The sequence below is a fragment of the Lethenteron reissneri genome, chromosome 5 (genome assembly GCF_015708825.2).
Source record: "Lethenteron reissneri isolate LAM-NWPU_2019-01 chromosome 5, ASM1570882v1, whole genome shotgun sequence".
NCBI lineage: Eukaryota > Metazoa > Chordata > Hyperoartia > Petromyzontiformes > Petromyzontidae > Lethenteron > Lethenteron reissneri.
Window position 1 is genome coordinate 1,860,254 of NC_083783.1, and position 541,336 is coordinate 2,401,589.

Consider the following 541,336-nt stretch of genomic DNA (forward strand, 5'->3'; position numbering starts at 1 on the left):
GGAAATTCCACGTTCACATGGCAGGCAGCAGTCTCGTAAACGTTGGGCAGGTGGAAATTCCACGTTCCCATGGCAGGCAGCAGTCTTGTAAATGTTGGCCAGGTGGAAATTCCACGTTCACTTGGCAGGGAGCAGTCTTTGCGTGGGGAGGCGCGTTGCTTAGCACCCGAGTTAACATTTTCTCACTCTCTATTTTTGCAGGAACTTGTTGTGAAGATTTACCCTGCCTCCTGCTGCCATTTCCGAGGTGTCACACAAGACACAAGGCATCCGTAGGTGCCGAGTTTCCTTCTTGCGAAAGAAAAGAATAGCCACCCGATATTAGCCATAGGTCACGACGACGTGAGGAGTCTTACGTACTCGATGCGGCGCAGTCAAAAGCCATGAGGCCTACGGAGGATCAAGCCACAAGGCAGAGCTCTCGACCGGTGTATGTGACTTCGCGAAGCAATTCATTGCGTCCGCGCCTCCAGTGCCTGTGTAGACGTACGGCCTCGTTTTGAAAATATCCGCGGGGCTTTTTAAAAAAACACCAGGCCTACACAGAATGTCGAGATTGCGTAGTGAATCAAGGGTAACGCAGTATACCGTTATCTTTTTTTTATTTTTTAAATCGATCCATTGGACAGTTGTTGAAATACCCGGTTAAAATTATAGCCGTGAGCACATTAAGGCACAAGTCTCACAAAGGTCCTTGAGATTCCAAAGCTAGCTGTAAATGGTCAAGGCCCACGGCTTGACCATTTAAAATGCACGCGGCCTGCAAATAATTACGACCCTCAAAGTCACGTTATGATGATCCAGGCCCACAATCCTATCTCTACAAATTTCTCATTTGGCGAGTGTTCTCAATCTCACAGTAACCCCAAATGTATCCAGTCACATTTCAAACTAAGCAGGCTGGAGCCTGGTTCGAGCTGGGATTGTTGCGAAAGCCATTCACGACACAGCTGCTATAGGCGGCCAGCAAGGCGAAGTCAGCAGAGGGCGGGGCAGCAAAATCCACCCTTGTGTTGCCCTACGCTTCCAACGTCTACGCTGCCCTGCCTCCACCAACGCGCGCCGACCAGCGCGGTGAAGTATGGTCACACAAAGGCCACGACCCGCAGTGGGTCGGCACGAGGCCTGCCCGGGCGCGTGTTGCGTCTCGCGATCCACGCCGGGGTTTCGTAACCCTCTTTGTAGAAGCTCCGGATGAAGCTTTGCTCGCTCGTGTGACGTCCACACTCTATGTGCGTGTACGTGTTTCTCTCTAGTCATGTGTGTCGGTGCTCAAACTTACTCATGACACCGAACCAAAACTCATTGTCATCCCACTGACGATTTACACATTTTCACTCGTATTCCACGTATATTTATTTGTTATCGCTGGAGCAATGTTTTCTGAATCGTGATTGCATTTGATTTTAATCCACGCTTAATTTCCGTTGGAAACCAAAACGTGTTGCCGTTTAATTTCGTGCGGTGTCGACAACACGGCTTTGTTGTCCTGTTTGAGAGCCGGCTGGTTGATAATTTGTTCAACATTGTTGTGCTCGGCTTCCAGCAACAGCCTTCCACATACCCAGTGCCCTGTTTACCGTCAACACAACGGCTGCCGCGTGGCTGAGATTGAGTTGGGCCACAGGAGTGCGATTTGGGCCATGCAGCGCAAACTACGGGCCGTACTGTAAACCCATGGAGACGCATCGAGGTACACAGAGACCCGCAGAGAATCATAGAGACCCAAAGACATTTAGAGATATATTAAAGACAAGTCACAGTCGTGTGATTGTGGCCATGCAATCGAACATTTGCACCATATTGTCAACCCATAGCGATACATAGAGACCCATAACGATACATAGAGACCCATAGAGATACATCGAGACCCATAGAGATACAAAGAGATGCATTAAAGACATGCAACCCAAACTATGCACCATACTGTAAACCATTAGAAAACCATAGAGATACATGGCAATCTCAAGCTATGCATAGAGACCCATAGACATATATTTAAGACATGCAACCAAATATATGCACCATATTGTAAATCCAGAGACTCGTAGAGATACATCGCGACCCATAGAGATACATAGAGACCCATAGATTATTGTATGAGATGCAGTAACGACAAGCCACAGTGCAATTGTGACCATGCTATGGAAACTAGAAACTATTTTGATTTTACTAGGTAAGGCCTACTGAGCTGTGTAGCTCTTTATCGGTAGCGATCTGGCCACAAATGATAGCTCAACGAAAGTGGCTTCTTGTGTGGAAATTTGTAGCAGCCAAATATTCTAAACGCGTGATTATAAATGGAGGGAAAACCCGGAGGACCTGGAGAAAATCCACGTGACCACGGGGAGAGAGACACGCACACTCCAAATATATATAGCGGGCCTCAGGGTCGGTATCGAACCCACGACCTCATGTATACCAGGCGAGGTAGTTAACATCTCGCCACGGTGGCGTTGTATGCAACCCGCACTATGGACCATGTCGTGAACCACTGTGGTCAACGCGATCTCTCTCCCGAAGCCCTCTGGCCGTGGCCGGCACACCCCTAGAACATGTTGCTGCCGTCACTGAGCAGGGAGAGAGTAATGGAGGATACACAGAGAGATGTAAAGCAACGAATCGATTTTAACTGGGATGATTATTTTTTTTATGAATGTTTTTCTTACGAATCGCAAATACCAGACTAACAGAATGACAAAGTGGCTCGTGGGTCTAATTGGTGGGTGTAACTGTTGGCAGCACTGGCCCAAGCCGTCGAAATTCCACATTCGTATGACAGGGACCAGTTTATCTTGAAGACACCCACCGTCGACATCTTACAAAGTGAAACTATTTTTATCGGCCTTAAAAATGTATGATGGGCTGAGTAATTCCACCAAAGAGGAATTAAACTTGCAACCTTACGTTTAATGTAATACTCTGCACTATATTGAAGGTGGCCGAGTGTCAGTGGATGCCAGAATGGCTTTGTCGGACGCGCTGAGTCGGCACAGCTGATATCCTGCGTTCGAACCTGGGTTTCTGCCGCCCACTATTAAACCAGTTCCCATCCCTGTCACCCACATGACTGCACAAAAATCAGAGCAAACTGGATTTTTGTTTTGCAGTCAATTTATGGAAGCCCCTGCATCGTACTAACGAACGTATGGAGTAATTTTTTTTTAATCACCGCTCTTTACAGAGCATGACGGAGCGCCCTCTATTGTTGGGTGAGAGGGGCATATTGGTGGGGACCAGTTTGGAGAGGCCCTTATTGGCACGGCCACTATTGAAGGGGCTCTTATTAGGGTGGTTCCGATTAGCGCGGCCCCGATTGGGGCGGACCCTATTGGACGGGCTCCTATTGGTGCCGGCCCTATTGGAGGGGCCCCGATTGGAGTGGCCCTATTGAATTGGGTCCGTGGCGTCCTCTCCCAGAGCCGCTCCCTGACTTGTCGTGAGGCTGCTGACCGTGGAAGTTGCAGAAAAATGGTTTCTTCGCTTCACGCCCTCGCGGTGATATCACTCCTGAGATCGTCGTCGTCATCAGCCATGGCCAACCCACTGCTGGATGAAAGCCGCCCCGAGCCATCGGCATCTCTCGCGGCCCTGCGGTCCATCCCAACAACCGCACGCGCGCGGATTTCAGCGCTACTTTGCACGTCACCTCGGAAGCGTTCCGTTCCTCGGCCACCGCCACTCCGGTCCTCGCTCTTAGCCATCGGCCATCGTCTCGTCTAGCCACGATGCGTCGCGCCCAGAGCCCCGCTCGAGATATATCGTGCGCGGGAAATCATGATCGTATATTTGTGTCGATATGTAACCACTATGCATGTAAATGAAATGTCAAATCAACGTCATGCAAACAGGGCCGGATTCAGATTGTGTAGGCCCCTGGGGTTCAGGTACTGTGAGGCCCCCCAGTAATATTTTAAAAAGGAAACAAAGTTAAAGAGAAATAAAATGTCTTTTTACACGGCTAACAAACAAATAAAATTCAGCATTTACAGGTGAAATAACTTTTCACTTCATCTCTGGAGTCGCCTCCAGCTGGTGGAAGCTGCTGACCCTGAAGCCCCCACGCCTTAATCCGGCCCTGCGTGCAAATGCTGCGTACGAAAAGTGTCGCGTGGTGCGTGTGTTTGTGGACGGTGATTCGGAATGTTTGCCTTTAGATTTTTCGTATTCGAAAAAAAAAATCCTTTAATGATTTTTAAACAAGAAAATGTGTACAGATTTGTTTTGTGTGACAATGTCGGGTGTTTGTAGACGTTACTTGTACCAAGCTATACTTCACTTGGGATTTTTGCACCCTTTGGGGACTGTGCTTTGAAATTGTCAATCAGAATATTTAACCGTGCTGGAGGAATCCGATGAGCTTTCAAGCTCATTTTCATAGACGTCCAGTAGGTTTCACAGATGCCCAATAGGAAACCGTGTGAGTTGCTGTGCTTGCAAGAGCAGATTTGTGTAACTTTTTTCGACACAATTTCGAGATGCATCTTGCATTGTGGAGCGTCTTATAATCCGGTTGTTATACGGACAGTACTGTAGTTCAATAACACCAAGGTAATGTAACTTGGTTATCAAATATTTTAGTTCGAGAAGAAATGCAGCCGAGTTAAACTAAACTCAACTTTTTCATTTTACCAGGTAAGGCCCACTGAGCGAAACAGCTCTTTTTCAGAAGCGACCTGGCCACAAATGATAGCTCAACCAAGTGGCTTATCACGTGAACATTTTTAGCAGCCAAATCCTCTCAGCGCATTTTTATAATCATATAGAGGGGAAAAACCGGGTGACCCAAAGAAAAATCCACGCGACCATGGGGAGAACATGCCGACTCCAATTATTCAGCAGGCGTCGGGGTCTGGATCGAACCCACGACCTCCTGTATACCAGGCGAGGTAGTTCACATCTCGCCACTGTGGTGCCCTAATCAGTTGGGTGCGATTTGTAGTAGATTTGCCAAAGCATCATTGATTCACGGCAGTGTGACACTTGCTCTGCTGCTTTGCATAGAAGACTGCGCCCTCTTGTTCCGTGTCCAATCGCCTCGTATTGACATTTCCGTTATCAAATTCTCCCGACGAACACCGACTCCTCTTGGTTTCACTTGGCTGGCTCCAGCGGTGCACCACCGCGGTGTCTGTAGGACCGGTGTCACTCCATTTACTGGTTTCGAAAGTCAGGAATCGTGTCCCAGTGGATGTGGGTTTTTTGTTAGTCATGAACAGGGGCGGTTTCTTCATTAGGGCGATTGGGCGACGCACCACCAATGTCATTCAACCACAGAGTCACGCTAGCCGTCACTGTGCCTCTGGATATAGTCCAATCAGCGTCATGCTACGTTCTGTGGAGTACCGCCTCTTTTTGGGCGATTCCCTCCAGCTGAGAATCGCCCCGAGTGGCCCCATAGACTTACATTCAAAGATATTTTTTTTCGAACGGGGGCGCTGCAATGCATTCTCTATGGCTTCCGGGAGGGCTCGCCCCAACGTGCTTACGTCATCATACGTGCTTACGTCATCATACGTAAGCACGTTTCATCCAACAATATAATTTGTGGCCACCTAGTGGAATCTTTAATAAAATAAACTTGAGTGGTTTGTTTTAATAGTGAGTATAGAAACAAACAAGATGTATTGTAAGAGTCACTTTATTTTTCATTAATATTACAGAAGTGAAGTTGCCTTTACATGCTTAAGCTGTTAATTTATCCATTGCATGGGTGGACCTTATCCTTATCAATCATCCAGACATTTGCCCCCCCTGAGAGATTTTGCAGGAGCCGCCACTGGTCATGAACGCGCCGATTTCAATAAATGAATCCCACCGTTTCAACCGCCGCTCCAGGCGATTGATTTGATGGTAGATCCTGCGGGATCGCCGTCATTAAAAAACCCCGGCAGCTTCCTTCACCCCGACCTCCCCCCGACTCTGTCACAGCCAGCAGACTCGGCAGATCGCGCGTGGCGGGGTAAGGTGCTGGGGGCGTAAATATAAATGTGTCGTTAAACCCCCACCACCCGACACAGCCAATTAGTAAGGCTTGTCACGTACACACCGCTGTGTTGGAGAGTGTGTGTTGGTGTGTTGGTACTCGAATGGTGAATGTTGCGGGTTTACTCTCCAACACACCGGCGTGCTGAACGAGTAACACATTGGCGCAGTCGTTGTGGACCGGGAGCTTTCTCTCTTGGAGGCTTTTCCCTCCACTTTTCCGCCAGCAGTCGACGTGCTTGGGCTATTGCAGGACCGCACCTTTGTTGCCTTAGCCAAGAGCCGCGGTTCTTAACCTGTACTGCAGCCTGCAACCCCTTTGATTCTCGGAATCTTGCACCGCAGGTGAAGCAGCACTGGCCTGTGTGTTCACCTGTTCCGTGCAGGCATAGGCGTTCTTGCTGTCGTAAAATACATATTTAATAGAAAGGCAGGTGACAATTGAAATCCGTACAGTGACGCTGTTTTATGAAAAGTGTGTTTGCGGTGCCTTGTTGGTGGAATATGGGATTGGGGTTTGTGTCTAAAGGTATGGGGGTGTTTATTTTGCTTTGCTTGTTTCTATATTTATTGAAGTTGTGTGTGTGTGATAATTTAAGCCACTGTCGCAAGCCATCCACTTGTGCCTTACACATCGTAATAATTCAAATTGATGAAGCGCCCTCAATCCTCGTGTGTTTTCAGTTTACAAGGGAACATATGGCGACCGTTAAAGATGTACAATGTTAATGCGATGACCTCACCCGAATGTCTTAATATTTACTTAATTTTGTTACTCTCTGTTTTTTAAATAAAGCTCTGACTCCGGCGTGGTATCGTTAGTGTGCTGACACGAACACACCTGCACGCATCAGAAGGTATCTGCATTACGGAATGCGCGCGCGTGTGTGTGTGTGTGCATCTATCAGCCGTAGAAGCCTGGGGAGCGGTAGTGTAGTGGTCAGCGCGATGCACTCTGAACCCGCCGATCCGAGTTAAGATTCCCACTCACGGCCACCAACACCAGTGACGATTGTCTGAACCGGTTATGGGCCTCCCCTAGGTAGACTCAGCCTCAAAGGTACCTGGTGCGATGTAAAATCATCGCCACTCGGGAGATAAAGGCGGCCGGGCGTGGTTCTGGCCATCCACTCCATCGTGTGCCGTGCAGGCCTTCATAGGTGCTCGCGAACAGCACTTCCCCCGATAGTCTGTTCAGACTATACGGGGGGGCTTTGTCTTTGTGGAGTGTGTATGTTTCTCCCCCCGGTTTTCTCACATGCAGTGAGGGAATAAAGTATTTGATCCCCTGCTGATTTTGTACGCTTGCCCACTGACAAAGAAATGATCAGTCTATAATTTGAATGGTAGGTTTATTTGAACAGATACAGAATAACAACAACAACAACATCCAGAAAAACGCATGTCAAAAATGTTATAAATTGATTTGCATTTTAATGAGGGAAATAAGTATTTGACCCCCTCTCAATCAGAAAGATTTCTGGCTCCCAGGTGTCTTTTATACAGGTAACGAGCTGAGATTAGGAGCACACTCTTAAAAGGAGTGCTCCTAATCTCAGCTTGTTACCTGTAAATGTTCCTGCAAATGAATCAACTGAGATTTAACAAAGCAACATCACCCCCCCCCGACTTCGCAAACTTCCCCCTCTGACAAAAACGAGTCTTCAAAGTCGGTGAATCTCCCGGCCAATAAGTTCACCAGCCCTCTGCATATCAGAATCAGAATACGTATTTGTACTGGAGGAATCCGATGAGCTAAAAAGCTCTTCACACAACAACTGCCACCAACTTCGTTGTCCAGAGGCTCGCGTTTGAGACCCCATTGCCCTGCTCAGAAGCTCCAATGCGCCAGCCAAGCAATGTGTGTGTGTACGTTAAACTTCTTTCGCACCGTACGTAGCCAGCCATGCTAATCGGAGGTGCGGGGGGACACCAAACTGAAGGCCCACTGAGCTATTAGCTTATTTTACTGAAGCGACCTGGCCACACGCGAGAGCTCAACGAAGTGGCTTATGAAGTGGACATTCACAGCAGCCAAATACTCTTAACGCGTGATGTTGATTCTAAATGTGGAGGGAAAACCCGGAGGACCCAGAGAAAAATCCACGCGACCACGTGGGAGAGAGAGAGAGAGACGCGCAAACTCAAAATATACAGCAGCAGGCGTCAGGCTCGGGATCGATCCCACGACCTCCTGTGTACCAGGCGAGGTAGTTAACATCTCCTAGCCACCGCGGCGCCCTGCACGCTCCACGTCTCTCTCTTTTTGAACGATCAGAGGAAACAAGAAGATGCTCGGTGTAGTCGGCACTTCGCTTCGTTCATCATTTTTTTATTTTGTTTCAATGCTTTGCTTTATGTGCCCCCCCCCCCTTAAATGAAAGATGTCATGCTCTGCTCTTCTCCTTCTACCCCTTCCCTCTCTCACTACCCCCCTCTCTTTACCCCCCTCTCTCTCTACATCCCCTCTTTCTCTACCCCCCCTCTCTCTCTACCCCCCCATCTCTCTACACCCCCTCTCTCTCTCTACCCCCTCTCTCTCTACCCCCCTCTCTCTCTACCCCCCCCCCTCTCTCCCTACTCTTTGTCTATGATCCCCCTGTTTTCTATGTAATATTTATATATATTTTAACTACGACAAATGCTGCATCTGCACGCAGCCCTCCTCGCAGTCCCACGGCCTCCGACGGGTAGCTCGGATCTGCACGCAGTGCTCTCCGTCACCTGCCACCGAGCACTCAGGGCAAGCGACTCCCTTGCAGCGTGCCTCCTGCTCGCTACGAGAACAGTCATTGCCACCGATGCCTCGTACCAGCAACAAGTTATGATTGTCATTTGTAAATATTACATTTTGTAGTTATACTTTTTATTATTATTATTATTGAACGGGTTGTGTGTTGCTCAGCAGCTCATTTGATTCAGATTGAGATTAACTTTGAGTTGTTTTGTTATGTAATTCTCATCAGGCCCCATGGTGTCAAGTGCAGTCTTCCAATCCTCATTGTCCACTCTCGCTTCTGACCTCTTGTGTTGATGCGTTATGAAGAAGGGCCATTGACCGAATCGGCAACGATTATAATCTGCCTTACTCTGGGGTAGTTACAAATCCCTGACAAAGTCTTTCAGTTCACCTGTATTCGTTGGGTCTTTCGGTAAAGTCACGTTTCAGATTCCAAAGAACACAGGATGAGATGTTATTATCCTTTGTGCAAGCACTTCCAAGAGTTCATGAACAGTGAGCCTGGTGAAATTTGGGGAGCGCATCGTCAGTAGTGAACCTTTGGGTCCTAGGGTGTTTCGGCCTTTCATACTATACACCCTCCCCAAAGGCGGCCAGCGACAGGGTGATCAATCCTACGCTTGCGTCCCATTCCCAATTAGTCATAGGAGTTGCCTTGTTGTTGATAGCCAACATCCCATGGGACTATGCATGGCAGGGGCGTCCTCCTCCCTGAGTCAAGCATTGTTGACTGCATACCTCCTGGCCCTCTCACTTTGGGGCCCAGCTGGGGTCTTTCCTCTTCATCCAGAGCCACTGACTGCTGCCTTCTGCCGCCTCCGATACAGCTCTGATTGCCGAACGCTGGCTCTGGCCCTTAATTCCCAGGTCTCTAAGCAGTCTGGTTGTAGATGTTGCCACAAAACCTCTGCAGCCAACCTCCACTGGTCGGACTTCTGTGTTCCAGCCATGATGCCGTGCTTCGGCAGCTAGATCGGCATAGCGCAGATGTTTTCGCTCATAAGCCTCATCTACTGAGTCATCCCAGGGTACTGTGAGCTCAATGATGAAGACCTTCTTGAGCGAACGGGACCAGAGCACCATGTCAGGTCTTAGGGTGGTGGTTGCGATCTCCGGAGGAAACACAAGTTGCCGGCCAATGTCAGCTAGCATTTTCCAGTCGCGAGCCAAGCGCAGCTGGTCTCGCTCTATTGGTGTAGAGCCGCTCTTTGGTGGTTTAGCCCCTTCGCGGACAAAGGTCGTCCGTAAGGGGTGTGATGCTGCTGGGTGTGGTAGGGAGTTGGTGGCAGTTCGCTTGTCCTCCAGGGCGGATGCAAGGTTTTTAAGGACTTGGTTGTGACGCCAAGAGTAGCGTCCTTGGGTGAGGCTTGTTTTACACCCTGTGAGAATGTGCCTGAGGTTGGCTGGCATGGAACAGAGGGCACAGTCCGGATCTCCACCATACCATTGGTGAAGATTAACTGGTGTTGGAAGCACGTCATATGTTGCTCTGATGGAAAAGCTCAACCGCCTCGCTTCCATGGCCCACAGATCCTTCCAGCTGATCTTCCTCTTCTCCACACTGTCCCATCGAGTCCACTGTCCCTGTTTGGCAAGAGAGACTGCCTTGGCCCACCTTGCAGCCTCCTCCTGATGGCGTACTTCCTGCACTACCATCTTCCGCCGCTCTGGTGCAGTGGCCTTACTCCAAGCAGCACGGCTAGTTAGCCCAAGGCCTCCTCTCCCTTGCTGAACATGACCCACAATGTCAGCATGTCTGAGGGCTGCTGTTGCCTCCTGGACTGCTTTTCCTGGCCTCCATTTGCGCCCAGTTGCCAAGGTCGGCGCGTTGTTGATCACCACTGGGTCTCGAGATTCATTCAGTGTCATCTGGAGCCTGGTTTTTGCACACTTGAATTCCTCGGTTAGACTGGTGAGGGGCAGCTTGAGGACACCATCTCCATAGAGGCCTATGGTGGTAAGGCATCGTGGAACTCCGAGCCACTTCTTTAAGTAGCTCGTGACTCAAAGAAAATAACAAAAAAAACTACGACGTTTCGATCGCAACACAAGCGGTCGTCATCAGGTAAAGGGGGGTTAGCTTCTAAAGGCAAACTGTTTATGAAGGAAATAAATTAAATAATAGAATACGACGTTTCGGTTGCAACACAAGCAATCGTCATCAGGTATGAATGAATGAGAAAACAAACCTAGTAAACTCAGAAATATAATGCAATACAACACAGAGAGTCGGCTAACACAACAGTCAACACCCTACCTGGTTGATTACGTTCTTCCAAAGATTGCTAAAGTTGAGAAAGAGACAAAACACAGACACGGATAAACATAGACAGACACACAAGCAGACAGAGAAAACACAGAGACACACCGAGAGAGGCACACACATAGGCACACAGAGAAACAACGCCTCTGTGTCGAGGCCTTAAATAGAGAGAGAGGGGGGGGGGGTAGAAAAATTTGCATGTCAATGAGAGAGTTGTGTGGAAATCCACCCCGTAGCGGCCGGGGGAGAGAAAAAACGAATTGACATATAGACAAACAAGCCTGGCATATTTTAGAGAGAGAAATAGGAAGTTTGAGAAAACAAATTTAGTAAAATTTGGAAACGTAATGCAATGCAACACTTGAGTCGGTAAATAACAGGTGAACGCATAGATGGTTGAAAATTTGCCAGGCTTGTTAGCCTTTGTAACTTTCTGACCCTCCCCTATTGGACATCTGTGAAAAAAAGCTTTACAGCTCATCGGATTCCTCCAGTTCAAATATTCTGATTCTGACCAATACACAACCACCACCACGGTGGCAGCTGCTGCCCTTTCTCAGTCACGAAGTTAAACGCGTGGCGTTCACAACTCGATATATTGCGAATCTGCACGGAAAACCGGTAACATTTTATTATTATTCTGAATTCATTCGGTTTTTGCTCCAAAAAAACCGATACGGCACTGTGTTGACTGGGCAGCCGTGGTCACTGTGACTGGGCAGCTGTGGTCACTGTGTTGACTGGGCAGCTGATGTTATTGTGTTGACTGAGTTGTTACTGTGTTGACTGGGCAGTTGTGGTCACTGTGTTGACTGGGCAGCTGTGGTCACTGTGTTGACTGGGCAGCTGTGGTCACTGTGTAGACTGGGCAGCTGTTGTTACTGTGTAGACTGGGCAGCTGTGGTCACTGTGTTGACTGGGCAGCTGATGTTATTGTGTTGACTGAGTTGTTACTGTGTTGACTGGGCAGTTGTGGTCACTGTGTTGACTGGGCAGCTGTGGTCACTGTGTTGACTGGGCAGCTGTGGTCACTGTGTAGTTTGGGTAGCTGTGGTCACTGTGTTGACTGGGCAGCTGTGGTCACTGTGTAGACTGGGCAGCTGTGGTCACTGTGTTGACTGGTCAGCTGTTGTTATTTTGTTGACTGGGCAGTTGTGGTCACTGTGTAGACTGGGCAGCTGTGGTCACTGTGACTGGGCAGCCTTGGTCACTGTGTTGACTGGGCAGCTGTGGTCACTGTGTAGACTGGGCAGCTGTGGTCACTGTGTTGACTGGGCAGCTGTGGTCACTGTGTAGACTGGGCAGCTGTAGTCACTCTGTTGACTGGGCAGCTGTGGTCACTGTGTAGACTGGGCAGCTGTGGTCATTGTGTTGACTGGGCAGTTGTGGTCACTGTGTTGACTGGACAGCTGTGGTCACTGTGTTGACTGGGCAGCCGTGGTCACTGTGTTGACTGGGCAGCTGTGGTCACTGTGTTGACTGGACAGCCTTGGTCACTGTGTTGACTGGGCAGCTGTGGTCACTGTGACTGGGCAGTTGTGGTCACTGTGTTGACTGGGCAGCTGTGGTCACTGTGTTGACTGGGCAGCTGTGGTCACTGTGACTGGGCAGCCGTGGTCACTGTGTAGACTGGGCAGCTGTGGTCACTGTGACTGGGCAGCTGTGGTCACTGTGTTGACTGGGCAGCTGTGGTCACTGTGTAGACTGGTCAGCTGTGGTCACTGTGTTGACTAGGCAGCTGTGGTCACTGTGACTGGGCAGCCGTGGTCACTGTGTAGACTGGGCAGCTGTGGTCACTGTGACTGGGCAGCTGTGGTCACTGTGTAGACTGGTTAGCTGTGGTCACTGTGTAGACTGGGCAGCTGTGGTCACTGTGACTGGGCAGCTGTGGTCACTGTGTAGACTGGGCAGCTGTGGTCACTGTGACTGGGCAGCCGTGGTCACTGTGTAGACTGGGCAGCCGTGGTCACTGTGTTGACTGGGCAGCCTTGGTCACTGTGTTGACTGGGCAGCTGTAGTCACTGTGTTGACTAGGCAGCTGTGGTCACTGTGACTGGGCAGCTGATGTTACTGTGTTGACTGGGCAGTTGTGGTCACTGTATAGATTGGGCAGTTGTGGTCACTGTGATTGGGCAGTTGTGGTCACTGTGTTGACTGGGCAGCTGTGGTCACTGTGTTGACTGGGCAGCTGTGGTCACTGTGTTGACTGGGCAGCTGTGGTCACTGTGTTGACTGGGCAGCTGTGGTCACTGTGTAGACTGGGCAGCTGTTGTCACTGTGACTGGGCAGCTGTGGTCACTGTGTTGACTGGGCAGCTGTGGTCACTGTGTTGACTGGGCAGCTGTGGTCACTGTGTTGACTGGGCAGCTGTGGTCACTGTGTTGACTGGGCAGCTGTGGTCACTGTGTTGACTGGGTAGCTGTGGTCACTGTGTTGACTGGGCAGCTGTGGTCACTGTGTTGACTGGGCAGCTGTGGTCACTGTGATGACTGGGCAGCTGTGGTCACTGTGTTGACTGGGCAGTTGTGGTCACTGTGTTGACTGGGCAGTTGTGGTCACTGTGTTGACTGGGCAGCTGTGGTCACTGTGTAGACTGGTCAGCTGTGGTCACTGTGTAGACTGGGCAGCTGTGGTCACTGTGTTGACTGGTCAGCTGTGGTCACTGTGTAGACTGGGCAGCTGTGGTCACTGTGTAGACTGGGCAGTTGTGGTCACTGTGTAGACTGGGCAGCTGTGGTCACTGTGTTGACTGGGCAGTTGTGGTCACTGTGGAGACTGGGCAGCTGTGGTCACTGTGTAGACTGGGCAGCTGTGGTCACTGTGTTGACTGGTCAGCTGTGGTCACTGTGTAGACTGGGCAGTTGTGGTCACTGTGATGACTGGGCAGTTGTGGTCACTGTGTTGACTGGGCAGCTGTGGTCACTGTGTAGACTGGGCAGTTGTGGTCACTGTGTAGACACGGCAGCCGTGGTCACTGTGTAGACTGGGCAGCTGTGGTCACTGTGACTGGGCAGCTGTGGTCACTGTGTAGACTGGTCAGCTGTGGTCACTGTGTAGACTGGGCAGCTGTGGTCACTGTGATTGGGCAGCTGTGGTCACTGTGTAGACTGGGCAGCTGTGGTCACTGTGACTGGGCAGCCGTGGTCACTGTGTAGACTGGGCAGCCGTGGTCACTGTGTTGACTGGGCAGCCTTGGTCACTGTGTTGACTGGGCAGCTGTAGTCACTGTGTTGACTAGGCAGCTGTGGTCACTGTGACTGGGCAGCTGATGTTACTGTGTTGACTGGGCAGTTGTGGTCACTGTATAGATTGGGCAGTTGTGGTCACTGTGATTGGGCAGTTGTGGTTACTGTGTTGACTGGGCAGCTGTGGTCACTGTGTTGACTGGGCAGCTGTGGTCACTGTGTTGACTGGGCAGCTGTGGTCACTGTGTTGACTGGGCAGCTGTGGTCACTGTGTTGACTGGGCAGCTGTGGTCACTGTGTAGACTGGGCAGCTGTTGTCACTGTGACTGGGCAGCTGTGGTCACTGTGTTGACTGGGCAGCTGTGGTCACTGTGTTGACTGGGCAGCTGTGGTCACTGTGTTGACTGGGCAGCTGTGGTCACTGTGTTGACTGGGCAGCTGTGGTCACTGTGTTGACTGGGCAGCTGTGGTCACTGTGTTGACTGGGCAGCTGTGGTCACTGTGTTGACTGGGCAGCTGTGGTCACTGTGATGACTGGGCAGCTGTGGTCACTGTGTTGACTGGGCAGTTGTGGTCACTGTGTTGACTGGGCAGTTGTGGTCACTGTGTTGACTGGGCAGCTGTGGTCACTGTGTAGACTGGGCAGCTGTGGTCACTGTGTAGACTGGGCAGCTGTGGTCACTGTGTTGACTGGTCAGCTGTGGTCACTGTGTAGACTGGGCAGCTGTGGTCACTGTGTAGACTGGGCAGTTGTGGTCACTGTGTAGACTGGGCAGCTGTGGTCACTGTGTTGACTGGGCAGTTGTGGTCACTGTGTAGACTGGGCAGCTGTGGTCACTGTGTAGACTGGGCAGCTGTGGTCACTGTGTTGACTGGTCAGCTGTGGTCACTGTGTAGACTGGGCAGTTGTGGTCACTGTGATGACTGGGCAGTTGTGGTCACTGTGTTGACTGGGCAGCTGTGGTCACTGTGTAGACTGGGCAGTTGTGGTCACTGTGTAGACTGGGCAGTTGTGGTCACTGTGTAGACTGGGCAGTTGTGGTCACTGTGTAGACTGGGCAGCTGTGGTCACTGTGTAGACTGGGCAGCTGTGGTCACTGTGATGACTGGGCAGTTGTGGTCACTGTGTAGACTGGGCAGTTGTGGTCACTGTGTAGACTGGGCAGTTGTGGTCACTGTGTAGACTGGGCAGCTGTGGTCATTGTGTAGACTGGGCAGTTGTGGTCACTGTGTAGACTGGGCAGTTGTGGTCACTGTGTAGACTGGGCAGTTGTGGTCACTGTGTAGACTGGGCAGTTGTGGTCACTGTGTAGACTGGGCAGCTGTGGTCACTGTGTTGACTGGGCAGTTGTGGTCACTGTGTAGACTGGGCAGTTGTGGTCACTGTGTAGACTGAGTTACTGTGACTGGGCAGCCTTGTGCGCGAGTGATCCGTCTTGTGCTGCACGCAGGCGTCGCACGTCCGGGTGCCCTCACGCCGTTTTTGGTTCCGGCGCTCGGCGTTTTGTGTTCCGGGAGCGCAGTCACCGCTCAATGGGCGCAGCCGTGACCCACCATCCTCCAATCTTGTAACAACAAAGTTAGACTTTGTGTTCTTCGTTAGGTTCATTAAGATCGCGTTCATATCCATATCGATAGACGTCCTCGCAAAGCGGTCCTGACGCAGCTGGTGCTTGTAATCGCCAGCGGACACCCGGCATCGTCACCTGTGCCCAGGTAGACGCTTACATTCGCCGCGGATTGTTTTCGTAAACCCACTTCACGAATCGGAGTTGGTGAGTTCACGAATCATTCACATTGGTGAGATGTAATCGACGCGAAAACAATGTGTACCTTCTTCTTGGTTCTTTCGGCAAAGTCACGTAGAAGGGAAGTAATAAAATAATAAAAATAAAACATAATAAAATAATTCTCACGACGTTTCGGCTACAACGCAAGCAGCCGTCTTCAGGTGAAGAAGACGGCTACTTGCGTTGTAGCCGAAACGTCGTGAGAATTATTTTATTATGTTTTAATTTTTATTATTTTATTACTTCCCTTCTACGTGACTTTACCGAAAGAACCAAGAAGATGAATCCCTGCAGTCACGAAAGCTTTAAATCGAAAAATGTGTACCTTCTATTAGCGAGTGGCATTTAAACCGTGCGGTTAATGTATTACGATTTTGTTATTAAATGCACAGTCTGAACTCGATGCGAAGCTTCGTGTGGCTTGAGAATTAATTAAGATCAAATCAAGATGAAGTATTCTTAGGTTTTTTTCGGTAAAGTCACGTAGGTGAAAAAAATGTAAATTAATAAAAGTAAAATAAAAAATATATATACCGAAAAAACCTAAGCATATGAATCCTTGCAGTCACGAAAGCTTCAAATCTAGAATCAAGATTAAGTAATTCGGCGTTGACGACGAACGGCGCCGTCCATAAATGACGTCACGCACCTGGGGGGGGGGGGAGAATTGTGACGTCACATCAAAATGGCGCAACTTTAAATAAATATAGACAACGCGTTCCACTTAATTGAATAGACTTTTTAATAAATGTTTTCTCCTACAACATCAGAGTGCAGCGCCACATTAAATACGCACTACAATGACAATAGTTTAGAGCGATTTGAAGCATGTTTTATTTTTTTAGTGGGGGGGGGGGGGGGGGCAGAGCTTTGTGACGTCATATTTGAGAGGGAGGGGGTCTGACTTTTTGTGACGCCGTGTGACGAAGGGGGGGGGGGGGTCAAAAATCGTCCAAAATCTCGTGACGTCATTTATGGACGGCCCCAATGCGACGTCGCACGATATTGGGGTAATCGGAGTGTGATCACATCGAGTGTGAGGTGATCATTAGGGCGATGGCGTTGACACGTGGACTTCAGTATTGCGTGACCACATCGGTCAACTGGTCACCCCCTGTGTCTATTGCAGACCTGTCAACCCCTATCACAGACCATGCCAGACCTCATTGGTCACTCCATGCCCCTAACACATCTCAACGTTCATCTTACAGAGTCCCATCGCAAGGGAGAAACACAAACAAGGACGTTTTTTGTGCCCGTATTGAAATGGCAGTGTTCTTCACCGATAACACTGGTCAACACACTTTTTCTGGCACGAGGTATTGCAACGGTTATAAGGTAATTTTGGGGTGCTGATTCCAAATCTGGCATCAGTTTTTGTCTATCACATCAGGTTTTTGAGATATCAAATATTGCATTTTCAATAAAAACTTCAGAAGAAAAATATTAAATAAATGTGGGTATCTACATAAAATGATATTATAAACACACTATCCTAAAAATACAGCACCATATTTTAACACTAAAGCAGTCGCTGACTCGCAACAACTTGCAATCATAAGTGACAGAGTTAATTTCGGGTAAAATCAATGAAAATTGGGTATGCCGATAGCATAATAAGTATAATCCGTAAAAACAAAGTTTTTCACTATAAATCCTTTATATGCGTGGCGGCTAGAGTCCTCTCGTCCTCTGGCTTGAGATGGCTGCCACCTATGGGTCAGATGATTGTCTGCCAGTATTAAGCAATTGGTAATTAAATATTTAATTTGTTTTCCCTAGACAGTGTAAAATTTTGGAAAAAAATTTTCACGAACATTAATTGTCTCGCACAACGAGTCTGTGTGCAAAATGTCAGCTCGATTGGATCACGGGAAGTGGGTTAAAAAACGGCCGAAAGATTTGCACGGTCGTAAGCAAGCAAGCACGCAAGCAAGCAAGCGAACTTAATATAAAGGATTTAAAAATGACATGTGATAGAGCAAATCTGAGATCAGATTTGGAATCAGCACTCTAAAATTAGTCTAAAACAGCTGCAAAAGTCCAGGCCAGAATATTTTTATTTTGTTGACCAGTGTAATCAGTATACATCGTCATCACTCGTGTGAGTGAGAGCCGTCACACCAGTTGAAACCATTGGGGTGTTTTAACAGCAGCACGGTGACAATGATGATGATGGGGGCCTTGCAGTGATGACCCACTGCTCTAAGCCGGTGGTTCTTCTTCACCTGGGGTGCATCTCGCAACCCCCTGGGGGTAGCGAGGCATGGCCAGATTCTTTTTTTAAGACGGTAAAGCATCGAAAACAAATTAAGCACAGGCACGCAAGTACAACTTTGTTTCATCAAACCTCATTATGAACATATATTTGTTTACAATTGAGAACCAAAAGGGGTGCAGGGCTGCAGTAAAGGTTAAGAACCACTGGTCTATGCGATAGCTATGAAGAAGAGCCATTGCCCGAAACGTCGGCTATTATACACTTTTTCCTGTAATTGACGGATGCACTGACCCAGTCAGTGTGTCTGTGTGTCAGTGTATCTGTCAGTGTGTCTATGTGTCTGCGTTGGCTGGTTCATGTAGCTCGCATGCCCAGCCACCGCATGCCTAAACAGATTTTGTTCGGTTAGCTCAACGGGCGCGGCACGGGCTAGAGAAGAGATGGAGTGATGTGGTACAGGAGGGCGTGGAGCTGAGAGGACTTGCCGATGACTGGTACCAGCGGTGTCACGATCGGCCTCTGTGGAGGAGGCTCGTGAAGGACGCTACTGGGCAGTTGGAGGCAGTCGCCCTCCAACAACAACGGAGGGCGGAGGAGCGACACTCACAACAACAAGCTGAGCGCCGGGAGGATAAAGTACAGCAATTTGCACAGTAAGGGGCAAAGGTGGTGCATCGGCCACTCTTCTCAGTCGACCCGTGGCACCTGGGTCTGCCCCGTGACCTGCCAGCGTGGCCTCAACGTGCACATGGCCTGGCACAAGTGCCGTGGTGACGTCACCGTCACTTAGTGGCGAATGGCGGTTGTTGTGTCTGTGTGTCTGTGGGGAGCGGTGGTGGAGCGGTAACCGCGCTGCGCTACGAACCCAGCAACCAGAATTCGATTCCTGCTCATGGCCAACACCAGTGACGATTATCTGAACCGGTCCTGGGCCTCCCCTACGTCGACTCAGCCTCTAATGAGTACCGGGTGTGGTGTGTGAACATCACCACTGGGGAGACAAAGGTGGCTGGGCGTGAGGTTGTCCACCAACCCCCTCGTGTACTGTGCCGGCCTTCATAGGTGCTGCTTGCTAACAGCATTTGCCCCACAGCCTGTTAAGGCTGCAAGGGGGATCTTTGTCTGTGTGCGTGTCCACAGCAAGGTCCACGCTGCACCGTGCGCCGAGCGTGGCTTTGGCGTCGCTCCTCCATGAAGCCCTCCCCCTCGCCCGTGTGGGTGGTGGTGCGGTTTGCTGTCTTCACGAGGGTCGCCACGCTGCTGCTGCAGGTGGGGGACCCGCGCACCTTACCCTGCGAGCACTCCCACGTCTTGTGTTGCTCGTCTCGGCTCAGGCTTGCCTTTGGCTCCATTGAGCTGTGGCTCAAAGCCACGCATACTACTCTCACTATTTTTTTAAATCAGGTAAGGCCCATTGAGCTAACGAAGTGGCGGTTATCACGTAGCAGCTAAACGCACGTCGATTCAACATTTGGAGGGAAAAACCGGAGGACCTGGAGTAAAATCCACGCGACCATAGCGAGAGAGTCACGCAAACTCCATATATGCAGCGGACCGTCCGGGTAGAGATCGAACTCAAGACCTGTATACCAGTCGAAGCAGTTAACATCCTGCCACCGTGGCGCCCCGGCTCAACTTGATGTATAGTTGCGTATCATCACACGCGGTATGAGCCACGCTCAGGATTCATGAGCCGAGCCTGAGGTGAGCTGCTGCTGAGCCGCTCGCTCAACGCATCTTTGGAAGCAGCCGAGTAGCTGAGGCCTGAGTGTTGGAGCCGAGCCCTCGTCACTAAGGCAGTCAGCATGGGGGAGGTGGCCGATGGGATCAGAGGTCAGAGCCCTGAGCTGTCACCGATGGGATCCGGGGTTCGAATCCTGGCAAGCTGCCTGTGGAATTGAGTTTGATGCTTCCAGCCTGGTGTCCAGTGGCTGCATAAATGATCACCAATGGATGCTTTGAGAATTACAAATATCGGCTTGACTATCCTGGGCCCAACATTACTCTCATATGGCAAACCGGGTTGGAGAGTGCTGCCCTCTGCTGTGTGTGCACCAGAGGTCACTGGAGTGGATCTCGGGAGGTAGCTCTGCGGTGTCTGCTTTCACGGGCCCCTCTGTAACGCCCAAGTGTTGCACTGTGCGATGAGATCTTAACGTAACCTCGTTGTCACGAGACCACACCGACAGCGCAGTTCGGATAACATGGGGGTAGAAATAACAAACTGAAGGCCAACAGGGACTTGATGTATAATTGTGTATCATAACACTTGGTGGCAGCCCTCACCCCCCATCCCGACATGCACAGCACATCGCCCGCACTCGGGCTGAGGGGGGAAGCGTGTGGGCGGACGGAGTGGTGCCACGAGAGTGAACGTTCCGTGGCCAGCGCCCGCTCATTCTAATTTTTCACCTCTTCTTGCCCCCCAACTCCCATCCGTTTTTCCTCCTCTTCCCTCCTCCCACCGCCACCTCCCCGTCACCAGCTGCCACTCAACCTGCTGATCCCCGACCACGACCCGGGTGCGTTTGCTCCCCCGCCGTCCGCCCACGAGTCTCCCTTCTCGCGCGCCGTGGAGTGGTCGCTGGGCGGCCTCGCGCGCTGGGACGCCGCATACTTCCTGTTCGTGGCCGAGCACGGCTACGCCTACGAGCAGAGCGTAGCCTTCTTCCCGCTTTTCCCCGCGCTCGTTAGAACGCTGGCGTTCGTCGGCGTCGGCGACCACGACGAGAACGTCGGTGGCTCCGGCGGCTCCGGCCACCCGGACGTCCGCGGCCGCCTGATCCTCTCCGCCGTCTGCCTGAACGCCGTCGCGTTCGCGGCGGCGGCGGCCGCCCTCTACGGCCTCGGGGCGGCCGCGCTGCGCGACGAGGCCCTGGCGCTGCGCGCCGCGCTGCTCTTCTGCGTCACGCCGGCCTCCGTCTTCATGTCGGCCGCCTACTCGGAGAGCCTCTTCGCGTGCCTCTCCTTCGCGGCGGCGCTCGCGCTCGAGCTGCGCCGGCGCGGCACGAGCGTCGCCCTCTTCGCCCTGGCGGCGGCGGCCCGGGCCAACGGCGTCGTGTCGGCCGGGTTCCCCGTGCACCGAGCGCTCTCGCTCTGCGCCGACTCATGCCGCCGCCGCGGGCGGGCCTACGCGTCGGACGTCCTCTCCGTCGCGTTGGCGGCAGTCTCGGCGGCGGTCGTCGCCGCGCCGTTCGTCGCCTTCCAGGCCTACGGCCGCGACGTCTTCTGCCGGAGCGGTGACGGCGTCGCGTTGCCCGAGCGCCTCCTGGCGTACGCGCGGAGCAGGGGCTACGTGGTGCGGGGGGCTGCGCGCCCCGCAGAATCCCCGGCTGAGTACTGCCATGCCGGCTGGCCGACGCTGTACGGGCACGTCCAGCGGACGCACTGGGACGTGGGCTTCCTGCGCTACTACACGGCGCGCCAGCTGCCCAACTTCGCGCTGGCGGCGCCTATGGCCGTGCTGGCCGCCGCAGCCGTGTGGAGCTACGCGAGGCGAAACTGGCGGCTGTCCCTGAGGCTTGGGCTCGTGCAGGACGGTGCGGGCAGAGAGGAGGTGAGACCTGGCGAGCGGTGAGCGGCGAGCTTCCGGTGCGGTGTGCGTCGCTGTTGAAAAGCCACCATCGCCATCACCGCCATCACCGCCATTGCTACCGACATGGCCGACACCATAACCACCACTGCTACCACCACCATCATCACCGCCACTATCGCCATCATCACTGCCACCACCATTACCGCCACCCGCAGTGGCTTCGGTGCGTGCGTCGTATCCCCCGGTTCCCACGCCGCGGGGCCCGCACGGCTCCCGAGTTCCACAACTCGGACACACGACCCAGACACACGACCCAGACACACGACTCAAACACACGACCCCAACACACGACCCAGACACACGACTCAAACACACGACCCCAACACACGACCCAGACACACGACCCGGACACACGACTCAAACACACGACCCCAACACACGACCCAGACACACGACCCAGACACACGACCCAGACACACGACCCCGACACACGACTCAAACACACGACCCCAACACACCACCCAGACACACGACCCGGACACACGACCCAGACACACGACCCAGACACACGACTCAAACACACGACCCCAACACACGACCCAGACACACGACCCGGACACACGACTCAAACACACGACCCCAACACACGACCCAGACACACGACCCAGACACACGACCCAGACACACGACCCCGACACACGACTCAAACACACGACCCCAACACACCACCCAGACACACGACCCGGACACACGACCCAGACACACGACCCAGACACACGACTCAAACACACGACCCAGACACATGACTCAAACACACGACCCCAACACACGACCCAGACACACGACCCAGACACACGACCCAGACACACGACCCCGACACACGGCCCGGACACACGACCCAAACACACGACCCAAACACACGACCCGGACACACGACCCAAACACACGACCCGGACACACGACCCAGACACACGACCCGGACACACGACCCCGACACACGACTCAAACACACGACCCGGACACACGACCCAAACACACGACCCGGACACACGACCCAAACACACGGCCCAAACACACGACCCCGACACACGACCCAAACACACGACCCAAACACACGACCCGGACACACGACCCAAACACACGGCCCAAACACACGACCCCGACACACGGCCCAGACACACGACCCGGACACACGACCCGGACACACGACCCGGACACACGACCCAAACACACGGCCCAAACACACGACCCCGACACACGGCCCAGACACACGACCCGGACACACGACCCGGACACACGACCCGGACACACGACCCAAACACACGGCCCAAACACACGACCCCGACACACGACCCAAACACACGACCCAAACACACGACCCGGACACACGACCCAAACACACGGCCCAAACACACGACCCCGACACACGGCCCAGACACACGACCCGGACACACGACCCGGACACACGACCCGGACACACGGCCCAAACACACGACCCGGACACACGACCCGGACACACGACCCAAACACACGACCCGGACACACGACCCAGACACACGACCCAAACACACGACCCGGACACACGACCCAAACACACGACCCGGACACACGACCCAAACACACGACCCGGACACACGACCCAAACACACGACCCGGACACACGACCCAAACACACGACCCGGACACACGACCCAGACACACGACCCAAACACACGACCCGGACACACGACCCAAACACACGACCCGGACACACGACCCAAACACACGACCCAAACACACGACCCAGACACACGACCCAAACACACGACCCGGACACACGACCCAAACACACGACCCGGACACACGGCCCAAACACACGACCCGGACACACGACCCGGACACACGACCCAGACACACGACCCAAACACACGACCCGGACACACGACCCAAACACACGACCCGGACACACGACCCAAACACACGACCCGGACACACGACCCGGACACACGACCCGGACACACGACCCCGACACACGGCCCGGACACACGACCCGGACACACGACCCGGACACACGACCCAAACACACGACCCCGACACACGGCCCGGACACACGACTCGGACACGCGACCCGAATACGCGACCCGAACGCACGACCCAAACGTACAACTGTGAATACACGACCCGGACATACGACTCGAACTCGCGACCTGAACACAATGCCGACTGCAGCACATGTGGAAGGTAGCTGGGAATATCAAACAAAAATTTAAATAAATAAAATAAAATTTAAATAAATCACGACGTTGCGAACGCAACACAAGCGCTCATCATCAGGTGGAAATGGGGTGAAACACACAGCGAGGGAACACACAGGGGCACACCACGCACACAGCACACAGAGAACGGCAAACTGCACGTAAGCAAATGCAACAATAAGATGGGAGACGAGAAACTCAACAGACCTTAGAAACATCACGTGATGCAAACCAGTCGGCCAACAACACAGTTAGACACTAACCTGGTTGACCACGCATTTCACGTGTGTGCTGTGTACGTGGTGTCCCCTGTGTGTTCCCTCGCTGTGTGTTTCACCCCATTTCCACCTGATGATGAGCGCTTGTGTTGCGTTCGAAACGTCGTGACTTATTTTAATTTTATTTATTTATTTAAATGTTATTTTATTTCTGCACACGTGACTTTACCTAAAAAAACAATGAGTATAATTTCTGCAGTCACGAAAGCTTGAATCCTCGATTAATATCAAAATAATTATGAGCGAGCGTCTGTGTGTCTCTACCGATGCTCCTTGCAGCTGATGTTGACCTTCATTCTGTGCTCCCGGTGTGCTTTGCAGGGCATGGGCCTCCGCTCCGGATATTACAGCTCCACGACGTTTGTCTACGTCGCGCATCTGGCAGCGATGCTGCTGTTTGGCTTGACGTGTATGCACGTGCAGGTGTGTTGTTAAGGCGGCACAGGGCAAACACTCGTGTCTCACAAGCAAGAAGCACCTGGGTTCGATTCCCGACTCGTGCGAGACTGTGAGTGAGTGTGTGGAGTTTGTGTGTTCTCTCCCTGTTCTGCAGAGTGTGTGTGTGTAAGTGTGTGAGACTGTGAGTGAGTGTGTGGAGTTTGGGTGTTCTCTCCCTGTTCTGCAGAGTGTGTGTGTGTCATTGTGCGAGACTGTGAGTGAGTGTGTGGAGTTTGTGTGTTCTCTCCCTGTTCTGCAGAGTGTGTGTGTGTCAGTGTGTGAGACTGTGAGTGAGTGTGTGGAGTTTGTGTGTTCTCTTCCTGTTCTGCAGAGTGTGTGTGTGTCGGTGTGTGAGACTGTGAGTGAGTGTGTGGAGTTTGTGTGTTCTCTCCCTGTTCTGCCGAGTGTGTGTGTGTCAGTGTGCGAGACTGTGAGTGAGTGTGTGGAGTTTGTGTGTTCCCTCCCTGTTCTGCAGAGTGTGTGTGTCAGTGTGTGAGACTGTGAGTGAGTGTGTGTGTGTCTCAGTGTGTGAGACTGTGAGTGAGTGTGTGGAGTTTGTGTGTGTCAGTGTGTGAGACTGTGAGTGAGTGTGTGTGTGTCTCAGTGTGTGAGACTGTGAGTGAGTGTGTGGAGTTTGTGTGTGTCAGTGTGTGAGACTGTGAGTGAGTGTGTGGAGTTAGTGTGTTCTCTCCCTGTTCTGCAGAGTGTGTGTATGTCAGTGTGTGAGACTGAGTGAGTGTGTGGAGTTTCTCCTCTCTGCCTGTTCTGCAGAGTGTGTGTGTGTAAGTGTGTGAGACTGTGAGTGAGTGTGTGTGTGTCAGTGTGCGAGACTGAGTGAGTGTGTGGAGTTTCTCTTCTCTGCCTGTTCTGCAGAGTGTGTGTGTGTAAGTGTGTGAGACTGTGAGTGAGTGTGTGTGTCAGTGTGCGAGACTGAGTGAGTGTGTGGAGTTTCTCTTCTCTGCCTGTTCTGCAGAGTGTGTGTGTAAGTGTGTGAGACTGTGAGTGAGTGTGTGTGTCAGTGTGCGAGACTGAGTGAGTGTGTGGAGTTTCTCCTCTCTGCCTGTTCTGCAGAATGTGTGTGTAAGTGTGTGAGACTGTGAGTGAGTGTGTGTGTCAGTGTGCGAGACTGAGTGAGTGTGTGGAGTTTCTCTTCTCTGCCTGTTCTGCAGAGTGTGTGTGTGTAAGTGTGTGAGACTGTGAGTGTGTGTGTGTGTGTCAGTGTGCGAGACTGAGTGAGTGTGTGGAGTTTCTCTTCTCTGCCTGTTTTGCGTGGCTTTCCTCCACCGCCAGTTACCTCCCATCGACACACACACACAGCATCACTGTAATTTGCAGACCATCCAATTACTAATTTGGCATTACACAGCAACTGCAGCGTCGCCCCCCGACTGCATAAACCTGGCAGGACCCTCCTGAAAAAGAGTCTTGAGGCTCATTGAGGACTTTCTGGGCAAACGAGTGTAATGAGGTTAATCATAGTAACACCATTGCACCTTGTTTTTGTGTTGCAACTTTTAACAATTTGGTTTGAATAATAATAGTCACAAACAAAAATCGTAAAAGAAGAAGAATAAAATAATTATCCAAATAATAATTCATAAATAACATTGTTTCGATAATTATGAAAAAGAATAATGATTAGAATAATCATTAAAAACTGTTCTGTTGCAACGTTCTCTAATTGGGTTTAAATAGTAATAACACTAATAATAAAATAACAATGTAAACATTGTTATAATAATGAATAATGACATTTAGGTGATTTAGAAAAATAATAGTAATTAAAAGAATAATAATAATAACCATCTTGCGTTGCAACTTTCTCAAGCTGGGTTGCTGCCGTGGGGTTAGCGATTTATCGAGTTCGCTGGTTCCATTCCATCTCCCGGCACGGTGGTTTAAACAATGGGGACAGCTTCATTAAACTACCCCCCCCTCCCCATCCCGTGTCTGTCCACTGTCCACCCAGCAACAGTAGAAACGAGTACACAGCACTCAGTGAGTCGGGGCATTGTGTTTGGTGGGGTCTAGTGTGGGTTGTGGGAACTCCACGTCTCTTACAAGATGTACGGCAGGTGTGGAATAGTAGACCAATATTACCCGCAGTGGAGGCCCTTCCAGCCCTGCAGTGGTCGTGAGCAGAGCACTTTCAGGGCTGCGCCTTTAATAAAAAAAAACCCTCCAAGATCCTCTCCTCTCAAATGGACAGCGAATCGGCAATGAGTCTCCTGCTCGGTTAGACAAACGACATCACGCGCTCACTGGTAACCCGGTTAAGATCATTGACTCGCGGCTGCGTTTGTTGAGGACCCGGTTTAACCACGGGCGGATAAACCCCGCTCCCGAACCCTAGCCTGAACTAAAACTAAAATATTTTGTCTACCAGGTAAGGACTGCGCCTTTACCCTGGTTTCTTTCTCCGATGAACGTGGCCTCTTCGCTGTGTCTCCCGCCCAGGTGCTCACGCGCTTCCTGGCCAGCTCCTGCCCGGCGGTTTACTGGTTTGCAGCTCACCTCACGCTCGGGCGGCACCTGGAGCCCAGCGGAGCGAGTCGGCGGCCGGGTGCGTCGCGAGACGACGCCGTTGTCGATGGAACAGCGTCGGAAACTCCAGCGCCGTCGTTGTCAACATCGTCCACAACATCATCATCATCATCATCAACGGCGCAACCATCATCGTCGCCATCGTCATTCCCACCCCGTGCGCCGCCGCATTTCGCGCGTCCAGCGACCTCCGTCGCAAGAAGGCATCTCGGCCGCGACCCGCCCGCCACCGCCGAGTGCCGTCAGAGGGTTGGGAGCGGGGAGGCCGACGCTCTGCACGCGGCAGCCGCGGACGGGCGGACGGAGCCCGGGGACGTGTACCCCCCGGGGCTGGCCGTAGGTGCCGCGGACGGGCACCGAACTTGGGCCGCGAGGGTGGGAGACGCGGCGGCCCGCGCGGCTCTCGGCGCGCTCCCCAAGAATGACCTCACGGACGACCTGGCTAGGTGGGGGCATCTGAGTGCCGGGGCCCGGCTCGTCTACGGATATTTCCTTTCCTACGCCCTGCTGGGAGTTGCGCTGCACTGCAATCAGTTTCCCTGGACGTAGCTAAGAGCGGTGATAGCAACGCCGGTGATAGTCACAGTGTCTTTCCCCAAGAGCAGGGATAACAACACTGGCGATAGTGAAAATAAACGTTTTTTTATTTTACCAGGTAAGGCCCACTGGGCTATATGGCTCTTTTTCAGAAGTGACCTGGCCACAATTGATAGCTCAACCAACTGGCTAATTCATCACGTGGAAATGTATAGCAGCAGTGAAATTCTCTATAAACGTGTGATGTTGATTCTAAATGTGTAGTGAACAATTTGAGGACCCAGAGAAAAATCCACGTGACCACGGGGAGATAGACATTCAAACTCCAAATATACAGCAGGCGTGAGGGTCGGGATCATACCCACGACCTCCTGTACACCAGGCGAGGTAGTTAACATTCCGCAGCATTTCCCCAAAGCAGTGATGACAATCTATAGAGAGAACTGCAGAGCCTGGAATTTACATTCATATTTGTATGATGATACATTTTCTTGATCCAACACACTCTCACTGAGTTTCAAGACTACGTTTCAGGAGAGTTGTGCATTGGGATAATTTGGCAATTGTTTTTTTTTTACTTAGAAAAAAAATATTGAGTGTGTTTTGGTTTTTTTCCACTTTTATACTATCATTTGTTGACTTTCCGTGTGTTTCTTGTAAACATTTCATTTGTTTTTGATGCCAATCGCGCTGCTATGGGCTCGCCAAAACATGCTTCTTTGTCAGAAGCTCCACTTCACTCTGCTGGCCGGATATGGAACTGCCTCCCTGATGAACACATTGTCGGCGAGATCACCGATTCTGGTCTTCAGGCCTTCAGATGCGGAGCACACACACGGGACATCTCCTAACGTCACCACGCACGCCTTGTGGGGACTAGGTCTTTGAGTTGCAGTGAACCAAGGATCATGCCGATTAGATGTACAGTACTCATTTCCGATATGACTTGTTCACAATTGCACCCAACAAAAACCAAAACCTGGATTGCAATCCAGGATCTCGGCTCTGATCGCTCAGCGTGTTTGGCACAGCCACTATGAGGCCACATTCTCAAGTAATGGTCGCACTTATACTTCACGCACGACTTGAATACATACTTGTTTCGAGTGTTTTAGGGATTTTAAATTATTATTTCCCACGCAGTTAAACTATCTCGTTTGTGATTTTGTATCGGAGTATCTATCTTTAAACAGACTACCGTCTTTAATTTACTCGTGCAATAAAAGCCAAAAGGTGGAACTGGTTTGCTACTCGGTTGAGTTCAAGGTAGTGCTCGTCAAACATTGCCCTCACCTCGTGGAGGAAATTCCACATTGCCATGGTTGGGACGGGTCATTCAATAGGACGGCCACTGTTGACTCCCACCAAAGTTTTGCCGATCTCATTGAACCCGCCATTGAATCGGCATCAGAATATTAAGACTGGAGGAGGAGGGGGAAATGGGAGGGGGTAAAGGGGGAGGAGGGGAAGGGGAGGGGGAAAGGAGGGAGCATAAGGGAGGGGGAGAAAGGGGTGAGGAAAGGAGGGAGAAAAGTGGAGGGCGGGAAGGAGAGGGGGTAAGGGGGGGGGGGGGGTCCTTTCGTCAACTGCCGGGAGTTGGAATCCAACTGGTGGCTTCTGGACTGCGCGTCCAGCGCTTCGCGTGGTTCCACCGCAGGGCTGTTTACATCGCATGCCGGTGGCGAAGCTTCGCGGCCCCCTGATCGAGATGTCCCATTGAGATGAGAGCTCAGATACGTCGAGAGGTGTGAAGTAGCTCTGCTGTTTAATGACGAGAGTGGCGCTCAAGGGCCACCTGGCCGCGGCCCTTGAGAGACGGCACGCGGCTCCACCGCCACCAGCACCGCCACCGGCACCAACACCGCCACCAGCACCGCGCATGCATCGATCGGGGCGGTGATTTGTCACGGCGTGAAGAGGGGCCGAGACAGGCGGGCGGACCGGGAGATGGAAAATTCGCACGACAAGCAGACAGTTGGGTATAGAGATAGAGAGGCATTTATACAGCCAGACCTAGAGATATGGAGACATGTACGGATCCGGAGACAGAGCCACAGATATGGAGACAGAGAACCATGGACCTAAAGATATATAGACTGACCCACATATATAGGGACAGACCTACAGATATGGGACAGACCTACAGATATGGGGACAGACCTACATATATAGGGACAGACCTACAGATATGGAGACAGACCTACAGATATGGGGACAGACCTACAGATATGGGGACAGACCCACAGATATGGGGACAGACCCACAGATAGGGGGACAGACCCACAGATATGGAGACAGACCCATGGAGGTGTGGGGTAAGGACAACAAACTGAACACAAGAAAAGCAGTTCTAAAGAAATGAGTTTACACCACACGGACAAGAGGAACAGAACTGACAGATCAATCGATGCACGCGTCCCAAGTCGATTTAGGCTCAGCAGGCGAGGACTCGGGAAGAGGAGAGGATGAGTCTCGTTGGCGAAAGGAACGACAATCAAATACAGCGATGAACACGGGTCATCGAAAATAGTGCACGAAACGTAATGCAGTGTCCAATGCTGTCATCGCATCCCCCGTAGTGTAAGGCAGCCACGGCCGATTTATGTTTTGTTCGGCTGATCTGAGCACAACCGCAGACCTACAGCGACGTTCACGCGCAGACGTGGGTGGCCACGAAGGTCACGAAACACAAACGCGCGTGAACTTTCGTGGGTTGCGCGAAGGACACTCAAGACAAAGGAAATGATTCGGAAAACGAATTAAAGTTCAGGGTCATCGGCCGACGGCTACTTTAATTGAAACACACATTGACAGACACACGGGCGTAGGATTAATAGTATGGTGATCATTTAAAGCATAATAGATGGGGGGCTTTTCTATGGGGGCTGAGATCGCTTAAATATGAATGTGTCGTTAAACCCGTTGTTTAGGGTTGTCACGTAAACAGAACGCGCCAATTAGTAACTAGTTCAGCACAGCGGTGTGTTGGAGAGTGAAGCCACTGCAACATTGACAATGCGAGTATTGTGGCGTTTCGCCCGCAATTGCGACAACCGGCATCATCAGGCGGCAGCCAGAGTTGTGGAGAAAATCCTCCTCCTGTTTCTATGATGGTGGTGGTCGCGAAAGCCATCATTTAGGGCCTTGTGTGTCGATCCACTGCTGATGAAGGACTCTCCACGCCACGTCGGTCATGGGGGTTGATTGACCACAATCACTTCTCTACCCAGGTCAGCGCGTCAACGTCGCTGTCGATCTGCCCTGAGGGGTGCCACGGGGCTGACTCAGCTCTCACTCGCCACTGATCACTGATGATCACCACTGATCTCTGATGATCATTATTGATCACTGATGATCACCACTGATCACTGATGATCACTGATGTTCACTATTGATCACTGATGATCACCGCTGATCACTGATTATCACTATTGATCACTGATGTTCGCCATTAATCACTGATGATCACTGATGTTCACCATTGATCACTGATGTTCACTATTGATCAGCAATCAAATTCCGGTCACTGGGTTCATAGCCCAGTGGACGTCGCTATCCACTGCAGCTCCAACAATAGACAAAGATCCCCCGTATAGCCTCGACAGACTGGCGGGGCAAGTTGCTGTTAGCGCTACACCACCCACACCACACCACCCACACCACCCACACCACCACACCACCCACACCGCCACACCACCCACACCGCCACACCACCCACACCACTACACCACCACACCACCCACACCACCCACACCGCCACACCACCCACACCACTCCACCACCCACACCACTACACCACCCACCCCACCCACACCACTACACCACTACACCACCCACACCACTACACCACCCACACCACTACACCACCCACACCACTCACACCACCCACACCACCCAGACCACCCACACCACCCACACCACTACACCACCCACACCACTCACACCACTACACCACTACACCACCCACACCACCCAGACCACCAACACCCCCCACACCACCCAGACCACCCACACCACCCACTCCACTACACCACCCACTCCGCTACACTACCCACACCACCCACTCCGCTACTCCACCCACACCACCCACACCACCCACTCCACTACACCACCCACACCACTACACCACCCACACCACTACACCACCCACACCGCTACACCACTACACCACCCACCCCACTACACCACCCACACCACTACACCACCCACACCGCTACACCACCCACACCACCCACACCACTACACCACCCACACCACTACACCACCCACACCACCCACACCACTACACCACCCACACCACTACACCACCCACACCACCCACACCACTACACCACCTACAACCACCCACACCACCCACACCACCCAGACCACCCACACCACTACACCACCCCACACCACCCAGACCACCCACACCACTACACCACCCACACCACTACACCACCCACACCACCCACACCACCCAGACCACCCACACCACTACACCACCCACACCACCCACACCACCCAGACCACCCACACCACTACACCACCCACACCACTACACCACCCACACCACCCCACACCACCCAGACCACCCACACCACTACCACCCACAACCACCACACCACCCACACCACCCAGACCACCCACACCACTACACCACCCACACCACCCACACCACCCAGACCACCCACACCACTACACCACCCACACCACCCACACCACCCAGACCACCCACACCACTACACCACCCACACCACTACACCACCCACACCACCCACACCACTACACCACCCACACCACCCACACCACCCACACCACTACACCACCCACTCCGCCACAGCTCCACCGTACACTTGGGGGGTGGAGGGTACGCGGGCGGGACAGAGAGACGGGCAAACACAGCTAACGCGGACTGACAATGTCGATAGGCACACCAACACGTGTGTAATAAAGGACTCGACCACGATGTCTGGCTTGGTGTCCTTTATTCGGTTCTTCTCTCTTAACCCGCACGGCTGTCCTTCTATAAGACTCTATACTGACACTGATACTGCTCTCCTGCAGTTTCTCCCCTCGTCGTTCTCTCAGCCTCTCTCTCCTCTCGTCGCTCTCGTAGCCTCTCCCTCACACACAGCCTCGCCGGCTGTGTTCCCCGCAGCTCCTCGTCCGCCTTCTCTCCAGCCGCCCCACCGCTGTCTTCTCTCGCAGCTCCGCTGGCTGCTCCCTTAGCTGGCCACCGCTGGCCGCCGCTGCCACCCCTTGGCTTTGCCCACGTGGCCTTACTCTGGTCCAGTCCCACTCGTTCTGCCTTCCTCTTCCGGTCTCCTCCCTTAAGAACCTTAACCTTTCCTCCCACGTCACCTAACTCCACCTCTCCGTGACGTCACATCCGGGAGGTCGCCCGCGCCCGCATTACACCACCCTCCCCCGTGGAGAAAAACCCAGCCGACCTCGGCTGAACAACACCAACAGTAATGCGGGCGAACCCGAGCGTAACACACCAAAGGACACCAAGCATGCAATATAACAGTAAGAACAATCAACACAACTCAACAATCAATAACGTAGCAGAAGCAGGCAATAAATACACAGTAAGAACAATACAACATAACAATCAACGAAACACAAGGGATTTAGAGCGTGTGCGGGTCGCCGGCCCGTCCCGGACGGTCGGCGGCCCATCCGCGGAACGGGAACGTGATTGAGTTTGAGGAGCGACAGGGTGAAATCCCCCTGTCGCTGTTGGAAGTCCACCAACGTCCCGTGTCCTTGAAGGATCAGTCTTGGGCTTGTCCCGCGGATGCGTCTGCAGCGGGGTCGGAAGGGCTGCAGGGCTCGAAGGACCCGCAGATCTGGCAGGCACCCTCCGAGCAGAGCGCCTCGTCCCCTCCGGTGTCAAGGCCGGCCTGCCTGGAACAGGTACGACAGGCGCTCTAGCAAGATCAATGGACGCAGGCGGGGGAGAGTCGGCAGCAACAGACCCCGGCACGGTGGACGAACCCGTAGCGGCCGCAACAACCCTCCGTGCCAATTTGCGCCACTGCGTCACAGAGCGACAAGGCCCCGTCGAAGGTCCCTCTTTAACAACAACACTATGACCGCACAACGAAGGTGATGGGTGAGGTGTAAAGCCTTGCCGGGTGTCTGGTGCGTGCCGACTTGCCTGTTTCGGTGGATCCTTGGGCGGCTTGGCCGGTAATGAGGCCTCCTGTTGTGGCGGACCCGGGATGCGGGCCCAGCAGTCCTTCGCGTAGTGGCCCTTCCGTCCGCAGCGGAAGCAATCGGCGTCGTTGCGCCGAAGCGCAGGCCTTGCATCGCGCCGCCCGCGTATCGGCGGTGCAGCACGAGAGGCCGGTCCACCGCGGCCTGACCATGGCACCGAGGCGGCCGTCAGCTCCTGAGGGCCCCGCTCATCCGGCACGTATACCGACTTCGTAGGGTCCCAACCCAGAGCGCCACCCTCCGCTACGGGCCCCCCCTGTCCACGCCGTGACCTGTTTCCATCGTCGTAGGTTGAATTGTGCATCCAGACATTTCGCCGCCGCCCGGGAGGTGAGCTTCTCATGCCCGCACACCGGCATGGGAATCCCAAGATCCCGCGACAGCTCGAGCATCTTGCCCAAGATGAGAGGCTCGAGCAGGTCAGGCGTTGTATCTGGATACGCGGCCATAGCCAAATCAAGCACTGCACCCCTGTACGCCACAGGCGACTCCTCGGGCGCTCGTTGTCGTTGAGCGAATCGCCGATGCGCGTCGTCAGGTGGCTCGTAGGCGTCGGCCATTTCTTGAAAAACTCCATATAATGTCCTCTTCTTCTCGGCCTTAATGGAGCGAAAAAAACGAACAGATTCGTCGTCCAGAAGAGTCGGCAACACTTCCAAGGCCTCAGCATCGGTCCATCTCGCAGAACGGACCGCCGCTAAAAATCTGCAGGCGAAAGCGCTCCAGTCGCCCCCAATGGCGAATTCCTTGACCGTGGTGAGATGGCGACTCCGACTTCGCTTCACTCCGCCCTCCGCCGATGGTTCCTCCGGAGGCAAATTCAAAATGGCGTCGAATCGCGGCGTGGTCAAGATGGCGGATTCCCGCCGCGGCACGCGCAAGATGGCGGCCTCCTGCCGCGTGGCCCATGGCGCCGGGAGTGAAGAACCCGTGGCGGCCTGTGGAGCACTCTCCGCTCTCTCCGTCGCCGTGCTTGGGGTGACGAGATGACACAATTGGCCCAGGGCGTCCTTGAGAGTCTCCAGTTGCTCAGCCACCTGCAGCCATCGCCGATCAGCGTCTGATGGTGTCGGCGGCCCTGACACTGTGGCTACATCTTCCACTCCCGTCCCCGCACTCGTTTCAGCAGGGCTCTCCTCCACCACCCTGGCAGGATCCATGTTTGGAGGGAAGTCTTCGTCTTCGGACGAAGAAGCCGATGCCGGCGCTGGAACATTTTTCTTTCTCACTTGTTTCGACATGCCGTTGCACTTCCGACACCAATGTAATAAAGGACTCGACCACGATGTCTGGCTTGGTGTCCTTTATTCGGTTCTTCTCTCTTAACCCGCACGGCTGTCCTTCTATAAGACTCTATACTGACACTGATACTGCTCTCCTGCAGTTTCTCCCCTCGTCGTTCTCTCAGCCTCTCTCTCCTCTCGTCGCTCTCGTAGCCTCTCCCTCACACACAGCCTCGCCGGCTGTGTTCCCCGCAGCTCCTCGTCCGCCTTCTCTCCAGCCGCCCCACCGCTGTCTTCTCTCGCAGCTCCGCTGGCTGCTCCCTTAGCTGGCCACCGCTGGCCGCCGCTGCCACCCCTTGGCTTTGCCCACGTGGCCTTACTCTGGTCCAGTCCCACTCGTTCTGCCTTCCTCTTCCGGTCTCCTCCCTTAAGAACCTTAACCTTTCCTCCCACGTCACCTAACTCCACCTCTCCGTGACGTCACATCCGGGAGGTCGCCCGCGCCCGCATTACACGTGGACTGACATTCAATTCCGTGGGCTGTTGCAGAGACGCACCTATTCCCGCTTGCCTTCCCCATCAAATCTCTCACGTTGTGTTTGCTACTTGCCCAGTTTTCCGCGTTCCGTTGCGCGCGGTTTGCAATTCGCTTCGCGCTCAGTCGGCGGTCGCCGCTGAGGTCTCGACGGGTTCCTCGTTCCCGTCGCTACTCCGTGGCCCCTGCAGCTGTTCCCCGTTCCGTTGCGACGGCGCGCCCGATGCCCACGCGATCGAGGGCGATGTTTGGCACGTACGATGGAGATTGGTTGATTGGTTGGCGTATCGATAGGCAACACCAACATGTGGACCGATACGCAAGCTCATAGATAGACACGTGAAAACGTGCCTAAAGAGACACAGGCAAAGATCCCCGTATAGCCTCAACAGACTGTTGGGGCAAGTGCTGTTAGCGAGCACCTATGAAGGTCGGCACGGCACACGAGAGGGTGGGTAGCAAACACCACGCCCGGCCGCCTTTGTCTTCCCAGTGGCGATGTTTACAACACATCGCACCAGATACTCATTTGAGGCTGAGTTGATCTAGGGGAGGCCCAGGACCGGTTCAGATAATCGTCACAGGTGTTGGCCGTGAGCGGGAATCGAACTCGGGTTTCCAAGGTTTGTAGCGCAGCGTAGCGCTAACCACTACACTACCGCTCCCCTAAAGAGAGACACACACACATATGGGACAGGCAAATGAAAAGAGACAGAGAGAGACAGACTGAGAGAGACGCCGTGCCGGCCTTCAAGGAGCAGTGGGCACAGGAGGAGGCGGTGTGCTCGGTGGCAGGTGACGGAGAGCTCTGCATGCAGTTATGAGCTACCCGTCGGAGGGCGTTGGCCTGCGAGAAGGGCTGCGTGCAGATGCAGCACTTGTCGTAGTTTGAGGGAGAGCGAGAGAGTGAGCGAGCGAGAGAGGGCGACATGGAGTAGGAGAGGGGGGCAGAGAGGGGGGTAGAGAGCGAAGGAAGGGGTAAGGAGAGCAGAGCGAAAAATATTTGTTAAATCTTTCATTTACAAGGAGGGGGGGGGGGGGTTACATGAAGCAAATCATTAAAAAAACTAAAAAACGAAATGATGAACGAAGCAAAGTGCCGAATACATCGAGCATCTTCTTGTTTCCTCTGATCGTAAAAAAAAACAAGAGAAAAAAAGAAAAAAAAAGAGAGACAGACTGAGAGAGAGAGACAGAGAAAGGCTGGGAAATGCCGTGTGTGGAGACGTCTGGGGTAGGATCAACGTGTTTCAAGTGGAGATTAAAGTCGCGTGGAGCTTCAAAGGCAAAGCCACCCGTCTCATTTCATGAGCCCTAGCTCGTCATAAAGTGTGCAGGGGCCGTGCTTCTGGGGCCTGCAGGTTGCATTCTAAATAAGTGACAATGCGTCTAGAGTTTTATAATAATAACGTAAACAGAATAGTGTGTTTGTCAGCTTTGAAAGGGAGGCCCATGTATTTGTTTTTATGGATTACTCTTGCTAATACCATTTGGTAAGCCAGTAGAGTTTGTTTGACAAGCCTCACACTGCTGCTGAGACCCAGAAGTCTGGCATAAGTCCAAAGGGGCGCCGTGATGGTGAGATGTTAACTACCTCGCATGGTATGCAGGAGGGTCGTGGGTTCTGATCCCTACCCTTACGCCTGCTGTATATTTGAAGTTTGTATGTCTCTCTATCCATAGTCGCGTGGATTCTTCTCCGGGTCCTTCGGTTTTTCCCTCCACATTCAGAAAAATACGTTGCATATCAAGAGGAATTTAGCTAAATTCCTCTTGATATGCACATTCTTTTGTTAACGCTCTCTTCTTCTTCCACCTCCAACTCAGCTTATATATAAGCTCCTAGCTTGGCAGTGTCTCATTCTTCACCTGAAGACGGCTACTTGCGTTGTAGCCGAAACGTCGTGAGAATTATTTGATTTATTATGTTATATTTTTATTATTTTATTACTTCCCTTCTACGTGACTTTACCGAAAGAACCAAGAAGATGAATCCCTGCAGTCACGAAAGCTTTAAATCGAAACAGACAAATTAGTTTGAACAAATATTGTATTTTTTTAAATTTCTCTGGCCGCTCAGTGTAGAAACACGCGCTTAGAGTAATTGGCGGCTGCTGTAAATGTCCACGTGATGAGAAGTTCACTTCGTTGAGCTGTCATTTGTGTTAGCAAGGTCGCTTCTGAAAAATAACTGCATAGCAGCTCAGTGAGGCCTCACCTGGTGAAATAAATGTTTTTAAATGTTTTTTATTAAATCTCTATGGCCTCTCAGTGTACAATACCGATATACAATGCAGAATGCATGGTTATGTCCATGATGGCAAGCCGTACAGGTCCTCCTGAGGCAGAAAAACAGCCACAGACCGTCGCATTCCCACCACCACCACCACAACCACCACCACCATAACCACCACCACCATAACCACCACCACCACCCTTGATGCTTGGGATGAGGTGCTTATGTTCAAAAGCAGCGTTTGGTTTGAGCCAAACATCACGTCTCTCATTGAGGCCAAACATTTCAACCTTTGACTCGCCTGTCCAGAGACCATTGTTCCAGAAGTGTTGTGGATCATCTCACGTGCTCTTTGGCGAATTTCAGACCGGCAGCAATGTTCTTTGTGGAGAGCGGTGGGTTTTTCCTTGCTGCCCTTCCATGAACACCATTCTTGCAAAGTCTTTTTCTCATAGTTGAGCCATGAACACTCACATTAGCCAAGGCGAGAGTGGCCTGCAGATCCTTGGATGTTTCTCTGCGGTTCTTTGTGACTTCCTTGATGATTTTCAGGTTTGTTCTTGGATATAGTTTGGTAGGACGACTGCTCCTGGGTAGAGTGATTGTGCTCTTGAACTTTCTCTATGTGTAGACGATCGGTCTGACAATGAATTGGTGGAGCCCCAAATCATTAGAATTGGTTTTGTAACCCTTTCCGGATTGATGAGCATCAATAACTCTTTTTCTGAGGTCTTCAGAGATGTATTTTAATCGCGGCATGACTTGTTTCCACGCACCTCTATGGAGTGAAGACAAAACTCACGAAGTTTCTGATCTTTATGTAGGGTGAGGCCTCCCAAACTCATGGGCTACATTGGGCCTGCACGGCATTCCCCTGAGCGCCAGGGGCTGTCGCTGATTCACGGACACGATGGGCGGGAGTGTCACGGGGGCTGGGCGATGTTTACCATGCGTCATCCCAATTGACAGGCCACGGTGGCGAGATGTGAACTACCTCACCTGGTGTGCAGGAGGTGGTTGGTTTCATCTCGACCCTGACGCCTGCTGCTGTATATTTGGAGATTGCGTGTCTCTTTCTCATTATCATCACGGTGGCTAGGAGATGTTAACTACCTCGCCTGGTGTGCAGGAGCTCGTGGGTTCGACGCCGACCCTGACACCTGCTGTATATTTGGAGTTTGCGTGTCTCTCCCTCTTCGTGGTCACGTGGATTTTTCTTCGGATCCTCCGGTTTGTCCCTCCACATGAAGATCTTCCTCATTATTTAAACTCCTGATTCTAATTATTATCTTAATTGATCTAATGAAACCAGGGGTTCACTTACTTTTTCACATACACTGAACCTTAGTTACTCATTGTTTGTTTAATTAATACATCGTTTTGTTTGAAAAGACGTGGAATTGGTGATTATAAACTCTGATGTACCCCCCTCTCACCCCCCACCCCATCTCGCCCCCTCCCCGCTGGCTCGGTGTGGGGGTTAGAGGGGGTGGGTGACGCGGCCAATGGGAGTGAGCGGTGGGGGCGTCCCACGCGTGGCCCCCAGACAATGGGAACGGTGGCGGCACGCGACGGAAAATCGTGGGGAGCGAGGGAGGGGAGAGTGAGAACGAGAGAGCGAGAAGGGGAGGAGGGAGCGCGAGAGAGAGAGCGACATGGAGTAGCAAGAGAGGGGGTACAGAGAGGGGGGGGCCAGAGAGGGAGGTAGTGAGAGAGGGCAGGGGTAAGGAGAGGAGAGCAAGAAATATTTTGTTAAATATTTCATTAAAAAAGGGGGGGGTTGGTTACATAAAGCAAAGCATTAAAAAAACCCAAAAAAACAAAGTGCCGACTACACCGAGCATTTTCTTGTTTCCTCTGATCGTAAAAAAAGAGAGCGAGAGGGGGAGAAGGAGAGAGGGAGAGCGCGAGAGAGGCGATGTTCATTAGCGCCGTGAGTGCTTGTGGCAACAATCGTAAGGGCCCTTTTTTCAATGTGCCAATCGATTGCATCCTCTATGGAAGAGGGGACTTGCTTTGCTGCCCTTTAACCTCTCCCCCCCCCCCCCTCCTTCTTGGCCATCATCGGCGCAACACCAAACGTAGAGCTGGTGCTGCTGCTGCCCGGAGCGCGGCTTTGGCAATGGCCTAGGAGGCTATTTGGGCACCTGCTGGGGGCTGTTTCATGGTGCCGTGGTGCGTGATGCTGCGCGGAGTGTCCCTGTGCGCACGCCGCTAAGATTGTTGCGACGTGACAAGAGCGGCAGCGGCCGCGGCGGCAGAGGAGGAAGAAGAAGAAGCCAGGGACGGGGAGCACGATGAAGATTTCAAGAATCCTTCTGCTCTTCATCCTCTGCTTTCTCAACGGTGAGTCGCGCGGCGTTCAGTGTCGTCATCATCATCGTCGTCGTCGTTGTTATTCCTCGGGATCTCAGGGGCTCCGTGGATAAAGGGACCGGGACCGCTTTTGGCGGTCCAAAGTTTAGAAAAAGGGAACTTAGATAATGATTAAGGTCTTTGTGTGGCTTCTATCGCGTGAATATAAATGTGTCATTAAACTAACTACCACCCGACATAGTAAAGTCTGTCACGTAAACAAAACTTGCCAATTCGTTGCTCGCTCAGCACACCGGTGTGTTGGAGAGTGAACCCACAGCGTGACGTTTCGCCAGTAATTTCAACCAGCACCATCAGGCGACAGCCAGAACTATGGAGACATCCTCCTCTGGTCTCTATTATGGATTATATTGGTCGCGACAGCCTACGTGCTAAACTGAACTTAAAGCGTTCACCTATTGAGTCAGACTGGCTTGCATCGATGAAAACTCTATTTTTTTACGAAAAATGTGTAGTTGCAGATCAGCCTAATTATTTTCCGTGGATTTTCAAGTTTTAATGGCGGGATAATAATAATGGGTGTATAGTGCCCCTCTTGATTAAAAAAAGCGCCTTTAAAGAAATTCGTTGTGATTTATACAAGCTAAGTAGGTGTCGACCTTGGTTAGTACAGGGACTCCTCTACTTACGAACGAGTTAGGGTTCCAGAGGAATGTACGTAAGTCGATTTGTTCGTAAGTCCAACTTCACTCGTGTTGATTCCAAATATTGTATGTTGCACGGCATGTACACTAAACACGGGGGATGGCTTCTATAGTTATATAATCTTCTGTAAATGTAGATGGTTCTTCATGTTCTGCAGATGTAGATGCCACTGATTCTTCATGTTCTGCAGATGTAGATGTCACTGTTCTTCATCTTCTGCAGATGTAGATGCCACTGGTTCTTCATGTTCTGCAGATGTAGATGCCACTGGTTCTTCACGTTCTGCAGATGTAGATGCCACTGGTTATTCATGTTCTGCAGATGTAGATGCCACTGGTTCTTCATGTTCTGCAGATGTAGATGTCACTGTTCTTCATCTTCTGCAGATGTAGATGCCACTGGTTCTTTATGTTCTGCAGATGTAGATGCCACTGGTTTTTCACGTTCTGCAGATGTAGATGCCACTGGTTCTTCACGTTCTGCAGATGTAGATGCCACTGGTTATTCATGTTTTGCGGATGTAAATGCCACTGGTTCTTCACGTTATGCAGATGTAGATGCCACTGGTTCTTCACGTTCTGCAGATGTAGATGCCACTGGTTCTTCGAGTTCTGCGGATGTAGATGCCACTGGTTCTTCATGTTCTGCAGATGTAGATGCCACTGGTGGTTCATGTTCTGCGGATGTAGATGCCACTGGTTCTTTACGTTCTGCGGATATAGATGCCACTGGTTCTTCACGTTCTGCAGATGTAGATGCCACTGGTTCTTTATGTTCTGCAGATGTAGATTACACTGGTCCTTCACGTTTTGCAGATGTAGATGGCACTGGTTCTTCATGTTCTGCAAATGTAGATGCCACTGGTTCATCATGTTCTGCAGATGTAGATGCCACTGGTTCATCATGTTCTGCAGATGTAGATGCCACTGGTTCTTCATGTTCTGCAGATGTAGATGCCACTGGTTCATCATGTTCTGCAGATGTAGATGTCACTGGTTCTTTATTCTATTCAGATGCAGATGCCATTACCGCCATCTATTGCGTGGCGGTTTAACATACGATTCTCTGTCCGAACAAGCAACTGGACAGGTTTGTTTGTATCTCTGAAAGTTCGTAAGTCGAATGTTCGTAAGTAGATGAGTCCCTCTAGAACTTTGCATGGGAGACTGCCTGGGAAATCCTGGCAGGTGTTGGTGGGCTTTGAGCAGGGAGTTTGGACGGGACATGGCAAAGCAGCGAGTGAGTTCGTGGACCTGTTTGTGTGGGACTCTGAGTGTTACTTCCCCGTATGTGTGGCGGGGTGTGGATAAGTGGGTAATCCATACCCAAAGGGCGTAACGATGGGTGGAGGGGGGGGAGAAGGTTGCAGAGTCGTGTGACGCGTAGGGGGCCCAGACGGCCACGAGGGGGTCCAGAATGAACAGATTAACAAGATTTATTTTTAAATAGTCCAACAGTGAACCATAAATGCCCCAAAAAACACATGGTTACAAGTTTAAAAAATTACATTGCCGAAAAAATGCACACAGTGTAAAATCTAGCAGCGCTATTGCTGGTGTTAGTGACTTAACAGCCAGATTATTTTTTTTACTGATAAGCGCATGCAAGCAAGACGCACGATAACTTAATAGTGAGTATTGTACCGTTACATATTTTTTTAATACTGTCACCATGAGACTATCTTCCTAAATCCAACACACGGTGAAACTAAAATAATATTTTTAGTTAGAGCCTCACATACTATTGTTATACGGGGTTAAAATATCCGTCAGTTATTTCAGTACAAGGTGAGTCGGGAGAAAGGAGGGGAGACCACAGTCAGACCTCGCATTCCCACCCCACTGAAGTAGTGAGCTGTACCTACCCCCGAGCCATCTGTTGCATCTGCTGGAGTATTGTGCTGAGGATGTTGCCACACTGTAGCCAAGGTGGATTCCCATCATTGGCTGAGGCCCATCATCATCATCGCCATCGTAATTCCTTCTGGGCGATTAAAATGAGTACCACCTCGTGATATCTCACGAAGTGGCAGCATCCTTTGCTTGCTCGAGTGTTAGATACGTTGAGTTGAGAAGTCAAAAGTGTTTCACTGCCCAAAACGTGCACTGGGAAATGCTCACCTCTTCTTTTTTTGTAAAAAGCTAACACCCGACATCAAATCTTTATGAGCTGTTGAATAACAATGGTTTTTTTATTGTTTAATCCGCGTCGAAAATAATATTCAACTATTTAAAACCCAAAAGCACATTTTGTGCAAAAGCCCCCCTGCGGCATTGCAGCATTAATCAGGCCTCGTGAATGACAATTATTCTAATTTATAACGCGCATTCTATCCTAGGATCACAATGCGCAATGAATGAAAAGCAGGAAACAAAAACAGAACCGACCAAACTAGAGAGGGAAGGCCACTTGAAAAGAAATTTGGTTTTCAAATCAGATTTAACTATATTACACCGACTCAGATTGCCTGAGTTGAAGTGGCGAGTGGTCAATACAAAAACAAAATTGGAAGCTTTGGTGGTTGTACACTCTTTGGTTCTTTCGGTAAAGTCACGTAGGTAAAGAAAATAAAATAAATTAAATCACGACGTTTCGGACACAACACAAGCGTCCAACACAACAAGCAGCTGCTGAAATCTTCTGGAGTCTTCTGCCTATTTCAGCAGCTGCTTCTTGCTGTGGTTGTCCCACCTGGTGACGGACGCTTGTGTTGTGTCCGAAACGTCGTGATTTAATTTTTTTTCTTTACCTACGTGTCTTTACCGAAAGAACCAAAGAGGATGGATCCTTGCAGTCACGAAAACTTCAAACCTTGGCGGTGTATCGCACTCGACTCACGAGGAACCGAGTTCAAATCAGCCTATCATCATCAATCACCGATCTCCGTGCCTGGCCAATGGTGAAACTGGCGATGGGCTACATTGGGCCTTCACGGCATTCCCCTGAGAGCCAGGCGCTGTCGCCAGAGGTCGCAAACGGGTTTTGATTCCTAACCCGTACCCGTACCCGGGCGCACCAGGATCGCAAACGGGTAGCCGGGTATCGGGTAGGGTACGGGTATCGGGTACCCGATTGCGACCTCTGGCTGTCGCTGATTCACGGACACGATGGGCGGGAGTGTCACGGGGGCTGGGCGATGTTTACCGTGCGTCATCCCAATTGACTGGCCACGGTGGCGAGATGTGAACTACCTCACCTGGTGTGCAGGAGGTCGTGGGTTCCATCTCGACCCTGACACCTGCTGTATATTTAGAGTTTGCGTGTCTCTCCCTCATTATCATCACGGTGGCTAGGAGATGTTAACTACTTCGCCTGGTGTACATGAGGTCGTGGGTTCGACGCCGACCCTGACACCTGCTGTATATTTGGAGTTTGCGTGTCTCTCCCTCATTATCATCACGGTGGCTAGGAGATGTTAACTACTTCGCCTGATGTGCAGGAGCTCGTGGGTTCGACGCCGACCCTGACACCTGCTGTATATTTAGAGTTTGTGTGTCTCTCCCTCTTCGTGGTCACATGGATTTTTCTCCGGATCCTCCGGTTTGTCTCTCCACGTTTAGTATCCACTTCACGCGTTCAGAGGATTTTTTTTGGCTGCAATACATTTCCACGTGACAATAAGCCACTTCGTTGGGCTATCATTTGTGGCCAGGTCGCTGCTGAAAAAGAGCTGTAGAGCAGCTCAGTGGGCCTTACCTGGTAAAAATTTGTAATAATTTAGTCGAGTTTGGTTCTTGCCTTGGAGTCCACAAGCCCAGTCCAGATGTTTCACTGGTCCGTACCACTCGATGTGTCATCACTTTACTGGTTCCAGTTTTTTTTTATGGGGCCACGTCTTCTCAATAGTTCACTCCTCTCGGCCGTAAAAACAAATGGATGCTGATAATGGTTTGCTCAACGAAACTAAACTATTTTACATTTTACCAAGTAAGGCCCACTGAGCTATAAAAAGTAGCTATTTTTCAGAAGCTACTTGGTTACATGGGATAGCTCAAATAAGTGGCTTATCTTCACGTGAAAATTATAGGCAAGAAAATACTTCGAACGCGTGATGTCGATTCTAAATGTGAAGGGGAAAACCCGGAGGAGCCGGAGAAAAATCCACGTGACCACGGGGGGAGAGAGATACAAACTCCAAATTTGCAGCCGGCGTTAGGGTCGGGATCGAACCTACGACCTCCTGCATATTGGTTAAGGTAATTAACATCTCCTAGCCACTGCAGCGCCATGCTCGTGGTGAGGGTAGTGGTACACTCCTTCACCACGCTGCTGGTGGTGGTGAGGGTGGTGAGGGTGGTGAGGGTAGTGGTACACTCCTTCACCATGCTGCTGGTGGTGGTGGTGGTGAGGGTAGTGGTACACTCCTTCACCATGCTGCTGGTGGTGGTGAGGGTAGTGGTACACTCCTTCACCATGCTGGTGGTGGTGGTGAGGGTAGTGGTACACTCCTTCACCATGCTGCTGCTGGTGGTGGTGGTGAGGGTAGTGGTACACTCCTTCACCATGCTGGTGGTGGTGGTGGTGGTGAGGGTAGTGGTACACTCCTTCACCATGCTGCTGCTGGTGGTGGTGAGGGTAGTGGTACACTCCTTCACCATGCTGCTGCTGGTGGTGGTGGTGAGGGTAGTGGTACACTCCTTCACCATGCTGGTGGTGGTGGTGAGGGTAGTGGTACACTCCTTCACCATGCTGCTGCTGGTGGTGGTGAGGGTAGTGGTACACTCCTTCACCATGCTGCTGCTGGTTGTGGTGGTGAGGGTAGTGGTACACTCCTTCACCATGCTGGTGGTGGTGGTGGTGGTGAGGGTAGTGGCACACTCCTTCACCATGCTGCTGCTGGTGGTGGTGAGGGTAGTGGTACACTCCTTCACCATGCTGCTGGTGGTGGTGGTGAGGGTAGTGGTACACTCCTTCACCACGCTGGTGGTGGTGGTGGTGAGGGTAGTGGTACACTCCTTCACCATGCTGCTGGTGGTGGTGGTGGTGAGGGTAGTGGTACACTCCTTCACCATGCTGGTGGTGGTGGTGGTGAGGGTAGTGGTACACTCCTTCACCATGCTGGTGGTGGTGGTGAGGGTAGTGGTACACTCCTTCACCATGCTGCTGGTGGTGGTGGTGAGGGTAGTGGTACACTCCTTCACCACGCTGGTGGTGGTGGTGGTGAGGGTAGTGGTACACTCCTTCACCATGCTGCTGGTGGTGGTGAGGGTAGTGGTACACTCACCATGCTGGTGGTGGTGGTGGTGAGGGTAGTGGTACACTCCTTCACCACGCTGGTGGTGGTGGTGGTGAGGGTAGTGGTACACTCCTTCACCATGCTGCTGCTGGTGGTGGTGAGGGTAGTGGTACACTCCTTCACCATGCTGGTGGTGGTGGTGAGGGTAGTGGTACACTCCTTCACCATGCTGGTGGTGGTGGTGGTGGTACACTCCTTCACCATGCTGGTGGTGGTGGTGGTGAGGGTAGTGGTACACTCCTTCACCGTGCTGCTGGTGGTGGTGGTGGTGAGGGTAGTGGTACACTCCTTCACCATGCTGCTGGTGATGGTGGTGGTGAGGGTAGTGGTACACTCCTTCACCGTGCTGCTGGTGGTGGTGGTGGTGAGGGTAGTGGTACACTCCTTCACCATGCTGCTGGTGATGGTGGTGGTGAGGGTAGTGGTACACTCCTTCACCGTGCTGCTGGTGGTGGTGGTGGTGAGGGTAGTGGTACACTCCTTCACCATGCTGCTGGTGATGGTGGTGGTGAGGGTAGTGGTACACTCCTTCACCATGCTGCTGGTGGTGGTGGTGAGGGTAGTGGTACACTCCTTCACCACGCTGGTGATGGTGGTGGTGAGGGTGGTGGTACACTCCTTCACCGTGCTGCTGGTGGTGGTGGTGAGGGTAGTGGTACACTCCTTCACCATGCTGCTGGTGGTGGTGGTGGTGAGGGTAGTGATACACTCCTTCACCATGCTGGTGGTGGTGGTGGTGAGGGTGGTGGTACACTCCTTCACCATGCTGCTGGTGGTGGTGGTGAGGGTGGTGGTACACTCCTTCACCATGCTGGTGGTGGTGGTGAGGGTAGTGGTACACTCCTTCACCATGCTGCTGGTGGTGGTGGTGGTGAGGGTAGTGGTACACTCCTTCACCACGCTGGTGGTGGTGGTGGTGAGGGTAGTGGTACACTCCTTCACCATGCTGCTGGTGGTGGTGGTGAGGGTAGTGGTACACTCCTTCACCATGCTGGTGATGGTGGTGGTGAGGGTGGTGGTACACTCCTTCACCATGCTGGTGGTGGTGGTGGTGAGGGTGGTGGTACACTCCTTCACCATGCTGCTGGTGGTGGTGGTGAGGGTGGTGGTACACTCCTTCACCACGCTGGTGATGGTGGTGGTGAGGGTGGTGGTACACTCCTTCACCGTGCTGCTGGTGGTGGTGGTGAGGGTGGTGGTACACTCCTTCACCATGCTGCTGGTGGTGGTGGTGGTGAGGGTAGTGGTACACTCTTTCACCATGCTGCTGCTGGTGGTGGTGAGGGTGGTGGTACACTCCTTCACCATGCTGCTGGTGGTGGTGGTGAGGGTGGTGGTACACTCTTTCACCATGCTGGTGGTGGTGGTGGTGAGGGTAGTGGTACACTCCTTCACCATGCTGGTGGTGGTGGTGAGGGTAGTGGTACACTCACCATGCTGCTGCTGGTGGTGGTGGTGAGGGTAGTGGTACACTCACCATGCTGGTGGTGGTGGTGGTGAGGGTAGTGGTACACTCACCGTGCTGCTGGTGGTGGTGGTGAGGGTAGTGGTACACTCACCATGCTGGTGGTGGTGGTGGTGAGGGTAGTGGTACACTCACCATGCTGGTGGTGATGGTGGTGAGGGTAGTGGTACACTCACCATGCTGGTGGTGGTGGTGGTGAGGGTAGTGGTACACTCACCGTGCTGCTGGTGGTGGTGGTGAGGGTAGTGGTACACTCACCATGCTGGTGGTGATGGTGGTGAGGGTAGTGGTACACTCACCATGCTGGTGGTGGTGGTGGTGAGGGTAGTGGTACACTCACCATGCTGGTGGTGATGGTGGTGAGGGTAGTGGTACACTCACCATGCTGGTGATGGTGGTGGTGAGGGTAGTGGTACACTCACTATGCTGGTGGTGATGGTGGTGAGGGTAGTGGTACACTCACCATGCTGCTGGTGGTGGTGGTGGTGAGGGTGGTGGTACACTCCTTCACCATGCTGCTGGTGGTGGTGGTGGTGAGGGTAGTGGTACACTCACCATGCTGGTGGTGGTGGTGAGGGTAGTGGTACACTCACCATGCTGGTGGTGGTGGTGGTGAGGGTAGTGGTACACTCACCATGCTGGTGGTGGTGGTGGTGGTGAGGGTAGTGGTACACTCACCATGCTGCTGCTGGTGGTGGTGAGGGTAGTGGTACACTCACCATGCTGCTGGTGGTGGTGAGGGTAGTGGTACACTCCTTCACCATGCTGGTGGTGGTGGTGGTGAGGGTAGTGGTACACTCCTTCACCATGCTGGTGGTGGTGGTGAGGGTAGTGGTACACTCCTTCACCATGCTGCTGCTGGTGGTGGTGAGGGTAGTGGTACACTCCTTCACCATGCTGGTGGTGGTGGTGGTGGTGAGGGTAGTGGTACACTCCTTCACCATGCTGCTGGTGGTGGTGGTGGTGAGGGTAGTGGTACACTCCTTCACCATGCTGGTGGTGGTGGTGAAAGTAGTGGTACACTGCCTCACCGTGCTGGTGGTGGTGGTGAGGGTAGTGGTACACTCACCATGCTGCTGGTGGTGAGAGTAGTGGTACACTCACCGTGCTGCCATCGTTATTTTAGCCGAGGGCAACCAAGGAGTGCTTCAGACGTGGCTCGCCCCTCACGTCTAAGTGTTCGATGTGTGTGCTCGCGTATTTTATCAATCTATTCCCACCATCGTAACGTAATGTTTGAGGACTCTACTCAATAATATAATTATTCAGTTTAACACGTAGGCTTTCGCGACCAATATCATGCATAATACAGGGGTTTTGTACGCGAACTAACGCAAAAAACCCGTATTACTTATTTACATCTCTTTATCCCAATCAACCTGAGACTCATGTGAATCACGTGACTTGTGGCCACTCCCACTCTGAACCCCTCCCCTCTCTCCCCGCCCACTGTGGAAACAGACGCCGCTCTCCATCTCTGCAGCTCCCTCCTTCCTGCTCGCTCTTCTCCCTCCGTTTCCTCCCCTCTCATCATCACCATCATCATCATCCCCCTAGCATCATCATTATCACCATATCATCATCATCATCATCCCCCTAGCATCATCATCATCACCATCTCATCATCATCATCATCATCCCCCTAGCATCATCATCATCACCATTTCACCATCACCCTCTCATCATCACCATCATCATCCCCCTAGCATCATCATCACCATCTCATCATCACCATCACCCTCTCATCATCACCATCACCCTCTCTCATCATCTCCCTCCCTCCCTCTCCCTGCTGCCCATCTCGAGCCGTGCCCTCCTCGTCCCTGTCCATCCCGGCCTCCCTGCCCTCTCCAAGCTCACCTGGCCTGCTGCTGCCCTTTTGCGCGAACCGCCTCTACTCCTCGTGGTGCCGAGCTGCGGGTGTTCATCAGTTCTACAGCGGAGCGTTGCCTCGTGATGCGCGGCGGATGCGTTTCGGAGGTGCTCGCGAATATCAAATATCGCAGAGAATGATGTTGGTACAGCTGTCAACCCACACGGACTACCCCGTATTCTTCTACTGTACGGGGAAATTGAGTTTTCAGGTCCATACGGCGTACAGCCGTTTCAACACGGGCAAAACAATTATTTTTGTCTACTTGTTTGTGTTTCTCCCTCGTAATCAACGTTTTTGGGTTTAGATCGCGTTATTTATAAATGTGTCGTAACCCTCCACCAGCCGACACGGCCAATCAGTAAAAAGTGTCACATTGACAAAAGACAATTAGTTCACTGCTTTAGCCCACTGGTGTGTTGCAGCGGGAAACCACAACATGTACTTTTTTTTAAATGTTGTGGTTTTAAGTTGCAGGGGATTCAAAGTTTGTTGGTGTCGAGCAGCCCCACCTCGGTTTCCCACACAGTCCATGTGTTGTTTGGATTGCATCTTTTTTTCTTTGAAAGTTTTTATTTCAAGTCCACGCGAACCCGGTGCGGAGCACCGATCACGGACGGAGACATTCCGAGATTGGTGCGGCATGGCGTTGTGAAGGGGGGGGGGAGGGCATAGAGATTGTGCTCACTGCCCCGCCAATGTGGAGAAACATCTAGCAAATAATTCTTCTTTCGTACTGCATGTAAACATCAGTTGTGTATGCATCTCATATTTAAATTAACACGACCAATGTTATTCATAGGAGATTCTGGGTTTGATCACATAAGTATAAATGTGTCGTTAACCCACCACCGCCACCGAATGAGCCCAATAGGTGAGGTTGTTGTCACGTAACGTGTGTGTTGGAGAGTGAAACCCATGACATTTACAATTCGAGTACTGCGACGTTTCGCCGGTAGTTACGACAACAACTACAAAAACAACACCAACACCAACGACAATAACGATAACAACAAGGACGCTTCAAACAAACAAACCGAAGGCGGCAGCAGACGACGCTGCCACGTGGCTTTGCAGCGATATCGCCAGGGGCGGTGTGTGGCGTGGCTCGCTCGCCGGCGATGTGGTTATATGGGACCGGGACAGGTAAAGGAGAAAGATGACGAAGACAAAAGGGGAGAAGGGGTCACGGGAAAGTGGTGAGAGGTCAATGTAGTAAAAGGCCACGAATGGAATAATTCATGCGCGACGTCTGAGCTTGCGAGCCTACGTCTCTCGGAAACAATCATCTGCTTCGGATAGCACTTTGAAATGCCCGGTATATAAACCCTCCAGAATAGCTTCCACTTGCCTTGTGTCGCGATGCAATGCAGGGTTTGTAAAGCTTGCCTCCAGCGCCAGAGCGCATGCTCACTCTGTAGACGTGGAGAGACAGTTAAGAGGCAGGACAAGAAGGCCTTGAGTCTGGACTTGAACAGGGGGCAGCAGCAAGCAGGGAGTCGACAGCGCGGGTGGCTGGGGTGAAGGGAGTTGTACGTGTGTATGTTGAAGTTAGTTTGCACCCTGCGTAACCAACCGCGCTAATGGGAGGTGCTGGGGGAAGGACAACAAACTAAACACAATGCAGTTCTAAAGAAATGTATTTGTCAATCAAGATGATGATTTAAAAGTGCAAAGCTCCCAGTGGCTTCCGAATGTCAGAAGGAAGAGCGTTCCAGACGGCCACAGAAGAGCGTCTGAAAGCGTCGCGCGATGCGGTGACCACCGTCTTTGTTCGATGGTGAGCCAAAATCCGCTGCTGCGAGGATGACCGGTCTTCGAGTGCTGGTTGAGCGACCCCCTCATCGGCAAAGTGGTGCCGGTCCACCTGTCCGTCCCGTGGCACCGCGAGCGTCGTCGCGGTGTCTGCGTGCGATTTGCGCCGTGTGCGTGGAGGGAGCGGAGGCGCAATGATTAGTGCCACGAACCCCCTGCGACGCTAGTTGGCTTCCCGCTCACGGCCAGCATCGGTGACGAAATATTTATGTGGGCAGACAAAAGGTGGCCGGGCAGGGACTGTTCTTTTTGGGTCGTTTTCCGGCCACACTGAACCCCTCGTGCGCCCAAGCGACGGGCCTTTGACGGGCGCCGCCACGCGCTCACAGCGAGACCTCCTCGCCCCAACGGTCTGGCCAAAGGGGGCGTGGATTTTTCTCCGGGTCCTTCGGTTTTTCCCTCCACATTTAGAATCAACATCACTGTGCGTTTAGAGCAGCGGTTCTTAACCTGGGGGGCACGCAACCCCTGTGAGTGCGAGATGCCCTTTCTGGGAATGCGAGACATGGCCAAATATTTTTAGAAGGTAAATAATCGAAAATACAAATTAAGCACGGACACGTAAGTAAAACTACTTTGTTTCATCAACCCCGATGTATTTAGTAACATTTTACATATTTTTTACGATTGAGAGAACCAAATTGGTACAAGGCTGCAGTAAAGGGTGAGAACCACTGCTTCAGAGCATTTAGCTGCTATAAATGTCCACACGATGAGCCAATTTGTTGAGCTTATCATTTGTAGCCAGGCCACTTGTGAAAAGAAGAGCTGTATAGCTCAGTGGGCCTTACGTGGTAAAAACATTTGTGAAGGGAAACCTCTACTTGCGAACGAGTTCCAGTGGTCTGTTCGTAAGTCCAACTTCACTTCTGTTGATTCCAAATATGTTGTACGGCATGTACACTAAACACGGGGCTTTAAAAGTAACATAATCTCCTGTACATGTAGATGCCACTGGTTGTTCACGTTCTGCAGATGTAGATGCCATTGGTTCTTCACGTTCTGCAGTTGTAGATGCCACTGGTTGTTCACGTTCTGCAGATGTAGATGCCACTGGTTCTTCACGTTCTGCAGTTGTAGATGCCACCGCCGCCATCTGTTGCGCAGCGTTTGAACTTACGACTCTTGATCCGAACAGGCAACTGGACGTACAGACAGATTTGTTCGTATCTCTGAAAATCCGTAAGTCGACTGTTCATAAGTAGAGGAGCCCCGGTATTGTTGTTGTCTCTGTAGAGGGCGCAGTGGCGCAGGCGCCGTGCGGGAACACCCTGGACGAGCTGACGGGGGAGATCGAGTCGGTGGGGCGGCCCGACGTGTACCCCAACAACGCCAACTGCGAGTGGCTCATCCCGGTGACGGACGCGGACCGCGTGCGCGTGACGCTCACCATGGTGGACGTGGAGCCGCACCCGCAGTGCATCTTTGACAGGTACGAGTAACGTCGCTCGCACGTTCGTGACGACGGCGACGATGACGACGACGACGATGATGATGATGACGACGATGATGACGTTGACGACGACGACGACAACGCCGCCGTATGAGGTCGCCGCCGTATGAGATCCCGCAGTTGTACGAAACATTTATTTTCCCCGGGTGATTTTTCGCCTTTGGGAAGTTTTGTCCGATATCGGTTACATTGGATGGGGTCTTTCTGGTTGTGGAACTTAACTCGGAGATGACAGACGAAACCCGCGGAGAGAGAGATAGAACACACACACACACCACTGCACGCAAAAAGTCTCCCCGGACGGGAGTCGAACCGAGGCTCCTGTTGCTGTGAGCCACAAGTGTTACCACTGTGCCACACAAGATTTAACTTCTATTATTTTATATTCCACCAGATAAGGCCCTCTGAGCTTTGTAGCTCTTTTTTAGAAGTGACCCAGGCACAAATGATAGCTCAACGAAGTGGTTTATCATGTGTAAATTTATCACAGCCAAATACTCTAAACGTGTGTTTTCAGGGTCGGGATCGAACCCACGACCTTCTGTATACAAGGCGAGGTAGTTAACATCTCGCCACCGTTAACTATAGACACGCCTGTCCGGGCGCTGTGTGTGTGTGTGCTGCGCGTGTGTGTGCTGCGCGTGTGTGCTGCGTGTGTGTGTGTTGTGTGTATGTGCTGCGCGTGTGTGCTCCGTGTGTGCTGCGTGTGTGTGTGCTGTGTGTGTGCTGCGTGTGTGCTGCGTGTGTGCTGCGTGTGTGTGTGCTGCGCGTGTGTGTGTGCTGCGCGTGTGTGTGCTGCGCGTGTGTGTGCTGCGCGTGTGTGTGCTGCGTGTGTGTGCTGCGTGTGTGTGTGCTGCGTGTGTGTGTGCTGCGTGTGTGTGCTGCGTGTGTGTGTGTGCTGCGCGTGTGTGTGCTGCGTGTGTGTGTGCTGCGTGTGTGTGTGTGCTGCGCGTGTGTATGTGTTGCGCGTGTGTGTGTGTGTGCTGCGTGTGTGCGTGCAGGCTGGAGGTGCGCATGGAGGGCACAAACACGTCCCAGCTGATGTGCGGCAATGACCTCTCGCGGTACAACCCCGTGACGGGACGGGGCCGCACCACGCTCACCTTCACCAGCGACGACTCCGTCACGGGCGAGGGGTGGGCCGCGCAGTATGAGGGTACGCGCACACCCTGCCCACGAAGACCACAGGCCCCCCCCCCATGCGTAGCCCGTCACAGACTGTTGGGGGACAAGTGCCGTGAGTTACGAGCTCCTATGAAGGCTACCGGCACTGTAGCACACGACGGGGTGGGTGGCCAGCAACCACGCCCGACCGCCTTTGTCTCCCCAGTGGCGATGTTTACACACCGCACTAGGCATTCATTTGCTGCTGAGTCGACCTAGAGGAGGCCCAGGACCGGTTCAAATATTCGCCACTGATATTCGTCATGACGTCTAGCAGCGGGGGGGGGGGGGGGGTCAGACATTTGTGACGATGTGTGACGAGGCAGGGGGGGGGTTTGAGAACTGTGACGTCACATCGAAATGCGCAACTTAAAAAAAAAATGTTTTCTCCTACAACATCAGAGTGCTGCGGCACATTAAATACGCACTACAATGACAATAGTTTAAAGCGATTTATAGCATGTTTTATATTTTCTTGGGGGGGGCAGAGCTTTGTGACGTCATATTTGAGGTGGGGGGTCTGACTTTTTGTGACGTCGCGTGACGGAGGGGGGGGGGGGTCAATAATCGTCCAAAATCGCGTGACGTCATTTATGGACGGTCCCCTAGCAGCCCTGCCAGCACGACCCACATACACACGTCCTCAACACCACCACGCCCCATCAGCACCAACATCTCCTGCTGCTCTAAATCGTGATCGCCAGTTAACACTAAACCACGTACATGTTTTGCTCAACTACATATGTATGTGTTATTCATTTTGCCAGGTAAGGCCCCGCTGAGCTGCTAAGTAGGAGCTTTCTTTCAGAAATGACCTAGCGTCACAAATTATTGACGCTGAGACTGCTGCTTCTGTTGCTGCTGTTGCTGCGAATGACGGTGATGATGGTGATGTTGATGGTAATGTTGATGGTGATCTCAACGGTGATGTCGATGGTGATGTGGACGGTGATGTTGATGTCGATGTGGACGGTAATGTGGACGGTGATGTGGACGGTGATGTGGACGGTGATGTCGACGACGATGTGGACGGTGATGTCGACGGTGATGTCGATGGTGATGCTGATGGTGATGTTGATGTGGATGGTGATGTTGATGCCGATGGTGATGTGGATGGTGATGTTGATGGTGATGTTGATGCCGATGGTGATGTGGATGGTGATGTTGATGTCGATGTTGATGGTGATGTGGATGGTGATGTCGATGGTGATGGTGATGTGGCCTCTCCGCCAGTGTTCCTAGCGAACCCGCCATGCAACTCAAACCCGTGCCAGTTCGGCGGCCAATGCAGCAACCGGATCGCGCGTTACATCTGCACGTGCGTGGAGGGCACGCAGGGCCTCAACTGTGAAATCAGTCAGTGCCTGCAGCACACATCGCCCTCATCACCATCACCACCATCACCACCATCACCACTATCATCACTATCATCACCACCATCACCATCATTACTATCACTCTCGTCGTTACTTTTACTGTCACCGCCATCACCATCACTATCATCACCACCGTCATTATCGTCAACGTCTCCATCGCCTGTATCACTATCACCACCATCACCACCATCATCACCACCATCACTACCATCACCACCATCATCACCACTATCACTATCACCATCATCACTATCATCACCACCACCATCACTATCATCAACATCTCCATCACCACCATGACTATCACTGCCATCACTATCACCCTGACTATCACCATCACTATCACCAACATCACCATCAATATCACCATCACTATTACCAACATCACCATCACTATCACCAACATCACCATCAATATCACCATCACTGCCACCAACATCACCATCAATATCACCAACATCACCATCAATATCACCAACATCACCATCAATATCACCATCACTGCCACCAACATCACCATCACTAACATCACTACCACCAACATCACTATCACCCTCACCAACACCAACATCACTATCACCAACATCACCATCACTATCACCACCATCACTATCACCCTCACTACCACCAACATCACCATCACTACCGCCAACATCACCATCAATATCTTCATCAATATCACCATCACTATCACCAACATAACCAACATCACCATCACTATAACCATCACTACCACCAACATCACCAGCACTACCACCAACATCACCATCATTATCACCATCACTACCACCAACATCACCATCACTACCACCAACATTACCATCACTATCACCATCACTACCACCATCACTATCACCATCACTACCACCAACATCACCATCACTACCACCAACATCACCATCACTACCGCCAACATCACCATCACTATCACCATCACTACCACCACCACTACCAGCACTCAGCTCCGTGTCTCCCCCGTGTTCTCTCCACGCCAGACCTGGACGACTGCAGCTCGCGCCCCTGTCAGAACGGCGGCACGTGTGAGGATGGCATCAACACGTACGACTGCGTGTGCGTACCGGGGTTCATTGGGACCAACTGCGAGACTGGTACGGGGAGAGGGCATGGGGGGGGGGGGGGCGGCGGGGAGATCTGGGGGGGTCTAGGTAGTGGTGGCATCCTCCGGGTTTTCCCTCAGCGTGCTTTCACAGCACTGCAGCGATGAGTGTCCACGCGTGGACGAGCCACTTTGTTGAGCTGCCACGTGTGGCCAGGTGGCTTCTGAGAAAGAGCTGTGTGGCTCTGTGGACCTTACCTGGCAAAATGTAATAATTATTGTTGATAGCAGCAGCAGGAAACGTAGCAGAATCATCAGAGTCATCAGCAGCAGAATCATTCTTCTCATCATCAGCAGCAGCAGCAGCCGTAGAATTATCATCATCATCAACAGCAGTTTTGGCAGTAGCAGCAGAGTCACCATGAGCAGCAGTGAAATCACCGCTGTCATCAGCGGTAGAAGTAGTGGCGAAATGAACGTTGGTTGATCACGTCGCAGCGATCGGCACCAGCATGATCATCATCAGTAGTTGCAGAATCAGCAGAATCATCATCAATCTCATTATCATCGTCAATCAGAATGCATCGCTATGCCAGTTACATGTGCAATTACATCAGGTTACGTGTAAGACCTCTGCTAATTAGTAACGAGACAGATTACCTTGCTAACACATGCTCCATAAAATGCTGTTCAAGTCTTCATTCTTTCACACCGTACATAACCAAACGTGGTAATCGGAGGTGCGGTATGTTTACTCCAATGTGCTACATTTTTACGGTGGTAGTGCTGGTAATGATAGTGGTGATAGTGATGGTGGTGATAGTGATTGAGATAGTGGTGATGCTGGTGATGCTGGTGATAGTGATTGAGATGGTGGTGATGGTGGTGATGCTGGTGTTGTTGGTGATAGTGGTGGTGATAGAGATTGAGATGGTGGTGATGGTGGTGATGCTGGTGATGTTGGTGATAGTGGTGGTGATAGTGATTGAGATGGTGGTGATGCTGGTGATGGTGGTGATAGTGATTGAGATGGTGGTGATGGTGGTGATGGTGGTGATGGTGATTGAGATGGTGGTGATGGTGGTGATGGTGGTGATGGTGGTGATAGTGATTGAGATGGTGGTGATGGTGGTGATGGTGGTGATGGTGATTGAGATGGTGGTGATGGTGGTGATGGTGGTGATGGTGGTGATAGTGATTGAGATGGTGGTGGTGATGATGGTGATGGTGGTGATAGTGATTGAGATGGTGGTGATGGTGGTGATGGTGGTGATGTTGGTGATAATGGTGGTGATAGTCATGGTGGAAATGGTGATTTAAGTGGCCGAGTCGGGGAGACAAAGTCGGCCGTGCGTGGTGCTGGCTACCCACCCCCTCGTGTGCCACAGTGCCGGCCTTCACAGGTGCTGCCCGCTAACAGCACTTGCCCCGACAGTCTGCGAAGGCTACACGGGGGATCGTTGTCTTTGTCCCTCCGCAGACGTGGATGAGTGCGCCTCCAGCCCGTGTCGTAACGGTGCTCGCTGCGACAACAACGTCAACGCCTACGCCTGCGAGTGCCTCCCCGGCTACGCGGGCACCAACTGCGAGACGGGTGAGCCGCTCGGCCGGCACGTCCACGGCGCACGCCGCACGCCTCGTCCTTGGGACCTCGTCGGCGCATCGGGCCGATCGTCGGCTTAGCGGCAGCATTCCCAGCAGCGGATTGACCGCGCTGCTCGCGGCGAGGGAATGCCTTCGAGCGGCTTACCTGTGGAGGGGGCGAGCGCGAGCGGTTTCGGCGGCGTTGCGTCCGGACGAGCAAACTCGTGGGCCGCTGTATGTGTGCACGCTGAGCTTCTCTCGCACCGCACGTGGCCAGCCGTGCTCACGGGAGGCGCGGGGGAAGGACAACAAACTAAACACTAAAAGCGGTTCTTAGGAAGTGAGTTTTCAATCTCGATGGTGACTTAAGAGTGCACGACTCCCGGGGCTTGCTAATATCTGAAGGAAGAAGCGTTCCAGACGGGCCGCAGAAGCGCATCCGACCGCGCTGCGATGCGGTGACCGCCGTCTTTGTTTTGATGGCCGGCTACAATCTGCTGCTGCTACTACTGCGAGGATGATGCCCGGAGTTCACACGGTGATGGTTTATGCTCCTTGACGAGACCAGCATGGTAGTGTGATGCGTTTCTGAGTTGCAATTTGCGTAAACGCCGTCCCCGCCGTATATAAATCTACACACGGTATCGACACCATCATCATTACTGTTATTGTGTCGTCACTTACGCATGCGCTTGTGTGCGTGTATGCACGTGTTCGCGTGTATGCGCGCGCGTGTGTGGGGAGCGTTGGTGTAGCGGTCAGCGGGCCGCGCTACGAACCCGGCGACCCGAATTCGATTCCCGCTCACGGCCAACTCCATTGACGATTATCTGAACCGGGTCCTGGGCCTCCACTAGGTCGACTCGGCCTCAAATGAGTACCTGGTTCGGTGTGTAAAAACATCGCCACTGGGGAGACAAAGGCGGCCGGGCGTGACGTTGGCCACGCACCCCTTTCGTGTGCCGTGCCGGCCTTCATAGGTGCCGCTCGCCAACAGCGCTTGCCCCAGCAGTCTGCACAGGCTATGCGGGGGATCTTTATCTTTGCGTGTCTTTGTGTCTTGCGCCCTTCACAGACATCGACGAGTGCGCTTCGAGGCCGTGCCAGAACGGAGCGCGCTGCACCGATGCCGTGGCCTCCTACTCCTGCGCGTGCCTCCTCGGATTCTCCGGAGTGGACTGCGAGATAGGCGAGTGGGCGCCGTCGTGAGATGTGCCTGGCGAGGGGGGGGGGGAGGGGCTGGGGGGAGCTGGGGGGGGCTGGGGAGGGCTGGGGATGCAGGGGTGGGGCCACGTCTCGCTTGCCCTGCCACGGCTCTCAATGATCGAATTTGGTTTTTTATTTTTATTTTTAAATTATCCTATTATAATTGCTTATTATTATTTTATTGTTTGAATTATTTTTGTCATTAACTCTTTATTATCGTATTATTTTATGTTATTACATTCTATTATTGTTATTTTACGCAATATTTTCCAATATTGTTATTTTTTTACTTTTTTATTTTATCACTCTTTATAAATTGTCCCTGTGATGACGAGCCCACTTCGTTGAGCGATCATTTGCGATGTCGAGGGTCGCTTCTGACAAAGAGCTACGTAGCAGCATCATTAGCAACAGCAGCGGCAACAGTAGCAATAGCAGCAGCATCATCAGCAGCAGCAGTAGCAGCATCATCATCAGCAGTAGCATCATCAGCAACAGCAGCGGCAACAGTAGCAATAGAGCATCATCATCAGCAGCAGTAGCCATGGTCAATCCTCTGCTGGATGAAGGCCTCCAACCAGGTAGCCGGCTCCTCTCGTGATCCTGTAATGTAACACTCCACCTGGCTCCTACACGTGATCCGTGATCTGATGATTTCATCGCTCCATCTCCCCCTGGGAACGTCATCCGGGATGAATTCCCTCCCTTGGCCGGCACTCCGTTCTTCTTATTTTTATTTCTACTAAAACTTAAAAAAGTGAGTAGCACTTCATGGCAAGTCAACAGTGGCTGTCCAAACAAGACACTGACCCCTGCCAGAGGAATGTGGAATTCTCACCACTTGATCAAGGTCTACGTATGCCAATGAGCAACAACCCCATGCTCATTGAAAATTTTCGATTAATTTTGTATTTGTTTAACTTTTAAGTGATAACATTTAAGGCGTGTGTCTAGTAGCTTGTGTGTGTGTGTGCGTGTGTGTTTCAGATATTGATGAATGTGCGTCAAGTCCGTGCTACAACGGAGGGCGCTGCTTGAACGAGGCCAATCGCTGGAGGTGCGAATGCTTGCCCGGATTTCTGGGAGATCATTGTGAGACAGGTGAGTGGGTCGATGGGCGATTGGGCAAGTGAGTGGGTAAGGAAGGAAGTGGATGAGTGAGTAGGTAGTTGAGTTTGTTTGTGGGTAGGTGGGTGCGTGAGTTGGTAAGTGGGTGAATGAATGGGTAATGAGTCAGTTGGTGGGTGAGTGAGTGGGTGCGTGAGTTGGTAAGTGGGTGAATGAATGGGTAATGAGTCAGTTGGTGGGTGAGTGAGTTGGTAAGTGAGTGGGCGGGTGGATAATTGAATGAGTTTGTTTGTGGATGAGTGGGTGAGAGAGTTGGTTATTGAGTGGGTGATTGAGTAGGTGAGTGCGTAAGTGTATGAGTGAGTTGGTGGGGTGATGGATGAGTGAGTTGGTGAGTGTGTTAGTGGGTGGATACGTGCGTTTATGGGTGAATGAGTTGGAATGGTGGTGATTGGGTGAGTGACTTAGCTAGGTAAGTGCCTGTGTGTGCCATTGAGTGATTTAATGAGTTAATGCGTGAGTGAATTAGTGAATAAGTGCGTGAGTGAGTTGGATGAGTGAGATTATGAGTGTGTGGGTGAGTTATTGACAGCTGGTGCCATGGGGAAAATGAGGAGTAGCAGAACCAGAAACTTGTATTAACTCTGGAGAAATCCGATGAGCTATGAAGCTCTGTTTTACACATGTCTTGCAGAGTCAAGGCAAGATGGATAGTCTGTCTGATTGTGTTCTGCAAGGAAGTGGCTGACGCCATGGAGAGATTTCGTGGTAGCAGGGATAAGGTTGAGGAGGAGGAGGGAGGGGGGAGGAGGGAGGGAGGGAGGGAGGAGGGGGGAGGAAGGAGGGGAAGGGAGAGAGGGAGGGGGAGGGAGGGGGTAAAGGGGGAGGAGGGGGGAGGCGGAGACGTGGCCTGTTGTCCCCACTTGTAACCCGGCGGACGGCCGCTGTGCGGTGCGTCTCTTCCACAGATGTCGATGAGTGCGCCTCGAGCCCGTGCCGGAACGGGGGCCGCTGCGTGGACAGCACCAACGAGTACTCCTGCCGCTGCCCCGCCGGATACGCCGGGACCAATTGTGAGATCGGTGAGACGCGAACAGACGACGGCACGTTGCAAAGGGACACAATCTGACCCCACAGCCTCAACACTGACCCACAGCCTCAACACTGACCCACAGCCTCAACACTGACCCCAGTCTCAACACTCACCCACAGCCTCAACACTGACCCACAGCCTCAACACTGACCCACAGCCTCAACACTGACCCACAGCCTCAACACTGACCCCAGTCTCAACACTGACCCACAGCCTCAACACTGACCCCAGTCTCAACACTCACCCACAGCCTCAACACTGACCCACAACCCCAACATTGACCCACAGCCTCAACACTGACCCCAGTCTCAACACTCACCCACAGCCTCAACACTGACCCACAGCCTCAACACTGACCCACAGCCTCAACACTGACCCACAGCCTCAACACTGACCCACAGCCTCAACACTGACCCACAACCCCAACACTCACCCACTGCCTCAACACTGACCCACAGCCCCAACACTCACCCACAGCCTCAAAACTGACCCACAACCCCAACACTCACCCACTGCCTCAACACTGACCAACAGCCTCAATACTGACCCACAGCCTCAATACTGACCCACAGCCTCAACACTGACACACAGCCCCAACACTGACCCACAGCCTCAACACTGACCCACAGCCTTAATACTGACCCACAGCCTCAACACTGACACACAGCCCCAACACTGACCCAAGGCCTCAACACTGACCCACAGCCTCAACACTGACCCACAGCCCCAACACTGACCCAAGGCCCCAACACTGACCCACAGCCCCAACACTGACCCACAGCCTCAACACTGACCCACAGCCTCAACACTGACCCACAGCCTCAACACTGACCCACAGCCCCAACACTGACCCACAGCCTCAACACTGACCCACAGCCTCAACACTGACCCACAGCCCCAACACTGACCCACAGCCCCAACACTGACCCACAGCCTCAACACTGACCCACAGCCCCAACACTGACCCACAGCTTCAACACTGACCCCAGCCTCAACACTGACCCACAGCCTCAACACTGACCCACAGCTTCAACACTGACCCACAGCCCCATCACTGACCAACAGCCTCAACACTGACCCACAGCCTCAACACTGACCCACAGCCCCAACACTGACCCACAGCCCCAACACTGACCCACAGCCCCAACACTGACCCACAGCCTCAACACTGACCCACAGCCTCAACACTGACCCACAGCCCCAACACTGACCCACAGCCTCAACACTGACCCACAGCCCCAACACTGACCCACAGCCCCAACACTGACCCACAGCCCCAACACTGACCCACAGCCCCAACACTGACCCACAGCCCCAACACTGACCCAAGGCCTCAACACTGACCCACAGCCCCAACACTGACCCACAGCCTCAACACTGACCCACAGCCCCAACACTGACCCACAGCCTCAACACTGACCCACAGCCCCAACACTGACCCACAGCCCCAACACTGACCCACAGCCTCAACACTGACCCACAGCCCCAACACTGACCCACAGCCCCAACACTGACCCACAGCCTCAACACTGACCCACAGCCTCAACACTGACCCACAGCCCCAACACTGACCCACAGCCCCAACACTGACCCACAGCCTCAACACTGACACACAGCCCCAACACTGACCCACAGCCTCAACACTGACCCACAGCCCCAACACTGACCCACAGCCTCAACACTGACCCACAGCCCCAACACTGACCCACAGCCCCAACACTGACCCACAGCCCCAACACTGACCCAAAGCCTCAACACTGACCCACAGCCCCAACACTGACCCACAGCCTCAACACTGACCCACAGCCTCAACACTGACCCACAGCCCCAACACTGACCCACAGCCTCAACACTGACCCACAGCCTCAACACTGACCCACAGCCTCAACACTGACCACAGCCTCAACACTGACCCACAGCCCCAACACTGACCCACAGCCCCAACACTGACCCACAGCCCCAACACTGACCCACAGCCCCAACACTGATCCACTGCCTCAACACTGACCACAGCCTCAACACTGACCCACAGCCTCAACACTGACCCACAGCCTCAACACTGACCCACAGCCCCAACACTCACCCACAGCCTCAACACTGACCCACAGCCCCAACACTGACCCACAGCCTCAACACTGACCCACAGCCCCAACACTGACCACAGCCCCAACACTGACCCACAGCCCCAACACTGACCCACAGCCCCAACACTAACCCACAGCCTCAACACTGACCCACAGCCTCAACACTGACCCACAGCCCCAACACTGACCCACAGCCCCAACACTCACCCACAGCCTCAACACTGACCCACAGCCTCAACATTGACCCACAGCCTCAACACTGACCCACAGCCTCAACACTGACCCACAGCCCCAACACTCACCCACAGCCTCAACACTGACCCACAGCACCCAACACTGACCCACAGCCCCAACACTGACCCACAGCCTCAACACTGACCCACAGCCTCAACACTGACCCACAGCCCCAACACTGACCCACAGCCCCTACACTGACCCACAGCCTCAACACTGACACACAGCCCCAACATTCACCCACAGCCTCAACGCTAACCCACAGCCCCAACACTCACCCTACAGCCTCAACACTGACACACAGCCCCAACATTCACCCACAGCCTCAACACTGACCCACAGCCCCAACACTCACCCTACAGCCTCAACACTGACCCACAGCCCCAACACTCACCCACACCCTCAACGCTGACCCACAGCCTCAACACTGACCCACAGACTTTTGGCTATTGTCCGATCGTCCCTTCCTGCCAATTGCCACTCACTTCTATTAACGGCATGGGATTGTGGCATTCATCTTGTGTGTGTGTGTGTCTCTCTAATTCGTGTACTTCCTCTTTCTGAAGTCAAACGGTGGCTGGTTATTGTTTGTGTTGTTGTTGTTTTTGTTGTTTTGGGTTGCGCTCTTCCTTTTAAAACAATGAACACCGCAGCGACTTCCACGCGCGCTTGTTGGCCAGCGAGCTGCTTCGTCAACCATCCTTCGCTGCCTCCCTGAGCCTACTTGCTGTACAGCCGCTCCGCTCCTGGGAAGCCCACCCCACAAACTGAACGCTGTGAAATAAAAAAAAACGAAATCACAAAAACTCATGAAATTTGATTCAAATACATTTCAGATTTTCTTTTTGGGGCTTGCCAGAAAAGCGTCACCGAGTACTCGAAGATTCGCTTTCAATGAGCGTCTCGTCTGAGATGATCGTCGATTTGTCGTGTGACGCTTACAGAAAAAATTATAATTGGAAAATAACCACGCTCAGTGAAATATTTGTCTTTTGTCAACGTGACACATTTTTTACTGATTGGCCGTGTCGGGTGATGGAGGGTTGCGATACATTTAAAAATAACGCGATCTAACCCAAAAACCTTTATTGTGACCCACGCTCATTTTAACACGTTGGCTTTCGCGACCAATGTTATTCATAATAAACGTTCTTTTGTGTTCCAACGCGTAATTTCTTGTGGGTAAACTCACCCCCGTCGTAGCAATTTGGAATTCTCACCGCTGGCCCTGCAGAGCCGTCAATGTGGTTCGTGCAACGATGCCTCGATGCTCGTTTTGAGCTGGGATTCGCTTCGGCTCTCTCTGATGTTTTGCCGAGCCGGCGAGCCCTCGTTGCAGTGCTGCGAGGGGGGGTCGCGACATGCAGCCTCGGAGTCATCGTGGACGGCAACGGCGCTTTCCTGGCACACCTCGTAGCTCGCGCACTCGCTCGCTAACACGTGCTCGCTCGTGTGCACGCTCGCTCGCTAACACGCGCTCGCTCGCTAACATGTGCTCGCTCGCTCACGCGCTCGCTAACACGTGCTCGCTCGTGTGCACACGCGCTCGCTCACTAACACGCGCTCGCTCGCTAACGCGCTCGCTAACGCGCTCGCTAACACGCGCTCGCTAACGTGCTCGCTAACACGCGCTCGCTAACGCGTGCTCGCTCGTGTGCACGCTCGCTCGGCGTTCGTCAATCTGCAGCCAACGATTAATTATTTTTATTATTATGCTCAGGAAATGCTTAATCGAAGCCGGAACGGTCCGGAGCGCAGTTCCGCACCCAACCACATCCATCTCGCCGCCTTGCATTTGTCCCCATTGTACCCTGCATTCCTGCAATCCTGCTTTTGTAGGGTTATATAAATATAGGGCACACTAATATAGAACTATTATTCTTATGGATATGCGTACTTTGTACTCTAGTGGTAGTGCCTTACGCCGATAACCATGACGCACACATTGGACGGTGGGCACGCGTTGCGGGATGTACAATCCCCACGCGTCATGTTGGAGAACTTTTGATGCCGCTGGACGCAAGAAAACGGCAACTGATTTGAGAATCGAATACCTGGTGACCAATTCATTCAAATTGTTCAATTCTCCGCGCCATCTTGGCCAGTTGAACACAAACACACGAATCGGCAATTGTTGCCCCAGTAGTGCCGCTGCAGGAAGTTGTGTCTCGAGTTGATCGCCACGTCACTCTGGAACCAATCCTACAGGCAGCAGGGGCCTCGCAAAGCAAGTGAACAAGAGCCTCGTGGGTTTACGTATCAGCGCAACGGGACCGCTTCCTAAGGCACAGCGGGGCACCGTCGCTGTTCTAGAGAGAGAGAGAGGCGCTGTCTCAGTCACAGGCCGCAGTGCTGGACCTCAGCCTAGAGCAGGGGAGCTGACAGCACGAGTGGCTTGGGGTCAAGGGAGTTGCAGACTCTGGGGGTCAGCAGAGGGGAATAAGCGAACTCCCCACTGAGCGGCGGGAGCCTTCTACAGAAAGATGTTATTGGAGGGGAGTAGAGAGTGCGTGGAGGGGAGTAGAGTGAGATCACAGGGGAGAGGTAGGTGAGTGCGTGGAGAGAGGATGAGAGGTAGGAGAGTGTGTGGAGGGGAGTGAGAGGGGAGAGGTAGGTGGGTGCGTGGAAGGAAGTGAGAGGGGAGAGGTAGGTGAGTGCGATCTTTACATTGATTCAGGAGTGGATTGGGAGCTCGTGCAGGGATTTAAGTATCGGGGCGATGCGGTCTCCGTTGTGAGATCACCAGGTGAGCAGTCTGCCTGTCGGGTTCTGGATCTCGAGTTTGTAGATGACGGAAGTGGAGAAGTGAGTGAAGTGGTGAGGTGAGGCAAGTGGGGAGGTGAGGGATGTGGTGGTGAGGGAAGTGGTGAAGTGAGGGAAGTGGGGTGGTGAGGGATGCGTCACGAAGGCTGCAGTGGAGGGAGTTGCAGCAGTCGAGCCGCTAGGCCGTGTAGACTCCGGTGAGGGCGAGGGGTCTCACCACCACCACCAGCAGCAGCACAAAAGGTGAGCGAGCGATCCGGCGGCCATGTGAGAGCGTCCCACGGACCCCGTGGACCCGCGCGCCTCACTCGCCGGCACGCAGCCGCAGCTTGCTCGCTAGACGCTTGGCCAAAGCGCCCCCCCCCCCTCCTGCTGCCTGGGCCCCGCTGTGAGGCGAAGCGGGCGAGCCGCGGTTCCCCGCCGCACGCTAACGCCTTGCCCTGGTCGTGTCCCCGGCTCGCCGTGTCCCCCCCGTCGCATGGAACCGTTGGGGGAATTTGGCCCCCTCCGAATCGTCTATAAGCAGAGCCTGAGCCCACAGCAGCGCCGACGGTCGAAGAGGGTAAGTTTACCCCCTGCGCTGTGGTTACTGCTGCTCGTTGTCGTTGGTGGTCTTACTCCTGCAGTCGCTGTGCTTGTGTTGACATTCGTGGCTCGGATGCTGATGGAGGTTACTGCGCAATGTTTGTTGAACTTCTTTCGCGTTGTGCGTGGCCAACGGCGATAATCAAAGGTGGTGGGGGTGGGGGGTGCAACAAACTAATCGGAAAAATAAGTTCTGAAGAAATGAATTTTCAATGGGGATGATTTTAAAGTTCATCGTCCCAGTGGCTTCCGCATATCGGAAGGAAGAGCGTTCCAGACGGCCGCCAAAGCGCACCTGAAAGCGCCGCGCAATGCGATGACCCGCTGCCTGTGTTCGATGAACGAGCCAAAAGCCGCTGTTCCTGCGAGGATGACCGGAGTATGCGCGATAATTTACGCTCCTTGACGAGATGAGCAAGGTTTTGTGGTTCATTTTGTGGCAAGCACTTTGTGTGTAACGAGTTGCGACCTTAGAACAATGTATTCGTTCGGCAACCGTACGGATAAATCGGCTTTATAATCTCAATGGCTGAGTGGCTAGATGAAAGGATGAAAGTAATCAGTTGAATTGTTGTGGATGAACTGGCCCTTGCCACGGGAACGTGGAAATTTATATCCAGTATTCCCGTGTTATTCGAGAACTTGTTCTACGCGATATTAGCTGTCCGCCATTCGCATCTGGAATTCTTCACGTCTGCATCGAGAGAGAAATAATTTTAATTTATTAAGCGCCCCGAAGACAATTTGTTCTCAGGGCGCTACGCGTGGCAAGGCCGAATATAGTTTAATATCGATCAAGGACAGAAGACGCGAGAAAGACGTTTGAAAATAACTAAAGCGAGAAAGCCATTATAAGCAGATACGTGTTTCGTCGAGATTTGAAGACCTGTAGTGCCGCAGTTGCAAAATCACCGTCAACCCCACGTGTGAAGCCTAGGCACAGTGAGCAATGCACAATGTGAGGATCTTAATGATCTCGATGTAATAGACACGTGGCTGAAGGAGGTCATGCATGTAGGGAGGAGCAAGTTTATCTGAAGGCCTTCATTACTTGCAAGAGAATCTTCAAATCAATGCGGGGTATGGACAGGGGGCCAGCGAAGGGATGGGAGCACAGGTGTTGTGGTGTGATCCGCAAAGTGTCGTGTACCAGTTTGCACCCTGGCGGCAGCAATCTGAACAAACTGCAGCCTGTTTAAGGCGCTTGCTCGGGGTTTCATGAAGCAGGGCAATTGCGGTAGTCAATGTGGGAGAAGACAAATTGTCAGTCCGTCGGTGCGTGCACTGATGAAGATGTGACAGAGCCGGGGTACGTTTGTCAGGTGGACGCAAGAGTTTCTCGCCGTTCTGTCTACGTGGGAATGAAAGGATGAAGTTTGATCGAGAAGAGTGTTGATCTCACGTGTTTGATAAACGTTCCAACCATCAATAACCAAGTGAAGAGGGATTGAATTGGATACCTGTCGTGGTGTACCGACGAAAATTAGCTGTGTTTTATCATCATTCATTTCAAGGACGTTCCGAGACACCCAGGCTTTTGACATGATACATTGACTGTGCTAATCATGAAACCATCCAATCCCAACCGTAGGTAGATCTGGGCGTCATCTGCGTAACAGTGGCAGCTGAGCCCTTGGTGTTGCAATGCAGCTCCAAGTTGGGCCAAATAGGCAGAGAACAGGATGGGGCCTATTACTAATCCCTGCGGGGCACCGTGAGCAGCTGAGTTAGCTGTGGATGTGTCGGTACCCATCGTGACGAATTGCGGTTCGCCATGGCTGAGGATCAAGCTGAGCTCGGCCGGTACGCAGGTGCAGCGCTTGAGAACTCGGATCGATTAGGGCGGACGGAATCCGGATTTGAACACGGGACGTGAGCCGTGCCGGTTGGGTGCTCGGAGCCGTATCGGACCCCAGAGCCCAGGGCCCCGGGACCCCAGGACCCCCGGACCCCAGGGCTCCTGGTTCCTGGACCCCAGGACCCCCGGCCCCCAGGGCTCCTGGTTCCAGGACCCCCGGCCCCCAGGGCTCCTGGTTCCTGGACCCCAGGACCACCGGACCCCAGGGCTCCTGGTTCCTGGACCCCAGGACCCCCGGCCCCCAGGGCTCCTGGTTCCTGGACCCCAGGACCACCGGACCCCAGGGCTCCTGGTTCCTGGACCCCAGGACCCCCGGCCCCCAGGGCTCCTGGTTCCTGGACCCCAGGACCCCCGGCCCCCAGGGCTCCTGGTTCCTGGACCCCAGGACCCCCGGCCCCCAGGGCTCCTGGTTCCTGGACCCCAGGACCCCCGGCCCCCAGGGCTCCTGGTTCCTGGACCCCAGAGCCCCGGGGCTCCCGGGGCCCCTGGGCCGTGGTGGGATGCTCACGGTCCCACTGTGTGGGTTGCGTTGCCCTCCGCGTGCAGAGATCAACGAGTGCGACTCGGGGCCCTGCTGGAATGGGGGCACCTGCATCGACCAGATCGGCTCCTACTCCTGCGTCTGCCTCGAAGGCTACTCTGGCCGAGCCTGCGAAACCAGTGAGTCCCCAGACATCATCACCACCATCACCTCCATCATCACCGCCATCGTCATCGCCACCCCTCGGTTATCTTGCCTTACAGTGCATCTCTGCGTGTTGACACCTTATTAAGTATTCAGTCGCCTCCTTGTCACTCTTCTATCGCTGCTACGTGGTCACTGTTCCCGTGAACGCCACTCATTGATTCCTCCACCCGTGTCTCATCCACCCACTGTGATTAACCGCCACGCTACAGGTCACTTCGCCACACTCACCCACTCGCTCACCCACTAACTCACTCACCCACTCGCTCACTCACTAACTCACTCACCCACTCGCTCACCTACTCGCTCACCCACTAACTCTCTCAACCACTCGCTCACCCACTAACTCACTCACCCACCCACTCACTCATCCACTCACTCACCCACTCGCTCACCCACTCAACCATCACGCTGCTGGTCACCTCAGTTTAACGCGTAGTAGTTCGGCTTTCGCGACCAAAATGATCCATGAAAGAGGTTTTGTTTTCTTTTTTGGGTTAAATGTGTCGTTAATCCCACCACCACCCGACACAGCCAATAAGTGAGGGTTGTCACGTAAACAAAACATGCCAATTAGTTGCTACTTCAGCCCACCGGTTGTGTGTTGGAGAGTAAACCCGCTACTACATTCACAATTGGAGTTCTGTGATGTTTCGCCGGTAATCGCAACAACCAGCCAGAGTTGTATTTTAAATTGACGTGGCGACCGCCGCCTCCCAAGCCACCCCTGAGAAACTTCGCCAAAAGCACCACCCCCCCTGAGTAAACAAACGAGTCTCGGAGACTCGGCCAAGCGCGACGGCGGCTAACGGAGGGAGCGGAGCGGGGAGCTGAGCCCGGGGGAATCCGGTGTCGCTCCGCGTGCCGTGCGCGCAGATCTCAACGCATCGGGCTCGGTGGCTCCCTGGGTGATGGGAGCGCTCCTCTCCGGCCTCGCCATCATGGGCCTCACCTTCTCCCTCGTCAAGTCCGGATACTTGGGAGGTGAGTGAGCTCGCTCGCTCAGTCACCCCCTCACCAATCGCAACAATTCTGGCTCAAGCTACACATTCACCCGCCCAATAATTCACCCTTCTGGTCGGTCGTTCGCTCACGCCATTGCTCGCTATCTCAATTCGGTCCCAAACAACACTGACCCACAGCCTCAACACCCAAACAAACCGACCCACCCACCCTTCAGAACTACTTTTTGTGTTTAGTTTGTTGTCCTTTCCCCCGCACCTCCGATTAGCGCGATTGGCTACGTAGGGTGCAAAAGAAGCACGAGAGAAGTTCAACATATATACAAAGATCCCCTATATATCTTTAACAGACTGTTGGGGTAAGTGCTGTTAGCAAGTGCCTATTAAGGCCAGCACGGTATACGAGGGGGTGGGCGGCCAGCATCACGCCCCAAGTGGCGATGTTTACACACCACACCAGGTACTCATTTGAGGCTGAGTCGACCTCGGAGAGGCCCACGACCGTTTCAGATAATCGTCACTGGGAATTGAACTCGGCCCGCCGGGTTAGTAGCGCAGCGCGCTAACCGCTACGCTACATACACACGCCTTCTCACGCCTCCGTCCCTCCACCTCCCCCTTGTGTACATCCACAGCGAGGCAATGGACAATGACCAAGGTGCACCCTATCGGCAACTCCACGGTGGCCACCGTGCGCGGCACGGCGGGGCCATCGCCGGCAGCTGCTAAGAACGCGGCGCGCTCCAAGCCGAGGAGGTTTGGCGGGCCCCGGCTCCCCAGGTTCTTGCGCGCCAAGGAGGCCAGCGAGCAGTTTGAGAGCAGCGTCCCGCGCGGGGACGACCCAAGCCCGCTGCGCCCGCCCGGCATCTACCAGACCCTGCAGAGGGAGAAGGCCTTCATCAAGTAGCGGGCGGCCGCGGTGGTGGCGGCGGTGGCGGTAACAGTCGTGGGTGGCTGTGAAGTGAGCGGTGAATGAATTTGGCGGTTGTGACATTGCTAGAGTCAGGAAGGAGCTGTGCAGAGTCTCGCGACTACTTTTCTTTTTAAATGGTCGTGGGCATAAGGGATGGTCGATTTCGCAAATTTGTGATTTAGTAATGTTAGGCTTTCCGTGGTCGATATTATGATTCGTAAATTATCGCCCTATTTTTGAGACACGGTTATTGTGGAATTCCTGGCTTTTTGCCGAAGATGCTGGACGTAGTTTTCGAGCGGAAGGTTATTCGTAGTGCGAATCAAATTAAAATCGTAAAAAGAAAGAAATCCAAAAAAGAATTGTTTCAAATGTCCACACCAACGAACGCCAGGGCGAGGTGGATTTGAGGCACCCGTCCACACGTTCCGGTATTTTAATCTGTTCGAGGTGCATTGCAAAAGTCTGTCCGTGAGAATCGTTCTCCAACTTCACTCACGGTGAGTGAGCCGAAACAAATAACGACAATTTGTGGGATAAAATTCTCATACTCGTGACAATTGTATTTGTTTCGGCTACGCCAGGTAGTGGAGGGTCTTGCGACACAAATTTGGTCAACAATTTGTTATCGCGCCACGGTGGCGAGATGTTAACTACCTCACCTGGTATACAGGAGGTCTTGGGTTCGATCCCGACCCTGACGCCTGCTATATATTTGTAGTTTGCATGTTCTCCCTCTGGTCGTGTGTATTTTTCTCGAGATCCTCCGGTTTTTCCCTCCACATTTCGAAACACGCGTTTAGAGTTTTTAGCTGCGATAAATTTCCACACGATAAGCCACTTCGTTGAGCTATCACTTGTGGCCAGGTCGCTTCTGAAGAAAAGCTACATAGCAGCTCAGTGGGCCTTACCTTGTAAAATAAAAACTAGTTTCGTTTATTATTAATCAGTTATCTTATAGTCATTTCAATGATGATGATGCATTTTACTTAGGAGATCTTCATCGAGTCTCAAGGTTATCCATTGGATGTGCTCTGCTTTGGGCTGTTTTGCGAGTACTCTAAAGGACGATGCAATGCTAAAATTATATATGTATATACAGTATACAAATATAATAATACTAATAAAATATATTTTAGAAAAATACGAATAACACAAAAGCCTTTTTCAGGAAATGGCTCGGTAATGTTAAACGTTTTTAGAGGTTAAATAATATTTAAGACGTAAAAACTATATTATTAAGCATTGTGGATAATTTTTATTCCAAAATAAGTAACGCCTCCTTCCCAAGTCTGTTCTCCGAGAGTACATTTCAGAAAGCCGCGTGGCCAAATCAGACGTGTAAGAAAATACTTACATTTTTTGTCACGCGGCGAGACGGATATTGGAAAGACGCGTCTTGATTGTTACGTGTTGGCGTAAGCCACGCAGCGCGTTCTTGTCTCATTTTTGTATCGGGTGACGAGGCCTCGTCTGCACCGCGTCGAATCGAGCGTTACAGCACAGGTCTCGAAGATCCATACGCGGGACTTGGCTCGCACGACGAGGGAGGCGACGACGCCGGCTTGCTCTGGGGGGTACACGACGGCCGTGTCGAGGCAACGGGCCAGCGCCGCCGAGCTCCTGGGTTTGACCATGGATGTCAGCCGCTCGCGATGCCCACCGGCTTTGCGAGCTGAGTTTGTCTCCGCCCCGTCACCAATGAATGCGCAAAACCCCATCGAAGAAGCAAGCTTGTTTTTTTTTACGTAATTCAGCTTTACCAAGCTTTGAGAGATAAAGATGAAAAAAAAATAATGCTGTACACCAGATGATTAGCAAGTGGTGGACGACCCTGTACGCTTCGTTTGGGCGAGAGGTGCCGATGGAAGTGGCTGCTGCAGGAACGGCTCCTATTAAAGCGGCCCCTATTGCAGCGGATCCTATGAAAGCTGCCCTTGCTAGAGCAGATCCTATTGACGTGGCCCCTATTCGAGCAGATCCTATAGGATTCATTCCGGGCCAACAGCCCACACTGCTGATGACTTTCGAACCTGGCCTTGGGAAACCCCTTTCGCAACCCGCGTGGCAGAGTGTGGAAGTAAAAAAATAAAAAATAAAAAAGCATGACTTAGAGGTGGGGAGAGGCCTTCATCCAGCAGTGGATTGATAGAGTGATGGACATTATTATTATCGCTGCTGCTGCTGCTGTTGTACATTCGATGCACTCAACGATGGCAAGTCACAATGAACACGGTCGACGAGATGTCTTCCGATGGGCGGACACGAAGATGTAACACCGTTGTTATGATAGCGAGAAGGTCCGTTCAAAAGCCACCGGGAGAGATCAACACAATTGAACACACCTACGTCAGGTTAACCGCCCATATTTGTGTCGGCACGGCCATTCCAAACGTTTAGCGGCCGTATTTTTGGCGCCCCCGGTGTTTCTACCGAGACGTGGGTTTGGCACCAGCGCCGTGTCCGACGTTTCGCACCCGCGTGCATTCCGGAGAGGGAGCTGCCAGAGCACGCGGTGCCGAAACGTTGGACGTGCCCGAACAACCCGGCCACGCCACGCGACCCAAACATTAAAAAAACATAAAACTAAAATAATAATAATCTATCGACTCTTGAAGCCAATCGTCCGGTAATAGCCGTGTCACTCAAGTTCACGCTTCTCCGCTACGCCACTCACGTGCTGCTCATTATCCGCACGTTTTATGACATTTTGTGGAAATTGTTGAGTATTCTGTACAATTAAGCTCATACTTTGAGAGCCTTCTGCAAGCTCTGGCATAGCGTCCGTAAATGTCTTTCTTTCTCACTGAATTATTTTGAAATTTAATTTATGTGCTCGCGAGTCCTAGCGCGTGCGGCACAATCGCAAATGTCCCTTACTGAAAACAGCGTGTGCTCGCTTATTCTAAATGCTTCCTTTACTCTACACGGAGATATACATACACACAGTGAAACGCCTCTTTATCTGACAATTAGTCCAATTTACGAATCTATCCACGGATCCTCCTCCCGCCGTTTGCGCATCCATTCCGTTCACACGTTTGCGCACACTTCCGGGAAGAGCCGCAACAAATTCACCCTCTCATCCGTGCCCAGCCCGAAGTTTCGACCCAACCAAATGAACCCAGAGGTTATCTTCCAGAATTGCGATTGTTGTGGACACGTGCAGATTCATGTCAATTGTAGCATCCGTCAAACTCACCCCTGTTCATTTAGGGTAATCTTTCGAGGGGGTTGTTCTGAAACTTCGAGCGCTTTAAACAGGACCCTACGTTAACAATGAGGAAAGTACATGACATGTCTTTTTGTTTTTTGGTAATTGTAAATAAATGACCAATGTTCCGGGTCTCAAAGGGATGCTGGGGGATTGAACCCCCCCTCGATCCACCGCTGATTGCCCCCGCCCCCCCCCCCCATAATAAGCGTGGGTAAGAGACGTTAACAGTACATTTGTGGCTTGTTACATCTTTCACTCGCCATACAAAGGAAGATGGCCCTACATGAACAGGGGAGTTTAACCACTCTAGGCCCTACCCCTTGCGCCACGGTGGCTAGGAGATGATAACGACCTTGCCTGGTATGCAGGAGGGTGCGGGTTCAACCCCGACCCCTGGATTTCCCCGTGGCTGCATGGACTTTTCTCTGGGTCCTCCAGTTTTTCCCTCACGTTTAGAATCAACGTGTATTTAGAGCTATTGGCTGCGATAAATTTGCACGTAATAATAATCCACGTCGTTGAGCGATCATTTGAGGCCAGGTCACTGTTGACAAAGAGCTATATAGCAGGTCAGTGGGCTTTACCTGGTGAAACATAAATCGTTTAGTTTACGTATTTAGCTTGATTAGCACCTCCAATTAAGTAGTGGTTGGCTACGTACTGTGCAAAAGAAGTTCAAGACACAGTACATACAAGGCCCCATAATCAACGTTTTTGGGTTTAGATCGCGTTATTTATAAATGTGTCGTAACCCTCCACCACCCGACACGGCCAATCAGTAAAAAAGTGTCACGTTGACAAAAGACAAATAGTTCACTGCTTTAGCCCACCGGTGTGTTGAAGCCACAACATTTACAAAAACGTTGATTATGAATAACATTGGTCGCGAAAGCCTACGTGTTATACAAGGCCCCATTTGTCTCTTTCACTTTTGGCACCTTGTGCCTTTCCTATTTGGGCCACGTCCCCTTAGTCTTTAGGCCCCGCCTCTTCCTGTGTAAGCCCCGCCCCGTCACCCTGCGGATATGGGGGTTGGGCTGTCACGATACGTTGTCACTGCGATTGGATATCACACTCTACATTGTCACTGCGATTGGATATCACACTCTATATAAGCCGGCTTGAGGAAATAGACATTTAGTGCCCTGTTGAGCAGTGTGCTTCTGACGGGTCCAGTAGTAATTAAAATGAGGTATTTATATTAAAAATGGGAATTTTTTGACAAAAAAAAACACAGCAATTCTCCAAGCAATTTCTCGTTTCGTGATTAAGGCAAATAGTACCGACCCGCTGTGACATTATGCACCGTATTTTTTTATGTATAAATAAACATCTTTTAAAAATACCGCCGTTGTTAATTGATAATTTCATTACCGCGCCACTCGAGGTCGAGAGGCTGCCTGGGCCGGGCCGGGCGGGCGGCCAAGCGGCCTCTCAAGGGCCCTCGTGGCCGCGGCTCGAGCCCCGAACGCGGCTTCAGCGGAGAGCGAGAGAGTCCAAGTGCGCTTGAGTAGACGACGGGCAAAACACTCGTCGACCCATCGATGGGCATTTCAAAGGGTACCCCAGGTGGCAAGTGTGCTCGTCGGGAAGGGCTGCACACAAACTGCACGCGCTGGTATCGAGCCAGCCTTCACAAAAAGAAAGCTGTCCGAGGTTTTTGTTTGTTAACGAAATTAATAAGCGCACTAACAAAGGCGCTTTTTTGTAGCGGTTTAGAGCGCTTGGATATAAATGTGTCGTTAAACCCGCCGCCACCCGACACAGACAATTAAGTGAAGTTATTTTTCACGTAAACAAAACGGTTCTGTGTTGGAGCGTTAAACCCACAACGTTTACAATTTGTATGCGACCTTTCGCTGGCTATTACATCCTACATCATCGGGCGATTTTTACCAGAAGAAAAAAAAACCTTCGTTACGAATATTTGGTCGCGAAAGCCTCTACGTGTCAAACGTTTTTTTTGACCAGCGCACGAGTTTTCCGTGAATGTTTGAAAGAACATCCCTCGCTACTCGCCAGTCTCCGGCTCCAGTCGTTGTTTGCCACCTCGGAGGTTATTTGTGAAGACGCAAAGCCGACCAGCAGCTGCGATTGCTGAAGGACAGCAGTACGTTTCCGCTCTCGGGGAAAGCTTCACCCTGACGTGTGGCTGAGACGCTCCGTAGCGTGACCTGCAAAGTGACAGTCTTGCAACTGGCATGGATGGAGGTTGTTCACACGTCACTGTTTTAATAATAAGTCTAATTTATAGTGCGCATTCCATCCTAGGATTCCAATGCGCAATGCCTGAAAAACAGGAAACAAAAACAGAGCCAGGGGCAACCGACGAAAGTAAAGAGGGAAGGCCACTTCAGACGAGATGGGTTTGATTGTGTCCAGGCTGATTGCAACAACTACAAGGGGAGAACGCCACTCACCATAAAGTGGTGGAAAGTAAACTTTTAGATTTGTTTAAATGTCTCACTCCAGTCGACAAACCCCTCCGTGGTCTTGCCCCACGCTATCGTGCTTCTGTCTTCTCGTTACTACTCTGTCCCAGCTCAGGTTGTTCTCGCAGCAGCAGTAGCAGAGACTTCTGGCTGCTCGCTATCGAACAAAGGCGGTGGTCACCGCATCGCGCGGCGCTTTCAGATGCGCTCCTGCGGCCGTCTGGAACGCTCTTTCTTCCGATATTAGGAAGCCACTGGAGCCACGCACTTTTAAATGATCTAGATTGAGAACTAATTTCTTTAGAACTGCTTTTGTGTTTAGTTTGTTGTCCTTCCCCCCGCAGCTTCGATTAGCCGCGGTTGGCTACGTGCTGTGCGAAAGAAGTTCAACAAACGTGCAGGTGGCAAGGAGTATTGGACATGATCTGTTTACGTTACATAGCCCGGCATGGGCAAACAAGATATACAAATGGAACAGAAAGCATTTAAACCATTTTATTTCTGGATTTTGAGCATAACACTTAACAGAAGAAGATTTTCAGTTAAGTTTTTTTTTCTTTGAACTCCCCCCAATTAAAGAAAGTCTGACTTTAAACAGCAACCATTTGCGACAAATATACACAATTCATTTTTCACAACTCTTAAATAAGTTATGGTAATTTTTTTTTACACATGATAGAAGGTAAATGTGTGTTCGACATATACAGAATAGAATTTTACCATTTGTGAATAATAAAGAGAACGGAAGTAGGTTTTTTTTTTACAAGCATTATGTACAACCCTGGAACATATGTTGCAGCATTCCATGTGTATACACGATAAGTGTGGCTTCTTAGGCACGCCAAAAAACACAACATCGAAAAAGCATGATATCATCGAAAGAAATGCATCTGTACATCGAAACATTACACCGCTCGACAAACTTCAAAAAGTATGCAAGCATTCGCCCGCACCGTCAGACGCTCTGGAAAGAAAGACGCAACCTCAGCACACTCCAGAGACATTTCAGAAAATAAGTGTTGCATAATCTGGAGAATACGGATTTGATACATGGGGCCCAACTGTCTTCCAGAAGATGATTAAAGCACACCTTCTCGACAGAAAAAGCATTACCGTGTCCCGCGCATTATAAGACGCCAACTTCACAGATAACACTTTGGGGACTGCATCTCCGATCCCGGTAGGGGGTTTGCGTGTGACCAGATTCGTACAACTCCATTGGTACCGGGACACAAGTTTGGGGATGCCTCTTGCTTTTCCGGAGCATCTTACCGTTTGGAGAACGTGTTAATAGGAATCATCTTACAATGTATACCCATCAGACAGAGTCAAACAACGCCGTGCGACCCATTCTCAAGCGGCTCCGCGATGGTAAATTTGCCGCGCAGTTCCCTGGGACACGATGGCGACAATCGCGATCGTGACAACACGTGCGGGAGAGGCACCCGCCGCGGGAACGTGGAATGTCCGTCGATGGATGTCGGGTTGCGTTCGAGCCGCAACCTCGCGAACTCCGACACACGCGCCGGGAGCCAAGGCGTGTGGGGCCGTCAAGCACAAGCGGTCCGCTGGCGAGTTGGCTCAGGGCGGATATGGCGACTGTCGGCCGTGCGACGGACTGCCGGCACCGACCGGCGTGGTGAAGTATGGTTAAATGCCCCCCCCCTCCCACCCCTTCACCCACGCGTGGCGACGTGGGGAAGTCATCGTCGTCCAGCAGCGGATCGCCACAAGTGCTGTCCGTGTTCAGGTCACGCCATGCTTACAACGCACCTTCGGATTATCACGGTTGGCTACCTACGGTACAGAGAGAGAGAGGTCATCTCTTTGACACGAAGTCGTCGTCGGAGGCTTTCGCGACCAATGTTATCCACAATAACGTTTTTTGTTTTGGGTTAGATCGCGTAAATATGAATGTGTCGTTAAACCCGCCACAGTATTTACGCGATCTAACCTTTATGAAGGTCATCCAATTGAGTTTGACCGATGGCGTCAAACCCTCTCGCACCACCTGAAATGCCAGGCGGGTCGTGAACACCCCCAAAAGGGGGAGGCTGAGCCGCCCCCCGAAATGTAAAAACCCTTTTAGATAAGGGCCCTACTATTTCTGTAGATATTTTTACTGATAATTACCAATGCAAACAGCAATGTTCGAGGTCTCAAGGGAGTGGGGGCAGCAATAACGCCCCCCCCCACCGTCCCCCCCCCACCGCCCCCCCCACCGCCTCCCCCACCGCCTCCACCACCCAGGGATCTGACACTGCTTCTACCCATACCATCACTTTTAGTTGTTAACGCAGCGGTGGTTTGGTTGAGAAAGTCAACTTGGGCCACCCGAGATCAGGCACAGAGCGGAGTGTTCACGTGTCACCTGTTTGGCACGTAATGGGTCGATTGCCGTGAACCGATGAGCTCTACAATCGTTTGCACTTTTTCACGAACAAAGTTTTCACCATCATCACCATCATCATCACCAGATTAAGCAAATATTAGCATGTGCGTGATGTCTCTTGTACATAGGTGGGCGTCTGGTTGGCTTGCGACAACAATCATGCACACGTCAGATACTATTTTGCTTGCTCCTTCCACACATTAAATTACTTCTGCATAACAACAACAACGACAGCAAAAGCTCCGCGTCCCGAGGATATTTCAAGTCGACAAGCAGCACAGCGTTTGATTCAGCCATAGAAGCTTATGACAATGCTGATGATGGTGGCGCAGCAGTTAGCGCACTGTGCTACAAACCCGGCGACACGAGTTCGATTCCCGCGCACAACCAATAACAGTGGCGAGTATTTGAACCGGTCCTGGGTCACCCTTAGGTCGACTCAGCCTCAAATAAGTAACTGGTGCGCTGCCTAATACATCGCCACAAGGGAGACAAAGGCGGCCAGGCGTGGTGCTGGCCATCCCACCCCTCGTGAGCCATTCCGGCCTTCATAGGTGCACGCTAACAGCACTTGCCCCAACAGTCTGTTAAAGGCTATACGGGGGCTCTTTGATGATGATGGCGATGAGGATGTGGTTGAAGGTAAAGGTGCTGCCCTGCAATCGCTTGCTCACGGCACTGCTAGCAGAAGGGCACTCCACTCGAGTACGTTCCAGAGAAGTGTTCAGCGATGCTCTCGCACGCTGCCCCACGTGTGTTGGGCGAGATGTGTGGCACCCCCTCGCTTGACCCCTCGCTTGACCCCGCGACACGCGCCACCCACGTGGTGTAGCGTGCTTCAAAACAATGTGAACACTTCTGAGAATGTTTCTCTTCTGTCCCTTGCAGTTGACTGAAATGGCAACGAGATCGACTTTGGTGCAAAGAAGAAAGGTTGTTGAAGCTGTTAATAAACATTTGTTATCAGGTCACAGTCTGTGATTATTAACCGTTCTTTTTCCCATTAAAAACGATAGTCCCATGTAATTGTTAACATCTTTTTGAAGCACGCTGTATTTAATCTGCTGCTGCTGCGGGGGATTTCTAAGACACTTGGCCGCTGTTTCTACGGCCGCGCCAGGCGATGGGCGTCGAGCCGGCGACCCCCGGCTTGCAAGTGCGAAGTGCGGAGCGCCGATTGCTGCGGCCAGGGCATTGAGGATAGAGTTGCATTTGAATGGACGGCGGTAGAACGCCGGCAAACGAATGTCCTTGACAATTCAACAGACGGTGGCGGAATTAATTTTAAACAATGATGGCGGTGACCGTGGTGATGATGACGACGATGATGTCCGTGCGCAGGTGTAAATCAAATGAAAGGTTTACAAGTTTACCAACGAGAGCGCGCGTGGCAAGCCCACGTCGAAGACAGCGCCATGCGGAACCCCTTCTGGACACAACGCGCGCGTGACGCTGCAATGTGCCGACGTGAAATCAAAGTTAACGTGACAACCATGACTTACAAATTCATATATATGTACACAGATACATATATATATAGTTGTTTAAACGCATTGCACACACATTCATATAGGTAGTCAATACAGCGGATCACAATCATATTCTACCCTGTGCTTTGACTTGTATACAGAAGTACATCTCCATGTACAGAACGTTAACGTCATATATATTTATTTTTTTAAACAAATCTTAGTATTTACATTTAAAGCATCACATCTGTGTTTTCGTTGACACGATTTCACTCAAATACAACACTGTGACGAAGCTCCATCGCGATCGAGTCTGTCGCTCGTGCAGCTCCTCATCCGCGCTGCGTCGAGTCTCGGCGTGCCGCTCTCCGGAGTCACGAATAAGACTCGTCGCCTGTCGACGTTTTGATTTTTTTAGTTTTTGTCGTGAAGCCCTCCACCACCCGACGTGGCCGCGGCATTGGCCGACGTCTGGAAGGTTCCGGCCTCTGCGGACACTGCCTTTTAATTCACTGCCTTTGAATTCACTGCCTTTGAATTCAGGCCGTGAAGAAGTCGTCGTCTTTCCCCACCCCCCCCCCCGCCCGGTGTGTGCAGCGAAACGTCGGACATCACGCCGAACCAAAAAAAAGAGCGGTACGACCCGAAAACCCATCAGAGACATGAACAGCAGCGGGCAATCGCGAAAACCTACTCGGGAGTGCGGCGACACGCACTTTAGGTCAATTTATGGAAAGCCAACTTTTACGGACGGGGTTGTGGCTCTGTCTTTGTGTGATCCGATAACCCCGCACCAAAGTAAATAGGCTCCTGATATGTCACTTCACCACCACCACTTCACCACCACCACCAATACCACCACCACAGAGACTGCGTAGCATTGTGTGCACAGTGCACTGTGTTGAAAGGAAGACACAAAAAAACAAACTTACACAAATAGCATACTCTTTGGTTCTATCGGTAAAGTCACGGAGGTATAAAATAAAATAAATCACGTTTCGGGCGCAACACAAGCGTTCGTCATCAGGTGGGAAAGCATGCCTCAGCAGCAGACCATGCTTTCCCACCTGATTATGGACGCTTGTGTTGCCCCCGAAACGTCGTGATTTGTTTTATTTTCTACCTACGTGACTTTACCGAAAGAACCAAAGAGTATGGATTCCTGCAGTCACGAAAGCTTCAAATCAAGATGACACAAATAGCCATTCTCTTGGGGTTACTTCTACGCTGACTGTGCATCCCGGGATGTTTTGTCTTTTCTTAAATTTGCAACTCCGGAAGCAAATTGCTGTTCCTGTATTTTTTGTGTCACGAATACGTTAAAGAAAACAATCTAGTTTGCGTGCCACGAGTAAACACTTCACTCAACTTTTGAACAACGCAAAATACTTTCCAACACGGGTTTGTCCTCAGAAGTACTTAGTTTGCGACATACATTTTAAGTTCAGCTGCATGGAGTCACATGGCACGTTACAGCTATAAAAAATATTTTTTATTTGACCAGGCCAGGCCCACTGAGCTATGTAGCTTTTTAACAGAAGCGACCTGGCCACTACAAATGATAGCTCAACGAAGTGGCTTATCATCATCACGTGGACATTTATAGCAGCAGCCAAATACTTTGAACGCGTGATCCTAAATGTGGAAGGAAAAACACCAGAGGACCCAGAGAACAAATCCATCGTGTGGGTTTTTCTCCGGATCTTCCGGTTTTTCCTTCCACGTTAAGAATCATCATCCACGCGTTTCGAGTATTTATTTTGGCTGCAATAAATTTCCACGTGAGAAGCCACTTCGTTGGGCTATCATGTGTGAAAGCCAGGTCGCGTCTGAAAAAGAGCTACATCGCAGCTCAGTGGGGCCCTTACCTGGTAAAATATAAATAGTTACAGTTTTAGTTGAGTCGGCGTTGTTGCGCTGTAGATACGCGGCAGCTCTCCAAAGTGTTTTCTGATCGCGCCGCACGCGCTGGTCGACGCGACGTCCGACGTTTTAGCCGGACCCAAGCGCACGACTCCATTTCCCGGACAATCGTCCGGCAAGGCGGGAGCGGGGAACGTTGACAATGATGACGACCCAACAACGCGGCGCTGAGCCGTGAATCTCCGCGGTGCTCTTCTTTGCTGGCGCCCTTCGAGGTGATCGCGATAGCCGGAGAGGCCGGTCGAGGGTGACTCTCTCGGGGTATCACCGGGGTCACGGTTAACGGGGGCGGCGCTCGAGGATTTGAACCCCGAGGGCTTGGAGCGCCGCGCTCTGAACTGCCTTTCGAGAATCGCCGGAAGGCGGCTCAGCGGCCCTCTCTGTTCCCCACAAATGTTAAGAGGCTTGGCAATGTCGTCCGCAAAATTCCCGCAGTGGTGACTTCCAATTATTATTATCGTCGTCGTTTTAATCATTCGCAAAGTTTCAAACTCGTGTCGGACAGCCCCAGGGAGTAACGCACAGCCCAGACACGCGATTTCAAGAAAAGAGCTGTTTGGGATGGGTTGTGTGTCAGCTCACTCACGAGTTTGGCCCGACGTAAAACAACCTTGTTTGGAATCGAACCGACCCATGTACATTTATTTTATTCCTTCGTGACTTCCTTACCTCTCTCTGTATGTTGCACTCCTATCGGTTTTTAGTTGTTTGGTATTCATAATCAACGTGTTAAATTGTTTGATATTGTCTGTTCTTGTTACATGCCGACCTGCCCCTACTGGACGTCTATAACAAAGAGCTTCATAGCTCGTCGGATTCCTCCTCTGCCAGTCTACATCAATATTCTGATTCTGATGTGAAGTCAAGGAAGCAATGGTTCCGCTTAGAAACATGCGCTGTACTGCATGTTTTTTTTATTTGCAGGCCACCTCCAGAAATAATAAAAATGTCCTTTTATTTACCCATGCGAGTGCCCACTGAAGTTAGCACGGTTGGCTACGTACGGTGCGAACAGAGTTCAATATACATACGAAGTATAATTATGATGATGCTAATAATACTAATGAAGTATCAGTGAGTTTCAAGGATGTTTGTAGGCGAGCCCTGCTTGGGATTTTGTGCCAATTCCTTTATATTTGAATTTCACATGTGAAGGACTGCAGCTTGTCCAGAGAAAGTATTATAATAATAATATACAAATTCAGGACGTACATATCAAGAACCCACTTGCTGCACAGCCATCTATTGGCCGCTGTGCAGTGCACGAAGTTAACTCAAAAAATCCTCGCTTTTTTTCTTGCAAAACGAGACGATCAGAGGTTTCTCGCCGTCGACCAAGCGATAAACCTGAATCTCGGTTGCTTGTTATCAGACGTTGCCTCTCCGCGGGCGACGCATGCGTAGCCAGCACACGCCGGGACTGAGAGCTGCGAGTGGCCGTGACGAAGGTACGATTCATTTTCGCATCATCCCCTCGAAGTGCAGTGCGCTTGGTCCATTCGTCACAATCACAATCGATGTCCCAAGACTCTGAATCCCGGCCCAGAAGCACCCCGTGCCTTGCTCCTAGCTCGGCCCAGAGCCCGCGGCTCACCCACGGTCGCTGGAGAATAACTCTCGCTGTGAGTGGTCCTCCAGCTGCTGCGAGTGAGGCATCTGAAAGGCACGGAGAGCCAGGGCTGGGTGAGCATGGGCTTTCTCAATATTATCTCTGGATTTTCAGATGTTTTTCTCTGCACGTTTTGCCCGGATATTTCATTCGCTCCACGTTTTAGCAGAACTTCTTCGTCAGCCCACATACTTTTTGATCACTCCCCATACGCTTTAAACCCCAACTGGCAAATGATCGCACTGAGAAAACGGAAATACTGTACAGCATTTCAAATGTTCTGCTGCCAATACAGCAGCGTCTGCTGACCCCCATTGCCCAACTCAAGAGCGTAGGTTGTTGCGACTAACCTTCCTACATAACATTGGCTTAGCACCTCCTGGGCTGAAATAATTCCAGCATAAAAGCTATGGCTACTGGCCATTGCCAGATTAATTTGCATTATCCAGCTGTTAACAAAAAAAATGTGCTTGAAGGGCACAAGTCCGTTCGGAAGCGCTGTTGATATAATATGTATTTATATTTCTGTCTGTGTTAGCCTCGTATCAACCTGTCACTCATGCAATATTCCCGATGTGACGGAGGCACTCCGAAACATTTTCGTGGTGTTTCGTCCTCCATTTGTAGCACAGGAGACAAAACCGCGGTGACCTGGCGCGGCGGTCTGCTACTTTGGCAGGTGCCGAGCTACGTGGCGGGCAGAGCGGCGGAGGCCAACGGAGCAGTGCATTCCGTTGTTGGACTGCACTTCTATGCTCCACGTCTTTGCTCGCCCCTCCCCCTGCCGCCTTCAAAACACAGCTCACTAACACAGCGTGGTGAAGTATGTTCGAAGAACCTCCTTCACGACACGAGGAAACCCCTCACACGGCAGAGGATTACCAACAGGATGAAAGAGGGACATTGCTTGAAAAGCTCCCGTCGTAAAATATACTAAAACCATGCCGTAGTCATGTGTAACATTACATCACCGGTTCAGGGTCCATTCTCGAAAATGGGCAGTGCCCCGTCCTCGTTTGGGCAGGGGGACACATCTCGCTTGACCCACCTTGAGCTAGAGTCTCTCAATCACCGTGGGCTGCGTTCATTCCGAGGACGCGGCCTGCGGGGCTGGAGCTGGGCAGGCCACCGGGACGGGGGCACTGCGGCCGCTTCTAGCGAGAGTCGTGACGCTTGGTGGCTGCGCGTCCACTCCGCTTCGCGGTTGTAGAATTCGGGGGCCAAACGGGAAGCGATGGCAGGGGGTACGGGTGGATGACCTCTCGACCTTCAAACTTTCTGTCCACTCTAAAACCTTTTCCGACGTTCTTTCACCACATTTTTAAGAGTGAACTCTTTCATGTTTGCACCACCCTGCAGCTTTCCCTTCCACACTCAGACGCCCTTGTCATTGGGAGGGCATGTTGAGATGTGGCTGTAGCGTTACATACGCAGCATTGTTTGTTATTATCACGCTCTGACCCCGTGCCTCTACTTGACATCTGGAAACAAATATCGGATTCCTGCAGCGTAAATAAATTGATTCGGATTCTTGAATCCATAGTTCACCGTCACAATTCGAAGTAAACAGAGCTCTCCATATTCGCCATAAACACCTCATTAAAAAAATGGAAATGTACATTAAAAAATACATCTCTTTACGTTTTTGGCAAGGGGCCTTCTGCAGAAACACTTCGCTCACAATCGGAAGTTTGCAAAATTAAAATCTCATCATCATCGCGGAGAAATGGCTCTCCACACCAAAAATAATTTTAAAAAGTCATCCCCAACTCCACGATTAGTCTCAGGATTTCTCAGTCAACACCACGTGTCACTGTGCCAGACGCAGCAGCTCGTGAGAACGACAGGGTGACGAGACTATGACCGTGGGTGATATTCGACATCACGACCCATCATCAATCTGGGATTAACAAAGCAAGTACCATTTTGTGGTACTTATTTAGATCGTCCGGCAAGCGAGAAAAAAAGAGAGAATGGCCCTCGTCACGGGAGCGTGGAATTTCCAGCGTGTCAAAAGAGATCCACTGCCCGGAACACTGATGGGCCTGTTTAAACACGTAGGCTTTCGCGACCAACATTATCCATGATCCATTTTTTTTTAATTGGCTGTCGGGTGGTGGCGGGTTTTAACGACACATTCAGATTTACGCGATTTAACCCCAAAAGAAGAAGAAACACATTTATCATGGTTATAAGAGCCTGTCGCCGTTGTATATTTCGGTTATAACCCGCGCTTAATTTCACACGGTTTCTGGCCCAGCTGGAGACCCGCAAATATCTCCACACCCGGCACATCACATCCAGTACCCAACTCGCTCCGAACCGTGGCTACGTAGCCACTCCAGCCGGTCGGCCACCTCGGACGCATTTAAATTAAGCACCTGTCATAAAGAGGGAGCTTGAAGGACAGAATGTGGTTGGCGATTTGTGCTTGTGCTCAGCTGAAAATGCTGACACTGAAATATCATTATGATTTGGATTGTATCGTACAGTGGGGTTAATATTGTCAGGCGACAGGAGAAGGTTGCCATATGGAAGTAAAAAAAAGCGTTCCGATAGCTGTCAACGCACACGGTTTACCCTGTTTTCTTGTACAGGGAAATGTAGTTTTCAGGTTCATATGGCGTACAGCCGTTTCAATACAGGCAAAATGTTTGTTTGCGTTTATCCCTTGTGATGGGACTTTGAAGGATGAACGTTGAGATTTATAAGGGCACGGGGTGACCAATAATGTCTGCATTGATCTGTAATAAGGTAGGGCACTGATAAGGGGTTGACAGGTTTGTGTTCCATTGGACAGGATATATGCTTTTGTCTGTTATAATGTGAAGTGTAAAATTGTCTTCCTGGATAATCTCATTCTTATGGACCTCAAAAAAAAACCTCCGGATTGAATTACGGTGACCCCGAGCCCGTGTGCAACGCGTCACCCCGCGTCACTCCACGTCACCCTGCATGACCCCGCGTGACCCTGCGTCACTCCGCATCACCCTGCGTCAACCTACGTCGTCCGTCCTGTTTGGTGGACCGCGAGCTAAGAGTTGGAAAATCCACGTTCCCATAGCAGAGGCGAGGTCCTTCCATTGAACGACCCCCCTGTCCACAAAATGTAACTCATCAGCTCATTTCGTGGCACACATCTTTCCAATGTTGGCATTGTAGCCCTGGTCGTGAGTCAACTCAAGATCATTACCGTCATCGAGATAATTCGCCTTCACGGGTGGATAAATTAAGCACCACTTTGTGGCGAAGGCAATATCTTGCGGGAGAACTCACTCCCGCCATAGGAATGTGGAAATTCCACCGGTGGCTCCAGGCTGTAAAACAGGAGATGAGCACCAATGCATCGACACTCAATTGGACAGGAAATAACTTACATCTGTTTTTGTTTTGTTTGGAAAGCCTCAAGTGATTAGTCACCAGATGCTGCCCCACTTGTAAACCCACGAGCGACCGGACGAAACTCAGCGATGGTTTTAAAACAAAACAAAATTAAACCATTTTTTATTTCACCAGGCAAGGACCGACTGAGCTTTGTAGCTCTCATTCAGAAGCGACCTGGCCACAAGTGATAGCTCGATGAAGCGGCTTGTCACGTGGACATTTACAGCAGCCAAATACTCTAAACGCGTGTTTTTTAAAATATTGAGGGAAAAACTGAAGGACCTGGAGAAAAATCCATGCGACCACGAGAAGAGAGAGAGGAACATGCAAACTTGAAATATACAGGCATAGTCAGGGTCGGGACCGAACCCACGACTTCCCGTACACCAGGAGAGGCGGTCAATATCTCGCCTCCGTCAGCGTCGGGACCGAACACACGACTTCCCGCACACCAGGCGAGGCAGTCAACATCTCGCCTCCGTCAGCGTCGGGACCGAACCCGTGACTTCCCCAACATCTCGCCGCCACCCCCGAGAGGCGCTCCCGTTCGCGGCCGAGGCGCCCGCCGCTCACACGTTGTTGGAGCCGCGCGCCTCGCAGCGGCCCCGCTGCCTGGCCGACGAGCCCAGCTGCCTGGCGAGCTGCTCCACGGCCGACCTGAGGCCCCCGGCGTGCGCCGCGTCACACAGGCCCGCGTCGCGCAGCTCGCGCTCGCTCAGGCGGCCGATCTTGCCGAGCGTGCCGTGCCCGGCGCGCCACAGGCCGCCGGCGACGACCGCGGGGAGCGCCAGCGAGCAGAGGCGCTCCGAGAGCCCCGCGGTTGTCGTCGCGGCGAACCCGCCGCCGCCGCCGTCCTCCAACGTCGCCGGCGGGACGAGGCACGGCCTCTGGGAATAGGCGGCACGAGGTGGGGGGGGGGGGGGAAGTGACGCGCCGGGGTTGTCGGTGCATTCGTGCGTTTGTATCAGCGGCTGTCGGTGGTTAGTTTTGGTATGGTGCCGTCCGCCCTCCCAATCGAGATCACGGGGTCCCTCCCCGGCCTCGATAGTGAGTTGGCCGTTGCACGACACAGGAGGCACTTTCCAATTTTGGCAAATTTGAAAATGTACCCGCGAATTAAAATCACCCTGGCACACGCTGGAAAAGAGGCATTGACATTATCGTCCAGCCGGCTCGTAACGTTTCGGCTACTCCACCACCCCTCCAGTGGAGGTTCTCCAAAATCCGGCGAAATGTTGGGATTGTGGTCTGGGGTATGGAGACTGAACGGATTAATTGATTTCAATTAATTTTCTCTACAATGCCTTTTTCTTGTTACGTGTATATTTTTACATCGTTATTTAAGTATTGATTTTTGTCTTTTATTTGTATTATCTGTATACGGAACTGGATAATTGGTGTGCAGCATTGTGGGATGCAATTGCATGAATGACGCTTTATAAAATGAAATTATTATTACCCTTTCTGCCGATTCCGTTCCGATGATGTACATGTACGTCAACTTCATCGTTACGTCTTTAGGTCAGGTCAGAAGACGCACCGAGGCTCCCACTTGGCCATGCGGGAGGGCGTGTGGCACAGATTGTCGTCAGCTATCGTGGAGTGCGGTTCGTGTCACTACGGTTTTCTGCAGCGAGTGCAATGTCTTTAAAAAACAACTTTCGCTATGTCCCTCTGAATAAAATGAACGGTGAGCCACTTTCTTTCCGAGATTCAGCGGTGAACCGAACACCCGCACCCTGCAACCTGCAGACGTCTAGGAATGGGAAAGGGTTCAATTGGGTACTTTACCCGTCTGTGAAACGCAGCAGCGCCTACCTGCCTTCGCGAGCGCCTGTCGCTGCAACATCGGCGGCAATGCCAAATGTACTCGCGCTTTGATCTGACGATTTGAAGGCATTAATGAATGGACGGACGGACGGATGGACGGGTGACCGAGTGAAGCACATACGCAGCCGTCGATGGAGCGCGGCGCTGGCCAGCGGCGGCGTTCGGGCTCGATGGGCGGCGGGCTCGGGCCGCTCGACTCCGGGCCGAGGGCGAGTGGAGGAGCGAGGGGCGACGCGGGAGAGGCAGACTCGGGGTTGACCCTTGGCTGAGACTCGGACGACGAAAGATCGAGGCCCTCGGACGAGAGGCCCAGGCTGATGGTGGCCACGGGGTGTTCACGGATTGGAGAAATGACGCTTGACACCCACTGCTCGCAGTGCAGATTTGGCGTCACTGATATCGGCGTTAGAATCTGGGGGAGGAGATCATTGCACAGAATCCTTATTTATCGTGGAGGAAATCCGATGAGCTATGAAGCTCTGATTCGCGGATGATATTCGCTTGAAGGGCGATTCAGTTTGAAGGGCAATCTTCGGATTTGGAATTCCCACCCATCGTCTCTTTTGCCATTACACAGCCCTGTGCAATGGAAGCGACGTGCGTACGGCTCTTCGGTCGTGTACTCTGCTCTCCAAACGTCACGCTCCATTGGATGTTGGCCAACGTCGCGCAGATTTGGCGAACATCCTGAAAACGTCTTGAGACTCAATAGAGGCTGTTCTGGGTAGACCAATTGACACTGCCACGTACCCACAGGAACCCTCATTATCCCCGCTTGAGAACCACTGCTCTAAACAGTCCCTGTAAGTGGGTGATAACTTGGCCTACTCTTCTACACACGTGGCCTGCCAATCATGTCGTGACTGAAGCCATCAATGTCGCTCGGTTCACAGAGGCGGTCACAGCATTGATTTAACAACTTGCATGGATAATGAACTCAAGGCTATGGAACCAAATCCTGCAAATTGTTTAGTGTTTGTGTGTGTGTTGAACTTCTTTCGCACCATACGTAGCCAACCGTGCTAATCGTAGGTGCCAGGGAAAGGACAACAACACTAAACACAAAAAGGAGTTCTGAAGAAATGAGTTTCCAACCTCGGTGATTTAAAAGTCCATAGCTCCCGGTGGCTTCCTAACATCGGAAGAGTGTTCCAGAAGCGCAAATGAAAGCGCCGCTATACGGTGAGCGTCTTTGTTGGATGGCCAGCCCAAAAGCCACTGCTGCTACTGCTGCTGCGAGGATGGCCAGAGTCTGCGCGATGGTTTATGCTCCTTGACAAGATCAACGAGGTACTGCGTTTCATTTGGGGCAAGCTCTTTTGTGTTTAAGGAGTTTCACTGCCTTACCCCAGGGACATCGTGTGGCCAACGTCCTGAGCGGTGGCACTCGGAATCAGAACATGTATTGACACTGGAGGAATCCTTTTTTCAGTCGGGGAGCACGCGGATAAGAGAACGTCACAACACTCACGGGGTCTGACAGCGGGACCTCCGACAGGTAGATCCGCTCGATGTCCAGCCCCGTCTGCAGCATCACGTCCATGGCGGACGACGGCGGCGCGCTGCGCGGAGTCACCAAATCTCGCGGCGCGCTCGCATCTCCGGCTGGAACCTTCACGCACGTGGGGTGGAGCGATGTCGCGGGAGTCAACGTTGGTAGCGGGCATGATGTGTGTGTGTGTGCGTATGTACGTACGTACGATGAACTTCTTTCGCACCGTACGTAGCCAACCGTGCAAATCGGAGGTGGGTGATCATCATTCGGCGCAATCAGTATCGGGTATTCGCGCCATTAAAACAGTTCAACTATTTTATTTCACCAGGTGAAGCCCCACTGAGCTATTAACGAAGTGGCTTATTACATGTGGGAATATATTGTCAGCAGCCAAAGACTCTAATGGCGTGATGTTGATACTAAATGTGGGAGGGTAAAACCGGAGTACCCAGAGGAAAATACGGAGAGAACGTGCAAACTCCGACTATGCAGCAGCAGCCGGCGTCAGGGTCGGGATCCAACCCACGACCTCCTGAATACCAGGCGAGGGAAACAACATCTCGCCACCGCGGCGCCCCGAATTCTCACAGGGCACCGCTTCACGCAGTCTTCTGTGAGTTTCACATCAGGGGGCGGTGTTTCTTTGCGTAATGCCAATTGAGTCGTGCGCTTTGCGACGTTTTCGAAAGGCACAAATCTGGTCCGTTGTCACCCCTGGAGTAATAACGCAGGGTGGCCTGCCGGCGTCAAAACCGCGAATTTGTGCGAGGAGTGGGGAACGTGCGACCGACACGCGGTGAGCAGAGGTCCTGTCACAGACCTGATGATGCTGCTCGTCATCTCAAGCGAAACATCAAAGAATGGTATTCTTAGGTATTTTCGGTAAAGTCACGTAGGTAAAACATCAAAATTAATAAAAAATAATAAAATAAAATAAAGATCACGACGTTTCGGAGGCAACACAAGTCTCCGTCATCAGGTGGGACAGTCACAGCCAGATCAGCTGCATCAAGTGAGGCAATGATTCAAGATGTAATCCCTTAAAAGCGAGTTGAGGGGGGAGGAGGGGGGGGGGGGCTCATCAGAATGTGGTAGCCAATGAATGGAAAGTATCGGGAGAGAGGGGCCAAAAAAGGGTGGGCGACGGCGTGGAAGCTATTGTGCGCAAGCGACACACTGCTGCCCACGGCAACGCATTGGACAGAGAGGGGGGAGGGGGGAGGTCTGATACACATGATAGAAAAGAAAAGAAAATGCGTATGTTTATTCCAATGCTGGCTGAACAATGAAGAGATTACTGTTAAACACTGGGGATGTTAACACTCGGTAAAGTAAAGTAAACTAGTGCCTGTCAGATAAGATGGTCCAAAAATGTGTAATTAAGTCTTTTTTGCGTGGTTAATAACATCTTTCCAATGATTACTCAGCTTCCACGCCGTCGCCCACCCTTTTTTGGCCCCTCTCTCCCGATACTTTCCATTCATTGGCTACCACATTCTGATGAGCCCCCCCCCCCCTCCTCCCCCCTCAACTCGCTTTTAAGGGATTACATCTTGAATCATTGCCTCACTTGATGCAGCTGATCTGGCTGTGACTGTCCCACCTGATGACGGAGACTTGTGTTGCCTCCGAAACGTCGTGATCTTTATTTTATTTTATTCTTTTTATTAATTTTGATGTTTTACCTACGTGACTTTACCGAAAACACCTAAGAATATGATTCCCTGCAGTCACGAAAGCTTCAAGTCTAGAATCAAAGAATGGTTTTGCTTCGCCCTCCTCATCCGACAACTTCATTCGATCGGCTTCGGCAGGTGGTGGCGAGTTATGGTCGAGAATTGGCTCTACACGACTACGTAACCCAAGAATATATAAAAACCCAATTGTGAATAATAACGTTAGTTGCGATGGCCTACTTACACTATAAAATATTTGTAATTATTCTTATTTAATCAACGCCTGGGCTTACAATTTCAGTCGATATTTTCTGGAATTGCTGCTAGGCCGGCTCGGAGTAGGGAATATCGGCGTAAGGCACTACCACTAGACTACAAGATATACTGAATCATATGAATGCTTATCCTATATTATTGTACGCTACATTCCTATAATCCTCTGTATGTAGGATTATATAGGACCACGGGGAGAGAGACACGCACACTCCACATATACAGCAGGTGTCAGGGTCTGTATCGAAACCAACGACCTCCTGTATACCAGGCGAGGTAGTTAGCATCTCCTAGCCATCGCGAGGATTGACCGAGGCGTACGCACTACTCGGCACGGCAGGCGTCTCGTGCGGTGCATTGTGCGTTGGGTGACCGGCGCTCGACGGCCAAGCGGCCGCCACTCAGCCTCGCGCCGTCTCTCCGTGCCGTCTGCGTGGGCGCTGCTTGCTCTCGACTCTCACCTCTCTCTCTCTCTGCATACTCGTGTGAGCGTTTAACATAATTATTCAATTGGAAATTATAACTGTATTGTATTTTAGTTTACTGCGTTAGGCGTTAATCAGTTTAACACGTCGGCTTTCGCGACCAATATTATTTATAACACAGGTTTTTTGGGTTAGATTGCGTAAATATTTATGCGTTCTAACCCAAAAAACCTGTATTATGGATAGGTGTTTATCGCTTACATGGTCCCCGTAAAGTTGTTACGATCGAGTTGTAAAAGTGTATCTGGGTGGGGGCAGCAGAGGTTTTGGAACAAATCTTTTGACAGTGACGATGGGATCGCTGTAACTGACTCCTCTTCACTCCCTCTGGAGCATAAGGCCGCAACAAGCCCACGCCATGCCGGGCGGTCTTTAGCAGCTTTCTCTGCTTCACCCCAAGACAGGCCCATGGTCTTTAGTTGGTTTTGAATGGTGCGGTTCACTGTAAGATATTTCGTTTTGTTCACCCCCCCCCCCCCCCTTTTTGTTGTTGTTAAGAGCGCATCTACCGCATTAAGTGAAAAAAATAAAACCTCTTTAGCAAACCTCGTGAGTCGGCTCGACGCAGTCGTCCGGCCAGAGTTCAGCAGACGCCGAATCTTCTCGCGCTGGGCCCGTTTCCGTCGCACCCTGACCTTCCCGGCCTTCCACATCAATGGAGACCAGCCGCCGGTCGAGACCTCGGACGTCCTCGGCGTAGCGTTTGGGACGATCTTCACCTCGCGATGGATCGCTCGCACGGCCGTCCTCCGTGGGCCCGGACTCGTGGGGGTCACACTCCTGCCGCCGGGGCCGGGCCTCTAAGCGCTGCATCGGCTTTGGCATCACCGGCAGAGCGATCACGGCGGCCCACGTCGCACTCCGTCGGCAACAGTTCGAGGGGGAATTTATTCTGCAGCACTTCGCCCGGAGGCCGTTCTCTCAGCCAGTCGTTTCCTTCGACTTCCAAGAGGTCGTTGCCACCTGTGTGGTCTTTGGGACGATCTCGGAGCTCGTCGTTGGCCGGGCCGAGGTCACGGGACCTCGAATCCCCTTGTTCCTTCTTGCCAAAGTCCGCTCTCGCTTCGGGGCCGAGGGACGACTCGCCGTCGGTGCCGCCGCGACACTTAAAACTGTCGAAGGACTTCATAGGCTCGGGCGGGTCGTATTCACTGCTGGTGATGTTCAAGAAGGACGTGTGCACTTCAATGTCTGCCCTCTTCGTAGTCCTGTGCAAGTATCTGTCATCACCAGCAGCAGCAGCAGTGGCACTCTGCCAGAAGCCACAGCGCACGGTCCGACCACCCGACGCACCTCCACCGGCGTCGGCAGGAGGGGCGCCCGTCAGCTTCAAGACATCCGGCGCTTCCAATGAAGCGACCTCTTCGATGCAGCTCATCCGATCTTCTCGCCTGCCGCCTTTGAGTCCTCCTGTCCCCGGCATGCACGATACGTCGCCGCCACCTCCCCCTCCTCCGCCTGTCTGACGTCGTTGCTCGCAGCTTCGCGGCTGCTCCGTCACGGCCTCCAGCTCGCGCATCGCTTCGTTCCCGCCCTCCGTCGGATCCTCCAGAGGGCGGGAGGCGGAAGGTCCGCTCGCGAGCCCGCACGACGCGAGGGCAGCCAAGCGCTTGCGGTACCCGTGCTGGGGGCTCTTGCGGAGAGCCTGCGTGTTGCGCAGAAGCAGGGTGGGCGACGTGCAGATGCCCGCGTACTCCTTTACGGTCCGCTGGACCGGCCCAGGATGTCCTCCTCCCACGGTGGCCACCGCCGACGCGCCGGTAGCGTACGGGGAGGAGGATGAGAAGTCAGGAGAGTTATTCTTCTTGATGGCCTGCAGCACCGGGGAGCGACTGCCCATCTTGATCTGCGTCGCCGGCCTCAGCCGCCCGGACGGCTGGGAGGTGATGAGGGCCTGCACGTTTCCGTTGGGAGGCTTGTCAACCGGGATGCACCCGACGCAGTTGTTGACGCAGCCGTTGCCGATAATTTGCACCATGCACTTGGAGTCGGACGGGATGTCCTTGAAGCACGGCCGCGCCAGCCTCTGCCCCACGGCCAACGCCGCCTCGTCAACGCCATCACCACCACCAGCAGGAGCAGCGGAAGATCCCCCTGATAGCAGTGCACCGCTGGGAGCGGCCGGGCGGCACGTCTCGAAGCCGTGGGTGTCCGTGGGCTCCAGCGGTGCGTCCATGCGGGCGGGTCGCACGTTGGGATGAGGCTTGAGGGGGGCGGAGTCCTTGTGGGAGAAGACGAAGCACTGGAGGCTGTTCCAGCGGCCGAACGCTTCGTCGGACGGGGCGTCGTCCTGCCGGCGAGGTCGGTCGAGCGAGTGGGATTTCACCGATCGCTTGTCCCTGCGTGACTCCATAACGGAGTTGCTGAACACCTTCTCGGCCGCCATTCGCAGCCTGTGCACGTTGTGCCTGCGGCTGTCCGGCCCGGAGGTGCCGCTCGACGCCAGGAGGTTCTTCGTGTTGTTCCGGCGAGTGTCCATGGTCTGGAAGTGTTGCTGCGTGGCGGTATGGTTGACCGGCATCGGTGGTTTTCGGTCCGCGTTGGAGGAGCGTGGGTCACGGTGGTAGTGTTGGGGCAATCGGATGCACGCGGCGGGGCTGTGGGATGCACAGCCGCGACAGAGCTCCACACCTGTAACACACGTGAAGGGCCGTCAGCGAGTGGTCTGTCGTTAACATTTGACGAGGAACATAAAGGGGGCGGGTGAAATCAGAGCCCACGGTCCTCGCTGTCCCCACGCGCCGTCACGGACGCGTTCTGACCAGCGCTGTGAAGCAGGATTTTAAAAAATGTAATTGTAAGGACAAAAGCGTAGTCGTGTCAATTGCACTCGGGCAGCAGCAGCATCGCGAGGTTTAATTTGTCCCATTCAGCTTACATCGATTCCTCACGTGTTGATATCCAAATGGATAGCTTGTCACACGCTTTGAGATGCACTTCTGCGTCCGTCTGAATCGCCCTTACTCCCGATATGAGAAAGCCACTGGGAGGTATGCACTTTTAAATCATGTACATGACAAACTGAGATGGCGTGATCGCCATCGGCGAGCAGTCAACCGTTACCGTTATGACGAGGAATTTAAAGGTCCCATCGGTGGCGAGTGAGACCACCGTCCGAGCTGCCCCAAAACGCGCAGTCGCGTACACGCGCATTGACCAGCACTGTGAAGGATGCTTTTTTAAAATGTAATCAAGGACAAAACAAAGTGATATTGACAAAAGTAGGCTTTCGCGACCAATATCTATAATAGAGGTTTATGGGTTAGATTGCATGAATATAAATGTGTCGTTAAACCCGCCACCACCCGTCATAGCCAGTTAGTAAGGTGTCACGTGAAAAAAATGTGGCAAATCGTTACTCGTACAGCACATCGGTGTGTTGGAGAGTAAACCCACTGCAACATTTACCATGCATCGATGCAGCTCATCCGATCTTCTCGCCTGCCGCCTTTGAGTCGGGTGGTGGCGGGTTTAAACGACGCTTTCATATTTACGCCATCTCACCCAAAACCCTCCTCTATCACGGATTGACCAAAAGTGTCGTTTTGTTAATTTCACTCGAGCAGCAGCAGCACCGTCGGTCACGTACGCGTAACGACCAGCGCGGTGAAGTATGCTCAAAGAGCCACCCGGACGAGTGGCTTTGAACAGCGCTGACGGCACGTGGTGGTGATGACGACGGGGATTGTGACAAAGGCCTTGGGAAGGCGCGATAATGTGTATGACCTATGCGTGTGCCATTCTTTACGTTACATGCGTGGTAGAAAATGCACAAGGGGCAAAATACGAGAAACGTTGCCGATCATTATTCTCCTTTTTTAAAAAAAACCTGAGCGATGAGTTGACGACCGTGACGTTTTGTTAATTTCACTCGCGCAGCAGCAGCAAGCATCAGCTATCAGCAGCAGCAGCAAGCATCAGCTATCAGCAGCAGCAGCAAGCAGCAGCTATCAGCAGCAGCAGCAAGCATCAGCTATCAGCAGCAGCAGCAAGCATCAGCTAGCAACAGCAGCAGCAAGCATCAGCTAGCAACAGCAGCAGCAAGCATCAGCTATCAGCAGCAGCAGTAAGCATCAGCTAGCAACAGCAGCAGCAGTAAGCATCAGCTAGCAACAGCAGCAGCAAGCAGCAGCTATCAGCAGCAGCAATCATCAGCTATCAGCAGCAGCAGCAAGCATCAGCTAGCAACAGCAGCAGCAAGCATCAGCTATCAGCAGCAGCAGCAAGCATCAGCTATCAGCAGCAGCAGCAAGCATCAGCTAGCAACAGCAGCAGCAAGCATCAGCTATCAGCAGCAGCAGCAAGCATCAGCTAGCAACAGCAGCAGCAAGCATCAGCTAGCAACAGCAGCAGCAAGCATCAGCTATCAGCAGCAGCAGCAAGCATCAGCTAGCAACAGCAGCAGCAAGCATCAGCTATCAGCAGCAGCAGCAAGCATCAGCTAGCAGCAGCAGCAGTAAGCATCAGCTAGCAACAGCAGCAGCAGTAAGCATCAGCTAGCAACAGCAGCAGCAGTAAGCATCAGCTAGCAACAGCAGCAGCAGTAAGCATCAGCTAGCAACAGCAGCAGCAGTAAGCATCAGCTAGCAACAGCAGCAGCAGTAAGCATCAGCTATCAGCAGCAGCAGTAAGCATCAGCTAGCAACAGCAGCAGCAAGCATCAGCTAGCAATAGCAGCAGCAAGCATCAGCTATCAGCAGCAGCAGTAAGCATCAGCTAGCAACAGCAGCAGCAAGCATCAGCTAGCAACAGCAGCAGTAAGCATCAGCTATCAGCAGCAGCAGCAAGCATCAGCTAGCAACAGCAGCAGCAAGCATCAGCTAGCAACAACAGCAGCAAGCAGCAGGTGGCAACAGCAGCACGTATCAATATCCAATTGATGCCTTTTCCAGAAACAATTCTGACGCGTAAGGAAAGTTACATCAATAAGGCACATTTTTTTTATCAGTTTTGTTTACCTTTGAAGGAGTCTCTTAAAACGTGTCCCCGCGCGCGTGACCACGTGTCTACTGCGTGTGACCACGTGACGCCGCGCGTGTCCACGTGACCCCCTGTGTGTGTCCACGTGACCCCCAGTGTGTGTCCACGTGACCCCCAGTGTGTGACCACGTGTCCCCACGTGTGTGTCCGTGTGTCTACTGCGTGTGTGACCACGTGACGCCACGTGTTACCACGTGTCCCCGCGTGTGTGTGCTTAGCGCGCTGCACTACGAACCATGCGACCCCAGTTCGATTCCCGCTCACGGAAGACACCAGTAGAGACTATTCGAAGTGGTCCTGGGCCTCCCCTAGGTCGACCCAGCCTCGAATGAGTACCCGGTGCGGTCTCGAGGGAGACAGAGGCGGCCGGGTCGTGGTGCTGGCCACCCAATGCGTCGCGTGCCGTGGCAGCCTTCATCGGTGCTATTCACAAACGGCACTTGCCCCGAAAGTCCGTCACAGGCTGTACGGGAGATCTTTGTCTTTGTGCCAAGGTAGACTCAGCCTCAAATTAGTCACTAGTGTGGTTGTGGGGTTGCAAAACGTCGGCCGGGCCGTGGTGTTGGCCACGCCAGACCCTCGTGCGCTGTGCCGGACGGCTTCGTGACAGCACATTGTGGGGGCCTCTCTTAAAGAGCGTCTCGGTCTCTTTGCGTCTCTCTCGGAGCGGGCATCGCCTCGCGTCTCCCGGTGCTGTCTGCGCTCCTGCCCACACGCGCACGAGCAGAGCGTCGTCTCACTGAAGCCGTATCGGACAGCGCCGCTGTTGCGAGGCGACCTTCGTTCGACCTTCATTTGACCTTCGAGTATTGCACCGGGGGTGGTGTGGGGGCAGTGCAGGATTATCCTCGTTGCAAAGGTTTCATAATGCTACGGGCCGCGCACTTTCAAGGGCCCCGCGCTAAATGCTTCAGGCTATCAATTCCGGTTCAGTGATTCTGCACTTGCTCTATTACTATTGTACTATACTGCCTTCAACTTTTAAGGAACGACTGGGTGTTTAAGGTTAGCGATTTGTCGTATTATCTGGCCGTACAGCAAATGGAAAAAATTCAATTACTTTACCATGCAAGTAAGAAATTCGTCTTTTGTTTTGTATTTAGGGCCCCTTCATCACATATGCTCCAGGCCCTGCACTGGCTTCATCCGGCACTGTGTGGGGGGTCAATCAACGGCCACGGTCCCGACTCGGCGCCTGGCGACCCCGCAGAGCGCGCCGATGCAGCGAGCGAGAGCAGCTGAGCCAAGGCGCCGCGCGGGGCCTCTCCCATCCAGCGGCTGCGCAGGGGACATCGGGAAGGGGTGGGCGGAGCCTCCCGCGGGGGTCTAGGTAGGAGCCGTAAAACGTCGGGCTCGCCGGGGAAGAGGGCGGAGCGCGACGAGCGATAAAAACGACGCCACTCCGCCCGTGCCGCACACCTGTGTGGCAGTGACGATTATACAAAAAAACACCAGTGGTGAGGATTATAAAAAAAAAATACCTCCAAAAACATCTTCTTCGCCGAACCACCAAATAAAGTTTAGTTTTGCGTGGGAAAAATCGTATCGGCAACACCGCACCACGCCTCTGAGCGTCACGGGCTCTGTCATCCTTCTCAAGCAGTGGCTCCTTCACCTTGACTATGCAGCCTCGCACCCATTTGGTTTTCAATCGTATATTTTTTTATATAAATACACACGGGGGTTTGATGAAACAAAGTAAGTTGGAACTTAGGTGCCCGTGCTTAATTTGTGCTTTCGATGATTTGCCTTAAAAAAGAATCTGGCCACGTCTCGCATCCCCAGGAAGGGCATCTCGCACCCCCAGGTTAACCACCCTGCCCCCCCCCCCCCCATCTCTTGGGGGAGAATGGTGTCACAGCCCAGCACGCGGCAACGAAGCTTCTGCTCAAGCACCGCGGTCTGGATGGTTGCATTGACATGAGGAGCTGCTGCTGTTGGGGTGGCGGTTAGCGCAAATGAGTACCTGGTGCGATGTTCTGAAATTTTCGTGGCTGGGTGTGGTGTTGCTGGCCACCCACCCCTCGTGTGCCGTGCCCGCTACAGCTTTTGCCCCAACAGTCCGTGCAGGCTACACGGGGGATCTTTGTCTTTGTTGGTGGTGAAGGGGTGGTGGCGCGGTTGAGTGAACCACTGTCCCCTGTATAAATGCATTCTCCCACCCCTGCCAAGACGTATGGCCAGCGCAGAAGAAGAGCAGGCCACACAAGACTAGTCAAGAGGAGCTTCTCCTCGGTGGAGGTTCCGTCTGGTGGCAGGGGCGTAAGCGGAGCAATTGGCAGGGCTGCCCCGTTCACCCGCCGTTGCATTCAAAGTGACCGCATTGTGGTAAACCACAAAAAATAATGGTGGTGACATGAAACAGTGGAGAAATCAAACAAATGAAGCCAAAATAATAATAATAAAACAAGCCGTTTTAATGGAATGTGTTTTTTTTTATTGGACATAAATCATAAAACACGAAGGGATCAGACCAGTCACGTGCAGATGAAAAAAAACAACACAATTCGATGGAGGATGCCAAAATGACGCGGGGAACTGACAATGCGCTCCAATAAAACTGAAGAATAAAACAACTCAAGGGAATAAAACGAAACAGAATTATTTACACGTGGGATGGATGATTTTTTTTTAAAGCAACGTTTGACACTTGCAAAGCAAACTCGCGGTTACACACGTAAAATGCATACGGAATGTGAACACAAAGTCACAGGCGGCGTCACGAACCAAGACTGATGCCAACACTTCGTGCCAACACAATGAACATCGGCCACTTGCAGCCTGCGCCAGGCCGTGCCAGGCTAGGTGCCCTTGAGCTGGCAGCCCCCTCTCGCGGTGCCGCTGTCTCTCTCTGACGACGAGCTCGACGCCCAGCCGCCTTTGTCTCCACAGCGGCGATGTTTGCACGCACCACACCGGCTGTTAATTACGGCTGAGGATTAGGGGTTTGGTTTAAGGTTGTGGTCTAGGATCAGGGTTTAGCTGTTAGGGCGTTCAGGGGATAAGGTTTATGGGTTACGAGTTTGCGGATTAGGGTTCAGAATTAAGCATTCGGGGTTAGGTGTAGGGTTTATGTGTTATAGGGTTCTAGCATCAGCACCTAAGACTGTTTTACTGGCTATAAAGTTGCGGGGACGGCGAGTGCCTAAGGCCACACCGTCCGGTTGGCGGGCATCTGCGGGCACCCGGGTCTCGGCCCGTGTCCTTGACGTACGCAAAGTGGCCACTGGAGCATCGCGCGTGGGAGCAGCTGGAGGCCACGGGTGAACGCTGTGGCCGCAAAGCGTCCACAGTCAGAGATGGCACGTGCTCAGGCATGGACACTACAAATAGGATTGTACCTTGTCTGGATATAAAACAGGTGAGGTGTTTAAAGATGTTCAAACGCCAAATAGATACCTCTTGCAAGCAATCAAGTACTTCATACACCACACACGGTACTTTGTGCTGAACACATACAATAACATGCTCTGATAATAACATTCGCCTTGTCTTTGAAACTGATTGGCCTACGCCAGAGACAGCCTTCTTCATGCCTTGGTCTCACCAGCAGTGTCAGACCAGAGAACAACACCAAAAGACGGACAGCACAAAGACAATGCCACACGTATCAGAGCATTCAGAGCTCGGGGTGAGCGACAGCTCCATCGTGGGACCGTTGTGCCCAGGCGCGTACCCGGGGCACGACGCTCATCTCCAGCCGGTGCAGCCCAGAGCCGGCGGCGGAAATTCCACATTTACAGAGCAGGGTTCCAGTTGCGTCGGAGGACGACGAGTGGTATTTATTTTATCGACCCAAGAGAGATAATGATGGGCTGAGTATGAAGGTCAGGAAGTAAAAATGCAGGGCCACGAGTTCAAATGATTTACTGTCATCGTAATCATCATCATCATCAATATCGTCACCACCGCCATCATCAACCATCATGATCACAATCAGCACCTTTAGTATCATCATCATCATCATCACTACGATCAGCATCATCATCATCATTATAAACACTACCACCACGACCATCACCATCATTATTGCTCCAGGGTGGGTAAAATGGGCACTACCTTGTGAGTCTGCACCTCATAGTGACGAGGAAGTCAGCATTGGTTGTTCTTGTGGTTAATTAGTTGTTCTATTGTTATGATGCTTCTTCGCCCATGGAAGCCTGCCACAGACTCTCAAGGCTCTTTGTCATGAGGGTCCAGCAAAGTTCTGGCAGTCTGGGGGGCGATGCTGCCGTGCGGCATCGCGATTGGGTAAACTGCAGCTCATTTTTCAGCACTGGTATGCAGAGGTGGGACAAAGTCATTGGTATGCAAGTCCAAGTCGAGTCTGAAGTCATCAAATTCATGACTCGAGTCTGACTCGAGTCCAAGTCACATGACTCGAGTCCACACCTCAGAGGTGGGACAAAGTCATTGTTATGCAAGTCCAAGTCGAGTCTGAAGTCATCAAATTCATGACTCGAGTCTGACTCGAGTCCAAGTCACATGACTCGAGTCCACACTGGTGGGACAAAGTCATTGTTATGCAAGTCCAAGTCGAGTCTGAAGTCATCAAATTCATGACTCGAGTCTGACTCGAGTCCAAGTCACATGACTCGAGTCCACACCTCAGAGGTGGGACAAAGTCATTGTTATGCAAGTCCAAGTCGAGTCTGAAGTCATCAAATTCATGACTCGAGTCTGACTCGAGTCCAAGTCACATGACTCGAGTCCACACCTCAGAGGTGGGACAAAGTCATTGGTATGCAAGTCCAAGTCGAGTCTGAAGTCATCAAATTCATGACTCGAGTCTGACTCGAGTCCAAGTCACATGACTCGAGTCCACACCTCAGAGGTGGGACAAAGTCATTGTTATGCAAGTCCAAGTCGAGTCTGAAGTCATCAAATTCATGACTCGAGTCTGACTCGAGTCCAAGTCACATGACTCGAGTCCACACCTCAGAGGTGGGACAAAGTCATTGTTATGCAAGTCCAAGTCGAGTCTGAAGTCATCAAATTCATGACTCGAGTCTGACTCGAGTCCAAGTCACATGACTCGAGTCCACACCTCAGAGGTGGGACAAAGTCATTGTTATGCAAGTCCAAGTCGAGTCTGAAGTCATCAAATTCATGACTCGAGTCTGACTCGAGTCCAAGTCACATGACTCGAGTCCACACTGGTGGGACAAAGTCATTGTTATGCAAGTCCAAGTCGAGTCTGAAGTCATCAAATTCATGACTCGAGTCTGACTCGAGTCCAAGTCACATGACTCGAGTCCACACCTCAGAGGTGGGACAAAGTCATTGTTATGCAAGTCCAAGTCGAGTCTGAAGTCATCAAATTCATGACTCGAGTCTGACTCGAGTCCAAGTCACATGACTCGAGTCCACACCTCAGAGGTGGGACAAAGTCATTGTTATGCAAGTCCAAGTCGAGTCTGAAGTCATCAAATTCATGACTCGAGTCAGTCACATGACTCGAGTCCACACTGGTGGGACAAAGTCATTGTTATGCAAGTCCAAGTCGAGTCTGAAGTCATCAAATTCATGACTCGAGTCTGACTCGAGTCCAAGTCACATGACTCGAGTCCACACCTCAGAGGTGGGACAAAGTCATTGTTATGCAAGTCCAAGTCGAGTCTGAAGTCATCAAATTCATGACTCGAGTCTGACTCGAGTCCAAGTCACATGACTCGAGTCCACACCTCTGCTGGTATGATTGACCAATACCAGTGACAATGTTTTTTTTTAGCTATGGGAGGAATTTGGAGGAAGACAGAAAACCCATGCAGAACAGGGAGATAACATACAAACTCCACTCACACGCTCACACGCATACTCTCACGCGTACGCAGAACTTCTTTCACACCGTACAAAGCCAAGCGTGCTAATCGGAGGCGTGAAAACCAAAGGCAAACATCCCTTACACACTATTGTTGGGGCAAGTGCTGTTAGCGGCACACGAGGGGGTGGGTGGCCAGCAACACCAAACCCGGCCGCAGAAATCCCTGAACACCGCACCAGGTACTCGCTTGAGGCTTAGTCGACCCAGGGGTGGCCGAGGACTGGGTCAGATATTTGCCACTGGTGATGGTCGTGAGCAGGAATCGAACTTGGGTGACCAGGTTCGTAGCGCAGCGCGCTAACTCACAGTCTAACTCACAGTCTCACCCGCCACTAAGTGACGGTGACGTCACCACGGCGCCTGTGCCAGGTCAGGTGCACTTTGAGGCCACGTGAAGTGTCGAAGGCTCGCTGACAGGTCACGGGACAGATCCAGGTGCCATGCGTTGACTGAGATGACTAGCAGATGCTCCACCTGTGCCCCCTACTGTGCCAACTTGCTGCATTTTATGTAGTGAGCTAACACACACTCACACACGCGCTCACACGGTGCAGAAGAGGGAGAGAACACACATACTCCACGCAGAAAGGTGTCCGAGTCGAGAATCGAACCCAGGGTCCTCTTGCCATGAGGCGCGAGCATCACCACCACTCTGCCACTCTGCCACCGAATTCCAGATGGACATTGCCATCACTCGGTGAGCAATGGAGATGAGCACTCCGAGGGAGACAGTTTAGAATGTATTTTTATATAAACACTCAACTGTGTCTTCTTCATGTAAGCATAACACTAGGCTGGTTGAGATTGATTAGTGCACTCTCATTTTCAATGTAATCAATACCTCATTTGATATAAATGTCAAACACATAATGCACTTGTTTTTTTCAGACGCCTAAAATGTAGCGTAATATGACCAAGGAATAAAAATCACGCGGCCGCATGGATTCTGAAATGCTTTCCAAACTTGCGTGCGTGCCCTTGTTTAAAAGGGGCGATAATTGTGATGTACGTTCCCGGCCGCACAAACGACATGACGTCACATGTCACATGACGTCTGGCATCGCAAGATATGATGGCATGCGCAATGACATCATCTCACCAAGTCACATGTAATACAACCATTGGTCATGTGTGGCATCGCAAGATATGATGGTATGCGCAATGACATCATATCACCATGCCACACGTAATTATACCATCGCCTTGACCGGCAAGGCAAATCCTTTTAGCACTGTTTCCTTTTTTAACCCTGCGACCAATGTGTCCGCTTTTCTCCAGGATGAGTCCCAAAAAGCCACCCAACTTCAACACTCATTTTTTGTCCGTATCGGATCGTCTCTACGAGAGTCACCGCGACTCCACGTTACAGACGGACGGACGGTGCTCATGCTTTAACGCTTTCAACTGTGGTGAGAAATGGTTAAAAAGTTATTGTAAATTATTGGCACTATTTGGAAACGTATGTAGGATGGACAACAACAGGAAAAATTTTAAAGTGTGCTGTTGTTGTTGTTCGGAATCATGGAGGGAACCAGAAAGAGAAGAAAACTTCTAACAGAGAGTGGATTGACGACGACATCGTCAGAGATCGGTGCAAGAAAGATGTGGCCACAACTTGAGCGTATTAACAACAAGACAAAGGAAAGTGAAAACAAAAATAACGAAATGTGCAGTGGACACCTACGGGGCTATCTGCCAATGGATCGTGATGACACACAAGCATAACTGCCTTATTATTTTTTTTATTACGCGCCAATGACACAGTCGTCACTGATTAAACGCGCTTTTCATTGTGGCATTGTCGTGACGATTGAATGGCAAAGACGTTTCAAATGACACGTTGTTCAATGTTGAGATAAAAGGACTACATTGTGAAAGTTGAAGAGTTCATCTGGCGACGCTGCTGCGTTGGCAGTGGTGCACGAGTGCTATTTAAAATAATACAATTTAAAAAGTAATCAAATTAAAAATGTAACTAGAATAAAAAAATATATAAATAAAAATTACACTAAATAAAGCAATTTAAAAACATTACTAAAATATATATATACAGGGACTTCTCTACTTACGAACGAGTTAGGTTACAGAGGTCTGTTTGTAAGTCGAATTGTTCGTAAGTTCAAATTTACTCATGTCGATTCCAAATGTTGTGTACGGCGTGTACATTCAACACGAGGAATGGCTTCAAAAGTTGTTTACTCTCTTGTAGACGTAGATGCCACTGGTTCTTCATGTTCTGCTGCTGTAGATGCTACTGGTTCTTCGTGTTCTGCAGATGGAGATGCCACTAGTTCTTCACGTTCTGCAGCTGTAAATGTCACTGGTTCTTCATGTTCTGCAGCTGTAGATGCCACAGGTTCTTCATGTTCTGCAGTTGTAGATACCACTGGTTCTTCATGTTCTGCAGATGCCACTGGTTCTTCACGTTCTGCAGTTGTAGATACCACTGGTTCTTCACGTTCTGCAGATGCAGATGCCACTGGTTCTTCACGTTCTACAGTTGTAGATACCACTGGTTCTTCATGTTCTGCAGATGCAGATGCCACTGGTTCTTCACGTTCTGCAGTTGTAGATACCACTGGTTCTTCATGTTCTGCAGATGCAGATGCCACTGGTTCTTCACGTTCTGCAGTTGTAGATTCCACTGGTTCTTCTCGTTCTGCAGATGTAGATGGCACTGGTTCTTCACGTTCTACAGTTGTAGATACCACTGGTTCTTCACGTTTTGCAGATGTAGATGACACTAGTTCTGCACGTTCAGCAGCTGTAGATACCACTGGTTCTTCACGTTCTGCAGCTGTAGATTCCACTGGTTCTTCTCGTTCTGCAGATGTAAATGCTAATTCCCTTTGGTGCTCGCGATTCCTCTCTACTCTCTTGAAAAACTTACCAAGAGATGTCTGCACAGTCGCTCTCTTCTTTTTCTCTTCACCAACCAACTTGTGACAGGCGACAGCATCGTGAGCAGCTGCCGACACCTTCGCAAACCTTCCAGTGTGTGGGTCATGAGACTCAAAGAAGTCGGTGCTTGACGGCCGACAAACACCGCCATCTATTGCACGGCGGTTGAACTTACGACCCTCGGTCCAAACAGGCAGCTGGATAGGGACAGTTTGGTCGTACCTCTGAAAGTTTGTAAGTCGAATGTTCGTAAATAGAGGAGTCCCTGTTAAGGAGACGTTTCGGTCAATAGGCCTTCTTCACGGCCACCTGTGAGGCTGGAGTGGGTACTTTTTCTTTGCAAGGCCAAGGGTGTTGTTAACGATGAACGTTGGTTGGGAGTTTTAGTTAAGGTTGGGAGTTTTAGTTGTTTGGGAGTTTCAGTTGGTTGCAAGTTTTAGTTGGTTGCAAGTTTTAGTTGTTCTGCTGTTGCTACATTGCAAACGTTTCAAAAGCGCCAACCTAGAGCCCTCCGGCGGCGTCCCTGCGGTTATCACTGCTCGACTCGCTGCGTCACAAACACTGGTGGTGTGGACCACGGAGGGCCCCAGTGGCTCATGAGGATACCAGGCTGTGATGCATCGATGTCGCCTCAATGCTGACCCAAAGCCTAAACACTGACCGACAGCTCAACACTGACCCCCAGGTTCAACGTTGACCCACAGCCCAAACACTGACCCACAGCCTCAACACTGACCCATAGCTTTAACACTGACCTAGAGCCTCAACACTGACCCACAGCCTCAACACTGACCCACAGCTTTAACACAAACCCACAGCCTCAACACTGACCCACAGCCTCAACACTGACCCACAGCCTCAACACTGACCCACAGCCTCAACACTGACCCACAGCCTCAACACTGACCCACAGCCTCAACTCTGACCCATAGCTTTAACACTGACCTAGAGCCTCAACACTGACCCACAGCCTCAACACTGACCCACAGCTTTAACACAAACCCACAGCCTCAACACTAACCCTCAACACTAACTAACAGCCTCCCCGAGCTACATTGATCACGGGGGTTGTGTGACCATGTTGTGACATGCTAGTTCAGATGTTACTCCACATGGACTATTGCCGTGGCCAGGAATGTAACTCAAGTTTACAAATTCATAGCGCGCGGCGAGCAAACCGCAATGCACAACACTGAAGAATCCACACAGACAGCCTGCTAACCTACTTTTCGAACTACGAAACTACCCATCACATTCCAGCTCAGAGGGTTGGACGTCTCCCGGCAGACGATGACGTCCGCGTGATCATCCGACCAGATCTTGAAAGCGCCGGTTGAGGGGCGGCATCTAGCTACGCTGGACCTGGCGTGTCATTTCACGTGACTTAGGTCACGGGAACACAATGGCCACGGCTTGACATGGACGTGCGAGACTCAGGCACGCCAGAGGAGGAGAGCTGGTCTCAACGACAGCATCGCCTCATTCTGCCAAACCAAAGCCGCGTTAGCCTCAGCTCCTGAGAGCCGTGAAAGGCACCGAGGCTCGGGACTTGAACCGAGACTTTCAGAGGTTGCTGGCTCGTAGCATGTAACCATTTACGACCGATGCACTCCAGGAAATCAATGACATAACACTTTTTCTATCTCAGTTTTACCATCTAATGTGTATAGTCTCTTTTATTTTTTTCTCTCTGTATCCCATGAAGTTTTGTTCGACCCATTGGGATAAATATACCCTTAGCCAATAATGTGCCTTGAAATCGTGAATAATCAAACGGTCAGATATACACATGGCTTCAACAGCAAGCATAGCGAGCGTAACGAATAGATTTTGATCGATCAACCGACGCATCGTGACACTGTGTTTCATTTGTTGTCCTTTCCCCCGCACCTACGATTAGCGCTGTTGGCTGCGTATGGTGCGAAAGAAGTTCAACATGCATAAAAGACAAAGATCCCCCAGTGTAGCCTGAACAGACTTTTGGGGCAAGTGCTGTTAGCAAACACATATGAAGCCTGGCGCGGCACACTAGGGGGTGGGTGGGCAGCACATACACCTGGCCGCCTTTGTCTCCCCAGTGGCGATGTTTTCACAGACCGCACCAGGAACTAATTTGCGGCTGAGTCGACCTAGGAGAGGCCCAGGACCGGTTCAGATAATCGTCACTGGTGTTGGACGTGAGCAGGAATCCAACTCGTAATCAAAGCCTGCCACAACCTAACCCAAAACAAACCGACCTTGAATGATACCGGTCGTGAACGTTTGCCAGTTCAGCACCGGCTGTTGTGAACCCACTGAAAAGAGAAAAGAGAGAGAGGAGACACCCAGCGCCAGGGCTCGGAACCCGGGCGGTCACAGCTCCGTGGCCGTATCGGCAGAGGCCTCGGCTTGCCCACCGTGTTCCTCCCTACCGGGGCCAGTCCAGCGGCTCGGAGCTCTCGTAGCAGCCCGAGTCCCGCGGCGACTCCTCCTCGGCGGCAGCGGGCGCGGCAGTGCCGCCCCCTGCCTCCTTCGCCTCCGCTGCATTGTGGGTAGTCGGCACGTCTGCCAGTGCGTGCGCACAACGCGCACACACACACACATGCAGAGAGAGAGGGACGCGTGTCAGCGGACGGAACGTCTTTGCAACGTCGAGCCCGAAACCAAAGCGGCATCCTCGTGACGATGGCTTGAGATGCAGCGCGACTCTCCGGCAGATATGCGGAACATTAGCACCATGGTTGACATCCGACCGAATCAAAACTAAACTATTTTATTAAACTATGTTTATTTTACAAGGTAAGGCCCACTCAGCTATGGAGCTCCTGACCACACATGATCGCCCAACGAAGTCGTTTATCGCGTGGAAATGGAGAGCAGTTGCCAAATACTCATAACGCACGCCGATTCTAAATGTGGAGGGAAAAACCAGAGGACCCGGAGAAAAATCCATGTGAACACGGGCAGAGAGAGAGAGACACCGCCAGCTCCAAATATACAGCAGGCGTCCACTTTGGAGTTCCCTCTCCCATCGTCTCGTTGCTCCCACGCTCTCACTAGGACAACCCTGCTCAAATCTTGACTTAAAGCTTTCGTGACTGCAGGAATTCATATTCTTTGGGTCTTTCGGTAAAGTCACGTAGATAGGTTCAAAGAAAATTACAAAAAAACTACGACGTTTCGATCGCTTGTGTTGCGATCGAAACGTCGTAGTTTTTTTTTTGTTATTTTCTTTGAACCTATCTATGTGACTTTACCGAAAGACCCAAAGAATATGAACCCTGCTCAAAAAAAAAAACGCCGTTTCCACTTTGATCGGTAACAACCCCTGCCCGTTGCCATTTGCTGCTCGCCGCTTTGGAGGCCGCGTCTGGGCCTGTTCTCGGTGGGCCCTTTATTACTTTTTAGTTTTTCGCTTATGGCTTGTCGACAGCTGTCGCGTCTCCCGCAAAGCGGTACTCGTTTTATCTGCCGGCCGGGGAGGAGTGTGGGGGGGGGGCGGCTTGTGGGGCGCACTCACGGTCGTAGTCGTGCAGGAGCTCGGCGGCGGTGAGCAGCTTGGCGCGGTGCTCGGCGTTGTGGATGAGCAGCTCGTCCAGATCCTCGCCTTCCAGCAGCTTGAACGTGTCCAGGTCCTCGTAGCCGTTGAGCAGGAACGTGGAGATGTACTCCTGCGTGCCCCACACGCGAGGCACACGCAACGCACACACAACGCACACGCAACGCTACGTTCGCGCGAATAGGCCCCTCTCCTGCTCAGGACCGAACCTAGGGAGGGCTTCTTCACAAATTCTGCGAAATCGCCCGGTGAAGCCGGTTGCTGTTGCGTTCACCGCCGAAACATTACGGTGCTCGGATCGTGAACGTTGTGGGGTTTTTTTGAATCTATGGGATCTTCTTTCCAGTATTAAGAATGATCGAAACTAAGAATTGGTTTTACCCTTTCTGGAAATAGAGCAGGTGCTCAGATGTTCCAATACCAAACAGACACCTTCTGCAAGGCGTCAAGTCTGCATTAACCGCGCATACTTGTGGTAAAACATGCAAACAGACAACGCACCGGTGTGCTGAAGTAGTCACTAAATTTTTTTCGATTTAAAGCTTTCGTGACTGCAGGGATTCATCTTCTTGGTTCTTTCGGTAAAGTCACGTAGAAAGGAAGTAATAAATAATACAAATATAACATAATAAAATATTATTATATTATTTTATTATGTTTTATTTTTATTATTTTATTACTTCCCTTCTACGTGACTTTACCGAAAGAACCAAGAAGATAGTCACTAATTGGCACGTTTTGTTTACGTGCCGGGTGGTGGCGGGGGTTAACGATGCATTTATATTCACGATATCTAACCCAAAAAAAACCCCTCTATTGCTAATAATATTGGTCGCGAAAGCCCCTACTACTACTACGTATTAAAACTCTCTCAAAGTCCCCCAGAGACTCGGTCAACGCCTTGACGTCGACAGCTCATCTCCCGCGCTCCGTTACGGTCTAGCCAGGATGGACATCCCCAGTGGCGGCTGTCCCTGTGTGTGCGTTAGTCTGCTGCCAGTGTGATGGGTAGAGATGATTGCTGCTGCTGTGTAAGCCCAGCTTAGGGGCACACCCAGTGGCAGCTGTCCCTGTGTGTTGCGTTAGTCTGCTTCCAGTGGTGAGTCGGGATGATTGCTGCTGCTCAGTAAGCCCAGCTTAGGGGCACTCCCAGTGGCAGCTGTCCCTGTGTGTGCGTTAGTCTGCTTCCAGTGGTGAGTCGGGATGATTGCTGCTGCTGTGTAAGCCCAGCCTAGGGGCACACCCAGTGGCAGCTGTCCCCGTTCGGCACGTGGTGCTCACAGCATAGGGCCTGTCGTTTTGGCGACCCAGGTCTACTTCTAAGTATGACACTAACCCGGGTGCTGGCAAAAAAAAAGGTTACCTCCAGCAGATGACTCAATTGGGATCACGGATGTAGGGGTGTTAGAGAGAGAGAGCCGTTATGCATGGCAGCTTATGGGAAACAAACACAGTGGGCGGGGCTACGTGAGTGCACGGGGGGGTGCTCTCAACGACGTCCGCACCGGGCAGCCCGGGGCCCCACCCCTCAGCGGGGGTTGAGTATAAAAGGGGATGTGTCAGAGGGCTCGGGGGGAAATGTTAAGCTAACGAGAAGACTGAAGACATCTTAGCTAGAGCCCTGGACTCCCCTAGTTCGACGTCCTTATCAGGGCCAAACAGGATCGAGCCAGCGGCGTGGTTCCGAGAGCCAGAGCCGGTGCTCTTGTCAGAGCAGGTCTGGGACTCCGGGTACCGGGCCCGACTTACCAGTGTCGGCCAGATAGCCTCCCCTAGCCCGTTAGTGGAGGACTAAGAGGCAGGCTAGGGTAGCTAGCGTGTGTATTCCCAGCTAGCCGGGTGAGGGGGCCGATACCCCCTCGCGTGTTATATGCCCACTGTTGTGCTGTGAAATAAACCCGTGTGCCTCCAACTCCGGCGTCAAGAGTCGTCAACGGTATTACACGTACACAGGAGCAGCAACCATCGCTCTCTCCTGGAAAACTAATGCCCGTGGTCCGAGTCACTCATCCTGGTCTCTTTGAGTGCTCACCTGGGTTAAACAACATTTTAAATTATTTTTATTTTGCCAGTTAAGGCCCAATGAGCTGTGTAGCTCTTTTTCAGAGCTGACCTGGCCACAAACGATAGCTCAACGAAGTGGCTCATCATCACGTGGACATTCATAGCAGCCAAATACTCTGAACGCATGACGTTGATTCTAAATGTGGAGGGAAAAACCGGAGGACCCGGAGGAAAATCCACGCGACCACGGGGAGAGAGACACGCAGACTCCAAATATACAGCAGGCGTCAGGGTCGGGATCGAACTCGCGACCCTCCTGTACACCAGGCGAGGCAGTTAACATTTCACCACCATGGCGCCCTAATTACTGTGGTCAAACTCAACGCAAGGTTACCTTTTAGAAAGTATGGGTGCCGCACGCGTCACCATCGCGTTACACCACTTTGCTGAACTTGAGTACGGCAATGAATGACGAGGACTCATTCACTTTTAACATCTCACCACCGTGCCCCTATGCATTCTAAATGGGTGGGGGGTGGGGGGTGGGGGGGTGGGGGGAGCCCCCTCACCTCCAGGTGCATCCTGTGCAGCAGCTCCTCCACCGTCTTGGGCTTGGGCCGACGGTGCTTGGGCCTCGGGCGGGCCTTGCGCCCGGCTCCCGCAGCGTCGTTGTCGTTGTTGTTGGTCTCGCCCTCGGGCAGCACAGTTACGTAGACGAACTTGAACGTGCCCACCTTGCGGTTGAGCAGCCCGATCCACGTGCCCATCGGGGGCTGGCTGATGACGTCGATGACGTCGCCCTTCTGCGAGGCGCGGAAGCAGCGCGGACAACGGAGCTGAGGAGGACGCGTCGAGCGGTGCACGCGGCGCCCGCCCATCTGGTCTGATCTTCGCGGAGTTTATCGAGCGCCTTCGCTAAGGCGCTTTACCAAGAATTAAGAGCGGCGCTACGCGTGTGTGTGAGTGTAACGGTGGAGAAGAGGTGAATGAAATAGATGAGAGGTTAGCGTTGGGGGAAAATCTGTGGTGGTGCGTGAATTCGGTGGAAGCGACATTGATGATGGCAGTAAATGATGACACAAGGATTGAATGAATGGGGTGAATGAGTGACAGCCGTATGATGGGGATATGCAGAGGGAACAGTAACGGTGGCAGTGATTATGAAGGGGAGATTATGGGCTTGTCGGGTGAGCTAGGGAACAATAAGTGAGTTCATCTTGTTGGTTCTTTCGGTAAAGTCACGTAGAAGGGAAATAATAAAATAATAAAAATAAAACATAATAAAATAATTCTCACGACGTTTCGGCCACAACGCAAGCAGCCGTCCTCAGGTGAAGAAACAGGTCTGTTGGGAAGACAGAGTCTGAATGACACGCCCCAGGCTTGGAGCGAATATTTAAGCTGGGTAGGAGGGGGAAGGTGTGCCTTGACAAGGCTTATTTTATTATGTTTTATTTTTATGATTTTATTATTTCCCTTCTACGTGACTTTACCGAAAGAACCAACAAGATGAATCTCTGCAGTCACGAAAGCTTTAAATCGAAAAATAAGTGAGTTTTGAGTGAGCAGCGGAAACTAGTGAGCGAAGGTGACTGCTTAACGTGGAGGGGAAGTTTGTTCCAGTGAAAAGGGGCGAGGAGAGAGAGAGCGAAAGCATCGATTGAGTGCAAGGAGGAGGAAGAACAGAGAGAGACAGCAAAGATGTGTGTCGTGTGTAGGTGACAATGGGGAACAAAGGCGCAGCGCTGCAAGGACTTGCCCGTGTCAACTGCTGATGGAAGGGCCTTCGGAAAGAGAGCGCCTCTAGACAGCCCCTGCGGAAAGTATTTTGACCGCCGGGAACAATCTTCCTCCAGATATTAGGAAGCCACTGGAGCTATGCACTTTTAAATCATCTAGATTCAAAACGCATTTCTTTAGAGCTGCTTCTCGTGTTTAGTTTGTTGTCCTTCCCCCCTGCACCTCCGATTGTCACGGTTGGCTACGTACACGGGCGAGCGTGCAGAGGCGTCGGCGGGATTGAGAAACTTGCGCTGTTATTTCAACCGCCGTGCTGGACGATACAATCGGATCGAAACTAGCGACATCTGGGATGGCAGGATCCACCGTGCAGACCATTACACGCTGCTGTGGCATCACCATTCCCAGGAACGGTTAAATCGGGACAAAGCAAAAGGAAAATCCAGATTTATTTTTTTTGCAAATGCTTTTGGGAAGGAAAGCGGACACGGGCACTCTATCGCGTTTGCGATATGTACGGTGTGAGTGCTAACGCGTATCGCAAACGCGTCCTTTAAACGCCATCGATGTCAGCCGGCCGGCCAGTTGGCCGGCTGCCCGCCCAGCTGGCCAGCCGGCCAGCCAGCGATGGGCACGTGGACTGGGGCTGCTCAACCGGAAGGCGGGCACGTTCCAAGTTCGCCTACGTTGACCCCTGCTGCCCGAAGGGGCAGCACCAGCACTTTCTCAAACGTAGCGCACCAGCAATGTGCAGACTCAACAACGGGCGAGCGCGCGGCGCGAGCATGCCCACCTGCAGTGTGAGCGAGTCGCTGTCGTAGGGGCTGGGCGTGAAGGCCGTGTGGACTCGCGCGCGCCCACAGAAGGGTCCCGAGTAGCCGGGCCCCTCCTCGCCGCCGCCGGCCGCGCCGCTCACCGCTTGGCAGCAGCCGTCCACCCTGCCCCCCGAGTCCGAGGTCGTCACGGTCTGCCCGCCTGCATGGTGGCACACACACACGGCGTGGCATGGAAGCACAAACACACACGGCATGGCGGTGGCAGCACAAACACACACATGGCGTAGTGGCACACACGCAGCATAGTGGCACACACACATATGGCGTGGCATGGCAACACACACACAGCGTGGCGGCACAAACACACGCAGCGTGGCTGCACAAACCCACACATGGTGCGCACACACACACACACGGCGTGGCGCGGGGCGGGGTGGGGGAGTCGGTTGGCCTCCCCTGTAGAGGAGCAGTGGGCGACCCAGACGAGCCGGAGGGCCACACGAGCTGCCCTCCGTCCCCCCAGTGGGCCGCACGCTGGACACCGCGCTGCTCATCGTGACCCCCACGCACCGCGCCCAAACACACTTGGACTAGGCCAGGGGTCGGCAACCTACGGCTCCGGAGCCGCATGCGGCTCTTTACGGGCTGCTTCTTGACGATATGTACGTGAGTACAGTATGTACTCAGATGCATTGCGGCTCTTGAAATACTGAATTTTGTACCGAATTGGAAAGAAATGGCTCTTCTTGTTATTTTGGTTGCCGACCCCTGGACTAGGCCATCACCAGGGGCTCTGGGACGCATGCGGCACGCAGGCCGCAGGTTGCCCACCGCTGCACCTCCGATTAGCACGGTTGGCTACGTACGGTACGAAAAAAAGTTCAATATACATACATACACTGCCTTCGGGTTTCGTGATATGGAATTACTACAATGTATGGTACGATATGCGAGCCCAGCTATTCCATCGATATGATCGCAGAGAGAGCTTTACTCTTGCAGGTACACGCTCACAGACAAAGCCTTGCGATTGCAATTATATCGCAGCATGGTGAGTCATACAAGTGAATTGGCATGCTCCCAAAGGGAGCCTTCTAATCACATCCACACATTCAGTGGAGCGAACCTTGCAATTCAACCTACATGACCGCAGACTCTTTCCCGGTGCGCGGTATACGACTGTTATTATGGTAGCATTATCAAAGCGAAACCAATTATCGGGTGATGTAGCTACATCGGCAGTGGTGCACAAGCACGAACAACAACAACAAATCCCACACATTCGTCGCTAACACTGTGTGGCCTTAAAAGGAAACGTTCACAAAAGGTGACGTTTTGGGCAATGACCCTTTTCCATTGCACAAGAAGAAGTCCTAATGTGAAGGGCGATCGTCTGGAATGTCGACTATAATTCGTGCTATTGATGAACGTGCTGAGTTGTATATTTTATACGGCAGTGTTATGATGGGCTGAGTGATCCTCTCTGTTGGATACTGTGCAAGCATCATTGCCTATCTGACAGCTCAACAGTATTGGAGTAAGCCAGCCTGGCTCTGCTGGTGAGTCCGCTGAGTGTCAATATCGGTGCAGAGTGTGGATGCATTAAACCAACGCTGCTAAAAATAGCAATAAAATATTGCACTTCCAGAAGATGCTGAAAATATATCAAATGAGTTTAACACGTAGGCTTTCGCGACCAATATATATACGGTTAGATCGCGTAAATACAAATGTGTCGTTAAACCCGCCATCAACCGACAGAGGCAATTAGCAAGGTTTGTCACGTTGACAGAACGTGCTAATTAATTACTAGTGCAGCACACCGGTGCGTTGGAGAGTAAACTGACAACATTTACAACTGGAGTACCGCGACGTTTCGCCAGTAATTACAACCAGCACCATCAGGTGGCAGCCTATGCTGTCCTAGTAACACATTGGCATATTTTGTTTACGTAACAAACCTTACTAATTGGCTGTGTCCGGTGGTGGCGGGTTTAACGGAACATTTATATTTATGCGATCTAACCCAAAAAAAACTCTATTGATAATATATAATGCACTTCCAGAAGGAATATACTGACTACATATATAATGCACTCCCAGAAGGAAGATGTCGACAATGTATACATATTTCGATTTAAAGCTTTCATGACTGCAGCGATTCATATTCTTGGTTCTTTCGGTAAAGTCATGTAGAAGGGAAATAATAAAATAATATTAATATAAAACAATAAAATTCTCACTACGTTTCGACTGCAACATCAGCAATCATCATCAGGTGTGAAATCCACAGCAAGAAAATTTGGATTTCACACCTGATGATGATTGCTTGTGTTGCAGTCGAAACGTCGTGATAATTTTATTGTTCCCTTCTACGTGACTTGACCGACAGAACCAAGAAAATGTATACATAATGCACTCCCAGAACGAAGGCAACGTGGCTGACGGGATTTGTGAAACAAAAAACACCGCTTGAGTTTTTCAGCGTGGAGGGAGGGACGAGGGAGGGACGGAGGGAGGCGGGGGCCCTGTCCACTCGTTGCGTTGTGCCGCTCACTGTTGGAGCTGTGTCCGCTGTAGGAGCTGCGCAGACTCTCCATGGAGTCGCCCGTGGGCTGGGCTCCCGCCTCGGGCTGGGCTGTTGGGTGGGCGCCCCCCTCCCTGTCGTCCGCGCCCAGCGGCTGGCACAGCGGCAGCTTGTCCGAACTCTTGGGCTTGGGGGGGAGGAGGGAGGGAAGAGGAGAGATTGGCGGTGGAGATTCGTGCGGCGTCCCCTCGCCCGCAGGTTGATCCGGGCAATGGGAGGGTTGACCCCGTGGGGCGCCACGGTGGCTGGGAGATGTTGACGACCTCGCCTGGTATACAGGAAGGTCGTGGGTTCGATCCCGACCCTGACGATGCCTGCTCAAGTTCAGCAAAGTTGTGTAGCGCGATGGTGACGTGTGCGGCACCTGTACTCTCTAAAAGGTAACCTGCGTTGAGTTTGACCTCGGTAATTAGGGTGCCATGGTGGTGAGATGTTAACTGCCTCGCCTGGTGTACAGGAGCGTCACGAGTTCGATCCCGACCCTCACGCCTGCTGTATATTTTGAGTTTGCGTGTCTCTCTCCCTGTGGGTCCTCCGGTTTTTCCCTCCACATTTAGAATCAACATCACGCGTTCAGAGTATTTGGCTGCGACACATTTCCACGTAATGATGATCAGCCGCTTCGTTGGCCTATCACTTGTGGCCAGGTCACTTCTGAAAAGGAGCTACGTAGCTCAGTGGGGCCTTACCTGGTAAAATAAAAATATAGTCGAGATATGAGGACTGTCACTGAACCATCTCACTTTGACCAGGCGAGGGAGTTAACGTCTCACCACCGCGGGGACCCTAGACAATCTGTGCAAATGAATATTCATCGCTCTCTCACAACAATCTCGTGCAGAAGAATGTGAATTGTACAGAGCAACAAGTCTAATAATCCACATTGCTTAAATAATATTGAGAGTGTTCGTGGAAAGAGTAAGGACATAAGTTGCATCCAGAAATTGCAAAGGAACAACAGGTGTGTGGCGTTGTGATTGAAACAATGCCACATTTACAGAATGCTGAGTGAACGGACAATTGTGAGTTCAGAAAGATCGCTACTGCAGGTGTGCTTTATTGATTAAACAGAGGTTTATGATAAAGTAAGAAAAATGCCAGACGGTGGCGGCTATGCACGTGGCCTCTAATCCAGCACTGAGGAGGCAGCAAGGGTTGGTGGACCACTGCACGAATGTTGAAAAACTCCCATCCCGTGAGCGTCGTGGTGGTGCCATAGCCTTAGCTGCCCAGAAGGTGGTATGGCAAAGTGGGGAGTGGCATCATCTCGCGGTTCTGTAACCGTTTCCCCGCATGCTTCAGGTTCCTCCCACATTGCATGAACCCTCGTTCATTGGCTGAAACCATCTTAATATATCGAGGGACTGCAGAGCTTGGGCAACTGTTGGTAGTGCCGGCTCACTGCTTGGCTGCTGTCTTCCAGCTGCGCGTGATGTGGCGTTAGATGCAATTTGCATTGCGCCAATACATGAAACTAAACATTCACATTATTACTATTATCCAATTACAGCGACACGTCATTTGTGACGCGTTCCCTCCTTACGGCGCACCCGGTGTGCCCCGGTTGTGTTGCCGGTGTGCCCCCGGTATGCCGCTTGTGTGCCCCCGGTGTGCCCCCGGTGTGCCGTCGGTGTGGGCCACTTACCAGCACCTCGTAGTTGGCCTTGGTGAGCTTGGTGACCGTCTTGCGCACCGACTCACGCACCGACTTCACCTTCTTGCCCAGGAAGCTGTCGGCGCCGCCGCCACCACCGGCACGTCGGCTCCCGCGACCGTCCAGCGTCGAGTCGTCCCCCCTCGCCACGGAGCCCTGGGGGCGGCAGCGGCCGTCTCACAGCACGGGGGCGGTGGCTCTCTGTGGCTTTACCCAATGAGTGAATGTGTGAGAGCGTGCTGGTGCATGCTTGGTAGGTGAGTGGGTGCAGGTGGCGTACATGCTTGGTGGGTGAGTTCGCCTTATCAGAAGAGGTAGAGCCACTGACCCGGGCGGAAAGGTCAAATCCCCCGAAACTGCTGGTCCTCTGCAGGTACACACAGACACACAGCACAGTTAGCTCACACCCCACACAATGGCAAAAACCCCCCATACAACCTTTAATAAACTGTTGGGGCAAGTGCTGTTAGCGAGCACCTATGAAGGCCGGAACAGTACACGAGGTGGTGAGCGGCCAGCACCATGCCCCAGTTGCGATGTTTACTTATTTGAGGCTGAATCAACCTATGGGAGGCCTAGCAACCATTCAGCTAATCGTCACTTGGTGTTAGCAGTGAGCAGGAATTGAACTCAAGCCATCGGGTTCGTAGCGCAGCACGCTAACCACTACACACACAGCCACCACAGCACTCCTGTGCTAGCTAATTACTCGCATAGTTACAAATGGTAGCCGGTAACCCCAGTAACCATTTCAGATTTGATTACCAGTTCCGAGAGTCAGGGGCCCGGTAACCGTCTCCAGCGGATCTTTGCTGTTGCCGTCGTCGCTGTGAAGATGCCACCGATTGGCCGAGACGCGAGCACACGAAACCCACGCGGAGGCCTGAACCCGCCATGGTGGTCGAACGGTTTTGGTCCTCGGTCGACAGGTGAGAGGCGCCGGCTCTGTGAGCGCCTGTCCTCTCGCTCATGCCAACTGATGGCAGGCAAGGGCCCCCCCCACCCACCCCCCACACTATTCGGCCGACTCGCCTACATTGCGCAGACGTCTTGGAAGATCAGAATCAGAGTAGTCAGTGAGACTGGAGGAGGAATCCGACGAGCTATGAAGATCTTTTTTTTTCTCCCAGATGTCCGGTAAGGTGGGGTCAGCAAGTTACAATAACAAACGATACAACGAAAAACGACCGGAGTGCAGAGTAGACAAATGGTTTGCTGGTCACGAGAAATGAATGCACTCATTCCCCCTGCTGGACAGACAAGAGGTTGAGGGCGGCAGTTCAAGAAACCTGCTCCGGTGTTTGAACCACCACGCCGGGAAATAAAATTAAATGAGAATCTTTAATTAGCCCAGGGAGAATCTGATGAGCTATGAAGCTCTTTTTGTTTGACAGATATTCTCGTAAGGGCGGCTCAGAATTAAACCGGCGACCTCTGGATTGCAAACCCAGTGTGCCAGCCGTTACCCCACCACCACTGTCGCAGCTGCCCTTCAAATATCTGTTAGAAAAGAGAGACCTTTAGTTTTAATCGCTCTAAACATTTCAACGTGCGTGCGGCAAAACCCATAACCGTGGTCTAACTTTTTTATTTTCACGCAGGTATCGGTAATGGGAAAAAACACACAAATATTTTCCACAACCCTGCTAATTTCAATAAGCCGCAGGCTCCACATACAATGCAATGTGTATTTTTTCCCCCCAAGGAATATTTCTCTCGAAAGCAACGCGTTTTGAAGCGCGACGCGTCTTCAACGTGCACGCGGATCCACGTGCGTATGGACACCCCGCTGGTGTCTCCCCGAGCCCCGACTGTCCTGCGTGGGTTGTCGCGGTCGTGCCGCGTGGCTCTCGGAGTCCACCAAATGACGGGGACACTTTGTTGAGCTATCATTCGTGGGTAGGTCGCTTTTGAAAAATAAGTTGATACCTCAGTGGGCTTTGCCTGGTAGGATGGTTTAGTGTTGTATTTGTTTGTGTTTGGGTGATTTTTGTACTTTTCTTGTATTTTGCACTCCTATCGTGTTCTTGTATTGTTTGTTGTTGTAACGTTCTTACCCCGTGCCCCTAGTGGGCATGTGTGAAAAATAAGTTTATAGCGAGTTTAACACGTAGGCTTTTGCGACCAATATTATTCATAATAAAGGTTTTTGGCTTAGATCGCTAAATGTGTCGTAAGCCTCCACCACCCGACACCGCCGGTATAAATAAATATTCTGATCCCAATATGCGAGGTGCAATACCTTGACGTCGTTCCCAACAGATGACCGAATATTTTGACAAACGATTCCTCAGTGGAAATGCTCCTGCCACCTCGCACAGCCGGAACGGAACTGCGTTTTGATTTTTGACTTGGGATGGCATCGTTCCCCGTGTGGAGTTTGTATGTCCGCCCCCCCCCACCCCCAACCCCCCGGTTCTGCATTTGAGTTTATTTCCCGGGGTCCTCTGGTTTTCTCCCATAGCTAAACAACAACAAAAACCACCACCACCACGCGCAATGTGACTCGTATCGACCAAATATCCCCACGCTGAAAAACGTGCCTGCACATAACGCAACTGGGATCACACGCGGCAGCAAAATCGTTCCCCTTACAGCGAAAAAAACCTTGGCAGGAGCCTCCTGGGTAAACGAGTCTTCAGACTCAGTGATGCGTTCCTGGGTAAACGAGTCTTCAGACTCAGTGATGCGTTCCTGGGTAAACGAGTCTTCAGACTCAGTGATGCGTTCCTGGGTAAACGAGTCTTCAGACTCAGTGATGCGTTCCTGGGTAGACGAGCCGAATAATACTAAAAAAAATTACAGAGGAGAGTTTTAAAAGATGTAATAAGTGTATCGAGATTGGAGAGGTCTTTAAATAAATTCCACGTTTTCGTTAAACGTCTGCCGATTGTGTTCGTGGTGTCTTGGTGATTTTAAAAACATGAACTTTGACGCCCCATCAGGAACATACACGATGGCAAGGCGACAGGGGACCAGATTATATATCGGTAGACATTATTAGAGAGCTTGATGATTGTGGCATAGAACAAGTGACAAAAGCAGCGAATGCACTTTGTGACATGGGATGGATATCAGAAACTACTAGAAACTATTTGTTTTATTTCACCAGGTAAGACCCACTGAATGTTCTAGCTTTTTTTCAGAAGTGACCTGACCACAAATGATAGCCAAACTAAGTGGCTTATCACGTGGAAATGTAAACAGCCACATACTCTAAATGCACATTGATTCTAAATGTGGAGGGAAAACCCACAGAACCCAGAGAAAAATCCACGTGAGCACGGGGGGAACATGCAAAGTGAAAGATATACAGCAGCAGGCGTCGGAGTCGGGATCGAACCCACGAACTCCTGTATACCAGGCGAGGGAGTTAACATCTCACCACCGCGGGGACCCTAGACGATCTGGGCAAATTAATATGCATCGCTCTCTCACAACAATCTCGTGCAGAAGAATGTTAATTATACAGAGCAACAAGTCTAATAAGCTACATTGCTCAAATAATATTGAGAGTGTTCGTGGAAAGAGTAAGGACATAAGTTACATCCAGAAATTGCAAAGGAACAACAGGTGTGGGGCGTTGTGATTGAAACAATGCCATATGTACAGAATGCTGAGTGAACGAGCAATTGTGAGTTCAGAAATATTGCTACTGCAGGTGTGTTTTATTGATTAAACAGGGGTTTATGATCAAGTGAGAAAATGCAGAATTCATGATATTACTCGGGATTGTTTTTGTTATCTAAGCCAGGGGTCGGAAACCAAAAGAACAAGAAGAGCCATTTTTTTCTGAATTCGTTAAAAAATTAACAACTCAAACTTTCAAGATGCCGCAAAGCATCGTGGTGAATTCGAGACGGTGGTGGTCCTGACATAAATAACGGTCACGAAGCGGCAGTCCCTTAAAGAGCCACACGCGGCTCCGGAGCCGCAGGTAGCTGACCCCTGACCCAGATGGAGAAGGTCCGAGAGTGACCATGAAAGCACATTGGGCGCCGTGGTGGTGAGTTGTTAATTACCTCGCCTGGTATGCAGGAGGTCGTGGGTTCGATCCCGACCCTGACGCCGGTATAATGGAGTTTGCACGTCTCTATCCACGTGGTCACGTGGCTTTTTCCCCAGGTTCTCCTGTTTCCCTCCACATTTTGATCAACATCCGTTTCGACTATTTGGCAGCTATAAATGTCGACGTGATGATCATTTGTGATAGCCAGGTCGCTTCTGAAAAAAGAACTCAATAGCTCAGTGTGCCTTGCCTATTTAAAAAAGACTAAACTTTTTATTATAGCAGGTTAGACCTACTGGGCATTAGAGCTCTTCTTCAGAAGCGACCTGGTCACAACGAAGTGGCTTATCACGTGGGAATGCATAGCAACCAGGTAATAGAAACACATGTTTCTATATGTGGAGGAAAAAACCGGAAGAACATGCAAACTCCAAATAAGCAGGCGTCAGGGTCGCGATCGAACCCACGGCCTCCTGTATACCAGGCGATGTAGTTAACATCTCGCCACCGTGGTTAACGGCAGCCGTTAAGAGTTGGGGGAGAGGCTGGTGAGTTTCTGTGCATGTGGAGAGGAGTTAGAGCAGGGTGTGAGAGCAGAAGCCGAGAGCGATTTGCTAAACGAGCTGGATAAAATAACGTTAGAAAGTCGAAACATATGATGAACAATCACCTGTAAAAAAAAAAAACTGCGTAGCATGATGGTCATATCAATGAGGAAAGTTACTCCTGAATGTCCGGTACGAGTCAGAGTGACACCGGCGTTAAGCAGGCAGAGCATTGTAAGGCTTTAGGTGGCGGGATAACTGTAGATGGAAAGCACTGCCACGGAGATAAACAGAAGAATAGCATTGGCAAAAGATGCATTTCCGAAAATGGGATCTATATTGCAAAAGTAATAAATGATTCGTGAGAACAAGGAGTGGAATACTGTACTGTTACATACTGCAGGGCTGTTCTCATGTACGGTTATGAAGGTTCTACACGTTCTGTTACGTGACAAACCTCACTAATTGGCTGTGTCGGGTGGTGGCGGGTTTAACGACACATTTCTATTTACGCGATCTAACCCAAAAACCTCTATTATGGAAGTTTGTACCATTACACAGATCCTACGCAGCAAACTAAAAGCAACATAAATGTGTTTTTTTATGGCATGGACAGACAAGATGAGTAAGATTAATGTATTGCGGATAGCAGGTATGCTAAGAACACGAGACTCGTTTCAAAAAAGGGCTAATTAGATTTCTTGGACATGGAATGGAAGAAAAAAACGGACGGAATGTCATGTTTTGTCTGGGGACGTTAGCGATACAAGAAGCCAGGGAAGACGCAGAACTCAGCACGTAAGCACTTTACACTATTGGATGCAACCGAGAGAAGTATCCTAGGCAAAGTTGTTGATTAAATGTCGTGGACAGAGCTGAATGAAAGCAAGGCCATGATGGATTAAACACCTACGAGGCACGTGTTGAATTTTAAACTGTGTGGGTTTACATAAAAAAAAACTTTCATATGGTGTCCATATATAATTTGTCTTTCTTATCCGATGTGGCTTCACACTTCTACTTTCAACAACCAGGGTGAGTTTACTGCGACTACTACTGTCTACTGCCGTAGAGGCGTAGACGACGCTGAGCAACGGGCAGCGGGCCTCTCAGTCGGCACGGCCAACAGCGTCGCCTCCCCCCCCAGTTCCTCAAGCCAACGGAGTGGCCACAAGGTGCACAAACCGTTCGCGAGACCCTGATGATGAAGCCTCGAAAGCCGGCTAGAGTTCACAAGAAGTCACAAACAAACACCGCCTTGTGAGAGACCCGACGCAGAAGATCCCCGATTTCAATCTTCCACGAAGCTTAAGAGCCACAAGCCTGAACGGCACCCGCACACAAACCATGGAAGAGTACTATTTGTTTTATTTATCTGACCAGGTAAGGCCCACGGAGCTAAATAGATCTTTTTCAGAAGCAACCTGGCTAGATGGAATGGTTTATTACGTGGAAATGTAGAACAGCCGGAGGACCCAGAGAAAAATCCACACAACCAGGGGGAGACATGAAGACTCCAAATATACAGGCGTCAGGGTCGGGATCAAACCCACGACCTCCTTGCATACCAGGCGAACGGAGTTAACATCTCTAGCCTAATTAACATCTCCTGGCCTTGCATTTTACCTGTTCCACAAATGGAAAATACAAATAAAAACTCATCCGGTGTGCAATTGTAGTCACCCAGAACAGATGACGGGAACACAGATAGACTCAATGACCGACTCACAAATACGAAGGAGGCACCACAGTGATGCCTCACTCCGCCACTCCTGCTGCAATCGCCTGGCTCAACCACCTCAAAGGATTGCTCGACATCTCTAGACAACGCGGTTGGCTACGTACGGTGCGAAAGAGGTCCAACGTGCATCGATATCAGCCACACGTGAACAAGGGCGCTTGTAAATCCACAAGGAATCAGAAGATAATAAACGTTTCTAAAGATTCCCCCCGACAACCAGAAGCGCGCCTCAGAAAGCTTACTTTTGAAAGGGGGGCTCCCTCCCTTCGCATTCACAACAAAACATTCAATGTATTTTCGCTCGTAAAATAACAAACGTCAATTCCGCGCCCCCCCCCCCTCCTCCTGCGCGTTGGTTCCGCCACTGGCAGGCAGCAGCGATGGATGGTGCAAGCAGCGGGGGGGGGGGGGGGTGGCATGAGGCCGCTCTCACCGATCGCGAGACTGGTGAGAGATCGAAGAAGCTTCCTCGACGGCGCAGCGTCATGGCCGGGCTTGTTGTTCTGAGCTCGAGTGACGCTCTGGCGATGAGACGTCGGCGAGCGGCGGACTCATTGGGGGTGGCGGAGCGCTGCGTTTGAGACCTCGTCAGCGTAAGATTCTCGCGAACATAAAACAACAACCCCCCCAGCATCCAGCTTTGCCTGCCCCATGTGCACCACAATCACTCCCCATCTACGTGGGTGTGTGCGGTGCGTGCGGTTTGTGTGGCAGCGTGCGAGCGAATGTGCGCGTGTGTTGTGTTGTTCCTCTTGTGTGTGTGTGTGAGTGTGTGCGTGTCTGTGTACGGGAAGTCGGTGGCGTAGCGGTCTGCACGCCACGTTACGAACCCGGCGACCCGGGTTCGATTCATGGTCGACCCTAGCGATGATTATCTGAACCGGTCTTGAGCCTCCCCTGGGTCTACTCAGCCTCAAATGAGTGTCTGGTGCGGTGTGTAAACATCGCCACTGAGGAGATAAAAGCGGTCCGGCGTGGTGCTGGCCACCCACCCCCTCGTGTGCCGTGCCGGCCTTCACAAGTGCTCGCTAGCAGTCTGTTAAGGGCTTTACGGGGGGATCTTTGTCTTTGTGTGCGCGTGTGTTGGGCTGTTTTTGCACGTGCTCTGGCTAAGTGAACAAAAGCAGGGCCACGCGGTTTCCTCTGAACTCGTGCTGGAGACCGCAAGCTGCCCGACCAGCTTAGGAGAGCGAGCGGCGAAGCGACCACTGCTCGCTGCTGGCTCTTTTAGTAGAAGGTTACCGTCCCAGAGGTAGGGTCACGAGCCACAGCTTAGGGTCACAGAAACGAAAACAGTGGAACGTAAACATACTGCATTGTTCTTCTTAAACTAATCATCAAATACTAGCCCTACATATATTTGTCATCTGAAAAAAAAATAACAGACAAAACAAAAGATCAGCAGTAGACTTATATATTAATTATAAATATATTATGTACAATGCGTTCCCACCAACTGAGTGTGAAACGGTTTGGGCCAGAGAGCGACTACGTCCTCCGAATGAACATCGCCCGACCCATGCGTGGTAGTTCTACTGCTGCTGGTGGTGGTGTGTGTACTGCGGCACACAAAACAACAAAACACATCACATTAGGCCAGGGTGAGTGGGTTGGTGGCTGCCTGGCTAGCTGGGTGGGTGACTGACTGGTTGGCCAGATGGGTGGGTGGATGGCTGGCTGGCAGGGTGACTGGCTGGCTGAGTGGCTGTGGCTGTTTGGCTGATTAGCTGGCCGGCTGGTTGGCTGGCTGGGTGGTTGACTGGCTGGCTGGGGGCCTGGATGGGTGGCTGGCTGGGGGCCTGGATGGGTGGCTGGCTGGGTGGCTGGCTGGGTGGCTGGCTGGCTGGGAGCCTGGATGGGTGGTTGACTGGCTGGCTGGGGGCCTGGATGGGTGGCTGGCTGGGTGGCTGGCTGGGTGGCTGGATGGCTGGGTGGCTGGCTGGGTGGTTGGCTGGCTGGGTGGTTGGCTGGCTGGGTGGTTGACTGGCTGGCTGGGGGCCTGGATGGGTGGCTGGCGAGCTGGTTGGCTGATTAGCTTGCTGGGTGGCTGGTTGGGTGGCTGGCTGAGTGGCTGGATGGCTGGTTGGCTGGGTGGGAGGCTGGTTGGGTGGCTGGCTGAGTGGCTGGCTGGTTGGGTGGCTGGTTGGCTGGGTGGGAGGCTGGTTGGGTGGCTGGCTGAGTGGCTGGATGGTTGGGTGGCTGGTTGGCTGGGTGGGAGGCTGGTTGGGTGGCTGGCTGAGTGGCTGGCTGGTTGGGTGGCTGGTTGGCTGGGTGGGAGGCTGGTTGGGTGGCTGGCTGAGTGGCTGGATGGTTGGGTGGCTGGTTGGCTGGGTGGGAGGCTGGTTGGGTGGCTGGCTGAGTGGCTGGATGGCTGGTTGGCTGGGTGGGAGGCTGGTTGGGTGGCTGGCTGAGTGGCTGGCTGGTTGGGTGGCTGGTTGGCTGGGTGGGAGGCTGGTTGGGTGGCTGGCTGAGTGGCTGGATGGCTGGTTGGCTAGGTGGGAGGCTGGTTGGGTGGCTGGCTGAGTGGCTGGCTGGTTGGGTGGCTGGTTGGCTGGGTGGGAGGCTGGTTGGGTGGCTGGCTGAGTGGCTGGCTGGGTGGCTGGTTGGCTGGGTGGGAGGCTGGTTGGGTGGCTGGCTGAGTGGCTGGCTGGGTGGCTGGTTGGCTGGGTGGGAGGCTGGTTGGGTGGCTGGTTGAGTGGCTGGGTGGCTGGCTGGCTAGGTGGCTGGCTGGGTGGCTGGCTGAGTGGCTGATTAGATTGCTGGGTGGCTGGTTGGGTGGCTGGCTGAGTGGCTGGCTGGCTGAGTGGCTGGGTGGGTGGCTGGCTGAGTGGCTGGTTACCTGGCTGGTTGGCTGGGTGGCTGGCAGGGTTAGTGGCTGGTGGAAGGGTAGACTCTTTAGAGTTCTCTCGGATGGAGGCCCTTCTGCCAACAGTGGGATGAACAAGAAACTGCAGGGCTGCACCATTATGTGATAGCAGTGGTTGCTGTAGGTCCATCTTTTGGGTACCCCCGTTAAATGTATAAATCTTTGTGAGATGACCAAAGAGATACAGACAAGAGACCGGGGTATCGTGAGACGACTTAAATATGAACAAATTAAAGATGCAGTGAGGTTAAAGAAAAAAATAGATGCGAACAACACATAGATGAGAAGAAAATAATCGGCCGTTTTATGATATTATAAACACCTCGCTTTGTTTCTTATGAACCCGGGATCCCCTCCAGCTACTTGAGGTCCCTGACACTTTGCTTGGGTTGGCTTGTGCCCAGCGCTGACAACGATCGGCAGCAGTAGCAGCAGCTGCGGCTTTTGGCAATGCGGCTCTGATTGCCATGGCCAGAAACAAATCGACTGCGTGACTTTGTGTCGCTCTTGACTAACAATAGGAAGGTCGTGGGTTCAACTCCCAGTCAGAGGGGTCAACTTGGCTCACCATCATCATCGACATTATTTTCCTCATCGGCGCAAATGAAAAATCAGTGTTGCTTTTTGGTGAAGCGAAAGCAGTGGTTGTACTTCACTAACTGGCTGTGTCGGTTGGTGGAGGGTTTAACGACACGTTTATATTGACGCGATCTAACCACAAAAACCTCTACTACGGTGAAAATGTACCTGGCAAATGACTCATTTGGGATTACGCATTAGCGAAACCGCCCCGAAACTGCGTGAGAGAACTTGGCAGTACACTGTTGAATAGAGAGTCTTGAGACTCGGTGAGGCTTTCCTGGGTAAACCAGCGGAGTAATCATCGGCAGAAGAAGAATAAAAACACAATAATGATGACAATCCTCCTCGTAAGCATCAGCTTGAATTGCAAGTTTTTTTAGTGTGGTCTAATTTCCATAGCAAGGCACAAATATTCCGCCAGTACTGTGCTCGGGTACAAATGTGTGTTGTGCGTGCCAGAGTGTGTGCTCGCCAACAGCACTTGCCTCAGAAGTCTGTTTGAACTATACGAAAGATCTTTGCCTCTGTAGTTGTGTGTATGTGGGAGCCGTAGCGGAGTGGTTAGTGCGCTAGGCTACGAACGCAGCGACCCGAGTTTGATGGCCGCTCACGACCAACACCACTCACGATTATTATCAGAGCCGGTGCTGGGCCTCCCCTACGTCAACTCAGTCTCAACTCATTCCTGCCGCGTTGTGTAAACATCGCCACTGGGGAGACGAAGACGCGGCGCTGGCCACCCCACCGCCCTCGTGTGCCATTCGGTGCTACTCGCTAAGAACACTTGCCCCAAAAGTCTGTGCGGGCCACGAAGGGGAACCTTCGTGTTTGTGTTGTTGTCGGATGTTCCCATGGCTCGCGGCTGCGGTGGGCCGCGTTGCGCGAGCGGGGAAATCTGCCCTCCCTCCCGCCGCTATCTCAGCGCGTTGCCACCCAAACAAACTCCTCGCGTCGCTTCCTCGAGCTGCACCGGTGGTTCGGGCTGGTGCAGATTACGTGACTCCGCTCTGCCAACCCGCACAGCTGCTTCGCCTGCTCAGCCAACAGGCCCTAACGCCCCCCTCCCACCACCCATTATCCCAGCACTGCGGGGGCAGGATTGGTGGATCACACAGAGATCGCGTGGCGTGCTGCGCTATCCAACTAACACCCACTGGGCTGCAGGGTTGGCCAGGAGCACGTGGGTTCACGACCGATGTGCGGGCGGCCAGCTTGAGTATTATCTCCCCTTGTGCACATTGAGGAGGAAGCTGGCACAACTGGCGGATGTCACGGTTGGGCACACTGGACTCGCAATCCAGAGGTTCCGCGGGGTTTGATCTTCTGGCACGGCAGGTGAAACCATGGTGCAAGTTTATTGAACCCCCCCCCCCATCATTGCTTGCTCACACCGCTGCTGGAAGAAGGGCCCCCCACGAGAGAGGGGTCTGGACAGCCCCCCTAAAGAGGGTATCCCTTTGGTCTACACCAGGCTTCCCTCCTCCTTCGCCAGGGGTACATTCGGGAGATGCTCGTTAATTCGCGAACTACGTGGGTGATGATATTGGCTGATTTGAATGAATTACCTTAAATAGAGAAATATGCTATTAAATGCAGGACAATCACAACGTAAAAAAATGCTTCCCATGGTTTGAGAAGTTCTCTATCTTTATCATCTCTGTATCTCATCACTTTCTCTCTCATCACTTTCTCTCTCATCACTTTCTCTCTCATCACTTTCTCTCTCTTTCTCAACGCAGTCGTGTACAGTTCCAGATGCGAATCCTGTATAGCCAAAAATCGCGGAGAGCAATTTCCGCAAATAACGAGGGAATACCGCACTCTCCCACGCCGGCCATGCGTCTTTGAAGCTGTGTGAATACCCACACTAGACGCCCCACCACACGTAAACCTGCCGATCGATCAACTTAACTGTGGGGCACAGTAAAACCTCGTTATTTCGGCATTTGATCGTTCGTAATTGTGGATAATTCGGCACGGCTGCGCTTTCGACATATATACAGTGCCAGTAATTCGCCTCGAGCCGAACTGCCGTACGGAATGGTCAAATTTCGGCATACATGTTGAGCGACGCCGCACGCCACAACCAAAACAATGGCTCAGTCTAGTGGCGGGGCGCGTGGTGAGCGTTAGTGCAGTGCTGGTTACTGATGTCAAGTGTTACTTTTTTGGAAAATAATTTTTGTAACAAAAAATTTGTATTCATTTTTTAAATTGCCATTGTATATAATTCGGCATATTGGATAATTCGGCAAGGCCAGAGCCCCATAACGTGTCGAATTAACGAGGGTTTACTGTACTCATTTACACCAGTGCCAGGTGGAAGAAAAAAATGTAAGTTTCAACAAACTTTTGTCATCGTTCGTTTCGCCTGAACCTGCGACCTCTGGATCGCAAGTCCAGTTGTGGCTACCGCTCGCCGGCGACACACTACGGCAGCAGCCTCTGCTCGGGGCATCTACACGTACTTAGCTTGAATACAGCAGACTAATTGACCCGTTATGTTGAATACGGCAGCAAATGATCCGTTTGTTGCTTCGTGTGTGTGTGTGTGCACGCACACCACAGTCTGGGGTTCAGTGATTGCTCGTTATTCGTCCAGTCTGGTATGCGGCTTAATCATGGATCTATTATTATTATTCATCAGCTTACTAACCACAGCCTCAGTACAAGCTGCGTGCTTAATGTATGCACTTATGACCTCACGACACTGATATTTGTTATCTAGGAGCACACACTAAGTCTGAGATATTTAATTTACACCGCATTCAATTGTGGGAAAATCCTACCACGATACTTTCCAGGCTCATATTAAAGGGGTGTGCATTATCCACAGATGAAATGGTTACTTTCGAAACGCAATCCTATTCTGATTACTGATTACATGAGATTATTTTTGAAGTAATGTCATATATAATAAACGTTTTTGGGTTAGATCGCGTTATTTATTAATGTGTCGTAACCCTGCACCACCCGACACGGCCAATCAGCAAAAAAGTGTCACGTTGACAAAAGACGAATAGTTCACTACTTTAGCCCACCGGTGTGTTGAAGCGTGAAACCACAACATTTAAAAATTTTGAGTACGACGTTTCGCTGGTAATTGCATCCAGCATCATCGGGAAATTCGCCAGAATGGTGAGGCTCTGCTCTGGCTCCCGGTCTTAAAAATACGTTTATTATGAATAATATTGGTCGCGAAAGCCTACGTGTTGAACTAATGTCATATAATCTGATCACCATATTACTTTTATCATAACTCGCTTCATATCAAAGTCCTTTAGGTGGCCTTAACCTGATACAGGAGCACCCCGATTTACGGCTAATTTCGCAAATTCGTCGTATCGCTATTCATACCACGACCTGACTAGCGTCGCCTTAACCCGCACGCTCACGTCGCTGACAGCATCGTCCGCCCTTTCTCATTGTCCGTCGCCTCTCAGCTGTCGACCCCACCACCTACCTACCCTGGACACGAACTGCTCTTCGTCACGCATAAAGAAACGTGCTGTCGAGTACAACAGATTATTTGTGGACGATATTTCTGTGATTGTCTTTTACAGTACACTGTCAAATGTGTGTTAAAGTGTACTGCTGTATGCTCGTGTTGGGTAAATTTTTTTGTAGTAATGTGATGCAAACTTGTTGGTACATCTAGGATGGAGATGCGCGCACGAACACAGAGTGTCACCGCACCCCCCGTTGTCTCTGTTTAGCGCTCGTGGGAAAAAAAAACAATCGCATTGATTGACGTCGTTTTGACATCCGTCGTCGCACCTTTCAGGAACGCATCCCCGACGTAAACCGGGGTGTGAATGTGATGGCCAGCTCTGTGCTGTGACTGCTGCTGCAGCAGCAGCAGCAGCAGCAGCAGCAGCAGCAGCAGCAGCAGCAGCAGCAGCAGCAGCAGCAGCAGCAGCAGCAGCAGCAGCAGCAGCAGCAGCAGCAGCAGCAGCAGCAGCAGCAGCAGCAGCAGCAGCAGCAGCAGCAGCAGCAGCAGCAGCAGCAGCAGCAGCAGCAGCAGCAGCAGCAGCAGCAGCAGCAGCAGCAGCAGCAGCAGCAGCAGCAGCAGCAGCAGCAGCAGCAGCAGCAGCAGCAGCAGCAGCAGCAGCAGCAGCAGCAGCAGCAGCAGCAGCAGCAGCAGCAGCAGCAGCAGCAGCAGCAGCAGCAGCAGCAGCAGCAGCAGCAGCAGCGGTGTGCCGTGATCTATGCGCAGGGCGACGGTGGCCTCACATAAACCCGTGCTGCCGACTTCACCATCAACCCTGTGTGCCACGGTGGTGAGATGTTAACTACCTCGCCTGGTATACAGGAGGTCGTGGGTTCGATTCTGACCCTGACGCCTGCTGTATATTTAGAGTCAGCGTATTCTCCCAATGGTCGCGTAGATTTTTATCCGGGTCCTCCGGTTTTTCCCTCCACATTTCAAAACATGCTTTTTGAGTATTTGACTGCTGTAAATTTCCACGTGATAAACCGCTTCGTTGAGTTATCATCTGTGGCCAGGTCGCTTCTGAAAAAGAGCTACATTGCTCAGTGGGTCTTACCTGGTAAAATAAACATGTATTTTTAACATAATTAATCCCCTCCTTTCAATTGTTGACAGAATCATGTTCGGAAAATGTTTTTAGACAAAATTAATCTTCAAAAGTCATCAGTCGGCGCATGCTTAGTAACAGTAACCAGAAAACAGAGAAACAAATACAGGAATACAGCCTCATGTTATTCCACAACGCTGGTGCACATGCACAACCTTTTACAATCGTTACGAAGTTGATCGGGTGGCAGCTTTAAAATTAAATGGCATTCGCTATGAAAGTAAATGCGGCGGCAGTACAGCGCAGGCACGCAACACTATGCAATTAATGCCAAAGTGAATGTGAAATTTCCACCAGTGACTCAGGAACCAGGACCACAAGCGGAGATGAGCTCAACGGTCTCCCTGCTCGCTTGAGCGGGGAGACCCTTGAGCACGGTTGGCTACGTACGGTGTGAAAGAAGTTCAACATACATACATACATACACGTACATACAGCACGTTTGGCTACGCGATCTAACCCAAAAAAAACTGTACTATGGATGATATTTATCGTGAAAGCCTACGTGTAAATTTATGTATTTATTGAGAACGCGCTTCGGTGCAGGAACGTGACCTCATTGAATGTACACTTCATGTGGATAATAAAGCTTCAGCGAGCAATAGCTTAAGCTCGTTTGAAACATACGACTTTTGCCAATTAACCAACGGACGGAAACACGCTTATTTATTTCACGGGGAAATCTATAGAGGGCAAACAAGCTGTTTCCGAAGGTCCCAGTCAACGTGACTCAGTTGCGACATCAATTCCAAACATTGAATCAACATCGCTAATCATAATCTAAACTAAAAACGTATTTTTTACCAGGTAAGGCCCACTGAGCTATACAGCTCTTTTTCAAAAGTGACCTGGCCACAAGTGGTAGCCCAGCGAAGATGCCTATCGCTTGGACATTTACAGCAGACGAATAGTCCATAAACGCATGTGGATTACAAACGTGTATCGATGTCAGAGTCATTTGGGAAAAAAACGTACAAACATAATTATTAGGGAACTAACTCGACTAACCCAGCCAGCGCCGCTGATATCCTGGGTTCGAATCTAGGCCACAGCCGACTGCGATGAAACTCGGGTACTCACCGCAGCAACTTGACGGTTCTCAGCCAAGGGTCACGGTCCAAATTTGACAAATTAACCCAGCGGTTATGCAATGGAGGAAACGCACGGCAAACATCACCCCCTCCCCCCTCCTGCGTAACTTAACAGGGACCCGTCCTGAAAAAGATAGTCTGTGGGCCCAGACCAATTATTTTACCGTGTTAGTATACCACCTAAGATGTACCAACAGGATTCAATAAGAAAGTGGATTATGCAATAACCTTGTTGAATAAGTGTGTTATGATGTAATCGACTTGTATTAGCCGTAGTAGTTTAAGTCTTAACATTCAGTGTATTTTCTTTAACCAGTTGAGTGTCATTTATAAGAGTGACCAGGGGCATACATCTGCAAGTCGACTAATTCCACACCTCCGATTAGAACGATTGGCTACGTACAGTGCGATCGAAGTTCAACATACAGACAGCATGGTTGGCTATGTCCGGAACGAAATAAGTTAAACATACGTACGGAGGGTGGCGATGATTGCTGCTTTGTGTAAAATTCCAACAGAGTATTTTGCGGTTTAATTTTGTAAATTGCCAAATGAGGACCCCGATGCCAGCACGCAATGACCAACTCGTGCCACTGACGTCAGGGGATGTTTAACTTCCACTGTGAGGCCGACGGCGCGTCGTAGTTTGATTAGGGTTCATACACACCGCCGCAGTAATAATGAAAAATAAGAAAAGGGTTTCACCCTTTCTGGCAATAGAACAGGGGGTTTTAAGATGTACAAACAGCAAATGTATACCTTTTGCAAGGCATCAAGTCACTTTTGTAAAAACATGTATGTTTGCAAAACATGTATGTTTTGATACATGTACATACGGTTAATGCAAACTTGATGCCTTGCACATGGTATCTATTTAGTGTTTGTACATCTTAACACCTCCTGTTTTATTGCCAGAAAGGGTAAAACCCTGTTCTTATTTTTCACCATTTTGAATAGTGGCAAAACGGCAAAAATGTCCCACCGCCGTATTAACCGGGGCGGCTGCTAGGTTCGAACCACGAACCGCTGCAACGAGCAGCGAACGCAGCACTGCCACTGGGCCGCTGCGTCACCGCCCCCATGCACATTGCCGATGACATCAGCAAGAGGACTCAACATTGGAGAGAGTTACATCATCGAAACGTGCACATCGGTTTTCATAACGTGCTTGGATTGTGTCTTGCTTTCGTAAAATAAATGGGCAAAGTGCCTGTGTTAGTGTCAAAATATAATGCTGACTTAGTGTCCCATCGATCAATGGGGCCTTCTGGTAGGCAATTTCCTCGGTGATTGTTCTTGTTTAATGGGCAACATCTTGCTGATGAGACTCAGCGAAGTGGAAAGTGGCGTGGGACTTGCCTTGTTTAATAAACAAAAAAAACCGCTGGAAAACGATGGGGTAGTTGATGTACAGGTGCAAGAACCCACACGGTTAAGGATGTGCTTATAAACGGATGAAAGTGATGATGTACAATGAGAACGAGTGGGGGCACAGACAAACTCTCTCTAAACACCGACGGCCAACAGTGGGATGTGATCTTCTGACAACAAGTGAACATCGTGACGTCAAGCGCATGACATGCCGTACCCCGTGCCGAACCGCATGCTGTACTTGCCGCACGACACCACAACGCGCGCAACACAATGAAGGACGCGAAGACGAAAATACAATGCGATATGTTGCAACTATCAAAGGTGAGTGTGGACCTGGGTAGGAAAGGGGGGATGGCCGATGGTCAGGAGGGAGTGGTAGCCAAGGGATGGAACGCGCTCGCGAGACGAACGCCGTGGAGACGGCGTTGCAATCAGTCCGTGTGCAGGCGCTGGGCGGATTGTTGCATCGCAGGATCATGGGAGGTGGCGACGGCTTTGGGAGGCCTTCATCTGGCAGCGGGAATGAGCATGGCTGATGATGACGATGACGACGAATCATGGCCTATAAGGATGGCTCAAAGGCTACCTCCCGCTTTGGCTGCCTGGCTCAACCCAAAGAGCTCACGTGCCCTGAAGTAGGGGATGAGGTGAGGAAAGGGCAGATGGCTCAATGTAGACAACGTCCACGGTCGCTTTAAAGAAGTAAAAAAGAAAGAAAGAGAAGCGCCGGTTTCAGGGTCTGGGGTGATTGTGGCGGCCGCCCCAGAATGCAAAACCGCGCCGGGAATTTGTGAGCACGAAGAACTCCACAGTTTTCACCCAACATTACGGATGCCTCATAAGGGCAAAGATTCGTGTTGGGCAAGTGCTGTTAGCGAGTAGCATCCATGAAGGCCGGCATGGCACACGAAGGGGTGGGTGGACAACACCTCACCTGACCACCTTCATCTCCCCAGTGGCGATGTTTATACACACTGCACCAGGTACCCATTTGAAGCCGAGTCGACCGTGGGGAGGCCCTGGATGGGTTCAAATAATGGTCACTGGTGTTCGTGGCCGTGAGCGGGAATCGAACGCGGGTCACCGGGTTCATAGCAAAGCACGCAAACCGCTACCCTACAGCTCTCCCGTAATGGTAACGTGCACACGCACGCAGCGGATCATATGACAGACAATGACGGGGTCACCCCACCTGAGAGATGTCAAGGGTCAAGAGATGCCACCGGCTACGGGAACTGCTTTGGAAAAGTTGAGGTCCGTTTCATTTGCGAGGAGGTGGATGTGTGAGGCAGAGGTTGCCTGTTCTCTGGATCAGAGAGACGAACTTTGACAAGGCAAAGAGAAAATGTACTCTTGGCCTTGGAGTAAATGTGCATGTGGAGGATGCTGGGAATTCCATTACAAGACAGGTTCAGCAATTTGTAAGTTCAGATTATAAACTGGCAGGAAAGTGTTGACGATGTAACGGTCAAGAGGAGGTTGTGATGGGTGGGACGTGGGCACAGGGTGCAGGAGGAGGTAGTGATGGGTGGGACGTGGGTGCAGGATACAGGAGGAGGTAGTGATGGATAGGACATGGGTGCAGGGTGCAGGACGAGGAGGTAGTGATGGGTGGGACACATGTGTAAGGTGCAGGAGGAGGGCAGGTCAACAAGACCGACATTGGAGTGGCACCCAGAGGTGAGCGACCAAGTGGAAGACATCCAACTTCAAAGTGGGGACCTTTGAAGGTTCATGTTGACAATGAAACATCAGCGATGTCTGACAGAGAAGCGATGGCGATGGGGGTGGTGACATCAACGGCACAGGCCATATGGACACAGCACTAACCCAGGGCCCGTTGCAATATGCGCACCCTGACCCCGGGGTTGCCCGATGTTTTGTTTTGCTCGGTGGGACTCACAGTCTTGCGCTGCAGGCGGCTGAGCAGACCCTTCCTCTCCCTGCGGTCCACCGATCCGCCCCACGGGGAACCCAGCGCCTGTCCCCCGGGCCACCTCCCGGCCTGCGCCTGTATCCTCGCCTGCGCTAGGTTAAAGCCCGGCCCGGCACGGGCGTGGCGGAGTCCCCTCTCCAGCCGGCAAAACGTCTGGTGGCCCACCACGACCCCGCGCCTCGCCCCGTCCCCTCGGCAGCCCGCCGCTCCTCCTCCGGCGGCGGCGGCCTGCGACGCCTCCTCCTCGCTCTCGTCGCGCTCCTCCCTCTCGGCCGCCTCGGCCTTCCCGTACGCGTACACTGCCTGCGGCAGGTTGCACTCGCTGTACGCCACCCGCCCGCGCCGCTGGGACGCCGCCAGCGGGCTGAAGAAGCCCGCCGCCGCCGCCGTGCAGCAGTAGTGGCTGCCGGTGCCCTGCGCGAGGCGGTCGCCGGCGGCCGGGAACGCGCGGTTCCAGTCGACCGAGCGGCAGGCGTAGGGGGGCGGTTGAGCCGGCGGCGGTGGCGGCGGCTGCTGCGGATGCGGAGGAAGAGGCAGCGTCGGGGTGTGCGGGAGACGCAGCGTGCGCGTGCTGTGCTCCCCGCGCGTCACGCAGCCGCCCCCCTCCTCCATCATCACGGTGAGCTCCCGCTCCTCGTGCTCGAAGTAGAAGACGCCGTCCACCCCGGACTCGGGCTCGTCCTCCTCGTAGCAGACGTCCACCAGCGGGTTGAGCTCCCAGTTCTTGCCGACGGGCGACGAGCGGTACTGCTGCTGCTGCTGATGCTGCTGCTGCTGGTGGTGCTGGTGGAGACCCATGATGCCGTAGCTGCCCGTGCGCAAGCGGCGCATCTGCATTTGCCGGCGGGCGGCTCGCAACTCCTCGAGCGAGACGGCGAATCCCGGCTGCAAGAGACGCCGCTCTCTCGTGACGCAGCAAAGACACCGGCGGTCGCGCGGCGACATCGCGCGCCCAAAAAGAAATAATTAAACGCGCGGGTCTCTTGATGCCACGTGTGGTGCCGTTCACTCTCAAGAGAGGATTATTGGGGGGGGGGGGGGACAGACTCTATAAAGTCCAAGCAAGCAGGAAGGCGGCCGTGACCTGCCACCAAGGATTGCCTAAAGATCTGCATTCCTTGTGTTCGGATTATTTGGATAACTCCCCATTTGTTTGAGCGTTTTTCACAAGTGGGAGGAAGCCGGAGTGCCTGGAGAAAGCCTTAATGCGTGCGAGCGGAAGGGCTGGGGGGGGTAACTAGCAGAGAGCTGCTGCAGCATCACCACCGCGTTGCACAATTTGCGAAAGGTTTGATCTCGGATTGGGAGGTGGCCGGGTGGCTGAGCGGTTGTACCTACGTATGTACGTTGAACTTGCATTGGTACCTCATTTGCCAGTAACAAATATCATAATTGGTTTTCTTACCCTTTTATCTGGCAACAAAACTGACACCTTTTTTACGAGAAGTCATGTTTGCATAGACCACAATACCTGCAGTCATAATGCAAACAAAAAACAAAACTCTAATAATGTATGCACTGTCCTTGAAGTTGATTGGTCCACACCCGATACAGCTTTCCTTAAAGCCTAGTCTCACATGGGTTGGACCAGATGACGCCAAAAGGCGCACAACTCAAAGACAATGCACCATAAGAGTATGTACACATACTGAGTCAGGGACGTTGAGCCGGCACTGCTGACTTCCTGGGTTTGAATCTGCGTATTGGCCGTCCGTGCTTCTGTCTATCTCTCTGGTCTGCATCGTCTTCTTCATAACTAAGGAGTTCATGCCCATGACTGATGATTTCCACCTTCTTCTAACGAGGTTATTATAAAGAGGTGATGATAGAGGTTATTCTAATGCTATTACTATAACTAGGTTATTAAAAAAGGTTATTATAACGAGATTATCAATGTATCAAGTTGAGGGTCTTGGCCCGGCCACCAATGACTCTTTCCAAAAACAACTCTGGTGATAAATTTGGGGGAGCATTCACTCTGGCTTATATCAGCCAGCTCTGACCATCACGCCACGGACACTTTTTGCAGGGCATACACGAGACTGACCACCTAAGCATAGACAAGGGAGCTGATGAAGTGATTCCAGAGATCTACGATTTCAGAACGTAGTTCTCTCTCATCATCTCCCGGGGACAGTCTCTTAACGTTACGTGACACCACGCATTTTAAAAAATGTATTCATTCATCTTTAGACATGTCGCTTAATGGCACGATTGAAATAAAACTGGGAGAAATTATTACGATAAAAAAACTATAAATTTGAACCACAAATCAATATAGGGAAATGTGGAGAAACTAGTTAATAGGATTGTGGAAAGTAAACTGTCAATTTCCATTAATTTCTCGAAGAAATGTGGGGAAGCTTACGCAGGACCACAATTAAATTGGACAGGAACTGTTGATGGTTTTTGCATAATAAACAAGACTGGGTGCTTTCTGTACACGTGTCCACGTGTTGTTTGAAACTTTCGGTGTACCGGTCAGCACCGATGTTTCCATTTCGATGGGATTCCTCATTAGTCACGGACTTGAATGGAACAAGCGAATATTCGGAGGTGAGCAAGGCTGCGGTAGCGCATGGCGAGAGCTTGAGAGGAGATATGCTCTAACCCAGAGCACCACGCGAGGATTACGATGTGAGAACCGGCGTGCTAAGGAGTGTGTGTTTCTTATACGCGAAATTAGTCCAAACTAATCTCAGTAGAAATTGCGATTGTGCAAGCATAAATAAGATCCCTATATTTCTGCACCGACAAAACATTTACGCTTGTACATTGGACCTTTATAAGAACGGCTATGAAAGAAGACACGACCTCGCGAATTTGATTCCGTTATATACAACACAATACTAGAGGTTCATTTGGGGCTGTCTCTGGCTGTCGCCTGATGATGCTAGTTGTAATTACTGGCGAAACGCCTCGGTACTCAAATTGTAAATGTTGTTGATTTACTCTCCAACACAGCTGTGTGCGATGTACCGGTAATGAATTGTCATGTTCTGTTTACGTTACAAACCTCAATAATTGGCTGTCGGGTTGGTGGCGGGTTTAACGGCGCATTTATATTTACGCGATCTAACCCCCAAAAAATCCTCTGTCATGGATAATATTGGTCGCTAAAACCCGAACTACTAACGTGCATATACAACACATTTGGGATAATGTGCCAGTCACGCAGGTCACATCACTCGTGGTTACATCACCAATGGCAGTGTCACAATGAAGCTCAAGTTAAACAGTGCAACGATTCTCAGCCGAAACACACTGCCACATGCTTCCTATGTTGCGGGGCCGTTTGTTAAAAAGATGATAAAAAAAAACAATTGTTTTTCATTGCTTCTGTTTTGCAACACATTTCATTCCGCAAAAGATCACTGTGAACGAGGCAAGGGTAACTTAGGCGAGGAAATGTTGCCCGCTTAAAATGTTAAACACATGTCGAGTCCTCCACTAGAAATAAATTAAGGTAAAACAATATATAAAAGGGCCAGATTATCATGCCGAATAAATATGCTGTCGATATATTATTTCTAAAAGAAGAGGCTATTGTCGGCAGTGCCAGCAGTGACAGCATCGCGTGAACGGAACGCGTTTTCGGCCATTTTGTCAAAATGGGAACCTGGGCAAATACATTTGAAAAAAATACTATCGTTCTCTAAATCTAGTATGAAGTATACAATCTAAATTACAGACCTCAGAATTGTGAAATGTTCTAAAATATGCACTATGAGCGCCTTTCATAAAGTGACCAGGAGGACGATTGATAATTGCTGCACTGTGTACAGTGCAAAAGCGTTCGCAATCAAAACCGTTCACAACTCTGAATTAACTCACAGTCATGGTTGGTTATGATATGCAGCTTCATAATTTATTACATAGTGTTCTTCACTAATGTTCATAGGGGGGCCACTTTCACCGATAAGACATCACCGGTGTGAGGGCTGCCACATATTTGAAACCATTGGGGGTTTGACAGCAGCACGATGATGATGGGGGTGAGGGGGGGGTGTTTTCACTTTTGTCTATTGTGGGGGGGGCAGCACGTCAGGGGCCGCACTAAAGGACACCAGGGGCCCACCAGTGGCCCGCGGGGCCTTGCCATGAAGAACGCCGATCTACTGTTTACGCCGAGAAGATTTGACGAAGCTAACTTGTATGATTCAATTCCCAAACTCGTGTCTCCGCGAACACTGCCGCCATTTTGATCTTTGCTCTTCCGTTGTCAGACGACCACCTCAACCCAACGTGAACTTGTTCAGCCAATCGCAGCACATTTGAATGTGATAAGTGAACACTTTTCGAACAATTTCTCAACCTTGCCTGACTCGAACGCAACTGTTCATCTCCAGCGTTGCAGCCAGTGAGGAAAGATAAAATCGAGCTTTGCAAACACGAACAGTCGTGTGACGCAACAATGTCGCAGAAAAGTTGCACTGTTGTAACTTCAAGGGTGAGCAGGAAAATGCAAGGATGTCCAACAATCACGATGAGGTTCATGCAACGTGTACACGGCCTCAAACACCACGGCAAATGAACGCACGGTACATTCTCTGAACGCCTGTTCCTGAACACCTAATGAACACATTTTCGAAAACAATTCAAACACAATGACAATATTATATACAGTATTTCAGTGCTGCCACTATTTTCTTAGATCAGCTGAATTTTAATTGACAAAGTGCTGACTTTTAAATGACAAAGTAAAAAATACAGCTCACGGGGTCATTACACAGTGTCATCATCGCAATATAGATCCCCAGGCCTAATGACTGGACCGTACTACGGCTCCTCAGTCTGAACAACCGCAGAGTTTCGCGTCCGTCGTAACGAGTGTTCGGAAAAGGCCACGTGAAAAAAGTTCATCAGTCTTGTTATTCATTACCGTACTCAAGTTTCGCAAAACGGTGTAACGCGATGGTGAAGTGTGTGGTACGATACTTTCAAAAGGTAACCTGCGTTGAGTTTGACCTCGGTAATTAGGGCGCCATGGTGGGGAGATGTTAACTAACTCGCCTGGTGTACAAGTGGTCGTGCGTTCAATACCGACCCTGAGGTCTGTTATATATTTCGAGTTTGTACGTCCCTCTCCCTGTGGTCGCGTGTATTTTTCTCCGGGTATTTTGCTGCTATAAATTTCCACGTATATAAGCCACTTAATTGAGCTATCATTTTGGACAGGTCGCTTCTGAAAAAAAGACCGATATAGCTCAGTGGGCCTTACCTGGTAAAATAAAAGTATTGTGGTCTATGCAAACATGACTCCTTGTAAAAAAGGTGTCAGTTTTGTTGCCAGATCAAAGGGTAAAAAAACAATTATATTTTTTACCTGGCAAATGAGGTTCCAATGGTGTTAATGCTTACCCCGAGCTCTCACACTTTGATGGTGCATTGTCTTTGAGTTGTGCGCCTTTTGGCGTCATCTGGTCCAACACCATGTGAGACTAGGCTCTAAGGAAAGCTGTCTCGGGTGTGGACCAATCAACTTCAAGGACAGTGCATATATTATCAGAGTTATGTTTTTTTGTTTGCATTATGACTGCAGGTATTGTGGTCTATGCAAACATGACTCCTTGTAAAAAAGGTGTCAGTTTTGTTGCCAGATAAAAGGGTAAAAAACCAATTATCAAAATAAAAGTAATTTAGTTTCAGAATCAGAATCATTACACCGCCGGAATCCGATGAGCTCCAAAGCGCTTTTCACAGACGTCCAGTCGGGGCGGCTCAGAACGTGATAACATCAAACAACACAAAAACACGATAGTAGTGCAAAGTATCGGATAGGTAAAAAAATCGCTTAAAATATACAAATAAAACGAAACTATATATTTGTGTTATCTTAGCAGGTAAAGCCTACTGACATATTGACTTATTTTCCAGAAGTGACATAGGCCACAAATGATAGCTCGACAAAGTGGCTTATCACGTGTGACTTCATCAGTTTCATTACCAAGCTACATGTTGCCCCCGACGCTGTGACCTGTGTGACCTCTGTGACCTGTGTGACCTGTGTGCCAGGTGTGCCAGGTGTGCCAGGTGTGCATTGTCTGCTGCTGCTGCTATCCTCACATCATCACCAGCTGCTGACTCCAGAACGCCCCCCGTGTTCACTGCTTCTGTAATAATGTTCAGCGTTCCAATGCACGTGAAAGCCCGTGCAATGCACAACTCTTCTCGTTGTCGAGATGCCTTCGGTTGGTTTATGCGAGTGGTGGCCAAGTCTGCTCAATCGTAACAATAAAAAAAAGATAGCCCTGCAGAGTCAAGGCAACGTCAAGGTGTCTCACTCCCAAAAATGCTCATCTCCATTGAGAGCCTTGAGTGGTAGAAATTCTACATTGCCGTGGCTGAAGATAATTCTGCCCAATTCTGTAGGGCAATCCTGAAGTGGCCGTACTACTACTGCTGCTCTGTGTCTTGTTACACAGCCAGAAGGATAGAAAGGCAGGCAGATAGGGTAGACAGACAAGCAGACATTTAGATAGGCAGAAATACTGCAAGTAATTATGATGATGATAGATGAATATTCCACCAAGTTAAGTCTCACGAGACTTGTGGGGCAAGTGCTGTTGTCAATATTTTGTGAAGGCCAGCACGGCACACGAGGAAACGTGTGGCCAACACCGTGTCCGACCGCCTTTGTCTCCCCAGTGGCGGTGTCTACTTACCCCAACAGTTGCTCATTGAGTTTACTTAGGGGAGGCCCGGAACCGGTACAGATAATCGTAACTGGTGTTGGCTGTGAGCAGGAATTGGCTCAGTTCGCCGGGTTTGTAGCACAGTACACTAACCGCTACGCTAACTGCTACGCTCCCATGCCTAACTCTTCCAATCGCAAGCCTGGATTTTGCTTTGACATTACGGTCAGCAACTAAATTGATCGTCGGCAACTATAAAGCATCACTGCAGTCGCATTCTCATATGCAAAACATACAACACATACTGTATATAATAATAATGATGATGATAGTATTAATGTTTACCACTCTTGAGAAACAACACAATGAAGGCAATGCACTATGGGCGGGTGAAGATTCACAGTCAAGTGCATCAGTAGTAACAGCGTAAATGCGTTCGCATCTCAACATTGCAAGGGAACCACTTTAAGCACACCGGATATTTCACTTATTATGGAAGCCAACGTCTCCCTACTCGAGCAGATTTAAGGGCAGCATTTACCTCCATTGGAGACAGTGAAGGAAATTCGACATTCGAAGAGTATTAAACTATAAACAATTTTTTTGTTAGGTAAGATCCCACTGAGTTGCGATGTCGCTCTTTTTTCAGAAGCAACCTGGCCACAAATAACAGCTCAACGAAATGGCCCAGCGTCACATGGCAATGTATTGCGGCCAACTACTCTAAACGCGTGGTGACGTTGATTCTAAATGTGGAGGGAAATAAAACGGAGGACCTGGACAGAAATCCATGCGACGGCAATGGGGAGAACATGCAAACTCCAAATATACCGCAGGCGTCATGGTCTGGATTGAATCCACGCCCTCCTGTATACCAGGCAAGGGAGTTAACATCTCCTAGCCACCACGGCACTCATGGTGGTTGCCGAGTCTCTCCATCGGGCAGCAGTTGTCGACTTCCCACAAAGTGGTGCCTAGTTTTAGTTACCCTGGAGAGATGATAGGTTGAATTGCCACTCATGCCAAGGGCTTAGAACGCCTCACCTTCTGATTGCGAGGTGAGGGCTATGGAAATTGCTGACATCCATAATGACAGTGCTACATTTGATCATTATCAATACGTATTTTAACGACGCACTCCCCTGTTTCGATACGCACGAGTCTTATTATTTCACAGACTTCGGGCAAGAGCTGGTACCAAACATCTATTAAGAGACAATTTTAATATTTGTGCAGTCATTCTAGAGAGACCGGCTTGCATCAATGTGTACATCCCGGGTTCAGACCTCAGTGGTGCCATCTCAGTGTCTCTGGCGCGGCATTAGGCACCTAAGCTGCTAGATCGTAAAAATGAGCACCACTCTGTGAGAAGTGAATGGGGTGTGTGGAATGGACACGGTCAATGCCAGTCAAGTGACTCAACCTGTCACCCCTTTGGGGGGGGTCCACAAACAATCGACCACTTCGTAGGCAACGGTGACTGCACATCCCGCGGCACGTCCTACGGAGAGGCTGCTCTCTGCCACGGGAATGCCGAATGTCCACCGTTGACTTGGGGCCGGCCAACGGAGGTGAACGGCGGCCCCAGTCCTGCGGTCGTTTGAAGCAGGGGGGACACCTTTGCCCCGCGGCGTGATGACCGGCGTGTACGCACGTCATGAGATGCGCACGTAAGCGTGTGCGCTTGTGAACGCCCCAATTGCGCGCACCGTGCAAAACGTGCGCGTGCAATCGCGCCCATGCATGCACCCGCGGGTGCGCCACGTACGCACGCACGTACATTGAACTTCATTCGTACCGTACGTAGAGAACCTTACGGGGATGGTCGGGGGGGGGGGGAACAACGAACCAAAACACACGCAGCGGACACCACCGCAAAGAGGCAGTGATGTGACCACGCGGTGGCCGGTCACGAGCAGAACCTCCGTGGATCTCCGACGGCAGCAGACACCATCCGCACCTCGTGACCACTCACCACGTGCCCACTCACCAAGTGCCCACTCACCACGTGACCACTCACCACGTGACCGCGGCACGGCTCCTCCGACTGGCCGGAGCCGCGGTGCCGCCACCCGGCCCGGGGGCCCATGGGGGGCCTGATGAGGCCGTAGTCGTCCGCGATGCTGCCCGTGCGGCCGGGCCACTGCCTTCTGATGTGAGAAAGGACGAGATGAGAATCACACAACGCGGTGCAGTAAAAGCTCTCGAAGCCGGATAATGACTGGTGGGGGGGGGCGGGGGGTGAATGTCCTCTCCGGATATGGGGGATGTCTGGCAAAAAAAAGTAAATTATTAAGCGATAAATAATTAAGCGGGCAAATTACGAATATTAAATAACTAAATATAATAGATAACGATTTAACGATACGTAAATGTTTAAATGATGAATAAATAATTGACGATCATTATATTGCTGTTATGTATAATTACCAAACAACTCGTACAAGGCGACCACCGAAGGAAATTCATTTGCCCTTAATGACTTCAATGATTTCATTCACTGATTGTTTGCCATTTAATCTGCCACAGAATCCACTCGCTGGCCACCGCGGCCTGAGGCATGCGCTCCGAGTCGTGCACCGGCGTGGTTCGCTGTTAGCACGTCACGCCGCCCGTCATTGTTCCACGCACGCGTTCAACATTTCTCCTCCGCGATGTCCACGCCACAACCCGCGCCACGCCCAACCCTCCCACAGCCTGTATGTCCGTATGTTGAACTTATTTCGCACCGTACGTAGAGAACCGTGCGGGGGTAGTGGGGGGGAATGACAACGAACTAAAACCCACGCAGCAGCCACGACCACAAAGAGGCAGCGACGTGACCGCAGGCCGCCGCTCGACAACGAGCGCAACATCCCGTTCACGGAAGAACCTCCGCGGGTCTCTGCCCCCCGCCCCCGTCCCCGTGAAAGGCACGTGCGGCCGCTGTAAATCAACACCTTCCTCTCACGTCTCTCAGTGTGCATTACAAGTGCGCTCTCCATCGGGTAACGACGACGTCGACCCGCAAAGCGCCAGGAGGAACCCCACGAGATGAGCGGGAGAAGGCAGCAGCAGCAGCCATCTCCAGGAGCCGGTGCCAAACAATTGCCCCAGCTCTGCACTCTACTTATCAAGGTCTTGTCGGCCAATTAACGAGTGTTTCCGTGCGGGAGAAAAAACGGAGCAGCCGGAGAAGAATGCACGCATGCGATGGGGAAACATTCTATTTCTACCCAAGATTTTCGCGATACGCGGTTTGAATTCGCCCGTACGGGGCTACGCGGTGAGGCAACATTGCGTGCGCGCTGCGTGCGCTACTCGGCAGGCAGGCAGGCAGCCGTCTCTCTCATGCGGTTTCCCGTCGCGAGCCCCTCTATCTGGAACGCTTTCACTCCACTGCCACATGAGGCGAGGCAATGACAAGCCACGTGTGTGACCACTCCAATTGAGCCCATTACCGCCGCTCCTCTGGGGGGGATGAAGGTGGGGCGGGCGGGCGGGCGGCACGTACCTCCGTGCCCGCAGAGCCTCGGGCGTCGAGGTGAGCGAGCGCGTGTGCGGGGACGGCGGTGGCGAGTAGGAGTACGCGTACGAGGCCGACGGGCAGAACGCCCGGCCTTCCGAAGCCGAGCGGACCCGGGGCCCAGCGGCGGCCGGGACGCCGGCGGAAGGGGCCTGACGTGGCTCACCTCCCGCCACCGCCGCTGCCATCATCATCATCACCATGGGGGGCTCCTCGTACTCGGGCGGCTGCTCGGACGCCCGTGTAGGGGTCCTCGACCCGTCGCTGGACCCCCAAAACGGCACTGGAAGGTTAAACGATAACAATTATAATGACGTCATATCGAGTTGTAACGAGATTTCCTGCTCAATGAGCAATGGGGCAGCGGTTGGCGAGATGTTAACTACCTCACCTGGTATACGGGAGGTCGTGGGTTTGATCCCAACCCTGATGCCTGCTGTATATTTGGAATTTGCGTGTTTTCCCCGTGGTGATTTTTATTCTGGTCCTCTGGTTTTTCCCTAGACGTTAATAATCAACATGCATTCAGAGTATTTGGCTGTTTAAAATTTCACGTGATAAGCCACTTCGATATGCTATCATTTGTGGCCAGGCCACATCGGAAAAAAGAGCTATATAGCTCATTGAGCCTTACCTGGTAAAATAAATAAAAAATTGTTACAAATAAATAGTTACCTCAGAGTCGGTACTTAGTGAACTCGTTCCTCTGCGGCAACACAGAATGGAGGCATTCTCACTAATATTTGTTCATGTTTCAACATTTCTGTTTTTAGCTATTCCCCTGCATGTGACGGGCATGAGGAGGGGGAGGGAGGGACCGCCGCTGCCACTCCCCTTGGGGTGAGGCGGGCGGTCCCCTTCACCCACCACACCGAGACTTCCTGCTCAGCCTCCTCCGTTACCATCTGGGTTCCCGTGCCAGTGCACGACCAAGTTCTGAGCTTCTGCGAAGGTAGATAACCGGTGAGTGTTTACCGTGGGCAGAGCTGTCCCTGAGGGTATGGCGAATCGGGGCGACGGCCCCGGGCCCCACACTTTGGGGGGTCCCCACGGTTCGACGTCACAGTGTCCGATGTAATTCTTTGGGTAGGTGTTGGCGGGGGGGTGCCCACAGCGTGATTTGCCACGGTCGAGATGGGGTGCCACGGTGGTATACAGGCCTGCTGCATATTTGTAGTTTGCAAGTTCTCCCCATGGTCGTGTGCATTTTTCACCGGGTCCTCCGGTTTTCCCCTCCACATTTATAATCAACGTGCGTTCAGAGAATTTGGCTCCTCTGAATTTCCACTTCGTTGAGATATCATCTGTGGCCAGGTCGATTCTAAAAAAGAGCTACATAGCTGAGTGGGCCTCACCTGGTAAATACGTTAACTTAGTAATTCGTCAACCATGCGAGCAGGAGGCTGCCATGAACCCAGAGGTTTCACTGCCTTGACGTGGCGCACGTAGCACACGATGATACTGCGTGCAGCGTCTCTCCGTCCTACCAGAGGCTGCGCAGGAAATCGCCATCGTGGGAAGGAGCTGCAGCGAAGAGGAGCAGCTCAGTGCCAGCCAGCTCACATTGTGCTTGGAGCAGGACCCCAGCCTCAGGCTTACCCTGACGGGGAGAGGGCCAGTGGCAGATTGTAGACTGTGGGGCCCGGTGCCACAGTGAAAACTCATTTCATTAGAACGGATTTGTTTTGTTTAGTTTGTTGTCCTTCCCCCCGCACCTACAATTAGCACGGTTGGCTACATACGGTGCGAACAAAGTTCAACATAGATACTGTGCCAGTGGGTCGGCTGCCAGGCTCGCCGAAGATCAACGCACCGCAGCAGAGCGACAGTCTCGGGCTCTCGGACTCTGTGCGCGGTGCCCGCGGGAGACACCGCAGATGTGGGCGAGGTGCGCACCACCACGCAGCGCCGCCACGGGCGTTACCCCGCACGAGAGACCGTGGACGGTCGAGGTCCCCCCATACACACGGGGGGGGGGGGGGGGGGTGATGGCGCCTCTGCCGAGATCTCCGTATCGCCGGATGAGGCTGGCCCCGGGGGGGCTGACGTGACGCGCGAGCGACCTCGTGGGCCTTGTGTTAAGAGAGGGTACGGGCGCGGGCTGCATTGCACGCTCGGGTTTCCGATAGCCCCGAGGCGATCGGGGTTGACGCTAACTCGGCCGCGTTCCCTGCGGGAGGATGACGACGCAGCCGATGGGAGTTGCGCGCAGGAATGACCCTGCGGCGGGTTCAGTCGACGGCGTCGCCAAAACCCCCCTGCGGATGGTTTCTTCCGACGTCGAAGCGGACGTCGAGGTCGGGCAAAGGTTAAAAAGTAACGCGAGAAACCCTCGGCGCTTCGAAAGAGAAACCACCAGCGGTAAGCCAGCTTCCTGGATCAGCTTTTGTCGGACAAGTAGCGCGAGGAGTGGAGTCGCACCGAGGGGATCCGTTCGAGGCCTCGCGGCCACGGCAACGGCCGCCACGGTTTTGCCGAGCAGAAGTCTGCACTGATGGTGACCCCAACTGCTCAACGCAGCCACGGCGTGACGGTTTCTTGGCCGCACAGGGTGAACTCTGCAACGGGAAAGCCTGGGGCTACCTCGCCTTGGGGTGTCCAATGGCACAAATCGATAAAGCGGCAACGGCACTTCCAGGCAACATGAGCCCGTGACTGTTCTCCTTGGTGACTCTGTCATTAGAAGGGGAACCGCTCTTTGGCAGAGCTGCCAAGGAGTGACGTGTCTGGTGGCGTGGTGTGGTGACGTGTCTGGTGGTGTGGTGCGGTGACGCGTCTGGCGGTGAGGGAGTAACGTCGTACCTTCTCCCGCCGCGACAAAGCGAGGTCGGTCTGCAGCGCGCGACGATTCCAGCTTGTGTAGCCGACCGAACTTACTGCAACTGTCCGGCTCGTAGTCACTCTGCACCTCGCCCTGCAGGGCACAGCCGCACATGCGCACACACACACATACGCACACACACATGCACGTGCGTACATACGTGCGCACAGACACGCGTGAAATCAATACACAAGATGCGCCACGTTGATTCAGCAGATATTGTGGTTCTACTGAAGGTAGTAACGCTTAAGTCATATCGATGGTGGCTGGACATGTGGGGCTACATGACCCGGCCAACGTCAGCCTCGTCTGCGTTGGCACGTAGAACGCATCTAAGAAAACCTCCGGAACTGCGGTGTTTACTTATTTAATTAGCTCGTGCGATCACGGCACCAGCCCCCCAATCCAATCAAAGTTGGCACAGCGATGTTATCAATACAGGGCCTTTGCCACACCGAGGACCCAGTCTTGGCAAAGCAGTATTTTGCAACGTGCTTGACAAAAACACGGGGGGTGTGGGGGAATTAGAAAAAGTGACTTCGGTCGACGTTTTTAAGGGGCGAGCCTTCGTCTGGATGCGCGGCTCCTGCGGCCACCAGACAAAACGCTCGTGGGGGTTGGCGATGGATCCGGACACGCGCAATGAGAGAGAAAGACAAAACGGTGACAGCGATTCCCTCAAGCGATCCGGGATTCGTAACACGCCACGAGTCAGCAAAAAAGGTGCGATGGAAGCGTGGATGGCACTGGGAATTTGTTTTTTTGCTCAATGAAACTAAACAGAAGAGAAAATCAATGTTTTTCAAGTCCGGTCTTGCGAAAGTGTGGGGTGACGCCAGCCTCTGCCAGGGTGGACCTACGGTTGGCACCTGTGTAGTGCAAAACCCCACGACGTATTGTCAAACTAAACTATAAACTATTTTTATTTCACCAGCTGAGCTGTTCTGTAGCTCCTTGTCAGCACTGTAGCTCCTTGTCAGCACAAATCATAGCCCAACGAAGTGGCTCGTCATCGTCGTCACGTGGGAATTTACGGCAGCAGCCAAATACTCTGAAGGCGCGACGTCGATTGTAAATGTGCGGAGGGGAAAACCGGAGGACCCGAAGAAAGAGCTACAAAACCGCGGGGAGAGAGAGAGGCAGACTCCAAATATACAGCGGGCATCAGGGTCGGGATCGAACCCACGACCTCCTGTATACCTGGCGAGGGAGTTAACATCTCACCACCACGGCGCCCAATCGTGGGAAAAAGGAGAAGAATCCCTCACAATACTGGGAGAACGGCGTGTGCATGCATCGTCTCGAGTGAGTGGGGAATTATGATCCACATCGCACAACTGACAAAATACACGATTTAAATGTTTTATGTCCCCGGGATTAAAATGTATTTTAAATGTCCTCGGGAAGAACGACAGATTTCCCAGGACAGCAGCTGCCTCCTCCTCCTCCTCCTCCCTTGTTATCCCCCCTCCCTCCCTCCCGTCTACCCCCACCCGCCCTCCTCCCTGCCTCGTCAACAAGAGGATGATCCTGGGAAACCAGGACGGGTGGCAACCCAAGGTGGTCCTGCACCAGTGGCTGACATTCCACACTTTCAAGGCAGGGGGCCCAGTCTCTCTGCGATGACCACTGTTGACTTCCCACAAAGCGGAACTCGTGTTACTCTTCATCGCCATCGGCCACCATCGCTCCTAAGCGATGCTTTCTGCCCAAGCCCACTCACCGATCAACAGTCAAAATGACGTCTTTGACCTGAACACGTTCTCTAAATAACCGTGCGACGCTCCGTGCCTCTCAATGCGATTCTTAAAAGTACAGCTGCTTCGTACATTTTTTGGGGCCGATTTTCGTTTTTTTAATTGGGGCGCAGCACACACGCTCCCTCGCCTGCCGCGGCTACGCGTGGATCGGACCGAGCAGTGCCTTGCCGTACGCGGTGTGCTATGAAGAAAGGGTCATTCCCTGAAACGTCGCCCCTCTTTCTCGTCGTGGACACACAACTGTGTTGTTGAGTGTGTTGAGGTTGCCAGAGGGTGGGGAAGGAACTGCTTCCGATGTCGCTCGCGATAGGTGTTAGTCGTGAGTCTATGGGTCTCCGTGTCAGTTTGTGTGTTTCCAAACAAGTCTATGGGCCTTTGTGTGAGTTTATGGGTCTCCGAGTGAGTTCGTGGTCACAGAATGAGTCGGTGGGTCTCCGTGTGAGGTCATGAGTCACCGAGTGAGTCTATGGGTCTCTGTGTGAGTTCATGAGTCACCGAGTGAGTCTATGGGTCTCTGTGTGAGTTCATGAGTCACCGAGTGAGCCTATGGGTCTCCGTGTGAGTTTACGAGTCACCCAGTGAGTCTATGGGTCTCCGTGTGAGTTCGTGGTTCTCTGAGTGAGTCTATGGGTCTCCATGTGAGTTTGTGAGTCACCAAGTGAGTATATGGGTTTTCATGTGAGTTTGTGGGACTCCGTGTGAGTCTATGGGTCTCTCTGTGAGTTTGTGAGTCACCTAGTGAGTCTATGGGTTTCTGTGTGAGTTTGTGGGTTTCCGTGTGAGTCTATGAATCTCCGTGTGAGTCTATGGATCTCTGTGAGTCTATGGGTCCCCGCGTGAGTCTATGGGTCTCCGAGCATGTTATTTATGCTTTTCCTTTCGAGGCGGCAGTGTTAATTGAGGAGTGTGAATTTGTTTTGCTGCCCGGGGCATTGCCACTGGGGGGCACTGGTGGACCGATAGCATTGACACTCAACCGTGGCTCGTGGACACGGTGAACATGGTGGACCCGACCGTACGCAATCGACACAAAACGGAGAGACGCCTCTGGCTCGGCGGTAGGGCGAGCGGCTCGCAATCGGAAACCCGCGAGTTCACATCCCGGTTGGGGATTCACTAAAGCTCATCATCTCTCCGGGGTCCAAACAAAAATAAATGAGTCCCGATTCTGTGGGGGCAACTCAGCGGTGGTTGTCCTATGGATAGCGGGGAAGAAAGAGGGTGCCTATGGAGGCTTGGGGCAGCGCAACCCCGAGCAAGGAAATGCCCTCTCCCCCACCAATCAGGTGAGCATTGTGATTGAATCGGCCCCCAGCAATCCGAGTGGATCCACCTGTGTCCAAACAGTCAATCGCACTGAAGCCGGGGCCTGTGCCTTCTCTCGCTACGAAGCCGGTGATGTAGGCAGGCCGGCCTGTTACAAGGTCACGGGGAAACAACGCGGCCTTTGTACGGCAGCCTACAGAGAGCGCTCGGTCACCACTGAGGCTGAAAGCTCTGCGCATGGTTTTCTGTGGCGAGATGTTAACTACCTCGCCCGGTATGCAGGAGGCCGTGGGTTCGATCCCAACCCTGACGCCTGCCGTATATTTGGAGTTTGTGTGTCTCTCTCCCCGTGGATTTTTCTCCGGGTCCTCCGGTTTTTCCCTCCACATTTAGTAATCAACATTTCCACGAGACAATAAGCCGCTTCTTTGGGCTATCGCTTGTGGCCAGGCCGCTTCTGGTAAAATTAAAATATCTGAGTAGTTTAGTTTGAGTGCAGTGTGTGCGGCCGGGTGTCGCGGCAGCACTGACGTGAGCGGCTGCGCAGTGGCGGTCTCGCCGCGGCAACGTGTGGCAGGCGTGCTGCGCCAGCAGAGGGGACGGGCAGGACTCCCTTCTCCACTGCTGGTTGAACGTCTCGTAAGCCTCCAGCTGGTGGGGCCCGGCGGGCCCGGGGAGGGGGGGCGGGGACGGGCGGGGGGTGGAATGCGTGCACGGGGAACAGAACAAAGCATGGCCAGGAGAATGAACAACGGCAACCAACGCGCATAGAGGAACAATCACAAACAAGGGAACAAACACAAACTGTCATCGTCGTCATCATCATCATCGCCGAATATACCACGCCACTCGTGCAGTGCATCTCGAGGCACCCTGCATCTCTAGCCAAGGGGGAGCCCCAGTGGCAGCTGTCCCTGTGCAGCACAAGGTGAAAGCAGCACCGGCCCGCAAGTGGCCATTAGCCTGCCAGTAGGGGCTAGGGGTGGGGGGCGCGATGGCGAGATGTTACCTCCCTCGCCTTGTATGGAGGAGGTCGTGCGTTTGATCCCGACCCTGACGCCTGCTGTATTTTTGGAGTTTGCCTGTCTCTCTCTCTCTCCCCGTGGTCGCGTGGACTTTTCTTGGGGTCCTCGGGTTTTTCCCTCCACGTTTAGAATAAACATCACGCATTGAGAGTATTTGACTGCAATACCAGGTCGCTTCGGAAAAAGAGCTGTATAGCAGCTCAGTGGGCCTTATCTGTTCAAATAAAAACATGTTTTTAGTTTTATTTTGCTACGTGACTTTCTCCCATTCAGTAATTTGCGAGTAATAAATAAAATGTGGCAAATGTGGACCGTGACGCCGGCGCACAAAGGGGCCTCCTCTTTTTCAACGAACGTCACGGGACCTTGAAACGCCCACCGTGCAGCGGACGGCATGTGCGGTCCACACTTCGCCCTCACTGTTGACCAGGGGCCGCCGCTGGGCTCGACCGCCGACACGTCTCGGGATATTTCGTGAGGGCGAAGTGTCAACCACGGTGGTGGATTTGGCAAAGGAGTCGTTGCAGCCAACGTCAGAAATAGGAGAGGTCCCTCTCCTCCACGATGGTGGGAAGCGCGGGGCTAGCGGATGGGTGGGTGTGGCTATCTAACAGTGGGTGGGGCTAAACAAGGGAGGGAGGGGCTGCTAGCTTACCACCATGTGTGCGCGTTGAGCTTTCCAGGCAGGTAGTACCACCTCTAGAAGAGGGGACGACGCGCCAACAATCCACACAAAGTGTTTCATCAAGGAGCGTAAACGACCATCACGCGAACTCCGCTCACCCTCGCAGCAGCAGCAGAAGCGGCTTTTGGCTGCTGGCCATCGAACAAAGATGGTGGTCACCGAATCGCGCGGCGCTTTCAGATGCGCTTCTGGGACCGTCTGGAACGCTCTTCCAATATTAGGAAGTCACTGGAGCTATGCACTTTTAAATCATGTACATTGACAAATAATTTCTTTAGAACTGCTTTTTTGTGTTTGGTTTGTTGTCCTTCCCCCGCACCTACAATAAGCATGGGTTGTCCACGTACGGTGTGAAAGAAGTTCAACACACACACACACATACCTTGGCGAGGGCTTCGTCTATGGTGAGGCGCCTGTCCTTCACCATCGTCATGAGCTCGATGCGATCCTCGTCGCTCATCGTTATCTCGCTCGCGACGAAGTTCACGCCCGGGCTCGTGGGGGCACCTGCCAAGTGCGCACGTCACAGGGGAGTGAAATTAGATCACGGGCCCTCCCAAAAAACCCACGTCCACTGCACAAACCGTGGCAGATGGCGGTTACCCGATGATGTACGAATGTAAAGTAAAGCAACTCTCCAGTAGCATTGTTGCGACTGTGGGTCATCCAGAACAGACACCGTACGACGTGCAACGACGCGATGCCCCGATCCACAAATACGAATGAGACATCACAGCAATGATGATGGAACACCACTCTGCTGCTCCTGACGAGGCTGTCTGGCTTCATCATCTGAATGTGAAATCGTAGCCGTTGCTCTGCACCAACATCAGCCACCGTACGAAGGAAGAAGCGCGGTGTTTCCTGCCTTCGTCGGCAGTGACTAGTTCAGGTCGAGCCTTGGTCTAGCCGATGACGACCCGTAGACCACTGGCCGGGTCTTACCCTGTGGATTCTGTTACAAATGGGCCCAATTCAATTGGCTAAAACGTGATCGCATTCACGTCATTTCGGATTTATTTCAAAATAGAACGTGCATGCATCGGATTGCAATGACTCATGAAGTCATGAAAATTATCGTGTACTACCTTATGAGATTAAAACGATCGCTTGCACAAAGAAATCAGTTTGTCTTAATAGACGGATAATATTCAGTACATATGCAGTAACCAGCACACTTGAATTGACTGTTTTGTCGAATTTATTAAAACTTCTGGTCTCAACAAACTTGAGACACTGCCCTGTCTGGCCCAGGCACCTTGGCTAGAGACGCTGCCCTGTCTGGCCTGGGCACCTTGACTAGAGACGCTGCCCTGTCTTGTAGTCCTCGTGGGTGTCCGGTTGGGTGTCCGCGTAGACGTGCGGCTGGGTAGTCTCTGCAGACTCTGCCAGAAGGAGCGCCCTTTCTTCTTGCTGTCGGATTTTCCTGCACGCACAGCGACACAAACACACACAGCGACACAAACAGACAAAGTGAATACAAACACACACAGCGACACAAACACACACACATAGCGACACAAACACAGCGACACAAACACACACGCACAGCGACACAAACACACACAGCGACACAAACACACAAAGTGAATACAAACACATACAGCGACACAAACACACACACATAGCGACACAAACACACACAGCAACACAAACACACGCACAGCGACACAAACACATACACATAGCGACACAAACACACAGCAACACAAACACACACAGCGACACAAACACACGCAACACAGCGACACAAACACACAGCAACACAAACACACACAGCGACACAAACACACGCAACACAGCGACACAAACACACACATAGCGACACAAACACATACACAAAGCGACACAAACACATACACACAGCGACACAAATTCACACAGCGACACAAGCACACACACACAGCGACACAAACACACACACACAGCGACACAAACACATACACACAGTGACACAAATACACACACACAGAGACACACACACAGCGACACAAACACACACACAGTGACACAAACACACACACAGCGACACGAACACACACACAGCGACACACACAGCGACACAAACACACACACCTCTGATTAGCACGGTTGGCTATGCATACGTACATACAACGTGTAATTTGGCGAATTTGGACCGTGACACGGGCTCACAACGGCCAACTCTTTTTCAAATGTAACGGGACTTTTGACGTGCACCGAGCAGCGGGCAATTTGCAGTATTGGAGGTGAGTGCACCGGGCAGTATTAACCAGGGCGGCCGCAGGGGCTCGAACCGCGAAACCTCTGCAACGAGCGGTAAATTACTACAGCTCGGGCTCGTCAACTAGCGTCGGATCGGAAGAGTCTCGCTGGAGGCGAAACCAGTCGCTGGTTTCTATTGGCTTGAGCTTCTCCCGCTCTGAGACGTCCGCAAGTTGCAGGGTGGCGGGGCCGTCCCGTTCACTCGGAACGCACGCGAGCGGCTCAGCGTTCATTTTAATTGGAGAGGCGCAGCAGCGCCGTGGTTTTCAAAGACGTTGTTACTCACCGCAGAGAACCGTAGCGACACGACCGCATACTACGATAGCCCGGCGCCAAACTGTGCCACACGCCCTCCCGATGAAGTCATTTTATTTTAGTTTCCTTCCGGTTCTGTACATTATCGGAACCGAATCGGAAGAACAACTCACGATGTACACATACGCCATCGGAATGGGAACGGAATATACGCACCAAATCTGCGTTGACCAACGTGGTGAAGTACGGCAAAAGCACCCCCATGACCGACACGATGTGTGGGGAAGGCGTGTGGGGGGAGGCCTTCGTGAACCGGTAGATAGGGAATGGCCGATTTATTTATTTGTATTGACTGCGTTGCTTCAATCCAGAATGTTTAATTGATGGATTTGAGCGTCATTCAATTCCAAGGTGGTTGAGGTGACCTCGAAAGGTCAGAGGGCCCGAGGCAAGCCGCCGGACCCCCGCGTCCAGAATGCGCCGAGCCGAGAGCTCAAAACGCGCGGTCGGCACGGAAAGCGTTCCTGGAACGGAGACGACAGGCACGTGTCCGACTCGCAGGGCACCGCGGCATTGGGCGCACGTTGTGAAAAGGGCCGGAGCGTTTATAGAGAACGACGGCCGATACCGTAGCCGGCACGCCGGCGGGTTAGTTGGTCGGAGCGGACACGCGATGGACGGATACGCGACGGTGAACTGCACTCGCGACGCTTACCCACTGCCTCGTCTTGCGATGTCGACTTGTGCAGAGAGCTTCTGTGTCAAACGGAGAAATCAAGGACGTGGAAGGGGATTATCACGATGACGAGTGCAAGTGTTAGCCTGCGATACACTTAAATGTGTGTGTGCGTGCGTCAGTAGGGAGCAGTGGCGCAGTGGTTAGCACCCTGCGCTACAAACCCGGCGGCCCGAGTACAATTCCCGCTCACGGCCAACTCCAGTCACGATTATCTGAACTGGTCCTGGGCCTCCCCTAGGTTGACTCAGCCTCAAATGAGTACCTGGTGTGGCTTGTAAACATCGCGACTGGGGAGACAAAAGCGGCCGGGTTGTGGTCCTGGCCACCCACCCCCTCGTGTGCCGAATTAGACCTTCACAGGGGCTCGCTAACAGCACTTGCCCCAAGTCTGTTTCAGGCTAAATGGGGGATCTTTGTATTTGTACAATGCAAGGGAATTCCCTGTACGGCGTTTGGTGTGCAGACGCACGTGGCGGTGCTTACAAAAGATTTCCCAGCAAGGGGAAAAAACAAAGGGGAAAAAATTAAACCCCTCAATATTCCAATTAGTTTCGTCGGAGCGATAAAAGCAAAAAATTTACATCACCGCAAAGATCATTTCCAGAACGTCACTAAATAAAGAACGGGGCATACGAGGCAATTACATTCCCACAACTATCGTGTTTTACACCAACGTTTAATTGAGAGATATATTCAAATGGGCGTTATTTTTTTTTATGGTGGCGCTGTATCCCGCGAGCAGGCTGTGCCCGCCGTGTCGGACGTAAAATCCATTTTGTGGCAACAGAAAAACCAAAAAACCAACAACGGCAACAGAGCGCACCAGAACGGGCGCACTGACGCCGGTAATTCGTGACAACGACAGCGGGCGCCATGCCACGGGGGCCCTTCGAGGAGCTGCCCGAGTGGCGTTTCATTTTGGTGGCCGCGGCGGTGGCAGCATTTTCTTTTTTTTGATCCGCTACGTAACCCGCACGCGCGTTATTGCCTGTACGTTCCTAACGCCGGACAACAACAACAAAAATTACTGGCAGATTCAAAAGACCACCATGAGTTGAGAGGAAACCTTGTGGCCAAGCTTTTGTTCGCTTATCGACAGCGCATTTAAATACAACCCAACACATGAGCACACGACCACACAAAGACAAAGATCCCCCCCCTATAGCCTTAACAGACTATTGGAGCAAGTGCTGTTAGCGAGCACGTATAAAGCCTGGCACGGCACACGAGGGGGTGGATAGCTCGCATCACGCCCGACCACCTTTGTCTCCCTAGTGGCGATATTTACACACTGCACCCATCGCCACCTGGTGTTGGTGGCCGTGAGCGGGAATCGAACTCGGGTCGCCAGTTTCGTATGCAGCGCACTAACCGCTCCACCACCGCTCCCCTACACACGTACACAAGGAGCGGCCGCCGAAAATTTCGGGCAGTTGACCCTCCTGCTGCTGCTGCTTCTGCAAGAGTCTTGAGACTCGGCGAGGCTTAGCTGGGTACAGGAGCTCGCTGCAGTAGTGAAAACCCAGCGGCGCTGCGACTAGCTCGTGCGTTGCACTGCAACGGCTCTGCGGTGATGACTTCGCACTTAGGACACGTTCTGTATCATTTGAATCCTCCGTAATGGCTCCTCAGCCGGCTATGCCCCTATATACAGTAGTCCCTCTTTTAGCGTTTTTAATCCGTTCCACGAAAATTACTGTGAAGCGAAAAAAGCTGTTAGTCGAATATAGGCATTGCATGAGTCTCCAAGAGAGCTATTTCCACTGCCAAAGCAGAAACCGCAATGTAAACGAAGCAATTCGAGGTCTAAAACGCTAATAAATGGTCATCACTGAATGGACGAAAGCACGGCTCAGCCCCACTTAGAGTGCTCGGGATTGGCCAAAATTGGCGCCGCGTGCATAAAACGTGAAGACTTCCCGTTAGTCAACAATGTTAATGTTCGTCAAAACCATGGGGTCCACGATGGGAGGCGAAACGTTAACTGAAAAACCGTTCACCGATGTCACTGTCAACCGAGGGATGACGGTCCTCATTCCTGATAATTGTTTTTTTACCCTTCTATCTGGCAACAAAACTGACACCTTTTTTTACAAGGAGTCATGTTTACATAGACCACAATACCTGCAGTCATAATGCAAACAAAAAAAAATGCTTACCCCGAGCTCTCATACTCTGATGGTGCATTGTCTTTGAGTTGTGCGCCTTTTGGCGTCATCTGGTCCAACCCATGTGAGACTAGGCTCTAAGGAAAGCTGTCTCGGGTGTGGACCAATCAACTTCAAGGACAGTGCACATTATCAGAGTTATGTGTTTTTGTTTGCATTATGACTGCAGGTAGTGTGGTCTATGTAAACATGACTCCTTGTAAAAAAAAGTGTCAGTTTTGTTTCCAGATAGAAGGGTAAAAAAACAATTATATTTTTACTGGCAAATGAGGTTCCAATGGTGGTCCTCATTCCTGTTTCATGTTTTTATTTGACCAGGTAAGGCCCACTGGGCTGCTGTGGAGCTCTTCTGCAGAAGTGGCCTGGCCACAATCGATAGCACAACCAAGTGGCCTTATTCTTACGTGGAAATGTATAGCAACCAAATGCTTGAAACGCGCTATGTTGATTCTAATTGTGGAGAGAAAAACCCGAGGACCTGGAGAAAAAGCCACGTGACTACGGGGAAAATGTGCAAACTCCAAATATACAGCAGCAGGCGCCAGAGTCGGGATCGAACCCACGACCTCCTGCATACCATGCGAGGTAGTTAACATCTCGCCACCGTGGCACCCTTACACCAAGACAAAGTTCCCGCCACATTGTGGCCTTTAACAGACCGTTGGGTAAAGAGCTGTTCGTGAGCACCGATTAAAGTTAATGCCGGCATGGCGCACGAGGGGACAGTGGTGGTGGCCAGCACCACACGTCCCCGTCACCTTCAACGCCTTGGCCTTATACTTAGGATAATGTATCTGTTTTAGAATCAATAACGGAATAATTATAATAATGAGTGTCAGAGGTTTCCTTACTCTAAGTCTTCCGATGGCGATGCAATGTGTCCAAAATTCGTCGCCTCCTATGAAACGGGCAAAAAAACGTGACTTTACCGAAAGAGCCAAGAACATGGGCAAAAAGCAATTACACAGCATCCGCACCCCGTCCGGCTCCCCAACAGTGCGCACACCACAGGCGGTCAGTGTCCCATTCACGTACAACACCACCCTGCAATTAATCCCAGCTGCGATGTCAGACACGGGGAAAGTGCGGAGACCTGGGAAAAGACGTGAAGGTTGAAATTAAATGAACATGCTGTTAAGTTCCACTGCAAATGCTCTGCACCGACCAGGTTGCTCAGGTTGTGAGTTCACATCCTGGTTGGGGATTGACTCGACCCATCATCCCTCTGGGGTCGGTACAACGAGCACCACTTAAATTCAACTGTTACCAAATTTTTATTTTGCCAGGTAAGGCCCACTGAGCTACGTAGCTCTTTTTCAGAAATGACCTGGCCACAAAGTGACAGCTCAACGAAGTGGCTCATCATCATCACGTGGAAATGTCGAGCGGCCGAATACTCCAAACGCGTGACGTTGATTCGAAACGTGGAGAGAAAAACGGGAGGACCCGGAGAAAAATCCACGCGACCGTGGTGAGAGAGACGCTCCACAAATACAGCGGGCATCAGGTTCAGCAACGAACCCGCGACCTACTGGATACCAGGCGAGGTAGTTAACATCTCCTAGCCAACGTGGCTGGCCTACAGGTAGACTCGCCCCCACCCCTGTGCCCCCCCTCTCAACCCCCACCACGATGGGAATGTGGAATGTCCCCCACTAGCTTCAGGGCCGTCAACAAGATGAGCACCGCCTCAAGCAACGGAGTAGTTTTTGTATCTTCCCCGGCCTGCCGGCTCCCTGAGCCCGTACGGTGACGGTACCTTGGCCTGCGCTTGGTCGCTGTCGGCGTCAGCCTCCCGTCCAATGCCCTGCGGGGAACGAGACAGCGTCAGATGAGATGTGAACCGTCGGAAGAACAAGGATCGGCAGCGGACGCAGTGGAGGAGGCTTGCTGATCAGTGAACGTGGGGTGCTCGCTGATCAGCAGTGAACAGGAAGTGGGGGGAGGGCTTGCTGGGGGTCCACTCGTGAGCCTTCACTCCAATCACCAGGTCACAAATGCGTCCGATAGCAAGGTCAATGCAGTAGTTTTCTCTGTTGGTTAAATAAGGTACCATAGAGTGTTTGACAGTGTGGGGGAGAGAAAAAAAACCCACTACAAGTGACGTGAAATGCTAAAGGAATATTAAAATTATTCTGTATTGTGTTGGTAGAATTGATGGTGGACACTGCCCGTGGTGGACACTGGCCGTGGTGGACACTGCCCATGGTGGACCATGTCCGTGGTGGATACCGCTCGTGGTGGATGCCACACGTGGTGGACACTGTCCGTGGTGGACACTGGCCGTGATGGAAACTGCTCAGGGTGGACACTGGTAACATTTGCTCACCCCGTGTAGAAGCAACCAACCCTATTGCATCATTGCCTATCAGTCTATTATCCATTTTTGCAGAGCATTGTGGGATAACACTAAAAACAGACGCAAGTCCATCTCTGCAGAACACAACAGTGGACGTCCATCATCTCAGTAGCCTTTGGGTTCTACCGTGACGTTGCGAACGTATCCATCGTTTCGCTCCTCCTTCCGGGAAAATGACATGAGGAACCGTGCAGCTGTGAACATCACCCCAGCAGCATTTGATGTTTTTTTTCTAATCAGGCCAACTCGAGGCCCGACCGCTTTTAACATTCCCAATCTCTTCAGCAGAGTCAGGCCGAGAAAAATCAATGTCGTTCTGTTGCCAGATGTTACGCGCGGGAACCACCCCACCTAAGTTTGCACCTCCGGTTTCGCGCGGTTGGCTACGTGCGGTGCGAAAGAAGTTGACATACGTACGTAGTTACGAACATCCAGCGACATCACAGGATTTATCTGACAGCTACGCATCTGCTGATGAGACTCGTACATTTGAAACCGCAACCAGACTTTGTTTGCTCAAACAGATCGTGTTATGAAGCCGTTTCCAAAGGCCAATTTGCTGATTTATGAGCACACAAAAAAGATAGATTTGTCCAGAAGTTTTTGGCGCACACAAACCGTGCTTTATACATGCGCAAAGGGTTGCATGAGAGCAAAATGCATTGAGCTTTGATGCGCGAGAAGCAATTACTGTCAAATGAACAAAAATGAGAATAAAACGTTATCCGAAATAATAATTAGGGGGCCTACAAAAGTAACGGGGTTAGCAGAATGAAAGCAATCTAAAAGAGGTCCTTCCTAACAGATTGGTTATAAACCTTATGTGTGTACCGCTAGAACCTACAGATCTCCTATTGCTGTAGACACGTCGACATAAGCGAAGAGATCCCCGTGCAACGAGCAGCGACGTCCAACAACAAGGGTGTGGTTCTGCACCCGACACTTGGCGTGCCACCAATTGGCAACACCGAAACGTCTTCAGCTGGAATACGATCGAACGTCGCCCGCCTCGCAAATGTCACAGCCGCCGGTGGTCTGCCTCCCTCGCCCGCCTCTCATCGCCACGCCGTCGCCCCCCCCCCCGCCCGCTATACTCCCCGACCGGTGCTCTGGTGAAGGAGCCTCTCGTCCGATCCCACCCACTGACCCGATCATTGAGACTCGTCTCTGCGTCTCGCCGTGCCAAATGCGCGGCAACAAAGTTTGAGGGCGCATCCTCCTCCACACCTCCTGCTGCCAAACTCTGGTACCCATCGCCCCGTAGAGCCTGAACAGATTGTTGGGGCAAGCGCTGTTAGCGAGCACCTTTGAAGGCCGGCACTGTGACACACGACGGAGTTGGTGGCCAGCACCACGCCCGGCCGCCTTTGTCTCCCCAGTGGCGATGTTTAACCACCGCACCAGGAATTCTTTGGAGGCTGAGTCGACCCAGGGGAGGCCCAGCACCGGTTCAGATAATCGTCACTGGTGTTGGCCGTGAGCGGGAATCGATCTCGGGTCGCCGGGTTCGTAGCGTAGCGCCCTAACCGCGCTACACTACCGCTCCCCACTACACTACCGCTCCCCCTCCTCAACACATCCCCTGACACTAACCTCTGGGAAACTCCTCCCTCCTCCTCCCTCATCTTCCTCCCCCCTCCTCTTCCTGCTACTAAACTCTAGAACGCATCACCCCCTCCTCCTCCACACTCCCTGCTACTAAACTCTAGAACCCATCACCCCCTCCTCCTCCACACTCCCTGCTACTAAACTCTGGAACCCATCACTCCCTCCTCCTCAACACTCCCTGCTACTAAACTCTGGAACCCATCACTTCCTCCTCCTCCACACTCCCTGCTACTAAACTCTGGAACCCATCACCCCCTCTTCCTCCTCCACACTCCCTGCTACTAAACTCTGCAACCCATCACCCCCTCTTCCTCCTCCACACTCCCTGCTACTAAACTCTGCAACCCATCACCCCCTCTTCCTCCACACTCCCTGCTACTAAACTCTGGAACCCATCACTCCCTCCTCCTCAACACTCCCGGCTACTAAACTCTAGAACCCATCACCACCTCCTCCTCAACACTCCCTGCTACTCAATTCTGGAACCCATCACCCCCTCTTCCTCCACACTCCCTGCTACTAAACTCTAGAACCCATCACCCCCTCCCCCTCCACACTCCCTGCTACTAAACTCTAGAACCCATCACCCCCTCCCCCTCCACACTCCCTGCTACTAAACTCTGGAACCCATCACTCCCTCCTCCTCAACACTCCCGGCTACTAAACTCTAGAACCCATCACCCCCTCTTCCTCCACACTCCCTGCTACTAAACTCTAGAACCCATCACCCCCTCCTCCTCCACACTCCCTGCTACTAAACTCTAGAACCCATCACCCCCTCCTCCTCCACACTCCCTGCTACTAAACTCTAGAACCCATCACTCCCTCCTCCTCCACACTCCCTGCTACTAAACTCTGCAACCCATCACCCCCTCCTCCTCCTCCTCCACACTCCCTGCTACTCAACTCTGGAACCCATCACTCCCTCCTCCTCCACACTCCCTGCTACTCAACTCTAGAACCCATCACCCCCTCTTCCTCCACACTCCCTGCTACTAAACTCTAGAACCCATCACTCCCTCCTCCTCCACACTCCCTGCTACTAAACTCTAGAACCCATCACTCCCTCCTCCTCCACACTCCCTGCTACTAAACTCTAGAACCCATCACCCCCTCTTCCTCCTCCACACTCCCTGCTACTAAACTCTAGAACCCATCACCCCCTCTTCCTCCTCCACACTCCCTGCTACTAAACTCTGCAACCCATCACTCCCTCCTCCTCCACACTCCCTGCTACTAAACTCTAGAACCCATCACTCCCTCCTCCTCCACACTCCCTGCTACTAAACTCTAGAACCCATCACCCCCTCTTCCTCCACACTCCCTGCTACTAAACTCTAGAACCCATCACTCCCTCCTCCTCCACACTCCCTGCTACTAAACTCTAGAACCCATCACTCCCTCCTCCTCCACACTCCCTGCTACTAAACTCTAGAACCCATCACCCCCTCTTCCTCCTCCACACTCCCTGCTACTAAACTCTAGAACCCATCACCCCCTCTTCCTCCTCCACACTCCCTGCTACTAAACTCTGCAACCCATCACTCCCTCCTCCTCCACACTCCCTGCTACTAAACTCTAGAACCCATCACTCCCTCCTCCTCCACACTCCCTGCTACTAAACTCTAGAACCCATCACCCCCTCTTCCTCCTCCACACTCCCTGCTACTAAACTCTAGAACCCATCACCCCCTCTTCCTCCTCCACACTCCCTGCTACTAAACTCTGCAACCCATCGCCCTCCTTCTCACTTGACGATATCGCAATTAGAAGTTGAAGTTTCACGCCAATCGCTCAGCACTCTCCAATCTGTGCTTCCGATTGCGATTAGATTTCACGATGAACCTAAGCAAACCGTCCGTCGGCGGCTTTCAATTACAACGTGCGAGCGTGCGCACGGATAGAAAAAAACAAGTCGAAATTAATTCTTATGCTTTCGAAATTAGAGATGACAGCCGACCGAGATTCAACGTCATTTCCTAGAGAAGAGTCTGCAACACATCGAAATGAGGTCCCCTGGCTGATGAAGTTCACGCACGCTGGCGCTGCCACCACGCGTCATTGATCCTGCGCTGGGTCCCACCCCGCGTCGCGGCGTCGTCGGGGCCCGGCCGATCATCTGAGGGACGATGACCGCTATCCGCTCGACCTTACGCCCCCGAGGAACGAGAACGGTGCATTGCGGACGCAAACGTGGGTCCGTGCCCATCTGCACCCGCAACTCTGAGCCACCGCTGGAAATTCCGCATTCTCGTGGCAGGTGCCAGCCATACGCGGGCACAGCCGTCGTCTGACTCGCGAACAATGGGGCACTCAATTCACGTCGGCATCGAAGGGACCACGATGGGCTACGCCGAGGCCTGGCCGGTTTCGATCATTGTCCGTCTCCGCCGCACCTCCGATTAGCTACGTACGGTGTGAAAGAAGTTCAACGTACGTGCGTTCGAACTCCGTGGCTCTCGCGAGTCGCACACTCTAACCGTGGCACAGATGCGGACGGTGCGCGCCGCGCATCACAAGTGGCTGAGCGTAATGCACTGCACGGGCGCTCCATGTCAGGGTGGTGAAGATGACATCGGCGGCGTTGTTTTTTCGCTCCGCGGGAGGGCTCTTCGCCTACGGGATGTTCCTGCAGATATTCCACCCTTGCACAAAAAGCGTCCAGCCGATTAAAACGCATTTCATCGCCCCCAAGCCGGCCACTCTCTCCGGCGCCGTCTGAAACGCTGCTGTAGGGCGCTCGCCCCCCCCCCCGCACCCCCCCGACTGCCGTCGGAAACATCAGGAGGCTTAACGGCGTCTCTTTTTCGGAGAGGGGGGGTGGGTGTCGAATGTCGGCCTCCCGACTTCTGCTACAGGAACGGCGACAACGCCGCGTGTCAGCCACCGCCCCTTTCCTTCTGCCAGAGCCCGCACACGGCCTGTTCGCAAGGTGCCCCCCCCCCCCCGCGCCCACTCCTGGTACGGAGCTCATCGTAAGCCACCGCCGGGGCTTTTGGTTTCCCCCTTGTCGTCGACGCTCAAGAGGTCGCGGCGTAGCGGCGGCTGTGGTTTCGCTCCGGCGAGATCCTATGAATTTGCCACGACGATGAAAAGTCACCAATTCTCTCACCCGTCCCCGTCTCGTCCGTGCCGCTGGCTGTATTATCCTGGGTGTAATCTCTGCCTCTCTCATTTGTACTGCCTCGTCTCAATCATTCTGCCTGCAGTCTGTCTCACCTGTACCATCTCATCGGTGCCGCACGTAACGTTCGTCTCGCCTTGCCGTGACATCACGCGACGTGGCCAGACCAACGCGGTGCAGCCATTGGGCTCAAGCACCCCTTCTGTGCAGCCCTCGGGCGAAGTGTTATCCTGCCATACGTAGGGTGGCTTTTCTTTGCGTGGCTGCTGTAGATTTCCCGAGCAAAGTGAAACACTCCTTCATGGAATTAGCCAAATATCCCAATGCAGGACACTTCTGAGAAAGTGTCTTGAGACTCCGCGAGGCTTGCTTGGACAAATACGACATTTTTCGTTGCCGACTAATAAATTACATTATAATTTGTATTGTTATTATTCAGAAGGATCTGGAAAAATGTTCTGTATATTGTTGTGCTGGGTAGATCAACCTTGAATTCTTGACTGTATTTGTGGGGAGCGGTGGCGCTGCACTACGAACCCGGAGGCCTGAGTTTGATTCCCGCTCACGGCCAACATTGGTGACGAATAACTATCTCGGTCCTGGGCCTCCCCTCGGTCGACTCAGCCTTCAAACGAGTGGCTGGTGCGGTGTGTAAACATCAGCACTGGTGAGACAAAGGCGGCCGGGTGGGTCGAGGTGCTGGCCACCCACCCAATCGTGTGCCACAGTGCCGGCCTTCATAGGTGCTACTCGCTAACAGCACTTTCCCCAACAGCCTGCTAAGGCAAGTGGAGGGATCTTTGTCATGCTGTGGTAGGGTGGTTCACACAATTGCAGTGGTAATTGCTGTGGCCATGGCTGACATCAGCAGTTGAGTGGATACTGAACCTCCCCTAAACCATCTCAATCTGACGTAAGCACCTGCGGCGTTGTGTAAGCTGACTCACTGGGGCGACAAAGGTGGCAAAATGGTGGGTTTCTGGCCACACCACACCATCCGGCCTCTGCAGACCTCTGGTCGTCGACAGCTCTTACACCCCAGCGGTCCGTCAGCCGAGGTGGGTGGCATCCTTGTTTTCGCGCGCGTGGGTTTGTGTGTGAACGTGCAGCGTGGCACGGCGCTACAAACGCGCCGACCCGAGTTCAATTCCCGCTCACGGCCAACCGACATCGGTGCTGGGACGACTCAACCTTCAAATGAGTACGTGGGTGAGGTGCTGGGGAGACAAAGGCGACCAGGCGTGGTTCCAGACACACCCAAGACCTCGTGCTCTGTCAGCCTTCATAGGTACTCGCTGACAGCACTTGCCCCAACAGTCCATGTAGACTACACTTTATAAAAAAAATCTTGCCAGGTAGGGCTCTTTTTCAGAAGTTACCTGGCAGCAGATGATAGCCCAACGAAGTGGCTTATCATGTGGAAATGTATAGCAGCAGCCAAATACTCTGCTCACGTCTTGTTGATTCCAAACGTGGAGGGAAAAACTAGATGACCCGGAGAAAACTCCACGCGACCACGGGTAGAGAGAGAGAGACACGCAAACTCCAAATATACAGCGGGCATCAGAGTCGGAATCGAACCCACGACCTCTTGTATACCAGGCGAGGTAGACAACTTCGCCTAGCCACCATGGGGCACCTCTGCGTTTGTGTGCGAGTGAGGAGTACCTGGGCCGAGTCCTCGGGCTCCAGGGTGACGCGGCGCTTGCGGATCTCCTCCAGGCGCTGGAACACGTCACCCGTGTGCGTGTGGAAGTAGTCCGCGTAGCGCTGCGACACCGCCTCCAGTGACGCAGCCTGCAGGCACAGCCAGCACGCCCGCCGCTCACCATCCATCGCCACCCCTCCACCGCCCCCTCACCATCGCTTACCATCCCTCAACATCCATTACCATGCATCGCCATGCATCGCCACCCTTTGCCATCCACAGTGCAGTGCCGCTAACCACTGCACCGCGGAATGGCACAGAGACAACATTGACGCCCGCGCCGACCGATACTCAAATTCACCGCGTGGTAAACAAATCCCCCGCATCACTCACCAGCTCCCCCCCCCCCACCCTCAGTCGCACGTTCCCGATTCCTTGGGAAACATTAAAAGTCGAGGGGTCCAAAAAGGTCACCCCACACACCACGACGCTCAGCATCCTCTGCTGAAGCCACTGCACGGCATTGGATCCGCCCAGGGGCGAGCGTCGCAACACAAGCGGGCGCCCGGTGGCGGCCCCCCCGACGTGACACCAACGCATCGCGCTCAACCAGAGCAACGACTGCTCCAGTTTTACATTGAGCTGCTTGAGCCGGACGATTGTACGTACGTTGAACTTCTTTCAGCACCGTACGTAATATCGGAAGGAAGAGCGTTCCAGGCGGCCGCAGAAGTGCATCTGAAAGCGCCGCACGATGCGGTGATCGCCGCCTTTGTTTGATGGCCAGCCAAAAGCCGCTGGGAGGATGACCGGAGTTTGCGTGACGATGGTCGATGCTCCTTGACGGGATCAGCAAGGTATTGTGGTTCATTTGTTGCCAGCACTTTGTGTAACCAACCGACTAACCGTGTCTGGCCAACTGATGAGCACGGTTGGCTAGGTACGGTGTGAAATAATTTCAACATACATACATTTGGAGTTTTCATGCTGTCCCCGAGGTCATGTGGATTTTTTCCGGGTCCTTCGCTATGACGCGCAATGTGTTCACAGAGCAGGGCCGTGCATTTAACAATGCCGAGACCAGCATCGTCACTGGCTGCCTCCAATGTCTCGGTCGGTGCTCAGCACACACCGGTCGAACCGATCGCGGCTCACTGGAACAAACTCCCTCCGCACATGAAACAATCATCTTCACTATAACCGGCTTCTGTTCATCCCTTAAAATCCATCTCTTCTCCCTTGCCAAACATACTGCTACGTCCTGCCCCGAGCTATGGCCAGGTCTATCACTACCCCATCACTACCCCTATCACTACCCCAACCCCTATCACTACCCCAACCCCTATCACTACCCCAACCCCAAACACGACCCCGACCTCAACCCCTCCTTAACCACTACCACCTGTCCTCATAACTGTCACCATAGCTACAGCAAAACTTTGAATAACCCCACTATCTATTTTAATCACTATAATTTTGCATACAATTGTATAATTAAGTGAAAGTGTACTGGACTAAGGCACGGTATAAATCTGTATAAGACGAGAGAAGGCATTATCACGGCGATCAAACTAAAACTAAACTATCTTTATCATACAATTGTCTTATTTTTCCAGGTAAGGCCCACTGAACGACGTAGCTCTTTTTCAAAAGCCACATTGCCACAAATGATAGCTCAAAGACGTGGCTCATCATCACGTGGAAACTTATACAGGCAGGGACAACAGGTTCCACACTGCCCACCAGGGATTATTTGTCTGTCGTGCATAGCCACGCCCTCGATTTGTATTTCATAGAGCGCTTCGGGCGGGCTCAGCACCACGTGACGCGCCGCCCCACGCAGCTTGCGCCGCGTGACACGGATTGCACGAATGCGCTGTCCAACCAAGTTCCTACCTGCCCACTCCGAAGGAACGTGTTAGTAGCCAAATAGTCTAAATGCATATTTTTTAATCTAGAGGAGAAAAATCCACGCGACCATGGGGAGAACACGCAAACTCCAAATATACGGGTGTCATGGTCGGGATTGAACCCACGACCTCCTGAGAACCAGGAGAAGTAGTGAACATTTCACCACTGTGACACCCATAGTGCATAGTTCCAGCGGCTTCCTAATATTGGAAGGAAGATCATTCCAGACGGCCACAGAAGCGCATCTGAAAGTGCCGCGGAATGCGGCGACCAATGTCTTTGTTTGATGGCCAGCAGCCAAAAGCCTCTGCTGCTGCTGCTGCGAGGATGAGCGGAGTTTGGTCCTCAATGGAAGCCAGTATGATGGTCTCAGCCTGGTCACCAATGACTACTGGCAAGAAACCCAAAAAGTATACAGCCCAAACACAAACAAAACATTGTACAACCACGGACAGACTAATGCCCATTTGAAGACGAGAATTTAGTGTTCACCTTGTCACACAGGGACAGCTGCCACTGGGGTTTTCCCTTGGCTAGACTGCAGCAGGGCAATGGAATGGTTCAGGCACGATGCGATGCAAAAGGCGCTTTGAGTCGCTGAGGCTTTTAATCACCCTTATGAATGCAACTCACATCCATACCACGCATTTTATACACCACGGAGGGATGACGATGGTGACGATGGTGACGATGGTGGCGATGGTGGTTTGAGGGGACCCACAACCAGGATACCAACTCGTGCCCTCCGTGGCATGTTGCGTCGCGCTCGTGCGTGCGGTCCGCGCCAGCCGCAGCGCCAGCTCGGCTCGGTCCCATTAATCAGCTGTCCTTTACAGTGTTATCGAAGGCGCTAGTTTAAGTGAGATATGGCCCGAGACCTTTGCATTAGGCTAAAACGCCGGTGATATTTTTTTTTTCCCTTTTAAATGTCCTTTGGAATGGAAAGGATCTCCAATGGCTTTGCCTGCTAGTCTGACGCTGAGTTACTGTGTTCATCGATAACGACCTCGCGTGCGCCGGGGATGTCGCGCGACGCTCGCGTCGTACAAACGCTCTCCTTGTCGAATCCCGATCGCAATCACGTAGCATCACGGTCCAAGGCGCAGCGGTGGCAAGATGTTAACTATCTCGTCTGGTGTACGGGAGGTCGTAGGTTCGATCCGGATCCTGACGCCTGCCGTATATTTGGAGTTTGCAGCTCTCTCTCTCTCTCTCTCTACGTCTCTCTATTCGCGGTCACTGGGGCTTTTTCTCTGGGTCCTCCGGGTTTTCCCTCCACATTTAGAATCAATGTCACACGTCTCGAGCATTTGGCTGCTGTAAATTTTCACGTGATATGCCACTCTGCTGAACCATCATTTGTGGCCAGGTATCTACTGAAAAAGAGCTATATACCTCAGTGGGCCTTACCTAGTAAAATAAAAAATAGTTTAGTTTTAGTTTATATGTCCGCACGTCAGCATGTGTAGAGTACTTGACTGGCATATCTCCTCAAAGACCAACTCAGCTCAATCATCATCAACACCACCACCACCACCACCGTCCCATCATCATTATAATCACTGGCTCTGTCCTACGATAATCATCATTATTATCATCATCATTATCACCACCGTCATCTTCACCATTATTATCACCTCCACCACCGGCCTATCATCATCGCCACATCATCAAATATCATCATCATCAGCATCATCAGCATCATCATCATCATCATCAGCTCGTTATGACCGCAAAAATGAATGCCACTTCCTGGGGAAGCCATCATTGGTCGTTCTGTCGACAGACCGGAGACTCGACCGCACCACGGGAATGTGGAATTTCCATCATTCGCCGAGTTCCGGCAACAGAAACGAGTGCGAGCCCACTGTCATTTGAGCAGGAACTGGCCAAACTTTCTAGGTAGGAACTTCCTGATTGAAAGGGTCCCGAGACTCATTGGTGCTTGACTCTGTAAATGAAGGACTGTGAATGTTGTTTAGAATTAGCTGTGATTACTGTGGCAAGAGGTGACAGAGTCCTAGTCGTGGCGGTCCTTGGATGTTACATCGCTTCACAGTGTGCGTACGTATGTTGAACTTCTTTCGCACCGCATGTGCCAATCGGCAGCGCTGTTTTACGTCACGGCACAGTCGTGGCGGTGGTACACCGTGACGCTGTGACATTGGGTTGACATTAAAAATGATCATGTGTCTGTGTGTTAAAGTCAATTCCGTCCTATTTTTAACCACGTGAGACATCATCGAGATGCATTATCCATTTTATAAGGGAGAAGCTGAAAATAATGAGTGATGTTGGCAGATCAACAGTTGCGTTACTTACTTGAACAAAGTCAATGTCAGACAGAGCTTCACGCCGCTAAAACGAACGTTTGGGTGGCGATCACCGCAGCTGTGCTGTTCCAGTGGTGGAAATTCCACGTTGTTATGGCAGGGTTCTCACGTATTGTTTGTTACCGCAGCAACAATACGAGTGTATTTGAGAGTGATGCTTCTGTCATGGATGAGGTTGACCAGCTCTCACTTATCTAGGGCAATGTGGCCCAAGTAAAACTAAAACACGGACGATGTAAATCACGAGTGATGATAATAATAACGATGATGATGATGATTACATCAAATTGTAAAGCGCCGCCGCACCGTGTTCACTCGTTGCTCTCGTACAGAGATACAGAACGACTCGGGGGGGGCGCGAGGAGGAACCAGAGGCAAGCAGGAAGGCAGCAGCAACGCGATGAGCCGCGCTTACAATTGCCCAAGCACCGCCACCCTCTATATATGAAGGTCTTATCGGCCAATTAACGAGTGTTTAAACGGAACGCATTTTTATTTTTACCAGCTGAGGCCCACTGAGCTCAACGAAGTGGCTTATCATCACGTGGAAATTTATAGCAGCCAAATACTCTCAACGCCTGACGTTGATTCTAAATGCCGGGTTGAAAAACCAAAGCACCTGGAGAAAAATCCACACTACCAAGGGGAGAGAGACATGAAACTCCAAATATACACGTATCAGGATCTCCATGTAATACCAGACGAATAGTTAACATCTCGCCACCCTCAGCGCCCCACATGTTTGCATGTGGGAGGGAACCCACGGGTGCGAGGGAGAAACACTCTATCCCATACAGATGGAAGAGGTGGAGTCAACATTTTTGCTGTGATGCCTTCTCCTGGCGAGCGACGGTATAAGGCACCTCAGTATCCACGGGAAGCAGAGTGTCACAACCTTTGTGCACTGATCCAGCAACCCTCACGGCCTCCGCAGTGCTGGATTACAGGCGTGCGCCACCACCGATAAACTGTTGTTTGCATGGCAGCGGAGACAGAAAGCACCGTCGCTTTATTGCTTTTCCAAGTTGTCGGGAATTTGTGGTCAGAATCAGAATCGGAATATTAATTTATACGGTACTCAAGGAATCCGATGAGCTATGAAGCTCTTCTTTTTTTCACAGATGTCCGTCAGGGGCACGGGATCAGAACGTTACGACGACAAAATATACAAAAACACGAGACGAGTGCAGAGTCTGGGAACAGTAACACAGAGAAAAATATACGAATAAAACTAAACTAAACTATTTCATCTCAGCAGGTAAAGCCCACTGAGCAATTAGCTTATTTTTCAGAAGCGACCTGACCATAAATGATAGCTGAACGAAGTGGCTCACCCTGAGGAGCATCTGAAAGATGAAGCCAGCGAGCGCGTAGAATACATCCCCTTCATTTATGATTTTCCCGCAAACTGGATAATTGCGCCCATGGATACCCAGGAGTGAATCCCACGTGGCATCGTTTGCTCCCACACAACAACAACAACAGAACCACCACCATAAGCGGAGAACCCGGAGACGTTTACCGTGAATCGAACCGCCGAACTCTTCAATCGCTTTGCCGAGGCCGCTCGGCTAGGCCCTGCCGGCCAAGCGCCGGGGCAACACAGCCAACGATAAATTGTCTTGCGGGGTAATTTTAAGATGAAAATTGACAAAGCGCCGTTGGACGCGTTAATTGAACCGGTTACTAATACCTCCCCTCATGCACACAAACGAACCCGTGATCAAATACAGGAAATCGTTGAACGCTCGTCGTAATTGCCTCCAAGAGGCCGGCGTCTCGTGGAAAGAGTTGGCTTCTCACCCCCTTTTGTTGCTCTATTCATCAATTGCACCGCGCGGCACATCGAGCTAACGAGTGGGCCAATTTACGGAGCTCTGAATGAGCCGCAACCCCGAACGTGCGTTTCGCTTCGCTCCTTGACGGACGGAGGACACCATTCTTCTTCTCTCTGCTCGCCGCTGAAAAATCAACTCCGTTTGCCTTTTCTGCAAACGGTGAGAAACCCACCGGAACGTTAAAGTGAGCGCAGGCTGCAACCAAAATGAAAAACCAAACACGGGAACCGCGACTTTTCGACAGCAAAATGTGCGCCTTTGACCATTTCATCAGCCCTACCATCTTTGTAGAGGGACACCTTTTACATTTATTTCAGTAGCAAGGCACCAACGAACCGCTGGGCTCTATTTCACGGGTGTCCTGCGACGGTGGAGATGTCTTTACAACACGGCACAGATCTCAGTCACAATCGTGGTCACATAGCTCACAATACACAAACAGCACGTGTGCTGTTTACGCGTTGCGATGCCTTGCAAGTCACGTGGCATCACCATCGAAGATAAAGGCGCAACCCTAAAAGTCCTTCTCTCATTCCACTGCCGGTGGAAGGACCTCCATGAGTGGGAGTTCTAGGAGAGGTTCTCTGGAAGGGGTGGGAGTCACCCCCACTTCAACCCCCCTGCCAGTCGACGAACTATGGTGTGGCTAATTAAACTTCTGGGTGGACAGAGGTGGGTGGAGGATCTTATAGACTTGCACCGTTGTTTCACCTGCCACGCCGGGAGAGTGAACTGGTGACCTCCAGATTGCAATTTCATTAGCGTGCTTCACCGTTATGCGACGGCACCTTATCTGGGGGAGGTGATATTACCGAACTAATATTTAAAGAGTGAAAACATATCCACGAGCTAAGGGCTGCATATTCCCACAATGCCCACACAGAGACAGAGAGATGGTTTATCGCGTGGCATCACATGGCGCCAGAGAATAGCCCCCGGAAGATGATATCACAGAACTACTTCTCAAATGACTGCAATAGTTCTCTTATCCGCAGAGGAGTGGTGCATCTTGAATATGATCTGTGGTGATTGTTCGTCTCACGTCAATCAAATGAAAACGTTTCATTCTCAGGAGCTGGAATGAACAGGGTTTCTTGGCAGCAGTCATTGGTGACCGGGCTGAGACCATGATACTCGCTGCACTTGAAAACTGAAACTGGTTAACTTCGCAGTGGCTTTTGGCTGGCCATCAAACAACGATGGTCATTGCATCGCACGCTTTCAGATGTGCTTCTGTGGCCTTTCTGGAAAACTCTTTCTTTTGATATTAGGAAGCCACTGGAGCTATGCATTTTAAAATCTGGATTGACAAACTCATTTCTTTCGAGCTGCTTTTTTTACGTCCTTCTCCCGCACCTCCGATTAGTGCAGTTGGTTACATACGGTGCGAAAGAAGTTCAACATACACTCACGGGATCTTAGCGGTGCCGGTTCAGTAACTCTGACCCCTGAGCTGCCCGGCCGCCTCTGGGATTGTCTTTGCCCCGCACCTCCGATTAGCATGGTCGGCAATGTACAGAGCGAAATAAGTTAAACATTCATATATACATTGTATAACTACTGTCATGAATATTGGCAACTTCCTTTGCACCCATTGGCTACATGAGACCCACACCGCCTCACTACTCCCGTGAGCGTGGGGCGGTAGAAATAATACGATAAATTATTTTTTATTTTACCAGTTAAGGTCCACTGAGCTCGCTCGCTTCATTTTTAGAAGTGACCTGGCTTTCACAAATGATAGCCTTATGAAGTGGATTCTCATCGTGTAGAAATTTATAGCAACCAAGTGCTCAAAACGCATCACGTTGATTCTAAATGTGGAGGAAAAAGCCGGAGGATCCGGAGAAAAATCCACACGACCACGGTAAGAGAGAGAGAGACACCGAAGACTCCAAATATACAGCAGGCGTCAGGGTCGAGATTGAACCCGCAAGGTAGTTAACATCTCGCCGCCGTGGCGTGGAGATGGAATGCACAACGGACGCGTGCCCAGCAAACCATCCGACCCTGCAAAAAGAAATCGCTCGCTGACAAATTGCTCCCAAAAGCAGCCGCCGTTTCAGAAAAGGCCCCACATTTGATTGCGGGTCGCCCAGTCATGCAAAATGCATGGCTGAAGCCGCGTGACGGTCGCCGTGTCGGATTGGGCTCGGGCAGAGCTATGAGCACGGAGACGAGGAAATTCATTGGGGACACTTCCGCCGCGGCAAGAACGGTCGCGGCGTGGTGCTCGCGGGCCCGGCAAGCTCCACTCGCTCGCTAAACGAGGAAAAGGTCAAAGGTTCAAACCCCGGCCGGGCAGATGAAGCGAGCATTGTACCACTCCGTTTATAAAATCAGGGCGTGGATATCTTGCGTAGACACTGCCGTCTGTACGTATGTTATGTTCAACTTTTTTTGCACACTCTACATAGCCAACTGTGCTCGTCGGATGTTTGTGGATATAATCGCCAGAATTGTGGAAATGCACACCTTAGAAATGTGGAATTTCCGCCAGATTCTCATGACCACTGAACGGGGTAAATTTCACCCCCTCCCCCACCCCCTCCTTTATTAGCGAGGGGAAATAATTCATTTGTTTTCCTGTTGGGCAGATAAAATGAGTACTGCCCTGTCCACCGTTGCCTTACGTAGAGACCGGGCCCGTCAGAGGAATGCATACACGGCACCGTACAACAAGACAATTGTCCAATACAGCTGCGATATTTCGCGGTGGTGCCTAAATGTGACAGCATCTCAAGAACGCTGCACAGAGTGGGCACATTGATTTACTGAGAGAGGCAGCCATTCATAGATGACCATGCAAATACACGTCTGTCTACGTGAGTCTATGGGTCCCTGTGTAAGGCACACGGGTCTCTGTGTGAATCTGTGGGGTCTCTGTGTGAATCTGTGGGGTCTCTGTGTGAATCTGTGGGGTCTCTGGGTGAATATGTGGGGGTCTCTGTGTGAATCTGTGGGGTCTCTGTGTGAATCTATACCATACGGTATAATTTGTACTTGTGGAGCATCTAAATATGGTTGCACCTTAAACTACTTTAAAACAAATTTATTTTACCAGGTAAGGCTCACTGAGCTATTCACTTCTTTTTCAGAAGCGACCTGGCCATCACAAATTATATCTCAACGAAGTGGAAATTTATAGCTGTCAAATACTCTAAACGCATGTTTCTAAATGTGGAGGGAAAAATCGAAGGCCCAAGAAAAAAAATCCACATGACCACGGGGAGAGAGACACACAAACTCCAAATATACAGACGTCAGGGTCGGGATCGGACCCACGACCTCCTGTATACCAAGTGAGGAAGTTAAGATCTCGCCACCGCACCTTCACATGCTGTATAGAATCAAGGGGGCATGTGTTCATTTCATAGCAAGGCAGTCACTGAAAGGGATTGAACATGGACTTGAACAGGGGCAGGGAGTCGACAGCACAGGCGTCTGGGGAAAAATCAGTTCCAGACTTGCTGGGGCAGGAGAGGATCATGAGCGAGTTCCCATGCTGCAGCTTGTGTACAACATTCGCTGGCACGTGTCATGACGGGTACCGCAAGATCCGACCGCGTCCGTCCAGTGCTCGCTGAGCTGCGTTGACTTCCGGTTTGCCAAACGAAGCCATTATAAGGTCGCGCTCATTGAACACACAAATGCTTGCTGCAAATGAATAATGATACCTTGCTGATCTCGTCAAGGCTCAAACACCGTCCCGTGAACTCCAGTCATCATCGCAGCAACGACTTTTGGTTGGCCATCAAACAAAGACAATCACCACATCGCGCACTTTCAGGTGCGTTTCTGCAGCCATCGGGAACGCTCTCCCTGACGATATTAGGAAACTACTGGAGCTATGCACTTTTAAATCATCTAGATTGACAAACTCATTTCTTTCGAGCTGCTTTTTGCGTTTTAGTTTGTTGTCCTTCCCCCGTGCTTCCGATTAGCACGGTTGGCTACGTACGGTGCAAAATAAGTTCAACGTACATCGACATTCACACTCCCGCTCAGCTGAGATCCATTGGGGGCTTCGACCGAAGGCCTTGGCAATGTCGGAGGACCTCCCTGTCTCAAGCGACCAATGGGATGACATCTCCGATGGTCGCTTAGAGTCAACGGTGTAAATCCCTCATTCCCAACAACCACTGGTGGCTTCCCACCAAACACCGGCACTCGATGATATGAAGGGTGGGTGGCAAAACAAAAACATCGCTGAGCACGCGACCGTGGAAGTGCCGGGATTCTCTCTCTCTCTCCACGGGTGTGGACCACGCTGCACCACGCTCAGGCACAGCACGGGAATGCGTGGCATCGTAACGCGTCGCAACGCGTGGTAACACGTGGTAACGCGTCGTAACGCATCATAACGCGTGATAACGCGTCGTAACACGTCTAACGCATGGAAACGGGTCGTATCATATTGTATTTTAATCGTAACGCGAGGTAACGCGTGGTAACACATGGTAACACACACATAGTAACACATGGTAACACGTCGTAACGCGTTTTAACACGTTGTTCCACAAATGGAAGCAGTCGCAGTCAAATGCATCACCGACGAGTTGCGCCATCCACGCTGCAATCCGTGCAGCATATACGGCCCCCTTGGACTGGTTGATAGGGCCTTAACATTCAACGTATGACATCATCTAGACAAACTGTTGCTTGCGTGCCATGCCAAAGAAAGAAAGGCATCCCACAAAGTCACTCTCAATGCGGCGATCCCAAAGGACGTCGAGATTTATATCCCATGTATGGAAAGTATGTGCAGTTCAATTATGGCATATAATGTACCCTTACACAACTACAATATCCCAGGTCTACTTGAACATGAGATAAATGAACCTCACAGGGCCCCTGGCCTAATTATGTCAACGGACGTTGATTGATTGATAATGGGAGTCCAAATCCCGATTGAATATATAGGGGCTCACTTTTAAATTGAGCCTGGTTAAGATAAAATACACTCGAAACTTTGTGAATATCATACAGATGCAGATGGAATGGGAAAGTTAGTAAAGTGACAACACAGGGACAGAAGGATACCTCCGGGGGGATCATGTCATGGCTGTGTCAGAGACGCTGAATTCTGCACGGCCGAGGTTCCGGGTTTGAGCCTGGGTCTCAGCTGCCCTGTGATTGAAACCCCGGGGTTCCGGGTGCAGCAGAGCCGATTGTCCCAGCTGGGTCACCAATGGCTGAACGAGCGCCATTGTAGCGATTGCTATTGTTATATTCACTCGGTGTATTGTTCTATTGTTCTATTCACTGGGTGTACTCTTCTATTGTTCTATTCACTGAGTGTATTGTTCTATTGTTTCATTCACTCTGTCTATTGTTCTAGTCTTATATTCACTCGGTGAATTGTTCTATTGTTTCATTCACTCGGTATATTCCAAATCGGGTGATTGGCCTTTGTTTATTGGGTGCAATTGTGAACAACAGCCATATGAGACATGAGTACATCTAATGAGCATGATCATTGGGTTCAGTGCAGCTCAAAGACTTGGTCCCTACAAGGCGTGTGTGGTGAAGTTAGGATAAGTGCATGTGTGCGAGCTTGGCATTTGAAGGCCTGAAGACCAGAATCGGTGATTTCGCCAACAATTTGTCAAGGGAGGCAGTTCCATATCCAGACACCGGAGTGGAGGGAGCTTCTGTCTCTGGTGTAGACCAATGAGTTTCAACAACAATGCGAATATTATCAAATCATGTTTGTTTGCACGTTTTGGCACGAGTACGATATGAGGTTAATGCAGACTTCATGCCCCACAATAGGTGTGCCTATTGGGCGTTTGTCTATCAGGTGTGTGGAACTTGCTGTCCTGTCCCTCCTGGACATTTGTGAACAAGAGCTTAATAGCTGATCAGATTGCTCCAGGACAAATTCTGATTCTGTTTGAACATCTCAACGCCTCCTTTATGATTGCTGAAAAAGGGGTAAAGCCTATTCCTTTTCATCATCTTGATACCGGCAAAAAGTGAGGTCCCATAAATATGAGAGAACATTTCATCTGCTGGCCACGAGACAAACAACCCTGAGCAGGGTTCGCGTTCAACGATGCACCACGTGGTAGTGTGCAGGAGGGGACGACAGTGCAGCGACTTCGGCAGTACTTCAACGATGCACCACGTGGTAGTGTGCAGGAGGGGACGACAGTGCAGCGACTTCGGCAGTACTTCAACGATGTACCACGTAGTAGTGTGCAGGAGGGGACGACAGTGCAGCGACTTCGGCAGTACTTCAACGATGCACCACGTGGTAGTGTGCAGGAGGGGACGACAGTGCAGCGACTTCGGCAGTACTTCAACGATGTACCACGTAGTAGTGTGCAGGAGGGGACGACAGTGCAGCGACTTCGGCAGTAGTTCAACGATGCACCACGTGGTAGTGTGCAGGAGGGGACGACAGTGCAGCGACTTCGGCAGTAGTTCAACGATGCACCACGTGGTAGTGTGCAGGAGGGGACGACAGTGCAGCGACTTCGGCAGTAGTTCAACGATGCACCACGTGGTAGTGTGCAGGAGGGCACCGCAGTGCAGTGACTCTCTACAAATTGGGACGTATCTTATTGACCAAGGAAGGATTATGGGATTGAGGATAATTAAGGATTATTAAGCCACTAAGTTGAGCTATTATTTGTGATGGCCGAGTCGTTTCTGAACAAGAGCTAAATAGCAGCTCAGTGGGGCTTTACCTGGTAAAATAAAAATACATAGAAAGCGTATCTTTCTTAAGCGAAATCGAATATCTGAAGCCAATTGCAAAAAGTTTGTGCCTCCTTCCAATGAACGACGCACCAGTGCTCATCGCTGTTCCAGCTCCTCGTCTGGTAGTGGAAATTCCACATTTCCGTGGCAGTGACCAAACATTCTTTTTTACGTTAAATTATATTTTTACATTAAACAATACGCACACATTTTCTGCTGTGCTGCGTCGGATTCAGTGGCACACATTAGGGACAGATTGGGGGGGACGCATTTTTTTAATTACTGCACCTCTTGCAACAAAAAAAAAACAACGTGATACTAATTAGGAGCCAAAGCTCTGTCTCTCTGTCAATTTAAAACATCGTTAGCATTTTAATGACACCACATCAGCTGAAGTGAGTCATGTAAGCATCAAGGAAAAGAAATCGCATGCGTGTTAAAAAAAAACTGGCCGATTTTAAGGGCTTTTGAAAAAAAAATGGAAATGTTATAATGGCTTGATCAAAAATACACATTTGAGAATTCTTAGCGTGAGGTGGCCAGGTGGCTCAGGGGGATGACGGCCGTGTCTGAGACACTGGGATCTGGTACCTCTGAGGCATCACGGTGCCTAGGAGATGTTAACTGCCTCGCTTAGTATAAAGGAGGTCGTGGGTTCGATCGCGACCCTGACAATGCCTGTTGTATGTTTTGACTTTGCCTGTGTCTCTAATGGGCTATCACTTGTGGCCAGGTCACTTCTGAAAAAGAGATATAGAGCTCAGGGGACCTTACCTGGTAAAATAAAAACAGTTTCTAGGAACAGTTTACTTGCTAGCTGGACAGCCTAGAAGCTGCCGTGGGAATGCGGAGTTCCCACATCTGGGGATCAAGACCACCAACAACAACATTGTGAGCACCGACCCACAGTTAATTTGAACGGCGGAGCAATTTTACTTCTCAAACTGAAATAAACAAACGGTGAGAAATGGGTAACTGTGGTCACAAACATTTTACGACAGCATGAAGTGCCGATTGTCAATTAGGTGGAATTTGGTTTTAAACGCTTTTGCGACCAATATTATCCATAACAGTTGTTTTGGGTTAGATCACGTAAATATAAATGTTTGTTAAATCCGCCACCACCCAACACTGCCAATTAGTAAGATTTCGTTACTAGTACAGCACACCGGTGTGTTGGAGAGTAAATCCACAACAACGTTTACAATGCGAGTTCCGTGACGTTTCGTCAGGTAATTACAACAACCGGCATCATCAGGCAACAGCCAGAGTTGTGGAGAAATCCTCCTCCTGCTTCGGCCGTAAATAGGTGTATCATTTACCGACGCTGTAATGCGCCATGCCCAAGCTGGCAAGAGAACCAACAGCACCGACGACGTGTAAACCCGCTGCGGCCGTGCCGCGGTACAGATCAGTAATTGGAATCTCTCCTCTCTCTTCTTCCTCTCTCTCTCTCTCTCGTCATCCCCGAACATCGCCGGTTATTTATAAGCAGGCGAGAAGCCGCGTCGAGCCAATGCCCCCCCCGCCCCCGCCCATTTGTCAAGGGCGACCATGGGACGTGACGGTAACCATTCGACGACGACGTTGTCACGTCTGGGGTGCAGCGCTGTAGGGGTCCCCAGGCCTCCCTCGCATCGCGCACGACAAAGCCCAGCCTGAAGCAGTCGCGGGTGAACTATGGTGAATGATGGTGAATGACGGTGAATGACGGCGATTGTCGTCAAACTCCGGTGAACTACAGTGAACGACGGTGAACTACAGTGAACGACGGTCCAACCATCCTGGCCACAGAGCTTGGGCGATTGTTGGCGCCGATTCTGGCTGCTTTCCCGTTTCTCCATGGTTCCGCGCGCCTCTGAATCTACAGAAACCGTGCAGAGCATTCCACATTTTGTAACCCTATCCCCGTTAACTTTGAACAAAGTCGGGCCGCCCGGCCTGGGTCGAGCTCGAATGTCCCATCTGCAGCCCCGAATGCCGTGGTTGTGTGGACAAGCCCAGACCCAGAGCAACCTGAATCCAGCCGCCTCTATAGCTGCGTGCAGACGCAGCAAGAGCTCTCCCACCCCGCCCCACCTCCCACTGAGGCCAGCAAGGCACCACGAGGCCCCGCGGGGTCCCCCTTCACTACCGCGTGGGCAACCGGGACCACCACACGGACCACCAGAACTACACACGGGACTACTTGAACCACCAGCGGGCACCTGGCCAATGGCACAACCACTTAGACTACCACTGAGACTTCTAACTAGACTACTACTTAGACTACCAACTATATAACCACTTAGACTACTACCTCGACTACCAACTGGATGACCAAATAGACTACTACTTAGACTAACAATTGGCCTACCACTTACACTACTATTTAGACTACCACTTAAGACTATCGGCGCTACCAAAGCATTGGATTATCACTCCCGTATACGTGTGTGTGTGCACGCATGCATGCCCACTTAGATCCTCACCAACGTGTGTACAAATGAACGTGGGAATCGCCCACAGAAGAATCGCGATTCCCACAGGACATCGTCCTGGATGGAATTGCTCACGTAGAAAAAGGCAAAGGCGCAGCCCTTGCGATTGCTCGCTCACGCCACCGCGAGTGGGAAGGGGGGCTGCACCCGAGGGGGGCTCGAGAGGGGGCGCTCCCGAGGGGAGGTATCTTGAAATGGACGGGAGCATCTACACATGATGGACTGAGCGTGATGAACACGTTCACACCGTTCGGTGGGCAGAGGCGGTGGGATGGGAGAGAATGGATTTCAGAAACGTCGTGTCGGGAGGTCGCAAGTCCAGTGCGCTGCTCAACCATCACACCGTGAAAACAGCAGCATCATCCCAGTACCCACGTGACACGTGTCCATAACACACACTCCAGTGATCATACCCTCTACGCAGAGCGTGGAGATACAAGCCCTCTCTATTTAAACCATCACGTGAACTACGGTCATCTGCGCAGCAGCAGTTTTTTATTGGCCATCGAACAAAGACGGTCACTGCATCACGCGCTTTCAGATGCGCTTCTGCGGCTGTCTGGAACGCTCTTCCTTTCAATATTAGAAAGCCACTGGAGCTATGCACTTTGAAATCATCTCGATTAAAACCTAATTTAATTACAATTGTTTTTATTTAGTTTGCTATCCTTCACCCCCACGTCCGATTAGCACGGTTGGCTACCTATGGTGTGAAAGAAATTCAACATACATTACACTATACACTACAATAAACACTACACTGCTATACACGACATTATACACGACACCACTATACTAAATTGAAAACTGATTTCATTAGAACTGCTTTTTGTGTTTAGTTTGTTGTCCTTCCTCCGCATGGTTGGCAACTTGCGGTGCGAAAGACGTTCAACATCCGTAGATACACATGGCGCTCATAGAGGGACAGGGCAGCAGGGGACATTGATGACTGCGCTCCGCAGATGAGTCCAAGTAAGGGCGAATCCCCTCCGCAGTTCCCTCTCGATGTCACTGCTGCCTGCTGTCGGGTTTGCCACGTTTTTTTGACCCTCCGAGTTGGTGGGTCTAAACGACAAAATGGCCACGCACATTCCGCTTGTCTTGAGCTGGCACATGCGATGCTGCATACCCGCATGTGAGTTTTTAAATAGGTCGACTCAGCCTCAAATGAGTACTTGGTGTGCTGTGTAAACAAACATCGCCACCCTCGTGTTATATGCTGGCCTTCATAGGTGCTCGCTAACAGCACTTGCCCCAATAGTCTGCTAAAGGATATACGGGGATCTTTGTTTTCGTCTTATGTTGTTAAATCTGTTTAATTTTTGCATATTTGGGGGAGTGGTAGTGTAGCGGTTAGCGCGCTGCGCTACAAAACTGGTGACCTGGGTTCAAGTCCCGCTCATGGCCACTAACCAGTGGCAATTATTCTAACCGGGCCTGGGCCTCCCCTAGGTCGACTCAGCCTCAAATGAATATCTGGTGCGATGTGTAAACATCACCACGAGGGAGACAAAGACGGCCAGGCGTGGTTCTGGCCAGCCACCCCTTTGTGTGCCGTGCCGGACAGTGCTAGTAGCACTGTCCCTAAAACAGTCTGTTAAAGCTAAACGGGGGGAGGGAGGGGGCGGATCTTTGTCTTTTTGTTGTTCAACCCACGAATTGCATCCTGCTCCATGCCGCACCAGCGTGGGCCATTTGTGGCGGCGAGAGCAGAGGCGAGCAAAAAAAGGTGGCGGAGAGACAAGCAAAGGGGAGAGAGCTCGCCACAGGGCTGACCGCGGCGTCGAGCTCATTCCAAATGGCAAAGGTAGCAACGTTCGATTTGCGAGCGGTCAATCGATTGCCCTGCGCGCGCTCGCGCGTCGATCGCCTCGCCGCCCCCGCGGGTCCCGTGCCTGACAATTGACGATGGGGGCGTGTGTGTGGCAGTGGCATGCCGGGCGGGAGGAGGGTGTTAATGCCGAGGACAGTCCCAGGAAGGGCCGTCCAAATTAAAGCGGAAGTATTACATCTGACACGTTACATCGAAATGCGCCCTCCCCCCCCCAAAGTACGGGGCCCGGGGCAATCACCCTGATTAGCTGTACCCTAGAGACAACCTTGGTCCCCAGGCTCTAATCCCAGAAACCATAATCGTCAGTTCGTGAGGTTTTCGCGTCTTTTATCATCAGCAGCATCATCGTCATCAGCCGTGGACAAAAAGTCACTTCTGGATCGAGGCCTCCGCAAGCCGTCGCCACTGGCGCCACGGCTCCTGCCCGTGCGGTGTTGGCTTGCACATGAGTGCATATCATCGCTCCATCTCCTCGGTGGACGTTACCGCGCCGCGTTCCGATCCTCGGCTGCCCCTCCGTTGTTTTTCTTCATCGCCGTAGTGACATGTCCTGCCCGCGACCACTTTTCTCCGTGAACCGGCGTGCGTTTCTCTCATCCACGCATTCCCCTTTCCGTCCCTCAGCGTAATTCCAAGCGTACATCCCTCCGCGCGTTTTTGTTGCATGCTTTTTCTTTCGCGCGTCTGCGTTTCAGTCCTTTGCATGAACTTTTTTTTTTTCGCTTGGCTCTAGCACGGCCATTTATGAGACCCCTGATGGAGGCACCCCAGCCACCGTGACATCCACACATTCCTAAAGACTGCGGCTCTTAACAGCTGTCAGCAGAGCGCAGTGGCTCTGGAATATCTTGCACATTGCGATCATCTGCGGGCTAATGGTATGTCACGCGGAATTGTTTATTTTTATTCTTCTTCTTCATATATTCTGTTAGACAGAAGCCTGGCCTGAAGTCTTGTCATTTCATTTTGCCCATGATTCTCCGAGTCCACGGCGTGACAGCAAGATTAAGTGGGGTCAGAGGGCGCCCAGCCAAGAGGGAATGATTGCAACCCTGAATTAGTTTGCGCGCGGACTGCACCGTCCGATACAGTGACTGCTGGTGTTCCTGAAAAGCGTCTATGCTCGCCTATAAATAACCCCCAGCGGCAGCTATAATTTATACCCCCGATACCACAACGGTGGGTGAAGGCGGCCATGTGTTCCTCACAATAGGAAGAACTGGCCGTCGTGCAGGTCGCACAGCGAGCGGCGCGAGAGAGGGGGTTCCTCGACATGCAACAGCAAGGGCACACGTTCGAATTCCGGCCAGGGCTCAGCTCGGCCTGCCAGCGGACCGACGACTCTGTGGCCGATAGAATGAGAATGCTTAAACACGTAGTAGTAGTAGGCTTTTGAAACCAATATTATCCACAGCAGAGGTTATTTTTGGGTTAGATTGCGTAAATATAACTGTGTCATTAAACCCGCCACTACCCAACACAGCCAATTAGTAAGGTTTGTCACGTAAACAAACCGTGTCAATGCATTACTACTTCAGCACACCGGTGTGTTGGAGAATAAACCCAGAACATTTACAATGCGAGCACTGTGACATTTCGCCGGTAAATTCAACAACCAGCCTCATCAGGCGACAGCCAGGGTTGTGGAGAAATCCTCCTCCTGTTTCGGTATTAAACCTTACTATTTGGCTGTGTCGGGTGGTGGCAGGTTTAACGACACATTCATATTTACGTGATCGAACCCAAACAAAAACCTCTATTCTGGAAAATGAGAATTTATATTTTTTTCTCATGTAAAGCGCTGTGGTTCATTTTGTGCCGAGCCGACTGTGGCTATTCCTGCGAATAGAAACAGGGTCCTCCCACGGACAACGTGGAATTTTGAACTGCTGCAAATGGAGAGAGAGCACCACTGCACATACGCCTGACGCAGCGACTCCAGGATTCCACAATTCGCTAAACCCCCACAATTGGTTTACAGTCATTCACTTGTCCATCCCTTCTCCTCCTTGTCACCGACATTGACATGTCCTTCCCAGGCCTCGTGACCATGGCAACAAAATAAAATGGGTCTAACTCCAAAAGCAATGCCTTTCCGCAGTATCCTGTGTGCAGTATCCGTATGCAGCATCCGTTATACAGCATCTGTATACGGTTGCGATTTAAATGGTTCGTGGCAGAGATTATTCTTATTATTCTAGCCTTTTTTTTACCACTCATATTCCTCCTGAAATCTTTAACATTAAATTAAAAATCCATTTTTTTTTACTGCTTGAGACCCAGCACGGCTTTCCCAAGCAAAGGGGATATTGTCATGATTAACAATAGACTATGAGCAATGGATACAATTTGCTTAATATGATTTTTTTTAAACCCCGTGCAATTTAGAATGTTCTTTTTGTTAATCGGATAACGTTAGCATAGCTGGTGCTGCATTACAGTTAAACCCCATTTATCCATGACCCGATTATCCGTGAACTCATTCATCAGCAAAAGTCCGGCTCTATCTTAGAAATATCCAGTGGTGCCATGGTCATCCAAATATTCAGAGTCCACAACCATGTTTCAACTGAATTATTCGTCAAATTACGTTCAATTGTCCGGGGGTCCGTACGACAGATAAATATAATTTTTGGTAAAATTCTTCCAACTATCCGGTGTTATCCGTGGCCTTGCCCCCTGGATAAACGAGTGAATCCCCAGTTGGGACCCTGGAATATTTCGTACCTGTCCCCAGTTCACCCCCCGGGATCAACGGAGTAAGATCGTCGTTGTTTCACAATTGGAGGGATATTTTTAAGAAGCGGTATTTAGTCTATGGCACTGAAGACATAATTTCGCCCGAGGTGACTTACGCTATGGAGAACTCGATATTTAACGTCGATTTATGTTCGTGCAACATTTTTGCTTTCTAAAATTTGGCACAGTTGTTTGTTGCGCCGATTTATTATTTGCTTCATCGCTGTACAGTAAAACCTTGGATTGCGAGTAACTTGGTCTGTGAGTGTTTTGCAAGACGAGCAAAATTATTAATAAATAGTAATTAGATAAACGAGCGAGGTCTTGCAATACGAGTAGTACGTGTATACGCTTTGTCTGCCGAGCGTCACGTGATCACAACTGATATACGAGTGCTTTGATATACGAGTGCTTTGGATTACAAACACGTTTCCAGAACGAATTATGTTCGTAATCCAAGGTTTTACTGTACTTTTAATTCGTTTGATTGTGTCACGCTGGTGACCCAGGTCACTCTTGCAAATGAGACTCCCATCCTGGTATCAGCTTGAGTTATAAATAATGCTGAAAACTCGACACGTTAGTCGATGAAACTGCCCTAAAGTGAATATATATATAAAATCGGAAACTTTTGGAACAATATCCCTTCTGCAAAGCAGAGATATAAAAAATTGTCTATATATATTTATTTTCTCTTTTGGACTGCTATCGAGGAATGCGTTGAGGTTATTATTTGTGCTTGTGGCAAACAGTGCCCTGTAGAAGAGAAATCCCCTGCACAAACGAACGGGCAATAATAATAATCATCTTTTCCATTTGTTCAGGCGCATTTCATCCGCGAGATCGCAACGTACAAAGTGGCGAGCGGCACCAATCTAAAAAGATCTGGGGCCTTGCCCCGGACTGCCCAATTAGGCGAGCAGAGACGCACTGTCCATTGCTAGCTAGGGGCTGCTCTGTATGCACGGCAAGTGCGACGTCTGAAACGTGGAGACGTGCTCGACTCTCTTACGAGAGCTATTGCTGCAGCCAAGAGTAAAGCAGATTTCACTCAACATGCTTGTTAGATTCTCACACGCCCTGTGGACACTGTAAACTAAAACGATAAATTATATTTTATTTTACCAGGTAAGAGCCCCACTGAGCTGCTATGAAGTGGTTTATCACGTGGAAATTTATAGCAGAAGCCAAATATAATAAACGCGTGTTGATTCTAAAAGTGGAGGGAGAAGGAGGAGGACCCGAGGTAAAATCCACGCAATCACGGGGAGAGAGACACGCAAACTCCAAATGTACAGGTGTCAGGGTCGGGATCGGGATCGAACCCACAACACATCCTGCACACCAGACGAGGTAGTTAACAAGTCGCCACCGAGACTTCACCCGGCCTGTCTCTTGTGCTCAAGCCTGAAACGCTGCAATAATCAGAACCGCAATGATGAATTCTAATAATAAGATTTTAACATTGTTGTACAGCAGATTTTTGTATTTTTAGGCACAGTTTTGGATTTTATTTTGTACTTACATATTTGTGAATTTAAATGCATTGCATTTAGCTGACTCTCATTGTTTATGCACTAAAATGTAGTCTTTTTAACAATTGCAAATGATTTTTTTTACATGAAAAAATATTACATGCACAGTGCCACCAGTTTAAATAATCACTTTAGTGTAAATATTTTTTTTCATATTTTAATAATTTTAGCAAACATGACGTCATGTGATGTCACTTTTGGTGACATCACTTTTGGTGACATCACCAAAAATGGCATCACATGGAAAAGCGTGGACGTCATTTGAAACACTTTCGTGGATGTCATTTGAAAGCACTTATTGTGCTTTCACATTTTTATATCAATCGGAATTTTTTTTTGTGATCATCCTAAATTTCATCTCGAGGCCCGAGTTTTACATTATGCAGATGAATTGCACATTCATAAAAAACATATATATACATCTAACACGTGCAGGCTTTCGCGACCAATAATACGATTCGTAATTCATTTCTGGGTCACGTCGTGTAAGTAAAATGTCGCGTCGTAAAAGCTCATCCACCCGACACAAAACAATGAATAAAGTCGGTAATTGGTTCTTTACCCTTCTATCTGGCAACAAAACTGACACCTTTTTGCAAGGAGTCATGTTTGCATAGACCGCAATACCTGCAGTCATAAATACAAACAAAAGACATAACTCTGATAATGTGCACTGTCCTTGAAGTTGATTGGTCCACACCCGAGACAGCTTTCCTTCGAGCCTCGTCTCATATGGGTTGGACCAGATGACGCCAAAAGGCGCAAGAATGAATAAAGTCGTCACGTGATGATCAACACATGTGGCCAATTTATAACTGCTTCACCAGTACCAGCGATAGTTGTGCCGGAGAGTGATTATGACCACACGTGGCCATATTATAACCGTTTCACAATTACCACTGATAGTCGTTCTTAATTTTAGAACTTTCGTGACTGCAGTAAATGATTATTTGGTTCTTTCGGTTAAGTCACGTCTAAAGATAAAATAATAAATTAAATTAAATAATAGCATACGACGTTTCGATTGCAACACAAGCAATCATCATCAGGTATAATGAAATAGCGACATAAAATCTAACCAGAAAACTATAGACAGACATATTAGCAGACAGATATCACCAAGATACATAGAGGGAGCAACACAGGAACCAGAGAGGGGTGATCATCTCTGTGGGGTGGCCTTAAATAGACAGAGGGGGGAGGAGGCAGAGAGAGGGAGGGGGTTAGAGAAAACATTTGCATATCAATGAGTCGTCCAAAAACAAGGTTCTGCAAGTGCGATGACACGGCAAGCAAGTCTGAAAATCAGAAGGACAAACTAAAATTCAATAACCTAGCAAAATATCGAAATGTAATGCAATACAACACAGAGAGTCGGTCAACACACAACGCATAGCCTGGTTGATTACGTATTTCAAAGATTGCTAAGTTAGAATCTAAGTGTGAACATTCCAAAGAGAAGACACAGGCAGAGAGAAGAGAGAGAGAAAAAAGGATAAGCTCAAAACTTCCCCGTAGAAGTGGTTCAATCTTAATTTTAGAACTTTCGTGACTGCAGTAAATGATTATTTGGTTCTTTCGGTTAAGTCACGTCTAAAGATAAAATAATAAATTAAATTAAATAATAGCATACGACGTTTCGATTGCAACACAAGCAATCATCATCAGGTATAATGAAATAGCGACATAAAATCTAACCAGAAAACTATAGACAGACATATTAGCAGACAGATATCACCAAGATACATAGAGGGAGCAACACAGGAACCAGAGAGGGGTGATCATCTCTGTGGGGTGGCCTTAAATAGACAGGGGGGGAGGAGGCAGAGAGAGGGAGGGGGTTAGAGAAAACATTTGCATACAGACGTGCAACAATTCGGTATTTCTGACATTTCCGTAATAGTTAAATCCAGCATCAGGCAGGAGCCAGAATTGTGGCAACTGCCCCATGATGGTGGTTGTTAAATGTTGTGGATTACTCTGCAACAACATCGTTGCTGCTGCTGCGGTAATAAATTGTCCAACTAACACGTAGGCTTTCGCGACAAATATCATCCATAATAGAGGTTTTTTAGGTTAGGTCGCGTAAATATGATAGCTGAAATATGATATAACCCAAAAAAAATCTGTATTATAAATTGTCCCACCTTTGTTCATCACGTGACACCTTTATTTGTTGGCTGTGTCGGGTGGAGGAGGGTTTACGACACAGTGTTTTAGTCACACATCAATCTGGCCCAAACATTAATTCTAAATAAAAAAACGTATCTTTTGGTATCTGACACCAATGGGCCCAATATGGCCTGCAAGACAACGTGAAGGCGCACAACTTAATGTGCAAGGCCACAAGGCGTGTAGCATGAGGCCGCAAAGTTCAGCTAAGAGCTGCGCTACAAGATCAATGCCCCCAACGGAGTGGAAGGTGGCAGCCGTCGCGCGGCCCACTTCTGTCGAGTAAGAAATCACGACGGATGCCATCGATGCGGCGACCCAACATATCGATCTCCCGGTCTCCAGAGCAACAACAACAACGCGAGCCACGCCAACGGCCCTTTGTAGGGCCAGACAACGACGCGCCAAAGATAGGCCCTGGGACAAGGATCCTGAAAACTGCACATTGAGGGCCTCTCCCAGGCGAAGTTCAAAAACACGAAGGAGAGATCACAACAACGATACACTCCACTGCTCCTGACGCAGTTATCTAGCTTGACCACCTGCGCCTACAGTGGCGGGATGTTAACGACCTCGCCTGGTATGCAGGAGGTCCTGGATTCGATCCCAACCTTGACGCCTGTTGTATATTTGAAGTTTGCTTGTTCACGCTCTCCATGGTTGTGTGGATTTTTCTCCGGGTCCTCCGGTTTTCCCCTCCACATTTAGAAAAATGAATTTAGAGTATTTGGCTGATATGCATTACCATATAATAAGCCGCTTAGTTCAGTTATCATTTGTAGCCAGGTCGCTTCTGAAAACAAGCTGAATTAGAGCTCAGTGGGCCTTACCTGGTACTATAAAAAAAGTTTATCAAATCCTTTATATTAAGTTCGCTTGCTTGCTTGCTTGCGTGCTTGCTTGCTTGCGTGCTTGCTTGCTTAGGACCGTGCAAATCTTTCGGTCGTTTTTTAACCCACTTCCCGTGATCCAATCGAGCTGACATTTTCCACACAGACTCGTTGTGTGTGACAATTAATTTTCGTGAAAAAAAAATCCAAAATTTTACACTGTTTAGGGAAAACAAATTAAATATTTAATTACCAATTGCTTAATGGTGGCAGACAATCATCTGACCCATAGGTGGCAGCCATCTCAAGCCAGAGGACGAGAGGACTCGAGCCGCCACGCATATAAAGGATTTATAGTGAAAAACTTTGTTTTTACGGGTTTACTTGTTTTTTTGTTTAGAATGTGAAATTGTAGCTCTGTGTCTACATCAGCCATACGAAACAAGAAGAATTCCTACAACCATTTTGTACCCTAAAGCCACCCCCCAACTTGGAATCTCTTTAATGTCCAATAAAGAGCAGACAAGACACTCCAATTTTTACCATTAAACTTTATTGTATTGCTTTTGTCTTTTTTCACTTTAGTGACTTTGGTCACACTTGCAAACGACACTCATCCTGGTCTCTTGACTTCCAACCTGGTTCAACTAAATAATCTCTCAACTAAATAAATTATATTGTAATAACCATCGGGCACCCCTCGTGGGAATCGAACCGTGGACTGCGTGTGAACTCCCTCAGTGGCGAGTGCTCTGACCGCTGGGCCACACGCATCACCCTCCCACGCTGCACGTCCTCTCCAAAGTCTTGACGCCTCAGCATTTCTCATTTTATGGCCGACCGGCTACAATAGGCTCCCTGCTAGGGCATGTGGAACATGAAGCTTTCAAAGCCTCATTACATTTCGCTCGGGGAAGGGGGGGGAGATACCCCACCCGCATCTGGGCTTGCTCACACTGCATAGCCCCGGCGGCTCGAACGTTTAACTAACGTGGGAGGAAAATGTGCCGAGTTAAAAGAAATAAAAAAAACGGCGAGATCCGATGGGTTTTCGGCGTGCTGAGACGCGCGCGCTTGCGTGCAGCGCTTGAGACGTACAATGACCCCAAAGCCTTGCAGTAAATTAAGTCACGTGTTCAAATTTAGATTGAACAAACACCCACCACCAAGTCCATTCTCCGCAAAGGCTACAATGCCTGCAAGAATAAATACTCAGCGGTGGCTCCCCAAAGTTTCCCTTCCTCTTCGAATTTGGCCCAATTCTGTCTGGATCTTTGGTGATCATTTCAGCCAGAATGAAACAGCAATACACAAAAAAGGCAAAGCCAAATATTCGTTTTCAGCACCGCAGGCTGCCAGAGTCGCGTACGCAGAGGGAGAAAGACGGAGGGAAAGAGACGCGCGAACACAGTGACAGACACAGAGGAGGGCACAGAGGCGTACACACTTAGATGGAGATAGAAAGATCGATGGACAAACATTTCACGAATGGGTTATTGGCTGATTAATAGAAGTGCTGTTTGGTGCCATCCTCAAATACTCAAACTAAATACAAAGGCCACCATGTAGGCTTCATGGCTGTGTGGGCAAGTGCAGTTAGCGAGCACAAATTCAAGCCAGCACGATGCGCGGGAGCGTGGCGTGGTCAGCACAGCACTCACCAACGTGTGTCCCCCCCAGCGGCGATACTTACATCATGTGCCAGGTACTCATGTAGGGCCGAGTCGACATAAGAGTGGCCCAGGACGAGGTCAGACCACGTTCAGCGGTAAAGCATGGCTCGGAACGAACTTGTCCAGATCGGAGTGAATTGTCGCCGAGGAAACCGGGAGCTTCACGTGGAGACAGAGCAGCCAGCTTCCTGGCACAGCACGTAAGGCACTCCGTCAAGAGATAGCACTGCCCGGCCAGTTCCGAATGAGACTTCTACTGCCCAACCAGAGCTGGCGCCCAGGGATGGAAACCCCTCCACCCTCTCCGGAGACAATTGCCCCATCACTCATGGAGAATGAGTTGTGGAGACATTGAGAGAGAGAGAGTTACGCTGAGACAGTGTTGGCCTTTAGCCATAATGCTTCACTGCAACGCTTAATACATCCACACACACAAAAGACGAAGAACGACAACAGCCGCCAATCGCGACTAAGTGACGGTGACGTCACCACAGTGCTTGTGCCAGGATAGGTGCCCCTTGAGGTCAAGTGAAGTGTCGAAGGCTTGGTGGCAGGAGGTCACTGGACAGACCCAGGTACCATGGGTTGACTGAGATGACTGGCAGATGCACCACCTGCATCCCCTGCTGTGCCAACTTGCTGTGTTTTAGCTGCCCGGCGCTCTGCTCGTTGTTGTGAGCGTCGCTCCTCAGATGCCTGGCAGATGCGCAACCTTGTGTTTATTTTGTGCTTACGATAGCACATGGGCAATAAGTGCACATTATTGATTGGGACCTGGTTACGCAATAGAAACGTGGTGAGAGAAAGAAAGAGAAACAAAATGAAAAATAAGTTGTATATGGTCAGGTTCCATATGGCAAGGTCATAACATCAACATGGTACCATCAGCATGGAGAGAGAAGAAGGCAAGTTTGGCAGTTTGCCCAGACCTGCCCACCATTACGAAAGTCCTTAACGATTGTGAGCCTATTGATGGTACTGTGGGGCCTTGACCAGGTCAATAACGCAGAGATCTAGGTCCTGTTCAAATTCCCTTCACCTCTGCCGCAGTAGACGGACAGAGAACATGGCGTCTGTGCAAGGACTGCCCTGTTCTCAAACCACATTTGGGGCTCCGCAAGCCTCTCCTCGGCGTGCCCAGGACCTCTTCCCGATGAGTACGATTGGCTACGTGCGGTGCAAAAGATGTTCAACATACATACATACTGAGAAGGTAGATGCCCTTGTAGTTGTTAGTCTGTGTGGTCCCCCCTTCTTAAATAGGGGGACGACTAGGGAATGCTTCCAATCCTGGAGAACCCGTCCTGTGGTCTCGGTGGTTGTGATTACATCACGTAGGGCAGCCTGCACAAAAATCACCACTCTCTCCTACAGCAGTTCGCTTGGGAGGTCATCTCTGCCCAGCACTTTTCAATGAAAATGCAATTTTAACATGATTTCAGCCGGAGCTGTCCGTAGCTGAACTCTGGAAAACATTGCTCTGCCTCCACCGAACCTGCTTTTGGAGGGAGGGGTGGGAGCGGTGCTGGGGTTGGGCAAGGTCGGGGTGCGTGGTGGTGGGAGGGGGCAAGGTCGGGGTGGGTGGTGGTGGGGGGTTGCGGGATTGGGGTTGGGGGAGCAAATATTCCAGGAGAAAATTAGGCAACCTGGCTAAGACCATGAGACCAAACGCACGAGGTGGTGGGCACACCTTCTGTGTGCTCTACAGAGGCTGTTCCTAGCAGAGAAATAAAACTGATATTTTCAGCTGAATTAAAACCCAAGTTTAATGCGATGGGGATTGATTGTGCAATCGTTGGTAATTAAAAGTAAAATCATTTTATTTACCAGGTAAAGCCCACTAAAGCTGTACAGCTCTTTTTCAGAAGCGACCTGGCCACAAATGATTGCCCGACGAAGCGGCTTATCGCGTGGAAATTTATAGCAGCCAAATACTCCAGACGCGTGATGTTGATTCTAAACATGGACCCGGAGAAAAATCCGCACGGCCACAGACAGAGAAAGAAGGAAGGATCATGCAAACTCCAAATATACAGGCGTAAGGGTCTGGATCAAACCCACGGCCTCCTTCATGAATCAGCGGTGGTTTAAAATCTGGTCGCAATGCCGGCGGTGCTGGCTCATCGGTCCGACGCGTGGATTTGCGTGGCCGTGAAACCGCGTCGTGTTGTACATGTCGCTCTGCACCCGACACAACATGACCCATATTCCTCGTGACCAATCGGTCCATACGTGAGAAGAAACTGATCGAGCATCTCAAGCGAGATTTTTTGCGGTGAAAGGAAACGTTTTGAGATTCTGTGCGAGTCCTTTCCACGTCGGTGAAAAATTATTATTAAAGCCTCATTTAAATATTTTACAAATGTTTGCCGCACATAATGACTCTGAGCAGTTCTCCGCGCTGATGTGATTTCTTCCGCCAAGATATAGCTTGGCACGAGGCGGCAGGCAGCCCATTAAGATGTGTGTGACGCACACGTGCACAACGCGCGCGCGCGCGGAGCGATCCGTCATCATTCTGAACTACCCATCCCTTTGTTGTGCTGAATCGGTGACACAGGGAGAAAGGGACTTGAATGTGCGCGTTGGAGCTTACGGAGATGATTTTTTTATTTTTAAATTTCTAATTTTACGCTCGGCTGCCTGCATTGGTCATTCTGCTTGGATGTCAGCAGCGCGCGAGACTTTGAGTTCCATTACAGTTAACGCTGCAAAAATGTACTCGCACGCGCGGACCGAGACAAAGAACCCCCGAATAGCCTGAACAGACTGTTGGGGGTGGGTGGCCAGCGCCAACGCCCGGTCCGCCTTTGTCTCCCGCGTGATGATGTCTACACACCGCTACACAAGGTACCCATTTGAGGCTGATTCGACCTAGGGGAGGAGGCCCAGGACCGGTTCGGATAATCGTCACACTGGTGTTGGCCGTGAGCGAGAATCGGAAACTCGCGTGGGTGGCCAGGGCTGGACCTGCGGCGCGCTGACAGCTGTGCCTCCGCTCCCCGCTCGCACACGCAAATGTTCACACGCAGACGTTCACACGCAGATGTGAACACGCAGACGTTAACACGCAGACGTTCACACGCAGACGTTCACACGCAGACGTTCACACGCAGACGTTAACACGCAGACGTTCACACGCAGACGTTCACACGCAGACGTGAACACGCAGACGTTCACACGCAGACGTTAACACGCAGACGTTCACACGCAGACGTGAACACGCAGACCTTTACACGCAGACGTCAACACGCAGACGTCAACACGCAGACGTTCACACGCAGACGTTCAAACGGAAGGCACCTACACACGTGTGTGTACATACTGTGCCGATTTAGAGTAAGAAACACGACAGTTACAAGATGCAACCACTACTACCACCACCATCCAATTATAAACTCCATTAATAAAATAATATAGAAGACAGGAAGGTGTTACATTGATGAATGGCCAGCGGGAGAGATCTAATTGCACGTACTCGCGATATCGCAGCAGCGCCGGTTTCATGGCGACGTTGCGCCAACTTCGCAAACTCGCCCGGCTCCTGCAGCAGCGAGAGCGATGACCCTGGATACCGAATGAGATACCAACGTGGATGCGCGACGTGGTCTTTGCCCACCCGTCCTATGGTTTCCCCAGGATCGCCCCCTTGCTGAGGAGGCAGCTGCTACCCTTGGGAAGTCTGTGAGTCTCCCCGGGAACATTCAGAGTCACGGCATTTGTCAGTTGAGAAACAATAATAATAATTAATTAGATAATTCGGCACTCAAGCCCAAGACATTCACATGTAGTTGCCAACCGTTCTGCTATTGTCAGATATAGTACTCATCATTCCGATGATGCGGCCTGGGTTTTTGTAGCTCAGGTGGGAACCCGATCACGTGACCGAACATAACAAACACAATTCCATCAACTCAAGTTGGCACTCGGCTTTAGGTACTGGGTAGCCCAGAGCTCGTGGTGGAAATTCCACATTTCTATGACGAGGGAGAGTCCATCCAAGGGATAAACGCTGTAGATTTTCCCGCAACGTAAAATAGTATTCTACTTGGAAAAAAATATATATAGACTGAACCCTGCCATATGAATGAGGAATATTCACCATTGGTTGAGGTCAGCCAATGTAGATAGGAGCTGCGCCATGCTTGTTTGAGCAGGGAGACTCGTTGGCTGCTGTGACATTTGACAAAAATGTATTCCAAAAAACATACTCTCCCTCTAGTCCCAGAGGGTGGTGGGGGGAGGAGAATGAATTCTAGTGCACTCTCACTGGGATGAAATTAAATAAAACATTGAATTGGTCCCACTCACTTGTGAAGTGGAACGTGCAGCCCCAGGATGGGCCTTGTTCAAGTCGACGATTGGCCACCCGTTATTCGACAACCTTTGGTTGGCAGAAGGGCAGAAGGATGGGCCGTTCGCGAAACGACTGTGGCACGACCACGTATTTTATAATTTACGTACGGCTGCTTCCGCAAAAAAAAACTGCTGAAATTCGTGAATTAGTCAAAATTGTGGGATGGCCCAAAGTGTATACAACTACGCTTCACGCTCGATGATTTCAGTTTGCTTTCTCGCCACTGCAAAAACCACTGCCGAGCGGTCTCTTGTACATTGCAGTCTCCTGTATCCAGTGATCTCCTATACCGAGCGATCTCCTGTGTAGAGCGATCTCCTGTGTAGAGTGATATGCTGTCATGTGAGACTGGGCTGAGACCACCAACGCACTACATTTCAGAGCCCAGTTTAACTACAGGCCCAATTTGAACGAATATCTGTATTAGCGTCTCAGTGGCTTGCGCATGGCCAAATGATGAGCTTCCGAATCAGCGTTGAATTTCGCGACAAAATTAGCGGCGGAATCATTCGTCAGTGCAGATTTTAACTTTTTTGATTCCATGTCAGTCAACAGGGACAGTGAGCGGTGATGACGATCGCCAAGCGCGACGATGCCAACCAATGGCCAACGCGCGACCGGCCGTGATGAGACGGAATTTGCCGAGCCCCGAATGACGACGGGATAATCTGGTGACACTGTTCAATGTACAGACAAGGTTTACGCATCGCTCCTAATCCACCCAGCAATGGCTTTTGATGGCGTTAGTTGTCGAGACGTTTTTTCCCGAGGAGATGCGAGGCCACGCTCGCCTTCAAGGTTGTCCGAGAATTCCCCCCACGCTCATCCGGTGGCCTTAATGCACATCACAGAAATTCCCAGCCAATAAATATGATAATGAAAGAGTTGCATGAGGTCACGGTGCAAAGCGGGATAATAAAATAAAAACACGCAAAGGAAACTCAATAATGATCGCAAATATTTCCCCGCAAGGGCTTTGCATGCTAATTGGATTATAATAATTGTAATAATAATGTGATTCAAAAGAACAGGCGGGTACAGCAATTATCCCATGCAGTCAAATGCAGCGTTGTATGTATGTCGTTTGTATGTCGTATGTATGTTGTACATATGTTGAACGTCTTTCGCAGCGTACGTAGCCAACCGCGCTAATTGGAGGTGCGGGGGAAGGACGACAAACTAAACACAACAAGCCTCCAGAAAGGAGTTATCAATCTCGATAATTTAAAAGTGAACAGCTCCAGTGGCTTCCTAACATCGGAAGATTTGCGGTAGGGTGCCTTGTGAAATGTAATCGGTACCTGACGAGAGATTAATTTGATGCTTTCGGAGGAACTTAATGTAATCCCACGTCTGGTATGTTCAAGATTAAGCTAATGAATTGATTCGCTCTCAGATGTAAGTTGAATTCAGTACCCAGAGAAGATCCGAGCATGTGGAGCGAAATGTACGGACATCACGCCGAACGAAACGCGGGGCTATTTGACCGTACTTCACCACGCTGGTCAGTGGTGATTTGGTGACGGTGGGTCGCATGGACGTGGCAGCGTAGTACAGTACCGTGCACGAACTCCCATACTGGGGCACCCACGGTGGTGAGATGTTAACTACCTCCCCTGGTATACAGGGGGTCGTGGGTTCGATCCCAACCTTGACGATGCCTATATTTGGACTTTGCATGTCTCTCTCCCCGTGGTCGCGTGGATTTTTATCCGCGCCCTCTGGTTTTTCCCTCCACATTTAGAAACATGCGTTCCTAGAGTATTTGGATGCTATACATTTCCACGTGATGATAAGCCACTTCATCGAGCTATCATTTGTGGCCAGATCACTTCTGGAAAAGGGCTGTACAGCAGCTTTGTGGGCCTTTCCTGGTGACGTAAAAACAGGTAAAATAAATAGATGCTCAAAGTCAACGTGTCTCTCTACTCACACAAGCAATAGAGTGGCGTTCGTAGCTTTTAGCAGTCCCAGTTGTGGCAATCCCACATTCCCATAACAGGGACTAGTCCTATCCAAGGAATGAACACCGATGAACGCCTACAAAGTGTTACTTATTTCGTGGACTCTAGAGAAACGAGGATGATGATGATGCATCATCCATAAGAGAAGTTTTTTTGGTTATATTGCGTAAATATAAATGCGTCGTGAAACCCGCCACCGCCTGACACAGCCAACTAGTAAGGGTTGTCACGTAAACAAAACGTGCCAATTCGTTACTAGTACAGCACACCGGTGTGTTGGAGAGTAAGCCCACAACATTTACAATATGAGTATGAAGTTTCGGCACTAAAATACAACCAGCATCATCAGGCGACAGCCACATTTGTGTTGGTCGCGAAAGACAACGTGTTAATGATGATGCTGCTGATTCTCTGGGGCAATCCCCAACCCGGAATTGAACTCACGACCTTCCGACTCCGGGCACGTTGCTCCAACCAACAGTGACAACCAGCGAGGTAGAGCACTGCACGTGATTTACCTTCCATATAAATGCAAAGGCGAAAAAAGAGTTCAGGAACACCGGCGAAGAAAAATTTCCCATCATCCCACCGCCTTATTCTTAGCAACCCCCACTTTTACGGAGATTACTCGTCAGAGGGAGACGTGACTGGGCACACGTTCTGTTGATTGCCGGGCGCCGGCTGGGATTTGCCGGAGATTAGGGTGCGAATCCAAAGCGGTTGCCGGCGATTGTGTGTGTGTATGTCTCTGTGTGAATGTGTGTGGGGGAGCGGTCGTGTAGTGGTGAGTGCACCGCGCAATGAACTCGCCGGTCCGTGTTCGATTTCCCGCTCACAGCCAACGCCAATGACGATTAAATGAACCCGTGCTGGGTTTCCTCTAGGTCGACTCAGTCTCAAATGAATACCTGGTGCGATGTGTAGTAAACATCGCCACTGGGGAGATAAAGGCAGTCGGGCGTGGGGCTGGTCACGCACCCCCTCGTGTGCTGTGACAACCTTCATATGTGCCACTCGCTAACAGCACTTGCCCCAACAGTCTGTTACGGCTACACGCAGGATCTTTGTCCACAGTAGCTCAGCCCGGCGTGGTTGCTATGAACGCCTGCAATCCAGTGCTTTCCAGATAAAAGGTTGGTGGATCACGTGGGAGATTTGTGAAATTCCCAATCCCTGCTGGGTTTTGGAGTGGCCACACGATGGTGGTCCAGCACGCGGGTTTGTGAACCCATCTGTGGGGGCATTTGAGCATTATCCGGTTAACGACACAATTATAAACCCTTTGTTATGGATAACAATGACGCAGTCACGTTTGCAAATGTGATTTGTAACTGTGATCCGTACCTGTGTAGTGTCGATAGTTCAATGTTAATGTGCCATTGTGTTGAGGGACTGTTGCTGTGGTGTTATCTTGGTGTGGTCTGGGACTGTGTTGTTGTTTGTTCTTGTTTTTGTGCAAAAACGGGAAGAGACTGTGCATCCTAAGGCAAGGATTCTCTGGTAAAAAAAGAGCTTCATAGCTCATCGGATTCCTCATTTGCCAGTCTAAATAAACATTCTGATTCTGAGCCCTGGGTACCATCTATCAGCTTCCTAGAATCTACAAAAACTGGAATATACCGTGCATCCTAAGGCAGGGATCCCCTGGCAAAAGACTTGAGACTTTCTGGATACGTGACGTGACATCATTGTCACCGTACCCAGACGTCTTCTCATCATACGGTGCAAGGGAGGACACGCTGCCTAGTGGTGGCACGGTTAGCATGCTGGACTCTGTCATCCAGAGGTCGCCGGTTCAATTCAATCATCCAGCGCAGCTGGCGCAAGTTTCTTAAATTATCTCTTTATTCACCCCTGGAGAAATCCGATGAGCTGTGAAGCTCTTTTTCACAGATGTCCAGTAGGAGGCCTCCGTCCACCCAGCAGAATAAATGGGTTCACCACAGTTAGTCAATGGAATGGCCGCGTGTGGCGGTGTAAAGTGTGGGCAAGCCCTTCTCTTCCTGGCTGTCTGGCCAGCATTAAAGAGGAGGCCAAAATACCCTCTGGAGCTCCCGCTTAGTGCAGGCACTTCCAGCAGCAGGGGTGTGAGCAGAGAAATTGCAGGGCTCCACCTTTTTCACAAATCTTGTTGACGAATAGTCTTTAAAAGGGCGCGAAAGTACAAGTTGGTACGTATTTTTACATCAACCAGTTAATGGCTTTGAAACAATAATTGGAACTCATATTTCTTTGGGTCTTTCGGTAAAGTCATGTAGATAGAAAAAATAATAACAATTAAATAATAAATGAATATAAAGTGAATAAAAAATAATAAAAATATCACGACGTTTCGATCGCAACACAAGCAATCGTCATCAGGAGAAAATATATTTTTTATTACTTTTTATAAAAATTATTATTTTATTATTTTGTTATCGTTTTTTCTATCTACGTGACTTTACCAAAAGACCCAAAGAAATATGAATTCCTGCAGTCACGAAAGCTTTGAGTCAATAATTGGAACTTTCTGAGTTTAAAATTTCAGTAGAATTAGCCGATGTTATTATCCTGTACTAGAGGTGTTTTGGGTTAGATCGCGTAAGTATAAAATGTGTCGTTGAACCGGCCACCACCCGACACAGCCAATTAGTGAGGTTGGCACGGAAACAAAACGTGTTATTTCGTTGCTAGTTGATCACACACCGGTGTGTTGGAGAGCAAATCCACAACATGTACTTTTCTAGTTACATGTTCAACTGTCATCATCCCGCTCCGTTCTATAAGAGAAGTACCACCGTGCGGTGAGCCAACAGTGGCGTGGCTCAACGGATAGTCAGGCACCCACAGTGGGAAGGTGGAATCGAAATTACCACTCGTCCATCGTTTTGCTGGAGTGTTTGTTCACGGACTGCCTAAAACACTCAGGAAAACACGAGAGGTTCAACTCTGGGTTTAATAGTCGAGTGCTAAAAGACCAGCGTTGTGCCGGGCTGAGTGATCTAAACTCAAACAATGCGATTTGGCAAACAAGCTTCTGACCTCTGCTGTGCTCGTGCGTGCAAAAAATCATTGGAATCTCGAAGCAGGATAGGGTAAGCAAGTCGAAGGTTCAGAATACAACATGGCAGTGAAATAGTGTAGAAGTGATCAGGAGGAGGTAGTGATGGGTGGGACGCGTGCATGCAGGGTGCAGGAGGGAGCGGTAGTGTAGCGGTTAGCGCGCTGAACCCGGCGACCCGGGTTCGAGTCCCGCTCACGGCCAACACCAGTGACGATTATCTGAACCGGTCCTGGGCCTCCCCTAGGTTGACTCAGTCTCAAATGAGTACCTGGTGCGGTGTGTAAACATCGCTACTGGGAAGACAAAGGTGGTCGGGCGTGGTGCTCGCCACCCACCCCATCGTGTACCGTTGCGGCCTTCATCGGTAACCTCGCTAACAACAGTCTGTTAAGACTATACGGGGGATATTTGTCTTTGGAGGAGGTAGTGATGGGTGGGGCGTGAGTGCAAGGTGCAGGGGGAAGAGGTAGTGATGGGTGGGATGCGTGTGCAGGGTGGTGGAGGGCAGGTCACCAAGACCGGCATTGCAGTGACACCCAGAGGTGGGTGAGCAAGGGGTATAGAAGACCTAAAGCCAGACGGTGGAGGTGGTGACTGTAAGTAGAGACCTGCACAAAACGTGCAGGATCTGGCAGAAGGAAGGTGGCACTGCCTGGGGGTATGATGGCACAAAGGCGTTGGCCGTGATAGTTTGTTGATGTCCATCTCTGAGATAAAAATGATCAATCATAAAATTCCCTTGCAACAATCCATTGATGACAGAAAAAACGAAGAATCGGCTTGAACCTTTCTGGAAATAAAACAGGAGGTGTTGAGATGTTCAAACACCCAATAGCAACCTTTTTTCAAGGCATCAAGTCTGCGTTAACCACACGGACTTGTGCCAAAATATGCAAACAAATGTGCTCTGACTATGTTGCTGCTATAAATGCCCAAATGATGGGCCACTTTGTTGAGCTATCATTTGTGGCCAGGTCGCTTCTGAACAATAATTTGATACCTCAGTGGGCTTTGCCTGCTAGGATGGGGATGGTTTTGTGTTGTATTTGTTTCGGTGATTTTTTTACCTTTCTTGTACTTTACACTCCTATCATGTTTTTTGTATCGTTTCTTGTTGTAACGTTCTTACCCCGCGCCCCTACTGAACATCTGTGAAAAAGAGCTTTAGAGCTCATCGGATTCCTCGATCGGAGCATGGCCTTGTCTCACCAATGCTAGACCAGAGAATGCCAAAAGGCAAACAGGACACACAATGCAATAATCAACACATTAATAGCTCGGGCTGACCACCTTAACACCAGTTTTACTGCCAGGAAGGGTAAAGCCTATTATTTTTTTCAACAATTCACTCCACGCCCCCACCCCCTCCATCGAAAACATAAAACAATTCCAGGTGCAAGCCCAAGATTAGGCGAGACACGAACAGATCGACGATCAATCTCGCGACGCCATTCACCGCCCCAGATGCCCTCAATCAACGCGAGGAGCGAGCGTCTTCATCGACCGCGAGCCAAACCGCTCTCCGTGGCAGTGCCGGCGTTGGCCGCGTTCGTGAATCCTGAATCCCGTCTCCGTGTCGCTCGCCCAGCCCCTGCGGGGTTCTCAGCGCGGGCGTGCAAGCCGGAAGCGACTGACCCCTGGTTTCCTGGGCCTTTGATAGCAACTTGACGTGTGCCGGGGGGGTAAGGGGGGCTGGGGGGGTGGAGTGGCGGGGGGGGGGGGTTATTTCGCCATACTTCACCCGCGTTGGTCAGCACGGGTCGGCAAAGACGGAGGGGGTCACTTAGATGTGGGAGCGTAACGCGGTTTCCTGTGCGCCGACTCCCGCACTGCGTTCCAAGTCACTGCTCAGGCAAGCAGTCTGCTTTTGGTGGTCCTGAGCCACCTCCAATGAACACGCTTGGCTATGTACGGTGTGGAAGAAGTTCAACATCTGGAAATTCCACTTTCCCATGACAGGGACTAGTCTACCAAAGGGACGAACACTGATGGCCTCCTACAAAGTGTTACCTATGTTACAGACTCCAGAGAGACAACAAGGATGATGATGACGAAGATGATGAAGACTTAAGATGATGATGACGACGATCTGAGTCAACCCCTCCAAACCAGGATTTGAACTCGCGACCTTTCGATCGCAGTCCAGCAATGGATTTTGTCTCACTGCCCCGGCTGCCAACCGCATGGCACCCACAGCGGCGCCTGGAGCACCAGTGCATTGTGTGGTGGTCGCTGATCCAAGCACTAACCAGGCTCCAAACTGCTTAGCTTCCAGACTCTCATGGAATGGGCCGCATCCCAGGTAACCTGGTCCCAGGGGAGATCTGTATTTCGTAGGTGTTAATAGGTAAAGGTACAGCCCTGAAATTTCCAATCACGCCATTGCCTGTGAAAGGGGCCTGCAACTGGAAGGAGTTCTCGAGGGTATTTGGCCTTTTTTTCCACCCCCGCCAGACACATTGTAAGAGGTGGCAATGCCTACACTTCACCCCACCACACATGATCTGCAGGTCGACTAACTATATAGCACGTTAAACATACGGTGACAATGGTGAATAGGGCGACGGTGGTGACGATGTCAATGGTGACAGTGACGAGGGTGACAATGGTGACGATGATGTCACTCGCATCTCGCTTGTCGTGCAGCGTTCACGTTACCTGAGCTAAGGTGCGTTGTGTTACCATCCCCTCCGACGCAGTGAGGGGTGCCTTGCTTACCTGCAAGAAAAACAAAACAAAAACTCATCACAACATGCACCACGACACTCACCACAACACTCACCACGACACGCACTACGACACGCACAACACTCACCACAACACGCACCACAACAATGACCACAACACACATCGCAAGACTCATCAAAACACACCCCACAACCCGCATCACAACACGCATCACAACAACACGCGTGTTCCGGTTCGCACTGCGCGTTGTTGTGCACTAAGTCCGACGTTTCGCTCGACGCGTGCTATGCAACACAACGGCCCTCTGCAGGGTAGTTGGCCTTCTCCTCCACGCCGACCAGACATCCTGTGAGAGGCGGTGGTACCCACACTTTACCCCACCACACGTGACCCGTTCCGACTAACTGCAGTGGACCCATTTGTCCCGGTGGTTGGACAGAGGCGAGAGGATTTAGGAGAAGTGTCTGGCCTGTAAAACCCCCAGAGAAAAAGTAAATGAGAGAAGACTCCTTCCCATGCTGTGTCTCCACATAAATGTGAAATGTTTCCATCCATCGGCCTCCTATTCGCTTTCAAGACCAATATAATAGTGAGATTTGTTGGGTTTTATGGACCAGCTGGCCAGGATTGGGCTGGAACATTGCTCCACTTTGCACCCAGCCAAACGGAGAGCACGGGTCTAGATGTGTCTCGACTCATCCACGTCAGTAAAACGATTGATTGTATTTTAAGAACGCACAATTAACAACAAAATGACGTCTAGGCGATTAAGAAAAATTGAAATACATTTAGCTTTTGTTTTTTACTTGAAATCTTACCAACGATTTATAGGCTGCCTGGCACACGATGATCCAGCAGCCCAGTGTTTAGGCAGGCGCACTCTGGACCCGTTTTAACCTGCTGGGTCTCACCGGCAAGCGCACGCCGCATACAAGATTTGGGATTCCCATTTCGCACTGAAATCCCACCCCACCCCCCTACCCCCCAAGAAATATAGCGACGGAAGGCTCCCTTGACGGACTCTCCTGCCCGGCTTGCTCTCCACCTTCCCCTTCCGCCGTGTCGAGGGCGTTTACCGGAATCGGGATGGGCTTAACACGGCGGTAGTGTGGCTTAACGGAGCCCTGGAAGCTGCCACAGCATATGCTCGAACATTTGCAAGATTACCTTTGCTTGCGGTCATTAAATATTCACCGGATGGGCGGTGAGCCATAAATCCTCGCTGATTTTAAAAAAGAAAAGGGGGCCGTTCTTCAAATTAGGGCGACAATGCACACGCGCATTTCGCCCCCGCCACCAATCCGACCACGCTCTCCGTGTCACGGCGCTGGGATATGAATGTGAGGTCTCGAGTACTGTATAGATCTTCAGTCAGCGTTAAGCCGTGATTGTCATAATCTGCAGCATCGGCAGCAGAAATACCAGCAAAAAATAGCATGAGCAACAGCGTCATGAATATCAGTACCAGCAGTGTCATCATTATCAGCAGCAGCAGCAGCGACATCATCAGCAGCAGCAGCAGTATATCCGTTCTCCTCATACAACAGCAGTATCAGCATCATCTTCGGCTGCAGTGTTTTCATCATCAGCAGCAGTCACATCATAATTTGCCCCCTCTAGGGCAAGGAAAATGGAACCCCAAACGTAAAGAGAGGTCATTTGCTCACGAAGAGAGAAGAGACTGCGTTGTATCATAGGAATATGGAAAGTCCACCAGGTGCTCAAAAGCTACATGTGATTTTTTTTATTCATTATCAACTAACTCAACTATTATTATTTTACCAAGTAAGGCCCACTGAGCTATATAGCTCAATTTCAGAAGCGACCTGGTCACAAATGATCGGTCAACGAAGTGGCTTATCATCATGCGGACATATGCAGCAGCCAAATATTTTAAACGCATGTTTATGAATGTGGAGGGGAAAACCACATGACCCGGAGAAACATCCATACAAACACGAGGAGAGAGACATGCAGACTCCAAATATACAGGCGTCAGGGTCGTGATCAAACCCACGACGTCCTGCATACCAGGCGAACGGAGTTAACATCTCCTAGCCTAGTTAACATCTCCTGGCCTTGCAGTTACCTGTTCCACAAATGGAAAATAAAAATAAAAAATCCTCCGGTGTGCAATTGTGGTCACCCAGAACAGACGACAGGAACACACAGACGGACTCAATGCCCGACTCACAAATACGAAGGAGGCACCACAGTGATGCCTCACTCCGCCACTCCTGCCGCAATCGCCTCTGGCTCAACCACCTCAATGTGTTACTCGACATCTCTAGACAGCGCGGTTGGCTACGTACGGTGCGAAAGCAATCCAACGTGCATACATCGAATGCCGTTTCATTTGAAAGCGGCCACCCTATCAACTTCGTAGCGGTTGCAAAGGGTTGAATAAATAGTCATGGTGCATGTGCACCAGCATTGCGGAATAACATGAGGCAGTGTTTTTGTATTTGTTACTCTTTTCTGGTTTGTAATCAGATTACGGTTACAAAGCATACACTGACTAATTACTTTTGAAGATTACTTTTGTCTAAAAACATCTCCCGAACATGATTCTGTCAACAATTGAAAGGAGGGGATTAATTATTTTAAAAATGTACCACTGAGCTGTGTAGCTCTTTTTCAGAATCGACCTGGCCACAGATGATAGCTCAACGAAATGGCTTATCACGTGGAAATGTATAGCCGTCAAATACACAAAAAGTATGTTTATAAATGTGGAAGGAAAAACCGGAGTACCCGGAGAAAAAATGTACGTGACCACAGGGGAATAGAGAGAGAGAGAGAAATGTAAACTCCAAATATACAGCAGGCGTCAGGGTAGGGAGAGAACCCACGTCCTCCTGTATACCAGGCGAGGCTATTAACATTTCGCCACCGTTGGACTGAAGATAGGAGGATATCCAACCCACTGTCGACTGCCCAGAAAATGGTAGTCATTGTATCGACCGTCCAGAGTCATCATTGGCTCACAGCGGTGCGCTCCCGGACTCTGGCACGTTCATTCCGCTCCCCTCGACCGCGAGCAAATCGGCGACATCGCCCCCCCCCCCCCCCCCCCGCTGCACTGCGACGCGCAGGGGCGCGCTGCCTCGCCGTCGCCGGCAGATGGCGATGCCCTTCCTCTGGTATGCCACGAGACCCTGGAGCTGGCACGGCTCTCGGTGTCGTGTCGGTCAGCCTCCCCCCCCCCCCCCGAGCACTTCACGTTTGGTCGACGACGGTCGCGCCACGTGGCCCGCGCTCACCTCGACCTCCGCGCTCATTGCTCGCGTTTTGTTTGATCCGTGGTGCCCTCGTACGTGAACTTTTTTTAAAATATATTGTTACGGGAGATTTTAAGATGTTTTTTGGGGGGGTTGGGTGAAGGTTCAAATGTATTTTTGAGATGAAATTTGCATGAACGACTCGATATCAAAACGAAATTATGATCATTATATATTATGTACTCATACGTACGAAATCACAGCATTGTGCTGGCGAGGCTCCGTGAGCTATTATAATTATTATTGCAGGATTGAAGCTCGTGCACAATACAAATTAACTACACGAGGCTATGAGGAGGAGTGGTGGTGCAGCGGTTTGCGTGCTAGCGCCCGATGCACCCCGGCCACCTGAGTTCGATGATTCCAGGCCACGGTTGACATCAGTAGCGAGTGATATCTAAACTGGTGCTGGTCACCCCCCCTCCCACTCCTATCCCCCTTTTCACTAACCCGCAGGTCCCCCACTAACCAGCGTGGTGAAGTATGGCCGCATGTATGTTGAACTTTTTTCGCACCGTACATAGACAACCGTGCTAATCGTGCCAAGCTGCAGCGAGCGCTCCCCGAGAGGTGATTAGCCAGATCCCGATAGCGAGGGTTACTGCTGCTGCTGCTTTTCCTATTCAACAATAAACATCCACACAACAACAATCGACATTTGCCACCAAGTTGAGATGATGTTCCCACAGCGCTCATGCCGAGCTAAGTGCACTGTGAGGCCACGTGAAGTGTCGAAGGCTCGCTGACATTAGGTCATGGGACAGACCCAGGTGCCATGGTTTGATTGAGATGATTGGCAGATGCACCACCTATACTCCCTCCTGTGCCAATTTGCTGCGTTTTAGCCGCCCGGCGCTCTGCTCGTTGTGAGAGTCGCTACTCTGCCCTCCGCTGTTGTTGGATGGTGACTGCTTCCAACTGCCCGGTAGTGTCCTTCACGAGCCTCATACACAGAGGCCAATCTTGACACTGCTGGTACCAGGCATTGGCAAATCCACTTAGCTCCACATCCTCCTCTTCCGCATCAGCCCATCTCTTCTGTAGCCCGTGGTCTATCCAGCTATACAGACACTGCTTGGGCGTGCAGTGGATGGTCATGCAGACTATGTGACCCAGCCAATGCAGCCTTGCTTACCAAAGGAGCTCACCAATGGGACTGTCCAGATCTTTCAAGGATCTATGAGCTCCTCACACAATTCAGTCTGGTTAAACCCAAGATACATCGTAGGCAGGCCAACCAGAATGTCTCAAACAGGCGCAGATTTGCCTTTAAAGAGTTCCACAATTCGTAAGTATATAGAAGGGAAGGCATAACTGTGGTCGAGAAAACCTAGGAGCTTTTCGTATGGAGTGACAGGCCAGGCAGCTTTCATACAGCATCACGCAGTTGACAAGAAGATAATGCCGCTCAACTGATTCGGAGTTTGACCTCTACTGCCAAACCGGAGCAGGTCATAAGCACGCTGCCCAGGTACATGCACACACACTCGTACACATATTCACTCATGCACACGCATCTCCACGTGTGCACACACACGCCCGGCCGCACTGTCTTCACAGTGCTGATGTTTACACAATGCACCAGGTACTCGTGTAAGGCCGAGTCGACCTCGGGCAGATCTAAGACCTGTTCAGAAATTCGTAAATGACTTTGGCCGTGAGTGGGAATCAAACTCGGGTCGCCGCTAACCACTGTGCCACCGCCCATTACTACCACACACACACGTTCCCATCGACGGCTCTGATGAGCCGGTCACGAAAATTCCACATTCCTCTGCTTGGGGGCCAGTCTGTCTACAGGCAAAAATCATGGCGCTAAATACATGAAATGAAAGTATTTGAAATGGATAATGAATGAACCGTGAAGTGCAAGTCAAAGCCCCGTCCTTGTATTGGGACGGATCATCTCCAGTTGCATTTCATATATACACACAGGGCTGATATCACTGGTATTTCCGCTCGATATGCTTAAACAATTTCACCAAAATACTCGCACAGTGGCAAGCCAAGTTCCTGTTCAATCTGGGCACAGCCCTCCCTCGCTCGCTCGCTCACAGCGCGAACCAAATTCATTCTTCATGGCCCCTTTCTTTCCAGTGTCAAAATAGAAGAATTGGTTTAGCATTTCTGGCATTAACACCGAACAGAAACTTTTTGCAAAGAATCATGTCTGCATTAACCACACACACTTGTGGTGAACATGCAAACAAAGATGCTCTGATAATTCTATATGCAGTCTTTGCACAAGAGAACGACAAGGTTGGCCTTTTGGCGTTCTCTGGTGTTCTCTGGTCTGACACTGGTGAGACTCGGCCATGAAGAAGGCCCTCTCTGGCGTAGGCCTATCAGTTTCAAAGACAACGCATATATTACCAGAGCATGTTTTTGTTTGCATGTTCACCACAAGCATATGTGGTTAATGCAGTCATGATTCATTGCAAAAGGTTCCTGTTTGGTGCTTGAACACCTTAACACGTGTTTTATGGCCAGAAATGGTAAAACTAATTCTTGCAAATAAATTCTGTCCGTCCAGTGCCCACAATGCTTGGCGAGTTGTATTGGCTTCCGGTGGCCGAACGGATAAATTAAAAGGCCGCACTCATTACACGCACGCAAAGTGATTGCCACAAATGAACCTAAATACCTTTCTGATCTCGTCAAGGAGAATACACCATCATCACGCGAACTCCGGTCATCCTCACAGCAGCAGCTTTTGGCTGGCCATCGAACGATGGTGGTCACCGCGTCGGGCGCTTTCAGATGCGCTTCCGCGGCCGTCTGGAACGCTCTTTCCTTCCGCTATTAGGAAGTCATTACCAAATGTGGAATTCCCTTAGCTTCCTCCCAAAACATAACGTAACCTCGTAGTCAGATACCGATTACTTTTCACAGGGGACCCTACCCCAACTCTTCCTTCCAATATTCGGAAGCAGCTGCAGCTGTATGCAGAATGTAACAGTGGCATTGGTGAGACAAAGGTCGCCACGCATTGTGCTGGCCACACCAACACCTCGTGCACCGTGCTAACTTTCTAATGCGCTTCAAATCTAGATTGAACACTCATTTCTTTAGAACTGCATTTTGCGTTTAGTTTGTTGTCCTTCCCCGCGCACCTCCCGATTAGCACGGTTGTCCACAACAAAGACAAAGATACCCCATATAGCCTTAACAGACTGTAGGGGCAAGTGCTGTTAGCGAGCACCTATAAAGGTCTACAACACACACGTACATATATTCTCATAAATCCCAATTTGGGAGGCTATCGGAAGCAGCCCGCTAGAGCCGCTTCATCATCACGGGGGAGGAGAGAAACCCCCACGCGGCACAAACGACATCGTCTCGGTCTGGCTGCTCCTCGCTGCTCGTGCCGGGCGACGAGCTTTATGTAAATCTCACCACGGATGCAGGAGATAGCGGGCTGGCAAAGAGAGGAGAGAGAAATATATAGAGAGATTTATTGATGAAAGCCATTGCGCAATCTTTCAGATCTTCCCACCACTTTCAAAACTTTAACTTTTTTGAGGGGGGGGGGGTGAGGTGGGGGGGGGCGAGGTGGGGGGTGGGTGGCACGGATTGGTGGGTGGTCCAAACAGCAAATGAGAATTTGATTGCAGGATTTAGCTTGGCCGAGGAGTAAAAGCCCCCATTTGACATTTCAAATCCAGCAGTCTCAGCCACTGAGTGAGAAAGTTGACGTAATTAGGTCAGAACGAGACAAATGAGGACAACAGGAGGGTAATGAAACGGTCGCTGTTTAACTGTGATTATTGCCTTATCAAAACCTGGCAAATTGTTAATGCTCCTTGTTAGCCAGTCACCCTGCGCCTCATACATTAACTCTTACCCACCACCCCGATATCATAATTCCGCCTTAGTCTGGCTCTCCCAGGCTCAGATAATAAATAAACCCGAAGAACGCTGTGTTCCATCACTTTTGAATCCGAACCTAGTTGATGAAATGAGCACATGGTAGTTTATTTGTCACTCGGGCACGAACACCGAACCCCTGGCGGACGCGCGGATATTCATCCATCGTCAGACTCGGGTAATAGAACGAGAGAACCCCGGGCATCCTAAAGATGCATTATTCCGACTCCCTGAACCAACCACTGGGATCAACTGTGGACCCCCCAAAACCGTGAAGGGGGACCATCACTACTAATCCCAGGGGTCAGCAACCCGCGGCTCAGACGCGTGCTGGCTCTTTAAGGGACAGGCCTTCGTGAACGTCGTTTTATTCAGGACCACCACCGTCTCGTATTCAACCAATTGCGTTGGCGGCTTTTTGAAATATTGAACTCGTTTTTATAAACCCGAATTCTTGTAATTTTGGTCGCTAATCCACGGGATGTCAGCATCGCGGAGTCGGTTGTCACTGCGCTAAAAAGAGCCCCCATCTCACAATGAGAAGTTCAAATCCTGGCGAGGCAAGATGTGCGAGTCTCCAGGGTTTTTTCAACCCTTCTACCCATCCGCCCGTGTCGGCCGCTGTCCCACGGCCGTGCAAGGGATTTCCACGTTTCTTTTGGCTGCCTTTCGCCCGCAGCCACCGCTGCCGCCGACGGCTCGGGACTTTCGCGAGGGTCAGAACCCAAAACGTCGTCCGCCTTGACTCACGGCCAGAGAAACAGCAACACTACCCGAGGTTTGCGCTATTATGTAAATTACCATGGGGGTGCTGCACCACGCAGCGGCGTATGTTTGCCTATTGCTGCTACGCAATCTCGTTCAGTACCCCCCCCCCCTCACGTTTCTTTGCAAGTGGACTCGCCCTTGCCCCCCCCCCCCCCACCCCCTGAGTTTACCTGCCAGTTTCGTAGGTTTCTGCGACTCGGTTTCTTGGGCTTCTGTCCATAATTTGAACCCTTTGGTCGATGGCAATGGTCCCTCTGCGGTCAATACGAAAAAGATCCCGGTTTGTTGGAAAGTTCACAGCGGCCACACCCTGTGGAGGAGACTGGAACCCCGTCATGGAATGGTGGAATGGACAACACCGGACCACCAGGTGTTTGCTGGTCCACCTCAGATTGGCACGGTTGGCTACATACGGTGCGAAAGAAGTTCAACACATACACACAGCTACAGCACGGTTGCCTACGTACGATGTGAAATAAGTTCAACATACTAGGGTGCTGGTAGCACAATCAGAAAAAAACTTGGCGGAGATTCTTTTTTTCTTTATATAGAAATAAAACCGAGTATGTCTGTGATGTGCAGTGGCTGCGTATTGGGGGGGGGGGGGCATTGTTGCCTAGGGTGGAAAATGTAGGGGCCGTGGGGGCACAAAATGTGAACTATCTCGCCTGATATACAGGAGGTTGCCTGTTCGATCCCGACCCTGACACCTGCTGAAAATTTGGAGTTTGTGTGTCTCTCTCCGGGAACTCCGGTTTTCCCCTCCACATGTTGAATCAACCTCACTATAAATGCTATAAATGTCCACGTGATGATGATAAGCCACTTCGTTGAGCTATCATTTGTGATGGCGAGGTCGCTTCTTAAAAATAGCTGCATAGCTCAGTGGGCCTTTCCTGGTAAAATAAAAATAGTTTAGTTTTAACCCCACAGCATTTGCGGAAGCGCCTGTAAATGTATCGCCAGGGACAGATGATGTAACTTTCCGGAGCAATTCTCTGGGCGAAGTTACACAGAATTCCGTGCAGGAATGTACTTGTCAAATGACATAATGCTAGGAGCACAACGGCACAATCGGGATATAATTGGCCAAAAAGCAAACACAGCTAAAAAAAATAATTATTCCCAATTTACTTGTTTTAAAATGTAGGCTTATGGAGATGCCACCGGCACGCAATGCCTTTCTGTGATTAATTACATTCCGAGCGCCGTTAACATGCATTTTAAAACGGTCTGCCATCATTGCCAACCATGATCAATTCACTGCTGAATGAGGGGCCTCCCCCAAGCCAACGACTTCCTTAAACGGACTGTTGAACAGATTGCCAGGTGCCCAAATCAGTAGTCGAACCCATTATAATGTTTGTACAGAAGCGAATTATCGCTTCTGTAAAAACTTGGTGTCGGGCGATCTGACCACTCAGCCACCCCATAAGCGTGAACTGTGTAGGAGGAGGAGGGGTTGGGTGGGAGGGGGCAAAAACTCAATGGGGGCCACGACACAGTCGATTCTAAAAACAAGCTTTCCCACACCTCCGATTAACACGGTCGGCTACGTACGGTGCAAAAGAAGTGCGTACATTTGAACGATGTTAAACACTAAAAGTAACGAGTAACGGTGTGATCTGCTAGTGTCTATCGTGCAGACTGCTCTGGCTGTCAAATTCTGCATTGGCTATCGACTGGACACACTGAAAAATAGCCTCATAGCTCATCGGATTCCTCCAATCTAAATCAAGATTCTGATATCCCATGGCTAAATTGTACTCATTTGTGCGTTGTGTCCAGCCCACTCTGACAATTGCTGACGGTTTTCCGCTCTTCATCATGGAGCTTGTGAATTTAAACTAAAGATGTAGCAGCAGATCAGTGAGTCAATGTGTGTGTGTGTGAGAAGTCATTACAAGGTGTGGAACACAGTCAACATTAGAAGGAGGGTAGCGAAGCCTTCAACGGTGGGGGGGGGGGATCTCAGCCGCCTCTTCCATCCCCCCCAAATCTGCGAATGACTCCGACAACGAGTCCAGCTGCCTTTGAGCTGAGTAGTAAATTAACTGGTCGTGTGCCAAGGCAGGGCTGCGCTAATGATGAGCCGCTGTAGCTCTGCGTTGACGCAAGGTGGTTCTCCGGGTGAATAACAATTTGCGCGCCGGGCTGTTAGCGGCTGAGCTCCCCGGGACAAGCGCGAGCCGACAAGCCACGCTGGCGCCTCTGATCCGGCGATAAAAATTGCGGATCAGTTGCCGCGCGATTTCCCCGCACGTGCTGCACTCGCGCGTGTCAATCGAAGCGGAGAGCGAACCCTGATCTGAGCGTGACCTCCGCCAACACGGTCAGAGCCGCGGCGACTACATTCCCAAAACGAACACGCGGTGTACATGTGTGTATTGAACTTCTTTCGCACCGTACGTAGCCAACCGCGCTAGTCGGAGGTGCGGGGGAAAGAAAAACAAACTAAAGGCAAAAATATATTTTAAAGAAATGCATTTCAATCTAGATGATTTAAAAGTGCCATAGCTTCCGTGGATTCCGAATATCGGAAGGAAGAGCGTTCCAGACGGCCGCAGAAGCGCATCTGAAAGTGTGCGATGTGGTGACCGTTTTTTTTCGATGGCCAGCCAAAACTGCTGCTGCTGCTGCTGCTGCGAGAATGACCGGAGTTTGCGTGATGATGGTTCATGCTCCTTGACGAGATCAGCAAGGTATTGTGGTTCATTCGTGGCAAACACTTTGTATGTAATGAGCGTGACCTCATAATGTATTCGTTCAACAACCGGAAGTGAAAGCAGCTTGGCGAGCACTGGACGTCCACGACACGCTGCAGCTTGGTAATGTTTACAATCTTCTTCAGTGACCCTGACAAACTGGAGGACATTCTATATTCCTATGTCAGGATAATGGCTGTTGACTTCATACAAAGTGGCACGTGCTCTCTTGGCCCTGGGAGATGACGACAGCTTGGGGAAGGCTGCAGCAGTGGATAGATCATGGCTGATGTTGATGAGCGGTGGTGGTGGTGGTGGGCTGAGTCGGTGGTGCATTGGCCAGTCATCTAATTCAGTCAACCCTTGGCAATGGGCCTCTCCCGGGACCTCCTGCCATCGGGTGTTCGACACTTCACGTGGCCTCAAAATGCACCTGAGCCTGGCACAGACGCCGTGGTGACGTCCCCGCAACTTAGTGGCGAATGGCGGCTGTTATTGTTGTTGAGTCTATCACGGGTAGACATGAAACAATGCATCACTTTGTTGATTTGCGCAGATGATCCTCAATCGATATGCTCATAGCACATTTCAAATAATGCAACGAAAGGCGTTCACAAATGAAAGGGAAAACATGCAGATGAGGCCTTGAAAAGAGACGAAGACCACAGCACTATCGTCGAATCGGATCGTGAACCCAAATAGTGAGGAGCCACTGACTTGCTCAATTAGAGGGTGATTCAAACGTCGCGGTCAGAAACTCGAATCGCAATCAGAAGGTCACCAGTTCAATCCCGGTCATCAGTCAAACTCAGCCAATAATTATCATTCCTGCACGGTCAATAAAGCCAGTAGCACTTCCCGGGGAAGTCAATAGGCTGTTGTCCTACGGCCATGCTTCCCTCTGCCACAGCGTTGCGGAATTTCCACCGTTGGCTGAGCACTGTCGCATGCTCGTGTGAGCAGCAAAGCATCTGCATCTGTGCGACTTTACGCAGCTTTTGGATGTAAGAAGTTGCCATTTTCACATATCCACTCCATGGCAGTGAATCACTCGCAAACGCCAACTGGTTCCTATCATCTGGTGTCAACTGAATGCCATTAATAAAGACGCTGAAATCCACTGTCAAATCTCTCCTTCACCCCATCTCTTTCTCTGCCCCCATACAAAAACAAAGATCCCCCTTATAGCCTGTTAACTGACTGTTGGGGCAAGTGCTGTTAGCGAGTACCTATGAAGACCGGCATGGCACATGAGGGGGTGGGTGGCCAGAACCACGCCCGGCCGCCTTTGTCTCCCCAGTGGCGATGTTTACACACTGCACTAGGTAATCATTTGAGGCTGAGTCGACCTCGGAGCGGCCCAAGACCAGTTAAGATAATCATCACCGGTGTTGGTAGCCGTGGGCAGGAATCGAACTCGTGTCTCCGGGTTCGTAGTGCATTGCGCTAACCTCTGCGCCACCGCTCCCACACACAGACATTCACCTACATACACAAAATCCTCACACAGATTTACACATAAACACACACACACACACGCACGTGCACACACACCACAGACTTTGGCATTCAACGCAAGGAACGTGGCAAAGTATTCCATAAATTAAGTGAATGAGCTGCAAGAAGAGATTTAGAGACCTGTTTCTGCCCAATGGGAATTGAAATGGCATTTCAGATAACATATTTCAATTACATTAAACCGGCAGAGGTTTTGATTGCAAAAGGCAAGCGTTTTCTCCAACGATACGCGCATTCCAAAGCATGGCAGGGCACGCAGCAGGGGTGGCGGAGTGTCTCCCTTAGGACTAAGTCAAACTTTCATATGCGCACACACACACACCTCGGTGTCTACCGGTAATATACAAAGACAAAGAGCACCCCGTATAGCCTTAACAGACTGTTGGGGCAAGTGCTGTTAGTGAGCACCTATATGTACACACACACACACGCTAACAGACACCTCGGCATTATCTTTAACACATAACAGCCGCCATTCGCCACTAAGTGGCGGTGACATCACCACGGTGCTTTTGCAAGGCCAGGTGCACTTTAAGGCCTCGTGAACTGTCAACGGCTCGCTGGCAGGAGGTCACGGGACAGACCCAAGTGCCAGGGGTTGACTGAGATGACTGGCAGATGCACCACCTGCATCCCCGACTGTGCCAACTTGCTGTGTATTAGCCGCTCGGCGCTTCGCTCGTTGTTGTGAGCATCGCTCCTCTGTCCTCAGTTGTTGCTGGAGGGCGACTGCCTTCAACTGCCCAGTAGCAGCGTCCTTCACGAGCCTCCTCCACAGAGGCCGATCTTGACACCGCTGGTACCAGTCGTCGGCAAGTCCACTCAGCTCCACATCCTCCTTCTCAAGCCCATGCTGCACCCATTTGGCCCCCTCTATCTGGCATAACAGAAACTCGGCATGCAGGCTACATGACCCAGCCAATGCTGCCTCGCCTGTCAGAGGAGTTCACTGAAGGAACTATGTCCACATATTTTAAAGATTTGTGAGCTCCTCACACAATCAGGTCTGGTTAAACTCCGGATGGATCATAGGTAAGCCATCCTAAATGCATCAAACTGGCGCAGATATTCCTGTAAAAGGCTCCACGTTTTGCAAGCATACAGAAGGGAGTTGCATAAATGTGGCTGATAAGACTCTAAGCTTCATATAGAGCGAAAGACCAATAAAATACAATATAGCTTTAACAGACTGTTGGGGCATTCCTGAAAGGTGCGGGGACGAATATCGAAACAAGGTAAATCTAAGGGATTTTCAGGGTAGTAGTAGTGGGTGGTGGAGGCGAAGGCTGAGAGGTGGCGGATAGGAACGGACGATGCCATCAGCGACAAGAGTGTGCGGATTGAGGTGACGCAACTCGGGTGGCGGTGTTGATAATAAAGCGATGACGTATTTGCGAAACGACATTAAAGGGGAAGACCTAAACCCAGGGTGTTACTGCAATTAATACTCGACACTAGAAAGACGCGGTACCGTACGTATGTATACAGGGTGACCCAAAAAAAACGTGCCCCAACTCTAATTAGGCCCCGTTTCTTAGTGTTTTGTCCGAATGAAATGAAACTTTGGTCATAACTAGTTTATTATATTCAACGAGGCTGGTGTACTCACGGTCGTTGATTCTGCCATGTCTTGTAAAATAAGGGCAATCGGTGAATAAATAAAGGAGATATCACATAAAGTGTACACGGGGCCCGTTATTTTTGGGTCACCCTGTATATGCTGCAATTCTCTCGCACCGTACGTAGCCAACCGTGCTAATCGGAGGTTCCTCTGCGTCGCCAAATGCACCGTTGCGGGCAAGCGAGATCTGCTTAAGCGAGCGCCAGCCCGACGCACAAGAGGATGCTGTGGCGAGCACTGCGGCCGTCTGGCCGGCTGGCTGCCTTCGTCTCGCCAGCGCTGACAGTTACACGTCGCACCGGGCGCTCAGCGCGAGTGCGAGTCGGCCGATGGGGAGGCTCGGGAGGAGTTCTGACGCCGTTCGCCACGGATGGAGGGAATCGATCGCAATTCGTCGAGTTGACGAAATCCGCAGCGTGCTCGAACTGCTGCACCGCCGCCGCAGTTCCCCGCGACACGGCCTTGTACGCGCACACGCGTGTCACGCGCGCGCATTTATTTGATAGCGGGGGCTCCCTTGATGCCCTGGCTTGCCCAGCTTATCTAAGTTATTAAAGCATCAAAGAGAGAACAAGCATTAGCATTCTGCGAATCAATGCTGCATTTTTTTTTCCAAGGTGCTAATTTAGCATTTAAGCCTCAGGCCAAACTTACGACTGATGCCGCTGCTGTTGCTACATTCAAAATATTTCTCCATCTCCGTGAAGTCTAAGTGTGCATTATTAATGCGTGCATCATTGTTTTATGGTCTCCGTCGTAGTAAGCTTGGCCCGGGCCATGCAAACGCGCTCAGTCTCCGCGAGCCGAAGCAACCATGGCCTGCGGTGCTGGGGCGGTGACGCGACCCAGCTGGGGGAGGTGGGAGGGGGGGCTCAGGAGCGTTGCGTGCCGAAGTTGCTCGACCGGGCCCAGGATCCGTGAAGGGTGCCCGTCTGAGCGCGGAAGACTCTCTCGTGGCCACTGGTGACCCATTCGAGTGTCTATCAAGCTTACTATGACTGAGACCATCAAACAAGCTTACCACTGAGACCATTAAATATTTGGTCAGTAATTACAACCGGCATCATCAGGTGGCAGCCAGCTAGCGAAACGCCGTACTCGGATTGTACAGTAAGGGAAACAAGTATTTGATCCCCTGCTGATTTTGTACGTTTGGCCACTGACAAAGAAATTATCAGTCTATAATTTTAATGGTAGGTTTATTTGAACAGTGAGAGACAGAATAACAACAAAATCCAGAAAAACGCATGTCAAAAATGTTATAAATTAATTAGCATTTTAATGAGGGAAATAAGTATTTGACCCCCTCTCAATAAGAAAGATTTCTGGCTCCCAGGTGTCTTTTATACAGGTAACGAGCTGAGATTAGGAGTACACTCTTAAAGGGAGTGCTCCTAATCTCAGCTTGTTACCTGTGTAGGGGTTATTACGGGAGAAACGGCGGACAACAAACACAGGGCTGTCGGCACTCACATACACGGGGGGTCACACCGACGTCCGCATCAGTTATTGCCCACGCCCCCAGCCCTCGGAGGCGATCCCTATAAAAGGTGGAACCCAAAGAGCTCGAGGGAGTTCGACACGAAGCTGACCAGTGAAGATCCAAGACTCGGAGATTAGGCCCTGGGACTCCCCGGTCTCGCCGTCCTTATAAGGGCCGAGCCGGGTAAGCCAGTGGCGCGGCCCAAGAGCTTCCAGACCGCTGCCCTTATCAGGGCAAGGCTGGTTAGCTGGTGCCGAGATCTGTGCTTGCCAGGGCCAGATCAGTCAGCCTCCCGTAGCCCAGTAGAGGAGGACTGGGGGACAGGACAGAGGGCTTAGTACTAGGGTGGGTTTCCCATAGTACGGGTGAAGGGGCCGATACCCCTTCAACTATTGTATCTGTCCCGGAGTTAATAAACAGTGTGTCTCAACTTCCTCATCGTCTCCTCATCAACTTACTACATCTGGTGTTGGAAGTGGGCCAAGCATGGATACGAGACGGAAGACTCGTGCCCAAGACCCAGGAGAGGATGACGACGAGGGAGGGGCAGTGCAAGACATCGCCGCCGACGTACCTGCACAACTGCTGCCGGCTCCGACATCGGCGGGGCCGTCGGAGAGGGCCGGGACGTCGACTGACGAGTTGGCGTTGGCTCACTCGCGGCTGGCGGAGCTCTTGTATGCAGCGGCCGCTATGCTGGAACAAATAACTCGCCTGGGGCCGGGAGGAGCGACGCGGCGGGAAGATGGACAACGCCCGCCAGAAACTCCCGCCTTTACAACAGCGGGGCGACTCGAAAATCCCGCCACGAAGACAGTAGGGGCGGAGGGAGGAGTCCCAGCTCGTCACGCGGGAGACGGTGCCCAGCCAGCAGCCGCCACGTCATCGGCGGAGGCGGGTCGCGGTGGCAGCCTATCAGGGGTTGAAACGTCACCACCAGCTGACGCCAGCACCGACCATACAGTACGGGGACGCGCTACGGATGCTGCAAGAGACGCTCCAAGAGGATCGGAGACGGAGCCGACATTCCAGCAACGCCTGCCGGCCCTGCAGGTATTTGTTGCAAGCGACGGCGATTGGGGGGGGTTCCAGCGCCGGTTCTTGGCCCACCAAGAGATGGCAGGCTGGTCGGACAACGAGGCGCTGTGTGCTCTCCCGGCGTTATTGGACGGCGACGCCCTGGGCACCCTCACTGCTGCACCCAAGTCGGCACGCTCCACCATTCAGTCGGCGCTGCAGCTGCTGGCCACCGTTTATGGGCCGCCCTCCGATTGTCGCCAGCTCTTCTATGAACGGCAGAAGGGTGATAAGGAATCGCCACTCGCTTATCGCACGGCCCTGCTGTCATTGGCGAAAGACGCTTTCCCGCGTATGGATGAAGAGGGGATCGATGCGATGGTGGCCGAGAAAATTTTGCTGCTGGCTGACGATCTGGACTTCACCATCTTAGCGCAGGACGATGCGGATATGTCATCACTGCGGGCTGCAAGGCACATTCACGCCAATCTCATCTCCCAGCGGAGGAAGGCGAACAAAGCTGCTGCACGACACACCGTGGCGGCAACCTCTTCTGGAATGGAGGGAGCCTTCGCTGCGGATCGTTCTGCAGGATGGCGATCTGCCGAGCGACCGGCTCGGGACGTTCCAAGCCACCGAGACCAGCCCAAGTCCTCTGGAACGCTCGTCGTCTGCTATAATTGTGGCCTCCGGGGCCACGTGGCGTCCGGATGCCGGGCTCCTCGACAGCGCGGTGCGAGACCTGGAGCTGCGGACGGCCCTCCTCACAAGCCTTCGCAACATCCTCGGGCAAGTCATGGCACCCCACATGTTCGGCCTGCACACACACCCACTTTCCTATCACATGGTCCGATACACAATTCTCGGGGGTTGGGTGCTGGTGCGTCGGGTCGCGGCATGTCGGGGAGGGCGCTCCAACCGGGCCAATGGTCCGAGTTGGCTCACCGAGTTGTGGCTGCATCAGCGGGGTCGTCCGTTGTCGCGGGGCATATTGACGGGGTGGAGGTACGGCTATTGGTCGATACGGGAGCTTCGGCAACTATCATTTCAGATTTGATTTATAATATCCTGCCCGTTCAGAGTCGCCCGTTGCTCCCTGTCGATATACCGTTTTACGCTGCGAATGGGGGCTCGTTGGGTATTATCGGTCAAATTCGAGCGCAAATTTCGATAGGGGACATTAAACTATCTGGCCCGGTGTTCGTCTCCTCCTCGCTGGCTATTCCGTGCCTGTTGGGGACAGACTTTTTGGCCAAATTGCCCATCAAAATTCTGATTGACCAGCAATGCATCGAGCTTCCATCGGGCCGACGTATGACGTTCCTACCTGCCACCCCTGCCGTGCGTGTTGCCTGTGCTACGGTACAGGCGCTTGTTGCTCGGACGGTGCGTGTACCCCCGGGGGCACAGATGTTGGTACCCCTGCGCTTGCGTCGACCGTTCGATAAAGGAGTCTCTGACCGGGGCGTTATTTTGGGACCATCTAGAGCCGGGGTGAGTGGGCCAGATCTGGTGACGGCCCAGACTATTGTTAAAGGGGATGGGGACCCGTTTATCGCGGTCCTCAATGTCGGGACACGGACGGCAGTGGTTTCGCAAGGTACCGTGTTCGCACATGCGGTTCCGGTACCTGCGGAAACGCCGATCATTGGCCAGGTGGCCACCGATTCTCAAACGCGATTAGCCTCAGACGCTGACGAGGTTTGGCTGGATGCGTTGTGTGCTGAGTCACCTGACCTGTCTGACGCACAACGTGCTAGATTACGCGCCTTATTGCGAGAATTTTCCGACGTCTTCAGTAAACACAAATACGATATCGGATGTACCAAATTGCTACGCCACCATATTGACACCGGTGACAACGCTCCTATCCGCCAAAATCCTTTTCGGTTAAGTCCCGCCGAAAAGGATCATGTCAAATCGGCTGTAGATGACATGTTGAAATCGGACATCATTTCTCCCTCGACCAGCCCTTGGGGTGCACCCATAGTGTTGGTCAAAAAGCACGACGGGTCCCTAAGGTTCTGCGTTGATTTCCGGCGATTAAATAAGATCTCGGTGGCCGATGCTTATCCGCTTCCTCGAATGGACGAATCGCTGGATGCCCTCGCGGGATCGCGATTCTTTTCCACTTTGGATTTGCTCTCAGGATTTTGGCAACTTCCCTTGGACGACGAATCCAGGCCCAAAACAGCTTTCCGAACGCCGCACGGCCTCTTCCAATTCAATCGCTTACCCATGGGATTACACTCTGCTCCCGCGACGTTCCAGCGCCTGATGGAATTGGTCCTCGCTGGCTTGCAATGGGAGGTGTGTTTGATTTACCTGGATGACGTTATCGTATTCAGTAAGACGTTCGAGGAACACCTTGATAGGCTTCGGGCCGTCTTTCTCAAAATGCGCGCTGCTAATTTGAAATTCAAGCCACAAAAGTGCCATTTGCTGCGCGAATCTGTTAAATATTTGGGTCACATCGTCGGCCGGTCAGGTATCTCAACCGATCCCGCCAAAACGCGTTGTGTCAGCTCCTGGCCTATTCCCACCTCGGTGGGGGAGGTTAGAAGCTTCATCGGCTTTGCTTCATATTACCGCCGGTTTGTTGCGGACTTTGCTTCCATCGCTAAGCCACTACATGCCTTGACGTCAAAAGGGGTCAAATTTCATTGGGGGCCGGTGGAGAACGCCGCTTTTGTCTCTCTTCGGGATGCCCTGGTGGGGGCCCCGCCGTTAAGCTACCCCGATTTTTCCATGCCGTTCGTGCTCGACACGGACGCAAGCAATACCGGGATTGGAGGCGTGCTGTCACAAATTGTGGGTGGCGTGGAGCGCGTTGTGGCTTATGGTAGTAGAGTACTGTCCCCGGCCGAGCAGCGGTACTGCGTCACCCGCCGCGAACTGTTGGCTATCGTGTTCTTTATCCAACAGTACCGGCCATATCTGTACGGCCGGCATTTCACCGTCCGTACAGATCATGCAGCGTTGCAGTATGCCCTACGAATTAACCAGCCATCGGGGCAGTTGTCCCGATGGCTCGAGATCATGCAGGATTTCGATTTTGAGACAACTTACCGGAAGGGGATTCGCCACACCAACGCCGATGCCCTATCACGCCTGCCGATCGCCCCGGATTGCACTTGTTTCTTGGGTTCGGGCCGTTGCAAATCGGCAAGTGACGGCCGGGATCGGGTTCTTGCGGCCGCAGTTGATACTCCTTCGGACGCTGGTCCTATTTCGGAGGGTGGGAGTGATTCCCTACTTGGCTTGTCAAGTACTGAGTGGGGTCGCCTCCAAATGGAGGATGCGACCCTCCTGGCGCTACGACGTCGCGCGGAAGGATCAGGTCAAGGGAAGTCGGGCGTTGACTCATGGGGGTGGTGCCAGGGCTTACTCATGCATTGGGACGGGACGATCCGCCGTCACAGGCTGGTGGTGCCTTCCACGTTGAGGGGTAGGGCTGTATGGGCTGCTCATGAACGGCTCCTGCACCTGGGTACCCTCAAAACACTTGCCATGCTCCAGCTTAATTACTTTTGGCCGGGCATGGCAAGAGACGTGGACGATCTGCTGCGGTCCTGTACCCAGTGTGCACAACGGAAGCCGCCGGCGAAGGGAGCCAGTCCACCGCTCCAGTCCATTTCGGTCACCCGGGTTAACGAGCTGGTCGCCCTTGATATTTTGGGACCGTTTCCTTCCACGCCGAGGGGTAATAAGTACCTGCTGGTTGGCGTGGAATATTTCACGCGATGGCCTATGGCTTGGCCCCTCGCCAACCAGTCCGCAGCGGCCGTTGCGGAGGCTTTTGTTCAGGGCTACGTCCTCGACAAAGGCGCTCCGGAACGGTTGTTGACCGATCAGGGAAAGAATTTCACTAGTACCCTTTTACACGAGGTATGTGGCCTTCTGGGTACAAAGAAAGTTCGTACCTCGCCTTACCATCCACAAACGGATGGGATGGTGGAACGCTTGCATAGGACTCTTACGTCCATGCTATCCCACCAGGTATCTGAGTCCCAAAACGATTGGGATCTACGGATCGGGGGAGTCCTGGCGGCATACAGGATGGCTCCTCACGCGGCGACCGGGTTCTCGCCATTTTTTTTGATGTATGGTCGCGAGGTTGACCCGCCTGTCGCGACTCAGCTGACGATTGCCGCGCCTCATGCTAAGTCGAAAATCGCCGACCATGTTAAATTTAACATCCTTCGCTTGGCGGAGGCACGGCAGGCGGCCATGCAAAACTCTGACTCTCGCCAGAAACAAAACGAGAGATTGCGGTCGCGCCGGACTCACACGCACGAATGGCACCCGGGCGACCGAGCATGGTTGCACTGCCCTCAGGTGCCATTGGCCACCTCGGCTAAGTTGTTGCGACCATGGAGGGGCCCCGTTGAAATTGTGCAGGTTGTGCGGCCTCAATGTGTGCGCATTAAGTGGGGGAAGCGTCGGTGGTTTGTGCACCCTTCACGGTTAAAGCCATTTTTTGCTCCGCACGCTTCCTCCCACGTAAATGGCCGAACATGTGGGGAGTCCTCTGACTCCGGGGGGGCGGGATCGATGCCAGCCTCTGATCCACTAATGACTGTCCCGTCTTCAGGAGCCCCAGGACTGAAGCCCTCTGGGCTGCCAGCCTCCCCCGTGGGGGGCGGCGCTGGCACGTCCGGGAAACCGGACGACCAGGCACCTGCTGATGCGACACCTGCCACTGACTCTACCAAGCCGGCCCCTTGTGACGGGCCCGCTGCACGGACTCGCGCCAAAACGCGCCGGTTGTTATGATTAGCTTTCCGCGCGTGTTCCGTTGCTGCGGAACCCGCTCATTGTATATATGTTTTTTTTAATGGTTGTATGTGTGTGTAATAACGATGACCACGCTATCTGCTTGTTGCTTGCTGTCCATGTAAGTGTGTGCGTGTGTTGGGAATGGACGGAGAGTCTGCTGTGGTTGCTGAGTTTCAAAGGGAGTGTGTGCGCTGCTGCGTGGAGTTGTTATCTTGATGGTAAAGTTAATTATTAACGTGGGAGCGTCGGGTATCCTGTGCTGTACCATCTCGTGGGTCACCGTGCGCGATGGGCTTAATTGAAAAAAAAAAAATTTTTTTTTTGGGCTGTATTATGCTGCGAGGTGCTGTGTGCGATGCGGTCGTTGCATGAGAGGGAATAACTGTGTTGTGGTTGAAAAGTTACGACGGGATTGATGGTGTGTTGGTCGCCTGCAGATTTGCTTGCTATTGTGCTTCAATGTACGCGTGTGATCGCGATATGCTGATTGCATGTGCTGTTATACCGTTCTGTATATGTGTTGCGGTTCCGGGTGGGGGGTTTTTTTTTTTTTTAGGGAACCATCGGTTGATGTTACGCTTGTTCTTGTTATTGTTACTGTTACGAGGCACACGTGTATTGACGGTGTTAATCTTTATTCTTGGGGGTTGAGGGATTGTTGCAGCCGGGACGGCTGCGAGCTGTACAGGGGGGGGTGATGTAGGGGTTATTACGGGAGAAACGGCGGACAACAAACACAGGGCTGTCGGCACTCACATACACGGGGGGTCACACCGACGTCCGCATCAGTTATTGCCCACGCCCCCAGCCCTCGGAGGCGATCCCTATAAAAGGTGGAACCCAAAGAGCTCGAGGGAGTTCGACACGAAGCTGACCAGTGAAGATCCAAGACTCGGAGATTAGGCCCTGGGACTCCCCGGTCTCGCCGTCCTTATAAGGGCCGAGCCGGGTAAGCCAGTGGCGCGGCCCAAGAGCTTCCAGACCGCTGCCCTTATCAGGGCAAGGCTGGTTAGCTGGTGCCGAGATCTGTGCTTGCCAGGGCCAGATCAGTCAGCCTCCCGTAGCCCAGTAGAGGAGGACTGGGGGACAGGACAGAGGGCTTAGTACTAGGGTGGGTTTCCCATAGTACGGGTGAAGGGGCCGATACCCCTTCAACTATTGTATCTGTCCCGGAGTTAATAAACAGTGTGTCTCAACTTCCTCATCGTCTCCTCATCAACTTACTACACCTGTATAAAAGACACCTGTTCACAGAAGCAATCAATCAGATTCCAAACTCTCCACCATGGCCAAGACCAAAGAGCTCTCCAAGGATGTCAGGGACAAGATTGTAGACCTCACAAGGCTGGAATGGGCTACAAGACCATCGCCAAGCAGCTTAGTGAGAAGGTGACAACAAGTTGGTGCGATTATTCGCAAATAGAAAAAAACATAAAAGAACTGTCAATCTCCCTCGGCCTGGGGCTGCATGCAAGATCTCACCTTGTGGAGTTGCAATGATCATGGAGAACGGTGAGGAATGAGCCCAGAACTACACGGGAGGATCTTGTCAATGATCTCAAGGCAGCTGGGACCATATTCACCAAGAAAACAGTTGGTAGCACACTACGCCGTGAAGGACTGAAATCCTGCAGCACCCGCAAGGTCCCCCTGCTCAAGAAAGCACATATACATGCCCGTCTGAAGTTTGCCAATGAAAATCTGAATGATTCAGAGGACAACTGGGTGAAAGTGTTGTGGTCAGATGAGACCAAAATGGAGCTCTTTGGCATCAACTCAACTCGCCGTGTTTGGAGGAGGAGGAGGAATGCTGCCTATGACCCCAAGAACACCATCCCCACCGTCAAACATGGAGGTGGAAACATTATGTTTTGGGGGTGTTTTTCTGCTAAGGGGACAGGACAACTTCACCGTATCAAAGGGACCATGGACGGGGCCATGTACCGTCAAATCTTGGGTGAGAACCTCCTTCCCTCAGCCAGGGCATTGAAAATGGGTCGTGGATGGGTATTCCAGCATGACAATGACCAAAAACACACAGAGGAGTGGCTCAAGAAGAAGCACATTAAGGTCCTGGAGTGGCCTAGCCAGTCTCCAGACCTTAATCCCATAGAAAATCTGTGGAGGGAGCTGAAGGTTCGAGTTGCCAAACGTCAGCCTCGAAACTTTAATGACTTGGAGAAGATTTGCAAAGAGGAGTGGGACAAAATCCTTCCTGAGATGTGTGCAAACCTAGTGGCCAACTACAAGAAACGTCTGACCTCTGTGATTGCCAACAAGGGTTTTGCCAACAAGTACTAAGTCATGTTTTGCAGAAGAGTAAAATACTTATTTCCCTCATTAAAATGCAAATCAATTTATAACATTTTTGACATGCGTTTTCTGGATTTTGTTGTTGTTATTCTCTCTCTCACTGTTCAAATAAACCTACCAGTAAAATGATAGACTGATCATTTCTTTGTCAGTGGGCAAACGTACAAAATCAGCAGGGGATCAAATACTTTTTTCCCTCACTGTATGTAACTCTTTTTCAAAAGCGACCTGGCTATCACAAATGATAACTCAGCCAAGTGGCTCATCATCACGTGGAAAGCTTTCGTGGCCAAATACTCTAAATGCGTGATGTCGATTCTAATTGTGGAGGCGACAAACCAAAGGAGCCGGAGAAAAATCAACGCGACCCCGAGTAGAGAGAGAAAGAGAGACGTGCAAACTACAAATATACAACAGACGTCAGGGTCGGGATCGAACCCACAACCTCCTGCATACCAGGTGAGGTAGTTAACATCTCGCCACTGTGACGCCGTTGCTGAGCGATTAACCGGAGGGCCCTCGCGTCGGCTGCGCCAAGCGGGGCCGTGCGCCTCTGTGCCGCCTTATCTCAACGCAAAGGAGGGGACACGTTGGGCCTGTTCCGAGGGCGGCCGCAAGTGGCCCCTCATCTACGGCCCCGACACCGGGATGAGGGGGGTGAGGGGGGGTGGGGGGGACGCCCCCCGCCATGTATTCCTCCTGCACCTCGCACTCCGCCGCCGGGCAAGGGCCCGTGGGCTCCACAGAGACGGACCTTCAAGATGGGCACTGGCGGCGTAAGCCGGGCCCGGTGCGGGGGCAGCCCAGAGTGCGGGAAGCAGCAGGCTGTGGGCCCGTGGGGCCATCTCGCCGGCCAATTTATGGGCGCATCCCAGAATATGGAACCTTGGACGTGGCCACTCTGCGACGGGGGAGGGGGGGGGTCTCCATGGTTGCCTGACTGGGGAGGGGAGCGGTGGTTACGGTGGTAATCGAAACTGCGCTGCTGACCCGAGCACCCCGAGTTCGATTCCCGCTCAGAGCCAACGTCGGTGAGGAGCATCTGAACCCGGTCCTGGGCCTCCGCTAGGTCGACTCAGCCTTACAGAATTAGTACCTGGTGCGGTGTGTAAATATCAGCACTGAGGAGAAAGCTGGCCGGGCTTTGTGGTGGTCACCAACCTACCTCATGCACTGTGCCGGCCTTCATAGGCGCTTCTCGCTAACAGCTCTTGCCCCGACAGCCAATGAAAGGTTATACGAGGTAGCTCTGTCTTTGGCTTTGTGTATTACTGCGAGCTCCTCCGGGCAGGCGACGTTATATTGGCCGGGTCACGCAGCGCGCATGCCCAGCCACCGCATACCTCAAGCGGCTTCTGTTTGGCCAGATAAAGGGGGCTAAACGAGCACAGACACGGGCTAGAGATGAGATGGGCTAATGCGGTAGAGGAGAATGTGGAGCCGATTGGACTTCCCGATGAGTAGTGCAGGGGAGATGAATAGAATCCGAATCGAATGGACTGCGCACGTGTTCTGACGAGCTTAGCTGGTGGTCAGCTGGGTGCATAATTGAACGGACGGGTGTGTGTGTTTTTGTTTTGAATGGCTGTGGTGTAGCGGTGAGCGTGCCGCGCTATGAACCTGGAGACCGGGGTTCGATTTCCGCGCTAGGCCAACGCCAGTGACGATTATCTGAACCGGTCCTGGGCCTCCCCGAGGTCGACTCAGCCTCAAAGGAGTGTCTGGTGCGGCGTGTAAAACATCGCCACTGGGGAGATAAAGGCAGTCGGGTGTGGGGCTGACCTTGTGTGCCATTCTGGCCTTCATAGGTGCTTGCTTACAGCACTTGCCCCAACAGTCTGTTAAGGATATACAGGGGATTTTTGTCTTCGTACAAACAAAACAACAACTTCTGCTGTCGCCGCTCTCGCTACTAGCGATGTTAATGATGATCCTGCAGATGATTATGATGCTGCTTCTGCTGCCTCTTTTGTTGATGCCTATGATGACCAAGAAGACGCGACTGCGAACAACGCTACTGATACTCATTGCAACCATGACAACGGTGATGCGCACATGGTACAACATTGAGAGTCGCCCTGTCTCTCGCACTATGCTATGCCGTGGCTCTATTTTGTTACCGAATCTACGAATGTCACTCCCGTTGGATCATTTACAAAACCTAATGCGGTGTTTTACAACGCCAGTGTAAAGTGCCCTCACTTGGAATCGATATTTCATCTCCCGGGGCACATTTCTTTCGCCACAATAATTGCTCCTCCCATAGTGGACGCGCGTCGATACGCGTGCCAATGCAGGGCCGCCACAGCAGACGGCAATTTGCAAAAAAAATTGCTGCTTTTTAACGCGAGTGCTGACGTGTGAGTGATCCCACACTGCTACTGGCCGAGTGGCGCTCACGGTCACCGCATGGGAGAGTTCAAATGCCAATTTGGGGGGGGAGGTCGCAAAATAATAACGCTGCTCGACTGACGCAATCAAAGACGAAGATCCCCCGTGTAGCCTTAATAGACTCTTGGGGCAAGTGCTGTCAGCGAGCACCTATTAAGGCTGGCACGGCACACGAGGGGGGGGGGGGTGCCAAGACCACGCCCGACCGCCTTTGTCTCCCCAGTAGCGATGTTTTTACACACCATACCAAGTAATAAATTAGAGGCTGAGTCCACCTAGAGGAGGCCCAGGTTCGTTCAGATAATCGTCACTGGTGTTGGCCATGAGTGGGAATCGAACTCGGCTCTCCAGGTTCGTAGCGCAGCACGCAAAACGCTACATTACTGCTCGACTAACACACACATGCACACAGGCACATACAAAGACAAATATCCCCTTTAGAGCCTTTAACAGACTGTTGGGGCAAATGCTGTTAGCGAGCGCCTATAAGGGGTGGGTGTCCTATGGCTATACTTCCCTCTGCCATAGCGAGCCGGAATTTACACCATTGCCTTAGGTCTGCCAATGAGCTCTGTCGCATGCGAGCCTCCGCCTGTGTGCGACTTGACGCGGCTTTTGGCTGTGACGAGTTGCCACTTCCACATATCCACTCAATGCCACTGAATCGCTCGCAAACGCCAACTGGTTCTGATCATCTGCCATCAACTGAATCCCATTGATAATGACGCTGACATCCACTGTCAAATCTCTTCTCGCCCCCATCTCTTTCTCTACGCCAAAACAAAAACAGAGATCCGCTGTATAGTCTTAACAGACTGTTGGGGCAAATGCTGTTAGCGAGCACCCAGGAAAGCCGGCACGGCGCACGACGGCGGGGTGGGTGAACAACACCAAGCCCGGCTGCCTTTGTCTCCCCAATGTTGATGTTTACACGCCGAATCAGGCGCTCATTTTACTCGATTGAGGCCGAGTCGGCCTAACCGAGGCCCAGGGCCAGGTTCAGATGTTCGTCACCGATGATAGTTTATCAACGCGACGTGGCGGAAGGAATTGCACGTGGAAGATATATTCCCAGAACTGTGGGGTAATGGCAGCACAGGGGGACCATCCATCAGCCGTGTCGACCGCTGCACCCCGGCAGAGCTGCCGTAACGCAATCCGCAGGATCAAATCTGCGCGTCAAAATGGCAGTCCTGCGTAGCACAGAGTCGTGCATTTTGAAACCAGAAACGAATTTAACGTAATTTTGGACATCGTTAACGGCACAGTATTGTGCTTTGGATCGGTGTACACTATCATGGGATGTTTGTATCAACGAATCAATTATATCACAATATTCGATCGATTTTAGGAAAGCAGCTGGAAAATGACCTTCTGACCCAAATCTCGACTGAAAGCTTTCGTGACTGCAGGAATTCATACTCTTTGGGTCTTTCAGTAAAGTCACTGAGATAGAAAATAATAAAATAAAATAAAATCACGACGTTTCGATCGCAACACAAGCAATCGTCTGCAGGTGAAAAAATACAGCAGGCGGACTTGCTGAGGCAGGAAGAAATACAGCGAGAGAGCTACTGCAGCCAAAGGTAAAATATGTTTGAGATGGGTACAACCCAAGGGTAAGTGGGCGGGGCTAGAGATGTAATTTTCAAGTAAATGTAAGATCGCAGAGCTAGGTAAGCCTCGGCCAATTATGTCTGCATTTTTCTATCTACAGTGACTTTACCGAAAGACCCAAAGAGGATGACCCTTTGAGTGTGGAGAGCAAACGAGGGGTGTGATAGAATAGGGTAAGCAACTTGGAGGTTTGGAATAGAGGAGGTAGTGATGGGTGGAACGCGTGTGCAGGGTGCAGGAGGAGTAGGAGGGAGTAATGGGTGGCACGCGTGTGCAGGAGGAGGAGGGAGTGATGGGTGGCACGCGTGTCCAGGGTGCAGGAGGAGGAGGGAGTGATGGGTGGGGCACGGTGTGCAGGGTGCAGGAGGGTAGGTAACCAAGACCGACATTAGAGCGGCATCCAGAGGTGGGCGACCAAGGGGAAGACCCAAGGTCAAAGGTCAAATGTCAAAGGTTAAATTCACAGCGATATTTGGCGTGACCACCTAAATGTGAAATTGTAGTTGTTGCTCTGCATCTACATCAGCCATATGAAAGAAAGAAGAGGTCAAATGCCTGATAGGCTGCAGACTATAGCAGAATGAAGGAAGCAAAGGCGAAGCGTGGTGACATCAACAGCATTGGCAGATGTATGATGACCTCTTCGACCTTGACTCAAAGCTAAAATGTATTTAAGTTGAAGAGAACACGACTGAAGAGGGAAAAGTGGTTTGGTACAGAGACTCATCTGCTTACGAACGAGTAAGGTTACAGAGGTCTGTTCATAAATCGATTTGTTCATAAGTCCAACTTTATTCCTGTCGATTCCTAACATGTTGTACGGGCGTGCATACTAAACACGGGGAATGGCTTTAAAAGTTGTATTAGCTCCTGTAGACCCCACTGGTGCTTCACGTTCCACAAATGTAGATGCCACCACCACTATCTATCCGCGCGGCAGTTGAACTTACGTCTCTCGGTCCGAACAGGCAACTGGACATACGGACAGATTTGTTCGTATCTCTAAAAGTTCGTAAGTCGAATGTTCGTAAGTAGAAGAGTCTCTGTAGTTTCCTCCTTAATGGCAGCAACATAACCGGAGACTAAGTTTGGTTCATCTCAAGAGGGTGAGTCGTGATCCCGTGTTACAGACCGACGTGTGGACAGACGGACGGATAGACAAAGCGGAGCACACAAACAGTTTACATCTCAGTTGGAAAGCATTACACATCATCTGTAAAACATTAAACAACCATCACACATGTCAATTTATGCCTGTTTAATTGCCCAGAATTCATGCCATCTGTTGACAATCAATTTGCATCCACTCACTAATGTCACAGCAAGCACAGCACGTTATTAACTGTTTCATTACAGAATCGTGAGAGATAGCAACTACTCTTTGGTTTTTCGGTAAAGTCACGTAGGTAAAAAATAAAATAAAATAAATGAAAACAGGCTGTAACGGTTCCACCTGAAGACGGAAGCTTGTGTTGCCTCCGAAACGTTGTGATTTAATTTAGTTGTTTTCATTTATTTTATTTTATTTTTTACCTACGTGACTTTACCGAAAAAACCAAAGAGTATGAATCCTTGCAGTCACGAAAGCTTAAAATTTAGAATTAGACAGCAACTTATCGGGTGATTCCTTCATCCAGCAGTGGATTGACCATAACTGACAATAAATTATGATTCATGATCATGATAATTATTGTAATACGGCATGACTATAAAACACATAAGTATATCGTCTTAGTTGTTGTTGTGGTTCGAGCGTTTGTTTCACAATCTGAAGGTTTCAATTTCAAATGCCAGTTCAGCGGTCGACTCAATCCATCAGCTGTCCTGGGGTTAACAAAAACTGAGCACCGCCTCGTGGCAATTCAAGAGGAAGAAGACCACGAATCTGAGTGGATGTCGAATGTTAAAACTGTGGTCGGCACGAACGCTGTTCCGGCTGAAAGACGCCACGACGAACCGCGTAGATGTGGAGAGAACATGGCGAGGAGCTGCCGCAGGGAAACCGAAACCAAATATGTTTTTACTTTACCAGGTAAGGCCCCACTGAGCTATGTGGCTCTTTTTCAGAAGCGACCTCGCCACAAAATATCGCTCAACGAAGTGGCTTATCACGTGGAAAATTACAGCAGCCAAACAATCTAAATAATCTGAAACGCACGTTTAAATAATCGAAATAATCACAGGTGGTTATGACTTGGATTCAAACCCAGAATCTCAGACGGGTGCCGGCTCGCTCAGTGGCTCAGACACTGCGGCGGACCCAGCGAACCTCCAATTTAAATAACTTCGAACGGAAGGAACCGGTCCTGGCCCCAGCGGCCCCAGGCGGCCCAAGAGGGTCGAGAAAAAGAGGAGCGAAGGAGTGCGCTTCCACGCGGCCATCGTTAGCCGCACCACAGTTTTGACGAGCGTCAGAGAGGGCCTCGCTCGCGGCGTCACTGAGAGCTGGTGCTGCAGCAGCGCACCTTAACAGAGAGGGGCGGCGGGCTTAGCGTGGTCAGATGAGGGATGCTGCCACTCTCAGCACCTCGTACCACTGTGGGAGGTTGTTATGGCACAGGGCGGTAGGAAACGTGCATGCCTGCGCGTGAGTTTTTCTGTGCGTGTACTGGCCAACCACCCCCCTCGTGTGCCATTAGGTGCTCGCTAACGGGCCTTCGCTGCGATGGGCGGATTCAACCGGTTGCAGTCGGCGTACCGGAAGTTCCACAGCAATGAGACGGCTCTACTAAAGATCACCGATGACCTCTGTAAGATGATGGATGACCGGTGCGCCGTAGTGTTGCTTGGTCTCGATCTCTCAGCCACATTTGACACCATCGACCGTGAGATAGTCCTCGAGTGGCGAAGGTCAAAGGTCGGTGTATCAGGCATGGCACTGGAGTGGATTGAGTCATACCTACATGGTCGATCACAGTTTATCAGGCTGGGCAATGAACAGTCATCGCCAGTGCTGTGCCCTCGTTGGCATACCATGAACAAAAATACTTTATTTATTTTATTCGCTTATTTTCAGTGACTTGTTGTCACTTTCTGACCCGCCCCTGCTGGGCATCTGTGAAAAAGGGCTTCATCGCTCATCAGATTCCTCCGGATTAAATGAAGATTCTGATTCTTAAAAAATGTGCTGTCCCGTCGTGCCATCTCATGGCCACTGTCCACGTGACCCACAAATCCTTTCCTCCAAAACGCGTGCACCACCAGCAGTGGGCTAAAAACATTATTATCATTAAACGTTGATTAAATTAATATTAAATTGTCATTAATTCATGCGGTCAAATAGATTACACCCCGATAATTATTGATGCATTGTTAGTGCATTATCTGTTGCCAAGCGTAGCCATTTGATTTGTGGTAAATTATAAGCGTGAAAGGCTTCGTCATTTGACCACCGGCGTGCGTCGTACATCAGCGCAGAGCTAATCAGCACCCTTATTGACGTGGTTGATAAACAAAGGAGCGGAGAATAAATCATTCGAGCCGCATCACGAGCAGGGAAGGCGATGGGAAGACACCGCGACTGACTGATAAACTATTTACACTGTTTGTAGGTTTTGTTTGAGATCCCCTTAAAAATGTGAGTTGTCGTGCCTTCGACCCATCATCCCCTCGGGGGAAAGGAAAATGAGCACCACTTTTTTGTTGTTGTTGTTATATGAAGCCAAACTTCCACGGGGGCTGTCATCGGCCGAGAGGTCTCGGCGATCAAATTTTTTGCCAGAAATTAGCACCCGCAAATTTTTCTCAATTTGGATTTTGTGCGAACCAAATCGCTCGCTCGCCCGCCCGCCACCAGCAAACTGATTCCCGCTTGGAGGGCCGAGTGCTCATCAAGTCACCTCGTTGCCCTGCCATAGGAATGTGGAAATCCCAACACCGACTAGGGACTGTCAAGGGGAGAAGAGCTAAGAGCCTCAATCAACGTTCACTGAAGCAGGAAACCACTCTGACTTTTTAGACCTGCGATGACGCAGGTCTAAAAAGGGAAGCGCAAAGGGGCCTCTCTCGCGGGAGATCCACAGCCGTGAACCGTGACCCGCCTCTTGCCGAGCAGCGGCACTCACGGTTCGTGGCTTGGGTAGCCGGTCCGCCCTGCCCCCCCCCCCCTCTCTTCTCCCGTTGTGAACCCCTGCGAGGAGGGGGACAGGTCGGCTACAAACGACAGTGACAACAACAAAAAATAATAAAGTTCGGAGACTATGAGTTGATACACGCTGCGTTGTGTCCTGTCCTCTGGAGAAGTGGGGTGACTCCACAACAGCTGAGCACCGGGGGGGGGAGAGAGGTTGTGATACGGCGACACTTTATTTCATTTCAAAAGTGTTCTTCCGAAGGGCAGTGTTGTATCTGCATCACAACACCGCAGCTCAATTCCTCAGGCACCAAGTGCGCTCCAAATCTCAATTGGGGGCGTGACCCCGTACTCTACTGTGCACGCGGGGGCTCGGGGTCCAATCTCTGATCACCATTGCATTCACTTACGTAATAATAATCATGATAAAAAAAACGCATCTGGCTACCCATTAGCTATTAGCAGACAATTGTCCGTGTGATTAACCACTGGTGAGCTCACACCGGCTACACTTGACATCGTGCACTCAGAGCGCTTTGCATCGCATCTCACCAGAAACGTTTGCAAAATAAAGGGGCACCCCTGTTCCAGCGAGCAGCTGCCCCCCACCCCTGCCTGCGTGACAACAAGGCGACTTGAAGAGCCAGTGGCCCTGCAAGTGGGAATTAGTCTGCCGGTAGCGGGTGGGCGGGTGATTCGGTTCGCGCAATCCCAATTGAGTAAAATTTGCGGTTGGTAATTTTCGTCTTCTCGAATCTGGCAAAAAATGTGGACACCGAGACCCCTCTCGGTCTATGACAGCCCCCCCCCCTCCACCCAGTGGAGGTTTATGAGAAGCTATTTTATGCAGCGGTGTCCCTAATTGCATTGCGTTACGCGATTGGAAGTTGCGCTCGCGGAGCAGCGGTAAATAGGTTTTTAAAAAATTGCGTCACGTCGCATGGTGTGGAGGGGGGTCCGAGCGAGCAAGTGGGGAGAGTTGAGATGGTGACCGTCGGAGAGCGTGGGGAATCTCTCAGGAGAGAGATCGGCCCCCACCGGCCTCACGCAGTGGACATTCCCCCTTGTCCGTGGTGACAAATCCCACCCGAGCACCGCAGCACGCAGGCAGCCACTGGCGCGAAATGATGGTGGTGGCACACAGCACTCCCAGGCGGAGCCCGGCTGAAGCAGGGTGTGGCGGGTACGGTCGCCCGGTTTGCCTCCCCGTTGTAATCGATGCATAGCGCCGCGATGGTGGCGACACGTTCGTCTCGTGGGGCTCGTCGGTCAGTTTGGCAGGCGAGATTTGGAATTGCGCACAAGCTCTACGATAGCTATATTCTTAGGTTTTTTCGGTAAAAGTCACGTAAATAAAAAATAAAATTAATAGAAGTAAAATAAAAATTTAATAAAAATCACGACGTTTCGGAGGCAACACAAGCTTCCGTCTTCAGGTGGAACCGTCTACGATAGCCACACACAAAATACAACTATTCCTGGGATAGCCTGCGTAGACCGTTGGGGCAAGTGCTGTTAGCCAGCAGCACCTATGAAGGCTGACATGACACACGAAGGGGTGGGCGGCCAGCACCCCGCCCAGCCGCTTTCGTCTATCCAATGGCGATATTGACGCACCCCACCAGGTACTCATTTGAGGCTGAGTCGACCTAGGGGAGGCCCAGGACCGGTTCAGATAATCGTCACCGGTGTTGGCCGTGAGCGGGAATCGAATCGACGGGTTCAGAGCGCAGCGAGCGAACCGCGACACAACCACTCCCCACACACACACACACACGTACATATCATAACACGTGCTACCGTGATGCTGCATTGCCAGTGGTGCACAGCACATACCAGAGGTGGGACAAAGTCATTGTTATGCAAGTCCAAGTCGAGTCTGAAGTCATCAAATTCATGACTCGAGTCTGACTCGAGTCCAAGTCACATGACTCGAGTCCACACCTCAGAGGTGGGACAAAGTCATTGTTATGCAAGTCCAAGTCGAGTCTGAAGTCATCAAATTCATGACTCGAGTCTGACTCGAGTCCAAGTCACATGACTCGAGTCCACACCTCAGAGGTGGGACAAAGTCATTGTTATGCAAGTCCAAGTCGAGTCTGAAGTCATCAAATTCATGACTCGAGTCTGACTCGAGTCCAAGTCACAAGACTCGAGTCCACACCTCTGGCACATACCATACAAATCCAACACATTCGTCCATAATACTCGCCTAAAGACGAACATTTATGTTTCTGCTATGATTAAGGAGCATTCCTTGAATCAATGCCCGAATCATTGTCTATTGCAGTACAATAATACAACGATTTACGTCTCTCCCCTTTTAACGTCGTTTCGCAAATACGTCGCCGCGTTGTTACCAACGCAGCTACCCGATGGGCGTCGCCTCGACCCCCGCACGCTCACGCCACTCGCTGCATCGTCCGTCCTCCCTCCCTCGTCACCCGTCGCCTCTCAGACCCTCGGACACGACAAGCTGGAGCGAGCTCATTGTCGCCTCACGTCCCATGGGGGATGGGGAGGAGTAAGTCTCAGCCTTCGACCCCAACCACCCACACGACCACTTATATACCCTGTTATTGGCAGGAACCACCTGGTTCCACCAGCCCACAGGGGATTATTGTGTCCGTCCGTCCGACCGTCGAGCATTCAAAAATGGGAGGGGTGGGGCTGGGTGGAGAGGGGAGGGTGGGGAAGGGCTGGGTGGGGAGGGGCTGGGTGGTGAGGGTAGGGAGGGTCTGGGTGGGAGGGTGGGAGGGGTGGGGCTGGGTGGGGAGGGGCTGGTCACCCCGTGGTGCCCTTATAAAACTCAATGTTTAACCTACTCACGCCGGCTTGTGCCCGCCCTCACAGTCGGCCATATTTGCGGAATACACCACGCCGCCGTTGACCCTGGCCATTGACCGAGCAACCCAACGTTCCTACCAGCTCCCTCCGCAGGAATGTGTTTATTTATCCAGCGAATGATTTTTGAACGTGACTGCCGCACAATTAGAGCGCCAGACGTGCAAGAAAAACAAAGAAACACTGTAAATCGCTTCGATCGAGTCAAATTAGCGGCTGGTAAATCGCTTCGATTTACGTCGTTTCGATATATTCGCCGTTGCACGTTTCAGGAACGCATCCCCCCCCCCCCCCACTCCGATGTAAAACGGGGGCCATCGCCGCCTATGTTTTTTTTCCCCTATTAGGGCCACGGTGTTATTGACGAACGCGCGGAGTATTCCACAATTGTGGCGGCAAGGCGCAAACACCCCCCCCAACCCCTCTCTGGCCTTGCAGAGTCCAGCTGCCCCAGACGAGGGGGATGAATGCGCCACCGTGACGTTTTTTTTGTTTTTCCGCTCCGGTGAAAAAAGACGTTTAGAAAGATTTGTGTCTGCAACGTGAAAGGGGGGAGGACAAACCAAAACAAACATACACGTAATCGTTCTTGTTAGTTTGCCTTCCAGCAAAAATGAATTCGTGTTACAGGACTGTTTACACATCACTCCTAACTTTTGTAATTTAATATTGATTAGCAAAGGCAGTCGACACCCCCCCCCACCTCCCTATTCGGATAATTTATCTCGAACAAAAGTGGGAAGTTTTAACAGCAAATTTGCGGGCAAAGTTGTGTATTGTTAAAAATGGTGCTGTCTGTACAAACTCGATGTATCATTGTGCTTCACATTGATGTCCTCCATTCATCTGGCACAGCCTCATTGGCTCTCAAGGCTATTCTTCTTCGACGTTCGGATGTTTGGATGTTTTCCCAATTCCTTTTGAATGCGAGATTTGAACTTGGGGCCACTACCGGAGTGCCCCGAGAACACCCACGCGTTTGACAGAAGCTCACTCATCGATCCGCGACAGGTGAGGTCATGAACCCAGTGCGCTCTACTGCGCTGCCTTGGCCCCTACCGAGCCAGGGAACGGCACTGGAAGATGACACAACAGACCGATTAATTAAGGGTTTTTTTCGGGTTAGGGGCCGTCCATTAATGACGTCACGCGATTTTGGACGATTTCTTACCCCCCCCCCCCCTTCGTCACACGGCGTCACAAAAAGTCAGACCCCCCCTCAAATATGACGTCACAAAGTTCTGCCCCCCCCCCCCCCCAAAATAAAACATGCTTCAAATCGCTTTAAACTATTGTCATTGTAGTGCGATCCTCAGCCGGAGTAAAATCGCCCAAAAAGAGGCGGTACTCCACAGAACGTGACATGACGCTGATTGGACTATATCCAGAGGCACAGTAATGGCTCACGTAACTCTGTGGTTGAATGAGATTGGTGGTGCGTCGCCCAATCGCCCTAATGAAGAAACCGCCCCTGCAATTAGTAAGGTTTGTCACATAAACAAAACATGCCAATTAAGTTACAACTTCAGCACACTGGTGTGTTGGAGAGTAAACCCACAACAATTACGACAATTACAATTTGAGTACTGTGATGTTTCGCTGGTCATTACCACCAGCTTCATCAGGTGATATGCCAGAATTGTGTGGTGGATTAACGACACATTTATATTTACGCGATATAACCCAAAAATCCGTATTATGAATAATATCGGTCGCTAAAAGCCTACTCCGTGTTACACTGACAACAGACCCACTTCAAGAGGTCACGGCACAGCCTGAAGACCAGAATCGGTGATGTCGCCGACTGTGTTCATCAGAGAGGCAGTTCCATATCCGGACAGCGGAGTGAAGTGGAGCTTCTGTCCAGGGAGTATGTTCTGACAAGAGACAGTCCTAGAGTGCTCCAATGACCCAACGCAGAAAAGACTCCTGGGGTTTGATCTTCTACGAAGCTCCACGGTTCACCCTAAAGCGCATCCACCGTACAAACCATGGCAGATGGCAGATTGCTGATGCACAAATGGAAAATGTAAAACTGTCCAGGAGTGTGCGACCGTGGTCATCCAGAACAAACACCGTACAACGTATATAACGACGCAATTCCCCGAGATTCACGAATACGAAAGAGACGTCACAGCGATGATGCTCTCCGCTGTTCCTGAATGTGAAATTGTAGTCGTCGTCTCTGCATCTACATCAGCAGCCATACGTAAGGAAGGGGAAAAGTGTTCCAATAGAAATTATTTTCGGCCGACTCTTCCGCGTTAGCCCGACGAGTGAGAAAGGGGCTGGAGTACCCACACTTGACCCCACCGCTCGGGACCTGTCGATCGACCGATTGCGTCACTTCCATCTACACTGCGGCATGTACAGAGCTAGAGGGGGGTGGCGGCGGGGGGGTAAAAACACCTTGCACCGTTTGCTTCAACTGCCACGCTGGGAGATTCAACCTGGGGACCTCTGGAGAGGTCAACGGCAGTGCCCCCTAGCAATGGGCCTCTCACGCCAAAGAGAGCCACCAGAAGTCCAACGCTGCATTCTGCATAAACCGTTCGCCGTACATCAGCCATGAAATAAATAAGACAAAAATGCCCCATATAGCCTGAAACAGACTGTTGGGGCAAGTTCTGTTAGCGAGCCCCTATGAAGGCCGGCACGGCACACGAGGAGGTGGGTGGCCAACACCACGCCCGGCCACCTTTGTCTCCCTAGTGGCGATGTTTACACACCATGCCAGGTACTCATTTAAGGAGGCTGATTCGACCTAGGGGAGGCCCAGGACCGGTTCAGATAATCTTCACTGGTGTTGGTGGCCGTGAGCGGGAATCGAACTCGGTTCGTCGGGATCGTAGCACAGCGCGCCAACCGCTACCATTACACCGCTCAAAAAATTGTAACTCTCATGGCTGGGAGAGAACATAAATGCTTTAAGAAAAAAAAGAGACGCACAAATGCACGCGATAGATTTTTTTTTGCATGCAATTACCGGTGACCGAGGTTTGACCACTGCACTCGCGAGACTTGGGATGCTGCTTTCATCACGGGGCTGCCCGGGCCCGCTAATGCATTTTCTTTTTAAACCGTCCTTCCATCAACAAGATATGTGCCTTATCTGCCAAGGGTGGAGCATTAGGGTGGAGCGAAATGCATTTCATTCACTCTCCTCATTTCTGGGCGTCTCTCGGCTTTCCCTTTGCCACCCGTTTGACATTAATTACGGAGCCTTTAAACGCGACGCCCAAAGACTCCCTCTCCGTCCTCATTCATCAGCGTAATTAATTATTGATTTGAAAGAAGACAACAAAAAGCGTCGATGCTTCTGATAGAACGAGTGATAATAAAAATGCGATTTTTATCTACTTTTGGGGGGGGGGGCGGTTAATTTAGCACGGGGGTTTGGCAACCAAAATAACAAGAACAGACATTTTTTTCGGATTCGGTGACAAACAAAAATGAGCTCAATATTTCAAGAAGCCTCGATGCAACATGAATACGAGATGGTGGTGGTCCTTCAGCAAATAACGACATCACGAAGAGGCAGTCCCTTAAAGAGCCGCACGCGGCTCCGCAGCTGCAGGTTGCCGACCCCTGAGCCAGCAGGCATCGCTGTGCTCGCAGGAGGGGCCACGTGGAACTCCGGGGTGGAAGCTGGGGGGCCGTGCCCCCCCCCCCACTCCTGCTGAAGATGAAGCCGCCCCCCCCTCCCAGCGCCCCCCCCTCCCCGCCTCCTCCTGCTAGAGTCAAAGTCAAAAAAATTTGGCAGGAAACTAAGCGCACGTAAGGGGATGCGGGGCGTCACGGCTTTGTTCGCATTCACGGAGGGGGAGAGAGCTGGCATGAGCAGACTGCGTGGTGTCGTCCACCCCACCCTGGGTTTTTGGAGGACCTCCCAAAATCCCCCCCCCCCACGCCGCCACACCTCTTTTAAAGAAGGGTAGGTCAGCTTGCCTCGTTCTTTATCAGGAAGGTTACTTATTCAATCCAGGTCAAGGGGTCAACCAAAACCATCATCCCATGGGGGGCGATAAAATGTATAATCACTTTGCAGGAAGTCAACTATTGCTTGTCCTGGTCCCTGCCATGAATTGGTCCCTCTCATGAAAATGCCGAATTCCCACCACTGATTCAACTGAGCATTCCCCAACAACAACCGTGTGCGACCGGAGATGCTTTGAGCCCGATGTGTAGACTTCACTAGCACGGGCGGCTACGTAGGGTGCGAAAGAAGTTCAACATACATACATACATAGGCGCTCGCTAATCGCACTTGCCCCCACAGTCTATTAAGGCTAAGTGGGGGATATTTGTCTTTGTACAAGTGTTAGTGTATATATATATGTTCTATTTGATTTCTGAAGATTATTCTGGATGGAACTGTGACCTTATCTTGACATCGGCACTCCGTGTCCTCTGTGATTTAACGCTGTTGCTGACAGACTCGCACACACTGAAGAAAGCTGACACAATGGAAAAATAAAACATCTTTCTACTTAACAGTCAATATAGCAAATACTGAAATAGATCACCGTGATCAACAACGGTCAATCCACTGCTGGATGAAGGCCTATCCACCCAGCTCCCACGCGCAAGGTTTAGGCAAGCTTTTAATTTGCCCTGAAAAGAGAATTTGACACACGTCAATAAAACCTAAAGGCTCGGTTTCAGTCCTTCTGTGAGCCAAGCTAATTGACAAGCCAAATTGAAGGTATGTTTCACTCACTACATAGCTGACTGGGCTGTCATCATCAACTCGCAACACTTGTGAATGTAATTTAATCGTGAATACGTCCAATATTTTAGTTATCGTTATAATGACGCTTGCATACCCAGGAACTCCTCACTGATGGGGTGACATTGCTGTTGCTCTGAGCCCTTGTTGTAGGTTATTATTCAGTATTGGAACGTTTGGGCCAATTACCGGTTACATTGTGTGTGGATTTCTTTTCATCTTATGGGAGAAAATCGGAGATCCCACGCAGAACGAAAGGAGAACGTACTAACGCTACGCCTCCGATGAGCATGGTTGGCTATGTACGGTGCAAAAGGCGTTCAAACTGCATACATATAGAGTCGGGAATCGAACCCAGGGTCCTCTTGCTGGGAGGCGTGAGCATCGCCGCAACGCTGCCGCTACCCGGCCGCTCCAAAGCGCCCATCACTGTGGTTACTTTTGTCGTAGCCAGAGAGGGAATGCCCTCTTGCTTTACATTTCCAGCGGAGTACTTACTGTAAAGGCTGAGATGATTTAGCATTTGCTGGCACAAACTTAAGCGGAGCTGTAAACAGAACGAGCGCAACATATTCAGCGCCCACTTGGTTATCGGTAATGCCAAGTACCACAATGCCTTCATGGTAAAGTGAAACTTGAATGCGGAGCGGTGGCGTGGCGGTTAGCGCACTGCGTTTCGAAACAACGCGAGATTATTTCTAACATCAGCGGCCGAGTGATGCCTGCACCGGTCCTGCTGAAGCCTCGGCCCTTTGACTACCTGCGCTGACCAGCGTGGCGAAGTATGGTCAAACAAGCCCCCATGACCGAGTGGGGAGGCCTTCATCCAGCAGTGAACTTACAAAGGACTGTGGTGCACTGTGATCCTTTAATGTAAAGTATAAATTTAATTCAAAGTGATCCATAACTGTAAATGAACCCTATAATGTAAAACAGTCATTTAACGTGATATTTTCGTCAATTAAACAATCCGTTGGTATTGTCAGAGCAATATAATCTAATTACTTTATTACACATGATTACTAGAAACTATTAAAACTATAAACTTTTTTCTATTTTGCAAGGTAAGACCCACTGAGCTATATAGCACTTTTACAGAAGCGACCTTCCCACAAATGATCGCCCTTATTATTGTACATCTGCTCACGCGTGGGTGCTCCCATGTGGCCACAGTGTGTTGTTGTTGTTAAAGTTGCAAAGTTCAACCCCCCCCCCCCCTCTGGGCGGCGGTCATCTCAGCCCAACAGCCCTACTTTTTTTTATTTTACCAGGTGAAGCCAAGTGGCTTTTCGTGCTCACGTGGAAATCTATTCAGATTCCAAAGAACACAGGATGAGATGTTACTATCCTTTGTGCAAGCACTTCCAAGAGTTCATGAACAGTGAGCCTGGTGAAATTTGGGGAGCGCATCGTCAGTAGTGACCCTTTGGTTCCTAGGGTGTTTCGGCCTTTCATACTATACACCCTCCCCTAAGGCGGCCAGCGACAGGGTGATCAATCCTACGCTTGCGTCCCATTCCCAATTAGTCATAGGAGTTGCCTTGTTGTTGGTAGCCAACATCCCATGGGACTATGCATGGCAGGGGCGTCCTCTTCCCTGAGTCAAGCATTGTTGACTGCATACCTCCTGGCCCTCTCACTTTGGGGCCCAGCTGGGGTCTTTCCTCTTCATCCAGAGCCACTGACTGCTGCCTTCTGCCGCCTAATACTCTAAACGCATGCAGATTCTAAATGTGGAGGGAAAAACCAGAGAACCCGGAGAAAAATCCACACGACGACGGGGAGAGAGAGAGACACGTAAACTCCACATATACAGCAGGAGTCGGACCAAACCCACGGACCATCTGCATACCAGGCGAGGTAGGAAACATTTCGCCACCAGCGGCGCCCATTATTCCGATGAACACACTTGAGGTTGAGTTCACCTGCAAATGATTACCAGCTCTGTGCTGCCGCTGTCCTCACGCTAACCCTTGCTGCTGCCTCCATCATCTACCCCTTTAATCGATTTTGCAATCAGGTTACAATTAAATAAATAAATATAATTGCTAAAGTCATTAACCGGTACGTGCTGAGTGAGAGTAATCTAATGACAAGAGGAGAAATCATCGGAGATCACCGGTGTTGTACCTGCATCTGGTAATGGATGACAGTCATTGATTATCATCATCAACCATGATCTATCTACTGCTGGGCAAAGGCCTCCCCAATCCGTCACAATCTCTCGTGTCCTTCGGGTTTAAAAGTCCATCGAGCAGCAGCTGAGGCAAGATGCCTCCCCAACCCCCCCCCCTCTCCTGCCGCCCACCCAAATCAAATCGGAGAATTCGAACCACATCGAACGTACTGCAGCAGGGCCTCACTGAAGGCCGAGTTGACCCATCGCAGGCCCCAGGAGATGCCGTTTGAGATGTCACTCGCCCCACTGACGCGTCACAGGCTTGGCCGGCAAACGAATTCAGGTCGCTGCCATTTGTGGCTCGTTGCGAAGCGCAGCACGGAACCACCGAGGTGCGAATCTGCACACCGCGCCACACGCAGCCCCAGTATATAAACGGCGGTAAATATTTGTTTGCAAGGCACCGAGAGATTAATGTTTACGGCCGCGCGCTATATAAGCGTGATGTGTGGGTGCAAAAGTGCTTTCCAATTGACCCGGGTGTCACGCCTTCAATCCAAGGTGCGTGGGCCCCAGTATAAATCTGTCCAAGAAAACAAAAAGTAGGGAGAGAGATATATATATATAGCGGAGGCACTCCCCTTCCTCAATCGATTCCACTTTGCAGATGCTCCAGGAATTTTTACAGCCGAGGTCAAGAGGCACATCGAGTCTGTTTAACCCCAAGTGACAGAAACATCGCTGAAAAGCCGGCAAAGAGGAAGTGACATACGCGTGCGCAAGGACTCGTCAAATCAGCCAACCATCGCCTCATTTGTAAATATTTTCACGGCTTCAGCTGACCCGACACGTTTTCCAGGGGGGCCGTTCGCTGGCTACCGACAAATTGGCCGGGACACCCGCGGCTCGGAACCCGAACGCGGCCTGACGTGGCGCGCTATCGCCAGAAGGTGGCTCGTCTGGTTCGGCGCAACAACGCTCCACGGCGACTGTCGCGATTCGTCGGGAGCTTGCTCAGTTCCAAAAGTTGCTGAAGAAGCTCCTGGCACGTGGAGCGGAACGTCGGACACCGTTCAAAACAACGTGCGGAACAATCTGAAAATACATCATGGAGCTCTGATGTCCTCCCGACTCCAGACACCACGGTGGCGAGATGTTAACTGCCTCGCCTGGTATGCATGGGTTGGATTCCAACTAGGGCTGAACGATTAATCGATTTCATATTGAAATCGCAATTTTCAAAATGCGATTAGCAAATTGCAAAGGCTGCATTTTTTTGCGATTTGAAAAGTCCTATTACTTTCTTATTGGAAATGTGTTTTTTTTTTATAACTTCATTTATTTATCTTCTTGGTTCTTTCGGTAAAGTCACGTAGAAGGGAAGTAATAAAATAATAAAAATTATTATTACTTCCCTTCTACGTGACTTTACCGAAAGAACCAAGAAGATGAATCCCTGCAGTCACGAAAGCTTTAAATCGAAAAAAAATCATTTATTTAACTTAACAATTGTTCTATGTTTGATTGTTCTGTTTCAATTAAACATTTTAATAAATACATGTTGGAAGCAATTCATATATTTTAAGTTCTCATCCTTGCATGAGAATATATAGAGCAGTTCATATTTTGATGGCATCATGTGGTAATGCTCTATCGCATGGTTTAAATCTATTACACAGTGAATATTGAACTGAAGCTTGACTTTAAACATTTTTATCGCAAATCAAATTGCAATCGCAATATCTGTCAGAAAAATCGCAATGAGATATTTCCTCCAAATCGTTCAGCCCTAATTCCAACCCTGACGCCTGCTGTATTTTTTGGAGTTTGCATGTTCTCCCCGTGATCACGTGATTTTTCTCCGGGTCCTCCGGTTTTTACCTCCACATTTGGCTACTATACATGTTCCCATGAGAAGTCACTTCGTTGAGCTATTATTTGTGGCCAGGTCACTTCTAAAAGAGAGCTATACAGCTCAGTGGGCCTTATCTGGTAAAATAAAACAAATACAATATATATTTTACGGCATCGCACTCTAATGAGCGCGATGTTTATTATTGTTGCGCTTGGTGCAGAGGGAATGTGTTTGTCAACGTTATTAGGTGCAGAAAACGAGCGACAGACGGACACACGGGCCTCATGTGACCACGGCTAATTCATCCCCTGAGAAAATCAACCACTTTGCTGGTTCGATACTCTGGCAGTTTGATGTGAAATCAATTCCTACAAATACTTTGGCGTTTTTTTTCTAGCCGCTGCGTTATGGTGCCGAGTTTAAATGCTGTAATAAAACAACGAGTACAGGAAAAAAACACAAAAATCGCCCGAGTATGTGCCTCAGCGTTGGCAGCGTTTGTCAACTTCGCCAGTTTGCAATGACACAATAGTTTAATTCCCACTAAGGGTTCAAGTTAAGTTTGTTTCTACTCAGAGAGAACTCAAGAAATTAAGAAAATATAAATTTTTAATTTGCCACCTGTCACCAAAATGGTGAAAGCAAAAAATAAAATAAGTGAAGAAAACATAATTCATAACAAAACCAACCGTGTCACATGGGAAATCAATGTTGAATAATACATTATCCGGTAACATAAGTCAGCTCGAGCAGATACATTTTTAAGACTGATCACAGTACAATTACATATGAAGTTACAAGAAAAAACATAAAACGAACAGAGCGTAACGGATGTTCGCATATGTAAACAGACAAGGATACAGGCCTGGTGAGTGTATTCAGGGAACGTGATAGCGACGGAAATCCGTGGCCATAAACCGTCTTAATAAAAGGAAGCTGTGATGGGAAAATTAACGCGCTGCCGTTTCAATAAATTCTCAAAGCAATATCGATCCGTGGCAGTGCGGTTATAGGCAGCTGAGTGTATGGACCTAGCACAGCCCATTGGAATCTCAAATTCCACCTCCCCCGCCGACTCCAGTCCTGTAGGGTTTCAAGTCCCCCTCCTCCGCGCACAGGACTCCACAGACCCATGTTATCATTCCCTTGTTTTACCCAGGAAAGCCTCACTAGGCCTCAGGAAGAATGCTTTAGAAGGGCCCTTCTGGCCATGATTTATTACCAGTGTGGGGTGGAATGGTTTCTATGTTTCCCAATTTAAGTAATTTGCCACAAATTTTTTTGCAAAAGTGGTGACATTTTGTTTGTTGGGGGTAGTTCCCAGCCTACTTTAACGTGTCAGTGCTTCCTTCTGTAAGGGCGGGTGGGCGGGCTCACGGTAACGCTTGTGAAGATGTTTAGACAAAAATGAAACTTGAGCGTAAAGTTGAGTTGATATTGCTGACTTAGAGTGAGTAAAACAACCTTGCTGGTAAACACAGCTGTGAGAGAATAATGACTACTGGCCTCCCTTCAAAACTCCGTACAAGTCACCGTCCCTCTTGAACATTTATATAAGTGACGTGCCATGTACAGTACATCATCTCACAAGTTCATATATGAAGATGACATCATCCTTGCTGGCACAGGGTACAAACCTCGATAACATTGCCAATACTCTAAGAGAAGATCTAATAGTTATTGGAGGCACGGTTCCATCGCTGGAGAGAGACTCTGACCAAATCCTTCCAAAACCACCACAGGTGCTCTCCACCTGAACAGTGGTATAGCAGATGCCACCTTTGTTGTGTCCTACTGCGGTAGCCCAGTGCGCTATGACGCCATTCCAACATATCTCGGCGTTGTCATGGGCAGAGGCCTGACCTTCAAGTCCTGCATTAAAACCAATCTGTGAAAAGACCAAAGCAAAAGTATCCCTGCTACGACGTGGGGTGCCTCACCCATGTGCTATGAACTGCCGCCCTCTCACTGATCTTACTCAGTGGCAGAGTGTTGTGTTCTGGCAAAATTTGTGCCACCCAATATCAGCAGAGTCATTGTGCAAACAGCAAGGGAGTTTCCAGGTTTTCTTGCCGATGACAACCGCCTATCCATAGTCAACAGAGACCTCAACAATGTACCTCTCAACCGACTCAATTCCTGATATCGCTTCTGGGATCCCACTTGGGGTCAGCATCAGAGAATCTCACCACCCGGATCCGGAGGAACGCTGCTGGCGAACAGAGTGGAATCACGTGGACGTCCAGAATAATAAACGGCTCATTCGAGACCCAAACACCGCACCTCCTGACTTTGACATTCCTCCTACGAGAGACTGGTGGTGGAACCATCAACGGGATGAAAACATCAACAGGCCAATGCTCGCACCTCCTTCGTGAATGGAAAAATAAATACAAAACCACAGTGTTGCAATTGTGGCCATAGATACCAAACCCATAGTGACTACTAAAGACACATAAAGGCCCACAGAGATACACAGAGACCCATAGACATGCATAGATATACATTTGTAATGACCGAGGCAACTGACCACTTACCTGACATAGGCGTACGTGTAAACAGACAGTCAGGTAGTCAATCAAGGCCTCTGATTGGTGCAGAGAGGCCTCAAAAACGGGTGTTTAGAATAAGAGAATCAAAATGGATTGGAGGAGAAATTCAAACGTAAAAGGCGGGGAACGAGGGTTGACGGTAGGGGCGACGGTTGACAAACGTTGGAGAAGGAGGGCGGGGATTGCTGAAGGGAGTGAGGTGAGCAAAGCTCCCAAAAAGGGGGCTCGGAGAATATAAAAGGGGACAGCACGACTACCTGGGCCTAGAAAGAGTTGTAATTACTGGCGAAACGTCGTACTCAGATTGTTGATGTTGTGGCTTTGCTCTCCAACACACCGGTGTGCTGTACTCGTAACGAATTGGCACATTCCGTTTACGTGACAAACCTTACTAATTGGCTGTGTCGGGTGGTGGTGGGTTTAACGACACATTTATATATTTAAGCGATCCAACCCAAAAAAACCTGTTTTATGGATGATATTGGTCGCGAAAGCCTACGTGTTAAACCAAATAGAATTGTGTCCGAATAAAGGTTTGTAATAAAGCAAGAACGTGTGTCCGGCATCACTACATATTAAAGACAAGCCACAATAGTGTGATTGAGGCCATGCAAACGAAACTATGCACCATATTGTAAACCCATGGAGACTCATAGAGATAAATGGCGAACCACAGATATGCTTAGAGACCCATGGGCATACATATAAAGATATGCAACCCAAACTATGCATCATATTGTGAACCCAGAGACACAGAGATACACAGAGACCTACAGAGATACATAGAGACCCATAACGATGCAGTAAAGACAAGCCACAGAAGTGTGACTGTGGCCATGGAAGCCGAACTGTGGGACCGTGCACTAAATCCACTGTGGTTTGTAGGCTCCTTCAACAGAGGAGGAAAAGCAAAACTACACAAACTGCTAGCCCTCACGTGGCTAGCAGACTCGGCACTGGCACATCTCTCTCCAGAACACATTGCTGCCATCGTGCGCGGCAATGGAAACCCCCAGAATCGAATTGATTATGCTCCTTAACATCGATAATTAAATACGTCCCAGGACAAAACGCACCGGTGGAAGACAGCGCCGCTAGAGAGGACCCACGAGTGTGCCCGGTTTTTCCTTCCACGCTCCTCACTGAGGCTTTCAAAGGGGGTAGCATTGGGCGGCCCGGCCACACACACACAGTCTCGGTCCAGGCGTGCACCCGCGTTATTTTTCAGACCCTGGGAGATACGGTAAGTCCCCCAGGTTGCAGAAGAACAGACTTACGGAAATCCTACCTTACGAAAAATTCTGGTTACAGATCGTTGCTCAGAAACCTAACCCTTCCGTAACCCGGGGACGGCCAGACAGAGAGAGAGACGCTGTGGGCAATGTTTACACACTGAAGAATTCCCAGGGGCAAATGTTTGAACTGTAATTGGCGGCTGGGCCAATTCAGAGCTGCGTGTGGTAGATTATCATCGCAGAGCCATTTAAGAAGCACCCCCCCCCCCGCCACATTGAGGGGTTTTAATTAAATCGACGGCATTGTTTGGTTAACAGTGACTCTGAATAGTTCAGAATTTTTTTTCTCTTCTCACCTCCAAAAACTAAAAAGTAACGGTGTGAATAACAACTGCGCGTGGTATTTTTTTTATAGCTATGCGGTGTTGGTGGTGGCAGAGGAGGAGGTGGTGGTGGTGATGACGTTAATGGCTCCACATTATTTCAGCATACTCTTTGGTTCTTTCGGTAAAGTCACGTAGATAGGAAAATAAATATTAGATCACGACGTATATAATGCCTCGTCACAACGGCATGCTTCTCTCTCTCACCTGAAGACGATTGCTTGTTATTGCGATCGAAACGTCGTGATCTATGATTTATTTTCCTATCTACGTGACTTTACCAAAAGAACCAAAGAGTATGAATTCCTGCAGTCACGAAAGCTTCAAATCAAGATTATTATTTCAGCAGTTGATCTTATTCTTGCGCATGGCAGCAAGATATTCGGGAGCTAAATGCCAATGTCAAGGTCTACTATCCGCAAGAGGGCTTCAGTTCGTGTCATTTTGTCCTCCCTCCATCGAAGGAATGCAGACTAAAGCAGTTTACTGTATAGCCAAGAGTCGCACTGTGGCTCGTCTTAAATTTTCTATGAATGAAGGGATTTGTGTGCATCGGAATGTTGTTATTTTGATACGGTGATGGCCACACCGACATCATCGCGGAACGTCAAAATTAGGAGGGTGGGATATTTGGGTCCCGAATGAGGTGTTGATTATTCTGGAGGTCCGCGTTGCTCCACTCCATTTGCTGGCAGCGTCCTTCGGGATCTAGGTGGTGACATTCCAAGGAGGGTGACAGCAGCAGCAGCGTGATCCCAGAGGAAGGATCGCGACTTAAGTTGGCGGCGAGGAGCATCTTTGAGGTCTAGGTTGACGATGGCCATGGGTGGTTTTGTCGTTGGTAAAAACACGCGCAGACGACTCCCTCGTGGTTTGCATCTCTCTGCGGATATTTAGTGGCGGAACGTTCACCGGAACAGAGAGCCAGGGGATTGGTGTCGGTTTTACAATTTTGGTGACGATCCGCTTCACGTTGTTTAATTGTGCATCATCTCGCGGCGTTGTATAAGAGCTCCCGAACCGGGCTGGATCACAATACAGCTCTGCCACCGAGGAGATCGGCCAATGGGCAGCAGTTCGCAGCGCATCAGCTCAAGCGTGGCAAGGTCATTCTGGCAAGTTGGTTTGGTCTTTTCACAAATCCGTGTATATGGAGCTTGAAGGTCAGGCTCATGTCTATGACAATCTCCTCGATAGCTTGCAGTGAAATCATAGTTCACTGGGCTACCAAAGAAGGCTATATCAAGGTCGGAAGCTGTTGCATGACTATTCAGGTGGAGAACACCTGTGGTGATTTTGAAATGATTTGGTCGGAGTCTCCAGCAATGGGAACGTGCCTCCAATCAAATTAGATCGGCTTGTTAAAGCGCTGGCAATGTTCTCGAGGCTTGTGCCCTGTACATCTTGGCAGGTGTGATGAGGTGCGTCAGTAGACATCAAATCAAACAGTTAGTACTTTGCTGTTGACGTCATTCTCATCACTCAAAGGTACGTTTCACGGATGAATATGGTCTGCAAACTTGCTGTGAACAAATTGACCTTATGGCGGGACCCCGTAAGCGACAGGGGATGTGAGTAAGAGGATAAAGGCGCAACCCTGCAACGTCTTACTCACACCACTGCTGGTTAAATGCCCTCCACTATCGGGAGCTCAAGCGAGCCCCTCTAGATTTGGCCTTCTCTTCAACACTTGCCAGACTTCAAGCAACAGATGGAAGTACGGCAACCACGCTTTAACTCACCGCACGCTGAACTGTGGTGGACCCATTTGCACGGCTGGGAGCACCAGAGCAGGTGGGAAGATTTGGTTAAGGAAAAACAACTCGGCTCTTTGGTTTAACTGCCACGCCGGAAGATCGAATCGAACCGGCAACCTCCCGATCACAACTCCAGTTTTGCTGACGGTTAGAACCTTCGTGGCAGCACCGTGAAGGAGTGAAACTCTGAACGTTGTAGACACATGGGGCAGGAATCCACTTGCTGGACTGTCATCTTTTGCCCCCCCCCCCCCCCCAGTTCCCAGACCCCCTCCACCCCCTCGCAGTCCATCGTATTGGCAGTCTTTGGCGCAATCCACCAACAACAACCTTCACACCCTGCAGGATTTGCAGGAGCGCGCGCCACCAAAGAGGAGAGCCTGGCTGGGAATCCGCTGCCGAGCCTCTTATCTCCCCTGCACACACTTCTTCTTTACGGCCACACAGACGCCCAAGTGGTTTCTCTCTCTCTCTCTCTTATGCTCCGAGCCGTATTTAGATTTTAATAAATAAACTAAACGACGAACGAACGAGAGTCGTGCCAAAGCGCCAGCGTTAGCGCCAATGCTCAACGCCGCAATGGTGTCCCCGTTAATATTGTTAAACAACAAATAAATACATGCATTCTTAAATGCGTTTTTATACTTTAACCGCTGCGTTTGGTTTCATTTGCGAGCGCGTTTCGTTCGACGACAAGAAGCATCTGCGCAAATTTGTGACGTGCGCCGCTTCAGATTCAGAGGTCGCGTAAGCGGTGGGGGGGGGGGGGGGACACCGCGTGGTGACTTCACAAGCCAACTTACTCTACACAGCAGTCGTGCTCAAGGCGGTAATAAAAAAAACGAGGTGTGTGCTCACCGATCCTTACATTGAACCCGCCCCCCCCCGCCCGTCTCGTCAAGTGCGGGGTTTGTCCGGGAACTCCGATTTCCCTTTCACATTGTCTCCCTGCTCCAGCTAGCCCAGTGGTGGACATTCTCATGGATTAAGGGGAGCCTATCTACCCACAGGACAAACACCGCAGACTGCACAGAACACGGTGATCGAGTCGAGTGATCTCGGAGAGCTGGGCCGTTAGTTGTCGCGCGACACAATTACAATTTGGTTTAAATCGCCAGCGCGTCGAATTCGCGCACTCGCCACTCAACCGAGAACGAGCGTTTTTTTTTTTGGGGGGGGGGGGGGATTAAAGAGGATGGCAAACAAGAATCCTCTTACACGATACCCAGAGTCGTTAATCACTTCAACTACTGCGAGAGGGCCCTCGCTGCAAGATTCAATCTCGGGCTTCTGAGCTTGCGGCTTAAGCGAGTGTAAACACGCGTGCGCTCCCCCCCCCCACTGCCGAATGCCATTGCTGCCGACGGGCACAAACGCGAGCACACTTTGCCACTATTAATTCGAGCTCGGCACACGTGGAGGGGCGAGATTGGATTATTATTAACGTTCTTAAGCTCTGACAACACATTCACCCCCCCCCCCCACCCCCGGATTAGTGGCTTAAAACTTAGTTCCAGGAGACCACATTTTCCGCTAAATTTAGCACTTGATTTTTAAGGACTCTGTTGTATGTTAGCACCGGTTCTTGTATTCCCACTCGTGACGCTAAAGGAGGTACGGTTCTTCGAAACAAACAAACAAACTAAACATTTTTTATTTCACTAGGTAAGGCACCACCAAGCTATGTAGCCCTTCTTCTTGGTTCTTTCGGTAAAGTCACGTAGAAGGGAAATAATAAAATAATGAGAATTGTATTTTATTATGTTTTATTTTTATTATTTTATTATTTCCCTTCTACGTGACTTTACCGAAATAACCAAGAAGATGAATCCCTGCAGTCACGAAATCTTTAAATCGAAACTATGTAGCTCTCTTTCAGAAGCGACCCGGCCATCACAAATGATAGCTCCAACGAAGTTGCGACTTACCGTGTGGAGATTTACAGCAGCCAAATGCTCTAAACGCGTGATGTTGCTTCGAGACGTGGAGGGAAAAACCAGAGGAGCCGGAGAAAAATCCACACGACCAAAGGGAGAACATGCAGACTCTAAATATACAGCAGCAGGCGTCAGGGTAGGGAGCGATCCCACGACCTCCTGTATACCAGATGAGGTAGTTAACATCCCACCACTGAATTTCGATTTAAACCTTTCGTGACTGCAGGGATTCATCTTCTTGGTTCTTTCGGTAAAGTCACGTAGAAGGGAAATAATAAAATAATAAAAATAAAACATAATACAATAATTTTTATATTATATGATTTTATTATTTTATTATGTTTTATTTTTATTATTTTATTATTTCCCTTCTACGTGACTTTACCGAAAGAACCAAGAAGATGAATCCCACCACTGCTGGAGGAGGGACCTCAGGGAGATAGAGCTCTAAGGTGATATTTGGCCTTCTCCTCCACGCTGACCAGACGCGTTTGAAAAGGTGGGGATGCCTACACTTTGCCCCACCACCACACATGCCCTGCCGATCAACTTGTGATATTTGGCCTACCTACTCCTCCACGCTGACCAGACGCGTTGTAAAAGGTGGGGATGCCCACACTTTACCCCACCACCACACATGCCCTGCCGATCAACTTGCTGTGGTGGAACCCATTTCCACCGTTGCTGGGTGGGCAGAGGCGTAGGGGCGGATTTAACAAACTTGCCATCTTTGTTTCAACTGCCGCATGTGGGAGATCGAACTGGCCACCTCTCTGGATTGCAATTCGGGTGAGTTATAACAACGATAATAATAACAACCTCAGTTTTACAAAGCGTCTTTCAAATTAGTCATCTCAAAGCGCTGCAAGTCGGAGGAGAAAAAATAAATGATATTAAAGTAAAACACTGACAAAGTGGAAACAACCCGATCAGAATAACAATACAACCAATGAAGGAACCGAAATTGAAACGTTGGCAAGTTATTATCGGGAAGCTACTGTTATAAAAAAAAACTGGTTACAAATACGAGTAAAAAATAACCCTTACACCGTGGTAGCATGATCAAAAACGGAACCTTCCTGAATCTAAATGTGACCGCTCAGTGAGCCTTCCCCGAGTCAAGATTTCACCTTGAAGTCACCCGTGCCTTACTTTCTGCGATGTAATTCCGCTGGACACGGCCGTGACCCAGAGCTCGCACACACGGCGCTAGGAGTAACAGAGACGGTGCCGTAGGAGAGGCTGAGCGAGCCTTGATGGACAATTCCGCAAACCGCCGCACGGCAGGGCCGAGGCCCGCCCCCTAAAGGTCACATCCTGGCACGAGTCAATGCAGCGGGGGACTTTGCCTATTGCCCTGCAGGGGATTTATGACTTACACAATAATTTTTGTTTGCTCAATCTTTTCGATTTCTCGTGCGACACAGTCACATTTGCGTTCTGATGTCTACTTGCTTCATTGCTTTTAGTTTATTTCAATTGGTTTCGATTTTGTGAGCTTAGACTATTTGGCTGTTAGAAATATCCACGTGATGAAGCCACTTTGTTGAGCCATCATTTGTGAGAGGCAGGTGGCTTCTGAAAAAGAGTTACACAACAGCTCAGTGGGCTTCTGCTGGGAAGATAAGTTGAGCTTCGTTTTTTTATATTGATGACCCAGGTTACTTACGAGTGAAACAATACCCAGGTCTCGTGAGCTCTCACCTGGTTGAATAAAAATGAACGTGAGGTCGTAAGGTGCACAATGCACATGCCTGTCAAGCCATTATTACAGACCAATTCAGACCTCATTGGTTACCCCGTGCCCCTTATACATCTCAACGTTCATCCTACAAAGTCCCATCACGAGGGAGAAACACAAACAGATAGGCGAATACAATTATGTTGCCCATACTGAAACGGCTGTACGCCGTACGGATCTGAAAACTCGATTTCAACTGTACAAGAATACGGGGTACACCGTGTGGGTTGACTGCTATGAACACAGGTGGCTGTGAAAAGGAGACGAGGTGAGTTCTGCAGAGACTACACGAGCCACTGCTGAGCACGGCAGCGGTGGGCAAAGGGGAACCCACTCCAACTTTGCTTCGCTCGTGGTCGGTTATCCGAGTTCAAAACAGGGTGGGGTTTTTGTTAGTTGGACCGCTCAAATATAAATGCGTGATTAAACCTGCCAGCACCCCACACAGCCCAATTAGTAATGTTTGCCACGTAAACAAAACGTGCCAATTAGTAACTAGATCAGCATTGACCGGTGTGTTGGAGAGTAAACCCACAACAACGTTTACAATTCGATTACTGTGACGTTTCGCCTATAATTACAGGAACCAGCCGCATCAGGCGACAGCCAGAGTTGTGTAGAAATCCTCCTCCTGTTTCGGTCTTCAATAGAGGGGGGTGAATGTGGTGTCGCCACTCGTGAGCCAATCAGGTGCGAGGACCTGAGGGGCGGGGTTAATGCACCCATATCAATTACAATGGATCTCTATTATTGGTAGGATTGTTCACAGTTGATCAACATGCAAGACGGAGGATGGCAGGTTAACGAGCATAACAATATGCACCCAGAGGAGAGCGGCCAACAGGAATGCAGAGCCAGGTGGTAGTGGTGATGGTGTTGACCGGTATTATTCACTCATTTTTAGAGAGTGGCCACTTTCGCGGATAAGACATCACCGTGTAAGGGCCGCCACACATTTGAAACCACTCGGTTTAAAGACAGCACGATGATGATGGGGGGGGGGGGGGGGGGTTGTTGTCACGAGTTGTGTATTGTTGGGGGGCCGCACGTCAGGGGCTGCGCTAAAAGTCCACCAGTTGGCCACCAGTGGCCTGTGGGGCCTTGCAAATTACAGAACGCTGAAGGAAGCGATGGCGAGGTTCGATGACCTATTCATATGACCTTGCCATATGCTCAATATGGTATAACGCAGGGGATGGAACCGTGAACTTTTAGGAAGGTGACCTCGCCACTCTGCCTATCGGTGTGCTTTTAGAGGCAGGTGAACTACACGCAACCTGTTCACGGATGGTAGAGCATCAGCGACGGCTGGCTGATGAAGCGTGCAGGAGTGGCGCAGTTCACGAAAAGTGTCCCTTTGCCAACTGCAAATGCGTATGGACGGTGCCTATCAGCCTTCACTATTTCCGTTTGCACGAGCACGCAGAGTTGGGATTATGTAGGCGGGGAGCGGTTAGCGCACTGCGCCACTACCCTGTGGAACCGGTTCGATGCCCGTTCACGGCCAATACCGGTGACGATTATCTGAACCGTTCCTGGCCCTCCCCAAGGTAGACTCAGCCTCAAGTGAGTACCTAGTGCGGTGTGTAAACATCGCCACTCGGGAGACCAAGGCACTCGGGCATGGTGCTGGTCACAATCCCCCCTCGTGTGCCGTGCTGGCCTTCATAGGTGCTAATCGCGAACAGCACTTGCCACACAGCCTGTTAAGGCGATTCGGGTGATGTTTGGGATCACGTAATGATAACGATGTACAGGCCTTTGTCAATCCACTGTGGGATAAAGACCTCCTCACGAACGCCTCCTGTTTACAGGCCTCAGCAAGTGGCAGAAATTCCACATTCCTATGGAAGTGGGCGAGTATCCGTAAGATGACCACTGTTGACAACCCTCTGGCAAGGGGCGAGGTCTATCCATAGGGCAACCACTAGTTTGCTTCCCCCACAAAGTGGTACTCGTTTTATCGACCCCCCCAGATGGATTATGGGATGAGTCAACACGCCCCACCCCCACCTCCAACCAACAAATGAGGTCGCAACCATCGCAAGCCGAGCCCCCTGATGGCACCATCAGGAGGAAGAAGAAAGTTTAAAAAAAACCCGCACACGCTCTCCAGCGGCGTGACCTTGAGTCAGCCGTAGACTGTGTCCCCATCTCGCACAGTCCAACTGAGGAAGTCCCGCCACGTTCCTGAATTTTTCCCACATCCCTCCCGGGAGCAGATGGAACGTCTAATTGCGGCTGTTTGAGCGTTACTTTGATCCTTTTTAATTTTCTCATAAGCCGAGAGAATTAAACGCAACCGTCGGCGTTATTGCCAACATTAATGCCGCACTGAACCTCTGCACAGCACGGTTTAGGGGAAAACGTTTCTGAAGTGAACGCCATTGCATAACAGACATTTTTGTATTCAGGTTGGGGCACGGCAGTGGCGAGATGTTAACTACATCGCCTGGTATACAGGAGGTCGCTTATTCGATGCCGACCCTGACGCCTGCATATTTGGAATTTGCAATTTTCTCCTCGAGGTTGCACGGATTTTTCTCCGGGTCCTCCGGTTTTCCCATTCACATTTAAAATCCACACGCGTATAGAGTACTTGGCAACCGTACATTTCCACGTGATAAGCCACTTTGTTCAGCTATCATTTGTGGCAAGGTCGCTTTTGAAGAAGAGCTATGTAGCTCAGTGGGCCTTACCTAGTAAAATAAAAAAGGTAGTTTAAGTAATTTTAGAATCAGGGTGTATTACATAGCCCAATCCCGTGTCACAACCACTGCACCTACACAATCCGAGTTTAATCCCTGGCGCTGGGGGTCACGACCACCATCTGGATCAACAGGACGGCTGCAAAGTTCCTTCGCACAAAAAATGAACGTTCTTTTTCATGCGCTGTATTTCCAAATGGGGTCTCAACGTGGCCGACACGAGCGAGTTTTTTTTTTTTCCGATGGCGAAATTGACCAGCAGCGAGCACGTGGGTCCACGATCGTGAAAGGAACCCGGACGAGCTTGGAGGAAACGCGAACGAGATTCTCAGAGGCGTTCAATGAACTTGCGCTCCTGATTAGCGCGGTTGGCCACATACGGTGCGAAAGAGGTTCCACATAGAGTAGAACCCCTCTTGAAGACGTTAATTGGTTCCAGGAAATCGGTTGTTAAGTAATTTGGTCGTTAAGCGAGTGTGGGAAAAACACGTTAAAGGCTTAATTCGTTCCGACGGCATGGAAAGTTACCCTTTTTCACCCAAGAAACGTATTTTTTAATATTTAAACAATGGATATCAACACATACAGATACTAACATTATAAACACACGATATCAAAAGCATGGTAAATCAACACATGAATAAATATTTACCGCCTATCGTTAACAGTGGAATGGTCGGTAAGCGAACACATTGGGCTCTATGGAGGCCTGTCGTTAAGCGATTAGTTGTTAAGCGATTAGTCATTAACAGGGTTTCTCCTGGACATGCCGTACATAGAGCCAGCTGCAGCTTTACAAAAACAGATATATTTTTTTCTTGCCAATGAGTCAAACAGTCCCCATGCGCTGTAGGAGGAGGGGGGGGGGGTGAACGGATAGATTTCATCCAGCAGTGGGTTGACAACGGGGATAAATTGTTATAAATATTCCAATTTCGTTAGCTGGGTAGCTCATATTAATTCCATCCACGGATAAAATTATGTTATATATTTCATATATATAATAAATTGTATTGACAATACTTGCTTGGGATGTAATGAAAATTAATGCTTGTTCTGCAATCGCAATCTCGTTTGCTTCTCTTTGTGACCGGCTTATTATTGTACACCCGCTCACGCGCGGGTGCTCCCCTGTGGTCACAGCGTGTTGTTGTTGTTGTTAAGGTTGCAAAGTTCTAACCCCCCCCCCCCCACTCCTGAGGGCAGTCAGCTCAGCCCAACAGCCTTTCTGGCGTCGAGTTAACTCAAACTAAAAACTAAACTATTTTTTTGTTATTTTACTGGGTAAGGCCCCACTGAGCCGTGTGGCTGTTTTTCAGAAGCGACCTGGCCACCACAAATGATAGCTCAGCCAAGTGGCTTGTCGTGATCACGAGGACATTTATATCAGCAGCTAAATACTCGAAACTCGTGATTTTGATTCTAAACGTGGAGGGGAACGCATTCCTGTGGAGGGAGCTGGTAGGAACGTTGGGTTGCTCGGTCAATGGCCAGGGTCAACGGCGGCGTGGTGTATTCCGCAAATATGCCCGACTGTGAGGGCGGGCACAAGCTGGCGTGAGTAGGTTAAACGTTGAGTTTTATAAGGGCACCACGGGGTGACCAGCCCCTCCCCACCCAGCCCCACCTCTCCCACCCTGCCCACCCAGCCCCTCCCCACCCTCCTCACCCAGCCCCTCCCCACCCCCCCCACCCAGCCAGCCCCACCCAGCCCCTCCCAGCCCCCCCCAGCCCATCCCCACCCAGCCCCTCCCTGCATGACAGTCGGACAGACACAATAATCCCCTGTGGGCTGGTGTAACCAGAGGTTCCTCCCAGTAAAACCGGAGGACTCGGATACAAATCCACACAATTACGGGGAGAGAGAGAGACACGCACATTCCAAATATACAGCAGCAGGCGTCAGGGTCAGGTTCGAACCCACGACCTGCTGTATACCAGGCGAGAGAGACAAAATCTCGCCACACGGGGACCTGAGACTAACGAGTAACGATCTCCGATGGTTGCTCGTCGCAGCGCTGCGGGTCGCCAAAAACTCTAAAATCTTTGCCGAAAGACGACGAGTCGAGCGCGGAGACGTCAAGCGGCGTCTCTCTGGAGGTTCTGCTGCTGTCGCGCACCGGCACGCACTCAGGATGACTGTAGAACTCCTGACCGTGACGAGTCCCTGGCTGGGACGCCGTCGCGTGCCAACGGCCACGTGCTGCCACGGGGCGCTGGAACGCGACGCTCTGTGGCTGACGTCAGCGGCAAGCGCATTGCGGTTTTGCACCGAGGCCACGTTTTTACACTCTGTGAGGTTTTTTTTTTTTGCAAAACGTGGCCAATTTAACGTTGTTTTTTTCTGTGAACAGCACGTTAAAACTAACAAACTATATACAAACAACAGCAACAAACCAAAAAAAAACAACAATTGCGAATCACAATATGGATTCCCAAAAGCCTTACATATGAAATTAGCAGTTAAAGTGTCCTGGGTTGATTGTACGCGTATGCAAATGTGTCCATGTTGCTCCGAGGCTCTCAGTGATGTCTGATGTATGCAGTTTCCCTAATTAGGCTGCAGAGTTGGTCCACAGTCCCGTCTAATGAGGCCAATATCTACGTTTGACACCATTGAGAGAGACGCCCAGAGCTTTTGGTGTTATCAGGGGCAAAAAACAACAACCGCCGTTCGCCCGCTGGGTGGCGGTGACGTCCCCGCGGCGCTTGTGCCAGGCTGTGTGCACTTGAAGGCAAAAAGCAACACAAACACTTGCACGTCCATGTACACAAAGATCCCCGTATAGCCTCAACAGACCCTTGGGGCAAGTGCTCTTAGCGAAGCACCTATGAAGGGGCTCGCACTCCACACGAAGGGAGTGGGTGGCCAACACCATGCTTGGCCACCTTTGTATCCCCAGTGCTAAGGTTTCCGCTGTTCCAGGTACTCATTTAAGGCTGAGTCAACCCTCGGGGAGACCCAGGACCGGTTGCAATATTTCTCCGCTTCTTATTGGTCGTGAGCGGAGATCGAACTCGGGTCGCCGGGGGTTCATAGCGCAGCGCTAACTGCTGCGCCACCATGCACACGCACACACACACACCAATTCAACGTAGTGTACGTGACCATGTCGTTCACGCAGATGGGCACACGAGCGCGCAAATAACGGACGCGCGTACAAAGCAACGCACGCACGCACGCACAACAAAGATGCGTTATAGATTGCGGGGGTCAGTATTCGTGAGCTCCGCCGGTAAGGAAAATGACGGCGGGTGTGGACAGCATCATGCCTGGCCACCTTTGTTTCCCCAGTGGTGATGTTTGCACGCTGTCAGGTACTCGCTTAAGGCTGAGTAGACCTAGAGGAGGCCCAGGAACAGTTCACATATCACTCGGTACTGATGTTAGCCGTGTTTGGTAATCGGTTTACAGCAGCGGTCGGGAACCTGTGGCTCGCGAGCCATACATGGCTCTTCCGGTGACGGCATATGGCTCCCAAGACAATTTTGAGTTGAAAAAAAAAAATCACTATGGGAACCTCATTTGCCAGTAAAAATATGATAATTGTTTTTTTTACCCTTCTATCTGGCAACAAAACTGACACCTTTTTTTACAAGGAGTCATGTTTGCATAGACCACAATGCCTGCATTATGACTGCAGGTATTGTGGTCTATGCAAACATGACTCCTTGTAAAAAGGTGTCAGTTTTGTTGCCAGATAGAAGGGTAAAAAATCAATTATCAAAAAAAAATCAGTTTGGAACTGATTTTAAAATACTTGAGATATTTGCTTAATAATATTCGTGTCATTTTAAAGTAAACAGAAATTCGTTTTGAAGATAAATTTCACGGGCCACGCGCCTGCACGAAGCTCAACCTCGCCATGTCGTACGAACCAGACTACACAAGGCCGTCAGCAAAACCACGCAGCGCCAGAAGTCGCATTAAAAGTAAGACATTTAATTTATCACACGTTAAAAATTCACTATATGGCTCTCAATGAAATATATTTAGAAATATTTGGCTTTTATGGCTCTCCCAGTCAAAAAGGTTCCCGACCCCTGGTTTACAGGTTCGTAGCGCGGTGTACTAACCACTATACCACTGCTCCCCACATACATAAGCAAACGCTGTATACACACTCACCCATATTTAACTAGCGTCGGTGTAAATACACATACATACACATATACGGTGTTAGTTCATTTGATAAATATTTTGATGCACTATGAAGAAGGGCTACTACCCGAAACGTCGCCTGTTGTCTATTATATAATTTTTCCTATTAAGGTCACACACACACACGCAGTGATATTGGTGAGTTTTTTCATGTATTGTTATTATTTGTGCGTGTGCACCACTGCAAATGCAGTCGCCGCAGCAGCGTCACCAAATTGCTTATTTATTTTATAACGACTAGACAATTGATTAATAAATATTTCCTTTACGCTGCTAAAGCAAACAAAAAAACATTCCCATTATCTGTTGACTATAGCGATCATACTTCAGGTTTTTCTTGTCTGATGCCAGCTCAAGCAATCCCCCCGAAGCACCGTGTGGATGTTTATTCTCGCGCCTCTTCCGCATGGCAGATGAGCCCGTCAGAGAATCTCTCAACGGCTTTTGATCCACGGGATTAGGCCTGCTTTACGGAACGCTCGGAATGATTATGTTCCACGACGCGAGATTCCCCCGCCGACACGATAATCACGGTGGATTACAACCGTCGTCACCGCTCGCTCGGAACGAACGTCGTCGCTACCACTTGCTCCAACGCGTTCTTCCATCTTCGAACAACCGTATTCCAACCGCGCTATCGGCATCTCGATTAAAAACGAATTCTTGAGAACTGCTTCTTGTGTGTTAGATTGTTGTCCCCACCACCCCCGCACCTCGGATTAGCACGGTGGGTTATGTACGGTGCAAAAAAAGTTAAATATACTTACTAAAACTAAACTATTTTTTATTTGATTTTACCAGGAAAGGCCCGCCGAGCTATAAAGCTCTTTGTTAGAAACGACCTGGCCACAAATGAAAGCCCAACGAAGTGGCTTATAGTGTGGAAATGTATGCAGCCAGATACCATAAACACATTTTGATTATAAATGTGTGGAGGGGAAAACCGGAGAACCCGGAGAAAAATCCACACGACCACGAGGAGAGAGACACGCAAACTCCAAATACACAGCAGGCGTCAGGGTCGGGATTGAACCTACGACCTCCTGTAGACCAGGCGAGGTAGTTAACATCTCCTAGCCACTGCGGCGCCCAAGTGTCCAGTTGCAACGACCGCAGAGTCAGTGCATCACCCTGTGTTTAGAGAATGGTCCGCAGAAGCGGAAGTCACAGAACTGCTTCCGAAATGCAGACAAGGTGACCTGTCATCGACACGGTGGGTGCTACACTCCCCCGCGTACTCTCTTATAGAGAGAGGATCATTGTTCGCGGCAGAGATCTGGAATTTGTTTCAAGTGAAAAATCCAATGTCTTGGGATGTGTTTTTTTGTTGTCTGCAGTTATTTGTGACCATGGTTCCCACCTGTCCGGGTATTCCCAGGCCCATCCTGCTGTTGTTGAGGAGGAGGCAGCTGCTATCCTGGGTCTTCCTGAGACATCAAATGCCCCCCATTTCTATCAGTTGTACGTATGTATGTTGAACTTATTTCGCACCGTACGTTGCCAACCGTGAATAAATGTCAACGACCGCTTTTCATCTCTCTGATGGCATCCGGCACCGATGCTGCTGCTGTCACCATATAACTGATGGGAACACACCGGCCACAATAGATAACATACAAAGACAAAGATCCCCCATAAAGCCTAAACAGACTGTTGGGGCAAGTGCTGTTAGTGAGCACCTATGAAGGTTGGCACGGCACGCGAGGGGGTGGGTGGCCAGCACCACACCCAGCCGCCTTTGTCTCCCTAGTGGCAATGTTTACACACCGCACCAGGTATTCATTTGAGGTTGAGTAGACCTAGCAGAGGCCCATGGCCGGTTCAAACCGGTTGCCGTGAGCGGGAATCGCACTCGGGTCGCCGGGTTCGTAGCGCTCCCCACTAGATACACACACTTAAGACAAAGATCCACCGTATAGCCTTAACAGACTGTAGGGGCAAGTGCTGTTAGCGAGCACCTATGAAGGCCGGAACGGTACACGAGGGGGTGGGTGGCCAGCACCACGCCCGACCGCCTTTGTCTCCCCAGTGGCGATGTTTACACACCGCACCAGGTACTCATTTAAGGCTGAGTCGACCTAGGGGAGGCCCAGGACCGGTTCAGATAATCGTCACTGGTGTTAGCCGTGAGCGGGAATCGAACCCGGGTCGCCAGGCTCATAGCGCAGCGCGCTAACCGCTACAGACACACACACGCATGGACGGCTGGACGAACGTCCTGAAGAAATGGCAGTGAAAGGGCATCGTCTACCTGGGGCAGCCCCCCCCCCTCCCGCCCCTCTGTGTGTCCTCCAGCCGGGTGTCAGCGAGCTCGGAGGAGCATTCGACCTGCAACTGAAGCGACCCGAGTTCAAATCTCGGACAAGGAATTTGAACTCAGTTCATCATCATCACGATCGTCGTCGTCATTATCGAAATCATTACCACCATCATCATTGTCATCACTGTCATCATCACCACCAGTATGAGCAGAGCCCTGCAATTGCGGCCTCGTGCACTTTGTTGGTATGAGGGCTTGAACCACAGTGAGCTCTCCCACGCTGGCCGGACGTCTTGGAAGAGGTAAGATTTGCCCACATTTGACCCCATCGCACGCACCCTGCCGATCGACTGTGGTTTTCCCATGATGGTGGTGGCAATGCCACGGTTGGTCAGACATGCCAATGCTTAAAAAGTGCCTGCAAATTACCCGTTTGAGATCGCACACAGCAGCAGCTGCTGCTGCAGCAGCAGAAACATCGTCCCCAACTACAACCACGTGGCAAGGGACCTTGCTGAAGCATTCTTGAGACTCGGAGAAGGCCTTCCTGGGCAAACGAGCGTCTTAATATGAATAATAAGCGTCAGGAACGTTACAGATCGGATGGAGCCACGCTGGGGGTCGGAGCGGCCGTCTCTGCAGTGACCTTCAGGCACCTGGGCTGCCGTTGGCTTGGGGCGAGCCTGGTGGTGGTGATGCAGGTGCGCTAATTGGTCCGCCTGAGCTACCGAGTACAGCGTGATTAATTCCCAGCCGGTGAGCACTTGGCCGCGTTTTAAATAGAAACTCGGCACATACGCGATTTAATTACGGTCTGGCTGATGTGAGGGTGTCCGTGTGTGTGTTTGTGTCGCAGGCGTACGTAGATTGCGTGTCTTGCGTCTGTGTGCGTCTTTGTGTCTACGTGCGTGTATCTATTGCAATAGCCCTCCCAACGACAACAAACGGTGGGGGCGGAGGAGCGACCCTCACAACAACGAGTGGAGCGCCGGGCGGCTAAAATGAAGCGAGTTGACGCAGTAAGGAGCAAAGCTGGTAGTGCCGCTCCTTAAAACCACGCGTACACAATCTAACAACAACAAACAACAGCTACTACATCACAGTCATCATTGAACAACACTCCCCCGGCGAGTGAAACAGCCAAGCGGGGAGTCAAAGACAGAACTTACAGATAAAGTAAAAACTTTGTTGGGTCACGGACATTTTATCGGCATTTTCATTCACGCGAGGGGATCCAGTTTCAGTGACGCTACAATGCGGACGGTAGCCAAGCTCGCGTGCCATTACAACTGCGTTCTCTGCGTGCGTACTCAAAAAACCCACCCAAGCCTTAAGCCTCACGCAAAAAAAAGAAACCACCAGTTCCTGAAGAACTGCAGTGCGGTCGGTCATCTTGTCTCCCGAGGCACCGTCAATGAATTGGAGGCGAATGTGACCCCCAAACCCGACACACAAGGCAAGCGGTGAGACGAATGTAGAGGGGTTTCATGTTTATTAGGGCTCATCGGTAGAGTCGGCCAATGCTCACTGCTGCCGAGTCTTTGTCGAGAAAACTCACTCAAATTGAGACCCCGCTCAGGCACTGTGGGGACCCAACAACTTGCCTCATTGTTTCAACTAAAACTACGAAACTAAACCATTTTTTTAATATTACCAGGTAAGGCCCCACTGAGCTACACTGCTATTTTTCAGAAGCGACCTGGCCACCACAAATGATAGCTCAACGAAGTGGCTGATCACGTGGAAATGTAAAGCACCCAAATACTCTAAACGCGTGTTTCTAAACTTACAGGGAAAAACCGGAGGAGCCGGAGAAATATCCACATGACCACGGGGAGAGACACGCAGAAACTCCAAATATACCGGCGTCAGGGTCAGAATTGAACCCACGACCTCCTGTATGCCAGGCAAGGTAGTTAACATCTCGCCACCGTGGCACCCTAATACAATGTGCAGCAGCAAGCAGCCGCAGCCACGACGCCACCTCAATCGCGATGCGTTACGTGGGGGCAGGCGGTGTTCGATTCCACGATTCCCGCGGTTGAATCGGAACGACGGCGACGGTGTGCGGTCGCCACAGGGGCGGGCGGCTCGCTTGTGCCCGGCGGAAGCCCTGACGCGAACCCCGGCTCTCTCGGCTTGAATTAACTCGTGCACAGCCACTCAAATCGGATATGTCACAGCAGCAAGGCGCGGACACGAAAGTCACGTGTACGTACACAGTAACAACGGAGGCAGAGGCATAGTCGTAACTAATTAGCACGTTTTGTTTACGTGACAAACCTTACACATTGGCAGTGTCGGGCAGTGTCGGTTTTAATGACACACTCATTTGCTACACGATCGAACCCTAAAAAAAATATATTTATTTTGGATAATATCGGTCGTGAAAGCCTACGACGTGTTAATCTGACATTCGGTAACGTTGTGCATGGGCAGAGTGAATAGATCTGACTCACACAGACTGTCGGGGCAAGGGCTGTTTGCGAGCAGCACCCATGAAGACCGGCACGGCGCGTGAGCGGGAGGAGTGGCGAGCACCACGACCCGTGACCTCTTTTATTGACCCCACGGCTTCGGATGACGCCTCCTGCCTCACCAGGCCTGCCCTGCCTTTGACTGTGAAATGTTTTTTTTCAGCTCGGCAAATCAGCCACGTTTTCGATAAATGGAGCTAAGCAATTTTATATGTATAGAACATATATACAAATCGGAATATGTATTTATCCTGGAAGAATCTGACGAACCTATAAAGCTCTTTTGCACAGATGTCCAGATCTTTGCGAAGGGGCCGTAATATAACCTGCGTGCAATTATGGAACGCGGGATGACATGGTGTTGGGGGTGACGTTTTCCGGTTAATATTTCAAATTTTGCTTTGTCCCGTTCTGTTGATAACTGTGCTGCGTGGCAAGAGAGAGACAGAGAGGATTACCACCGATTTCCGGTCCACATGCACTCAGCGCTTAACCCCGCAGAGCCACGCCGCTAACGTCTAGATGTTTAACAACGTGAGACGCGCACACGCACACATGCACACACACGCAGACACACACACACACACACAAAGACAAGGATCCCTTGGATAGCCTGCACAGACTGTTGGGGCAAGTGCTGTTAGTGAGCACCTATGAAGGCCAGCACGGCACACGAGGGGATTGGTGGCCAACACCTCACCCAGCCGCCTTTGGCTCCCCAGTGGCGATGTTTACACACCGCACCAGGTACTCATTTGAGGCCGAGTCGACCTCGGGGAGGCCCAAGACCGGTTCACATATTCGTCACTGGTGTTGGCAACGAGCGGGAATCGAACTCGCCGGTTTCACAGCTCAGTGCACTAAACCACCACGCCACCCTAATGCACAACAGCGCTGCACACACATGCACAGGCGCACGCACCGTACGCACACATCTTGGGGTGCCGCCATCCGTCTATGAGGCGACATCAGAATGCGTCTATTTCAATCCGTTTTATTTATCTGCTCAGGTTTTTGCCAGCGAGCGAGCGTGGGATATTTACTATTTGTAGCTTACGGGGGGAAGTGCTCGTGCCGTGGAGGGGGGCTGAGTGGGAGCGTGTAGCCGGGCGGGCCGGGCCCGTGTGTCATGCAGAGATGAATTGCCGCTTTGGCAGCTGATGGATCGCGCGAATTTACGACGGGTCGGCCCGCGATGGGTGGCTCCGAAAAAAATCTCTCGGCCACCTCCAAGTCTACGATGCGTCTGTTTCATGTTTGCGTGTGCACGTTGGGCACAGGTTGCTGCAATGCCGACGAGCCGAGTTCGATGCCCCGCCGTGAAAACAGGTCGGCGGCGTGTGACACCTGCAACCACGCAGGTGTCAACCATGCAGGAGAAGATTAACGGGCCCAAATTGTAGCCGAATGTTACGGTTTTCATTCCGATGACGTACAAGTACGTACGTCATCGGAATGAAAACGGTAACATTCGAATGTGTACGTCATCTTGTACGTCACCGTGCACGTCATCGTGTACGTTATCGTGTCCGTCACCGTGTACATCATCGTTTACATCATCGTGTACGTCATCGTGTTCGTCATCGTGTCCGTCATCGTGTACGTCACCGTGTACATCATCGTGTACGTCATCGTGTTCGTTACTGTGTACGTCATCGTATTCGTCACTGTGCACGTCATCGTGTTCGTCACCGTCCACGTCATCGTGTTCATCACTGTGTTCGTCATCGTGTTCGTTATCATGTTCGTCATCGTGTTTGTCACCGTGTACGTCATCATATTCGTCACCATTTATGTCATCGTGTTCATCACCGTGTTCGTCACCATGCTCGTTATATCGTGTTTGTTACGGTGTACGTCATCAGAACGGAATCGGAAGAAAAACTGGGAAAGGGTTAAACTTCCGAGGACAAGTGCGTGTCGGAGAATGCTGCAGAACCCGCACGCGCGTGAATTTGTATTCTTGCGCGTATTATTAATTTATTTTCTTGTTATTTGCGGCACTGCATCCTGTGCAGCAGGCAGCGTATGCTGCGCTACGTTACGTCAAAATGCCGTGCGGCGGCTTTTTATCATTATTATTCTTTAATTTTTAACAGATCTCAGCTCTGGGATATGAATTATGTAAAGAAAAAAAAATCCAATGTTACCGTCAGCTGCCTCAAGTGATTATGCTCACGGCAAGTGATGTGCTATATGGAAACGGGCAACCCCCGCTTACCCCCCTCCTCCTCCCCCCTCTCCCCCCCTCCGCACCCCCCCTCCTCATTTTTGAGCCGCATGCATAATTCATGGCCAGCCACACACGCACCTTGCCGAGACATTCATGAGACCGGCGGCTCTTATCCCCCCACTGCGCATCACATCCCCGAGCCGCGATTCAATAAAACGTTCTCGCCCGCGCTCGTTGCTGCCACGGGCGTTGGGGCGCGCTCGTTGCTGCCGGACCGTTGTGAGCGAGCGAGCGCGAGGGTGGTTTGTGTCCATGCGGCGCTCACAGGTTCACAAACAACAACAACAATCCCACCCCCCCTGGCACCGAGAGTTAGGGTCGCAATCTTTTCCCTTTAGCACCAAGGCCATCCACGTTTCTCAACCGCCACTTGGTTCCGTCATGAAAACTGTGCACAAGCGAGAGAGCGGATCCAGATTCTCGGGTGCAAATCAATTGCCGCCGCCAACGCCTCCTGAACACGGACGCCCAGACAGGTGACTTACCCCCCGACCAGTCCACCCCTGATGCATGAACACACAAAGACAAAGATCCCCCATATAACCGTAACAGACTGCTGGGGCAAGTGCTGTTAGCGAGTAGTACCTACGAAGGCAGGCACGGAACATGAGGAGGAGGGTGGCCAGCACCACGCCCTGGCCGCCTTTGTCTCCCCAGTGGCGATGTTTACACACCAGGTACTCATCTGAGGCGGAGCCCCAGGAACGGTTAAGATAATCGTAAAATAATAATTGGCCATGAGCCGGAATCGAACTTGGGTCGCCGGGTTCATGGCACAGCGCATTAACCACTAAACTACCGCTCCCCACACAGGGTAATGCTTGAGAAGCAACCTGTTCCGATTACTCAACACGCTGGGGTCTATGAGTAACTCTGGGGCAGCTAGTCCTTGAGACTGCTTGAATCTGCCCTGTGCGCCAAACTTGTCTCCTGCCGGGCCTAACCAGGTTATTACAGGCACGGGGGACGCCAATGTGGCCAGAGGAAGGCGGTATTCATTGCGACCACTTGTACGCACAAGGTGTCTCCAGGTTCTCGTAAGGGGCTTTTCTCCAACGTGAAGCTTAAACGCCCGACGGTACGGTGACAGGGCGCTCCATGGAAATTGAGTCAATAGTGGTTTTTTTTTTGCGTGTCTCTAAAAGAGACGCACGAACTGCAAATGAGTTGACGCATTTCCTTCCCATCGATAACACAACACCGCTAGATGATGCACGATTAAGCAACACGAAGCGTATCGTCAGCAAAACTCTAAAACCGACACCAATCCCCTGGCTGCGGTGAACGTTCTGCCACCAAATATCCGCAGAGAGATGCAAACCACGAGGGAGTCGTCTGCGCGTTTTCTTGCCAACGAAAAAACCACCCATGGCCATCGTCAACCAAGACCTCGGCGATGCTCCTCGCCGCCAACTTAAGTCGCGATCTCTTCTCTGGGATTACGCTGCTGATGCTGCTGCTGTCACCATCCTAGAATCTCACCCAGATCCGGAAGGACGCTGCTGGCGAATGGAGTAGAGGAACGCAGACGTCCGGGGTTAATGTCTCATTCGAGCCCCAAACATCGCACCTGTTGGCTTTGAGGTTCCTCAAAGGGACTGACGTTACCATAGACCGCATCATTGGAACAACAAAAGGCTGTTGTGCACATCCCTTTCGCGCATGGAAATTGAAAGACAAGCCGCAGCCGTGTGGTCGTGGCAACACGACCCAAACTACGGACCGCGCAGTCAACCCACTGTGGCCTGAGCTCCTCAACAGAGGAGGAAGAACAGCAAAACTCTGCGAACTCTCTCTGCTGAAGCCCTCTCGTCGTGTCTGTCCAGCAGCAGCAAGACCTCGACATTGACATCGAGCTCCTGAACCACCATCGCCATTGAACGCCAGAACTAGAAAAGGTAATTAACAATTACAATTGACCAAATTAGCAACGCGTCGATTGATAGCTAAAGCGTTACTTTTCGACACAGGCTGCACCAAAATGTTGCCGCGTGCGCTGGTTGCTTGCGCAGCTAACGAAGAAGGAATGCACCCGGGGCCCGCGGGCGGGCGGGTGGGCAGGCAGGCAAGACCCATAGCCATCAATTAGCACAACGGCGCTCAGAGCCGCGCCGCCGCGCTCGCGGGTGCAGCGCTGGCAGGAGGAGGGCAGCTTTGTAAAGCCATCAAGTTGGGCCCTTGCGTCTGGCGGAAACACCGCGGCGTCCCACGGTGTTTGATATCGCCCTAGCGGCCAGCGTGGGAGAGGCCGGCTCCGGGGTGAACGAAAGAAAGAAAAGAGTCAAAGAAACCCGGCGAGAGCTTGGCAATGAAATGGGGGGAGGAAACCACTGCGTTGGTGAAGGGACCGTCCTGCGTCCGATTCGATCGTGAAATCCGGCGTTCTAGGAGAGTCTTGCCGGGCCGTCCACAGTGTTGCCTGGTGAATGCCTCTCGGGGGATGACGTCGTGGTTAGGGCGACTTGGCTCAGTCTTTGAAGGTCAACTCGGCCCACCGTCGCCCATTCCGGTGTCAACAGCGAGTGCATCAACCGCGTGGGAACAGTGATTCATCTTACGGATAGACTGATGGCCCACCGTGGGAACGTGGAATTTTCCAAACATCGGCTTAGGCCTGCCAATGCAGATGAGTACTACACAACATTAATTTGGGCAGAGACGCCGACCTTTAGCGTCCGCTGCGAAGTGAACAAGAGCCTCAGAGGCCGAAGGAATACTTTGCCTGAGCACTGAGCCAGCACCGGGGTATGAATCCCGGGTTCAGCCTCCCTGTGAGGAGCGTGTTGCCCCCCAATTGCACGAGTCGACGGTGTTGGCCCAGTTGCCAGATTCCGCCCGTGAGAATTCAATTTATTTTGTTTGATTTCAACCAAGAAAAATATTTCCTGAATGTAATAGGTTGCACCAAAACCAATGTGAAAAAATTAACCCGTAAAAACTAAGTTTTTCACTATAAATCCTTTATATGCGTGGCGGCTAGAGTCCTCTCGTCCTCTGGCATGAGATGGCTGCCACCTATGAGTCAGATGAATGCCTGCCACCATTAAGCAATTGGTAATTAAATATCATTAATTTTTTCCTAAAAAGTGTAAAATTTTGGAATTTTTTTCACGAAAATACATTGTCATGCACAACGAGTCTGTGTGCAAAATGTCAGCTCGATTGTATCACGGGAAGTGGGTTAAAAAACGACCTGAAAGATTTGCACGGTCGTAAGCAAGCAAGCAAGTGAACTTAATATAAAGGATTTAAAAAGAGAGGCGAGAGAAGTGACTTCAGAAGTAGTTCTGCGGTAACATCTTCCCAGGACCCTTGTCTGACAAGAGGTGATGCTGCAATGCTTCCTGGGAGACTTCCCACATGGGAACAACTTCATCTCACACCGGACTGTCGACGGGGGGGATGAGGGGAAGGGGGAATTGAAAAGTAAAAATGCAAAACTTTCAGCAGCGACATCCTATTAAACTGAACCCGACTCTGCACTCCATTTTAAATCACCGCTGTCTGTTTTTCTGTCTACTCCGGTCGGTCAGTCGGGTCCGTCCGTCCGTCCCTCAAATTGCCAAACACTTGCCGAGCAATTTGCACCCGCGGTCTCGCCTCCCTCCGCGCGCTCTCGCCCTGCGCCGTCCGTGTCCTGTCATCAACACAGCAGAAGTAATAACTTGAGTGCTTACGGGCAATTTATAGCCTCGGCCCCCGACGCATTTCTGCAAAAGGTCAGAAACAAACGTCTCGGGTAAAATCCATCAAAGGTGAGGGTGCCCCTCCCACCCCACGCGTGCAGCGTGGGAAGCGCGCGGGCGCTGCTTCTGCCTATTGATTGGCGAGGGCTTTCCAGTGGGTCTCCGTGTGAAAATGAAGTCTCGCCCCAGAAACGCTGCGGCTCGATGATTCACCATCGAACCGAGTGCTCCAGCGGCGGCTCGGTGGGCGTGCTCGTCTGCCTTCTCGCCACGCGACGGTCGCGTGACAATCTTGTGGGATTTTTGTTGTTGATCACATTGTTATGATCCTGTTGTTGTGATCCTGTTGTTGTGCATTATCCGCGTTGCTTTCCATGACCATCCGCAGTGTAATTCCGACTGTGCTCCTGGTACAGTATAGGTCAAAGTCAAGAGGTCATCACGGCCTGTACCACCGATAACACAACACATCTGGCTGTCGCCTGATGATGCCGGTTGTAATTACTGGCGAAACGTCGTACTCAGTTTGTAAATGTTGTGAATTTGCTCTCCAAAACACCAGTGTGTTGTACTAGCAACGAATTGGCATGTTCTGTTTACGTGACAAACCTTACTAATTGGCTGTGCCGGGTGGTGGCGGGTTTAACGACACATTTATATATTTATGCGATCTAACCCCCAAAAAAACCTGTATTATGGATGATATTGGCCGCGAAAGCCTGCCACTACGTGTTAAACTTACACAACACATTCCGACCAATCATATCTCTGCAAGATTCTACAACTGTTGCACGGTTGAGAGTCGATCGCAACTGACCTCCTGACGCATCGCTTCCTTGTCTTCTGCCAGATCCCACAGCTGCTGCACAGTCAACACGTGAGACGCCGCCATTCTCCATCAGGTTCCCCCCTTCATTATGTAGTATTCTTGAATGAGACAGAGACTTCGTAGAGGCCACACGCTTTTATTCCGATAACACTAGTCCTCAGGACTCACTGGGGGAACAGTCCCACCACACACACAACCTAGGGAGGTACAGCCTCTCTTCCCTAGCCTACAGCTACTCAGCCCCCTCAGTTCCAACGGGGCGGCATCCTCGAGGCTTGGGGGTCCAGGATCTCCGGGCGCACCTCCTTCAGCTTCTCGTGAGATCGCCCCCTCCGCTCTCCGGGAGCCGTCTTATATATCCCCTCTCTCTGAGGGGCGGGGGTGTCTCGGGCCCTGGCTCTCGCCAGCCCCCTCCCCTCAGAGCGGTTCCAACCATCTCTCGTCCCTGTCGATCCGGGCCGGTCCAGACCGGTACGTACCTCTCCCCTAGCTTGTGTGACCTGTGTGACCTGTGTCAACCTTGGTGTCAACCTTGACCACCACGATTACAAAGGCGGCACACCATCCTGCAATGTCCGCCCTTACAGTCTCAGAAAAGATCCACCGTGGAGCATTAGGATTTGCAGCAAATGTCCGCCCTTACAGTCTCAGAAAAGATCCACCGTGGAGCATTAGGATACTTTTGCGGCAAGCGCTCGTCACGAGCACCTATTAAGGCTGGGATTGGTTAGTGGATGGGTGGGTGAGTGGGTGAGTGGATGAGTGAGTGCGTTGCTGTGACCTCTCGCCCTCCAGCAACAACGGAGGGCAGTGGAGCGACGCTCTCGACAATGACCGGAGCACCAGGCGGCTAAAACGGAGACAGTTGGCACAGTGGGGAGCACAGTCGGCACATCCACCAGTCGTCTTAGCCAGTCAACCCATGGCATCCGCGTCTGTCCGTGACCTCCTGCCAGCAGGCCTTCGACACTTCACGTCGCTCCAAAGAGCACCTAGCGTGGCACAAGCGCCGTGGGTGATGTCACTGGCACTCCGTGGTGAACGGCGGCTGTTGTTGCTGTGACCTACCGGCGTGGTGCTTGAACACCGTGTGGGTGTCGGGTGAAGTTATCAACGGTATGACGTTTACAGCAATGGTAAACCGTGGCGGTGGCGAGAGCGGAGTGGTACGCATGAAGGCTCACCATGGCTGCCAAGCCGGCACAGACCGATGAAAGTTTGGGTTTAATTGAGTTTATTAGATTGCAACACCAGGGCAGCAGACTGGAACAAAACGCAATGTGCGCGCTTAAGACTGCACGGTGACAGACTTGGCGATTAAACAGAGCTGCACAGCATGCGCTGTTCGAATTAAAACCCAAGAGGTAACTGTTGGGAAATCTGTGCCACCACATGGACATCGATTTGCGTAAATGCTCTTATTTACACTCGTCATGACGCGAGCGCATGCACTCCGTTTTGAAAAGATGTCGGTGAGCACCGGGTTGGGGCAGAGCCTAGCTCCATGGGTTTCAGTCAGCCGCCGTGATAATCTGTGGGCCTATGTGGGAGTCTGTGGGTTTCTGTGTGAGTCTGTGGGTTTCTGTGTGAGTCTGTGGGTCTCTGTGTGAGTCTGTGGGTGTCTGTGTGAGTCCATGGGTCTCTGTGTGAGTCTGTGGGTCTCTTTGTGGATATGTGGGTCTCTGTGTGAGTCTATGGGCCTCTGTGTGAGTCTTGTCTCTGTGTGAATCTAAGGCCAGCAGCGAGAATATAAAACAAGAGACGATCTTCTCCAGTTCAGTGGAGTGAGGTGAGCTAGTGAGGTCATGGCCTCAGTCCAGTTTATAGCAAGTGCATTGGAAAGCAAAGCAGCTGCAGGGCCAATTATGGAAATGCCCCATTACTCTGGTCGGGGTCAGTATTGTCAGTGGAGTGACCAACGTTGATTCCCATGCCTCATCTGAAACAGCTCTCACAGGGTCCTCGGCAACAACATTACTGGTTTGAACTAAGGTCTGCTCACACAACCCTACCACTAATAACAATGTAACAACATTCATTTAAATTTTTAATGCGCACAGAATTTTCCTCACTCTTGTACGGAGAGAGTGAGGGAATGGCTCCGATGTTAACGGCCAATTAACGAGCGTTTATGTGTAGAAGAAAGCCCCCGCGTGCGACAGGGAATCGCTCGATCCCATGCACACGGATGCAGGTGGAGTCCACATTCTTTTTTTTCTTTACCGCCATCCCCCTGGAAAGCAAGGGATATCAGAATCCGAATATTTATTTAAAATGGAGGAATCCAATGAGCTATACAGCCATTTTTCACATATGTCCAGGCAGGGCGTGTAAGCGCGTTGCTACAACAAACGATACAAAAACACGATAGGAGTGCAAAGTACGAGAAAGGTAAACAAACCACCCAAACACAAACAAATAAAACGAACACATCCTACCAGACAAAGCCCACTGATGTATGAACTTATTGTTCAAAAGCAACCTGGCCACAAATGGTAGCCCATCGTGTGGGAAAATCCACGGGGAGATAGAGAGAGACATACAAACTCCAAATACACTCCAGGTGTGAGGATCGGGATCGAAGCCACGACCTCCTGCATACCAGGCAAGGTAGTTAACATCTCGCCACCGTGGCGCCCTAAGCATTGGCAAGATACCTACTCATGCACATACAATTACTGCCCAATGGGGTGCACTGCATGTGGTTATTTAAGGTACCCAGTTATTAAAATCAATGTCAGCTAGCTTAGCGAGCCGGAGCCCATTGAGATCTATTCACGAGTGCAGCATCCCTGCCCATGCGTCAGATTAACAAGTAAAAGGCTTCCGCGGCCAATATTATCCACAATAAAGGTTTTTTTTGGGTTACATAACCTAACTATAAATGCGTCGTTGAGCCCGCCGCCACCCGACACTTCTAATTAGTAAGGTTCGTCACGAAAGCATAACGTGCCAATTAGTTACTACTTCGGCACGCTGGTTCGTTGGAGAGTAAACCCACAACATTAACAATTGCAGTACTGTGTGATGACAACTCGCCTCATCAGGCGACAGGCCAAGTCGTGTTCGGCACCAAAGCGGGGGGAGTCACGGTGATGTCACCACTGCGAGTCCACAGTCGGCGACTCGACCGGACGGTGCAGAGGGCACCGGTTCGATCTCCCGCCCGACGCGGCAGTTGAAACAACGGCGGTGCAAATTCACCACCGGGAGTCACCATAGAGTTCACCACCGGGTTCACCACCGGGTGTCACCACGGAGTTGACCACCGGATGTCAACCACGCAGAGTGTCGATCGGCAGGTGGCGTGCGGCTGCGTAACGGGTGGGGGGGGGACTCTCACCTCCACCAAGACGTCTCGCCGGCACGGAAGAGGAGGATGGATACACTCTTGATAGAGTGGCCCTCTAGAGCTCCCTCGAGCGCAGGGCCCTTCTGCCAGCCGTGTATTTGTCAAGTAATTGCGGGGCTGCACCTTTATCTTGATCGAAAAGCCAAACGTTGAACGTGGGTCCCTACTCAAAGAAGAGTTGGGGAGTGGACATTCAACATTCCCATGACGAGGGCCAGATTGTCCCGGCACACAAAGCAGTATTAACTGCAACGACAATGATTGCCCAGAACCGAGCCTACCGCCTGGATTTCATCGCTCAAACCCTCCGATTCCGAGCCGACTTGCTCTCACCGCGGCGCCACCCATCCGCGGTTATTATTTCGTGAGATTTCCCATCGCTCCCGGCAAGAAGGCAGCAGCAGCAGCGGAGGGGGGTGAGAGTCGGGATTATCAATAATGCATTACGCGCCGTGGGCTGCACAGAGCATCACCCCCGAGGCATAGGCAAATCTGTCTTAATTAGTCCCACTGCTGATGACACCACCGATTCTCGGCTGAATTCGTGCGAGAGGAGGCCCTTAATATGAACAGCCTCATCTTGGCAGGCCCACGCGGGCACCGCGGCCCGAGCTGGCCAACGTGCGTGCTCGCTCGCTCGCTCGCCTAATTGGCTCCGAAACGTGCAGCAGCTCTTACCAACGATATAAAAAGGCGTCAATTGACGCTTGTTTCATTCACCAAAGGCACTGCACCACACCACAATTTTGAGAGTGTCCGTAACCATGTAGGGTGTGTGCGTGGGTGTGTGTGTGTGGGTGTGTGTGCGTGTGTGGGTGTGATGCGTGTGGGGTGTGTGCGTGTGTGGGGGTGTGCGTGTGTGGGTGTGTGCGTGTGGCGTGTGTGCTTGTGGGTGTGCGTGTGTGGGGGTGCGTGTGGGGTGTGGGGAGCGATAGTGTAGTGGTTAGCGCGCTGCGCTATGAACCCGGCGACCCGAGTTCGATTCCCGCTCACGGCCAACAGCAGTGTCGATTATCTGAACCGGTCCTGGGCCTCCCCTAGGTCGACTCAGCCTCAAATTAGTACCTGGTGCAGTGTGTAAACATCACCACTAGGGAGACAAATGCGGTCGGGCGTGGTGCTGGCTACCCACCCCCTCGTGTACCGTTGCGGCCTTCATAGGTGCTCGCTAAAAACACTTACCCCTACAGTCTGTTAAGGCTATATGGGGGATCTTTGTGTGGGTGTGGGTGTGGTGGGTGTGGGTGTGCGTGTGTGGGGAGCGGTAGTTTAGCGGTTAGCACACTGCGCTATGAACCTGGCGACTCGGGTTCGATTCCCGCTCACGGCAAACACCAGTGACGATTATTTGAACCGGTCCTGTACCTCCCCTAGGTCGACTCAGCCTCAAATGAGTACCTGGTGTGATGTGTAAACATCACCACTAGGGAGACAAAGGCGGCCGGATGTTGTGTTGGCCACCCACCCCCTCGTGTGCCGTGCCGGCCTTCATAGGTGCTCACTAACAGCACTTGCCCCTACAGTCTGTTAAGGCTATGCGGGGGATCTTTTTCTTTGTGTGGGTGTGTGTGAACGTACGGTGGTGGCAATACCCAGCGGTGGGCCTTGCCCTGCTTCCCGTCAGCTCTCCGCCCAGACAATCGCACTGCCACCGATGTTTGCCACGGCTGGGAATGATTGTCGGGTTCGTAGCGCAGTACGCTAACCACTGTGCCACCGTTCCCCACGTGCAGTGCTAGCTAGCCATTATAGGTGCACGCTCTCTCTCTTCCCTCAATGGTCAATAAATTCCACCTGCGGGATCTTTGTCTTTGCTACACATACAAAAACACAAAGATCTCCCCCTCCCCAGTATAGCTTCAACAGACCGTTGGGGCAAGTGTTGAGAGCGAGCAGCACCTATAAAGGCCGGCACGGCACACGCGGGGGAGGGTGGGTGGTCCGAAGAGCCATAACCGGCCACCTTTACTACCCGAGTGGCGATTTTGAAACGCCGAACTAGGATCAGGACTGCTTCGGATTTTCGCCACTGTTTGTTGATCACGAACGGGAATTGAACTCGGGCGTTCGGGTTCATATAGCAGAATCCACGGTATACACACGCAAGCACACATAAATAGTCACACACACATACATTAGCGTGATCACGTTCGGTCCCCACAGGCAGGCGCGCACACACACACGCACACTCGCGCACACGCGCGGCACTATTGAGATATTCGCTTTGTGACTCTTTCCTAAAAAAGTCCGATCATGAAAAGATTTTTGCTCAAGAAGAATCCTCGGTCATACTCATCCCGGGCGCGCGTGCACGGCGACAGCCGAAAGATGAGCCTCGCTCACGGAAAATGCATCCTCGCTCGGCGTGCTTACCTGCGAGGGAAACACAGAGGGAGAAAGGAACACCGCTGTTATACATTCCGCGTGATTACCGCGCCTGTGAGCGTCTCAGCCCCACGCGAGACGCTTCATCTCCGCACACCGGCCAGGTCTTCGCGCGATTCGCAGCAATTCACAATTCCTATTTTTTGCCACGCTTACCGTGAACTGTGCTCGCACAGCAAATAGTGGGGAGCGGTGGTGCAATGGTTAGCGCGCGCTGCGCTACGAACCCGGCGACCCAAGTTCAATTCCCGCTCATCGGTCAACACCAGTAACGATTATTATCTAGATTGGTCCTGGTCCTCCCCTAGGTCTACTCGGCCTCTAATGAGTGCCTGGTGCGATGTGTAAACATCACCACTGGGAGAGACGGAGGTGGCATGGTTCTTGTCACACCACTTCTCCATGCTCCGTGGCGGCATTCATGTGCGTTCGCTAGCAGCACTTGCCCCAACAGTCTGTTGAGACGCTTTACGGGCAATCTTTGTCTTGGTGTGGAAGTGAGAACAAATTTAGCACTGCCAATTATCTAGCTTGGAAATCCTGAGTCTCAAGATGCTCAATATTACTTACATGTCCATATCATTACGTTCATTCAAATTCAAATGAGGAAACAAATAGTTCGTGTAATCTGTTGGCTGATTGTGCGTGGTGTGTGTGCGTGTGTACTTATGCAATTACATACAGGTGTGTGTGTGCGTATATGTGCTCTGGTGTGTGCAGATGATATTGTGTTGGTGTGTGCGTGTACGTGCATGCGTGTCTGTTTGTGCGCGTGCATTTGTGTGTGCGCGCGCATGCATCCATCTTGCCACAGTTCAAAATCTGATAGGAGCCAGACGCATCATTCACATGGAGCCCATAACAGACGGCTGCCCTGTGTCATATCTCTGTCTCGCATCAAGCTTAAAGGTCACAATCCCCCACAACAACGGCGAAGGGCACAGAGTTTGATGGTCTTCACCACTACAGAAAAGATGCCTGAAACGGCACCTGCCGGGATTCATTCCCACCACTCCCCCCGCGCACGAGAACGGCACGCGAACACGACACACTAGCACGGCACGCAAACACAGCACGTGGCTCCTACGAGACAACATTTCGCCGCTGCGCAGATTTGGGCGGACGTCTCCGCGCGCCTTCTCCCCCTTCGCGTGGCACTCGGGCGGGGGGGGGGGAGTTGTGTGCCGAGGCGGCCGGCGCTCTGCCGCTTTTGGCTGCACGGTGCCCTCGCGGGGAGGGGGGGGATTCGTCAGCAGGTCGGTAGCAACGGCGGCGAGTTTTCGAACCGGCTCTGGGGCCCTCCCCTGGGGTCCACTTCGGCCCCAAATGGGTCATTGGGTGCGGTGTCGACAAACAGCGGCACTTGGGGAGAGGCAATGGCGGGCCAGGCGTGGTGTTGGCCCCCCCCCCACACCCCCTTTGTGCAGGCCCTAAATAGGTGCTCGCTAACAGCACTTGATACCGACAGTCCATTGCAAGCTATACGGTGAGGGATGTGCGTTTGTCGTATCCTTCGTACAAAATCAAAGTTTCAGCGATTCTCAGCCCACCAATGGACAGAGACCTCCCCCGCACATCATTGCTGGCACGCTGTTGACCACTACTGCACCACCACGCTGGTCACGTCCCCCCGAACCTCTGGTCGGCGTGGAAGAGTCGGACAAAATAGCATCCAGATGAAGCCCTTCTGGCAGCACTGGCCGGGGCAAGTAATTGCAGAGGCGCGCCCCTACCGTATTACATGCTGTAACGGATCGAGACAATCCTATCATAGAAGCGCATTCCGAATGCCTCGTGCGAGCAACAGATTCCCTGCTGAAACATCGGCGAGTAATAACAGCCCAAGACCTGATTAGAGTGATGTGTTTTCCAACCTGTGAAGTGACAGGCTTGGGTATTAGATTGCATTATTTTGTTTTATGGTACCACACACACACATATTGGAACACGTAGCCACACACAAGCGAATGCATACGCATCAATACGTGCACTCAATACAAAAAAGACGAAAATCTCCCCGTGTAGCCTCGAACAGAGACCATTGCCACAAGTTGACGTTCGGAACGGGTGGCCGACGCAAGTCATCTGAGGCTCAGTCGACCAGGGCAAGCCCCACAACCGGGGACAAATATCCGTCACCGTTATTTTGATACGCCCTTAACGGACTGTCGGGGCAAGTGCTGCTAGCGAGCAGCACCTATGACGGCCTGCACGTTCACACGAGGGGGTGGGTGGCCAGCACCACACTCTGGCCGCCTTTGTCTCCCCAACGTTGACTGCGCACCACACCGGATAATCATTTGACTCCCGAGTCGACCTAGGGGCAGACACAGGACCGGTTCGGATATAATCATCACCGGTGTTGGTGGCCATTAGCGGGAATCGAACTCGGGTCGCCGGGTTCGTCGCGCGGTGCCCGCTCGCCACGCCATCGGTGACTAGGTCCGAGGCTGCCTATGAACTGGCCGAGCTTGGGACCCCGGCTTGGCTTCACCACAGGTGGCCAGAGGCCCCCGGTCGAACCCCGTTGTGGTCACACGGTGGCGGCTTGGCCGCTTTGCGCTGCGCGAGCCACTCGGACCACCTCCATTCGCCATCCTCGGACGCAGGCAACGACAGCCGCGGCCTGGGCCAACTTTTCAGTTGTCAAGAATCAGACGCGGCTTAAAGCGGCGAAAAAAGCATATTCACCCTAGAAAAAAATCCAGCAGCGGATTTATTAAAAGGCAAACGCTGAGCTGTGAACGTTGCGCGGCCGAGATAATTATTTGGCTGAAAGCTCTGGGCCTGGAGCAACCGAATTAAATTCAACCCTTAATGCTCGTCCCGTAGAAACGGGACGCGAGCTCTGCGTGCATCGCTGATTGACTCGGAGGGGCATCTTCGCCCTCAAGCAGCGCGGCTCTGCCCCGAGTTCGTAATCCCCCCGGGTCAGTTCAACGTCTTCCATTTGTGCCGCTAATCGAAGTTCGAGGGGACGGTGGATGGGTAAAGGCGCAGCCCCGCGACTGGTCTGCTCCAGCAGCTGCTGGTGGAAGGGGCCCTCCCGCGACAGAGCGAGCTTTCGGCCACCCCTCTCGTCGGACGTGCTCGAGGCCGACCCTTCAACGTCTTGGAACGTGGGACGGGTGACAGTAGAGCTACACGGCTCAGTGGGCCTTACCTGCTGGTGCTGCAACAACAAAACGAGTACCCACACTTTACCCCACCATAACCTATGTACCCATTCACACTGCTGGAATGTAACTGCGCACGTTACTTTGTCGACGCACTGCGGGCCCGCCTTCTTCCCACCCTGTCCCCAACCTGCACTGACCAGCGTGGTGAAGTATGGTAAACAATCCCCCCATGGCCCACGTGATGTGCGGGGAGGTCTCTATCCATTGGTGGCTTGAGAATAGCTAGAATTATATTTCATAACAAGGATACTGCAAAGGCACAGATCCCCCGTGTAAAGCTTAGAACAGACTGCTGGAGCAAGTGCTGTTAGTGAGCACATATTTGAGGCCGGCACAAGGGGGTGGGCTGCCCAAAACCACGCCTGGCCGCCTTTGTTTCCCCAGTGCTGATGTTTCCAAACCGCACCAATTACTAATTTAAAGCTGTCGGCACAATGGAGACCCAGAACCGGTTCAAATATTCGCCACTGTTATTGGCCGTGAGTGGGAATCGAACTCACGCCATCACTCCCTACCTGACATTACAAATACAAAGATCCCCGTAGAGCCTTAACAGACTGTTGGAGCAAGTGCTGTTAGCGAGTAGTTCCTATGAAGGCCGGCACAACACACGAGGGGGTGGTTGGCCAGCACCACGCCTGAACAACTTTGTCTCCCCATTGGCGATGTTTACACACCGCACGAGGTACTCATTTGAGGCTGAGTCGACCTAGGGGGGGGCTCAGGACCAGTTTAGATAATCGTCACTGGTGTTGGCCGTGAACGAGAATCGAACTTGGCTCGCCGGGTTCATACCGAAACGTGCTAACCGCTGCACCACCGCTCCCCCCCTAACATCACACACACGCACGTGCTTCATCCGTTAACGATGTTCAAATAAGATCACACCTGCACATTTCGCAGGCTCTGATATCCTAACGACTCCTGCTAAATGCAGGCAACACGAAATGCGCATCCTTCGAGAGCATCCATATCATTGCTCAATCCGAACCCTGCACAAGCATCATTAAATACTTCATGCGGCTCCGCTGTGGGAAATGTCAAGTCTTATAAATAGCTGGGAACCCAGCTCGATTCTTGTTTGAACATTGGCAAGTGTGCACCAAACCCCCCCCCCCCCCCCCCCGTAATGAAATTATGAACCCAGTTTGGCTTCTTTGGAGGAGTTGTTCACGTGGCTCATTAACCACTCATGGCCACCTCGTTGCGTCCACCTTCCCTGCCTTTCAAAGCCATTACAGTCGCATCGTTTCGAGCAATTACTAAATGTTTTATTATATAAAAAAAAATGTTTACAAGCGCCCTCATAATGGCTCGCTATGTCACGTCACTGTAGAAATTGTAATCATCATTATCACGCTTGTACTATATTTGGGCACATTTTTTTTTTCAGGATGGCCTGGGTGGATTCCTGCCTGTCTGGGCTGCACTCTCAAGATGCACGTGCGCGATGGTGGTGGTGGCGATGGTGGTGGTGGCGGTGGTGGTGACATCACCCGCGTTCCGCAGAGTTGAGCCGGGTTCCCGCGTCGTTCAGCATCCCTTAAGACTCGGTTTTACCCCTTCTGGCAATAAAACAGGTGTTAAGATGTTCAAACACAAAATATAGCAGATATAACCACAGCATATGTTATCAGAGCATGTTTAATTTGCATGTTTTTACCAAAAGTACGTGTGGTTAATGCAGACTTGATTCCTTGCAATAGGTATCTATTTGGCGTTTTAACATCCCAACAGCTGTTTTATTGACAAAAAAGGGTAAAACCTATTCTTATTTTTCATCATTTTGGATACTGGCAAAAAAGGTCCCATAAATATACCCCAACTCGCACATCACGGTTTGGAAGAGGTCCCTTATTCAGCAGTTGATGGACACGATTCTGTCTATTATATTATACAAGAAACAAGTTTTGCTTGCTGGCTGTCTGGCTGGCTGTCTGTCTGGCTGGCGGGCGGCCAGGTGGGAAGGGAGGGGAGGGGACGGACGGTCGGTCGGTCGGTCACGTCCAAAGGGCGCGCGCACCGCCCATAGTTTGTATTCGTTTCAATGTGGCCTCAAAACAGTCCGGACACATTTTTCCATTTGGCTCTGAATTGTATTTAAAACCAGTGGGCAGCCCATGCCCGTTTGATCGGGGCGAATTGTTGCTCACAATTTTCAAGCTGATTTTGTTCCACCAGGGTGAGAACTCTGGAGACCGACATGGAGCCTCATTCGCCAGACTGACTTGGGGGGGGGGGGGCATTTGCCCGCGACAAAAGAGGCAACGACTGCTGCCATGCATAATCCCGATTCAGTCATTTGCGGCGTGATATTTCCACAAAGCCGGCACACAATGGCATACTCCTGCGCTGTGCACCAGACGGCGTGTAGCAACAATCCCCATAAGAGTTTTTTTTTGGGTTAGATGGCGTAAAATATAAATGTGTCGCTAAACCTGCCACCACAGCCAATTAGTGAGATTTGCCACGTAAACAAAACGTGGCAATTAGTTACTTGCTCAGAACGAACCGGTGTGTTGGAGAGTAGACCAACAACGTTTACAATTCGAGTACAGTGACGTTTCGCCGACGATTACAACAACCAGCATCGTCAGGCGACAGCCAGAATTGTGGAGAATTCTTCCTCTTTCGTTCTTAAACAGGCCGCATTGTTACCACAGTTTCCACCGCCGCAATAATAACCAGGGCGGCCGCTGGAATTCAAACTGCGAACCTCCGCCACGAGCAGGGAACGCAAGCACCACCGCTGGGCCACCCGCATCGCCGCCCGCAAACGACGGTCAAACGATCCTCGTCGGACGCTCGCCACTCACCCAAGCCATCAAGCTGTAACAACTGCGGGCATAATGCTGCGCGCTGATCCCCGCGAGAGAGAGGTGGAAGACGTGTCCCTCACTTTCTCTCTCTAAGTGGGGGGGGGGGAGAGGGGGTGCAGGGGGGCCACCCGAGTCCGTGATCGTCGGCGTCATCATCGTCGTCGGGCAGTAACCCGGAGCGCACCGTCATCCTCCTCCACCAATACATGGGGTCCCTCGCCATGTCGCTACTACCACCGACAACGACAAAGATCCCCCGTGTAGCCTTAACAGACTGTGAGGGGCAAGTGCTGTTAGCGAGCACCTGTAATGGCCACCACGGCACGCGAGGGGATGGGTGGCCAACACCACGCCCGGCCGCCTTTGTGTCCCCAATGACGATGTTTACACACCGCACCAGGTATCAATTCTAGGCTGAGTCGACCTAGGGGAGACCCAGGACCGGTTGAGATAATCGTCACTGGTGTTGGCCTTGAGCGAGAATCGAACTCGGGTCCCAGGTTTGTAGCGCAGCACGCTGACCGCTACAGTACCACCATCACCACCACCAATACTACCACCACCACTGCCATCACCACCACTACCATCACCACCACTACCATCACCACCACTACCATCACCACTACCATCACCACCACTACCACCACTACCACCACCACTACCATCACCACCACTACCATCACCACCACTATCACCACCATCAGGACCACCAACAAGACCACCACTATAAAGACCACCACCATCACCACACCACGCACCTCCGATTAGCACGGTTGGCTATGTACGGTGCGAACGAAGTCTGACATACGTACAAACCCTCCCCAACTGTCACAATAGAATGGCAAGCTCGCTGAGATTCAATGGCTGCTACCACACACACTCACACAACGCTCCCCGACGGCACACACCTAACTGCTGTATAGAGTTTGAAACAAGGCTCTCGCTTGCGTGCGTAGGTCTCATTAAAATGGTAGAAAGGAAAAGCGTGACCCGGGGTGAATAGGTCAAATTATTGGGTTCACAGTTAAAACAACTATACGTGACTTTACCGAAAGAACCAAGAATATGAATCCCTGCAGTCGCGAAAGCTTTAAATAAAAAATTAAAAACAACTCTTCGAAATTTGCACTTGTTTACACATACTGCATCTCGTAAGGTTTTAAACGACAGCCGATCCGTTGAATTTTGGTGACGTGGCCTCGGAGCAGTTCTCCAGATGTGAACGCGCAATTCTAAAACACGCGTTTAGAATCGACATGCGTTTAGAGAGAATATTTGGCGACTTCGATAAATGTCCATGTGATAAGCCGCCACTTCGTTGAGCTATCATTGGTGGCCAGGTCGCTTCTGAAAAATAGGTGTATAGCTCAGTGGGCCTTACCTGGTCAAATAAAAATAGTTTTAGTAAGTATGTTTAACTTTGCACTGTACGTAGCCAACCGTACTAATCGGAGGTGCGGGGGGGGGGGGGCAACAAACTAACACGCAAAAAGTAGCTCTCAAGAAATGATTTTCAATCGAGATGCCGATAGCACGGTTTTAATACGTTTGTTCGAAGATGAAAGAACGCCTTGGAGTAAGAGATGATAAGTGATAGTGACAATGTTCGTTATGTGTGAGCGGTGATGACGGTTGTAATCAACCAGTATTATCATTTCGGGGGGGGGCATCTCACGTCTGGAATATAATCATCGTTTTTCCCAGACAAAAAAAGATACAAGCGTAGATATAAAAGATTCGGACGCACAAATTAGACTCTTATTCCCGAGGTGAACACCACTCTGCCCATCGGTGCGACCTCGGTAGCAAGAACCGACGGCTGCCTTCCGTTAAGTACTGGTCCAGTTATCGTTGAGGCTTCAACTTAACAACGTAACCGTCGACTCTTGTGTGTGTGTTCGTTCATTCCACATTCAATCCCGTGCCATTTCAGGCAAACCCCCACGTACCTGTAACTACAGTAAATCCTACCACAGTTTTCCTCAGACGCAAAAAAGTTTTACGTGACCAATTATCAATATTACTTTAACAATACGTACGCCTGACATCGTTCTCCAGGACGAAATCCAAGCTCAAAGATTGTTTTCATCCCAGGGCAATGTCACCTTTGCGAGAGTGAGCCCCAACACTGCTTACGCAACGGGTATGCAGGGCTTAGCCGTTGGAGCTCCGCGGCGGATACAGAGATTCATATTATGAGCGGCAGGGCAGTCGTAACACTCACGCCTCACAACAAGGAGCCAGTTCGATTCCAGATTCAGCTGCCTTTCTGTGTGGAGTTGGTCTCCCCCCGTTCTGTATAGGTATCTTATATGATCTCCGGTTTATATTCAGTGAAAACATAAAAACAATATGCATGCAATGCAACCGATATTGGACAAAACATCCCAATGCCGAATGATATCCTGCAAATTACTCAAGCGGGTTTGCATACAGCAGCAAGAACATTTCCCCTTACCGTGAAATCTTGGCAGGACCCTCCCGTAAAATATTCTTGAGACCCTGTGATGCATCTGTGGTGGGATGTCTGCATGCACAGCAGTACAAACCGAGCCGTACAGAATAGGCCAAAAGTAATTACCTGATTTGAATTTAGCAATATTTTGTGTTAAAATATTTTGTAAAAATTAAAATTTGAAATAATCAAGTAGAAGCCTGGGAGTTTATGGTGAACCGGTATACACCTCAGCAGCATGCAAGAACAGTTGCAATTTCTTCCAGAAACAATTGTACAATTAACACAGAGAGACTTTCGCAGGTATTTAAGACCCGAACAGCTCCAACTCTGCACCATATTCGAGCGTTGATTTACCGATCTCTGGAATCAACGGTGGATGCAAAGCGGTGTGTTGGGAGACCTCGAACCGGTCGATCTCCGACTTCGAGTGAGCAAGTTAAGGGAGAGCGTCAATGAGAACCCCGGAACTTCGACGAGGCGGAGACGTTGCTCCGTTCAATTGGAGATCGAGCATCGGTCTCTGCGGCGAATCTTGGTACAGGCTTGCATCTTTTTCCATATAATATTCAGCAGTTGCAGGCAAAACAGATTAGGTAGTTACTTATGGGCCACCCTGTATAAGGCAGTGTGCATCAAGTGGCTTTCAGAACCCATCCATTCAGCGGACGTTTTAAATGAAAGAGTGCCATCACCCTCGTGTGATGCGCAAGTCTGTGGGTCAGCTCAGCTCATCACCATCTTTCGACCTTTAATATAAATTGGTATCACTTTGTCGGAAGGCAACAGTGGCGTTCGTCCAATGGACGGACTCACGAACAAACAAACGAAGCAAAAGCGTAGGGCACAAAGTGGGTCACAGAGGGTCCAGGGGTTCTTGAAAAAAAACAAATAAGGGTGAATCAAATAACAAAAATTCAGATTGTAATAAACATTACAAAATATAATTAACACCCAAAAATATGATTAAGCTTCCTCATAACCCCTTTTTGCTGGTATCTTCTTTGTCTCATCCAACCATACCGTGGTCGCCTGCCGACAGCTATCTCATGTTGCTACGTCTACGTCCCATCGATATTTGGGGGGCCGCGCTTTCTCACCGTATCTATGATGCCAATACACTGCAAACATCTCTGTCTCCATGCCCATACCTCTTTCGGTTATCTCATAATGAATGCATGAATGGGAAGAGGGAGTGAGGGAGGGAGGGAGATACTGTATAGGAGGGAGATATAGGAGGACGGGAGATATAGGAGGGAGCAAGATAGAGAAGGGAAGGAGATATATGAGGTAGGGAAAGCAGGGAGGGAAGATAGGAGAGACAAGGTGGAAGAATAGGAAGTGAGAATTTGGATGGAGGGAGGCTGAAGTAATTTTTGCTTCAAGCGCTCAATTGGCCAGGACCACCACTGCTCACCCCCGAAATGGGAACGTGGAATTTCTACCATTGCTCAGGGCCACCAATGAAGGAGAGCAACGCCCTCTGCTCGACTCAGCCAGGGCTGCACTGAGTTGGGCAGAGCACTCGAGAGCACGTTCCCATTGAACGACCAGTGAGCCCAGAGCGGCATCGTAAGAGGAGCTTCACGCTCTGACGAACGGCCTCACTCGCCGTTAGCTGGACGTTGTTTCAAGATGGTGGACATTCACTACCACTGCAGCGGGCGTCCATGTTAAACTGAACTATTAAACTAATCTATTTTTTTATTTCACCAGGTAAGGCCCGCGGAGCTGCTATATAGCTGTTTTTCAGAAGTGACCCGGCAATGATAGCTCAACGAAGTGGCTTATCATCATGTGGGAATTTATAGCAACCAAATACTCTAAACATGGAGGGGAAACATGGAGGGGGTTTTAAATGTTGTGGCTTGGCTCTCCAACACACCGGTGTGCTGTTGTAGTGACGAATTGGCATGTTCTGTTAACGTGACAACCCTTACTAGTTGGCTGTGTCGGGTGGGGGCGGGTTTAACGACACATTTATATATTTATGCGATCTAAGCCAAAAAAAAACTCTATTATGGATGATATTGGTCACGAAAGCCTATGCGTTAAATGGAGGGGAAAACCGGAGGACCCGGAGAAAAATCCACGTGACCACGGGGAAAACATGCAAACTCGAAATATACACGTGTCAGGGTCAGGATCGAACTCACGACCTCCTATATTCCAAATGAGGTATTTAACATCTCGCCACCGTGGCTAAATAGATGTTAGTTAATTCCTTTAGCAATGCACACCCTCCTTCTTGGTTAGATTATCAAGCAATAATGACCAATTTTCACTGCCATTTAAATAAAAAAGTGCTCTCTCCAAACACACCGTGCAAGACAAGTGATAACTCCGTCCCGCCTCGCAGCGCCAGGACAGAGTGCTGCTGCCCCCAAAAGTCCCTCGGCGCTGCTAGAAAGGTTCGTCCAGTCGATTCAGCTCAACTCGGAGGCCACCACCGAAGTAACGCCACCGCAACAATGACAGCGCAAACATCACCACCGCAACAACACCACCACCGCAACAACCCCACGACCGCAATAAAACAACCGTTGTGGCTCAAAGATAATGGGCTTGCTTTTGCCGCGATTAAAGTGAAGGATGGACCCGTAAATTGCATGTTCATTGCACAAGAGCTTCTGGCGTTCGACATTAATTAATAAATAAGACACTAATTAGGACGCCCATAACCGAGCTTCGTTTAATGTGCAGGGATAAAGCCAGCAGCCTTACGACCCTCGCACTAACATAGGGCAATAGACGATGCCATACGTTATGTTAAAATCTAATGCATACTGTGTAGATGCTCAGGACTGACTGATGTAAAAATGTAATGATCTTCTAGAAGGGCCAGAAACCTGAAAGTCGGTATGCCTACAGCACAGTTCAGATAACAACACCAAAACATCTATATTAAAAAAATTGGGCCATAAACCATTATGGCCTGGAACATTGATTATTTTCACTCATCGAGCAGAGTGAGGCTAGAGTTCTACATTGCCTTGAGTCCTCTGCAATCATCAGTGAACCATGTATGTATGTTGAACTTCTTTCGCACCATAGGACGCCAACCATGTTAATCGGAGGTGCGGGGGAAGGACAACAAACTAAACACAAAAAGCAGTTCCAAAGAAACGATCTTTCAATCGAGATGATATAAAAGTACATAAGCTGCAGTGGCATCCTAATATCGGAAGGAAGAGCGTTCCAGACGGCCGCAGAAGCGCATCTGATAGCATCGCGATGCGGTGACCGCTGCCTTTGTTCGATGGCCAGCAGCCAAAAGCCTCTGCTGCTGCTGTGAGGATGAGCGGAGTTCGCGTGATGATGGTTTATGCTCCTTGACGAGATCAGCGAGGAGTTGTGGTGGTTCACCTGTGGCAAGCACTTTGTGTGTAATGAGTGCGACGTCATGAAGTAATTTTCCTCTCGTGGAGTGTGTCGATGAAGCGGAAGAACAGGCAAAGTCCATTATTGGTTACGAGTACTATACTACATACGGTACGACGTCACATACCCGACTCGCTGGGGACTGTGGTAATATCCCGTGTGACAAGGTCAGATCTGTGAATTTGTGCAGAATATGACAATTATACCAGCAAGCACAAATAGGCTACTGGGAAAAACTCAAGCCTAACATGCCTTAAGCATGGGGGTAGGGTGGGACATGCATTCCCCTGTGGTTAGAAGTGAGTGAATGTGCGCGGAGTTGAGCATCTATATAGAGAATGACACTTACACCGTCATCTACAAACACTGCACCAGGTGTGGGCAGCTAATAGGTCGGGGTGGATACGTGACAGTCGGATATGCGACGTCGGACTGTATGCCCTTCGCAACCAAGTCAAGAGAGCCTGACAATTAACAAAAAAAAGTAATGGGTTAAAATCCCAGTCAGGCGTCGAATCAACGCATCAGCTAACGAACCACTAACTATTTTTCTTTTACCAGGTAATGCCCACTGAGCTGTATAGCTATTTTTTCAGAAGCGTCCACGCGACCACGGGCAGAGTCACGCAAATTCCAAATATACAGCAGCATGCGTCAGGGTTGGGATCGAAACCCACGAACCTCCTGTATACCAGGCGAGGTAGTTAACATCTCGCCACCATGACACCCCTAAACATCCTCACTCCGGCGTCAGGAAAAAATATCAGTGGCTGTCTTGCCCATCGACCGGCCCTCGTCATAAGAATGTGGAATGTCCAGTGCTGGCTCAGAGCCAGGAACAGGAGATGAGCGCAGAGACGCGCCCGAGTGGGGCGACACGCTGACGTGCGTCATGATGGGCGTGAGAACTTTTGACACGAGATGAGCTGTGTGTGTGGGGGAACTTGACCTTGCCTTGAAGAGCGTAATTAAACCATCAAAACTTCTTGGTCACAAAGCCGAATGGTCCATCGATTAAAATATTCCTTTTAGAATGTCACGGCAAATATCAGAGCAGCCACCCGCTCTTGGCCACTGAGTAATGGCTTTGCCAGTGCGCGATGTGTGTTACGTTTATTTCCACCTGTCTCTTCGGAATTCCCGCTCGTATAAGAAATGAAGCGATTGAAATTCATTGCAAGGAGCACAGTGCCATGCGATTGTTTGGCAGTGTGAAGTCTTCCATGAAATTACCGCGTGGGAACGTTCTGAAGTTTAAACGATAATTATTATTTTATTCACCAATTTTATCTGCGAGATGGAAAAAAAGTGTTTGAATTGCTACATCAAAAAGTGCCCCCCACTGCATTGTTCACGGTGTCCTCTGTGCCTCTGGCCAATTGATGTATGAGTGAGCTTCAATAAACTACGTTTAATAATGATGTAACTTACGTCTGTACCATTTCAGTCAAAATGTGTGTGCAGCGCCTTGGGAGCATTGATTGCGCTGGCACTTGCGAGCAATATTTTCCACCCCAGATTTTTCACGAGATGGCAGACGTATTAAAGGTGGAGGTGCCCTTGCACAACTGCACATTGGAAAGAACGGCAAGCACGTGAGTTGTGTTTTTACATCACCTAAGGGTGTAAAGAAAAAAATACAATAGTAATAGTAGAAATAATTGAGGAACGCAGAGTGCTATGGGATGGTCACGTCAGACAAATGCCAACAGCAATAGCAACGCGAGCGGAAGGCAACCGAGGTAGAGGACGAACAAGAAAAAGATGGACTGATCGAGTGCAGGAGGAAGGCTCTAAAAAGAAAGACCTTATAATGAAATATCAGCAGCAGATAACGATGCAATGAAGAATAAGAAGAAAATTAAGACAAAGTAGATCGTAAAGAAATGCATTTTTGAGTAATTGAGCTGCATGAAAGTGACCACTGTGTGGCAACCATGGCAACATTTGCAAACGGGTGGAATACTCTTAGGTTTTTTTCCGGTAAAGTCACGTAGGTAAAAAAAGATATTAATAATAAAATAAAATAATAATAGTGAATGAAATAACTAAATTAAAATAATAATACATTTTCATGTATTATTATTTTATTAATAATATTTTTTTCCCTACGTGACTTTACCGAAAAAACCTAAGAGTATGAATCCTTGCAGTCACTAAAGCTTCAAATCTAGAACGGGTGGAATGCCCGAAATCAGGACATTGAGCGTGAGATCGTGACGAGGGCAGAAGTGGTGGGACGGCTGATGCTTCAACGCCACCCAAGCGCCGCTCGTGTTGAGAGGTTGATTTTGAATGAGAGGCGAGAAATGGTCCAGAAATTGCACCTGGTTGTAGGGATAAGTGTGGGAACAGTTGATTGAATAATGAGTGAGAAGTTACATTTATCATAATGTGTGCCAAATGGGTGAGGAAATTGTCTGTATTCGCGATGTGTAACCGATTTTCAGATGAATCCAACAAAATCTAAACATCTGGCCTAGATACGGAATTTTGTAGACGAACCAGAAAAAATATATTTGAATTGATCCGAAATGTGACATCACAGGATGTGACGCTACTCTCATTGTTTTCCCACCCAGCATGAGTAAACATGAACATATTAAGGTAAACCGTAGAAAGAAAACACAGTGATGAGATGTTAACTACCTCACCTGGTATACAGGTCATGGGTTCGATCCCTATCCTGACGCCTGCTGTATATTTGGAATTTGCGTGTGTCTCCCCGTGATCGAGTGGATTTTTCTCTGGGTCCTCCGGTTTTCCCCTCCACATTTAGAAACATGCGTTTAGAGTATTTGACTGCTATAAATGTCCACATAAGCCACTTCGTTGAGCGATCATCTATGAGCCAGGTAGCTTCTGAAAAAGAGCTACACATTAGCTCAGTGGACCTTACATAGTAAAATAAACATTTGATTTTAAAATAGTTTTAAATGACTCACACTGAACCGCATAGGCAGGTGACCTCCATGACCTATGTAGAACAGCAGTCTCTTTCTCAAGGGAAATTTGAAGTTAAATAAAAAATCAAAGCAACACACCTTGAGCGTGAACAAAAAAAAACCTCATTACTCAAGGTTTTTCTTGGCAATGCAACGGAGGCCGTGCACACAGCGGGCAAATCTTGTCCATCCACCGCCTGGATAAGGGGCCTCCGCACACGAGGCCCGGGCTCGTCCATGATCAGAATCAGCGACAGCCACTGCAATCACGGTGCGATTGTAATGCTTTGCGAGTCGCGTATTTCACGATCCTAATTGCCGCCAGGTCTGCCCAATACCACACAGGATGTTTGTTGGGGGACATTTGACCAAACATCGCCACGCTGGTCAAAGGTGGGGGGGGGGGGGCATACACGTGGGAGCAGAGTACGGTCCAACGATTTCCCTTTGCAGAAACGCCTACTGCTGCCATTAACTTAGCCCAGCAGCAACCTATAACACCTGGTGTGGCGGGGGAAAAATGAGGCTTTAACCCTTTCTGGAAATAAAACAGGTCTGAAAGATGTTGAAACACCAAATAGACACACCTACTGCAATGCATCGAGTCGGAATTAACCACACACGCGTGTGGTGAACATGCAAACAAACATTCTCTGATAATATTTGCATTGTCTTTGACACTCATTCGCCTCCACCATGGTGGAATGTGTGAATCTGCCTCCGCATGCATAGTGTTCGTCCAATCAGAGCACTCACTATCCAAGTTGATCCCTGCTTAGCGTCCGCGGATCCGACCGCCGCAGACCGGGGACATTCCTGGGGGGGTTGATGCAGCCGAAGGATTTAATATTTATGCGCTGTATAAATTCAACGAGTTCTCATTACCGCGCGCGGCGCTTAAAGAGTGCAGGACACCCTACAAAAGGAGCGTGTTGGGTGCAACGCCGCGGCTGCCATTTGAAGAGCCGCCCCCATCAGATCATCCTGGGCTGATTCCCCCTGCACCCCGACCTTGCTCTACCCCTCTCCATCATCATCATCTCTGAATCCATATCCACCGCGGCGCCCTCAAAGGCTTTATTTTGGAATTAAACGTGCACCTGAACCCACGGGCCTGACCGCAGCTCGGCGGCTAAGCGGCTATCACCGGGGCACCGCGCTCTGCGCTCAATTCGGCGAGGAGGCAGGGAGGGGTGCGAGGGAGGGAGGGAGGGGAGGGGAGGGATGGGAGGGAGGGAGGGGAGGGATGGGAGAGATGGGAGGGAGGGGAGGGATTGGAGAAATGGGAGGGAGGGGAGGGATGGGATGGAGGGGAGGGAGGGGTGCGAGGAAGGGGAGGGATGGGAGGGGAGGGAGGGGAGGGATGGGAGGGAGGGAAGGGAGGAATGAGGGAGGGAGGGGAGGGATGGGAGGGGAGGGATGGGAGGGAGGGGAGGGAGGGGAGGGATGGGAGGGGAGGGAGGGGAGGGATGGGAGGGAGGGAGGCAGGGAGGGAGGGGAGGGATGGAAGGGGAGGGATGGGAGGGGAGGGAGGGGAGGGATGGGAGGGAGGGAGGGAGGGAGGGGAGGGATGGGAGGGGAGGGATAGGAGGGAGGGGAGGGAGGGGAGGGATGGGAGGGGAGGGAGGGGAGGGATGGGAGGGAGGGAGGGAGGGGAGGGCTGGGAGGGATGGGAGGGAGGGATGGGAGGGAGGGATGGGAGGGGAGGGAGGGGAGGGATGGGAGGGAGGGAGGGAGGGGAAGGATGGGAGGGAGGAAAGGAGGGAGGGGAGGGCTGGGAGGGAGGGATGGGAGGGAGGGATGGGAGGGGAGGGATGGGAGGGGAGGGAGGGATGGGAGGGGAGGGAGGGATGGGAGGGGAGGGATGGGATGGGAGGGACATCTCGCCACCATGGCGCACAAGAAGTGTACTCGGCTCTGAGTGTCATCATCAGTATCGTGGACGCAACGGTGTGGTGCTGACCGGCCTCAGTGAGGTCACAATGAGGGTGTAATGATGCATCACCGCATCAATCTGTATCGATTCGCAACTCGTGACACGCGCATTTGAATCGCCTGTGCAAGAATCAATATTTTTACATTTGAATGTAGTCCCGCAGCCTTTCGTACCGCAAATGTGTATTGTGGTCACCCATCCAATCCCTGTCCAGGCTCAACCCAGCTTAGCTTCCGAGATCTGATCAGATTGGGCACACGCCAGGGCTGCTACGTTGCGAGCAACAAAATCCATTGCCGGGACTGAACTTCTACGCTGCCTTGACCAGCATGGTGAAGTATGGTCAAATGAACCCCACGACATCGGGAGGCCCTCCATCCACGAGTGGAGTGATAAATGAGCTTGCATGTTAACGTGCTTTTGGAGGTATGTACACAATATGTGCGCGTGTGTGTGGGTTTTTTTTGACAATACGCGTGTTCGTGTGTCTTTGTACTCGCGCATGCTGGTCTGTGCAATTGGTGCGCTTGTGTTTGTGTGTAAGCAACAACGGAGGGCAGATGAGCGACGAGCGGAGCGCCGGGCGGCGAGAATGCAGCAAGTTGGCACAGTGGGGGGTACAGCTGGTGCGTCTGCCTGTCATCTCAGTCAGCCAACCCATGGCACCTGGGTCTGTCCCGTGAGCTCCTGTCAGCGAGCCTTCGACACTTCACGTGGCCTCAAAGTGCACCTGGCCTCAAAATGCACCTGGCCTGGCACAGGCGCCGTGGTGACGAATGGCGGGTATTGCTATTTGCATGCATTGTGTACAAACTGGCAGAGTAGGGGTCACAGGTGGTGCATCAACCAGTCATTTCAGTCGACCCATGGCATCTGGGCTCTGTCCCGTGACCTCCTGACAGCGGGCGTTCGAAACTTCACGTGACCTTAAAGTGCACATAGCCTGGCACAAGCACAGTGGTGACGTCACCACCACTTATTGGTGGAATTGCGGTTGTTGTTGGATGTAAGAGGGGAGCGGTGGTGTAGTGGTTAGCGTGCTGCGCTCCGAGCCTGGCGACCCGAGTTGGATTCCCGCTCACGGCCAACACCAGTGACGATTATCTGGTGCCTCCCCTAGGTCGACTCCGCCTAAAATGAGTACCTGGTTCCGTGTGACAAAAACATCGCCACTGGGAAGACAAAGGCGGTCGGGCGTGGTGCCGGCCTTCATAGGTGCTCGCTAACAGCACTTGCCCAACAGTCTGTTAAGGCTATACGAGTGGCGAATCTTTGTCTTTTCTTTGTGCACGCCAGGTTTGAACAGCCCAGGCACTGCGAGCTTGCCTTTCAGAGTGGAGCGATCACAGTGTGTGTGTGAATACCGCGGTGTGTGTGTGGACATCTCGGCGTATGTGTGTGTGTGTGAACATATCGGCGTATGTGTGTGTGTGTGTGAACATCTCGGCGTATGTGTGTGTGTGTGAACATCTCGGCGATGCGGGGACAAGCTTCTCGGTCACTATGGCCGGCAGTGCCCCAACAGGCGAGAACCCTCGCACGGCGCAAAAGCACTCCAGCGTGGGCCGTGCCACGAGCCACCAGCAGCAAGAGAGCAGGGCCCTACCGGAGAGGTTCCTCTTGACGATGTCCATCTTTACAAAAGGACACCCTTACAAATGGACACCCTACAAAAGGAAACATGGACAGGCCTGTGGTTTCCTCAATCTAAAAGTGCAAATGCCTCTTGTTCGTGACGTGCGACGAAACAGACACGTGGATACAACGCATCCGCGATCCAGGGAGGCCAATACTCCCTGTCCACCCGCTGCAACAAAGGCGTAGGGAATTTCAGGACCTGCATCTCTGCTTTATTGACCTGATCAAGGCCGATGACACCATCGACAGGCCTGGCGTTTTGTTTATTCTTTGCGTTATCGGGTCCTTGACCCTCCGCTCACAACCTTTAAGGGCCTTCATTGATGGTCGGCAGGCTCGGGGGTAAAGCCGCGTGCCTGGAAGTCGGAGCCCATTCGCCGCTCAACTCGGGCAGTGACGGGAATGTCCTCGGCCCCCGCATAATTTAAACCTCTTTTGTTTGACCACGTAGTTCCAAAAACTGTCCATGGCTGTACCGGAGGAATGTCCATATTGAACAGGTACAAATGGGAGGCCGACCGATGCCCAGGTACAGAGTCTAGGGATTCCACCCTACTGGTCAAGCATATAAAGTATGCTGATGACAAGGAGTTGGAGACACGACTTTTGAGCCTGGAGTATGCCACTCAGAAATGGGGGCATTACCATCAGACGCACAAAAACAAAACGCCTGCCCGGCTATTTAATGCCATCAAATATTTCACCCTCTCAACTTCCTCCCATGAGTAATGGGGCAGATTGTGGAGAGAATGGAGACATTTCCATGCTTGGGTAATGTGCTGATGACGATCCTCCAGTTTGGCAGTTGAAGTCTCGCTCCCAATCAGTTGAACGTCGTTATCTTTTCATCAGCTGCATGACGCTGCGTTGAAGCTGACAACGCTTGCCCCAAGCTACCAACACTTGCCCTAAGCCACCAACACTTGCCCCAAGCTACCAACACTTGCCCCAAGCTACCAACACTTGCCCCAAAACGTCTGTCGAGGCGATACGGGGGACTTTTTGTCTTTGCCTTGTGTTGTTGGATGTTACACGTAGTGCAGTGGAACTTGACGTTAAATATTTCATTCGCAGAAGTAAACTCTTAAATTGTAACTACGATATAATTGTGTTGCATGAGTTAATCTAAATTTTTCGAATTTAATCAAGGGAAAAAACACAAATGTAAAAAAAATACAAAATGTAAATTTTAATTGCGCCTGGAATGCAAAAATTACGTAACCACCGATAGAACATAAATGATAAATAAGTCCTCATATACAGAACACGTGCAATAGCGGACCCTGTCACTTCCACACCGAAGGAAGTCCTCGCTTTTTTATTTAACAACCCGCTAAGGCCCCCTCTAAAGCTCAGCAAAGTGATATGGGTTTGACAGCTACTGATGTGAACATGTGACCACGTTTTTTTTTATATAAAGCAAACGTGTCAGTGGGATTTAATAATAATGAATAGACACGTAATGAATACACACACGTATGTAGGGGGGGGGGGAAGAAAAAAAATCCAAAGACAAAAACCCCCCGTATAGCCTTTAACAGACTGTTGGGGCAAGTGCTGTTCGCGAGCACCACTATGATGGCCGTCACCGCACGCGCCTGAGGCGTTGGGCGGCCAGCACCACGCCGGGCTGGCCGCCTTTGTCTCCCTAGTGGCGATGTTTACTGCACACCGCACCAGGCAACTCATTTGAGGCTGAGTCGACCTAGGGGAGGCCTTGGACTGGTTCAGAAAATCGAACTTGGGTTGGTGGATTTGTAATCGTGTGCCCGAACCACTACACTGACCACTCGCTCACAAAAAAACACCACACCACGCACTGTAGCTACTGACCACATTTGAATATATATGTATAAAATGAACAATATTTGTAGCTGTCCTTTTTAGTTGTCCTAAAGCACATTGCACGATCTTCGCCTCAATCGGCTGCTCAATTCATTACGTGGAGTATTCGCGGTAATTAACCCGGCACACACGTGAACCAACGACGATTAGAACGCTGTAATCGTTACGGGGTTACCAGTTGCCTGCCTTTTGCAAATCAACCGCGTCATGATGCACAAAGAACCCCGGCCCGACACCTTGCGCGTCGATTTCCCCTCTCAAGATGTCGCCGGTGCCTCCCTCTCTCTCGACCTCTCTCCCTCCCTTCCTATCGCACGAAGCGCCCGGCGCTACGATCGTTCTCCCCCTCCCTCGTCCCTGCCACGGGGCGACGTTCGTACAAAACGCGACAATGCAACGCAGCGGCTGAAGGCTGCGCGGGGAGGGGGGGCATGCTCTCGAAATTCGGTCGGTCAGTCGGTCGGACGGACGGATGGATGGTCAGACGGTCGGTCGCGCTCGCCCACTTGAATGTGCTCATCGGGGGCACTCGCGGGACAGAAAAGACAAACGCGTGCGCCGTTGCCTAGCGATGACCGCCTACTCCCCCACTGCCCCCCACCGGCCCCAAGCGAAAGCGTCACCCCCCCCCCCCCCACATTTGTGATTTGAGAATTCAACAAAGGGGCCCGTGCCATTACATTTAGCCCACGTCAAGCCTCCGCGTTCCAGAAATATACCCCCCGGGCGCCGTTTACGAGCCGTTCTTCCGCATGCTCCGGGCGCGGGATGCCGGGAAGATGGGTCCCGTCCGTCGCCCGGCTCCCTGCCCCTTCACTGCGACAATGCTTCGTGTGGCGTCCGTTGTTGTGAGCCATGTGCCTGCGTGTTCGTGCGCGAGTCGGGAAAGCTCTTTCGCTCGAATTCGAACGCCGAGGTGATAATAATACTGTCACAAGGTCAGAGCTTTGAGATGTGCGATTCTTAGCTAACACTCTTCCACATTCTCCGCTCTGTGCTTAATCAATTTAACATTCAACTGCAGCAGCGTACTCTTGTGCTGGAACACAAAAGCCACGGACCCTTCACAGGTAAACGAATTTACCGTGCAGATGGGGACCAAGGGCAGGCAGTGTCTTCCTCTGACCTCCCAACCTTAACCTTTGCGATAGCAATGTTCCATTGAAATTACCTTCATGACAACCTTTAAAAAAAATAAAAATCTATAGCGTTTCAAATACCATCCCACACAGCTGAATACGTGTCCTAAGATTCCCCACATAATCATTCACCGTTGACGAGGCGATGATGGGTCAACGTGGATGGAATTGCGATAATTGTGTTTTCACATCTGGCCCGATGTGACTGCGGTGAGAGAATTCCACTCACAGTCAGAGGGATGCGAGTCCAGGGTTCGTGGGTCGATTCCGCACATTCAAATTGCAGCAATTGACCTGTGGAGAATGTGATCCTTGCCATGGGAATGTGGAATTACCTTACAAATGTTTGTTTGGGACAAGGAAGGCAAGATGATAATGCCTTGTGTGTGTTTTTAGACAAGTACAAGGACAAGTACAATTACATTCAGAACCTCAACAGAATGCAGATCCCTTCCCCACATTAGAGGATGGAAGTTAATCTCACAGAACTACCTCGGAGGTTTGCTTCACCTTGTGTCACATGCCCTGCAGGAGTTCGTCCAACTATTTTTTCTTATTAATTCTGAAAGCTGTTATTTGGCAAAACAAATGTAAGTCACGCACGAAATGCACTGGGACGTGAGGCCCACGCAGCCATTGGTGGCGACGCGTTTGAGACAACTCAGCGTTCGCTAGCTCGAGAAGCCATTTAGTCATGGCTGGCTGCGTGGACTCAACCCCCTCGATGAGCAGCAACCTCCTGAGTCCTGCGAAATGACTCTTAGACTACTGAGCCACCAGCCCCCCTGCCCCCCCCCCCCACCTCAAATGTAACGTGATGGTAATTTAGTACCGGTACGAAAACTAAATATCGATTGTCTTGAGAGCTCCATCAATCGGAGCAGGCTGAAATCTGGCTTTTGAACCCTGGTTTCTCAGCTGTGCTGGCCCTGTGTCACTGACAGAGAGCCATGATGAGCTTACCTTTACCCCTCGACTGGCTCACAGTGAAAAAAGGGCATTAAGAAGATGATGACAAACGAAGAGCCAAGAAGGTGCCCCCTGTGATACGCGCGGCTAGCGAATACACCTCTAAGCTTTGCACACACACACGTACAATGACAAATATCCCCTGTTTATCCTTGTGGGCTGTAGGGGGAAGTGCGAAAGAGCATCTGTTGTTAGGTGGACACGGCAGTAGCGCGTGGCCAGAAGGATTCCAGGCCGCCTCTTTCTCCGCAATGCTGATGATCACGCACTGGAGGCTACGCTGGCCTAGCGAAGGCCTAGGGAAGACCCAGGACTGGGCGAACCACCACTTGCCACCAATGCTGTGCATGACGAGGACTCGAACTCGGATAACTGGAACTGTAGCGCAGTGCATAGACCACTGCAAAGACAAAGATCCCCCGTATAGCCTAAATAGACTCTTGGGGTAAGTGATATTAGCGAGCACCTATGAAGGCCGGCACGGGACACGAGGGGGCGGGTGGCCAGGGCCACGCTTGGCCGCCTTTGTTTCCCCAGTGTTGCAAATAAACAAACCGCACCAGGTACTATTTTGAAGCTGATTCGACCTCGGGGAGGCCCAGGACCGCTTCAGATAATCGTCACCGGCATTAGTGGACGTGAGCGGGAATCCAACTCGGGTCACCGGTTTCATATCGCAACGCGCTAACCGCTGCACCACCGCTCCCCGCTGCACCACCGCTCCCCGCACACAACAGCAGCCACCATTCGCCAACTAAGCGGTGGTGACGTCACTACATGACTTGAGCCAGGCCACGTGACCTCTGAGGTCGTCCTTTTTAGTCTTTTGTGTGGAAAGATGGAAAAGCAGCAGTTTTTTTAAACGAGTTACGTCAAGTGTCAAAGACTCGATGGCAGGAGGTCACGGAACAGACCCCAGGGTTATGGGGATAAACGACCGAGAGATGAATGGCAGATCCACCGCCTGCACTCCTCACGATGCCACCTTGCTGTGTTTTAGCCTCCCGGCGCTCCGCTCGTTGTTGTGAGCCGTCACTGCTCTACCCTCTGTTGTTGATGGGAGAGCGGCTGCTGCCAATTGCCCAGAAGCCTCAAGTGCACCGAGCCTTGAACCTCAGATCAGCACGGTTGGCTACATACGGTGCAAAAGATGTTCTACATACATACACATACGTCCAGTTACATCCTCCACGAACCTCCTCCATGAAGCCGATGTTGACACCGCTGGTACCAATTATTGTCCATTCAGCTGCAAAATGGGCCTGTACCATATCAGCCAATCAATCTCTTCTCAAGCCTGTGCGCACCCATTTAGCCCCCTCTATGCGGCCAAATCGAATATCTGAGCATGCAGTTGCTGGCACGATGGCTACATGATTCAGTCCAACTGATGCTCGCCTGTTCAAGGAGCTCACTGATGAGACTGTGTACAGATCTTTCAAGGATCTGCCAGCTCCTCACAAAATTCAGTCGGGTTAAACCCACGTTGGATCGTAGGCAGGACCAGCCTGAATGCTTCAAGCCGGCCGCAGGTGTACTTATGAAGGGTATCCACGTTCCAGCAAGCGTGGAGAAGGGCACAGCTGTAGCATCTAGGAGAGAAAATATGTCTGATTCTAATAAAGATTCTGTGGCCAAGAAAGACCCTGGGGGGACCTTCACAAAGGGAGCGACAGGCCTGGCAGCCTCCTCTACACATCGTTATGAATTCGATTAAAAGATAATGCCGCTTGAAGCGAGACCTCCCACACACACACGAATAAAAATAAAGATACCCCGTATAGCCTCAACAGACTGTTGGAGCGAGTGTTGTTAGCGAGCACCTAAATAAGCCGGCACGGCACACCAAGGAGTTGGGTAAAAAACACCACGCCCGACCGCCTTTGTCTCCCCAGTGGCGATGTTTACACATCACACCAGATACTCACTTGAGGCTGAGTCGACCTAGGACCGGTCCAGATAATGGTCACTGATATTTGCCATGAGCGAGAACTTGGGTCACCGGGTTGGCAGTGCAACGCAATAACTGTTCCGCTGCCGCTCCCCAACCACTCACACTTCTACGCACAGACACAAACGCACGCGCGCGTGCGTGCACGCATATGGATACAACTACCCTGCTAATCACCACAGATGGTTCGGGTAGCGAGAGTGCGCGCGAGTGAGTCTGTAGCGGCGGCACCGGGGTGGGGCGAGTTACACTTCTGGATGAATCGGAGGTTTACGAGTCCTCGTTGCAAGATAAACACTGACCGTCGTAATGAAGCACCGTCCCGATGCGCGTGCATGCGTACGTACATCTGTTAGCGGGATGAGCTCGAGGTTTTCTCTCGCGGTCTGTCTGCTAAAGACGCATTTAACTGTTCACTATTGTTTTTTGTATTTTACCAGGTAAGGCCCACTGAGCTGTACGGCTCCTCTTCAGAAGCGACCTGGCTATCGCAAATGGTGGCCCAATTAAGTGACCTACCGTGCGTAAATTTATATCAGCCAAATCCTCTAAAGCGCAGAATGTTGATTCCAACTTGGAGGGAAAAAACCGGAGGACCCGGAGAAATAAAATCTACGCGACCACGGGGAGACATAGATACACAAACTCCAAATATACAGCAGGCGTCAGGGTCGAGATCGAACCCACGACCTCCTGTATACCAGGCGACGTAGTTAACATCTCGCCACCATGGCACCCTTGGACAAGAGTGCAGATGTGGTTCGTTTCTGCCGAGTGATTAATATCGAACGGTGAAATGAGCGTGAGGTGATGATGCTCATCCCCACTAAAGGACACGATTCATCATCGTCATCATCGGCAGCAGCCATGGTCAATCCACTGCTGGATGAAGGCCTCGCCCACAGCCGCCACCATCTCTCACGAGACCTACGATCTAATAATTCACGGAGTGTCTGTACATAAATCGCTCCATCTCTCCGACGCACGTCCGCTTAGACACATCCCATGACTTGGCTGCTACTCCGGCATTATTCTTGAGCATCGGCATCCGTCCCTTCTGGCCGTCACGCGTCCTGCCCAAACCACGTTGAGTGGTATCTCGAACCTGCGGTGTGCGTGTTCTCTGATCCACGTGTTCCTCTTTCTTGTCTATCAATGTAATTGCCAGGACCCTGAGTGAGTGGTGAACATCGCTATGACTGAGGCCATGCCATCCGTAGAACAACCAAGCTCTAACTAATCTATTTATACTGGGCAAGACCCAATGAGCTACACAGCTATTTCTCAGAAGTGACCTGGCTAAAAATGATAGCTCAACGAAGTGGCTTATCACGTGGACATTTTTTGCAGCCAAACACTCAAAATGCGTGATGTTGATTCTAAATGTGAAGGGAAAGACAGGAGGACCCGGAGAAAATTCCACGCAACCACGGATAGTGACAGAGACATGCAACCTACAGGCGTCAGGGTCGGGATCGAACGCACGACCTCCTGTATAGCAGGCGAGGTAGTTAACATCTCGCCACCGTGGCGGTCTTTATTTCGCGACTGCTAATGGAAATAATATAATTGCAAGTGTTTCACGGGAGACTTAAAATGATTGAGAACTTTAGGCTATGAGTGAAATCAATCAAACTCTTGCGCCATGATTTTTGGAGGTAATTTTTTTTTATATATTAAACTTCAGCTTTTTAGCCCCAGGACAAATTTATTATTATGTTACACTACCTCGATGGGTCATTCAGCATCACCTAAGCGTATTGGATACTAATTGGGTTACTTTTCATTTAATAAAAATTTTACATTGCAATGTACCCAAAAACAACAAAATGCCAAACGTCCAAAATGGAGACGTGTCGTTAAACCCGCCACCACCCGACATAGCCAACGAGTAAGATCGCCACGCAATCAGAACATGCCAATTCGTTACTAGTACAGCACCATGGCGTGTTGGAGAGTAAATCCACAACATTTACAATCTGAGTTTGACGTTACACCAGTAATTACCATCAGCATAATCAGGCAGCAGCCAGAAACTCTTGTGTTATGTATAATATTGGTCGCGAAAGCCTACGTGTTAAACAAAACCCAGACGAGGTGAGTGAATGATCAATCCGAGCAAAATGACACAAGAAAAAATAAATCAAGCAATCTCTAAATGAATTAACTGGAAATGAATTTAGGTTTGTTTTGCATATTCTCACGTTGTCAAAGTCATCTGACGGCACTTTCAACAATTCCCATGCAAGCTCCGTTGGGTTTGTGTTCAAATTAGCACGTCCCATGCCAGCCCGAGCAGATGACGTGCAAATATTGCACATTTTAATTAAAGGCCTCGCATCATTAGCGGCATAATCGATCGGTAACACAACTGCTCAAAGGGCGAAGGAGCATCCACACCGTCTTTGTTCGTTTGCGCAAAAAAAAAATCATTCGTTCTGCAGAATCTCTTTAATTCTTGACGAGCAATGTCAAGAGGTCATCACACTGCGAATGCCATCAATGCATCGCATGCCCTGCCATCACTTCCTTCTGCCAAATCCCGCAGCTGTGGCACCGTCAATACCTGCCCTCACGATCACAGCCATTTTCCTTGAGGTTTCCTCTTCAATACAAAGTCGGCACGTCCTCAAAGGTCAGCCCTTACGGTCTCATCACCACCACCGTCTTGGCTTTAGGTCTTCTCTTCGCTCTTGGTGACCCACATCTGGGTGCCACTTCAATTCCAGTCTCGGTGACCTGCCCTCCACCACCCTGCACCCTGCACATTCGTCCCACCCATCACTACCTCCTCATGCTGCACCCTGCACACACAACCCACCCATCACTACCTCCTCCTGCACCCTGCACATTCGTCCCACCCATCACTATCTCCTCCTCCTGCACCCTGCACACGCGTCCCACGCATCACTACCTCATCCTGTTCACATCGACTGTGCTGGACTGCTGCATTGCATCAATGTATGTATGTGCGTTCCAAAATGGCAGCAGAAGCGCATCTGAAAGCGTCGTGCGATGCAGTGGCCGTCTTTGTTCGATGGCCGGCCAAATGCCACTGCCGCGCGGAGTATGCGTGATGGTGGTTTATGCTCCTTGATGAGATCAGCGAGGCTCTGTGGTCCATTTGTGGCCAGCACTTTGCGTGTGCAATGGGTGCGTCCTCGTAGCGTGTTCGTTCAACAACCGGAAGCCGATGCAGTTCGGCGAGCACTGCTAACCCTGCCCTGCTCATGTACATTTCTGAGCACCTTCGAGTGACCACGAAGGCGCATTAGTTTCATTGCTGTCTGCAACCCAGAACAGCTCCGAATGCATTTCGAGACTCATTTTCCACACGACAGTCCACCGTTAATGGTTTGTGCCCGTTCAAAGGCCAACTACAGCAGTGAAAGCATTTCCCTGCTCAAGGCAAGCAAGCGGTGCTGCTCATTCCCACTGCTAGCTCGGAGCCAGTTGTGGATATTCCACAATGTTCGAGACAGGCGTCGGTCACAAACCGGTACTAATTTTATTGACTCCTGGATTGATGATGCATCGATCCCTCAATGAAGATCGACTCCCGCACTCACGGCGCACGTTGGAGCGTGCGAAGTGGAACCGTGGGTGTTGTATGTGCGATGTCCCTAGTTCCAGAACACTCACTCGAAGCGCCACGTACGGGCAAACAGACGACAAGGATGGAGGCCAAGGCCTCCGATCGGTGCAGATGCCTCCATGGTGATGGGTCGGAAGGCAAAGTTCAAAGTGATTGTGGAGGGAGGAAAGAGATGTTGAACCTAAAAAGGTGGGAAGTGAGGGTTGGGGGTTCAGGTGACGGTTGACAACCGTTGGGGGGGATGGACGATGGCGAGGATTGGCCGTGGGGAAGTTGGAGGGCGAGCGAAGACTTGGAGAGAGACGCTCGCGAGGGTGTAAAAGGGGAGGGCGCAAAGGGGGAGGCGACGTTCGAAAGAAAGAAGGAGTTCAGGTCTCAAGGCCCAAGGCTGGGCATTATCGAGAGTGCTGTGTCAAAATAAAGGCTCATAAAAATCAGTGTGATGTGTGTCGGCGGTCATTACGGCGTCACATGTACCGTGATCGGTAACTATTTACAATGGCCCCTGCAGGCCCCTAAGAGGCATTGCAATTCGCCCCAATGAACACAACATCGGTTATTTCTTTCAAATCGCAAAACTATCGAGCGTGAGGGCAGCGGGTCATAAATATAGCGGGCGGTTCTCTTGGCAACGCTCCGGTTTCCTCTCACACGAAACTAAATTCACAAAAAAATGAATTGCCCCAATATTTAGTGCAATACCCTCCTGAAAAAAATGTGTGTTTGGGACTCAGTGAGCCTTTCCTGGATATACTGCAAAGGCGTATACAGGGACTCCTCTATTTATGAACGAATTAGGTTTCAGAGGTCTGTTCGTAAGTCCAACTTTACTCTGGTCAATTCCAAATATGTTGTACGGCAAGTACATTAAACACGGGGAATTGCTATAAAAGGTGTAAACCCTCCTGTAGATGTAGATGCCACTTGTTCTTGATGTTTTGCAGATGTAGATGCCACCACCGCCATCTATTGTGCGGCGGTTGAACTTAAGACTCTCGGTCCGAACAGGCAACTGGACATACGGACAGGTTTGTTCTTATCTCTAAATGTACATAAGTCGAATGTTCGTAAGTAGAGGACACCCTGTACAGGATTATACATTCAAGATATATACAGGATATATAAGACATACACAGGATATATATTAAAGACATATAAATGATTTATATTTAAATTTAAGATATATACATTCAAGACAAGGAAGTGTCTCCCATCTCAAGCACGAATGAAGCAAGGCACTCGTCCCCAATGACCGTTTAGAGTATTTGGCTGCGGCTATAAATTTCCATATGATCATAAGCCACTTAATTGAGCTATCATATGTGGTCAGGTCGCTTCTCAAAAAAGAGCAGAATACAGTATCAAAAATGTAGGCCAATCAGTTTCAAGGACAATGCATATATTATCAGAGCATGTTTGTTTGGATGTTTGCCACAAGTATGCGTGGTTAATGCCTTGTAAAAGGTATCTACTATTTGGTGTGTGACTACCTTAACACCTGTTCTATTGCCAGAAGGGGTTCGACCTATTCTTATTTAAAATTTTATTGAATAGTTTTTAGTTTCAATGGCTGCCCTGGACCACGCGTTTAAATCCTATGTTTCCACGGTGCCATCCCACTTCTCCTCTCGATGGAGCGGGCCCTCAACTTGGATTTCCCCCGACCCTCTCCCTTGACTTGCGCTTCCCTCGCCTTTGAACTTCAACCTCTGTCCTCGCTCTGCTTCACGTCGCCGAGCAGTGGTGGCTTCCCTCTTCCTGCCCTTAGCTGGCTCTTTAACTCCCTCGGTACCCCCCTTCCTCCCAGATCTTGCCCCTGGCAAAGCCTTCACCACGAGGCAAAAGCAAAACGAAACGAAAGTTTACATGGGCCCAAAAGGCGCCAAAAAAGCAGTGGATGAAGTGAAAATATTGGGTGAACCGAATATATATAATCAGTTTAACACTGCTGCTGCTCTATATAAGAACGGGAGACAGAGCAGAGCCTCACCATTCTGGCGAATTGCCCCATGATGCTGGATGCAATTACCAGCGAAACGTCATACTCAAAAATTTTAAATGTTGTGGTTTCACGCTTCAACACACCGGTGGGCTAAAGCAGTGAACTATTTGTCTTTTGTCAACGTGACACTTTTTTACTGATTGGTCGTGTCGGGTGGTGGAGGGTTACGACACATTTATAAATAACGCGATCTAAACCCAAAAACTCATCAATCTAGCACCACTGCTGACGTGAATTTTATTTCAGTCTATCACCATAATTATTTCACACAACTGTGATGGAATTAAGCTACGGGGCTAACCGCATCATTGTGATGTTTGTAGTCACATTACACAATATCATGTCTGATTCGAGGGCCCCCACTGGACTAGCAAGCACCACTGCCATCGCCTTTTGATAATATGCCCACGATGTGCCCACGATGTGCCTGCCCATGGTCAGGGCCGGATTAAGGTCATGAAGGGCCTAAGGAAGTGCATAAGTAAAGACAGTCTTCGACTTACAGACACCCCATACTTACGCACACCCCGAAATTATGAACCAGCTTCCATAAAATATGTTTAAAATACTGACTTAAAACTTTTTTGCTGAACCGGAACAGATTTCATAACACTGACTGTATGGGAATTTTAATATGGCGTGTTATTGCGCTCCGACTTACGAACGGGTCTCAGATATGAATTGTGTTCATAAGCCGAGGACTGTCCATGTGTACCCGGTTTACCTATTGCAAAATAAGATTACTAAGTCAAAAAATTATATAAAAATATTAATGCATATGACTCGAGATAAATTAATTAAACATAAATCACTCACTGCACTCATTACTTCAAATGAACACAAACATTGTTCCATAGCTTTCGAGCTGAACGATGTCATCATAATTCGAAGAAAAACTTATTGTTTTGCGATGGCCACGCTACGGTCCCTTACGTAGTTGTGATTTCAACGAGGGCCTAAAGGATGGCCTAAAAGATACGAGGTCCTGGTTAGCCTGTGCATTAATCCGGCCCTGCCCGTGATACACTCACTGGCGAGTTTTAGTTTCCCCTGAATTCTTCCAATCACTTCTCTCATCTTGATCCCGACTTAATACCCCATCAGTTCCGTCTGACTTTCCACGATTTGACACACCGTAACCCAGGATCTCAAGAAACTCTTCCAGCCTCCTTACGTCTGCCTGCAAGGTGGGGGCACTACGGAATCAAGGACAGAGAACCCAACGGCCTATTTTCCTCCTGCCCATTCGTGTCAAAATCCCGCCGCACCATTATTGAGGGACTGCGTGTGGTCTTAGTGTGGTCTGCGACTGATTTTTACCGTGTTTTTTGACTGCATTTTCTCAAGCTTGAGAACTGATGATGCAATTCGAACTGAGATACTTTATTTGTTTATTTAATGGACGCCAAGGTGGTCAGATGTTAACTACCTCGCTTTTGTATACAGGAGGTCGCGGGTTTGATCCCGACCCTGACGCCTGCTGTATATTTGGAGTTTGCTTATCTCTCTCCCTCTCTCCCCGTGGTCGCGTGGATTTTTTTCTTCGGGTCCTCCCGTTTTTTCCCCTCCACACTTAGAATCAACATCATTGAAATAATTTTGCTGCCATAAATGTCCACGTGATCAGCCACTTTGTTGAGCTATCGTTTGTGGCCAGGTCGCTTCTGAAAAATAAATTAATACCTCAGTGGGCTTTGTACATTCTTAAGTGATTTGTTTGCTGTTGTAATGTTCGCACCCGCCCCTACTGGACATCTGTGAAAAAGAGCAAAATAGCTCATCGGATTCATCCACTATGAATCTATTCTGATGTCAGCTGGCCGAAGTCACGGGATCCCTCGTGTCGGCGAGGAGAACTGCAGCGCGGCTGTTATACCAATAGAGGGCGCCACTTGAAAACCCTTATCTCTCTCTTTTTCCACTGCACAACCGAGCCGCGTTGGAGCCGTGCCGGAGCCGTGCCGAGCCAGCCCGGCGCGGCTCGGGCGCCGACGTCGGCATGCAATGGGAACGAGCTGAGCCGCGTGCGGACGATGTGCCGGCGCTGCGCGCTTGGTGTTTCGGTGCGTCTCGCATGTCAAATCTAGCTCGTGGAAAACCTATCGGCTCGGCTGGGACGTACCAGTGAAAAACGATGTATACGTGACCAACGTTTGTTTAATTTTGTTTTACAAACCTTCAAACGTTTCGTCAGGCACCCAGGGGACAACACGTCCGTGGTGCGCTTCGACAGAACAGCAGCCGCTCGTGCTTTGGGGTTTGTGCTGTCCATCGCGTAGCCATCCAATAGGCCGAGCCCAATGAAACGGATCATCGTGAATGATGGGAGTTTGCTCGCACCGCGCGCCCTCCGCCGCGTTTGACCGCATCGCGACTCGCACGCCCCCCACCCCCTTCGCTTGCCGACGTTTCTGAAGCATCGTGCTGTCCAAATGTAAGTTTTGTGAAAAATGCAATCTGTTAAAGTGTTTGTGCAGTGGTTAGCGTGCTGCGCTACGAACCCCGCGACCCGGTCATCATCACTGGCGTTGGCCCGCTCACGGCCAACACCAATGACGATTATCTGTACCGGTCCTGTGCCCCCCCCTAGGTCGACTCAGCCTCGAATGAGTACCTAGTGCGGTGTGTAACCGTCGCCACAAGGGACACAAAGCCGGTCGGGCGTGTTTAGATTATACGGGGGATCTGTGTCACGGTCACGTGATTTAGAAACAAAAAATATTTGGCAGCGCAGCGGTGGGAAAATATTCACGTGGTCTGCGCTCAGCTCATCGCAAATATTGCATTCGATGTCGATAGCCTCAAGCAGCTCATTGTGTGTTAAGATTCGAAGAAACTTCGACATGTCGAAGCCATCGTCATTATCATCACAATCAGCAGCAGCAACAGTATCGTTATCATCATCATGAGTAGATGCATCAGCAGCAGTATCGTTATCATCACAATCAAGCAGCAGCAGTATCATTATCATCACAATCAGCAGCAGCAGTATCATTATCATCACAATCAGCAGCAGCAGTATCGTCATCATCACAATCAGCAGCAGCAGTATCGTCATCATCACAATCAGCAGCAGCAGTATCGTCATCATCACAATCAGCAGCAGCAGAATCGTCATCATGATGATCATCAACAGCAGTATGGTTATCATCATAATCATCATCAGCAGCAGTATCGCCATCACCACAATCAGCCGTATTTCCGTGGAAGAATATGAATAGTAGCCATAGTAGGAAGAATATGAATAGAAGGCAGAAAACCTCAGAGGCTCTCCTGCCCCCCACACCCCCCTCTCGTCGAGGCCGTTACACAAGCAGCTAGGGCTGAGCAGCCAATTACAGCGCTGTACGTTTACCTCTTCCCTTAGTATTGTTACTACGACCATTGTTCTGATTGCCAATTACAAACTGGGCCACTCAAGTCGACTCGTTCCCATCAAATGCACGCACTCCGAGCCCCCCCCCCACCCCATCCCAGTGTTCTTCACTTCATTTTCAGAGAGAGGGGTGGGGCACTGTCGCCGATTAGACATCATTAGTAGTGTGAGGGCCGCCACACATTTGGAAGCTGTGGGGGTTTGACAGCAGCAGCAGCACGATAACGATGACGATGGTGGTGTTTTCACCCTTTGTGTATTGCCGGGGTGCAGCGCGTTCAGGCGCCGCACTGAAGGCCACCAGGGGCCCGCCCAGTGGCTCCCGCGGGGCCTTGCGGTGAACAACGCAGCCCCCCCGATCTTCCGCCGGCCACGGCCAGCGTCGGCCTCCGTGCCAAATCATCACAAGCTTCTTCTTAGTGCTCACAGCGGCCGATGTAGACGCGGAGCAAACTCGGACCGCGGCCGTCTGAGTGCGTCGCTCGTTCACCCCTCGCCCCCCCCGTCCCCCAAGTGCCCTTTCCGTCAACGCCGTAGCCTGCCCGTCCAGTGCTGCTAAACGGACGGCCGCCGCCACCTCTGCAGCCACCTCCGCCAATGCCGGGCAACTGCGGAGGTGCTTCGTCTGGCGCTGCCGGGTGAAATGCGCGTCGAGGTCTGCGTGCGCTGCACTCGCTACCGTCAACCGTCCCTTGCGGCTTCGCGTCACGCCGAGAGTGGCACGTTGGGGCTGTGCCCGCAACTCTTACTGATACTCCTGTTATGTTATGGAGTGACTCATGCAGCCAGCTATGGCTGCAAAGTTTGGTAGTACATGTTATGTATATCGTTTATTGTCAAATTTCAATCACAGTTCCTATGATCACTGTTACATTGCTTTTATAGCTTTATTTTGGTGATTTCGAAAACCTTTTTATTTCGCCATATTTGTTTGGTGCAGTACAGAGTTAGACTGATAACTTTAATCTAAATTGTCTTGTGGTTGTTATTGTTTGACTTGCATCCCACTGGGATTTTTGCACACAGCATTGATATATGGTGCTTTTCTGGAAGACTTTGCTGTTTTTTTCCTGGATTTTTCTGTTTGCGCGTAGTCACTTTAGGATGTTTCTTGTTCATGTTTTTGTTTGTTGTGGTTGCACCCGATTCAAGAGCCGAATGGCTCACAGGGCTATACCAAATAAATGAAACTGCAACTGAAACTCTCGCTGCCAACAGCCGTGACGTCGCAGCGGGTCAAGGGGAACGGAGACCTGGAAGTTGATGTCACAGAACTAGTTCTCATGTTGCTTCAACGGTCTCTTCATCCACACCAGAGTCAGACTCATTTAAATTGCCCTGCAGAGAGCGGTCCCTCACAGGGCAATCCATTTGTCCTGATCCCCAGTTGTGATCGATCCACTGCTGGATGGAGGCCGCTCCAAGCCGTCGCAATCTCTCACGGTCCTGCGATGTAACGATCAACCCAGCACACAGCCCAGCTCTTACTCTGGCCAGGTCAAGTCTATTTATTTAAAAGACATTCCTCCTGCGGAGGGAGCTGGTAGGAACGTTGGGTTGCTCGGTCAATGGCCAGGGTTAACGGCGGCGTGGTGTATTCCGCAAATATGCCCGACTGTGAGGGCGGGCACATGCCGGCGTGCGTAGGTTAAACGTTGAGTTTTTTAAGGGCACCACGCTGTGACCAGCCCCTCCCTCCCCACCCAGCCCAACCCCTCCCACCCCCCACCCAGCCCCACCCTCCCCACCAGCCCTCCCCTCCCCACCCTGCCCCTCCCCACCCAGCCCCTCCCCACCCAGCCCCTCCCCACCCCCCCCTCTCCACCCAGCCCCACCCCTCCCATTTTTGGATGCACGACGGACGGACGGACACAATAATCCCCTGTGGGCTGGTGTAACCAGGAGGTTCCTACCAGTATTAAAATTGTAAAGATGTTAACTACCTCGCCTGGTATACAGGAGGCCGTGGATTCGATCCCGACCCTGACTTCTGTATATGTCGAGTTTGCATGTTCTCCCTGTCATTTTTCCCTCCACATCTAGAATCGACATGTGTTCACAGTATTTGGCTGCTATGAATTTCCACATGATGAAAAGCCACTTCGTTGATCGATGATTTGTGGCCAGGTCGCTTTTGAAGACGAGCAACAGAGCTCATTGGACCTTAGCTGGTAATATCTAAAATAGTTACTGCATCCCTGCTCAAACGAGCATTATGCCATAACTAATTTCTACTTGTAGAACTGACCCCCCAGTGGAGAAAATTCCACATTCCCAAGGCGAGAAACAAGCATATTCGTATGATGACCACTGCAGATTTCCCATAAAAAGCGGAAATTACGATTTAAAAAAATCTTGCGGCCGATCGTTTTTTTCTTTTTTAAGGTCAAGGCCATAAAAATGTGATGGAGACCTTTAATAAAGCGGGCGCTTGAATTGCCACCGTCTCCGACGTGACGTTGTTAATATTCACCGCCTATTTAACTCGGGGGTTAAATTAAGTTCAGCGCCGCGAAAGGAAGGAACATCGAACGACGCTACGAGACGGGGGGAGGTGAAAGGCGTAAATCTCCAACAGCGGTAGAAGGCTCCGCGCGTGGCATGGGCGCTTGAGTTGCGGGACGGGGGGGTGTTGCCACCTCTCCTGCGTTCCCCCCACCCCCCCAGGGATCATCACCTTGTTGGGAAAGGCAGCCGCTGGTACTGGGGGAGCTGCCAGTCTCATGCAAAGCATCGGTTGTTTTTGTTGTTGTTGTGGCTGTTGGCTACTAATCAGAATAATACATGTCGTAATAATGCGCCACCCAAATCAACGCGTTCAAGTGCAGCTCCCCCCCCCCCCTTCTGCTGGCATTGTGAGATACCCTCCTCCTCCTTGTTCTTCTTTCCAAGATGTGTCCTGCTGTTTGTTGTTCTTGCTGTTGTAGCTTAGAGGAGGGCCCGCCCTATACTCATCACCACGCCCTCGATATCGCACCTTCAATCGAGCATTAAAATGGATTTAAACAACAGGGAAAAAAGAGAGACCGTGCGTTATTACATTGCAAGAGTAAGCCACCAGGTCGAACAAGCCATCATGTGCCTGTGTAATAACGTGCTATTGGAAATCCTGATTGGATTGTATAAGAGACCGCCGCCGTATGTTGGAGGTTGATTTAAAAAAATGAGCATCGCCTCGTCGAAACTCAACAGCTGTCCCGTTCAACGGATAGACTGGTGCCTGCCACATTCACGGGAAATTTCCACCAACAGCTCAGAAGTCACAAATGGAAATGAGAATTTCCCTGTCACTTATTTTGAGCAGGGAGAGGAAACAGGGCAGAGCGCTAACAGTAACAACAACAACAACATCATCAGGGGAATTATTTGTGTTTAAATTCCCCTCGTCAATGCCGAGGCGTCAGAGAAGAGGGTGCCTGGAATCCAGGGGATCGTGGGTTCGATCCCGACCCTGACGCCTGCTGTGTATTTGGAGTTTGAGTGTTCTCCCCGTGGCCATGTGGATTTTTCTCCGGGTCCTGCGGTTTTTCCCTCCACACATTCAGAAATATGCGTTTATGGTATCCGGCTGCTATAAAATTCCATGTGACAATACGCCACTACGTTGGGCTATCGTTTGTGTCTTGGTCGCTTCTGAAATATTGCTCAGTGAGGCCTTACCTGAAGCTACATAACACAAGTTTTTGTTTTATATAGCTTCAGACTTCACTTCGCCTCTCATCTCAAACAGTGGTCCTGAACTCGACGCAGGGCCCACGATAACAACAACCAGCACAATACAATTTTACCGTTTACAAAAGGAGGACCGCCTCTATTCACGCCATCGCATCGGGGTGCATCCCCGGCAGCAAAGGTTGGGCACTGCGTGTCCTTGTTTTCTGTGTGTGTGCGTGCGAGCACCAAGCATGGCACAAGGGCCGTGGTGACCTCCTCGCCGTTTGGCAACGTCGCAGCCGCTGAGTGGCGAACGGCGGTCGTTGCTGCTATCGTGGCCTCCATAGTTGCTCGCTAACAGCACTTGGCCCCCAACCGCCTGTTGAAGGCTACACGGGGGAATGTTTGACTTTGCATGCACCCGCCGTGGTGTGGCGCACTGGCGAGGGGGCCGTCCATTTAGTACGTACGCAAAAATCTGTCAAAACTTCACCCCTCCCTGTACGCACGCCTACGTTTTACACCCCCCACCCCCCTTGCGTACGCACGCTTGACGCACCCCCTCCCCGAAACCTATAGAACGGCCGATATTTAATCCACGCAAAAACGATCAAGGATTAATAATATTAACATGTCTAAGCCAACAGATAGTCCACCGCGGGACTATCTAACTCATTTGAAGGCCAATGTCGACAAATTATTATTGAGGCTTCACCCACCCCCCCCCCCCGTTTCCTATACGTACATTGTCAGCAGACCCCCCCATACGCAAGCGTACGCGTTTGGGTTATCCCCCCTCCCCCCTCCATGCGTACGTGCTAAATGGATGGCCCCTGAGTGGTGGTGCGGCGGTTAGGGTGCTGCGCTACGAACCTCGGCGACGCCGAGTTTGTTGGGGTCAAGTCTTGGTATTGCCATCTCTTCCAAGACGTCTGGCCATCGTTGAATAGTTCAGCCACATTTCCCTTTAGAGGGGGCTCTCTGGAGCGCCCCCTAGTGGACGCCCTTCCACCGGCCGTGGCATGAGCAGGCAATTGCAGGGCTGCACCTTTACACTGAAGAAGATTGCACAAAGACAAATATTCCCCATAAAGCCTCAACATACTTTTTGGGGAAAGTGCTGTTAGCAACCACCTATGAAGGCCGCCACAGCACACCACCTATGCAGGGGGTTGGGTGGCCAGCACCACGCCCGGCCACCTTTGTCTCTGTAGTGGGAACGGTTACACACCGTATCAGGTACTAATTTGAGGCCCAGTCAACCTAGGGGAGACTCAGGACCAGTTCAGATATTCCTCACTGGTGTCAGCCGGGTTCGTAGCGCAGCGCGCTAATCGCTAGACTACCACTCTCACCGTTACACACACACACAAAATGCCCATAATCACGCAATGCGTAAAAATGGGTACAGATTCCACACGCAATTATGTAATCACGGCATAAGGACCGAGAAGACAAGAAATCACATTTGATTGAAGCATCGGTGTAGCTTCTAAAATCGTCAGCATTTTGTGAACAAATCGCTTTTACAAATGCCCCATTCATTATGACTGACGCGCTGATTCTGTGGTTGAATTGGGCCATCAAGCAGTGGCTCTAATGGAATATTAAAATCCCCCTTACTTCTGCATTAAAATTGATAGCTGATTAAGCAATGGTGCGGATGCTTTACATAAAGGGTTTTGGTATATAATACATGACAGGATCATTAACATTGAAGTTCATAAAAATGTGTGCGTAGATTGTGTATGCATCTTCGAATGTGGATTCTTGTAATTGTGTGTCCATGCATGGTATACCTATACATATATATATGTGTGTTGTGCCAATGTATCTGTGTGCATATGTCTGTCTGTGTGTGTGTTGTCCTGCAAAAAACAACCCCTTACCTCATTAGACCTCCTTTGCCAGTACCAACATATAATAACAGGGTTTTCCCCCTTTTTTCTGGCAACAAAACTGAAACCTTTTTACAAGGAATCATGTCTGCATTAACCAAAATACTTGTGGTCAAAATGCAAACAAAAAACACACTCTGATAATATATGCATTGTCCTTGAAACTGATTAGTCCACACCAGAGACAGCTTTCTTTTGAGCCTCGTCTCAATCGGTGAGCTGTATGCCTTTTGGCGTCCTCTGGTCTAGCACCAGAAAAAGGGGAAACTCCTATGATTATAACCCCCGACCTCCGCGGTGGTGTCGGACAGTAGCGCTGTGGTGGCTTTCAGCAATGCCATTGGGGGGGGGAAAGTCAATTCCCATCGGCTGTTCCCATCATGGCGGCCGTAGCCACCACAGCGGACCAATGGGTGCTCTGAACGGGTGCGTGGGGCTGATAAACCCCTCCACCTTCAATTCAGTTACCACGATACCACGTGAACATTATCTAGGTAAGGTTGTGCTGGAGGCTAAGCGGTGGTGCGGTGTGTAAATCTTACCACTAGGGCGACAAAGGCGGTCGGGTGTGGTGCTGGCCCCCACCCCCTCGTGTGCCATGCTGGCCTTCATAGGTGCTCGCTAACAGCACTTGCTCCAACAGCATGTCAAGGCTACACAGGGGAACTTTGTCTTTGTATGTATGTGTGGAGAGAGGTCGTGTAGCAGTTCGTGTAGAATTCAATTGCTGCTCATAAGCCAACATCAGTGACGAATATCTAAACCGGTCTTGGGCCACCCCTTGATCGACTTAGTATTAAATGAGTACTTGGCACAGTGTGCAAATATCAGCATTTGGGGTGGACAAAGATGGCTGGGCATGACCCTGGCCAGCCACCCTCTCATGTGGAGTGCCAGCCTCATTCGGTGCTCACGAACAGAACTTGGCTATGCTGGGGATCATTTCTTGTCTCTGTATGTGCGTGTGGAGCAGTGGTACAATGATTCATACACTGGGCTATGATTCCACCTTAGCCACCCAAAGAGCAAATATAATTTGAGACATTCATCGATAACACTGCTTTTAAGTCGTAGGTGACGTTTTGGGCAATGTCCGTTCTTCAGAGCAGTACTTTTTATTTTTTTTTAAAAGGCTTATTGACGAAATGTGTTTTTTTTTTGCACGCTCTCATGACATTTGAAACAAATTGGGAACATTACGCCGAGATTAAATAATGATCGCTTTTAAATGTACTGCATCGATTATCCCGTGGCTAAAGATGTGCGAACACGTCGTTCTATTTCATAAATTTGTAATTATAAAATAACCACGTGATATTAAACCAAGAGGCAGTCTGAAACGATCCTATTAGATTGTTGCATGATAACATGGTACACGTGAGTGCAATTCGTCGATGCTAGCCAAATCATGGGCCGCTACAATCTTTGCAACCTCAGAATCAGAATCTTCATTTGTCCTGGAGAAACCTGACGAGCGATGAAGCTCTTTTATTACAGATGTCCAGCTGGGTCGGGTTACGACAACAATAAACAATACGAAAAAAACGATAGGAGCACAAAGTAAGGTAAGCAAGTCACTCAAAAAATATATACTAAAAGTAAACAATTTTTTTTATTTTACCAGGTAAAGGCCCACTAAGCTCAATAGCTATTTTTCAGAAGCGACTTGGCCACTAATGATAGCTCAACGAAGTGGCTTATCATGTGGACATTTATAACAGCCAACCTGGATCGATTCCCCGGCTACACTCAGCATTCTTGGCACGTGGCATCTGAACCTGTATTGAGCCGTAAAACGAATGCTTTATGCAGTGGTATGTCCAACAGCAGCATGTGAAAGGTAAAAGCAGGCTGTGCCTGTGCCACATACTATAGGCGCTCGCTAACAACACGCCACATACATAATGGGGGTTGGTGAAGCCAGCGCCACGGATGGCTGGCCACCTTTGCTAATGCTGATGACCATACATGCCATATCAGGGCACCAGGTATGTCAGATGATACAGTTAGGAACGTGATCACAGACCAAAATGCAATATTCAGGCAATGTGGTTTTGGAGGACATACACCCAGGGGTGGCCCGTCCATACAGGCGAACCAGACGGTCGCCTCAGGCGCCAAGTTAAGTTGAGCGCCAAATTCGAGGGAAAAAAATTAAAATAAAAAAGCAATACAAATAAAATAATTAAGATGTCATTATGTCAATTCCCCGTGCGCGTGCAGAGGGAATATGAATTATAATACATTTCTCGACATTTCTGAGAATGTATTCACGTAAAATATTTTACTTACTGCAAAAAGAAACACCGTGAATCTGACTGAAATATCGGCTCGCTGTTGTGTACAAAATGTATTCCGAAAATGTCGTGTCTCTGTTTTATCTGATCTCAGAAACATCGGTTGGACAGACAGACGGATGGACAAACTGTATAATTATGCCTTTGTTTAAAAAATACGCCTTCAAAAAACATTCAATGTAAAATAGGGGCCAAATGTTTCCCAGTTTACCAAAAACCTCAGCCTAGATCTGCCCTTGGGTTTTGGGGGTGGGGGCGCCAATTGCATAGTGCGCCCGCGGGCACCAGTTGCTGGCAGCTAGTCCAGGGTCACCCCTGCATACACAGCACACGACAATAAAGTGCGTTGGCATCACGCTCTGGAACTTGCCAAATTTGACCCAAGTGGGCAAAGCCACGCAGGAAACACGGTCACCGGCTGAGAAACCACCGCAGCCTCCCCTTCCATCGGAATGAATTTAAACGAACAATGCTGAAGAACTACATTCAAGCATGAGAGTACTGGTCTTGGCATACGGGGGCAGTTTGCATAGCTCGGGGGTTCTGCTTATCATCCACCGAGTGTTGACCACTGAAACAACAAGCAGCACACCCACAGGACGTATCATCATCGCGCGAGAATTGGTGCACGGAGGCCGGGCCTGGTCACACATTGCGAGGCCTTGCAATGCAGCAATCAATCCACCAATCAATGTCCATTCATCTCACCGTGCAGCCGCGCTTTTGCAATCGTGGTGACCGAGGCTCTCATCGGCGTGAGAGGCAGCTGAACGCTTTGAAAAATGGTGGCTGCTTCAACAATGTGAGTGAACGGAGGTCACAATTCATAACAGTGATTTAATAATCATGATTTACAGGCTTTTGTTAATCCACTGGGTGCTCGACTTCCCACACCGTGTCAGTCACGTGAGTCGTTCGGCTATACTTCACCATGCTGGTATTTGCGGGTTGGTGATAGAGTGCCAACTGTCAGATATTGAATTAATTGATTAATATATTGATCACTGCTTTGATTCATTCAATTTGAAGGATCATGTATTCTTTGTAAATTAAATAATCTTCGCACACGGTGATCAAAACACGCTGTAATGACTATGGATAGGCAGGTAATGTCTCCTTCAGAAACACTTTTATGGATTTTTTTACATGCAGAAACGGACGTAAAATAGACGTTTACTTACACTATGTAACACAATTTTTGTTCCTGGGTAGTAAGTATTATTTCGTAATTGCTTATGCCTAAAAAGTATAGAAAGTGGCTATTATTCCCCACAAACTTTGCTTTTGTGACCAGGACAATGATATTTTGAAATTTACCTATTTTCAATGAGAAAACGGTCGAATTTGTGTCTTTTCGTTCACATAAAGTCAGAAAAAACTAGATATGAATCAAAATTAACATGTATTTATATTAAAGTAATATGAAATTACGACAAAAGATTTAGAAGTGAGTAGTTTTTCGAAATTTACGATTATTCTGTAAATCACTTTCACGAATCAGCCCCCAAATGTAGTCTCCCATCATGTTCTCCTTATACTGTCCTTGGTAGCGGTGTTCAAAGTCCAGTATATCCTGGTGGAAGCGCTCGCCTTGCTCCTCCGAGTACGCTCCCATGTTATCCTTGAATGTATCAAGATGAGCATCAAGGATATGGACTTTGAGGGACATCCTACCGCCCATTGTGGCATAGTTCTTCACCAGTCTCCACATAAATTGTGATTTAAGCTTTCGTGACGGCAGGGATTCATATTCTTGGTTCTTTCGGTAAAGTCACATAGAAGGAAAATAATAAAATAATACAAAATAAAACAATAAAAATTATCATGACGTTTTGACTGCAACACAAGCAATCATCATCAGGTGTGAAATCCACACCAAGAAAATTTGAAAAAAGTGGCTGTTTTTCCTAACGTCAGCACCACGAACAGCGATTTAGCAGTTGGTCAGATGGACGAGTCCATCTATACTATGGGGACCTCATTTGCCAGTAAAAATATGATAATTGGTTCTTTACCCTTCTATCTGGCAACAAAACTGACACCTTTTTGCAAGGAGTCATGTTTGCATAGACCGCAATACCTGCAGTCATAATACAAACAAAAGAACATAACTCTGATAATGTGCACTGTCCTTGAAGTTGATTGGTCCACACCCGAGACAGCTTTCCTTCGAGCCTAGTCTCATATGGGTTGGACCAGATGACGCCAAAAGGCGCACTTTTGGCGTCATCTGGTCCAACCCATATGAGACTAGGCTCGAAGGAAAGCTGTCTCGGGTGTGGACCAATCAACTTCAAGGACAGTGCACATTATCAGAGTTATGTTCTTTTGTTTGTATTATGACTGCAGGTATTGCGGTCTATGCAAACATGACTCCTTGCAAAAAGGTGTCAGTTTTGTTGCCAGATAGAAGGGTAAAGAACCAATTATCGAGTCCATCTATGTTCGGAAAAGAGGAGGGGGGAGAAGAAAATGGAATGCCGAGAAGAGTTTATCTACAAGCCATCTGGCTACCATGAGAGATTCGTTCATGAGGCTATCCACATATACAAACACAGAGACAATTTCAACCGAGAAGATGGATTCTGGATTAGCAATCATTGGAAGGATTTGATCAACCATTCCGGGTCTTAATTGATTGTGTTCACGCTTACGGTGACTTTCAGACCGCATTCCATTTTCTTCTCCGAGCAACAATTGTCCATCTTACCTTCTAGAGTTTTTTTTAATTGCTCGCAGGTGAAATGAAGTGCCCAGGGTTTATCTTGATCCCCAACAGACATGCCAAAATATGCCTTGTAGACCTCACACATCTTAGAAGATGCTTCCACAGAGTACTTTTTCGCTCTTGTCTTGATAAATTGGCCACAGACAGCAAAATGTGTCTGCTGGATGCTTTCAGCCTCTTGATGCCATCTCAGAAAAAATTCAATATGTATCCACTTAGGTAGCTGGAACTCAACTGAACTGGTGGGATTAAGGCCCCTGCATTTATACTACTATTTATATTACTGGCAAGTTCTAGAATGTTCAAGAAGTTACTCCAAGTTTACTCAGCACTGAATCCATCTAAACTGTTCTGGAAAATAGGTAAATTTCAAAATATCACTGTCATGGTCACAAAAGCAAAGTTTGTGGGGAATAATAGCAATTTCTCTGTAATTTTGAGGCATAAGCAATGAGGAAATAACACTTAATACCCAGGGAACAAACAGTAAATAAATACATTTGTTACAGTGTTATCTGCTTTTTTCCTTTGTTATTTATATTCTCGACAACGTTACAAATGATTACGCTGTGTTCGTGTTCAATAGTGTTGTGTTTAACTAGGACCCCCCCCCCCCCCATTCCCCAATAATAGTAAAGAGAGGGTCCTGCAAAATTGGCAGTTCACCGCCATCGATTAATGCAAGACCGATTCTGCTAATGAGACACTGAGTGTCGAAACGGTTCCACAGTTTGCTTGTCTTGAAACAATGCTGCCGAAACGATGTACTCCCAGAAGGCTGTGCGGTAGATGGGTTGCGCAAGATGTACTTTGTTTGAAGTAGAGAGACCGATCGGTAAAGTAGACAGTGTGTGTGTTGTCATTTTTGGCTTAATCCATATTCTCCACAACGATGCGAATGATTATTTTGAGTTATGCATATAACTATAGGACCCTGCAGTGCAATAACAATGTTCAAACACCTGCTTGTGTAGTCATTTATGTTGTTATTACCAGCTTTTTATTTTGCGTAGATTTTATATATGCTTGTTGAATGTAGTTTTATTTTTAAGTACAGCGCTTTGAGATACTTGAATATGAAAGGCGTTTCATAAAATAGAGGTTATTATGATTGCATTATTATAAAGAACTTCTAAAACGTTGGCTCCTGGCTACCGTGATGATTGTCGTGATCGCAGGTTTCAAATCTACCTTGCCGTGCTCTGGGCTCCAGAGACCACGATGAAGCCGCTCCCAGCATGCATGGCGGCACATTATGACGTGCCTGGGACCACGTGGCTCACACTTGCCAGTGGTGATGCTGGGATTCCGGCGTCCACTAGAGGGTGCTAGCACGGTGTCCAAGAACACGAGAACCACAATGTGCAAAGGAAGTCACTAAAAAAGTTGTCACTTTGATAAACGAGTCCAGCCGTCAAGGTCATTGATATGTATATATGTGTGTTGAACTTCCTTCGCACAGTACGTAGCAAACCCTACTGTATGTATGTGAAGTGGTTGAACTCGGAGACAGTAATACTTGGAAGCACTTTTATTTAACGAACACCATCGAGATAATCTTGATTTGAAGCTTTCGTGACTGCAGGAATCCATACTCTTTGGTTCTTTCGGTAAAATCACGCAGTTTTATTTCCAACTACGTGACTTTACCGAAAGAACCAAAGAGTGCCATCGAGATAATACGCACCCTACGTGGGTGCACACTCTACAGTCGCTCGCCTATACACAACACTACGTGGGTACACACTATTACTGTTGCTACCCTCTACACAACACTACGTGGGTACACACTATTACTGTTGCTAGCCTCTACACAACACTACGTGGGTACACACTATTACTGTTGCTAGCCTCTACACAACACTACGTGGGTACACACTGTTACTGTTGCTAGCCTATACACAACACTACGTGGGTACACACTATTACTGTTGCTAGCCTATACACAACACTACGTGGGTACACACTATTACTGTTGCTAGCCTACACACAACACTACGTGGTACACACTGTTACTGTTGCGAGCCTACACACAACACCACGTGGTACACACTGTCACTGTTGCTAGCCTCTACACACAACACCACGTGGTACACACTATTACTGTTGCTAGCCTACACACAACTCCACGTGGGTACACACTATTACTGTCGCTAGCCTACACACAACACCACGTGGTACACACTGTCACTGTTGCTAGCCTCTACACAACACTACGTGGTACACACTGTCACTGTTGCTAGCCTACACACAACACCACGTGGTACACACTATTACTGTTGCTAGCCTACACACAACACCACGTGGGTACACACTATTACTGTTGCTAGCCTACACACAACACCACGTGGTACACACTATTACTATTGCTAGCCTACACACAACACCACGTGGGTACACACTATTACTGTTGCTAGCCTACACACAACACCACGTGGTACACACTATTACTGTTGCTAGCCTACACACAACACCACGTGGTACACACTATTACTGTTGCTAGCCTATACACAACAACACGTGGTACACACTATCACTGTTGCTAGCCTACACACAACACCACGTGGGTACACACTATTACTGTTGCTAGCCTACACACAACACCACGTGGTACACACTATCACTGTTGCTAGCCTACACACAACACCACGTGGGTACACACTATTACTGTTGCTAGCCTACACACAACACCACGTGGGTACACACTATTACTGTTGCTAGCCTACACACAACACCACGTGGGTACACACTATTACTGTTGCTAGCCTACACACAACACCACGTGGTACACACTATCACTGTTGCTAGCCTACACACAACACCACGTGGGTACACACTATTACTGTTGCTAGCCTACACACAACACCACGTGGTACACACTATCACTGTTGCTAGCCTACACACAACACCACGTGGGTACACACTATTACTGTTGCTAGCCTACACACAACACCACGTGGTACACACTATTACTGTTGCTAGCCTACACACAACACCACGTGCGTGGGTACACACTATTACTGTCGCTAGCCTACACACAACACCACGTGGATACACACTATTACTGTTGCTAGCCTACACACAACACTACGTGGGTACACACTATTACTGTTGCTAGCCTATACACAACACCACGTGGTACACACTATTACTGTTGCTAGCCTACACACAACACCACGTGGTACACACTATTACTGTTGCTAGCCTATACACAACACCACGTGGTACACACTATTACTGTTGCTAGCCTACACACAACACCACGTGGTACACACTATTACTGTTGCTAGCCTACACACAACACTACGTGGGTACACACTATTACTGTTGCTAGCCTACACACAACACCACGTGGTACACACTGTTACTGTTGCTAGCCTCTACACACAACACCACGTGGGTACACACTATCACTGTTGCTAGCCTCTACACACAACACCACGTGGTACACACTATCACTGTTGCTAGCCTCTACACACAACACCACGTGGTACACACTATCACTGTTGCTAGCCTACACACAACACCACGTGGGTACACACTATCACTGTTGCTAGCCTCTACACACAACACCACGTGGTACACACCATTACTGTCGCTAGCCTACACACAACACCACGTGGGTACACACTATTACTGTCGCTAGCCTACACACAACACTACGTGGGTACACACTATTACTGTCGCTCGCCTCTACACAACACTACGTGGGTACACACCATTACTGTCTCTAGCCTATACACAACACTCACCGTCTAACACTGACGGCGCTGAACCGAGACAGCAAACAACTATCGAGCAGCACAAAATTGAGTGAAGACGGCAGCGACGATGGCGACGAGACAACAGCGACGATGGCAATCAGATGGGAACGACGATCTTGAACAGCACGTCGGGGATCCCACTTTCAGCAACAGCCACGAGGCCCCCCACAGGGCCCCTCTTATACTCAGCGTGGCCTCGCTCCAGCGCGGCCACGCCCACTCTCTGGAACCTACTAGAGGGTTGCCGAGTCTTCCCGATGGGCCCCCCTCTGTGACCTTTCCCCTAGATGTCCGCCTCTCATGTCTATCGTGGCCTGCTGACGTGGGTACTCCCATACACCGCAGTTACCTTTTTCCGCCAGCAGCCAGCACTATGCCACTACATATGTATGTATGTTGAACTTAAATTTCGATTTAAAGCTTTCGTGACTGCAGGGATTCATCTTCTTGGTTCTTTTGGTAAAGTCACGTAGAAGGGAAATAATAAAATAATAAAAAATTAAACATTTTTAAATAATTCTCACGACGTTTCGGCCACAATGCAAGCAGCCGTCCTCAGGTGAAGAACGGGTCTGTCGGGTAGACAGCGTCTGTATTTTATTATGTTGAACTTCTTGCGCACCGTACGTAGCCAATCGTGATAATCGGAGGTGCGGGGAAGGACAACCAACTAAATGCAAAAAAGATACGAATACAAGTCTACTTCTCGCTTGAGATACTTTATCTCAGTGAGATATCTTTGCCCAGATGGGAAGAAGAGGTCTGCTGCAAGGATATGTGAGCACTTCGAAACCCCTGACGACGACGACGATGACAGCAGAAGGAGGATGGAAAGCAGGAGTGGCACAAATAGCAGCGCGGTCGCGGGCCGAATCAATGGCATGGGGTCACGCGTCTCGCTCGGACACACGCAAGGCACCCCAGCTGCGACCACTGACTCGGCCGGTTACGGATTAGCACAGTTGGCAACGTACGGTGCCATAGAAGTTCAACGTACGTACACCATTCCCCTTCATACCGACAGATTAGAAGACGTTGGTGAAGAGACAATCATCTTCGACAGACAGGGTGGGACTGCCGAAGAACAAGTAGAAGGGAAGAATAATATATTTTCCAAAACATCAAGGGATTTCCTCTACAAGTAAAGTTCCGGAAACACTTTACAATTGTTCCCCCCGTTCATTTACGAACAGCAACAGCAGGGCAATAGAGCGTGGCCACGTGCGAGCGGCGCACACCTGCAACGAACGGCTTGGAGATGGGAAGGGGTGTGGGGGTTGGAGGATCGCGCAACTGCCGTCAAAATCGAGACGCGCGACGACGGCCAATGTAATGACGACGGCGGTTATTCAGCCCGCGCACATGCCGGCTATCTACGGGATCACTGGCACGCGAGCTCAGCACACAAACAGGCGCGCACGAGTGCTCGCACCTATCTTTAAATAAGACTTCTCTTATCGGGCTCCGCGCCCCGCCAATGAGATGAATGGATTTTTTTTTGTTAACAGAAGATAGGCCCACGCGCCGTTCCTGCAGACAGAACCGTGGCACTCGTATCTGGAGGCAGATCAAAAACGCGCGCGTGCACGCACGCCTTTGATCGCCGCGCACCTTGGATCGCGCGCCGGCTCGCGATGCTGCGCGCGTCGCCGGGAATGTTCACACGCTTTGACGAAAATCAAACGCATAGCCAAGTCGGCTCGTTTGCAACAAGAGGCACTGGAGAGGGAATATCATTGCTAAATAGGAGCTGCCGCTACATTGTTACTTTAGCGCACTCGAAATTCAGAGGATCTCTCTCTCTACTCAAGCGAGCTTAAGTGTGGCACTAATTTCCATCGGCCGTTCGAAGCCAGTGGTGGAAATTCTACATTGCCATGGCAGGAAGCAGTCCATTTGTAGGAATGCCTCTATGGGTGTTCTGCAAAGTGGGGGTCGTGTTATTGTTGAGTGAGAAGCGATGATGGACGGTCAGCCCTTGGCCAGGATTGAACTCAGGCGCTGAGCCTTGTGAGTTGTGCCTCTTGACTCTGGTGAGATGTGCCGAAACCAGGTCCCTGGTGCGCTAACCGCTGCACCATCGCTCCACCCACAAAAAGAGCCCCTAACACAGCCCTTGTCGATTGTTGAGGTGAGTGATGTTATCGAGCACCTATGAAGGCCAGCATGGCACACAATGAGATGGTGTGGCGAGCACGATCCCTGGCCACCCTTGTCTTCCCACAGTGTTGATGTTTACACACCGCCCCAGGTTCTAATTTGAGGCTAGGTTGATCTAGAAGAGGCCCAGGTCCTTTAAAAAAAGAACCACTGAGATTAGCCACAGCTGGGAATTTAACTCGGCTAGCCAGGTTGGTAACCACCGTTCCACTGCTCATACAAATGACAAAGATACCCCCCCCTCCATGTAGCCATGTAGACTGCAGGGCAAGTGCTGCTGGTGAGCACACAAAGAAATACACACGCGCCCACAGCCCATGCAGCCACTGCTCACCGAAAATATTTACAATAAAAGCACAAAGTGCATTTACCGTAAGCGCTGCTCCACACTGCGACAACCGAACGAGAGCGACCTTTAGCGAGGGAATCGATGCCGTTATCGCTGATGGGAACGACACAACTATGGCGCACGCAAACATCACGAGCCGCCGCGGGCCCCATTAGCGGGGCACCATTAACGTGAGCCTCAGGACTTCTCCCCCGTGACTGAGCTGAGCTCAATGAATGCTGAGGATCTGTACACAGACGGCAAATTTCTAGTGCAGGGCCAAGGCATGGAGAGTCACCCCCTGTCCACGAGTTGCACACACACACACACCGCGAGAGTGAGCACTTTAAACCGTGGACGAGGATAATGACCGAGGGGGCTGCCATGCGACGGGACACAAGACGCGACGGGGATGGAGAGGGCGAAATCGAAGCGGCGACCTCTGGCGCTGGTCAGCATCGCGCGGTGGGAAACGCGCCACTGGGCAACACACAGGTCTCCTGTATAGCCTTAACAGACTGTTGGGGCATAGTGCTGTTCGCGAGTAACACTCATGAATTGCCGGCACCGCGCACGAGTGGGGTGGGGGGGCCAACACCACGCCCGGATGCCTTTTGTCTCTACAGTGGTGACGTTTACTATGCACCGCACCAGGAACTCGTTCGAGGCTGAGTCGCCCTAGGGGATGGCCCAGGAGCGGTTCAGGTAATCGTTGCCGGTGTTGGCCGGCGAGCGAGAATCGAACTCGGGTCGCCGGGTTCATAGCGGAGGCGCGCCAACCAGGGGCGGTTTCTTCATTAGGGCGATTGGGCGACGCACCACCAATCTCATTCAACCACAGTTACGCTAGGCGTTACTGTGCCTCTGGATATAGTCCAATCAGCGTCATGTCACGTTCTGTGGAGTACCGCCTCTTTTTGGGCGATTTCACTCCGGCTGAGAATCGCCCAGAGTGTTCCCATAGACTTACATTCAAAGATGTTTTTTTTCGAACGGCGGGCGCTGCAATGCATTCTCTATGGCTTCCGGGAGGGCTCGCACTAACGTGCTTACGTCATCATACGTAAGCAGGTTTCAGTCAACAATATTATTTGTCGCCACCTAGTGGAATATTTAATAAAAGAAACTGAGTGGATTGTAATAATAGTGAGTTTAGAAACAAACAAGATGTATTATTAAGAGTCACTTTATTTTTCATTAATATTAAAGAAGTGAAGTTGCCTTTACATGCTTAAGCTGTTAATTTATCCATTGCATGGGTGGACCTTATCCTTATCAATCATCCAGACATTTGCCCCCCCTGAGAGATTTTGCAGGAGCCGCCACTGGCGCCAACCACCACGCCGCCACTCCTCACATAAGACGCCACGGCCCGATGCACACGCACGCGCGCACACACACACACGCACACGTGCGCGCACACATACACTGCGCACGCAGACGCACACACACACGCACGCAGACGCACACACACGGAGACGCACACACACACATGCGCACACACACGCGTGGATACACACGCGCATGCACGCGGGCATCAGCGGAGGACGGCCCCCAGCGTGGAATTTTGACTAAACTCATTTTTGTGTTCACGCAGCACACAGACAACTGGCAGTGTTCACCATGAGGGGCCAACGGAGCCATTTCGAGTCACACGACATTGACGCACACAAAGCCCCCCCACCCCCTTCCTTGTGAGTGCATTCCACGCAAATGATTCAGGACTGCATTTGGCTGCAAACTTGACATACGCACACGCACTCATCTTCACCTTGCAATGCGCCGCGCAGGAGTCCACGCATCTTGGCGAGCACCCATCCAGGATGGCTTGGCACACGAGCGCATGCTGTGGCAGGAAACGTATGTACGTTGAATTTCTTTCGCACCGTATGTAACCAACCGTGCAAATCGGAAGTGCAGAAATGAGTACACCTGAATATATTTGTCTCGTCATTGCTATTTAAGACGCATTGCATTTAAGGCTGAGTTAACCTAAAAGGAAGACCAAGCCAGGTTCAGATAACACTTGTCCTTTTATATTATACAGGGTGGCCCATGAGTCTGTAATCATATGGAAAAATAACTGATTCAGCAGGCCCAAGATGTCTCTGAGTAGTAAGGAAGAACGAGTCTAGATAATTCTGCTCGTAGGAAATCAGAGGGAGGTCGCTGTTAAATTGAACAGATTGCATCCAGACCGCGAGCCAATAAAACAGAGTTGTATTTTGTCTATGATTCCAGACTCATGGGACACCCTGTATATACCAAAAATTGCCCCTGAGGTGGACAACCACTGGGCAAAAGGAAACCTGGGGGATCCGGGACCACGTGGAACAACACCGTGAAGAACGAGCCGGTGGCAGCGATCGACCTCTCTTGGGGCGAGGCTCAACATGTTGCCAAAGACTGGAAGACGCGGAGGGAACTCATCGCGGCCTCAGTCCCATAGGGCAGGGGTCCCCAACCCCCGGGCCGTGGACCAGTACCGGTCCGTGGCCCGGGCCGCACAGCAGGAGGTGAGCGGTGAGTCCGCGCGTGGCCCACCCGTTATTTTATTTACCACTTCCGTCCGCGCCTCTTTCCCGTACTGCGCACTTGTCTCAGTCACGGTTTTGGTAAGCCCACAAGCTAGCCCCTAGCCAAAATAAGTAAAAAACAAACGCCGCTGGAGACCCCCCACCCGCCCCCCCCGGTCCGTGAAAAAAATTGTCTTCCACGAAACCGGTGCCTAAAAGGTTGGGGACCGCTGCCATAGGGGATGAAGATGATTTTACTAACTGACTTTTTTTTTATAATTGGACATCGCTCAATCAAGAATTGAAAGAAACACAACAATACGCGCAAGCGTGCACACGCATTCATGGTCGCGCACGTGTGCACACCGACACCTTCGCACGTGCTCGCTCGCGCACACACGCCACTCGCCATGACGTCACCGGGCGGGGACCAGGGCACCCCCCCCCATGCAGTGGAACGTCGCATCCACGTCAGGAAAGGACCCCGGAACGTGGCACCACAGAGGGGTATTCACCGAATAACAATCGCAGTGAAATGATTGCTATCCGGAGTGGAGAGAAGTCTAAAAGTATAAACTAAGCTACTTTTTATTTTATTTTACCAGGTAAGGCCCACTGAGCTGCTACATAGCTCTCATTTAGAAGCGACCTCGCCACAAATAACAGCTCGATGAAGTGGCTATTGTCACGTGGACATTAACCACGGCCAAATACTCTGAACACGTGTTCCTAAATGGAAAAAAAAACTGGACCCGGAAAATAAATCCACGTGACCACGGGGAGGACATGCAAACTCCAAATATACAACAGGCATCAGGGTCGAAATCAAACCCACGACCTCCTGCATACCAGGCGAGGGAGTTAACATCTCGCAACCGCAGCAAACGGAATTCAACATTATTAGTTTTGATCAGTGGTGGACCCAAGGGAAGTAGGGCAATGGGGGAAATTTTGATTTAATTGGTTTTTGTATATTTACCAGAGAAAATACACCAAGTGTTTTATTCATTGATGTCACCCACAGGGGAGACCCCGATTTGAACCCAGAATCTCAGCGGTGCTGTATCAGTGCTATTCATAAAGGGTATTTATGTCTACGTTAAAGACTCAAATGCTGTGACAAAGCACCCGTTGCACCCTTCACTCTTAAAAGGAACGGAGTGATTTATACCCGGTGAATAATTCATAGCGAATGGTAATGTTAATGGTCTTTGCTCGAATTTATTTCGCCAGCCGGGCATAACTCTTGTTCAAAACAAGGCGGAAGACGAGCGCGCGGCTCGTGAATTAAAACGTTAAATGTAAACGACGGCGCGCGACTCCGCGGTTTGTTCTGCAGCCCGCGATCCATCAGAGCGACGCCGGCCGTCGAGCTCGTAAATAACGAGCGGCAATTAACGGGGCACGGAACGAGGGTGCAGCACGGCGAAGATCGAGAAATCCGGAGAGCGAGCGAGCCGAGCCGATCCCAACCGCCACGATCAGGGTTGCGATTTCGGCATGGAAAATGCGGAAGGAGGGTTCAATTTTTCCCGCATTTCTGCTAATGTCAACCGCAAACGGTGGAAAGACTACTCCTGTGACCGCGCGCTTTTAACAACACGTTAATGCGTTCTATTGGAAAGGATATATGCAAGGCCCAACATCACGCAGGGCTTTGAGCTACTGATTGCAATGAATATATGATTTCCGCATTTCCGCACAAGAATCACATACTTTATTCAAATGCAGAGCCGTGATTACGAGCAAATGTACTTTATTCAAAGGCAGAGCGTGATTACGAGCAAATGTACTTTCTCTTCTTCGCATTCTTCCAGCGCTTCATGTTGTCTTCGGCATCAAAGTTGCTGAGTTTTGGTCCGTATAGAAAGTGTGTGCAAGATTTAGTTGTGAGAAACGACCCACGTCACAGCTGATAGGAATCCTTTGAATACTGCCCCCCAGAATTACAAATGAGATGGGGTTCAATCTGCCAATATCAACTCCATACTACCCACTCGGCCAGTTGTGAAAACGATATACAGGGTGCTTCAAAAATTATGTAACACTTTTATGGGACTATGGTTTTTATTGGTAAAATAAACAAATGTATGCTAATAGCTTCAAAAAGTCTAAGAATCTCCCCTTGTTCGCCATCATTATCAACGCATTCCTGGAATCTTATGCAGGTGGTCTCCAGAGCCCGGAGGCACATTTCTTGTGGTGTTGTTGCAAATTCTCAGAAGTGTTAACATTTTTTTAAGCACCCTGTATTATATATAAAAAAAATGCTTTACTGTGTAGAATCCACTTCTAAATGAAGGCCTCCTCAAGCCTTTCAGTCATGAGGGTTATTTTAACCATACTTCACCACACTGGTCAGTGTAGATTTGTGAAGGCCCAATGTCAGGCCCAATACAATGCAATAATGAAAATGTAAGAATTGAGCACCTTGCAATGCGCAATCACTAATCAGTAACATACAATGTAAAACAACATGGTTTGTGTCTCCTTGCAGTAATTGGCATGTCGGTGTTTAAACAAGTAATTATTCGATTTTGTGTATTATTATTCGCCTGATGAAAAGCAGGCTAATAATATCTCTAATGGACCGAATTAAAGGACATAAAACTGGACGTACTATCCAATCTCAAACAAGATATTTTCTCACAATAATGCAGCACACTGAATAATAAGTACAGTCATACCCCGATTTACGTTACCCCCTTTAACGTCGTTTTTCAAATAAGTCGTCGCTTTAATAACATCACAACCAATTTTCGTCGCCTCAACCCCACACGTCGCTGACACAACATCGTCCATCCTTTCTCGTTATGTCGCCTCTCAGCCTTCGCCTCCACCACCTACCCTATAAATTGCGTTGATTGACGTCTCTTTGATATTCGTTGTCGCACCTTTCAGGAACGCATCCCCGATGCAAACTGGGGCATTACTGTATATGGTCACAGGTCAGAGCTTTTAGCTGGCACTGCTGAGATCCTGGATTAAAAACCCTGGCAACTGCCCGTGCTGAAACTGGGTTCTCAAGAGTAGTGAGTTGGTGGTCTCAGCCCAGCCACCAATGAGAGCACAGGCGGCCGAGGAACCAGCGCTCGAGGACGATAGGCTTGCTCTTGGTGGTGGGGGTGCTGCTCATTTTTGAATCTGTGTGTGATGTTATGAGCTATTATCGTTAGCAGTAAAGTGTATTTATTTGCAGGAGGTATAGAGTAGCTACGGCAGAGGCAAGTGGGTAGACGCGAGATATGTGCGCCAACCGCGCGAGTACGGCACCGGTATAGGCGGGAATCGAAGTCACGATTTGCGGAAGTCTTCCCAGGAATCACCGCAAATTGCGGAAATTTGTGCGGAAGAGGGTCACAGAAACTACCGCGAAATGCGGTCGAAAACAGCATGTTTGCGGAAATTGGTGCGCAAATCGCAACCCTGGCCACGATCCCCCTCCTCTCGGCTCAAACAAGCACGTGGTGGTGGTGGCCATGGTGGCGGTGGCAGCCGTTGGTGCAGAAATCCACTTAGAATTTTTTTAAAAATAAAAGGTAAAAAGACAGAACCTGAAATTACTCAGTTTAACACGTAGGCTTTCGCGACCAATATTATTCATAATAAAGGTTTGTTGGCTCAGATCGCGCCACTGGCTGGCAAAAGGGCCTCCGCCAAATGTAACTCGAGGTGGCCTCCCCCCGTTTGTGGCAAGCACTTTGTGCGCAATGAGTGCGACGGACGCAGTCGGATCTTGCTGTCGGCATGGTCGGACCTTGCTGTGGAGCGGTGGTCGATGAAACCGGCGACCTGAGCTCCAATTCCGGCCCCCGGCTAACATCAGTGGCGAGTGATGTCTGTAACCAGTCCCCCATCCACCAAAACATTTCACTAAACCCGCATTGACCAGCGTGGTGAAGTATGGTCAAATAAATCCGATGACCAACACCTCACGGGGAAGCCTTAATCCACCAGTGGTTTGACGGAGGGCAGGCAAGATAAACGGAGCCTAAAGAAGGGGCTTACGGCTGGTTGGTACGTGAAATGTCAAAGCGGTTTGAGAAAAGAGGAAGAGAAACTGAATAATGCAGGCTTGCAGGACGTATAACAAATGGCTTTCTGCGAAATAGTTAATGTCTGCCAAATTACAGTTCAGTTTGTAATTTTCTTCATCGCAATCCAAAGTAATTTGTTTTTCGCATTCAATTCAAGAGCGTGTGACATTTTATCCAGCGTGGGACCTTATTGAACATCGACGTCAAAAGCAATGTCACACCGTCAAGTCTCCCCTGCTCGAAACACGTCTCCAACCTGCAGCCCTGAGCCAGCGGTAGAAAATTCCACATTGCCATGGCAGAGACTGCAGTTGCCACGAGAGGGCGATGCTACAATGTAATCGCACGATGTACAATCCACAAATAAATTTCGATTTAAAGCTTTCGTGACTGCAGGGATTCATCTTCTTGGTTCTTTCGGTAAAGTCACGTAGAAGGGAAGTAATAAAATAATAAAAATAAAACATAATAAAACAATTCTCACGACGTTTCGACGGACCTGGTTTTCACCTGAGGACGGCTGCTTGCGTTGTGGCCGAAACGTCGTGAGAATTGTTTTATTATGTTTTATTTTTATTATTTTATTACTTCCCTTCTACGTGACTTTACCGAAAGAACCAAGAAGATGAATCCACAAATAGTTACATTGTCTTTTTCCCCTTTTTTTCTATCGGCCCTGCAGGGATACGATGGCTTCAGTCGACCCCCGACTGGGATTTGGCACCGCGGTGGCAAGATGTTAACAACATCTTCTGGTGTAGACAAGGGGGTGGATTCGATCCAGACTCTGACGCCTGTATATTATGGAGTTTGCATAATCTCTCTGTGGTCGCGTCGATTTTTTTTCTGGATCCTCCGGTTTTTCCCTCCAGATTTAGAATCAACTTGCGTTGAGAGATTTTGGCTGCGATACATTTCACGGAATAATCCACTTTGTTGCGCGATCATTTGTGGCCTCACCTGGTAAAATAAAAAATAGTTTAGTAAAAAAAAGAGTTTAGTTTAGTTAATGGATTTGAACTCTGGATCTTGAAATTGTGAGCGCAACGCTCTGAGCACGGATACACCGTGCTGAATTTCCTGAGTAAATACAGGAATGTGATTATCGTTCTAACCAACAAAATTCTAACGTAACGTTCCATTCAACTCAAATAACGGCTCAGGATAGGTAAAAGTACTTCTTTAAACATAAGCAAACCAAAGTGTTCTCGCCACGTGCCATGACAAAGCCGATGACGTCATGGCATCAGGATTCCCTCGTTATTCGTGACGAGAGATACGTCCCGGAGATGCTCGTGAATAGCAAATTTGGCCGACGAAAATCTATCTTCTTAATGAATTACCTGAAATAAATACATAATTAAGCTGTTAAATACACGAGCATGATCATAAAAACGCATCTATTTATCTCATCACTTCCTATCGCTCGTAATTTGATCTCATCATTGTATCTCTTCACTTCATCTCATCACTTTCTCGAATCACATTCTCTCTCATCGCTTTGTCTCATCGCTTTCTTTCTCTATCTCGTTTCAGCATTCGTGTTGAGTTCCAGATGCGATTTGGCAGACAGCCAATATCGCGGATATAGCAAGTTCGCGAATAAACGAGGGAATGCCGTAACTTAGGGACCCGGGATCAGCAGGTGCGTTCATTGGAGATCCGACCTTCTGTTAACAACCCGATGATACTGGATGTAATCTCCAGCGAAACTTCGCTAGCCATGCAAATGGCGTGAGATTCCTCTCCAACAACAACAACAACAACCGCCGCCGGTGCTGCTGAAGCAGCGACAAACTTGGCTAGGTTTTTACTCATCACGTGACGCTTTTGTTAATTGGGCAGTGTGTTGGGTGGAGGAGGGTTTACGACACGCATGTTTGCTGTGACCCAACCGGAAGAGAAACCAATTATGAATCGTAATATTCAGCGTGAAAGCTGGCGTATGAAATTCAAAGGAAAAAAGAGCTCTCATTAAATGCATTGCATCGAGGGCACGCAGCGCTTTGACTTTGATGTAAGGCATCGGCTTTTAAGTCAAATTCTCATGACAACAGCTCCTGGCAAATCACCGGTGCTGCCGAGTTTCGGTGCCTACACAGACGATGCGTACGTAGCTAGAGACACAGACAGTGCGTACGTAGCTATAGCTAGAGACACAGATGGTGTGTACGTAGATAGAGACACAGACAGTGCGTACGTAGCTAGAGACACAGACAGTGCGTACGTAGTTAACAAGCACAAGAGCCTCCTGCTCAAAATCAGCATATGGTGGCATTCACCTTCATTGGTGGCCCTCAGCCAGTGGTGGCAATTCCACTTTACTAAGGCGGGGGGGGGGGGGGGTACAAGTCCCTCCAATTAGGCGTAGCATTGGTGGCATTTGGACCCCGACGCCTGGAGTCAAATAGGCTACCCTGTCTGCTTTCTTCCAATCTTGGTAGGCCGGAGCCTGGGCCTCTCCAGTCCGTGGGCCTCGGTGCAGGTGTACTGCCTGTACACTGGATTGCTGCACTACTGGTCTCACCACAGACCAACAACCACTATTAAAAATAAAATATAAAGGTGTCCCAAGATATAGATGCTCAACTCGAGCTATCAATGTTCTGATACGGGCATTGTCTTTGTACTGCTCACCTTTTGGCGTTCTCTGGTCTGACACTGGTGAGACAAGGCCCTAAAGAAGGCCGTCTCTGGTGTAGGACAATCGACTTCAAAGACAATGCATGTGTAGTGGTAGAGCGCTGGCTGCTGGTGGAAAAGGGTAACTGCGTTGTGTGGCAGTACTCGCGTAAGCAGGTCACGAGAGGGGGACATCTCAGGGAAAGGTCACAGAAGGGGCCTATCGGGAATCCTGGGAATCCGCTAATAGGTTCCAGAAAGAGGGCGTGGCCGAGGCAGAGCAAGGCCATGCTGGGAGTGTAAAAGCGGGCCCTCAGCGGGACCTCGCGGCGGTTACTGGAAGTGGGATATCCGTTGTGCTGTTCAAGATCGTCGTCATCACCATCTCGTCGTCGTCACCATCTAGTCGTCGTCTGCGTCTTCACAATCCCGTGGTGCTGTTAGTCAGACGGGCTACCAACTGTTCTAAGTAATGCCGCCGACAATAGACGGTCTTAATTATGATAGTGTGCACCCATATAGAGTGTGTGTGTTATCCCGATGGTGCTTGTTAAATAAAAGAAGTATTACTGTCTCCGATCTGCATCACTACATGTATAATTATATTATCAGCGATAATTATCAGGGCATGTTTGGTTGCATGTTCACCGCAAGTACTGTGTTAATGCGGACTTGATTCCATGCAAAAGGTTTCTTTTTGGTGTTTGGAACATCATAACACCTCCTGTTTAATGCTATAAAGGGTAAAAACCTATTCCTATTTTTCATACTTTGATACTGGGAAAAAAAGGCCCCATGGGACAGAACAGTCAGTGTTGACTTCCCACAAATTGGTGCTCATTTGATTGGCCCCTGAAGGGCAATGCGATGATCTGACCCGTCCAATCGGGATTTGAACTTGACACGTAACACTCACGAGTTTAACACCACTGCCACACGTTTAGTACGTTCAATAAAAAAATATATATTCATTGATGCTGGCCGGTGCGTAGAGGTCATAAACTCTGAGAAACTGATTTTGATTCGAGTTTTAGCCGTCTTTGATTAAACCGAGTTTTCATGTGATAAAACCATAAACCTATAAACTGTTTTTTTTTATTTTACCAGGTAAGGCCCCACTGAGCTACATAGTGCTCTTTCAGAAGCGACCTGGCCACAAATGAACCTTATGGCGGGACTCTTGGATCCCGAATAAACGGACGTGAAAATCGTAATTAATTTATTTTTGGCGACTCCGTCCCACCGCGCACATCAACGACGCGACCCGCCTGGCGCGGATCATTCTGTTGTCGTGTCGTCCAAGCGCAGCGAGGACGAATGCACAGAAGAAACAAAACTTTGATTAGTGCATCGTGTAGAGCTCGTCGAGCGGAATAGATTGCCGTATCGTTTGCCTTCAACAGACATAAAATGACGTTGCAACGCAGTTTATGCGAGAGCTGCGGGCTTATGGGACCCCGGGGTCCCGCCATAATGTTCAAATGACAGCTCAACTTAGTGGCTTATGTGGAAATGTATAGTAGCCAATTACTCTAAATGCATAATATTGATTCTAAATGTGGAGGGAAAAACCGGAGGGCCCGGAGAAAAATCTACACGACCAAGGGGAGAGAGACACGCAAACTCCAAACATACAGAAGGCGTCAGGGTCGGGATCTCACCCACGACTTCATGCATACCAGGCGAGGTAGTTAACATCTCACCACAGCCACACCCTGTGCAGTGGAGTCATGTCACCAATGACCGCACACACAAAAAACCTCACCACACTAAAATATTTTGTTCCGCACTTTATTTCACTAAATTCCAGCTGAGGATTTAATCCATCGGATTGACTCATACGACGAGAACGTTTTCACAGCAGTGTGCGGCAAAAGCGAAATGGATAAAGAGAGTCTTTGAAGAATATTTTTTTGGGGGGTGGGGGGTGGATAGGTTTTGTGAAAATCTCGAATGCAGCCGAGGTTGCACTCCTCTGTAATATTCTCCGGAACGGATAGTGTGCCTCGTGACGTGAAGTCGATTTCACGCGCCGGGAGTGTAAGTGAGAAAACGGCCAAGACACATTATGACGTATAAACAATCACAGAACTAACAAGAGACTGGGCCCGAGATGATGAAGCTCGCTCGAGAGCCTGATTTTCATCACAGGCGGCTGAAACCCGAGGGTTCTAATCCAACAGTGCTGGCTCAATGGGATCGACGAGGCCTTCCCGAGGCTTCCGAGGGGGGCGCAGCCATCTCCGCGACGTGAAAACGACAAGGCCCTTCCCCGGGTCAACGGGAGAGGTGGAGCAACGGGCAGAGCACTCCAGCTGACAATCGGCAAGTCGCGAGTTCACATCCCGGTCAGTCGGGGGTTTTACTCGTCCCATTTCTTTTTTGCGTGAGTACAGTACAATATGATACGTTACGATACGTTCAATGCATGTATGATACCTAGCTTTAGCGATTTAATTTTAAGGTTACCACGATACGATACGTTCAATGCATGTTAAAAGTTTTTAGAGCAGATATGATTGTTTCCTGAAAAAACTTTCTATTAAATTGCAGTACATATAGGTAGGCTAAGAATTTACCTTGTTTTTTTACTTTACATTTTACTGTGCAACACAGTATTGTAATTTATAAATACATACAGTATATAGTTTTTACAGTAAATTGCTGTTTTGCTAAATGATCACCATTCTTGAAGACTCCTGGGTAGACTAGGCCATCTTCGACTTACGATATTTTCGACTTACGATGGGGTCGTCGTAACGCATCTACATCGTAAGTAGAGAACTACCTGTATAGAGTTTCCCTTTGTGTCGTCTTACGCTTCGGAGTGGCACCCCACCGTGGTTAATGTGGAATTTCCACTGTGGTCTTGAGTCCAACAATGAATAAGTAATATTTTTAAAAAAATTTTAACACGCTTTAATGAAATGTACAGTACTAGTAATGGAAGAACTCCACGACTCCAAGAAGTGGCCCCGAAGCTTGCCATAGCGTAAGTGACCGTGGTCATTTGCAGGTAACGTCAGTTTACCATGGACAATTAGAGTCAAGCCGAAACATAACATATACAAATTAACAGAGGTGTGGACTCGAGTCATGTGACTTGGACTCGAGTCAGACTCGAGTCATGAATTTGATGACTTCAGACTCGACTTGGACTTGCATAACAATGACTTTGTCCCACCTCTGAGGTGTGGACTCGAGTCATGTGACTTGGACTCGAGTCAGACTCGAGTCATGAATTTGATGACTTCAGACTCGACTTGGACTTGCATAACAATGACTTTGTCCCACCTCTGCAAATTAATGTTTTAAAATATACGTTTTTAATTTTGTATTATAGAATATAGTATTGTCATCAGTATGACATAAGTACAGTATACCAAGTTTGCAGTCGATGCCACATTGGAAAGTGGGTAAAATTTTAGTTACAAGATTTGAGGATACAACAACAACACCAACAGAGTGAGTTAAATAAAATCGTGTAATAAAAATGTGCGATGCGCAACGCGCTCCTTGAGCAGAGAACGCCTTCAACTGTGCTGGTTATCGTCAATCATCGTCCATTCCCCACCCACCCCCGTCGATGTTAGACACAAGTGAGCTGAATTCTAAGCCCATATCGTCGTGGCGCTGCATCTCAAACGTTGAGGTAATTAAAGAAACTCCACGCATGAGATGAAAGGAAACGAGACAAAAACGAGGCGCATCTTAACCCCGCGGAGCCGCGAGGATTATAACTCTCACGGGAATTTAGCGCCCACCAGGGAACGCGTTCTCCATTTACATGAGGACGTGGCGTTCCACGGGCGGGGGGGGGGTGCGGTAATTTGCACGGAGATGTCCCGTGGCTACACCAGACAATGATCACGTGACGACACCAGGCAATGATCACGTGGCTACACCAGACAATGATCACGTGACGACACCAGGCAATGATCACGTGGCTACACCAGACAATGATCACGTGACGACACCAGGCAATGATCACGTGGCTACACCAGACAATGATCACGTGACGACACCAGGCAATGATCACGTGACTACACCAGGCAATGATCACGTGGCTACACCAGACAATGATCACGTGACGACACCAGGCAACGATCACGTGACTACACCAGGCAATTATCACGTGCCGACACCAGGCAATGATCACGTGGCTGCACCAGACAATGATCACGTGACGACACCAGGCAATGATCACGTGGCTACACCAGACAATGATCGCGTGACGACACCAGGCAATGATCACGTGGCTACACCAGACAATGATCACGTGACGACACCACAATGATCACGTGACGACACCAGGCAATGATCACGTGGCTACACTAGACAATGATCACGTGACGACACCAGGCAATGATCACGTGACTACACCAGGCAATGGTCACGTGACGACACCAGGTAATGGTCACGTGACTACACCAGGCAATGATCACGTGACTACACCAGGCAATGATCACGTGACGACACCAGGCAATGATCACGTGGCTACACCAGACAATGATCACGTGACGACACCAGGCAATGATCACGTGACTACACCAGGCAATGATCACGTGGCTACACCAGACAATGATCACGTGACGACACCAGGCAATGATCACGTGGCTACACCAGACAATGATCACGTGACGACACCAGGCAATGATCACGTGACTACACCAGGCAATGATCACGTGGCTACACCAGACAATGATCACGTGACGACACCAGGCAATGATCACGTGACTACACCAGGCAATGGTCACGTGACGACACCATGCAATGGTCACGTGACTACACCAGGCAATGATCACGTGACTACACCAGGCAATGATCACGTGACTACACCAGGCAATGGTCACGTACCTACACAAGGCAACTTGTCACGTGACTACACCAGGTAATGATCACGTGACTACACCAGGCAATGATCACGTGACTACACCAGGCAATGGTCACGTGACGACATCAGGTAATGATCACGTGACTACACCAGGCAATGATCACGTGACTACACCAGGCAATGATCACGTGACTACACCAGGCAATGATCACGTGACAAATCGACACTTTTGCTGTGCCACTCGGCAAGGCTCGCGAATGGTGGATTGGTGCTGATGTGTTGCGCAACCGTCTGGGTGCGTATGCATCGACACAAGCGAAGGTCATGATGCGTGTTTTTTGTTATTGTTGTGTTGTTATTTGGTGACTGGGCTTGATACCATCAATTCGCTCCGCTTGAAGAACCCAGATTAATCAGAATCTGTATTTGTACTGGATGAATCGGATTAACTATGATTTTTTTTTCCATAGATGTCCATTCGGAGCGGGTAAAAAAGTTACAACAACAAACAATACGAAAACATGAAAGGAGTCCAAACCATAGGAAAGGTAAACACATCGCTTATAAAAACATATTAATACATAAATGTATATGTACGTATATTGAATGTCTTTCGCACCGTATGTTTATTTTACCATATAAATCCCACTGAGATATAAGATTTTTCAGAAGCGACCTGGCCACACATGATAGCTTAACGAAGTGGCTTATCGTGTGGGATTTTCCAAATAATCTAAAAGCATGTTTAAATAATATGAATAATCTCAGGTGGCTAAGACTTGGATCCAAACCCAGCATCTCAGGGGTGCCAGCTCACTCAGTGGCTCAGGACACCACAGCCACTCAGAAAACCTCTAATTTCAATTATTTCTCACGTTAGATGTGTGGCAGATGAGATGAAAATAATAAATGAAACGTATCCAAGAGTTAATGAAACGGTTAGATTGCCTGTCAACGGCTGTATCAGCCTCTCAAAACAAACCTTTGCAATGATAATTCACCAACCCGCTAAACCTGGATACGGAGCACTAAATTATGCCCGATTCATTCACAGGCAGAGATTACTGTCTGGAATAGGTCACGCAGACATTCTGAATGCGGAATTTTCCAGAAGGCTTACATCGTTGCTCCATTATCTCAGACGTTAGGGGCTTGGCTATGCGTTCGCCGCGAAACCTCTGCACCGCGTTACGATCGTTCGTTTGGGGCTTTCCTTGCGGAAATTAAATCGTCGTCATCATCCGCCATGAAGGGCCTCCCCAATCCAGCGCAGTCTCTCTCGAGCTGATTTCGATACTCCATCTCTCCCTGGTGCAATGTCCTTTCGAATGCGTTCCTTTTTTTAATAGTTTTTTTTATTGTTATCTGTATTGCTATGTTTATTGTAATTGTTTTCTTATTCTTTTATTGTTTGTTTCATTGTTCTTTTGTAGTGTTATTTGCATCGTTCTTTCCATCCACAAAGGAAACACAGGTGAAACTTCCCGCAAAAAGGGGACTTCGTCTGAGCCTTGGGTACTGACATTCCTACCATAGTAGTGATGACAATCAGGAGGAGCAAATTTGCAGGCGATGGGAAGGAAAGGGAAGAAGGAAAGGGGGGTATGGGGGGGGTAATGCAACCAAACAAAATTTACGACAAAAACGCGAAACCCGAGTTCTGTCAATGTAATTTTCTCCGCGCGGCAGCTGACCGTCGTACGTTTGCAAAATATAAATACAATGGTGCGGCGTCGAGAGCAGATTCCCCTCTCGCCAGCAAGCACTCGGGGTCCTTCACCGGGGGGGGGGAGGCGCCCGGCGACGTGGCCACGTGAAGCCTCGGTGGCTGCTTCCACGGCGCGCGGCCCCCCCCCCTCGCCGTTCGGCCTTCACTCTCGCCGATGTGAGACTCACTGGGGGCATTATTGGATAAATATAACAAATTACACGGACAATTACTGAATGCTAAACCAACAACGTCCCATTATTTAACGCGTTGATATAATAGCGCGGATTTTCGCCTTCTTGCTTGGCGCACGCGCACACGTACACGCGCACGGGCACGTGTGTTTGTTGCGCATAATAACCACGATTAAGATAATTAAAGTAACCTTTGGGAACCCCCCCCCCCCCAACAAACAAAGCTCGCAAGTTGCCTAAATATAGGAAAACGTATGTACGGCGTCCGGCGTGCCAAGATCCACCCCGCGCAGCCCTGCCTAGGCACCTCTCGGCGAGAGCGCCAGCTCCCCACTGTGCACAAGTGACCACAAGTGACCACAAGTGCCCGCGTTTCGACGCTAACAACGCATTGTTAGCGCGGCCAATTTAAGGCGTGACCGCGTGCTTTTTTGTGCTGTTGTCGTGCCCGTCAGCGACGTTTGGTGATGCCACTTAGTGATATTTTAATCTGTGACTTTCCCACGATGTGGATCCTATTTTATGAACCCTGGAGGGACGATGCTGATGATCGTAGTCATAGGTCAAAAAGAAAAGCCTGACCTGAATTTACACTAAGGTCCTGAGTGCAAGGTGAATGCCCTAACCACAGCCATATTCAGGCTTAGAGACAAGAGCATTGCCTAAGTTCAGAAGCGCCTAGAAATATAGGCATTGCCTTGTGATATTGAAAATAGATTATGGGACCTCCTTTGCCAGTGTAGTATTCTTGAATGAGACCGAGACTTCGTAGAGGCCACACGCTTTTATTCCGATAACACTAGTCCTCAGGACTCACTGGGGGAACAGTCCCACACACACACAACCTAGGGAGGTACAGCCTCCGGCTCTATTCTCATTTCTCTCCTTCCCTAGCCTCCAGCTACTCTGTTACTCTCTTCCCTAGCCTACAGCTACTCAGCTACTCTCTTCCCTAGCCTACAGCTACTCAGCTACTCTCTTCCCTAGCCTACAGCTACTCAGCTACTCTCTTCCCTAGCCTACAGCTACTCTGTTACTCTCTTCCCTAGCCTACAGCTACTCAGCTACTCTCTTCCCTAGCCTACAGCTACTCAGCTACTCTCTTCCCTAGCCTACAGCTACTCAGCTACTCTCTTCCCTAGCCTACAGCTACTCAGCCCACTCAGTTCCAACGGGGCGGCATCCTCGAGGCTTGGGGGTCCAGGATCTCTGGCCGCACCACCTTCAGCTTCTCGTTAGATCGCCCCCTCCGCTCTCCGGGAGCCGTCTTATATATCCCCTCTCTCTGAGGGGCGGGGGTGTCTCGGGCCCTGGCTCTCGCCAGCCCCCTCCCCTCAGAGCGGTTCCAACCACCTCTCGTCCCTGTCGATCCGGGCCGGTCCAGACCGGTACGTACCTCTCCCCTAGCTTGTGTGACCTGTGTGACCTGTGTCAACCTTGGTGTCAACCTTGACCACCACACCAGCACCAAAATATGAGACTAGGTTTTCCCCTTTTTTCTGGCAACAAAACAGGTGTTAAGATGTTAAAACACCAAACTGAAACCTTTTTACAAGGAATCATGTGTGCATTAACCATAATGCTTGTGGTCAGAATGCAAACAAAAGACATACTCTGATAATATATGCATTGTCTTTGAAACTGATTGGTCCACACCAGAGACAGATTTCTTTGGAGCCTAGTCTCAAAACGGTGTTAGACCAGAGGACGCCAAAAGGCGTACAGCACAAAGACAATGTACTATCAGAGTAATGAGAGCTCGGGGTTGAGCAGCTACATCATGGGACCTCCTTTCTAACGAGGGCGAAACCTGTCCACGGTTGACTCGTTTGTCTCACTGCTGCCCCCCCATTGAGATGGCCGCACGTTCAGTTGTCTCTGCATTTGGTGGTCTAAGCAAAGACACGTCCACTCAGCTCTACGAGGCGAGGCTGCACGTCATGTGGTCACATGTGGTCACATGACGTGCATGCAAAGGCGTGACGCAGAGTCGTGCCTTCGTAATGTTTGCGAGCGGCACACTTTTCAGTGTTGTTAAATGTACGTACGCTGAACTTCTTTCGCACCGTGTGTAGTCCCGTGCTAACCAGAGATGCAAAATCTACTCACTCACCCAATCACCTAGCAACTCACTCGCTCACCCAACACACACGTGTGTGCTGTCATATCTACTCACTCACCCACTCGCCCGCACCGTTGCGCACGGTTAAATCTATTTGCTTCCAGCATGCACGGCACGTTCTCCCGTTGGGATTGGTTTTGAAGCGAGGCTCTCCTGGAAGAATAACAGTTACATGTTTTTCCTCGTTTGTTCCTTTCGGCTGTACGTGTGCAATGCGACCGATTCACCGTTTCTGGCATCGCAACTGCAGGGCGGCCACCTCGCTGGGGTGGCGTGAGTAAGACTTTGTCAAGGACAACATCTACGGACAGCAGCCACGCGTGCGGTGTTTGCCCTGACCAAACAGAGCCGACGCACCAGGGAGAAAGGACAGCGGCGGCGGCGCTGTGATTGCAGCAGCAGCTGCTGCACCAGCAGGGACACAAACTCGGATTTTAAAGAAGGGTTCGCCAAGCGGGAGGTGAACGGGACTGATGGGCGAGTGCCGACAACGACGGCTGCTGTGCCTACCATGGGCTTCTGGGTTGGCGGCTCCTCAACTAAAGATGAGCTTACAATTTTGTTGTCATTTTAAAAAATAGATGTATTACTAAAATTATCATGTCAAACAGAAGGGACAAGAAGGCTTTGACGCCTCCTTCCCCGTGTCGGTCGCTCCACCAAAGATGTAAATTGTGTTGTACACAGTTATACTTGTCACGGCGTCGAGAGCCGAGATTGGTGGAATTGAATGGAAACCCAGATTCACACCGCATTTCATTTGCACGGTCAACTCCGCTTAGCAACCCGGAGAAATCAGAGGCGAACGTGAACCAGAAATCAGACTCTGGATCTCAGCAGCACCGCCTAAGTGTCTCAGACACGGCCACTGAGCCCCCCCTCCCTCCCCCGCGAAGAGCAAGCCGGTGAAATTCAATATTAAACTCTTTCCCCTTTCCCTGAACTGGCTCAGTCCCCGACTCTCCAATGCCCTGATCTGACGAAATGTTAACCCCGTCGCTGACTCTCGGCGCTGACAACGCACGGAGTCGCACAGCAGAGTTGCGCTGTCACGGCCAGCGGCCTGTCCCCCCCGTGCCGTCTTCACAACTTAACCGCCCGTTCGTTTCCCCGAGTGACGGGCAGGGAAAGGGCGCGCACGCAGCCAGAGACGGGGAAGCACATCTGTGCAGGCGCGGGGTCCTAGCTGCGTGCAAGTCCCCTCTTCGAGGATGAAGCTCAGGGCGTTGACAAAACGGCCAAAGGCCCCCTCCCAACTTGGCTTAATCGCCCGGCACCCATCGATGAGGGTATTTAGTTTGGGAGTTGTTTAACGGCGGCTGGCCAACGTGGAGCAGCCATGAGACCTCTCCGTGTCGCCATCGGAGGTCGGGTCGCAAGTTCGAGTACCTGTTGTGGGGGGCAGGGGCAGTGGGGGGTGGGGGGGGCACGTGACCACCTAAGGACACGGGGCCTTCAGTCACTGACGATAGAAGCCGGACTTCTGCACAGGATTGCCACCTCAGGAATTTGCAACAAAATAATCAGAACACATCAGACTCAGAGGAATAATATACTCTTTACTCTTTGGTTCTGTCGGTAAAGTCACGTAGTTAGAAATAAAATGAAATAAATAAAATATCTCACAACACAGATAAGGCCCCACTGAGCTATGTAGCTCTTCTTTCAGAAGCGACCTGGCGATCACAAATGATAGCTCAGAGAAGTGGGCTTATCTACATCGCGTGGAACACTACAGCATTCGAATACTCTAATGTTGAGTGGTGCATCACAATCATTATTATTATTACCCCACTGATACAACTGTCACTCACGTTTAATGTGTCTATTTGGGCTAAATGGGACCCCACACGGTTTAAATGTGGGGGATGCACTTTCCAATTTCGTGTGGCAATCGGCAGCGCTGGGCTTGCTTCACAGGCCTGATGCTGCTGACACTCACGGCGAGTTGAATCCTTCCCACCGGGTTTCGCTCCGTAGACGAATGCTGCTGCGGAACTTGAACTCGTCAGGGCACCGCTTTGGCGAGGTGTTAACTACCTTGCCTGGTATGGAGGAGGTCGTGGGTTCGATCCCGTTCCCGATCCAGACCCTGAAGCCTGCTGAATATTTGAAGTTTGCATGCTCCTCTGTCTCTCTCTCCCCGTGGTCGCGTGAATTTTTTCTCCGGGTCCTCCTGTGTTTCCCTCCACGTTTAGAATCAATGTCACGCATTCAGAATATTTGGCCACAATACAATTTCCCCATGATGATGAAAAGCCGCTTCGTCGAGCTGTTATTTGTGATGGCCAGGTCGCTTCTGAAAATATATAGCTCAGTGGGCCTTACCTGGTTAAAAAAAATATCTTTAGTTTATACTCTTTGGTTCTTTCGGTAAAGTCACGTAGATAGAAAATTAATCAATCACGACTGTTTCGATCACAACGTCATGATCTATTAGTTTTCTATATATGTGACTTTACCGAAAGAACGAAAGAGTATAGGATTCCTGCAGTCACGAAAGCTTCAAATCAAGAGTGTTTAGTTTACTTTTGCACAAAACACTTGAGGGAGTTGCTTCGGAAGTGTCGCCGAGCCATTTTCGCAGACGAAAAACAACAACGCTATACAAACTCTCCGCCAGACTGCGGCGAGGAGCGAGAGAGTCTCGCGCGCCAAGCTGGGCATTTGCCCAGCTGGCATTGCCACAGCTTTCGCGAAACAACTGGGCGAGGCGCGCCGCGGATGAACCCCATTCGCGAGATTTATGGAGGGCCCAGCCGCTCGCGTAAAAGGAGCGCACGGCGCCTTTGAGTGACGGCAGAGCCCGCGCCACAAACACGCCGCACGGGAACGCGAGGCAGGGTTACTCGGCGGGCAAAACCGCGAGTGCGTGTGTGTGTCGGGTGGAGGGGTGATCGCCCATCTGCTCGTTACCCCAAGCCAAAACGTGGAGACTCTATGTTACTATGCCAGGGCAGAGTGTCCTTAAAAGGTGGGCAATGTTCACGTTCTATGAAGTTGTACTAAGTCTATACTCTTTGGTTCTTTTGGTAAAGTCACGTAGGTATAAAATAAAATAAATCACGACGTTTTGGGCGCAACACAAGTGTCCATCATCAGGTGGGAAAACATGGTCTTCTGCTGATGCAAACTGTTTTAAAAGGTTTGAAATGGGTGTAGCCCAAGGATCATAAAGAAGTGGCCGGGGCTAGTGATGTTAATGTGAGAAATTAGCATGTAACTGTAAGGCATAGAGAGAGAGACACAGAGAGTTGGAAATAACAGCTGATATAGGCAGGTAGGATGGAAACATCACAGTGAGTTAAGACTTTACCTGGTTAATAACGTCCTTCCAATGATTGCTTAGTTTGTACCCATCCTCTCGGTTGAAGTTGGCTTCATGAAAAAATCTCTGAAGGTAGCTGGTAGGTTTCAGAGTACCTCCATCTTGGAATATTCTATTTCGTGTGAGCCCACAGTGTTAAAAAAATGATTGGCAACAGCAGTGGTATTGGTCCTACCGTTTTTCAGATCTGCCTTGTGTTCATGAACGCGGTCCGAGACAAGTCGTTTCGTTTCCCCAATGTAACTGCTTCCGCAATCACAACTTAGTTTGTAGACACCAGGTTATTGCATGTCAGGAATCGCATCCTTTACAGATGGGATTAAATCACGGATTTTGTGTACTGTGTTGATACGAACCTGGATCTTGTGTTTGTTTTAGATTTTGGAAATATTTTTGGTAACCCCTGCTATGTACGGTAAAGTTATGGTTTTTGTTGGATCCTCAGAAAGTTGTCTCCGCATGGCTGGGGAGACAACTTTGCGGATTGTACGGTCCGAGTATCCGTTCATCCTGAGGGCTTGGTGTATGTGCTCTGTACTGGTCGGAGATGCAATGGGCCCTATGGTGTAGTGTTTTGATGAGGGAATAATTCAGGGCTGGATGGTGGTGGGAGTCAGGCTTTAGATAGGCATCCATGTGGGAGGCTTTTCTGTAGACCGAATGTCCCAACGAGCCATCAGGTCTCTTCTCGATCACAACATCCAGGAATGGCAGCTTGCCATCCTTTTCCACTTCCATGGTAAATTTGATAGACGGGGGTATGGAATTGATGTGGTTGAGAAATTGGTTCAGTGCTGGCAGGCCATGTGGCCAGATGACGAACATGTCATCCACATATCTCTTCCACAAAAGAAGGACGTAGGGTGGATGTCTGGATGGCATCTGTCTCAAATGTATCCATGAAAACATTCTCTACCACTGGCGATAAGGGAGAACCCATAGGGGTACCCTCATTTTGTTTGTAAAATGACAATTTCAGGTGAAGTATGTGTTGGTGAGGCAGTGCCTTACCGAATTTGGTACATCTGGATGCAGTCCTTGTTGGACCAAGTCTTCAATGATTGCAATGGTGTCAAATACAGGTATATTGGTGAACAGAGAGCATCGAAACTGACAAGCAAATCATCTGGAGACAGTGATATTTCCTTGATTAGAGAAACAAAGTGAGCTGAGTTAAGTACAGCTGAGGTGATTTTGCCCGTGAAAGGAAGCAGGGTCTCAGAAAGAAATTGGGCCAGTTTGTAGGTGGGTGAGTTAATGGTGGAGACGATAGGACAGAGCAGGGTACCTACTTTGTGGATTTTTGGAAGGCCATATAATCTGGGTGGAATAGCAGCTGCTTGGACGAATCGATAAGAGAAGTCGAATTAGTGATGATATTGTTGGTTTTTGTAGCTAGGCGGTTGGTGGGATCTCTGTTGATTTTGGTATAGCTGGCATCATTAAAAAGGTCCTGAATTTTGTTGTTGTAAGTGGTTTTATCCATGATGACAGTGGCATTGCCCTTGTCAGCTGAGAGGATGACAATGTCATCTCTGTTTTTTTATTTAGAGAGTTCAAAACGCTCGTCCTTGCTGATGTTGTTAATGGGTTTCTTAGCGTTTTTGAGGATAGCAGCGATTTCAAATCTAGCACCGTCTGCCAGGATGTGTCCCAAGCCTTTGAGGGCTACGTCGACCTGGGCAATGATGTCATCCACTGGGATGTGTTTAGGGGTGACTGCGAAATTTAACCCTTTAGCTAGTACCGATTTTAGGCTTTCGTAAATTGGAATGTTACTATGATTGATGACAATCTTGTTAACATCTACCTTTTTAGCGTGTGGCTCTGGCTTCTCAATCAAGATTGTACTAAGTCTATCACTCTTTAAAGGATGATAGTTCAAGTCACCACCGCACACCCCCCCCCCCCCGTCCCTATTTTCTCAGTGTATACCAGCTGGGACAATTAATCTATGAAGTCGATTCATTTACAAAAAATCCCCAACACCCACACTCCCCGGAAAATGGACAGATGAACAGGGCGAAAGTATACATGTTTCCATAAGCCGAGTTGGAAAAAGTTTTAAGAAGAAGTAGCATTCCTTAGATTTGTACCACGTGTATTATCGCAATGTTATTTACGATTCTGTCTTGCAAGGAGGCCAAACATTTGCGGATTCTTTGACGTTAAGCAAAGCTTCCGAATAAGTAACAATCAGATCTTGTTTGGGGAAGTCGTTTCCTTTGAGACACGTTTTTTTGCCAAGGAACAGCGCTGAGATCCTCCGCCGGCAAACAAAGTAACAAAATGCGTTAAAGACATTCACAGCGGATTATAATATTGAACAAACGAAAATAAAAGCAATGCATTCGTCAATGACTCCGTGTGGCCTATTGGGGAAAATCAATAATCGGTGAGGTTTAGGGCAATGGCCGTCCTTCTTAGCACATCAACAGAGGCCTATTATTAAATGAATGCAATAATTACATTAATTATTGTATTAATATAAACCAAGTGAATTATTTAATCATCCAGGAAGACGCGCTGAGTTGTGTGACTTTTTTCAGGAGGGTCCTGGCATTGGGTTTTTTTTATGTTAAGAAGTTGTCAACCAATGAATGATCAGTTGTGTTTATTGTGGCCGTGGGACACAACCGGAGCACCGCACGTAGATCGCAACTCAATCCACGGATTGAAAACTCACTTCTTTAGAACTGCCCTTTTGTGTTTGGTTTGTTTGTCCTTCCCCCGTACACCTCCGATTAGCAGTGTTGGCTACGTACGGTGAGAACGAAATTCAACATACACACATCGATTCTTCCTTCAAATATTAGAGAGCCACTGTAGCTAGGCACTTTTCAATCATCTTAATTGAAAACTCATTTCTTTAGAAGTACCCTTTGGTGTTAAGTTTGTGTTCCTTGCCCTGCACACCTCCGTTTAGCACGGTTGGCTACGTACGGTGCGAAAAAAGTCCAACGTACATACTAGCAGCTGCATTTTGCACAAGAGTCTAACCAAGAACCTCGAATCATGAACAGTGCCGCATGCGGGTCTAGGGGTCACCACTGGGATGCCTGTCGCTCCCGCGCGTTCACGTTGTCAACCTGTCCAGCCCCCTCCAGCCGCTACTGAGTTGGTATCGTACCATCGTTGCCATCGTCATCACTACCATCGTTACCACCATCATATCATCGCGACTACCACGCATGCGAGGGGGCAACACTCTATGCCCGTATAGATGAAAACAGATGGCGATTAGTCAACTGTGGCTGTACTGCCTTCTCTTGGCGAGCCAGGGTCAAGCTCCTCGACTGGTATGCAGGAAGTCGTGGGTTATCCCGACCCTGACGCCTGTTGTATATTTGGAGTTTGCATGTTCTCTCTCTCTCTCTCCCAGTGGTTGCGTGGATTTTTCTCCGGGTCCTCCGGTTTTTCCCTCCACATTTATTAACATGCGTTCAGAGTATTTGGCTGCTGTAAATTTCCACGCGATAAGCCAATTCATTGAGCTATCATTTTGCGGCCAGGTCGCTTCTGAAAAAGCGCTACATAGCTCAGTGGGCCTTACTTTGCAAAAACCAAAGTTTAGTTTAAACAGTTCAGTTTATTCATGCCTGAGCCACAATACAAACTGGTTGCGTCCAATGCAGACAGCGCTTAGCACGTGTTTACGAGATGCCGGACCCTCGCACGCATTCGGAAACACAGACAATGGTAGGGCGGTACTCATCTTCGTTGGTGGCCCTGAACCAGTGGTGGATATTCCACAGTCCCATGGGAGTGTCAGTCGATCCATAGGACATCCCCACCACTGTTGGATGTTGCTACAAAGTGTTACTCGCTTTGTAGACTTTATGGAGACGATTGATGGAGGTGATCCACGATAAGGATTTGAACTCACGACCTTCCCAAGGATCTTTTGTTTGGCAGCGTCCGCCCGGCTGTTGATTGTCGCTGCACGCAGAAGGCAGCATCGGGTAAACAACTTGGACATTCGGAATACAGCATGGAAGGAATGCATTGTAGTTGTGACTATGATGAGGAGGCAGTGGTGGGTGGAATGCGAGTGCAGGGTGCAGGAGGAGGTAGTGATGGGTGGGACGCGTGTGCAGGGTGCAGGAGGAGGAGGAGGAGGAGGGCAGGTCGCCGAGACTGGCATTGGATCGGCACCCAGAGGTCGGCGACCAAGGGGAAGAGAAGACCTAAATCCAGGCGATGATGATGATGATGATGAGACGGTAGGTGAGGACTTTGGAGGTCAGATATCGACTGTCCAACAACTGTGAGGTCAGGCAGAAGGAAGGAAGCGACGACCAGAGGTGCGGTGGCATGAAGAGCATTGCTCGTGGCGACCTGTTGACCTCGACTTGATCGCACGCTGTTTGACCGTCGCGCGTGTACAGAGGGAGTGTGAAGGGGGCGCTCCGTTTCTGTGACTGACGCCGGGAGCACAGGGGCAGGTACCATGTCACTGGGAGGCTGGGGCGACTGCTCTAAATCCGATGAACGTCAAGAAGAGCTGAACGAACAACGCGACGCCTGATCAAGGGAACCGCGCACGCGGTCCGTACACCGGGGTGGGACTCTTGGGCGAGAACGAACCGGCTCCCACTCGGGGAGAGGCAAGAGGCAGCGAGCGTTTGGACAGGGGATGTTGGGATGCCGGAGCGGAGGAGCGAGCGGCACGTCCTTATCACAAACACGCTGCCACGCGCGCGCTTGGCCTTGCCGGCCGCGACACGACAGAGCGCGCCAGATGGTGGCGGCCAAGCAGGAGGTGTTGCTGTGTTTTATTTTTGCTCACGTCTTTGAAAACGACTCTGCTGGCCACACGCTGAACCCGAGCCGGGGAGAAGGCTGCCCACACAACGGAAAGGTGGCCCGAATAAGGGCGTCTGTGTGGTTGTTCCCCCCCCCCCCCCAACTCCTTGCTATTAAAGCCTCGCGCAGATTTATTGACCGACTTTGTAAGGCGGACGGCCAAATTGCCCAGCTTTGGGACGGCCTGCAGCGTAAACTTCCCAACAAAGAGTTACCAAGGCCACGCTATTCATCATCTTCTCTGCTAAAGTTCCACGGCTTTAATTGCCTAGGAATGCTCAAGGCTTTTATTTCCCCCACAGAAAAACAAACTTCAGTTATACGGCGATTAAGGTTTTAACACCCGCTCGGGAGGAGGGTGAACGATATTTGGGCCACAATCCCGAAGCAAACACCGCCAAAGAAGCACTCTCTTCATAGAATGCGGGAACAAAAGGTTGAGAAGGAAACGTCACTCACGCTGAAAAATAAAAACCTAATATTTATTTTACCAGATAAGGCCCACTGAGCTGTTTTATAGTTCTTTTTCAGAAACAACCTGGCCACAAGCGATTGCTTATCACGCCGAAGTTTATGGCAGCCAAATAATCTCAACGTACGTTGATTCTAAATGCAGAGGGAAAAATCGCAAGAGATGGAGAAAAATCAACGCGACCATGGGGAGATACATGCAAACTCCAAATATGCAGCAGACTTGAGGGTCAAGATTGAAATCACGATCTCTTGCATACCGGGCGATGGAGATAACGTCTTGCCACCGTGGCACCCCATCCATGATCCATGCGCATGTATCACGCATGGATCATGTATGGCATTCGTACGTGAGTTTGTCTTCATAAGTATTTAACGAGCAGTACATAAGTTGACGAGTAGGTGTCAGAGTATAACGACTGTCTGCATATTTCAAGAAGTAATGTTGTACACTGGTGTGGGTCTCCAAGTTATGGCAAAAGCCTTTGATTGATTCTGGCCCGTTATCTCAAGCATGAGTCCCGAACAGCAACACGACGTTGTACTAACGTTTGGTCCGTAGTGGATCCACGTGCACAAGAGTTATCGTGACCCCCCCCCCCACACCCGGAGGCAATTCCTCAACGCTTTCACCCTGAGCCTGCAAGAGGCGACAGTGTGCGACGTTGGGCAACGTTAGACGCTGGACGTTGCACCCGAAGAAAATGTGGCACTGCTGAATTCAATGCTGCAGTCAATTTATTCCCACGCTTGTTCAACCAGAGAAGCCCTCAGCCGAGTCTCGGACTCTTCTATGGGACGCGTCCTGCCAAGCTTTCGCAGCAGAGGGCAATATTGCTCTGCGTGTGATCCCAACTGAGTCATTGGCCGTGAAATTTTTCAGGGAATTTTGATGGGTTTGGCCAATATCAGTTGCATTGGAACACGTAGGCTTTCGCGACCAATATTATCCATAAGAGGTTTTTTTTGTGCTGAACCAGTAACGAATTGGTATGCTCTGTTTACGTGACAAACTTTACGAATTGGCTTTGTCAGGTGGTGACGTGCTTGACGACACATTTATATTTATGCGATCTAACCCAAACAAATCTCTATTGTGGAGAACTTATTATTTTATTAAAGGCTTAAAGGCTACTTACATGCGCAAATGAACACTGGGCGATGCTAATCCCTGTTCGTGGACCAAAGGCAACGATGAAAATTCCAAATTTCAATTGCTGGGTCCAGTTTTTTTTTATTCTCTCCGTAGAACAATCACTAATAGACTTATATATTATATTAGATAGAAACTTATATACGTAGAAATGTGTCGTCAAAGACGCCACCACCCGAAAGGTATACAGGGTGCTTCAAAGAAATGTTAACGCTTCCGAGAATTTGCAACAAACCCACAAGCAATGTGCTGCCTCCAGGCTCTGGAGGCCACCTGGAGAAAATTCCAGGCACGCGTTGACAATGATGGCGAACAAGTGGAGACTCTGACTGTTTAAAGCTATTAACATTACATTTGTTATCACGTTACAGTGTATTATCCGTTCTTTTTCCATTAAAAACGATAGTGCCATGTTTAAGGCGACTATAAATAAATAAAAGTTTGATGTGGATGAATGAGCGTTAGCTCAAAACAACCTCTATTATGGATCAGTTGCGTTGTATGCGGTTTTTTTAAGCTATGGGAGGAAACCAGAGAACTTGGAGAAAACCCCATGCAGAACCGACCGAGTGGTTGTGGGGGGTCGTGATGAAGGTACGAACGCACACACACAGGACGTGGCACCCCGAGTCGGAAGTCGAACCCAGGGGCTCTTCTTGCGACGAGGCGTGAATCTATCACCGCGGCCGCCCTGCCACCCTGGGGGCACTGGAGCGGCCGTTGGCCATCGCTGGCCCGGCATTGGCGGGGGGCTCACGGGTCTTCTTCACTCGCTGCCCCGTGTCCCTGCTTCTGACAAAAAGGGGGCCGCGTGCTGTGATGAGGCTTCGCTGTGTGCGCCCCTCCAGCCGGTGAGTTCGCGTGCGTGGGTGGGAGGTGGGTGTGCTGTGAATAATTAATGAGGCGTTCCCTCTTACTGTGTTGAGTAATGTATTGTCACATAGGCAGTAGAAAGGCATTGCCTTTAGCAAGCGGTTCGTTGCAATAAGGGCAATAAAAAAAAGTACGTAATTGCCTATATGCTGACCGAAACATTCCGATGCAGGCGCTTGCAGGCAACGTTCTTATCCATGGCGGGATAAATAAAAGGCGGAAATTGGGAAGAATCTGCGAGCTGATCATTTTCACGAACTTATTGCGAGGCCGCAGATAAGAGGAGGCGCAGATCGGGGGCGATTTCTCTGCGGCTGGCATCAACCGCTCCGTGGGGCTTGCGCTGGCGATGTCGGCGGCTCCGCACGAGGTGACGCGGCCGGGGCCACGGCAGAGCCGCGAGAGGGACGTCGCGGAGCGTCGGCCTCCTCCGGCCTCGCCACGGATAACGAGGAACCCGCAGACAACGAGGATACGGGGAGAGGGGGGAGAAAAAAATCTGGACGCAGCAAATGAGATGTGGAATTTTCATCGTTGCCTTGGGGCCACGAACAGAGATTAGCATCGCCCAGTGTTAATTTGTGCACGTGAGCAACCTTTAAACCTTTTAAGAAAAAAATCATCTGTTATAATAGATACTCTTTGGGTCTTTCGGTAAAGTCACGGAGATAGAAAAATAAAAATAACTCACGACGTTTCGATCGCAACACAAGCAATCGTCTTCAGGTGAAAAAATACAGCAGGCGGACTGCTGAGGCAATAGAAATATAGTATTTTTTAAATTATTTTTCTATCTACGTTACTTTACCGAAATACCCAAAGAGTATGAATTCTGGGAGTCCGTGCAACCTCCACTCACCCTGTGAGAGCAACAACAGTTTGGTACATTTGGGCATCCGCGCCATTCTTATGGCACAAGACTATTTCGAAGGAAGGTGCTGCGTCTCGCGGACACAATCTGCAGTGGTTTTACCGGAGTGGAGAATATCGCTATGTGGCGTCCAAAATTTTCCATTAAAAAAATAGTTTTACTAATTTGCACCGTAATTCAGGCCTACTATGTATGTGTGTTGAATTTCTTTCGCACCGTACATAGTCAAACGTGCTAATCGGAGGTGCAGGGGAAGGACAACAAACTAAACACAAAATGCAGTTTTAAAGAAAAGAGTTTTCAATTTAGATGATTTGTAAGTGCTTAGCTCCAGTGGCTTCCTAATATCGGAAGGATGAGCATTCCAGACGGCCACAGAAGTGCATCCGAAAGCGAGCGATGGTGGTGACCACCGTCTTTGTTAGAATGCCAGCAGCAAAAATCGCTGCTACTGCGAGGATGACCGGAGTTCGCGTGATGGTGGTTTATGATCCTTGACGAAATCAGCGAGGCGTCGTGATTCATTCGTGGCGAGCATTTTGTCGTGCAATGAGTCCGAATGACGTCGCGAGATCTTTAAAGTTCGCAGTGACGGTGACGCGACCCGCGAGCCTCCACTACGCACGGGGCAAACAAACGCGGGGTCGGGGGTCACGAGGTCGCGGGGTCATGGGGTCGCGGCACCGCCCTGGCACCGCCACGGTGTGCGGTTCACGCCAGGAGCTGCCCCACGTTGAGGTCGATGGAGCCGAGCGCACTGAGGGGATGGGGGTGGGGGTGACCGGTTGGGGGGGGAACTTGAAACCCGGAACGACCGCACTCAGCTTCGTAGCCTGGAGCCACGATTGGAGAGCAGAATCGGCCGTTGCTTTATTCACGCGAGCGTATTTCGGCCGCCGCATTGCGTTCGATCGGTACCACTTTGATCATTCACTACGTGACACGACTTTTGTCCCTGGGTAGTAAGAGTTTTTATTTTTTATTTTTTATGCCTAAAAAGTATAGAAAATGGCTATTATTCCAAACAAACATTGCTTTTGTGAACAGGACTTTATGTGAAGGAATGAGACAAATGTGCACGTTTTCACATTGAAAATTTCAAAATATCACTGTCCTGGACACAAAAGCAAAGTTTGTAGGGAATAATATCAATTTTCCGTACTTTTGAGGCATGAGCAATTAGGAAATAACACTTACTGCCCAGGGACAAAATTTAGTTTTTGTTACACAGTGCAATGAAATGACGAATGCTCCGATTGTTGTAGTGATTCGGTCGACTTCATCCAGCAGTGAAAGTAAAGTATGTATTATTATTAATTGATGAGTGTGGCTGTCTTATGTGGGGACCAGCTCCTGCCAGAGGAATGTGGAATTCCCACAACTGGTTCAGAGCCACCGTTGGAAATGAGTTCCACCCCGATGCCAGTCTGAGATTGGGAGGCGCTTTGATCTTTTACGTGCGTACCATCAATGTTTCGCGAAGATTTTATGAAGTGTAATCAACAACTTCACAAATTGCAACACCCAAGAATAAAATTACGTAAATAAGTTCCACACAACTGCCTCGGGACACTCATTATTCCGTTCTGGGATTACGGAATAATTAGCAGAGCACACTTTTGATTGAACGCTCAGCAATCAGTTAACGAATACGACTCCATTCTACTGACAGGAATGTTATAAATGGCTGGATTATCTCACAGGAATCTGAGAGCATTATATCATTATTAAATTACGGGAAGGGAACGTGGGAGGATGGGAGCTCCCGATAAGTTGTTTTCTCGAAAGACAAAATACCGAAGCGATCCATTTCGAGTTTTGCCCTCGCAAATTTCAAACCGTTCGTAAATTGCAACCCCCCCCCCCCCCCAAAAAAAAGTATTTGAACATTTTACTACTGGTCGTTGCCGAGGGTAATTGCGCATTAATAATGCAGGTTGTACGTTCTCGCTTGTATCGCAAATTAATTGTTAAATTAATTAATTCGTTGCAATTACTGAACTGGTGTGCTGCAATTCATTATCCGCCAATTTACCACGAGCAATACTCAGCAAAACTAATCTCTGTAATACTATCAAGGGTATAGTGCGTGCGTGCACACGTGCATGAGTGTATAGGTACTGTGTGTGTGCAGGAGCGTATGTGTGTAGACTGTTGGGTGATATGGGTAGCTATGTCGTGCAATGGTTAACGCGTTGCACTATGAACCCAGCGACCCGAGTTCGATTCCCCGCTCACAATCAATAACAGTGGTGAATATCTGAGTGGGTCCTGGACCTCCCCTAGGTTGATTCAGCCGCAATGAGTACCTGGTGCGGTGTATAAACATCATCACTGGAGAGACAAAGGCGGCCGGGCATAGTGTTGGCCACCCACCCCCTCATTTGCCATTCCGGCCTTCATAGGAGCTCATTAACAGCACTTGCCCCAACAGTCTGTTCAGGCTATACGGGGGATATTTGTCTTTGTTTGTGGATGAAGTAGTGGCGAAGTGGTTATCGTACTGGGCTATTGACCCCTTTGTAATGGTGATGGCATCAACAAGAATTGGCCGTGAAGGCCTCTGGGCCTTAACCTTGACCTACAATATATATTCATACACATATCTCAACCCTGATGAAGCGGAGCGCGGAGTGATACAACGCACGTGGAGAGAATAAAGGAGTGAGCCCTTTCAATATCCCAGATTGTGCCCAGTTGGCACTAGACAATTTTTATTAATTTAACTAACATGCATTTATGAATAACAAAGCACACTTTCGAGCCACACTTTTTCCCCACGTGGTATCTGACGCTATTATCGTGAGAGCAGAGATGGGGCGAGTGGTTTTATAATCGGCTAAGCTATTCATTCTATTCTGTTCTTGCACATTGCAGAATTATGCTCCTGCTGCTGCTGTCACCTGATGAGGTTGGTTGTTATTGTTGTAATCATCAGTGAAACGTCACAGTGCTCAAATTGTAAATGTTGTGGCCAGGGGCGGTTTCTTCATTAGGGCGATTGGGCGACGCACCACCAATGTCATTCAACCACAGAGTCACGCTCGCCGTCACTGTGCCTCTGGATATAGTCCAATCAGCGTCATGTCACGTTCTGTGGAGTACCGCCTCTTTTTGGGCGATTTCACTCCGGCTGAGAATCGCCCCGAGTGGCCCCATAGACTTACATTCAAATATGTTTTTTTTCGAACGGCGGGCGCTGCAATGCATTCTCTATGGCTCCGGGAGGGCTCGCACTAAAGTGCTTACGTCATCATACGTAAGTACGTTTATCCAACAATATAATTTGTCGCCACCTAGTGGAATCTTTAATAAAATAAACTTGAGTGGATTGTATTAATAGTGAGTATAGAAACAAACAAGATGTATTGTAAGAGTCACTTTATTTTTCATTAATATTAAAGAAGTGAAGTGGCCTTTACATGCTTAAGCTGTTAATTTATCCATTGCATGGGTGGACCTTATCCTTATCAATCATCCAGACATTTGCCCTCCCTGAGAGATTTTGCAGGAGCCGCCACTGGTTGTGGGTTTAACTCTCCCAACGCACCGGTGTGTAGAACTGGTAACTAATTGGCACGTTTTCTTTACGTTTCAAGTTTTTTTCAAGTTTCATTTATTAGGTGTAGCCCTGTGAGCCATGCGGCTCTTGAGTCGGGTGCAACCGCAACAAACAAAATATAAACAGAGAACATCTTAAAGCGACGATGCGCAACAGAAACATCCTGGAAAAACCAGCAAATCTTCCAGAAAAAAACACTGTATTACAACGCTGTGTGCAAAAATCCCAATATGATGCAAGTCAAACAATAACAACCATAAGACATAATAATAGGGTTTTCCCCCTCCTTTCTGGCAACAAAACCGAAACCCTTCCACAAGGATTCATGTCTCCATTAACCACAATACTTGCAGTCAAAATGCAAACAAAAAACACGCTATGATAATATATGCATTGCAGACATTAATCCTTGTAAAAAGGTTTCAGTTTTGTTGGCGAAAAAATGGGAAAACCCCCATCATTATATTTTTTACGGGACGAACCTTACCCATTGGCTATGTTCGGTGGTGGCAGGGTTTAACGACACATTTATATTTACGCGATCTAACCCAAAAAAAACCTCTCATTGGATAATATTGGTCGTGAAGGCCTACGACTACGTGTTAAACTTCTGCTGCCATGATGAGAGGGCTTTAGCAGGGAGAGTTTGTGTCGTGTCGCTGTTCCTCCTTGAGTGAAGGAGCGCAGACCACAGAGGGTTTACTGTGCAGTCCGTAGTCTGGGTTGCATGGCCAATCACTATTGTGGATTGTCTTTAATGTCTCTCTATGGGTCTCTATGTATCTCTATTGGTCTCGATGTATCTCTAATGGTCTCGATGTATCACTACGGGTCTCGATGTATCACTATGGGTCTCTATGTATCTCTGTGTATTTACTCGATACGGTCCATAGCTTGGGTGGCAGAGCCGCGATCACACCACCGTGGCTGTCTTTAATTTGCCGCTCACGAAGGAGATGCATGCATCGGCCAGCTCTTGATGTTCTTACACAGGTGACGGTTCTACCACCAATGACTCCGAAGAGGAAAGTCAATGCCGGGAGGTGCAATGTTTGGATCTGGAATGAGGTGCTTCTTCAAGGCTGTTAATAATGGAGTGTGTATCTATGTGCATTGCGTGTGCAGTCCAATACGTCTCTACAAATTGCAGGAGGGTAAACGTGTTGGTCATAAACACGTGCCCTGTGCTATGACATCAGGTCTAGCCGCCATACTTTGTTAAGAGCCGATGTTGTGTGTGCAGACCGTCTACAGTATGCAATACCTACAAAAACCTCACTTTCGGAAACACTTCCCTTCCCATGAATGCTTGAGATACTCGTTTTAAGGGTTGATCAATGCATGATATTTTGGTATTTTCTAAATTACAACCATATTTCAATTGTACTATTGGCATGGTGCGATGGATACAGCCTTAATTAACCCACAGCCTCAACGCTCACCCACAGCCCCAACGCTCACCCACAGCCCCAACGCTCACCCACAGCCCCAACACTGACCCACAGCCCCAACACTGACCCACAGCCCTAACGCTCACCCACAGCCCCAACGCTCACCCATAGCCCCAACGCTCACCCACAGCCTCAATGCTCACCCACAGCCTCAACGCTAAGCCACAGCCTCAACGCTCACCCACAGCCTCAACGCTCACCCACAGCCTCAACACTGACCCATAGCCTCAACACTGACCCACAGCCTCAACACTGACCCACAGCCTCAACACTGACCCACAACCTCAACACTGACCCACAGCCTCAACACTGACCCACAGCCTCAACACTGACCCACAGCCTCAATGCTGACCCACAGCCTCAACACTGACCCACAGCCTCAACACTGACCCACAGCCTCAACACTGACCCACAGCCTCAACACTGACCCACAGCCTCAACACTGACCCACAGCCTCAACACTGACCCACAGCCTCAACACTGACCCACAGCCTCAATGCTGACCCACAGCCTCAACACTGACCCACAGCCCCAACACTGACCCACAGCCTCAACACTGACCCACAGCCTCAACACTGACCCACAGCCTCAACACTGACCCACAGCCCCAACGCTCACCCACAGCCTCAACACTGACCCACAGCCTCAACGCTGACCCACAGCCTCAACACTGACTCAGAGCCTCAACGCTCACCCACTGTCCCAACTCGAATTCCTTCATTCTCAATGTGGAGTCTCAATTGTCCCGGCAACATCATGGCAAAGTACAGTGCATGCTGGGGCCCTGGGCACGGAGTGGAATATGAAACCCGAATGTCCTCCTCCATCGCTGTCTTGTAGCTGGTCTCTGAAAGGCGAATCTATGTTGTTTTCATTTACACATCAAGAATTCAACCGACGGCCGACGCTGAATTCCAACTGCGGTGGATGGCAATCGCCGTGACATTGTTGAAGTAAACGGGAATAAGCCAGATATTATAATTGTTTTTTTACCCTTCTATCTGGCAACAAAACTGACACCTTTTTAAAAGGACAGTGCACATTATCAGAGTTATGTCTTTTGTTTGTATTATGACTGCAGGTATTGTGGTCTATACAAACATGACTCCTTGTAAACAGGTGTCAGTTTTGTTGCCAGATAGAAGGGTAAAAAAAAACAATTATCATATTTTTACTGGCAAATGAGGTTCCCATAAAGCCAGATATTTTTTTTGGGTGGCACCTCACTGGATTCGGGATTGAGCCTGCACATTGCTGCGTCGCTGGATGGACGGGACGGGTGGACGGATGAATATACGGGACAGGACGGACAGACATACAGGACAGGATGGACTAGACATACAGGACGGACAGACATTATGGACAGGACGGACACACGGAACATACGGGACGGACATATGAGATGGACATTCGGGACAGACGGATGTCGGGACGCACGCACAAGGAACCGTCCCTCAAGTGCATAAACGTGACACTCGACAAATTGTGCGCGCTCGTGTGCGGCTGACCACAAAGTGCCCACTCAATTTGTGCGTACGTATGTTCAACTTCTTTCGCAGCGTACGTAACCAACCGTGCTAATTTTGCCACTGCTGGACCAGCGGTTCCGCCCAGATCGGCGCAGGGGGAGGTAATTAATCATCACGAGAGGAGAAACGGAGGAGGAGGGAGGGCAAACGAGGGAGGGAGCGAATGAAACAAATCCTTGAACCGCGTACAGTGCGCTCCCCAGCGTGGTCAATAACATCACAAAGGTCCTCCCTGTAGCCATTAGCAGGCTGCTAGGGCAAGTTGCTGCTCGCGAGCGCCGATGAAGGCCGGAACGGCGCACGAGGGGGATGGTGTGGACAGCACCGCGCCCCCCGCAGCCTTTGTCTGCTCAGTGCTGATGTTTACACACCGCACCAGGTGCTCAGTTCAGGCTAAGTCGACCTAGGGGAGTCCCAGGACGGGTTCAGATCATCGCTACTCATTTTGGCCGTGGGCGAGAATCGAAATTTGCAATGCGCTAACATGCAAAACAAAGAAAAAGATCCCCCTCCATAGCCTGAACAGACTGTTGGGGAAAGTGCTGTTGTTGGCAAGCACCTATAAAGGTCGGCACGGCACATGAGGGGGTGGGGTGGCCAGCACCACGCCCTACCACCTTTGTCTCCCCAGCGGCGATGTTATTACACACGGCACCAGGTATCGATCTGAGGCTGAGTCGACCTGGGGGAGGCCCAGAACCGGTACCAATAATCGTCACTGGTGTTGGCCGTGAGCGGAAATCGAACTCAGGTCGCCAGGTTCATAGCGCAACGCAGCTAACCGCTACGCCACCGTTCCCAACACCATAAGCCAAGAACCAAGGTCCCTTGTATAACCTAAACAGACTGTTGCCAGCAAGTGCTGTTAGCGAGTAGCACCTGTGAAGACCGGCACGGCACACGAGGAGGTGGCTGGCCAGCACCACGCGCTATGCACACACCAACACCAACAATAGCACGACAACCACCATTCGCCACTAAGTGGCAGTGACTTTCACCACGGCTCCTGTGCCAGGCCAGGTGCACTTTTAGACCGCGTGCAGTCACACACAGAAAACCGTGCGACAAGGCCACCGTGGCTTTCCTATGGATTTACTACAGCATACGAGTTCTTGCCATATTGTGGAATTTCCACCACGGGATCAGGCCCAGACTGCCAACAGGGAGAGATGAGGGTGTACCCCGATGCCCATTTTAGTCACAAGGCATTGGACGCTTGAAAGGCATTCTAGATTTGAAAGAACCAAAGAGCTTGAAAGGCAAAATGCGAAATCAAAAAATAATCACAATCGCTCTGCATTCAGTGAAACATCCACCTCAAACACGTACTGTACTGTAGAAAGCATAGCAATACAAAGAATGGGCTCCTTTTTGCTGTGCACTGCATCCTAAAAGCATTTTCATATATAGATAAACAAATTACAGTTGAATTGTTTTTTTGATGATTTTGAATCATCTGCAGCCAAGATCAATCCACTGCTGCGTGGAAGCCTGTCTCAAGCCGCCGTAGCCCTCTCTCGTGATTCCTCGCGATGCGACGATTCCACGCGGCACCTGACGTATGCGTTCCCTATCGATCCTGTCAAAAAATGCCGTCCAAAATCCTTTAGAAATTCCTATCCACAATGCTATCCAAAATCCTATCCAATTCCTATCTGAATCTTATCCAAACTCCTATCCGATATCCCATCCCAATTCTTGTCCAAAAGCCTATACAAATTGTCATCCAAAATTCGATCTGAAATCTTATCTAAAATCCTATCCAAAATCAACACCTGCCAATTTTCGCTCGAACGAACGCCACCAGCTCCAGCTAAAAGGAGCACAACAATAATGTATTTTTTTTTGCGTGAACCTGCAGCAGCGGTTTTGTTGAAATTAGGGCACGGCTCTCGGATGAATTCCGCAGGGACCGACCGTGTGTGAAATCCCCGATGCTGCAATTAGCCGACGGCGCAGACGAGTTTCCACAGCAACATGTTACAGTGGCTATGGAGACTGTTGTGAAATTGGCACTGCGTGTTGAGGATCTGGCCACCGCTGCGTGAGGCGTTGGCACTGTGTGCGCTCGTGCCGTGTGGCTGCATGCGTCTATGAGTGTGCGCGTGATGATGTGCGTGTTTGTGTGCCGTACCGGCCTTCATAGGTGCTCGCTAACAACACTTGCCGTGACAGTCTATGCGGGGGGGATCTTCGTCTTTCGGTAGTGTAGTGGCTCGCGCACTTCGCTACGAATCCGGCGACCCAAATGCGATTTCCGCTCACGGCCAACACCGGTGACGATTATCTGAACCGGTCCTGGGCCTCCCCTAGGTCGACTCAGCCTCACATGAATACCTGATGCGGTGTGTCAACATCGCCACTGGGGAGACAAAGGCGGTCGGGCGTGGTGCTCGCCATCTACACCCTCGTGTGCCGTTCTGGCCTTAATAGGTGCTCACTAACAGTACTTTCCCCAACAGCCTGTAAGAAGCTATACGGGGAATCTTTGTCTGTGTGTGTGGTTCGAGAGGCGGGAACACCTTTAGATGGCTGAGTGAATCAGTGTCAGGACACAAAAGATTCTTAGATTGAAATTGATTCTTGCTAAAGGTGCATCGAATCGCCTACATCTGAGAAACTATTGTTCGCAAGCTCCAATCTGGCAGCGATGGCATTGAGGCATACACAAACTAAGCCAAGTTTGAGAGCCACAAGAGGCTCAAGGGGCCTCGGATCCATGACAAAATAGGTGGGTACCAATTACCAGCTCGCAATGTCATCCTAATCCAAAATTCAAAAGCTCATCATTTGAATATATATGTACTACCGAAATAATATAATTGTAACAAGTCCATTCGCTTCATTTCAGTGTTTCACGCGAGGGTGAAATAAGTAAGTCGTGCGGCGTAGCCATCGTAACGTTCGCGCAAAGATGAACGTCTTGCTCAGGGCCCCGAGTGGGCGGGCACTGCCACTAATCTCCCGCACCTTCGGTGAGCACACGAGTCAAGGACGCACCACTGGACATGCCGACTGCTAAGGTGAGGAGTTAAGTGGGCTTGGGCACTCCACGCCGTCAGGAGGTTACGACCGCCGATGGACAACCTAAACAAAAAATCTAAAAAACATTTTTAAAAAATTTACCAGGTAAGAAGCGGCATGGCCATTAAAAAATGACAGTTCGACAAAGTGGCTCATCATCACGTGGAATTGTATAGCAGCCAAATACTCTAAACGCGTGAACTTTGATTTTAAATGTTGATGGAATAACCGGAGGACCCAGAGACGAAATCCACACGACCACGAGGATAGAAAGAGACGCAAACTCCAAATATACAGCAGGCGTCAGGGTCGGCATCGAACCCACGACCTTCTGCATACCAGGCGAGGTAGCAAGCATCTCGCCACCGTGCCGCCCCTGCCAACGGATGGCGACAGGCGAGTTTCCGTGCGGTGAGAGGGACTGAGTCATACAGCAGGCGTCAGGGTCGGCATCGAACCCACGACCTTCTGCATACCGGGCGAGGTAGCAAGCATCTCGCCACCGTGCCGCCCCTGCCAACGGATGGCGACAGGCGAGTTCCCGTGCAGCGAGACGGACTGAGGCATCACGGGACCACGGGGGATGGGGTCGGCGTGAGGGAAGGCCTCTGTCTCCAGGCCTTCATCCACAGAGAGAATGAACGACGAGGATGATAGTGACGAAGACGAATCACGATTTCCGATTCAACTTCTCGCCCCATGTTCCCTTGTCTTTCCATACCACGCAACTTTAAACGTGTTCACGAGCTCGGTTTGGATTTAATAATTACACGGTCACTTATTTACCCAGGGTGAAAAAAGAGTCTCAAAAATAGTTCTAGATTTGAAGCTTTCGTGACTGCAAGGATTCATGCTCTTAGTTTTTTCGGTAAAGTCGCGTAGCTAAAAAAAAATTAAAATTCATAAGATAAAATAATAAAAATCACGACGTTTCGGAGGCAACACAAGTCTCCGTCATCAGGTGGGACCGTCACAGCCAGATTTGCTGTATCAAGTGAGGCAGCAAATCTGGCTGTGACGGTCCCACCTGATGACGGAGACTTGTGTTGCCTCCGAAACGTCGTGATTTTTGATAATTGGTTCTTTACCCTTCTATCTGGCAACAAAACTGACACCAAAAAGGTGTCAGTTTTGTTACTGGCAAATGAGGTCCCCATAGTGTCGTGATTTTTATTATTATCTTTTATTTATTTTAATTTCATTTTTTTACCTACGTGACTTTACCGAAAAAACTCAAAAATAGTCTTGTTGAAGGAAAAGTCCTGCGTTGGAATGTTTTTCCATTACCTTTGTTACGAGTGATTATCGTGTGGCAGGGAACTAGAACACCCAGAAAAAAACCCTGTGGATATGAGATAGAAGGCTCTGTGAAAGGTTAGATCCAAGAATCAATTGCTTTACTGCCATTGTGCTGCCCAAGCCTACAACACCCAGTATCCCCATGCAGTCTATAATTGAAGCAGATGGGAAAGCCCATGCATGAAATAAAAGGTTCACAAACCCACCTGCTGCTGTACTGGCCGCTTACGGGCCACCTCGCAGGGCCACCGAATTTGCGAATGTCCAAACGTCGACGCGATCCGCCCACCACTTTCCACGAAAGCACCGGGCACGTGGCGCAACCCACGCTGTCCATCTCGTCCATCGCCCTCGCCAGCGGTGGCGTCGCCGTTGTGGTATCCCCGCTGCGTTGTATTTCACCGGGCGCATGAGCGGCCCCCCGCCTCCCCCGCGCCACGGGGAGAGGAGCGACTCTGACGACAAGTGACAGAGCTGCGAGTCCTCTTTGACCTCCCGAGAGGAGCGTGTCGCAACCACGTAAACAACGCCCGCAAGCCGCCCGCGACAGCTGCGACAGCCGCTCCCGAGCTCCAAGAACCCGCGGCTGGAACGCTGCGAACGAACCCAATTAGCTCCTTGCGCGCCCGGGCGCTGCCGGGTGTGAACGCGTCGTGGTACCGGCGGCATCAGCGGCGGCGTCAGCGGCGACGACGAAGGGCCGAGACACGACTGGAATGTACGCCTGCAAAATACACAGCTGCCAAAGGTGGCCAGGTTGGCCCAGAGGACCAACACTGGAAAACTGTGTGGGTTGGCGTTGAGGCTGTGGGTTGGCGTTGAGGCTGTTGATCAGCATTGAGGCTGTGGGTTAGTGTTGAGGCTGTGGGTGAGCGTTGAGGTTATGGGTTATGGTTGAGGCTGTGGGTCCGCGTTGAGGCTGTTGATCAGCGTTGAGGCTGTGGGTTAGCGTTGAGGCTGTGGGTAAGCGTTGAGGCTGTGGGTTAGTGTTGAGGCTGTGGGTTAGCGTTGAGGTTGTGGGTTAGCGTTGAGGCTGTGGGTCAGCGTTGAGGCTGTTGATCAGCGTTGAGGCTGTGGGTTAGCGTTGAGGCTGTGGGTTAGTGTTGAGGCTGTGGGTAAGCGTTGAGGCTGTTGGTTAGCGTTGAGGCTGTGGTTTATTATCTATAGACAAAGAGACCAGCCTGCCTGTATATCATTGTCTATAGACCCCAACAGAGGCCACTGTGTCAGCCTTTTATCAAAAGTGGCCATCTGAGACCGGTCAGTCAATCTATTGTCTATAAACTCCTAAAACACTCTTGACGTCCGGAGAGAAAGTGAGCGGAAATCGAGGCAACTCCAGCTGGTTAAATAAATGCATTCTAAGAAATGTATGCAAATTGTAAAGCTGCGGGGGTAAAAAAAACAAAGCACTCACAGGGGAGTGAGTCCCTTCGTGTGGCAGGAGGCATCAAATTACATTTCTAAGGTTGCTGGGTGTCCCCGTGTGGCTCATAATGGCCGTGTCAGAGAAACCGAGGTGACTCCGCTGTGATGCTGGGTTTTCTTTTTCACCGGGTAAGGCCCACTGAGCTATATACTGTAACTCTTTTTCAGAAGCTGCCTAGCTATCACAAATGATAGCTCAACTACGTTTAATCACGTGGATATTTATAGCAGCCAAATACTCTAAACGCACGTTGAATCTAAATGTGGAGGGAAAAACCGGAGGACCCAGAGAAAAATCCACATTACCATAGGGAAAACATGCAAACTTCAAAAATATGCAGGCGTCGGGGTCAGGATCAAACCCACGACCTCCTGCATACCAGGCGAGGGAGTTAACATCTCGCCACCGTGGTAAATTCATGGGAGCACAGATGTGCAGTATAACGATGGTCACTTCGATACTCACGTGGCCTCAAGGTGCACCTAGCCTGGCACAAGCAACGTGATGATGTGTTGGCCGCTGTTAGTGCACGGCTGCACTTGAATGTGCGTGCACGCACATGCCCGTGTATGCAAGTGTGTGTGTAGGGTGCGGCAGTGTTGCAGTTATCGCACTGCATTATGGAACCCGGCGACCCGAGTTCAATTCCCGCTCATGACCAAAATCGGTCACGAATATCTGAACCGGCATGGGCCTCCCCTAGGTCGACACAGCCTCAAGTGAGTACTGTGACTGGTGTGGTGTGTAAACCATCTGGATTGGGGGGCGGCATCATGGTGCTGGTCACCCACCCGCTTGTGAGCCGTGGCCAGCTTTAATAGCTGCTCGCGAACAACGCTTGCCCCAACAGTCTGGGAAAGGCTATACGGAGGGGATTTTTGTCTTTGTATGCATGTGTAGAGGTGTAATTGTGCATGGCCACGGATGTTGAGGTGTAATTGTGCATGGCCACGGATGGCTAACAAACACAAGGGGCGGGGTTACGGCCGTACACAGGGGAGGTGCTCGCACCGACGTCCGCACCTGCATCCCCCACGGGCCCCTCCCGGGGGCCGAGTCCTATAAAAGGTGGTGAGCCGGAGGGCTCGAGGTCGGGGCTCAGCTTTAACCAGAGAAGAAGGAAGACCTGCTAGAATAGGCCCCAGAGCTCCCCTGGCTCGCTGTCCTTATAAGGGCCGACCAGGGCAAGCCGGTGGCGTGGCCCCGAGAGCCCAGACTGACGAGCCGGTCTGGAGACTCAGGGTGCCGGGATCCCAGCTTGACCAGGGCTGGGATAGATAGCCTCCCCTAGCTCCGTAGTGGGGGACTTGGGCATAGGTTAGCGGGGTTAGCTGTTGTGTATCCCTGTAGCCAAGTGACCCGTAATTACTGTGTGTGCACAAGTTGGTGTAATAAACAAGTGTGCCTCCGATCCTGTCGTCAAGCCTCCTACATACTTACTACACATGCATATGTGCCTACATGACTGCATTTGTGCAGTCATGTAGGCACCGTGGTAGTGAGATGTTAACTACCTCGCCTGATATAAAGGAGGTTGTGGGTTTGATCCCCACCCTGACACCTGTATATTTAGAGTTTGCATGTGCTCCTGTGATCGCGTGCATTTTTCTCCAGGTTCTCCGTTTTGTCCCCTCCACATTTAGAAGCAACGTGCGCTTAGATTATTTGGCTGCTGTACATTTCCACGTGATAAGCAACTTCGTTGAGCTATCATTTGTAATCAGGTGACTTCTGAAAAAGAGCTATATAGCTCAGTGGGCCTTACCTGGTAAAATGAAAAAAATAGCAAATAGTATATTTGTGCGTGTGTGTTTATGTGTGTCTTGGTTCTAAAGCAATGGCTTTTTCTCTGTGCAGTAACGCCCAGTGGCTATTGCAATGGAATTGTCACACTCACTGCACAGGGGACCTTATCTCCAACAGAGGGGATTGAGCATTAATCATTTATCTCCCCTGGCCAGATTTTAAACAGCTTGGCTGGTGGCTTGCCTGTGCATAGCTGAATTGTTGCCTTTGTCAGCACACAGTGTGGAATATAACACTCGTGCCGTGTTTGCAGGAAGAAATATGCGAGTTTAAAACGTTACGTTCATTGTTTGCAAATATTTTTGTGTTCATTATTGCCTTCATGATCACGGCAATAATTGCCGTCAGCGTGATCAGCACCATTATCATCCTTATCATCACCGTCGCTCAGGGGTGTGCTCAATGGTTACCCACTTCAAGCAGGGATGTAGTTATAATCCTGTCAGGGTGTACTCATGCCTTTCTATGGTAATGTATAATTGTGTCAATTGTAAATTAATGTAAAACTGGTATAGCACACAAACATGAGATGATCGGTGCAAATCCGAACCAGGGTTAACTTTATAGCATCATAATCTAGCCTGCATAGCCTATACATCACCATCACAATCATCATAATCACCAACATGATCAGCAGTATCATCATCTCTCAGGGGTAGGTTAAATGAGTGTCACTTCAAGCAGGCAAGTTGACCGTAGTTGCAGGCGTTTTTCAGAATCTGAATCTTTATTTCCACTGGAGAATGAATCCGATGAGCTATGAAGCAATTTTTTTTCACAAATGTCCAGTAGGGCCACGGGGTCAGCAAGTTACAATAACAAACAATACAAAAACACACGATAGGGGGGTGCAAAATGTAGAAAACGGTAAGCCAAGTCACTAAATGTAAATATTCTTGTTTCTTTCGGTAAAGTCACGTAGATAGAAAATAAAATAAAAGATTATGAAATAAAATTTAATACAAAATTCATATGTAAATAATAAAAGCAAACCACTTGTGTTGCGATCGAAACGTCGTGGTTATTTTGCTTTAATTATTAAAAAAAATTTATTACATTTTATTATCTTTTATTTTTATTAAATTTTATATCTACGTGACTTTACCGAAAGAACCAATAATATGAATTCCTGCAGTCACGAAAGTTTTAAGCCAAAATTAATATGTAAATAAACAATAAATACATGAAATTATCATGGAAGTCCGATTTATCAATATTGCGCAAGGCAGAAAAAAACAACGACGAAACATTCCCAGACCACACCAAGATGACACCACACAGCAGTAGTCCCCCAAAACATTAACATTGAACTACATACCATTCACATCAATGCCACACGACCCATGATGCAGCGTCGCGCTGTCCAACGTTAAATTAAGCGGGGAGACACGAGGATATTTTTAGACGAGTACTCCGGCTCTCGTTACAAATGCCCAATGGGACCTGTCTGGCGAACAGAGACGCTAAGCCCTATTAGGTTTGGTGGCCATTTTATTTTATATCTCATGTTACGTAAGTCAGTAAAGAACAGGGACGGTTTCTTCATTAGGGCGATTGGGCGACGCACCACCAATCTCAGCCGTTACTTTGCCTCTGGATATAGTCCAATCAGCATCATGTCACGTTCTGTGGAGTACCGCCTCTTTTTGGGCGATTTCACTCTGGCTGAGAATCGCCCAGAGTGTTCCCATAGACTTACATTCAAAGATGTGTTTTTTTTCGAACGGCGGGCGCTGCAATGCATTCTCTATGGCTTCCGGGAGGGCTCGCACTAACGTGCTTACGTCATCATACGTAAGCACGTTTCAGTCAACAATATAATTTTTCGCTACCTAGTGGAATCTTTAATAAAAGATAATGAGTGGATTGTAATAATAGTGAGTATAGAAACAAGCAAGATATATTGTAAGAGTCACTTTATTTTTCATTAATATTAAAGAAGTGAAGTTGCCTTTACATGCTTAAGCTGTTAATTTATCCATTGCATGGGTGGACCTTATCCTTATCAATCATCCAGACATTTGCCCCCCCTGAGAGATTTTGCAGGAGCCGCCACTGGTAAAGAATGACCAAATAAGCATTTGGTGGCACTCATTGCCACTGGCGTTCTCTTGCCAATTGCAGAAATTCCGCATTCCTGTGACAAGGTATCAAACAAAGACAAAGTATAGCCTTGACAGGCTGTTGGGGCAAGTGCTGTTAGCGAGCATCTATGAAGGCCGGAACGGTACGCATGGGGGCGGGTGGCCAGCACCACGCCCGATCGCCTTTATCTCCCCAGTGGCCATGGTAACACACCACATCAGGTAATCATTTGAGGCTGAGTCGACCTAGGGGGGCTTAGAACCGGTTCAGATATTCGTCACCGAAGCTGTTCGTAGCGCAGCGAGCCGACCGCTACACTACCGTTCCCCACCGCGTCATTGCACATGCGTCTGGACTCAGCACCGCTGCATGATCGAAGTGCGTTTCAACTCATTCGTTGTGCACGACATCACCGGCACGGCACGGCTTCTGCGGTGCGAAATCTACGCCGTGGCCACGCCGAGCCAGCCCAGCGGCAGCTCGCTTTTACGCAGGAAGTTACGAATCCGGCCGTGACTCAGTAAATACCGTTCAGCCTGTGATGCAGTCAATGCAATCAGAGTGGCAGGGTAGCACGATTAGATACCGAACCTTAAGGGAGGGACAGGGTCATGAGCGAGGTCACACAGAGTCGTCGTAGCAGACGGGCTTCACTGAAGAGGTTGTGTGTGCCGGAGTGACGCCGGAGTGACACCGTTGGGACCGATTGCCCAGGCAGACCCACTGGCACGGCCCCCGCCCCTCCACCCCTGTATATAGGTGCTCACTAACAGAACTTTCCCCATTAGTCTGTTAAAAAGGCTATACAGGGGATCTTTGTCTTTTGTCATAGGATAATTAAAGTAAATTGTATTTACCAGGTAAAGCCCTCTGAAATGTTAGCTCTTTTTCAGAAGCGACCTGGCCACACACGTGATAGCTCGCCGAAGTGGCCAATATCACCACACGTGGGAATTCACAGTTGCAGCCAAATAATCTAGAGGCAAGTTGATTCTAAATGTGGAGGGGCGGGGGTGGTGGGGGCAAAACTGGAGGAATCGAAGAAAGATCCAAATATCCAACAGGCATTGCCGGGGTCTGGGATCGAACACACAACCTTCTGCGTGCCAGGCGAGGGAGGTAACATCTCGCCTCGCCACCGCGGCGCCCCCACACGCACGCAAACGTGGGGTGCGTATGTGCGCGTTAATAATTTAGTTTCCAGTACGAAACATAAAAAAGCGGAAACTGAATGAATTCTACGGCCTCTTGAATAGACCAAGACTGTGAGTGTATTAGGTCTAAGCCATTAGACATTTGCTCCGAGCTCCGCCGTGTGTAACGCAGTGGAAAATTTCACTCCCACGGCAAAATACCAAACCGTGTTTGTATTAATTCATGAATTTTAATAGCAAGTATATCGGCGAGAATTAATTCTACAGCAAAAATGCACTTCACGATATAACAGCCTGACCTTCAGAAATACGTCAAAAGTTTCAATTAATTTGCCAGTCACGTGCGAATGGTGCAGAGGGGTAGCGGCGGTGAAAGGGTTGGCGCACTATGCGCTCTGAGCCCCAACACCACAATGACAGCAGCGTTATTTTCGTATTCCGGGCCACGGCTAACGTTGGTGAGAGAATTATTATCCGAACTGGTCGCCGGCGAAGGCTATGGAACAAAGGCTGAAAAGGTGTGCGGGTAAGCGTAGCAAGGTGCATGCTGGGAATTACACTGATAGACAGAAATAGGAACACTGAGGCTAAACTGAACAATTTATTTTATTTTATATTACCAGGTAAGGTCCACTGAGCCATAAAGCTCTTTGTCAGAAGCGACCTGGCTACAAATGATAGCTCAACGAAGTGGCTTATCATCACGTGAACATTTATTGCAGCCAAATACTCTAAACGCGTGATGTTGATTCGAAATGTGGAGGGAAAAACTGGAGGCCGCTGAGAAAAATCCACGTGACCGCGGGGAGAGAGAGACATGCAAACTCCAAATATACAGCAGGCATCCAGGGTCAGGATCGAAACCAAAGACCTCCTGTATAACAGGCGAGGGAAATGACATCTCACAGATTACACGCAGAGAACACACCGATCAGGGAACGTATTCAAATCGGAGACATCGCACCGGCTCTTGAGGGAAAATGTCAGTGGGCTTGCACAGGTCACGTTGCCTGAAAGGACGGTGGCCATCGGCCGAGACTGGCGACGGCACAGGAGGCAAAGGAGGAGACCCACGCCTGAGGGAAGGCCCCGCCGCAGAGATTGAGTGAAAAAGAGATTGGCTCATGGCACAAGGGCAATTCGGATGGCATCTGCGTGGGGAGACCTTCGAGTCAACCAGCAGTTGATAGATCTGGGCAGATGATGATGAATGCTTTTTAACCGCGACGTGGCATCAAACAACAGGTAATGGGGCCTAGCAGGCATCGCCGATTAAAGTCGATATTCTAAGCTGTCCATTAAACGTGCATCAAATCATGCCTTGCAATAACCTAAATTGAAAACTCGTTTCTTCAGAATTGCTTTGTTGTCCCTTTGTCCCCGCACCACCGATTAGCACAGTTGGCTTACCTCCATTGCGAAATAAGTTTAACACACGTATGTGCAATAATCAACTAAACATTTTTTAAGTCTGAAGGTGCAGCCCTGGAATTACCTGCTAACGGCACCACTAGCGATTTAAATATTTATCTATTTATTTATCTAATTATACAAGCGATACGCCAACGTTATTTAGGATAGTGAACGAGGGCAGCGCTGCACAGAACGAGACGTCAAACACAAAAACATACGAGAAACGATTCGAATGAAATGGTAAAAACGGGTACAGGAATGTCTCACTTCTGCGACGTTTGCTAGAATTTATGGGGATGTGGATCATTGCGTGGTTCAGTGCATCGTTTTGCTTCGACCCCCCCCCCTCCCCCAAACATTGATCCCACGCTTCATAAAAGAGCCACTACCCGATTTCCCGCGTGAGAAAAATACTCAAAAAGTGCAAAGTGCCCCTGGCCCGCCAGAATGCGCGATGCGACAATCGCACACACAGCGGCGTCGCGCTGCACGTGGCCACCCCACCGTTGACGCGACGCGACGTTGACGTTACGTGACGTGACGTTATGTGACGTGACATGACGCCACGTGACGTGACGCAACGTTACGTTACGTGACGTGACTTTACGTGACGTTACGTGACGTGACATGACGCCACGTGACGTGATGCAACGTTACGCTACGTGACGCAACGTTATGTGACGTGACGTTACGTGACGCGACGTTACGTGACACCACGTGATGCCACATGACGCCACGTGATGTTAAGTGACTCGATGCGACGTTACGTGACGCGACGCCACGTGTCATGACGGTGACACGACCCCATGTGACCTGATGTGAAGTGACGTTACGTGACGTGGTGCGACGCCACGTGACGCGACACCACATTACGTGACGCCACGTGACGTGACGCGACGCGACGCCACGTGACACAACGTGACGTTACGCGCTGCACCGCGGTCAGCTTTCGGAGTGACTCAACGCACAACGCGGTGGCCTCATGACAACTTTAGACGACCGCAGCTGGTTACTGGAGGAGGAGGATGAGGATGCCGGAGGATCTTCTTGGTTCTTTCGGTAAAGTCACGTAGAATGGAAACAATAAAAATAATCAAATAAAGCATAATAATATAATTCTCACGACGTTTCGGCTACAACGCAAGCAGCCGTCTTCAGGTGAAGAATGAAACACTGCCAAGCTTGGAGCATATATATAAGCTGGGTTGGAGGTGGAAGAAGAGCGCCTTGACAACATAATTTGCATATCAAGAGGAATTTAGCATATTTATGGGAAATGCGTTTGAGGTGGGCTGGGGGGTTTCAAAGTCATATTATGCCCATGCATTATGCAGGATTAGCAGCATCAAAGGGAGGGGGTAGGGGGTTGCATTAACAAAGGGAGGGAATGTTAATAGTATGTAGAAGCAACGAAACATATCAATGGGAGAGCGGTGAAAGGAGACCCGCAGCGGAGCAAATAATCCATTCCCTGTGAAGAACACAAGATACACAGTCAATGCCAGTGAGTGGACTGCGGTCTGAAAGTCACCGTAAATGTGAACAACAATCAGTTAATATCCGAAATGGTTTATTACGTCCTTCCAATGATTGCTAAGCCAGAATCCATCTTCTCGGTTGAAATTGTCTCTGTGTTTGTATATGTGGATAGCCTCATGAACGAATCTCTCATGGTAGCCAGATGGCTTGCAGAGAACCTCTGTCTTGGAGAAGTCAATGCCATGTGAGCCCACTGAATTGTAACAGTGATCTGCCACGGCAGAAGTGTTTGTCCTACCGTGTTTCAAGTCTGCTTTATGTTCACGGATGCGGTCCGAGACATGTCGCTTGGTTTCTCCAATGTAACTGCTACCACAGAGGCAACTCAATTTGTAGACGCCAGGGTACTGTATGTCCGGAACCACATCTTTTACAGACGGGACCAGATCACGGATTTTATGTACTGTGTTGAATCGGACCTGGATCTTGTGTTTTATCAGGATTTTGGAGATCTTTTTTGTGACCCCAGCAATGTAGGGTAAGGATCCTTCTTGATGGTTGGAGTGATGGCTTTGTGGATTGTGTAGTCGGAGTAACCATTAGCCTTAAGAGCTTGGCGTACGTGTTTGAGTTCACTGGCAATGTGTTCCTGGTCGCAGATGTATTGGGCTCTATGGTATAGAGTCTTGATGAGGGAATTCTTCTGGGATGGATGGTGGTGGGAATCCTGTTTTAGGTAAGCATCCGTATGGGTGGCTTTCCTGTAGACAGAGTGGCTCATTGAACCATCAGGTCTCCTTTAAATTAGGACATCCAAAAAGGATAGCTTGCCATCTTTTTCGACTTCCATGGTGAATCTGATGGCTGGGTGTATGGAATTGATGTGGTCGAGAAATTGGTCTAGAGCAGGCCGGCCATGTGGCCAGATGACAAAAGTGTCATCTACGTACCTCTTCCATAAGGTCGGGCGTAGAGTGGCAGTCTGGATGGCGTCAGTCTCAAATTTCTCCAAGAAAACGTTGGCTACAACCTGGAGATAGGGGGGAGCCCATTGGGGTGCCCGCCTTTTTGCCCCGTACGGCATCTCACTTCCTTGCAGGTGGATCGTGAAGCAGAACTGAGATTGCCCACCGTACGTAGCCAACCATGCTCATCGGAGGTGCGAAATAGGTGCAACATCAGCAACCGGGAGACAAAGGTGGCCGGGGTGCTACGCTGCCCCCACACCCCCCCCCCCCCGAGCCGTGTACCTTGGCGTCCTCAATAGGCGCTCGCCAACAGCAGCCAAGCGCACACGGTGCTACGAGGTTACACATGAGGGAGCTTAAGCCTTCTCTTTATTTTTAGTGACTCCACCCGAAATCAATCAGGCGACGAACGCGGCAGCTCTCAGTAACGAACATAAATCGACTGCAAATGCGGTTGTTTGGACCCTTCTAAATTGCAATTATTTTTTTCACGCGGAGGGAGAGGTGGGAAATTGATTCGACGTGCAATTACATCTGAGACTCTAATTGGCCCGCGGTTACCGTATTCTTTGAGAGCGGCGCAGAAATAATGTTGCAGCGCCATCATCCTCGGTGACCAAGTACATACACTGTGATCACGATGAGCCTTTCCCTCCAAAAGTAACAAATACGCTCGCTGAGTGTTTAATTATCTACTTTAAACCACTTATAACAATAAAAGTGTCACTTACATTCCTCCAGGGAGCAGGCATATGTGTTTCTCTTTAAAAAAGAACGTAAAAATTTTTATAGTTTAAAATGTAACCGCAAAACTGCGTCATTAAAACCAATTAAAAACTCATTTTTGCAGGGCATGATTTCAGTTGTGCAATTAATTTGGCTACATTTCAGCTCTGAGAACAACAATTATCATAGTACAATTATTCGACTGTCTTGTGAAGAACGTTACGGCACAGAACCCTCGTACGGCAGGGTGGTGTCCCCTGCTGTGGTGTGGAAAGAGCGATCACGTGAAGGAATCTCGTAGATAGCTCTGTGATATCCGCTTCAGTGGGCGGTTCTGCTCATTTGTTAACATTTCTCAGCACTTTCCAAATCGTCTGCAAGGCCTGCACAGGATAAACCGTGAAACCAACTCAAACTTCCTGCCCTCTCGCTCTCTCTGCTTTAACGATGATGGCCCATTGGCAACATATCAGCCACCTCTATATTGTCCGTCACAGTGCGGCGCGAATGAATAATGCGGCATGCTTTATAATCTTAAAAGGCTCACGGCGGTCAATTTTAACTAAGCCTGGGCGGTGGATTCATTAGGGGCTCACAGACACTGGGCACAGTGCCTCTCATTTCCTGACAGAGTGGCGAGTGGTGGAGCCCGTGCCCATTCCAATCGGCTCGGTGCAGTTCAGCAAAAAATAAATAACCTCCCTCCCCCAACGCCGTGCGCATCACACAGCACGGTCACAGACCCACGTCCCTCTCGCCGACGCACTTCGCTCGTGGTCGGAGGAGCCGGTTGGCGAATTTGACCCGGCGAGCGAGGCTCGAGCACACCGCGCCACAAAACCCAGCGGCGCTGGGTTCGATTCTGAGCCGCGACCAAATATAATTTGGCGAGTCGGATCCAGCTACAGCACTCGTTCACTGACGTTAGCCATGGATGGGAATCGTATCCCCGGATGGCTGGATTCTTAAATCAGTGGTGTGAACCACTACAGCAGGGGTTCTTAACCCTTACCGCAGCCTTGCGCCCCTTTGGTTCTCAATCGTCAAAAAACAATTAGCATGTGAATAAATACAGAGGGTTTGATTAAACACAGTCGTTGTGTCATGGGATCTCCTTTGCCTTTTGGCGTCCTCTGGTCGAACACCGTTTGAGACGAGGCTTGAAAGAAAGCTGTCTCTGGTTCGCCGGGTTCGTAGCACAGCGCGGTAACCGCTACACCACCGCTCCCCACAACTGGCAGATGCACACGCAGACACACGCCGGGAACTCATTCTCCACACAGAGCGATTGGGATTGCCTCCGAGCATTAATATTTATACGTGTCTGTAAAGAAAATAATCGGCAAGGCCTCTAGAATTTGTCGCAAATTATCCAATCAATGTGCGAATGCGCTGATGAGCGCTATTATGGACAAAAATCAATGTAGCCCCATTTTATCTCAACCACTGCCAACAAGATGAAGTGGTTTCCCATTGCTTCATATATATTGCATTCCGTGTCCTTTATTTAACCATGTGAGGCCCTGTTGGGATTAATTACCTCCTTATTACGGAAGTCCCGGTAACCATATTTACGTAGTTACCGCCGAATTGTTTTATCACCCCGGTCGCGACGAGCCAATGCCTCGAGGCGTAATAACAATTTGGTGCGCTTGATATTCGACCCATTCCTTACAGCGCAAGGTCATCGCAACGGCGCCACGTTGCACGGACGGGTTCACAGTGTGCAACGGTGTCGTAGGAAGGGGGCGAAGTTGCTCGGGAAGTGGTGGTGCAGTAGCGGTTAGCGCGTCGCACTACAAACCCGGCGACCCGAGTTCGATTCCCGGTTACGGCCACCAACATCGGTGGCGGATATTTGAACCGGTCTTGGGCCTCCCCTCCACCAACGACGACTCTCAAATGAGTATCTGGTGCCGCGTGTAAACATCACCACTCGGGACACAAAGGCAGCCAGGCGTGGTGCTGGCCACCCACTCCTTCGTGTGCCGTGCCGGCCTTCATAGGTGCTGTTCGCTAACAGCACTTGCCCCAACAGTCTGTTGAGGCTATACGGGGGAATCTTTGTCTAAGTTTTTTTTCTTTGTTCTCAATCCAGTACAGTGCTGTGACTTGTGCGAAGTGAATCCTGAAACCGAACTTTCGGCGAATTCGGAGCGGTCACGCCGGCACGCGTCGGCGCCTGCTTCCGTTTCGAATAATTGGCACCAGGGGATCCTTTAACGTCCGCTGGCTGAAGCTAGACGCGGCGGCGTTACTGCACACGGCGGCGGTGGTTCTTAACCCTTTACTGCAGCCTTGCACTGCCCCATTTGATTCTCAATCGATGAGCTTCGTGGTCCACAGGAACCAGGTTCTAGAGCAGTGGTTCTTAACCTTTTACTGCAGCCTCGCACCCCGTTGGTTCTCAATCGTAAAATGTTTCTACAATGTTAATAAACACATAGGGGTTTTTGATTTAAAGCTTTCGTGACTGCAGGGATTCATATTCTTGGTTCTTTCGGTAAAGTCACGTAAAAGGGAAATAATAAAATAATATAAGTAAATAATATAAATAATGTATTTATTAATTAAATAATATGGACAAACATTATTTATTTTTTTATTATTTCCCTTCTACGTAACTTTACCGAAAGAACCAAGAATACGAATCCCTGCAGTCACGAAAGCTGTGTAAATAAATAATATAAATAAAATATTCATATTATTTTATTATTTCCCTTCTACGTGACTTTACCGAAAGAACCAAGAATATACATAGGGGTTTGATGAAACTAAGTAAGTTGTACGCACGTTGCCCGTGCTTAATTTTTGTTTCGATGATTTGCGTTCTAAAAAAAAATCGGGCATGTCTCTCGTACCCCCGGTGGGTGCGTGCACCCCAGGTTAAGAGCCACTGCTCTACGCGATTCATGATACGCCCGGCAGTATTAACCAGGACGGCCCCCTTAGGCTTCGAATCCCCCAAAACCGCTGCAACGATCGGCACAAGGCGCTGCCACGCGGCAAATGCAGGCCGTTGGCTTGTTCCTACACCGTCCCGTGTCCTCCCTCACCCACGTGTTCTACTCCAGAAACTCCAGTTTGCCCTGATAACACAAGCAAATAAAATACCCAAAACATAATCACGACGATTGTTGTTACGGTACTCTGCTTGGTTACCTAGGGAGGCCTCGCCTAGTCCTAAGACTCTTTTCTAAGGAGGGTCTTGCCATATTTTTCCACAGTTAGGGCCAATCAGGTTGTTGGCAGTGTCGATTTTCAGTATTGGGATGTTTTGGCCGATGCCGGTTACACCGTTTGTGTGTGTCTGCTGTGTATTTTTAGCTATAGGAGGAAAAACGAAGAATCCGGGAGAACACCGCACGCAAGAACAGGGGTTAAATAACATCCATCATATAAGTTTTTAGGTTAGATCATGCAAATATAAAATTGTCGTTAAAACACCCAACACAGCCAATTAGTAAGGTTTGTCACGTAAACAGAATGTTCAAATTCGTTACTAGGACAGCACACTGGTGTGTTGAAGAATCCACAAAATGTACAATCAGAGTACGATGTTTCGTCAGTAATTACAACTATCTTCATCAGACGACAGCCGTATTAGTGGAGAAATCCTCCTGTTTCGTTCCTTAAACAGGGGGATGGATGTAATGACGTCACTTGTGAGCCCTTCACGTGTGAATTGGGGGGGGGGGAATGAAAGCATATACATTGCAATGGGTATCAATTGCCGGTTGGATTATTCACATGGTAATCAACGTACATATTGCATGCAAAAGAACGTACAACCTCCACGCATGAAGGCTCTCCGAGTCAGGAATGAACCCAGGAGTTTGTTGCTGCGAGGCGCGAGTGTTTGCACCGCGCCACCCTGCGACCAAAATCATCGGAGTACCCAGCTGGGAGTTGAGAGTCGGCGAGGCATTCCTAGGAGACCGTTGTTGTTTGTACCTCAGCTCCGTACAGCACCTTCTGTGCAGAAACTTGAGAAGCGTTTGTGTTGGGATGCTTCATGAATATGTATAGACGCCGTATGGTACAACCTGGCCGGGTGCCGGTGTGATTAGGGCACACATACACAAAGTTTCTCCATGGAACCTACATAGACTCCAGATGCAAGTAGGTTTATATGTTGAATTTCTTTCGCACCGTACGTAGCCAACCGCGCTAATTGGAGGTGCGCCTGTTAGCGAGCACCTAGGAAGGATTGCACGGCACACGAGGGGGTGGGTGGCCAGCACCACACCCGGCTGCCTTTGTTTCCCCAGTGGCGATGTTTACACACCGCACCAGATACTCATTTGAGAGTCTTCGTCGGTCAATGTTGGTGGTCGTTAGCGGGAATTGAACTCTAGTCAGCGGGTTCATAGCGCTACCCTACCGCTCCAAAGACAAAGTCAAACATCCTTTGTTATAGCCTTAACAAACTGTTTGGGCAAGTGCTGTTAGCGAGCACCTATGAAGGCCAGAACGGCACACGAGGGGGTGGGTGGCCAGCACCACACGCGGTCGTCTTTGTCTCCCCAGTGGCGATATTTACTTACCGCACCAGGTACACATTTGAGGCTGAGTCGACCTAGGGGAGGCCCCAGACCGGTTCAGATAACTGTCACCGGTGTTGGCCGTGAGCAGGAACCGAACTCGGTTCGCCGGATTCGTAGCGCGGCGTTGCTGCCGTGCCGCTCCCCACATGCGCACACACACGCACGCACGGCATCTCTCCCGCATCACCCGCCCCTTCTCCCCGCACTCTCCTGCCCTCCGCTCTTCCCTCCTGACCACCGGAGCCACCGCTTGCGAGCATCTGCTTCCTTCTCCAATAAACCCGGGAAGTCTCCGTATGGTGGCCGGGGGGGCGGGGGGGGGGTGGCGGGGAAGGCCGCGCAAGGTTCAAGGCGCCCGCGACTTCCCACCGAGCATCCCACGCCTCATCAATGCGCCCGGGCGGTGCCTGCCGCCCGTCGGCTCCGCCACGCTCAGGTCAATCGCGCCGCTGATGGCGAAGGAGCGACCGAGCGAGTAGAGCAAAGAGTAAAGTAACGGCGGGCGGTAGCGAGATGGGCCTGGCACGAGAGGCTGCTGCTCTCACTCTCCCACCGGTTCTGATGGGAGATTTCTACGGGTTCGATTTTTTTTTACTGACGACTCGCTAAATGGGAATAACCGCTGATGTCTCTCAAAAATAATACAACCTTAAATTGCCTTTTAGTTTCTTTCGAGCCCGGGCACTAACAATTTGAGCTGTGAATTCAGCCTGCAGTCATCCCATGGTTGGACCAAAGAACTGAGATGAGAGTACGCCACCAGGTGCTGTATCATTCCGCGTTCTGCGCGGAGCGATACTACAGCACGTGGTCCAACACTCAGAACCCGCGTTATAATGGGCGCACGTTATAACGGGGGCGCGTTATAATGGGCGCGCGTTCCGCGTTATAAAGGGAACACATTCCGCGTCGTAAGAAAAGTGTTCCCCAATGGAGAAACGGGGTTTCGCGAAAACGCGGTGTGTGTGGACACCACGCGTTTCTGTTGAATGATAAGAAATGTAAATGTGTCCTCGGTAAGCACTGGTATCCTAATCATACTAGATACCGGGGGATTGAAAGAGCGTATTATGCTCACGACACACTCATCGATGGAAGCGCTCATATCACCTTGAGGCTCATGGATTGAGTGCGATTGTCTGCGAGTCGGTCTATGAATCTGCCAGTTTGTGAGTACTGCACGTGAGATGAGTCCTTTATGCGAGTCTACCTGTGAGCCTGGGAGTCCACGTGCGAGTCCACGATTCACCGAGAGGTGCGTGAGTTTGCGAGCCTGGGAGTCTCTCCACGAGTCTATTCGCGAGCCTCTCATCATCCCCTGGGTCGTTTCTTCTGGGTGTCGCGGGGACGGCGTTGCGCATGGCCCTCTATTTTTAGCCGTGGAAGCTATTGTTTTGTCGCGGTGAGTCGCGTCCTGTTCCGCTCGCCCCGTCTCTCCCGCACGTCCCCCTCCTCTCGCGTGTCGCCCCACTAACACCGCTACACCCCGGGGTCGTCATCTTCTCCTCCTCCTCCTTCTCATTCTCCTCCTTCTCTTCTTCCATATGGCTGGGGTGGATGCAGAGTAATGAATAACAATTTCACATTCGCCGTGGTGGCGAGATGTTAACCCACTCGCCTGGCATGCAGGAGGGCGTGGGTTCGATCCCGACCCAGTCGCCTGCTCTCTATTTGGACTTTGCATGTTTCTCCCTCTCTCTCTCTCCATGGTCGCGAGGATTTTTCTCCGGATCCTCCGGTTTGTTCTCTCTACATTTAAAATCGACGACACGCGTTTCGAGTATTTGGCTGCGTGAAATGTCCACGTGATGATCAGCTACTTCGTTGAGCTGTCATTTGCACTGCTAGCTGCAGATTTCTGAATGGAAAATATCTGCATGACATTGCACCCAAAACATAATAGGAGTAGGAGGGGGAAAAAAGGCAATGTTGAGATCACACCGAGGTTAACAAAATGAAAATAGTCACGTTAATAATGCTAAGCGTATTTTTTCTCATAGGAGCATAGGACACTGCTTACCCTCAATGTGTTTGTGGGGGGGGTTTGGCGTCTGAGTCAGTGGTTGACATTCCACATTACTATAGCAGGGGAAATACGCACAGAGAGCCATTCAACGTGCTGATAACTGTAATAAACACAGTGCCAGGAGGCATTGCGTAATTGGCAGCTGTGCAGGAAGGATTTTTATCAAAAAAATATTTATAACAGGAAAAGCTTCAGCGAGCCATCCAAAATGTTTTTCATAACGGTCCTCATTCTTGTGTCCGTGTGGGGAGCGGTGGTGCAGTGGTTAGGGCACTGTGCTACGAAACAATTCTCGCCGACGACCAATAACAGTGACGAACATCTGAACCGGTCTTGGGCCTCCCCGAGGGTCTACTCGGCCTCAAGTGAGTACCTAGTGCGGTGTGTAAACATCATCACCGAGCAGACAAAGACAGCCACCTGGCGTGGCGTTGCCCCCCCCCCCCCTCATGTGCTGCGGTGGCCTTCATAGGTGCTCAGAAAGAGGACTTGCCCAAACAGCCTGTGCAGGCTATGCGGGGGATCTTTGTCTTTATTTTGAGAGGGAAAGAGTCTACCAGACACACGTCCTGTTTATCACGGCTCAGGATGGAGCTCTGTCTTTGATAGTTCCGTTGTTTGTTTCCGTGGTGTGTAGCAAAAGCAAGAGCCACCCTGCTGCTGGTGCTGCTGCATCGTGAACTGTGCGGCCCATTATGAGCGGTGATCTGTCCTCGTGTCTGCTTCATATGAGAAAGTGTAAAAGCGCTGCTGCTCCACTGCTTTTCAACGAAAATTACAACACACTCATTAAACTATTCAATTCCACGGGACAGCTTGGAGATCCTGGTTCCTTCCGATTGAAACCAGGTTGAATTTAATTCGGCTAAATCCCAGCTCTGACAATAACAATGATTGTTTTCACCGTCATGCGGTGGCAGGGTGGGTGGGAAAGTGCTGCCCCCTAATGTGTGGACCAGAGATCACTTCAAGCGATCTCAGAGGTAGTTCTGCAACATAAACTTCCACGGACTGTTATCTAACACAAAAGTGTTGCACTGCTCTGCGAGAGGCCAAAATTGATACTTTGTCTCATGGCATGACACCAAATGCACAACTGGAATAAAAATGGGAAAAATAATTATCAAACATTACAATGAACCATAGTAGCACCATTCTCGCACTGCTTCCAGCAAAATCCTAATGCACCTCTGATGCGTTGAGCTACGCGCCCATTCCTTTAGCACTGGAGGTCAATTTCTCTCGTCCCAAACTGTCATTAATAACAGAAACCTCAAATGAGACGCGACACCATAAAACACGCAATTGGCTTGATCTGTTGAACAGGCATCGGGGCAGACAATTTAGAGGGATCACGGCCGCCAATGCCTCTACGGGAAGAGCCCTGCGTGCAGTGGGAAACCAGGGGTCAGGCCTGGTGAAGGCTGCGCGGCTGATGCTTTTGAGCGGAGAAACCAGCTTCAGGTGAATCGTGTCGAGCCGAGCCAAGTCTGGAGGGTGGCGATTTCCACTTCTGTTGCGCCTTTAAACCTGTTAACGCGCGTGTTTTGCGGCCACGCCTAAAGAGACTCCACCGCCAGTTTTGATCCTTCGCCGGCAGCGGCGTTTCAGATAATCACCAGGCGGCGGCTCCTCCTCAAGCCGTCCCACTTGGCTTGCTAGCTAACCTCCACACGAACAAAGAAACCATCGCTCACGAACTCTCCGCCGTGCGAGAGAAGGCCTATAAGAGGGGATCTTTGTCTTCGGGTAAATTTATTGACGTTTGCCACAACAAATAACCCAACACTTCAATAGCGCTTATGCCCGCCTTGCAGCTGCAGGTCATAAAACTGTAAAGAGATGCTGTGAGAAATAGAGAGAGATGGAGGGAGAGAGAGAGCTGCTGGGTGCCCAGCCATAGCACAGGGCCACGTCTGCAGGGCAGCCGCAGCAATCCACGCCGTATTAGCGCGCTGCCAGGCTCCTCCGCTGCCATTCAACGCCTACAGACGCCGCCTCGTTTATTCAGAACTGTGCTGTTGAGGGTCCCACAGAGAGCCAAAGCGGCTCGGAGGATCGGCTCCGGGCCATCGCTTTCAATGAGCCCACTTCACGGCTCTCAATGTGCCCGCTCTGCCGTTGCTTGTCAGCGTTGGCTTTGTGTTGGTCCGAGTGAGCGTAAATCCGGCAAACGGGTGCCCCCCTCCCGCTACCCCCCCCCCCTGCTACCCGCCCCCCCCCCCCCCCCCCGCGAGTCCGGAGAGAGGCTACGCCGGCTGGTTGGTGCGCCAGCCGCGCGATGCAGTGGCCTCTTCTCGTCGTCCTCTGCGCGAGTAGTGCGCGAGTGGTGCCCAACTGGTGGTGTGCGGACCGCTTGTGGTGTGCGGACCGCTTGTGGTGGTCCCATAAGGCCGTGGGAAGTTGCCTGTAGACCTGTTGAGGAAGCTACGAATTTTTTGCAGACGAGTGGCTAGAACGCAGAGAGATTGGCAAGAGGAAGACGTTGCATGGGGGAGGCTGTCAATCTTAGCCAGAGGAGACTAGAAGGGAGGCCTTGAGCGAAATACTTCAATGGCGAGAAGGCATCAGCCATGTAGGTGGCCTGGTGGGAGGGCGGGCTACCAGACTGTGGGAGCAGAAGAAAAGGAGGCGAGATCTCCAATGAAATGAAGGACTGACTTAGGGGCTTCGTGGAAAAGACCCTGATTGCTGCAAGCAGATGACATCTAGGGAATGTCGGCTGGGTCTACTCCATGGAGGAATTTGAAGATGATGATGATGGAGATTTTGTAGTTTATCTCAAATTTAACTGATCACAATGTAAATGATGATAATCATGCTGCTGTTGTTGATGGTGATGTTGAAAATTACGCATTTAGGCAAATTAACAAACACGACTCCTAAAACGTCACTTTGGCCTTTTTACTGCTACAAACATCTGCAGGAGGGTAGGCGGAAATCGTGACACAACATCCCCCCTTCGACAAATCCACCTGAATATTCCATCGCACGGAGTAAAAATCTTCGCTCGCCTCGCTGCGCGCAAAGCACAGAATTCAAAACCAAACACTCCCCCCGGAGCTTGCGCGATAACGACCGAGGAGAGCAGAGAAGAGCGGATTTGAAACGCGTTCCGTGCACGTTTCATATTGCCAGGCTGCACGTGCACCTCGGTGTGGATGAAAGCGGACTTTGTACGGATGCACGAGTAAAAATCAATACGTTTCATTCTGGCAGGCGCACAATTGCGGTGCTTGATATAACCCATCGGTCTGTGCGCCGGTGGGTCGCACAATGCGGCGCCTTTTTATTTTCCGTCGGACCATTGTCCCTGTTGGGTATTCCATTTAAAGTTTCCGAGAATCGCCCAAGGGGGATTGAACGGTGCCTTGCGACGAAACGGCCAACCAATTTATTTGTTGGTGCCGGCTCCAGAAACTGCATTCACCAGCGTCCCTGAAGTTGACAAAGGTGTACGTTGCAAGCGGCGTGATCAATGCAGTGACGGGGGAGGGCGGGCGGGCGGGCGGGCAGGGGGGGGCCTTGTTTTAATCACAATAATGAAATGGTACTTCTCAATCCATCGGATGTCTGGCCGGGTGGCACCCTGGTCCGAGTGCTCGACTCACAATGGCGAAGGCTGAGAGTTCAGATTTCCACGAGGACTTGACGGGCCGTCGGAGCGTTGGGCCGCCACTGTGGAGAGCCCTCGGTTCACATCCGGGTTTCAGCTGCCTGCAATTGAATTGCACTGTCCAATTTAACACGGAGGCTTTCGCGAGCAATACTATCTATGAGATTTTTTTGGTTAGATCGCGTAAATAGGAATGTGTCGTTAAACCCGCCACCACCCGACACAGCCAATTAGTAAGGTTTGTGACGTAAAAAAAACATGCCAATTCGTTACTAGCTCATCACACAACATTTACAACGTTTACAATTGAGGGTTTACTCTCCAACACACGAGTATGCTGAAATAATAACGAATTGGCATGTTTTGTTTACATAACAAACCTTACCAATTGGCTTTGTCGGGTGGTGACGGGTTTAACGACACATTTATATTTGCGCTGTCCAATGATGTGAGCATGTAATTGCGGAATTGCATCTTTGCCTTTGACTCGGTTTTCAATCTATTGACGCCTGCCATGGTCACGTGACATTTTCTCTGGGTCCTCTGGTTTTCCCCTCCAGATTTAGAATCCAACATGCGTTTAGAGTATTTGGCCGCTATAAATTTCGCACACGATGATGATAATAATAATCCGCTTCATTGGGCCGGGTCGCTTCTGAAAGACTAGTCAAATAAAACTGGTAAAATAAAAAAAATGGTTGAGTTTTAGTCTGTTCAGCTCTGTTCATTCATAGTGCCAGCTCTCCCTCGAACGAGAAACCTTTGTTCTCAAAAAGAGCTCTCACCTCCACGTATAAATAAAGGAAGATATGAATGAATGGATGAATTAATGGACAAATAGATTCCTTTAGCCGCCACGGCGCTTAACAAAGCCTTGGAAATTGGCAGAAAAAAAGTGGAGCGGGGACACAAACCGCCCCTCCGAGCGGGAACTGTGACCGGCAGGCATTGTAATGGGACTCCATTGATCGCCGGTCGTGGAGTAACGAGCGGTGATTCGTTTTACAGCTGGGGCAGTTACTTTAATTAGTAAATGCACTGCCAGCGAGCGCCGACGCTGGCAAATTTAACATTCCTCCCGGGCACCGTATTAATGTGTCAGAGCTTTTGTTTATTTCGGCCTGTCCACTTCAGTGTGGGGGGGGGGGGCGCCCCCGGCTTGAGGCTAATTGCTCAGTACGTCCGTGCGTTTGTTGACTTCGTGCCGTCGGTCTTCAATTGGTGCGCAAAGGTGCGATAAGCCTCAGCGGTCCCACGTGGGTGACTGGATGGTGACACGGAGCTAGCCGGCGCTGCTACTGCTACAGTACTTGAGCGCCCATGAAGGCCTGCACGGTGCACGAGGGGGTGGGTGGCCATCACCATGCCCGACCACCACGAATGCGCATTCGTGATGGACTGGACTCATAAGAATGCGCAATATTAAATGTTTTGACTTACTTTGTCTCCCCAGTGGTGATGTTTTTACACACCACACCAGGTACTCATTTGAGACTCAGATAATCACCACTGCTGTTGGCCATGAGCGGGAATCGAATTCAGGTCGCTCCGCACACTTACACACACACCTGCACACACACAAAAAAAGACAAAGATCCCCCGTATAGCCTGAACAGACTGTAGGGGCAAGTGCTGTTAGCGAGCACCTATGAAGGCCGGAACGATACACGAGGGGGTGGGTGGCCAGCACCACGCCCGACCGCACACACACACACACACCTGCACACACACACACACCTGCACACACACACACACACCTGCACACACACACACACCTGCACACACACACACACACCTGCACACACACACACACCTGCACACACACACACACCTGCACACACACACACACCTGCACACACACACACACACACTTACACACACACCTGCACACACACACACACCTGCACACACACACACACCTGCACACACACACACACCTGCACACACACACACACACACTTACACACACACCTGCACACACACACACACACACGTACAACTTGATCTTCTTCGGTTCATGGAGATGGGGGGACGGGCCTCTGCCCTTGTCACGTCGGACCTCTCGGCAGCCTTCGACGCTATTGATCATCGTGCAGTTCTGCTCCAGCGCCCGCGGGCCCTGTCAGGGATTGGCGGAACCGCCTTGAGGTGGATCTTTTTTTTGTTTCTGTCTCGTCAGGTAGATCCCAAAGAGTGCCCACGGGCTCCCACGCGTCACCCGAGGGGGTCTGCGTTGTCACCGCCGCTCTGTAACGTTCAGCCGCACCGCGGCCACGCCTCCGATTGACGCGGTTGGCTATGTACGGTGTGAAAGAAGTCTAAGTTCAAAAGAAGAAGAAACTTCAGTGAGAGAGGAACCCGAGGCGGGGGGGGGGGGAGAAAATTAACGCTTGGAGGGAGCTGCAGAGAGCGTGACGCGTCGTGCACGACAGAGAGAGAGATGAGACAAAGAGAGGAGGAAGATTTATTTTTCGTTTGAGGCCCCAAAAAGCCCAGAGGAATGGCTCCTGTGATCGGCCATGCGCGGAAGGGGCAGGGAAACAGAGTGGGTGGTGCCCAACGGTGGAGGGATAGGTGGCGGCCAAACGACTAAGGCCTTGAATTGGGATTAACAGCTGCTCGCCCGCACATGCACGAACATACGTACACACACACGTATGCATGCGCACGCACACGCCCGCACGTACGTGGAACATCTTTCGTGCCATGCGTAGCCAACCATGCTAATCGAAGGTGTGCATACGAGACGCAATTAGAGGTAACGGATTTGCCTAAACGTGGAGCGGTTTCTCAGGTTGGGCCCCAAGATGACAGCGGCATATGGATCTCCCCAGTGTGTCCAAAATGCATGTTATATGCAGTACTATGAGCTATGCATGGGGAGCGGTAGTATAATGGTTAGCGCGCTGCACTACGAACCCGACGACCAAAGTTCTATTCCCGCTAACGGTCAACATCAAGTGACGATTATCTGAACCGGTCCTGGGCCCTCCCCTAGGTCGACTCGGCCTCATATGAGTACCTGGCGCGGTGTGTAAACATCGCCACTTGGCTGACAAAGGCGGCCGGGCGTGGTGCTGGCCACCCACCCCCTCGTGTGTCGTGCTGGCCTTCAAAGGTGCTCGCTAACAGCACTCGCTCCTGCAGTCTGCTTAGGCTATACGGAGGATCTTTGTCTTCATGAGCTATGGACTTGCACAGCCGTTGTGTCAATCCACTGCTGGATGAGGGCCTCCTCTCCCACGCTGTGCGGCTTCTGTAGTGGAAAAATATTTATAAAATATAAATTAAATATCAATACAATGTCCCACCTGACAATAAATGCATTCCTCTCGCTCAACGTATTGAAATCAAGGCATACGCCTTCCCATGTACATTCCCTTATACGCCAAATTGTAATGTCCCTTTGTATGCGTGCATGTTGAACTTCTTTCGTAAATCGAACGTAGCAAAGTGTGCAAATCTGTGATCACACAACGAGGATCTGAGCGAGTTGAAATAATCCCGGGTTTGGTCGTTGGTTACGTTGCCCCCCCCCCCCCCGCCTCCCCACCTACCATTGCCACACTAACCCAACCAAATGTCCCCCCCAAACTCCACCGCGATGATGATTATCGCCAAGACACCAATGCAGCCGGTAATCATTTGTAAGGCTGAGTCGACACAGAGGAGGGCCAGACCAAGTGCAGTAACAATGCCACTGGTGATGCTCGTGATAACGCTTTGCTTTGTATGTCAGCAAGTAACCTTATATCACTGCATAACGGTGTGCGCACATACATACAAAGACACAAACAAAGATCCGCCATATAGCCTGGGGCAAGTGCTATTAGTGAGCAACTATGAAGGACGGCACGGCACACGAGGAGGTGGGTAGCCAACACCACGCCCGGCCGATTTTGTCTCTCCAAGTTGTGATGTTTACACACCACACCAGATACTCATTTGAGGCTGAGTAGACCTAGTGGAGGCCTGTGACCGTTTAAGATAATCGTCACTGGTGTTGGCCGTGAGCGGGAATTGAACTCGGGTTTCTGGGTTCGGAGCGCAGCGTGCCGACCGCTACACCACCGCTGCCCACGTACATACATACACACGCGCTTGGAGTTCACATATTCACACGTACACATTTGGCTGCCCTAAGTAAGAGTGATGCCATCATTGCATCTGCACCAGGCAAGATGCTTGGCTAAGCCTCACTGGCAGAGGGTGATTGGACAAATCCAGCTATTACGGATTAACGGACTTGGGTGATTGACAGCTGTCCGCTTTGTCAAAACAAACACACACACATGCAGAACACAGACACCCCTATAGCCTGAACAAACTGTTGGGGGTAGCACCTCTGAAGGCCAGAATGGCACACGAAAGGGGGTGGATGGCCAGCACCACGCCCGGCCGCCTTTGTATCCCCAGTGGCGATGTTTACGCATCACACCAGGTACTCATTTGAGGCCAAGTCAAACTAGGGGAGGCCCAGGACCGGTTTGAATATTCGCCAATGTTATTGGTCGTGAACGGGAATCGAACTCGGGCCGTTGGGTTCGTGGTGCAGCGCGCTAACCACGACACTTCAGCTCCCACAATACACACACGCCAAACACAGACACGCTCACTCATACACACACGCACGCACTCACTCACAAAATCACACATGTGCAGAAGACGAATGAACAACAGAATTATACGCAAATGCACCCACAATTCCAAGCGCATATACCTTCACACGCACGCTCAGCAATGAATGGCACACATTGATCGTATTGACCGCTGCCAGACTCTGGATTAGGAATATGTATTATGTCAAACTCAAAGCCGTAGATTTAACTAAATCTCAAAACCCAGCCACATTAAAAGTTTTGCAGGTTATCACTTATCAGTGGGAAAACTCCACAGGAATCCTTATTACGATGCAGACACACACACACGCTTCTTGGCTAGGTTGCGGCACTGTGCACACGGAAGGTCACGAATACCAATCGTATTCAGGGTTGACTTGGACATTAATTTACCACCCAAAAAACACAAAGACAAAGTTCCGCTGTGCAGCCTCAACAGACTGTTAGGGCAAGTGCTGTTAGTGATTAGCACCTATGTAGGCTGGCACAGCACACAAAGGGGTGGGTGGCTAGCACCACGCCTGGCTGCCTTTGATTCCCCAGTGGCGATGTTCATACACCACACCAGGTACTCATTTGAGGCCGAGTTTACCTAAGGGAGGCCCTGGACCGTCACTGGTGTTGGCCATGAGCGGGAAACGAACTCATGTCGCCGGGTCCGTAGAGAAACACGCTAACTGCTCCCCACTAATTTAACACCACCACCACCATCATCATCATTATCATCGATAACTTCATTTTCTGCAGAGGATTCGCGATTCGAAAACCCGGCAACCACCCTGGTTAATACCACGGGTTTGTGCATTCACCCCCGACATGTACACGCCACGTGCCGCCTGCTTCACCGTGGACGTCAAAGGGATCCCGTGATGACGTCCAAACTTGGTGCCAAACGCTGGAAAAATTACCCGCAGTGAACATCTAGGATAGTGTTATGAACAAAGTGGAGCATTATACAATTAGTTGAACATGCAGTTAGGCGATCAAGACCAATATTATCCATAATAACTTTTTTTGTTGGGGGGGGAGAGAGGGGATGAGATCACGTATATATTTTAAATGTAATATAAAATGTACATTTTTATTAATATCATTCAAACATTTAAACATTTGATTGACACGTAGGCTTTCACGATCAATATTATCCATAAGAGGTTTTTGGGTTAGATCACGTAAATATAAATGCGTCGTTAAAGCCGCCACCACCCGAAGCAGATGACGCTAGTTCGAATTAATGGCGAAACGTCGTACTCATATTGTAAATGTCTCTCCAACACCAGTGTGCTGTACTAGTAACGAATTGGCACGTTCTGTTTACGTGACAAACCTTACAATTGGCTGTGTCGGGTGGTGTCGGGTTTAACGACACATTTATATTCATGCTATCTAACCACAAAAAAATCTCTATTATGGATTTAAACATTTAAACGTCAATTTTTTTTCATCGGCGTTCAAATTTGTCTTTGTATGTAATTTGCTACTTAGGTTTCCATAGAAAAAGAGAAGATTGGTATTCTCAATGGGATCTCATCCGGCTTTAAATAAATGGATCTGTCCATCTTAACACATTGGTACGTGTAATACATACGAGACACACGCACACACACACCAACAAAAACAACAATTATAATAACAATAGTCCAATCTTGAATCAAATCATCACCTTGAATAATGATAATTCGTCAAATTGATGGGGTGGTTAAATCTTGCTTGGGTCCACACAATGCATAAAAGGACAATGACAAAGAGTCCCCCGCGTATAGTATTAACAGACCATTGGGGCAAGTGCTGTTCGCGAGCATCACGAGAGGGTGGGGTGGCCAGCACCACGCCCGGCAGCCTTTGTCCCCCCAGCGACGATGTTTACACACCGAACCACAACGAGTCGACACGAGGTATACACACCCACGTGCCTTCTTGCATCCGAGAATTAATAATTGGCAGACCGCGTGCGCAGACACGGCTCCCACTAAAAGACACCCTGTTGCCAGCTCAAGTGAGCAACGGGGCAAGGAAGAGCTCATCTCCACGCAGCAGCGCAGTAAATGCCGCACTACGGCGGCGGTGGGAATCAGAGCCCCAACCCGGGGTCAATTATAACAGGATTATTATTGCAGCATTGCGAGCTCAGATTACAATTGCAATCTGCGGAAAACACGCAGATTGCAATTGTAAATCGAGCCCAGGTCTGGGGTCAGACGAAATTTCAAGCCTCGAATTAGGGGGGGGGGGTGGAGTGGTGGGGGACTTTGAATTGTTTAATTCCAGATGTGGCACTGACCCTTCTCAGTGACTGATCACTCAGGGCTGAGGGACCCCCACCCCCAGCCGACACCCACGCGCCGCCCCCACGCCAGCCACCACCGTTGACCCCACATTACATTGAACGCCCTTAGAATTCACAGCAAATGGCTCCGGTGCAGAGAGGCGCGAAAGGCACCGGGAGAGGTGATAAATAATGTATAAATGCCCGCGGCGCGCTGCGGAACGACGGCGTTGAAGCACGCGGCCCCACTCAGCGCGAGACGCGCGCGTGCGATGCCTTTGTCTGCACACACACGCGCGCCCGTGCGTGCGTGTGTGTGCGTGCGTGTCTTCGCCGTGTAAACATCGCCACTGGGGAGACAAAGGCGGCCGGGCGTGGTGTTGGCCACCCAACCCCCTTCGTGTGCCGTGCCGGCCTTCGCAGGTGCTGCTCGCTAACAGCACTTGCCCCCCCCACCCCGACAATCTGTGAAGGCTGCAGCGGGGGTCCCCGATGTCTTTGTTCATAGGAAGCGGCGGTGCAGCGGTTCGCGCACCGCGCTTCTGATGCGCTCATCCGAGTCCCATACCCCGCTCACGACCAATAACGGAGGCGAAATATTTTAACCGGTCCTGGGCCTTCCCCTAGGTCGACTCAGCCTTAAATTAGTACTCGGTTTACGAAGTAGATATCATCAGTGGGAAGACAAAGGCAGAATGCAGTGGTGATAGCCACCTACCCCCTCGTGTGCCGTTCCGGCCTTCATAGGTGCTCGCAAACAGCACTTGCCTCTCTGTATGCTGACCTCTGTATTGTATTATGGAGCATCTTTGCATCGGCATATGTGCACAAGCATATTCAGAGTACATATGTGTAACCATATGCATGCACTACATGTGTACACACATGCAGGGGTACATGTGCGCACGGTGTAAATGAACTCACGTATATACATGCACACGCACGCGTGTACGTGCACCCTTGCGATCCGCTGCACATACCGAGATGCAAACCGATAGAGATTCAACTTAAATACTCTCATCCATCATCTCTCTCTCTCTCTTTCTCACCCAGGCCTGGCTCTCAGTGTACACAGCACAGAGTCAAAGATACCCCCACCACCACCCCCACCACCACCCCCACCACCCCTGAAGCGTCTTCAGAGACTGTAGAGGCACGTGCTGTTGGCGAGCAGCACCGCATGAAGGCCGGCACGGTACACGAGGGGGTGGGTAGCGAACACCACGCCCGCCCGCCTTTGTCTCTCCAGTTGCGATGTTTACTACGCACTGCACCAGGTACTCATTTGAGGCATAGTCGACCTACTGGAGGCCCAGGACCCATTCAGCGAATAGTCACTGGCAGTGCCGGATTATCTCAGTCGAAAGGGTAGCTACTCTCAATGGCCCCGCGCTAAATGCTTCCAAGCTATCAATTCCGGTTCAGTGATTCTGCACTTGCTCTATTACTATAGTACTATACCGCCTTCAACTTTTATGAAATACTGCGTGTCTAAGGTTAGCGATTTGTCGTATTATCTGGCTATGTAGCAAATTGAAAATACAATTACTTTACTATGCAAGCTACAAATTTATGTTTTAATATTATGTTTTTTTTTATTTAGGGCCCCTTTATAACATCACGCTACAGCCCCCGCACTAGCTTAATCCGGCACTGGTAACTGGTGGTGGCCGTGAGCGGGAATCGAACTCGGGTCGCCGGGTTCGTAGCCCAGCGCGCAAACCTCTCCCCACAATACACAAAGACAAAGATCCCCGTATAGCCTGACCAGACTGTTGGAGCAAGTGCTGTTAGCGAGTAGCACCTATGCATTGCCGCCACGGCGCACAAGGGGGTTTTGGTTGCCAGCTCCACGCCCGGCCGCCTTTGTCTCCCCACTGGTGATGCTTACGCGCCGCAGCGGGCAGTTATTTCAGGCCGAGTCGAACTAGGGTAGGACCAGAACCGGTTCAGGTTTTGTTCACCGTTGTTGGCTTTAAGCAGGAATCAACCTCGGGTGTGCGTGCGGTGGTTAGTGCGGTTGGGTGCGCTAGCCACTGCACTACCGCTCCCCAAGTAATACACAAAGACACAGACGCGTGCACACACACCACACACACCCATGCTCAATCACAATGACCAAGAGAAGCGCTAATCGCGATGCCGGCAATCCGCAGGCCGGCTGATTGCTCGCAACGTCAACTCAACCCGGGTCCACGCGGATGAGTGGATGGAGGGTGGGCGAGCGAGCGATCGTATCGGAAGATCATTTTTATATCAATCGCCTCGATTCATTGCGGCGGCAGTGCCCCATTCATCAGCAGGGGTCACAAACACCGCGCCCACTCTCTGCAGCCAACAGCCAGGCAAGGAGCGGCGGTGCAAGATTTTCATTTTGTGGCTTTTTGGTTGCGTTCATGCGCGCGCGCGTGCGTGTGTGTGGGTGTATTTGGGGGAGCGGTGGTGTAGCGGTTATCGCGTTGCGCTACGAACCTGGCTACCCGAGGTTCGATTCCCGCTCAGGGTCAACACCGGTGACGATTATTTGAACCGGTCCTGGGCCTCTCCTAGGTCGACTCAGCCTCAAATGAGTACCTGGTGCGGTGTGTAAACATCGACACTGGGGAGACAGCACTTGCTCCAACAATCTGTCGAGGCTATATGCGCGATCTTTGTCTTTGTGTGTGTGTGTCGTAATGCTACTCCACTCGTAATCATTTGATTGTAGGCAGTGTCTAAATACCTGACCATCGAAAGATGTTTTTACATGACAGGAAAATAACCACGAGTACTGAACTCTTCTTATGCCAAAAATAATCAACACATTCGTCAACAACGCTGTCGCCTTAATTGGAAAAATACGTAATGTGACGTTTCGGGCGATAGTCCTTCATGGCACGTCGAAAGGCCAGCGAGCGTGGACATTACGGGTTTGGGGACTGTACTTGACCCCGTGGGGCCTGGTGATAATCGCGCTCACACTGTACGGTATTGGGGAGAACAAAAGGCATTCTGTCGGGGTAACCCTGGGATGGATTCCTCCATAATAGAGGGTTTTTTGGGGTTAGATCGCGTGTCGCCTTTGTCCCCAAGTAGCGATGTTTACACACCGCACTAGGTACTCATTTGAGGCTGAGTCGACCTAGGTGAGACCCAGGAGCGGTTCAGATAATCGGCCCCATGTGTTGACAGCGTAGCACGAACCGCTGCACCACCGCTCCCCACACACACGCGCACAGACCCACCGACCACCACACGGTATACTCATGCACGCGCACGCGCACACATAGTTATGAGAGCATCAATTTGTCCACATGGTGTTTGCCTAATAATATTAACGATGACGGATGAAATATTCTCTGGCGTTAAATGGTGATGTACGACGATGGCGCGGCGAAATGGCCTTTAAAAACCTGTTTAATGCCACACATTCCTGACCAATGCGGATTATATTGGGGGCATTATTAAAGTATTTACAGTCCGGCCTGCGTGCTGCCCTGGCACGTGCTCCTGCATGCATTTACACTGCGGGGGCATTGGCTCCGACGATATGAAACATCAGGCCCACTGAGCTGTACAGCTCTGTTTCAGAAGCGACCTGACCATCGCAAATGATTGCTCGACGAAATAGCTCATCCGGTGGAAATTCATAGCAGCCAAATACTCGAAACGCACGATGTTGATTCTAAGTGTGGAGGGGAAAACCGGAGGACCCGGGGAAAAAAACCATGCGACCACGGGGAGAGAGAGACACGCAAACTCCAAAAATGCACGCGTCACGGTCGGGATTGAACCCACGACCCCCTGCAAACCAGGCGAGGTAGTTAACATCTTGCGAGTTCCATTTGGATTTGCCTCTTTTGGCTAATATACACGAATGCTGTGCTTGTGTTGTCCTTGTTGACGTTAATGTCCTTGTTTAGCGGTGCGCTGTCGGGGTTAGCAGCGAGAATCGGAGGGTCTGTGGCCAACGCTGCCTCTGTGACCCATACCGCGCCAATGCTTCCTTCCTTCTGCCAGATCGCTCCTGAGCTGTTCCAGTGGACAGCCGACCCGCACGGTCCACTCTGACAGTCTCATCATCATCACCACCGTCTGGCTCTAGGTCTTCTCTTCCTCTTGGTCGCCTACCTCTTCCTCCTCCTGCACCACCTGCACACGCGTCCCACCCATCACTACCTCCTGCACCCCGCACACGCGTCCCACCCATCACGGTCTGCTCTCTCTGATTAGGTCTACAATACATTTCCAAGTTGCCTGCACTATCCTCACCATGAAACCCCTATCAGCCCTCTGCATGCATTCGTATTTGAAATCGGAAGCTTATTTTCCAGATGCTCGACTAAAGCACAGCTTTTGTGACTCGCAAAGTTACAGAGGTATTACGTTTGACCTGGAAACCCATACCATTAACAGTAATTTGACCTCTCGAAGCCCAAATTGGTTTCGGAGTCCTTCAAATAACCTACGAATGCAAGACGTTTCTAAAACAGGCATAGTCGCCCGTGCCATTTTTTCTAATGACAGGCACTTGCAAGAATCATATGCGTCACCTGATCTAACCTTTGCTTTTAGGGTTTGGAAGTCCATCCTCTTAACGAAAACACACGACCATTGAGACTGCATCCATCCGCATTGACGGCCCTGAGCCAGCAGAGGAAATTCCACGTTACAATGGCAAGGGCCACGGTATCCTTAGGAGAACCACGATTTATTTTCCCAAAAAAGTGGCACAGCAATCATTTTAATGACCCGAAAGCATCATTGGGCTGAGTCAACCCCCTTGAACTCATGAACCTATGATCAGGAGTGAAGCTCTGTAAGCGCAGTTGGCACGCGGCTACATTTGTGGTGTGCAGGACAATCATAATTAGGCCTGGATTGGCGCGGCTGGATTAGGGGGATAACGGCCCCATCCATCACCAGCTCGGAGCCAAACAGAAATGTTTTAGATCAACGTGTTTCAGCATTCATCCATCAGACTCGGAGCAAATCAAAGCATCACCACCCATCATGTATAGCCAAGTGAGAGCTCGCTGACTCACCCGCTAATCCATCTGCTCATCGACTCATCAATTCGACCACTCGCTGATTAACCCACCCGCTCGCTCAATCGACTACTCACTTGCCGCTCACTTAACCACTCACGAGTTCACCAACACATTCACTCACCAGCTTGTTCACTTAACCACTCGCTCGCAAACGTACGTAATCGCTCTCTAACTCAACCGCTAACCCACCGACTCACTCGTTCAACCACTCACCCACTTACCCATTGACCCGCTCGCCAAACTTCTCACCCACTTACCTATTCGCTCGCTCGCTCACTCGACCACTCTGTTGCTAATTCAACCACTTACTGTCTTGTCTACTCACCCCCTCACTCAACCGCTCACGGGACCAGACGGTGCATTAGTAAGGTTAGGAGTCTCGGTCAGGGGGTGAACCCAGCCATTCGTCTCTCCGGGGGAGGGTGGGGGTGGGATCAATAAAATAAGCACCACTTCGTGGGAAGTCTTCAGCGGTAGTCGGATGAGCGAACTCACTCCTGCCACATTAATGCCGAAATTTCCATCATCCGGCTCGGGTCTGCGTCGAGCGCTCGCGAGGATCTCTCCACGCTGGTTTTGAGAGGAAAGCCACTTGGATGAGAGCTCACTGAAGCGAAGGTATCTGTGGGAAGGGAGGACGTGGACCAATACACGGCGGACAATGAATATGAATGAATGTGCTCGGACGTTGCCGGACAAGGGAAGGGCGAACGGAATTAAATCGCCGTTCTATCGGGCCACGACGTTTGACACGCTGACCTTTACAGACCCATGTGCTGCACTCAACGATCCGCCAAATCATGATGTTTTATTGTCCCCGAGCTTGCAAAGGCATAGATTATTCCATATTATCGGAACAAACGAAAGCACATTGTTACTTGGGCTTATATTTGTGTGTCTGTGTGTGTTTGCGTGCGTGCGTTGGGGGAGCGGTAGTGCAGCGGTTAGCGCGCTGCGCTACAAACCAGAGTTCAATTCCAGCTCACTGCCAACACCAGTGACAATTATCCGAACCGATCCTGGGCCTCCCCTAGGTCGACTCGGCCTCAAATGAGTACCTGGTGTGGTGTGCAAACATCACCACTAGGGAGACAAAGGCAGTCGGGCGTAGTGCTGGCCAACCCACCCCCTCGTGTGCCGTACCGGCCTTCATAGGTGCTACTCGCTAGCACCGCCCGCCCCAAATGTCCGTGAAGGCTATACGGGGGGGGGGGGGGGGGGGGTCTTGTGTCTGTGTCTTGTATGAGTGCGTGTGTACGTGTGCGTGACAGTGCTCTGGCTCACGGCTCCCACAGGTGAAAGTAACGATGGCATTTAAGCCTGGGATCGATGCAGTCGGCGTGTGCCTGTCAACGCTTCCATGGACAAGGGGGTGGGGGGCTATTTAACATGCCGGAGGCCCCGTGATGCACTGCCGATGAACAATACCCCCCCCCCCCTCAACTCTCACATAGACCCTTGTGGGTTGATGGGCTGAAGCTGCAGGCGTAGATTTTTTTCGTTTCTTTTTTAAACCGCGGCGCAGCGGGCCCCATCCTTCACGTGTTGGGGTCAGCAACGCAAACAAATAAAACGAGAGACATTTTGTTTTCGAATTCAGTAAACAACAACAAAACCAACCACCCCCGTCAATATTTCAAGAAGCCGCGATGCACCGTGGCAAAATACGAGAGACGGTGGTGGGGTGTATTCTTTAATAGATATCGTCTCGAAGCCAGCCAGCGAGTCCCTTCTTGAAGGGCTGCACGAGCGCTCCTGAGCCAACTCCCACCCTGGTTTAGGTGAATAATAATGATAATGATAATCGTTCGCCACGATATAGCTCCTCTCTCCGCACGGACGCTCCAGAAATATGGACAAACTGCCGTACTGTGCAACGTGTTGCGCTGCTAAATCGGCGCTTTGCTCCACCCAATCATTTTTGTTCCAAACACTAAATGTGGAAATTAAAGTGAGAGCATTTCACATTCTTCGTCTTCTTTCGTACGGCGGCTGATGTAGATGCAGAGCAACAGCTGCAATTTCACATTCAGGTGCTGAAGCCAAATAACCGCGTGAAGAGCAGTGGAGTGAATCGTCGTGACTGTGATGTCTCCTTCGCATTTGTGGATTGGGCCATTGCATCTTTTGTGTCAGTGCGGCACTTCTTCCATATTGTGTATCGGTGTGTCGTGTGTCAGTAGCGAAGCGCACGTTACATTTCTCCTGCACGGTATCCATGTCACAGCCTCCTCCCGCGCCCGCCCGCCGGCTGTCAAACGGCCAGACTCAGAGGCGAGCATCATTCCGAACCAGTGGCCCTGCCCACGCTGTCCCCGTGCCGCGTGATTAATTAATTCAGAGGTGACCTTTTCGTGGGGGCTCGCAGAGGCGGATTCCTCGTTAAAAGTCAGCCTCTGCCCCACCCTCCCCCCCAAGACCAGATGTAATTCAATTAGCCCTGTTTGTAAATCGCATTTGGTAACACTGGGAATTAAACCTGAATCAATATTGGGCTCCTTGGTCTCGGTCCACTCACGCACATTAGCTCATCCCTATTTCACCAGCAACTGGCATTTGCACCGAATGTTTTATTTCTTTTCGCCGTTCGATGATTCGCAACAGGCACGCTATTTTACGGCCAAATCGCGCGAAATGCTTCCGCTGCCAACAGATCTCGACAAGCTAAGCAGGCAGGGCGGTTTGAGCCTGGATATGGCTGCGATGGGCGACCGCCTTGCGAGCAGCGGGTGCTGTCGGCTACTGCTGCAGGACTACTCTGTCATGAGGGTGGGCATGGTGGCGAAGTCCACTGTTGTATTGCACTATCCTCCAGCGGCTTATACTCCCTGCGACTTTACAAAACCGCACTGGCCAGCCTAGTGAAGTATGGTCAAATAAAGGCCGTATCCAGCAGTGCATTGACAAAGGCTGTACGTGCACCTGTGCCGTTACACCTTGAGGCAAACAGAGACAGAGAGAGAGAGTGGCAATGCAAATGAGACGGTACACAACAAGACGAAATGAAATCAATGGATTTGTGAGCCAAAGTCCGATCTGGCACCGGGACAATTCGTTGCATCGTTGGGGCTCGGGTGGATGGGCAACAACAAGCAGTCCTTCACTCGAGTCGGAGCAGTCCAGAATGCTGTTCCGGGGAATTATTTTGGCACGCCACATCCATCGCTAGTTTTTTTTGTCTTTATTGGTAATCAATCGTTCTGTTCGTCCACAGAGCAATTGTGGTCGTTGTTGTGATCCCGCGCGAACCCTCCTACGGCCCCCACCCTCCCACGGCCCCCACCCTCCCACGGCCCCCACACCCTCCCATGGCCCCCCCCCCATCACCCCCCCTCGCCCCCCCATCACCCCCCCTCGCCCACCCCCATCACCCCCTCTCAAAACCAACTCCGCCAGCACGGGCGCATCAAGCGCGTGGTACCCACAAACGCGTGCCAGCGTTCAAAGTACTTGTCAGCGTTCTTGAGTGTCGCGCAGCAGTCGTCAAAGCGTGGTGCTGTAATTTCGCTATATTTTTTTTATTTTACCAGGTAAAGCCCACTGAGCTGTACGGCTCTTTTTTCAGAAGCAACCTGGCCACAAATGATAAGCTCGACGAAGTTGCTCATCGTGTGGAAATGTATAGCAGCCAAATGATCTAAAGGCATGTATCTAAATGTGGATGGGAGAAACTGGAGAAACTGGAGGAACTGGAGAAAAATCCACGCCACCACAGGCAGAGAGACACGGAAACTCCACATATACAGTAGTTGTTAGGGTTGGGATCAAAACCCCACGACCTCCTGTATTCGAGGCGAGGTAGTTAACATTTCACCACCGTGGCTCGTGAAAGTGTACTGGAATTATTGTACAATAACCACGAATGTTTCGGCCTTAATCATGGCCCCGAAGCGTCGAGCTGGTGGTGGTGAAGGTGAGCGTAGTGTGAACAAGAGGGCAAGGAAAGAATGTTGTCTTGAGAGACAAACGAGTTGAGTTGCACGATCGATTATAATTATTGCACGTGGAGAAAGTGCGGCATTGGTAGGACGGTGTGAGCGAGTCCAACCCCCCCCCCCACCCAACATCGTCATCATCATTGTCATAATCATCATCATCGTCGCTGTGAACGTTATCTGGACTTCCCTCTCAGCGTTAAAGGTTATTAAAGTATTTCTTTACCGAATGCATAGGGTGCGTAGTTAGGCTTCGATGAGGGTGTTAACCGCGGCCGCCTTTTTTAGTCTTTGCCAACCACGGTTTTGCCAACAAACGGGAGTTTCCAGGAACCTAAACCCCAGCAGTTGATGAGGAATCGCTGTAATGACAATGTTTATACCATTTGCTTCAGACATTCATTCATAATTGATATTTAATAATAATAATAAAAATGCAGTTATGTAACTACCGTTATTAAATCACCCTAACCCAAAGATCTAAATGCCTCCTCTAAAAAAAAAACTTTCAGCTGCGTTTTTTTTAATGTTCCGGTAAATATGAATAATTTTGTACTACTGCCATTTCGAGATATACGTGAATGCGTTGTGTCGCAAGGGCTGGGTGGTCCGCTGAAATGTTTGCATCGGCCGAGTGGTCCACAGGCCAATATAGATTTGAGAAACGCGGCTTTAATTGGTGATAAAAGTTTCGAATCAAATACGTGCAAAAGCATGCAGCTGCATCGCCGCAGATGAGGCCCACAGGGCAACTTGTTTTTTTTGCATTTATATAAACCCGTTCGTACGATTATAGGAATACAGAGTACGATAATGTAGAATTGTTATGGATAGGCGTGCCTTGTACTCTAGCAGTAGTGACTCACGCCGTCAAATCCATACTCTCTGACTCTCCAAAGCCAGCGTGTAGCAGCGTTCTGGGAAATACCGAGTTTGAAATTGAGCCCTGGCAACATGGCCATTATGTCCACGGATACCCCTCTCAAAACGGAGCCATTATTGCCAGAGCGCTGCCAGTGCGGAGGACGATATTGTAGTAAGGGGCCGTCCATAAATGGCGTCACGCACCTAGAGAGGGGGGGTCAGACATTTGTGATGATGTGTGACGAGGGGGGGGGGGGGTTGAGAAATGTGACGTCACATCAAAATGCGCAACCTTAAATAAATATAGACAACACATTCTACTTAATTAAATAGACGTTTTAATAAATGTTTTCTCCTACAACATCAGAGTTCAGCGCCACATTAAATACACACTACAATGACAATATTTGAAAGCGATTTGAAGAATGTTTTATTTTTGGGGGGGGGCAGAGCTTTGTGACGTTATATTTGAGGGGGGTTTGACTTTTTGTGACGCCGTGTGACGAGGGGGGGGGGGGGGTCAAAAATCGTCCAAAATCGCGTGACGTCATTTATGGACGGCCCCTAACGTACCGGGTACGTAGTTAGTCACGAGAGTACCACAACCTCACGCAATAGTTGACTGGTCTGTTCAGAATTAAAAATCACTTTTATGAAAGAGGCTCGACATCTGCGATCGTTAATTTGCTTTTAATTTTCGTTCGCAATGTTGTCAACCCTCGTGGGACCGTGCATGCGACAAAAGCATCCCTCCCATCTGCCTTCCCCCGACTGAAGCGTCACCTCTTGCCGAGTTGATATCTCGCCAAGATCACTCCCCAATTTGAGACAACATTCGTTTGGGAAAATTAAACATAAGTTCGGAGCGTGATGGATAACACTTTTAAATCAGTTCCCCCAACCTCCCTATCGCTGCAAGGCAGCCCCAAAGCCACGTCGATACCGTAGGAATATGTGCGAACGTAATTGGCCTAAGTGAACCTAATCGTGCACTATTGGCTACAAATCAGGAAATAAGCAGACGGTTTACAGAGCATTAAATAGCTTTTTTTAATCGAGGATACATGGGCACGAAATCCAATTCCGCCAATTTGATTTAATTTTCTGCAGGAGGGATGAAACTTTCCATCCGCGAGCTCGGTTGCCGTGCTTTCAATTGCGCGACGTCTCCCGCCGCCATGCGACACACGGGATTCACATCGAGTGCTGTCAAGAATAAGTTGTGGAACATCTCCCCACGCGTTCGGGAACAGCCCCAAAAATGAGGTGCATTACAGATTCCAAACCCAGTACCCTTGTAATGACAGTGCGAGGTAGCATTTTGACCCCCCAGGGATCGAAATACGTCACAGTCAGTTCTGCTATAACGCGTGTTTTAATAACGCGAATTGGATATAACGCGATTGAGCGAACGGAACTACATCATGCGGGTAGGAATAAGCGATTATATGGCTGCCTCGGCGTAGCATCATCACGCAAGGCATCAGGATGCTGCTGGATGCTTCTAGATGCTACATGCGTACCTCAGTCTTATGCATCTCACACGTTATCGCGGACTGTGCTTTACGAAAAGGTTGTTATCACACGATTTTTCCATAACACGGTGTTCTTCAGGAAATGCAACTACGTACGATGTACGAAAGAAGTTCAACATACATACAACTACCGTGTTATAGGAGAACGGACTGTATATGATTTGACCCACCCACACCTTATCATCGTGTAACCCCTCTGCTTAATTATGGCCCTGGGAGTCAGAACTCCAACCTTAAGTCTGACTCCAGGAGGGTCATATTGCAATAATATAATCTTCATTACAGGATTAAAATACAAACTTTCATTTGTATATCATCGAAATGCAACTGCATCTTCAGATGCCCCAAAGGAGACAGACAAACCGGTGTCATTTTTTTATCCATCTATGTGGACGTAAAAACAAATGGGTCTTCAGGTCATGACTTGAACAAGGGCAGAGCCAATTGCACGAAGTCCACGTGGAAGAGAATCCCAGACATCGGGAGTAAGGATCGGAGATGAAGCAACACTGCCGTGCACCGAAGATGCACTGTGGGTGGCCTTGCGAGTCGGCCTTCATTTGCTGGAGCAGAGACAACATTACAAGAGAGTAACATGAGATGAGAGAGAGAGGCAGGAGGCGGGGACGAGACCCATGAAGAAGTCACAAAAGACGATCAACTGCAATATCGGAGTGAATCCGAGACTGGACAGGAAGTTGTAGGGGAGACATCGTAGCGGCACTGGAGCAGAGCTGTCAACGCCTTATCAGGGCCTACCTTATTACAGACCAATTCAAACCCTTATTGGTCATCCCATGCCCTTATACATCTCAACGTTCATCCTGCAAAGTCCCTCACAAGGGAGAAACACAAACAAATAGACAATCACCACTACTACACTCACCACGACAAACCTGTCAACCCCTTATCAGGGCCTACCTTATTACAAACCAATTCAGACCCTTATTGGTCACCACATGCCTCTTACAAATCTCAACGTTCATCCTACAAAGTCCCATCACAAGGAAGAAACACAAACAAATAGACTTTTTTTTCGCGCGTATTGAAACGGATGTATGCCGTGTGGACCTGAAAACTCAATTTCCCTGTACAAGCATACAGGTAACCCGTATGGGTTAACAGGTATGATTGGAGTGATGCGATCACCTTGTCACGTACGGGCGAGGAGCCTTGGGAGCGGCTTTTTTAATCCTCGTTCGTATCCTTGAAATGAGGGAATGTGGAAGAGCACAGTGGAGCGAGTTACAGAGGTCATGAAGGCATGGGTTTGGGCCTCGGCAGCCGGTGGATCTGGACAATGCCACTGCACGCAGGCGATGTTACACAACCACAAGTGAGAGGTCTTAACAAACTATTTTTTATTCTACCAGGTAAGGTCCACTGAGCTATATGGGTCTTTTTCAGAAGCGACCTGGCCACAAATGATAGGTCAACGAAAGTGGCTTATCACGTGTAAACTAAATGTGGAGGAGAAAACCAAGAGGACCCGGAGAAAAATCCACGCGACCATGGGGAGAGAGAAAACGGTGCCAACTACAAATATGCAGCAGACATCAGGGTCGGGATCGAACCCACGACCTCCTGCATACCAGGCGAGGGAAGTTAACATCTCGCCACCGCGGCGCCCCAAACGTGAAAGAATGAAAGATATAACTCCAAGGTGGTTGCGCACCCTTTTCGCCAACATCATACTCAGACAAAGATTTAGAACCGACTCTTTTTTTTTAGTTCCCAGATATTTATTTGAGCCTCGCTTTTGGCAGTGTAGAGGTGGTATATGCTGGAGGGGAGGATCGTGAGACAGCGCGTAGTGGGTGGCTACATCACAGTCCGCAGGCAGGTGTCCACATCGCGGTCCGCATAGGCCCCGCCCCCTGGCGCGGAGGGCTATGTAAGGCGATGCGCAGCAGCGCTCGCGGAGTCGTCAACCAGTGAAGAAAGAAGACGGAGCAAGAGATAGGGCCCTGAGACCCCTAGCCCCGCTGCCCTTGTAAGGGCCGGGACTCTGTGCGGCTCAGTGGCGAGACCTTGGGGATCACGGCCTGACGTCCTTGTAAGGGCCGGGCTGTGTGACCCAGGGATCGAGACCCGTACCCTGGCTAGGACGGGTCAGATAGCCTCCCCTCGGAAGCACGTAGCCGGAGAGCTTGAGAGCGTAGCCGAGTTAGGCACGCGTAGCATAGGCCGTATCTCGGCTGTATCTGTTACTGTTGTATTAGTGTTAATAAACAAGTGCTGCCCCGTCAACTCGTCTGCTGCCATATTTAAGATATTACAACTGGCATCAGAAGTGAAACTGTCTTCAAAGTATGGATACTAGGAAGACTAATCATACTCACGAGCGAGACCGGGAAGACGACCACGAAGTGCCGGGCCAGCAAGCATCGGAAGGAGAGGAGGAGGAGCTGCCAACACCGCAGCACCTTTCGGGGACGCCTGACGCTCCGCTCGGGTCCGACACCGGACTCCAGGATGCGCACTCTCGCCTGGCGGAGCTGCTACTCGCCGCGGCTTCCATTTTGGCGGGAATCACGGCATCTGGAGGAGGGAGGACGACGGCGAGCGTGGAGGAGGGAGACCGGGCGCGGGCTCGCCCCAGCACCACGCCGCACGCCGAAGATTCCCGCCAAACTACGCTTCACGCCTCGAATATTGAAAATGGCGCCATTTTTACGGATCGTCCGTCGATTGGCTGAAACCGCGACCACAATATGACTGAGGGACTCCACTCTTCGCCGCCCGCGTCATCGGCGCGCGCCAAAAGTCGCCACGAACAACCCATAGACGGGGCCGCCATTTCTCACTGCGACGGCGCAGCGCAGGAAAGTCATCTATCGGAAGACGACCAGGTGTTTCAACAACGACTTCCTGCGTTGACGGCCTTCAAAGCTGAGGGGGGTGACTGGGGAGCCTTCCAGCGGAGATTCCTTCGCCCATCAGGAAATGTCAGGGTGGTCTGATGCAACGGCGCTACGTGCGTTACCAGCGACGCTGGACGACGATGCACTCGCCGCCTTCAGATCCACCCCAAGATCGGGCCGCTCCACACTCCAAGCCACGCTACGCCTCAAGGCCAGGGTCTATGGGCCACCCTCGGCCTGCCGCCACCAATTCTACAATCGACGGAAAGGTGACACGGAAACTCCACTCGCCTACCGCACAGCGCTGCTTGCCCTCACGGACGCCGCCTTTCCCCACATGGATGAGGAGGGGAAGGACGTGATGGTGACGGAACAACTGCTGGCGTTGGCGCAGGACCTGGGGGTCCCTATCAATGTGGCGGACGAGGTAGACATTTGTTCCTTGCGGGTTGCTACGAGTATCCATGCACACGAGGTCCTGAAACGGAAGCGGACAGTCGTCTATGCATCAGCCGCAGTTTCAACACCTACCTCGGTGGACGGTGACCCCCAAGTCGTTCTACCTCGGGAAGAGGCCTTCACCACGGTGAGACCGGGGGACTGGAGGTCTGGAGGTCGTTCGCCCCTGCGATCGGGCCGCAAGCTGGAGCAACCAAAACCTGCGACGTCTCTTGTCATGTGTTACAACTGTGGCCTTCGCGGCCACGTTGCATCCGGGTGCCGGGCTCCGCGTCAGCGCACCACGGGACCTCGTCTGGACAACGACCAAGGCCCAAAGTCGTCCCAGCTACCCCCAGCAAGTCGCGGCACTACACATGCTCGGTCCACATACACGTCGCACACAGGTCGCCGCTTCGCGGCGGAGGGAACGCGCATGGGGGCCGCGGGTTCAGTTCGGCGAGGGGGGTTCGTACAGGGGCTGGGAGCGGTCCAATGGTCCGAGCTGGCCCACAGGGTAGTGGCTGCGTCAGCCGGGTCGTCCGTAGTTACGGGGTTTATAGACGGAGTTAAGGTCCGGGTGCTGGTTGACACGGGCGCGTCGGCAACTATCATTTCAGACCTTATTTATAACATTCTCCCCGTCCAATGTGGACCCCTGCTTCCGGTAGACGTGCCATGTTGTGCGGCGAATGGGGGCTCCTTGGGTATTGTCGGGCAGATTCGGGCGACCATTTGCATCGGGGATATTAAATTGGCGGGACCTGTTTTGGTCTCTTCTTCCCTGGCGGTTCTATGTTTATTGGGCACAGACTTTTTGGCTAAAATGCTGATAAAAATTCTCGTCGATCAAGGGTGTATCGAGCTCCCATCGGGTCGCCGCATAACATTTTTATCGAGCCCTACCAAACTACGCACGGTTTGTGCGACGGTCCAAGCGCTAGCAACCCAGACAGTGCGCGTACCCCGGGGATCGCAGATGCTGGTACCCCTTCGGTTACGGAAACCCTTGGGGGTGGATACGGCGGGGCAGGGCGTGCTGTTGGGTCCATCGAACAAAGCTGTTGGGGGTTTGGACTTGGCGGTGGCTCAGACGATGGTACGTGCGGACAGGGACCCATTCGTCATGGTTTTGAACGTGGGGTCGCGGCCAGCCGTCATTCCACAGGGCACCATGCTTGCTCACGCAGCGCCGGTGCCCGTGGATGAGCAGCTCATTGCGCACGTTGATTCCACTCGGGTCCGCATCTTAAATCGGGGGAAGATCAACAGTGGTTGGACTCATTGTGCGCGGGCTCCAGTAACCTGTCCAGTGTGCAATTGGGGGCGCTGCGCGCCCTGCTACTCAAATTTTCTGACGTGTTCAGCAAACAAATATGATATTGGGTGCACTGAACTGTTATGCCACCACATTGAGATGGGTGATGCGGCCCCAATTCGGCAAAATCCTTTCCGGTTAAGCCCAGCCGAGAAGGAACATATGCAATCGGCTGTTAATGACATGCTGTCCACCGACATCATTTCGCCCTCATCCAGTCCATGGGGAGCTCCCATCGTGCTTGTTAAGAAACATGACGGATCCTTGCGGTTTTGTGTTGATTTCCGCCGCCTTAATAAGAACTCGGTAGCTGACGCGTATCCGCTCCCCAGAATGGACGAATCCCTGGATGCCTTAGCAGGGGCAGGTTTTTTTTCGACGTTAGACCTGCTATCGGGATTCTGGCAATTGCCCCTCGATGAGGAGTCGAAACCAAAGACCGCCTTCCGAACACCGGTAGGCCTATTTCAGTTTAATCGGTTGCCCATGGGACATCATTCCGCTCCCGCGACATTCCAGAGGCTAATGGAATTGGTTTTATCGGGCCTCCAATGGGATACCTGCTTGATTTACCTTGATGACGTCATCGTTTTCAGTCGAACTTTCGAGGAGCACCTCCAACGGTTGAGGGGGGTGTTCCTCAGAATGCGATCTGCTAAATTAAAGTTTAAACCGGGAAAATGCCACCTACTTCGGGAATCGGTACGGTACTTGGGGCACATTGTGGGCCGTTCGGGGATCTCCACCGATCCCTGCTAAGACACACTGTGTCAGTTCCTGGCCGACGCCCACTTCAGTTACTGAGGTCCGCAGTTTCATTGGATTTGCCTCCTGCTACCGCCGCTTCGTTGAGCACTTTGCCACCATAGCCAAACCCCTGCATGCTTTGACAGCGAAAGGGGTGAAGTTTCGCTGGGGGCCGGAGGAGGAGGCCACATTTTGCTCCCTTCGGGATGCCTTGGTGAGTGCTCCACCCTTGTGTTACCCTGATTTCACCAAACCATTCCTGCTTGACACGGATGCCAGTAACACGGGTATTGGGGGGGTGCTCTCACAAGTGTTCGGGGGAGTCGAACGTGTGGCCGCCTATGGTAACAAGGTTTTGTCGCCGGCGGAACAGCGCTACTGTGTGACCCGTCGTGAGTTACTAGCTATCGTCTTTTTTATCCAGCAATTCAGACCGTATCTCTACGGCCATCATTTTACTGTCCGTACGGACCACGCGGCGCTGCAATACGCATTGCGTGTTGCCCAACCCTCGGGTCAGTTGTCACGATGGTTGGAGGTCCTCCAAGACTACCAATTCACGACTACTTACCGTAAGGGATTGCGCCACACCAACGCGGATGCCCTGTCACAGTTGTCGCCTCGCTCGGAATGTGCATGTCTTCTGGGATCGGCGCGCTGTAAACCCCCTGTCGCCGTCCCCACGGGAATTTTGTTCTCCGCCGCCGACACACCACGGGTCGACGTTCCCGCTGCTCCGACGGGCGGGGACTCGTTACTCGCATTGCCTCTTATTGAGTGGGGCTGACTCCAAATGGCCGACAGGTCCCTTCTCACATTGGGAGGGGAACAGGGGGTCGGCTCCTGGGTGGTCAAACAGGGCCTCCTTATGAGGTGGGACGGTATGTCCCGGCGACATGCGCTTGTCGTGCCATCTGCTATGCGGGGTAGGGTCGTTCTGGCCGCTCACGAACGGCTCTTGCATTTGGGAGTTCATAAGACGCTTGCCCTGCTCCAGCGGGACTACTATTTGCCGGGTACGGGGAGTGATGTGGCGAACATACTGAAGGGGTGTGTGGGGTGCGCCCAACGAAAACCACCGCCCATTGCGACTAATCCACCGCTACAGTCTATTCAAGTCTCGCGCATAAACGAACTCGTTGCACTGGATATCTTGGGGCCCTTTCCGGTAACGCCTAGGGGTAACAAGTACCTGCTGGTTGGCATGGAATACTTCACTCGATGTCCCATGGCGTGGCCGCTCACCAACCAGTCGGTGGCGGCCGTGGCAGACGCCTTTGTCCAGGGCTATGTCTTGGACAAGGGTGCCCCCGAACGCTTGCTGACCGACCAGGGAAATAATTTTTCGGGCGTTTTGTTACGAGAGGTGTGCGACCTTTTGGGTACCAAAAAAGTGTGTACCTCCCCGTACCACCCACAGACTGATGGGATGGTGGAGCGGCTCCATAGAACGATTACTTCCATGTTATGCCAACAGGTGTGCGAGGCTCAGGTTGATTGGGACTTGCAGGTCCCTGGTGTCCTCGCCGCGTACAGGATGGCCCCCCACGCGGCGACAGGGTTTTCCCCATTTTATCTCATGTACGGTCGGGAGGCCGATCCGCCCATGGATGCCCAGCTGGGGAATTCCGAACCCCGTGCTAAATCTAAATTGGCCGACCATATCAAATTTAACATTGCTAAGCTAGCCGAGGCGCGGGAAGCTGCGAGGCTGAATTCGAGGTCTCGCCAGATTGCTAACGAGCGGTTGCGTGCACGGAGGGTGTACATGTACGAATGGAAACCGGGCAATAGGGCCTGGCTGCACTGCCCGCATGCGCCATTGGCTACGTCCCCGAAACTGCTGAGGCCATGGCGGGGACCCGTTGAAGTCGTGCGTGTTGCACGACCCCAGTGCATTCAGATAAAGTGGGGGAAATGCCGTTGGTACGTTCACCCCTCCCGGCTGAAACCTTTCGCGACACCACATGGCCTTACTTCATGTCGTAATGACCGAGTATGTGATGTGGCCGTTGATTCGGAGAGGGAAATGTCACCGCCTGATCCTCACATGTTTCCGCCTGATCTGCTCCCAGGTGTCTCGGAACTGACGGCTGCTGACCGTCGGCAACCGGATCCCCGAGGCACGCGCGGATCTCCGAAGCCTGTTCCGTGCCTTCCTGGACTGCCGGAGCCGCCTGACGGTCAAACACGTCCTGTGCCATACGACGGGCCGGCCAGGCGGACCCGTGCTAAGTCGCGCCGCTTTTCCTGACTGGGGGGGGGAGGCAGTCCCGCCGGGTCACCTCGTCACAGCGTTCCCCTTCCGTCCGTTCTAATGTTCCATGTCAAGGGGTCGAGGGGACGCTGTACAGGTCGTTCTTGTATATAATTTATTGGTTTTACTCGTCGGTGTGTACATATATTCTTGTTATTACAGTTAAGGGTTCGGTTATTTATTGCGGGGTTCGCGGGGTTCTCGTTGTGTTGTGATTGTTAGTTTTGGTGTTACGGGGTGCACACGCGGAGAGTTTTTTTTGCAGCCGAGCCGGCTGCGAGCTATGTGGAAGGGGGTGATGTAGAGGTGGTACGTGCTGGGGGGGAGGATCGTGAGACAGCGCGTAGTGGGTGGCTACATCACAGTCCGCAGGCAGGTGTCCACATCGCGGTCCGCATAGGCCCCGCCCCCTGGTGCGGAGGGCTATGTAAGGCGATGCGCAGCAGCGCTCGGGGAGTCGTCAACCAGTGAAGAAAGAAGACGGAGCAAGAGATAGGGCCCTGAGACCCCTAGCCCCGCTGCCCTTGTAAGGGCCGGGACTCTGTGCGGCTCAGTGGCGAGACCTTGGGGATCACGGCCTGACGTCCTTGTAAGGGCCGGGCTGTGTGACCCAGGGATCGAGACCCGTACCCTGGCTAGGACGGGTCAGATAGCCTCCCCTAGGAAGCACGTAGCCGGAGGGCCTGAGAGCGTAGCTGAGTTAGGCACGCGTAGCGTAGGCTGTATCTCGGCTGTATCTGTTACTGTTGTATTAGTGTTAATAAACAAGTGCTGCCCCGTCAACTCGTCTCCCGCCGTATTTAAGATATTACAGCAGTATTTAAATAAATGAAAGTTAAGAGCCAATCCTGTCCGAAATCGCATCAAGGCGGGCTCCAACATTCGACATTGCAAACGGTTGACAGCAACCCGTGGGAATGTACAGGCTGGGTGTCGTCGGCATGTGATTTCACCCAGTGGAAGGAGGTTAATTGATTGAACAGTTTTCGGAGAGGAAGATTTACCCTGAAATTTGCCAAAAAGAATTACGAATTGAAAGATAAGACCGGAACCAAGGGAGTAAAGAAGTGGCGTACGTGCGCACGTGCTGGCGGAAGAACGCAGTGGTCTACGCCATCAAAATGCAGCTGCGAGATTAAGGAGACGGAATCTACAGTGAAATTGGAAGCCAGTGCAGGGAGGCCAACACGGGCATAATAGGATATGAAGAAGGTGGTGTGGTTAACACACTTAGCAGCCGCATTCTGAACATGTTGCAAGTTGAACTGAAATGTTCTTCGTATCGAGGTTGGTGAATGAGCCCGAGATGCCGCTGCCAGCAAACGTTCGAGGCGGGCAGCGGTGTTAGCGCGTGCCCATAGAATAGTGAAATTGCCACAATTCAAGTTGCATTGTGAATTAAACATCATTGCTCCCTGCGTAAAAAATTGTGGGCAGCTGACATTGGTCACAATTCGGGGAGGCTGGCAACTGCCATGTAATTGTGTAACATAAAACATTTGTCTCAAAACCAACTTTGCTTACCAAGTGCCGCCCCAATTGCTTGATCGAGCGACTAGCTCCGTGACGTTTTTGCTTGCGTCACTATGGCACACGGAGGTCTCTAAAATAAGAGGTAATCAATCTAAACGGGGGCTCTCAACCGCTTGAGTAAAAAATAATTCGTGGAATCGAATCAAACGGTGTGAAGACAGCATCGGCTGGCATGCGTCGCCACCTTTTTGTTTCCTTGGGAATCGAATCGCATTTTTTCTCAAATCGGGTAACCTTTTTCGTCTGGTAAAATATGAGTGGCTCCCATTCGTTTCCATTTAAAAAAACTTTTCCCGGAGACACCTCTTGTGTTATCCCACTCTTGAAATCAATATAAAACACTTTCAGCCGATGTTTGTACTGCAGTTAGCTTCTTAACATTACATTTACGAAACAGATTGAGGGTTGGGGTGATTTAAATTGCTATTTTATCACCAGGTGACACATTAACGAGACAACACTCTGCTTTCCCAAGAACCATTTCCGTGCGTGGTTCTGTAATCTGTCGAGGTGGCAGAGTCGTGATAAGAGTACTGTAAATAAGAAGGGTGCAAGTTCAAATACTGGTTTTGAATAACCTCAGCCCCCCATGCTGCATAGTTTGCTAAAATGACCATATAGATGTGAAAAATCGCTTGTAGTTGTAATATGGACTGATGGACCCAGCCATAAACAATTTGAAATTTCTGTCGCTGGCTCATATCTGCAAATGCAGATGCTCCTCGCAGCAGGGTGACACGTTGCATTGACTTTGACAAGAAAATATCTTAGAGTAAATATGACATGAATGAATTACGTGAATTAACAATGAGGCACTTGGACAAGGTTGACTAAGTTGTAAGATAGCGGTGTCCTTTCTGAAACAATATTTCATTCCATTGGAATACAATTTGCATAATCTCTCTTTTACAACTCAGGAAAGCCATCCGTCTAATAGACACCTATCCCCTCATGCGTGTGGATTTTCTCCAGGGATTCCAGTTTCCACCAACACAAACAGAAATAGCGTTACTCACACGGGAATGTGCCAAACATTCCAAACAGGGAAATTAGTTACGAACCTTGGGGAGTCTTTTCTAGATTAATGCAGGACATGATCACAAGTCCTTCTAAACGTCTTTATGGTTCACCACCAAAATAAATTACCAGACCAACCTCAGCCTATTTAACTTAATAAAGAATGTACCATAATAGTGATAATGCCCTTTATTAAACCATGAAAGCCTCACTGAGTATTAAAGACGTTTTTAGGGTCCCGCTATATTGGGATGTTTGACCAACGCCAGTCATGAGAGTTTGGCTTCGTGTGGGAGGAATCCAGAGAACGTGGAGAAAACTCACTCAGCCTATGAACGGAGTCACGCTCAAAGGTTCTTACAGATATAGTCACGAGTACTTTGCATCTGCTGTAACATCTCCTAGCTTGGGCTAGCTTGGGCTAGGAGATGTCCAGATGATACCTGGCATTTCCAGACAGTTTCAATGCGAGTGCTAACCACACTCAAGCCTGCTTAGCTTCACAAGATATGATGGTCTCAGACACATTCGGGGAGATTTCGTCATACATGTACGGAATAATGTCCACCACATTGTACAGTAACATCAGTGATCCGTCTATCCCGATGCCTGGATTCTACCTCCCAAGGCGCCAGCTGAGTTCAGTTGAACTACTTTCGGTGTGGCCAGGGCAGAGCGAGTGTGCCACATGGGGCATCAGACTACGACGTGTCAGCCCACCGTGTGGACGCGAGGAGCAGAATGCGATGGCGCACCACCGTCTCTGGCTGTAAAGTGCGCGGGGCGTGCCAGGCGGTACCGATTGTTGCCCTGCACGTGCTGGAGGAGGAGGCCGTCACAACACTCTGTGGCTACGTGGGGTCGACGTCCGCTCAACTATAACATTGACAAACATATTTATTTTTATTGCATATCTGGTGCTCTAACTGTATGACAGTCACGTGTAAAAGCATTCGCTCAACACTTTAAAAAAATGTCTGCCGCTAGATGAGGCTCTCTCCGTGCCAAATTGGTTGGTTGTAGGTTTTATTTGACCGTACTTCACGCTTGGCCCAGTGTGGGTTGATGAAGGTGGGGAGCATAGCTGCGTAAGTACAGTACAATACTTGATATTTATGCAATTCCCTCTGTGCCGCCCCCACAAAGCAGGCCTGCATCGTTCAAAAATCCAGCTGTGGAGCGTGGCAGCGCCCCCGTCATGCGGAGCACTATCCAGACTCAACCCTGCCTCATCTTCCGAGATCTGCCGTGATCGGGGGCACATTATGGGCGATTTGGGTCGCACTAATCCGTTGCAAACATCCTACTACACCAACCAAACCATAAACAAACCCCGAATCCACCGCGACAATAACACCTTCGCCCTCGCTAAAAGAGATTACCTTTTTTGTCACTTAAAGATCACGCCGACTGTCACTTTTGACAACCGTCTTGGTTGGGGGTGGCTACATCCCATCCCACATCTCATCCCTAGAGAGGAAACCACAAGGGAAGGTGGGGGGGGGAGGCACTCTCCATTCCCGGATTCCATTAGGAGCGACCGTTACTGTCTGTAAATACATTACGGAACATTACAGATGCTTTACGGCTTTACGGTTCCGCCGATACAGAGAGCCACGACAGCGCGCCACGACCAAGTCTCGGACGGGTGAGCATTTTTATTCGGGGTGGTGGGGGCGGAATTCCGGTCGTTCATTGTCGCCGTTTGGCGAGGCAGATTAATTCCCGTCCGCGACCCCCCCCCCCCCCCCCGTCACTGTGATGCATCTCCCCGGCCAGTTGCCAGCCATAACTCCCATTACGAGCGTCGGCACACCAAACGTTTACTTTGCTTTACGGCGGTGGTGGCGGCGACAACAACGGCATAAAACGATGACGGCGATCGGGGTGCCGCGCTCACGTTTCATCTCGCCGACCGGCCCGGCGAGTCGCCAGCAGAGAGAGAGAGAAGAGGAGCGACAGCCCAGAGTCATCTGGATGACGTACTGTGAAGATCACCGCCGTCGCCGCCTTTACCCGCCGGAGACATCGCCACTACGTTTCCATCGCCTATGGCACAATAATCGGGCACGTTCAAGGGGGATTTTCTCGCATGTGCTTTCATCTCCTTAAGGGGCGATGCTTACACACCGCCACACCAGGTACTCATTTGAGGCCGAGTCGACCTAAGGGAGGGCCCAGGACCGGTTCAGATAATCGTCACCGGTGTTGGCTGTGAGCGGGAATCGAACTCAGGTCGTCGGGTTCATAGCGCAGCGTGCTAACCACGACACTAATGCTTAAAGGCCCACACACACTTATTCACAAACCTACTTGTTGTACTTCCTTATCCCGGTCACTTTACATCCTAGCAGCATTGAGGAGTCTGACAATTGTTTTTGTGTGTTTAGTATGCTGTCCTTCACCCACACCACCAATTAGCATGTTTGGCTTCGTACGGTGTCAAATAAGTTCAACATACCTGGCTAGGATTGCATATTTGTGCCAGTTGTTAATTGGTGGCTCGGCTTGTAGTGGTGGTAAAGTGTGAGCAGCTCCCGCCCCCTCAAAAGACTTCGGGCCAGTGTGAAAGAGTAGGACAAATATATGTCACTGCTGACAGTGGGTGTGAGCCAGCAATTGCAAGGCTACACATTGAACTAATTTGGTCTGATGTAATCTACTGCACTTGTTTTCCATAGATATGGCTTTTCCCATAACGGGGACAGGCTTATTGCTAACACATTAAGACGCGCGACAGCACACTATGTGCGTGTGTACACGACGACATCCGCGCCAATGTCTCTCGCTCTCTCGCTCGCTCTCGACGCCGCTGCCGTGGATGCGCCAACGATGATGCAGCCGCAAGCCCAGGCATGCGTGAAAATGCCACCCGATCCTAAGCTGGCAAGGGCACCCTATCAGCGCATCGAAAGGGGCTTCCATGTACCAAGATATTGTCTCCTCTGTAGCCAAATGCCACGGGTCTGCATTTTGGCACAACAAACAAAAAACATAAAATATAAGTGGTATTAGCCGAACATCCCAGTGATGGAAATAAAAATGACTCATCTGAGATTACGCACGGCAATCGTCGCCACTTATGGCGAAAACTTGGCAGAACTCTCGTGAAATAGTCATGAGACTCAGCGAGGCTTCCGTGGGTAAACAAGCAGAATAATAACAACAATGACGACGACAATGAGATAAAATTGCGTCCAGATTAATGGGCATTGGCAGACCAAGGCCACCATACGGTTCGTCTTCTGTGTGGAGGTGTGTGAGAAAAAAATACACAAATTAACAATCCACGACTAGTGGTTGTTTCACCATACGTTACGATGCTGGTCAGTGCGGGTGGGTGAACGCGAGGGGCGCGCCTAGGACGGGTTCAGATATAACTCTCCGCCGATGTCAGCCGTGGCTGGGAATCAAACTCAGCTCACTGGGTTCAGAGCGCAGTGCAACTATCCACTGCGCCACCGCGCCCCAAACCCTCGCAACATTCGTGTACATTCACGTCGCGCGTTGCTTGTGATCCACTATCGGTGTCCTTGCGGACTCAAGAAATGTTAAAACAACAAAAAACAGGATGTATCAAAAATACACTCGGGGATTTTCTTACTTTGTCCCAGCAGATAGGAAACAAAACGAGACACTGGCCTTCTTCAGAAAACAACAGCGGTTTAAATTTAAGAATACACTCGCAGGAACCTGTCGTTAATAGAGGTTTTTTGGGTTAGATGGAGTAAATATAATTGCGTCGGTAAACCCGCCACAGCCATCTAGTAAGGTTTGTCACGTAAACAAAACGTGCCAACTCATTACTTGTCCTGCACTGACCGGTGTGTTGGAGAGTAAACCCACTACAACATTTACAATTCGAGTACTGTGACGTTTCTCCGGCAATTACAAGAACCAGCATCATCAGGCGATAGCCAGAGTTGTGGATAAATCCTCCTCCTGTTTCGGTCTTCAATAGAGGGGGCGAATGTGATGTCATCACTCGTGAGCCAATCATGTGCGAGGACCAGATTGGGGGGGGGGATCTGTCGCCACATACAGATGCAGTATTGTATGTAAAACGAAATCTTCAGTGCATTACTCTTAATTGGCTTTCCAAATCGATGTTGTGCGGCGACATTTAATCAAAGCAAGCAACTTCTGGATGAGATTTGACCTTCGGCGGTCTCATCAGAAGAGTCAAGGCTTGCTATACGAATGCCACTGGGCTACCGACGCTGTTGGCCAGAACATTCATCTAAAACCTGTGCAGAGCTTGCTTGCTTCAGCAGATTCTGCTGGATAATATTGCTTTGGAAGGCCAATTGTAGTGATGGACTACAACTTGTTGTTATTGTTGCTTTAGTGTGTGATGTACGTGCAGACACGTGGTATTTCCGGTTAAAAATTATTTACCCACAATTCTTCGCAGCAGGGCCTTATGGGTTTAGGTTAACAGTGAGAGACTTGGAGATAGTGAAGATGTAGGAAAGTGTGGGTTGTTAATACGTTACTGGGATAGGCGGTGCGGGGGAGATGATAGTGGAGGATCACGTGAGTGGGCAGTGGAATGCATCAGAATGTTTATTTAGACTGGATGAGGAATCAGATGAGCCATGAAGCTCTTTTTCACAGTAGGGGCGAGTCAGCAAGTTACAACAACAGACACCGAAAAAAAATCTGTCTGCTACGAACATAAATGACAGGGCAGTAGATTCAATGATAATACGAATAAAAAATAAATTTTCAACTTGTGAGACGCTGCAACAGTTTCACTCGCTCTCGAAGAGAGGGCACGGGGTGACCAATAAATTCCGACTTGGTGTGTAATAAGGAAGGCACTGATAAGGAGTTGACAGGTATGTTTACGCGTACACGGATTTGAAGCGTTGCCAACTCGCGATGACATAACAAAGTGTATCAGGGAACAATGTGTATCTCGTGCTTGCTCCTATGGGAGGATTCTGGATCTCATCCACTGGGCAAAATTACGTAACGTGGCTGCACTTGATATCAATCCGCTCGGCGCGCTCTCAATTTAACCACGCAAATTACACGGCCAATTCTGCATTCGCGTTCTTCAATGTGCCGTCCTCCAGCCAAAAACGATGCCATCCTCTAGTCGTCGAGGTCAATTCAAACCTATTCGGATATGTTTAACACGCAGTAGTAGGAAGCTTTCGCGACCAATATAATTACGTATAATCAAATGTTTTTTGGGGGGGTTAGATCGCTTAAATATAAATGCGTCTTCTTGGTTCCTTCGGTAAAGTAACGTAGAATGGAAATAATAAAATTATAAAAATAAAACATAATAAAATAATTCTCACGACGTTTCGGCCACAACGCAAGCAGCCGTCCTCAGGTGAAGAACAGGTCTGCAGTCACGAAAGCTTTAAATCGAAATATAAATGCGTCGTTGAGCGCGCCACCACACGACACGGCCAATTCGTAAAGTTTGTCACGTAAACAAAACGTGCCAATTAGTTACTAGATCAGCACACCGGCGTGTTGGAGAGCAAGCCAGCGTTGTGAAAGAAGTCTTCCCTTTTTCGGCCTATTCGGGTACACTCTCGTGGCCTGCAAGCTATCCCCGTGTTGAACACAGAGGGTAGCATCTCTTGTCCAGAGCGCAGTGGTTGCCCATGGGACATGTACAGCGCCTTTTCAATTCACTGCCGAATGTTATTTGACTATACTTCGCCACACCGGTAGTTTGTGCCAGTGTGGTGGGGAGCATAGATGTACAGTAGTACAATTAATCTTTCTGCACGGTCCTCTACTGCCCCCCCCCCCCAACCACAGCAGCCTAGACCAGGGGTCGGTAGCCTGCGGCTCGAGAGCCGTATGCGGCTCTTTGAGAAGGGACCGCGACTGCTGCTTCGTGTCGTTGTTTATTAAAGGACCGACCACCGCGTTCACCGCAGTGGCATTGCGGCTTCTTGAAATATTGAGTTCTTTTTTTGTTGTCGTTACCCAATTCTAATCAAAAATGCATCTTCTTGTGATTTTTCGCTGCCGCCACTCTGGCCTATACCAAGCCGTTACCATCCCAGCAAGCCCTTTGCCCGGGCTACGACCTGCTTTAGCCTCCACGATGTGGCGACAGCGTGCACGCTGCGGGCGATTCTCGTTCGCAGAGGCGGTTGCGGTCCACCACCTTGCAACATATTCACCCCGATGCCTGTAAGAGGTTGTAATTCATCATTCTCCTTTTCCACAAACCTGACAATGCCTGTAGTCGGGTGTAGTGGCACGCCTTGTGCTCAAGTGCTTTAGGAGGCAATGATTGGTGGGATCCCCACCCCCCCCCCCCTTCTATAGAGCGAGCATTTGGACCAACTATTCCACGCTGGTCAGACGTCTTGGAAGAGGTGGGACTCCCCCCCCCCCCAACTTGACCCCACTGCACGCGACCTGCCGATGGACCCGACTGCGATGTACCTCTTACTGCTGGGTTTGGGTCAAGATTTAATTTTACGAAAAAAATTGCCCCATTTTTCTTCAACTGCCACGCCAGGTCCAGCTTGCCAAAAACCATCACAGCCGTAGCAGCAAACCCTACACACGCGCGGCGTAACCCCCCCCCCCCCCCCCACGCCTGCCATCCAAACGCCTGAAGCCAGTATTTCACACGGATTATACACTGATAATAATGCGCTACACCAGTGCACGCTGCCGTATCGGACAGCCAACTCCAAAATCAACAACAAACACTCACACACTAAAAACGAGCTGGCAGCAGATCGAATGCACGTCCATCGTGGCTGATACGGCCTCCGCGGATGCCGATAAATGTGACCACTGCAGAGTTGCTGCCCCAGTACGTCCAAGTCCCCGGTGCCCACACAGACCTTTGCCGTGGTCGATGTTTTTTTTGTTCTCATTGCAAGCCAACGCCTTTATTTTATCCCGAGCTGCTGGGACATTCGTCAAACGCCAAGAGAGCTTCGGTGCAGCAGCGGGGCGCTCCAACGCACGCTTTGCTCCGCCGCACCTCCGATTGACACAGTTGGGCTACGTACGGCGCGAAAGAAGTTCAACATACAGTACATACATGGGGGGGGGGAGGGGGCCCGGGGAAAATTATACTGTATGCCCCCAACCCACACCTCCCAAGCCGAGATGCCTGAAAACTGAAACGGGAGTATTACATTTCACACCATGACGACGTCGTGGCGCGGAGCTAACCCCCACACCCAAAGCGCGGGGCCCGGGGCGGCCGCCCAGATTCGTCGTGTACCCTCGGGACAGCTCTGACCACCCACACTCATCTTAACGTCGCTTCACTCCAGGCCACTCCAACGACGTTGTAGTTCCTCTATTGTAAGGCAATGGTAATGATATGACCTATCCCCTCGCCCTCCCAGCTGGTCCCCTACCCACCCCACCCAGCCCTTCACCTCCAGCCCCAATCATGGCACTTAATCCTCGACAATCGAGGCACTGGCTGCACAGAACCACAACGTGTCGGGATGTCTCTCCGACCAAATCCAAAGGCGGCTCAATCTCTGACTATTTTATTATACTGGAGGGATCCAATGAGCTCTCTTTTCCACAGACGTATCGAGTGTCCGATGTGGCGTTGCGTGACAACACCATCAGCCTACAGGACGCTACTGCGTCCTTTTACTGGTAGGAACCACCTGGTTCCACCAGCCCACATGGGATTATTGTGTCCGTCCGGCGTGCATCCAAAAATGGGAGGGGTAGGGCTGGGTGGAGAGGGGAGGGGCTGGGTGGGGAGGGGCTGGTTGGGGAGGGGCTGGTTGGGGAGGGGCTGGTTGGGGAGGGCTGGGTGGGGAGGGTGGAGCTCGGTGGGGGTGGGGAGGGGCCGGTCACCCCGTGGTGCCCTTAGAAAACTCAACGTTTAACCTACTCACGCCGGCTTATGCCCGCCCTCACAGTCGGCGATATTTGCGGAATACACCACGCTGCCGTTGACCCTGGCCATTGACCGAGCAACCCAACGTTCCTACCAGCTCCCTCCGCAGGAATGTGTTATTAGACAAGTCACCTGCACGGTATCCGCGCTGTAGCCTACACAACCCCCGAAACGCTTTTGCAGACTGTGGCATCCGACGACCATGATGGATGGTACAGCAGTGGATAGACAGTGGCTTGCTGGTGATGATTTTGAACCAATACCCTTTTAGAGTGTATGCTTCTGACGTTCTTCAGTCAAAAGCAATAAGAGCAAATTAATCTTTAAGTCAACGGCGATGTGAAGCCCGTGGCTCTAAGACTTCCGCTGCCGATATCTATCCCGACTCGCTCAAAGCCACCACTCTAGATCGTGGCAAACCGGGGCGTCGTCGGAGTTGAAAAGATCTTCAATTTAAGCCACAAGTGACATTCTTGCTGAGCAAGGATCTACGGACTGGATGGGGAGGGGGGTCCCGATATCCACGTCTTAAAAGCTACTGCGAACTCATCGAGACAAATTGGTCTCGTGGTCTTTCGCCCAACCTCTCGACCCTTCTAAGTCACTAAACAACACCATTATGAATTAAGCCATCCTTCACTGCGTTCCATTCAAACCTTCATCACAAAGGCGCACCAATCGTATCGTATTCGAAGGCAATGCGATCTTAACTCGAAGCTCCAAACATCCCAGGGACAGGCTAGAGAAAGCCCCACGGAGCTACCCGTCCCGCATGCCGACGCCACTGCGAGCGGCGAACTCATTCCTCTCGGTGGCAAATCCGCGCCGAGGTCGTCGTCGTCCTACCTGTTGGGAGTATGGAGGCCTCGTGAGTTGGATGCCATCCCGCAGTAACTTATCCCGGATCATGATCTTCAGCTTGAGCTTCGGGTAGGTAATCCTCTCCCCATGAGTCCCAGCCTCCACCACCAACACCTCCTCCTCCTCGCCCCCACCACCATCATCATCGTCGTCATCCGTTGCCCACCGACCGATGCTTTGAATTCTCCTCGTGACCATAAGCTCCGTAAGCCAACGCATCCTCCTGCTGCTCATGCTGCTCCTGCTGCTGCTGCTTGCACGACACGGGATGGCCCTGCTCCACACAATAGACAAGCGGGCCGCCCCGAAGGCAATTCCCCGTTTCAGGTGATCCGTGCAGGAGGAGGTGTTGATATTGATATTGCTGCTGCTGATGATAATGCTGCTGCTGCTGCTGATGAAGGACATACTGACGGTGTCTCTCCGTGCCCGCGTGGCTATGCAGCAGGCAACGCAAGTCCACCCGCGCGCCTCCAGCCGCTACCGCTCGCTGGACACAACCAGCACGAGCAGCAGCAGCCGCAGCAGCAGCAGCAGTCGCGTGCGGAGGTTCCAGCGTGAAGTAGACGGCCGTGCCTCCGTCCTGCCGCAGCCTCGCCACGGCCGCGCGCAGCTTGCGGCGGTGCCTCCGCTCCAGCACGCCGATGGCGTCCAGGTCGGCGTCTCCGATCTGCTTGCAGATCTCCAGGTCGTCGTAGCCATTGTCCAGGAACGAGTCGGCGTACTGGCCCAGGCGCAGGGCTTTGAGCCACTCGCCCACGATGCTGTTGCAGCCGCCGCTGCCGCAGCTGTTGATGGCGCTGACGATGTTGCTGCTACTGCTGCTGGATGAATTAGCCATGCGTGCGAGCTGATCGGAGGCGCTCATCGATGAGACGAGTGGCACGGCAGAATGCGGTGGTGGTGGTGGTGGCGGAGGCAGCAGCAGGAGCGACGGAGTAGCGAGCGGCGCAAGCGATACATTTATTCTCACAAGAATGGGAACAAAAAGAAGAAGAGGGGGAGGAGGATGATGATGTGTGCTGTGTGTGTGGTGAGATGTGTGACGGCTACCGCACGTTGTCTATTCCGCAGCGAGGCGGTGGTGATGCTGGCTGTGTGGTGTTGGTGGTGATGCTGCGAGGAGGCATGGTATGTGACGCTCCGTGTTGGGTGCGCGCTCCGTGTGTTAGCGCTTCGCTCTTCACAAGCTCCCTCCCTCCCCCTCCCTCCCTCCCTCTCTCCCTCCCCCTCCCTCTCTCACACACTCTCACTTCAAGACACGCACAGACAGAGATCACCCGTGTAGCCTTAACCGACTGTCGGGACAAGTGCTTGCTAGCGAGCGCCTATGAATGGGTTGGATGAACAACACCACGCCCGGCCGCCTTTGTCTTCCCCACACTGGTGATGTTCACACAGCCGCGCCGGGTACTCGTTTGAGGCTGAGTCGACCTAGGGCCCAGGACCGGTTTAGATAACTGTCACTGGCGTTGGCCGTGAGCTGGGATTAAACACGGGCACACGCCCGTAGGCACACGGGCACACAGCTTCCAGGACGTGACGTCTGCACCAGCAGTGTGACAAAACGCACAGCAGCACTGGCAGCAGGCAGCATCACAAAGACAAAGATCCCCCGTATAGCCTCAAACAGACTTGTGGAGCAAGTGCTGTTAGCGAGCGCCTATGAAAGGTCGGCACGGCACACGAGGGGTGGGGGTGGATAGCACCAAGCCCGGTCGCCTTTGTCTCCCGAGTGGCGATGTTCACAGATCGCATCGGGTACTAATTTAAGGCTGAGTCGACCCAAGGGAGACTCGGTACACGTTCATATATTCGTCACTGGTGTTCCACTACTGCTCTCCAGGCAGTACACATCCACACACCGCTGGCTCTACAGATGCACACGCACGTCTACTCACAGTAGACTGGCGATGCATGTACATTGTACTCGACACTTCATCATCATCATTGATCGATCCACTGCTGGATGGATGCCTCCCCAAGTTGTAGCCACCTCCCGCGATCTAACAAAGCAATCCGGCACGCTCCATCTCCTCCTCGGTTGCCACGCAAAGACAAAGATCCCCCGTGTAGCCTTAACAGACGTTTAGGGCAAGTGCTGTTATCGAGCACCTATGAAGGTCGGCACGGCATTCGAGGGAGGTGGGTGACCAGCGCCACGCCCGACCGCCTTTGTTTCTCCACCGCACCATGTACTCTTTTGAGGTTGAGTCGAGCTAAGAGCGGATCACTGGCGTTGGCCGTGAGCTGGAATCGAACTCGGGTCTCCGGTTCGAATCGCAGTGCGCTAATCACTACGCCACCGATCGCCCAAACTGCCATACACAACACGGTATACAAACTCATATACTGCCAGATATGCATGCATGCATGTTCGTTGCTATAACATCGATTAGCTTACCAGTTATATGCGTGTATTCTAGGCTGTACTAATCAAACGTACTGAAACTCTGTTATGATCTGGCTGCATTACCAAGACAGCGAGCGCTGCATTGCATAAAACAAGTGGCGTTGATGATGATCGGCAAGATCCCATCCCACTCCGTGTGGAGAAGGGAGCGGTGGTGCAGCGCGTGTTAGCGCAACTGCGTCACGAGCCCCGGCCGCCCGAGTTCGATTCCGGCTCACGGCCAATTTCGGTGACTAAAATATGAACCGGTCCTGGGGCGAGGTGGAGCTTCCTTCTCTCGGCGGGACTCATCCTTGGCATGGTGTGAAAACAACAGCACTGGGGAAACAAAAGCGGCCGTGAGTGGTGTTGGCCACGCCGTGGTTTTTATGGGGAGGGGGTGAAGAGTGGCGGTCTTTGTCCATGCTGGTCTCACGTACAGCAACAATGTATCCCAACCCCAGAGTTGTTATTGAGGAAGAACGGCTCTGGCGACAGATAACTCTTTGTGGATTTGGCCCAAGAGGTTGCACATTGCCCTGTATCGCCACCGCGTGGCCACGAACGGGAGGTTGCAGGCGACGCCACGCTAACGTGGTTATCCACTGCTGGATGAAGCCCATCCCCTACCGATCCCACCGTGCGCAGTTGAACTGTATTCTCGGACGCGTCACAATTCATCGGTTGCCACTCCCCGTCATTACTCTTCAATCCGAATTTAGAATCACCGTATTTATTTATCCCGGAGATGGAAGACTTTTCAGTTTTTTCCTGGATGTTTCTGTTTGCGCATAGTCGCTTTAAGATGTTTTCTTGCTCATGTTTTTGTTTTTTGTTTGTTGCGGTTGCACCCGATTCAAGAGCCGAATGCCTCACAGGGCTATACCAAAGAAATTAAACTGAAACTGATGAGCTATGAAGCTCTTTCTGGCCGTGACGTGCCCTACCCAAACCCCACTTCCGTTCTCTATGACGTCGTTACGATGCCACGTGTTCAGTTGTTTTCATTTAGCTACCACGTGCCTGCCGGATTTGAGAAAGTTGAACAATTGGCAATTGTTGAAACTTGTTGAAAAATTGTTGAACAGTTGGCAATTGCATTGCGATGGCGTGATGCGATTATATCACAGAACGTGTCTCCCTGCTCGAGGGCGAGTGGTGTAGTCCGAAGCGAGTGGTGGAAATTACACATTCCTATGGTGGGGGATAGTAGTTTCATAACTATTGATTTCCCGCAAAATGGTACTAATCACCGAGAGCCGTCGTCTACTGCATAATCCAATAACAGATGTTGTGGTTGTTGTGTGGACATCCAATAGCAGTTTAAGAATAGGTGTTACCCTTTCTGGCAATAAAACAGTTGTGTTAAGATGTTAAAGCACAAAACATAAACCTTTTGCAAGGAATCATGTCTGCATTAACCACGTATATTTGTGGTGAACATGCAAAAAAAACATGCTCTGGTAGTATGTGCATTGTCTTTGAAATTGTTTGGAATTTTAACATCTGAACACCTGTTTTATTTACCAGAAAGGGTAAAACCTATTCTTATATTTTGATACTGGCAAGAGAGGTGCCATGATCCAATAGCAGCTACAGATACAGGAGAATATTGTAATGACCGCACTGATTGGCTCGCTTGAATGTACAAACCGCACGGTGGCCTAAGTCAACGCCCTCAAGTCTCAGCTTCAAATGTGAAGGCGATGATGCAGTCCTGCGGTTGATGCGAGCTTCAGGAAGCTCAGCAGGGTATTTGGTTTATTATTCCACGCTGATCAGACTTAGCGTACCCACACTTTACCTCACCGCACATGACCGGCCGATTGATACCACCGGGAGATGGAATGCAAGTGAAATGCAGTAGTAGAGGTTTTTTTGGGGTTAGATCGCGTAAATATAAATGTGTCGTTAAACCCGCCACCACCCGACACAGCCAATCAGTGAGGTTTGTCACGTAAACAAAACGTGTCAATTCCTTACTAGTACAGTACACCGGTGTGTTGGAGAGAAAATCCACGACGTATAATTAATTTAGTAATACTCCGATTTACGTCTGCCCCTTTTAAGTCGTTTCGCAAATACGTCCTTTTATTAATACCACCACATGATTTGCACTGACAGCATTGTCGTCCGCCCTTTCTCGTTACCGACGCCTCCCAGCCTTCGCCTCCACCACCACCCACCACTACAACTACCCCATTATTTTACGTCGTTTCGATATTCGCCGTCGCACATTTCAGAAACGCACCCCCCCCCCCCCCTCCGACGTAAACCGGGGTACTGTATCACTGCATTACAAAACCAAACCAAACACACACACACACCAGCTTCACTCCCCCCCATACAAGAGCGACTCTTGCTCAGAACGATGCCATTGTAATTGGAGGCTCTTACGCCAGTCACATGTGCACTGAGAGCCCACCGAGAGCGAGCGAGCGGCGTTATGCGCTGCGCTCATTGCACGGCGCTCGTGACCTCTGCGCTCACCGCGCGCCCGTCTCGCGAGCTGGCACAACTTGTCTTTAACGCACCCCACGCGTTCCCGCAACTCTCGCAAGCTGCGTGAGGGGTGGGCCTACCCGTCAACCCCTTATCAGTGCCCTACCTTATTACACACCAATTGAGACCGTATTGGTCACCTCGTGCCCTTTATACATCTCAACGTTCATCCTACAAAGTCCCATCACAAGGGAGAAACACAAACAAATGTATTTTTTTTGCTCGTATTCAAACGGCTGTACGCCGTACGGACCTGAAAACTCAATTCCCCTGTACAAGAATACGGGGTAAACCGTGTGAGTTGAAAGCTATGGGTGGTTGCGTGCAACAGAATGTGCAGCAGCAGCAGCAGGAGGAGGAGGGTGATCACACGAATCCGTGGCCTCGCGCAGAAACGCGGTGTCAGATCTTGGCGAGGTGACGGTGCAGCCCAAGCAATCCGGCACCGGTGGAGGCAGCAGCGAGGGTTGGCGGACCGCAGCAATGTTGCGGGACTCTTCTTCTCGCGCCATTACCCCGCTGGCTCCGCCACGACGAAGATGCGGCAGAACGCCGTGCGGGTTCATATCATCAGCGGCCCCTTCTGCATGGGGACGTAGTGTTGTCTCGTCGCACGCGTGGGGTTTCTCCAGGTGCTACGGTTTCCTCCCACGTGTAAAAAAAAAACACTCGTTTATTGGCTGAAAAAAACATCTTAATGTATAGAGGACCGCAGAGCTCTGGGCAATTCAATGGCGCCTTACGGATTGGTCTGTGGCTCCTCAGCGATGGCGAGAGATGCAATTTGCATGAATGATGGCGTTCATTTGTGAACCCAAACCATATTTTTATGACCTGCTTAAGCCATGACTTATGGAATTGGACCTCCACTCGAGGCAACTCGAGAGAGTGAGAGCGCCTCTCTCTGGGGGGTATTTGGCCTACTCTTACACACCTGTCTCGAAACAGACGGTAATTTCACGCAAGTACAGAGTGGAGGCTCCCTCACTTAACGGACTGGCTTAGCCGGCCGTGTTGACGCAGTAATTAAGCTTCACAAACCGCGCATCAGCCTGCCTCTCGCCCCCCTCCAATTCCCATCCCTCGTGCGATCTGCCGCGCACACTAAACAGCACCGGGCAGCAGTGCCGGTTCACAAACCTCCTCCTCCCTCTCCCGCTTGCTGCCATCCATCCACAGAATCAAACATATCAAATGCACCCCCGAGGGGGTTGCGAGAGGCAGCGGAGGGCCATATGGCCGCGCTATTAGACCATCGCAAACCGCCTCATTTAACCTCGAGCAGCCACAGAGTAAGTGGCGTTTTTGTTGTTGTTTGCATCACGAAAGTACTTCACGTTGGACTTGGAAACATGGTGCCACCTGCAGTTAAGTTATTGCGGTGGTGGCAGTGACTGCCACGAAGAGTTAGACTGAACGCTGGTTTGCCTCCACAATGGAAACGTGGTGAGTGGAATTCTCAGTTGGGGTTAAATCGGCGCACCTCCACCATCATCATCACGCCCCTGCGGTCGATAAGGTTCCAGTTTTGTTGAGAAGTAACAAAGTTGTTCTCTGGAGGGGCTGGCCTCTACTGTGTGGATGTGTAATTTCCACCCACTAGATCACGTCCGCCTATGGACATGACCACCCAGCGTTCATTCGGACAAACACGTAGGCTTTTGACTTGACAGTATGTTTCAGACGTACAAAACAACACGAGCGAGCTCCTATGAAGGCCAGCAGGGTGCACGATGGGGTGGGTGGTCGGCACCACGCTCGACCACCTTTGTCTCCCCAGGGGTGATGCTTTTACACAACGCACGAGGCACTAATTTGAGACTGAGTCGACCTAGGGGAGGCCCATGAACGGTTCAGATAATCATTGCTGATGTTGGCCCTGAGCGGAAACAGGGCCGGATTAAGGCACGGGGGCTTTAGGGGCTGCAGCCCAGGGGCCTCCGTCAGCTGAAGGGCCTCCAGAGATGAAGTGAAAAGTTATTTACTTGTGAATGCTGAATTGTATTTGTTGTTAGCCGTGTAAAAAGAGGTTTTATTTCTCTTTAACTTTCTTTTCCTTTTGAAAATATTACTGGGGGCCTCACAGTACCTGTACCCCAGGGGCTTACAAAATCTTAATCCGGCCCTGAACGGAAATCGCACTGCCCCACGCGCACTCACACAATGCAACCATTTGCGTGTGTTATCGAATAACATATAGACTTAACTTAAATATATTGTTTTAATACAAACACAGAACCTACTGAGTGCAGCAATGTATTTGCAACATATATTCTTGCTATGAAACAGAAGAATCCGTTTTAGACTGGCCAGCAGTAACAGGAGCTTTACACATTCGCCCACATCCACCGATTCCCACTCACGCTCTATCACCCAATACATCAGCAATACCTCTTGCTCGGAGCGATATGAAAGCACGGCAAGTTTTTTTTTTGGTGAAATTGGTAAGAATCAGCTCAAAAAAATATTTCTATCCTACCGCCAAGAGCTAAAGAAATAAGTCAAACAAATGCCTCCCACACAGGAAAGTTCTCGTAACTTACATTTATTACCTCCATAAAGGCCACTCTTCGCCGCGCAAAATGAGAATACGTGACTTTATTTTAATCCCACGTTTTAGCCCTGCGACTAAATGAGTCGGGTGGTCGCGATTAATCAGCCTCGCGTAGCCCGGAGCTGCTGGCGTCCAAATTCCCATGCTGCACGCGGCGGAGGAACCTGGCGCTCAAGCCCTCGTTCCTGTGGGCAATCGACAAATCCCCCCTGCCTCCCGCGTCGTGTAGCCCTAACAGGCTGCCGGGGCAAGTGCCGTTAGCGCGCACCGATGAAGGTCGACACGGGACACGAAGAGAGCGGGCGGCCAGCACCACGCCCGATCGCCTCTGTCCTCCCAATGCGATCATGATTTCTGTTTTTTTACACACAGCACAAAGCACTCATTTGAGGCTTAGCCGACCTAGGGGAGGCATCAGGACCTGTTCCGGTTCAAATAATCGTCACTGGTGTTGGTGGCCGTGAGCGGGAATACGACCTGGGCTCCGCCGGATTTGTAGCGCAGCGCGCTCACCGCTGCAGCCGCCGCTCCTCACTTTTCCTGTGGTCGCGCGCGCGCTCACTAATCAGGCTGCGCCGGGGATGTGAGACTGAGGACTCGGCGCTGGGGTTTTTTTGTTTCCGCTTGCTGCCCGTGGAGGCCTATTTCGTTGCCGTCTCGTCGCCAATTTTGGAGAAGAGCGCTGCGAGGTGTGAACCACCGGGTTGAGCGCGCGAGCAGCGTCCTCGTTCACCAGCTCCTCGGTTCGATTCCAGCCTCGCTCGTGCTAACGACGCACAAAGAGAGTCGGGGGGGGGGCGGGGGGCAGCGTCACGTCGCCGAAGCGGTGGGGTGTTTGAAGTTTTGTCGCAGGGGTTCGCAGTCGACTCAGAGGTCGCCCCGGTCGATACTGCGAGTGAGATAACCGTGTAAAACTGTATGTAACTGAACTATTTTAAACTATTTTTGTTTTATTTTACCAGGTAAGGCCCCACTGAGCTATGTAGCTCAACGAAGTGGTTTATCATCAGGAAATGTGATAGCAGCAAAAATACTCTAAGCGCGAGTTTCTAAATGTGGAGGGAAAAAACAGAGGATCCGGAGAAACTTCCACGCGACCACGGGAAGAATATGCACACTCCAAATGTACAGCAGATGCCAGGGTCAGGATCGAACCAACGTACTCCTGCATACCAAGCGAGGCAAATAACATCTCCTAGCTACCGATATTGCATACTCCGCGTTGTTTGCTCCCACAATGGACGTTAAATATCCCGTGACATTCGAAAAAAAGTAGACCAGTGTGTGTCTGAAGTCATCATCACAGTCCAACTTTGCAAAATGTGATTAAAAAAACCTCGCAAATCACTTAATTGTGTGAAAACCGCATAGCAACATTGCCCCCCTACTGGCAGACTATACCTAACGGTGACACATATCACCGTCTGTGATATCCTTGGGCAGCACTGAGTTGTGGACATTTCACATTCCCATGGCAAGGGCCACAGGAAGGTCACTGTTGACCAGAGGTTGAATTCGCACACAATATGTTAATATGTATGTTAAACTTTTTTCGAACCATGCGGAGTTCAACCGTGCTAATCGGAGGTGCAGTGGCTTCCTAATATCGGAAGGAAGAGCGTTCCAGACGGCCGCAGAAGCGCACCTGAAAGTGCACGAAGCAGTGACCGTCTTTCTTCGATGGCCAGCCAGAAGCCGCCGCTGTGAGGATGACTGCAGTTCGCGTGATGGTTAATGCACCTTCACGAGATCAGCGAGATATTGTGGTGCATTTGGGGCTCCTATTGATGTGGGTTTGTGGCGTCATCGTCCTGGGCCGTTCCCTGGGGCTCTGCTGACTTAGAATATCCAAAAGGACGCGTCTTCAGCTCATGACACCATTTCCATTCGCATGCTGTGCATCACATAGCGCCGCAGTAGCCTCTAGCAAACGGGTTATGTATAGTGGGTGCACATCACATCAACTATATCAGTTTCACACGTAGGCTTTCGCGACCAATAGCATTAATAATATCCAAAAAATATGATTTATGGAGCAACTATACCATTGCTCACACCTGCTTATTATTTGAAATCCGATGAGATTTGGTGCATTCTGTGGTTTTTTTGGTCCGAAGAAACTACATTATAAATGTTTAAGATTATAAATTATTCTTTGGTAAGCTAAATGAAAAACCAATGCATTTTCTGAGTGCTGTGTAGCACAAAACACATTTTGTTTTCAGTAGCAAATCATAGCAAAGGTTATTGCACTAAATTAAAGCCCACTATAATCTATAGCAGCGCTTCAACAACGGACGTGAAAATAAATCTGTCAGCATGATAAACAGGCACATTAATCTTGTATTTATTAAACATAAAACGATCCAGATTCACATCTTGATGAAGCAGACCAAAGCACATCGCCTTAAGTGATTTGTCCTCTCATTGCGCCTGGAGAAATTGGTCAAATGTTTGGCAAAAAAAAGCGAAATCACACGAAAAGAAACATTTGCCTACGTAAATCTGACCCCGAAGGGGGTGCTGGCATTTTGTATTGATGGAATTACCCTTATTGCGGGACACTGCCGTGGTGCATAATGGTTAGCACACTTGACCCGCCATCCAGAGGTCGCCTGTTGGTTTCCCTGGAGTGCGGCAAGCAGAATTAATGAGGCAGGCGAGCTAAATCACCCCACCTCTGTCCACCCAGCAGTATAAATGAGTGCACCGGAGTTAGTCCACTAGCAGGTCACGAGTGGCGGTGTCAAATTTCGGTACTCCTACTTCTTCGAAGAGGTCTGGCCAGCATGGAAGATTCGAACAGTTAGCGGTGGCTTGGGCAAGCGCTGGGTTGCTGTAACTAATAGTATTGTAGTACAGAACTTAACTTCCAAAAGCTTAATTTCAAATGGAAGACTTAACAAAAATGTTATTCAGAAATGTTTTGCCCTAAATTAACCCCAATTGTGCTATCGCCATCATATCATAAAAACCCTCCCTGGCCGAAAAAATTGGTATCACTTTTTGGGGAAGTCAGCAGTGATTGTCCTTAGGCATCGGCTTACCCTCGCCAAAGGAATGAGTAATTTCCACCATTGGCTCATGACAGAACTGTGGACAGAAAATAAGTACCACCTCAATTTTCATTCGACCAATAAATCAATAAGAATTTTTTTTAGTTAATAAAAAACGGGACTTTTTTTAAAAATAATGTATTTGGTAAAGTTCACCTCTCTCACCAAAACAATAACATATACATTGCCCGTCTCTCTAATATTTTTCTGTTACGGTTAAGCAGATATGTGAACGAACCTTGAGTTTTGGTGATACAAGCGTCGACATTGATTGGTACACAGCTGTTGGGGGAATGTCCCAACGAAAGATTCGTCTTAGCTGTAGAGAGGGAGCTACCGCAGATTTCCCTGTGGAAAAAAACGGCAGCCATTTTCCAAGATGGCCACCATCTGTTTAATTGTTGCCCTTGGGCAGAGAGTAACCAACCTGTGCGAGATTGCAAACTGCAATAGGTTGTATTATAATCCAGTTTAGTTGCATTCAAAATAATTGCACAATGATCACATAATGTCATTGCTGTATATATTTAAAATGATAAATTTTAAACGAAATTACACTTGATGATTTCTTGAACAAAAACACGTAATGCGGATGAGATTAAATGTAATTGCAATGGTTACATCAACAGCATTGGTTGTGGTGACATATCGACTGTGATAGTAATACATACAAATGTATAAATGAGGAGTTCAATACGTAGGTTGGTAATTTCTCAAGCAGTTATCAAAGGGCACCACCCAAGTCTGATGCCATTTGACTCATGTTTGTTGAACTTATTTCACACCGTACGTAGCCAACCGTGCTCATCAGAGGTACGGGATTCCATATGCCTGCAGATCTGCCAGCAGATTTCATCTGGCTCGCTTGCCCATCACTTTAAGAGGCCCACAAAATCTTTGACCAAAAGCCAACGAAAATTATGTTTTTTCTTTGCCACGCAAACAGATCGGATTCAATCGGCAATTCTAGCGAATAAATCTTGGGCCCTCAGAATCCCGAGGTGATTGAAATGCAGATGGGGGTTGGTCAGAGGTGGTCTCTTAACTCAGTAGACTGTAACATAGTCTCTGGATTATAAGACGCACTCTTTCTTTCCCCTGGGTAGTAAAGCAACAGTTGGGAAGGGGAGGGTGGCGTCTTATAATCCGGCAGCTGTGTGTGAGAGAGACCACATTGGTGTAACTTTACTGTCACCGGGCACAAATTTAGGGTACGAGTTACTTTCCAGACCGTCTTATAGTTTTGGAAATGATGGTAATTTTTGTTTGTTACATCGAAATACCGAGCCAACAATGTTGAGCCCACAGTTCAAATCGAGGTTTCAGCTGCCTCTCAATAAAGTGTAGTGAGTTAGTAGTTTAAGCATAGTAACATTACATTTGCTTTTTATCTTAATCTGCCTTCTTAAAAAGCACACAGTTTGACATGCGAATAATACTCCTCACAGCGGAAATAAATCCCTCGTGTAGATAAAGAGGAAATTGAATTGACTTCAGAACCAGTTCTGTCCCATCGTCTTTATTGGCAATTTCCGCCACGTTGGATGTGCATTGGCTTATTGTGAGAGTTACAGAAATTGCATTTGTGACGCCGAGAGCACAAGTGAAATTAGGGTCAAATAAAAAATGGAAGGAGAGCAGTAGTAGCGTGCTGCGCTACGAACCCAGCGACCTGGGTTTGATTTGCGGCCACGGCTAACATCAGTGGTGAATGATATCTGAACCGGTCCTAAGCAACCCCCATCTCCTAATGGCACTGAAGAAGTGTGGTGATGTATGTTAAATAGCCATGACATGGGTAGGCCTTCATCCAGAGGTGAAATGACAAAGATATGTAAATTGTTATTACTCATGTTATTTTTTTCATGAAAAAACACACATGTTAGAAAGATGATGGTGGAATTACTGGGTTAGTGACTGCAGAAAGCCTGACTTGTATGCTTCACATAGTTTCCATGAATGCCTTAGTTACTGCCTAATTGCTTTAACATCTCAACATGTGCTACCTGACCATGCTGTCATCCTCTTCTGAAGTTCTCTTAAATTATTGATCGTATTCCAATGAGGAACCACACGAGAGTTAAGTCATGTAAACACATGCGATTCCATGTCAACACAAAGAAAACCAAAGTGCTCTTAAATGTTTACAAGTAGTTTCTGGCCGGAATTAATTTTTTCTGAGAAAGCTGAGTGACTCGAGGGGATTCATAATGGCCGTGCGAGTTGGCACCTCGAGGTTCCTGGGTTCAAATCCAGGTTTCAGCCACCCATCATTAAACAACCTTCGCAAGTGTCGTGAGTTTGATTTTCTCTGCCCATTCACCAATCACTGCACGTATAAACATCATCCTACTTTTACGAAACTAAATCTCGCTCAGTTAGTGTATAAATATATCGGATGATTGACATGCAAATTGTTGACGTAAAGGTCAGTCGGGAAAGGGGAACGTGAGGACAATAACGGATTTTGATAGAAGAGAGGGATTAAACCGGTGAGTCTTTGTAAGTTGGTACAATAGTGAGCGAGGAAGGATTGTGTTAAAAAAAAAAACATTTTTTTATTTTACCAGGTAAGGCCCACTGAGCTCAATGGTACTTTTAGTCAGAAGCGACCTGTCCGCGAATAATTGCGCCAACCAAGTGGCTTATCACGTGGACATTTCTAGCAGCCAAATACTCTCAACGCGTGATGTTGATTACAAATATTGGAGGGAAACCCCGAAGGACCCGGAGAAAAATGCACGCGACCACGGGGAGAAAATGCAAACTCCAAATACACAGGCGTCAGGGTTGGGATCGAACCAACGACCCCTGTATATTAGGCGAAGTAATTTACATCTCGCCACCGTGGCGCCCCATCTTGTTAGTGGGAAGTTAGGAAGAATACAAAATCAGTATGGCAAAGACGGAGTGAGCCGTCAGGAATTGTACGTGGTAGAAAGATGCCAGTCAAACTGCGAAAAATTATTGAACAGTGATATGCCCAGTGCTCATTGTTACTTAACAGGACAGACAATGCTGAGATGAATACTGGAACAATTTTTTTATGGAAAGGAGGAGGAATAAAGATGTTAGTCTAAGTGGGTGTCACATTCTCAAGTAGGTCAGGGAGGTGAGACTTAGATGGTGTGCACTGTGTGTTGAGAAGGGTCATTGTATGCAATTAAAGAGATGTACAAATAATCCTTATGGCGGTACCCTGGGGTAACCAAATAACACAAAATGGCCGAGGAAATTAAATATTTTATTTCTGGAACGCAATTTTTCCAGGGGTGTACTTCACTCCGCGACTGGGGTACCAATCAATCCGAAATCAGTGCTACTTCGCGATGTCGAAACGCCAAACAGCATAAAAAATCCGTTGTCGAAAAATTCAACTTTGAATAGCGCATCGCGTACAGCTCGTCGAGATGTGTCGATTGCCGCATCACCGACCATCAACAGACTAAAAATGACTGCATCACGGACATTTTGCGAGAGCTGAGGTACTACGGTTCCCCGGGGTACCGCCATAAGGTTCATTTGTGTGACTCATACAGAGACCCAGAGACTCACACAGAGACCCATAGACTGACACAGACCCATGGACTCACAAAGAGACCGATAGACTCACACAGAGACTAATAGACTCACACGAATACGCATACACATACAGAGATCCAAAGACTCACACAGAGACCCATAGACTGACACAGACCCATTGACTCACAAAGAGACCGATAGACTCACACAGAGACCCTTAGAATTACACACACAAAGACCCACATGCATACACTCGCAACAGATACTCATAGACTCACAACAGAGACTAATAGACCCACACGAATACGCATACACATACAGAGATCCAAAGACTCACACAGAGACACATAGACACACAGAGACACATTGATTCATAGAGGAACCCATAGACTCACGAATAAACACACAAACCCATATAGAGGCCCATCAATTAGAAGGACAGCGTAAATGCCACCGGTGCAGAGCAGAAGCCGTACAGGAAGAGTATGGTGGGATGATGGGGCAGAATCAAATATGAGGATGGTGGATGTGACGAGAAATGAGGCACACAGCAAAATGTCATGGAGAAGGAAAACACGAGCAGCTGACCCTGTGCAGTAATCGTGACTGAGATGGAGAAGCAGAGATGATTTGCACCACGCTTCACGGAGCATGAAGGAGCGCGGACTAACGTTGGGTGAGAGGAGGCCTATTAGAGCAACTTCTATTGGAGTAACTCCTACTGGGACAACTGTTGGGGGAACTGCTATTGCACCAAATCTTATTGCAGAACATCCTATTTCAGCAACTCCTATTGCAGCAAACCCTATTGGAGCAAATCCTATTGAAGCAAATCCTTTTGTAGAAACTCCTATTGCAGAAACTCTTATTTGCAGCACATTGTATTGGAGCAAATCCTATTGGAGCGGGTCCTGTTGAAGCAATTCCGATTGAAGCAACTAAAATTGGAGCAACTTCTATTGGAGGGGGTCCTGTTGAAGCAATTCCGATTGTAGCAACTATAGTTGGAGAAAATTCTATTGGAGTGAGTCCTGTTGAAGCAATTCCGATTGAAACAACTATAATTGGAGCAACTGCTATTGGAGCGGGTGCTGTTGAAGCAATTCCGATTGGAGCAACTATAGTTGGAGCAACTGCTATTGGAGCGGGTGCTGTTGAAGCAATTCCGATTGTAGCAACTATAATTGAAGCAACTGCTATTGGAGCGGGTGTTGTTGAAGCAATTCCGATTGGAGCAACTATAGTTAGAGCAACTGCTATTGGAGCGGGTGCTGTTGAAGCAATTCCGATTGTAGCAACTATAGTTGGAGCAACTTCTATTGGAATGAGTCCTGTTGAAGCAATTCCGATTGTAGCAACTATAATTGGAGCAACTGCTATTGGAGCGGGTGCTGTTGAAGCAATTCTGATTGTAGCAACTATAATTGGAGCAACTGCTATTGGAGCGGGTGCTGTTGAAGCAATTCCGATTGTAGCAACTATAATTGGAGAAGCTCCTATTGGAGCGGGTCCTGTTAAGGCTGACCCTATTGAATTGGGTCTGTGACGTCATCGGGCCAGGCCTTTCCCCAACTCGACGCGTGGCTTCTGTGGACTCTCGGAGTTCCAGGGAGACGTTTTCTTCATCTCGCGGCGACGCGAGTCCCAACGTAGCGCAGAACCCAGGACACCACCAGCTATTTGATTCTTTTGGACAAAATGAACCGCGTGTTGCGAATCATTTGATGCTATTCGGTTTTTTTTTCGGCTTTGAAACGAAAATTAATGTGCCAAACGATGTCACGCTGACACGAGAATTTTGCATAATTTGTAGATGTAATTTGTTTACTGGTGGGAAACAATCATAATTTAGAGAAACCGTTTAAGCCCTCTGTTTAATTACAGAATGCAAGAGGCATGATAACTGTAATTAATGAAAATTGCTTCATATCCTGCTGTTGTGACTCGCTAATAAAAAAATATGTTTATTTCTTTTCTTCCGTGGCACCCTCTGCTATGTAGTCTAAGGTGATTGCACCCAGGATGGCTTCACAACAACAATAATAATTAATTAGCCTTATTCACGACTTCGGGAGCAACAACAAACGTGGCTTTTTAGCAACAACATCAACTGTCTCTTTGTCAAATATCAGGAGCGCATGGCTCCTAATTTCCACCCCCTGCTGATGCCACGCACACACCTGCGAAGTTTTTTGTTGTTGTGTGTTTTGGAATGAATCGAGAACCGCCGTTCACAACCGCAGCAGAAGCAACGTGAGCTGCCATCGACAGTCAAACGCCGAGTTTGCGTCCTGGGATACGTTCCTGAAAGGTGCGACGACGAATATCGAAGCGACGTAAAATCGAAGCGATTTACGGGGGTAGTAGTGGGTGGTGGTGGTGGTGGTGGTGGCGGAGGCGAAGGCTCAGAGGCGACGGATAACGAGAAAGGGCGGACGGACGATGTTGTCAGCGACGTAAGCGTGAGGCAACGCAAATCGGGTGACGGTGTTCATAGCAAAGCGACGACGTATTTGCGAAACGACGTTAAAGGGGGCGGGGAGACATATCGTGGCATTGCTGTATCAGCAAAGCAAACCACGCTAGAGCCACAACGTTGTACGTATGCACGTTGAACTTATCTCGTGCCGTACGTATCCAACCGTACAAATGGAAGGTGCGGGGGAAAGGACATCAAACTAAGCACAGAAAGCAGTTCCAAAGAAATGTTTTTTTCGCACGCGAACCGCAAACGCCGTGGTCAAAGCAAGCTGGCGCACGACGACACTGACACCGCGGCCTGATCGAGGGAGTCCCAGGCACGTGCCACCTGACGACGCGCACAGCTCGTCCCAGCAGTGCCGCGTCTATTCCAGCCCCGTGTGGGCACGGTGGTGAGGAGCAAGGTGGTGAGGAGCACGGTGGTGAGGAGCACGGTGGTGAGGAGCACGGTGGTGAGGAGCACGGTGGTGAGGAGCAAGGTGGTGAGGAGCACGGTGGTGAGGAGCAAGGTGGTGAGGAGCACGGTGGTGAGGAGCACGGTGGTAAGGAGCAAGGTGGTGAGGAGCACGGTGGTGAGGAGCAAGGTGGTGAGGAGCAAGGTGGTGAGGAGCAAGGTGGTGAGGAGCACGGTGGTGAGGAGCAAGGTGGTGAGGAGCACGGTGGTGAGGAGCACGGTGGTGAGGAGCACGGTGGTGAGGAGCACGGTGGTGAGGAGCAAGGTGGTGAGGAGCACGGTGGTGAGGAGCAAGGTGGTGAGGAGCACGGTGGTGAGGAGCACGGTGGTGAGGAGCAAGGTGGTGAGGAGCACGGTGGTGAGGAGCAAGGTGGTGAGGAGCACGGTGGTGAGGAGCACGGTGGTGAGGAGCAAGGTGGTGAGGAGCACGGTGGTGAGGAGCAAGGTGGTGAGGAGCACGGTGGTGAGGAGCAAGGTGGTGAGGAGCACGGTGGTGAGGAGCAAGGTGGTGAGGAGCACGGTGGTGAGGAGCACGGTGGTGAGGAGCAAGGTGGTGAGGAGCAAGGTGGTGAGGAGCACGGTGGTGAGGAGCAAGGTGGTGAGGAGCAATGTGGTGAGCAGCAAGGTGGTGAGGAGCACAGTGCCCCTGGCGCTCCGTGACTCTCTGAACGGGACGGAGGGACGGAGACACACCCGTGGGTTGATAATCAAACGCTCGTTCGTTTCGTTAAAATTTAACGGCAACCGTTAAATAGGCTTGTTTTTTTATTAAGCGAAATTTCCTCGGAGACGGACAACAAAGCGTAGTATGCGATGTGGTGCCACAGTTAAAAATAAAAGCTTTTATTTTTCATTTTACCAGGTCAGGCCCCACTGAGCTATGCGGCTCTTTTTCAGAAGCGACCTGGCCATCACAGATGATAGCTCAACGAAGTGGCTTATCGTCACGTGGAAATGCATAGCAGACAAATACTCTGAAAGAATGTTGATTCTCAATGTGGAGGGAAAACTCGGGGGACCTGGAGAAAAATCCCACAAACCATAGAAAGAGAGAGAGAGACATGCAAACTCCAAATATATAGGCGTCAGTCAGGGTCGGGATCAAACCCACGACCTCCTGTATACCAGGCGAGATAGTTAACATATCGCCACCATTGCGCCCATAGTGCATGGCTCCAGTGGCTTCCTAGCTTCGGAAGGAAGAGCGTTCCAGACGGCTGCAGTTGATGAGGAGGGAGGAGGGGGGAGGAGGCAGGTGTGAGCTTATGAATGGAATCGTCTTCTCCAGGTAGCATGCGTACAGCCCATTAGGCGCTACGCTTGAGAAGCAAAGCGTGATGCGCGAATTGTGTCCAGCTGAGTGGCACAGGTGCTGCACCCACATTACATTCACGAGTTCAAATCTCGGTTGGGGGACTGACATATAGGTATACCATCACTTGCTGGGGACGTTAAAACGAGCAGCGCCTTGTAGGAATTCGTGTAAACGCTGGCGTCCGTGATGTGAATCGGGGAATTCCACCACTGGATCAGGGCCAGCAATAAGAATGAAGACTTGATTTCACTGTGCGAACCCATCCATTACTCTGGGTTCCATAGCCACTGCCATGGGAATGTGGTATTTCAGATGGATCGAGGCTGCAAGCACAAATGAGCATCACCCATCCCTTGTTTGAGATAATTCTCCTAAAAACCTTTATGGCCGCTGGAAAGTATGAAACTGGTTAACGGGCATTTGCACATTGACCCCTGCTGATCGTAGTCGGTGTTCAAGGTCAGGTTTTGCGCCGCGGTGGCTAGGAGATGTTATCTCCCTCGCCTGGTCTTCAGGAGGTCGTGGGCTCGATCCCAATCCTGACGCCTGCTGTATATTTGGAGTTTGCAAGTCTCTCTTCGCGTGGTCGCGTAGATTTTTCTCCACGTATTTCGTTTTTTTCCCTCCACATTTAGAAACAGGTGTTTACATTATTGGCTGCGATAAATTTCCACGTGATAAGCGACTTTGGTTGAGCTATCATGTGTAGCCAGGTCGCTTCTGAAAAAGAATGAATAGCTCAGTGGGCTTTAGCTGGTAATAAAATGGTAAAATATTTTCCCACGGTATGGCGATTATTGTATTGTCCATTTAACAAAATATCAGAGAGTGTCTTCTTGGTTCTTTCGCTAAAGTCGCGTAGAAGGGAAATAATACAATAATAAAAATAAAACATAATTTACCGAAAGAACCAAGAAAATGAATCCCTGCAGTCACGAAAGCTCTAAATCGAAATTTACATAGTGATTATTGTTGCGAATTTAAATTTTCCTACATATTCAAATTCCTCCCAAAAATATGACGAAACAAACGCAATCATTGAAGTTGTAAACGAATACTTATTATCCATTCCAGTTGCTCTTTACAAGCTGTTCATTTAGATTTTAGAGCAATTGACCTTCACACGGCCTCGTCTCCTTTGTAGTTCATCCAATTACGTAATTACTCCCCTGTATCTAACGGCACACCTGCGTTGTTAGCATGACAGACTGTGGAGTCGCGATGATTTGAATACTCATTGCAGGCTCGTATTGCATGCACTTAAAAAAAAACATTTTAGGCAGTCCCTATTCACACGGCAGTTCCAGCGCAAAGCATAAAAAAAACGAAACAATAAAAGAATCAAAACGGAATGACACGCAATGGGAAACCAACGTGTCGTGAAAATTTTACATTGTAGCTCATCGGGACAAGTGCGCCGCGGCAAGTCTATGTTTAGGTGCGCCGAGCTCTGCGCTCGAGCCGCAAGCCCCGCCGAGGGGCTGCGAGGGTGCTGGATGCTTCCCCGAGACAAAAGCGCGACTCGCTGCAATCAACCAAAGCTTCGCGACGTGCCGTAAGGAACAAGGGGGTTGAGCCATCCACCCCCACCCCCCCTCGATACCGCCATGGAGTTTAGATCATTATTGGGGTGGCTTGCCCAGCCAGTGCCCAGCCCGCCGCTAAAGATGTATGTACGTATGTTGAAGGGTTTTTTTCGCACCGTACGTATTCGACCGCGCTAATCGGAGGCGAGATGTTAATTGCCTCGCCTGGTATACAGGAGATTGGTGGGTTCGATCGCGACCCTGACGATGCCGGTATATTTGGAGTTTTTTGCATCTCTCTCTCTCCCACCGTGGCAGTCGCGTGGTTTTTTCCCTCCACATTTAGAATTAACATGCGTTTAGGGTATTTGGCTGATAGAATTGTCCACGTGATAAGCCACTTAGTTGAGCTATTAGTGATCAACTCAGCGGGCCTTACCTGGTAAAATAAAATATATATAGTTTCAAATATTTAAATAAACGCACTGCGGCACGTTGGAAAAGCTTGTGCACACACTTGTCTAACCTATATAGTCTTTGCCCAATATTCTGCACAAGCCACCGCTTCTGTTGTTGGCATTGTCTTGAGGAGTGTATTGTGGTGTTGCAGGGCATCTCAGGAGATGATCCGTGGTTTGCTTCTCCCTGACAAGCACATTTTCATTACACTTGTTTTCTACGTTGTCTACTGTCGCGTCACGAGTGGCGCCTTGGCAAAGTTCTCATCTGAAATATTAACGATGAAACAATTAGCATATTTTTTTCCTCTACATGGACATCAAATGGAACACGGTTGGCTACGTACGGTGTGAAAAAAGTTCAACATACGCACACATTTTGTGACATTAGCCTATTGGCCTTCATCTGCCCCTACACTTTCTGGAATATGCTGATGTGATGGTCAGCACACTGGACTTCTAATCCAGACATCGCCTGTTCAAAATCTGTATCTCCCGGCACAGCGGTTCCTTAAACTCACCCACACCAGGGCCGGATTAAAGTTCTTGTTGGCCCGAGGCACTTCTGTTTCGTTCGGCCTTCAGTGATAACTTTTGACAGTTGGTGCTGCTGCCCCCTGTTAGTACCGCCGCTGTCACTCCGCTTGTTTCACGCACTACTTCGTCCTGTCGCTGGACAGATGTCGCTCCTGCCGATACGTTCATTTGTTTCGTCTGTGCCCTCATTCGATGGCAGCGTGCTGTGTGCCTAAAGTGAGCAGATTTAATTTTGAAATTCTAAAAATAAAATGTAAGCCTAAAAATATAACGAAAATGTATTCAACTATTTTTGTTACTATTGTAGTAAGTATATATGGAGGCTTGACGACAGGATCGGAGGCACACTTATTTATTACACCAACACCGTTGTACAGGTCACTTGGCTACAGGGATTCTCGACAACTAACCCCTCTAACCTATACCAATTCCTCCACTACGGGACTAGGGGAGGCTATCTGTCCCAGCTTGGTTAAGCTGGGATCCCGGCTCCCTGAGTCACCAGACCAGCTTCGTCTGGGCTCTCGGGGCCACGCCACCGGCTTGCCCTGGTCGGCCCTTATAAGGACAGCGAGCCAGGGGAGCTCTGGGGCCTACACTAGCTGGTCTTCCGTCTTCTCTGGTTAAAGCTGAGTCCCGACTCCCGAGCCTTTCGGCTCATCACCTTTTATAGGACTTGCCCCCAAGGGGGGGCCCGTGGGGGATACACATGCGGACGTCGGTGCAAGCGCCACCCTTGTGTACGGCCGTAACCCCGCCCCTTGTGTTTGTTGGCCATCCGTGGCCATGCATAATCACACCTCAACATTCGTAGACATGCGCAATTACACCTCTACATCACCCCCCCCTGTACAGCTCGCAGCCGTCCCCGGCTGCAAAAAAAAAAATCAGAATAAAGGTGCATCCCTCACAAAAACCCCGTGTGTGCCTCGCGTAATTTTAAACAAGAACAAGAACAACGAGAGGAAGAGAGAGAGAGAGAAAAAAAAATAATCCGACGCACCCCCCCCGAATAAATACCCCAAAACCAACATATATACACACACTCCGGACGCCACCCCTCCCATTGTCCGCAAGGCCCCCCAACGGCCGACCTCACAATAGTCTGCGCGTTTTGGCGCGCGTCCGCGCGGCGGGCCCGTCACAAGGGCCCGTCCTGGCACGCTCAGTGACGGTTGTTGACGGTCCGGGTGCAAGAGAGTCAGGCGTCGCTGCCGAGTGACCCCCGACCCCTCCGGGAGGGGTTGGTGGGTGTGGACCCGTCACTCCTGTTTCACCTGGGGACGGAACAGTTGGCGTCAGGTTAGGCGAGTGCAGCGACGACGGGGAGTCGGCGACACCCTCACACGTTTGGCCATGCGTGTGTGTGTGTGAACCACGGGGCGGCGCGACAAATGGTTTTAACCTTGAGGGGTGCACATACCACCGGCGCCTCCCCCATTTGACGCGAACACATTGCGGCCGCAAAACCTGCACGACCTCCACTGGCCCCCGCCACGGCCGTACCAATTTCGACGAGGTTGCCAGCGGCACCTGAGGACAGTGCAACCACGCCCTGTCCCCTGGTTCCCATTTGACCACCTGCACCCGCCCCAACCGAAGCCTCTCGTTCGCCTTCTGGCGGAGTTCAGAATTTTGCACGGCCGCTTCCCGCGCCTCAGACAATTTAGCGATGTTAAATTTAATGTGTTCGGACAAATTAGACTTCGCCGGGAGCGCCGAGAGCTTCAGCTGGGTCGCCACAGGGGGGTTAACTTCGCGCCCATACATTAAAAAGAAAGGGGAAAATCCGGTGGCCGCATGAGGAGCCATTCTGTAGGCCTGCAACACACCGGCTATGCGGAGGTCCCAATCCGTCTGGGATACCGACACCTGCTGGGACAGCATGGACGTGATGGTCCGATGCAGCCGTTCCACCATCCCGTCAGTTTGTGGGTGATACGGAGAGGTCCGAACCTTCTCCGTACCCAAGAGGTCGCACACCTCACGTAGGAGTTTACCAGAAAAATTCCTACCCTGGTCAGTAAGCAGCCGTTCCGGAGCACCTTTGTCGAGGACATAGCCCTGGACAAAGGCCTCCGCGATGGCTGCTGCCGACTGGTTCGCCAGGGGCCAGGCCATAGGCCATCTCGTGAAGTATTCAACCCCCGTTAGTAAATACCTATTGCCCCTGGGCGTAGCGGGAAATGGCCCAAGTATGTCCAGAGCGACGAGCTCGTTAACCCGGGAAACTTTTATGGACTGCAGCGGAGGGTTGGACCCCCTCGCAGGCGGCTTCCTCTGCGCGCATTGCGTGCATGACCCCAAGAGATCCCCCACGTCCTTTTCCATGCCCGGCCAGAAGAAATCCAGCTGGAGCGTGGCAAAGGTCTTGTGAACCCCCAAGTGCAGAAGCCGCTCATGAACAGCCCATACCACCTTACCCCTTAAAGCAGCAGGCACCACAAGCCGCTGGCGCCGGGTTTTTCCATCCCAGTGCATCAAAAGACCCTGGAACAACCCCCACGAGTCAACGTTTTCCACCCCCTGACCAGCCCCCCCGACGCGACGGCGCAAAGCGAGGAGGGAGGTGTCCTCCATTTGGAGGCGTCCCCATTCCGCGACCGGCAACCCCAGCAACGAATCCCTCCCTTCTTGCTCGATAGGACCCGAAGCCGAAGGTGCATCGGTAGCGGCCACGAGGACCGAATCGGTGGTGACGTTCGGGGGCCTACAACGCCCCGAACCCAACAGGCACGCGCACTCCGAAGTGGGTGGCAATCGTGACAGGGCGTCAGCGTTCGTGTGGCGGACACCCTTACGATATGTGGTGACAAAGTCATAGTCTTGGAGGATCTCCAACCATCGAGACAACTGGCCCGATGGTTGTTGAACCCGCAGGGCGTACTGTAGGGCCGCATGATCTGTATGGACGGTGAACCGCCGACCGTACAGATACGGGCGGTACTGCTGAATGAAATAAACAATGGCCAATAATTCCCGACGGGTAACGCAGTACCGCTGTTCGGCTGGAGACAGTACCCGACTACCGTAAGCCACCACATGCTCTACGCCCCCGATGAGCTGGGACAGCACACCCCCGATGCCCGTGTTACTTGCGTCAGTATCGAGCAAGAAGGGTTGTGAAAAATCCGGGTAATTCAACGGCGGAGCTCCCACCAAAGCATTTCTGAGGGCGCGAAAAGCAGCCTCCTCCTCCGGCCCCCAATGAAACCTGACTCCCTTGGACGTCAAGGCATGCAATGGTTTCGCAATCGTAGCGAAGTCAGCCACAAATCGCCGATAATACGACGCGAACCCAATGAAACTCCTGACCTCTCCCACAGAGGTGGGAGTCGGCCAGGAGCTGACGCATTCAGTTTTGGCGGGATCAGTGGATATCCCCGAGCGCCCAACAATGTGACCCAAATATCGCACCGATTCGCGGAGTAAATGACACTTCTGTGGTTTAAATTTCAAATTGGCAGCCCGCATTTTGAGAAAAACAGCACGCAACCTCTGGAGGTGTTCCTCGAAGGATTTGCTAAAGACGATGACATCGTCTAAGTAAATCAAACACGAATCCCATTGCAAACCTGCCAAGACCAATTCCATTAACCGCTGAAAAGTTGCCGGCGCAGAATGTAAACCCATCGGCAAACGGTTAAATTGGAAGAGGCCCTGCGGTGTACGAAAAGCAGTCTTAGGTTTCGATTCGTCATCCAGAGGAAGCTGCCAGAATCCAGATAGCAAATCAAGGGTGGAAAAGAATCGCGCACCGGCCAAGGCGTCGAGCGACTCATCCATCCGAGGAAGCGGGTACGCATCTGCCACAGAGATTTTGTTGAGACGCCGAAAGTCAACACAAAATCTCAGTGAGCCGTCGTGTTTTTTCACCAAAACGATCGGCGCGCCCCACGGGCTGGTGGAAAGGGAAATGATATCGGCGGCTAGCATGTCATCAACAGCCGATTTGACATGATCCTTTTCGGCGGGACTCAACCGAAAGGGATTTTGGCGGATTGGCGCGCTGTCACCCGTGTCAATATGGTGTCGCAGCAATTTTGTACAACCAATATCAAATTTGTGTTGACTAAAAACGTCAGCAAATTCGCTCAGGAGAACTCGCAGCTGCGCGCGCTGCGAGTCAGACAGGTCCACTGAACCCGCGCAAAGCGCATCCAGCCATCCGTCATCAGAGTCCGAATGCGGTCGCGACGGAGGATCGGTGGATACCTGACCCACGAGTGGTTCCTCATAGGGCACCGGCGTTGCGTGTGCAAGCACGGTCCCTTGAGGAACCACGGCCGTTCGCGATCCCACATTAAGGACTGCAATGAAGGGGTCCCCATCCCCTCTCACCATAGTCTGAGCCGCGAGCAAATCGGGTCCATTGACCCCGGCCCGAGATGGACCCAACAAGACCCCCCGATCCGCAACCCCTGCATCAAACGGCCGACGCAACCTAAGAGGGACGAGCATCTGAGCCCCCGGAGGCACGCGCACAGTTTTTGTGACGAGCGCCTGCACGGTGGCAAACGCCCGACGCTCCGTGGTGGGGGAAGACAGAAATGTAACGCGTCGGCCCGATGGGAGCTCAATGCACCCTTGGTCAATAAGGATACGGATGGGCATTTTGGCCAGAAAATCCGTCCCCAACAGGCACGGAACCGCGAGTGAGGAGGAAACCAAAACAGGGCCGGATAATTTAATGTCCCCAATGCAGATAGTGGCGCGGATTTGGCCAATAATGCCCAGAGAGCCCCCGTTAGCGGCATAGCACGGCACGTCAACAGGGAGCAAGGGACGACTTTGAACGGGAAGGATGTTATAAATTAAATCAGATATAATGGTCGCCGATGCCCCTGTGTCAATTAAAATCCGCACCTCTACCCCATCAATGTGACCGACCACGACCGATGATCCCGCCGACGCAGCAACGACACGATGGGCGAGCTCCGACCACTGACCCGGTTGGAGCGCTCGCCGCATTACCGAACAATCGCGCGCGACGGACGGGGAATTTGGAGCCCTGTTTAGTTGAGCGCGTGAGTGTGTGTCGGATGTGTGCGTGGGCCAAACGTGTGAGGTGCCGCGACTCGCCGTATTTCTCTGCTGGAGCTTGGGAGGAGACGGCGTGGCGTCCTGACGAGGTGTCGCCCCGCGCTGACGGGGAGCCCGGCATCCAGACGCAACGTGGCCTTGCAGGCCACAGTTGTAGCAGCGTGTGAGCGCCCCAGATGACCTGGGCTGCTCCTGGCGGCTCGGTCCATTCCGAGCCTGCGGTGCCGCCGATCTCCATTCCCCTCGCCGCTCCACCCCGCAGACCTCCTCCGATGGGAGGGCGGTGGTCGCCATGGCATGGCCGGCCGCCCCCTTTGCCGCCTTCCGACGCAGGGACCGCAAGCCCCCGTGGATGTGGCGCGCGACCAGCAGGGACGACATCTCCGCGTCGTCCTGAGCCAAGACGTTGACGTCCAGCTCGTCAGCGAGTAGCAGCAGCTTCTCAGCTACCATGGCATCCACTCCTTCCTCGTCCATCCTTGGGAAAGCAGCCTTTGCCAGAGCCAGGAGAGCCGTCCGGAAGGCCAGGGGTGACTCGTTGGCGCCCCGACTCCGATCGTGGAACAGCTGCCTGCAGTCCGAAGGCGGCCCATAGACGGCTGACAGCAGCTGCAACGCCAGGTGTAGAGTGGCGCGCTTTTCCCTCGGCGCCGAGGTGAGGGTAGCCAGGGCGTCGTTGTCCAGCATCGCTGGCAGCGCGCGTAGAGCCTCGGCGTCCGTCCAGTTCGCCATCTCTTGATGAGCGATGAACCGCCTCTTGAAGCCGCCCCAGTCTCCGTCAGCGCCGACAAATTCTTTAAGAGGCGGCAGACGCTGTTGTAAGGCGGCGTCCGTGGCCGCAGAACGCTCTCCGTCGCTCCCCGCCGATGATACAGTGTGGGCGGGCCGTGCACATGGCATCGCCGGTCGCTCTGATGTTGACGCGCCGGCCGGCGTTGATGATGTCACGGCTTGTGCTTGGCGCTCAGCAGACACGTGACGCGGGCCGGCCCCGCCCTCCGCTCGTACTGTAGAGATGGCGGGAAATTTGACCGCGAGCCGCGTCGGGGTGGCGGGAAACGTCGCCCCGCGCCGGCTGCCGTCGTCGACCCGCGCTGCTCCTCCAGCCCCCAGCCGCGTGATCTCCTCCAACGCGGCGGCCGCGGCGTAGAGCAGGTCCGCCAGGCGGGAGTGGGCCAGCCGGAGTCCTTCGGCCGACGCATCCCCCTCCTCCTGTCGTAGCGGCGCGGGCGTACTCGGCCCCGGCTGCTCCGATTCGACCCCGGCCATCACTGGTGGAGATTCGGCCGCGGCGTCTTCCATCTCCGACTCCCTGGTACGTGTCGTCCCTCGTGTGTCCATCGTTGGACGTTTACTTCTGACACCAGATGTAGTAAGTATATATGGAGGCTTGACGACAGGATCGGAGGCACACTTATTTATTACACCAACACCGTTGTACAGGTCACTTGGCTACAGGGATTCTCGACAGCTAACCCCTCTAACCTATACCAATTCCTCCACTACGGGACTAGGGGAGGCTATCTGTCCCAGCTTGGTTAAGCTGGGATCCCGGCTCCCTGAGTCACCAGACCAGCTTCGTCTGGGCTCTCGGGGCCACGCCACCGGCTTGCCCTGGTCGGCCCTTATAAGGACAGCGAGCCAGGGGAGCTCTGGGGCCTACACTAGCTGGTCTTCCGTCTTCTCTGGTTAAAGCTGAGTCCCGACTCCCGAGCCTTTCGGCTCATCACCTTTTATAGGACTTGCCCCCAAGGGGGGGCCCGTGGGGGATACACATGCGGACGTCGGTGCGAGCGCCACCCTTGTGTATGGCCGTAACCCCGCCCCTTGTGTTTGTTGGCCATCCGTGGCCATGCATAATCACACCTCAACATTCGTAGACATGCGCAATTACACCTCTACACTATGATTATCAAATCGGATGACGCAACTTTAAAATGATGGCGTTCATTTTCATCGATAACATTCAGTGTTCTGACAGGATGACCCATGGCGAGCTCCATATTGCTTTACTTTCGTTGAAGCTTAAAGATTGTTTGACTAATTTCAGGTGTAATATGCCTCACGAGTCAAGGACTTGTTACCACTGCAAATATAGTGCAACAAGCAGCCAACAAATGAAGTTGGCAAAAGAATGTTTTTTTTTCTCTAAAATACGAAATTTTGTCAAAATGACTGCATAGAAAAATAAGTTGCCATATTACCTCCAGTTTTCCTAATATATTATCAAATCAGAAGTGGCAGTGACTCGGGCTACTTGGTTGATATTTTAGGCTAAATTATAATTATTTGTAGCGCCTTAGCCGCGATTTCTATACTTCATAAATTCTAGTATCATTGCATTTTTCCTGTTCGGTCTAGCTGTTCAGAGATTGTTATTGGCTTCTTGCTTCGTGTATTTCTTTTTTCAAATCATTTTCCCGTATGCAATTTCTTACACTGAAATGTTGCAATATTTTTGAGAGTTTAGCTTGATTTTATTTATTTAGCATTTTAGGTGATCCCACCCTCCCCAGTCTTCCAATACGTCAGATGGACATAGACTAAAGCATGAGTCAGGACACGAGTAGGAGAATAACCGAGAAAAAAGATTGAGCATTGAAAGAGATCAAGCGATCTATTCTGAAGTTCATAAACACGGATGTGAAGAGTGAGAGTGCAACACCTTCAATGGACTCATCACCATTAATGATATACAGTTGGATCATGATAATAGTGAACCTCGTAAAAATATCGTTCTTCAAGCAGAATCTCATTTGCGCAAAGAGGGTAGATCAAGCAGATTATGTAGTGGGAAAAAATCACGGAGACTCCAAAGCTTGCATCAGATGCTGACTTTACTAGCAGGCCTGCCAGTGATCCTGCACTCTGGACAGAATTCACTGCAGATTCTCGACCCTCTTTTGCTGATATAGCTGATATGTTGCCATCTCGGAATATTGATGATTCTGACTTTTCCATGTCCGGTAGAACACGTGATGAAAAGAAAAGGTATGTAAACACGGAATTGTTCTGCAGGCATAAAAACAAACATACGAAAAACATGGTCAAAATGTGTTTTCGTAGGCCTTTTAGTTTTCATCGGCCCTCGGCCCACGTGCCTACTGTGCCTATTGGACAGTACGGCGGTGGCATCTACTGACCTCCATCCATCATTATGAATGGGCACACCAACAGCTAGAGTTGATCCAACAGGTCGCGCTGTAGTAGTGGGGCAGAGTGTTGCTACTCCTACTTCTTCAAAGACGTCTGGCCAGTGTGGAAGAGTAGGCCAAATACCCACAAGGGGGGCTCTCTAGAGCTGTGGTTTCTCAACCTTGGCTACCGCACCCCTCGCCTGACCCAACGTGGCTCTGAAGAATGCAAATGTACGAATTAATGAACATCAATATATTAACCGATTCTCCATTTTGTGAGGTATCCCTAACTAGCTGCTAGTAACTGCAAGGGAATAAACACAAAATCAGCGGACGCTTTGCATGCGTGACGCAATTTGTTCGCGCTCGCTGGTTACTCTTGGAAGCCCGCATTGTTTAAGAGCACTGAGGTAAGGTAAGTCTTTTACATCGTTTACCATATGGATTAAAATGTTATCGTAATTATTTTATTTCGGCAGACTCGTACGTGATTATTCACCCATGACTCTCATTTGCGATACAATTTCACGCATTTATAAATCACCCCACGTACCCCCCCCCCCCCCTTGGGACATTGCCACGCTCCCCCCCCCCCCCCCCCCACGGGGTTCGTGTTACCCGAGCTTGAGAACGACTGCTCTAGAGCTTTCACGAAGTGGAGGCCCTTCCACCAACAGTGGCGCGAGACGAGCAATTGCGATGTTGCGCCTTTGCCTTTTCTTCTTTGTGCGGGCCGTTACGTTACGCCGCACACGCCTCCGTTCGCACGTCTTGTTTCCCAAAATGCCCTGCAGCGCAAGATCCTTCCACCTTTGGCATACAACATTTCCAATCGCGAAAATTGACGGCTTTTTTTTGCTGTCATTCCCCACCATTGTTTAACGAAAGTCAACTTTTGGCGTTTAAAGATTTGCCCAGATGCCATCTTTGAGCCGTCAAAGCTGGCAAATGAGAATTGATTTTCTCATTCAACCCAGATGTCTGGGTGATATCCCACTCCTGTGAAGCCCTCGTTGTTAAATAAGAATCAAAGGGCACGACGCCCGCGCATGTTGATGCCGGTGGGCCCCCATCATTTCACTCGAAGCCCTCCGTGGTGTGCGTGGGGCACGCTCGCCCTGTGACCATCAACATCGAAACCACTGCTCCCTGCGTTATATTGCAATTTTTCTTTTTTAAAGCGACCTGGCCACAAACGATAGCTCAATGAAGTGGTCTATTATCTGGAAATGTATAGCGGCCAAATTCGCAAGAGGGAAAAACCGGAGGACCCGGAGAATGCTTCACACGAGAACATGCAAATATACAGCAGCAGGCGTCATTGTCGGGCTCGAACCCACAACCTCCTGTGTACCAGGCGAGGTAGTTAACATCTCCTAGCCACCGTGGTGGGGAACAAAACTCAGGTGGTCGACGGTTCACCGCACGGCACAATAACCACTACACACGACTACTCACACCACACTTAAATATGACAACGCGTACACATGCACCGATATAGCAGCAGCAACAACCCCGGGGCTATTCTGGCCGACAGATAAAAGAGAGTTGTAATTTATTTTTGCCTACAGCAGGTGCCTTTATCAAAGGGCTGCACAGAAGGACGCATGCAGGCGGTGCGGAATGCAAACAGCGGGACACTGCGTCTTGTCGGTTCCAGATTTAAAACCCCAACTGCGGCACACCCCCCCCCCCCCCCAATCTAACAACTCTCTGCTTAACAAAGCATTCCCATTCCCAGTATTTCAAAGAGAGGGGGGGGGGCGGAGTGTGACTTAGAATTTGCCGGTCATGTGTTCCGCACGGTTAATCCGTCGCATTTTTTTCATCATTTCATTTTGTATGATTTCTTCCATTTTTTTCCCCCCAATGCGAGGACCCGCAGCATTGCTGGGGGATGGTGGGGGGGGTCCCATCCGAGCACCATGCGCGCAAGCGAGTGCCGAGGGCTGAGCGATGGGACAGAAATGGAAGGGACGGCTTCATGATTTCTTCATAAGACGTTGCGCCCTGCGGCGTGCTGAGGAGCACTCGGCAAAGGTGGAAAAGGTATTCACGCTGCACAACGTTAACAGCCCTGAGGGTTCGATCTCGACCCTGATGCCTGCTGTATATTTGGAGTTTGCGTGTCTCTTTTCCCCGTGGTCCGGTCGCGTGGATTTTTCTCCGGGTCCTCCGGTTTTTCCCTCCACGTTTAAAATCCACGTCGCGCGTTCAGTGTTTGGCCGCTGCTGTAAAGTGCCACGTGATGATGATGATAAGCCAACTTCGTTGAGCTGTCATTTCACTTCTGAAAAAGAGCAAGAGAGCTCAGTTGTCCTTACCTGGTCAACCAAAAATTTAAAAAAATTTACCCGCGATCCCACGCAAGCCTCGATGGAGGTGCCTTCTTCTTCTTGAAGCAAATCCTCTTGGGAAAACCGTCAAATTATTGTGGCCATTTTGTGAGCACCTCCACTGCTGGATGAGGGGGTCCCCACAGCGTAGAGGTTGTGCGGGTTATTCGACCATACTTCACCACGCGCAGGTCGGTGCGAGTTGAAGGTCTGGAGATATGGGAGAATATAAGTTCGGTACAATGGACATGTGCGCACGACCCTTTGCTCACCACCATGTACAGTAGCCTCACAGCCTTTACCACAGGCATGCGTGTTGGTCGCCCATCCGGGCACCATTTAGCAACAGTGTTGTGTTTCGACCATTATAGAGTTGTCTTGAGATTTTCTTGGGGGGGGGGGGTGTGAGTGGTGGGGGGCCCTCACAACCCGAAGCTGTAATCCCGAGAGAGACGAGAGATATGTTGTAACCAGACACAGCTTGACGAGACGAGAGTGACGTCAACAAGCAAGAGATGGAGGCGAGAGCGCTGTCAGAGCGTCCGTCACGTGCGACGTATGACATCACATGCCAATTTATGACGTGATATGTCACGTGGGCCCGCCAACAGCAGCAGGCTAACTTCATTATTATTTCATTGTGTGGCTTCACCAGAAAATATCGTTTAAGGACCTTGCCAGAGGGCGAGAATGCAAATCGCATTGCGGTTGCTGTCCATGCAGTGTTATGAACACGATAGGCCCCCTGCCCCCTTGTTCAGAAAAATCATGTACGGTCCACGATCCAAACAGAAGGTCTCGTTCTATTCTATTCTTGCACGTGATGGCAGCAATGCATGCAGAAGGCAAATTGCCAATGACAAGGTCTGCTCGCCACGACGAGAGGGCTTCAGGAGAGAGAGAGAGAGACTTTGAGTAATATTGCTCTTCTTACCCTGAAGGAGCGCAGGCGACGGTGGTTTAATGTTTGGTCAACAGCTTTATTTGAGGGGGGGGGGTTGCGTGGCCACAATCGCACGTCTGTGGCCAGACTTAAATTTTCAGTGTCGGAAGGTCCCATTGTCATTGACGCGGGGCATTACCAGTGTTAGCGTTCTGATTATCACCAGTACTCTAATTCGTACAAACCGCATACATTTTTTTTATTCACCCTTCCCCCCACCCAAGCGTCACTGACCACGCACGCGCATTTAAATTTACTGCAGATTCTCAGCATCTGCGAAGCCACGTGGACAAGACTTCGCCCCGCATCTTCCTTTTTAATGGCTCAATTCAGTTTAATGGCGCAGTCCCCATCCTGAAATTATCAAGACAAAGTCTTTCTTTCCCAACATTCTTTTTTTTTTAACGGCGTTTTAACTCGACACAAATTGGCGCTGAAATCATATGCCAATTTATGGCCCCTGGAAGGGCCTTCCTTTGCCTACTCGCCATGAAGTGCCGGCAAGTAAGTTATGCCGGTGGAAAGCAAACGAGTTCTCATTAAGAGAAATCTTCAGATCCGCACCAATTACGACTATTAATGCGCCGGTCATTATTAAAGAAATTTGCATTCTCACCGCGTGCACGTGTGCTTGGGAGGCGTTTGGCTGAACGTGAGTGCGTGGTGAGCACTGTAAAAACACGCGTTGGAGTGGCGATCCGATGTGGCTCTGCACGTAGTCCGACGTTTCGCACCCACGTCCTGGGAGCAGCTTCTACCAGAGCGTCACGTGCTAGAGCCCGAACACCCATCGCAGAGTCGTACAGCACCGCCCCGAAACACCTATGCAGTTGTCGAGAGTATAAGAGGCTCGTGGAACTCAGATTATTTAGATTTGTTTTGGCTACTATGCATTTCCACACAATAAGCCACTTCGTTGAGCTATTATTTGTGGTCAGGTCGCTTCTGAAAAAGAAGCCAATATCTCAGTGGGCTTTACCTGGTAAATTAAAGCATAGTTTACTTGTATTTTTGTGATTTCCTTACCTTTCCTATACTTTGCACTTCTCATATTTTCGTTTTGTTTCTTGTTGTAACTTTCTGACCCGCACCGACTGGACATTTTTCGAAAATAGCTTTATAGCTCATCTGATTTCTCCGGTATAAACACAGAAATATGATTCTGAGATCGCACTTTCCACTGGCATTTTATATCGCCAAAAGAGTGCGACATAGTCCACACTGGCATCTCAATGTAGGGAGTGCACCACTGCATTTTTTTACTCATGACACATTTAAGAAAAATTTACTCTGGCACGATGCATCGCTGGATGGGAGGCGGTGGCTGAAACAACGAGACCCTTGACTGGATTGACAACCGAAGGAGGGAACGCAAGTGCCAGGTGGAGAGGCGCGGGGGGGGGGAACAACCACCGCGGAGATGGAGCGCCGGAATCAAGTGCAGCACGAGTGCGACGAGTTGGTGGGCAGCGATTGTCCGGAAGAGATGGCGACGTCAGGAGGCCCTCATCCAGCAGCGGAGTGACAACCATCTGTGCGCAGACACACGCGCACGCACGCGCGCACACGCGACGCTCGGTCATTATTCACAAATGTTAATTTCCATATAGAGTGCCGGCATTGTGTTTCTGGGAGTCATTACATTACGCCTGTTTATTACAGCACAAAGTCAATGCTCCCACCTGCACTCGCCCGCTTTGCTCAGGCTTTATTGGCCGCGGCTTGTCCCGGGGAATGGGTGGCGGGGGGATTATTATGCATGGAGCCAGATCACGACGCTGCCGCCAAAGCACGGTGTTGCCCAGTGTTTCTATCTCGGCCTCGCTGTGCGCTGCGTTGCACCGCTAGTCGAGTAGATAACCTTGCGTTCAATAAACCCTCGGAGCCAGGATGAACGTCCAACTCCATACGTCATTTATTGATTGTAACAAGGTAAAACTGGTGAGAAAACACAGATACAGCATCTGTTATAATCCGGAAACACCAACACAATGAACACCACAGCATCAGAAAATTGTCTTAGATAACAATAGATCCTGGACGGACCAGGCCCCTACATTACCACTGAACAGCTAGACAAGAGCACAAGCCGGTGCGTTGCATACAGGCACATCGTGTATTCATCCCACTGCACCCCAAATGTACAGCATTACACATAACACTAAACTGTGGATGAGATGCTTCGTCATCTTTACTCTCAGGATCGCAACATAGGCACAAGTCTGACTCGACCTACTAAATCACAAGTAACATCCACAATAAGGAAAGTCGCAGGCTTCGTTACTAACTAGGCCTCGTATTTACTACAACAACTTAACGGCACCATAAAGGCATTTACATTACTGTAACGGTCATTCCAACATTACAACAGCATTGCCAATATTATAGGAATATAAACAACTTACAGACAATGCTTCTTAAGCTCCCACAATGGACAAGTGCGGCTGTGGTCTCACTGAGATGCGATGCGTGCCGCCATCTTGAATTATGAGTAAGATGGCAGAAGCCCGCGTGATTCACTGAAAATCTAACATCGTCACTTCCTGGTCACGTGACCAAAATTAGCATAAAAAAACAGGAACTTCCTGTGAACATACGCTCCACATCTGCCATGAGGCAAGACAGTTTCAACGCGGCCGATTAGCCTCCTCGAGTATTCCTTATTTATATCATTCTCTCAGGACCCCTGGCCAGAGCTTCGAAAGAGAGCCAGCGCTCTACCCCGTCCGTGTTAAAAGCGGAGGATGCCGCCTGCATTTGTTGGCAGTCTTGAGATTATTACAATCGGCTCGGAATAATGAATCGCTGAACTTTTGCCGGGCAAGAAATTTGTGCATTCTAATAAGAGTGGGGTTGAATGTCGTTGATGGAGTCATTCGCATTAATATAGGATGTACTGTGTGTGTATTTGGGGGAGCGGTAGTGTAGTGGTTAGCGCGCTGCACTACGAACCCGGCAACCCGAGTTCGATTCCCTGCTCACGGCTAACACCGGTGACGGTTATATGAACCGATCCTGGGCCTCCCCTAGGTCGACTCAGCCTCAAATGAGTACCTGGTGCAGTGTTGTTAAACATCGCCACCCCCTCGTGTGCCGTGCCAGCCTTCATAAGTGCTCGCTAACAGCACTTGCCCCAACAGCATGTTAAGGTTATACGGGGGATCTTTGTTTTTAAATGATGTGCAATATTTATAGCAGTGTTCAAATGCAAAGGTGGTTCTGGTGGATGCTGTGCGTAACTGAATGAAAATGAAATGCACTCGAACATTAAATTCCTGCTATTTTAATTTGCTACAGATCAAGTGTTCCACAGGAGTGGCAATCTATGGCAGTTAACAACAACAAATCACTCAACACACTCATCAACAACACTCTTGCCTTAGTAGAAATAAATTTGAAGAGGAGTCGGAAACTGGTTAAGCACTTCTTTATTTTTCGATTTAAAACTTTTGTGGTTCTTTTGGTAAAGTCACGTAGAAGGGAAATAATAAAATAATGAAAATTAACCAATTAAATTATCACCACGTTTCGATTGCAACACAACCAATCATCATCAGGTGTGAAAAAGACAGCAAGAAATTTTGAAAAAAGTGGCGTTTTTTTCTTAACGTTAGCACCACTTCTTTATTCTTCAAACCACAGCCACACTCGTTCCTCAAAAACCAACCCGAACACGCGTTTCACAGCCCCTTTTAAACCCTCCATCTCCGCCCTCCTTCCTAATCCACATCTCTGTCTCGCACGCCGAGTCCGTGTGACATCAGTGTCCCTTAACCCTTGACCCCCGTCTAGGCTATTCCCGTGCGTGTGATTGGTGTGTGCAATATTGAGTGCGGAGATTGCGTTTCTGCGTTGTGCGACTGCGTGAGGATGGCTCCGACATCCCCTACAAATATATATCAGCAACGTTTCGGGTAATGGCCCTTTTTCATAGCACATAAACAACGAGGTTTCGAGACAGAGTTATGAAGGGTTGGAGACCGCACTTAAACCCTTGGTCTGAAGAGAATTGCATTACTAAAATGTTTTCTGATGGACAGTTTTTGAAATAGGCGAATGAATAGTTACCTCATAATTGATATTGGATACCAAACAATTCGATATACGTAAAATATATACGACTAAATGACCTCATTGCATATTAACAGTAAAATAATGTATAACATTTTACCGAAGGTTAGTTCATTGTTTGGACGCACAATGCGCTGTAACAGGATAAAATGAATCCGCGACAATTAATGATACATCATAAATTATGTTGAATGTTTTAGGCATAGTTTTGCCCATATAAGGAATGCTGGAACGGGATTCGACGTATTTTTTATTATCTAATGCTCGATTAAACTGCGAACAAGGTGATGACGGTTGCTTGTGTTGCGATCGAAACGTCGTGATCTATTAATTTTCTATCTACGTGACTTTACCGAAAGAACCAAAGAGTATGAGTCTCCAGACTATTGCTTGTCGTCAAGAAGGTCCTGAATCGAGATTTTTGGCCAATTTTGCTTTATTGAGTGCTTTTTGCAGGTGGAAGCTGAAATGCCCTTGGGAGAAATAAATAAATAAAGATGCTGCATAATCACAATATTAACTATGAAGCTCTTTTTCACAGATGAATACCTGTCAACCAATACGGTTTACCTGTACAGGGAATTTGAGTTTAAAAAAGTGTCTATTTGTTTGTGTTTCTCCCTTGTGATGGGACTTTGTAGGATGAACGTTAATATGTATAAGGGCACGGGGTGACCAATAATGTTTGGATTTCTTTGTAATAAGATAGGCACTGATGAGGGGTTGGCAGGTATGCAGGATAGGTGGGCAACCTACTTGCACTGTTTCGTCATAAGCAGGCACTAGCTAATACGCCTAAATGTTAGTGTCTCACACACATCATGGCCCATCATCACGTGATCGACCAACCTCACCTCCAAGGCGATGCATTACAGTAGTGTAATAAGCAATGAGAATATTTCAGACTTGCTTGTTCGCCCGTCCTAGGACGGAAGCTGTAATATTAAAGATGGCCTGCTCCTCAGCAAAATTTTGTGAACCACAGAACTGGCAAACTACATTCAACGCACTGCAGATGTGTTCAACCACTTCCACGAAGTCATTTTCTGCAGCACGAATAGCTTGACTACGACGTTCTTGTCCTGCGAGACGATTTTCAGTATTGGCAGCGAGGCGAGCTTGTGTCTGATGTGGAGTTTCTCGCTTGCGTCGATTTGCTTGAGAAAGAGCGTCAGCTGCACGTCGAGTTTGCGTCTGATCCGGACTTTCTTGTTCTCGTCGATTTGCTTGACTTTCAGCATTCTCTCTAAGAATTATGTCCAAAGTGTTTTGGCTCTGGCGAGCTCTCCATCTCTGCTGTCTTTCTCTTTTGCAAACGGCGTTTCTTAGCTGCAGTATCTTCGTCATCCATGATGTTTGGCAATCATGGGCTGACGTATTTAGATCTCACGACACTTAAAGTGCTCCATCAGCTGGAACACTGCGAAAAAGGTTGCCTCGCGCTTTTTAGACACTGTATAGGGGCAGTATGATCTGCAGAGGGGGCAAATCTAGCTAGCGTAGAGGCAAAAGAAGCATTAACATTGTTTAATTTTTTGACAAGGGACTCTTCGGTATCTTATACAATCGGCAAAGGCGAACAATCTCTGTGACTGTATAATTAAAAAAAAACCCGTAACTTCACTTTAGCACTGTTTTCAAATCACCTGAAGCTGTTAACTGACAAATTGATCTTCACCAATGGACGCTTGATAGCGAAGAGTGAAGTAAGTAGAGCGCTGATACTGCCTGAAGTAACTTAGCAAATATCGAAGACCAAAGAGAAGCATTTGGGTTACGAATAAATTGATCAGAGTATAATTTTATCTTGTCTAAATGTAATGGCAGGGAATATTGAAAAAATAATGTCCTCAAACACTTCACTGCATTTCACTGTAGCACTGTATTAATGTCAGTGAATTTTGCAACGGAAGTGATAAAACACCTCACAGCATTTGACCGCAGCACTGCATTGATGACAGTGGTTGTTGCACGCAACTAAGTCATAAAACACCTGACGTAATGTCACAGTAGCACTGTATTTAACGGACGTTCAATTACTTGCAATTCACTGCTCTGATACGTACTTATCTTCCGCTTTCGCTCGCTGGGGTTGGAAACAATTGGAATTCGATACAATGTCTGCAAAGTAGCAGACAAATGTTTATTGTAGCATAATTTGGAATCGTCAAGCAGACTTAACCTTTTGCTGGACGTGCCGAAGAAATAAATAAAGGCACCAAATGCACTGTGATGTGGCGTAGAATTATTTATTGCCTTCACTTTCTACAAAGATAAAGTCGAAAGCGAATTGGCATTAAAAAAAATCATAGCCGCCCGACCTTCTACTGCGTTAGTCAAAAAGTCCAGGCACACATGAATAATAATGAGGGGGGGGGGAGGGCGCATGTGGAGTGACGTCACGCGTGGGACACACACACAGCCTTGATTGGCTCGTTATATTAGTTGCTGCATTGTTTTCTTTAGTAGTTTTACTTTCCATTAAGAAAGGTCGAAAATAAATCTTATTTGCGTTAACAAATTTTCGTTTCCGCTCCACCTTTATGTGGAGTGACGTCACCCGTTCATAATTATTAATGAGGGGGGGGATCCATGTGGAGGACCCCATCTGTGAAATGATTATTAATGAGGGGGGCTGGTCGACGTGGAGTGACGTCACGTGCGTTACGCACAGACATTCTTGGCTCATTATATTAGGGATTTCGGGTTTTCTAGTTTTTATTTTATTTTTCAGAATCTAAAGTTCAACACAGAAACCAACAATTTCGTATCTCGGGAAAATAATAAATTAAATAATAGCATACGACGTTTCGATTGCAACACAAGCAATCGTCATCAGGTATAAATGAAAGAGAAAACAAACATAGTATACGTAGAAATATAATGCAATACAACACAGAGAGTCGGCTAACATAACAGTCAACACCCTACCTGGTTGAATACGTTCTTTCAGAGAATGCTTTATACGTGACTTTACCGAAAGAACCAAGGAGTATGATAATTGTTTTTTTACCCTTCTATCTGGCAACAAAACTGACACCTTTTTTACAAGGAGTCATGTTTGCATAGACCGCAATACCTGCAGTCATAATGCAAACAAAAAACACAACTCTGATAATGTATGTGCACTGTCCTTGAAGTTGATTGGTCCACACCCGAGACAGCTTTCCTTAGAGCCTAGTCTCACATGGGTTGGACCAGATGACGCCAAAAGGCACACAACTCAAAGACAATGCACCATCAGAGTATGAGAGCTCGGGGTAAGCTAATGAGGTTCCAATGGTGGAACCAAAGAGTAATTACTGCAGTCACGAAAGCTCCAAATTGGTTCGTATCTAGGCTCGATTTTTATTTATTTTTGGACGGTATCTGTGGATGAATCTGAAAATCGGGAACCACACCGCCGCGCGTGGGTTATAACAGCCAAAGCTGTGGGCTTACTCTCAATTTCCCACGGCAAGGTCACCGACACGGCCAACAGCAGCCGCGGCACCAGTCGCGGCAGCGGCACGGCAGCCGGTGTATTCGCGTGCGGAAAACGCCGCCGCCGCCTTACGATCGCTGGCGTGCGAGAGAGCGAATCGAAGGCGACGCGTGAATGCAAATGCGCGCCTTGTTAACAGCGCGCAACCGCAATGCCTCATCCCACCACCCCGTGCAGACGCAATGTGCCTCTCGCGCGCGTGAGCATTCGCACCGGCGATGCAAATCGCGACGCTGTTAGCCATATCTCCCACCCAACCCCCTCCGAACCCCCCACACCCGCTCCTTCTTCACCCCCACCACCAACCACCACCCCCGTCGGTGTGAAGCGTCGAGTCAAGATGTCGAGGTGTACCGCAGCACGGTAGAGCGGGCATGGCACGGCTCCCGGTCACTGAGTCGTGAGTTCAACATCAGGGGTCAGAGTTCACCAACGCCCCAGCATTCATCAATCATGGCCTGCGCAATGATGATCGGTGGGTAGCCCAGCGCGTTTTCGATGCCGAGGTTTGGCGCATCGAGTGTAAATCATCGAATGCATGAGACTCGCACCCTATATATGTTTATTTTTTAGATAGGGTGCGAGTTTGCCGGCCACTATGAAGGTTGTACATTGGTGCCTGAGCTCTCGCAAACCCTGAAAAGTAAATAAAAAATAGGGCACGAGTGTGCATGTTGAACTTCTTTCGCACTGTACGTAGCCAATCTTGATTTGAGGCTTTCGTGACTGCAAGAATCCATACTCTTTGGTTCTTTCGGTAAAGTTACGTAGGTAGAAACAATAATAGATCACGACGTTTCGATCAGGTGAAGACGGTCGCTTGTTGTGGCGATCGAAACTTTGTGATCTATTATTTTTTCTACCTACGTGACTTTACCTAAAGAACCAAAGAGTATGTACGTAGCCAACCGTGCTAATCGGAGGTGCGGGGGAAGGACAACTAAAGACGATGACCAATGATCGATCCACCGACCTTGCCCTCCAAAACGCGCATGGTTACCACCATCCGTCACTCCCGTGCGGGCCACCATGGATGAATAATTAATCTATAAGCGTGAATACGGTGTAATAGATAAGCATGCACACGTTTATTGAAATGAGCAACGGAGGTTGTTTTGGGGTGGTTACATCGCGTATATATAAATGTGTCGTTAAACCCGCCACCACCCGACACGACCAATTAGTAATTGTTTTCACGTAAATAAAACGTGCCAATTCATTACTCTCCAACACACCGGTGGGCTGTACTGGTAACCAATTGGCATGTTTTGTTTCCGTGACAAACCTTACTAATCGTCTACGTCGGGTGGTGGTGTGTTTAACGACACATTCATATTATACGCGATCTAACCCACAACAAACCTATACTATGAATATTGGTCGCGAAAGCCTCCTACTACTACGACGTGTTCAACTGAAATGAGCAAGTTACCCTCCTCTCGAGGGGCACTCTAGAGTCCAGAGCTCCCCGTACGTCAGTCGTTATCCACCTTGACTGCAGCCGGCACACCTTTGGTTCTCAATCGTAATATACAATGTACTGTGCTAATAAATACATAGGTTTGATGAAACAAAGTAAGTTGTACTTATACATGCCTGTGCTTAATTTGTGTTTCGATTATTTACCTTCTATAAAAAATCTGGCCATACCCCCACCCCCCCCCCCTAGAAAGGGCATCTCGCACCCCACGTTGAGAACCACTGCTCTCGTGACTGCGTACGAAAGTGATTTCATCGCTCCGTCTTCCCTGGTGGATGTCCTCTGGGACACGTTCCGTTCTTTGGCTGCCACTCCATTATTCAAATTATTTAAACTGTTTTGTATTTACTGAGCTATATAGCTCTTTTTCAGATGCGGCCTGGCCACAACGATAATTCAACATCGTGGCTTATCACGTGGAAATGTAATGCAGCCAAATACTCTAAACCAGTGCTTCTTAACCTTCACTGCAGCCTGCACCCCTTTGGTTCTCAGAAAGGGGATCTCGCACCCCTCGAGGGTGTGTGCACCCCACGTTAAGAAGAGTCACCACTCTCGGGGAACTCTTCTGGCAGCAGTGACGCGAGGAAGACATCTTGGTTGTGATAACGCTTTTTTGTGTTGTTTGTCCTTTTGTTTTCGTGCCATTTTTGTATTTGTTTATTCTGTTTTTATATATATATTTGGATTGGTAGGGCTTACATTAGCTCGGTATAGTGGCTGTATATGGCATTTGGCTCTTATGTATAATTAATGCACAGCGTTATGGGATGTTATTAGCATGAATGACGCGATATAAAATGAAAGTATTATTATTGCAGTGCTGCATCTTTACCTTTTACCAAATAAGTATCATAGTTTTGTTCATGTTTTTATTGCGACAAAAACGTGGGGCCTCGTATAACGCACCGGTGTTCAACAGGAGAGGGATAGAAAACAAACTGCGGAAATTTCCGATCGGCGCGTCAAAGACAGTCTGTAGGCATCACAGTCAATGCTTCGTTGCATGCAACCCACGTGCAGTGCCTTTTGCCTTGACCACACCATCATTTTCCACTGAGTCTACGTTGACAGCAATGAATGACCCAATCGTGCTATGGACGTCCAGAACAAACACCTAATTCAAGACCCAAGCATTTGACCCACCTGGCTTTGATATTCCTCAAAGACACCGGTGGTGTAACCATCATCTGCATCCAAAACATCAACAAGCCGATGCGCGCATCTCATTCATGAATGGAAAATCTAAAACAATCCGCAGTCATGCGATTGTGGCCATGCAATCGAATACATGGACCATGTAGTAAACCCATAAAGACCCAAAAAGACACATAGAGACACGTTAAAGACAAACCATACGTAGAGACCCATACAGACATATAGACACATTAAAGACAACCCACACAGAGACCCATGAAGACACATAGAGACGCATTAAAGACAAGCCACAAATACAGACCTATAAAGACACATAGAGGCACATTAAAGACAGGCCACACACAGAGACCCATAAAGACATATAGAAACTAATTAAGGACAAGCCAAATATAGTGCAATTGAGGCCATGCAATTCAAACTATGGACTGTGTAGTAAAACTCTGTGATCTTTGCTCCTTCCATGGAGGAGGAGGAACAGTAAAACCACAAGAACGAACTCTCTTGAAGCCCTCTCGTGGGGACCAGCAGCAGACCTCCACATTGACGTTCAGCTCCTGAGCACATCGCAGCCATCATGCGCAGGGATCGAAGAGAACCCGTGCAGTCGGCATCTGGACACAATGCAGCCACGTGCCAGGTCAGAGCACGCCGCGTCACAATTAAAAAGTCACGTGTTTACTTCCCCCTTGGGGGTCACCTAAGCTTGTCTATAATCCCACCCAGCGCACATTAAATGGTGAACCACTTTGTGGGAAGTCAAGAGCGCTTGGAAAGAAGTAACAGAGGGAGGGAGCGACCGAGGAAGGAAGTAACGGAGGGAGGGACCATCAAGAGAGGATAGAAGGAATGGATGGAGGGTGCAACCAAAGGAGCAAGCAAGGACTGGAGGGAGGGAGCGACTAAAGAATGAAGGAAGGAACGGAGAGAGGGAGCGAGGGACGGAGGGAGGGAGGGAAGTTCAGTCACGTGAAAAGAACATTCGAGCTTCTAGTTTATCAGAAAATAACTCTTTGTAACCCCGGAGGCGTTGGCCATGACTGATCTCTCGTCTAGATTAGTTGCATTCATGAACTATTTTGGTGTCAACGAAGTCAAAGAATCCACAACAAACATTGATCGCAAGCAGGAACATGACATTTGATGGATCAGTGCACATTTATCCTGATGAGGAATGGCAACTTTATCTATCATATGTCCAGACAACTTGTCGGACGTCGTGTGGGTCTTGTCCCAGACAAATCAATCGTCGAAGGCAAAGTTACTCATTCTAAAATTATTCCAACTATGAGAACAACCGCATCACCAAACCGTCTCTGTGCACGAGATCCCGATCTCAACGCGCACTGATACGAGCCGTGCGTGGTGGCCACCTGAGATTTCAGAAGTAGACCCCAAACAAAAGGACAACAACACATTGCAGACTCCCGGTCTCCGGGTGTTTGCTTACGGAAAAGAATGAGCGTGCAACAATCTACGTAAAAAAGAGAGTCTGGCTCCTTTGGTCACCACTTGCTTTATGCCATGTTTTACATATGGTGAAATACAAGCCACCAAAGAATAACCTTCTGCCCAATTGCTGTGGGAAACGAATCACCGACAGGAAATGTAGAACTGATTTAAAAAAACGTAACAGTGGATCCGTACTCGCACATTTAGGAGATTGGATGCTGCTCTTGGCATTGCGGAGGACGATTTTGTTTTTGTTTCTCACAATGTCCAATTGTTGGCCAGGAAAAAGGGTCTCCCACCTCATAATGCTTGCTCGTCTTCAGAATAATTTACCCACGACCTCTTCCAATACCACAACCCCCTGCTTATGAACATCTCTCCTCTTTGAACGTGCTATCATAAGGCAAGCCTGCCGCACGCTTTCCATCACCTCCACGTGCTGCTACGGGGCACAACAGGTGCCACTTCAGTGTCACCGCCGTAATGCGACGGCTCTGAAATGTGATGCCACTAACGAGTGAAGTTTACCATCTGCCTACAATCCACACATCAAGCAGAAAGCTCAGCAGGTGGAAACGATGCTCTTTCTCAACGTTAATAAGAGCAGCCATTGCGGCTTTGATTTTCCCGATTTCAGAAATTCCCCTGAATGCAAATCGTCTCAAGGCAGCTGCCGATACTGAGTCGTTTTAAAACAGCTTCGATGTACCCCTGGTCGTGCCAAACATGAAGAGGAGAGCCCAGATTCCAACACCAGTACTGAAGTTAGCCATTCAACGCGTGGGTGTTGCACTCGCTTCTAGTTGCAGTAAAGCTACTCTGAATCCAAGGACGCGACCAGGAATACCCCAGGCCCTCCTTAACCGCTCTTGTCACCATAAACTACACCACCACTTTAATAACAACCCCACTCTTCATTTCAACAATCTAAAGTGCAATTTTATAATCGTTGTAAATAGCACCTTGGATTAAAGCGCCGCTATTTACATTTATATAAGATAAGGTACTTCTTCTGTCCCCGGGAAACTCACAACAAAGTATCACGTGCATAGTGGCATCCAGTGATAGACGTATTAGATGCGCGATTTGTAGAACAGGTCAGCAAAACTGAAGAATAATCCATAGCCAGTTCATGAGAGCTTTAACGGTTGATTGGTTATTTAATTATCTGTTTCTGAGGAATATAATTGGGGAGCCTCGGTGGCGAGATGTTAACTATCTCGCCTGGTATACAGGATGTCGTGTATTCGATCCCGACCTTGACACCTGTACATTTGGAGTTTGCACATTCTCCCCGTGGTCGTATGGATTGTTCTCCGGGTCCTCTGGTTTTCTCCTCCACATTTAGAATCAACATCACTCGTTTAGAGTAGTTGGCTGCTATACATTTCCACATGACAAGCCACTCTGTTGAGTTATAATTTGTGACCAGGTCCCTTCTGAAAAAGAGCCACATAGCTCAGTGGGCCTTACCTAATAAAAATAAAAAGGGCTTTTTTTGGTTAATAAATGGGTTGATTTGTTTCTAGAAAAAAAAACATAAAACATGGATTCAAATAAATTTGGTAATGATTATATTCGCTATGGACTTGATTAAATATTTTTAGATTTATATCTCCCACCATTCAGATATGCTAAAAAGTGTTGCCAATAATCAGAGACTTTCTCATTTGTAAATATGAAAGTTAATTACAATATTTTTTTGGGAATCCAAAACCACCATCAAATATTTGTCCATGAAGCCATCCAGATATATAAACACGGAGGCAATTTGAACCGAGCAGATGGGTATAAGCAATTATTGGAAGGACGTTATCAACCAAGCAAAGTCGTAACTTGCTGTGGTGCTTCCATTCTTCCCTGCCGTTTGGCTGTTATCTCCGACTCTCTGAGTTGCATTGCCCTGTTGGGTGCCTCTGCATTAACGGGCTGGGATCTCAGCAACATGGCCACCTCTGCTTCCTTAGGCTCGATGTATCGATGGTTCTGGCTGTGATGGGCTCTGTGTCTCACTGGCGCGACCACCATTGCGGTGGTTCTCTTGCGTGGACGCGCTTGCCTCACAGCGCAGTTGGCAGCGCCGCAGCTTGTGTTACACATAGACATGACGTTAACCTGCTAATCCCCCTAATCTCTCTGCCTAATCTCTCCCATCAACAAAGTGCTAATCTCCCGTTAACACTGCGGTTGTGCGCATATGCGGAAGCTCATTTCATGCTAATCTCTCTCCGTAATCTCTCTCTCCTTCATCTCCCCTATTAACACAACTGACGTGCTTGCGTGCGGGGATTGAATTCCTTTCCAGCTCAGACCCCGCCTGCTTGCCCTTTGCTACATATATAACCTCTTGTTGTAACAGCTCTCTCGATGTGTTTCTTCCTGGTTCAGCAGTTCTGCTGCTGGATTATTTTTTCCGCCTGAGGACGACCGCTTGTGTTGCGATCGAAACGTCATGATTTATTATATTATATTTTTCTACCTACGTGACTTTACCGAAAGAACCAAAGATAATGTATATTAATAGTTGTATATTTTGTGGCAATAAACAAAGTATTACTGAAATGTTCTTTTTAATAAATTATATATTTTGTATCTGTTATAAAAGATCTAAATGTAAATTGTTGGAGGAATTATTTTGTAATTTTGCCATATTTATTGCACGTAATATAGCTCGGTTGGATGAGGGTAGACGTAACATGTAGTCTGTGAAGTAACATACTTAACAAGTCCATCCAGGTGGAATTTTTGCACCGTAAATTAACATTTTGAGGGTGCAAAAACACACACGGGAATGTGTACAAAAACAATGTACACGTATGACCTTGAAACGTAACCCAGGAATTAACTTAACTTGGCTTTATTTTCTGCTAGCTTCATGTTATATAACAGCATAGCGTCCCTCTGACTTTGCTACAACGTTGTACAGTCCGTACTGAAATCATAATTAAAACGGCATTATATTTGTTTTTTGTGAAACGTGGGGAACATTGTAAAAACGTGTCTTCAAGCACGCCTCTACTCAGAGGTGTGGACTCGAGTCATGTGACTTGGACTCGAGTCAGACTCGAGTCATGAATTTGATGACTTCAGACTCGACTTGGACTTGCATAACAATGACTTTGTCCCACCTCTGAGGTGTGGACTCGAGTCATGTGACTTGGACTCGAGTCAGACTCGAGTCATGAATTTGATGACTTCAGACTCGACTTGGACTTGCATAACAATGACTTTGTCCCACCTCTGAGGTGTGGACTCGAGTCATGTGACTTGGACTCGAGTCAGACTCGAGTCATGAATTTGATGACTTCAGACTCGACTTGGACTTGCATAACAATGACTTTGTCCCACCTCTGCCTCTACTACATCCTTATGTAAATTCTGTTTTGTGTTAGCTCCGAAGCCAGAAACCACAAACACAAAGCACATAGCCATCCTCGCAGCAGCAGCGTCTTTTGGCGAGCCATCGAACAACAACGGCTCACCGCCTCGCACGGCGCTTTCAGATACTCTTCTATTTCCGTCTGGAATGCTCTTTCTTCCGATATTAGGAAGCCAATGGAGCTATGCACTTTTAACACATTCCCAAGCACCTGCGATTAGCACGGTTGGATACGTACGGTGCGAAACCAGTTCAACATATATTCAGAAAGATGACCACATTCTCACATAATGACAAAGGTTCCCCGAATCGCCTGAACAGACTGTTGGGGCAAGTGTTATTAACGAACACCTATGAAGGCCAGCACGGCACGCAAGGGGATGGGTGGCCAACACCACTCCCGGCCGCATTGGCCTCCCCAGCGGCGATGTTTACACATGGCACCAGGGAACTCATTTGAGGCTGAGTCGACCTAGGAGAGACCCATGACCAGTTCAGACAATCTGTCACTGGCGTTGGCCGTGAGCAGGAATCGATCTCGGGTTGCCGGGTTCGAAGGCGCCGCGCGTTGACCGTTATATTTTCTCGCACACACGCGCACAGAGACTAACACACGCACTCACGCAGGGTACCCCCTATAAGTTAGAGCTCTATTCTTTAGTTCTTTCGGTAAAGTCACGTAGGTATAAAATAAAATAATTAATTAACATTTATACCTATGTGACTTTACCGAAAGAACCAAAGAGTATGGATCCCTGCAGTCATGAAAACTTCAAATCTAGATTGAAGTTAGAGCCCTTTTTAAATCCTTTATATTAAGTTCGCATGCTTGCTTGCTTGCGTGCTTGCGTGCTTGCTTGCTTGCTTAGGACCGTGCAAATCTTTCGGTCGTTTTTTAACCCACTTCCCGTGATCCAATCGAGCTGACATTTTCCACACAGACTCGTTGTGCCAAACAATTAATGTTCGTGAAAAAAAATTCCCAAAATTTTACACTTTTTAGGCAACATTTTTTTTACATATATTCAAATATAACTCATTCATCGCTTTGGCTGAACGTCTCAGTATAAGAGCCCAGAGCGTAACCCCTCCACAGGCCGTGGCGGAGTAGCGCAGTTGGTAGCGCCCTCGCTTCCCATGCCAAAGGTCGCGGGATCGATCCCCGCGTCCTCACAGGCGAATATATATTTTAAATCCTTTATATTAAGTTCGCTGCCACGCATATAAAGGATTTATAGTGAAAAACTTTGTTTTTACGGGTTATACTTATGTAATGCGGTTGTAAACGGCCCTTCTGAGGTGCCGTCAGGGGGGGAGGAGTTAGGTCACGTGGGGGGAGAGGGGTTGAGTATAGAAGGAGGGGAACCGGAAGAGCAGGGGGAGTGACTGGGAGCCAGGAACAGAGGAAGGCCACGTAGGGCGAAGCGGGGTGTGGCGAGATCGCCACGAACACGGGGGAGGCGAGGATCGGCACCGTTGGCCAGCGGTGACCGACCCGAAGCAGCAAGGAGGCTGCAGTCAGCAGCGGGGCTGCACAGAGAGAGTGGGCAGCGGGTCTGCATACAGTGACAGCCAGAGGGTCTGCACATAGGGGTAGCAGCAAGTCTGCAGGGAGGAGGTTACAGTAGATGAAGCAGAGAGTCAGAGGGGTGAGGAAGCTATAATAGCAGTGAATAGCCGGGGGCTACAAATACAGGAGTTATAACAGAGTGCCGTGTGGGTAAAGACGTGAACCTGAATAAAGACACGAAGACAGAAAGAAGTGTTCGAGTCCTTTTATTACACTGGAGTCAGAAGTGAAACGGCATGGCGAAACAACTGAGGAAGAAGAATATCCCATCTCCGGCGTCGGCTTCATCATCGGACGACGACGATCTTCCTCCTGAGGTCGGCTTCACTTCGGCGGAGGGAGAGATCCGTGAGGGCCCGGGTGTGGAGGAGGTTGCCGCTGCGTCCGACCCATCTGCGTTGAAGGACGAAGATTTAAGATGGACCCGGATGGCGGAGCAACTGGCGACCCTAAAAACCGTCATCACGGAGTTGTGTGACCTTGTCACGCCAAGGGCGGCGTTGGTAGGTGATGGTGGTGATCGGCAGGAGCCCGGGTCGTCTTCGATGGCGCCGCCATCGACCACGCGGCGTGAAGACGCCATCTTGGGCGTGGCGCACCACGGAAGGCGGGAAGCCGCCATTTTGGGGCCGCCACGAGGATCGTCCGCCATCTTGGAGACACCGCGTTGCGACGCCTTGCTGAACTTGCCGCCGGAAGAGTCGGTGACGGACGGAAGCAGGCCAAGGAGCCGCAGTCGTCACCTTACAACTGTTAAGGAGTTCTCCATCGGGGGCGATTGGAGTGCGTTCGCTTGTCGATTTTTGGCGGCGGTACGAACGGCAAGGTGGACGGACGCCGAGGCGCTGGAGGTGCTTCCGACTCTCCTTGACGATGAGTCTGTTCGTTTTTTTCGCTCTATAAAAGCTGCGAAGAAGAAAACATTGCGTGGAGTGTTCGACGAAATGGCGGACGCGTACGAGCCACCGGATGACGCCCATCGCCGCTTCGTGCAGCGGCAACGCGCACCGGAGGAGTCGCCTGTAGCGTACAGGGGCGCCGTGCTGGAACTCGCGATGGCCGCTTACCCGGAGACGGAGCCTGACCTGCTGGAACCTCTCATCTTGGGGAAGATGTTAGAGTTATCCCGGGATCTGGGCATTCCTATGCCGGCGTGCGGTCACGAGAAACTCACGTCCCGGACCGCGGCCAAGTGTTTGGACGCCCAGTTCAATCTCCGCCGCTGGAAACAAGTCACGGCGTGGACGGGCGGTCCTGTCGTCGATGGGGGGGCCGTAGGGTGGGACCCTACAAAGGCCGTGTACGTGCCGGATGCGACCGGCCCAAAGGAGCTGTCGGCCGCCTCCACTCCGTGGCCGGCTCGAAGCGAGCCGGGGCCGCGGGCTCCGCCGCCGGCGCGGCCACGTCGGGACGGGGTGCCTGCTGCGCGCCGACCCGACGTCGACTGTTTCCGCTGCGGCCGTCGGGGCCACTATGCCAGGGACTGCTGGGCCCGGGTTCCGGGGCCGCCCCAGCAGGAGGCCTCGATCGCGGACGTCCCAAAGAAAGACCCTCCGGCACAGGCAAGTCGGTGCGCACCAGACACCCGGCAAGGCCTGACACCTCACTCATCGCCGTTGTTGTGCGACGCGGATGTTCTAAAATATGGGAGGCCAGTATCTGCGCCTTGTCGCTCGATAACGCAGTGGCGTAAGTTGGCTCGGCGGGTTGTCGCGGCCGCTACAGGTTCGTCCACTGTACCGGGGTCGATCCAAGGGGTGGACGTGCGTATTTTGGTGGATTCCGGGGCGTCCGCGACCATTATTTCGGATGTCATATTCCATCTTTTGAACATCCCACCGGGGGCCGTGAGGCCGGCTTACGCTTCCTGCATCGCTGCGAACGGGGGTAGTATGGGCATCGTGGGACAGGTGGACGCTAATATTTCTATCGGGGGGGTCTCGGCCTCGGGCGTTGTGTTAATTTCGAGGTCCCTGGCGGTTCCTTGCTTGTTGGGCACGGATTTTTTGGCTAAGATGCCCATTTTAATTAGAATCAATGAAAATTGCATTGAACTGCCAGGGGGCCGCAAATTGGCGTTTTTACAGTCCACCTGGGGGCGACCGGCTCCGGTTGCCCAGGTGCAGGCGTTATCGGAAGTTTCAGTTGATATTCCACCTGGCTCGCAGATGCTCATTCCCCTACGATACCGGAAGCCGGTTCCGGGTCGGCAGAGTGCTTGTGGAATTTTGCTGTCGCCGTCCGCCGCTGTTACGGGCGGATTGGCACTGGTGGGGGCGCAAACCATTGTCCGTCCGGATCAGCGCCCGTTTTTGCAGGTGTTAAATGCGACTTCTGAAAGCGTGTGTGTGCCGGCTGGTACCGTTGTGGCACACGCCACTACGGCGTTTACGGCTCAGAGTGACATTCCGGACGGGGGGCTGGTGGGTGGTGTTTCACACGACGGAGGGGTGGACGATCGTTGGATCGCCGAATTATGTGCGGAAAATTCGGCCCTTTCCGCTGAGCAGCGTTGTGCGATTCATAAATTATTAGCGAGCTATTCCGATGTGTTTAGCTCGGACGATTTGGACTTGGGACGCACCTCGCTGCTCTCTCATCACATCGAAACGGGGGACGCGGCCCCTATCCGCTTGAACTCGCGTCGGATGAGTCCGGCTGAGCGTGAGCACGTTCGAGGGGCAGTGGAAGACATGTTGAAAGCGGATATTATATCTCCGTCTAATAGCCCGTGGGGTGCGCCTGTCGTGTTGGTTAAAAAGAAAGATGGTAAATTACGATTTTGTGTGGATTTTCGGAAGTTAAATAAAGTGTCGGTGGCAGATGCGTATCCCCTGCCGCGTATGGACGATTCTCTCGACGCCTTGTCAGGGGCTAAGTTTTTTTCAACGCTAGATCTCTCTTCGGGCTTCTGGCAGCTTCCCCTTGACGAGCCCTCGCGGGAAAAGACAGCGTTCCGTACGCCGCAGGGGTTGTTCCAATTTAACTGTCTGCCGATGGGGTTGAATGCAGCCCCTGCCACCTTTCAGAGATTGATGGAGTTGGTATTGACGGGGTTGCAGTGGGAGACATGTCTCATTTATTTAGATGATATTATTGTCTTCAGCCGCACATTTGATGAGCATTTATTGCGGTTGGAGGCCGTTTTTGCCAGAATGCGTTCTGCTAATTTGAAATTCAAGCCTAAGAAATGTCATCTACTGCAACGTTCCGTTCGATACTTGGGACATATTGTTAGTGCGGACGGGGTGGCCACGGATCCAGAGAAAACTGCGTGTGTCCGGGATTGGGCAACCCCCGCCACGGTGGGTGATGTGCGTCGGTTTTTGGGGTTCGCCTCATATTACCGGAGGTTTGTTCCGAATTTCGCTACTATCGCCAGGCCTTTGCATCTCCTTACTGGGAAGGGGCACAAATTTGTGTGGGGACCGCCGGAGGAGGCGGCGTTTCGGAGCCTGCGCGACCTACTGGCTACTGCGCCGACGTTGGATTATCCGGATTTTGAACATCCCTTCATTCTGGATACTGATGCGAGTGACACCGGGATTGGGGCGGTGTTGTCCCAGTCAAAAGGTGGTGTTGAGCGTGTGGTGGCGTACGGGAGTCGGGTTTTGTCTCCCGCGGAAACTCGTTACTGCGTCACTCGCAGGGAACTTTTGGCTATTGTGTATTTTCTCCGCCAATTTCGACCGTATCTGTACGGTCGGTCGTTTATTGTCCGAACGGACCATGCGGCCTTGCAGTACGCTCTTAAGATGGACCAGCCATCCGGACAATTGGCGAGATGGCTGGACACGTTGCAAGAATTCTCCTTCCAAATTCACCATCGGAAGGGTGTGCGTCACGCTAACGCGGACGCACTGTCCAGGTTGCCGCAACAATCCCCTTGTGCGTGTGCGTCGGGGACGCATAGGTGTGGACCGGCTCAGCCCCCCCCTCAGCCTGTCGCGCGGGCAGTGGATGTTCTCGAACCTCCGCTTACACCGGGACCGGTTGAAGGGGGACCGGCTGACGGGATTTTGCGTCTTCCAAGGTCTGTGTGGATTCGGGAGCAAATGTTGGACGATTCTTTGGTGTCGTTACGGAAACGAACGGAGAAGGCGGGTAAGGAAGTCGGTGCGGGTGGTAATTCGGAAACTGCTCTCCGAGATGGGTTACTGATGTGGAGGGAAGGGATACAGGAACACTGGCGTCTCGTTGTGCCTGCGTCATTGCGCTATGAGTTGATTAGATCTTTGCACTGTGACACACTTTTACACCTGGGGGTGCAGAAAACCCTATTGACGCTGCAACGAGACTATTATTGGCACGGCATGACGACGGATGTCGTCGGTCACGTTCGCGCGTGTCCCGATTGTGCCCGCCGTAAGCCGCCTAAACATCCATATGTTCCGCCGATACAATCGATTAAAGTATCTCGGGTTAATGAGTTGGTGGCGTTAGATATTTTGGGACCCTTTCCGCCATCAGCTAAAGGAAATAAGTATTTACTGGTGGGGGTGGAGTACCTCTCTAGCTGGCCGATGGCCTGGCCCTTGCCTGACCAGTCAGCGGCGTCTATCACGGACGCCTTTCTATTTGGGTATGTAATGGACAAAGGGGCTCCGGAGAGGCTCCTTACGGATCAGGGACGTAACTTTTCGTCTAAATTGTTGGGGGAGGTGTGTGCGGCTCTTGGAACTAAAAAGATACGGACGTCCCCCTACCACCCGCAAACGGATGGTATGGTGGAACGGTTGAATCGGACTCTGTCCGCCATGCTGTGCCATACAGTCGGGGAAAACCAATCTGATTGGGATTTGCATATCCCTGGGGTGCTTTCGGCGTATCGCATGACGCCGCACGCGGCTACTGGATACTCGCCGTTTTTCCTTATGTACGGCCGTGAGAACGTGCCGCCGATTCATGACCAGTTGGGAACCGGTGCGAGGGGGCCTGTTAAGCCTCTTCCTGAGTATATTAAGGACAACGTTTTGGCGTGTCGCTGAGGCGAGGGAAAATGCCCGCATGGCTACTGCCAAGGCTCAGGCCAGGAATGAGCGGTGTGCCCGACGTTCAAAGGGGGAGTGTCCCTGGAAAAAGGGGGACCTGGCCTGGCTTCATTGCCCACAGGTGCGGCCAGGTACATCTCCTAAATTACATCGACCTTGGCAGGGTCCGGTCCGCCTCATTGAGGTTCCCAACCCACAGTCGGCGCGTGTTCAGGTTGGTGCACGGCGTTGGTTCGTGCACACGTCCCGGTTGAAGCCATACATTGCCCCACGGCCGGATGCGTCATCTCCCCAAGTTGCCTTGCCGGGGTCTGTTGCTGCCGACTCGCCCTTGCCTGTGTCTGCTGACCTTGCGAGAGCGCCTGTCGTACCCTTCACAGACAAGCCGGCCGTGACAGCGCAGGGAGGAGGACCTTCCGCTTGTGGGACGCCGACCGGAGCCGCAGAACCCACGGGACCTGCAGCTCTTCCTATCCCTCCGCGGACGCGAGTACGGGATGTTTCTGGACGCGAGCGGGACAGTGGCGGGCCTCCAATGGCGACGGAAGAACTTGCGCCCGTCGCCCCTAAAACCCTTCCACGTTCCCGCTCGGCGGGTGGGCCGCCGACCGTCCGGGACGGCCCGGCTACCCGTACTCGCTCGAAATCCCTCACGTTTCGTTAGATTGTGTTGTGTTGTGTTATTGTTATAATGTTCTTCAATGCTTCGTGTCTTTTTGCGTGTTGGCCCTTTACACCCGCATTGCTTTTCAGGTTGCAATTCAGCCGAGGTCGGCTGGATTTTCTTTAGGGGGGAGGGTGATGTAATGCGGTTGTAAACGGCCCTTCTGAGGTGCCGTCAGGGGGGGAGGAGTTAGGTCACGTGGGGGGAGAGGGGTTGAGTATAGAAGGAGGGGAACCGGAAGAGCAGGGGGAGTGACTGGGAGCCAGGAACAGAGGAAGGCCACGTAGGGCGAAGCGGGGTGTGGCGAGATCGCCACGAACACGGGGGAGGCGAGGATCGGCACCGTTGGCCAGCGGTGACCGACCCGAAGCAGCAAGGAGGCTGCAGTCAGCAGCGGGGCTGCACAGAGAGAGTGGGCAGCGGGTCTGCATACAGTGACAGCCAGAGGGTCTGCACATAGGGGTAGCAGCAAGTCTGCAGGGAGGAGGTTACAGTAGATGAAGCAGAGAGTCAGAGGGGTGAGGAAGCTATAATAGCAGTGAATAGCCGGGGGCTACAAATACAGGAGTTATAACAGAGTGCCGTGTGGGTAAAGACGTGAACCTGAATAAAGACACGAAGACAGAAAGAAGTGTTCGAGTCCTTTTATTACACTTATTTAAATCCTTTATATTAAGTTCGCATGCTTGCTTGCTTGCGTGCTTGCTTGCTTGCGTGCTTGCGTGCTTGCTTGCTTACGACCGTGCACATTTTTCGGTCGTTTTTTAACCCACTTCCCGTGATTCAATCGAGCTGACATTTTCCACACAGACTCGTTGTGCCAGACAATTAATGTTCTTGAAAAAAAATTCCCAAAATTTTACACGTTTTAGGCAAAAAAAAATATTTTACATATATTCAAATAGAACTCATTCATCGCGTTGGCTGAACGTCACAGTATAAGAGCCCAGAGCGTAACCCCTCCACAGGCCGTGGTGGAGTAGTGCAGTTGGTAGTGCCCTCGCTTCCCATGCCAAAGGTCGCGGGATCGATCCCCGCGTCCTCCACAGGCGAATATATTTTTAAATCCTTTATATTAAGTTCGCTGCCACGCATATACAGGACTTATAGTGAAAAACTTTGTTTTTACGGGTTATACTTATTAAATCCTTTATATTAAGTTCGCTTGCTTGCTTGTGTGCTTGCTTGCTTACGACCGTGCAAATCTTTCGGTCGTTTTTTAACCCACTTCCCATGACCCAATCGAGTTGACATTTTCCACACAGACTCGTTGTGCGTGACAATTAATGTTTGTGAAAAAAAATGTTTTCCCTTAATGGCGTTTGTAACCACCACAGTGGCCAAATTGGGGCTCTAATCTACGATGTAAAAAATGTATTAAGCTTGTGCCGGAGGCCCCGGGGGGACAGGCTTCTATGACGTCTCCTAGTCAAATCCATTTGGCAGAGCCAGGAGACTGAATCCTTACCCTCGGGGCTCCTCCAGAAACAACAAAAAGCCACAATGGATGGCCACGTGGAATGTTCAAATGCTCACTGCGGAGGAGAGGCTGACACTCCTCTGTCGGGAGCTGGCCCAGTACCGCCTGGATCACTGTGGTATTCAGGTGGTCCGCAGGCTCTGGCTCCTGCCACCATGAGGTGTGGACAGTCCTCTACTCGGGGCAGGAGACTGCCAAACAACAGGGAGTGGCTCTTCTTCTAAACAAAAGAATGAAGGGGGCGTGGGAGCGTGGCGGTGAGGTGTGAGATGCTGTAAGCCCCAGGCTACTTTGGCCTCGCCTTCCCATCAACCAGAGGCGAGGAGTGGTGGTAGTGATTACTTATGCCTCCACCGAAGATGAACATCCGTGGAGGGTTGCAGGCAAGGCCGATTAGTCAGATGCCTTCTGTGACCTCCTGTCACAGGTGCTAGCTAAAGTGGCCCCTCAGGATAGAGTCATCTTGTTGGGTGACTTCAATGCCTGAGTTGGTTATGATTCTAGCACTTGGTCTGGAGTGATTGGAATACATGGACCAGATCAGCTCAATAACAACGGTAGGAGGTTGCTAGATTTGTATGCAGCCCATGGGCTTGTAATTACCAACACACTGCTCCAGCATCGGCGCATCCACACAACATCATAGATGCATGCCGGGTCCAAGCAAGAACATCTGCTGGACTACATAGTGATGAAACAGCGGATGCTGGCCCATGTCCTTGACACCAGGAACTACCGTGGAGCTGATCTGCCCACTGACCATCCACTTGTCATCTGTAAGATGCACCTGCCAATCTTCCGCTCCGTGGTGGGTGTACACCCAGGACCCCATTCAAACCCATAGTGGCATGGTCTCTGCTAGCTGATGAAAGTTGCAAGCGAGAATTTCATCATCGCTTGGGGCTGGGGTTGGAATCGTCCCCCACTCCTCCTGATGTCGAGGGGAAATGGGCGAGGTTTAGGATTGTGGCTCATGCAGCTGCAATGGCTGCTTTGGGTATATGCTCCAGACCGCCTCAGAGACCCTGGCTGGCAGAGGAGGTGTTCAGGCTGGCTGAGAACAAGCAACAAGCCCACTTTCATCGTCTACAGCATCCCACATCAGAGAATGAGCAGGCTTACCGCAGCCTTCACTCGGAGGTTCGGAGAGCCGTGAGGCTCTGCAAGGATGGTTGGTGGTCGCGGGTTACTGAGGAGATGGAGTCTGCCTCAATGGTCCGCGATCACAAATCGCTCTTTAATTCCATAAAAAAGTAACCTGCAGTGCCACACCTTTTATCATCATTAGGAGAAAGAACGGTGATCCAATCTCCGACCGCCCAGGAACAGGTTTGCAGATTTGCTGAACATTTCTGTGAGGTCCTGGGGGAGGGGAAATCCCTCAGTCTGGAAAACATCGTGGGACAAAGTGGGAATTACCCTGCTGAGGCTGCAGTGCCTCAAATATTGGAAGAAGAAGTTACCCCCGTGAGTGGCTGGCTAAGGTGCCATCTGTTGAGGAAGTACTGAAGGCGATCCAGAGTCTGAGACCAGGAAAGGCACCGGGCAGAGATGATCTCCCAAGCAAAATTCTGAGGGAGGGTGGGGTTTGTGCACAGACTGCCCTACATGACATCATAACAACAGTCTGGACCACTGGACAGGTTCCGCAGGATTGGAAGGATGCTCTAGTGGTCCCCCTCTTTAAGAAGGGGGACGGCACAGACTGTAACAACTACAGGGGCATCTCACTCCTCAGTGTTTCGGGAAAGGTTCTGGCAAGGATTATTCAACATCACCTTGCCAGGCACACTGAGGAGAGGCTTGCGGAGCCTCAAAGTGGTTTCAGGAAGGGGCGGTTCTGGCACAGATGCCATATTTTCTGTCCGTCTGCTACAGCAGAGATGTAGGGAATTCCAACAAGACCTACATCTCTGCTTTATTGACCTGGTCAAGGCCTATGATACCATCAGTAGGCCTGGGCTCTGGGTTGTTCTTCATGCTTTCGGAGTCCATGACCCACTGCTCACGATCGTTAATGCCCATGATGATGGTGAGTGGGCCCGGGTAAAACTACGTGGCCGGGAGTTGGAGCCATTCCCTTTTCACTTTGAGGTGCGACAGGGATGTCCTCTGACTCTCACATTATTTAACATATATTTCGACCACGTAGTTCTTGAACCCTTAAATAGCTGTTCTGGAGGAATTTACATCTGGTACACATACAATCGGAAACTGATCGATGCCCGGGTACGGTCAGGAGATGGCTCCCAATTGCTCAACCATGTTATGTATGACGATTATCTGGTAATTGCTGCTCACTCAGAGGAGAAATTAGAGGCGTTGCTGCTGAACCTGGAGCTTGCCACTAAGAGGTGGGGACTTACCATCAGCCCCACCAAAACTAAGCACCTCCCTGGGTATTTTGTACCATCGGACACTCCACCCCCACAACTCCCAATTGGTAGGGCAGTTGTTGAGAGTGGAGAGTTTCCCATACCTGGCAAGTGTGCTCATGGCCAGCTCCGGATTGACAGCAGAGGTCTCACTCTGAATCAGTCGAGCGGCATTAACTTTTAATCGGTTGCGTAACGCTGTGTGGAAGCTACCTGGTCTGTTGCTCCGCATGAAGCTTCAGGTCTTCTCGGCCACAGTCATTCCCTCCCTTCTCTATGCTTGCGAAACGTGGACCCCCGTAATGGAACATCTTCGTGGGTTAAACACATTTTGGCTGGCCTGCCTACGATCCATCCTGGGTTTAACCAGGCTGGATTGTGTGACGAGCTCACATATCCTTGAAAGATCTGGATAAAGTCCCATCGGTGAGCTCCCCTGGCAGGCAAGGCTGCGTTGGCTGGGTCAAGTAGCCCACATGCTCAGCCACCGCATGCCTAAACAGCTTTTGTTCGGCCGGATCAAGGGGGCTAAACGGTCGCAGCATGGGCTAGAGAAGAGATGGAGTGATGTGGTACAGGAGGATGTGAAGCTGAGTGGACATGCCGATGATCGGCCTCTGTGGAGGAGGCACGTGAAGGACGCTACTGGGCAGTTGGAGGCAGTCGCCCTCCAACAACAACGGAGGGGGGAGGAGCGACGCTCACAACAACGAGCGGAGCGCCGGGTGGCTAAAGCACAGCAAGTTGGCACAGTAGGGGGCACAGGTGGTGCATCAGCCAGTCATCTCAGTCAGTCGACCCGTGGCACCTGGTGCTGCCCCTTGACCTCCTGCCAGCGGGCGTTCGACACTTCACTTGGCCTCAACGTGCACATAGCCTGGCACAAGCGTCGTGGTCACGTCACCGCCACTTAGTGGCGAATGGCGGTTGTTGTTGTCGTGCATACGTGTGTGCGTGTGCGTGCGTTCTTGGGGGGAGCGGTAGTGTAGCGGTTAGCGCGCTGCACTACGAACCACGACGATGCGAGTTCGATTCCCGCTCACGGCGAACACCAATGACGGTTATCTGAACCGGTCCTGGGGCCTTCCCTAGGTAGACTCAGCCTAAAATGAGTACCTGGTGCGGCGTGTAAAAACATCACCACCGGCGAAACAAAGGCGGTCGGGCGTGGTGGCTGGTTACGCACCCCGCTCGTGTGCCGTACCGGCCTTCATAGGTGCTCACCAACAGCACTTGCCCCTCCCGTCTGTTAAGGCTACACGGGGGATCTTTGTTGTCTTTGTGCGCGCTTGGCCATCTCGCGCGAGACGACTAACGAGCCGGAGACAAATGACTGCGTCCTGGTGGGGGGTGGGGGCCGCGGGCGGGAGGGGTTCGTGAGGGTGCCGTGCCCGTTTGCTCACTTTCGCGTAATGAAGACAAACGAGGCCGAGCCGGGTTTTAGTTTTTTTTTCTCTGCGTTAAGAGATTGCTGGGGGTGTGGATGGGGCGGGGAGCCTGTAGCCCAACGTCAATGATGGCACGGCGTTTTGTGAATAACGCGTTTATGCTGCGTCGCGGGACAGCACAGGCCGAGATTCACTTCGAGACTTGGGTGCAGGGGTTCGCTTTGTCCGTCACATTCGGAATCGCGGGTGCACGTAAAAATAAATTAATTGTAAACGACTGAAATAAATTTAATGAAAGGTGTTTTTTTTTTGGGGGGGGGGGGCGGGAGTTCTGCCCCCCCTCCCCGTGCCCCCCCCCCCCGCCTATGCACTACGAGTACAGCGATGTGACGGCGGCGCAGTGAGCGTGATGGTTGAGCGTCATGCAGCAATTGCATCGATTCGTCGCTTCACGTGCAGTGCCTCGACTCGCGATGCAAGCACTTAAAAAGGGGTGGGTTGAATAATAAATAATACAATTTTAATGATTAATTGTTAACGCTACGCCAGTAGAATACTAAATGTTACACTTGGGGGTGGGGGAGGCAGCTTACGGAGCAAACAAAGACACAAGGAAATTGAGTCAGATTCGTGACGAATCATTAAACTTTAATTTGCATGCTGCGCCACATCGTGTTGTTGTGTTGGAAAAACTAGTAAACATGTTTAACACGATTTACTGATTAATATTTTTATTTTACCAGGTAAGGCCCACTGAGCTGCTATACAGCTCTTTTTCAGAAGCGGCCTGACCACAAATGATAGCTCAACGAAGTGGCTCATCATATGGACATTTACTGCAGTAGTCAAATACTCTAAAGGCGCGACGATTCTAAACGTGCAGGGGAACACCCGGAGAAAAATCCACGCGACTACGGGGAGAGAGAGAGACACGCAAACTCCAAATATACAGCAGCAGGCGTCAGGGTCGGGATCGAACCCAAGACCTCCTGCATACCAGGCGAGGTAGTAAACATCTCGCCACCGTGGCGCCCCTGTGTTGACATGCAGATGTCTCACAGTACTGACTTCACAATCTATAGGGTGGTTCAGATGTCTTGTGACCCCCATTTAATTCCCTAAAACTTAATGTGTTTTTTTTGTAAGGTTTATTATATAAACAGGAAAAAATATGCAAAGTAAACAAATGTTGGGGGTCGATTAATTTGGCGTGACAAGACATCTGGACCACCACTGTACATCGCATCGTCATCGGCAGTCAGGGCTTAATGAAGGTCTCTCTTCCATCTCACGCAACCCGAAGGTGTAACAATCCACCCAGCACCTGCACAAGGGGCCGATTCCATTGCTCCATCTCCTCGGATGTCCTCCTCTCATCAAGTCCCTTGCTGCCAACTCTGTCAATTTCATTGAGCTTTCAGTAGACATGAACGTTGAACTTCTTTGGCACCGTACTTAGCCAACCGTGCTAATCGGAGGTGCGGGGGAAGGTGTGATTGACATGTGCGTCATCCTCACAGTAGCGGCTTTTGGCTGCAAGCCATCGATCGAAGACGGCCACTGCATCGCGTGCTTTAAGATGCACTTCTGCGGCCGTCTGGAATGCTCTTCCTTCCAATATTAGGAAGCCACTGGAGCTATCCAATTTTAAGTCATCGAGATTGAACACGCATTTCTCTAGAACAGTTTTTTACGTCTAGTTTGTTGCCCTTCCCTCCGCACCTCCGATGAGCACGATTGGCTACGTACGGTGCAAAAAAAGTTCAACATACACGCATGCATGACATTCACATGTCTGCCCCTATTAGTAGACCAAGTGACCTCAGAAGTAGGTCCGCCGTAATCTCACGCAGCGATTTGCACTGCTCACTGCAGGGCACCACAAGGACATTCCTTTGCATCATGGCACAATGCCGATAGCACATTTGGGAAATAATTGGGAAGGTATTTTAATATATATACTATACACGTGTAGAACACATGTGCATATTCGTTTCATATTTAAATAATGTATGCATTTAAAATATGGATTAATTGCTCTTAAGAAAACATGTTCCCCTGCTTCAAACAAAGCAATGCGGTGTGGTGCTGCATTCACGACCATGAACCAGCGGTTAAAATTCTACGTTCCCATTCCGGAGGCCCGTCTCGTCTACAAGGACAACCGTTTGTTACGTTTTTGTTTATTCTGCACAAAAGTAGGAGTAAAGAGGAAACAAATGACTGTAGATGCGAGTCACGTGTTGGCTGAGGTTCGTCAAAGCCTGCTGAAGGGCCCCCTGTCTGCACGATTTTCCATGAGCTCTGCCAAGACCATTAGTTCTGCCAAGACTCAAAGGCCTGTCATGGCCTTCGGCCAGCCTTGTGAGTCACACACGCACCCAGCGTGCACTTGAGTGGACCATGAATTTCGGCGATATAGGCACTTTAGCAGAGGTGACTTCATAATTATTGAGTTGAATAAACATTCTTCCGGAAGCATGGCTTTATACGGTTTTTTTTGTTACCGGTTGTACTGCCCGACTTTTGGGAGTTTCTGTAATTCAGTTCCTGAAGGAGCTCCCAGCACATGGAGTGAAATGTCATACATTGTGCCAAACGACAATGTATTTATGTTGAACTTCTTTCGCACCGTCCGTAGCCAAACGTGCTAAACGGTACAACCCCGAAAAGACTCGCGAACGGCTCTGGAAGACAACACCGCAGTGTAGAACTACTTCAATGGGAGTCTCTTCAGCAGGCCCTCGCCGGCGTCAGGCTCACGTCATTCACTCTCAGCGGGAGGGAATGATTCAGAGGTGTGGGAAACGACAGACAAGCGGTAACTGGCGCCAATAATTGCCAAAACCCTGTACTCCAATAATTCATTGCAGACGTTGAGAGGAAGTCGCGCTCCATCATCTCGCATATAAGCAATCGTGGCGATGAATCCAACAACCTTGGTTCGAGTCCCAGCCACGGTCAACATCGGTGGCGAAGTGATATTAGAACCAGCGGTCCTGCATGATGGGCCTGCTGCCCCCCCACCCCCGCCCAGGGTACCTGCAATCACTGTGGGTCTTCACGTGTGGTTAGTGTTACATTTTATGTTTTGTTAGTTTATTTAAAAATGAGGTGTATTTCTCGTGTTAAGGTTGTTCAAGAGTGGAAAATCTTGGGCCTGAAATGTACCTCAGCTTTTAACATTTGAGTCGATGGGGGAAATGCTGATAGTTTAGCGAGTTTTCGCTTAAAAACGAGCGATTTTCACGGAGCCTACGACGCGCTTTGAGTGCAGACGACTCGTCCTGTACCGTGATTGGGATGTTTGGCCAACTCCATAAACATGTCAGTTTAACACGTGACCAATATTATCCATAAAGGAGGTTTGTGTGTGTTAGATTGCGTATATATAAATGTGTCGTTATACCCGCCACCACCCAACACAGCAAATTTGTAAATCCATAAACAAGTGTCCGTACGTGTGGCAGGAAATAAGGGCAACCAGAGAAACCCCACGCGTGTAAGGGAGGTAACACACATCCCTGTACAGATGGAATATAGATGGAAATCAATCCGCTTTGCCCTGACTTCCATCATTCCCTAGAAAGCCAGGAGATGGTGACCTCGACGCCCATGGGCAAAGGAAGGAGGGGAAATCTTGATTTGAAGCTTTCGTGACTGCAGGAATCCATACTCTTTGGTTTTTCGGTAAAGTCACGTAGGTATAAAAAATAATAGATCACGACGTTTGGATCGCAACACAAGCGACCGTCATCAGGTGAGACAATCACAGCAGGGAAACTGCTGAAACAGGCGAGAGAGCTGCCGTGACAAGAGGCTATATAGGTAAGCGACAGCAGCAGATGTGAGTGTAAAGGCGATCGGTATTACCTTGTACGCGGCATATTTTCAGAAAGGCGAGCGACTCGATCAGGTGAGCCTTGTTGTCTCGCAGTCTGTTAAAAGATCGAACAGTTGTGTGGAAACCCTCCCCGTAGAGGTGGTTCAATCTGGATTTGAAGCTTTCGTGACTGCAGGAATCAATACTCTTTGAAGGAGGGGAGTTTCACAATTGAGTCAATTGAGTGTGAATTTCCCAACCCCTCAGAGTTGCTGCATTACTCACCTCGTCTCTCTGGCCCATCCTTCCCTCCATCCCTAGGCACCCAGTACCCACCAAACCTCCCTCCCCATACCCCATCCTTATTCACCGTATCACCCTGAGCCACCCTCATTGCGCCGCCCATAACCCTTGCAAAGCACCTTGGATAAAGGGGCCGTCCATAAATGACGTCACGCGATTTTGGACGATTTTTGACCTCCCCATCCCCTTCGTCACACGGCGTCACAAAAAGACAGACCCCCCTCAGATATGACGTCACAAATCTCTGCCCCCCCCCCCCTCCAAAATAAAACATGCTTCAAATCGCTTTAAACTATTGTCATTGTAGTGCGTATTTAATGTGGCGCTGCACTCTGATGTTGTGGGAGAAAACATTTATTAAAAAGTCTATTTAATTAAGTAGAACGTTTTGTCTATATTTATTTAAAGTTGCGCATTTTGATGTGACGTCACATTTCTCAAACCCCTCCCCCTCGTCACACATCGTCACAAATGTCTGACACCCCACCCCCCCAGGTGCGTGACGTCATTTATGGACGGCCCCAAAGACGCTATGTAAATACTGTATAAGATTACACGCGTGAAACGTGACCACCGGTCATTAACCGTGCATGAGACATCGTTGGTCGGACTGTGTGCGACCATGAAACCCGACATAGCTAAGAACCGCGGTTTCGTCGCAGAAGATTGATCGGGATTGAAACTCAAGATGTCATCGTTGCTGACTCGGCCATCCTGACATGGCCATTATGAGGCCTCTGACTTACCCAGGCCGCCTCGAGAACTTTTAGTTGTTATTAATCTCCTGCAGGACACCCAATTTTGTCTTTCTCCACGTGCTCGAGAGCCGAGCGGCTCGTAGTTCGTCGCTGACAGAAAGGGCCTCCTCCCTCCACGAGAGGCAGCTTCTGGAGAGCCCCGTGAGAGGACGTTTGGCCTACTCTTCATCAGCACGATGAACTGTCACGGTTGATGCGAGCCCCCACCCCGCAGAAGCGTGCGCTGCTGTGTTCGCAGCGTCGGGATCATTGAAGGTGTCACGTGAACTGGAGGGGGCCAGCCATGGCTCATGGCCAGACAAACACTGAGCCAACACTCGAGTCAAATCGTGGGGTTTCATCCGCGTGTGTGGTTGAATAACACCCCCCCCCCCCCTCCCCTTCAAGTTCAGTGTTAAATTTCGATTTAAAGCTTTCGTGACTGCAGGGATTCATCTTCTTGTTTCTTTCGGTAAAGTCACGTAGAAGGGAAGTAATAAAATAATAAAAATAAAACATAATAGAACAATTCTCACGACGTTTCGGCTACAACGCAAGCAGCCGTCTTCAGGTGAAGAATGAGACACTACCAAACTAGGAGCTTATATATAAGCTGCATTGGGGGTTGAAGAGCGCCTTAACAAAAAGAATGTGCATGTGAAGAGGGATTTAGCATATTCATGGAAAATGCGTAGGCGTTGGGCGGGGGGGTGTCAAAGTCATATTATGCCCATGCATTATGCAGGATCAGCAGCAACCAAGGGGGGTGCAGGGATTAGCAGTAACAAAGGAAAGGAATGTTAATGATATGTAGCTGCAGTTACTCAACAACCACGTAGAAAACTAAAGTATAAACTACATAAAGAACTAAAGTATAAACTGCATCGCACCATCAGTATACTTACTATACTCTATAATAAGCTGAGTTACTAACAGCAAGTAATACATTACAATTTTACCTCGTAAAAATTCTATAATATGCTTCCATCTAAACCTTATTCTCTTACATCACACGAGCATATACCGTACTATATACTGCCATAGATAAACCCAACATTAAATTAGCTCAGCAATCATTGGAAGGACGTAATAAACCATTTCGATACACATTAGGGTGTGTAGAATAATACATAGTGTGATATTAAATGTATAAGATATAGGTTGGTTTACAGCAATACAGTATATAATTTAATGTTGGGTTTATCTATGGCAGTATATAGTACGGTATATGCTCGTGTGATGTAAGAGAATAAGGTTTAGATGGAAGCATATTATAGAATTTTTACGAGGTAAAATTGTAATGTATTACTTGCTGTTAGTAACTCAGCTTATTATAGAGTATAGTAAGTATACTGATGGTGCGATGCAGTTTATACTTTAGTTTTTTATGTAGTTTATACTTTAGTTTTCTACGTGGTTGTTGAGTAACTGCAGCTACATATTATTAACATTCCTTTCCTTTGTTACTGCTAATCCCTGCACCCCCCTTGGTTGCTGCTGATCCTGCATAATGCATGGGCATAATATGACTTTGACACCCCCCCGCCCAACGCCTACGCATTTTCCATGAATATGCTAAATCCCTCTTCACATGCACATTCTTTTTGTTAAGGCGCTCTTCAACCCCCAATGCAGCTTATATATAAGCTCCTAGTTTGGTAGTGTCTCATTCTTCACCTGAAGACGGCTGCTTGCGTTGTAGCCGAAACGTCGTGAGAATTGTTCTATTATGTTTTATTTTTATTATTTTATTACTTCCCTTCTACGTGACTTTACCGAAAGAAACAAGAAGAAGTTCAGTGTTGTTTTCCTGGCTCAGCCAGGTCACCAATGACAGCACAAGTAAAAAATAAAAAATAAGTTTGGTTGTTTTACGATAACATCAGTCTAGCCCGATTGTGTGGAATTATAATTATAAATGTACGGACTGTATCTTGGAATGATTCATTTGCGACACATTAACTTTGTAATTATATCGTGTTACCTGATTAAATCTACCCACAAACATAGCTTCCTGCCTACCTAACACATTTTAAAAATAAATATTATTACTAAGTTAATTTCGCTTCAAAGTAATTCTCTTTATTTAGGCAAATGAGAGCACATTACCATTCATAAAACTCTTTTGTAACGTCGAGAGTTTGTGATTAATTGTTCGGAGTTGGCCGTGGAAACAGAACGGGTACGGTAATTGCATTTTGTCAACAATTGAATTTCATAATTTACAAACATCCTCAAATGAACAGGGAAGTGAAAGCATCTTTAATGTCCACTTTACGGCAGACCGTGCCCTTTGGTGGAAATTCCCGTGGGGAAGTTGTTGGCAATAGAATACCGGTAACTCCTCTAACATGGAGAGCACTTGGCTCACGTATGCATCCCAATCGACGATTTATCACCCAAATGCTCTCCCCCTCTCATTCTCAGTCGCCGCAACAACGCAGCCGCAAAATGGTAAAGGTGCGGCGGCGCTGCAGATTGCCTGCTCGTGCCGTCACCGCTGACAGAAAGGGCCTCCTCCCTTCACGAGAGGCAGCTCTGGAGAGCACCGCGAGAGGGTGTTTGGCCTACTCTTCCACGCTGGCAGATATTTTTGGGGAAGAGGTGGGGAGTACAGCGCGAGGTACGACCTCGCCGCACACACGGCTGTATTGCAACGCTAAATAAAAACCTCCAGTAATAAGAATACATGATAATAACGAGAGAGAAGAATGAGTTTCCGAATGCAGCGCGATTTTTTTTATTGCATAAAACTCATTGCTCTCCCTTTGAGTCTCCTGGGTCGTTTAAGCAGAAGGCCCCATCTCCCTGCCGAATCGTGTCGTTCTCTCAAATCGAATGAGGCATGATTGGTTTTGGTGATGGAAAGAGAAAGTGTCAATTTGGAGTGCGAAATGAACTGGTGCAAAAAAAGTTTGGACCCTCGCCTATGGAAGCATGCTTCGCGATAAAAGAAGGCAGCACAGCATTGGCCAGTTGGAAATACAAAATCACTGTGACCCTCAGTTTATGGAATAGCGCAATGTCTGTGCTGGGAATTGTTAGGAGGCGTCATTAACTATCAATGCCTTGCAAGGGCCAATCTTCATTATCTAGATGGGAATTATTGCCTTGCAAATGCGGCTGGGTGACTCTGTGGCTTATAATGGCTATGACAGTGGTACTGCTGAACTTTCGTCCATTTTTAGTTCAATTACAGATTCTCGAAAATAGTGAGTTAATGGTCTTCGCACTGATACCAAAAGTGCACAAAAGTACATACTAAATTTAAAATGTTCCTTATCCGGATTCATGTCTCACCCCCCCCCCCCCCCCCACTTTTACGTAATTTAACAAATACGTCGTCACTTTGTGAATACCGTCCCCTCCTTTGCGTCGCCTCAACCCACACTCAGATCGCTGACAGCACCATCTGTCCTTTCTCGTAATCCGTCATCTCCACCATCCACGACTACTGCCCCGTAAATCGCTTCGCTATTACCTCGTTTCGATATTCGTCGCTGCGCCTTTCAGGAACGCATCCCCCCGACAAAAACCGGGGTATTGCCGTGCAGTATTTATCTCGTCTGATATAGAACTCTCAAGAGTGTAGGCCGTTCTGCCAGCATTGATAGTAAAATGAGCAATACAAATGCATCGCTCCGGATGTCCGTTGCAAAGTATGACTTTTAAGTTTTCATTATAGTGTGCTGGTCTTTAAAGGTGCATTGATATCGTACGATACTACTGCTGATATTCCGCTGTTATGGAGTAACTCATGCTGGTGGCTATGGCTACAAAGTGTTTTTTTACATGTTATGTATATCGTTTATTGTAAAATTTGAATCACAGTTCCTATGATCAGTGTTGTTACATTGTTTTCACAGTTTTATTTTGGTAATTTAAAAAACGTATGGTTAAGCCATGTTTGTTTGTTAAAGTACTGAGTTAGCCTGATAACTTTAATCGAAATTGTCTTTTGGTTGTTGTTTTTTACTTAAATCGCATTGGGATTTTTGCACACGGCCTCATTATACGGTGTTTTTTTCCAGGAAGATTTTTCTGTTTTTTCCTGGATGTTTCTGTTGCGAGTCATCATTTTAAGATGTTCTGTGTACATGTTTTTTTATTGTTGCGGTTGCACCTGAATCAAGAGCCAAATGGCTCACATGGCTCTCCCTAATAAATTAACTTTAAACTTAAAATACATCGCAGGGCTGCATTCATGCCTTTTCTCGCATTATGGGATGTCAACAGCAGTCAGTCATACTTTGGAGAGAATAGTCCCTGTCATAGTAATGTGGAATTTCCACCATTTGAACACGGATATACACTTTTGTTGTCTATTTATTATTTTATGAAATTAGTTTTTGTTCTTGTTGTTTACATTGTTTTTACTTCAACTCAACGTACCAATTGCAGAACAAGAAGCCGGGGGCGGGCACGAAGGGGGGGGGCAGAAATTCCACGAACAAAATACCGAGATCATTGCGGCATGGCTTCGTGAAGGGTGGGGAGGTAGAGATTGGGACTCACTGCCTCACCATGGTTAGGGTTGGAGAAGTGAAAGGTCACAATTATTTTCTGTCACGTAAACATACATGCGACATACTCTGGTTCCTTTGTTTAAGTATGTGTCTCAAGAGAATGAAAGTAGGCTTTTGGATACAGTAGTTCCCTCTGTTAACGATATAAATAGGTTACACGAAAACCATCGTTCATTAAAATTATCGTTTAATCGAATATAGGAAATACGTGTTATTAAAGCATACATTTTGACTTAAAACTTTCGTGACTGCAGGAATTCATATTATTTGGTTATTTTGGTAAAGTCACGTAGATAGAAAGATTATAATAAAGTGAATACAAATAATAAGATTAAAAATAATCAAATAAGATTTTTAAAATGTTAATCAAATCCACAACGTTTCGATCGGGACACAAGTGGTCGTCATCAGGAAAAGGGGGTTTAGCCTCGAAAGGCAATCTGTTTATAAAGATTTAAAATGGGCATAGCCCAAGTGTCAGCAGCATGGGCGGGGCAGCTAATGTTAATTTAAGTGAGTTTAATACGTAGGGTTTCGCGACCAATATCATCCATAATAGAGGTTTTTTAGTTAGATCGCGTAAATATATAAATGTGTTGTTAAAACCCGCCACCACCCGACACAGCCAACTAGTAAGGGTTCTTACATAAACAGAACGTGCGAATTCGTCACTAGTACAGCACACATGTGTGTTGGAGAGCCAAGCCACAACATTTACAAACTGAGTATGACGTTTTGCCAGTAATTACAAATAGTTTCATCAGGCGACAGCCAGATTTGTGGAGAAGTCTTACTGTTTAGTTCCTTATATAGAGGCGTAGATGTGTTGGGGGGTGGGGGGATTAGCACAATACGTAACTAAATAAACAGCCCTACATCGGTAGGACCTCTTCGTTTATCAAAAACTCTGAACATCTCGTAAATATCATTAAATATATTAAGCTTAATCCTAATGATATTCTCATAAGTTTAAATGTGACCTCTCTGTTCACGAGGGTTCCGGTCAACGAGTCAATTAAATAACTCGACACTCTGGTAACGAACAACAGTTTAGCCAAAGATATCCCAAGACTAGCTGAACACTGTCTAAAGAACACCTACTTCTTTTAGCTGGATGACTTCAGAAACAAAAGGAAGGAGCAGCAATGGGCTCTCCTTTGTCTCCGGTGATGGCGAATTTGTACATGGAAGATTTTGAAACAAAAGCAATAGCTTCAAGCACTCTAAAACCATTGTATTGGTTTAGATATGTGGTTACAACAATTGGTGGTCTGGCCACATGGCAAAGATACACTGAACGCATTTCTAAATCATCTCAACTCGCAAAACCCATCCATATAGTTCACCATGGAAGTGGAAGCTGACAGAACTCTACGATACACATATAACACATTCCTGCGGAGGAAACTGGTAGGAACGTTGGGTTGCTCGATCAATGGCCAGGGTCAACGGCGGCGTGGTGTATTCCGCAAATATGGCTAACTGTGAGGGCGGGCACAAGCCGGCGTGAATAGGTTAAACGTTGAGTTTTATAAGCGCACCACGGGGTGACCAGCCACTCCCCACCCAGCCCCACCCTCCCACCCCCCCACCCAGCCCCTCCCCACCCTCCCCTCCCCAACCAGCCCCTCCCCACCCAGCTCCTCCCCACCTTCCCCTCTCCACCCAGCCCCACCCCTCCCATTTTTGGATGCACGACGGACGGAGGACGGACACAATAATCATCTGTGGGCTGGTGGAACCAGGTGGTTCCTTCCAGTATAATCGCCCAGATCTGTCCTTCTGTCATTCTGTGACTGTGATTAATGCCCCCGGATTGGTTGAAGTGCGTTACGTGACCGCGAGCTGCCCACTTCGTGTTGTGGTGTGCCCTGCACCTCGGAGGCCTGAGAAGCAGCAATATCACGGCCACAGCGCCGGAAACGCAGCCACGGAAAGCTGACGGTCGATCCACTCACACACGGCTCACTCATACACACAGCTCACTCACACTCACACACAATCGCACGCAGCTCAGAGGAGACGGGTGAGTGAGAGTGAGGAGACGGGTGAGTGAGAGTGAGGAGATGGGTGAGTGAAAGTGAGGAGAAGGGTGAGTGAGAGTGAGGAGACGGGTGAGTGAGCGTGAGGAGATGGGTGAGTGACAGTGAGGCAGAGCCGTGCTCGGTCCACTGCTGCCCTGAGGGACCCCCGTGCTCTCCACTGCTGGCTCGAGGGAGAGCCGTGCTCTGTCCATTACATTAGTACTCGAGTTCTTTTGGTGCTTAAATCCACTGCTGGATGAAGGTCCACCGCACGCTGTACGAGTGGATCATAAGGATTTACCTGACCAGTCTGTTGGGGGCCGCCGCACAACAACAAAGCTTCTGGATATTCTGCTCGGTCGGAGTAGAAATGGTAAAATAACAGAGAGTGTTTACCGAAAGAAAACGCATACTGACGCCTATCTGAATGCAGTCAAACCATCACCCCGTGCAGAAATCTGCTCTTATAAAGACGCTCATTCATCGAACTAAGAAAGTGTCAGATGGTGACAGTCTCAGAAGTGAAATTCAACATGTTAAAGAAGCACTGCAAATGAACAGTTACAATGATGCACAAATCAACAGAGCATTTCATACCAAAACCAAATCAAATAACAAGAGAATTGAAACTGCCAAAGTAATTACAAAGATCAAAATACCGTACATTGCGGGAGTAAGTGATACACTAGCCAGATGTTTGGAACAACAAAACATCCGAGTCAGATTTGGCACGGTACATAAACTACAGAATGTAATATCTGGTACAAAAGATGTATTACCGAAGCTCTCAACACACGTGCAGGATTAACTGCACGTGTGGTAAATGTTATGTTGGGCAAACAGGACGAATGATCAGCACATCAGAGAAAAATTAAATTCTCCCAAATGCAACTGTCAGCTGTGGCAGAACACGCGTGCCAACAAGGACACTCAATTGATTTTGATAATGTTGAAGTTTTGTGCAAAACCAGCTACTACTAGCCAATACTAATTAGATAATATATCGCAATTGAAAGAAATCAAAATAACTTTAACGGTTCGGAAAGCTACCGTCTTAGTGCTGCGTGGAAGCGAATCATCAAATAATACATGATTTAAATGCATGCCTATGTAAAGTAGTAACTCGGCGGGAGACGACTTCACGGGTAGCACACTCTTTTTATTAACACCAAACTGTTACACGGGTGACTAACACTTACTCAGCTACACTGACACGGGCTCTTACGCCCCGTAGCCTTCCAGAACACACCCGGCTGGGGTGTCCGTCTCGGCTCTGGGTACCACCGTCCCGACCCACGCTGGCGTCGGACTACGGGTTCCCCAGTCTCGGCTCCGAGCCACACAGGGCCCCGGTCCTGACAAGGACGGCGGGACTAGGGGTCTCGGGCCACTACCTCCTCCACTCCGTCTTCGGTCTTCAACTGGTTAACACTGACCACGAGTGCTCTCGCGCGTCCCCCTTTATACCCCTCCTGCGGACGTCGCTGAGAGTACTCACTTATCTGACCAATCACTGCGCACTCGCTACGATCCTCTTTTCCCAGCTTGTGTGAGCGCGCCTCACCACCGGCGCGCGCGTCCATACCACGCCCACATCGCGTGCCCAACCCCGCGCCCCGTGATCCATCACTGTCGGCGCACGTCAACACCACCACTACATCTACAAAGGGCAGCGTACTTCAATAGGGATTACCGTTGGTAGGGCTATTTTAATAAACACAATAGACAGGAAGGACAAGTTCAAAGGGCTCGCATAATGCACATACATAATGTACATTGCCTCAGTAAATCCCGCCCGCCTCCCCCCGCAGAAGGGCGGTCAACACATCTACGCCTCTATATAAGGAACGAAACAGGTGGACTTCTCCACAAATCTGGCTGTTACCTGATGAAGCTAGTTGTAATTACTGGTGAAACGTCGTACTCAGCTTGTAAATGTTGTGGCTTGGCTCTCCAACACACCGGTGTGCTGTACTAGTGACAAATTGGCATGTTCTGTTTACGTGACAACCCTTACTAGTTGCTGTGTCGGGTGGTGGCGGGTTTTAACGACACATTTATATATTTACGCGATCTAACCCAAAACCTCTATTATTAATGTAAGTGATGGGCAACAACGGCGCTGGTGGTGGGTTTCCACCAATTAAAGGGCTGCGAGGTTAAGGTTTAACATGGACGTAGCACAGGTGCAACAGCATCGGCGGGGCAGCTGTTAATGTAAGTGATGGTAGTAGTGATGGCTGTATTGGGCAACGACAGCCATTCACTGGTAAGACCACCTCGTCTGTACCTAACTCAGCTCACCTGGTATCGTCATTTAAGGACATCTCACTGTCCCCAGGTGATTTGCTCGTTAGTTTCGATGTAGTTTCTTTGTTCACCCAAGTTTCTGTGCCCGATACCATTGCAATCATTGAAGATTTGGTCCAACAAGGATTGCATGCTGATGTACCGGCCCTGGTGAGACACTGCCTCACCAACACATACTTCACCTGGAATGGAACATTCTACAAACAAACTGAAGGCACCCAAATGGGTTCTCCCTTATCTCCGGTTGTAGCCAATGTTTTCATGGACAAATTTGAGACCGACGCCATCCAGGCATCCGTTCTACGCCCATCCTTGTGAAAGAGGTACGTGGATGACACGTTTGACATCTGCTCACATGGCCGACCAGCTCTGAAACAATTCCTCAACCACATAAATTTCATACACCCAGCCATCAAATTCACCATGGAGGTAGAAAAGAATGGCAAGCTACCTTTCTTGGATGTCCTAATCAAAAAGAGACCAGATGGCTCAATGAGCCATTCTATCTACAGGAAAACAACCCATACTGATGCCTACATAAAACCTGACTCCCACCACCATCCATCCCAGAAGAATTCCCTCATCAAACTCTACATCATAGAGATAAATGTATCTCCGACCATGAACACCTAACCAGTGAACTCAAACATGTACACCAAGCTGTCAAGGCGAATGGATACTCTGACTACACAATCCACAAAGCCATCACCCCAACCGTGAGGAAGGAGCCATCTGATCATCCAATCAAAACCATCAACCTTGCCATACATAGCAGGGGTAACCAAAACGATTGCCAAAATCATGAACAAACACACGATCCAGGTCCGATTAAAGACAGTCCATAAAATTCGTGATCTGATCCCATCTGTGAAGGACAAGATCCCTGACATGCAATATCCCGGCGTCTACAAACTAAGCTGTATCTGCAGCAGCAGTTACATTGGGGAAACTAAGCGACATGTCTCAGACCATGTACGTGAGCATAAGACAGATTTGAAACAGTAGGACCAATAATTCTGCCGTGGCTGATCATTATTTTAATGCGGCTGGCTCACACGAAATTGATTTCTCTAAGACAAAGGTACTTTGTAAACCCACTGGCTATCAACAAAGAATCGTTCATGAAGCCATCCATAAATACAGACATTGACACAATTTCAATCGAGAAGATGGGTACAACCTCAGCAATCACTGGAAGGACGTTATCAACCAGTTCAAGTCATAACTGGCTGTAATGTTTTCATTTTGGACCTGGCAGCCCTTTAATTGGTGGAAGCCCACCAGCAGGACCATCGCCGCCCACTATTACCATCACCACTAGCAGTAGCCCTTTATTGGTGGAAGCCCACCAACTGTACCGTCGTTACCCACTACTACCATCACCTCTAGCAGCAACCTCCACCGTCAACAGTGTGAGTGTGTAAAGCGAGGTGCAATGATTACCTGGCAGCCCTTTAATTGGTGGAAACCCACCACCAGCGCCGTCGTTGCCCATCACTTACATTAACATTAGCTGCCCCGCCCATGCTCCTGACACGTGGGCTACGCCCGTTTTTAATCTTTGTAAACAGTTTGCCTTTCAAGGCTAACCCCCTTTTCCTGATGACGATCGCTTGTGTTGCGATCAAAACGTTGTGGTTTAAATTGTTGTTTAATTTGATTATTTTTTAACTTATTTTTATTAACTTTATTCGTTTTTATTTTTCTATCCTCGTGATTTTACTGAAAGAACCAAAGAAGAGAAAGCATTAATAGTAATAGAAACATTGATAAATAATGAATAAATAGAGCATAAAAAGCTGCAGAGATAGAGCATAAAAGAAAAAAAATTTCTGAGCTTAGGCTAGAGAGCTGTTTCCATAAGCAACGCATCATCAAATATTGAAAAGCTATCAGCCAGTTGCTCTCAAAACGCTCATAAAAGGACGTCGCTGATTGTCTGAGGTCTGCTGCCGAGTCCAACTTCGGAGCGCTCCGATTGGCCGAAATTGGTGGGTCCACGTGATATCGTTAAACATCGTTAATCGAAAATGTATCGTTAAGAGGAAAAATGGGATCCCTATGGGAGGCGGATAGCTAATCACAATATCGTTAATCGATGGCATCGTAAAGCGAGGGAGATAGCTTTTTATAAAGTCTTCATTAGAAGCAAAAGTTGGGTCGAGTTTTCGTGAAGCATATAACAAAAAATAGCCAGAAGCCAACCCCCCGTGGTGTGACGTGTTTTTAGGTCGTGCCGCGTGTTGGTCGGCATCATGTCCGACGTTTCGCCCCACGTGCCAGGGTCTTCTTTAGGGACTTGAATGAAAGTGCGCTCGGCACGTGGAGTGATATGCACAACCTGAAAACACACACGAGAGAGCCATCCAACAGCAAGCGCAGGGACCTACACAGTCGTGGCAACAATTTGACATCAACCACTGGTCGCCACCACCTCCTGGCCACCCCATCGTCCAGCCAGCTGGGAGTCTCACAGCACTCGGTGATGTATTTGTAAATCCACCGACCCATGTACACAAACATAAAAATCCCCGATATAGCCTGAACAGACTGTTGTGGCAAGTGCTGTTAGCGAGAACCTATAAAGACCGACACGACACACGAGGGGGTGGGTGGCCAGCACCACCTCCGACCGCCTTTGCCTCTCGAGTGCCAACGTTTACACACTGCACCAGGTACACATTTGAGGCTGAGTCGACCTAGAGGAGGCACAGAACCGGTTCATATAATCGTCACTGGTGTTGGCCGTGAGCGGGAATCGAACTCGGCTGCCGGGTTCATAGCACAACTCGCTAACCGCTACACACGTGTGCACGACCATACCCAGCATATACTCGTACACAAAATATCTGCGATATCATTATTTGTGAGATATTAATTTTCACCATGTGACGATTGCTATGACATCATCATCAACATCATCACGATCCTTGGGCAGGTAGCCCATTGGTGTCCACTGCACATTTGTCATTTGTTTTCACTTTCCTCCGTATTGTGCCAATATGCTCAAATAGTGCGATATTGGTAATCTGTAACATCTGTAACATGTTAATTAGTAGTATTGTTCTGGGTTTTGTAGGGAGCGATACATCGTAACGTGGCCATTTTGCGGCAAACCGACACAGAGCGCGCGTGCTGCTGCGTCCTTCTGTAAACGATCCCCTTGAGGCCAAGTCCACGAGGCGACGTCGCCAAACACCCAGACATTTGTTCCCCACGAAATAGATTCTCCTTGGTCTCTCATTTAAATAATCCAATGGGGTCCGGGGAGACATATTGAGAGTGAAGTTTGGTGATTAGGGGAGAAGCCGTTCGCGCTGCGCATTCCACCGTGAGCATTAAATCTTTACCGCTCACATTGAAGCTGAACCGATAAAAATTCACGTGGGGGGGGGGGTGGCATTTGAGAGGGTTTTGTAGGAAATAGATTTAATTTTTTTGTGATCGTAAACGTTGGCTGACTTTAGGCACATGCTGAGGAGTGAGTGGTCATCCAGGCACCCAAGCAGGAGGCCCCGAGTTAGATTTTCATCACAGGCTCGCTTGCTTGGGCTGCTGACCCTTGTGTAGGCGAGGCACAAACTGTAACAGGCTGCTATCGTCGTCTGTGGCACCACGACAATCAACCAAAGTGTGAGCTCGCTCTACAGGGGAGCAACAAAGCAAGACGACTGTTGACCTGTTCGTACCGAGTTTTACCAGTCTGTCTTATTTCCAGAAATTGAGAGTAATATCATCAATCCGAGATAATTTGAACTTGCAATTCCCCAATTATGAGTCAATCGACTGACTGCTAGAGGGTATATTGGCCTCCTCTTCCACGCCAGCTAGATGTCTTTTAATTAAGTGGGCATACCCACTTTACCCCACCGCATGCGACGTGTCGATCGATGGATGTGACCTGCCAACGACCTTTGGATTGCAATTCCAGAGTGGCACCATTACATCAGTCCAGAGTGCACCATGACATCACGAAAGGATCTACAGCTCGGGTATATTTTAAGTTGCGTCGCCTTCCACAGTGCTGTATTTCACTAGGTGTGTTCGTAATACTGCCCACCTCCGTTCGTAACACTCTGTGTACATCATTGTGCCACCACTAGCCAGATCTGCCTTGCAAAAAAGTGACTCTCAGTGGGCCTCACCTGGATGTATAGGGCAGAAATTGTATGAGGCAGTTGAGCGGCTCAGGGAGTTAGCACCATGTCAGAACAATGGTGACATCCTTACGTTTAACGCCAGGTTTCAGTCTCCAGTGATTAAACCAAGTTCTCAAGAGTAATGACTTAACTATCTAATTAAAAAAAAATAGCAGGTAAGGCCCACTAAGATATATCTCTTTTTTTAAGAGACCTGGCCACAAATGATAGCTCAACGAAGTGGCTTATCATTGTGAAGTACCGGTGAGGACGCTTGACGCCGAGGTTGAGGCACACGTATGTTTATTCACAATATGACAGTGGGCATATACACACTCGAGGGGGTATCGGCCCCCTCACCCGTATAACTCGGGATACACCCCTAGCTAACTCTGTCCTAGCCCCGAATCCTCCACTAATGGGCTAGGGGAGGCTAACTGGCCCGACACTGGTAAGTCGGGCCCGGTACCCGGAGTTCCAGACCAGCTCTTACAAGAGCACCGGCTCTGGCTTTCGGGACCACGCCGCTGGCTCAATCCTGTCCGGCCCTGAAAAGGACATCGAACCAGGGGAGTCCAGGGCTCTATCTAAGACGTCTTCAATCTTCTTCCCTTAGCTTAAACATAACTGCCTTGAGCCCTTTGAACATCCCCTTTTATACCCAACCCCTCCCTGAGGGGTGGGGCCCCGGGGGATCATAACGTTCGAACCAGCCCCCCCCCAGGGTGTCTGGCTCGGACGTCGTAGAGGGCACCTCCTCGTGCACTTACGTAGCCCCGCCCACTGTGTTTGTTTTCCATAGGCTGCCATGCATAACGGGCCCTCTCTTTAACACCCCTACATCACCCCCCCCCCCCCCCCCCCCCCGCATAGCTTGCAGCCGTCCCGGCTGCCAACATACAAAAATAACAATAAAAGTGCATTTATACCTTGACCGCGCGTGTGCCTCACTAATTTTCAACAATAACAAGAACAGCAACAAGAACACAACAAAATGCAACAGCAAGAAGAGAAAACAACCCGACGCACCCCCCCTTGAATAAATACGAATTTCGTAAAAAAAACAACCTATATACAATTTGCAGGGAACCCACCATACACACAACACCAGGTGAACCCAACGTATGTACATTTCAATGGGCAGGGAACACACCACCCACACAACACACAATGAACACAACCTATGTACACATCTTCCGGCCTCATAACAGTCTGCGCATTTTTGCGCGCGTCCTTGCAGCGGGCCCCTCACACGGGGTAACCCCGGGTGGCGGACCGTCAGGTGGCAATTGTACGTCCCGGAGTGAGACCTCATCCGATGCCGCGCGACCGTCGGTATCCCCAGGAGGGGTGGTCGGGCGTGAGCCCGTCAGTCCTGATGCACCTGGAGGTGGCACGGCCGGCAAGGCATTAGGTGAGAACGACGGAGACGGACCCAGTGAGTCGGTCGACCCCCCACACGTTTGGCCACGCATGTGTGAAGTGGGTTTGTGTACCGCAACGAAGGGTTTTAACCTAGAGGGGTGCACGAACCATCGCCGCTTCCCCCATTTAATGCGCACGCACTGTGGTCGCAAAACTTCGACCACCTCCACAGGGCCCCGCCACGGCCGCACCAGCTTAGGGGAGGTAGCCAGGGGCACTTGGGGACAGTGCAACCATGCCTTGTCCCCCGGCTTCCACTGTATTACGTGCGCCCGACCCAGCCTGAGGCGCTCATTCGCCTTTTGACGGAGGTCCGAGTTTAGCATAGCAGCATCCCGCGCCTCTGTTAATTTGGCCAGATTAAATTTGACGTGGTCAGCCAATTTAGTTTTCCCTTGCGGGTCGGGGATCTGCAGCTGGGCGCGAACAGGCGGGTCGGGTTCGCGACCGTACATGAGGTAAAAGGGGGAAAATCCCGTAGCTGCATGGGTGCCATCCGGTATGCCGCCAAGACCCCTTGAATATGCAGGTCCCAGTCAGTCTGCGAGTCCGAGACCTGCTGTGACATCATTGACGTAATGGTGCGATGCAGGCGCTCGACCATTCCGTCAGTTTGCGGGTGATACGGGGAGGTACGAATTTTCTTCGTGCCTAAGAGGTCACAGACTTGTTTGAGTAATTTACCGGAAAAATTTCTGCCCTGGTCGGTCAGCAGCCGCTCCGGAGCACCTTTGTCCAGGACGTATCCCTGAACAAAGGCCTCCACGATGGCTGCTGCCGACTGGTTGGCAAGGGGCCAGGCCATAGGCCAGCGCGTAAAATACTCGAGACCTGTCAACAAATACCTATTGCCCCTGGGGGTGGCGGGAAATGGGCCCAAAATGTCCTGCGCGACAAGCTCATTTATTCTGGATACTTTGATCGATTGCAAGGGCGGGTTAGACTCCCGCGCCGGAGGTTTCCGTTGCGCACACCGAGGGCATGATCCCAATAGATCCCCAACATCCCTCGTCATACCAGGCCAAAAAAAATCAAGTTGTAGCAGTGCAAGAGTCTTTTGGGTCCCCAGGTGTAATAGGCGCTCATGCGCGGCCCACACCACCTTGCCTCGCAACTCAGAAGGGACCACCAGCCGATGTCGCTGGGATTTGCCGTCCCAATGCATCAGCAGACCTTGCACCATTTCCCATGCATCCGAATCACCCTTCACCCGCCCAGCACCCCCGACGCAATGACGCCACCCGAGGAGGGAGGTATCCTCCATTTGGAGGCGCCCCCATTCAGTGACGGACAACCCCAACAGGGAATCTCTTCCCTGTTGTTCGATCGAATTAGTAACCAATGGTTCGTCGTCGTCGGTGGCTGCCAAGATCGGAACCGATGCGTCCCCTGAAGGCCTGCAACGCCCCGACCCCAGGAGGCATGCACATTCGGAGGTGGTTGGCATGCGCGACAGAGCGTCCGCATTCGTATGACGAACGCCCTTACGGTACGTGGTTTCAAAATCAAAGTCTTGGAGAACCTCCAACCATCGAGACAACTGTCCCGATGGTTGTTGAACTCGCAGGGCATACTGTAGTGCCGCATGATCTGTGCGGACGGTGAAATGCCGACCGTACAGATATGGGCGATACTGTTGGATGAAATAGACAATTGCCAACAGTTCCCTACGGGTGACACAATATCTTTGCTCCGCAGGAGACAACACCCGACTACCGTACGCGACCACCCGTTCCACGCCATCAACCACCTGGGAAAGCACACCCCCAATACCCGTGTTGCTCGCATCGGTGTCGAGCAGAAAGGGTTTAGAAAAATTTGGGTAAATCAAGGGAGGGGCTTTTACCAGGGCGTCCCGAAGGGAGCAGAAAGCAGCCTCCTCCTCTTGACCCCAGTGGAACCGAACCCCTTACGATGTTAAAGCGTGCAGGGGTTTTGCAATTGTCGCAAAATCAGCGACGAACCGTCGGTAATACGACGCGAACCCAATGAAACTCCTGACCTCTCCCACCGAGGTGGGAGTCGGCCTGGAGCTGACACACTGCGTTTTGGCGGGATCGGTAGCAATACCTGAGCGTCCCACGATGTGCCCCAAATAACGCACCGAATCGCGCAACAAATGGCATTTTTGGGGTTTGAATTTCAAATTAGCAGCCCGCATCTTTAGGAAAACCGCCCGCAACCTCTGGAGATGTTCATCAAAAGTTTTACCAAAGACGATAACGTCATCCAAATAAATGAGGCACGACTCCCATTGCAATCCAGCCAAAACCAATTCTATTAAACGCTGGAAAGTTGCCGGCGCTGAGTGTAAGCCCATCGGCAACCGGTTGAATTGGAACAGGCCGTGCGGTGTACGGAAAGCAGTTTTAGGCTTTGAATCATCGTCCAGAGGAAGCTGCCAGAATCCCGAAAGTAAATCGAGTGTGGAAAAGAATCGCGCTCCAGCCAAGGCGTCCAGCGATTCATCCATCCGAGGGAGCGGGTATGCGTCGGCAACCGAAATTTTGTTAAGGCGCCGAAAATCAACGCAAAACCGCAACGATCCGTCCTGCTTTTTAACCAGGACAATCGGCGCTCCCCAAGGGCTGGTGGACGGAGAAATGATGTCGGCGGCCAACATGTCATCAATAGCCGATTTGACATGGTCCTTTTCGGCGGGACTCAACCGAAACGGATTTTGGCGAATTGGCGCGCTGTCACCCGTGTCAATATGGTGACGCAGCAGGTGAGTACAACCCAAATCGTATTTATTCCGACTAAAAACGTCGGAAAATTCCCGCAGTAGTGTTTTAAGTTGTTGACGCTCTGAATCTGACAGGTCCGTCGATCCCGCACAAAGCGCCTCGAGCCACCCTTCATCGCTGTCCGAATGCGGTCGCGACGCAGGGACAGCGCTGACGTGATTTGCGACGGGTTCCTCACATGGCACCGGCGTTGCGTGAGCAAGCACGGTCCCCTGTGGGACCACCACCGTCTGCGAGCCCACATTGAGGACCGCGATGAAGGGTTCACCGTCCCCTCTTACTATGGTCTGGGCCGGAAGTAAATGAGGTCCACTAACCCCGGCCCTAGACGGCCCCAACAGAACCCCTTGGGCCCCAATACCCTTAGCGAAGGGCCGCCGAAGTTTCAAAGGAATCAACATTTGCGCCCCCGGAGGGACGCGCACCGTTCTCTCTACGAATGCCGGCACCGTCGCGAACGCCGTCCGAGTCGTAACTGGCGATGGCAGAAACGCCATGCGTCTGCCCGACGGAAGCTCAATACATCCCTGGTCGATTAATATCCTAATCGGCATTTTGGCCTGGAAGTCCGTCCCCAGCAGGCACGGAACCGCCAGCGAGGAGGAAACAAAAATCGGCCCAGACAATTTAATTTCCCCAATACAAATTTGGGCACGAATTTGTCCGATGATGCCAAGTGAGCCCCCGTTAGCCGCATAGAATGGTACGTTAACAGGCATCAAAGGACGGCTCCGGACAGGGAGAATATTGTAAATTAACTCCGAAATAATGGTCGCCGATGCTCCCGTATCGACCAGGATGCGCACTTCAACCCCGTCGATGTGCCCCACAACGGCCGACGACCCCGACGATGCGGCTATCACACGATCGGCCAGCGCGGACCACTGGCCGGGTTCGATATGAATACCCGGAGTGGTGCGTGATGGTGCGATGGTGTGCGATATCGGCCCCCCTCTCGTTGCGGTGTTTGAGTGCGTGACGGGCGTGTGTGTGGGCCAAACGTGTGGGGTGCCGCGACTCGCCGGGTTATGATGGTGGAGCTTGTGATGAGGCCCGTCGTCCCGTTGAGGTGTCGTCCCGCGCTGACGAGGAGAGCGGCACCCCGAGGCGACGTGGCCCCGGACGCCGCAGTTAAAACACCGCGGGAGCGCCGTCGGAGGTGACGGATGGTCGGAACGGCCCGACCCGTCCCGGCCCGACCGTGCTCCCGTCGCCTGTTGCCATCGGTGGTCGACGGCGTAGAGTTCCTCCGTCGGAAGGGTGGCTGCAGCCACCGCACGCCCCGCCGATGCCCTGCTGGCTTTCCGCCGGAGCGACAGGAGGTTGGCGTGGAGGAGCCTTGCCGCCTGGAGCAATGTCATCTCCGCGTCCTCCTGCGCGACCACAGCGATGTCAAGGTCGTCTGCCAGGAGGAGGATTTTCTCCATGACCATAGCGTCGATGCCGTCGTCGTCCATACGAGGGAAGGCCGACTTAGCCATCGCCAGGAGGCTCGTCCGATATGCTAGGGGCGACTCCTTCTCACCCCGCTTGCGGTCGTAAAATTGCTGTCGGCATTCAGCCGATGGTCCATAGACCCCGCCCAGCAGCTGTAGTGCCATCGGTAACGTAGACCGCTTCTCTCTCGGCGCCGATGTGAGGGCGGCGAGCGCGTCGCCGTCGAGGAGCGCCGGCAGCGCGCAGAGAGCCTCCTCATCGGACCATTTCGCCATCTCCTGATGGGCGAGGAAACGTCGGCGAAAACCGGCCCAGTCCCCCTCCGCGCCGATGAACTCCTTCAGCGGGGGCAGTCTCTGATGAAGCGCAGCGGTCGTTGTAGACTCCCGCAGGCTGATGTCACCACCACTCGGCTGTGCGTCGGTGCGAGCGGCCGATGGGATCGCCTGTCGCGGTTGTGATGACGTTGCAGCTTCAGCGACGGCGATGTCGGAGCGGATGTCTAGGCTGGCCACGCCCCGAACAGCTGTAGCGTCGATGGCGGGAATTTCAAATTCGGACTGCTCCGAAATGGCGGGAAGGCGCCCTGGTCGTTGGCTCGCCTCGCCCCGTGTTGGATCACCGGCCCCTAGTCGCGTGATGGTCTCCAGCGTGGCGGCAGCGGCATACAGCAGCTCCGCCAGCCTCCCGTGAGCCAGCCGTAACGCGTCTGGCTGCGGCCCCTCTTCATTTCGATGCCCCGGTAAGGAGGCGTCAGGCCCCGGCTGCACCTTGTCTTGTGGAGCCGTCTCGGGCTCGACGATCTCGGCAGTGTCTTCCTCCTGCGGTACTTTGGCCCGCGCAGTTTTCCGCGTGTCCATGTTCGAATTACTTCTGACACCAGTTGAAGTACCGGTGAGGACGCTTGACGCCGAGGTTGAGGCACACGTATGTTTATTCACAATATGACAGTGGGCATATACACACTCGAGGGGGTATCGGCCCCCTCACCCGTATAACTCGGGATACACCCCTAGCTAACTCTGTCCTAGCCCCGAATCCTCCACTAATGGGCTAGGGGAGGCTAACTGGCCCGACACTGGTAAGTCGGGCCCGGTACCCGGAGTTCCAGACCAGCTCTTACAAGAGCACCGGCTCTGGCTTTCGGGACCACGCCGCTGGCTCAATCCTGTCCGGCCCTGAAAAGGACATCGAACCAGGGGAGTCCAGGGCTTTATCTAAGACGTCTTCAATCTTCTTCCCTTAGCTTAAACATAACTGCCTTGAGCCCTTTGAACATCCCCTTTTATACCCAACCCCTCCCTGAGGGGTGGGGCCCCGGGGGATCATAACGTTCGAACCAGCCCCCCCCCCCAGGATGTCTGGCTCGGACGTCGTAGAGGGCACCTCCTCGTGCACTTACGTAGCCCCGCCCACTGTGTTTGTTTTCCATAGGCTGCCATGCATAACGGGCCCTCTCTTTAACACCCCTACAATTGTAACACATAGGCTTTTGCGACTAATATCATCCATAATAGAGGTTTTTTGGGTTAGATCGCGTAAATATAAATGTGCCGTTAAACCCACCACCACCCGACACAGCCAATTAGTAAGGTTAATAGCTGTCGCCTGATGATGCTAGATGTAATTACTGGCGAAACGTCGTACTCGAATTGTAAATGTTGTGGATTTACTCTCCAACACACCGGTGTGCTAAACTAGTAACGAATTGGCATGTTTTGTGTACGTGACAAACCTTACTAATTGTCTGCGTCGGGTGGTGGCGGGTTTAACACCACAATTATATTTAGGCGATCTAACCCAAAAAAACTGTATTATGGCTTATCATTATAGCAGCCAAATACTCATGCAAACTCCAAATACACAGCAGGCGTCAGGGTCGGGATCGAAACTACGAACTCCTGCATACCAGGCGAGGTAGTTAAAATCTCGCCACAGTGGTGCCCCATGTTGGCAAGATGTTATTGGCTCCATTCTGGTCACATTGTGGTATTGGATTAGAAAAAAAACACACCATAAAATGTGGTTGTCAATTTATTGGATTCCGACTTGAGAATTAATGAAAAAAATTGCAGTTTGACTGCCTGAATCAAAGACACCTATTGTGTGAGCAAAAGGCAATTGATAGGATGTTCTATGATGTTACCTAACACGAGCAATTCTCGAACGTGGAATGACCCGCCACTTCCTCTGAGAGTTCCGAATTGAAATGTTTGTCCTTCGCATGACATGACCCTGATAGCACGATTGGAATGTAATTAGGAAAACGACAAAATGCCCGGGTATAATGTTCACCGTTGATTGAAGCCCTCGTGCGTTGGTGAATTGCAAGCTGATTGAATAGGTTCAGAAACAGCCTGTATCTGGAGGGGATACACGTGAAATGAACTTTCACGTGATTATGTATTCGTGGGAAGCGTGGTTCTCCATTAAAAATTATTTTGCGGGAGCAAAGGTGCTATCTAAATGCTAACCAGATGGAGATCAGGCCCTTTGCTTAGTGTTCCGCTACGGTTCATCTCCGCTGTCTTTGCTGCAACGTGTTGCCCGTTTTAAGGTTTATATCGCGGGGGAAATACTAATAACGCCATGCAGCAGTATTCCCATTAGCTTTCTTAAATCAAATGAGTGCTGTCGATTGAATACAAATGGCTTGGAAAATGTGTAAGAATAAATTGAGAAATTTAAAATATTAAACTATTTTGTTTATTAGGTAAGGCCGACTGAGCTGCTGTGTTGCTTTTTTGCAGAAGCGACCTGGCCACAAGTGATAGCCCAATGAAGTGGCTTATCACGTGGAAATGTATAGCCGAAAAATAATCTAAATGCATGTTTCTAAATGCGGAGGGAAAAACCACAGGACCCTGAGAAACACCCACGTGACCACGGGAAAAGAGAACATGCAAACTCCAAATATACAGAAGGCGTCAGCATCGGGATCGAACCCACGACCTCCTGTATACCAGGCGAGGGAGATAACATCTCGCCACCGCGGCGCATAACCTGACCTTGAACACCGAATACGATCAACAGGGGCCAATGTGTAAATGCCAGTTCAAAAGTTTCACCCTTTCCAGCAGCCAGAAAGGTTTTTAGGATAATTATCTCAAATAAGTGACGGGGGATGCTCATTTCTACTTGCAGCCTCGATTCATCTCGCCGCCACGGCGCCCGTTTTAACGAACTGAAATTCCGTTTTCCACGAGATCAAAACATACGGAGTGTTTTCACACCACAAATATTTTTGTATTTCCTGGAAAAAAATACAACAATTGAGATCGGGTCACGGTGAATAGGAAGATAATGTTTGTTTTTGTTTGTAAGCAGAGTAATTTGATTCACTCACGTTTGGGAACCTATGACAAATTTAAAGGCGTGTCACCCGCTTGATTGAGGAAAGGGCAGAGATCACCTCCACTCGTGGCCCAAGGCCAGTGGTGGAAATTCTACATTCTCATGGCGGGAGGACCACCACAGATTTCCCCGTGGAGTACCTTTATTGACCCAAAGGGATGATGGATTGAGTTGACCTCCGAATGCTATTTGAATTTGTGACCTTATTAACATGCAATAACCTGACGCTCAAGTCACGTGTGATAGCGCACACACCCCGCGAATATGGCTCGGTGAATCACGCAGGCAGAAATGTGTAACAAAATGCGGCGTCAGTAAAACACAAGGGAAATCTTCTTATGTACATTGTAAATGTATGAATTACATTCATACATTTACAATGTACATTGTAAATGTATGAATGTAGTAGGCTTGGGCAGGACACGACACTCGGAAGTGATGATGGCCGAATCGGGCAAATGATAATAAGAAACACGTCCACGTGGAGATGGAGCGATGAAAGCGGGGCGTGTGCAGGTGCTCTGTGGCTCTGTGGATTACTACGTCGCAGGATTCACGAGAAGCGCTGACGGGTTGGGAAGACCTTTGTCCACCGGTTGATTGATCGCGGCTGTGTACACGGCCATGGTGACAACGCGTGAGGCTACAAGCACTGGTGCCCGAGCGTCGTTGCACGGATGCAGATGCGCGATGCTGTGTGACACGAGGTGTTTAACGTGGGGGGGGGGGGGGGGAGAGAGGTCACGTGCACGGATGAAGAGTTCACTCGTTAGGGGATAAAATGGGACACGCTTGGCTCGTCTTTCTCGAAAATCAAATCATGGGAGTGGAAATACCCGGAACCGCGTTTCCGCACAAGGATTGACGCGCCCGTTGTGAGTTCCCAACACTGACCATTAATCATTTATGCAGAGCAAAATATTCCGAATTCAAATCAACCTGAAATAGGCGATGCTGGTGCAGGGACATTACTTATTCACAAAATAGTGGTTTCCACATTGCACGTGTTATGTGTGGGATTTCTGTACACACTTGCGTACGGAATACAGTCCTCATTTTGGTCGCTTGGTGCTGTAGGGTAGAGCATATGACTGCAAGTCCTCAACTCAGCCCATCATCCCTGAGGAAAGCCAATACCTTTAAGACCGCACCATATTTATGTTGAATTTCTTTCGCACCGTACGTAACCAACCGTGATAATCGGAGGTCCTGGGAAGGACAACAAACACCATAGTCAATACAGACCACACTACCAGCAATGACATGGGCCGTAGTGTCTGGAAAATCAGACACACTCTAACCTTCCTGAAATTTAAAACAAAAGTGGGGGGTGCATCTACAATCCACAGTGGCGCCACGGTGGAAAGATGTTACGTACCTCGCCTGGTATACAGGAGGTCGTGGGTTCCATTCCGACCCTGATGATGCCTGTATATTTGGAGGTTGCATGTTCTCCCCGTGATCACGTGGATTGTTCTCCGGGTCCTTCGTTTTTCCCCTCCACATTTGTCTGCTAAATATTTCCACGTGATATCATTTGTTGCCAGGTCGATTCTGAAAAAGAGGTATACAGCTCAGTGGACCTTACCTGGTAATATAAAATAGTTAGTTTCACAGCGTATTCCAGTAGCTGTGTGTGTGGCCAGCACGGGATTGTACTGCGTAACATTGTTGACACGTGGGCACAAGTTGGTGGTGCGTGTTACTTTCAGACAGCGTCTTGTAATCTGGAAGATACGGTCCAAAGTAAGAAGCGCCTTTCGTTAAATTTACTCTCAGATGAGGGCCTGCTCACGTTATCCCGGTCATGGAGGTGATTTGTCCATGTTGCCCAGGACTGTTCAGCGTGGGTTGGGGAAGGCTACATTGAGTAGATCATCGATTATCTGGCGGCTTCGGAGGGAAGGGCAGCGCCGTATTTTCTTAATCATATTTGTTTTAATATCTTATTTTTGCACATTCTTGCATAACAAAATGTTTTTTTGCTGTTGTGTATGTTTTTTGCGTTTTAAATTTGTTTACTATCTGAAATTGGCATAAATAAACATACAAATAGACAAAAAAATATATCCTACTCTAAAAAGTTACTCTATTTTCTGTACCCTATTTAACACTCGAATCTCGGAAACTCTTCATGGGGTGATGTACGCGCTACTAAACTCTTGTCTCAACACAACCACCTGTTTGACGATCGCCGGACTGGGTTTCAGCCTTTGGAGCGGTTTTGCGGTTTCGTCGGATTGGCCCGGGACCGCTAGATAATGTTGGAAGCAGCCGGATAATCTATGATACAACTATATATCGCCGTACATTAATATTGTATGCAACAAAAAATCATCACTGAGCGATCAACATGTATTTTTTCAGAGGAAGGATGATATCCTGTGAAAACTCAGGCAAAGGCAGAAATAACAATGAAATGTTGGCAAACAGCTCCTTTCAAAAACATACCATTTCAATACACACAGGAGATACTATATTTTTTATCATTTATAATAATCATACTTTATTAGAAAAAAAACGCTTTCTGGCTGCATGGCTTGGGTGGATTCCTGTCTGGCGGCGATGTTCATTGGCGAACTTGTTGAGTGGCGAGCGCTCTGACCACCAGGCCACCCGGACATTCAACAAACAGCAAAAACAAACAACAAGGACACTCAATTGATTTTGATAATGTTGGAGTTCTGTGAAAAACTAGCTACTACTGGCCAAGACTAATTATAGGAGATTGTTGTACTGGCGACACGTCGTACTCAGATTGTAAATATTGTGGCTTGGCTCTCCAACACACCGCTGTGATGTACTAGTAACGAATTGGCATGTTCTGTTAACGTGACAACCCTTACTAGTTGGCTGTGTCGGGTGGTGGCGGGTTTAACGACACATTTATATATTTACGCGATCTAACCCAAAAAACTCTATTATGGACCAAAAACAAACATCAACACGAACCCATCAACAGATTTTCCTCAGCCGCAACCAAATAGATTCCAGGGATTGTGGTCTGTAGGCCGGAATGCATAATAAAGCAAATACATGCTAATTCAAAATGTGTGCGTGAAAGTGTATTTTTGCTTGTGTATGTGTACTTATAGGTTGTACCGGATGTTGTGTAGTTTATATGTGTGCCTGCGTGTAGTATCTGTGTCTAGTGGGTGAGTGGTAGTGTTGTGGTTATCGCATTGTGCTAAGAACCCGTGACCCGAGTTCAATTCCCGCTCTTGGCCAATATCAGTGATGATTATCTGAACCGGTCCTGGGCTTCCTCTAGGCCGACTCAGCTTCAAACATTGCCACTGGGGAGAGAAAGGTGGTCAGGCGTGGTGCTCGTCACCCATCCCCTCGTGTGCCGTGCCAACCTTCATAGGTGCTGCTAACAGCACTTGGCGCTACAGTCTGTTAATGCTATACGGGGAGTCTTTGTGGGTATCTGTGTGATATATATATATATGAACACTTGCACATGAGACGAACTTTGTCTCTTGAGTTTATACCTGGTTAATCAAATCTCACCTGGTTGAACCAATAAACACATGGAACGGCAGGTGGGGATTGAGGTGTGGGGGCTTCAAACATGACATTTCACATTTTCCAGTCGGAATATGTTTGGGTTGAAATGTAAAAATAAAATGTCCGTAATTTGAGTCCCAGGTTTGAATCAATGGGTGGTTGTGCGCGTGTGAATTGACATCCTAAACTGGGGCTTTTTCACGCTCCCGTCACCCTTGGGCCCCCTCGAGAGGCGCCTTGGCTGGAAACTCCGCCATTGGCAGAGCCCCTCCCCATCTCTCTCTCCGGAGCGGGACGGACACCGGCGGGAACGCACGGGTGAAGGAAGCGCTGCCCTCCGTTGTTTTGTTTACGGGTCCGTGGCTCGATGTCTGCACCCCCACCTCCCCCCCTCCACCTCTACACGCTGCCGGGAGCACGGCCAAGCCGTTGACCCACTTTGGGGGCAAATGAAAGAGAGATGAAGTTAATTGCTTTGTTCTCACCATCGTCCTCCTTCTGTCAAACTTAATTCCGATCATGGCCTCCTATCGCGCTCTTTTTGTTTGCATTAATCAAGGCGCCTTGGGAGCCTAATTACAGTGCAACAATTTGTTTTCTCTCTCTCTCCTGTTTCCTTAGGTTATGCATGTAGACAACTGTAGAGCGCGAAGGACGTTTGGTTTTGTATGTGTGTACGTTGAACTTCTTTCGCACTGTACATGGCCAACCGTGCTAATTTGAGGTTTATGGCAACACACAAAACAGACTTCAGTCATCTTACAGAGGTGTACGCAACGAGCATCTATATATGTGTAGGACTCGTACTGACGCGACAACTTATTTGTCTTTCTCGTTCCTTTATAAACGCGTATAGTTCACATCTCCGACAGCATCACTCAATGTTCCTCCATACTCTTCAATGCACAACTCTCCATCGACCTCACTCAATGTCCCTCCGTTCGCTCGCTCCGCTCCGCTGCTTCGCTCGCTCTCTCTCTCCCCACCAAGGTCCGTTACTCTGCTGCTTTGCTACGCTGTACTCGCTCCGTCCTTGCTACTCCGTCCGTACTCTCTCTCCACTGCTACCGTATACTGTATTCTCTTGGTCCACTGCTACCTTATACTATACATTATTTTCCACTGCTACCTTATATTATACACTCTTGTCCACTGCTACCTTATACTATACACTCTTGTCCACTGCTACCTTATACTATACACTCTTGTCCCAGGCACCAACTCCAACGCTAACTCCAACTGCGACTTCAACACTAACAACAACTCCTGTATCTCCATACGTTCTCTGCCTTTATCCCCGAACCAATTAGGCCCAATTAATTATGTTATCCCCAGCCTCACGTGATGCTGTTATCGTAGACACCCCGTCGCCAGTCTTCAACCACTCACCCTCTCGACCAATCACCCGCCAGCGTCCTCAGTTACCCCTAACACCTGCAGCGTCCCTTAATTACCTCACCCCCTTAATTGGCGCAACAACAACTGTATCGCGCGCCCCGCTACCTGTGTCCCCGTTCGCCCTTACTGTCCGCCACATGTCCGTATCACAACCAAACGCGTGACGCGTGTTATCTCAAGTCCTACATATGTAATGGGTTCAATTGTGTTGCAGATGTAGACTTGGAGGCAAGACATGTATTCAGTTCCATCACACGAGGTAACGTCCCCTTAACAGAATAACAACCTAAGGTGCTGACCACCAGGCTAACTACACTAGTTACAACTTAACTGCTACTACGGACTGGGACCAACGACTGCAGCCCGGGTCCACTTGTTGGAGACTCGTTGAACGGAGAACGTAGACGAAGGGTTTCTTCCAGTATGAACAACAACCCTGGTCTCTCTCGGGACCCGGCTCACATTCTCTGTGGTGTGGCCAGGGTCCGCCCTTGGCCACGTCCACCTTCCAGAATCCTCGGGAAAGATCTGGGTCCCAATCACGTGACCCCCCCCCTAGCCCCCTCTTGGGGCCCCTTTGTCAACTTAACCGGTCACGTGTCCTTCCAGGTCAACCAGAGTGCCATGGCCTCACGCAACTTCATCCTTTGGTCGGCACTCACACTCCCTGTTCTGTAGGGTCGGCACTGCACTTCAAGAATGGTGCCATCTAGTGCTATAATTCAGCACACACCGGGCCCCTCTAGCCTCTAGGGCCGGTACTACACCCACACCATTGTGGTATCCGGCATTGTCGCTACACCGCACGCCGTGCCCCTGTAGGGCTGGTACTGCACTCACAGCCTGTTGACATCCAGCAATGTCACTACATCACCCCCCCTCCCTTCGTAAAACTCAGCTGTCCCGGCTGTCAACTCCCCCTCAACAACATAAACAAAAGCCCCTAGTGTGCCTCAACAAAAATAAATACCCCATCCCATGCGTACAATATATGCAATATATACAGTAACAAACGGGGGAAGGGAACAGAAGTACAGAACCAACAATAGGCAAACCACAACGGAAGAGAGAAGAGAAGAGAGAGAAGAGAGGAAGAGAAAAGAAAACACGCAGTAACACACGAAACCTCGGGACCCCCTTCAGCACCAATATCACCCACCCTCACCATATAACAACACTCGCAAGCATAATAAAGGCCAGGTTCAGCCAATGACCAAAGCGACATGACGAGTGCAACAACCAACTGACGGCGTGGGAGTGTGTGTGTATGGGGGTCACGAAAACCGAACAGTCTTGGATCGAGTCCTTGTAGCCGGGCTCCCAGGCAAGGTGGGCTTAAGCTCCCTCAGGGACCCGGGGGGAATTTAAAAATGTCCCGACAAGCCCGGCTCCTCACAAAGAGAAGTCGGCCGGGCAGATGGGCCTTCCGCTCCTGAAGCTTCCGGAGATGGCGCAGGCGACGGCTTGGGGGAAGTTAAATGCGCGGAACCTGAGGACAAGATCACATAACGCCCCTGAGAATCAACCTCAGCGGGAACACACCTCATCTCGCCAGACACACCCGACAGTCGGCCCCTGTGTAGTGGAGATGAGATGAATTCACGCGGCGTGATGAAAGGTTTTAGGTGAGAAAGATGTACAAACCAACTCTGCCGACCCCAGCAAATTTGAACACACTGGAACCAAACAGCCCGAATCACATCAACCGGCCCCCTCCAAGGTTTAAACAAAATATGGATGATGTACCCACCGGTACATAGAGACAGTGCAGCTAGGCCCTGTCACCTGGAGCCCACTTATGTCCGGAAAGAAAGAAACCCCTCAGCCGCTCATTTTCCAATTGGCGTGAATTGGAATTTTCCCTTCTGAAAGCCTCTGAAGGGTAAGGCGCATGGACTCAGAAATTTTAGATTTAGCCTTGCTTGGCTCGGCTCGTAATTGGACATCAATGTGTGTTGTGTTCTCTCCCGTACATAAAAAAATTGGCGAGTAACCGGTGGACACATAAGGGGCCATTTTATAGGCAGCCAGGATCCTGGGAACATGCAAGTCCCAGTCAAGCTGGGACTCACTCACCTGATGGCTCATCATGGAAGCCAGAGTCCTGTGCAACCGCTCCACCATTCCATCCGTCTGGGGGTGGTAGGGCAACGTAAGTACTTTCTTTGTTCCAAACAAATCATACACCTCCCGCAGCAATTTAGAAGAAAATGTTTTACCCTGATCGGTCAGAAGGCACTCAGGGGCCCCCTTGTCCATCACATGGCCGTCGAGGAATGCCTCGGTGATGGCCACCGACGACTGGTTTGGAAGCGGCCAGGCCATCGTGAAAAATATTTGAGGCCCACCAGTAAATACTTATTCCTGCGAGGGGTGGTAGGAAATGGACCAAGGACATCCACGACTTGAGATAGAACAGCGCCAATTCTGGTGTTGCTAGCGTCTGTATCAAGGATGAACGGCAAGGAAAAGTCGGGGTATCGGAAGGGAGGGGCGTTCACCAAGCCATCCCGGAGTGCAACAAATGCGGCCTCCTCCTCCTCCCCCCAATGGAACTTCTGACCTTTTGCCATCACGGCGTCGAGAGGTTTGGTGATAGTGGTGAACCCGGCGACAAAACGGCAGTAGTAGGACGCAAAACCAATGAAACTCCGCACCTCCCCCACCGACGTGGGGGTTGGTCAAGAATGCACACACGCGGTTTTGTCAGGGTCCGTCGCTATCCTTGATTTACTGACTATGTGGTCAAGTTACCAAACTGATTTTTGGAGCAGGTGACACTTCTGTGGTTTAAATTTGAGGTTCGCCGCACACATCTTAAGAAAGAGAGCACATAACCGTTACAGATGTTCTTTAAACATACGGCTAAAAACGATAACATCATCCAGATATATCAGGCACGAGTCCCACTAGAGGCCAGTCAGAACCACTTCCATCAATCGCTGGATCGTAGCTGGAGCGGAGTGAAGACCCATCGGAAGCCGATTCAATTCAAATAAGCCTTGTGGGATACGAAAGGCTGTCTTGGGCTTAGAGGACTCATCTAGGGGCAACTGCCAAAATCCTGATAGGAGGTCAAGAATAGAAAAATAATGTGCTCCTGCCAGAGCATCCAGGGAATCGTCCATTCGAGGAAGGGGGTATGCGTCAGCCACAGAGATCTTATTAAGTTTATGGAAGTCAACACAAGCGCAAACTACCATCCTGCTTTTTAACAAAAACAATTGGGGCTCCCCATGGGCTGGTGGACAGAAAGTTAATATCGGCGGCCAACATCTCATCAACCACTTACCGTACGTGGGCTTTTTCTGTGGGGCTCAGCCGGTAGGGGTTCTGTCGGATGGGAGCGGCATCGCCCATATTGATGTGGTGACTCAAAAGGGTAGTGCGGCCGATGTCAAATTTGCCTTTGCTAAATTCACGCAAAAGCGCCCTCAGCTCCCTCCTCTGAGACTTGGACAATTCTGAATTTTCAGAACAAAGCATATCCATCCACTTTTCATCAGAAACCTGTTGCGGCACTATATTTTATGCGACCTCCACCCCGCCAATGGTGTTTTCCTCGCGAAGTGTGGGTGACGCGTGGGCCATCACGGTGCCCTGCTGTATGACAGACGTGTCCAACCCTGCATTAAGGACCTGAATGAATGGTCCCTGGTCATTGGACACCAGAGTCTGGGCCCCCACCAATGTCAAACCACGAATGGCTTTGAGAGTCCTAGAAGGATTCCTCACGCGTTCACCTCCTGGTCAAGTGGCTTCCGCAATCGTAAAGGAACCAACATTTGCTCGCCCGGGGGAATCTTTACGGTCCTACTCGCAAGTGCTTGTACAGTGGCGTTGGCCGTGTACAATTGAGTGGGAGAAGGCAAAAAGGCCATGCGGTGGTCCGATGTCAACTCGAGACAACATTGGTCAATTAAAATGCTCAGGGGCATTTTCCCCAGGAAGTCAGTCCCGAGCAAGCAAGCAACAGCAAGGGATGTTGACACAAGAACTGGTCCCGCCAATTTGATATCCCCAATACACACCTCTGCCATTATCTGTCCAATGATGCCCAATGAGCCGCCGCTTGCGGCAAAGCACGGAACCCCGACGGGACAGAGGGTACGACATTTACGGGTCCCTCTCGGGACCCAGATAATATTCTCTGTGGCGTGGCCGACTCTGCCCTTGGCCATGTCCACCTTCCAGAATCCTCTGGAAGGATCTGGGTCCTAATCACGTGACCCCCCCTAGCCCCCTCTTGGGGCCCCTTTGTCAACTTAACCAGTCACCTGTCCTCCCAGGTCAACCAGAGTGCCATGGCATCACACAACTTCATCCTTCGGTCGGCACCCACACACCCTATTCTGTAGGGTTGGCACTGCACTTCAAGCGTGGTGCCAACCAGCGCTATTATTCAGCGCACACCAGGCCCCTCTAGGGCCGGTACTACACCCACACCATTGTGATAACCGGCGATGTCGCTACACCGCACGCCGTCCCCCTCTAGGGCCGGTACTACACCCACAGCCTGTTGACATCCAGCGATGCCACTACATATATAACACTATGTAACACAATTTTTGTTCCTGGGCACTAAGTGTTATTTTTTAATTGCTTATGCCTAAAAAGTATAGAAAATGGCTATTATTCCCCACAAACTTTGCTTTTTTGACCAGGACTATATGTGAACGAAAGACACAGATGCACACGTTTTCTCATTGAAAAATGGTAAATGTATAAATATCACTGTCCTGGGTATTTCGGTAAAGTCAAAGAAAATAACAAAAAATTACGACGTTTCGATCGCAACACAAGCGGTCAATGACCGCTTGTGTTGCGTTGTAGTTTTTTTTAATATATTTTCTTTGAACCTATCTACATGACTTTACCGAAAGACCCACAGAATGTAAATTCCTGCAGTCACGAAAGCTTTAAGTCAAGATCAATGTCCTGGTCATAAAATAAAAGTTTGTGGGGAATAATAGCGATTTTCTGTACTTTTGAGGCATGAGCAATTAGAAAATAACACTACTACTACCCAGGAACATTTTTTTTTGTTACACAGTGATAATTCACAAGTGTCTGTCCGCTTGTCCCGTCTATTTCACGCGGTACGTGGGAGGGAAACACGAATTAAAATGTTTCTCTTGCCAGGGTCCTTCATGGAAAATTGCGAATAACCAACATTTTTACCCCGAAATAAAATGTAAAACAAACACCTCCCAACATCCAATAACCCCCCATCTGTAAATGAGCCATTGTTGGAACGCTCCCTACACTTCATTGTTCAAAGTGAAATGCAATGATCAATGGGTGATTGAAAGTGGGCCAGCCGTGTCAGTGGGAAGCTAATAGCTAGCGCCTTTGAGTTCTGATTATGTCCATGATGTCAGATTTAATTTGCTGGTGTGCAATGATTTTGGTTGTAATAACGGGAAGAACATTCTTCAAGGGATTCATTTTTTGTTATATTTCCCAATTACAGAGCCGACATATAAACATTCGCTGTGAACGATTTCACAATGAAATAATTTAATTTCAAGAAGGAAAAAAAAACAAGGTTCACTTAGTAAAGTACACCTCACCCCCTCTTTACAGCTGAAAGGAAGTCTACACAGGTTGTTGGCACAAGCGCTGTTAGTCAAACTCATTTCTTTACAGCTGATTTTTGTGTTTTGTTTTCATATCCTTCCCCCGCACCTCCAATTAGCACGGTTGGCTACGTTCGTTATTGAAAGAAGTTCAACATACATTCACACATACAGGGAGCACCGATGAAGGCAGGCATGACACACAAGGGGTGAGTGGCCAGCACCATGCCCGGCCGCCTTTGTCTTCCAAGTGCCGATGTTTTTACACACCGCACCAGATACGCATTTAAGGCCGAGCCAACCTAGGAGAGGCCCAGGACCGGTTCAGATAATCCTCACTGGTGCTGGCCATGCGCGGGAATCTAACTCGACTCGCCAGGTTCGTAGCGCAATGGGCTAACCACAGCGCTACCGCTCCCCACGCCCGACACACTCCCAGTAACGTGCACTGTTAGGAAGCTCTCTCTTCAGCCATCCTTTTCCTCTTCCGAAGCCCCAAGCTCCCGACACGCGGTCCTCTCAGCCCCTTCCGTTCTCATTGTTTCCCGGTCAAATATCTCTCTTTTGGGTTTCCTCCAATCCCCAAATTTCCTTTCTCGTGCATTCGTTACAGCCATCTCTCTTTTACCGTGGGTGCGGTGCCGCGTCCTCACGTGACCCCTCCATCACCTCTGGTGTGGTTCCTCGTCCCCGCGTGACCCCTCCATCACCTCTGGTGTGGTGCCGTGTAAAAGTGTACACAACACGGCGTTTTAGTGAATGCGAATTTCTTTGGTCAAAACGTTTAAACCAAATTAGATTGTTCGGATAATCGTGACACTAACGTCTCCATTTATAGATTTCAAGTGGAATTCGTTAAATCCGTAGCACTATGGATTTTGCTTAAGTTATATCCCGTGCAAATGCACGGGAAATGCTCGTTGATTTCACTAAAAGCTAAAATGAAACTTTTTTCTATTTCACCAGGTAAGGCCTACTGAGCTTTCGAGCTCTATTTTATAAGTGACCTGGCCACAAATGATATCTCAATGAAGTGGCTTATCATGTGAATAATTATTGCAACCAAATACTCTAAACGCGTGTCTCTATGTGTGGAGGGAAAAACTGGAGGACCTAGAGAAAAATCTACAAGAACATGCAAACTCCAAATATACAGCAGGCGTCAGGGTCGGGATCAAACCCACGACCTCCTTTATACCAGACGAGGTGGTTAACACCAGAGGTGGGACAAAGTCATTGTTATGCAAGTCCAAGTCGAGTCTGAAGTCATCAAATTCATGACTCGAGTCTGACTCGAGTCCAAGTCACATGACTCGAGTCCACACCTCTGGTTAACACCTAGCCACCGTGGCGCCCCACAATGCGACTCGCTGGCATGCGAATAGATCCCCCCGAACAGGGGATGACAGTATAATAATCTTCATGCCAAATTACATTATAGACATATGGCGGAGGCCACTGAGTATAGCCAGGTAGGATATTGTTGAGTGGCATATATGGGCATCATGCTTGCTTATAACTTCAAGACACATACACAAAGAGCACAGCTGTTTGCACACACAACTCTGAAGTAGCGTTACAGTTTACTTTAAATAAGGATCATGCTTACAGTGTATATACTCCGATATAATAGCAAAAATATGGCACGAAAAATTAATGGAATCGCCATTTTTTTTATTGTGTTCACAGTACATGATGCATCGAATTTTGCATCTGTAATTCGCACTGTGTATGTGTAAAACCAAATGAGCGCTTGTTAGTGATGCGCACTGGGTGGCGAATCCAAGCAAAGCATTCCTAATTGGCTGTGCTAATTAATATGGGCTCAAAGTCGGGAATGGTTTCTCGCTTTTGTGGCGCTTAGATGTGTATGTAGCCTCCCCTACTGGAGGTGAAAGGGACATGTCCCTTTCCGATCACACCAGGACCTTTTACCCATTCTGCCCCATCCGATTAGCACGGTTGGCTACGTACGGTGCGAAAGAAGTTCAACATATGTACATTGAAAACTGATTTCTTTAGAACAGCTTTTTGTGGTTAGTTTGTTGTCCTTCCCCTGCACCGCAAATTTGTACAGTTGCCTATGAACAGTGCGAAAAAAGTTCAACATACATACGAGTATGGGTCTCTCAGTTTCTGTGGGTCTTTATGGGTCTCTATGGTTTTATATGAGTCTCTGGATCTCTGTGAATCTATTCCTTCCGATATTAAGAAGCCACTGGAGCTATGCACTTAAATCTATATTGCAAACTAATTTCTTGAGAGCTGCTTTTTGTGTTTAGTTTGTTGTCCTTTCCCCACACCTCCCGAGTAGCACGGTTGGCAACGTGCGGTGCTAAATAAGTTCAACATACATCCGTACACCATCACCTCAACAGAAACCACGTGTCAAACAAATACTGATTGCTCCTTAACAATCAAGAGTGTAGCCCCACATATTAATACGGAGTGTATTTTGTTTAAGCCTTAAAAAAACACATGAATTGCTCGTAGGGTTTCATATTTCTCAGTCCAAGCCTATTATCAAAACTGTGCAATGAAGTTCAACACCTCCGATTAGCACGGTTGGCTGTGTGGTGCGAAAGAAGTCCAGCATACATACAACACAACATCGGTACCAAGATCTTGGTACAAATAAATTCCTGCCACCAGAACGCAGATGCAAATTCATAGAATGTCCGGGACCAACCCAGAGTGGTGGCAACCCTGGTGGCTCGGTAGCTCAGGAGGCTACAAGAGTAAAACCTCCCGAAGCCAGGCTGAAATGCGGCATACCAGGCGAAGGAGATGTTTACCATGACCCCTGTTGTATATTTGGAGTTTGCATGTATTTCTCTCACCTTGGTCGCGTAGATTTTTTTCCGGGTCCTGTTTTTCCCTCCATATTTATAAATATGCGTTTCCAGTTTTTGGATGCTGTCATAAGTATCCGCATGATAAGCCACTTCATTGGGCTAACATTTGTGGCCAGGTCGCTTCTGAAAAGAAAGTTATATAGCTCAGCGGGCCTGAGCTGGTAAAATACGAGTAAATAATAGTAGTTAGTTTATTCCTGCGAATAATTCAACTATGAAGAAACTCTGCATTCTATATTCCATTAACATATAAGACATTTATTTAATAATTAATAATAATTTACAACGCATTAATAGCTTTAAAAAGCACTGTGACTGGAACTGGACAGCTTAATCAATCTCCATGAAGCAGAGGATTAAAGTTAATGTTCATTGGGTGTTAAATTGTTACGTATATTTCTTTATGTCCTTGAAACATCTATTTCGTTTGTAAGATACACGTTTAAAGGTGAAAGAACGAGACAAGGCCAAGCAGAGCCATGTAGCATCCAAGCAAACGGGTTCACTCAATTATACACAACGGATAAGTATATATTTAAAAATTACAATACACATGCATCTTTAAATAGGTGTATTCTTCAAACGGTATCATTATCGTCCGAACAATGTTCCAGCTGGAGGAATTTTTTCTATAATAGTGATTTATTTTCCTATGGAAACTTCCCGTTTACCTCGAATGCTGGCTCTTTAGGGATTTCCCTGTCAAAGCCCTCAAACTCGAACTTTAAAACTCATGGATTCGAGTCCAGACCCACTCCCTGTGACTGGAAAGGGTTATCTGATGTCGTGTTCTGAAGGTCTCGGGCCTACCAATCAATTGCTTCACACAGTACAATTGCCAGAGTATTTCTGTTCATTTGCAATGTTCCAAAAGGTGTTGGGGTTTGGTTGCCATGCATGGTACAGAACAGGTGGCGCCCCTCGTGTGGATAACAGTGCAATTGTTGGTCTAACACTTTAGTAGGCTTTTGTGACCAATATTATCCACGGTAGAGGTTTTTTTGGGGGTAGATCGCGTAAATATAAATGTGCCATTAAACCCGTAATCATCCGACACAGCCCAATTAGTAAGGTTTATCCCGTAAACAAAACGTGCCAATTCTTTACTAGTTTAGCACAACAGTGTGTTGGAGAGTAAACACACAACATGTACAATTCGAGTAGGACATTTCGCCAATAAATACAACCAGTCTCATCAGGTGACAGCCAGAAGAGGCTGGTTGCAATGACCGGCGAACCACACCGGTGTGCTGAACTGGTAACGAGTTGGCATGTTTTGTTTACATGACAAGCCTTACCAGTTGGCTGTGTTGAGTGGTGGCGGGTTTAACGACACATTTATATTTATGCTATTTAACCCCCCCCCCAAAAAACCTCTATTCTAGCACAATTGTAGAAAACGTGAGCCCACATGCTGCAATGTCATGAGACAATGCAGCAGCAATGTCTCATGACATTGCTGCTGCCTTTAGTACTGTTGGAATTGTGTGGTTAAAAAAAGCAACAACACAAAAATAAGTTACATGCTTATAAAATAAATGATACGGTAGATCACAGATTATAGCATTTTGTAGGTGTTGCGTGTATTTTTGTTGTTGTTGTGTTGCCTCTGAAACGTCGTGATTTAATTTATTTTTATTTTATTTTTTACCTACGTGACTTTACCGAAAAAACCAAAGAGTAAAGAGTATACAAATAGACACAAATAAATATACTACTCTAAAAAGTTACCGTATTTACTGTACCGTACTTACTACTCCAGTCTCGAAGACTCTGCATGTGTAGTCGTGCAGTCGTCTTGGTTCTTTCGGTAAAGTCACGTAGAAGGGAAATAATAAAATAATAAAAATGAAACATAATAAAATTATAAAATAAAATAATAAAATAATATAATAATATAATATACTAATATAATTTTTTTATTTTATTTTATTATTTCCCTTCTACGTGACTTTACCGAAAGAACCAAGAAGATGAATCCCTGCAATCACGAAAGCTTTAAATCGAAATTTAGTCGTGCAGTTTTTTTCATTGTTTAAGTATGCAGTGTATAATGTACTATATATATAATATGTAACACTGAAATCAAGCCCTGGACCGCCGGATAATGTTGGAAGCAGCCGGATAATCTATGATCCAACTGGAAAAGCAAATAACAGGTAAAAAAAACTCACTGCCATTATCCACCATCGACAAGATAGCGAGGTTGACATGGTTTCCTAGCCCTGAGGCTTCTTTGCCCAACGGGGGAAGTTTGGCTCCTATCAAGAAGCTGAGCCAGCACCTATAAGATTCTACGTTTGGGTCCCAGGAAGGGGGGGGGGTGTAGGTTGGTGTGTTTCAAAATTCTGATATCCATATCAGAACACCGAGCCTGCATCTCTACATAGCTGTCAACCGATACGGTTCACGCCTATTCTTGTAAAGGGAAATTGAGTTTTGAGGTCCATACGGCGTATAGCCGTTTCAATAATGGCAAAAACATATTTAAAAATTATATTTGTGTTTCTCCCTTGTGATGGGACTCTTGAGGATGAACGTTGAAATGTATAAGGGCACGGGTGACCAATAAGGGCCTGAAATGGTCTGTAATAAGGTAGGCACTGATAATTGGATTTTTTACCCTTCTAAAGGTGTAAAGGTAGGCACTTATAAGGGGTTGACAGGAATGTCTCTGAGAATAACTCAGTCCAAGCCTAGATTTCTTACTCTTCAGAATACATCTGGGTTTCGAGTGCAAGTGCTTTAACAGCCTTAATATCCACTCACCAGAGAGGGGAGGGGAGGTTCGTGGTATGGCGAAATAATATAAAGTAAAAAAAAGTTAATACATTTTCCTAAGTTGATTGTTGAACAAATTTCCCGTTTTCTCTAATTCTAACATCCAATAGTATTTTAATGTGCACAATCCACAGGCTGCGTATCGCCGAGAACGAAGGCAAACGTGTGATGAAATGCTCTGTTACCTTCTCATTATGGGACTTATGCCATCGACCCCCCTCATTAGAGTTCGATACAAGGGAAAAAAATGCATCAACAATTAACTTGAGGCACTGTGAGATTGCGAACTGTAATTGCCATGAATGTAATTTCAGTTGTAACGTGGCAATATATCACCGCTAATGGTATGCATAAAGGGGCTGGGAAAGCATCGTGCCTGAAGGTCGAACCTTCATAAATTTGGAATCACATTAAAAACAAGAATATGCATGGCGTCTCCATGGCCAGTTATATATCGGTCATGTTCTCCATGTGCCCAGAGGTCTTGGCACCATACCTCTCGGTTCATCCACGTGCCTGTCTGTATTCGCACTCGACATCGTCCAAGTGAATTTGATTCCATCCCTGACTGTATTAAAAAGTCGAAGCGATGGGCCCACTACTCAATGCCTAATTAGACCCTTAAACTAGTGGTGGAAAATTCCCCATTTCAGTGACGTGGGTGAATCTATCAATTGGACAATACGTACTGACATCCTTCAAAGTGGTACTCATTATATTGTCCTCTCCAGGATTAGTGATGAGATCAGCTCATGTGCAGGAGATAAATGGATCACTGTATTGCGTGACTGTGGAGGATTGCAACAGCTTGGGGAGGCCTTCAGCCAGCAGTTCATGCCTGATGATGATGATGACCAAGATTAACTATCAACCTTCTGAGTGCAAGCCACTCACTAACCACAGCACTGCAAGAACTGAGAAGGTTGCACATAGCAATGGAGAGAAGGCGCAGACAGATTCTGGGTTGAACACTCGAGCCAATAAATTGTTAGCCTTGCCCCTAATTACAGCTGATTAGCCAACCAGCCACGAGTACTAGTCCGACCCCGAACGCCACCTCTGCCACTTTTTTGACACTGCCTGGCCAAGTACTGCATGCATTAAAATAATAACAGTTTATGGCCCATTGTCAAGCCAAAGCTGGATAAAACCCATTAATAGGTGGACTTAAACAGTTTAGTTTAACACGTAGGCTTTCGCGACCAATATTATTCATAATACACGTTTTTGGGTTAGATCGCGTTATTTATAAATGTGTCGTAACCCTCCACCACCCGACACGGTAACTCAATAAAAAAAGGTGTCACGTTGACTAAAGACAAATAGTTCATTACTTTAGCCCACTGGTGTATTGAAGAGTGAATCCACAACATTTACGATTTTTGAGTACGACGTTTCGCTGGTATTTACATCCAGCATCATCGGGCAAATGTAAATGTTGTGGATTCACTCTTCAACACACCGGTGGGCTAAAGTAGTGAACTAGTTGTCTATTGCCAATGTGACACCTTTTTTACTGATTGGCCGTGTCGGGTGATGGAGGGTTACGACACATTTATAATCAACGCGATTAAACAGTTTATTTTGGCGATTAAGTACTGGCTATGCATTGCCTGTGTATTTGTATGTTTCCTGGCCACCTCGCAGCCCTATGCTAAAACTGCCTTAACTCCTGGGATCCCACGAGATTGGGTGCATTTAGGGTGAATTGGTCGTAGTCAACAGATAGACTGGACTCGGTTATACAAACGTACAATTCCTTTGTTATTCATGATACACAATGGACATGCATATAGAGACACTTTGACCTTGGGATAATAATACAGCAAGAGTTATGAATCCCCATGGCGACATCATGCACGTGTGACAATAAGACCTCAAAGCCTTGAACCTATACATTTTTAATAGAAGACTGCTGTGTGTTTTCATTCCATGATTTAAACACAAATAGTGAGCCATGGATGTGCACAGGGCGAGAGTATCAGGGAGAATGTAACAATTCACGCCCTCTCTTGCTGCATGAATTGTTGCGATTTGGCACAACCATTTGATTCGCGAAATTATTTTTCTTTATCCCCCTTATATTATGGCCTCGGAGTTTCCATGAATCCTCAGGGTTGTCAGGAATCGAACTGCATATGAAAGGAGGTGGTCTGTACGTGCACGATTTGGCGTACATATGGTGAGAACAAGAATATATTTATAAAGATAGTTTCCTGTCGAGAATCAAAGCCCTTGGCTCCTCGTCTCAATGTCGCCCTTACATGCAAAGGGAAGATTTGCCGAGTACTGTACTAAGTTATTACTGCGTAGGTGTTCACGGTTGTGCTGTACCGCTTTCCGATGTGATTTGTGTATATGAATGTTTGTTTAACATATTTCACACCGTACGTCGCCAACTGTGATAATCATAGTGTTGTGCACGGCCTAGCCCCCTTATTAGCTTTATCTGGCCTTTGTTTATGTGCTGTGGGAAGGGGTCATTCATTGCCGAAATATGATTTTCTCTTTTAAGGCCACACAGTGTTATCGACGAATGTGTAACTTTTTTTTCTACCATGATTGTGTCATTCTGATTCATGCACGGGCATTTGAACGACGCACCTTTTTTGTATTTACGCTCCTAGTATATACAGGGTGGCCCAAAAGTCAGGACACAGGGTTATTTCATTTATTTTAACAGTGGCGTTAAAATATTGTAATTGTTTATTCTTTAAGTCCTAAATTAATTTAATTGGATAATTAATGCGTGCATAAGTGTTCATGGGAGTCAGTTGGAACATTAGTTAAATATATTTAATAATCCTATGTGATTAAAAAAAAAATATCGGAACCCTATGTGCACTGACTTTCGGGCAACCCTGTATATATAGAAATTATGCAAGAAGAGTAGGCCAAATACCCTGTAGAGAGATCCTTTTGAGCTCCATCTAGTGGACAGCCAACTACTGTCCGGCCGCGCAATGAACGGGCGAATGCTGGCAGCGACGAGAGCGGCAGCGATGACATCAGCGACGACAAGACGAGTCCGATCCCAGAACCGGAAGCCCGGAGCTCTCACTCTCCGCTGCTTATATTCCCCTTGGCGTGGTTTGCTTCCACTATAGTCGCACTTCCCTTCTCGAACTCACCAGAGGGTTCCAGAGGCTTCCCCACGAGGTCTACCATGACCCTTGCCACAGTTCCTCCACCCTGCCGGCATACCCGTGTAAATGTTCAGCGGAGTGTGTTGTAAGTGTCCACCTGCAGTTGCAACTGCTGTACAACAGTCAGCGCAATGCCACTACTTTATCCCTCCATTAAAAAAAAAACAGCCATCCCGGCTGTTAACACAGCAGCAGCAACCGGCAGGCAGGGCAACCCTCTCGACTCGAGGAACCTCAACAAGAAAAAAATAAACTCCCTCACAATCCCGCTTCAACCGTGACATCCTCCACAATCAACAGCATGTTCCATTGCTCCCCGATGGCCCCCTGATAATAACCCAACACTCCCTTTACGTGAAGTCCCCGAACTCTCGAATCGGCACTCTCTCACAGCGCCCCATCCGCGAATCGGTGACCCCCCACACAGAACGCAGCATCCCCAAACTCGCGAATCGGCACTCTCTCACAGCCCCCCATCCGCGTATCGGCGACCCCGCCACACATGATGCGGCGCCCCTGAGCTCACGAATCGGCACATCACCTCCATCTCCCTTTAACCCAGGCCCTTAGCCCCAACACCCCTTTACCCCCAGGTCCCCTCTCAGTGCAAGGGAGAGACCCCCAATCCTGGACATAGCTCACGTGATCCGGTCCATTGCGCCAGTCACCCCCGTCTCAGCGGGGTCCTGCACCTCCGGAACCCGGAGGGCCAAGAGACGATGGAGACAAAGTCCTCGGCTCAAAGGGCGTGACCCCTCGCTGCTCAGTATCACCCACCCAGGTCCGGTCCCCAAGGCCTCGCACTTGGCGGTCTCGGTAGGCTTCAGAGACTTGGTCCGATGGGGCTTGAGTTGACTGTGCCGGCGGCCCAACGAGCACGGGTGACTCCACAGATGCTAATCATCACCCCAACACTCCGCAGCAGTGTGGACCGACCGACCACACATGAAGTACTTAGGCGCGAGTCTCCAAGGCAGAGGGAACTGTCCCTGCCGCAGGTCTTCCCGCAGGGGTGTTGATTCTGGAACCCACCTGCCCTCCACCGCCGCCACCATATGTTGCAAGTTCCATGCTGTGGCCGCCCACCCTGCTCGCTGCTGTTGCTCTTTGAAGACCTGGATGGTTCTGGTCACCGTTGAGGATGAAATCTTTGTGCCGACGGCAGAGGGCAGGTCAACCCTCAATGTCCTCGCCAGCTCCCACAGCCTCTCCGCCACTCTATGGTCGAGCGCCCCCTCACCCTCGAGTCGGTATGCCTCACGTCCCAGCACCTGCAGCGCTGCCTGGAAGGCATTGGGCATCTTATCCTCCATCCTCTTCCTCTGGAGGAATCCTGTGCGAGCCTCCCGTGCCAGATCAGGAGCGGCCTCCTGCAGCTCCGTCACTCGCCGCGCCTCCTCCGCACGCTCCCACACTCGCCTCAAAATGGTACCCTCGGCCACAGGAGGTCCTCCGATGACAAAATGGTGCCCACCATGTGCGTAGTCCCTCGTCTGGAGCCCCTGCTCCCACTCCCACGGAATCTCCCGCTCTATTTTTCCCGCTGTCCTCCACGCTGTCCCCTGGGGTCCGCACCTCGCGTCCCTCTCCACATGGTGGTCTGCCGCCATGCTGCTTGGTCGATGCTTGACCACGGGAAAA

General features: G+C 50.3%; 5 protein-coding genes across 8 annotated transcripts; 2 read left to right on the forward strand and 3 right to left on the reverse strand.

Moving 5' to 3' along the window:
- The first annotated feature begins 15,687 nt into the window (after positions 1-15,687).
- PIGV (phosphatidylinositol glycan anchor biosynthesis class V) lies at positions 15,688-28,981 on the forward strand. 3 transcript variants are annotated; one of them, XM_061566072.1, is made up of 5 exons: positions 15,688-15,948; positions 19,278-19,453; positions 20,670-21,740; positions 24,553-24,654; positions 27,127-28,981. In XM_061566072.1, the coding sequence occupies exons 2-5, from the start codon at positions 19,376-19,378 to the stop codon at positions 27,760-27,762; spliced, it is 1,887 nt and encodes a 628-aa protein (XP_061422056.1). In that variant the 5' UTR covers positions 15,688-15,948; positions 19,278-19,375; the 3' UTR covers positions 27,763-28,981. The 3 variants fall into 3 exon arrangements, with proteins under 3 accessions (XP_061422056.1, XP_061422046.1, XP_061422064.1); XM_061566062.1 differs by having other exon boundaries at positions 15,688-15,889; XM_061566080.1 differs by having other exon boundaries at positions 15,688-15,889; positions 19,325-19,453.
- Positions 28,982-39,899: 10,918 nt separating this feature from the next.
- Positions 39,900-75,962, forward strand: LOC133351138 (fibropellin-3-like). Its single transcript, XM_061566122.1, has 12 exons — positions 39,900-40,294; positions 52,595-52,790; positions 53,813-53,967; positions 55,209-55,331; positions 56,347-56,460; positions 57,889-58,002; positions 59,068-59,181; positions 60,186-60,299; positions 61,235-61,348; positions 69,430-69,543; positions 70,445-70,552; positions 71,166-75,962. The coding sequence occupies exons 1-12, from the start codon at positions 40,246-40,248 to the stop codon at positions 71,435-71,437; spliced, it is 1,587 nt and encodes a 528-aa protein (XP_061422106.1). The 5' UTR covers positions 39,900-40,245; the 3' UTR covers positions 71,438-75,962.
- A 5,580-nt stretch (positions 75,963-81,542) lies between these two features.
- LOC133351167 (uncharacterized) lies at positions 81,543-94,572 on the reverse strand. 2 transcript variants are annotated; one of them, XM_061566167.1, is made up of 4 exons: positions 94,175-94,572; positions 91,171-91,311; positions 89,821-90,111; positions 81,543-88,756 (listed from the first exon to the last, which is right to left on the reverse strand). In XM_061566167.1, the coding sequence occupies exons 1-4, from the start codon at positions 94,451-94,453 to the stop codon at positions 88,439-88,441; spliced, it is 1,029 nt and encodes a 342-aa protein (XP_061422151.1). In that variant the 5' UTR covers positions 94,454-94,572; the 3' UTR covers positions 81,543-88,438. The 2 variants fall into 2 exon arrangements, with proteins under 2 accessions (XP_061422151.1, XP_061422161.1); XM_061566177.1 differs by lacking the exon at positions 89,821-90,111.
- Positions 94,573-109,662: 15,090 nt separating this feature from the next.
- LOC133352824 (SAM and SH3 domain-containing protein 1-like) lies at positions 109,663-435,038 on the reverse strand. Its single transcript, XM_061568754.1, has 19 exons — positions 434,019-435,038; positions 433,842-433,945; positions 170,237-170,365; positions 163,237-163,284; positions 162,329-162,375; positions 159,286-159,326; positions 157,330-157,497; positions 156,454-156,578; positions 154,893-155,012; positions 151,317-151,428; positions 148,503-148,797; positions 147,030-147,159; positions 119,913-119,999; positions 119,624-119,788; positions 117,949-118,105; positions 115,409-115,590; positions 113,445-113,678; positions 110,833-110,983; positions 109,663-109,877 (listed from the first exon to the last, which is right to left on the reverse strand). The coding sequence occupies exons 1-19, from the start codon at positions 434,722-434,724 to the stop codon at positions 109,741-109,743; spliced, it is 3,138 nt and encodes a 1,045-aa protein (XP_061424738.1). The 5' UTR covers positions 434,725-435,038; the 3' UTR covers positions 109,663-109,740.
- A 20,620-nt stretch (positions 435,039-455,658) lies between these two features.
- LOC133351197 (uncharacterized) lies at positions 455,659-461,355 on the reverse strand. Its single transcript, XM_061566234.1, has 2 exons — positions 459,736-461,355; positions 455,659-455,930 (listed from the first exon to the last, which is right to left on the reverse strand). Exons 1-2 carry the CDS (start codon positions 461,035-461,037, stop codon positions 455,916-455,918), a joined length of 1,317 nt encoding a protein of 438 aa, XP_061422218.1. The 5' UTR covers positions 461,038-461,355; the 3' UTR covers positions 455,659-455,915.
- Positions 461,356-541,336: the final 79,981 nt, after the last annotated feature.

Coding starts and splice junctions, on each gene's coding strand:
- PIGV (XM_061566072.1), top strand. CDS start 19,376: ATGAAGCCCTCCCCCTCGCCCGTGTGGGTGGTGGTGCGGTTTGCTGTC. Junction 19,454..20,669: donor TCGCCACGCTGCTGCTGCAG/GTGGGGGACCCG, acceptor CCCCGTCACCAG/CTGCCACTCAACCTGCTGAT. Junction 24,655..27,126: donor TGACGTGTATGCACGTGCAG/GTGTGTTGTTAA, acceptor TCTCCCGCCCAG/GTGCTCACGCGCTTCCTGGC.
- LOC133351138 (XM_061566122.1), top strand. CDS start 40,246: ATGAAGATTTCAAGAATCCTTCTGCTCTTCATCCTCTGCTTTCTCAAC. Junction 52,791..53,812: donor CCGCAGTGCATCTTTGACAG/GTACGAGTAACG, acceptor GTGTGCGTGCAG/GCTGGAGGTGCGCATGGAGG. Junction 56,461..57,888: donor TGGGACCAACTGCGAGACTG/GTACGGGGAGAG, acceptor GTCCCTCCGCAG/ACGTGGATGAGTGCGCCTCC.
- LOC133351167 (XM_061566167.1), bottom strand. CDS start 94,453: ATGCCAAAGCCGATGCAGCGCTTAGAGGCCCGGCCCCGGCGGCAGGAG. Junction 90,112..91,170: donor AGGTCCCGCTGTCAGACCCC/GTGAGTGTTGTG, acceptor CTCCTCCCCCAG/ATTCTAACGCCGATATCAGT. Junction 88,757..89,820: donor CGCGCTCCATCGACGGCTGC/GTATGTGCTTCA, acceptor GCCTATTCCCAG/AGGCCGTGCCTCGTCCCGCC.
- LOC133352824 (XM_061568754.1), bottom strand. CDS start 434,724: ATGAGCGCCTCCGATCAGCTCGCACGCATGGCTAATTCATCCAGCAGC. Junction 151,429..154,892: donor GCCACTGCGCAGCCGCTCAC/GTCAGTGCTGCC, acceptor TGTGCCCTGCAG/GGCGAGGTGCAGAGTGACTA. Junction 113,679..115,408: donor GCGACTCGCTCACACTGCAG/GTGGGCATGCTC, acceptor CGCGCCTCGCAG/AAGGGCGACGTCATCGACGT.
- LOC133351197 (XM_061566234.1), bottom strand. CDS start 461,037: ATGGACACACGAGGGACGACACGTACCAGGGAGTCGGAGATGGAAGAC.